At 48.2% G+C, this 526,363-nt stretch overlaps 6 protein-coding genes, 7 long non-coding RNA genes and 1 pseudogene across 34 annotated transcripts; 4 read left to right on the forward strand and 10 right to left on the reverse strand.

Moving 5' to 3' along the window:
- Positions 1-946: 946 nt before the first annotated feature.
- On the reverse strand, positions 947-13,976 carry C3H16orf46 (chromosome 3 C16orf46 homolog). 4 transcript variants are annotated; one of them, XM_072819401.1, is made up of 5 exons: positions 13,801-13,976; positions 10,470-10,552; positions 9,026-9,095; positions 7,306-7,553; positions 947-3,226 (listed from the first exon to the last, which is right to left on the reverse strand). In XM_072819401.1, exons 4-5 carry the CDS (start codon positions 7,513-7,515, stop codon positions 2,237-2,239), a joined length of 1,200 nt encoding a protein of 399 aa, XP_072675502.1. In that variant the 5' UTR covers positions 7,516-7,553; positions 9,026-9,095; positions 10,470-10,552; positions 13,801-13,976; the 3' UTR covers positions 947-2,236. The 4 variants fall into 4 exon arrangements, with proteins under 4 accessions (XP_072675502.1, XP_072675505.1, XP_072675503.1 ...); XM_072819404.1 differs by lacking the exon at positions 13,801-13,976 and adding an exon at positions 13,395-13,589; XM_072819402.1 differs by lacking the exon at positions 13,801-13,976 and adding an exon at positions 13,311-13,589.
- A 5,523-nt stretch (positions 13,977-19,499) lies between these two features.
- Positions 19,500-30,839, reverse strand: GCSH (glycine cleavage system protein H). Its single transcript, XM_072819405.1, has 5 exons — positions 30,578-30,839; positions 26,067-26,146; positions 24,976-25,039; positions 21,156-21,287; positions 19,500-19,635 (listed from the first exon to the last, which is right to left on the reverse strand). The coding sequence occupies exons 1-5, from the start codon at positions 30,723-30,725 to the stop codon at positions 19,538-19,540; spliced, it is 522 nt and encodes a 173-aa protein (XP_072675506.1). The 5' UTR covers positions 30,726-30,839; the 3' UTR covers positions 19,500-19,537.
- Positions 30,840-35,463: 4,624 nt separating this feature from the next.
- LOC140625746 (polycystin-1-like protein 2) lies at positions 35,464-123,468 on the reverse strand. Its single transcript, XM_072813284.1, has 42 exons — positions 122,976-123,468; positions 120,510-120,674; positions 118,167-118,346; positions 114,829-114,939; positions 112,194-112,341; positions 103,362-103,582; positions 101,166-101,570; positions 98,694-98,771; positions 93,205-93,462; positions 91,477-91,684; positions 89,994-90,114; positions 89,165-89,306; positions 87,818-87,994; positions 87,073-87,218; positions 86,206-86,400; positions 83,365-83,496; positions 81,844-82,026; positions 80,159-80,283; positions 79,002-79,128; positions 78,200-78,331; positions 77,074-77,296; positions 76,308-76,501; positions 71,681-71,911; positions 69,568-69,669; positions 66,793-66,971; positions 65,245-65,391; positions 62,394-62,593; positions 61,519-61,736; positions 60,584-60,800; positions 57,595-57,823; positions 56,354-56,558; positions 55,070-55,166; positions 52,154-52,291; positions 50,533-50,718; positions 49,275-49,602; positions 47,541-47,674; positions 45,865-45,992; positions 43,175-43,335; positions 39,420-39,630; positions 37,838-37,939; positions 37,162-37,293; positions 35,464-35,851 (listed from the first exon to the last, which is right to left on the reverse strand). The coding sequence occupies exons 1-42, from the start codon at positions 123,274-123,276 to the stop codon at positions 35,741-35,743; spliced, it is 7,428 nt and encodes a 2,475-aa protein (XP_072669385.1). The 5' UTR covers positions 123,277-123,468; the 3' UTR covers positions 35,464-35,740.
- Positions 123,469-139,061: 15,593 nt separating this feature from the next.
- Positions 139,062-177,960, forward strand: BCO1 (beta-carotene oxygenase 1). The gene is made up of 11 exons (XM_072819411.1): positions 139,062-139,312; positions 143,286-143,414; positions 152,162-152,291; positions 155,628-155,775; positions 157,374-157,521; positions 159,982-160,202; positions 162,654-162,911; positions 170,663-170,768; positions 174,091-174,185; positions 175,224-175,335; positions 177,190-177,960. The coding sequence occupies exons 1-11, from the start codon at positions 139,249-139,251 to the stop codon at positions 177,417-177,419; spliced, it is 1,641 nt and encodes a 546-aa protein (XP_072675512.1). The 5' UTR covers positions 139,062-139,248; the 3' UTR covers positions 177,420-177,960.
- LOC140629941 (uncharacterized) lies at positions 142,684-149,098 on the reverse strand. The gene is made up of 4 exons (XR_012027717.1): positions 148,666-149,098; positions 146,186-146,291; positions 144,929-145,032; positions 142,684-143,156 (listed from the first exon to the last, which is right to left on the reverse strand). It is a non-coding gene; the product is annotated as an uncharacterized lncRNA (long non-coding RNA).
- LOC140629940 (uncharacterized) lies at positions 157,563-197,007 on the reverse strand. Of its 5 annotated transcripts, XR_012027715.1 has the most exons (9): positions 196,770-197,006; positions 191,244-191,306; positions 183,966-184,074; positions 179,878-180,953; positions 179,549-179,650; positions 173,946-179,364; positions 172,050-172,146; positions 160,068-160,182; positions 157,563-159,977 (listed from the first exon to the last, which is right to left on the reverse strand). It is a non-coding gene; the product is annotated as an uncharacterized lncRNA (long non-coding RNA). The 5 variants fall into 5 exon arrangements; XR_012027712.1 differs by having other exon boundaries at positions 173,946-179,650; positions 196,770-197,007; XR_012027713.1 differs by lacking the exon at positions 160,068-160,182 and having other exon boundaries at positions 173,946-179,650.
- Positions 197,008-197,281: 274 nt separating this feature from the next.
- GAN (gigaxonin) lies at positions 197,282-258,025 on the forward strand. Of its 5 annotated transcripts, none has more exons than XM_072819406.1 (11): positions 197,282-197,508; positions 224,330-224,444; positions 226,823-227,173; positions 229,388-229,605; positions 229,822-229,943; positions 233,350-233,462; positions 234,490-234,639; positions 235,512-235,648; positions 235,885-236,013; positions 245,234-245,343; positions 245,431-258,025. In XM_072819406.1, exons 1-11 carry the CDS (start codon positions 197,342-197,344, stop codon positions 245,610-245,612), a joined length of 1,794 nt encoding a protein of 597 aa, XP_072675507.1. In that variant the 5' UTR covers positions 197,282-197,341; the 3' UTR covers positions 245,613-258,025. The 5 variants fall into 5 exon arrangements, with proteins under 5 accessions (XP_072675507.1, XP_072675511.1, XP_072675510.1 ...); XM_072819409.1 differs by lacking the exon at positions 197,282-197,508 and adding an exon at positions 197,978-198,103; XM_072819408.1 differs by lacking the exon at positions 197,282-197,508 and adding an exon at positions 198,089-198,221.
- On the reverse strand, positions 201,171-202,490 carry LOC140624241 (small ribosomal subunit protein eS21 pseudogene; annotated as a pseudogene).
- Positions 258,026-289,586: 31,561 nt separating the features above from the next.
- LOC140629945 (uncharacterized) lies at positions 289,587-296,589 on the reverse strand. Of its 2 annotated transcripts, none has more exons than XR_012027724.1 (5): positions 296,492-296,589; positions 294,817-294,991; positions 293,014-293,368; positions 290,690-290,987; positions 289,587-290,530 (listed from the first exon to the last, which is right to left on the reverse strand). It is a non-coding gene; the product is annotated as an uncharacterized lncRNA (long non-coding RNA). The 2 variants fall into 2 exon arrangements; XR_012027725.1 differs by having other exon boundaries at positions 290,690-290,991.
- Positions 296,239-526,357, forward strand: CMIP (c-Maf inducing protein). Of its 5 annotated transcripts, none has more exons than XM_072819413.1 (21): positions 296,239-296,561; positions 438,886-439,011; positions 450,608-450,658; positions 476,093-476,254; positions 480,827-480,868; positions 486,991-487,053; positions 489,429-489,509; positions 495,350-495,453; positions 496,956-497,060; positions 503,187-503,540; positions 510,778-510,843; positions 512,017-512,043; positions 512,258-512,306; positions 514,742-514,849; positions 517,032-517,148; positions 518,713-518,853; positions 519,543-519,590; positions 520,666-520,812; positions 521,690-521,795; positions 523,262-523,332; positions 525,623-526,357. In XM_072819413.1, exons 1-21 carry the CDS (start codon positions 296,262-296,264, stop codon positions 525,674-525,676), a joined length of 2,322 nt encoding a protein of 773 aa, XP_072675514.1. In that variant the 5' UTR covers positions 296,239-296,261; the 3' UTR covers positions 525,677-526,357. The 5 variants fall into 5 exon arrangements, with proteins under 5 accessions (XP_072675514.1, XP_072675515.1, XP_072675516.1 ...); XM_072819414.1 differs by lacking the exon at positions 296,239-296,561 and adding an exon at positions 318,427-318,495; XM_072819415.1 differs by lacking the exon at positions 296,239-296,561 and adding an exon at positions 400,244-400,291.
- LOC140629944 (uncharacterized) lies at positions 305,915-308,529 on the forward strand. Of its 4 annotated transcripts, none has more exons than XR_012027722.1 (5): positions 305,915-306,804; positions 306,994-307,079; positions 307,198-307,296; positions 307,814-307,931; positions 308,416-308,529. It is a non-coding gene; the product is annotated as an uncharacterized lncRNA (long non-coding RNA). The 4 variants fall into 4 exon arrangements; XR_012027721.1 differs by having other exon boundaries at positions 305,915-306,328; positions 306,677-306,804; positions 307,814-308,529; XR_012027723.1 differs by having other exon boundaries at positions 305,915-306,062; positions 306,677-306,804; positions 307,814-308,529.
- Positions 351,698-360,929, reverse strand: LOC140629942 (uncharacterized). 2 transcript variants are annotated; one of them, XR_012027718.1, is made up of 4 exons: positions 360,562-360,929; positions 358,699-358,854; positions 352,757-352,830; positions 351,698-351,883 (listed from the first exon to the last, which is right to left on the reverse strand). It is a non-coding gene; the product is annotated as an uncharacterized lncRNA (long non-coding RNA). The 2 variants fall into 2 exon arrangements; XR_012027719.1 differs by lacking the exons at positions 351,698-351,883; positions 352,757-352,830 and adding an exon at positions 357,588-357,755.
- On the reverse strand, positions 411,785-413,540 carry LOC140624527 (uncharacterized). Its single transcript, XR_012024006.1, has 2 exons — positions 413,423-413,540; positions 411,785-412,365 (listed from the first exon to the last, which is right to left on the reverse strand). It is a non-coding gene; the product is annotated as an uncharacterized lncRNA (long non-coding RNA).
- On the reverse strand, positions 439,534-442,008 carry LOC140629946 (uncharacterized). Of its 2 annotated transcripts, none has more exons than XR_012027727.1 (3): positions 441,693-442,008; positions 440,303-440,400; positions 439,534-439,682 (listed from the first exon to the last, which is right to left on the reverse strand). It is a non-coding gene; the product is annotated as an uncharacterized lncRNA (long non-coding RNA). The 2 variants fall into 2 exon arrangements; XR_012027726.1 differs by lacking the exon at positions 441,693-442,008 and adding an exon at positions 441,054-441,196.
- Positions 526,358-526,363: the final 6 nt, after the last annotated feature.

A 526,363-nucleotide genomic window follows, 5' to 3' on the forward strand; every position in this document is an offset into this window, starting at 1 on the left:
GGCTCAGGGCATGATCCCGGGAGTCCCAGGATCGAGTCCCACACCAGGCTTCCTGCATGGAGCCTGCTTCTCTCTCTGTCTGTGTCTCTGCCCCTCTCTCTCTCTTTCTGTGTCTCTCATAAATAAATAAAATCTTAAGAAAAGAGAGAGAGATGCCAAATGCACAATACTTGTATCTATTCATAGAGGAATCTCCTAGTCAGTGTGTTGTTGGCCAAACTATTTGCTCAAAGAGAAGGATACAACAAAGCTTTAAATCTGGGCCCTTTCTTTGTTCAGACCAGCCCTCCTCTTAATTCTAAATCATTACCCTCAAAATCTGTAGAATTTATGACCCTTATCACAACAAAAGGGTTTTTCTTACAAAAATATTCTATGGGATCCCTGGGTGGCGCAGCGGTTTGGCGCCTGCCTTTGGCCCAGGGCGTGATCCTGGAGACCCGGGATCGAATCCCACGTCGGGCTCCCAGTGCATGGAGCCTGCTTCTCCCTCTGCCTGTGTCTCTGCCTCTCTCTCTCTCTGTGACTATCATGAATAAATAAATAAAATCTTTAAAAAAAAAAATATTCTAACTTAGATCAATGTTTTCCGACTGACTCCAGATCTCAAAATGTAAGCACCCCGAGGCTAAGTAGGTGGGCTCTGTCCCTTGCTCACGCTGGTAGACATGCTTCCCTCCCAGCGACACTCCCGCCTATGTTCCATACTGAGCTTAGACATCATCTTGCTGTTTCTGAGATGAAGCTTGAAGAACCACTGACGCAGGAGGGCAGGCTGCCAGAGCTGGGTCCTCACACAACACCAGGTCTCACACTTCACGGTCCTGACGCAGCGGGAGAGCAACAGCTTCTTGGGGGCAGAACCTAGATGGTTTCTTCATTCAGAGAATAAGAGGTGGGCAGAACCTAAAAATTGCTTTAGACTATAAAAAAGAAGTGTCCGACCTCAATAGGCAAAGTACACCTTTTAATGACCATTGTACTATATTCATTTCTGCATTTCTAGTGTTTTGTAAAAACAAATCACAAAACAATTAAAAAAAAAACCTAAACTAAGAGACATTACAAAGACCAATTGTGGAAAGCAGATGTTTACAAACACAGTCCTACGTCTGTCTACCCATAATTTAGGGGACAGGAAGTCCAGAGATCAAGTACAACCTATCTTAAGCAAATGCAAACTATGTAATTACAGAGCGGCTAAATGGTTATTCATACTACAAAATGGTTTTTCAGAGCATTTCTCTACATAGCATTGTCACTTAGCACTTAAAATATAACTCATTTACAAATGTTTAATTTATATACAACGTTAGGAAATATGCATTGGGGTAAAATGAGGGAAGAAGGGAGAAAGTATTCCCTATTCTGTAAGTGTCTGTCTGGGATTGAGAGTTCCCAAAAATTAGACACAAGGTCAGACTGGAGGAAGCATGAGGGGTGACAGTCATAATCACAGTGACATTTTTTTTTTCCAAATAGTTATTCTTAACCTGCTTCCCAAGATGGACTTTACGGAGCTGCGGCTAAAACTTTTCCAGACATGGAGACTAGCATGAGGCTATGACCTAAGTATAGGAAACCCTGGGATGTGCAGCATGTAGTGGATGCGGTATATCCGTGGATATAAGGATATGACACCTCAGACACAAGGATGTTTATTTGGACACAGGCTGGGGTTATCTATTAAAGCAATGTTTCAGATCTTTGTTGCAAGAGAAAATGAAGCAGGATAGATAACTATATATGATAGATAACTGCCTGGTTCACAAGATCAGGAAACAATTTGGTCTAAACAAGCCCTTCCACTTGGCTTACGGCACGGGGGTGGGGTGGAAAGAACCCCAGCCGGTTGGCTCCAGGCTGACATGGGCATCACTGAGGGAGGTCCTTCAGAGTCCCCACCATCCGCTTGGCTTCCAGGGGGAGTAGAGAGATAAGGCAGGCACAGGCTGAGACTGGCATTACCAGTTTGCATTTTGTAAATGGCTAAGCAACAGAAGCAGGTGACACATAAACATGGGGGTTTTGAGAATGAATTGAAACCCATACAGTGAGGTTCCATTTCCTCTGGTTCTACAGCAAAAAAAGAAAAAGGACTAGGGGAGGGCCAGTGGCCGGGAAGAGCACCGCAGAAGGGAAGAGAAGAGAGCAGGATGGGATGGAGGGGGAGAGACCGGGAGAGGATGAAAGAATTCAAACAGTACTTATTCCCAGGGAGTTCTATTGCGGCAGCTCAGAGCAGTCTGTGAGTGGAGACCGGAATAACAACTCTGCTCACTGTGAGGGATGGCAAGAGCGTTCTCGGGAACACTTTGGTCTCCAACATTTGGAGCCTGTTTTCCTGCTTGGCCTCCGTGAGAATGCGCTTTTGAGTGTTGATGGGAGGTCTTGGCTCCCTGGCTCTGAATTTGGCTTTGTAGTTTTGCATTCCCTGTTTCTGCAAAAGCTGCACGGTGGTGAGATAATGCACGTTGCTGGGATTGGGAGGGCACAGCAGGTTTCTCTCAGGCAGGAGGGACCACTGCAGACAGCACGGCTCCACATTGGCCAGCAGGGGTGTTGGGGCCACCCGGGGAGGGAAAGGCAGTGTGTCATTGACCTTGGGGTGCTTGGCCAGCTCAACGGGTCTCTTTTCACCTTTCCCGTCAACTGTTTTCAATCCATATGTACAAGCCACACACTCATCCTTTTCCACACCCAGCACCTTCTCTTCCGGCTGCAAGAAAAAGTTCTTACTCTTCTTACCCAGAACATCCAAGCCGTTTGGGGGTGAAGCCTTCAGGGGAGGCAGAACTAAAAGAGCCCTGGAAGTCAAGGAGTCTGAGATGGAGGGACCTCTGCTGGCACTTCTGGGGTCCTTGCCCCTAATAGTCTCAGTGGTGGCCCAGTCTTCCTTGCACCAAACAAATTCCTTTATTTGCAGACTTTTTTTCTCTCCCTGACTGTAGGTGGGAAAGCAGATCTTGCTAATCTCCCTGGAGGCAGCAGTGGGACCCTGAGGGGTCCCTTGAGTCTGGGAGGGGCTTCCTTGATCCTTCTCTGGACCTACCTCAGCAGGAACCCCTGACCCCAATTTCCCGGCCTGAGGCCTGGCCTCAGTGCTCCCTTGGGAGAGGCTGCCACAGAGTAAGCAGCCGCTGGCAACTTCTCCCACCCTCGCCTTTTTAGGCTTCTTCCTGGGCCAGATGCAGGCAGTTGGAAAAGTCCTTCCCCAGCCTTGAACCTGCAAATAAAGTAGCATGTTACTCCCGGCTGAGCTGCTTACAGTCCAGCTGCTCCAGGGGTGACCACATCCCCATTGGGGGCCACCCTCTGGGAACTGGTATTTTCCTTAAAACTGACTCACCTTTTTTTTTTTTTTTTTTTGGCTGTTGTTAATTTTAATACTATTTTAGCCTCATAGTAAGTAATAGCATTTGTAATAGTGCTTTTTAATCTGAAATACTAGCAATTGGATTTCATATTAAAATACTAAGCAAAAATATCTGTAAATGGCCATCTTGATGTGCTGGCTCTATATGTTTTCAGATGCACATTAAAGTCAGAACTCTTAATATAAAATCAGAACTGTTTGTACTTGCCTCCCTACCAGGTTCTCTTAGACCACCAGGCTCTGTTATCAGACCCTGGGACACTGCTGTGTTGGACGGGCTGGAGGGAGAGAGGATGAGCAGAGGCAGGTCCTGGAGTCAGTGTATCCCAGAACCCCTGCGCCACTCTCCACCTGTACACGCCTAGAGTCTCCTGGCTGAGCTTGCAACAGATTCACCATTAAATAGAGTTGCCAGATAAAAATACAGGACCACATTTGAGATATACTCAACACTGGACATACTAGGTACTATTTACCAAAATTCAAATTTAACCAGGCATCCTGTGTCTTCATTTGCTAAATCTGGTCCTTATATGTTTAAAAAAAAAAAAAAAAAAGCAAATATAGTTCCCATGTTATTACTATCTTCCAGACACTGAGCTAAGGATCTATTGGCATTCATTCATTTAACCCTCACCACAGCACTTTAATTCAGGTATTCTGACGCCCAGATGACAGAGGTGGAAACTGTCGTTCAAAACATTATTACAGGGGCACCTCGGTGGCTCAGTGGTTGAGTGTCTGCCTTCAGTTCAGAGAATGATCCCAGGAGTCCTGGGATTGAGTCCTGCATCGGGGTTCCCACAGGGAGCCTGCTTCTCCCTCTGCCTATCTCTGTCTCTCATAAATAAATAAAATCTTCAAACAAACAAAAACATCATTACAGCCCACGGCAGGTTCTGGCACATTCAGGTCTGTGTGTTTTCACACAGGGGACAAAGAGAGGCTGTGAGGAACGCAGTGTCTCCCGGGCCACCACCGGAGGCCAGCCGCTGGTTGTCTTGCACAAAAACATCCCTTTACTATCATTCGCTCCTGATCTCTGCACCCTCTCACTGCACATGCTCAGCTCCCCAGATTCCTCCAGTTAAAAAATCGTGTTTGGCATCCCTTTTTCAGAAAGTCTAGTAAGTGCCTGACGCTGAATTAGGCATTCCTGCCCTCCTCATACATCCTTTAGGGCCGGAACTTGGAGCTAGAGGAAGGAGCCCTCCCTGAGGTTATCGGCCTGTAAGTACTGAATCTGAATCTGGTCTTTCTTATTCCAAATTCCTTGGAATTCAAGGTATTCAAGTAGACACCTTGAATCTATTCCAACAAAAAACTCCTATTTTCTTTTGTATAGTTAGGTCCCAATTCTTAGATGGCAATGATATGTGGGAGCTGTAAGGTCGCTGCCCTGTGCTACACTCGAGATAGCCAAAAGACACCTCTCCCAGCATCCTCCACCAGCTTCTGTCTTGGAACCCTGTCCCTTCATGTGCTGCGGAGTTGGTGCTGGGTCTTCAAGAGGACCACATTCCTTGCTTCAGACCTCACTGCTCTTGACCCTGAGTTCCCAGGTGAATTTCCAGCTTTTGCAAAGAAGGGTCCCAGCACGTTAGCTAACAGATCCTCAGGCTAACTGGCCTCTCTATGGAAGGTGGCTTCAGCTGGAATGAGACAAGTCCTATACCCCTGCACATCCCGTCCTCCTCCAGCCAGACAAGGAGATTCATCTTCTGGCGATGCTTATTGAGCACACCAACTTTGACTCAGCTGGATATTTGAGAGAAACCTAAATTCTGGAACTTTAATCTTTTTACAGATGTCCCATTTAATCTATTAAACAGGTGCACCTGTTGATTCAGAAAATGTTCTCTGCTTGTTTGACCTTAAGAGTCAACTGCACTGCTGCTTAAAAATCCAGATTCTTGAGCCCCCCCCCCCCAACCTATGCCAATACTCACAGGATGGACTTGGGCAGATGGTTTTAATAACACCCCAGGTGAGCCTTGGGTTGAGGCTGCTACAGAAGATCTATATCTCCAAGGTGTTCAGGTGGCCTGACAGGGGATCCAAGTCCAGAGATCAATGATACCTGGATTTTTTGATTCTCACAGGTAGGCTGTCACAGGTAAGCTACATGTTGGTTGGGTTGGTCTGAGTCAAACATGTATGGCCCTGAGGAAACCCATCCTGTGAGGTCCCTTGGCTCTGCAAACATAGGAAATTCTCACTAATTGCTGCCAGGAAAGTGTTCTCTGTCCTCATATACATACTGGCCCATAGGTCCCTGACACCAGCACAGGAAGTATCAAAGGGCCACAAGCCAGTGCAGGAAGCTAGCTTTGGTGGAAGAGAGGCCCCTGACACCCATCCTGAGACAAGGCCACCTGAGACACGGGGTGGGGGACTGGTTGGCAGAGAAAGTGAAGAGCAACAGGCAGCAGGCAGGAGGAGATGGCACGGTGTGATCATCCTCCACTGTGAACAGCAAACATGCTTTAAGCATGGGGCACATGTGGCATTTCTTCCAATTAAAAGAAAATTCTTTTCCAACAGCCCTTGGATATATACACTTGAAAGTCATTACTTTCAGTAGTAAACTGAACCTTCTAAACTTGGAAAGTTTTATATAGTCAAATAGAACTGTTTATAATCCTAACTTAGCTGGCACGAGCTTGCGTGCACACAAGGTAGTGGGGTGGGGGTGGTACAACAGAGAGTACAAGACAAGGGTCCTCAAGACACAACTCTTTCAACTGTCAAGTAGACTTGGGGGAGTTGCTCTGCCAAGTGTTGGCCTCAGTTTCCATATTTATAAAATAAACCAATTAGATCAGGGTTCCTCAACATCAGCACTACTGACATTTAGGGCATGTTATGGATTGCATGACTGCATCCCCCCAAATTCCATGTTGAAGCCTGAATCCCCGAAGTAGTATTTGGAGGTGGGATCTTTGGGGGTAATTAGGGTTGATGAAGTCAAGAGAGTGGGGTCCTCAAAATGCAATTAGTGCCCTTATAAGAGGAAGAGGGTACAAGGGATCTACTTGTACCAATGAGGGCCATGTGAGCACAAAACAGGAAGAGGTTCCGCCACCAGAACCCAACCATGCCGGCACCTTGATCTCAAATGTCCACTCTCTGGACTGTGAGCAATAAATGTCTTTTATATGCCCCCAGTCTATGGTATTCTGTTATAGCAGCCCCAAACTAAGACAGGGCTGGCTCATTCCTTGTGGTGGGGGCCGTCCTGGGCACTGTGGGATTTGGAGCAGCACTCCTGGACTCTATCCAATAGATGCCACTAGCTTCCCCTTCCCCTCACCCTCAATAGATGCCAGTAGCATCCCCTTCCCCGAGCCCCCAGTTGTGTGACATTGACAAGCATCACCTGAGAATCAGTGAATTCGATCAAATCTCCTTATAGTTCTAAATTTAGGATTCCATTATTAATTCTAGGAAGAGTTTAAGAATAAACCCATGGTGTTCTGAGTGGAACCACTAGGACAGCAATCTCAGGTTTCTTGGGGAGCTTAGCACAGCAGTTAAGGAGCTTGGGTTCTAGAGTCCAGAAGAGCTGGATTTAAGCCCTGCCTTGGCCTTTGGCTGGGTGATCTTTGGCACACTGTTTCACCTTTTGGATGCTTCATTTTCCTTGCTTGAAAAGTGAGGCTGTTCATAATACCTGCCTCGTAGGGCTATTGAGAGGTTAAATGAATGGATATATGTGAAGCATTTGAGCTTGCCAACACCAAATGGCCACAAATACCCAATAAAAGGTACTGTTATCATTATTTATATCTCATTTCTATTCCTAAGGTTCCTAGATTTCAATGCCTTTTTTTTTTTTTTTTTTTTTTTGTAATAACTCTTTTTGGCAAAAGGAAAAGCTTGAACCAAAACACAGATGCGTGACTGAGGTCAGTCGAGGAAATACTCACGGCTTCTTCCCATCCAGTTCTGATGACAAACTCGTTGGCTTTTTCATCTTGTTCAAGCGTAATGTCACTGATATTGAGAAGACAACAAACATGATTCTTTTCACTTCTTTCATCTGAGCAAGTATACGTTAATTCCGTTTCTTCTGGGCTTTGAATTTCATTATTTTCACTGATTTCTAATTCAGTCTCCTTCTTCTGACAGAGATCCATTACTGTGATTGTGGCCAAGGGTTTTTAACATCTTCTTCCTATAGCATGAAATGCGGGCTGGACTTAGTTATAATAATATTCATTTCTTTAAAAAACAAATCAATAACCCAGGTAAAATAACATCAAGACACATTCCAGAATAGACTGGAAGAATATTACAAAATCAGCCATTGCCAGCCATTGATATTATAAAAAATACAGCTAATTGGAAAGACTAATGGATCTAATTAAGGACTGAAGTTGGGACTGAAGAAGAGAGGATAAGAAGATGTTAGCGGATGCTCTATCCCTCGTGATGGGGTAAAGTGCAGCAGGGAATGCAGGTTTGAGCCCCCCTGCCCTCCACTCCAAAGAAAGGCCAGATGCTACTGTGCTAACGCCACGGGAACTGTGGTCAGCATGGGTGACCTGGCCACTTTCTGTTCTTTCTCTTCCTGGCAACTCCAGATACCAGCCAAGGCTGGAGAGCATGTGGTCTAGGCTAGGTCACTCTGCTAATCCTACCCACCTTGGACGACTGGATCCTTATGAAAGGGGAAATCTGGACACAGACACGCAGAAAGGGAGGCCATGTGAAAAGACACAGGGAGAAGAATGCAAGCCACAGAGAGAGGCCTAGAGCAGATCCTTCCCTCATGTCCCTCAGAAGAAACCAACTTTGCCCACACCTTGATTTTGGACTTCCAGTTTCCAGAAGTGTGAGGCAGTACATTTCTGTGGTTTCAGCTGTCCAGTGTCTATGGTACTACATCATGGCAGCCTTAGCATACTAGTCCCGTATGTGGTGGTAATGGTAGCAGTCGCAGTGATGATGGGGGTGATATTGTCTATCATTAATGATATTTTCCCAGGCTGAAAAATGGGGCTTGGCCTTTATAATCAGTCAAAGAGTTAGGAAAGTTGTCATCCTTTTTTTTTTTTTTTTTAAAGTAGGCTCCACACCCAGCATGGAGCTCCAGCGTGGGTCTTGAATTCAGGACCCTGAGATCAAGACCTGTGCTAAAATCAAGACTCAGATGCTTAACCAACTAAACCACCTATGGAAAGTTCTCATCCTGATTAGGAGCACAGACTTGGTTGCTAAACAGCCGAGGTTCCAATCCCATTACTAGTTGTACGACCTTGGGCAAGTTACATGTCCAAGTCTGTTTGCTTATCTATAAGATGGGCATGATTTTAGTACCTTCCTACACACAGAGGCTCCCCCTGAGCACCATGCAAGCTGCAGAGATGAATCCCAGGGCCTAGGCAGTGACCTCCAATGGTCCAGCTGTATGCTAAGGAACAGCCAGTGCCTTCTTCAGGATTCCTGGCTTATAATGACACCCCCTGGGGACCACATACTTTGTGTTCTCTTACCCTAACATGATCCCTACTAGAAACCCACTTTTTAAATTTTCTGTTGAGGTAAAGATCTGTAACTTCTTATAACCACATCTGTTTAATTACCATTTTGGCTTTTTCACATACGCTTAAAGTGGCATTTTGATGTTAATAAAGTTCCATTTACCTATGGAAGGTCACATATCTTTGTACATCCTAATCTTTTCCAATATGACATCAGAGGAAATAAATGAAATCTGAAAGGAAAAAAATGGTATTAGAAGTGACTAAAAACCACGAGTGCTATTCTGTTTATTAACAGAAACATGATTAAGGACCAGATTGTGCAAACCAGCCTGATCCCTTCATCTTATGAAATTTCACTTCAGTCACTGCTCAGGCCAAAGAAGCTCCCAACTCAGTCATGCACTTTCCTGAATTACAAATACATTTGTCCCACAAGAGCCCAAAGACTTAACAAGTGTACAGTTCAAAAGGAAAAAGGTAGAGAATCAAAAGGAAAGTCGTTTATTTAAATAATAAAATAAATGTGCACTTGAGGTCAGTATAGCAAAGAAACAGATACAGTTTAGGAGAGATTAAGTATAGTTAGAATGTTCAAATCATTAAGAAAAAAGTTCTGCACTTGAAGTATCTCTGCTGGCAAAGCGCTCATTACTTAGCCTGTTCCAATAGCAAACTTTCTGATTTACTGGTTCTCCAACTTGGCTGTACACCCTACCCACAGAGATTCTGATTCTTATTGGTCTGGACAAAGTCTGGCCATCATTACTTTTAAAACCACCTTAACGTGATTGCACAATCCTGCAGAGCTATCAGGAAGATCTTTCTTATACTGACCCCAACACAGGTATTCCTGCCCCCTCAATATTCTCCACCCTTGTTGTCCTCCTTTGCCCTCCAGAGCTAAGCTCTGTGATGGGAAGCCCTCCCAACCATGCATGGATTTCATTTCAGGAGATCTAGGACACCTTGGAAAATGCTCAAGCATTTTTTCAGGAAAAGGGCTTGCATCAGAGGTACAAAGCTGTCTGTCACTGCAAAAGGTTGAAGAATCATTGATTCAAAGATTGCCTGTTGCCTCAGCTCTCCAATGGCCCTATGAAAAGGTTCCACGTACTCTTCTCTCTGTCAGGTTAACCATCTCCAGCAACTTCAATGACTTCTCACATGTCATGAGAATATATGAAATCTGAGAGGAAGATAATATTAACTCTATATTGAGACAGACAGTGGAGGCCAAAGAGGCAGGTATCCAATACCCATCCACTATCCTTCCAATAGGAAGCCCCTATTTTGGAGTCAATAGAAGTTAGACCCAGTGAGGGTACCAGAGTAAGTTCCAATCTCATTATATTCCAAAGTGTCGAAAGAAACCCAGGTAATGATAACATTAAATAATAGAAGTAAGAGCTGCATGACAGCTTTTACTGTGCACCAGGCATTTTTATGGGCACTTTACATGTTATAAATATTGTGTTTTATAAGTATTTTATTCATTTAATGGAGGATCATGGGAACATATTGACTCCTTATGACCAAAAACTAAGAATCATCTCTGAAGTCAGTAAACACAGTATTCTTAGTCAAATAGCCAGATTACTGCATACCAGATTGTGAGGTGCTTCTCTGGAATACTGTTCAAGCTGGATAAGATGTTCCACTACAAAAATAGAATGTTGGTGGTCTTTTCCTAATTAGAAAAAAAAGAATTCAGTTATTGGAAAACTGTCTTAATTTTAAATTTTTCTCCAATAATCATGCCTTCAAATTCTATTGCCCATTCTTGTCTTCCAACTCATGTAAGAGATGACAAATACAAGTATACAAAAAGCTATTAAGATCAACTAAAAGAGTGGATATGTGATTTCTTACAAATTGTATGCATTCTTACTTTTATGTTGAAATGCAAAAATCTGCATGGATGTGATAGTCATATTTTCTGAAGGTAAATTATGCCTAGTTTACAGATTTGAAGTAAATCAATGGGTCATACTATTCCACTTCTTGATTTCCATGGAGTTTTACAATCATATGATCGAGAGCTCATTACTTTACAAGCATCCTTTTTCACTCCACCGATAGCTCTGAAGATTAGAATGTTCTCAAAAACATCTGCAATCCTGAAACTTATGCTCCTCAATTCCTGGTGTTCCCCCCAAAAACAACATATGATAATCCTGAAAATAATTGAAGACAGTTATGATTACTTCAGAAGAGAATCTCAAATTCCCTCATCTTAAGAATGCACAACTTCCCGGTCAAATATAGTAACTGGAAATGGGGGTAATATTTCAAATGTGGTCATCTAGAAATGTCTTTTAAGTCTGACTCCCTTTGATCTGAAATCTACAGCTATTAATTGAACAAAGGTTGTTACATTTTTTTAAAGCTATATCCCAATCTTGATGAACACTGAGATGGAGGTCAACTATAAATTCTATATTTTTTCCCACATGAATGGTTAATAATCCCTGTCTTCTTCATTCCATATCCATGCTGTTAATTTTCTTTAAAATTGTTTTTTCTTCTTTTGCACTAGATATAGACCTCTGAATGGATCAGATCCTTCTAAAATTAGTTAGTTTTGGACTCTCTTAGTTTTGGACTATCATTCCAACCTGCTTAGATACTTGCCAATCTGACTCTGACACCCCACAGTTTGGCCATTCATTCCCACTTTAAGATTTGCATTTGATGGGCATACCTCCTGTAACATCATCTGTCGCTGATAAAATGTTGGTGAGGAGAGGGTAAAGGACAATGCCATGTGGATATGCCTTGTACTGGGGCATTTACTAATTACCAACTGGCTGCAAACTCACCTCATTATACAATTATCTGGCCTATGCATATAAATCTCATCTACAGGATTCTTTTTTTTTTTTTTTTCATCTACAGGATTCTTGATCTGTCGATTTAAGTAAAATTTTTTTTAAAAAGGACTCTTACCAAGAGTTAAATGAATTTATATTTACATTGATGTCTATTAATTCTTAAAATATTTACTGTCCAAAATAGGGATGAAGAATAGGTTGCCAATTGTCAGTTCAAATCAGTCCCAACACACCTAGGGTATTGTGTTGAGAAGGATGTTAAGGGTCACCTGGGTAGCTCAGTGGTTGAGTGTCTGTCTTTGGCTCAGGTCATGATCCTGGGGTCCTGGGATCAAGTCCTGCATCAGGCTCCTCTCAGCCTGCTTCTCCTTCTGCCTATGTCTCCACCTCTCTCTATGTGTTTGTCATGAATAAATAAATACAATCTTTAAAAAGAGAGAGAGAGAGAGAAGGATGTTAAGAGAGACAGGGAAGGATGTTAAGACTTGCCCACTGCAGGAAAAAGTTGTGGTTTGATTAATGATGTCTGCAGAGAATAAAGAGTGCTAGCACACATGCCACCTATTTGCCATTGCTTATATAAAAAGTCAGATTCCAATGGCATACTCTAGATTCCTACACCTGGTTGACACATTCCCAGGTTTAGGTTAATGGAGGTGGGAGGAATGCTGATGGACCAGGAGAGGTCAAAAGCCCAGGACATTTAAATCAAAAGCAAGCTATGATCCCTCAAAACTCCTTGCCACCTCCCTGACCCTACACCATGCCCTACACCCACCCCCATCTTCCTGGAAGTTTCAGGGTTTTTTTTTTTTAAGATTTTATTTATTTATTCATGAAAGACACACAGAGGCAGGCAGAGACATAGGCAGAGGGAGAAGCAAGCTCCATGCAGGAAGCCTGATATGGGACTCGATCCTGGGACCATGGGATCACACCCTGAGCCAAAGGCAGATGCTCAACCGCTGAGCCACCCAGGCGTCTTGGAGTTTCAGGTTTAAAGGAATTTTGAATCCATGTCAGAATTCCTGCCAGGGAAGGACGCTTGGGTGGCTCAGCCGTTGAGCATCTATCTACCTTTGGCTCAGGGCATGAGCCCAGGCTCTGGGGATTGAGTCCTGCATCGGGCTCCCTGCAGGGAGCCTGCTTCTCCTTCTGCTATGTCTCTGGCTCTCTCTGGCTCTCATGAATAAATAAATAAAATCTTTAAAAAAAATCAGCCAGGGAAAGATGGGTTTCCGGCAATCTCAACTGGAATTCTGAATGGATGTTTCTGAGGATCTTTAACGTGTGTTGAATGAAGAAAAATCCAGGAATAGAAACACTGTTAATGATGGTGGAAGTTTCTTCATGCAGAGCCACGCTTCAGGCATATGAAGTAGTTAAGTCCTGAAGATTGTCTTGGGCATGCTGATCCCTGTTAATATAGTTTCTAAAGGAAAATGATATGAAGACTTCGATCTAATTTACAGTTTTGGACACAACTCCGCAGGGAGTTGAATCTTTGCCTCAAAGTCAAGCACATGCGCCGCTCAACTTGCACAGTTTGTTCCCATTTTCAGGAATATAAATTGTATCTCTCCAAGTTCATTATCCGTGCCTTTTGCCGATTACCTGCCCACACAGCACAGCAGCTTTGGCGACCCAAAGAAGGAACCCTAGGGGCGTGGCTTATGCAACCATCCCTCCAGGTCAGACCTGTTTTTACTGCAGGCCTGTCTCCAGCCCTTCGGGAATAAAGCAGTAAAGCAACGCGTGTCTTCTCAGCTGTCACACAGCTGCCAAGTCTGCAGGAAAGCCCAAGTCCTCAAGCACGCACTCCACCTGTTGCTCCTAAAGCCCAGGTGTTCCACACGGCGCTCTTCCCTCTCCTAGACCAGCCCCTCCCCTTCCCTGAGGCTCCTTCCCTTCTTCCAAGATCCCTCCTCGTCCTCTTCATCCAGCAGTCCCTGCCGGGCCCCAGAGATGCCCACCGTCCTCTCAAGCGCTGTGCTCGCCCGCAAGCCCCGCCCCCTCCGCCTTGGCCCCGCCCCGCAGGCCCCGCCCCGCCAGCTCCTCCCACTGCCCCACCCATTCCCCCCCGCCCCCCCGCGCCTCTAACTACCTCTCCGCTTTGCCTCCCTTCCTCAGAGGCAGCTCCGAACCGGGCAGGGCCTCTCGCTCTGCCGCCTGCGGAGTCTGGGGCTTTGCCCTGGGGGCGGGGGAGCGGCCGCGGCCGCTCACACCCTCCTGTGGGGCCCACGGGATGGAAGGCCCCCGGCAGCCGAGTCCCGCGGGCGGGCGAGGGCGACGGTTGCCTTGGGTTACGGACGCGCTGGGGGCGGGGCCTGCGGGGCGGGGGCGGGGCCCGCGGGGCGGGGGCGGAAGTGACCCAGACCCCGCCTCTCGTAACAAAGCTAGGGCGCGCGGGGCGGGAGGCTGTGGGCACGTGCTCCCGGCAGGCCCTGCGCAGCTGCGCGCCCGCCGCCTGCGGGGGAGGGCGGGGGAGGGCGGGGGAGGGCGGGGGAGCGCCTGCGCCCGCCTGCGCCCGCCGTTGCGGGAAGGGGTGAGGCCGAGCGCGGGCCGGATGCCCCGCGGACTCTGGCGCTAGAAGGCGACGGCCCCTGGGCGGCTTCTCCTCAGGTCCCGCCGTTGCCGTCGGGCGAGAGGGCGCAGCCGAGCGCGTGGTCGGAAGCCCAGCGCCTGCGGGAGGCCGGCGGCACGGCGTCGCGCTCCCTGCCCTTGGGACCCCGAAGGCAAGTAGCGTCGCGCCCTTGCTGGTGGGAGGCCGTGCAGGGCTGCCCACTCCTCCCCTGCTTTGGGCCTCGCACTTTTGAGCACCTGGAGGTGCAGCCAGGTGGCCTGCGGCAGAGCCTGGACCCGGCTCACAACGGATTCGAAAGCCCGTCTGCTTTCTAGGGTCCCCCCCCCCCATTGTGAGTATTTCTGCTGTATAAAAGCATTAGAGGTCTTTTATAGCACTGTGATTAAGAGGCACTTGGGAAGATAGCCATTAATGCTTTTTATACAGAACCCACGGTACTAATTAGAAAGCCTGGAAAAACTATTGTATAACATTTCTCTGGGATATTAGAGCAAAGTACTTTTCTGGACACTTTTTTAGGTGTCATTTTCTTTACCTAAAATATGCACATTTGTATGTTATATCCCACAACCTGGAAGAAATGGTATGCCTGCATACTTCTAAAAAGTTGTACAAAAAAATAAAAAACAGTTGTACAAAACTGCGTTACTTCACTGCACATTTTTGTTACAAAACGTTCATAAATGTAAATGGTAGTAAAGTATTGACATCCGCAGTATCATAAATGTTGGCGTTGAGGAATGTTTCGCCCCAGGGCGCCGGGGTGGCACAGTCGGCTGAGGGCCCTGCTCATTTCCTGATCTCATAGGCTGTGAGACTGAGCTCTGCGCTGTGGGTCTGCTTGGACCTTCTCTCCCTCTCCAATAAATAAAACCTTAAAAAAATGTTGAACCCTTATTTGAAAAGTACTGGAAGAAATCTAAATTTAATGAGTTTGATACTCATCAACATCTATTTAAAAATATAATTAAAAGATGGAAATTCTTCTGCTTTTTCTCCTTAAATTCATAATTGTATTCTTATTCTACTTCCTACACAGAACTTCATTCTAACATATCTATGGTCAAAGACTTATTGAGTAGCCTTGTCACTTTGGGGTGCAACAACAACAAAAAATTGAAAGCAAAACTTAAAGACTATAAGGCTAAAACAATCCAGTGTTTCCAGATTGAGAATTGTCTATTCAATCAATACTCAGTTGACAAACATCAGGAATGTATTACATGTGTTGATAAATACTAGACAATGTTACTGGAAGCGTATCAATGAAATGGGTGACGCTGTTCCTCCCCTTCCCAATTCTTGTATCTGTGGATAAATATCAAAATAAGACAGATTCAGACCCCATTTTATTCATTTTCTAAATATATAGAATCTGAAATACCTTGTCATACGAAGATGCGTATGAAAGAGTTTTGGTTTTTTTTTTTTTTTTTTAAAGATTTTATTCATTTAATCATGAGAGACACAGAGACTCAGAGACATAGACAGGAGAAGCAGGCTCCCTGGAGGAGTCAGGTTCAATCCCAGACCCAGGATCATGCCCTGAGTCAAAGGCTCAGGCTCAACCGCTGAGCCACCCAGGCGCCCTGAAAGAGGTTTTGTTATAGCAGTCTCTCAACTTCTTAAAAATTCCTTTCCAAACAGAAATCACAGTTAACAAAAAATATTTTAATGATAAGTTAATAGTTGGGTTAGGTCCTCCTTCACTTATTTTGAAAACAGAAAATTTGAAATCACCTAACAAGGCTTTGTTACCTAGTCATGAAGGCTACTTTGTTTCTAGGAAGTATACCAAAAAACTTAAGAATTTTACTAAATGACTTTTTTTTTTTAAAGATTTTATTTATTTAGTCATAGACACAGAGAGAGAGAGGCAGAGGGAGAAGCAGGCTCCACAGGGAGCCTGATGTGGGACTCGATCCTGGGCCTCCAGGATCACACCCCAGGCTGCAGGCAGCGCCAAACCGCTGCGCCACCGGGGCTGCCCCCTTACTAAATGACTCTTAATAAGCTTGACTGTAAGCACATTCTCATTAAGTACATGTGAAAGTTGGAAGATGGTTAACTGATTTCCTTCACAAGAACTGTGCCTGCACACCTTGCTTTTAAATGGGCTCTTTGCTGTAGTTTAGCAGGTAAAAACCTGATAGCATGACTAAGTAGAAATATTAAGGGTCAACTGTTTAGTCATGTTTACAAAAAGCCAATATAGGCTGAATCAGGATATCAGGAGTTCTAGTAGAGTAAGATCCTAGAGTTAGCCAAGAAATGTTTCAAAAACAGAAAAATAGAGGTAGGAGATATATGAAAACTATATTTTCTATTTAATTTTGTTGTGAATCTAAATCTGGTCTACAAAGAATACTGATGGGGGTAGGTGGTGAGTTGTAAAGCCATTTTGCACGGAATAAAGAATTTAATCTCCTTGTAAAGTGAAGGCCCTCTCTGAGGCAGGCATATGTGTGTTTGGGTCTGAATGTTAAGCAGTAATAAGAACAGTTACAATTAGCATAATTCTTTTAAAGATTTTAGAGCACAGAAACAAGAGGAGCGGCAGAGATGAGAGGAAGAGAATCTCAAGCAGACTCCCTGCTGAGGTCTGAGGTCAGAGCCAATGCAGGCTGACCTCAGGTTCTTGAGATCCTGACCCCAGCCAAAATCCAGAATCAGACACTCAGTGAACTGAGCCATCCCCTGGATAGGCGCCCATAGTTCTTCTTAAAACTTAAGGCTGTCAGCGTCCTTAAACTCGGGAAAGTGATAAAATTTTTAAGATCATCAAAAAAATTTAATACCTTTAGAGTAACCTTTTCCATTTCTTGAGTTTAAATTATCAGCAAGCATTATTTTAAACCTTTATGAAACTGCTCTATTAGAACCAAAACCATTCAAAAGGAATATGAAGTCAGAGAAATTAAATTCTCTGTTGATTTACTTTTTGGAGGGCCACTGAATGCCTGACATTTTTGGCAGCATTATAATAGAAATGAGGGTTGAAATGGTTCTGTATTCTAAATAGCAAAAGAACACGTTGCCATACTGTTTGGCTCTGAAAAAGTTCAGAGGGAGTCTAACAGTGCAAGTGTGTCTTTGAGAAAGGATGGAAGAATAAAAAACTGCCCATCTTTTTTAGATTATAATCACTGATGAACTTTCATTCTAGAATTGCCATTTTTGCTTGCTTCCCCTCTTAAGAACCTTCCTCCTCCCTCCCTTCCACCCCTATTCCAATTTAAGTATTTTTGTAGTAACATTAGCTAAGGAATTAGAGAATGCACCAGGAAATGTGAAAATTCTAACCATGACTGCCCAGCTTTAAGTGTCTTATCTTCCCCACTACCTTTCTTTTCTGTGAAATGGTAGTATTTATGGATCTGTCCTACCTAGCTCTGGATATTGCTTTATTTATTTTAAGAATATTTTATTTTTTGGGCAGCTCCAGTGGCGCAGTGGTTTAGCACCGCCTGCAGCCCAGGGCGTGATCCTGGAGACCCGGGATGGAGTCCCACATTAGGCTACCTGCATGGTGCCTGCTTCTCCCTCCGCCTGTGTCTCTATGAATAAATAAATAAAATCTTAAAAAAAAAAGAATTAAAAAAAAGAATATTTTATTTTTTGAGAGACAGCACAAGCATGGGGAGTGGCAGCAGGGAGAAGCAGGCTCCCTGCTGAGCAGGGAGCCGAATGCAGGGCTTAATGGCTTGATCCCAGGGTCCTGGGATCATGACCTGAGCCAAATCGGACACTTAACCAACTGAGCAACTAAGGTGCCCCTGGATATTGCTTTAATCATCATGAAGTAATGTATGAGAGTACTTCAAAAGAGTAAATCTATGTAATTGTTACTCATTCTTTTCTATCTCCAAAGGAGAGTCAAATTAACTTTTAATAATTAAAAATTGACTAATAATTAAACAAGGAGATAGTTACCGAAAATATTTTGAACACTTTGATAAGGTTGCAAAAATACAGCTCAGCAGTGACATGGCCATTAAAGGATGGTTTGTTTCTACTGAGCAGAAAGATTTGCTATTTACTTACATATTTCCTCTAGGTTTTCACATTTGCAGTTTATTCACCATCAGAAGGTGGTGGTATTTGAATATATCCCTTTTCTGGCACTAACTGGGAAAAATGATACAAGTATGTCTGCTCTTGCTATGTATATGTATTTATATATATTTATAGTTGTGTGTGAGTATATTCTCATATCCCCTTCAAAATATCAGCTTATTACACTTGGCTTAGAGAATATGGTATCTAGCTACTTAAAAATACCACTGGGCACTGTAAATTTGCTTAAGCGGATATTTACTAAGTCAGTGTGTGAGCTCTTAAAAAGTTTCACTATGCCCATTTCTGTTCCCATTACTTAAACATGAATGTGGTTTACTTTCTTAAGGATGCCATATGTTATGCTTATCAAACTTTTACTTTTCCTTGTTTTCCTCTTATGTCTTTTAACTTGGCAGCATTAAAAACAAACAAACAAAACACAAAACAAAAACCACCAAAGTCAGTGCTTTCTTTTTGATTAAAGATGACCAAAAATGGTACTTGATGCTATCAGGCAATTAGGTCTTTAAGAAAAACCAGATTTGTGATTAAAAGGAAACATTTTCTTGAAACCTTTCATTGTTATGGCTTAACTTTCCTTTTAAAAAATAACTTTCCATAAGTTAAAATTAGCATTTTCACAAATACTAGCAGAGTCACTCAATGAAATATTAACAGCAAAACAAAACAAAAAAAAACATGATTAACAAAGTTGAAGATTTTATTATTAACGATTTCTCTTCCTGCAAGGCTGTTGCTTCATTGTATAAAAAATAGCACCAGCAAGTGCAGTATGCTGCAAAATTAAGGTAGTATTGTTCCTTACCTGACACTATAAGACTAACAAACCTTTCTCTACTGCCAGTTATTTCCAATGGAAAGATTATTTATTTTGACCCCAAATCCTTGAATTACGTAATTTTTTATAACTAGTTTTTAACCACAGATAATTTCAGGATTCTGAGTATCGTAACTGGAGCCTAGCATAATCCAAAGGTGTTGCAAAAAAGATGCATATTGTGTTTATCTGCAATCATTGTGAAATTAAGGGTGTTTTCTTCCATTAGCATTATTGCAAGTAGTTTCTTTTTCCACAGATATTGCTAATAGTTGCTCTTTAAATCCTGTATGCACCACTAATTTAAGACAACTATGCTAGATTAAGTTGTTTCATACTAGTTTATTTAGGGTTTCATTTTCACTCCTCAATAGATTTTATGTATTTCTCATATGCTTCTTCACTCATTAATTCATCCAGTTCTGAAGGATTACTGAGTGCTATCTTGATCAGCCAACCTGCAACCAAAAAAAAGTATCATATTCCAAATTACCTTTTTAAAGAGTAAAAGTCAGATTCATTCAAAATGTAAAATTTTTGAGTGCCTCAAAACTGATCTAGTATTCTTTATATAAATCACTCATTATTTATTCAAGGAGCTTTATATTTTAGCCTTAAGAATTCAGTTAATATTGTTGCATATCACAATTGAAAAGAAAACCAGAATAGATTCTACTATAATGGATTAAGAATGCTTAACCTCATGCCTATGAGAATGGCTAAAATAAAAACAGAAAAAAAGTGTTGATGAGAATGTGCAGAAAAAGGAACGCTTGTGCACTACTGTTGAGAATGTAAACTGGTGCAGCCATTGGCAGACAGTGTGGAGCTTCCTCAAAGTTAAAGATAAAAAAAAAAACAAAAACAAAAAAAAAAAAAAAAAAAAGTTAAAGATAGAACTAACCTATGATCCATCAATTGCACTACTGAGTAGTTATCCAAAGAATACAAAAACTAATTTGAAAGGATATATGCACCCCTAGGTTTACTGCAGCATTATTTACAATAGCCAAACTATGGAAGCAGCCCAAGTGTCCATCAGTAGATGAAGATGTAGTGTGTGTGTAAAACAGATTATTACTCAGGCATAAAGAAAAATATGAAGTCTTGCCATTTGCAACAACATGGATGGAGTTAGAGAGTATATAATGTCAAGCAAAATAAGTCAGTCTGAAATACCACACTGAAAATACCATATGATTTCAGTCATATGTGGAATTTTTTAAAGTAGGCTCCACACCCAGCATGGACCCAACACTGGAACTCATGGCTCCAATCAGCACCTGAGCTGAGGTCAAGAGTCGGATGCTTACCCGACTGAGCTACCCAGGCACCCCTCATACGTGGAATTTACAAAACAAAATGAACAAAGAAAAAAAAGAGAGAGAAACTAAGAATCAAAATTTTTAAGTACAGAGAACAAACTGATGGTTATTAGGGGAAGGTGGGTGGAGGGATGGGTTAAATATGGCATGGGGATTAAAGAGTATACATTTATTATGATAAGCACTACTAGTGTTAGAAGGGTTAGGTGAGGCAACAGAGAACTACAAGCTAATCCTAATTTTGCAATTCATGGACAAAATGGAGAAAACTGCTGCTACTGCATTTCACCGAGTTATTAAGATGAAACTGTGACAAAACTGATTGAATAGGTATTATTCTGTTACCACCTACATCACACAATATGATTGGACACTTTATGTCTGAAGAGGTGAATACTTTGCAAGTGTTCATGAAGAGTCTACTACAGCTTAGTACTAAGAACTCTGAAGAATAAGGCGACGTTTTTATTGAGATCTTAAACCTAACCTTATATATTCAGTTAATCTGTGTTTCCCTTTTTTTAAAGCACAGCATCACTATTTAGTATCAAAAGTGCAAAAAAGATGAAGTTATAATCTGCTGAAGCTTGCTTTAAATTCTAAATGTTAACTGCAGCAATAATCCTTTGAAAAAAATTCTAGCAACAACTTACCATCTTCATAACAAGATTTATTGACAAGTCCTGGATTTTCTGCAAGAGCTTCATTAATTTCAGTTACTTCTCCTGATAGAGGAGAGTAGAGTTCACTAGCAGCTTTCACACTTTCCAAAGCACCAAACTCATCTAAATTGAGAAAATTTAAACATTAAATATCAAAAGTCAATGACCTGAAAATATAAAATACAGAAGTAGTCACCTTTGATTCAGGATGATATCACATTCTAAATATCTTTAATTTAAAAGTAAAACCACTGCTTACATCACCTATGAGAAGGGTATAAATATCTCAATAAAGTGGACCTGTTTTAGGAATGAACAACAAATGGTGACATATCTGAATACCAAATATGCTTTCATTCAGTATAAAACTCAATTTTCTTTTAATTTACTGTGGCTCCAGAAAGCAAGTATCAGGAGATTCCAGTAATGGTGAAGTACCTCATGAGACCAGCCTTCTTGTAGATAGCAATTATAAACTCTAAACAAAATGAAAAACAACCATATGAAGGCTGTGAAGAGTGACCAAAGGTGGATTTAATCCTTAAAAGGGGGCCCAGGGCTGCCTGGGGGGGCTCAGGAGTTTAGCGCTGCCTTCAGCCCGGGGCGTAATCCTTGAGACCTGGGATCGAGTCCAACATCGGGCTCCCTGCATGGCGCCTACTTCTCCCTCTGCCTGTGACTCTGCCTCTCTGTGTGTGTCTCTCGTGAATAAATAAATAAATAAATAAATAAATAAATAAATAAATAAATAATCTTTAAAAAGGTGGGGGGGGGGGCAAACTGGGTGAGATCTTCCTTCATATAATTTGTACTAACAACCCCATTTAAAATGCACAGTGTTAACTAGAACACAGAGTAAAACCAGTCTTATTTGAGGGGTCAGAGGACGGAATGTAGGCCTGCCAAGGTGGCTAGAACCTGAGGGCTGAAATCCTAGAAAAAAAGGGGGCTATGGTTAAGAGAAAAAGTAGTCAACAGATCCCAAAATGACCCATAGACCTACATTTTGGGATAAGCAGAGAACCTATTATCTTCAGATTTTTAAAAAGCTCATCATGTATAAACACATGGGGGAATACCTGCAAAGAAATGAAAAATTGGGGGGGGGGGGCACCTGGGTGGTTCAGTGGTTGATCAACTGCCTTTTTGCTCGGGTTGTGATCCTGAGGTCTTGGGGATCAAGTCCAGCATCAGGCTCCCCACAAAGAGCCTGCTTTTCCCTTTATGTATGTCTCTGCCTCTCTGTGTCTCTCGTGAATAAATAAATAAAATTTTGAAAAAAATGGAAATTTAAAAAGTGGACATTCTAGAACTGGAAAGTATAACATCTAAAATAAAATTCACTGGATAGCAATAACAGCAAAAGGGTCAGTTAATGTGAACAAAGAGCACCTTTTTTTTAAAAAGACTGAAAAATTAACAGAGCCTTAGTCACCTGTGGGACAACATCGAGTGATCTGAACTGAATGATACTGAGAATACAATATACCCAAATTTGTGGGATATAGCTAAAATAGTGCTTTGAAGGAAATCATTATCTTTAGGTCTCATTTACAAAGAACATGTTAAAAAAAAAAATCAATGACCTCTGAGTTCTAAAGACACTAGAAAATGAACAAAAGCAGTCAATTCATGGAAAGGAGATAACACTTGAAAGAAGGGACAATAGTGGTGATTTTTTTTTAAATGGCATTTAGCCTGAAGACAAGACACCAATCTATGCCATTTGGGGCAGCCAAAGTTCTAAGAGGAAATCTCAGTCTTAATTGGTGTAAGGGACCAGAAGACGAATTGAGGCCACCATAACTAATAGAAAGTGAGGTGGGAAATCCTAAGGAGAGAGACTAAAAGGGAGAGCCCCAAATCCTATGTATAAACTCTGTCTAGGCCCCTGAATGATGCCTGAACCATGCATGCACGGCTGGCATCCCAGTGAAGGCTAAAAGAATTAAACTTAGATTTTAGCTGCTACTCACTACAAGGGAGATGCAATTTACAGTTTGGGTAAAGAAAGTACTTATTAAAGCCCCAATTTGCTACCTAAAGAAGTCAGAAAAATTAGAGCAAATTAAGTCTAAGTTGAAGGAAGAAAACAAAGATATAAACATGAAATAAAGGGACTGTTAAGAATCAATGAATAAGAGATTTCTTAGAAAATATACAATGTTCTATACATAAATAAAAACATTAATAACTTAGACATGTTAAAAATTAAAAGTTTATCCAAAAAACAGTTAAGAAAATGAAAAGGCAAAATCATAAACTATGACAAAACTTCACAAGATATAGATCTGAAAAAAATATATATAGATCTGAAAAGATTTGTATCTAGAATATATAGAATGCCTAAAAATCAATGGTAAAAAGACAACTCAAATAAATTTGGTAAAGGTTTGACTAGAGACTAAACACAAAAAAAGATGTGAGTGGCAAAAAGCACATGGAAGGCTGCTCAACAACAATTTGTTATCTCACCGTGGGATCTGCAGTGCCTAGAACTCTCTCATACTGCTGGTGAGAATGTAAAATGGTATAACCACTTTGGGAAGCTGTTTGGCAGTTTCTTATAAAGTTAAACATATAACTACTATACTACATGCCAGAAATTCCACTCCTATATGTATGTACCCAAGAGAAATGAAGACATCTACAGAAAGATTTCTACTAAAAAAAGTTTATAGATTTCTAACTGCTAAAAACTAGAAATAACACAAATCCATCAACAAAAGATTAAAAGGTTATGTAATAGTACACTCTTCAGCATCACTCAACATAAATCTCATAATCATGATATTGGACAAAAGAAGCCAGATATAATATAAAAACTGTGTGGTTCCTTTTAAATGAGGTTAAATAATAGGCAAATTAATCTATGGTGACAGAAATCAGAACAGGTTGTCTTGAGAAGGGTTTTTCAATCGGCAAGGTTTACAAAGTGTTTGTTTGTTAAAACTCATTGGATTGTACACTTCAGGCATTTTCATTGTATGTAAATTTTACATCAATTTTCTAAAAGCCTTAGCAGAAAGTTTAGAGCATTCATTAGTTTAGATGTATTTATGTTAATGTAAGTTTTTTAAACACAGCAGGTTTATGCTGCTCACTTGCTATTAAGAGATATTCAGAAAATGTTCAGTGAAGAGATCTCCTGCTTGAGAGCAGCAGAGTGGATACAAAACATCATGAGAAAAGAAAATAACTGTTCTCTAACAGAAGAAAAATGGACAGATAAAGATTATCAATCACAACAAGGGTCTTATAGTGACATTGGAAAAGGTTCCTGTGAAAACCTTCAAAAAGGATATGACCTAATATATAATATATCCAGCTAGGATACTGAGAACCAGGAAGAAGAAAAAAGTTCAAAGCAAGATAAATGATGGGGAAAGTTTAAGCAGAAAAAAACATGACCAATGTTGTCAAAGATATTTAGAAAAACAGATTGTTTACTGCCTCCAAGGAAAAACAGATTTTACCTTCTCATCCTACTGTTGGATACGGCCATTTGAGAAAGTGATGCTTGAAGATTTTGCTGTCATTTTGTAACCTCTGGCACACTGAGGCAGAAAAAGTATGAAAAGAATTCATGTCCTTGATGACTCTTCACTATACCACTAAGACAATCCTGTTTCCATCTATCTCTAGACTTCTTGAAGGAGATAAAATAAACTCCAACTGTTCAATCTTTTAGGTGAGTTTTCTATTACTTGAGTAAAAAGCACTCTAATTGATCCTAAGTGTAAACAGATTGTTATGCAAAGTAAAGATACTTAAGGCATGAATAATATGCCAAGATGAGAAAAATACTCACCTTGTTTGTTCAGTTTTGTCCCAACTTCAGGCAGACTACAGTAAACAACATCTCCCAAAGCTTCCTAAAACAAACAAAACACAGACCTCTAAGAAATCAAATTAAACCTCCTAGTAAATAGGAACAAGCCAAACACTAACCTTCTATAATTCAGATAGTTCCTATTTTACACTCGAGGGACCACATTCATTTGTTTTTCTTACAACTCTTCAAAAATGCAAAACTATTCTTAGCTCAGGACCTGTAAGAAAACAGGCTGCCAGCTAGCCTGGCCCACAAGCAGCAGTCATTCCTGTCATAAGCCATCCCATCAATATTCTAGCTCCTCTGAGAATAAACACACCTTGTGCTCTTCCACCTTTGCAGCTGTGCTTAGGCCATTTCCCCTGCTGTATTTGCTGAAATCCTACCCACTGATCTGTAAATCATCGTCCTCAGGCCTGGTCCTCCCTGAAGACCTTGACTCCAAGTTAAGAAGTCAGCTCTCCATCAGGGGAGTTACAACCCTTGTACTACTCAGATCATCATCCATCATGTACTATTTTGTGTATAATTTCCCATGTAGGTGATTCTCCTATAAATAAACCGAGGAGGTGAAGACAGCGCCTGTACAGTATTGTACACAGTACCATGTACTGGGCCACACATAGGCCAGTGAAGATACAATATGGGATCACTGGGAATAGCGAAATTAAGAGAAAAAGACTGGCTAAATAAAAGGTTTGCCTTTGTCTAGTCTGTGCCAATCTGGGTTTTCCTTCTTCATGCCCCCTGATTGTGCATGTTTTGTTATCCACAAAACACTGTCAACATCCCAGGCCTTCTGTTTCTCTTATTTTTCCCTTAACTGCCCCAACACCATTAAACATATTTCTTTCTTGAATAAGGTATGTTTACTTATAATTGTTAACCTTTTAATAATCTCTTAAAACACTATATACTGCCCTAAATTATATTTTGCTTGTTTACTTGATTGATGTTCTTTAAACATCAAAACAAAGAATAAGGGGCAGAATAATAATTTTTAAAAGGCAGACAATCCAATTTAGGCAAGAGCAGACTGTTTTAAGTATTTCAAAACAATCCAATACCTGTGCAAAATTGCTGATTCCTACTGTTCCAATACCATTTTCTGTTGTTATCCATTCATGTTTGTCTGTGAATTTACGCACTAAAATAGAAGACCAATATTTCAGAAAAGCAGTGGTATCACTTCTTAAAAAGCACTTTTCATATCAATACTGTCAAAAGGCAAGACTTCTCTAGTATTTGTGTTTGACTCACTGACACCGACTTTTAGTAACATACTGCTGAGGAAAAACCAGATCACATGAAAAGACAAAATATCTTCTCAACAGTATCATTTAGGCAAAGATGACCTGATGTGAATGGATACCTTGTGTATCTTTTGGAGATATGGTTATTCCAACATTAGTGTAAATTACACATATAAACTATGTATACTTATTCATTACTGGTCTGTCTTACAGAAGGTAGTCTGTCCCTCTGTAGACAGACTTGGATTGAGGAAGCACAAATGCTCATAATGCTCATAAATGATTTAACATGAAAAAAAAAATGTGCCTGTTTAGGTGAAATTGACAGAAGAGGGCTTCACTGCAACTTGGTTATAAAGCGGAATCTTACATAACTGAAACTGACCTGGAACAATTATAATTTGACTAAGTTCTTTAAATTCCATTTTTTTTAAAGATTTTATTTTATCTATTCATGAGAGGCACACAGAGAGAGAGGGAGAGAGAGAGAGGCAGAGACACAGGCAGAGGGAGAAGCAGGCTCCATGCAGGGAGCTCGATGTGGGACTCGATCCCGGGTCTCCAGGATCAGGCCCGGACCCGGGCCGAAGGCAGCGCTAAACCACTGGGCCACCCGGGCTGCCCCTAAAATTCCATTTTAATTGAATTCAAACCTGCCAGTGAAGAAAGTGGTCACTATCATTTAAAGAAACTTTAAGATCAGAACTCAACAGTCACCTCAGAGCTAAGGCATTATTAACTGATGGAAAGTCAAGCTCTGCTCAACATTCAATGGCTAGGAAAAAAGACTGACCAAAGTTCGAGAGATGTGAAAAAAGCTATTTAGAATTTAATGTCAGAGTACTTGCTTTAAAGAATAAATTTTTGGGGCAGCCCCAGTGGCTCAGCGTTTTAACGCTGCCTTCAGCACAGGGTGTGATCCTGGAGACCCGGGATCGAGTCCCAGGAGTCCCATGTCAGGCTCCCTGGGTGGAGCCTGCTTCTCCCTCTGCCTGTGTCTGCCTCTGCCTCTCTGCCCCTCTCTCTCTCTTCCCCCATGTTTCTCACAAATTAATTAAAAAAAAATCTTTTTAGAAATTAAAAATAATAAAAGAATATTTTTTTAAAAAGCATATGCTATTTTCTTAAATATACGTATCACGGTATGAGGCCAAGTATTTTTCCAAAACCAATGCATCAGAAATTAATAGGACAATGGTCCATCAATTCAAATGCTGTTTTAGAGTAAGTCTTTCTGGTTCACTCTTATCCTTTATCCAAAAGATAGTTATACTTAAAACAGCATTAAATTGCTTTGATCACATAGCTATTAGAAGCAGAATGTAACTTACTACTTTCTTTTCCCCCTAATCATTAAAAAAATCTTAATTTCATAGTCTTCCCTGGAAGAATTTCTAAAATGTCACAAAGGAACTTGCTTTGCTTCGTTCCACTTCAAATACTAAATACTTCAGGTCAATCTGATCTTTCTGCAAAGTTTCTACTTGGTGTTCTGACTGGAATTCTCACCACCCCCCACCCCTCTGCCTTTTCTTGACTACTTCAAGTTGAGAAGCTCTTTTCTGCCAAAAATCCTTCTGTAGCCCTCCAGCTGGCTCCCACGGCATTCTGCACCACTCTCCCTGGACCGTGGCCCTACAACACACAGCACTTAAGGAGCTACACATATAGTCCTTTTGTCCATTCTCCCCAGGAAGGAGACGAAGCACAAAGCAAGCAAGAGCATTGCTTATTTCATTTTTATTTGTATTCTCAGTTCTAACTCAGAGCTTACCACTCAGAAGTTTAATGAGTGAAGTAATTCTTTGTTTTAAATAAGTCAAGGAGATTCTGACCAAAATATCTATATAGGTATGTGGCTACACACACTTAATTCTCCCTATCATGGTTACAACTCCAGAATTGGCTGATTACAATACCAATTATGAAAAGTTTAAATCTATACCTTTTTTTAAAGTTTTTTTAAAAGATTGTATTTATTCACAAGAGACAGAGAGAGAGAGAGAGAGAGGGGCAGAGAGACACAGGCAGAGGGAGAAGCAGGCTCCATGCAGGGAGCCCAATATGGGACTTGATCCCAGGTCTCGAGGATCACGCCCTGGGCTGAAGGTGGTTGAGCCACCCAGGGATGGCTAAATCTAAACCTTTTAAAAGCAACCCTAAATCTATACCTTTTAAAAGTAACAACTAGAGCGGCCTGGGTGGCTCAGCAGTTTAGCGCCGCCTTCAGCCCCAGGTGTGATCCTGGAGACCTGGGATTGAGTCCCACATCCGGCTCCCTGCATAGAGCCTGCTTCTCCCTCTGCCTGTGTCTCTGCCTCTCTCTCTCTCTCTCTGTGGTCTCTCATGAGTAAATAAATAAAATCTTTAAAAAAGAAAAGAAAAGAAATTAAAAAAATAAAGTAACAACTGGACAACTATAAATATGACTTCTCTGAGACTGCTGTATCAATTTGAGCCTTGCCATCTTGCCTAATTGTAAAGATAATCTTAGGAATAAGGTTGCTCACACTCAGTTTAGCAACTGAGCAACCACAAGTTTAGAATGAAAGACAGCAAGATTAGTAAGGTAAATGCCTGCAAGTCCACTTAATTTAAAAAGTCTGCAAGACTCTACAAGGCCAAGCTATTTAGGCTAAAGACAATGATTAGTTTAATTCTCCTTTAACCCTCCTCAGCCCAAGAGGATAAAAGTGGACAGGTCAGGTAAATAATTACTTTCTTACTGAGCCTTTAAAAACATCATATTTGGCTTCATAATGAGGTGTTTTCAGTAATTCATGAGAAGTCTGCATTTTCCTCCTTTCAGAGTCATCAGGGGGCATCTGGCTGGCTCAGTAGTTGGAGCATATGACTCTTGATCTCAGGGTTGTAGTTCAGCCTCAGTATTGAGTGTGGAGCCTACTTTAAAAAGTATGTGTTTTAAAATCACTAGTCACCGGCGCCTGGGTGGCTCAGTGGTTGAGCATCTGCCTCCGGCTCAGGGCGTGATCCCTGCTCTCTGCCTTTATCTCTGCCTCTGTCTCTCATCAATAAATAGATCTTAAAAAATAAAATAAAAGAAAATAAAGTCACTAGTCGGATAACAAATATTGGCCAATTTTTACCTACTTGATTCTATAATATTTAGTAACATTTACCAAATTCATTTCATCCGCCCAACAACTCTGTATGGTAGAGGTATTATCATTTCCATTTTTCTGATGAGGGAAAACAGACTAAGAAGTTAAGTGACTCTGCCCAAGATCACATAATTAGTAAGAGGTAGGGCTGAAATTGGAACTTGGGCCTCTGTTCTTAAAAACCCTGGTTGAACACCAGATCATGGGTATTGATATTTTGGACAATATTTAACTAGGTAACTGGAAAGTGCAAAAACCCAGCAGTAGTGTCACACTTACCAAAAAAAAAAAAAGATGCCTTGAAATTCACTTCTTCTCTGCGATATGCTTTCCCTTTGTATTCAAATTGGTAATTATTGATATGTGTCACCAACAGAACTAAAGGAATGTGTTAGCAACGACAGAGAAGCATCTTTATGTTTCGGACTGGAGTAAATGTTATCAAACCTTCCATTTCCAAACAGGTTTGTAAAAGAGTGAAATTAATGAGACAACAGCCATCACAGACCTATATGCATCCCTAAGAAGCCTCAATTCCTGGAAGCGCAGTTGGCGTCTCATGCCCTCGGGCACGCAGTAAGAAAACTTTTTCTGCTGCAGCAATTGCGCTGAAGCGTCAAGTAGCACAGATGGCCAGGGCGGGCGTGGGCAGGGCCCCGGTTATTCCAACCCCAAGTCCGTGTGAGCCCTCATTTCTGTCCCAACACATCCAGGACTCAATACAGACTTTCGCAGAATGTCTGAGAGTCCAAAAGACTTCATCTCACTGTTTTTAGGAAATAGCTGAGCCCTCAACGTCACGCTCACTTTTTTGCTAGTAAAAATCTAGCTCCAGTGCTTTAATTTCATTAAGTGCCCTTGCTTTGATTTTACCTCGGAGTTCTCAGTGACGTCCACGTAGCGAACCGAAGCCCACCATGCCCCCACTCTCAGGGCCTAACGATGCACACCCGCGAGCTCACCACCTGAGGTCGCGGCGGCTTAGCGACGCGGCCCGGTCCTCCACGGCGAGCGAAGGAGCCCGCCCCGGGCGGCCGCGCGTGTGCCCCGGGCTCCCCGGCCCGCAGGAGCAGGGCTGCGGCGTGGGCCACGCCACCCGGAGGCTGCAGGGCGCGCCCCGGCGGGAGGACGCAGCGTGAGCCGGCCGGTCGGCCCGTCGCCCCCCGCAGCCCCGCCCGCCCCCACGTGCCCGCCCGCGCTTACCCGAGAGCAGAGCGGGGCCCGTGCGCAGCGTCCGGACGGCGCCCGCCCTCGGCCCCCAGGGCCGCGGCAGGCCGGGCGCGGCGGACACCGAGGCGACCCGCAGCCCGCACGCCGCAGCCCGCACGCCCCGCACCGCCAGGAGCGCCATGTTCGCAGAGGTGCGGAGGGCGCTGTGCGAGCGGCTCGGGCGCCCCGGCCGGCGGGGGCGGGGCCGCGGCGGCCGCGGACCGGAGAAAGCCGGAGCCAGCCGGCTGGGCCGGGGCGGGGGGCGGGGGGCGGGGGGCGGGGCCCGGCCGGGGGGGCGGGAACTCCGGGCCGGGCGCGGCCTCGGATAGGGCGGCGCGCGCGCGGGGGGCGGGGACATGCAGAAGAGCAGGAGCCGCGGCCGGAAGGGGCGGAGGGCGGGGGGCGGGGCCTGGGCCGGGGGCGGGGCCTCGTACCCGGGAGCCGCTGGGCCCGGGAGTGAACGTGCGAGGTCGGCCTCCCGCTCCGGCAGCGCGGGAGGGGTTCCCGGCAGCGACGGCTTCGCGGGATGCGCATTCCTGTAGCAGGGGGGCCCTGAGGCCTCAAGGAAGGTATAGGGTGTCCCCAGGCCTGTCAGAGGATCAAGGTCACCCAGAGCACGGCTCAGAGCCAGGTCTAAACGGAGTCATTCCAAAGAAGACAGTCGGGCATTGGCCAAAGGAGTTCAGACACGGGGTGTCTCTTTGACATTTCAAAATGCTGGAGACAGTCCGGGAACCCACGTTATTACTTTACAGATGCCAAGAGGCCTGGGTCCCCCAAACGGACAGACCGAATCATGAAGCTCATAATGGTGCAGGGACTTGCCTGATGGGGTGAGGTGGGAGCCAGCCGATGCAGGAGCAATCAGACGGCAAGGCTGAAACGCAGCGTGGTCAGTTCCTTGCTTACCTAGCCAGCCCTGTGACCGGGGCCTCTCCAGAAAGGCCGAAGGCATGTCCCCATCCAAGGAGACAGAAAATAAGTTCTGGGAAAGGCCTCAACTTCAACACAAATTAACTGGAGTGGGCGGGAATCAGCAAAGAAACCCCAGAGTGAAAAACATCTTAAGCTCCAGATCTTCATTATTCGGGGGTGGCCACCTAAAAGTGTGTGTGTGTGTGTGTGTGTGTACGCAGGGCTGTTTGGGAGACTCGTGTTGTTGCGCCGAGCTTCCACGTCCCTCACAAAACGGGCACTGTCGTCAGCACGTCTGTGCAGTGGCTTGCAAGGGCTGTCGTGCTGCATTTTCCGTTCCCCTGCTATGTGCCTAGGTCAGTGCAAACATTACCTTTTTAGTCCTCTCCAAACCCCGTTCTGATACCTATTACTTTCATTTCATAGGTGAAGAGCTGGAGGCTTAGAAAGGTTAAAAGACTTGCCCAGAAAGGAGTGGGGAAAGCATTCATGGCTTAGTTAAGCAGCTACTAGGTGGCAAGTAGCAGGACTTCACCTCTAGTTGGATTCACGGTGCACTGCTCTTAAGCCCTGCTGTACTTGCCTCCTTTGGGAGGCCGACTGGCTCAGAGTGGTCTTCTCCAAACTCCAGATCCTGGCTAGCTTCTATAATGTCAACATTCCGTTTTTGTTGTTTTTTATAAACCAACATAGTATACTACATGCCCTAAAATATTTATTCCCAGCTCTACTAAAGCATTTGGTGGGAAAAAACAAGGTCACATATCAGTCTGTGGACCATATCGCATGCTCTTCACCAAAACAATAGGAAATGTGTCATTTTTAAAAATTAATAAGCATTAGAATAATCAAAAATTCTCTTTTTTCGTAACTGATAATCTTTGTAACATCCATGGCTTGAGATTTGAAAGGTCATCTCAGCATGTTTGGTACATACAGATGCCGGAAACTTGCACATGGTTTTCTCTTTCAAGTGTCTTAAGAGGGACCCACTCATCTCTTTTTTTTTTTCTCTCTCTCATAGCAATACAATTGGATGAGCTGACAGTCTGATATTTACAGTCAGTAAAAGAGGGAAGAGTAGCTGGGAAAGATGAGAGAGATGAAGAACTTACAACTTCTCCAGAACCTTTTGTTCTAAGATTTTCAGAATCTTAGAACTTTTCCTATTTAAAACAGACTGTAGGGACCCCTGGGTGGCTCAGCGGTTGAGCATCTGCCTTTGGCTCAGAGTGTGATCCCGACGTCCTGGGATCGAGTCCCACCTTGGGCTCCCTGCATGGAGTCTGCTTCTCCCTCTGCCTGTGTCTCTGCTTCTCTGTGTGTGTGTGTGTGTCTCATGAATAAATAAATAAAATCTTAAAAAAAAAAAAAAAAAGCAAAACAGACTGTATGAGGGTGCCTGAGTGGCTCAATCAGTTAAGCATTTGCCTTCAGCTCAGGTCATGATCTCAGGGTCCTGGGGTAGGCCTGCATTGGGCTTCCTACTCAGCAGGGAGTCTGCTTCTCCCCCGCCCACACACCCCCACTTGTGTGCACACACTCACATGTTTTCTCTCATAAATAAAATCTTAAAAAATAAACTATACATGTCTGGTCTCTGTACCAGTCTATCAGGACATGTGCGTACACCTTGCTATGGGGTATTTGATGAATATCTCTGCCCATATAGCTCATGTTCATACCTGGCACAATAAAGAATGGATGATGGACTTTTACTTGGATAGAAGACAATGAAATCCCCAAGGTTTTGCATATGTTCTATGCTGTATGGGTCTTTATAATAAAGGATCCTTTTTATAATAAAGGATCCGTTTGTTTGTTTTTTTTTTAATTATCAGGGTAGGATCCTGATTTAACCGTCACAAAAACATTTAAGCTCTCATCCAGATAGAAGGCAATAGTTCAGTTCCAGAGTTGATTAAGTCAGTCATCAAACATCCATGTTCCTCTCACCTTTCTATTCTGCTATGTTCAGATTATTCCCTGTGGTCTCAAAATAGCTGCCAAAGTTCCAGGTGTCTTGCTTAAACCAGAAAATGTCTAGCAGCATAAGGCCCCATGTCTGTGGTGTCTCTTTATTACCAAGTAGACCTTTCCAGAAAGTATCCTGGAGACTTCATTTTTCATTTGCTGGAACTGGGTCCTGTGACTACCCTGAATCCCTCACTGTCAAGGGAAATGGATCACTATTACTAAGACAAATCAGGATTTGCCTTAGGTAGCAACAGGGTCACCTTCCCATGAGTCATGTGGGAAAGGAATAGATGTCTCCCTGAACAAAGTTGGGTTCTTTTTTTTTTTTTTTCCTACCATGTTTATTTATTTATTTTTTTATTGGTGTTCAATTTACTAAAATACAGAATAACACCCAGTGCCCGTCACCCATTCACTCCCACCCCCCGCCCTCCTCCCCTTCTACCACCCCTAGTTCGTTTCCCAGAGTTAGCAGTCTTTACGTTCTGTCTCCCTTTCTGATATTTCCCACACATTTCTTCTCCCTTCCCTTATTTTCCCTTTCACTATTATTTATATTCCCCAAATGAATGAGAACATATAATGTTTGTCCTTCTCCGACTGACTTACTTCACTCAGCACAAAGTTGGGTTCTGATTGCAATGAGGAAAGCATGGGATGGATTCAGGGCAGGCAAACTGGAGAATCTGTTACCACAGGTGAGTGAGGAAGAGGTACCAGATGGGTGAGCTGAAGAGGCTATGTGCTGTGCGTCCCCTGCATGGGGGAGGAGAAATGTGCCCTTATCCACACAGACACCTGAAAGCCTTTTCTTATTTAGGTCTGTGGTTCTCAGAATTTAGAGCATGGTTATTGAGTCTGATTATCAAGTCTGACTGCCCATTGGAATCACCTGGGGAGACTTTAAAACTACTATTGCCTGGGTCCTAGCCCAAAGGTTCTGATGCATTGGAATGAAGTCCGGGGAGTCTAGCATGCAGCCAAGGTTGAGAACCATTGATGTAGATCAACAATTCCCAAAGTATTGTCTAAAGAACACTAACTCTGACTAAGGTTGCTGCAGTACTGGATGCCTCAGAAGGGTTCAGGAGTCATTATACTCTTTATCTCTTGTGCTCATCTCATCCCAGGAGACTCACAGTGCCCATTTAGCATATTAAAAACTGACAATTCCCATGCTAAAGAACTTGTGTGACCTTTTATAATCTAGCGTTTCTCACATTTATTTGATTCAGAAACATTTCTGGGGGAATGATGCCTGTTATGATGAATTTTGTTCCCTAAAGAGATATGTTGAAGTCCTAACCCCCAGTACTCAAAATGTGATCTAATTTGGGAATAGGGTTGTTGCAGACGTAATTTGTTAAGATGAGGTCATAATAGAGTAGGATGGGTCTTCAATCCAGTATGACGAGAAAACTTATAAGACGAGGAAAAGAGGGGCGCCTGGGTGGCTCAGTTGATTAAGTGCCTTCAGCTTGGGAGCCTTGGGATCAAACCCTGCATCAGGCTCCCTGTCCAGTGAGGTGTCTACTTCTCTCTCTACCCCTCACCCCCCTCATGCTCTCTCTCAAATAAATAAAATATATTTTTTTTAAAAAAAAAAGAAGAAAAAAACCAGGACAGATACAAAGAGAAGGCCATGTGATGACAGAGATTAGAATGATGCGTCTATAAGCCAAGGAACACCAAAGGACACTAGAAGCTGGAAGAGAAGACTGTTCTCCAGAGTCTTCAGATAGAGGATGTCCCCCCTCGACACCCTGATTTGGGGCTCTATCTTCCAGAACAGAGAATGTAAATTTCTGTTGTTTTAAGCCAACTAGTTTGTGGTACTTTGTTCTGGCAACTGTAGCCAACTTCTATAACAGCCATTAACATCTCTTGGATAGATTTTGAGAAACCCTGAACTGGAATCATTCAGAAGCAACCCCTGACCAACCAAGAAGATTAAATAGTCTATAGAGATGATTTTTACCCAAACTCCAGACAATATTTGTTTTATTTCTAGAAGGAAATACATTTAAACAAACAGTCTATCACAGTAGTGGTAATTGCGTGTATCTGTATATATATTTATTTTTTTCACTTGTCAGACTTGGTGACTTTTCTATGCACACGGGAGAACATAGAGACTATAGAATCACCAGTAAGCATAGGTCCAAGGCTCTGGCCATCTTCCTTCTTAAGATGCTCATGTGTGCATGAAGAGTTTGAACTTTGAGCGCAGCTGATGCAGGTGGAGGGGGTCCCCGCCTCTGATGGCTACTTGGGCTGCTCACTGCTGCTTCCAGGCTCCTCTCTTTTACGTTTAATAGCCAAGAAACCGAGTATTTTCATCAGTAACAAATCAACAATCTCTCCTTCTTCCGACAGCTGAAGAGGGGGGAAAAAAAGCCCATGTGACATACCTAGAACCATCCTCTTTGGGGGCTTTTCTTTCTAAGGTGAAACCATGGCTTTATTGTCCAATTAGGTCTCTGCCAAAGTCACTTCACTCTTTAGAGTCTTTTTTTTTTTCTTTCTTTCTTTTTTTTTTTTTTTTGTAGAGATTCTCCCTTTTCTGGGAATTCCAAGAGTGTGTGCTCCCACTTATTCCCCAGGAAGTTCCTTTTTTCCCTCTGATGAGAATAATAAAATTCCTTCTACCACCCCCAGCAGAGGCTCTTAACGAATTTATGTACAAAGAACCTTGTGCATTGCTGCTGGAAATGTGAAAGAGTGCAGCTGCTTTGCAAAGTAGTTTGCCACAGCTTCTCAAAATTTAAACTAGTTACCATATAACTTGTTGCAATAAATCTCTAATCCCAAGAAACACCTGGGTGGGTCAGTGGTTGAGTGTTTGCCTTCGGCTCAGGTCATGATCCCAGGGTCCTGGGATTGAGTCCTGCATCAGGCTCCCTGCAGGGAGTCTGCTTCTCCCTCTGCTTATATCTCTTGCCTTTCTCTTTGTGTCTCTCATGAATAAATAAAATCTTTAAAGGAAAAATTTCTAAGCCCAAGATGGAGCTGGTCCTGCCTGGTATGCCATGTCAGCAAACTGAAGTTTACAGAACTTTTGTGTCTCTATAAATGCTCCCCTGCCCAAAATGCAGTATGCCAGGCTAGCCAGGACCTAAACACCAAGCCACCTCTGGGGTCTATACTTCTTTTCTATCTTACTCCAAACAAGGTTGACTCTGTGGCTCCAGCCAATCAGATCTTTTAAAAAATTTTTTCTCTTCCTTGTTCTTTATTCTTTATCCTATAAAAGCTTCTTGCCTTCCACCCTGTTTTACTTCTCTGAATGGAGACTGTCTACTTCATGAAGTGTTAAAGTTTGTATCACTTAAGTTATCTGCTTTAATAATTTTTAACAGGTTCTCTGCTTCAGCTGTATATTGCAATCACATGGGAAGATATCAAAAATACCAGAGCTTGACTCATTCACCCAGAGATTCTAATGTACACGCAGGGCTGAGAATCACTGGACTGCCACCTTGGAAATCAGGAGACCCAATTCTGGTCTGTCCTTCATTTGCTTGTAGTCTCAAGAAGTAATTTCCTCCTTCTGGACCTGTTTCCCCTCCTATGAAATGAGGGCTTTGGGCTACAGTGTCCCTCAAATCCCCTTTATGTCTAATGCTACTCAGTATCTTCCTAGTTCAAGGTCAGGGACTGTTGAAAAATAGGCCAGAGGGACTCACCTGATCATTTTTTTGCTCCTCATTGAAGGCCACCAGAATGACAGAGATAAATAGATTCAGCACCACAAATGTCATGAAAATGATGCAGGACCCAATCAGGAAGGAGCCAAGCACTGGGCTGTAGTCCAGGACCTGTCAGGAAGAAAGCCAGAGTCATCCCCAGGAGTCCGGTGTCTTAGCAGTCACTTCCCCATAGGCACTCTCAGAGGGGAAACTGGTTCCCAGACTAGGCAGAGACTGGAACCAGGAAGGCCCCCTGCCGCGTGGCAGCTGAAAGTATGGGCAGTCCATCTGGAGCTACCAGGAGAGGGAAAAGCCAACACCCCCTACTCCCTACTGCTACCATTTTCAAATATGGCTACCATTTCTGGCTAGGGCCGGGAACATTCCCTTCTAGATACCTCCCAGCACAGCCCTCCCCTGAGTAGCCAGTACCTGATGTTCTCTAGTAAGCAGGGTCCCCAGGGCAAGCTATAGCCCTAGTATGCACGTGTCTGCCTAGAGGAAGGGGAACGATTTTATTTGTTCAAAGCTGCCCTGTGCTTGCCAGGCCATGGACCCAAGGGGCAACATCTACCCAGGAGGAGGCACTTGAGGAGGGTTCTTTTTTTAACTTTCACAAAGGCTTGGTATACATGGTAGTGTCCATGTCCCTCACCCCACCATACCCCATTACCTCTTCGTAGTTAAAGATTCCGAGCTGAAGGCTGATCATTGTTTCTGCTGCATCAAAGAGGGTTTTGTAGGAACGGAGTTTCCAACCAAATATTAAGTTTGACTGTTATGGAAAGAGTCCTTATGAACACAGAAGGAAACCAAGTGACCTCCCCACCCCAGCCCGATGCCTGTTTGACAGTCGAGTCAGTGTCCTGGGTCAGCCATATCCTTGGCCTGGCAAAGCCGTCTGTCCTTACAGGGGCTTGCTAGTGGGTGTGTGTACATACCCAGCTCTGTAAGGGGTGTGTATGCACGTCTGCGGCTCAGGCATCACGCACTAGGCCACTGTTGTGTTCACTCAGATGGTTGCTCTAAGCCTCAAGGATGAAACTGGGCTCTTTGAGGCCCTAACATCTTTGCTCTGGGGCCGTTGGGTTGGATGACAAGAGGCTTCTGTCTGGGCAGGGCTTTCCCCACTGCCACTGTATTTCCTCCTTAGCACAGCATCCTTCCCCCCAAAGATTTCTGCTATTCTGTCAGGGAGGCCCAGCACTCCCTTGGCTCTGAGTTAGTGACTTCTGGTCCCAGGGGACACTGCAGTATCCCTGCAGCTCCTGCACTGCAGATCAAGGACTGAATAAATCCACATGAATTAAGGGGTCAGGTGGAGTACTTTTGATAAAACCAGACTCCAGCTTTTTAGTATATACCCTCCACCACTGCATCAATGCGCCTCACCCCATTTCTAAGGGTGAGAGAGGAAGATGGAGTAGGGTCAGAGATTAGGGAGTCAGGGTTGAGATGATAGGGACAGGAAAAGGATGAGGAATGGGAGGAGAGGGTTAGACAGGGAGTGGGGACCAGAATAAGAGGGATCATCAGGTTGTGTGGAGGTCAGGGATGGTGGAAAGTGAGATTGGAGGGGTTGGGGTAGAAAGTGGGTCAGGATTGAAGGGAGGGTCACAGAGGAGTGGGAGCCATGGTATTATGGGGAATGTGGACTTGGAGAGGATGGAGGGTATAATTAGATAGAGATCAAGATGTAGTAGAAGGCGTTTGTTCCCACATTAATTGATAATAAAAGAGTTGACAGTGCAATGTTTTTTTCATTCACAAAGGAGTTGTGATTGCCAAAATGCTTCTAGTGTCCAGGGACTGAATGGAATGATTTTTGGCCCTACTAAGTTCATGCCTCAAGTGTAAGGCATCAGGCAGTGACATGGCCTGTGGATGTATCTGTCCTCACAATTCATCTCCACATCCCCCCACAAAGGGAATATTCTGTGCATGTCTGAACAATTGGGATGTCAGGAGAACTAGCATATCCAGGTAGGATCTAGATACAGAAAAGAATCCTTTATTGGAGGTAGTTGGCCCTTTTAGTCTTAGAGATTATTCCTCCTCACTCTTACCTAACTGAGCCTTTGCCATGTGGGGTGGCCAGTTTATGAGCTCCAGCTAAAAAGTCTTGGACTCAGAAAATCCATCATCTCCCTCAGGTACCAAAATCTTCTTAACCCTAACCCTCAATTCCCCACCACTGAAAAGCCTTTGCTTCCAAGGAGACCAGCCCTGAAGGTTTTACCAAAGGGACGACTCACCGCAATGGAGTAAGCCAGAAGCATGATGAGGATGACGATGATAAACCCCGAAATGTCCCCCCAAGCACGGCGCAGGGCTGATGTGATCATGTTCATTTTGGGGTTCAACCTGAGCAGATGCCAAAGCTTCACTGTGGACAGCAGTACCAGGAAGGCAATGATGTAGCCAAGGGCAGCATCAGCCGCTGCTGTCTCACTGAAACTGATCCCCCTGTGGGACCAAAAGGGGAGACCGGATCTCAGAGACTATGAGTAGCTCACCCAGAGCTCATCTGGGCTCAATTGAGTCCAGGATGCAGGATTGGATTTATCATGATCTCAGAGGCCCATCACGTCCCACAGTAGGTCTAGGAGGTAGAACTGGTCCAATTCCCCCAACTAGGTGATGATGAACTGGTGATGATGGTGATGGTGGGGATGATGGTTATGATATGAATGATGATGATAATGAGGGAGGTGATAGTGGTGATAATGATAGGGGTGATGCTGGTGGTGAGGATGATGGTGAAGGTAATAAGGAAGATGGTGGGATGATGCCTCTGACAGGTATGATGATGTTGATGGTAGTCATGGGACCATTACCTAGCATTTTTGGTTTATGGCTGAAGAGCTTTGGAAGAATGGGAAAGGAGGAATCCTTCCAGCATCAAGAAGATAGAAGTGAGGGCATTCTGTGAGCCTCTCTTCCTGGTTTGGGGTCCCTAGATGCCATGTCCTCCCTCACACTTGTCTGAGTGTATATCTTCCTTTGAAAGAACGATGGAAGTACCATTTAATTTCTGTGCCAAGTAAGGGCCTAATGAACCTCAACTGCCCTGTCTCATTTGACCTCTCAGACCACTGGATGAGGTTAAGTACTGCTGTCTCTACAGATATGGACTAAGATTGGCACAAGGTCACAGAGCTAGTGACATAACTAGTGGTAGAAGAATGAGAGTTGGAATCCAGGCATGTCTGATCCCAAAGTCTGGGTCCTTCCTGCCCTTCCATCCTACCCTTCATTCCCTTTTTACCTTTGTACTTTTAATTCAGTCTTAATATTGGTGTGTTGTTAAAATGTCATAGAATCAAGGATGCCTGAGAGGCTCAGTCGGTTAAGCATCTCACTCTTGTTCTCAGCTCAGGTCTTGATCTCAGGGTTGTGAGGTTAAGCCCTGTGTTGGGCTCCACACTGAACATGAAGCCTACTTAAAAATAAATAAATAAAATGGAATAGACCTATATATATCTAGTGACATGGATAGAGAACAGGCTATTGTTACAGGATTTCCTTTTCTTTGGTGCCCATGGTTCTTGGTCATGCTGGTTCGAAGAGTGAAGAGGTAGATCAGATAAAAAGTGGTGGGCAGCAAATCAAAGTTTATTGAGCAATAGTAATGTGATAGTACAAAGTTCCTGAAGAGGGAGGGAACCTGAGAGGCTTGACATCAGAATTTTTTTTTTTTTTTTTTTTTTTACACCAGAATTTCTAAACCTCCGGGTTTTTATGGGCTTGTTGGCTGGGTTCTTGTAATCTGATTAACCCTCCCTGAGCCTGTCATCCAATCAGGCTTTTGTTATCCATCATTGTGAAAGGGTGGAGGGCTCCTTCCAGGGTGGTGTAAAATCCTTTTAAGGGTGGTTTTCTCTTAGGGCAGGGCCCCTTGTCTCTGCCTGCCTTTCTTCCAACTATCCATCATTACGGAACAGAATTCTATGATCTCTAGTTTTTATGTGTGTGTGTGTTTAAAGATTTTATTTATTTATTGGAGAGAGAGTGAGTGAGACAGGGCACAAGCCAGGGGAGGGGCAGATGCAGAGGGAGGAGCAGACTCCTCACTGTGCAGGGAGCCCAATGCAGGACTCTATCCCAGAACCCTGTGATCCTGACCTGAGCCGAAGGCAGATGCTTAACCGACTGAGCCACCCAGGTGCCCTGATCTTAAATTTGTAAAAGCATTGAGTGCCTGAATGAAAGTTATCCTTCTACCTAATCTCCTGCCTTCCAGCATCATCCTTCCCTTTGAGCAGACTGGGGCAGCTGGTATGGATTGCTGCTTCCTCCTTTGGCTCCTGTGGCACCTTTCTCCTGCCTCATTTAAAACATCTAACACTCTTATACCATTTAGAGCTTAGGGTTTGTGAGCTAAATGAGCCAGCAATAGGGTGGGAGGTTAGGAATGCAGAGTTCAAATTAAAGGCCTTGTATTTCCATTTCCAAATTGTGTGACCTCGGACAGACATCTTTTCTGAGCCTCAATTTCCTTCTCTGTAAGAAATGGGTGTTGATCTTTTAAAAGTTTTGGGAAGATTAAAGCAGATGAGATAATACTGTTAAAGTGGTGTTTTTATAACTGTATAGCATCCAACAATAAATAAATGTTATCCATATCAATAAAATCAGTGAATGAGTTAAGAAACACAATGGTTTAATGGAAGGGTTGGGATCCTAGAGACACACAAGCTAGGTATTTGGGGTTTAAAAAAAATTTTTTTTTAAGATTTTATTTTTAAGTAATCTCTGCAACCAACATGGGGCTCAAACTCATGATCTTAGGAGTCATATGTTCTACTGACTGAGCCAGCCAGCTACCCCTTAAAGATTTAATTTTTAAGTAATCTCGAGCCAAGAGGCTCGAACTTACAACCCCAGAGTCAAAAGTTGCACATTCTGCTGACTGAGTCCCTCACGTAAGCTAGGTTTAAATTACTTCTCTGCCACCTTTTAGCTGTGTGACCCTGGGGACGTTACCTCTGTGAGCTTCAATATCTTTATTTGTAAAATGGAGTAGTGATAATGTAAGCAGAAAGAGTTTAGGGAACCCCAGAAACAGAAAGACAGACCTAGCTTTCCTGACAAAGGAAGTCATCTTAAGCCCCCATCCACCTTGAGAATGAATGTAAGAATAAAACAGCCATTATCAGGCTGGGATGGGAGATAGTCTGATCCTATCAGAGGCAGTCAGTAATAAAACAAAGCCAAGATTGACCCGATGTGCATTCTTGAGTTCTCTGCAGGATCTAAACCCCCTTGAGTACTCAGATACCAAACCAACTAAAGCCAGAGAATTGATAATGATGATCTTTGCCTTCCTAGTGACTTTGACCAGGACTCAGTTACCCCAAGGTGACTTCTGCCTCAATTCCATGCCGTATTTCCCATTGTGTGCACAAGGCCTTGATGAATATGTATTGATCCTTACCTTAAAACTTCCCTAATTTTGTTGTTTGGGGAGACAATGCTTTGGGAAAGATCTTCAGTGTTCTCCTTTACCTGTTGCAAGTAAAATCCTTCTTTTTCCTGCTCTTTTTGCTTGGTCATATCTTTTGGCTCAACACCCACCAAGAGGCAAACCCACATTTGCGTCTACCACGATGTTGAGTTCTTGCAAGCATCTGAGAAGCTAGTGCATCATGACCAGCAGAGTAGACACTTTGTAAATGGTAGCAGATGTGTCCACACTGGTGGGCTACATCTTTTGGGAGGGAACCTTAACAGCATGTCACATGGTTTTATGTTTGGGTCAGATTTGCAAAAGTAAGAAATTGTTCTATTTTGTCTTCAAAAAGCCCTTTCCAACTGTATATGTGACAGGCCCCAAACCTGAATCTAAGTGGTAGTTATAGTTCCTTTTTTAAAGAGTGACCTGGATCATCTAAGGATCAGTAAGATTTCAAAAGCTGCCCTCCTTCCCCCCTCTCCCAGACCCTGGGGCCATGGAGCTGGAGGAAGCAGGTCTAGTGTGGGAGTTGAGGGCTGAGGCAGAGCCACTTACTCCTCCCCGTGGCTCCTGTAGTGCTGGATGTCCCGTTCTGCCAGGATGGCCCTCTTCGCAAACATTGCCAGGGCACTCCAACTGGCTAGGATGATGGTCAGCTCCAGAAGATTCCACTTGCTATGGAAATAGCACCACTTCTGTTTTCTCATGAGCTTGCCCTGGGAAAGGAGCTGGAGGTTCTGCCAAATGCTGTACCCAGAACTGTGCCTCCCCATCCCTTCCACCATGACTCTCCGAACCACCCCAGATGACCCTCCAGCAGGGGCCTACTGTCTCCTGGAGAGGCTTCTCAAAGCCCTAGCCCCACGTGCATGGAGTGCCTGGAGCCTCTCCCCTCTCCCCAGCCTTGTGCACAGACTGGTTATGAAAGCAGCCATCTGCTTTCATAACCAACTTGGGCTGCAGAATTTTGGAGGTACATAAGAGTAAATACAGCATCTGATAAGAAAAACATTTAATAATTTCTGATGCAAAAAATTGGGGAATGGGAAAGACCCTCCCACCCTTTCATAGAGAATTACTTTAGAAAACTTGTAATTGTATATTCTTTCTCTGCCCTTTTGAGATGTATGTAAATCCTTTTTCTTGTGTGTGTGTGTGTGTGTTTTTGTGTTTTTTTTTGTGTGTGTGTTTTTTTGTGTGTGTGTTTTTTTGTGTGTGTGTGTAAATCCTTTTTGAAAGTTAAACTAGCCTCAGGTATGTTTTTCTAAAGAACCTGGAAGCTTTCTCTTTGAAGTGCTATCATGAAGGGAGATAGTTGGGTGACGGGCACTGAGGGGGGCACTTGACGGGATGAGCACTGAGTGTTATACTATATGTTGGCAAATTGAACTCCAATAAAAAATGTATATATATATATATATATATATATATATATAAAAAAAGAAGGGAGATAGTTCCATTCACTCTCAGTTTCCCTGGGAGGGTAGGAGCCAAATGGTAGGCACCTACCTCCAGGTTGCAAAATTACCTCCTATTGTGAACATGTACATTTATTTTTCCTTTTAATAAAGGCAGTTGGCAAACACAAGTGGCAGCCCCAATTACCAGGTGAATTTAGGGTAGACTAGTGGGACAGATGCTGCCGTAAATCCTCTTGAGGATTAATTAGTGTTTATCTTAAGAATGAATATGTAATGAGTCCTATTTGCCTGGCAATATGCAAGGGTGAGATTCCTTTCTGTCTTTGGAATCTGCTAGCAGATTTCCTGGGATGTGCATCACATTGTAGTGATGCTGACTCAATAAGAAACATTGTTTTCTTCGGAGGCAGTGGGGTTGTTTTTGGGGGGAGGGAGTTATTGTTTAATGGGTCCAGTTTCAGTTTTGTAAGAGGAAAAAAATTCTGAAGATGGCTGGTGATGATGGTTGCATGACAATGTGAATGTACATAACGCCACTGAGCTGTACATTTTAAAATGTTTAAAGTGGTGAATTTTATGTTGTGTATATTTAGCTACCGCAATTAAAAAGAAATAATTTTGTTAAACTCATTTTTTTTTTCTTTGTGGGTAGATAGGTTTTCTAGATTGGCAGATTTTATATTTAACCTTGTTTCCACATCAGGTGTCACAAGTCAAAGGAATTATGCTATGCAAGTTCTAGGCTTCCCTCCATTTTTTCCCTCCCACTAAAGAGAAGCTTCTGTGGTCATTTCCTTCCACCTCCCTACTCTTGGATGCTTAGAGACTAAGTTTGCCTCCATTATAAAGGGATGAAGAAAGGGGGGATGATTTTAAGAAGTGGCATTTTTAGAAAAATTTATGGGCTTTGGAAAGAAGTGTTGTGGGGGCATGTACAATCCAGAGGGTAGGATGGCGTTGGGTGGTGGATGGTCCTCCTTTGATGTTCGTAGGTGGTTATTTGATGACTGTTCCCTGTTGGGTTTGCATTGGTGACACTCGGAGACCCCACGGGATCCAGATTTTATGAGTCTGATGGTGCCACAGAGGGGTTGAGTGTCAAGTTCAGGGGTCAGACTCTCTGGGTTCAATTTTGGCCTTGAATAAATTCTTCATGTCTCTGGACTTCAGCTTCCTACTCTGTGAAATGAAGCCAATAGCACCTTTCTCCTGGTATTAAAAGAGAAAAGCCATGCAAGGTTTTTTGCGTAATGCCTATCACGTGGTGAAAACACTCAAGATATCATCCTCACTTTCGAGTGGCTGTGGCTGTTAAGCAGGGGTTGGGATGCCCTCTTAAGATGTCTGATTTGCATTTTTGTTGTGGGGAGGGGTGAGAGCATATACCAAGCTTTAGATGAGTTCCCAGCTTCCTCAAACCACCAACATTGTCAACATCTGCACCTTCATTTTGCAACATGGTGTCATTTAAAGGTGGCAAAGGGGATTTTTTCCTAATTCCCAGGGACCACAGGTGAACCACCGGCTGTGGGCACAGCCACCTCTCTCCTTTCTCACCTTTGACATTTTTTGGAATCTCTCATTTCCTCTCCCTTCCTCACCCTGGAAAGACTACCCTCTGAGTCTCAGTTCCTGAGAAATACCAAAAGCTGGTCCCTGAGCTGGTCCCTCAGGACTATAGACGGACCAAAAGGGTGCCATGGCAAGAGGGTAGCAGAATATTTCCCTCTCCCTTCTTTAGGCCTCACTTTGGGGAAGCTGTGTGAGAGGGGACAGGCACACATTGCCGCCTCCATCCCCATGGAGTCATAGTCCACCCCTCACCTGCACAATCATGTAGTAGAGAAGGAACAGGAGGTAGATGGCCTCTGCTGCTACCACGAAGGGGTGCCAGCCGTCAGTGAAGGGGTACAGGCGCAGGCTCTGCAGGTTCGCATGTGGGAAGAAGGTTCCTGGGAAGCAAAACATGTTCTGCTCACTCCTGGTTACCTGCCCACTCAGAGCCACCACTTCTGACTGGAAGTCATCAGTGGCATGATGTAAGCTCAGACCCTTCTGAGGGCTGGCCAGAGCAGAAGAGCAGATAAAGACCCTTCTGACCCACAGACTCAAGGGACTGGACACATAGTGGATTCCAAAGACCATGGACATATGAGAGGAGATGCAGGGAGCTGCACTGGAAGAGCCACTCCCTATACTCTGCATCTGGTGTCAGCCATTCGTGCACTTGGTTGCCTCCAGCCAAAGCACACTCCCCACTTAACATTAATTTACTCAAGGCTGGTCCAGCGAAAGAGGGTTCACTGAAGATCAATTCATCAATTGACCACTATGCCTAAAACTCAGCCTTTTTTTGGATCATCTTTCATCCATTTCTGTGTCTTTTCTTTTGGGGGGTGGTATTGTAAAGATGTTTTAGGATTATTAAAAAAAAAAAAAACAGTTTGATAAGGCTACTGCCTCTGAAGACAAAGTCAACCCAAGAATGGCAGAATGGAGAGACAGAAACAACCTGGGTCCTTGCTGACATCAATGGACTGCTTGAACCAACCAGACCTGAAACCCACCCTCACTTCTCATTTGTAGGAACACATAATGTAATCAGAGGTGTTTGGGGACAGGCTGTTTAATTGGTCCTTAAGAGCCACAAAGGTGGCAAAAAGAAGTAGAGGAACACAGGAATACAAAATAACTGCCTCCCCACCAAAGGATTTGAAAGAAGCTCTTGACAGTGGCCAGTAATCATGGAAGTTGAAGGCCTTTTACTTTTCACTTTACAGTGTTCTGAAATTTAAAGAACTATATGCATGTATTAGTTTTATTAAAAATGTAATTGGATACTAAAAGTTGCTTAATATTTAAAGGAGAGGTGGTTGAATTTGGGGAAAATTAATTATTAGCTGAGGAAGCTTTAGGTAGTATTTTCCATAGATTTTGATAGGGATAAAAGAGGCCAGAGGCAGGAAGTGGGAAGAAAAGTGGAACAGAACACAAAATACTGGAGTACATTACATGTAGTGAAAGGAAATATTTTTGAAGCTTTTGCCTCAGTTATATATATTTGTGTGTTAGAATATGATGTGAAATGTACTTTGTACTGTAGGTTTGAGGTACAAGTTGTAAAATGCTGTTTTAAGTGAAATTATCTATTACCAGTTCGCCCCCTCCCCAGCCTTTCTCTGCCAGCCTCCCAACCCACATTCCCCAGAGTGGGTAGCTCAAGATGATAAGCTGCCTTCAGACTGCAACTGGGTTCTCTCTGGGTATCTTGAGAGACAGTCTAGAGAGAAGTGGAGGCAACTAGGAATAAGAGTGGAACAGCCCTGGAGCCTGGCCTTAAGGTGCCTATGGAGAACCAAGATCCACCCCCCAAACAACCATTGGCCCCAGAACTCTGGCCCGGGGCTGCAAGGCCCAGCCTGGTCAGGAGCTCTGGCCCAGAGGGAGGGGTGTCTGTCTTCCAGAACACTGTAGATGAGGTCACAGGCAAGGCTGCCCACCCAGGGCGCTAGTCTCCAGGGTCAGAGTGATGATGCAGAACAGGTTCACATTGGCATTGTAGACAGTAAACTCCACAAAAACAGCTCTGGTCAGGCTGTCCAGCCAGGTGTTGTCAAAGAGGTACTGGAGAATTCTGTAGGAAGAGGGATATTTAACGACATCTCCATCTATAGCGGCTCCCTCCCCGCTCTGCCCAGGAGGAGGCCAGGGTTTCCCATAGAAATGTATCCCTCTGGCTCTGCTTCATGCCCTGGACCATAAGGCCTTGGGGCTGCCCTTGCAAGTGATCATAGTTTCCCACCAATGGTGCATTGTCATGGCACCCACGGTCTCCTGGACGTTAGAGCAGAGGTCCTCAAAGTGTGTCCCCGTGCTGCCAGCATCCACATCTGGAAACTTCGTAGAAATGCAGATTCTCAGTCCCCACCCCAAGTCTCCTGAAACAAACTCCTCTTAGGATGGGGCCTGGGGATTTGTATTTTGATGAGCCTTCCCAGGGATTGTGATGCCTTTTAAAGTTTGAGGATCACCATGTGAGAGGAACCACATAGAAAATCAGGGGCTTAGGCAGACAGCAGTAGCAGCAGTCGAGACCCCTCTTGGGTTGGCAGTTCACATGAGACCAGTTTCTGGAGGTCTGCCCACTGGTGTGGAAAGAGTATATGCTGGAAGAACTGGGGTTCAAATCCTGACTGCCTCATGGGGAAGCTAATAGCCTCTCTAGGACTCAGTTTCCTCAACTGCAATGGTGTTAACTCTAGTGCCTCGGGAATGTTGTGAAGAGAAAATGCAATAGTGTGTGTGTGTGTGTGTGTGTGTGTGTAAAAGTGACAGCTGTTATTACTGGCAGCAATAGTGATGGGCCTGTTTTAAAATATGCCCCTTCCCATTGGGTCTATGTTCCTGCTTGGAGTATAGAAGAGATAATACCCGTTGTTGCAAGTGGCAGGAAAACACCTCTTATGCTGAAATTGACTATTCCTGTCCTGTCCTTAATCCCAGGGGACCCCTGCCAGTTGTTCTCCCTAGGAGTTTGTTACCCGTGTTCCTTGGTGTTATGATAATAGAGTGGAGAAGACTGAGGTGCATATGGGCTCACTAACTTGCCTGGGGCCACACAGCTAACTAACAGGAGCAATGCCAGGGTTTCAGGCCTAGGGCTCTCTAACCCTAGAGTGTGCTGGGAGAGGCAGTCTGCATGGGCTCTGGATATCCATGCACAATCATGTTGGGTATTCCAGGAATGCAAGGTCCTGGCTGGGCTTTACCCAAGGCATTTGCTGAAGCTGTGTTTGTAGTGAGCAATCTCGGGAGATAAGGTGACATCCTTCAGACAAAGAGCAGGCTTGCTTCTGCCACTATAGAAACAGTGAATACTCCAAACTCTTCTTCCTTGGTACTGTAAGTCACTACAAATAAAAGCATGATTCTTGGCTAAGGTTAAGAGCCTTAACTACTTCCCACTTGCCTGATGGTGGAGGCTTTGTGTGGTGGACTTCCCCATCCCTACACTGGCTCTAGCAGAAGCCACCAGACTCGGCCCACCAGGCTGAGAGTGCTGGAGAGAGACCCTGAGACCCCAGTTTCCAGGGCCTGGAAATACAATCTGAATACTTCCAAATCCCCTGGTCACTCCCTACAATGACATAAATGAGCTTGGCTGCATCCGCTAAACCGACCTGGACTCTAACAAATGGCTTTCCTTGGCCGCACATGAGTCAAGTGAGTCTTACCTTGATGTACTTTTGCGATCAGTCCCTAAGGGGACCACGTAACCTCCTCCCCGGTACACAGTGAGTTTGCCCCAGATGGGATACCCTCGGCGTTGTCTCTGGTTCTGGTATTGCCAAGCCTGGGAAAAGCCCCTGCTGTTATTGAGGATAGAGGCATTCCAGCCTTCCCCATAGTCTGATAGGTCTTCAATATCCAGGGAATATGGTGCATGACATCTGTCAAGAGAAGCCTGCAGGTGTGGGACAAGAGGGCAAGAGTTTTCCCGGACTCTCACTTGACGAATCTGGGCACTGCCAACCAGCTTAGAGTTCCCATCAGTGATAAAGCCTGGAGATGGAAAACAAGTGGGTCAGTTTAGACATCAAAGTCATCTTAGAGCATCCTGGCCTGGATGCTAATGTGAACTTCAGTAGAAGTTCTACTTTATTGTAGAAACAGTCAAGAGTAGTTCATGGCCAACCACAGGCTGCATTCCTCACCACCTTCCCACCTTAGGTGTGGTGTGGTCTACTTCCTACATAATCTTGAGGAATGGTACCCCCACCACCTAGTCATCAACTTGGAGACTCTTTGTGTCCTTTCCCTCAATGCCTACATACTAATGGTCAACAAGGCTCATCAACTCTCTTCAGTGTTGTCTGCACCCGTACCCATCTCTCTATCACCTCTGCCCCTCATCCCTGCATCAGCCCCATCGTTTCTCCCCAGCATCCTAACAACTCTGTCTTCCAACTTCCCCATGATTCCAGAATGATCCTTCTTAAATGCAAATTTGATTATGTTACTCCCTCATGGAGAAACTGTTCAATACCTTCTCATTTCCTTAAGCATAAAATATGAACTTCTGAGACCCTTCATGATTGGCTCCTATTTCTCTCTCCTGCTTTGCTTTTCACTGGTCCTCAACTCATACCTTATACTGCAGCCACACTCAATGCTTTATAATTCCAGGAACGTGCTGTGATGTTTCAGACTTGCCTTTTCTCACATTGTCTTTCTGTCTGGTATACTATTTCTGCCTAGCCGATTCATGCTTGGTTATCTCTGATTTACGAAGCCCTCCACTCTGCATCAGGGAAGAGTTAGGACCCGTCTCTCATGCACACACACACCCTTTTGAGGGTTTCTCCTTCAAAGCATATGGCCTTGTGGTTATCAGTTCTCTGTAAGGCTGATGGTGACAGTGGCTCACTCTTGTTCCTAGAAAGGAGTCTACACAAGGGGGCTGACACACGTCCTGGGGTGAGGGGAGAGGACCTGGGTAATGACTGTACAGGTTGCTCACGAGGGTGGTGTTGGCCCACATGAAGAACTCCTTGAAGCTTAACACAGCTGAAAAGCCTTGAGTGAAGCTGTGCTCCAGGTGTCTGTTGAAGTGGTAGGTGCTGGGGTCCCTCTGCCCATAGGCAACCAGCAGCAGCATCCACAGGAAGCCCAGGTATGCTGAGAAGGGAGGCATAGCCCCTGGTCAGGTAGGGTCCCCAACTTCCACCAAGCCAAAGGCAAGAAATGAAGTGGTACGTGGCTCAGAATAGTCGAGGTCTTGCAGACCAGCTACTCAACCCCCTAGTGACAATGGAACCAATCCTTAGTGGGAATGAATGAAGTCCACAGATCATGAGCTTCCTGCCTGGGTTCAAATCCTCACTCTGCCACTTCCAAGCCATGTGCCTTTCACAAGTGACTTAACCCCTCTGCTTTACTCTCCTCCTCTGTGAAATGGGGGTAATAATTCTATTTCACAAAGTTGTGATGGTGAGTCAACAAATTAATATTTATAAAGCACTTAAGAATAGTGCCTGCCCAGAATGCATGCTACATAAATGCTTCTGGAAAAGAATCTTTTAAAAATGAGGCTCCGTCATGGTGCAATGCTGAGGATGGAGCAATGAAAATGACAGTTGTGTTCTCTGCCCTCATGGAGCTCACCTATGGACAGGTGAGTATGATGTAAGGGCCCTTCACATACAAAGATTTAGTTTAGGATGCAGCCATCAGGATGTGGGGGATGCAGACCCTTACCCAGAATCTCTGGATCCAGGGCCTGGGAATATGCATCCCAAAAACCCCCTCCCTGGGATGAATTGGGGCTCTGCCCACACCCCTGGGCTCTCTTCATTCTGTAATATGCTGCTACTCCTATGCAGGCTCCCCTGCTCTCTGCATTTGTCTGGCCCTATGTGCTCAGACATTGGGAAGGCAAGGTGGGAGTGCTACAGGGTCAATGTCCTCCCCGGGAGCAGCCCTCACCAGTGACCTGTGAGTGACAACCTGGGGGTGTGTACTACATGCCCCCACAGAGGTCCCCACAGGACTGAGCTCCAGTTCCCACATGGAACCCACTCATCAGCTCAGTTTCTATTGCTTCCCTTCTTTCTCCTGTACTTTCCTCTACTCTACTGTGTTTCCCAGGATCACCTCCCAAACCAACTACTTATACCCCAATCTGCTTATGGGAGGAACCCAGACTAAGATACACTGTGGTGTTTGGAAGCCCCTGGTCAGTAGCCTTGGAGAGCCTTTCTGAAGCCTTCAGGCTGAGAATTAAAAAACAAGGAATTAGCCAGAAGAAAAGACAGGGAGGAGAGAAGGTACTTTCCAGGCAGATTAGATTAGCCTGGGGAAGGGCCTGGGGTCCAGAGAGTGCAAGGAGTCCTAGGAGCTGCAGAACATGGTGTGACCACAGCTCAGGGCACAGAGGGCTGGGAGAGGTGACCCAGGGTGGGCAGAGCCACGGTAGGGAGTTCAGATTTTATCCTAAGGGCCACGTGGGGCCACCAAGGGATTTTAAGTGTAGGGGAGAAGCTGGGGCTTCTTCAGTTCTGTGCTGACAACCAGCGAGTGGGGAGACTGCTTGTGGGTGACGTTGGTTGCTTACCCAAGATTTCTCTGATGAAGGCAAATGCCTTCTGTTCCTTGAGATGGGTGGTTTTCATCTTCTCGATGTCAGTGGTCAAAGGTGGCTGGTAAATGTCCTTTCTGCTGCATCTTCGTGCTCGGAACAAGGCAGTAGGGTCTGTGAAAGCAAGGGCACGAGGACAGTAGAACCAGCCTCTACTTTTGCATCCAGAAGTGTCCCCTCGCACAAGGAACATCAGGATCTATCATCCCTCCTCCTCAGGAGCCATTTTCCGGGGCTGCCCTCCATGCCTCTGCCCCACCATCCCAGTGCTCAGAATGCTGTTCCTCCTCCAGCTGGAGGATTCTCTTAGTACTGAAAGCACAAGGCCCTCCCCACCCTGTGCTCCTGGACCCTAGGACAGGTCTCAGTCTTCCTGAAACCATAACAGATGGAAGAAGGAGGGTAATTTATATTTCAAAGTCCTGTCATGTCTAATTCTAAATATCTTCTTTTTCAAGTCACTTCATCGAGCTATGGTTTTCATAAATTTTCCCATTAGAAGGCTACCTCCTTCGGTGATTTCAAGTACATGTACAGAGTTGGGCAACCATCACCACAACCCAGTTTTAGAACATCTTCATCAACCCAGAAGGTTCCCTCACGTCCCTGTGAAGTCAGTTCCTACTTCCAGTCTGTTCCACCCTCAGCCTCATTAATCTGCTTTCTGTCTCTATAGATTTTTTTCTGGATCTTAGATTTAGATGGAATCCTACAGTGCCTCGTTTCTTGTGTCTGGTTTCTTTCACTTAGCATAATGGTTTGGAGTCCATCCATGTTGTTGTGTAATTAGTATTTAGTTCCTTTTTTTGGTATGGATACACTCCTGTTTGCTTATGCACTCACACCTAAATTATTTCTAGCTCTGGCTGTTATGAATAATGCTACTATGAACATTCATGTACAGATGTTGGTATAGACATATATGTTCATGTCTCTTGGGTAGATTCCTAGGAGCGGCCATTTAGCTATTTCAAATGAACCTGCTGTGAACATGACTTATTCTCTGCATGGGAATAAGTCTTCATATCTCTGGGATAAATGCCCAAGAATGCACTTGCTGGGGCATATGGTGAATCCATTCTTAGTTTTGAAAGGAACGGCCAAACTTTTCCAGAGTGACTGTACCATTTTATATTCCCAGCAGTGTGTGAGTGCCCCATATTCTCTGCATCCTTGTCAGCATTTGGTATTATCACCACTTTTTACTTTAGCCGTTCCGATAGGGGTGTACTGTCCCAACTGTCTTTTGAATCCATGCCTTTCTTTCCATCCCCCACGGCCAGCCCATGTCACCTCTTGTCTGGATCATTCCAGTAGTCTTTTCCCCACTTTTACTTTTGACCCACTACTTCTGGTCTCCTAAGAGCAGCCTCTGTAATCTTTCTCAGAGCACAAGATAGACCATGCTTCTGTCCTATGTAGCAGCCCTCCAAAACCCCAGCACTTCCCGGGTGCCTCAAGGCTGTGCTCCCCACCTACCTCTCTGCCCTCATTTTGAACCATTCTCCTCCTAATTCCTTATGCTTGGGCTACACTGTCAGTAATCACTGTAAAATGACAAGCTCTGTCCTTTCTCAGGGGCCTTTGCAAGGGTCCAGGGTGCAGTCCCTCCCTTTGCCAGGCTCCAGGAGCCAATGTAGTTACCACCTCAGCAGAGGAGCCTGCATTCTCCTGGTCTCTCTCCAAGTTCTCCTTACATTTCACACTTGTGTTGTTAACTTGTTTAATGGGTCTCCCTAAGTGGGCTGTACCTTCCAAAGGCAACCTGCTCCATTATCCAATGCTGCATTGCCTAGGGTGAGAGCAGAGATTGGCTTCAGATGGTCAAGAGGGAACCTTCTGAGGGCTGATGGAGCTGTTCCGAATCTGAATTAAGACAGTGGTTGCACAGTTGTAGAAATCTACTAAAATCAATGAATTGTACACTTGCAGCGAGTGGATTTTATGTAAATCATGTTCCTAAGCCATCAAACTGCCTGGCACACGGCAAGTACTCCCTGGGTGGCTGCCAGAGGAATGACTGAATGAATATTTAATTGTTCTGGAAGCTGGCATCTCTTTGGACAAAAATTACTCTTTTGTCTTGGGAAGAATATTTTAATGGACCTTTTGGATCTGCAAAGCCAAAACAAAAAACAAACCCAAACCCTATCTTAGAGTGGAAGAATACAGGCCCATCGAGGAGGTAACCACACTATATAATAAGGTCAGTGCAATAATGTCGGTGTGCCTTTTGTATATTTGCTCCCGTTTCATTTTCCCTGAATGTCAGAATATGTGCATAGAGTACTAGAGTGTTGATTCTGTTCTGTTTGCTAGTTTTTATGATTGTCTTATTGTAGGCATTCTCAGGAGTTTAGGTTGGGAAGTATGAAACCAGGTTGGGGTGCAGGGGGCTGCTCAGTGGCCTCCTCTGACAGGGGTCAGCATGGCGCTGTTCTAATAAAACTTCATTTATGAGAACAAGCAGTGAGCTAGATTTGGCCTCCTGGCTGTGGTTTGCAGACCCTTGTCCCTGAACTCTCTGCAGCTCACCTCAAGCATGTTCTGTTTTGGTTTTTGTTCTAAGACCAGGGCCTTGAGCCTTGGAGGAGAAAGCTCCTTGCTTGTGATTACACAGAGAATGACAGCCATGCAGAGCTCGGCCCCCAAGGGGCCTCTTCTGGCCAAGGGGTCATGCTTGGGTGCATGACCAGAGAGAAAGGCTGGGGTAGAGAAGGAACAAGGTTGCTCTAGAGACAGGAAGGAGTCGTTTGGTTTTGGATGGTTTGGGGGTGCTTCTCCAATCAGGGGTGAAGGATTGATGGGGCAAGAAGCTCAGCAGCTGGGCTCTATAGGACTGTCTTAGCTTCATTGGGTTCCAGGACCCTGCCTCTGCCTGTGCGCCATTACCTGGGCTAGACAGACGTCCTGGGAGGGAGGCCACGGGCTCCTCCTCGTCCTCCACTCTCTTCAAGACCAGTGCGAAGAAGGCAGCAAAGCCCAGCACCTGGAAAACACCTGCTATGAAACCCAGGCCTGGGATGGAAACTATCAACTGTGTCCTGGGCACAGAAGCCATGCTCTGGGGAAGTCAGATGGGAACCAGCCCATCCTGTGCTGAGAAGGGATGTGGCTGTGAAAGGAGAGGGCCAGGGCACCTGGCCACCAAGCAGAGCCAGTGAATCCTGAGCTCCCCCTGCTTCTCATACCAGCTTTCCCACCTGCGCCCCCCCTGCTGGTGGACCCTCTTATGTCTTATACTACTTCTAGTGCTGAGTTCCATCTCCCTTCTCCCTCCGTCCCTTCCCTTTCTTCTGTATTAAGTAATTCATTCCATCCATGCCTTCATCTCTGCACCTAAATGCATGAGCTTAGAAGGATTCTGTGCTTTGGTTGGGACCAAAATGGCTCGTGACTCTATTCTTACTATTCTCAGACTAGATTAGAGATGTCAGGAGTTGTTTAAATCTTCTGATAAAGGCTATTGGGGGCAGAACTGGGGAACTAATGGATGCGATGGGGGTGAGATTTGGAGAGTCTCATAGGCGTCCAGATTCACTGTAAATATCCTCTCCTTTCTGCAGCCCCCACCCCCTACCCCAGTGCAATGATATATTCCTACCACCTGATTCCTTCCAGGGGGAGCTGTGGCTCAGTATTTCTCCAACTCTGACAGTAACTTTACATTTCAGAGATAGGAGTGCATCTTCCAAATGATGCACGTATTTAATGACTTGGTGTTTTGTTTTGTTTTGTTTTTTCTAAAGATAAAGTTCCTACAAATTGCTGGCCTACCTCACAATTAAAAGGACTTCTAGAATTGAGGAAATATGGTATTATTCATATTTATACATGTGACCTAGCACAAGATGTTTGTGACTTTACCTTCCTAATCTCAGGTTATCATTTTTAGTACGGAGATGAGGACCCTCTTGAGGGTGACTGTGACTCTGACTTACCACATCTTGGTGAGCTGCCTGGCCTGGCCTAGTCTCTGTACACACCCCCCTCCCCAGCCCCAATCCCAGTGCTTGGATTATTATGGTGATTAACTTCATTATCATTTTCCCCCCAGCAAGGCACAGACAAGGTACTGTGTAGGTTTGTAATGAACAGATAAAGAATGGCTGAGCCTAAGGACAGAGCAGCTGGGAGAAAGGAGAGTGTGGGCACAGGCGTCAAGGGCAGCCTCACCTTCAGAGGCTGGGTGATGAACACGCTCTCCACGAAGGAGATGGCCACGGAGATGAGCCATTTGAGGGAGCCGGCCCGCCCGTAGTGCAGGCCGTAGAGCATGGTAAAGAAGGCTGCCACGCCACTTGTGGCCGCCACCAGGAGCCAGCCCACTAGGACGCACCACCAGGGCAGGCCACGAGGAGGCTTGCTGGCCATCCGGAAGCTGTAAAGCAGGGTGGGTGTGATCAGAGTGGCACCCTCTGGGCTCAAGTTCAAATCCCACTTCACCCCCACCAGCTCTCTGGCTGGGGCCAAGCTCTTTGACCTCTTAGACTCTCAGTTTTCTCCTCTGTATCTCATATCCTACTCAAAGGGCTGTTCTGTATTCTATCTGGCAGGTAGACTTTTGTTCTGTTGAGGTCACATTTATTCAGTGCTTCAGAGCCAGTCCCCACATGAAGTGCTTTGCACAGATTTGCTCTGTTATTCATGGGTTTAGAAGACCTATTGAATATAGAAAGTGCTAGATTATTCATGGGAAGCCTAGAAGGCTGGTACTCTATAATTTTTTCTAAAGTTTTTATTATGAAAATTTCTCATCATACAAAAATCAGTGAGCACTACATACCTCCAACAACTAGCTCAACAGCCATTCAACAGCCATCACTTCCCTGTTATGCTTATCCCATCTATCTTCAGTGTCTCTCTCCCTCCCTCTCTCCATTTTGGTTTTTGGGTTTATTTATTTTATTTTTTGCTGGGATATTTAAAAATAAATTCTAGACATAATGTGAAATCATCCCTAATTCAGAATATTTCTCAAAAATGATGTTCTTACTGAATTACAGTGCCATTGTCACACCAATCAAAATTAACAGTAATTCCTCAGTGTCATCTAATAGCCTGTGTACTCAGATTTCACTGATTATGTTTAAAAATGTGTTTTGAGTTAGGAGGTAGGAATTATTCCCATTTTACAGATGAGGACACTGCAGCTCAGAGAGGTTGAGGGACTTGTCCAAGGGTGCACAATTAGGAAACAGCCCACATGAATATGGTTCTAAACTGTAAACTACAACTGCCTTTGGCAAATAGCCCTATTCAAATCCTTCCTCCCTGAATTTGTACAGGAATCCTGAATCACTTCTGCCTGGGGAGATTTGGGTGAACATCCTTCCGAGGTGGCCTCGGATACGCTCTCTCTGCAGGCTCCCCCACTGGGGGCAGGTGCCCACTCAGCACCCAGGGGAGTGGATTACCCAGTGTATGCTGGGGGTGGGGTGCCCAGCTGTCCTCGCAGGCGGCCCTTCAGCATCTGCAGTTGGCTGAGGGCCCGGGTGTGGTTCTGGCCCTGCGGGAAGCCATGGGGTCCCACCAGCTGAAGTTCTTGCTCCATGTATTCCAGCTGAAGGTAGAGACACTGTTTGTAGGCATTGTCCTTCAGGGAGTCACTTGGGACTACCTCCGGCATCAGGCATTGCATTCGTTCTGGAGGGCAAGGGAGAGAGAGCATCAGCTGGTGCCGAATGACGGAGCAGACTGCCTGCCATAAAAACAGTGGTGTTAGTAACAGCTTCCTTATGTTGAGCACTTACTATGTGCCATGCCATGAGAGATCTAGGCTGAGAAAGATGGGGAAAGGTGCCAGGCTGCCATGGCCAGTTAGGATTCGTATGTTCAACTCTCACAATTTCCTAATATATCGACAAAAGAAAACAGAATAAATACCTATCACCTGCTGCCACAACCTTTTGCCAATCTTGTTTTGTCTCTGCAAACTACCCCCCCCACACACACACAACTTTTTTCTCTTTTTGGAATACCTTAAAGCAAATCCTAGACATGGTGTTATCTCATCAGCAAATAATATATACAAGATTTGCCTGGTGACAAAGATTGTTTTAGTCTTAATCTTTTGTTTTCAACTTATTTTTATTATGAAAAATGTTAAACTTAAAAGTAGAATAATGGAATAATGAGATAAACCTGCACACACCCACCACTCAAATTATCAACTCGTAAAAAAAAAAAAAAAATTATCAACTCGTGGCCAGTCTTGCTTCCCTGGCACCCAGCCCACTCTCTCCACGTGGGTGATTTTGTTTTTTGTTTTTTTCAAATATTTTATTTATTTATTCATGAGAGACAGAGAGAGGCAGAGACATACACAGAGGGAGAAGCAGGTTCCAAGCAGGGAGCCCGACATGGAACTTGATCCTGGGACTCCAGGATCATGCCCTGGGCTGAAGGCAGGCACCAAACCACTGAGCCACCCAGGGATCCCAACACATGGGTGATTTTGAAGCAAATTCCAAGGCCCAGGTCATGTCACTAAATATTGCAGTAGGCTTCTACAGAAGATAGGGACTCTTTAAAAATAAAACCATGATGTCATTTTCAACTTTTCAGTAACAATAATCCCTTAATCAGATGAAATACACACATGGTCACCTCTTTCCCCAATTATCTCATGAATATTTCCCTACAATTGTTTTTTTTTTTTTTAATTTTAGCTTCCTAAAAAGTTTTAAAACAAAGGTTTTTTTTGTTTTAAATTACTCATTGCAAGAAAAAAAACAAACCTGAACATTTCCACTATTCCCCATGCTTTGACCTGGAGAGACCATGGGGGAGCTTGGCCTCTCCCAGCAGAACCAGGCCTAGGACTCTGGAGCCCAGGGGCACCTTCTTCCAGAGCAATAAGGGCCCAGGTTGATCAGACCAGTGTTTATATTTGCAAGAGGTATGTGAAGCTAGATAGGGGAAGTGGCAGGAGAGATCACCTCTCCCACAGCTCCTCAAGGTCACCAGTGAGAAGTGAATGAGTGGGAAGGTAACCAGCATTGTGAAGGGTACAGCTAGGCTTGGGCTAGATGACGGTGAAGGTCTGGGGCCTCCCTCTGACTCAGGCCTCCTCCCTCAGCCTCCTTGCAGAAGCCACAGCTGCAGGTTCTGACATCAGCAGCCTTTATGTTGCAAGCCCTCTGGCAATGTTTCTGGAAGATACCATCACTCCCGATCAATTGTAACACCACCTACTGAATGCCTGCTTTGTATCAGGCTGAGTCTAAACTTTTCATGTGTCTTATGACCTCATTCAGTTCTCGGAATGAGCCAAGAGGCAAGGTGGATCAATACTCCCATTTTACAGGCGAATAAGCTAAGTCATAGGTTGAGCAACTTGTCCAAGGTTGCACAGCTGTTTTTGCAGCTGGGGGAGTCCCAGGGCCTGACTGACTCAAGAGTCCATAGTCTAAGGCCTCTGCTATGAACACCAAAGCCCCCAAATTCAAGGCCAGATGTCCAGTGCAGGTATGAGCAGAGTTCCCGCAGAACTGCCTTCATAGCCCAAGCCCGGCTCTCTGGGACAAATCCTGCAGGGTAGCTGGAGCATGGGGTCAAGGTTGGGCTGACCACAGAGTCAGCATGGGCCCAGCCAGTAAGGACATATGATCTTGTCTTGAGGTCATTGACTCTCAACATTCAGTGTGCTTTTAAGTCACCTGAGTGACTGGTTCAAACTGCAGATTCTGGCCTTAGCTACAAAAATGAAATCCACTATATCAGAGGGGTGGATGAAGAGTTTATGAATTCAAATTCCCCATTGTGTAGACCCTATGTCTGTATTCTAAACAAGGTTTAGTGGTTAGCCTGGTGCGCTAAAAATGGCAGCATTCTTAACCCTCACCAGCCAGTATGATAGCCACTGGCCCCCTTAATTTATTGAAATTAAGATAAGAAATGTAGTTTTCCCATCACACCAGCCACATTTCAAGTGCTCAGTAGCTACATGGGGCCAGGATGGTTGCAGATTTTAAACAGCTCGTCACACAAGTCATGATTTGGCAGCAGGCTGTGTAAAAGCAATGCAAGAGACACCTAGGGGCTAAACAGTATGTGTCTGGAGATCTGTTGTGGCCTGAAGTATGGGGTTGCCCCCCTGAGGAAGGAGTGCTTAAAACACTCCTTTACAAACTAAAGTCTGATTAGAAATTAGCTAAGAGAGGAGAAGAGAAAGAATATTCTTAATGAAAGGACAGGTACATGAGTAAAGGTCTTTAATGGCAAGGCAGCTTGGTATCGTAAAGAGAGCGGTTTGCCTGTGTGCACAGTGGGAGGTGATAGCAAGTGGTTGCAGTGGAGATCAGTGAGGGAGACCAAGTAGGACTTCACTCCCTAGTGATACAGACCTGCCTCCACCTGGCCCAGACATGCCCCCTTTCTCAGCTCAGACACATCAGGACTTACCTTTCACTTGTAGAGACCCAAGAGGCAGTATTAAAGGGTCCTCTCTCTGTTTGGCTTCCTCCCAGAACTCCTGCCCTTCCATGTTCTGTAGACAGATGACATCTTCCATCAAGACCAGCAGTTGATTGATGTCCGTTAAGGTTGCTGAGTCCCAGCCAGAGGCAGGTGGTGGCACTTTCAGAGCTTTAAACAGGTTGCTGACAAGTCTCCACATATCCTGCAAGTCAGCCCAGGTTGGGTAAGGGAAAGGTGAGCTAAAGGTGAGGGGGCAGCATAGTGGTTAAGAGCATTCACCCCGGCGCCTGGCAGTTTGGGTTTGAATCCCAGCTTTGCCCACTGAGATATCATGTTGGATCATCCCAAGCTTCCATTTTGTCACCTATAAAATCCCTTTTCTAGGATTCAAACTGGCTCATTCCAGGCTCTTTTTCTCAAAGTATGTCATGTATTAGGTGCTCGGTAAATGTTTATTAAGTGAATGAATGCAAAGGGAGTCCCTTCTGTGGGGATCCAGGGATCCAGCTGGGATCTATGATAAAAGTGTAAAAGTTTAATATTTTGTATGCACTAGGAACACAAAACGTGTGTGCGCGTATATATATGTAGGTGTTTGTGTGTATGTATGTGTGCATGTGTATATGTGTATGGTGTGTGTGCATATGCATGTGTGTACATGTACAGGTATACAAAGGTATATATGTGTGTATGTCTTTGTATATATATGTGCATGTATACACATGCACCTGCACAATGTGTATGTGTGTGTACACATGTATATATGTGCACAACTGAACGTGTGTGCCTGTTGATGAACCTTGGTGACTGATGCTGTCAGACATCATGGGGTGGATTGCCGGGCCTCAAGCCCCAGGACTCCCTCCCACCATTTCTGCCCAGGCCCAAGCACCCTCACACCGCCAAGGTTGAAGACATGCCTTGGTCACCACTTCAAGTGTCAGAAGACCATCCTCCATGGGCTGCAGTGAGGAGGCCAGATTGAGGGGGCCTCTGTCCCATTTCCCAGTTTTCTGCTCCTTAGTGACCCGAGGATGGGTGTTTCGAAAGATCTGAACAATTAGGAGGTTGATAGGGAACATGAGGAGAGAGCTCTCCAGTCCAATCATTACTTCCTGCCAGGTGAATTCAATTTTACCTAGAACAGAGGAAGGAAAGGGTCCATGGGAAAGTCTCCTCCACTGCTTCCAGAAAGTGGCTGCACAGTAAAGATTAATCTTGCCCAGAGAGAGGTCTTGCCCTTGAGTGGCTCCTGGGAGGTGACCTCTAAGCTCTTGAGATGTTCTGTCTGGTAGGTTCACCTTTGTTTACCTGAGATCTTGGGCCACACTGTATAGTCTATGTTAAGAGTGATTTATGATGTAGGCCTTGGCCACACAGTATCACCTCAGTCTCTGGAGAGGTTGGATGCTAAGGTCAGCCATGTGGGGGTCAGATATGTCTATGTGAGCAAGCCCCAGTAAAAATTCTGGACACTAGGGCTCAGGTGAGCGTCCCTGGTTGGCAATACTCCATGTATGTTGTCACACATCATTGTCAGAAAGAGTGAGCATTGTCATAGCTCCCCTGGGAGAAGACAACTGGAAGTCCTACCTGGTCCCTACCTGGACCCTGCCCCATGTGCCTCTTTCCTTTCCTGGTTTTAATCTCTATCTTATGTCTATAATGAGCTTAATGGTGTTTCTGACTTCTGTGAATAGTTCTAGGGAATTACTGAACCTGAAGGTGGTCTTGGGACCTTGGGAGTTATGTGGCACCCACTGGCCACTAGCTCTGTCATGACATTGTGAGTTACCCAAGTCCATCTTTTGCTCAGCTGGGTCCTTGGGAACACCCCAGAACATGATGCTGGTCAGCATGGTGCAGAGAAGCAGAGAGAAGCAGCAGGACACCCTCTGGACACGGGTGAAGTTGCTCCTAGCTGAGCAGCTGAAGATGGAGTACCAGATGTGTCCATCCTGGAAGCCCGTGGAGGTCTTCACGAAAAACAGGTGGCTGTGAAAAGGCGGGGTAGGGGGCAGGGATGGGAGAAGACTGGTCTCTTCAGAGCAATATTAGCATAAGAGGGAGGGGTTTGTTTCTAAGATTTATCCTCTATGTTCTCTAATGTGGAAGACATGTAGCATCTTAGGATCACTTAGAGCTAATGATGTGGGCTCCGAACGGAGTGTGTTGGAATCCTAGGCAGCCCTCCTACTCACAGTGTGTCCTCAGACAAGTTCCTTTCCTCTTTGCATGTCAGTTTACTCATCTGCAAAATGGGGATTATAACAGAACCTGCCTCATGGGATTGTTGAAAGGATTAAGCAATGATTTTTGTAAAGCATTTGACAAAGTAGCTGGCATATGTGGGAGTGTTCATCAGTGTTAGCAATGATTATTTTTGTTATAATTTCAAAATAATAATGTAACTATAATGTTGTTAGGTTTATTATAGTCGGTGAATTAGAGGATACTGGTTAAAAATCCTAGGCTCTAACTTCAGGCTCAGTTTGAGAGGATCAAAATTGCAAGACAGAGTTTCTGAAAATGGCACCATATTGTCCTTAGGCATCTGTGTTGGTCTAGAATTTAGACTAGAATTCAGTTAGTCTAGAATTTAGTCTAACCACAGGACTTGCACAGGAGCCCAGATTCTCCTGAGAGTGTGTGGAACTGACATCTCCAGCTGGCGCCTGTTCTGGTGGCTAATGCCAGCACCCTTCAGGCTTGCAAAGTACTTTGACCCATCTCTCTGCTGTGCAGAGTAAAGGTACGTAGGAGAAAGGTCAGGTACCAACACCAGTGACTTTCCACATGATTGTTCTACTCATCGTACTACTGACAGTTCAACAAATATTTGGTGAGTCTGATGCAGTGTGCCACATGTTCTGCTGGGCACCAGGATTCATGGGGGAATGACACAGCCCTGCCTTCAGACGGCTCTTTGTCTGGTTTCTAGGCATCACACATTTGATGCATTGAGAGGATAATATCTGTTCTTATAATGGAGCACTTACTCTGAGCCACTCACTGTGCTAAGTATGCTACCCACATCATTTCACAGGACCTGCACAGGTCCCCTTGGGGCAAGCACACTGAACAAGTCATTCTTTGGATGTAGAAACTGAGGCCTGGAGAGATGAGCTGACTTTTACAAGGGCATGCAGCCAGTCAGAAGGAGGCCTGTGGAACTGTGCACTGTGTGCCCACATCGATGTTCTGCTTCTCCTGGGGCTCAAGTCTCTGTGACTCCAACTTCTTCCCTTTGCAGGCTCAACTGTTCACAGTGGCAGCAAGGAGGAAAAGTCACCTTTTAGTAAACTCACTGGAAACAGACTTTGCTCTTGAACCCAACTCAGAAGCCATTTAAAGTAGAGGTCACAGGGATCCCTGGGTGGCACAGCGGTTTAGCGCCTGCCTTTGGCCCGGGGCGCGATCCTGGAGACCCGGGATCGAATCCCACGTCGGGCTCCCGGTGCATGGAGCCTGCTTCTCCCTCTGCCTATGTCTCTGCCTCTCTCTTTCTCTCTCTCTCTGTGTGACTATCATAAAATAAATAAAAATTAAAAAAAAAAAAGTAGAGGTCACAAAGTCAAATGCCTAGAGGGACCTCTAAAGTCAAGTTAAATCAAGTGTGTTGGGAGTAAGGTATTAGGGAGTAGGTGAGGACTGTGGCAACACAGAGAACACATGGCTCTTAGAAGAAGGCTGGTACTCCGCTCCAGCAGATTGGAGTCAAGCAGGAACACTGGCCCGGCATCTTCATACTTGTCAGAATTTTGTGGAGTCTCTTGACTTTTTTAATATTGGTTGGGAACAGGCTAAATGTCCATTGATAGAAGAATGGTTGAATTAGTTGTGGGACATTTAGTCTGTGGAGAATTGCACAGCCAGTGAGGAAAACTTTGACCTAAACTTACTGTCCTGGAAGGATGTTTATGGTCTATCATCAAAGAAAAAAGGTGACAGGGGCACCTGGGTGGCTCAGTCATTTGAGTGTCTGCCTTAGGCTCAGGTCATGAGCTCAGGGTCCTGAGATAGAGTCCCACATTAGGTTTCCTGCTAAGCTTCTCCCTGCTTCTCCCTCTGCCTCTCTCCTCCACTTGTGCTCTCTCTTGCTCTCAAATAAATAAATGAAATATTAAAAAAAGAAAAAAGGTGACATTTAGAGTAATGCCATTTTAAAAGATAGAAAATAAATAGTCTGTGGTGTTATGTGTGTGTACACATGAGTGTGTGTGTATATATTTGTACTTGCTTTTATGTGTTTAACCAGATGTGGAAGGAAGGAAAGCCAAAGGACACACATGCTGAAATACCCATCTAGGGTAAAATTGCATGAAGAAGGAGCCCCAGATGACCTGACATGGAATCACCATTCAAATCCATCTGTTCACTAATATAAAATATATTTTTCTAAAACATGTGTAAGGAAATATGGATAACTGTTCAACAATTTCACCACCTCAAAGATCTATGTCCAAGGGTCCATGTCCCTCCAGGGCCCCTCAATCCCAACAAGAAAAAATAATTGGTCATTAATGTCACCCAGTTCCAATAGCCAAAATGTGCTTTTATCTTGCTTTGATTGGATTGCAGTGCAACTTCCCTAGAGATGAAACAACAAGGTAAACAGCATTTCCTTAAAAAGAAAAAAAAAGTACCTGAATTGCTTCCTGTCCTGCTCTGTGGCCACAGGAAATACTTTGTCAAGGACACAGTCTCCGACATCAATGGACAGCCACGAGTTGCAGAGGAAATGCCACTTCCGGTCCCTAGCCAGGTCATGCACCAGCACCCGGCTCACATACCTGGAGAAGAGACCCATACTTCTGAGGACAAGGTTAGGGGTTGAGGCTTCTTTGGATACCATGAAGGTAACAGCTTTGCAAACCTGCATTTAAGAACAAAACCTCCTAAAAAGAGAGATTTCGTATTTTTCTGCACTGTTTTTATTTGGTGCCTTGACCAAAATGCCCTAATCAGTGGGTGAATTGGCCTCATGTGGGAGCTCAGCTAGTGTGGAGAGCCAGCTCTTGGAGGCTGCCATGTTTTCGCAGATATGCTGCAAGAAGGTACATTCTGAAACTATTAACTCTGGTGCAGGGCAGTAAGCCCACGGCCAGTAACCAGATGCAAGTGAGGAAAGCCAAGTTGTGTAAATTGTATGCATTCAGGGAGGTGCAAACTTAGGCACACAACCTGATCTTCCTGCAGGCTTCCACCCAGAGAGTAAACCATCTATTTTGGACTCAGGATTTCATGGGTATCATCCAACCTGATTTAGGTCTTGGAGACCCAGGGAAGAAATGAAATCATCTCTCCTCTGCTGGTATGTCAGCAGTGTAAGTGCTCTGTTTTGTTTTGTTTTTCTAGGATTTTATTTGTTTATTCATGAGAGATACAGAGAGAGAAGCAGAGACATAGGTAGAGAGAGAAGGCTCCTCGCAGGAAGCCCGATGTGGGACTCAATCCCAGATCCTGAGATCACGCCCTGAGCCAAAGGCAGATGCTCAACTGCTGACCACCCAGGCGTCCCATGCTCTGTTTTTTGTTTTTTGTTTTTAAGTTGCAAGCCACTGATGGGTGATCAGATTGGAAATGACTCCTTTAGGTCACTAGTTTTGGCCTCACACAGAATCCTCAGGTGGATGCTTAGCTCGGAGTTTGCCAGGTGTGTCACCTTGGACAAGTCACTTGTCTTCTCTGAGTTTAGATTTTTCCCACCTATAAAACAAGAATGAGAGTACTTGCCCTTGAGGAGCCAATGAGAAAAGGCACAGAAACAGGAAGGCTTAACTTAGTGCTCAGCTGTGACAGGTGTTCTTAGCTCTTCTACTAAAGAATCAGCCCAATGTCTCATTTAGTGTCCTCTTAGTAGGCAAGATTTGTCTTTACAATGGGCATCTATCCCCATTTTACAGATGGGAAACTGGGGGCTAAATGAAGGTTGATACTGCACATATGCCAAGGGTGGGGCTAGCACTGGACCCCAGGGTTGCCACTGCCAGTCCTTCTCCTAGGTATTGATCCAGTCTGTGTGGCTTGTGGATGGGTAGGTCTCTCTGACCATCAGTGTCTCTATCTATGAAGTGGAATCCATTCTATGTATTTGCAGAGACATGTGAGGATCAGCCAGGCAGCAAATGCACAGTGCCCAGCTCTGGTGTGGTATTTAGTGGGTTCTCATGGTGTGCCCACCCCTGACTTACCAGGATGGCCGGTCCCCTGAGTTGTCATGCCATAGCCGCAGGCTCTTCAGTTCCCCCAGGGGGAACAGGGTGGAGAGTAAGAAGACATCCACTCCTCCTCGCTCAAAAACTGGGATGTCAGGGTCTGACAGGTGGTGGGGTTCACTCTCTCCATCCAGGCCATATAGGGTGACAGTCACCTGAAATCCAGAGACTAGGAGTGGCCAACTCCACGTGGTAACCAAGCCCTAGTGGATATGTTTCATTGGAATTTCCCAAAAACCTATGAGTACCAACATAGCATGCCCCCTTCATTCTCTCCTCCTCCCATCTTGGACCTGCCTGAGTTATTTTTCAGTGTATGAAGATTTGGGATGACACTATCTACATTTATATCTTCAGCACGAGTTATAAAACATTTCTTGGTAACCTTTTTAAACTTTTCATATATTTATTTGTAAGGGCTATAGGGTAGGAAATGTCCCCCTCCCCCGCTGGCAACAATTATATTCCCACAGTCTCCCAAAGCACCTGGCACTGAGATATAAATCATGAGTGCCCATTATCTTGAAAGTACATATTCCTAGGCCCTCCTCCAGACCTACCAACTAAAAATGCTGGGGACAGGGCCCAGGAATCTGCTTTTCTGTAGCCATCCAGGTGATGCTGATTTCCTAGCCAAACAGCTGCAGCTCAACCACCTGTGCTCAGCCCACATCCCTCAGCCTCACTGCTATAGCAATCCCTGCACCTACATCCAACTGCCAGCAGCTGCATCACTTTCCGGGGCGGGGGGTGGGGGGGGGTGGGTTTGGGCTGTGAGAGCAGAGACTGGAAGAGCCAGAGAATGAAGGGTACTGTGAGCTGTCCTCCACCAATGACTGGTGGGATTGGTGCATAAATAAGCCAGCTCCCTCAGCCATCAGCTGGGATGACTTTGAGGCCCACGTTGGTTACTGTTTTCCAAAGTCCCATCATGGGACTAGCTCCAGCTGCCTAGTTTGGCAGCCTTTATTGTCTACTTCTGTTCCCTGTAGGCTTCTTGTCCTCTACTGGGGTGTCCTAGGATCCGCCCCTCAAATCAGCTTCTTACACTTACACTGCTTCTTACACTGGAATCCTAGTTTCAAGTCTGCTTCCATAGCAGGGTTTCTTCACTATGGACATTCTGGACTCAATAATTTTTTACTCTGGGGGCTTTCCTGTGCATTGCAGGGTGTTTAGCAGCATCCCTGGCCTGTGCCAGATACCCAAACTAAGACAATATCAAATTGAAATGTGACTACAACTCTCCAGAAAGAGAACTAGCCTGTGGATAACAAGTTTTCACTCCTTTCCTGGTGGACTTTTGAGTATCAAATGGAAATGAGATGAATGTTTCATTAGATGGATGAAGTTAACTCCTATGTTTATTCCACAAGTAGTTACTGAGCACTTACTCCATGTTAGACAGCTCGTTGAGGACCAAAGACACAGCAATAAATCAAAATAAAATAATTTTTAAAATAAAAATAAGATAAATACATAAATAAAAATAAAATTTAAGGGCAACCTGCGTGGCTCAGAGCTTTGGCACCACCTTCAGCCCAGGTCGTGATCCTGGAGTCCTGGGATCGAGTCCCATGTCGGGCTCCCTGCATGGAGCCTGCTTCTCCCTCTGCCTGTGTCTCTGCCTTTCTCTCTCTCTCTCTCTCTCTCTCTGTGTGTGTCTCTCATGAATGAATAAGTAAATTTAAATAAATAAATAAATAAATAAATAAATAAATAAATAAATAAAATAAAATTTAAAAAGTAAAATGTAACTATGAGAGGCTCCTAACTCTGGGAAACAAAGTGTTGCATAAGGGGAGGGATGGGGTGGATGGGGTGAGGAGATGGGGTAACTGGGTGATGGGAACTAAGGAGGGCCCTGGATGGGATAAGCACTGGGTATTATGCTATATGTTGGCAAATTGAATTTAAAGTTTAAAAAAAGTAAAAAGTAAACACTCTGCTCTAATGAAGCTTAATGTCATTTTTGAAAAAACAAACAAACAATAGAGCTTTCTCCAGGATAATATACACAGTGCCAGTGATTCTCAAACTATGTTCCATGGAGCCCTCAGTTTTAGTAAAGACTACCACAGAGAACAGTATATTCTGATGAGGGATGTGGCACAGGCTAGACTTAGCTAAGGATGCTGAGACATTACAGAGACAACCTGCTGAATGCTCCACAGCTAAATGCTCAAGAAATTCAGAGAATTTATGAGTGAGATAGTTTTTTCACTACCTCTAGCCAGCCTGCTAAAGGACAGATGGCTCAGCCTGACCTCTTAGCTAGATGCCAGCTCATCAGTTTATCCAAAAAAATGTAACTCAAGACTCATTGTTTTCAAATGGTAGGCATTTTTTTCTTTCCTTCCATTTCCTCTTTTCTCTTAAAAATTCTGTTTTCTCTTTATTCACCAATAACAGTTTACTGATTCTTCATATGTGAGCAGATTTGTGAGCAGGTTACCAATTAACCATCTGAGTTATTCTTTGGTAAGGATAAGGGAGATAACCAAAGGCACAGTGCTAGACCTCAACTCTCCCTTAACCTATTTTCCTCTATATTTTTAAATATTAGGGCTTGGGGGGGGATATTTTGTTTGGCAAAAAGATTCTTTCCTTTAAAAAAAAAACAAAACACCTTACAACACTAAATCCACCATGCTAAAATGACTTGACAATGAGCCAGCAAGCGCTTTGTGGGGTGGGACACACTAATCAACGCAGAGCAGGGGAGGGGGGCTGTCTTGAATGATCAGGTACCTTCGAGGAAGTAGCTGCCCCTCTCCGGTGTCCAGTGTAGACTGTCAACAGGTAGTGGTACTGGGCAAAGGGATCATTGTCCTCCAGCACTGTGACCCTCACCTGGACAGAAGGATGACATTAGGAGGGCCCTGTCCAGTGGGTTCATCCACTACACAACAGCCAAGAGTGAGCTGGTCATTCATGACAAAGAGAGAGAGCAAAATTATGTATGTCATTTATTCATCCCACCAGGTGAGAATAAGTAAAATAAAAACCTTTTTTTAAAAAGTACAAAATGCATTTAATATTCAATACAGTTCAAAAGTAGACTGGAAATGAACTTGGTATGAAGCTGAGAATGTTCAATGTTTGATCTGGTGAATGATACAAACTCTGTTTATATAGAATTTCTAACATTGGCTACCAGATTGCAACTCCAAGGGAATTTAAAGGGAATGAACGTTAAGGTGGTTTAGCAGCAAAACAAAACAAAGCCAGACTCTCTAGGCTACAGTGGGCAGATGAGCTGCCCGGATTAGCCAATGGAGGGGTTGTCGTCCCCCCCCCCCGCCCCTGTTGCCAGGGATGCAACATCCACCTCTCTTGAGGTCATGTGCCCACCTGGGGAGGCTGACACACAATGGCAGACTGATGTGGTGTCTGGGCATGATCGAGACCTGGGCATCTTGACCCAACTTGGTCATCTCTGGAGCTCCTAGCTCAGTTTCTCTCTCTGCTCATCCTGCCTCCTTCTCTCCCTTCCCAGCGGTTGATCCTTAGCATCCCTTATGAAACACTGCTCAACTCCATTTCAGAGTGTGCTTCTTGAGAACCAACCTACAGGTGAGGCATTTAAAGTATTAATGTTTAATCCCTTGGGTGAATTGAAGACAGCAATATAAATGCTGCAACCGCTACTAAGTTTTATGCCACCTTAACATCCTAGGAGGTGTTGCCGTGTAGGGAGAGGATGGAAATGGAGGATATTTCAGAGCTTTGTGATACATCCTTGTAATCGCTGATGTACTCACTCAAGACACAGAATTTTATCGAAGGCTCACTCACTAAATGTCAGACATGGCGCATATATTGGAAAAATAATCAGAACTTTGTTGTTGGCAATTTGTTGAGGTTTGGTCTCATTTCTATTTTCAGATCTGTCTTATGGTCAGGCAGATCCAGGTTTGAATTCTGGCTTCAGGGAGGTGGCTTTGGACCAGTTAGTTGCCCTCTCTGGTCTTTGGTCTCTTCCTCTGTAAGATGATAGAGGTACTGTGCAGTAAAGGGGGGCCTCAGAAGGCCTGGGCTGTCCAAACCCTACACATTTCAAAGAAAGGCCTGGCTCTTGGCCAGCACCTAAAAGATAACCCCTATGTCCTCAGAATATCCAGCATGATAAGAGTGTCTTTGAATACCTTGGTCCATCCAGGTAGTCTGCTAACAATGTGGTTTATGGTAAGGGCTTCAGGCCATGCAGTAAGAGCCTGACCTCTGGGTGTAGGTGGTGATGGGAAAGTGCTTTGCTGGAGCCTGAGTAAACTGAGTCATACGGCCACTCTGTATGTATGTGACTGACCCCCAGTTAAACCCTGGACACCAGGCCTCAGGTGGGCTTCCCCTATTGTCAATACTTCGTATGTACTGTCAAATGCCATTGCTAGGAAAATGAAGTCTGTCCATACAACTCCACTGGGGAGTATAAAGTTCTTGCTGGATCTCTCCTGGACCCTTCCCTTTGCTGATTTTAATCTGCTTCCTTCACTGTAATAAACCATAATCATGAGGATAACAGCTTTTCTGAATTCTGTGAGTCCTCCTAATAAATCATTGAACTTAAGAATGGTCTTGAGGACTCTCAAAACAGTATCTTCCCTTAGGGCTGTGGGGAGTATTAAATGGGATAATCCCTGGCATATAGTAAATCCTCAATAAATGGTCAGTAACACAATCCTCCTGACAATTTGATGACAAAAGCCATTTCACATATAATGAGGCTGAGGAGCTGGGTTTCCTGGGATGACCTGGATTTGCCACTAGTCCTTTGGCTTCCCAGCTGGGCTCCATCCCCTGGAGATACTGCAAGGGAACACCCTACTCCTTCCTCCCATTCTTAAGGGCCATGCAGCCTCACCTTGGCCTGATCCTGAGCATCCTTCCTCTTCGCCCAGATCACCACAAGTATGTAGGCCACACAGAGGCAGCCCACGGTGGTCACAACCACGGGGTTGTCCTCAAAGGTGGCAAAGAGTTCAGCGGTCTGGCGGACATCGATGGTGTTGGGCATGACCAGGAACGTGCTTCCAAAGAAGGTGAGGTGATTGCAGAGGCAGTGTGTCTGGGAGAGGGTGGTCCGTGGCCCCACCTGCAACCCCAAAGAGGCCGTGCTAGAATGGCAGTACATCTGCCTGGGCTTGCTTGAGCCCAAGGGAGATGGACACCGCCATGACAGTCTCCCCATAAAGCTGGCTGGGGAGACCAGCTTTAGGGTTCTCTTGAGCTTTAGCTTTTTTATTTAACTAAAAATTTTCAAATGCTGAGAATATTATCTATAACAACTATCTTTGTACCCATCATTCTCAGTGGGCAACTGTATATCTTGTCAGTCTTATTTATCCTTTTCAAGAGCTATTTTGGGTGAAGTCGAAGTCTCCTCTGCTCCCCACCCTCCATAACCAGTCATTATCACAACTTCGGTGTGTATCATTCCAGTATATTCTCCGCCTGATGCTTACTCATTGGACAGATACATGTTGAGTGCTAATTCTAGGCCAGACAACAGGTTAGGTGCTGGGAGGACATCTGGGATAATTAGATCATCTCAGTTTCCCAGGGACTTTCCTTCTTCTGAAAATGAAAGTCCTGGTACACCTGGGTGGCTCAGCGGTTAAGCTCCTGCCTTTGGCCCAGGGTGTGATCCTGGAGTCCCAGGATCAGGTCCCACATCAGGCTCCCTGTATGGAGCCTGCCTTTCTCTCTGCCTCTCTCTCTGCCTATGTCTCTGCCTCTCTCTCTGTATCTCATAAATAAATTTAAAAAAAAAAATCTTAAAAAAAAAAAAATGAAAGTCTTGTGCCCTGGAGGCCCCTAGTCCTGGCCACACTAGGATGATTGGTCATCTCACAGAAAAACAAAAAAATGGAGATGGGGGGATCACATAAAGAGATGAGAAGGAAAAATGTTTAAATCCTAAGCTGTTGTCTCAGCACCAGGAAAGCATTCCCTAAATTTTACCCCTTAGATTTATGTACCAGGGACCCCTATCTTGGGCCTGTGCTTTGAGGAATGTCACTCTAGCTGCCCTCAGGCTGTGCACATCTGCACAAGATAGGGAGACAGGGGGCCCTGGGGACATGCCCATCACAGCATATGCCACCCAGCTGTGTCTAGGGTGAGGCCCTAGGTGACCCCAAGAATGAGGCCCTCCTTAAATTTTGCACTATAGATGCCTCACTTACCTTACCCTAGTCCTGGCTCTGGGACTTCCACTTCTAGACTATGGTTTAGGGACTTGGATCTGGAACTCCTTGCTTCTAGGGCCTGTATAGACCTGTTCCTCAGGATCACTCTTCCCTGGTGGACTGACCATGGGTGTGCCCACCTCTAGGCACAAGGGTGGCAAGATGTGGCTATGGGGGGCAAGGTGTGTAGATGGAGCTTGGGTACACAGTCCCCTGTATTATAGGATAATGAGGTTGGGGTTGCAGGAACAGGAATGGGCCAGGACAGGGAACCCCTTCTGTGCTCTTAATTCACAACTGGCACTTAGGGCCTTCTCTAGATCTGTCGACTTGCAACCCCGCCACCCCACCAGGGCCATTTGGTAGGCTAAGTTTTCATTCAGCCCCACGACTCAGCACCATCTTTTTATCCCAGGATCTACCAGGAGGTGTTAAGGTGGGAGAGAGCAGAAAACACTGGCATGCAGAAAGTTCTTCTCTGCTCAGCACATAAGAAGGAAGAAGCTGCTGCAGCCCAAACTGTCCCAACAGGTAAATCTTATCTCTTTTCCTTAACAAGCCACCCAGCAAAGGCTGACCCCTCCACATGGGCATGACCCCAAATGTTTATTGACAGATTTTACTTCCGTGTTTGCTCCATTGTTTTTCTGTTTCCCAATCGTGGTCAGAATTTGGTTTGCAGCTGTGGGGCTTATGGGAACACCTGGCACTCCTGGAGAGGGTGGAGCTGGTTTCAGAGAAGAAACCCAAGCAGGTGCTGGTAATGAGACCACCTCAGTGCTAGGAGCCCAGGGACCAGACTTTTTATGTCTACATCTCTGCCTCCCTTGGCTTTCACAACCCTCTCGGCATGAGAGGCTCTTGAATACCGGGAATTAATCTGCTCATACCCTCGTGACAGCAATTGTACCTTTAGTAACCTTTGAGAAAATATATAAGCAAGAATCTAGGTTCTCAGACCGTTTGCAATAATTCTTCCTTTATCTGCTAAGAAAATCTACAGACCATAGATTGGGAGCTTTCTTCAGCCATGTAGAGAATTTGGTGCTGGTTTTCCACCCGAACTTGATCGTGTTTGCTTATTTATGGTTCTTCAGTGATTTCTATATACCTATATCTGTATTTACATCTATATAATGAGCATCAAGTACACAATATTGGATTCATATAACTTTTGGTCTCTGACATACCACCTTTGTATGTCCCACATTCCTGGATGCATGTATTAGTAGGTGTGTATTTTCAACAACATAATAAGGACCTGAAAACCCCTACCTACTCAAAAGTTAGAAACGTTCCAATAACTTACATCTAGCTAAGTGGTCTTCCCCCCATCTTCCCTCAAACTTCCCCCACCCAGTGACCACCCAAATCCCATGTTCATTGTTTCCTTGATTTCATGTGTAGTTTTGTCTTCTCTGTGTTCACTGTTCAACATAGCAGTCACTTTGTGGAGCACTCACTGTGTGTCCGGTACCTCGCTAACTACTTTCTCCCCTAATCTTGCCAAGGTCCCACCCCAGCAGTAAGTGGTATCCATCATTTAGCCCCATTTTCAGATGAGAATGCTGAGAGAGGTACAGTGGCTTGTCCAAGGTCACCTTGCTAGTATTGATGAAGTAGGATTGGACCCAGGTCTGTCTGATGGCAGAGCTGTGCCCCTAGCTGCTGCAGCATCCCCCTTTCTGAGGACAGCCTTGCAAGGCATCCCAGGCCAGCATCATGGCATCAGACAGCTGCTGGGAGTGAAGGCTCTGGAAGGTCGCAACACACCCAGCATTTTATTCATGAGGCACAAAGGCCTCTATTGCAAGCATGGGGCATGGGGAACACACTGTCTCTTGGACATGTCAATGCACTGGTTTCTTCTTGGCATTTTGGGAACTCCCTCTGTGTGGTGGCCGGAAGCCAGGGTAGGAATTGACAAGGGGGCTGAAGTTGTGGCAGAAATAAACCCAGAAGGAACTTGGCTCTGAGCCCCCTTCTGTGGCTCTGCTGGGGCCTGGCCTCTTACACTACTTGTGACCATTGTCATTTGATCATGTGTGCTATTTGCTTTTTGGCTGTGCCCTCTGCTAGATGAAAGCTCATTGATTTCTCTAACCATTATATCCCCACTGCCTTGCACATGGTAATTATTTGTTAAATAAGTGGAAGAAGGTATTTGTAGTCTAGTAGATGGAGGCAGAAGTGTGATAAATTTCAGCTAGATGTGGAGGTTTGCTGTTCTTGGGGAGGGTGTTAAGAGCTGTGGAAGTCCAGCAGAGAGAGGCTCCTGATGTCTGGAAGTTCCCAAGGAGATGGCATTAGAATGGGAAAATTGAAGGGTGAATAGGAGTTTTCTGGGCAGGGTAGGTTGTTTCTGGGGAGAGACCAGAGTATGAAGGGCATGGAAGAAGGAAGAGGAACACCGATGCCCCAGAGATGGCCTCTGGTGGCCTCAAAGCCAATGTCTGGATGTGTCATGCACAGAACTGAGCTGACCTGAGATAGGGATCTGATTGCAATTAATAGAGCCACATGCCATCCAGGTGTTTGGCAAAACTGGATTGGGAGCTGGACACACAGCACTGCATATCCCTGAAGACTCCTGCTCTGGAGACAGACTTGAGTTTGAGTCCCAACTCTGTTACCTACTAGGCAAGGGATTTGAGCTAAATGTGTTTACTTTCCTGAGCCTTTGTTTTACCACCTGTGGAATGGGAGTACCTACTGTCTTAGAGGTTACTGTGGAGATCTGATGAAGTAATGCAGCTGAAGCATGGAACACAGCACCTGGCAGAGAATAAAGGGCTCAGCTCTGAGTTTGGTCCCCTGGAGAGGACACCCTGGCCTGGCCTCCTAGCAGCCCAGAGTCAACAGGGCTTCCCAATTATTTGTCCATTCCTTCAAGAGCCATTTGTTTTCAGTGGTGAGCGAAGCCCACTGTTCCTGACTTATGGGGCTCTCAGTGCACCATGGGAACAGACCTCATCTCAGGGACCTCCTGAGTAGATATGAAATGGCATAATGCTGTGTTTAGTGCTATGGAGGAGCAGATGTATGTACCAGGAAAGCCTACAGGGGGAATCTGATGTAGCCAGGGTGACAGTTTTCTCAAGGAAGTGACACTTGCAGCAGGATCTGAAGGAGGAGTTGACTAGACCAGGAAGAGGGGCATTCCAGGCACAGGGAACAGCGTAGGCAGAGATGCTGTGGTGGGGTGCAAAATGGCCAGCAGAGACACTGGAAGGAAGCCCTAAGTGAGTTGGACACACCCAACCATGTTGCTCTGCCTTCTTCTTTGTATCCTCTCCTTACCTGGCACCCAGAGTTGTCCCAAGTCCCCTGGACCTCATCCCAGAACACACAATGGGACAGGAAGGTGGTGATGCCAACTGTGAGGTCCCTGCCAGGGATCAGTTCCAGGTCAGACTCGGGGACCACAGTCAGATAATAGACCCCTTCTCCAAAATGCAGGTCCTCTGGGTTCAGGATCCACGTGGACAGCCCATCTGCAAGAAATAGGGATCCAGGTCAGCTGGAAGCCTCATGGAGCCTGGGGCTAACATCATGGAAGAGAGAGACCAAGGAGACTTGGCAGGGAAGCTCACTTTGGTGATCTCCCTAATGTCGTAGGAAAGCCCTCTCCTCCTGAGACCTGGAGCAGAGGAGAGGACACACTCCCAGGTCCGTGTGCAGAGCACAGCTGCCAAGTCACATAGATGAGGGCCAAATTCTGACTCTGTCCCTTCTTGGCTGTGTGACTTTGTATCAGTTACTTAACCTCTCTGTTCTTATCTGGCAAGAGGAAATGCCCATAATGCCCATCCTGAGGGTTGTAATGAAGATTACGACAAGGTTAGTTCTATAAGTGTTTGTCAGTTTCTTCAGGGCATGTAGTAAGTGCTCACTTAATGTTGCCAAATGATAATAATAGTAGTAGTAATAATAACACAAAAAATCAGCATTGAATGTGACATTATTTTTTTCTTTTTCTCTATGGCTTCTGATTCTCAAGTTTTAAGTTGGTCACCCTCTCCCCACCCGCAAGAAGCTCAAGAAGCTAGTCCAGTTGATGGACTACCTGTAGCAGCCATTGGCGGAATGTGAGCTTTTGCATCATAGCTGGTCTTATTGGGGTGGTAGCCATAGCCCAGGCTGAGTATGAGTGGGATGGCAGGTCTCCAGTGCAGCTGGATCCCCAAAGCTGCTCTGTCTGAAGTCAGGTTCACCCATAAAGCTTCAGGACTGGTCAGGTTTAACACAGTTGGCTCACTGTGCCCTTCCAAAAGCCGAGGCAGCAGGATCTGTTATCAAAAACAGTCAAAACAAGGGTATGTGGGGTGGGAATGCCAGGGAGCGTCAGGGCTGCTGGACAGAGCAAGGCAAAGTGAGCACCCCAGGAATTGAGATCCACACTGTGCTGTGTTCATTCTATCAGTTTCCTGGGGCTGCTTAACTAATGACCACAAACTTGGTGGCTTACAACACCCCAGATTTGCCGTCTTACAGTTCTGGAGGCCAGAAATCCAAAATCAACTTCATAGGGCTAAAGTTGGTAGGCTGATGCCTTCTGGAGATTCTAGGGAAGAATACCTTCCTTGCCTTTTCCAGCTTCTGGAGGCATCCATGTCCCTTGGCTCATGGCCTCTCCTCATATCACTCCAACTCCTTGCTTATGTCATCAGATAAGCCTTTTAAAGAAAATCTGACAGCTTAGAGCCTGGATGGTAAGGGTGGTTTATGTAATGAAGATGATTAAAATTCCAATCAACAGATATAAAGAAATGTTTTGATTGTATAGCCAAAGATTGGCAATGATATACATTTGTAGTTTTTAGCTAAAATACGATGTGTAACATAAAGACCATTCTAGGGCAGCCCGGGTGGCTCAGCAGTTTGGCGCCACTTTCAGCCTAGGGTGCGATCCTGGAGACCCAAGATCGAGTCCCACGTTGGGCTCCCTGCATGGAGCCTGCTTCTCCCTCTGCCTGTGTCTCTGCCTCTCTCTCTCTCTCTCTTTCTCTGTCTCTCTCTGTCTCTGTCATAAATAAATAAATAAATAAATAAATAAATAAATAAATAAATAAATAAATCTAAAAAAAAAAAAGACCATTCTACTCTCCTCTTTAATCAACTTTTGGTCTCAACCAAGTTGAAGAAGAAAACAGAAGTGATAATGGACTTCTGACAGCACCCCCAACTTCTACCTCGATATTCTCCGACAGATTCCTCATGGGTATGAGATGTCCACTAGGGCTGGTCAAACAGAAGCCACCAATAGTTCCACTGACATCAAAGTGACTTCGGGCTGGGAAGGGGCTCTTGGGGAAACTCATCACCTGAAACCAAGAACAAGAAGTGCTGGCTAAGGCTCCTGAAGGCTGGAAGGTGACTGCAACCCTATGTGAATGATAAGGCTTCCTAAGATGGGACAGACAAGTGGCCTTGTCCTATGGGGTGAGTGGGGAACCCGGCTGTTAGCTGTGTCTGGCCTTCCTGGGGTGTGTCTGTCCTCCAGGGCAGAGGACCCACTCAGGCCCATAAAGCTATACAACTACTGGACCATGAAACCCTCCAAGTCTTTCTTCTTGGCAAGGCCAACAAGCCCCCAAGAGAGATATACTTGTTTGCCTTCACTGGGGCTCAAAGAACTGAGAGTCGGATGTGCCCTCACTTGGGAGTGAAAAGAACTCTGGGTTCACCATTTCCTAGTTATGGAATGAAGTCCAAAAAGCTTTATTTCCAGTAACTAATTGAACCAATTAGCTGGAGAAATCCCACAACACAGTGGAAGAAGGATGGATTTGGGTGTTGGAAGGCCCGAGTCTGCATCCCAGCTCTGCCACTTTGCTTGTGGCATTGGGTGAATCACTGAACCTCATCTGCAAAATGGGTATAGTAATACTGTGTAACTGAGAGGGTTGTTATCAACCTAAATGAGCAAACACACATAAAAGTGACAAATAAGCTATAAAGGGCTGCTCCCAAGGAAGTTATTACTGTCGTTACCCTGATGTCCACAGGCTCCCAGCTGTCCTCCATGGAGCCAAGGGAGGAGGCCGCAGGCAGGGTAAAGGTTGCAGAGCTGGCAGCCTTAGTATGCACGGAGGAGCCTCGCCAACTCCGGGGCTGTATTCTGGCCACAGGTGAGAACATAGGTGTCAGGAGAGAGAGAAGAAAGCCAGTGTCAGAGGAACATCTCTTGCACTGCAGGGAACCCCAGCGTTGCCATCAGAGTACATGGCTCTATTTCAGTCCCCTTAGATGGTTCTGCATGCTCATGTCAGTAGGAGCAGCACAAGAGCAGCTGACGGCCCCAGCGCTGGGTTGGAGGCTCTATGAGGACAGGGCATTAGCCAGCTCTGTTTGCTGCCGCGCTCCCAATGCCTAGAAGAGCACCTGACATATGATGGTGGTCAACACATACTTTGTTGAATGAATAAATGAGCTGATGTGGACACTTTTCCAGGCTTATCCCCTCTACCTACTTGATCTCAGATGTCATGGGCTTCTAGCCCCATCTTCTCTGGCCTTTGATGTCCCATCTGATTAGATTGGGGACCTGGTTTCAGACCCTAGTTCTGATCAGAATGCTGTTTCGGAAAACTGCCCCTGGCACCCAAGAGGGTAACCCTGGCATGAGGAATCAAAGAAGGGGGCTCACTACAAGAGTTGCAGCAGTGCCTGCAGGGTGGTGCAGCACCTGCTTGTCGGGTGGAGGCATGCAGGGTGGAGGGCATTCTCAGGTACTGTTAGAGTGCAGCAAGAGGCAGGCCCTCCACAAAGAATTCCCAAGGCCAGTGTATCTTGAATCCCCATAGCTCTGTGGAGCAATGGGGTTGGCCAGGCACACATAGAACGTGGTGTAAAGTGGGCAGGCCCCCTTCATTCAGCCTCCCTGCCTGCTCGGCTCCAACATGATCCATCTCTCAGGACTCCTGGGTGGCTCCAAGATGGGACTTGGCACTCAACAGCTCCTTTCCTATGCTGTGCAAATACCCAGACCTCATCTCAGTGAAAAGCCCTCCCACATCCAGCTCTCTTCAGGTCCCCCACTTCCAAGGCTGGTCTTCTGGGCTCTACCTGGCACAGGGTCTTAGGATGTGGGTGTGGACCGAGCCAGGTCAGGGGACAAGCTCTCTTTGGACCTCAGTGCAGCTGGTTACCTGTTTGTATACACAGAGATGGAAGGGGTGGCCAGAGTGGCTGGGAGGCCCCCAGGCAGTGTCCCCAGAAGGAGGGCAGCCTGCACATGCTCCACAACTCTGAGCAGCTGGGGCACGGAGGCCATCTGGAAAAGAAAACAGGGGTAACTGCTGGGGACCCATCTCTGTATGCTGCCTTTGGTTACTGTCACCAGGCTAGCGTGGGACCCTCAGCAGGGACTGGGAGAAGGCAGAGGAGTTGAGGAAGGGACAGCACTACTGTTTATTGAGTTCCCGGCTCTGTGGGGAGTGAAAAGTAAGCACTCGTGAAGATTCCAACCCCTTTTGGAATGTGAACCCCTTTTCATCCAACAAGTCTGGAAGGCAAGTGCTCTCACTATATCCATTTGGCAGATGGGAAAACTAAGGCACATAAAGGATAAGTGACTTGCAGAGGTCACATGTTGATAAAGACTAGTGCCAGGACTCACAGTGAGGTGGCCAGGCATCTGGCTCCTGAGTCTGTGTGTTGAGCTGTCACACTGCGTGCCTCTCTGGGCTGCGCTGTTTGACCCTGACATCCACCCATAATCCAGGTCTTATTTGTGGGCAAATAGAAAGCCACAGGCAGAGCCATTTCACTGGGTCACCTGGGCTTGGACTGCTCCTCACCACACCCAACCCCCAGATGAGGATGCAGTGTCGCTGAAGCCAAAATGTGAGGATCTGAGACGGGCTAGATGTTTGCATGAATTGTGTGTGTGTGTGTGTGTGTGTGTGTGTGTGTGTGTGTGTGTGTGACTGAGTGGATGTGAATGTGAATATGTGTGTGTTTGAGGGTGACCTGTGAATATAAGGAATTAAGTATGTGTATCTGAGTATCTGAGCATAAGTGTGTGATTGTGAGTCTGAATGTGAATGTGGGTTTGAGGATATGTGTGAGTATGTGCTGGAACATAAGTGAGTGTGTATGTGGTTTTGTGTGTGACTGTAACCATATGTCTGTGTGTGTGTGTGTGTGTGCAATCATGTGGCCATGTATGAAGATAGAAGTGTAAACGTGCATCTCTGTGAGTATGTGTAGGACTGTGTGCTTACATGTATGTGTGAGAGTGTGAGTGCTTATAAGTGTGTGTTAGTGTAGGAGTGTGTGTGAGTGAATATGTTAGTGTTTGTTGGTGTGTGTGAGTGCATGGGTGTGTTTGAGTGTGACTGTGTGTGTGTATGTGTGTGTGTTCCCCACATGCTATAGGACTATGGAGCAGCAAGAAATGGGTTTTCCACTCCATCATGATACCATCCTAGGAGGCCCTTCCCCTTGTGCCCCCATCAAGGACGCTGGGGCTGCCTCTCTTCTAAAAATGTACTGTGTGGGGTAGACATGTGATCTCTTCCATTGGTGGCTTATCTGAGATGAGACAGAATGCCCTGATTTGCAGGTGACAGGTGAGACTGAGGGAAGTTATGTACCCTTCCCAAGTCTCAGGGTTTGAAAGTGACAGAGGCAGGATTGGAAGGCAGGCTGCCTTGATCCAGAGCCTGTGCTCTGCCTCCCAGAACCTCTGGTCTCTGTAACTTTTCTTCTAGCTCCCTAGAAATGGTTTTAACCTCTTTGCCTCTTTTTCTTCATCTGCAAGATCTAGAAAGGCTGGTGTACGCTGGGTGTGTGGTAGCTGGGAGGTCTGCAGCTGGGCTGAGACACCTACCTGACTGCCCTTGGCCTCTGCATGCTTTTCTGGTCCCTCCCTCAGGGAAGCTTCCAGCACGCTGCCCACAGCCTGAAACAGGTCCTTGGTGGCCGCCTGGCGCCTCTGGTCTTCAGGATGGGCCTTGGAACACAGTGCCAACAGGGCTTCACTGGCATGCTGCAGAGCCCAAGTGGCCTCCCACTGGATTCCCCAAAGGAGAAGGAAAAGCAACATGAGCCCTTGCTGATAGACTATCCCCTACACCATTCAAAGGACAAGAAGGGAGCAAGGTGAGAAACAAGGTAGGAGAAATCTAGGCCCATTGCACAGGCTGCCTGTGTCACTGACTTGAGGTAGGTTCTCCTTCCCTGCAATGTGCTAAATTCCTTCAGGAGAGTAGCCTCGTCCATCTCTGAGTCTTCCCAGAGTGCCTTCCACAATGCCTAGCACATAGTAGTAAATGTTCACTGAGTGGGGGATGGGCTTGGGTGGAAGGATGGAAGGATGGTTGGGTGGCAGATGAGTAGATAGATGGATGGATAGATGGACAAGACACTTGTTCAGTTTTGTAATTATGTATGTATTTGTGAGATTATTTGTGTAAAGTGTTGCTCTCCCCGTACTCTGAAAGTGCTGTGAGCAGAGACTATGTCGTGTGACTTGCTGAATTCTTGATGCACAGTTTTTGCACGGTACCTGATATATATTAGGCATTCAGGAAGCATTTGTTGAATGAATGAATAAATTAATGCATGGATGAGTGAATGGAAAGGTAGAGTGATGGATGTACATAGATGGGCACTGAATAGATGTATGTACATGGAGTGGATGGATGAGCAAATGGGTGTATAAATGGCAAATGTGATGTTAACAGCATCATGGCCCCAGAAATAAAGGTCAGCCTTGCTGGCTTCAGGCTGGAGAATGTGAGGGGCACAACCTCCTGAGAATAGGTGGAGCAGAGCCAGGATGGCTTTCCCCTCTTACTGACTAAGGGCTTCTTTTTTTAACCTTTTGTTACTATAACATGGGGAATATGGTGATTTAATTTGGGTTCTCCAAGAGGCAGAGCCTGAGGCAAGGGTTTAAGATGTAGGCAGGCAGAGTAGCTGGTGAGGTGGGGGGTGGGGGTCAAAGAAGAAAGAGACAGGAACTGGCAACTGGACATAGGTCTGATATGTACTAGTGAACTTGAGTATGTATGAAGTGGGGAACATGGGTAGGTTAGCAGCAGCATCTGGGGACACATTTAGTGTCACCCAGTGATTAGAGTCAGGTACCCCCTTGAGGTGCCACTGGCAGGTGGGGGAGTAAGGTATGTGAGCACACAGGCTATGACACCCAGAATGAGACACAGGAGCTGCAGGAGGACATCTTCTCTCTCGGCATCACTCATGCAGGATCATTGGAAAGAAGATAGTGGAAACCTTGGTGGCCCTGAGATTGAGGGACCTTTGACATGGGGGGAGTTGTCAATTACCTAGGGCAGAGGTGTGTGTCCCATGGCTTGGCCTGGGACAGCAGATGGGCCTCACTTACCTGGGCCTTGGGTGTGAGCTCCTCACTGTGGTGGGTCACCTCTCTCAGCACCTGGGCCAACCTTTGTACCTTCTGCATGTCCCCCAGGATGGTAGTGACTGCAGATAGTGACCCCAGCACATGCTCTCTGACCTTGATGCAGAGGGAGGGAGATGGGGAGAGAAAATGTAATTTCAGTGGTTTGATGAAATGATTTCAGAAAGATTTGGGGTCAGAGCAAGTGACCAGGCTCATCTGGAGTTTTTCCAAACCTCATAGACCTCTCATAGGATATGTACTGGGCAGTGTAATGGCCTCCCAAAAATATCCACATCCTAATCCTTGAAACCTGTCAATATGTCACCTCACATGGCAAAAAGGACTTTGCCAAAACTTTTTTGGAGTTTTATTTTATTTTATTTTATTTTATTTTATTTTATGTGCTCAGTGTGGGGCTTGACTCACACCCCTGAGATCAAGAGTTGCATGCTCCTCTGACTGAGCCAGCTAGGTGCCCCTGTTTTGGAATTTTAATTAAGTTAATGTTCTGAGATAGGAGTGGATCTGGATGAACCAAGTGGGACCTATGTAACCACAGGGGTCTCTGTAAGAGGGAGGTAGGATGGTCAGAGCCAGAGAAGATGTGTGGATGGAGGCAGAGGTGAAGAAGAGGCTGGGGAAGGAAAGGAAAGGAAATGAGGAGGGGAAATTTGAGGAGGGGAGGGAGGAGAAGTGGAGGGAAGAGGAAGGAAAGGAGGAAGAATCTAAAGGTGCTGAGCTGCTGGCTTTGGAGATGGAGAGGAGTGTGGAGGCTTCTGGGGACCCTAGGGACCGTGCTCTCTGAGCTATGGAGCCCTAACAAGGGGCTCACTGGGGGCTGGTGTTGGCAGCTGCAGAGGAAACCTAAGAATATAATTTCAGTACTGCCCAGAACTTTCCACATTGATGAAACAGTCCTATCTCTGCACCGTCCACTCACCAAATGTGACTATTGAGCCCTTGAAATGTGGCCAGTGCAATCAGAAAACTGAATTTTTAAAACTTTATTTCATATTAATGCATTTAAGATAGGTGTAAGTACCTAGATACGGCGAATGGCAACCACCTGGCACAGCACAGATCCAAGTGAACAGTCCCCATCTTGCAGCCTCTTCCTGACAGCTCACTCAGCCTACCTGTCTGACAGCCTGTCTTGGCAGCTGCAGAGTCTGGGCATGTCTGCTGTTAGCTCAGGGTGCATCTAGGCTCTGGCTAGGATGGAGGAGAGAATAGGCCAGTGTATGAGGGGACTCTTGTCAGAATGTTCTGGAAGGAGAAATTGTGTTTGATTTTACAAATCTTCCCTCCCTCCTTCCTCACTGTCCTGAAGGCAGCTTCCATGGAGATGCCACAATTCCTGACTCTCTGGCCAGTGGATTCACTCAGCAGGAAATGAGAGGGCAGGAGGAGAGAGAGCGAGAAGCTATTCTGGTGCTTCCCTCCCTCCACTGGTGGGTCAACTGCCTCATTCTTCAGAAGCTATTGCTTCCACCATGGAGCCCCTTCCATGCAGCTGCCCCCTCCAGATTCTGGTCACTTCAGGCTAAGCCCCAACTTGAATCAACAGAACTCTTCTTAAATTCTTCTCAGTTATCCTGTTAGAGTTTTACGCCTGCCTCCTGCCAGGACCCCAGTGTTTCACGAGGAGATCTTGGATCAGGCTGCCATAGTCTGTGTGCTCAGGGACCACAGGATTCCAAATGGAAGTCTGCCATAGCTAATGTTCAGAGTGAAAGCAACCAAGACTGAGAACAAGGGGTGGGTGGGTGTATGGAGGGGCTAACATGAAACAGGGCAGGGCTGAGAGTCTTGGAGGGCAGGAGGTGGATGGGGGAAGAGCTCGTCTGGGTTGGAACCTCATCTTCACCTCCACCTTAGAAATGTGGGCCTGGGCAAGCTGTTAAAATTCTCTAACCCTGTTTCCTCCTTTGTGACATAGACAGGGATCTCACCATTTATCTCGTAGGGTTTTAGTGAGAATTACATATCCATGAAGATCTTGGGGTTGGCAGCACATAGTAGGTATTCAATAAATGTTAGCTATTTATCTATAAGTAGTTACTATGACAACCACCACTTCTTTGTATTAAGTACTTACCACATGTCCTATACCATGCTAAGTACTTTCATGCAAACCCTCCAGGGACCAGAGAAGTCCATCTTTTCTTCTCCATGCGCAGCAGGTGTATGTGATGCTGTGTGTGTGTGTGCATGTGTGTGTACCTGCACCCACACAGGTTCATATAGCAGGTACCAGGAGTGGAAGTAGTCCTACGCTCTGTCATAGTTGTTTGTCATGTCAGGTTGTAACACATGAAACGGCCATTCTGTGGATTACAACTGGTTGGATGTTGGTAATTTCAAATGGCTTGACCTAACCTTATGAGGAAAACACTATTTATTATCCCATTTTCCAGATGGCGAAACAGGCTTAGAGAAGTTCATTCACCAGCCTGTGATGGTATAGATGGCAAATGACAGAGGTGCAATGACATCCAGGGTCTAACCCCAAACCATGAACTATATGAGAGTGGCCAGGCCACTTTTCTCCTCTGTTGTCATCTTTGACAGGAAGGACTGGAGCGATACTCTTAAATTCCCTCCTGCCCTGGAAGCCTTTGACGCTGTGAGGCAGAGCAGGGAAAACAGGTTTCCGTCATTTTAGGTCACTCACCAAGAAAGGACCAGAGGGGGAGGTGATGTCAACAGCTAGGCAGATACTGAGGCTTCTCCACAGCTCCGTGAATTCCACTCCCCACCCTGAATGGCTGTACAGACCCTGGGGCCCCAGTAACAACCTAAAAAGGGGCCCGTCTTGAGCACCTTCTGTCTGACATCCATGTTCAGCAGCTGCCTGCAGCCCTGTCCCTGGCTCTCCAGGTCCAGGATGGATGACACAGCCGTGGCCAGCTGGAAGAGCCGTTCAGGGTCCCGCTCGCCTTGCAGAGTGACGGTGACATTCTCCAGCACTGCGGCCTGGAATGCCACGTTCTCAACACAGATGTCTCCAAGTCCCACCTAACAGGGAAACCAGAAGCACGCTCAGTGCAGGGCAGACCTTGGCTCTCCAGTTCTTGTTCCAGAACCCGGAGCCCGAAGTCACGGTATCATGTGGCAAATCAGAGCAAGGCTGGAAGGCCTCACACTTAGTGTGGGGTCTCTCCTGAGGCTTGAGGGCAGCTGGGCCCACTTGTAGCAGGCGGCCAAGCCCCACTGAAAGCAAGCCTTACATGAGTCACTGCTTCTCCCTCACAGCCCTCCTCATCAGGCCCCCAGTCCCTTTCTGCTCCACCTGACCTCCCATCCTTGAAATTTACCCAGATTTTGTCCAACCCCTCTGCCTTGTAACCCTGATAGTTGATTTTGGTCCTCCTTCCTCTGGACTCTGATGACACTGGTCAGACTCATCCCTGGATCTTTGTGCTCCAAACCTCCAGGGCCCTACCCTTCTGCTGGCCACTGAGATATAGGATCTGCAAAGGTAGAGACCATGTTTGTTTTGTTCACAGCTGTGTCCCCAGGACCTGGCACATTGCAGATGCTCTGAAAATACTAGTTGAAGGAATGAATGAATCAGTGACTCAATGTGGTCATGCCCTTGGCTTCCTTCAACATAGCCACCTTCTTGGTGAGGTTCAGTTGGGTCAACAAGTTTTCTCAATAAAGAAACAAAAGGCAGCCACCACCCACCTTCACCACTGCATGGGCCTGCTGTTTGTCCCCTGCGAGATTGGAAACAGAAATGACCACCGCCAGCATGAAGTCATTGTTTACTTTCCCAAGTGGCAGATAAACTGATGAGAGAGCAGGTTCAGGGCCACAGTGTAGACAGGAACCTAGTAAATGGAAACTGAACAGTTAGGGGGGCATCTCCAGACCCCAGGGAGACTGGAAACCCATTGAAGTAGAGCCTGATGACAAGGGCACAAAAGACCCAGCTCATGAAGGCATGGCAAGCACTCGGGGACTCCATGCTTTCAGAGAGAAGACAGCCGTCTATACTGATCCACCAGCCTTTCTAGGTAATTGCAGGCTGCTATGACTTGGGAATAATTTTACTAGTATCCATAAAAAATTTTAAAAACTTTTCCTCCTTGCAGGCTTAAAAAAAATTCAAGGTCATAAACCAAATTTAAAAAGGAAGAAGAGATCTTTAAAATTAGCTCAAAACATATCCAAGCTCACTCACAAGTCAGTTCCTGTACCAAGACCTTCCCAGGCTGGTGGATCTAAACAGCCTCCCCCAGCCCCACCCTCAGCCTCTCCCAGAAGTGGATGGCTGGGACACTGTGCCTGGGGCTAGGGGAGTCTTCATTCTGCAAAGCTCTCTCACACATGGAGCACGCTTTTTGTAGCTCCCACAGGGAGACAGGCCCCTGTTTTGGGAGAGATGGCGCCTAGCAGTGGAAGGGAATGCATAGCCCTGGGCCAATACCTGACTCCAGACAGAAGCAGTACTCCAGGGGACCCAGGGCCGAGGATGTGTTACAGAAGATGGTGAAGCCCGTCAGAATGGTACCCTCTTCTGGAGTGATGGTGCATCTGGGCACCTCCGGGGGAGGCAGAGAGCTGATCACGTAGGTGTCCTCCCCATAGGCATGCCTGGTCACTGCTGAGGAGTGAAGACAGAGAGTGTTTGGGGGACCCTGTGAGTCACACAAACCACCATGCTTCAGGATCGCCCTGGGAGCTTGTTAAGCATGCAGATTCCCAGGCCGATCTCCTGACCCCGACCTCCCTGGAGGTTCTGGGGTGGGGCTCAGTAATCTGAATATCTAACAATTCCCTCTGATGCAGGGTATCCTGGGGTCTCACTTTTTTAAGAGCCAGTCCTTCTGTAGAACAGGGCTAATATTAGTCGCTTCCTTGCAGCTTTGGTGAGGAAGAAGTATATTGGGAAACAGAATGACTTGCTCAAGATGACTGAGCTTGGAAGGGCCATGGCCAGAATCTAGAAACAAGGTGACCCTGCCCAAAGCCTTGCTCTTTCCAGGCCTCCACCTGCACCAGCATCCCACACCACCTGGTGTTTCAAAAACAGTATATACCTGGAAGAGCCGGGCATAAAGAGAATTTAATCAGTTAAAAATGGATTCCTTAGCATAGACCTAATTCAGAAGGTTTAGGGCAAGGGCAAGCCTTGGGGTATTTATCTGATTTTATTTTTAAAGATTTTATTTGTTTATTTGAGAGAGAAAGAATGAATGGGAGAGAGAGGGAGAGAATCTGAAGTGGACTCTGCACTGAGCACAGAGTCCAATGGGGGGCTCGATCCCACAACCATGAGATCATGACCTGAGCTGAAACCAAGAGTCAGATGCTTAACTGAGCCACCAAGGCACCCCTGGAGTGTTCATTTTAAACTGGAATCCCAGGTTGTCCCCATGTGGGTGGTCTCTGGGCCACTTTGAGAAAAACTGGATCAAGTGAACCCATCTGGAAGAGAATAATCACTCATCATTTGTCATTTTGATAATCTACCTTTCCCACCACACAGGGCTTGTTTAAAGTGAGAATCTTCCTGGCAGGACATGCACCACCCCAGAATAATATGTCACATCCACCCTGCATAATGCCATTCAGAGTCAGGAAACTGAGGGATGGAGAGTTTAAATGCCTTGCCTCCCAGGTAAAAAGTGATGGTGATGGGATTAACACCAGAGCCTGTGTATGGCCCCTGACCCTGCACTGAAGTCCCACATTTCAGGGCTTCATGTTTGTCTTGGTTCACTTTCTGGGCAAATGGGATCTGTGACAGGAGACTGAGGGGAGGCCTCCACACCTGTGGCTTTGATCCGGATGGCCTGGCCCCAGGTCTGCAAAAAGGAGCTGTTCAGCCGCAGTGTAGAGGTGTTGCTCTCAATGAGGATTAAAGCACTTGGCCAAAATCCCTGGAATCTGCAGGCAGCTGGGAGAGGCTCAGCCTGAAAGAGAACACCATCCAGAGCTCCTAAGGCTTCCACCTTGATGCTGGACCCCAGCAGGGCCGTGGCTTCAGACCCCTAGGAGGCCTTCCAGATTTGTCTCTGCTACAAAGGCACCGAGTGCTTACCTGGGACACACCAAATACCCAGTCTCCAGCCTTGTTTAGGTGTTTGTCTGAGGTCAGCTTCCCTTGTTGGAAAGCCTGTGACTTTTGTGCACAGGTCCTTTACTGAGAGAGGCCTCTCAGGAAAATCAGAGGGGAGAAGGAAGTACAGTAGGGCAGAGAATGAAACTAGGGAGAGAAGTGGCTTCAGGAGGTGTCCAGCCAGCCTCAACTGGATCCAGCAGGGAGTGTGAGCCCCACCACAGAAGCTGTCTCATTCAGAGGCAGGGTGGCTGGGCCATTAGACCCAACCTCCATTGATTACTGGCCGGCAGTCACTGCCCAGCAGCTGAGGATAGGTGCATCAGCCTGGGAAGAGGAGCTGGGCTGGGGACTAGCAGCATCTGCTGTGAGGTTTCTCCATTGCTTCTGCTCCCTTGCATCTGTTCTCCCTTATGACCAGTGCCCTCCTTTTCCTCTGGGGAACACCACCATCCCACCTCCCCAACTCTGCGGGCTCTGACCCACCCCCAGCTCAGTACTGGCCATGTGACACAGGCCATGTGATCGCCAGTGTCCTCACCTTCTCCAGAGAAGTGTCCTCTAAATACCAGTTGAACATGGCCACTGGGGAGTCATCCCCCAAGGTGACTCTGAGAACAATGTCTTCACTGGTATTTGCTGGCCTGCAGTTCTTCTCACAGCTGAGAGGGAGACAAAATGGAGTGCAGAAGCTCACTCAAGCCTCGTGGCTTGCTCTTTTGTCTGGTTCTTCTCAGGTCCTTTGCAAAGGTGGCAGAGGGCCTTTTTTTCAAGTGAAAAATAGAATAAAAGCAACCCAATGCCCCAACCAAAACCAGAACATAGTGTTGGTCATGGAGATGGAGTGATCTGTGCCTGCCCCAACTCCCACTCATTCCCTATGAAAGACAATGGTATGGAAAGTGCATGAAGCCCAGGGTCCTCAGATCCTGCCTCATATGAAAGGTCACCTTGCATGAGTCACTTAAATTCTCTGAGTCTCAGTTTCCTCACCTGCAAAGTGAAGGGATAAACGCAGATGATATTTCCGTGATTCCTTCTAGCTCTAACAATAATAAAGGAATGCTATGGTTTTATCACATGTAGCCACAGGTTATAAATTATTTGCTTCATTATTCACTTATCCAGTGCTTACCACCACCCTGTGAGTGATATATCAGAATCCCCTATCATAGACAAGCAAATCAGGCTCAGGGTGCCAATGTGATTTGTCCCAGGTGACATGACTCTTGAGTGGGGGAAGGGAACATGAACCAGACTGTCTACATTCAGATCCTGGGCCTTCTCTATAGCATCCCTGCCCACATCTGTAAATAGACCCTTCGTCCACCTCTCATCAACTCCCAGTTTGAGGGAGACATCTCCTTGTTGGGACCTAGTTGATAGACCAAGCTACCTTGAGCTTTCACCTTGACTACTGCAAGAGCTCCAGCAATCTCTGGGAACCCTCTCTTGCCTGCCTCCAACCTGCTCTCCACTCTGCTATCACAGCATTTTGAAGTAAGACGTGGTCACGTCCCCAGCCTGCTTGCAACTAACTCTTGGATGGCTTTCTAGAACTCTTCAAAATCATGTCTGTGGCACAACCCACAAGTTTCCACCAGAGCCAGGCCCTGCCTTTTCCCCTAGTTTCTTCTTGCCCCTCTCTCTCTCCCTCCATACTTGAGCCACACCAATCTCTTTCACTTCCAGCTTATTCTATGCTCCCTCCCTCTGCCGCTCAGTTCCCTCTGCAGCCCCCTTTCCCTGCCAAGTTAATTCCTCTTCCCTGTTCACATCTCATCTGGGGAATGGCCTTCCTTGACCCTGAGTCAGGGAAGTTGTCATAGAGGTGAACCATCTCCCTCCATTTGTTGGGGTGGATCATTGCTGACCACCAGGGAGTGCTCCCTGTGAGAACTGTGACCCAGTCTACTGGGCCACCACTGTTAAGACCTAACCCCTACACCAGTGCCAGCCGGCTCTTCAGTAAATGGAGGCTGAAAGGGTGGCAGCACTGCAGAAGTTTGCTCTCTTGCCCCCACCTGACTCGAGGCCTGAGTTCCAGGGGGGCAGACACATAGAGGCACTGCTCCTCCTGGTTCTCCAGCTGTCTGCGTCTCCAGGTGGCCAGGCGCAGGGTGATGGCAGAATTGGGTGGTGGCAGGCAGGATGGAAGAAGCACCAGCTCCCTCTGGTCTGTGCGGAGCAGCTGCCTCTCAACACAGTAGCTCCACTGGGCCCAGCAACGTCCTGAGAGAGAAGAGCAAATGGGGTTATCCATCCAAGGACCTCTGTGATTTGGAGTTTTTGGAAGAAAAGTCATAGATTAGAAAAGCAGCTCCAAAGAGGGAGTTTGATTTTTAAAAACACTCTCACTTGCAGGGTGCAGGAATGCTACTGGGAAGGATGCTTCTGGGGAGATGAGTGGCACTTCACTCTGAGTCTGAGCACACCTGCAGCATATGTCAGCTGCTTTTGCCCCAGCAATTTGTATTGATGAATGAATGGGCAGGCATATATAGCAGGAGAGAGGCCAGGAGATTAAACAGCTGTGCCTGGGAGAGCATCCAGGGCAGTTTTTTGTCCCTTGTGTAACTCTTACTCCACGTGGAAGCAGTTGTCCTCAGCTGTGTGTCTCTGTGGGTATCTTGGGGACCTGGGGGCTATATCTCCATCTGGGAGGCTGCATGTTATCTCCTGCTTTATGATACCAGCTCAGTAAATCCCTGTATCCTTTGCCCTTCATCTCTGTTGATTGATGTTTATCCATCAATCACTTTGCTTCCTCTTCCACCCAGTAGAGTATGGAACATGATCTAGGGTCAGGCCATCAGCTCAACCACCGTAACTCTATATTTGTATCCTCTATGAATTCTGATAATGAGAATTAATTCTGATAATGAGAATTAATATTCAAAAGGATGTCCTGAGCACTTACCAATGGATTATCGAAAGGCTTCAAATTTTACTTGATTTTTGACCCTTTTTCAAAATTCTTTTATTTTCTCAAAACTTATGAAAGTTCACTACAGAGGCAAATAAAGATAGAACTACAAGGATGCTCATTACAATGTTGTTTATAAAGGCAAATAATGCAAAACAACCTAAGTGTCTAAAAATAGGGCACGAGTAAATAAATGATCGGATACCAACTAGTCTATTATGCAGTTATTGTGAAATCAAGATGGAAAGGATGGCATTAAAATATACAGGATATATTGTTCAAAGAAAGAAAACTAAAATAATATGTACAGTAGGCATGGCATTCATTTCCAAAAGAACTTGTGCCTAGCTAGGATATAACCCTATAGAAAGGAGGACAACCATTTCTACATAATGGGTACTGGTGCTACCCTTTTGGTTTGTCTGAAAATACCTCCTCACTTCTAGACTCTCTTCCCAGTGACATACCAAGGGGAAGGAAATGAAAGGAGGGATCCACCCAGAGAGGAGGAGTTGTTTTATTTCATCACTGATGTTGTTTGTGGTGAAAATAAAGCAGATTGACTTTTAGGATTAATTACTGTTCTTTGATTCTCTGTAAGTCATGCACCTCCTTGTTGCCTGCCTTCAGGTTTACCTCTGCCTCGGTTTGCCACTGCTTCCCCCCACCTCCCATTTCCATGGAATTCTTAATCCCTGCACATGCAAGGTACACAAAATGTCAGGCATAAGTAATGCCTGTCTGAAGGTTAAAAAACAGCAAAGCTGACCCCTATCCATTACTTTGTGTTGAGTTAGGACAGTTCTAGAACTCTACAGCCACCTACCACATGACCACTGGAAGCGTAAATCCTTGCCACTGTCTGGCCAGCCCAGAGTCACAGTCGTGAAAGGATCCACATACTGACCAGGTTCCACATACACCTGCACATCCCCTTTCTCTCTCTGCAGAAAAAGCAGCTGGCTGGTGAGACGCCCCTCCACAGTTGGTACCCCGCCACCCACCCCACAGCAATCTGTGCCAAGGGTAGTCACAGCATAGGCCACGGAATGGGAACAGACCCTGTATGATGCACCTGGCTCACCTCTGGAGATGAATCACAGGGTAACTAACATTATTATTATTTTTTAAATAAATTTATTTTTTATTGGTGTTCACTTTGCCAACATATAGAATAACACCCAGTGCTCATCCCATCAAGTGGCCTCCTCAGTGCCCGGGACCCATTCACCCCCACCCCCCACCCACCTCCCCTTCCACCACCCCTTGTTCGTTTCCCAGAGTTAGGAGTCTCTCATGTTCTGTCTCCATTTCTGATATTTCCCACTCATTTTTTCTCCTTTCCCCTTTATTCCCTTTCACTATTTTTTATATTCCCCAAATGAATGAGACCATATAATGTTTGTCCTTCTCTGATTGACTTATTTCACTCAGCATAATACCCTCCAGTTCCATCCATGTCGAAGCAAATGGTGGGTATTTGTCGTTTCTAATGGCTGAGGAATATTCCATTGTATACATGGACCACATCTTCTTTATCCATCATCTTTCGATGGACACCGAGGCTCCTTCCACAGTTTGGCTATTGTGGACATTGCTGCTAGAAACATCGGGGTGCAGGTGTCCTGGCGTTTCACTGCATCTGTATCCTTGGGGTAAATCCCCAACAGTGCAATTGCTGGGTCGCAGGGCAGGTCTATTTTTAACTCTTTGAGGAACCTCCACACAGTTTTCCAGAGTGGCTGCACCAGTTCACATTCCCACCAACAGTGTAAGAGGGTTCCCTTTTCTCCACATCCTCCAACATTTGTTGTTTCCTGCCTTGTTAATTTTCCCCATTCTCACTGGTGTGAGGTGGTATCTCATTGTGGTTTTGATTTGTATTTCCCTGATGGCAAGTGATGCGGAGCATTTTCTCATGTGCTTGTTGGCCATGTCTATGTCTTCCTCTGTGAGATTTCTGTTCATGTCCTTTGCCCATTTCATGATTGGATTGTTTGTTTCTTTGCTGTTGAGTTTAATAAGTTCTTTATAGATATCTGATACATCATTTGCAAATTCTTCTCCCATTCTGTAGGTCGTCTTTTAGTTTTGTTGACTGTTTCTTTTGCTGTGCAAAAGCTTCTTATCTTGATGAAGTCCTAATAGTTCATTTTTGCTTTTGTTTCTCTTGCCTTCGTGGATGTATCTTGCAAGAAGTTACTGTGGCCAAGTTCAAAAAGGGTGTTGCCTGTGTTCTCCTCTAGGATTTTGATGGAATCTTGTCTCACATTTAGATCTTTCATCCATTTTGAGTTTATCTTTGTGTATGGTGCAAGAGAGTGGTCTAGTTTCATAGGGTAACTAACTTTAATCGGAATTCAGACTCAGTGCTAAGGGTCCGCCATGCATCCAACTATTAACAGAGCCTGCTCTGGGCCAAGCTCCATGCTTGATGCCTAGAGATACAGGAATAGAGACCTAGGTCTTGCCCTTAAGTTTGGGAGGGAAGACAGACAAGGCAACAGACCATTAAAACCCAGACTGCTAACTGCTACGGGGGGGGGGGGGGGGGGGGAGTGGCAGAGGATTATGAGAATGTGTAAGAGGGAGGCAGTGAGTTGAGAACATGTGTTCCTCTGAAGGTTTGATAGCATTCGATTCCTGGGTTGCTGTGGATTAAATGAGAGAAGCCAGTGACATACTTCCTATTGTGTCTGGTGCAGAGGAAGGCACAGAGTTGTGACTCTGCAAAGCAGATAGTTGGCAAGCTTTGCCAGAGGACAGGACCACAGAGCTGTTGTGAAGGAGGAGTAAGCTTGCGGGTTTTAGGAGAGATTGGCAGGTATAAAGTGTACTCCTGGTAGGACCTATTAAATGGCCAGGCCTAGAGGGCTTAGTTTGGTGTAACAGGAGGCTGCATAGAACAACTCAATCCCTAGTGGTCTCCCATGTCCTGAGAATAAAACCCAAACCTACCTAAGACCTCATGAGATCTGGCCTAGGTCCATCCCACTGTAATCTCCTACATGCTCCCTCTCCCCTATAAATCTCAGGCCAATTTCTAGTCCCAGGGCCTTCATATCTGTGCACCCAGAAAGCTCTTGTTCTGCTTTCTGGCATAACTGACTGTCTTATCTTCAGGTCTACACTGGAACATCACCTTCCGAGAGGCCTCATCTGATCACATTTGCTAGGCCACCCTGTATTGGCTGCTGTCACTGTACCCTGTTGCTTCTAGTTAGACACTTATCACAACTCTTAATGAGATGCTAATTTGGTGACTTCACCGACTAGGACCCAAGAAGTCAAGGACATGACTGTTTATGCACCTTTGTAGCCCTCGTCCCAAACATCAAGCTTGGGACATTGTAGATGCACAGTCTTCATTATTGAACAAGTGCGTGCACACTCTATGTCAACAGCAGAGTTGAAGACTCAGTCTTGTTGTGAAAACTGTGGAACCTGGGCCTGTTTTCTAAGTTAAGCATTAATAGCTATAAATTTCCCTCTGAACATTGCTTTAGTTGCATCCCACAAATTTGGATAGGTTGCACTGTCATCACTCAGAAATATTCTTAAATCTTCCTTGTGAATTTTTTCTTTGATCTGTTAATTTTTTTCAAGTGTCCTGTTTAATTTCCAAGATGTCTAAAAGGTATGTACATATTCCAGATATCTTATTACTGATTTGTAATATAACACTGTTCTGGTTGGAGAACATGCTGGTTTGATTTCATTCCTTCTGGATCTCCTTTCAAATGGAAGAAACCTCTGTGCTTCCTAGTACTCTGGCTATTAGCACCAGAAAACCCAAACTCAAAACTAAAGCAAAGTATTTAGACATCTTTTTTCTCGTGAGGTTAAGTATTTAAAAAACAAATACTCACATTCTTTTCCTTGGCCTTTGTTCTAAATGATCCTTGGAGACTAGAAGGAGCTATAAACACAGTGGGAACAGGTATCAGACTTTGGTAGTGTTTATAAGGTTGCTAAAGGGCAGGGTCAAAGGGTATGCAAGATGCCCCAGGGGACCCACCTGTCTTGGAAGTGAGTTAGGGAAATTTAGCAAACATTCAGGTCATAGAAATGGGTAAAAAATCAAACCATCATGTCCACAACTGGACTAAAGACACCTCTTTGGTTAAGAAAGAGGTAGGCAGTTGCCAATGCAGATAAAATACACATGTAGAGACAGACATGTGACTGTATGCTATTAATGGTTAACTATCAATTGAGGCGGGGAGTGGGGAACTCTAATTTGTTGTGTTTGCTACTTTCTGTGGCATTGGTATTCCTACTAAGGCAAATTTCAAGCTACCAAGCTGACCTCAGTGAACGTAGAGCAAGAGATGGACAGAACCAACTCTGACAAGTGGCTCGGAGCCAGCCTCAGCACATCATGGTGTATTTCTGGGTCCTTCTATTGGCCTCTTCCTAGCTATGTGAACCCGGGAGGGTTAGTTATTCTTTCTGAGTCTTAGGTTCCTCACCCATTACAGAAAAGCAATCCCTATTTCTCAAGGCTCCAGGAGACCTGAATGTTGTGCTTATATACCATTGCTTTGTAATCTGTACACATATGTAAAGAGTATTAGTGTATCAAGTTAAAAAATGGAAAATGTGCATGCAATTGATATGCTCTGAAAAATACCATAATGTGAATATCATTAGTGTCTAATTAAAGTGTAGTAATTGAAATAGAAATATGTTTTATCTGCACTGGCAGATCTACATGAGTCTCTAGGCCTCAGTAACCTGGTTATTTTAAGATCTGGGTTCCCTGATTTTTTAAAAATTTCTTTCCAATGCATTCTCATTCGGAGAACTCTGACTTCGAAGGTCTGAAAACTATATACAAAGTAAAGCTAAGATGCCAGACACAGAGGCCTTTATTAATCTTAAGAAGGAAGATGGTCCAGTAACCCTGAATGAAGAAATCAAGAGAAATAATTGCTGCCTCTGATCTTGCCATGAATTAGATGAGTGGCTTTTGGAAAGTCAGTTAATCTCTCTGGTCCTGAAATTCCCTGTGTGGAAAAGGAGCCCTGTGGACAGTAGCAAGGACATTTGATGTTTTTTTCCCCCATCCAGGCATCTCTGCCCCCTTCTTTTGGTAATAGCACTTTTGATAACAGGTGACATTTTCACTGGGGAACCATCCCTCCCCCATTCCCAATCCTTGGTTTGAGTGAAGCCAAGCCTGCGTCGTGTTCCAGGTCGGCATGCGATTCTGATCTGCCCAAACTGAATACCACTTTCCCCTGGCCTCAGCACGTTCCTGGAGGGAACGTCAACTGAGCTTGGACTGGTAAGAGGCAACCTCAGGACTTCTGGAAATATCCACAAAGAGGCATTCCTTATCTGGGGTTAAAGACTGAAGCCTGGGGTCCTCCAGCTGCTTGGGAAGAGGGAATCAGAATGAAGCTAACATAGAACCAAGAGATGGGAAGAGACAGATTTCTGATGACATTGAGTGACTGGATCCAGCTGTGCCTAAAGCCTGAAGTTTTCCTTTTCTGAGTTGATAAAATTTCTCTTTGACTTGAGCCAGTTTGAACTGCTTTTCTATCCCATGCTACTCAGAGTCCTAGCAAACAAAATTGCAGTGAACTTTAGGCTCTGTGACTGCTACTGTTGGCTGCCTTCCCAGCAGCTAATACCCCACCCTTATTCTTGTTCCCAGAATCCACCTTGTCCCACAGAGCTGGAGGTGCTGAATACCTGCTTCTCAGCATCCCTTATAGCTGAGGTGCATGACCCCGCTGAGGTATCTGAGGGGAAGGTTGCTGGGGTCTAATGGGGAAAACATCCCACCCCACCACCCCATAATAAGAGCTATAGAGAGGGGAATGGGCTTGTGCAGCTGCTAGATAGTGCTGGGCTGACATGTGATGTCTGGAGCTGCAGCATCAATGTTGATGAGACACAAGCCTAAGGACAAAACAGCAGCTCTAAGGATGGCAGGATGGACAACAGAGTGAGCCTGGGTCCTTGCTGGTGTCACTGAGCCACTGAACTACTGGAACTACTGGAACTACTTACCCCCTAATTTCGTAGTATGTGGGGTAATGGAGACTTGAACCTAAAGCCATCTTGGTTAGGCTTCCTGCTGCTTGGAGGCTAAAGTAGCATAAATAATGCAGACTTGGATGTTTTAGAATTCTGTAACAATGGTTGAATGTTTTACTGTATGTATCACTTCCCCTTAACATCTATAGAGCAAGGTAAGTATTCAGAGCTCTGTTTTGAAGAGTCCCTCACTGGATGCCAAGCAAGTGCAATGCCCCAGACTCCTGGTCATGAGTTTTATACTCCCATGCAGAAATTCCTTGCCTGTGACAGTGATGCTTCCGACTTCCAAACTCAAGTTTGAAAAGGCATTCCTCACCATCACAGTGACCAGAAAGGTGCCTGCAATGCAAAGGATGGAAAATTATGGGGATTGCAATAAATTGTTTAATTTATGCTGGACAGCTCTCTCAGCATATGCTTCTCAGGCCCACTGATGGCAGCATTTGAATCTTCTATCCTTCAAGCATTTGATGAACTCCTGTTGTATACCAGGCATGGTGCAAGGCTTTGGGGACACAGAGATAAATGAAATGTGGTCTTTGTCTTCAGGGTCCTTATAGTCTACTAGACATGCAGGAGACCAAGTGCCAAACCACAGGAGGAATTGCCATAGGGGCATTGTGGACACAGGGCAGAGGTCACTTCATGGATCATGGTTCACAGCAGGGCTAAAGCTAGAGTTCAAAGTACAAGTAGTGCTCATTAGTCAGGTTAGAGAAGAGATTCCAGCAGAAGGAAAGACATGACAGGATTTTTTTAAAGATTGAAGGGTAGGGACGCTGGGGTGGCTCAGCGGTTGAGCATTTGCCTTTGGCTTAGGGCATGATCCTGGAGTCCCAGGATCGAGTCCCACATCGGGCTCCCTGCATGGAGCCTGCTTCTCCCTCTGCCTGTGTCTCTGCCTCTCTCTCTCTCTCTCTCTCTCTCCCTCTCTGTGAGTGTGTGTGTGTCTCTCATGAATAAATAAAATCTAATAAATAAATAAGATTGAAGGGTAGATAAGGGAGAGAAGGATTTGTAAGATTTATTTGGGGTATGTGTGTATCCCACCTCTTTTCCCTCAGGGTGGAAGGTGATGGGTGCTACTTTCTCTTCTCAAATCTAGACGGAAACATTAGAAGGGACCCTTGGGAAGGTGGATATGTGTTCTTTGAGGTTGAGGACTCCCATGGAAGGGTTCCTTACTCATGTCCTTTAAGGATGCTTTCTGACAGGGGTAGGTGGAATGAGAAGGAGAGAGGGAGGGAGGAAAGGTCTACATTCCTGCAATTGTTTGGAAATAACTACAGTCGCTGGTAGCAGACCAAAGAAAAGGTAAGAATTTTCTATAGACCAGATGTTTGTCTCAGGAAGAGGGTATGCTGGAAAGGGTAGTGAGAATGAGAACAGAGGGTGACCCTGTTGATGATCCAAAAGAGGCAGCAGCTGGGCACATGTGGCCAGCTGAGGGAGAGTCATCACCCTTCATCCTGGGAGCTGAGGAACATTGCAGGGACCTCAAAAGCCCATAGAAGCTCTCACAAGAGGCAGCTGCAAACATCTGCTAGGCCTTGAGAGCAAGGCCGGCCAGGACTGGGCCAATACCACCAAGTGAGGGCCTTCCTGTCCTACCTGGTTCCCTCTCTTTCCTCCTCACCCCCTTCATCCCTGGAGTCCTCCAAATCTGTTTTTCTTGTGGAGAGAAGACTACTTCTCATCTAAGAGTGAGCCAAAAGCTCACAGGGCCTGAAGAGATGTTATCTATTATCCCCTGCCAAGCAACTTTTATAGAAGACAAAAAATAATAATAATTTGTGTTTGAATTATAGCCTATATATTGTGTGTATTTTCCATTGTCATTTCATTTTATTTCATTCTGGATTCTCCCTGTTTCAAGCTAGACCTCTGATACCTGGCAAAGTTCCAATGTTTTTCTTCTCAAATCTGTCATTTAACCTGCTATTTCTTTTGCCAGATCTGCTCCAGAGGAGGGCTTGGTAGCCCCACACCTGCACAATGTTGGCCCATTTCCTGCATACCTGCGGCGGACAGGGTGCCAGGTGGGCTGGAGACTCTGCGACCCTCATCACATTCCTGCCTCCTGACTTCACCACACTGCCCTGAAGGACTCTCTGTTCTCTCCAGATTAAATGCAGATGTCTGCTATGGTCTCCTCCCCTAGTGGTGCCAGCCAGTCTGTCACCCTGTTTCTGTTCCAGCCAGCATCGTGACACTTCCTCTCTTGTCCCTCCCCCTCCTACCCTTGTTTTTACCTCTATCTCTCCCAAGGGCATGGACTAGTTTCCTGAACCACACTCTCCTCTAAAAATGATGGAATAGTTGGAATACTCCATCTCCCTTTTAATGGTTCTCAGGGGGAAGATTTTGCTGTCCAAGGGACAGTTGGCAATGTCTGGAGGTATTTCTGGTTGTGATGACTAAGGGGGCAGGGGCTCCTGGCATCTAGTGGATAGAAGTCAGGGATGCCACTAAACATCCTACTTTGTGCAGAACAGCCCCCACAACAAAGAACGATCCAGTCCCAAATGTCAGAAATGCCAGAATTGAAAACTCCTGTGACTCTAAGCTCTATAAGGGCAGATAATATGTATCTTCCTTATTTTGTAACCCAGGCTGAATGCTGTGAACCAGGTTTGCGACAAGAACACATCAAAACTGGCTGGCAGGATCAAGGACACCCAAGTCAAGGGAATAGGAAGGAAGTTTAGAAGGGGGCCCACCAACCCCAAGTACCTTCAAAAGGAACTGCTACGTGGTAAATCCCAAGTGGTCCCTCGAGGCTTGCTTCTTCATGGAAGAAGGTTGCATTGAGTCCTGCCACTTCAAAGGTCAGCCCCTCCGGGATGCCATGAGCCACCGAGACATTGACCAGTAGGTCTTGTCCAAGCTCCAAGTGGTCAGAACCCAAGGAGGCCTGTAGCCCTGACAGAGGCTCCATGAAGTAGACTGTGATGTTTCTGGAAGGTGCAGCGGTGGTGGTGTTGCTGGTGGCTCGGATCTCCAGGTGGTGTATCCCTGGGCCCATCCGTTGTTGGGCTGCTCTGTCCAGGGTCAGATTGTAGGGTAGCAAGCCCCTCGGCGTGGTGAACTCAGCCAGGGTTGTGTTACCCAACAGCACAGTGTAAGTTACCCCTGTTCCTATGTGTGGCAAGAAATATTTGAGAATGTTGGCAACAACCATGCCATAGATTGTACCGAGATAGTCAAGACTCAAGCTCTGAGGTCAGATTTTTGGATGTAGATAGGGACATGGTATTGCCATAAAGACATATGGAAGGATAAGATCCAACCCCAAGTATTAACAGTGATTATCTCTGAGTATTGTGTATGTGAATGATTTTTCTTTTTGGCTCCTCTCTGCTCATCTGCACATTCTAATTTATACTATGCATGTGTTAACCATAAACTTAAAGGTTTGTAATAGAGATATGAGAACATTTTGTTGACAGGTTTGTCCTTGGAGAGAGGAAGGCTAAAAAGGGAGCATCTCCTGAGGCATGGCTGATTTTTATGCGTAAGAATTAGCCTCCAGTCTTGTTCTAAGTAGGAGGAATAGGTGAAGTTTCCTTCCACCTCCATGGCAGACTGCCTGCAACCCTGCTCAACAGGAGCACTCAGCCTGTCCACAGTAAGATGGGGCTCCCTTATAGGTCGGGACTGACAGTCCTAACTGGATGCTAAATATTGTGGTTGACTCCTAAATCTGATTTAAACTACCAAATTAGGATTCTCTCCAATAGAAACCAAGCAATGTATTTCTTGTTTGAGTGATGATGATGATGTAGCTGATGCTGCCAAGAGTGATGTTAGCCCTCTGACTCTCATGTTTACTGCTCCCTCTCCCCACACTTGGTGAAGAGCAGGCACTCAATTATATTTGTGGAATGAAAAAATAAATGAAGGGTTATCTTAGGCTTCCCAGGGGTACATAGCAGCCATCTTCAGCCAACAAGCACACCAGAACAGAGAGGAGCCCATGTTTAAGGAGTGCCATGTTTAAGGACCCGCGATGGCTCTATCAAGTCACTGCTGACTGAGGTTCCAGGAGCTGTGAGGTCAGACTGAGTCATGTCCTCACCTCTGCAGCTCTCTGCCACGTGGTTTACCTCAACAGGCTTCTGTCCAGATCTCAAATTAGACCTTTGCCTGCAGGAAAGATGCTGCATTGGTGAGGATAGGGTTGGTAGGGTCTCCATTGAGAAAAGGGATGATATTCAGAATATTCAACAACTGAAACTGCATGGGTCCCAACCAAATAGGTTGGATGTTCTGATAAATCAGAATGGACACTGTGACCAATCAGAATAGATGCTCTGACTGATCGGAAGGGACACCTTGCCTAATCAAAATGGATGCGATGACCAATCAGAATGGCCTCTGTGACCAATCAGAAAAGAAACTGACCAATCAGAGCAGACACCAGCCATAACAGCAGCTGTGGCTATAGCAGAATGTGTCACCAAATAGCAGTCCTGATCAGGGGAGCATCATTGTGCCAAGCTGGTCAATGCTGGCCACACTGAGATGGGCTCAGGCCCAGCTGGTAGCTCTCCCGGTCTTCTCCAAGTTCCCCCAACAAGGAGTGACTTGGAAATTCAGTTCTTCTGATGGGACTGTGGGCATGCAAAAAGAGCATTCGGAAGAATGAGAGCTTCACTAGCTTACTCGTCTTATGACTTTGAACAAATTTCTGAACCTTTCCTCCATTTCTTCATCTGTAAACTGGAGATAACAGTAGTACATACTGGGTGGGCTAGTAATAAAGCATTTAGACCAGTTCTGGGCACACACTAGGTGCTAATAAATGGATAGCTAAAAAGCCGACTGAATACATGAATGCTGTTAGTATTTACTAAAGCCTGGGAATTGGATGGATAGATTTGGAGAAAATCAAGGTGGCCCTGACCTTGACCATTTCTGTAGACTCACCTCCATCAAGTACCACTTGAACCCACAATGGGTCCCCAAAGACAGTGCGGCAGAGAGGGCTGGCTCCTGACATGGACAGGCTGGAGCACCCTGTCACACTGAGCCTCTCCATCTTGTCTCGGATTGTCACATGCTTCTGGGCCATCACATGCCACTCAGTGGTTGTGCACTCAGCAAACACAGTGAATTCCCCAGGGGCTGTGAACTTGTGGATCACACTGCTGGATGAACTGCCGGCAAAACTCAGTGTTACCAGTGTTGAGGACACAAACACATGCATTCACATATGTGTGCACACATGCGCTCACCCACCTCACATTCTCCTGCTCTGCAAAGACAAATAGACAATAGATGAAGAAAGAGATACTACACAACCAAGCTCTTGGTTTTCATGAAGGTCTTGGTGTTCATGAATGTCTGGAACAGGTGGGAATGAAAGAAATAGCACTGCCCACCAGGAAGTTGAATATTTGGTTACAAGTCCTTTTTCTGCTATTTATTCCTTCAGTAGCTCACCTAAATCCCCTCTCTGGGTCTTCTTGCATACTATGCCTCAGCCTACCACATTTTCCCCATGTGTAAAGTGGGATCCTATTCCAAATGTATCAGAATTATGGGTATGTTTTGCTTCTCACTTTCCCAAGGGGATTAATTAAAAATCTCTAACATGGCCTATAAAGACCCACATGATCTGCCTTCCTGCCTTCACCCCTATCTCCTGCCATGCCCCTCTAATTGTATGTCCACTAAAACCTTTTCAGTTCCTGGGATGTGCCACTTCCTGTCTGCTGGTCTTTGCTGGGAAGGCTCTTACCCACCTCTGCTCATACTCAAGCTGCCCCTTTTGTTCTCAGCTTAAACATCACTTCCTCAGGGAAGCCTTCCTTAGGTCCCCTAAAAAAGGAAATGCCATAGCTTCACTGCTTCTCCTGGGGGACACTCATCCCTTGTGTGGTTGCTCAGTCACTCTCATTCTCCCCCCACTAGGTTGTCAGCGCAGACAGTATCTGTCTAATTTTTTATTATAAACCTGACATCTAGCTCAGCACCTGGCACATAGTAGATGCTGAGAAAAATTTGACAAGTGAATGTATTTTTGAAAAAGCTTAGAAAACAGTGACCTGACTTTTGGTGCTGACCATGGAGTAAGCCCACCATAGTCTATTGCTTCCATTGATTACAACTAAAAACCTGGGTAGAATTAAAAAAGAAACTTTCTGAGGATTCTGAAAAGTAAACAACAGCATACAGGTGGGGGAGAAAAATAAAAACTTTAAGAATTACCTACAAAGATGAGGTTTTCTTGTTTCATGTATTTTCTTTCTTTCTTTTTTTTTTTTTTAACCTCCTTTATCTCTTGGCTTTGTCCCTAGGGTAGCCTGAGTCATGAAACGGCACAATGAATGAGGTAAACAAAAACCTCAAGAGAAATCCTCTCTGGTTAGCCAGAGAACCAAGAAAAGGAGACCTAGTGAGCCCAAGAGCACAGGGAAAAATACTTGTTTTTGTTTTGGGTTGTTTCTCTTTTTTCTCTCGTGGCCCTAATCCAGACTGTCCTCTCTCTTGGAGCTGCACTGACTGCATAAGGTGATGCAGACACCACATCCCCAAGAGAAAACCCATCTTCCTATCCAGAGGAGCAATGAAAAGAGACCTGTGGGAGCTAGAGATTGTAGGGGAAACTCTAAAAAAGAGAGTTTTGGAGATGAGGATCCCCAACTTCTATGAACAACCCAGCACGAACCATGAGCTCACCCATAAATTATGCACGTGCAAAACAGACTCAAAGACACACAGCCAAGGCTTTGTTTGAATCAAACTACAATATAAACACCACTCTGAGTGGCACATGAGTGGAGCAGACCCAAACGGTTTTGGAAACTGAATCGACATGGGAACCATTGCTCACAGAAGGCAAGTCATAAAGTGTGGTCTGAATTTAACTGGGTAGTTTGCCTGCTGAAACAAAATAAAAATCCATTTTACAGAGGATTTTAACAAGATCCAGAGTCTCAGAACCTAATATCAAAATGTCCAGAATACAATCCAAAAATTGCTTGATATATAAAGAATGAGGAAAATGTGATCCAATCTCAAGGGAAAACATAATAAATGTCAGCCTTTAGACTACTCAGAGGTTGGAATTATCAGATAGACTTGAAATCCTCCATTATAGCCATGCTCCATGACATAAAAGTAGACCCTATTTAAATGAATCGAAAGCTAGACATCCTGAGTAGAGAAACAAACTATTTTTTTAAAATGGAAGTTTTAGAAGTAAAAAACAATACCTGAGATGAATTCATTGGATGCCTGCAACAGCAGAATAGTCACAACAGAGGGAAGTCAGTGAACTTGAACATAGAGCAAGAGAAAACCTCCAAGTTGAAAAACAGATATTAAATAACTGGAAACATTAACAAAATATTAAATTTTTAAAAATGAGCAGAGCATCAGCAATCTGTGTGACAATATCAAAAGATAAAATATTTGTATCATTGGAGTACCAGTGAGAAGAGAGATTGGTGTAGAAAAACATACTGAAGAAATAATGGGTGAAAACTTCTCTAGTTTGGCAAAACATATATTTAAAGATTCACGAAGCTCCATGCAACCCCCCCCCCCAAAAAAAAGGAAAAAAGTTAAAACCATGCCTACACATATAGTAATCAAACTCCTGAAAATCAAAGATTAATGAGCCTGGAAAAAATGGCACATTACACGTAGATGTGAGTGACTGTAGATTTGTCCCTCAGAAACCATGGCAGGCAGAAACTAGTGGCAACATCTTTAAGAAAAGACCTGTTGACACCTAATCCTATATCTAGCAGAAATGTCCTCCAGGAAGTGAAGCAAAATAAAGACGTCAAGACATTCTCAGGAATAAAGAAATCCTCTAAGAGAATTTGTTGCTAGAAAATCTGCCATAAAAGAAATGGTTAAGGCAGTTTTTCCAGCTGAAGGGAAATGATACCAGAGGTGAACTTGGAATTTCAGGGATAAAGGGAGAGCCCAAGTAATGGTTAAATATTTTGGTAAATACATAGATTTCTTTTCTCCTCTGAAGTTCTTTAAATGTGTATGACTTTTGGAAGGGGTTTTCAATGTATGTTAATGTCCTACCTAGGACAATTATTATATAAAGGAGGATGGGCAAAGGGACCTATATGTCAGTAAGACTTCAACATTTTACTGAAGTCAAATATTAACTCCATGTAGATAGTGAGAGGTTGGATATGTGTATTGTAATCCCTGAAGCAACTACTAAAAAAGTGGTAAAGAGAGCTATAACCCAAAAAGTTAATAGATATGTTGAAATAGAATACTAAAAATATTTAAATTCTCCAATAAGACAAGAAAGGAGAGGAACAGAGGGAAAATAAACAGAAGGGCAAAGAGAAAACAAATACAAAATAGTAGACCTAAATCTAACTATATCAGTAATTACATTACTTGTAAATGGTTGAAACACTCTAATTATTATGCCAGATGGGATTTAAAAAAAAAAAAAAGTCTCAACCAAAGACTTTCTACAAGAAGTCCACTTTAAATATGATATAGATATGTTAAAAGTACAAGTATAGAAGCCACGCCAGCAGACACTAATCAAAAGGATGCTGGATTAGGCTTTATTAATATCAGATTATATAGTTTTCAGAAGAAAACACTAACTCTTTAGAGAAAGTGAAGGATGGTTTTGAATAGCAAAATCTGGGCTGTTTTTCAGGGATCTGTCTGGAAGAAGCAACTCATTCCATTCCCTGAACTCTGCTGCCAACTGAAATTGCCCAGAACTAAAAGGCAGAGAAGCAGATTTTTCCTGATTTGTCTCCCAATGAGCTCACCCAAGGGAGGAGACAACAAAGTGGCTTTTAGAAATTGCTGCCAACGAAGGGAAGATATTCTCAGAGTACAAAGCAACGGAGGCAACAGCTAAACATTTTGTTATGATGCTGTGAGCCAGCAATTCCACTCCTGGGTGCAAACCCAACAGAAATATGTACATATGCACACCAAAAGACATGCATTCATATGTTCACAGCTGCACGATTTGTAATTACCCAAATGGAAAAGCATTCGAAAGGACTACCAACACTAGAATAGATAAGTAAACTGAGGAATGTCCATACAATGGAATCATACACAGGAATGAGAAACAAGAAATCACAGTTATACACAACAATATGGATAAATCTGAAAAAAGTACTATTGAGAGGATGTCAGATACAAAAGAGAGTACACTTTATGATTCCATTTCTAGAAGTTTCTAACAGGTCACACTGATCAATAGTGGTAGGAATCAGTACCCTTGGGAGCCTGTGGAAGATTCCTGGGCGACTGGTCATGTTTTGTTTCTTGGTCTGAGTGCTGGTTACATAGGTGTGTTCACCATATAGAAGTTAACTAAGCTCTGGTTTTGTGTGTGTGTAGTTTTTTGCATGTATCTTATGCTTCAATAGAAAATTTAAAAATTAGTTTAAGACACTGTGACTCACTGATCTGTACATGCTGCTCGGTAGTTGATATTAATGGGATGCAGCTGTTCTTTAAAAAATAAAATGGAGAAGAAGCTCCCCTCCCCCCCTTTTTTTATCTTTGCTTATAATGTCCAATTGTTAGGAATACCAAGGTCTGGGTCATTTTGTTAATGTCACTCACAAGTTGCTAGCCATCTTGGTAGATGAAGCCCCCAACCAGATCAGGCAGTGTGGTGGAATGGAAAGGCTAAGGAAGCTTCCTCCATCACCTGCATGACCTAATGTCTCAGCGCCCTTGTCCATGCAGTGAGGCGACAGCCATTCCTGGCTGGGTCATCATAGGGTTTACATGAGACTATGGCTGAGTAAGTACCTGGCATGTAATAGATTCAAATATTTGGTTGGTTTTTTTTTTGTTTGTTTGTTTGTTTGGTTGGTTTTTTGTATAATAGGATGACATTTATCCTACTTAGCCTCTTAAAAATACCATCTACTTCTATGTAATATGAAAGTAATGGCAACAGTTACCCATTTCTAAGAATCAACTCTGTGCCAGTTCTTTTCTTCTTTGTAGTCCCATTTAGCCCTTAAAATTACCCAGTGACTATTAGCAACACTTGGAATAATATTAACAATCACATATCATGTACTGGAATGGCCTGAAGATTCTTATATATCCCCTGTCATGGATGCATGTCCCCCAGAGTCTGCCCTTCAAGACTGAGGGCTGCATCCCCCAGCACTCTGGCATGTGAGTGGCGGAGGGCTCACAGCTGAATCTATCTCCCCTTTAGCCAAAGGGAGCTGCCTGCCCTAAGATGTCATCCTGCATCCAATGGCAGCCCAATGCCAGAGTACAAAGGTTCTGCTCTCTTTTCTCAATAGAGACAGGTCCCCCAGCTCTAGAGTTCTCTGTAGGGATTGGAGGGGCCTGGATTGCTAGTGCATCCCAGTCCACCTTCTGCCCCTGCTCCATCCTGGTATCCCGCAGGAAACCTGCTGCACCCCAAAACAATTTTCTGGTACCCAAACTACATATTCTCTTAAAAACAATTTCTCTAAACTGGCTGGCATCAAGGCTCTTCATCAGTAGACCCCTTCTGAGTTTTCTAGCATCATTTTTCATACTCTCCACACACCCCTGAACTCCCGTTGTAGTAAGCTGCTCTGTGTTATGGGAGGAAGTTACACCCTTTGACATCCTTGACTTCATTTTCTCTACTTCCACTGCTCCTGCCTGATTCCCCTGAAAGACTTCAGTCTTTTGTGACCATCACCTTCCACATAATTCCTTTGATCCTCCCAACATCCTATGTATATCTAGGCCACTCTAATTTTTGTGTTGTCTTGAGAATTATCAATTTCCAGTGAAATCCCCTCCTGCAGACTCAGCTATGTGCAGAGGCAGCTCTGAACAGACCCAAGAACGACAATTCCCAGATCTGTCGGTAGGTGGTGCTGCGTTACCCAACGCTGGACAAGGACAAAGTTCACCTTAGCGAATTGTCCCGTAAGGCACATAATTAATTTCAGAAACCTAGAAAGTTTTTCCCATAACAAACAGTAAAGCAAAACAGCCTGACGTTCAAATGAACACAAGACATGGGGAGGGCAAGGCAAGAAGGAGCTTCTAAAGGAGAAATCCTTTGACTTTTATTATACTGTTTCTATTTGAGATTGGATTCCCCCCATCAGCTCATGTGATTTGTCTACAACAGAGCAGAAGTGTCTGATTTAGGTCTTAGCTTAACAAGGAGTTAAGCAAAAGAAGGGTTCTGTACAAACACATAAAAGCACGGGGACGTTCACACAAGGTATGTTACTTCTCTGTACTTAAAATTCATGCCATTTTTAATCTCATATTCTACCTGAGGTTGCTAGTGCTGGTAAGTATCAGAAATTTCTCTCCGAAAGCTAACAAAAATGATAGAAGAAGGTGGGCAGGTAGTTTTAAGGTCCAACAAGTTTTTAAAAATTAGTTGAAATTGGACGATTTGAGAGGAGTGATGGCAGAGGGTATCACCATCTATTTCTTTTGGAGAGAAAAAAAACAAAAACAAAAACAAATCCCAGTGGCTTTGGCTTCAAGTTAATGCCCAGAGGGATTGCAAGTGTAAAACACTGATTATTGTTTCTCTTTGATTATAAAAAAAAAAAAATTAATCACAAAGAATCCAGAGAGCAAGATGACAAACACCCTTCACCTCACCATCCAGAGTTGACAAATACTGACATTTTGTCCCACATGCTCCCATTTTTAGCTACTGTTTGTTTATTACTGGAATGTCCTTGTGTAACTGAAGGTCTTAGCAGGGTTACTGACAGTCAATTTTGATTAATGCCAAATGCAAGTTGTCTAAAATTTGGGGGCTGGAAGATTGTGTAGCTGAGCATTTATTGTTTATTCAATGAAATGATAGCAAGCAAGAAGAAACCTGCAGAGCAAGGCCGTGGCTATTTGTGTCACTTAAACATTTTCTTCCCCAAATCATCTTCACATGTAATTTCTCATTTTACTCCATGAAACTATCAAGGCCATCCATATAAATGTGACAGGGAAGGAAATGGAAACCCAAGACCAGGGATCGTCTTGCACGTGTTAGCAGCAGCTAGGACTAGAAGAACCTTAGCTTCCGGACATGCCATTTTATTTGGCAGCATGGCAGGATGTGTGAGACTTCAGAGTACCATTGGGTTTGAAACTAGCGTACACTGGGGCAGATCTGGGCCATACACAAGGCTGGCCCTCTCTTGGCCTCACCCCACTCAGGGCTTCTAGCAATGCCGAGATTGCACGGGGCTAGATTTGGACCCCCTGGCTCCCACAAGGTAGAGCTACACGTATTTTGGAGTTAGGAGAGGGGCTTATGGGCCTCTATGATTTCCCTGGGAATTCATGTTGAACTGAGGACCCCTGTAAGAAGCCCCCAAACCCAATGAGGATCTGGAAATTCTGAAACATTTGGGGGCACCCTGCAGAGCAGAATGGAGCTTACCCCAGACCCAGGTAGGACTTTGAAATGTTATGAATTGGGTTCGGCTACTATCAGGTTGGGGAAGCTCTGGCCCCTAGAGGATGCAGAGTACAGGCTGCATCCTGTGTAATCCACCAGGGGCTTCAGAGCCTCAGCTTTGATGCCAGACAATCCTGGCTTGCACCACCATGCTGCCAGTCACGAGCTGCATAGCTTGGGCAGTGCTGCTATATACCTCTGAGCTTCATTTGTTTTGTCTGTAAAAACAAGATGATAATTACCTAGCTCAACACCATCTAATAGAACTACAATGTGAGACATACAGAAATACAGTGTATGTTCTGATAGCCATATTGAAAAAGTAAGAGTAAGTCAAATTAATTTTAATACCTTATTTTCTTTAACCCAATATATCCAAAATACTTTCATTTCAACATATAATCAATATAAAAACGTTAGTGATATACTTTACATTTTTTATGGGAAGTTGGAGGGGAAAACTTAATCTTCAAAATCCTGTGTGTATTTTATATTTACATCATATGTTAAGACCTGCCACACTCACTTCAAGTGTTCAGTAGCTCATGTGGTGGGTGGCTGTTCTATTGGAAAGCATAGCTCCAGCCGATAGGGTTGTAGTGAGGGTTGAATGAGATTTTATGTGAAAGTTCCTTGGCTGGACTGTTTTTAATATCGCTACTATTATTTTTTATTATTCTTGCCAACAGAAAACATTCCTACACTCAGGTGAGCATTTTCTTCACCTCATCTGCTAAATCTGCTAAAACTGACTCCTTGGACAGTGGCCCAGGAGAGATTCTACACAGAGCCAAGACGTAAGGACCCAGCTCTTCATGACTGTTCATGTAGCCTCTATAATAAGAAAACCTGTGAGTGCCACTTACTCCCATTCTTATACGTTTGCCCAAAGGTACAGTGGCTCTGCCATTCCTTTCATCAACAGGTGGAGTCCATTCTTCACCTGTTGAACCTGGTCTTGGCCAGTGAACCTGTTTTGGCCAATGAGACATTAGAAAATGTGACACAAATAGAGATTTGAAAAATGCTTGCACATTAGGTCTTGTTCTTGCTTGCTGCTAGAAACCCTCAGACACCATGCCAGTGAGGCTAGGCCAGCCTGTTGGGTGATAAGCATCACATGTCCCTGGCCAATATTCAGCTAACCACCAGACATGCAGGTGAGGACTTCTGAGGCCATCCAGCCCCAGTTGAGCTGGCCCACATAAGCAAAGCCACCTAGCTTATCAAAAGAACCATGAGAAATAATATTATTGTAAGCTACTAAGTTTTGGGATGTTTTGTTATGCAGTAGAAACTGACTGATACATCCTGAAACAAGACTCAGAGATTCCTCTTACCTGGGGGGGTAGTAGGGATCGAAAGTGTGGCCATCTCCCGTACTAATTATACATGACAGATTTCCAATGTAGGGAGAAAGGAGCCATGTCAGGGAGATGGTGACATTGTCAAAGATGAAACTCTCATTGGACACCATCAGCTGCAGGCCTGCAGACCAAAAAAGGGAAATACTGTGTGCCATCAGAAAGCAAAATTGCATGTTTTTGTTTAAAACTTAGTCTCCTCTATCCACCTGTCCATCCTTAGGTGGGGCTTTTAAAGATTTTTTTTAAGTTCTTTTGAATTTTATTTTTCATTCATAGGTAATAGGTGACCAAGGTACAGAATTTGACATTTTTATAAAGGATGTAGAGTGAAAAGAAAGCTTCCCTCCCTTCCTTCCTTCAGCCCCCTCCCCACCAGAGGCAATCATTGTTACCAGTATCCAGAGTCACCTTCTAGGGATATCTTCATATTCACAAGCACATACATATTTTCCTATTTATACAAGTGGTACATGATATATACAGTTACTTTGACACTTTCCTTTTTTTTCACTTATTGTATCTTGGAGATTGTTGTATATGAATTTAGTTAGAGTTGCCTTGTTCTTTGTAATAGCTGCACAACGTACCCTATTTAACCAGGATTCTATTGATTATCTAAATATATTTTTATTATGTTTAAAAATACAAAATGCAAAGCTCCTTTAGGAAAATCTGCTTGGCTAAGGTGGCTAATGATTCATTGTAAGCCATTTAGCAGACATTAAATTTTACAAAACCTGACCTTTCAAAGTTGGCATGGAGGATGAGGAGGGGAATAGAATTTGTTGGGGCTTCACACAGCCCTGGGCTAATTTGTGCAGCACGATCTTTCCGTTTCCAAGCACAGACAAGGAAGGCAATTAAAAGGACTTTCCTGAGTTGTTGCCATCCTGATTCACAGCTACCTGAGGAAACCTGGACCATGGCTAGTGCCCTTTTGGGCACTGTGGCAGCAGGCACGGGGTTGGGGGATGCTGGATAAGTCTCTCCATTTACAAATCAGAAACATTGAGTTCAGAACACACCAATTCACAAGGGAGCAGGATTTTTGAAATCAAAGTTGGGGCAAAAATTTAGTTCAGGGTCTCCAGACCCAATATACCCCCTGGCCTAAGCAATGCGTCTGTCCAGTGTCAGCCACACTGTGACTGGCAGATCTCCAGAGGGCACCCTTTGTTCATTAGCAAAACCACCAGATGGAAAGTGCTGCCAAATCACATGGTCTCCTCTTCCCAGAAAACAAATGAAGACATCTCAGTCACTCTCATTTCACCCAAGCGTGTGTAGTAAACTAATGCTGCTGGTGAAAGCTGTCCTCTCCTCTTCTCTGTGCGGTCCTCCCTTCTCCATCCATAGACCCTGCTCTCCCAGATGGCCCCTGGAGGCCCCAACAGTCCCTGACTCACTCTTTCCCTTCAGAGCTCCCTGCCCATCACTCATGCCCTCAATAGAAGGTGCTGTTGTGACTAATTGGACAATGGCATAGGGGAAGTGGCACTCACAGATACTCTTAGTGGGAATATAAATCAATGCAGCCATTTTTTGGAGTGTAGTATCTATTAACATATAAAAAGCGTACACCCTGTGACCCAGCATTCCCTCTACTAGGGATCAGTCCTCTAAAAATAATCAGGCACATGTCAAGATATATGCACAAGAATGAGTGCCGCAGAGTGGTATTTAACAACAAAAAATCAGAAGCAACCAGAGGACTGGTCCAATACATTTGACATAATCTTATGATGGGATCCTATTCAGCCATTAAAAGAATAAGGTAGTGACTTGGATAGATGTCCAGGATATGTTATTAAGTTAAGGAAATTGAGCTATAAACTAATGCATTTAACATTATATTTTACGCATATACATTCATACACAGTCATGTGTAAAAACAGTTTAAAAAGCAGAGAAGAACTTATTCTGAACATTGAACAGTGGTTTCCATAAGGAGAGTAGGACTGTAGAACTGAAGGGAGGGGCTCTATCTTCTTGATTTGGACAAACTTTTATAAAGTGTAGTAATACGGGTTATTTTTATAGCTTTCAAAATTTGTTATTTTAAGAAGTCCCCGGTGTTCTAAGATGTAACTTCTTGGCAGGGTGATGTTTAGTGGGTGTAGGGTATGTAAGTGCGACATCTTTTGATTTTTTTGAGTCAAGCAATGTTGGTCTTGTCTGGATATTTATTGGGTCACTCCATGAAATTTAATCTGAAGCATCCTGGGAGTTAAAAATATATATATTTCTTAATATGTATTAATATATTTAATATTTATATTAAATCATATATTTAATATTATATAATATATTTTATATTTACAATATTAAACATATTAATATATTATAGTATTAATTAATTTTAATCTCTATATTAATATATTAAATATTAAATATATTTTTAAACTTCTGGCTTGATAGCTCGTTTCTGCAATAGGAGCCTCAAACTCTTTACCCCACAAGGCTAAGCCAGGTGGGGAGGTCAGGCTGCAGGGAATCAATAGTGAGGAAAGATTGGCCCCCAAGGGTAGTTGCTCCCTCTGTTCCAAGTGGGGCTGGACTTGGTGTGGAAATAAGGGAACTTGCACGTACTGGCAAGATGGGGACTCACCTTCCTGGCACTGGTACTGCACCCATAGGTAGCTGCCCTGGGTAGGGCACAGGTCTCCAAAGTAGGTCCCATCTGCTGCCACCTGGCATACCTGCAGCCCCTGGCACTGGCCTGGGAAGTGCCCGAATCCCAGCAGGAGCAGGAACAGTGTGAAGGACAAAAAAGGGACAGGTTCAGACAGAGATGAATGACCTCTCATTCATTTATTCACCCACCATCCCCCCACCCCCAGTGGATATCTGCTGGTATCTACTGAAGACCAGACACTGTGCTAGGTACTGGGGGGAAGAAAAGTAGGGTTTTTGCCCTCAAGCAGCTCAGGGTCCAGCACAGGGGTTCTCAAATCTTAGAATATACCAGAATCTCCTGGAGGGCTCTGGAAGACACAGATTTCTAGACCCTCGCCCCCCCCCCCCCGTGCTTCTGATTCAGTTGATATGGGGGACAGTGTAAGAATTTACTTTTCTAACAAGCTCCCAGGTGATGCTGATACTGCTGGCCTAGGCACCCCACTTTGGGAACCACTGGTCCAGTAGCATCCAGTCAGATGGCCTAAGTGGGAACTTAGATTTTGAGAACTGGCAAAAAGGGAAAAAAAAAATCAGGAATCTTATCTAGGTGCCCACAGGAGAGAGACATGTGGAGAGCCCAGGCCAGAAACTTCAGGTCATCCCAGCACCTCTCCCTCGTGCCCATGCAGATGAGTGGCTGCCTACAAAGAAGCCTAGGTGGAGGACAGGTAGGTGCTGCACACCTGGTTATAGGCCTGAGCTCCCATTTCTTTGCTGGATGTCATCTGGAACCCACCCTTAACTCCTACAGCCATTCTCTGGTCCTTGTACATGGCTCAAAGCCAGCAATGGGGTGTCAGATCTGTCTCACACTTGAACTCTGATCTCTCCATCAGCCTCATCTCTGGCTTCTAGCCAGAGAAATTTCTTTGCTTTTAAGGGGTCATGTGGTTAAATTGTGCCCATTTGGATAATCCAGACTAGGAACCCATAATTAGGTCTGCAAAGTCCCTTTGCTGTGTCAAGTAACATATTCACAGGCATGGTATCTCATCATACTAAGTTCCAGGGATTAGGGTGGCAAATCTTGGGGGCCATACTTCTGCCCATCCCTAACCATAAGAGGGCAGAGTGCTTTTCATCCTCTCTCTGACTGCAGCTCCCTCTGGATAAGCGCCCTCTCATGGTCCTCACTTACACAGGGCAGCCTGGACCATGATCCTAGCACCTCCTGGATGGTCCTGACTTCTGATTTTTATAAGATCATCCCCTCTAAGTCATCCCTCCAGCCCTTAGGTGTGGTAGTGGCTTTCCATTGCTGCTAATCTCAGAGTTATATCTTTATCCCCTGTTTGACTTCTCAGCACTTCCATGCTTGATAATCAATTCCCTGCATTGAATTTCCTCTGCTGAAAGACCTAGCATAATTTCTGTTTTCCTAAAGGGATCTAGCCTGATACACTCCTCAATCAGAGTTCTGTACCCCTACTATCTGCATTCACAGCCCTAGACTACACTTTCCAAGAGAGAGGAAGTATTTTGTTTTGTTTTTGTTCACTGCTCTATTTCCACTCCAGTTCACAGAACAGTACCCAGCACATGGCAGGTACAAAGTAAGTCTTGCATAAGTAAACACATAACACCTCTGCTCCTTTCTGTTGTGGCATTGAGCATAGTGCTAGGTGATTGCTTGTGTTCATATCTCTCTCCCCATTTGACTGCGAGCTCTTTGAAAAACAGACTATTTGATTGATTCCTTTATCCACAGAGCCCAGGATAGAGCCTGGCACGATGTTGGGCTCAAAGAATGTTTACTGGCCAACTGACAGTGAATGAGTGAGTGTGGCACTTAGATACAAACAGATTTCCCTGGGATCCTGCCCAGCTCTTTTCCTCTGACCCCTCCCAGAAGGATGCAGGGTTCTTCTCCAATGTGCTTTCTGGGGGGTGGCTGCAAGGTTTGGAAACTTGCATCTGGGCCTTTGCAGAAATAGCCCACTAGGTCCCCTCAATGCCTCCATGAGGGAGGCACATCCATCAGCCCACCTAACCCAGACCTTCCCCCCTCAGAGGGGCCATAGCCTCAGGAATGTCAGTGCAACAAGAAGAGTGCATGGGAACCAAGGAGCTGATTGCAGCATTTCCTTCCTTCACATCTGCTCTAAGGAGACCAGGGACAATGTGGGCCAGACGTGGAATGGAGAAGAACAAATCACTGTCCCAGGGAGACGTGGTACACTTTCCCAAACTGGGGTCGAGGCTGCTTGGCAGGTCCTGGGAGTACAGGGCACTCCTCCCTGAATCTCCATGGGCCCTTTGGGCAGAGGCAGAGCCACTCAGTGAATTGCCGAGAGGCTCTACATGGTGTGGTACTGACACTCCCTTGTCCAAGGGGGGCACAGAGAAGCTAAGTCATTAGCAGAGGGTCACAGAGGAGATTCAACCTGAGGCCCCAGAGCTTCTAGCTTGGACACAGACTGCTGTGTCCTCACTTGGCCAAGAAGCAACAAACCACCTGCCTTCCTGGGACCTTCTGGGCCTGATTCTACTAACCCAGCAAAGAGGAAGGAGGGCCCCTGTGTCCTGGACAATAGAGGTTTCTGAGAACTTTGCACCCCCCAGGAGGGTGCCAGGAGCCCCCATAACCCCTGAAACTGAACCCTTGTCATGAGGCAAATGCAGCTCAGAGGCAAATTTAATCTGATTTAGAAAAGCAAGGCCATGGAGAAGCTCTCCCACATGAACAATCGATGCTACTAGGAATGTGTATTTCAGCATTATTCATAATAGCAAGGATTGAGACATGACACATTCCACTCTCAACAGAGAAGGAGACACATTATGATATAGTTATAAACTGGACTAAACGAATAGACTAATACATGTATCAAAATGGATAATAGGAGATTTAAAGCTATACTCACTGCTATAATGAGGGGATGTTAAGCAAATATGACGTAATGTTAGGATTTAAGAACAATGGGTAGTGAGTCTATGGGAGGTCAATAAAATATTTTTATTGTCTACGTGCTTGGAGAATTTAGAAATTTTTAAAAATTTAAAAAAGAAAGCAATGTTTCTTGCACCCAAGTGGAGTGGGGAGCAGAATGCCTCCCTGGCCCACTGAGGTGGGTTTGCTAGCAGCTAAGGAGGCGAGCCATGTCCTCTTTGCTTCCCTACATGGTTCTGTGGGCAGAGACTGGCCTGTTTTCCTAATGTGGGAGGCCCAGATATGAAGATTGTTCAAGTCTTCCAGACCCCTTTTCTGGGTACCGGACACCAGGAACTGCCTTGCCCCCACAGCCAGAGCTGTCCTTGGGTTCCTACCTGCCACTTCATCCTTGACACTGGTCCAGCTGCATTCTTCCTCCAAGGGGCGTGCAGCACTCTGAGTGCAATAATGAGGGGTCTGGCGTCCGTAGATGGCGTCCTGGATCTGGATGACTTCCCCTGAGCCACAGTGCATGGTGGCATTGAGGCCGTCACAGGCCAGACTCTGGCCAACCCCTGTGACAAAGGGAAGGGGACACCTTAGGAGGGACCAGCTGTGGTCATGGCTGGACAAGTGCCTGGTTGATGGGAAGTGGAAGGTGTCAGGGGTCGGGACTGAGATGAAGGGCCACAGCAGGAGCCAGCTCCACAGTGATGGGAAATAGAACGTGGTGGGCATGAGCATGGCTCTGGAGCCAGACTGCCTGGGCTCAGATGCCGCCAGCCACGCCCTGGCTCTGTGACCCGCTGCTAATTACCTAGCTTCTCTGTGCCCCCCTTGGCACGAGAGAGGGTCAGTACCATACCGTGTAGGGTCTTTAGGAGGATTAAATGAGTTTTTACGTGCAGAGTAAGGGCGATACCAGTAGCCACTATATTCTCCTATTTTGAGTACCTTCCTTGAGCCTTATCTGAAAACAATGCCTGGCGTATGATAGATGCTAAACAAGCATTTGTAGAATGGATGAGTGACTTAGTGAGTCTTTGTATCAGTCCTAGAAGCTGGGTTACTAACCTCCCCACTAGGAACATCAGGCTCATGGGGGTCACTATGCTGAGACTTCAGGCCAGCTCCTGGTATGGGGTCCACGTTCAGTAACCATTTGTTGGAAAAGAACAATCTGGCTCAGATGAATATAGCCAGAAAGTAGGAAACTGGGTCCAAACTCAGGCCTGTCTGCCTGGTGGGAGTGCCACAGTGTAGGGAATGAGACCAAAATCTGTGTTCATTTCCTATGGCTGCTATACAAATTGCTAGCACTTTAATGTCTGAAGCCAGTACAAATCTATCATCCTCCAGTTATGAAGGTCAGAAGTCCAGAATGGGTCTTAAATAGGCTAGCATCAAGGTGTGGGTAGGCCTGGTTCCTTCTGGAGCCTCTGGGGGGGAGGGGGGAGAATGCTCCCTAGCCGTTTTCAGCTTCCAGAGACGCTGACATTTGTTGGATTGTGACTCCTTGATCTCCAAAGCCAGCAGCACTGCATCTGACCATCTCCCTCTGACCATGGACAAACCCGGGTTCAGGTCTTGTCATTGTCACTTCCCAGCTACGTGGCCTTGGGCAAGGAGCTTACCCTTTCTGAGCCTCACTATTCTTAGCTCTATAATGGGCCTACAATAGAATAGCAGAGGTGCTTCTACTGTGATGAATACACACAGAGTGTACAGCTCTGTGCCTAGAGGACCGGCTTGATACATATTAGCTGCTCATGGTGTGACCTCATACCAGTGGCTCCAAGGTCCTGGAAGCTGACAGATTCTGAGACAGGCTTCAGGTTGGGGCATAGAAGGGGGTGGCACTTTGGGAGGACTGTGACAAGAAGGTCCCTGAAGCTGCAAGTTTTCATAATTAGCCAGGCTGGGGGCCTACATGGCATCTATTTAAACCCAGATGGGGGAAATGGGGTAGGAGGCCCTGTAGGTGCCCAAACCCAGAACGATCCCTAAGAGCTAGGATTCTTCACTGAGGGGTTTGGAGACAGGGAGGGGGCTGAGCCCAGGAAGCCTGGAAACTTCTGTCAAGCCTGGCTTGAAAGTCAGAGGGTCATGGGGCAGCTTGGGTGCAAGACCAGGGCACTATGCCAGGACCCTGCATGTCAGGCAGTACCCAGCATGGGGCCACGGGCTGCTCGTGCTGAAGCTTTTACACAGAGGCCCCAGGGAAGGGTCTCCAGGGTGTAAAGGGGGTCAACCATGGACAGCAGCTAGGAAGGACACAAGAGCAGAGTGTGGGGGAATTTAGGAATCAGGGATGATGGGTGGTGAGACTCAGACCCAGTCTGGTCAGGGCAGCAGGAATCAAGGGTGAGTGAGAACAGCCTCCTGGGTCATGTCTCCTTCATTGGAAGATTGGAAAAAGAGAGTAAATAGAGCTGGGCATTTGCCACTAGATGCAGATATCTGAGAGGAAAAGAGGGTAGGAATGAGACTAGTAGTCAGGTTAGTAGGTAAGTGGATGGGGAGAGGCAGGTTGTGAGCTAGGGAGACAAAATGAGACAGGCACAGAATGCCACACAGATAGAGATGGGTGGACATTTAGGGAGACACAGAATTAGAGACACAGAGAGACACACACAGAGAGACCCCACAGAGACAGAGACACAGAGAAAGACAGAGATGCAGAGACAGACACACACAGAGGGACAAGGAGGGAGGCCCCACAACGGAGGCCAGCTCACCAAACTCGCAGATGAAGGCAAACAGCTGTGTGCAGTTGTCTGAAGCCGCCCACCCAAAGGAAGCGTCTCTCCTGATGTAACCACAGGTGTTGAGAACAGGAGAGGCCTGTTTTCCATGCCAGTGGCTATAGCTCACATTGGAGGTGTCCAGCCAGATCCCTGGCCCTGGGATGGAAACACAACCACCAGGACTTGGAAACATACTTCTGACCCCTTTTTATGAACAGGGCTTGCCTCAACTCAGCTCCCTGGTATGCAGGAGGTGCTCAGTCAAGGCCAAGAGGCTGAGGACCTTTCTTTCCCATGCCAACGATGAAGGGACATTGCTGGCTGTTATTGTCCAACACCCGGAAGGAAGAACTCAGCCTAAAAATCAGGGTGCCAAGTCAGGGAGCCCAAACAAAGTGGCTTGATTGAGCACATGATGTTTCCAGCTCTGTGTTACCATAATCTAAAGAAAAGCACAGAAGTGTGTCTTGGGATGTTCAAAGAGAGGCAGGACCCCTTGTCAGATATATATGGGCTATGCTGAGTTACAATGGAAGCAGTTTTCCTTACTTCAGGACTCTTCAGTCCCTGGTGCACTCTTGAAGAAGTGGTGTGTGTGCGTGTGTGTGTGTTACAAAGGCATTTCAAGGACAGAAACAGAAAACACTAAATATAAAATATTTACTGAAGACTTAAAAGTGTATATATTCATTTTTAAAAATAAAACAACTCCATACAAGTGGTTAAGAAATTTTTGGAGTGAAATGTAAAATGTGTAAAAGTAAAATGAAAACATCTCCCCTTTCCCAACCAACGGGATACTCGCATTATTGTTATGTTTCTTGTGAACTGATCCAGACTGAATTGTACCCATTCATCATCTGTGAGTGCCTGAAATCTATTTACACAAATGCCATCATATTGCACATGGCACTCTGTCCCTTGTTTCGTAAATAACATTAAGTACTGGAGGTGATTACACGTCAGCCTACACATATCTGCCTCATGTTCTGTAACAGCCATGTGATATCCCTTGGTGATTTTTAAATAGACACAACTCCTTTAGCTGCATATGAATGGACATTCAATATACAGAAATCCGCAATTGCTATATCTACAAATCAAGAAACCATTCACTAGATATTACCTGAAGATACACTTTTAGAATTCAAATCCTAAGGCTATGCATTTCCTAAAAGGAGCTTGCCCAACTGCTCCCTAATTAAGCCTTTCCATCGACTCTGGTATGTAAGTGCTTAGCCCAAGACTGAGTTGCTTATTTCTAAACCCAGTAGCTTTGACAGGGCAATGTGAGGTGGAGGGACATTGGCCCAAGAGAGTCTTCACTGCCTTTCACCAGTAGCGTCCTCTTGAGCAAACCATTTCGTCCCCCTAGACTTCATGTTCCTCATCCATAAAATAAGAGTAGCAATGTGTACCTCATGGGGCAGGTGCAAGGATTACATATGAATCTTCATTTTTCCATTCTCTGCTATGTACAGGCACCAGAAAAAATGGCCAGAATCTGTTTCCTGCCCTCGAGGATCTCATTGTCTAGGAAGGAAGACAGACACCTAAAAACTTAAAGTCATGCCGAAAATACCCTCCCAGAGGGTATTGTATTGTAAGACCTACAAGTGCAGAGAGAAGGACTTTCCTGACTGTCCTGGGGTTGGAGAAAGAAGCCCTCACAGAGTAAAAAGTAAGGAAAAGTTTCTAGGAAGACCATTAAAATGAGACCATTTAATGTGGAGGGAGTGGTGCTATGCTTTTAACTTGCTTTAATCCCGTAAGAAATGGGGAAAGGCATGTGGAAGTGCTTGCTTGCTTGCTTGCTTGCTTGCTTCTTTCTTTTTTTAAAGATTTATTTATTTGAGAGAGAGAGGGTGGAGGGAGGAGCACAGGGAGAGAGAAAGAGAAAGTTATGCAGACTGTACTCAGCGCAGAGCCTCATGCGGGGCTTGATCTCATAACCCTGAGATCAGAACCTGAGCCAAAACCAAAAGTTGGATACTTAACTGACTACACCACCCAAGCACCCCTAGAAGTGCCTTGAAAATAGCTTAGTAAGTATTTCCTGAGAAATACTTACTAAGAAAAGAAAAACATTTACAGATGTTTTCTCATCTGTAAAATAGAAGCAGCAATATTACTTCACTGGTTGTCATAGGGATGCAAGCTGATAATGGACTAGAAGTATGTAGGGATAGTGCCTTAGAAGAAGTCATAGCTAGTATTATTAGTATTGGGCACATTCAAACAAATGAATGTTTTCAGAGCATCAACTATGTGCTGGATTCTGTGCTAGGCATTGTACACGAGTGATTTCATTTGATCCACACAGCAACCAAAGAGGAGGATATCCTTACCATGAAAATTAGGATATCTTAATTTTGTTCCATGAGGCTCAGGGTAAGAAACATTGGTGAGAAACACAGCCACAAGCTTCCCATGAAATACAGTTTTCACAGCACCTACCTCCTATGGTTCCATTCTGAGCCGAGTTCCCTACGAGTCCAATCCACCATTCCCTGTCCTGGGAGATGTGCTTCTGCAGGAACTGCTGTGTGTCTTCATCATGAATAAAGACCAAATGGCCCCCTTGCTCCTCGCACCAGCTCTGGGCACCATAGAAGGTTTGAGTGAAAGGCACAAATTCATAGCAAGAGTCTCTGAAGGCCACTTGGCTTTTGGAGCAAAAGCTTCCCCCCTCTGGCTTAGAGATTGTGGCCCTAAACCTCAGAGCAAGCCCCAAGAGTACCAAACTTGCTGCGCTCATCCTTGAACCACTCCTGGAGCATCTGGACGGAGCCAGCACTCAGGTCCTTCTTATACTGGTGCCTCACAATCATCTGCCATTCATCTTTCCTTCTCTCTTTGCATCAAATAATAGCAACTACCTCTTTTTAAGAAACAAAAGGCTCAGGATGAATGTTGTCTGCCTTTTTGCTTTGCCCAGCTCTTTTTTCAATGTCTGTTCCAAATCCAACTAATTTGCAAAACGGCCTTCGAGAGAAACATATAGCTGCTATCGCACCTGTCTGCTTCTCATTCGATCAACTGTTGGTTCTTGATAAAAGTTCCTTGCTATTGGTTTCATGTTGTTATCCTGGAGGACCACATGTTTCACAAGAAGTCATCAGCATGTGGAAAATATGTGATAAAAGAAAAATGGCAGGAAAGTGAGAGTGATGGGGTAGTAAAGAACCCAAGTTACACTCATCTCCAATCCTATTGTCTAGAGTGGTGGCTGTGCCCAAATGATAATCACATTCTCCCCAGCATGGCTTAAATCCTAATGGATATGTCTCCCTCTCTCTGATTCATCACATTATTACTCATGCCTGTTGGAGAAAACAGATTTTCTATAAAATTGTTTTGATATAATTATGAAAACAAGCTTTTAAAACTTCAAACCTGCTCATCCTCACCCACTGCCTAAACCCTCCATTTGGGTGTCCATGGTCTATGGATCAAGTTCAAGCTTCTCAGCTTTGTATACAACGCTCTGTATGAACTGGCCACTGACAGTATTTCCAAACACATACTCCAAATGTGAAGAAATAGACTCACTCATTGCTGATGGGAGTGTAAATTGGTACAACCTCCATTGTGGGCAGTTTGATAATATCTATCAAAAATTTAAAAGCATGAGCTCTGTAATATAATAGTTCAACTTCTAGAAATTTTACCTACAAATAAATTCATACATGTGCAAAATGTCATATGTATAGGTTATTTATTACAGAATTTTTAAGAAGAAAGGATCTAATCTAAATGTCCATTGATTGGAAAGTGATCCAATCTAAATGTCCATTGATTGGAAAGTGATCAATAAAACATGGTACATTCTCCATATGCACAAAAAATGAGCAAATTCTTTATATAAATATTTGGAGGGATATCTAAGATTTTTGCTAATATTGAAAGCAACGTATGAGAGACATTGTTGATGGTCCAATCCCATTTACACAAAAACATCTATGAATATTTATTTGTATGTGTGGAATAGATCTCATAAAGGACTTAAAGAGACTGGCAATAGAGATTGCCTGGGTCAGGAGTGGAGGGAGTTAGGTGAGTGGGAGAGAGGAGAGGGCAAGACTTTTACTTCACTTTTGAAACTTTTCCATCTTGTACCTTGTGAATATCTTACCTGTTCAAAAGGGTAAATTCTTTTTTAAAAAACATCCCATGGGTCCATCATCCCCCTACCAGCTCAAAGTTACAGCTCTTTGTAACTACCATAGTTCACTGCTAGCAACGTTTTTTTCATGCCTCTCTATGCCTGTGCTATTCCCTCTGCCAGGAACGGTTTTCTCTCTGGTCCTGCCCTGTCGACCTTCCCGATTCAGCTCAAACATCAGTTCCTTTGTGGATTTTGTAGACCTTGCCTCATATAATATGCCACTCCCTTCTGACTTTCCTTTTTCTTTCTTTCAATAAAAACTTAAGATAGAGTTCACATACCATACAATCACCCATTTAAAATATGCAGATGAGTGGGTTTTAGTATATTCACAAAGTTGTGCAGCCTTCACCATGATTGATTTTAGAACTTTTGCATGACCCCAAAAGGAAACCCTTTACCCGTTGGCATTCACTGCCAAACCTCTATCCCGCAGCTTCTGACAGCCATTGATCTCCTTTCTGGCTCTGTGGGTTTGCATCCTCTGCACATTTCATATACACAGAATCTCCAAATGTGTGTTTTTTGTGACCAGCTCCTTTCATGTCAGCATAGTGTGTTCAAGCTTCCTCCATCTTATAGTGTGGACCATTACTTCACTACTTTACTCCTTTTGTTTGTTTGTTTTCTTTTGACACCCAATAAAAGTTTATAGAATAAAATTGAATGAAGAGGGACACCTGGGTGGCTCAGCAGTTGAGCGTCTGCCTTCGGCTCAGGGCGTGATCCTGGAGTCTGGGATCGAGTTCCACATTGGGCTCCCTGCAGGGAGCCTGCTTCTCCCTCTGTCTGTGTCTCTGCCTCTCTCTGTGTGTCTCTCGTGAATAAATAAATAAAATCTTAAAAAAACAAAACAACAACAACAAAAACTGAATGAAGAGTTTTCCAGAACTCATATATTCCCCCACCTTAGCTTCTTGTTTGCAGAGCAATGTTTGTTGTTCATGAGAACTTTCCAAATTAACTGAGTTTGACACAATTACAAAGTTGCTTCGGTGGTGGGAAAAATTGTAATTACTAACACCAGAGTTCCTCTTGGGCACTTTTCCTAGATAGGCCACTTGGGTTGGGCCAGGCGAGACAGCAAGGGTATGGTTTGTACTATTACAACAAAGCACAGCACTGGATGACTGGCCTGCATAAGAAGTCAGTGATTCAAGGTTGGAGAAAAGACTACATAACATGGGGTAGGACTCTAGAACATTCAAAAAAGATATTAGGCAAGGTGCCTGAGTGGCTCAATTTGTTGGGCACCTGCCTTTGGCTCAGGTCATACTCAGGTCGTGATCCCAGGGTGCCTGCTCAGCAAGGAGCCAGCTTCTCCCTCTCCCTGTGTCCCCTGCTTGTACTCTCTCATGCGTTCTCTCTCTCAAATAAATAAACAAAATCTTTAAAGAAAAAGGTATTAGGGAAATAGTTTCTTACAGCAGGGTGGCCAAAGACTTTCAGAACACAGTGGTCTAATACGTGGCTTTAAATTACTCACTTGTGGGACACCTGGGTAGCTCAGCGGTTGAGCATCTGCTTTCGGCTCAGGGCGTCATCCCAGGGTCTGGGATGGAGGCCTACATTGGGCTCCTTGCAGGGAGCCTACTTCTTCCTCTATGTCTCTGCCTCTCTCTCTCTCTCCTCATAAATATGTAAATAAATAAAAATCTTTAAAAAATAAAATACTCACTTGCTCTGACATAATTCAACTTTTCCCCCCTCCCCATTCCCTCCTCCGGTCCCTGGCAACTATTACTCTCTGTCTCTATGGATTTACAGATTTGGGACATTTCATGTGAATGGAATTGTACAATATGTGATCTTTTGTGTCTACCTTTCTTCACTCAGCATTATTTTTTTCCAGGGTCATCCATGTTGGAGGGTGTATTAGTACTTCATACCTTTCTATAGCTAAATAATGTCCTGTATATGGATATATTACATTTTGCTTATCCATTCATCCATTGATGGACATTTTGGTTATTTTATTCTTGCAAGAAACGGATAGTCTCTTAAACTCTGCTTGTACCATGACTGGCACACAGTAGGACTCAATGAACATTTCCCAGCCTGGCGCCATCTCTCAGGTCCTTGGGTGTTGGGAGAGGTTGAGAGGATGTGATTGCTAAACCACCCATGAGTGGGACCCAGGCAATTAGCAGCTCCTCATGCCCTCCCCGTCCTTAGAATGTGCATTCTGGTTGCCTTCCTCACTCCCAGAAGCTGTCTCAAGGACACAGCCTTGAGATAGTGATATGGTGCGGAAATCATTTGGACAGTATACATGACTCAACCCAGTTAAAGCCTCTATATAAACTTTTAAGATTTGGCTGGCAAGTATGGAGATCTACCTAGCCTTGTATGTTAAGTTCCCTTGCTTGTTAAACCTGCCGCCTACTAGTCTGGAGTGATCTGCTTCTTCCTTAGGTCTCTTCCTGCCCTAGTTGTACAGAGGCCAGTTTTCCAACCAACACCAGGGCTGACCCTTGACCCCCATCCCTTTCCCAGAAGCCCTTCCAAGCCCTCTGGAGTAGCCCTGCCAGTAGCCCAGAGCAGGACTCGATGTCATTGCTGAGTCATAGGCTGGAATACAGAGAACACTGGTCTCTTATCTCCGGGGGCCAAGCGCCTAATGACTTCTATTAGAAAACTATGTGGAAGGCCGCATACAGTGATAATGTATCTCCTGAGTAAAAGCTTAATTTACGTCCTCCATGGAACATGCTTGGAGACATTTGATAACAAATGCAAATCTGCAGGCTAAATTCCACTTCTGCTTTCTTTACATTCTGATAAATTGCAGACTCCTGGGCACAGAATTCATCTTGGTGAAGTCAGCATGCAATGTGCCTTAGCATCTGTGTACATGAAGAAAGGAAGTAGGGCATGCTGACCTGTGTGAGCCTGTCCCCAGCAATCTGACCCAGCTGCTTGAGCCTCTAAACCCTGCTTTTCAGGACCATCAAATGAAAACAGAAAGAGAGCAAATTTGGAGTAAATGGGGTCTCAAGTCAATGAACATCTTCATAAAAATGTTCATGCCCTGTGGCGCAGATATCCCAATTCTGGGAATGGACCCATTTTAGTTTGAGTTCCCCCAGAAGTTAATGAGACAAGAATTCAAGAGCAAGCAGTTTATTTGGGAGGGCATGCAGGAAATGGTAGCAGGGGAGAAGGGAGTACATTGCTTTATATGAATTGATGTTTTTATTGGCCATAAATGAATTGAATCTTTGCCCTCCATTCAACTGAAAAGACAACATAACAAGAGAATCCTTATGGTCCCCTTACCCTAAGACAGTTTCATTTCTTTGTGGTTCCTTCAAGTGCTTCTTGCCTTGGAGATGGGTGTTTGCTCAGGCACAACTGTGGTGTGCACATAATTAGTTCATAGGATGCTTCCCACTTAGCTTTCAATGGTAGGACTTTTCCATGTTGCTAAAGGGCTTTGGAATTGGCATGGTGGGGGCTGTGCTCCCTTTCCCTGAATGGACATTTACTACACCATTCCCACAGTGATAGATACTTTGTGCGGTTTTCGTCACTTGTTACATATTCAATTTTGCAATTGTAGTCAACACTGCTGTGAACATCTTTTTGCACTTGCCATTTAGCCTAAGCTATCTCCTGAGGGTTGTTAGCAGGCATTACCAAGGACCCATCTTAACCCCTCACACTTACCACGTGAGGCTTCTAAATGCAAGCCTCTACAGCTTTCTGCCTCCCTGTGCACACAAGGGAGGGGATGGAGGTGCTTGAAAGTTTGTGCCTCTTGTGAAAAACTTTCACCCTTGATTGGCCAGGGTTGGTGGATCAATTCCCCAGATCCCTCAAGATAACTCTAAAGCCCGCTGACAGCCCAACCCACAGCCCAACAGCCAGACTGAGCTTTGATTGCCCATGATGGTAACAGCCTTGATAATGCACCATTAACATCTTCCCTCCCTGTTTCACTTCCCCATACTCTTCCTGGCATTTCCTGGCTTCCCCTCTCAAATAAGCCACTTGCACTTGAATCCTTGCCTGGCCCACAGGATGCAAACATCTTCATGATTCTTGCTATGAACTCAGTGTTTATTTAAACCAGATCAATTATCTTTTAGTTTTTCATATTGCTGATCCCACTTGAGGACTCAAGTCCATTTGCCAGGTCAAATCCCAGGAAACAGGCTCACGTAGCTGAGCTGTGTCTTGCACACTTTCCTGATGGTTTCAATTTTATACTTAGGGATCCATCTCTGAGCAGCTAATAATGACCTCAGGGCATTGGGATGGTGGACTGTATTCTTGGTGGTTTTTTTTTTTAAAGATTTTTTATTTATTCATTCATGAGAGACACAGAGAGGGAGAGAGAGGCAGAGACACAGGCAGAGGGAGAAGCAGGCTCCATGCACGGAGCCCGACGTGGGACTCGATCCCGGGACTCCAGGATCACGCTCTGGACTGAAGGCGGCGCTAAACCTCTGAGCCACCCAGGGATCCCCTATTCTTGGTTTTTTAGACGTGTATGTAGGTCAGTCCTCTGTGTTTGCTAAGCCGTTTGCTTCTATCAGGTGGGTAGACCTGGATCTTGAAGGGCTAGCCAGGAAGAATGGGGTGGAGATAGAGGTAGAGGTGGGGGGAGAGCTAGTAGAAAGAGTGCCTCAGGGAGAGGCCCTATAATACCAATTCCTTATTTCTTGTCAGTACCTCAGAATCAGTATAAACTACAATCCCCTGCATTATCACCCACACAGTATTCTGCCTCCAGTTTCATTCATGCAGTTTCTTTACAAGAGTGCTTCTTTTTGGGGCACTCGGGTGGCTCGGTTGAGCATCTGACTCTTGGTTTCAGCCCAGGTTGTGATGGGATCAAGCCCCACATCAGGCTCTGTCTCAGTAGGAAGTCTGCTTGAGGTTCTCTTTCACTCCCCCTCTGCCCCTGCCTCTGCATGCTCATGCTCTCTCTAAAATTAAAAAAAAAAAATCTTAAAAAAAAAAAAAAAAAATCTTAAAGGGATGCCTGGGTGGCTCAGTGGTTGAGCATCTGCATGCCTCAGGACGTGATTCTGGAGTTCTGGGATCGAGTCCCACGTGGGCTCCCTGCAGGGAGCCTGCTTCTCCTCTGCCTATGTCTCTGCCTCTTTCTCTGTGCCTCTCATGAATAAATAAATAAAATCTTTAAATAAAAAAAAAATCTTAAAAAACAAACGAATGCCTCTTCTTATACATTTGCTCATACATCTGCATCCTTTTCTCAAGTATGGCTCAGCTATAAACCTCGTCTCTGAAGCCTTCTCAGAGCCTACAGGAGTTAACTGCCCTGTCTTCCATGTCCTCATAGCAGTTTAACCTACTTCCATGTTAGCACTGTTTAAAAGTCTCTAGCCATAAAAAAAAAGAGAGAGAGAGAGCAAGAGCAAGAGAGGAACTATGAGCTTGGCTGTAAAAAATAAGTCCATGTATATATAGCCTTTAAAATTTCTACTTTTAAACTGTTTTTGCTTAATGACTATTGTGGGCTCAATTGTGTCTTCCAGAAAGACACGCTGGAGTCCTAAGCCTTGGTGCCTGTGAATGTGCCTTCTTTGGAAATGGGGACTTTGGCGATGTAATCAAGATGAGGTCATGGTGGGTGAAGGTGGATCCAAACACAGTGACAGGGTCCTTATAAGAAAGGGGAGAATCTGAGCACAGAGGGGAAAAGGCTACATGACAACAGAGGCAGAGACTGGAGCCAGGGAACATTAAGAACGGCTGGCAACCACACCAGAAGTTAGAAGAAGCAAGGAGGGATTTTCCCCTAGAGACTTCAGAAGCTCATGGCTTCACTGACACTTTGATTTTGGACTTCTGACCTCCAGAACTGTGACACAATAAATTTCTGTTTAAGCGTTTGTGGCGGTACTTTGTCATGGCAGCCCTAGAAAACCAGTATGATGATGATATAGCACGGAGAGGCCATGTGTCTGTCATTCATTCATTCAGTAAATATTTGTTGAGCCCCCACTACATGCTAGCCACTGTGTTAAACCCTGGATTTTAAACTGGAGAATGACATGATCAGGCTTGCATTTCAGGCAGGTCACCTGGCAGCAGCAGGGAAGGTAGATTGAAGTAGGTGGGATTGGAGGCAGGGAGGCCAGGAGAAGGCTGTTCCCAAGAGGTGAGCAGTAGTGAGGATGGTAGTTAGGGGGCTGGAGGAAAAAAGGAACAATCTGAAGATTAGTTAGGAGGCAGAAATGTCAGGTCTACAGTTGTAAGTTGAATTTTTGTGACACTTCACTGACTGAGCCCTGAGTACAACACCATGGAAGTTAGAGTGTTTCAGCTCAGGCATTAGAAGGTACTTCCTTTTCTACCAATAATGTCCTCTGTGTTTCAGTCTTGTTTCTTCTACCTCCCAGGTATAGCATATTATATAATATTATTTATTAAATAATTATTAAATAATTATTATTTGCTTTCCTTTCTTCCCTATTAGGCTGTGAGTTCATTGAGTTCAGGGCTTATTGATTTTTCCATTTTTCTATCTCTCATACCCAATATGATCTACAGGTAGTAGGACTCTGTGGGATTGATGAACCCTCCTATGTGTTAATGGGGTTAGTCGTGGTCTTTTGTTTTGGTGGTGAAGTTGGCCCTCCAGGAGTCCTAGGGCAGCCCCCCTGCCACTCCCTACGTCCTGCTTCCTGTCCAGGCCTGTGGAGAGCAGTGGTGTTCTGGAACTCACCACTGATACTCTCCCTTGGGAAGGCAGCTGCCACCTCTGCTAGGACTTTGCCTATACCTTGAACCCTGCTATCTAAGATTTCCACATTGTCTGCTCAGTTTGTCATGCTGGCTAATTAAAGGCACCATTTAGAAGCTAACTTAATTGGAAAACTGCAAAGTAATTTAGATATGATAACAGTATCTCCATAAAGGGAAATATTAACTCATTTTTGGCAGTGACTTTGAAAGAGGAGATACAGAATTACAAAATAAGGCTGTTGTGTTGTGATTTTTTTTATAGCAGAAAAACTTTTCGAATTCAGTTTTACTTCTTCACTATATGACTGCTTAATGGATGCAGCACATCCCATGGAAAAAGTGGCCTCTGGAAAGGCAGCCTCCTCTTCCTTGCTGCTTCCCCAGATTATAAGGTAAGAGGATCCCACGCTCATATCTTCCACCCCTCTGCCACATGTGTGATCTATGGCCCAAGGACACAACCTCACCAAACTTCAGCTGCTTCCTCAATAAAAAAGGGGGTAATAATAGTACCTGCCAGATCTGTGCCAGAATTAGAAGATACGGTGTGTGCAAAATACAGAGGAGGGGACTTTGTCTGTGAATGCCTCAACTTCTCCCCACCAAAAGGAGGAGATGAAGGCTTCCTGCTTGCCCAGGGAGCAAGGGAAGCCTCCAAAGGGCAGACTATGTGTGATTCCATACCAAGTCCTGCACCCTCTGGAAGTGAACTCTCTTCTACAGTCTCTGCATCGCTGCTGGAGGCAGTATGGCCAGCTTGTGCAAACGTGCGTGACTTGGGAGAATCCTGGGAAATACTTGACCTGACTTGAGGAAGAGCCCTGCCAGACAGCACCTCCATGGAACTCCCACCCTTCATGGGCTCTCTGCTTCTTGCTGCTTCCCTCTCGGCAACCCCAGCCTCCAGGCCCCAAGTCTGCAAACATTCACCTCTTTCTTCTCTCTATCTCCTGCGTGCCATCTTCCTCTGGCCCCTGCTCACCTCTCCCGCTTCTCTCCTGTCCCAGCCTCATGCCTCCAATAATCATCCAGAGCCATGTGGGGTGGCCATGTGGTGTGATGCCTCTGGATCTGCAACCTTCCCAGGTTCTCTGCTTGGCCAGCTCCCAGCTTCTGGTTTACCATTGCCATTTTCAGGAAGCATGGACATTCCCTGTCTTCACCATGCCCCTTGGCCCTGGAGGACTTCCCCCACTTCCTCTCTGGTGCCACAGCAGGCTGTGTCACCTCTGGTGTGCATCTGCTCCCACTGGATGGGTGGTATGCCATATTTGAGGGACAGATGAATGAATGAGTGAATGAATGAACACATGAGCTATTTCACATTTTTACCATTGCCAACCATGGAATTCTCTGATACTTGTACCCTCTAAACTGACCAGCAGTGTAGCCATAGCTGCCTCTCTCCACCTCAGTCACATATAAATGCCATCTTAGCAGCTCTCCTGCTAGCTCAGCATTGTCAGTAGAACTTCCCCTCATGATAGGGATGTTCTATCTGCACATGCCAGTATGGCAGCTCCTAGCCGCATGTGCCTATGGAGCCTTTGAAATGTGGTTCATATGAACAAGGAATATAATTTCATTGTAATTAATTTGTACTTATATTTATATAGCCAGCTGCATGCTTCTTGTGGCTACTGTAGTGGGGAGCACAGCTAATCTCCCACTTTAATGCCTTCGTTGGACATGATCTCTTGACTTAGGACACCATTGTCTACAGGATGAAGCCCAAATTCTTGCATCCTTGCACAATCTAGTCCCTAAACCACTTTCTGCCCTCATCTCAGTGCTAGCAGAGATGATTAGTGATTCCAAGTATGGCCTCTGGAGTCAAGCTGCTTGGGTTCGAAGTCCAGCCTCAGGGTGCTGGCAAATTACTTAACTCCTCTGAGGGTCACTTCCATTATCTGTAAAATGGGGTAGAATACCTATACTTAGGGTTTTTGTGAGGAGGACATGCATTCCTATGTGCCAAAGGCTTAGAAGAATGCCTGGCACATAGGAAGCTCTCAGAAAATGGCACCTATAAATATCATTATTTCTCTCTGTGTCCCTGGCACAGCCAGCCTGTCCTCCTCACTGTCCCCTCACTAAATTGTCCAGCTCCATGTCATCATTCACACTAGTCCTCCTCTTTGCCTACCCAAACACTTCCCACTCTCAAGTGCACCCCTTCCTCCAGGAAGCTCTCTTTCCCAACCTTCCCTAGCCTGAGCAAACTTTCCTTCCTCAGAACTCCCATAATACTTCTTATCTGTGCCTCTTCTAAAGCAGCTGTGATAGGCAACTAGTTATTACTTACTGTGTAAAATCCTAGACTAGGTCATGAATGTCTATTTTACTTATAGGGACAGGCCAGATATGTATGCATTGTAACTGGAAAAAAATTAGCATTTCTGATTATCATGTTAGCTGATTTTTCTGATTTTTCTCTTTCCCAAGAAAAGAAAGGAGAGGAACATACTCTAAGCTCTCACTTATTCTCAGCACCACAGTGGATATGATGACAGTTTTTATAGTTTAATTTAAACTTGGCAGCCATCTGGTGGGCTAGGTATTATAATTCCTATTTTCAAGATCAGTCAACTGAGGGTCTGAGATTGAAGCAAGAAGCAAGCAATACAGACACTCAGCTAGTAAGTGGAAGAGCTATGGCTCCAATGAAAATGGGTCCCTTGAGGTTGCTGGGGCCAAAGATGGCCCAATAAGGGACCACACCAGCCAGATACCATGTTCACACCTTTACTCAGCCACCCTCAGCTGGCTCTGGGATTTGCACTAACCAATAGAAGGCAGTGAAGTGAAACTATGCCAGTCCTGGGCTCATCCTTACAGGAGACTGGCAACTTCCTCTCTCTTGAAATACTTTTGGGATTTTTCCCACTCATTCCCTGTATGAGTGAAACCATATCACGTTTGTCCTTCTCCAATTGACTTACTTCACTCAGCATAATCCCCTCCAGTTCCATCCACATCAAAGCAAATGGTGGGGAAAATTAGAGAGGGTGCCAAAACATGAGAGACTCCTAACTCTGGGAAATGAACAAGGGGTAGTGGAAGGGGAGTTGGGTTGGGGGGATGGGGTGACTGGGTGATGGGTACTGACGGGATGAGCACTGAGTGTTATACTATATGCTGGCAAGTTGAACTCCAATAAAAAAATATATAAAAATAAATAAGTAAGTAAATAATAAAATCTTTTAAAAAAGAAAAAAGAAATACTTTTGGGAGGCTTTTGCTGCCATGGAAGGAGTCCAGCGATCCTGCTGGAGAGATCCCAAGGAGAGGGTCAAGGACAGGCCCTGAGGCCACATGGAGAGGGAGAGAAGCCAGCCCCAGCCCTCATAGCATGCCAATTGACTGCCAGCTGACTTGCAACCACATAAGGAACCCCAAGTGGTGAAAACAGAAACATTCCCAGCAGAGCCAATGAGCCCACACAATGGAGCCCAGAGAGGTAAGAACAATGACGGTTGCTTTAAGCCACTAAGTTTTGGAGTGGTTTAAGATGAGCTACATGTTCACATTGTCCTGCTCTCTTTTGCACTGGCCAGTTTTCGGTCCACTTGAAGGCAGCAATGCATTATAAAAATTGTCTGTGGGACATCCATTTTTGCTCTCCTACCTCCATCTATTCTTCAACCAGAGACTTCAGCAAGTGGTAAGCATTACTATGTAATGCGGAGGAATACGCACTGACTAGCTGTTGACCTGAATCATGTTCCTTCACATCTCTGAGGCTGTAAAAATAAGGTTGTCAATGACTCCCTGGCAGGGATGTGTAGGAATTAAATAACATACTGCTAATCAGACACCTAGCATGGTACTTGGCACATGTCAAGCATCCAGTGAATGATGTTTATGAGAGGCTGGAGAACAGGCCAGGAGACAGCTCCTACTGGTGACAAGTCTCTTGTCCCACTCTTCCCTTATTAGCAAAGACCTAGAAAGCAGAGGTCAGGCTTTCATGGGGCCAGAGCAATGCCAGAGCTTCCTGAGAAAGAGCAGCTGCTGCTTGTTATCTGTGTTTACAAAGAAGGAGGATGGACATTCAACATGAAGGCTGTCCTGTGAACCACTGCAGGCCCCTCAACCCCTTTGGGAAATGTATGTCCTTTGGGATATGAAGACTCTGCCTCCCAACAAAAAGAACATCATAGGAGTGAAGAAGGCAGAGATTGAGTCTCATTAACTGTCTCTATAACCCCAGAGCCTGGCAACTAGCCAGTGTATGTTCAAAGAAGGCACAGAATTATTTTCCTGCTTCATTCACTGTTTTATTTCCAGCACATAGTAGGTGTTTAGTAAAAATGTGTTGAATGAATAAATGAATGTGGGGATGAATGAATGTTGCACAGCCTGTAGCCAACACTACAGGTTACCTGTCCCAAGCCATTGCCTCTGCTCCTTGCTAATGGATTCCTTGTGTGAGTCTGGTGGCAACATGCTGCCCAGGAAGCCTCCTGATGGGTTTAAGAAAATCAGGGCACTCTGGCTCCTCCTTGTCAGGAATTGGTCTAAGAGTGGTCATGCAATACCGTTTAGCCAATGAGATTTTTTTTTTAAGATTTTATTTATTCATGAGAGACACACAAAGAGAGAAGCAGAGACATTAGGCAGAAGGAGAAACAGGCTCTATTTAGGGAGCCCAACGTGGGACTTGATCCAAGGACTCCCGGGATCATGCCCTGAGCCGAAGGCAGACACTCAACTGCTGAGCCACCCAGGCGTCCCTAGCCAATGAGATTAAGAGAAAAATCTGCTTGGGCAGATTCTGGGAAAGGTTTTCCTTGGCATAAAGAGAGGGAGCTATAAGAAGGAAATGCCTCCTTTATCCCTACCTTGTGTCTCGGCTTTAGCACAGTATTCTGTAAGACATGATTCCTGGGTTGAAGGCAATCACTCATAAGCAAAACTGAGCCCAAGGATGAGAAGCCAGCCCTCTGAGGATGGCATGGTGGTGCCTGATGAGATGGGCCAGATGAGCTTCCTGGCCACCTAGGACCCCCAGATGACTTGATGTCTGAGACAAATGCGCATCCTCAGGGTTTCTGCAGATATTCTGTTACTATCAGCCAGAGCATCTTCCATTAACTTGCTAAACCTTCATGATATCATTATAGGCTGAACTGTGCCTCCCTTCCACCCCAAGATTCACATGTTGGAGCCCCAGTACCTCGGAATGTGACTGCATTTGGAGATAGAGCCTTTAAAAAGATGGTTAAATTAAAATGAGTCCATTTAGGGCAGGTCCTATTCCATCCTGAATGGTAGGTAGCCTTATAAAAAGTGGAAGTTTGGACACACAACCAGGAACAACCATGTAAGGACATAGTGAGAAAAGATGGCCATCTACACACCAAGGGGAGAGGCCTCAGAAGAAACCAGCCCTGCAGACATTTTGATCTTGCACTTCTAGCCGCCTGAAGTGAAAGAAAACAAACCTGTGCTATTTAAGCCGTCCAGTGGTACTTTGTTATGGTAGCCCAGAAAGCTAATACAGATACCCATTGTTATGATCAATTTATTATCCCCATTATCAAAAAATCCTGACCTCACCATGTATTTGTCCCCAGGGTATGGTTGGGGCCTTGGTTTCTCAGTATTATATAACAAGGCAATGATATCAACCCAAGACTGGCCCTCTCAGGTCCTCCACCCATCGACACATCCACCCGTTACTTCATTCAACAAAAATCTAACAAACATCCATCATGTATCAGCACTGAGCGGAATTGTCACAGAGTGTATACTCTGGAGTCGGGCTGCCCAGCTTGGCTTCCTAATTATCTCCTAGCCACTGTGTGACCTGAGGCAAGCAAGCTAGTAATCTTTCCTGACTTTCTGCATCTCTAGAATGATACTAAGAATACTCATCTCATAGGATTATATAAAGTCAGAGCAAGCCGACACACGTAGAGTGCTTTGCAAAGCGCTTGACTCAGAGAAGGCGCTTGATGGATGGGGGTCATTGCTTTGCTGGATGTACAGAACGGACAAGAAAGGAGACACGGTCATGTTTTCCCTTCTGTGATTTCAGTATTGCCCTCCCCACAAACCATGTGTCCTAGGTATTGCCATCCTGTTTCTCAGAGTAAAGTGAGGTTCAGAGGGGTTGTGACAACAGTCACAGCTTTTAAATCACAGCCTTGAGATCCCAACAGGTCTTCTGACCTCTAAGCCTTGAGCTCTTTCTTTTTTCTCCTGCACTAGAGCCTGCTGCTGGTGGTGGTGCAATTTTTTTTTCCTGATCCCATAGTTTACGCCAGACATTCTCATTTAATCCCCACAAGGACACAGCTTTCACAACCTAGGAATAATAACCCTGACATGGATACACATGTTTAGACCAGACAGAAGAATAAGCGGGCAAGTTATGGGATGGAATGGAAAATGTGGGTCAAAGGGAATTCATTGCCTTCTGAGCGAATGGGGAAGAAAGGGTAATAACTGGTAGCTGTTGGGGCCAGGTGCTTTTGCTAGACGCTTGACTTATAATACTTTGAGACTTTGATAGCATTACACCCCCATTTCATGGTTAAGGAAATGGAGGCTCAGAGAGGATGAGGTAGACACATAGAAAAGGGAAGAATCTAAAGGATCTTCCCCTGGACCAGCGATCCTCAATAGCTGCTGAGAATCAGAATCATCCAAGACATTTTTAAGCATACCCAGGGCTGGGCTCCACCTTCAGAGATCCCGCATCAGTGGGTGTGGAGTGACTCTCAGCCCTGGACCCCGGAGAGCCTGCAGCCAGGTGATCGGAGCGCAGCCGGGGGTGGGCGCCCAGCCGGACCAGGCGGACCAGGCAGCTGTCCGGACTGGGCCCTGAGATCCAGGAACGCAGTCCCGGCCCAGACCTGACAGGAACTGTACTCAGCAGCCACGTAAAGACCAGCGCCACACCCTGTCTTCCTCCACCCAGAGACGAAACAGCTGCTTTCTTTTAGCAAGAGAAGTAGAGAGGAGTCCTTTAACTAGTCATCCAACGTTATAGGCTTGAATGTGGATTTTAGGCAATGGCATCACATGAGAGACACAGATACAGGGGAACTCTGAAATCACAGATGGACGTCCTTTCTCCCTCCCATTAGACCAGGAAGTCGAATTGACATTTGTGTGTTTTTTTGGGGTTTTTTGTTTACAATTCCTCATTGTTCTCGAGTAGAGTTTTTGGTTCCCTGTATTTATTTAAATGGGTAAACATTTTATGTTTACTTCTCCAAAAAAGAAATATAATAAATTAAGTTGCTCTTTGCATCTGATTTTTTTTTTTTTTTTAAGGAGAGGGAGGCTCAGGGACCTTTATTCAAAACCAAACCAAAACCCTCTCTCTGCTCAAGAAGTTCCATGTGCAGAAGGAATTCTACTGATTGACACACTTTCGGCTCCCCTAATCCCAGGTCCGGATAGTTTCTCTTCTCTGATAAATCATCTCCACCTCCTGGGCTGGATCATTTCAGGCTGCATATCTGTGCAGAATGCACCCACTGAATTATCCTGCCAATATAAACCCAGCAAAAGACTAGCTTTTCTAGCTTAAGCCAGAAGTGGAACTGGAAAGGGAGTTGGGGGGGGCAGGGGGGACACAATAAGAGGGTTAAAGATTAGCCAGGACTCATGGCTGGGGAATTGACCTTTGACCACAGATAAGTAACACCAGCTTCCCCTCGTGTGTGCAAAGAGATACCAGGTTCTCAGAGCATCAGGAGGAGATGCAAGAGAAGGAAGCTGCAGGAGAGCAGGAAGGAAAAAAAGGAGGAGCCGAAGAGCAATTGCCTTGAACACAGCAGAGTGTCTGTTCACTGTCAGCATCACTCCTGCTCAGCGCCCCATGCCATGGATATAATATTTGGCAGAAATAAGAAGGAGCAGCTGGAACCTGTGCGGGCCAAAGTGACAGGTGAGCATTCCATATAGATGGCTGCCTCTTCTTATATGTTTAAACATACCTTTTTTCTGGTCATAAAAGTAACATTTATTGTAAATTATTTTTGGAAAATCTGGCAAATGATATATAGTGGGGAATGACCCACAAATCAAGACATATTCTCTGTGAAAATCTAGGTGTGCTTTTTATACACAGAAACTGTTTCCAGGGAGAGAGAGTCCTTTTCACTACTTCTGGGTGAAGAGCCCGGGAACACTACAACTGGCACACATACAGTGGAATTATTCTGCAAAGTGTGGCCCGTTCCAAGCTTTGGGTACATTTGTGCAAATATGTGCATCCTAAGTTAAGGAGAGGGAGGTACGCTTCTCATGCCATACCTGTGCTGTGAGAAGCGTACCTGTGCTGCCCTTCCTACATGCACATGCTGGAGGGCATGCAGAGCACGCCCTGGTTTCCTCACAGGTGTTCACTGTGATCTGGGCCTTCAAGTACCTGCAGAACCGTAAGTCAAATGGACCCAGAGTAGGACGCTCTAGGAGAAAATTCTTTTAACAGGCTTTGTGTCTTGTTTTCTTCATCTTTTTTTTTCTCTGTCTCTCTCCTCTTGTGTGCTGCCTCTGAGGATGGGTGAGTGGGCTGGCTCAGTCACACAGGCGGTTTCATCTTCAGAAACTTGGACCTGGGTTTTTTCCTGAGTGAGCATTTCTCTATGAGCAAAGTCAGATTGGAGCTTTTCAACCAAGGAATTGTCTCAGAAGGCTTTTGAAAGAATAGCTTTTATGTTTGTTTTTCTCTGATTACAAAGGTAACATGATCTGTATGTATATGTGTTTTTATGTACATGTGCATATACAAAAACTTGAAAATGCTAATGGGAACACAGAGGGAAATGAAATCAGCTGTATTTCCACCTCAAACACTCCTAATATTGGAGTAGTTTTAAGTTTTTAAAAGATATAGTATAGGCTACAAATATTTTTTCAAAAATAAATGTATATTTTTTAATTTTTTATTTAAAAGAAGCCTCTGATACCTATCCTTTTATGCTCTGGGATGTCATGAACATGTTGCCCATAAGCCCTACATTTAATAATAGCATGGAAATCCTTGGAAACTTTAGAAACCTGGAATTCTAGCACCTGCAGACTTGAGTGGACCCTCTAGATCCAGATCAGCTGCTCTCCCCACCTCCATCTCACAGCTGCAGGCTCACCATCACCTGGGTGCTTAGAATCACGAATTCCTGGGTCCACTCCAGACCCACGGAATCAAATACGCTGCGGGTGTAGCCTAGCAATCTGTGTTTCTACAAGCCCTCTGGCTGCTTCCAAGTATGAGAACCACTGCTGTAAATCACACCTCCCTCCTTGAGGGAAGCTGGAGAGGGGCTGTGACTTGCCTGCAGCCAGTGAAAGACAGGATCCCAACCCTCAGTTGAGGCCTCCAGACCTGGGTCAAGTCTAATCAGTTGGTTTGTGTCCATTAACCAACTGCTAACTAAAGATTGTGCCTATGTGGCCACGTCTACCCACAGAGGCCATGTCCAGGCTTCATGTTGGGTTGTGCATTGTTGGCTCTGAGACCTCCTTGGCCAGTTACTGAAGCATTTCCTGCCTCAATTCTCTCTTATATCAAACTGTCCACATGTGACTTGCCGCATAGGATTGCTGCAATGACTATATGATTTAATGCACCTGCAGCCAGTGCTCAATATGTGTTCTCCTATCTAGGGTTTTGACTGTGTGCTCAGATTCATCTCTCTCTGCTCTGCCTCACCTGCTCCTTCTCCTGCATCTGGGTCTCTGAATAGTCCCATATTCACTTAGTTGCCCAAGGCAGGAGACTTCGTGACACTTCGGGGTGCCCCTCCCTTCTTCCCCATATTCATTCAAACTCCCAGTCCTATCCATTCCACATCCTTCAACTCTCTGTTCTGTTGTTTCTCTCCATCCTCTCTCTGGTCTTCCCACCTCCTCTTGGCTCCTCCTTTCTCCACACTCGGCACCACAGTCAGAGACAACTATTGTCACTCCAAATCTAAGCCTACTCCATTAATACGAGCTGTCCAGAAGAGGCGGATCCTAAAAGACAAAGTAGATTAGCAGTTGTCAGGAGGACAGGGCTTTGTTTTGGGGTAATGGAATGTTCTGGAACTAGATGGTGATGGTTGCATAACATTGTGAATATATTAAAAACCTCCAAATGGTACACTTTAAAATGGTGGATTTTTCTATGTGAATTTTATCTAAAAAAAAATTGCACATGCACAAAAATCTGATCCTCTCATTCCCTGTTTTAACTGACCAAGCTGTCCCATTCTTCTGAGCATCTAATCAAAGCCCTTGGTGTTGTCTCATTGACCTTTTTCACTTGGTCCCTGCCTAGCTCTCCAACCTCAATACTTATGGCTTCCTCATTTGAAAATTACAGACCAGGCTTGCTAAACAACTGACACATCTCCTGGTCTTTGAACTGGACTTTGAGCTGGACTTTGAGCTGGACTTTGAGCTGGTCTTTGAGCTGGTCTTTGATCTCTTGGTTCAAGTTCCTCCAGAGATAAGAATTCAGATATAGGGATGTCTGGGTGGCTCAGCGGTTGAATGTCTGCCTTCAACTCAGGGTGTGATCCCAGTCTGGGGATTGAGTCCCGCATCGGGCTCCCTGAGAGGAGCCTCCTTTTCCCTCTGTCTGTGCCTTTGCCTCTGTCTGTCATGAATAAGTGAATAAAATCTTTTTTAAAAAAAAAAAAGGATTCAGATGTAAGTAGTTTATTTGGGACATGATCCCAAGAAACCTGGGAGGGAAACCAATAAAAGGGGCATTGTCAAGCCACTGACCACTGTGAGCCATCAGAGCAGAACCCTCTGGGAATAGTGTAAAACATGCCTCATATTGCCTCAGCTGAGGGCAAGGAAGTGGTGACATGTGATGCCCAACTCCCCATCCATCTTTGGCTGACAGCCACTTCCAGAGACATTACCTCCAAGGTGTTCCAGCTTGCCCAGCGTATGGGCAGAGTAGCTCCCACAATGAAAACAAAGCCCTCAAGCAGAGAGCTGAAGATAGTTGCAGAAAGCAACTTTCAAGGAGAGGTCATTGTTAAGAAGACAAAGTGAGGCATCAACAGCATCTGCTCCAGACCCTACCCCTAGAGCAGTGCCATTCAACAGAGGTGTAATGCATGCCCACATGCATGTGGTTTTAAACTTTCTAATAGCCACACTCTAAAAAGTAAACAAACCTATTACTTATATAATTTTAAAAAGCTGAAAAATATACAGTGATCCCTCTATGTACAAAAAAAAGACAAACCAGTGAAATTAATTGTAAGAGTATATTTTATTTAAAGCAATATATCCAAAATATTTTAAGTTCAACAAGTAATATTTTTTAAATTGCTAATAAGATATTTTACATTTTTTTTCATACTTAGCCTTTGAAATCCAGTGTGAATTTTACATTTACAGCACATCTCCACTTGGACTGGCCAGGTTTCAAGTGCTCAGTGGCCACATGAGGCTGTGACTACTGTATCGGATAGCACAGTTCTAGAATGTTCTTTCCTCATGCCTTTTTGAGGCCAACACCTACTCCCCCTCAAGACTCAGTAGCTCTTCCAGGACACAGTCCCCACCCTCCAGCTCTCACCCCACCCGGGGATGAGATTCTGTTCCATGCAGCCCCCTTTGCTGAGCCTGTCACATTGCCTTTACCGTGTTGTGGTTTGAGTGTCTGTTCATCCATCTGCTCTATGGATGGTGAGCAACTTGAAGAGAGGGATGACGTTGGCTCATCTTGGTATCCTCAGTGCTGGCACAACTCAGGCATATCCCACCCTTTCTGGAAATAACTGCTAAAGGAATGAATGAGTACAGTGAGTCGTGTTGGGACGGTGGCCTCAATTCCTTTCCATGGCTGTGTCTCAGAGATTTTTTGGTTGGGACATGAAAACTTGGAAACAAAACTTCCTTTCTCTTAACAGGCAGGATTCCAACATGGCTGCAGGGCACCCTGCTCCGTAACGGGCCTGGAATGCACACAGTGGGAGAGACCAGATACAACCATTGGTTCGATGGCCTGGCCTTGCTCCATAGCTTCACAATCAGAGATGGTAAGAGCACTGTCTTGGTTTGCCATTGCTGCTGTAAAGACAGCCACAAATTTAGTAGCTTAAAACAGCACTAATTTATTCTTATAGTTGTAGAAGTGAGAAGTCAAAACTGGGCTAAAATCATGGTGTTGGAAGCTCTAGAGTGACAGTCCATTTCCTTGCCTTTTCCAGCTTCTAGAGGCTGCCTGAATTCCTTGGTTTGTGGCCCCAGCTGCATCTGCAAAGGGCAGCCGAGCCTCTTGCACACCTGCTCTCTCTCTCTCACTCTCCCTATCTCCCTCGCTTCCATAATCACATTTCCTTCTTTGACCCTCCTGTCTGCCTCTTAGAAGGACCTTTATGATGGATTGAGCCCAACCATATAATCCAGGAACATCTGTCTCAAAATCTTTAATCGTATCTATATTGCCCTGTAAGGTAACAAAGTCACAAGTTTCAGGGATTAGAACATGGACATCTTGGGGAGACCATTATTCAGCCAACCATAGGCACAAACCCCCCTAGAAAGGCAGCCAAGGCTCTCTTTCAAAGAGTCCAACCTGCAAATGATACACATTCTCAGTAAGATGAGCAAGAGCAGGAGGAGATTACTGGCTTTGGACTCAGACGTGCCTCAAATTAAAATAGGAAGAGCACAGAGCTGAAAGGAACAGTATGTTGCTCAGTAGGCAAGGGAGAGCCAATCACTCAAGCAACAAGTTCAGTGCCTTTCCTAGGGGGAGATTGAATGGCTGAATAAGGCAAAATTCTGGGTTCAGGTGACTGGCTCATGAGGTGGATTGTAAACTCTTTGCTGTTGGCTGTTGAGCTGGTGTATGTCACAACAGCATGCTCTGAGTTCTTAGAGAAGTCCAGGATGGGTCACACAAGGCTTTCAGAGGCTCAGGGTCACATGCTGGGGAAGTTCGTGTCCCAGTGCTTCAGCTTGGTGACATTTTTCTTTAACCTCTGTGTTCCTCACCGGGACACCTGCACCCCGATGTTTATAGCAGCAATGTCCACAATAGCCAATGTGGAAGGAGCCTCAGTGTCCATCGAAAGATGAATGGATAAAGAAGATGTGGTCTATGTATACAATGGAATATTCCTCAGCCATTAGAAACGACAAATACCCACCATTTGCTTCAACGTGGATGGAACTGGAGGGTATTGTGCTGAGTGAAATGAGTCAATCGGAGAAGGACAAACATTATATGGTCTCATTCATTTGGGGAATATAAATAATAGTGAAAGGGAATAGAAGGGAAGGGAGAAGAAGTGGGTAGGACATATCAGAAAGGGAGACAGAACATGAAGACTCCTAACTCTGGGAAACGAACTGGGGGTGGTGGAAGGGGAGGAGGGCGGGGGGTGGGGGTGAATGGGTGATGGGCACTGAGGGGGGCACTTGACGGGATGAACACTGGGTGTTATTCTGTATGTTGGCAAATTGAACACCAATAAAAAATAAATTTATTATTAAAAAAACAAAAACAAAAACCTCTGTGTTCCAGCATGAAAAACTGGTACTTCACCTGCCTTGGCCTCTGTTTCCTCCTCAGTAAGAAGAGCTTGATGATCCTCTCTGGAGAGCTGTCTGATAGTTAGAAGGACCAGGTATCTAGCAAGGGCCTGACACCTGGTAGGCACAGAATAGATTAAAAACCACCATCATTGTTGCTGCATTTAAATCCCATCTTTATCTGAGCTAACATGTACCCAAGCTGTGTGACCTTGGCCAAGTTACTGACCCTTTCTGTGTCTGTCTCCCTATCTGTAAAATAGAGATATCAGAGTTGCTGCAGAATTTAAAGGCATTAATATGAGTAAGGAGCTTTGTATAATGCCTGGCACATAATACATGCTTAATAAGCATTCCCCCCCCTTTTTTTCTTAATTACCTTCTCTTCTAAGCCAGTCAGCAATTATTTTTTTGAATACAGACTCTATACCGGTGGCTTGCTCTAAGACTTCATGAATAGAGACCCCATGTGTGAAAACCATGAGCTCTGAGTTTGCAAAAACCCAACAGATTTTACTGAGACTCAGCTACAGAGTGGGTGGGTCCATGTTTCCTGACAGCCCTAAGCCTTAATAATCCCCTCCTTTTCTAGACACAAGTTACCAATGATTCATGGGGAAATAATGCTGTTTTGGATGACATGTACAAAAAGTAAAAGTACACTGGCTTCCTTTCCATGAGTCCCTGCTTCACTGGGCTGGTCCCAGTTTCCTTTGTGGTCCATTTCAGGTGCTCACATTAGTGCTGCATGGGAGGTGTGCTTGTCCCATCTTTGCAGATGTGGAAATGGGAACTTTAGAAAGGTTTAGTGACTTACCCAAGCAAGGTCACTGAGGTAGGGCTGAAATCTGACTTGTGTTGTCTAGGGTTCAAGTTTGCAACCATCCCTGCTCTCTTCTCCCGATCCCTACACATCCCCCTCAGAAACGGCAGATAGCTTAAGTGGCCCTTCTCAGCTTACTTAATGGTGGCTTTCACATGCTTCCATAGAGACTCCAGAGACAGGAGAACCAGCAGGGCATAACCAAGCCATGGCTGTCTTGCAGAAGCATGGCTGCCATCCACCAAAAGCCTTGAGTGGGCTAAACAGGCACGTGACTAAAGTTATCCCACAGCGTTTAGACTTTCTGAAAGTCTCTAGAAGATTCTCAAACTAAAAATTCATTGTCAAAGGTAAGTAGCCATTTTGTCTTTTTTTATGGGATGATCAGTCAGATGTGACCACAAATGGAGACAAGAGAGGCGTGGGAACAAAGCCTATTATACTCACAGGTCCTAGGAGGCACAGCATCTCACACAGGCCCACAGTGGATAGCAGCAGGGTGCTCCAGAGGTGGAAGACAGGAGCAGAGGGAGCACATAGCCCGTAGCCTGTCCTAGGGTTTCCAAGGGAAAGACAAGATGGGGCAGATTAAATACTTAGGATCAGCTAGTGTGAATAGTGTTGGCAGGCTTTGGGCTCCAGGGGTGGTCTCTGGTTGCCTGGCACCTAGCCCTGGGGTGATGAAGGCAGAGGAATATTGCCTCCTGGAGTGCATGAGCCAGGTAGAGGGGATCTGGCTGTGGATTGGTTAGTTTTCATCTCAGAGACATGCTGGGCCCTTTGCTACTTCTAAGAATTGGCTAATCCAGGGAAGGACCATCTCCCCCAGCTGGAAAGGTTTTTTAAGATATCAAAACATAATATACAGAAAATTTAAAAACCATATGCAACAGCATGAAAGACTCAATTCTATGTGTGATCTGGGAACTGGCTGGAAAATAGGAAGTACAGAGAGTCCACTCAATTACTTGCCCTTCCCCATCCTGTTCTTGAACCTGGCCTATGTCGAAGGCATATGCCCCACTCCGCTTTCAATGGTCAGCTTGCCTTTCTCCAGCCTGGTGTGGGAGGCCCCAGACACAGGGTTTCTGTTCAAATTGTTGTGTGTTCATTACCCAGCACTGGGCCTGGCCCGGAGCGGCACTAGAAAACTATTTATGGAGCCCAAACAAGGTGAAGGTTGTTTTGGGAGAAGGAAGCAATATGATCCCAGTTGATCTCTTCAAATTCACTACAGGAAGTGCTTGCTGGCCACTGGCCCAAGTGCTGCATGCCCACCCACAACTCAGTCCTCACGACAGCTCCTGAGGAAGGTACTTCTCGATTTTACAGATGAGTCTGAAGCCCAGAGAGGCCAAGTAACTTGCCCAAAGACACACAGCTAAGAAGTGGTGGAGGTCAGGTATAAACCCAAAGCTCTCTAAATCCAGAATCCCATGTAAGCATTATGCAGTTCTGCTCTACTTCCCCCTCCTGCTGGCGACCTTCTCTCCTTGTCTCTCCAGCCCAATCCTCTCCAGGCTATCAGATTGCCAACATTGGTGTAGGATAGCCTGGCCTCATCTCTCCTCTCCTCTAGAACTCTCAATGGTTCCCCTTTCTACTCCTCAAGTAGAAACATAAACCAAAAATGTTAAGTACTACTATACCTGATCCAAGAAGACATGCATAGAGTAAGCAGTGTTCTCTGATTTACAGATAACACAAAGCCAATATTTCTCTAAGGTGGTTTGTGTACCTCTTATATCGGAATCCCCTAGGATTAAAGCTGCAAATCCTGTGACCCCACCAAGAGCTGAGTGAATCATAATCTGAGCATCGGTGTTTCTAACACATTTCCTAGATGGCCCTGAGCACTGAGGTTTCAGAAAACCTTCACAGTAGGCCTCCAGCCTAGCTGTCCTGTCCCACCCAAGACCAAGTTCATCAGCATGCCGTGGAGGTGGGGGTCAGGCTTCTGCCACTGTTTCAAAGCAGCAGGTGATTTAGTGTACAGCCAGCATGGAGAACCGGCAGTGCCAAACCAGTAAGAAAAGACTGAAATAAGGAAGCAAAAAGATAGAAAAATTGTTTGTGGCCTTCAGCAGAAGCCAGTGAAATTTAATGCTTTAAAAACATAACAAAAGGACGCCTGGGTGGCTCAGTGGTTGAGTGTCTGCCTTGGGCTCAGGTTCATGATCCTAGGGTCCTGGGATTGAGTCCCACAACGGGCTCCCCACAGGGAGCCTGCTTCTCCCTCTGCCTGTGTCTCTGCCTCTCTCTCTGTGTCTCCCATGAATAAATAAATAAATAAAATCTTTAAAAAATAATAAAATAAAATATAAAACCTAACAAAGATTTAATTAAAGGAGGCTGAGTGGAGGAGAAACTGGACAGAGGATATACAGGAATGTTCTTTTTTTAAGTCAAAAATTATTTCAATTTTTTTTAAAGCATGAAGCCCAATGCATGGCTTGAACTCACGACCCTGAGATCAAGATCTGAACTGAGATCAAGAGTTGGACACATAACCGACTGAGCCACCTGGGTGCCCCTAAAATTATTTCAAAATTAAAAATTTGTTATAAAGCACGCATAGAGATGAATGAACCCAAGTCTCCCTCAGCAGTACACTCAGTAATTTTTTATTAAGAGGCAAGGTCATTGTCTCACGAGAATTTGAATATGTGAATTCCAAGAGCCAGCATCACCAAGGTTTAGAGACAAAAGCCCTCCAGAACTTTGTCTGTTCTGAAGCTTTTTCAATTATTATAGCTTTAAAGTAGCTTTTTGGAAGTTTGCTTAAAAGGGAGATAGATATAGATCTACCTCTAAATTCTCCCACTCCCCCCAGAATATCAAACTCGACCCAGTTCTAGAAGATTCCAGGCAGGAGCACATCTGTTTACTTGTGTCCCTTAGAAGGAATGTAGCTAATTGGGGCTCACCAGGGAGGGGGCTTCTGGGGAATGTTTGTTGTCCTCTAATCTCAGCTTCAGAGTTAGTGTCAGCCTTGAGCTGTTCCAGAGGCATGTTTTCCTATGGCCCTGAGCCCTCTGTGTGTGCTCTGGGCTGGCTGTTTATAGGAAATGGGCGGCCTGCTGACAGCCTGCCTGGGATGGGTGTTTACATTTCAAGTGAACATAATTCAGCATTTTAGGCAAAGCAGCTTAGCCAGTGCTTGGAGGTGGCGAACCTCAGAGTAAGTGACCAGTGAAGGACAGGCTGGCTCAGGGGGAGACCAGGAGGGCCCTGAAGTAGGTTCTGTGTAGCAGGTGACCAAAGACCAGTCTGTATGCCCTCACCAACCCCCAGCTGAGTCTTCCTGCCTCCAGGATTTTGGTGGACAATTCAAAATTCCCACAACCATTACTTAGCAAGTGCATGCTGTGTGCCAATGGGCCAAACTCCTTTTATCATCCCATCTCATTTAAAACTGCCAGTCCTATCTGGGGAGGGCTGTGTGATCCCTAATTTCTAGCTGAGAAAAATGAGGTTCAATGACATAAAGAGACTCACCCAGGATCACATGGCTTGGATTAGGACTAACCCCAGAACCAAAGCCTTGCCCACTCTACCTATTGCATCTTGAGAGCATATGTAGCTTTTATTGAGCACCTACTATATGCTGAGTGCTTTATAGTCCTTAAACCTCACAGCAACTCCATAAGGAATGTGTCATGATCCTCCCATCGGAGCGGAGAGGACCAAGTCTTGCCTTGGACATAAGGTCAACTGCATGGTTTGTAGATACCAGAACAGGATTCATAGCTACATGGAGACTTGAATCCCCTCAGGAGTAGAGATATGCCTGCCCTGCTCACCCCTACTTCCTGGCCCACTGAGGTGATTAATACACACTGGTTGAATGCACAAACCCAGTTCCAGGTTAACCCAAAGCCATTCCTACCTATTTCTTCCTGTTGCCCCAGAACAGAGCCCCGCCTCCTGAAATATCTCAGTGATACTTATTTTCAGAGCAGCCACCTCTGAAAAGATGTTTGAGAAGAGGATAGATGGTTATCTGCACCTGGACACACACAGTTTGCCTCCCAAAGGCTGGAGAAAGAACTAGAAGGTCTTTCATGGTCTTTTCCAATTTTATGAAGACTAGCATCACCATTATTGCTATTATTTCCATCTAGGTGCACAGGTTGGAAACAGACACTCACGTCCTTTGGAGACGGACATGAAAACACAATCCTGAGGGCAAAACTAGTTGAGGCTATTCCAAGTCAAGATAGTGGCTCTCTGGGTCAGCAGGGGGTGGGTGGGGAGGGTGGGCTGGTGACTGGACAAGCTGTGTGGGGCTTCCAGGGGTTCTCATGTTCTGTTCATTAGGATGTAGTTCTTCATATGGGTCTGTTCAGTTTGCAAAGCTTCATCAAGCCATGCAGTCACAGCAGCACATCTCCTTAGATGTGTTTTTATTAACAATGATCAAACAGACTGGTCAAATGGATGGTGGTGGCTGTGTCAGCTTTGAATGCAGGTTACCCCTTCCTAGCTGTGTGGCTTAGAGTGAGGTGCTTAACCTCTCTGTGCCTCCATTTTACCAACTGAAAATGGGTCTGCAGAGCCACGAGTGCCTAGGCCCTTTGTACTTCGTTTGGTAAGAAATGTAAAACCTTCAAGCATTGTTTAATTTTGTTTTATTTTGCTGTTAATTAGCAAATGACATTAGGTTGATTTTTGTCTCCTAAAGAATGCATTTCTAGTTGGTGTATTCTATACACTTCCAATGTTTTAGAATTCACCAGAAAATACACATAAAGTGTCCACACAGTACTTAGCACATGCATGCTCAATAGTGCTCTTAGCACTATTTCCTTTCTTAGATATAAAGTCACCAGACAAGAATTTCTTGGGAAGGTATTCTCTCCTAAGCCCATCATTGTGGCAGTGGATACAAGAAGGATATTTTTCTGATCAAGTCTTATTTTATGGGAATGAAATGTCAGTATGGCCTGGCCCTCCTTTTTTGCATATTATAGTTGTACCCACATTGGAAGCATGTATTAGACTACAGCAAGGTATGTGCTCTTTGTGGAGGGGAAGGGGTGGGAATCAACATGTCACTTGCTAATTAACAGCTAAATTAAATTAAATTTTTTTTTAAGTACGGATTTCAAATTGTATGCCAAATCAAGTTTAAAGGCCTCATGTATTCCAGTTGGGCCCTGTCCTTAACCTCACCTCATTCATGCTGCTCCCAAGCCCCTACCTCATGCTGAAGCCCATCTTGACTCAGCCCTTGCAGGAGGTGGGGTTGCTTTTCCATCTCCAGGCCTTTGCTTTCAGAGTTTCTAGGAAGTGTGAGTGGAAATGCTCTACTCTCTCCCCTACTGGCACCTCCTTGATCTATTGTGGGCAATAATTTTACTCGTCTTCAAAGGGCCATTTCAAGTGCCACCCGCCTGAGGAAGTCTTTCCTGACCCATCCACTCCCAGCTGGGCTTCCTCAGCTCTCTCTTCTTCTCCCCCACCCCTGCCGCCATTCTCTTCCAGAAGGAACCTGTGAATATACTACAAAAGTGTCTTTAAGTTAAGGGCCTTGAAGGTGGGGAGATTATCCAGGTGGGCTCAGTGTAATCACAAGGGTCATTACAAGGGAAAGAGGAAAGTCGGATTCAGAAAAGATGTGACCACAAGCCAAGCAATGCAGGCAACTTCTAGAAGCTAGAAAAGTCAGAGATGGACACCTTGCTTTTTAGCCCTGTAAGACCCATTCAGGCTATATCTTCCAAAATGGTAAGATAACAGATTTGTATAATTTTAAGCCACTAAGTTTGTGGTGATTTGTTACAGCAACTATAGGAACCTAATATGGATCTAGAACCATCCAGCACATTTTCAGGTTGGTCTTGATGAACTGGTCCACAGTCCCTGCTTTTATGCAATGACTTAGATTTTCTCCAGAGTCTACATAAATTAGACACCCACACATGTACTGGCCCTCTCCCATATACAGAATCAGGTGCCAGGTCACCCTCTGGTTGGAGTAGGTATCAAATGTTACTCTAGGGGCTGAAATGGTCAATGGACGGTTTCCAAGGCTGAACCAGCTCCTGGGGAAAACTAGGCAAAGTATGAGGCCTTCTGGACCAGTCCTCCAAACCTGACCTTCTCTGGAGGGATGCTAGCATATTGGAAGAGATGGTCAATGGGCCTCAGCACCTCTTGGCAAGGCAACTGAACGTGTCTGAGCCTCAGTCCCTGCTGTGTAAAATGGAGCTTCTAGGGATGCTTACCTTACCTTGTTGTCTCAAGTGAGGAAATGTGTGTGAAAGCTCATCGCAAATACTCCTTGTATCCAGCACTATTAAAGGAGATTGTCCTAGTGGACTCGACTCCCCTTCCCATAATACCCCTAGAACTGCTGAGATTGACCTTAAAGCTCTGTAAAGGTGTCAGCACAGGATGATTCTGTGTCTTCTCTTTCAGGTGAAGTTTATTACAGGAGCAAATACCTGAGAAGTGATACCTACAAAGACAACATCGAGGCCAACAGGATTGTGGTGTCAGAGTTTGGAACGATGGCCTACCCAGACCCCTGCAAAAACATATTTTCTAAGTAACTGTCCATTTTGAATCTAGTCATGCTTTTCAATATCCACCAGCATGTGCTCCTCTGACAATCCTCTTTAGGGCACATGAAAACCTTCACCTGGCTGGGCTTTCCCTCTATATGCCACATAGTTCTGGATCACTGATAGCAAGAGTGGCAAAGAGCATCTGACAGATTATTAGGTATTTTTCCATGTGGCTGGTAGGAGAGCCATATGGTAATTATCTCTCAAAATTATAAACACACGTTCTCTTCAGGCTAGAGATAGGCTTGCTCATGGCTGGAATGGCAAACTTATAACCTTATCCATAGCTGCATCATTTGTTATAATGAGGAACTGAAAATAACCCTAATGTTCATCAACACAAGGGTAGTTCATAAGAGTGAAACTGTACAAGAAAATATCAGGCAGGAACAACAACAACAACAAAAGTGATGAGGATCCTGTCTATGCACTGAATGGAGAGATTTCCCAGATAGCTTATTGAGTGGTGGGCGCAGGGCAGAACAAGGTGTAGAAAGAGCATATGATATGTTTTGTGTTAGAAGAGCATGAGGAAATCTGGATTTATTTTTGGTTGTATGTGTGCAGAGAAAGTGGGAGGGTCTGTAAAGTGGGAAATTGGCAAATGAGAGAAAGAGGGAGAGATTTTTAGTTGGATACGTTTCAAATCATCTGGGCTAGGATGACTATGAATATATTACACACTTGATGATTAAACTCTTGGCTGGGGAATCAGACCCACCGTCAGGATCTCGTGCTTGATACTCTTCGGATATAGAAGAGTTATGAAATGTGCTAGCAGTAGACTGCCCAGAGATGGAAGAGTGCTCCTGCTTTTCAGTAACTGACGTCATCTTTCTAGTTCCAGGATCCAGTGCTGGGGCTGGCACACAGCAAGCACTGAATTCACATTTGCAGGTTGGGGAGGAGCCAAGCAGGAAGCGGGGAGGGGGAGAGAAGGAACACAAAACCAAGGCTCTCCTAGGGCAGTTTTCTTGCTTCACTATTCGCCAGCAGGGGGGGCACTAACCAACACATGGATCCAGGATCTTCTGATCAAAACAATGATGAGTTTTTTTCCCCCATAATTTGTTTGCTTTCCTTTAAAGAAAAAAAAAATTAATTTCCTGGACAAATTCAAAATGTCCATTGTGGACTCTTATTCCTTCCAAAAGTAAGGATTATCTGTTTTGCTAGTCTTAGGAGGCCATTATGGATGGATATGTATGACTTCTGTAGAGCTTTTTTTTTTTTTTTTTTTTTCTGTAGAGCTTCTTAAAATACTTTGGAACAGTTTGGCTATTGTGGACATTGCTGCTATAAACATCGGGGTGCAGGTGTCCTGGCGTTTCACTGCATCTGTATCTTTGGGGTAAATCCCCAGCAGTGTAATTGCTGGGTCATAGGGCAGTTCTAGTTTTAATTCTTTGAGGAACTTCCACCCAGTTTTCCAGAGTGGCTGCACCAGTTCACATTCCCACCAGCAGTGCAAGCGGGTTCCCCTTTCTCCACATTCTCTCCAACATTTGTTGTTTCCTGTCTTGTTAATTTTCACCATTCTCACTGGTATGAGGTGGTATCTCATTGTGGGTTTGATTTGTATTTCCCTGATGCCCAGTGATGTGGAGCATTTTCTCATGTGCTTGTTGGCCATGTCTATGCCTTCTTTAGTGAAATTTCTGTTCATGTCTTTTGCCCGTTTCATGATTGGACTGTTTGTTTCTTTGCTGTTGAATTTAATAAGTTCTTTATAGATCTTGGATACTAGCCCTTTATCTGATGTTATTTGCAAATATCTTCTCCCATTCTGCAGGTTGTCTTTTAGTTTTGTTGACTGTTTCTTTTGCTGTGCAGAAGCTTTTTATCTTAATTAATTCCCAATAGTTCATTTTTGCTTTTGTTTCTCTTGCCTTCATAGATGTATCTTGCAAGAAGTTGCTGTGGCCAAGTTTATTTTTTTTTTTTAATTTATTTATTTATTTATTTATGATAGTCACACAGAGAGAGAGAGAGGCAGAGACACAGGCAGAGGGAGAAGCAGGCTCCATGCACCGGGAGCCCGACGTGGGATTCGATCCCGGGTCTCCAGGACCGCGCCCTGGGCCAAAGGCAGGCGCCAAACCGCTGCGCCACCCAGGGATCCCCTGTGGCCAAGTTTAAAAAGGGTGTTGCCTGTGTTCTCCTCTAGGATAGTGATGGATTCTTGTCTCACATTTAGATCTTTCATCCATTTTGAGTTTATCTTTGTGTATGGTGTAAGAGAGTGGTCTAGTTGCATTCTTCTGCACATGGCTGTCCAATTTTCCCAACACCATTTATTGAAGAGACTGTCCTTTTTTCCAGTGGAGAATCCTTCCTACTTTGTTGAATATTAGTTGACCATAGAGTTGAGGGCCCATTTCTGGGTTCTCTATTCTGTTCCATTGATCTGTGTGTCTGCTTTTGTCCCAGTACTACACTGTCTTGATGACCACAGCTTTGTAGTACAACTTGAAATCAGGCATTGTGATGCCCCTGGCTCTGGTTTTCTTTTTCAATATTCCCCTGGCTATTGATTCCACACTGTGGAAGGAGCCTCAGTGTCCATCGAAAGATGAATGGATAAAGAAGATGTGGTCTGTATATACAATGGAATACTACTCAGCCATTAGAAAAGAGGAATATCCACCATTTGCTTCAACATGGATAGAACTGGAGGGTATTATGCTGAGTGAAGTAGGTCAATTGGAGAAGGACAAACATATGGTTTCATTCATTCGGGGAATATAAAAAATAGTGAAAGGAAAAATAGTGAAAGGGGAAAGGAGAGAAAATGAGTTGGAAATATCAGAAAGGGTATAGAACATGAGAGACACCTAACTCTGGGAAATGAACAAGGGGTAGTGGAAAGGGAGGTGGGCGGGGGGATGGGGTGACTGGTTGATGGGCACTGAGGGGGGCACTTGACGGGATGAGCACTGGGTGTTATACTATATGTTGGCAAATCAAACTCCAATAAAAAAAAATACAAAAAAAAATACTTTGGAACAACCCACTAGCTCTTAGTGTCTCTCGTGTGGGAGACCTTTGGATTTTTGAGAGCCCAGGAGGGTTCAGTTGGTGGCCATCTTGTCCCAGATGACTCACTTCTTAGCTAATTCAACATGGTGGTATCTTTGGACAACTTGATACTGGAGTCCTCCAGATTCCTCAAGTGATCTTTTGGGACCCCAAACTTTTCTCCCTTAATTGAAGTAGAGTATTTTAAGTGGTAGGAAAACTTAAAGCCATCTTAAGTAGAGCTTTCCAATTGGGTAGACACAGCCATTGATTTGCTATTGATCTGCTTTCCCCCACAGAGCTTTCTCCTACTTGTCCCATACCATCCCTGATTTCACAGACAATTGCCTGATTAACATCATGAAGTGTGGGGAAGACTTCTATGCGACCACAGAGACCAATTACATCAGGAAAATCAACCCACATACTCTGGAAACCCTGGAGAAGGTACTAGTGAATCTACTACAACCAGCATTAATTCCTGGCTTGTGAAAGGGACCCCGGGTGGAGCCATGTGGCCTGCAGGAACTCATGAGGGGCTGCCCCTCCTCTAATGCTATTGGATCCTGAGCCTCCCCAGTACAGCATTTAGCACTATATTCTAAGCTCCCTTAGGGCAGAGGCTGTGTCATTTCATTTCTGTGTCTGTGTTTGTTCTTAGGACTACTAAAACAAAGTACCAAAGTACCAAAAACAAAGAATCAAAGTTCTGTTAGGACAACAGAAACTTATTATCTCACGGTTCTAGGGGCTGGAAATCTGAATTTGGGGTGTTCATGGAGCCATGCTCTCTGAAGGCTCTAAGGGAAGATACAGGCTTGCCTCTTCCAGCTTCTGATGGCTGCCAGGAATCCTCAATGTTCCTTGGCTTATAGATGCATCACTCCAATACACATCATTGGAGTAGGGCCCTCCTCCATCCAGAATGACTTTATTTTAACTTGATTACATCTACAAAGGCCCTGTTTCCAAATATACGTACCAAGGATTGGGGCTTCACCATATCTTTTTGGAAGACACAATTCAACCCTTAACAGTGTCCACTGTCTTGGCACAGAGTGGGAGCTTAATGGGAGTTTGAACGATTGTACCAAATTGTCTGGAGTTGAGTAGCCCTACCTTGTATTGACCTGAAGAGGGAGGTCTTAGGCAGAGAGCAAAGAGACAAAAATAAATGTCCAAGCAGATATCTTTCCTGGGCTGAAGCAAGTCAACATTTTCATGAAAATCAATAGACCCACTCATTTTTCTCCAGCTGGCTATTCAAAGCCTCAATGTCTTCTCCATACATTTTAATGATCTGTTAAAGGGAATGCTTTTCTTAGCTGTGAAATTATGTCCAGCACCTTTTAAGCTGAGCGGCATCGGTCCAACTGATGTATGCTTTCCACAAAGCCTCAGAGAGGAAATACTAAGAGAGAATGAAGCCTTCCCTGACTTTTGGCTGGAGGTCGTGCTATTCTGAGGGAGGAAAGGAGGACAGTTGGTTCCCCGGCCATGCATTATTCTGTGGCTGTGCCCTGTTGGGAGTTGTTGGGGGTGGTCATTATTGAGCTTGTTAGTCGTTTGGCTTTGACCAAGTGTTTTTGTAACTCTGTTCCCAGAATAATGCTATGAGAGAGGCCCAGAGATTTATGCCTCTGTGGTATGCAAAAGGAGAGAATTTAAATGACATAACCAGAGCAGCAGTTAAGATTAGAGCTAAAGGCTGCCTCTCTGCCCAGGTCATTGCTCTGTGGTGAGGCATCTGCTGCCATGCTGAGGACACCCAGCGGGACCAGGGGCAGCAGGGCCGAAACACAACAGCCACAGAAAACATATACAGCTCACCAACTCCCCTGCAAGCTCTATGCTGTAGGAGGCTGACTGTCGTGAGGTTCTATCAGGTCACATGAGTAAACCTCCTCTTTAAAGGTGAAATCTGTCTTATTTTCAGATCAGAAGATCTGCAAAAGTAGCCATCATCTCTCTGAACCTAGAGCAGTTGCATTTCATCAAGTTTCACCTGCTCCCATTTTTAAAACCAGGTGGCTGTCATTTTGCAGGTTGATTATCGCAAGTTCGTGGCTGTAAATCTGGCAACAGCACATCCTCATTATGATGAAGCTGGAAATGTTCTTAATATGGGCACGTCCATCATGGACAAGGGGAAGACAAAATATGTGATCTTTAAAATCCCTGCCACAGTCCCAGGTAGGTCATTCTGGGGATATAATGAAGCACAGACACCAAGGGTGGCTCCCTCCAAAGAGTTCTGATTTTTATTGATGACGTAAGACACAATCTGAGACTTTCCCTCATGGGTGATTCAGAATGACCATGAACATACTTTTTTCCTTTAGGAGGAAAGAGATGTTGCTGGGCTTCCTTTTGAAGAATGAATTCTTTTACTATCCTAACCTGATTTTCTTTAGGCTCTAGTTCATTCATTCATTAATTTATCCATTATTCATCCACCATCTACCTGTCCATCCGTCTGTTTATCCACCCATCATCCATCTAACTATCCATCATCCATCCACCTATCCATTCATCATCCGTCCAACCATCAGTTTGTCCACCCATCCATCCACTTGCCTATCAAATATCTTTCCTTCCATCCATCCTTCCTTCCATTCATCGTTCCATCTGTTTTTTTTTGTTTGTTTGTTTGTTTTGTTTTGTTTTGTTTTTTGTGCTGCCCACTTTCATCCCAGCCCCTGAACCCAGGTTCCTAGTGTCGATATGGGAGCTCAGCCCTGCTTCAGACCTTCAGCCTTTCAGACACCACTCCCCCCGCCCCCCCCCACTCTGTTCTAAGGACCTTCTGTACCTTCTCCTTTTAAGGCCAGGAAACTGGAGAAAATCCCAGGCCAGTTGTGATTGCATATTCCTGAGAAGAGGAGGCTCCTGACCCTTATTTGTCCAGGACCCTCCTGGGAAGCACGCCCAGGAGACCAGGCCTCTGAGGGTGGTTGCACAGGGCTTAGGAGACAGGGAAGAACTATGAGGGTGCTTGGCTTGACCTGCCAGCTTAGGGAAATTGGCTTCCTTCTGTGAACCCTGCTGGCCCCTTCCCTCATGTCCTGGAGAACCTCCTGAGCTAATTACTAGACTCTGTTGGCTGAGGTGAGCCCGTAAGGTCAGAAGGCACAATGAGTATTCTTGTTAAATGGAATCCCATGACTTAAGCTAATGGAGGAATAGAGGGTCTAGCCAGGATCCTAGAATGTCAGCCCTGGGGATGGTCTAGGCATTTGAGTTTGTCACCTCATATTACAAAAGGATGATGATGAGGCCCAAGGGGATCAAGTGACATGCTCACGGTCATGCTGGTCACAGGAGCCACCAACATCATGCCACCGGCTCCCCACTGAGCACCTGCTCTCTGCTAGTGGCTTCCCTGGGATTCACGCCTGTGTCTTGCCTCCTAGGCCAGGGTGCTTTTCATTTCAGTTTGCTTTGTGCTCCATTTGTTTTGTGAATAAAAGAACCACCCCCAAGCCCCACAGCATCCCTCCCACCAGCCAGCTGTTTACAGTGTGCACAGGTGGCCACAAGAAAGGTGGGGACGCTTGCAGATAACTCATTATAAACCAGCCCCAGGCCTGGGTGGGGAGGCCTTTTGGCCCGTAGTGACTCATCCTTACAGAGGAATAAGAACACGAACATGTACCGAGCACCTTTGCTGTCTGGTGCTTGGGTGAGCTACTTGGACTACTTCATGATTTCATTCTGTTCTCTCTCCACTCTGTGTCATTATCCCTAATAACAGAGGAGGTAGCCAGGCTAAGGGGGCCATGTCTTCTTGGCTTAACCTTTTGCCTTTGGCCATAATGATAGACCATTCCATTATGCCTCAGTTTCCCATCTGTAAAATGGGGATCATACAGTCTACTTCGATTGTCACAAGATGTACAATAGCCCCTTATCACATTGGGTACTTAGTCTCACTCCCAGGTGTTTCACAATGGTCAGAGTGAAGAGAAATTCATGGAAACCCTATGAGATACATCTTAAATGGTGGTCCTCAGCAAAATATTAAAGTCGAAGCCTGTGAAGCCAGCCCATCCTGCGGGTGCTTGATAGAAATGAAAGACCTCAGGCCCTAGCCCCACATACTGAATCAAACTTCACACTTTGATCATGATCCCCAATGATTTGTGTCCATAAAGAGGTGTTGTTCCAGAACAGGGGCTAACAAGCTTTATCTGTAGGGGCCCAAGAATAAATATCTGAGGCTTTGCAGACACGCGGTCTCTGTTGCAACTACTCAGCAATGCCACTGCAGCCTGAGAGCAAGTGTGGCCATGGACTCTGCATAAAGGAAGGAGTGTGGCTATGTTTCCAAAGAAACCCTGATGCAAAAGCAGGGGGAGGCTGGCTTCAGCCCCTAGGCTGTGGTACAGACCCCTAGCCCAGAGGCCTGGCTCTGTGGCTCAGTGTTTTCAGATCGTAGCACCAGGTCTCACAGAGCAGGAGGGCTTAGGTGGGAAGCACTCAGAGCCCCTATGTGAGCCAGGCAGCAAGCCCTTCATTGGTTTAGTTGTCAGCTCTCATCCAAAGGTTCTTCTTAGTGGCCAGGTCAGTTTGAAAGGCTCAGCTGCAGGTGATGGTGGCGTTGTCTGCGGACAGCCAGGTCCTGTGCTGCTCCTGAGGCTTGCCTTTCTCTAGAGGACAAGAAGGAGAAGAACCCCTTGAAGCACACGGAGGTGTTCTGCTCCATCACCTCCCGCTCCCTCCTCTCCCCGAGCTATTACCACAGCTTCGGAGTCACGGAGAACTACGTCATTTTCCTCGAGCAGCCTTTCAAGCTGGATATCCTCAAAATGTCAACTGCGTACATCCGGGGAGTGAACTGGGCTTCCTGCATGGCTTTCCACAAGGAAGACAAGGTAAGGCCTGGCTGGGCTGGGACCCCCAGCCCCACTGGGCCAGGAGACCCCTCAGCACAAGGACAGCCAGAGTGAGGTATCCTGGGAAGCAGACTGAGATGGAGGTTGGCATGCAGGAGGTTTCTTAGGGAGGGAGAAATGAGCTACCATCCAGTCTCCCCAGAGGCATCATCCAAACTTCCAGAGGGCTCTGAAGCTGGATGGTCCTGCAGAGTTGTCCCAGGTTAGGGCAAGGGGGCCGGAGCCCCAAGTCAATGAGTCAGGGGAGCAGACTGTCCCTGTCAGAAGAGCGAGTGACCTTGGGCAAGCCAGCTCTCATCAGCCAGGCAGTCTACACCAGCCCAGCAGCCAAGGGCTACTCATCAGTGCTGACCTATATCTGGGCTTCTTGCAGCTTCCACCATGGGCCTTGTCCATGGACAAGGCCCTTCCAGCATCCAGGCAGCCACCGGTAATGTCAGGGAAGAGGTTCTATATATGTTAGACATCATAATGACAGAGCATTCACCAGATAGTACAGCCAAACATCTTCAGGCACACCTGAGTGCTCAAAGTGTGGAGGTGTGCATATGTGTGTGTGCCTGCCTGTGTACATGCATGCTTGTATATTCAGGGGTGTGTGTATGTGCACATATGTATGTGTATGGATATATCTATGCATGGATATGTGTGTGTGTTTACTTCCTGTTGAAATGAGTAAATTTTTACGTGTGATAAATATCAAGTAATTCTTAATGTCCTCTATTCAAACAATACACAAGTAGAGAAAGTAACATGTCAAGTCTCCTCTCCTCTCCCTTGCTGCTGCCAATCCACTCTCCAGAGGTAACCACCACTATGCAACTTTAAGACCTGTCCTTCTCAGGGAGGAGAGTGAGGTCCCTCCTCTGCTCAGAACATTCTAGTGATTTCTCATCTTCCTCAGGATAAATTCCAAAGGCTTCACTGACCAGCCTGCAAATCCTCACAGGCCCATATCCCAACCACTGGCTCCCTGCTCACTCAGCCTCCTCTTGGGCCTCCTGTATCTCAAACCAGCCTAACATGTTCCTGCCTTGGGGCCTTTGCATTTTCTATCCCTTCCACCTGGAATGTTCTTTCCCAGAAGTCTTCCTCCCTCAATTAATCCAGGTCTCAGCTAAAATATCCAGATCCTTGAGGCCTTCTGTGATGAACCAATCTCTAACAGACCCTGCCGTAGGCTTCTCCATCCCCTACCTGGCTTCATTTTTCTCAGTAATGTTCATTGTCCAAGGCACATTATTTGATCACTGCTGGCCTCTCCCCCACTGAACTATAAGTTCCATGAAAGCAGGGGCTTGGTTCTATTCTGTATTTCCCGGAAAAGTGTTCCTGAAATGAATACACTGGAATGAACGCACTGGGGCAAGGGGGCCATCAGGGAAGCCAGCTGTAGCTGGTTTTGCTCTTTGGCCCCTGGAGATCCCTTGGCCCTCAGAGAATCCCACAGTGAGAAGACCTGGCTGCCAGGAGGAGGGCATAAAGCCCTGGGAAGGACTTTGGGATGCATTTAGAAGAGAGATTTCTGAAAAGTTCCTGCACCTGACTCAGGGATTGGGATCACAGAGAAGCAACCTGCCCATCGCCCACCCCCCACACTGTCAAAGCCTTCCTCCTCTGCATTCCCACTTAGCATTCAAAACTAGATTCTGGGGAAGGAGAGAAAGAGGCACATGAGCTGGGAGGTGACGGCCACAGGACAGCCTGGAGAGTCCCTCCCTGCCTTTCAGAAGGAGGGTGGTTAGGCCAGAAATGCCAAAAGAAAGAACCCCCACACATACCTTGAATTAGGCAACTGGGGTTGCAGATATGGCTAATTACCACTCAGAGTGATACTGCCTTGTGACACCCAGAGGTGTGTGCAGATACCCATGTGGGCTCCTTAGCTAGAACAGGTCTTTGCACACTAGAGCCTCCAGTATAAGGGAGGTTGCCGTGACAACTGCATCCTGGCAAAACAGGCAGTGGGTGGAGGTCAGGAGAGGGTCTCAGAAGGGCTGGTGTGGTTTTAGGGTTTTAGGGGTTCCAGCTGTGGCTAGAGACCAAGGAGGGCTAGAACACTGGTCAGTTCTCTCCGACTTGGCCATTGCCAGGGAGCTAGTTTGTCATGGCCCACCATGAGTCACAGTCAAGTGAAAGGGGTAGAGGGACAGTGTACCCTCCAGAGTCTCCCCCACTCTCTGTCCTCCTGGTGATGCAGAGGCCCCAGCAGCAGAGCTTCCCTCTGCTCCATCTGATGGAGATGATCAGGGACATGCACCAGCTGGCAGCTCTCATTTTCTTAGCCTCGCTCAGCTGGAGCTCTGGGGGAGAGGGATGCTCCAGGGTCACTAGCTGGTGGAGGGCAGGGCTAGGTCTTGACTTGTGCCCAATGCTATAGTGCCAGGCTGCTGAAGGAAAGCTGACCCCTTGGTGGGCATCTTCTTTCAGACTTATATTCACATCATCGACCAAAGGACCAGGAAACCTGTGCCCACCAAGTTTTACACGGACCCCATGGTGGTCTTTCATCACGTCAATGCCTACGAGGAGGATGGCTGCCTTCTCTTTGACGTCATTGCCTACGAGGACAGCAGCCTTTACCAGCTCTTCTACTTGGCCAACCTGAACCAGGACTTTGAGGAGAACTCAAGGCTAACCTCCATCCCCACCCTCAGGAGGTTTGCTGTGCCTCTCAATGTGGACAAGGTAATGGCTTGGAAGGGGACCCATTTCATTCCTGGGGAGCCATGAGCCTTCGTAGGAGGGACTTTGGCACTCATTTAATTGACCTTGAAATCCAAAGTGAGCTGTTCTTAAAGACAAAACATTTTTTCATTGTTTTTCCAAAAGTGCTGCATATTCATCATAGAAACCTAAGAAAATAGAGATTAGGTAAAAAGGAAAAAAACCCATGAACCTATTATGGATATATTTATATTATCTCCAACATCTCTCTCCGTAGGTAGACAGACATATTGATACACATATTGATGTATCTGTATATATGTATAGATAATATATATGTATTATATACTATTAATATATACAATTAATACATATCTCAATAAAGCTGTTAAAAATTCTGTGTAAAAAAATTCTGTGTAATATAACTTCTCTAAAACTTAGAAATATATATGTATATTTTATATATTGCTTAATTTCAGAGAAGGAAATCACAGAATCCCTCGCAGCTTCATTGAGACATAATTTCATATACCATACGTTTAAAGTGCACCATTTCAGTTGCTTTTAGTGACTTAGCAGAGTTGTGCCGCCAACTGGATTTTAAAACCTTTTTTTGCCCCGGCAAGAAACCTTGTGCCCTTCCACCAACCCCCTCCGCCCTCCACCCCCCCGAGCCCCAGCACTCATCCACTTCCCATCTCGAGGACCTGCCTGTTCCAGACACATCACACACGTGGAGATACGCGCAGGGCGGTTTCCCACGGTGGCCACCCTCCCTCTGCCTCGTGTTCCCAAGGTCTGTTTCTGCCACAGCGTGTGGCAGCCCTTACTTCCTTTTCATGGCAGAATATGCAAATGCTTTTTTTCACTTATGTGTATATCTAAACATCTCTCCATGACCTCCAATATTGTTCTCCAACATCATTTTAGATATTTGTCTGATGGTCTCCACCAGGATTCGTAACTACTCGCTTACCTAATGCCCTCCTGTTGATTAGTTCCCTTCCTGCATTAAAAATGACCAGTAGGCCAGATATTATCCTCAATTAGGGTGATGCTACCAAGGCTCCAGGCTTGGTTTTGGAGGCTACAGAGATTTCTGGCTCCAGAACTCACTGACTTCATGACTTAATTAATTTAAATGAAAGCAAATTCAATTCAACTCAATTTTGATGGCTCCTATTTACTAAATGCACTCTATGTGCCAGGTACTTTGCTAAGCATTTTATTTTCCTTGCCTCACTTAACGATCAGAACAACCTATGGGAGAGGTCCTCATGTTAGCCTCATTTTACAAAGAAACTGAGACTCAGAGAGGTTAAGGAATATGCCCAAGGTCACACAGCCTCCAGGGGCAGAGCCATGATTAGCCCCTGCAACAGCCTACCTTCCAACAGCACTTGTAGCTGGTGTGAAGGTACAACTCTACCATCCTCCCCAGCAGGCCTAACTCCTGGAAGGAGCCCACAGAGATCATCCTGACCCTTCTCGGGGTTCTGCAGGTCTCGGGAATGGAGGACTCTGCTCCAGAAGCCTTCCCCCAGTCTCACTGCTGGGCTCCTCGATGCAGAAGCTCAGGCACGCTCCCACTCAGTAAGCAGGGCTCTGCATGTGCACCCAGGTTTGTCTGGCTCTGGAGTCAAGGTTCTTTCCTATCTTCCTGGCATTTCCCCACCTGCAGTCATAGGTGTAGCTCTGTCATGATTTTCACCATATCTCCTATCACCTCAATTTAATATTCACAAAGTCATGTTTTGTTCAAACCATCTCACTCTTGAAAGGAAACCTGTCACCAGCCAGTGGAAAGCTAGCATTGCTTGTTGCAAATAGAAGACAAGCACAGGCATAAGGCATGGGCATAAAGCACTGGAGATAAAGCAAAGGTCTGAAGCTCCAGCCAGATATTCTTGCTTTTCAAGACTTAATCTCATTGTTAAAAAGAAAGTTCTAAAACTATGAGGTGTTAAAGACATAGTGGCACCTCACTGAGACTCTCCTCGACCCAACCAGGAAGACTGGAAGAGAAAAGGGAATGAACTTTCTCCCCTCGTAGTTCAGGGCTGCTGAATGAATAGCCACATTCCATGAAGTCATCACAAGGGCCCCTGCCCTCTGCGGCCCGTGCTCTGGGCGGCACCACAATGCCATGCAGTGCCATGCTTGGTCTCCTGGTTCCAGGAAGTAGTGGGAGGTGGGGGGCGAGGGGGCGGCGGTGTCACAGAGCACACAGGTGGCAAATCCCAAGGCCTGGCCCTGCCTCACGCAGACCTCAGCCTGGGGATGAAACAGAGAGGAAATGCTTCCTCCCACTGCCCACACACCGAGGGATTTTATAACCTTTTATCGTGCTTGAAAAATGATTTGCTTCCTTGGAACCAAGCTAAGATGTTTTGCACGTATATTTTGAAAAGCTGCCATGTGAGCCACCTACTGCTTTGAAACTAGCAAAGAAGTGTGAGCCCTGGGAAGAGTAGCTCTGGCCACGCTTTTTAATTGCTATTTATTATCCCTTAAAAAGTCTTCTTGCTTCACTTTCAAGTTGCCCTGGCTGCATATGAAATCAAAAAGTTGAGCGGATGGACATGGTGGACATGTCCAGATCTGGCACCTCTAATTCCATCCTATCCAAGGCTTTTTAGGACAGACTGTGGGTTTCTCTGGCACCCATCAGTCTGGGGCCTTCACATGTCACTGTCCCTCTGCCTGCAACCCTGCCCTCTTCCCATCAGGCCTCCACTGCAGTCTTGCCTGCAGGTTGGACTCACCTGGGGGCTTTGAGACCACACCTGGGCTAGGTCCTGGGGCGTGGGGGTGGGGAGGAGGGTGGGGAGGGTAGAGCAGGGTCTCAGCCCCCAGGGGCTTCTAATTTGCAGCCAGTCTAGCAAATTCCTGCTCACCCTTCAGATGTCAGGATCATCACTGTCTTTAGTGAAGTTTGTATGCTGTGCTCTGCCCCTGCAGCTCCTTGCTGAACATTTATCCCAGGTAAAGGGCCTTGTTAGTCACCTGCCCTGGGAAAGCTTTGAGAGGGCCAGAGCCATTGGTCTTGTCAGCCATTTATCCCCTGTGCCTGTCACAGGGCAAGCTTGTAACTACTTTAAATCAATGAACGAGTGACAGGTGAGTGAGAAATGTGTGAAGGGGGGTCTCTAAAAGGACACGGGTGTTTCTTTAGCATTTGGAACATTTCCCACATGGAAGGAATGTGCAATAGTGAAGTATATTTAAAAGTCTGGGACCTCCCAGCTGCCCCAGATTCTCTTGTGTTCCGGCCAGCTAGGGTCAAAGGAAGGTGGGGCCCCTTGGCACCCTCGGCCTGTTTATGTTGGGTGGCTCGGGGTTGTCTAAGGCGGAGCTGGGCTGGGAGGGGCGTGGACAAGTACAGACAGTTCAGGCGGCCGCCCTGCCCTCGTCCTGCAGGGCTCGGAGCGCTGCCTCCAGGTGGGTTCGTAAGCACCGGCCTTCCCTTCCGACAGCGACAGCTACGTATGCACAAGGTGCCATCAGGGAAGGCGGCTTTATGGACTTACAAGGAGCGGTGTCAACCGGCTGAGTAGATTTGGTTTTTGTCTTGACCCCAAGTGCAAAAACAAAGGTCCAGTAATAAAAGAAGCTGCCATTTACTGAGTGCTCAGTATGTACCAGGGCCTGTGTTAGGTGTCTTTTTTCCTCTTAGACCCCAGCAAGAGGGGCCACTGCTCTGGACCTGGCATTTGGGGGAGAGGGGATGGCCTGATCAGGCTTTCTCTGGCAGTGTCCCTTCCTCAGAGGAGTTCACAGGGCTCGAGGGGCTGTGCCCACCCAGAGAGGGGCTTTCCCCTGCCCCAACCATGAACCAGCTACCTGGGGTCCCTGGATACCCTGCCCAAATAGCCCCAAGACTGCTCCCAGCACCTGCCTCTCTCATCCTGAGAGCAGGCTGTGCCACTGGAGTACTGGCCTCAGACCCATGAGGTGGCCAGGATTGGCAACTGCCTCAGTCATACTGGCTGGGGTATCTGTGCAGTGAGAGAAAAGAGGGCAGAGACAAAGAAGGCCAGGCCCAGAGGCTGATCCTCATTCTGCCAATTCCAGCTCAGAACTCCAAGGAGTCCTAGAATTCCAAATTCACACATCCTTCCAGACCAGCCTTGTGCAAAAGAATCCACTGCAATGATGAAACATTATCTAATGCAGTAGCCACTAGCCACGTGTGCCATTGAAATGTGGCCAATGCAGCTGAGGAACTGGATGTTTAATTGTACTTAATTTTTAAGTTAAGTGTAAATAGCCACATGTGGTCGGTGGTTGCCATACTGGACAGCACGGTTCCACATTAGGAAGGTCTATGTATTTGCTCAATGTATTTAGACATAGGGTTGGTGGGTCTCCACTCTTGTCTTGGGTCCTGCAAATTTTAGGAACTGTTAATGCTTTCCATGCTTCTCACCTGATTAGTAGGACACTCCTCTGAGTTGCTTATTATCCTCATGACTACAGATGAGAAAGTAACTTGCCCAACATCGCAGGAACATCTGTGGGATTTGAGCTGGGATTTAAATGCAGGTCTGTCTGGGTCCAAGTTACTAACTACGATGTATCTGACCCTCAACACGGTGTTTTTATAACTATTATTTCATTGTAACTATAGCCTTTAGACACAGGTCAAAGCATCCCCACTTATGGTCACTACCCGTCAAAAAGTTATGAGTCGCCCTCATATTTTATAAATGAGGAAACAGGCTCAAGGAAGGCTTGGGGATGAGGGTGGGGAGAGGCTGCTCAAGTTCACATAGAAACCCCTCGAGTCAGGTTTCACATGCAGGGCTTCTGAACCCCAAAGCCAATGTTTCAGGGAAATATCGAGATGGCTGCTTCTCCCAGGATTTCAAGGTAAACCTGTAGGATTTTGTTGACTTTGGGCTGGAAAGCTCTTTCAATGCTGAGCATGCTGGCCACCAAAAGTAGCCGAGTCATGTTCATTACTGCTGTGTGGAAAAATTCAGTTTATCCCTCAACCAGTCTGACCAGTTTTAGGCTGGAATTAAAAGACGTCTCTGCAGACATACTCCCTGAGACACAAGCCCAGGGCATGCACAACAGGCCTGTTGCTGTCAGGTGACTTAGCAAGCACTGAGCCGAGCCTCCCCAGTGTGTGGTGTGGTGCAGGTGGAGGCCTTCAGACCTTCTGTTTACAAGACCCCACGGATGTGCTGGGTGTCAGGTGACTTTTGCATGCCTTTCATCTCATTTAATTCCTACAACTACCCTGTACAGTACATGTTTTGCACCTTGACAGTGGAAGGAAAACTAATTGAATCATGTATTCACTCATTCATTCAGCAGTTACTTCCTGGGAGCTATGTGCCATGCATTGAACAAAATCTGGTTCCAGTCTTCAAGAGGAAGACAACATGAAGGAAGCAGCTCCATGCAGGAGATAATTACGGCTCAGGACAAATGCCTCGGAGACACTGTAGATGCAGTTAGGGAAGGGGTTATTTGGGCAAAGACCTACAGGATGGGAACAGGCCAGTCCCAGGGCCTTTGTACCTGCTTTGCCCTCTGCCTGCAATGCTCTTGCTTCTAAGCAAAAGAATTCTGATGCAAAGGGCCTAGACTCTCCTTTCCTCTGTGTGGCCTTGGGCAAGTCACTTTCCTTCTCTGGGCTTTGTTTTACTCTTCTGTCACTTGAGGAGTTGAACTAAACAAATCTCAAAGGGGGATCCCTGGGTGGCGCAGCGGTTTGGCGCCTGCCTTTGGCCCAGGGCGCGATCCTGGAGACCCGGGATCGAATCCCATATCAGGCTTCCGATGCATGGAGCCTGCTTCTCCCTCTGCCTGTGTCTCTGCCTCTCTCTCTCTCTCTCTCTGTGACTATCATAAGTAAATAAATAAAAATTAAAAAAAAAAAAAAAAAACAAATCTCAAAGGGCCCCTGCAGTTCAACTGCTAGGATGCAGCAAATTCACCCTCTTTCCCAGCAAAAAGCTGCTGTCATTCAAATAGGTTTCCTTTATTTTTTTTAAGATTTTATTTATTTATTCATGAGAGACACAGAGAGAGAGAGAGAGAGAGAGAGGCAGAGACACAAGCAGAAGGAGGAGAAGCAGGCTCCATGCAGGGAGCCTGATGTGGGACACGATCCCGGGTCTCCAGGATCATGCCTAGGGATGAAGGCGGCGCTAAACTGCTGAGCCACCCAGGCTGCCTGATGCTGTCATTCAAATAGGTTTCCTTTAATTTTTTTTTTTTAAGATTTTATTTATTTATTTGACAGAGAGTGTGCACAGACACACAAGCAAGGGAGAGTGGAAGGTGAATGGAGAAGGAGAAGCAGGACCCTGGAATCATGACCTGAGCCAAAGGCAGACGCTTCACTGACTGAGCCACCCAGGTGCCCCTGAATAGGTATCTTTTAATGATAAAATCCTTTTTTTGAAAATTTGGAAAGTAGAGAAGAGTTTAAATGAGAAGAAGTCAACCATAACAATAATTCTCACCCTATAAACTCCATGAAAACAGGGACTCGGTCTTATTTCTCCTCCTTCATTGCCTAACCTGCACTCCCCTCAGTGGTAGCAACATAATAATAAAAAAATAATAAAAAAATAATAAAAATGATGTAGGGGCACCTGGGTGGTGCAGTCGATTAAGTATATGACTCTTGGTTTTGGCTCAGGTCATGATCTCAGGGTCGTGAGATTGAGCCCTTTGTTGGGCTCCTCGCTGAGCACGGGGTCTGCTTGAGATTTTCCATCTCCCTCTGCCCCTCCCACTCGCATGCACACCACTCGCATGCACATCTGGTCTCTCTCAAATCTTTAAAAACAACATTTTCAACTGCAGCTAACATTTATTTAGTACTGACTGTTAATCAGGCCCTCTTGTAAACCATTTGTATGGATTATTTATTCTGCACAATACTTTGGAGATGCATATACTCTTTGCTTGAGGCATCTACTATACCTTACACACATGAGGCCACAGAACTTCAGCGTTACTAAATCACTTGCTCGAAGCCCCATAGCTGGAAACAGGGAGCAATAGAAGCCCAATAAATGTTATAAATGTTTAATCAATTGTTTTAAGTCCCTCTCCTGGATTGCAATGACGATGGTAAGGCCCTGAACAAAGCCTGTAAGTTGAAACCAAGGTATGCCCTCCCTAGACCTTTCACTCCAAGCAGTTATTTATTGCTTGTCTTCATTTCAGCAATGGTACATTTTCATAGGAGAAAATCCCGAAAATACAGATGAACATAGAAAAAAAAGTCCCCATAATCCCACCGCCTGCTGTCTTGTTAATAACTGGTGTATTTCCCCCAGGCTCTTTTAGGTGTAAGTTTTTTTTTTTTTTTTTTTCAGCCTGATTGAGCTCAGACAGCGTATGCAATTTACTGCTTTTCTCAGGATTCTATCATGAGCATTTCCCATGTCATTATGAACTCTTTATAAACATCCCTTTAATGACTGATGCAGCCTTATACAGGTGAATCAGCCAGTATTTAAAAAGTGAGAACCTACCAGTACATTAATTTCACCTGTGAAAGATAAGCTAGGAGAAAAGAGCCAGGAGTTTAGAGACCCCCACCCCCATCCTACCACCATAGCTATGTTGTCTCTGAGAATAAGCGTAAAAAATACCGACCATATGCTTGCTGCTTCCTGTGGCTCACGTGAGGCCAGAACAAGATGACATCCACCAAAGCACTTTTTATAACATATTCAGTAAAGCAAGTGTCTGCTCTGGATAACCAGTTTTCGATTTTTTTTTTTAACTGATTCTTTCAGAATGCAGAGGTGGGCTCAAATCTAATCAAACTGGCATCTACAACAGCAAGAGCCCTGAAGGAAAAGGATGACCAAGTCTACTGCCAGCCGGAGTTGCTTTATGAAGGTAAAATGCATCCTCTTTCTATGCATAGGGGAAAGGAGAGAAAATGAGAAAAATCGGAGAGGGTGACAAAACATGAGAGACTCCTAACTCTGGGAAATGAACAAGGGGTAGTGGAAGGGGAGGTGGGCAGGGGGTTGGGGTGACTGGGTGACAGGCACTGAGGGGGGCACTTGACGGGATGAGCACTGGGTGATATGCTATATGTTGGCAAATTGAACTCCAATAAAAGAATATACAAAAATAAAAAATAAAAATATAGTAGATGCTTAGGGAAGAGGCAGGCTTTTGTGAATTCCCGAGGCCTCTCTGTACCTCCTTCTGATGCAGAGGAGCTGCATACAGAAAAGGGACAAACAGGAAGGCTCTTGGGGTGCCCCAGTGGAAAGCATTTGGGGACAGTTCTCTTTCATAGATCTTCGAACACCTCCCAGAAAGGCACTCAGCCAGAGGGTGGCCAGGGGTGGGGGTGGTCATTGGATCGGGTGACTTTCATGGCTGGCCTCTATAAACACTCTGATTTATTGAATGCTCACTTACTGAACAGGGACAGTGTGTTTGCATTTCTACTTCTACACTTTCAGAATATCCTACAGAATAGAGGCCATCAGCCCCATTTTACGGAGGAGGAGATGGCTTGAAAAGGTGTGCCCCCCACAGAATGTAAACCCCTTCAATAAAAGTTGCACCCATGAGAGCAGGGCTTCTCAACCTGGGCACCCCTGATATTTGGGGTTTGGGTCATGCTTTGTACCGGGGGTCATCCTGGGCACTGTAGGATATTGACCAGCATCCCTGGCCTTGATCCACCAGATGCCTGTAGCACCCACACCCTGAATTGGAACAGCTAAAAACCTGTCCAGACATTGTCAGTGTCTGGTGGGGGCACCATCACCCTGATGGAGAACCACTGCCCTAGAATATAAGCCTGTGAGGCAGGGACCATGTTTCTGTGCTCGGTGTTATCACCAGTATGTGACAGAAGTATGGCTTAGAGGGGTCTCTGTTCAACACAGGTGTGGAATGAATGGGCTGTCCAGGACACTCAGCCAGAGGGTGGCCAGGCGTGGCTCTGCTTTGCTCCCCATGTTGGCTGCCCCATGCCAGGTTCAGGCATCTGGAAGGACACCATCCTAGAGACTTTGTTGGACAACCCCAGATTTGCCCATAAGAACCACTGCTGTACAACAGAATCTGTGGCACCGCAGGCACTGGGAGTCTTTACAAGTGAATACATAGATCTTGGCCTCAGTTCTTAAGGGATCAACTTGCATCCCCACTCACCTGGCACATTGTGTGGGTAGATGGAAGCTTAAAACATTATGGTCTTTTTTGTATCTGAGGAGAGACTTCTTGCTTATTGTGGCAGTCCTGGGCAGTGCTGAAAAACATGGCAATAGGTATATCCCTCGGAATCCCTCCACCCCCGGCAACTCTTTGGAAATATGCATCATCTTTCTGTAGTGTATGGGTTGCTTGGCATGTGTCAGGCCCTCTTCTAGAGCTTTCCAGACCTCACCCCGACAGTCTCACCCTGTTATCTTTGGACATTAGATGAGTTTGCTCCAAGGGCCTGGCCCATAGTGAGAGTCCAGCACAAGGTAAAAGTTGTGGGAGAACTTCTCTGGGAGGCAGGTGTCAGCATGTGTCATTTTTGTTTTAGAGCTGAGGACAGCAAAGCTGAAGATAATACCATAACTTTCCCAAAGACAGGGAGCAGAGCCAGGATCTGAATGCATGTCTCTTAGACTCAAAAACCCTTAACCTCTGCATTTATAGTTTTACAAAATGTGTACGTACCATACCATCTTGAATATTCTGAAATGGCTTCTTCCACTTAATGAATATAGCCTGGGAATTTCCCCATTTCCTGAAGATTCTTCAAGAGCATGGTTTCAGTAGCCTCACAAAATTCGCAGGGATGAATTGTACTATTTTACTTAACCAAGTACCTGAGGCTGGTCATTTACAAGGTGGAGGTAAAGGGGAAGAGGGTGGTCTCCAGACCAGGTTTGAGGACCAGGAGCACCATGCGAAGTCTCAGACCTACTCTGGAGCCAATTGTGGGCACCTTTTTCTGATTTCAGTATATGGGTGGTCCTTCCTGCTCATGGTCACTGTGACCTGTCTCTTGGAACTTTCGTGATTATTTGTCTGTGGGACTGGACATCTTCTACCTCAATAGGCCATTTCCAGGATGCCTGGGTGGCTCAGCGGTTTAGCATCTGCCTTCAGCTCAGGGCGTGATCCTGGAGTCCCAGGATCGAGTCCAATATCGGGCTCCCTGCATGGGGCCTGCTTCTCCCTCTGCCTGTGGCTCTGCCTCTCTCTCTCTCTCTCTCTCTCTCTCTCTCTCTCTCTCTGTGTCTCTCATGAATAAATAAATAAAATCTTAAAAAAAAAAATAGGCCATTCCCCTGCACTTCCCTTGATCCTAATCACCACTCATGCCTTGCATCCGTTTTAGGAGGCCTCTGTGTGGCAGATTTTCCATGACTGCTTCCTCTTTTCTTGGACATTTTCATAGCAGTTGGCTCTAACTGCCTGAAATATTCCATAAGAGCGGGGGAAGGGGAGTGATTTTCATTTTAGCACTCAGACTTAGAAATTTAATTTGACAAGACAGGCATATATGTATACATGCACATGGACAAAATTTTAAGGTATTTTTTGATTACAAAAGTAATAGGCATAACAAAAATTTATCATAATTTGTACAGTGTACAATATAAATCATAAACTACAAGGAAGTTATTATCCTAGCAATTTTCTCTACATTTGTAACATAGTAGAGATAATTCTGTAACTAGCCTTTTATACTTTGTCTTATGGACACTTTCCCGTGTTATTAAATTTCTTTGTAAACATTAGTTTTACTTAGGTTATTATATGAATTCCCCAGATTTATTTATTCCCCATGGACACCCCTTTCCACAGCTTTAGAAGTTTTTTTCCACGCCCTCATACACGTGCATGCACACATGAGTACTTTTTTTAAAAAGAGCTTTAAAAAAATTGCAGTAGCCTCTGATTTTAATCATGCAATTCTTTTTGATTTCTATCTTGGATAATTAAAGATGCTTATACACAAAAAACTAGGTCTATCTTTCTTTGCTCCTGAACCTTCTAATAGAGCCAGGGTAATTATCAGAGTTTCCCTCCCCCTGCCCTGTTACCAACCTTGATCTAATCCAGGGCCTGAAGCCAGTTCAGGGATCCTGGATTGGGAGCAGTTTTTGTGGACAGGATGCCCAACATAGCATGAAGGGTGGATGCTCCCAGTCCTCAGTGACGGGGGCTTCATCAGCGGTGTCATTCTCTCCAGGTTTAGAGCTGCCTCGGATCAATTATGCTCACAATGGGAAGCGATACCGCTATATCTTTGCTGCTGAAGTTCAGTGGAGTCCCATCCCAACCAAGGTACCAATCCCTATGTGACTTGGGCTGGTGCTCCCTACAATGACTGTGTCTGCCTGCAAAGCTGAACCCTAGGTTCTCAGACTGGGTGACCTTGATCAGAAAAGGGAGGTCCCTTTGGAGCATATCAGAGAGTGAAGTCCAGTTGGGACAGTATACAATGGAAGCAATGATGAGTCATCCAAGAGAGGCAGCCATACCTGATGGACGGAAGCTCAGCAAAGAAGTCACAGCTGTAGTTTATCCATTGATTTCTTTATTCAATACATTTTATTGAGCACCGACCATGTGCTACAACATGGCAGCAGTGAGGCTAGGAAGTGAACAGAGTGATCCCAGTCCCTGCCCTGAAGGAACTCACCCTTTCAAGCAGAGGGCTGAAACTTGAAGCATTTATTTTGTTACTTGTTACTATTTGTTGGACACTTACTGTATCCCAGGGACTATGCTGAGTATACAGACATCACTTGTCTTTAATGTTTTCATTTTTAATAATAAATGGAATATCTTTTCTCAAAAATGCAAGCAGTGCAGAAATGTACAAAGCAAAAAATTAAGGTTCACACACACACATAAATACAGGCACACACACACACACCCAAGCCACTCCCCACTAATCTCACATCCTAAGGGGAAACAGGTCTATTAAGGATTAAGAGAAATCCAGGGACTTGCACTTTAAAAACAACAAAAGGATAGTATTACACTTTAAATGTTTGCATCAAATATATTAGTTTATTTAACACATATAAAAATTGCAACGTAGCTCCAATTACTAGATAAATTCAGGATTTTTATTTTTAAAACTTCAGTATGTAGTGTCAGTTATGTGGGGGGGATGGGCAGGAGGACCTTTGCTTAAAGATGGAGGAGGAAGAAGCTAGCTGCTTTCATTTCTGCTGCTGATCCTAAGTAGATGTCACTTGGAGTCTACACTGGAGGGGCTTAATCCTGTTTGTGGGCATTGATGTCATCTGTTCCCAGGGAATGAGCCTGCTTTCCAACAGGTCACTCATGTGTCTCTCCTCTTTGGATGTATAGATACTGAAATATGATGTTCTCACAAAGTCATCCTTAAAATGGGGACAGGAACACTGCTGGCCAGCAGAACCCCTGTTTGTACCCACACCGGGTGCCAAGGACGAGGATGATGGTAAGACTCCAGGAAAGGGAGCCTGCCTGCTGCGCTCTACTTGCAATCACCCCTCAAACAGAGACATCATTTGGAGGGCAGTGACCTCCCTCCACGACCCCCACAGCACATAGCTGGTGGAACCAGGCTTTGAAACCCAGGTCTGTCCGAGTCCAAAGCTGTGAGGTTAAGGAGTCCCTCGAAGCACCCTCACTTCTGACACCAACTACAAGTTGAGCAGCCCCAAGACCACCCTGGGTTTCGACAGAGGGATGCACAGAACACACTAAAAACTACTGTTACTCATGGTTACGGTTTATCGAGTGAAAGGATACAGATTGAAAGAAAAGATACTCATGGGACAGAATCCAGGAGAATTGTGTGCATGGAGTATCTGGTTGTCCCTGGAGGTCATGGCCCACCCCAACTCCTTCAACAATATCCATGCGGTATCACCAACCAAGGAAGTTCCTCCAAGCCAGGAAGGCAGAGCTTTTTAGGGGCTTGGTCATGTAGACATGGTTGGTTGGCCATGTGGCTGACCTTCAGCCTTCAGCCACTCTGGAGGTCAAGCTGACATCTAAATCACTTTGTGAGGACAGATTATCAGGCTGGCCCCAGGTAAATAAAGACACTCTTATGAGGGAGGACAGTACAGGGGCTTAGAGGTCACTTCCCAGGAGCAAAGCTCAGACCTCCCTTTGGGAGACATTAAATTATTCACTACACAAAAGCCCAGTTCCTTTCCACTTTAAAATTCATTGCAATGAAAAAAAAAATTCATTGCAATGGCTGGGAGAGAATTCTTAACTATCTCTAAGCATGTGTCTTCTACATGGAGCACCTGTAAATGCATATACTCCTGGGGATGCTAAGGAGGGCAACTAGAACCATGGGTGGGGCTGCCCCACTGAGCTTGCTAGCTGCTTCCCTCGGTGAGGAGTGGTTTTCTGCCTGGGTCCTGTCTACCTACTGGCCACGTGTGGCATGGTATGGCACACCAAGCAGGGGACCCCACATTACTGTCACCTCAGAGGTAGGGGATGGGGGGGAAGCACCTCCTGCTGAAGCTGGCCTCCCACTGGGCTGGACCAGGGCTTCCCCTACATTCTCTTGTGGGCAGGGAGTAGCAATGTCTTCACCAAAGGAGAGGCTGAGGGAATGATGTCACTTACAAGGCCACACACACCGTGCCTACAGAGTTAGGATTTTAATCTAAGCCAATCACCCTGAGACCCAGGAGGACTTGGGAGGAAGTTTATGGGCATTTATTTCATTTAATCCTATATCCCTGGAGAGTGAGTCCTTAGAATACATATACACGCACGTGCACACACACACACACATCCATTTTATAGAGGGGAGGGCTGAGGCTACTAGCGTGCTGCATGTGCATAAAGTGAGTTGGGCTCATCCAAATGCCATTGAGTGCAGCCAGTCTGAGTTTAGTTAAGTGCCATATATTAGCCTAAATACAGCATCTAAACCGATTCTCTATAATCAGACTTTCTAAATAATAGCCAAATAACCATTCTCCAACATATGCAATACTTTCCAAAAAGCTTTCATTGTTTGCCATGCAAGAGATTCTCTCAGTAACCCTGTGGGGGTAGGGAGGATAATCCCTACTCTGCAGATGAATAGACTAAGGTTGGGAGAGGCAGAGGGACTGGCCCTGGCAGGGCTGGAACCAAGTCTTCTGATTCCTAGTTCCCTGGCCTCTCCCTTCTCGCACAGAATCTCAAATTTGTTTTCCTTTTATTTTGATTCCATACTTAAAGAGGACAGGGAGACATAGCTGAGAGACTTAGCCCTCCAGCTAGAGGAAGTTCAAGTGTGCACTTTTACAAAGTGTCTCTCTTTGTTTCCCCAAAGGGATTATCTTATCAGCCATCGTCTCTACTGATCCCCAAAAGCTGCCTTTTCTACTTATTCTGGATGCCAAAAGTTTTACAGAATTAGCCCGTGCATCTATTGATGTAGAGATGCACCTGGATCTCCATGGGCTATTCATCCCGGACACAGACTGCAACACCGGGAAGCAGGCCCCTTCCCAGGAAGAGCAGGACAGGGCTCCGGACTGCCACGCGGCCCCACAGATCTGACTGGGCTGGGGCTTGGGCCCCTCCCTGGGAAGAAGGACTCCAGGCTTGCTTCTTCTCTGGGTGAAGGGGACATCCTTCATTTCGTTTTGCACTTATTCTTTCTGTGGTTGATTTGAGACGAAGGTATGGAAATAGTGCTTGTCAGTATCTTTTCTTTCAACTTATTTTGGCCATAAAAACCTTGTTTAAAAGTGGATCAAATATTTATTGATTAGCTCAAGCACTTCTAAGAAAGCCTTTTTCCTTTATTATAATGACAATGACCAGAAATTGTATTAAGTCATATAATCATCCTTCTTAGAATAAGCAACCACTGACTTGTCAAAGAAGAGACAAGTAAGTATTTTTCGCTGCTCCGTCCTGCCACCCCTTCTTTCCCTCTTTCCAGGAGACTAGACAGTGCATCTGAGAGTCCTAGCTTTCTCCACTGAGCCCTGTTAGTAAATTATGTGGCCAGGAAGGCAGAGTGCTTTGTGGTCATTCCATGCAAGGCATGGCATGATATAAAATAATAAAAACTTTAAAATCTGTTCCAACCTTATTTAATTTTTACGTGGCTTCTTTCCTCTGAAGTTCTTCTAAGGCAATAAAATAGAGCTGGACAGTTTGTAGCCAGCTAGATGCCCCACTGTACAACCACTGGGACAGCAATGGTGTGGGCATTCCCCTTTGCAGGAGGGGGTTAAGGGGCTGGACACTCACTCCTAGTCATGGCTAGGGGGCTAGAATCTAGGATCAAGGCCCAGGGCTGGCATGAGGAGTTCTTGCCTAATGGTGAGAACTAGGGCAGTGAGCCATGCTAGTACCTGTATGGGGAAAGTAGGTTCCGCAAGCTGAATGTGCTGCCAGGATGGACCAAGTGTTTGCACAGAGGTGAAAGCAGGTTGGTGGTGGGGATGGCGGAAGTGGGGAATAAGCCACGAAGGGTCTCACATGAGCACTGGGAGCTCCATGGATAGTTGAGTCCCACCTTTAGTCTAATGGGTGCCTGGTTTAGAGACCCAAAGGCAGACTGGATAATTCCAACATGCCCATGTCACAGGGTCAGGGGAGCTGGGAGTCCACCCTTATTCTGCATCTGCCTCCTACCCTAAGTCTGGATTTCCTTCGGTCACCAGTAGGGATCCAATGACATGTCTTGAGAACATGGAATACCCCAGAAGGGGTAGACCTCTGAGTGTGGTCTTGGCTTTTACCCTGTGGCCACCACGAAGCCACACTTAGCTCCCACTCAAATGTAGGCTCCATCAGGTCTGGGAGCTGGGTTTTGTTTCGGGGGTGTTTTTTTTTTTTTTTGGACATTTTTATTGGAATAATTATAGATCCATGTACAGTTCTAAGAAATAATACAAAAGAGATCCTGCATGGACTTTACCCGGTTTTCCCAATAGTAGCATTATAGTACAGTATTGCAACCAAGAAGATACTGATATTGATTCAACCCACAGATCTTTTTCACATCTCCCCAGTTTTACTTGCACTCATTGGTGTGTGTGTTTAGCTCTATGTGATTTTATCATGTGTAAGTTCTTGTAACCACCCTCATGGTCAAGATACTGAATAGCATGTCAACACAAGTATTCCGTATGGTGCTTTTTTACCACTATACCAACTTTCTCCCACCATGAACCACCCCTCACCCCATCCCTAAGTCCTGGCAACCACCATTTCTAAAATGTTGCCATTTCAAAATTTTTCTATAAATGGAATCACCAGTATTAGCTTTCGGGGGTTGACTTTTCATCGCAGAACTGCTTGGAGATTCATCCATGTTGTTCTGTGTTGAGTGTTTTTGTTCACTACTGTATCTTCAGTACCTAGAACACCACCTGGTGCATAACAGGCTCTCAATATTCGCTGAGTGAATGCACGAGTGAATTCCTTCAATAAACAGATTGTTGGTTGATAATGTACCACCAAGAAATGGGTATTTCCTAGTGATCTCCTGGGAAGATAAGGAAGACCGTTCACATGGAATCTAGTGACAGCACCCAAGAGTCCCCAAGCAGATTCCTCTCCCTGCCATCCACGATCCCTCCCCGCTCTCTTTCCCTGTTGGTTCCTCAAATCCTCTCTCCCATCCCAGCATTTCCGTTTCACTGTAGGCTTATAGATCCCACGCCTCTGACCTCCTGGCAATGGCAGAATGAAGAGCATCTTGCTCCCTCTGGGTGTCCCAGCACCTCCAGCCTTCATGAGATCAATTGGAAGGAAATGTCAGCTATGGTGGCCTAAGGAAAACATGATTAAGGTCTGCATGCAGATAGTAGGAGTGGAAAAGAGGCGACAAATGTGACACCTACTCATTACTCTACTTCAGGTATTTGAGAAGAGGGTGGAATCGAACACTTCCCCACCCCCATTCTACTCAACTGCAATTGCCAAACAGTATCCAGACCTACTCACAAAAAAGGGTGCAGTTCTGCAAGGAAGAAAAATATGTCTGTGGTTTGTTTACCGTGTTTAAGATGACAGGTGAGATACCAGACTGATGAGGAAGGCTGGCACGCCAAATCTTTCTTTCTCAGTCTCAAAAACACCAAAGGTCGATGACAATACCTGATTTATCTTGATCCTTAACTCCGTCGTGTCTCATTACACACAGGCCAGGGTAATCAGCCCCAAATGCCATGGGAGCTAAGACGCATGCGCCTGTCTTGAAGGCACAAGACCTCCGTCTTACCCTCTCTGAGTCTTCCTTGTTATGCTTCATGTGGGTGTGACATGTGACCAGGAAGTGCGACGGGAACAATCAATCACACAGACCTGTTTATTGCTTTCATAAATCCACAGCATTTCACAAGTGCTCTGAGATGTGTCAGGTACTTGGTAAGCCCTCAAACGTCTGCTCACCCACTTTTTCCTTCAGAGGTTTTTCTAATTTGATTCCAATTCAGGAATAAGCTGGATGTATACTTGGGACAGATCAACTTAGGAAACATCTCAGTGCTTTCGAGCTACATCTGCATTACTGGTTCACACTTGCTTCCTCCCAACCAAAGTCACGGAGCTGACTCCATTGAGAACGTTGCTGGTCCAGGTTAAGTCCAAACACCTTTGATCACTTCTTAAGTTGTTTAAAGACTGTTTGGGCGGTTTTAAAATGGCCAACAGAAGTCTTACCCATGGCAAATCAGGACATGCAGACAGAAGAGTCATTATCATCTTCCTCATCACCCAACAGGGATAAGACCTGTGGCTTCTACCTCAACTTCCTTCTAGGAGTTTGGATCAGCCACCAGGTGCAGACACAGACACATACACACACCTGGCTGCACCAGCTGCTGGGCCACGTCAGGAAAGAGTCCCTTGAGGTCAAGCACCAGTGTCTTGGAGGCTTGTCCAGCCTTCTTGGACAAGGTGAGCAGAGAGAGATGTGGAAGCACTGTGTTTGGGCAGGGTGGGGATGAGCCAGTCTTCTTTCCTCTTGGTGATCAGGAAAGGCTTCCCTGGAGGAGTGCATCTTCAAGCGCTGCCTCAGTGTGTGGATGGAGCCCCTGACAAAGTGCTGGTCCTTGCAGGCTGATAGTGTAGCTTAGGAAAAGGATTTGGGGACAGGTGTGGGTTGACTGAACAAAGCAGTGACTTCCCCAAGAAAGAGCAGTTGAAAGAGTGAGAGAATTAGGTGATTTTTTTGTCTGATTATAAAAATCATATATATTCATCAAATACCTGGTTACATTAAAAAAGAAATGGGAAAGACACCCATAATCCTACTATCAAGAGAAAACCCCTGAAATCATTCTGGTGGGTTTTTTTTTTTTTTCAGTATTTAAGATATTTTTGTGCACAGCTTATAGAGTAGCAATTGGTAAGCTACCTACCAGTAACCTACCCCATTTTATAACTTGCTTCTCTCACTGAACGTATGATATAGGTATTTTCTCAAAGTACTGAATTCTTCTAATGGGAGCACATCATTTCCTCTTTGGGACATGGCATGATGTATACTATCCTACCACTGGATATTTAGGTTGCTTCCAATTTTTTATTATTATAAATAATGCCAGATTAGTAACTTTGCATACACATTTCTAGAGCTTACCCTTCGCCTCTGCTCTATTCAACTGCTTATTATTGCAATTTTCTTTGACTAGATCCCCAACGTGATATTTCTGAGCCAAAGAGTAGAAAAACAACGTTTGAGGTGTTCTTTGAAAGACCTAAGGTTTTGGGTTGATTCAGAGGAAACTGAGAAGCCTTTATAGAATCCAAGAGGCTCGCAGGGTCAAAGCGGCTATAGGTCATAGAAAAAGGGGGTACTTGGTAATATAATTTTCATCCAAATCCTCCCTTTCTCCTCTTCTCTATTCCATCTCCTCCATATCTTTCCACTCTGTGCAGATGCTCCCACTTTTCCAGGTCTATATTCATTTCACTCATTCATTCATCCATTCAGTGATTACCAAAACTGTGTTGGCATTTAATGCTGAGCACAACCTCAGCTGTCCTCAGGGAACATATGGCACAGTGAAGGACACATCACCAGGGAAACAGAGGAACACAATTCGGGGAAATGGTGGTAAGAAAAAGGAACACCTCAGGGGGTGCCCAATGCTGCCCTGAAAACCCGGGATGGCTCATACGGGAAGGATGGCAGTAGGGAACCAGGGGAAATGGGTGATCTGGATAAAGAAACAGTCCTGTGCTGAGGCTTGGAATCAGGAGAGAAGTTGGCAAATTTAAAAAACTTGAACCATGGGGTATAAACTGCTCAGAGAAGACAGGTTTGGGCCAGATCCCCAATTTATCTGTAAGAAATGGAACTAGCACTATCTAAACAGAAATCTCCAGTGGCCTCTTCGAGGACAATCAAGGACTGATAGTCATTCTTCTGTTTATTTTTTTAAATATTTTATTGATTTGTTTAGAAAGAGAGAGAGAAAGAGGGAGCAGGCATGGGGGTGGGGGCAGAGGCAAAGAGAGAGAATCTCTGGCAGACTCCTCAGCACAGAGCCTGACACAGGGCTCAGTCTCACAAACTGAAATCATGACCCTAAGCCAAAATGAAGAGTTGGATGCTTAACCATCTGAGCCACCCAGGTGCCCTGATAGTCATTCTTCATAATAATATTTTTTTTAGATCAAACTCACATACCATGAAATTTGTTCATATACATTTAAATAAAAATTTTAAAATTCACTCATAAAATACACAATTAAGTGGTTTTTGTATATTCAGTGCTGTGTAACAAACACCATGGTCTAATTTTAGAACATTGTCATCACCCCAGAAAGAAACCCTGTCTGCATTAGCAGTCTCTCCGCCTTCTGTGTCCCCACCCCAATTCAAGACAACTCAAATCTGCTTTCTGTCTCTGTGGATTTGCCTGCTGTGGACATTTCATATAAATTGAATCACACAAGGTATGGAGTTTTTGTGACTGCTTTCACTTAGCATGTTTTCAAGGTTTGTTTATGCTGTTGCATAAATCAACACTTCATTCTTTTTGTGGCCAAATAATATTCCATTGTATGAATAGCCCACATTTTGTCTATCCATTCATCAGGTGATAGACATCTGGGCTGTTTCCTCTCTTTGGCTATTGTGAATAATGCTGCTATGAACATTATGTGGACATATGTTTTCATTCCTCTTACATATATTCCTAGGAGTGAAATTGCTGTGTCATATGATAACTGTGTTATTAACACAGTTAATTAAAATTTTGAGGAACTGCCTAGCAGCTTTTCAAAGTGGCTGCACCATTTTACATTCCACCAGACATATATGAGAGTTTCATCTGTCCACATCCTTCCTAACATGTTATTGTCTGCTGTTTTTATTTCAGCTGTCCTCGATACAATGAAGTGGTATCTTGTGGTTTTGATTTGCATTTTCCTAATAACTAATGATGTTGAATATCCTTCCATATGCTTCCATACTGGCCATGTGTATGTCTTCTTTGGAGAAATACCTACTCAAGTCTTTTGCCATTTTTTTTTTTTTTTTGCCATTTTTTTTTAAATAGGCTCCATGCCCAGTGTGGAGCCTGACAGGGGCTTGAACTCACAACCCTGAGATCCAAGACCTGAGCTGAGATCAAGAGTTGAACCCTTAACCAACTGAGCCACCCATGCACCATTCTCTTGACATTTTTAAACTGGGGTATTTGTCTTTTCATTGTTCATTTGTAAGAGTTCTTTATATATTATGGATGTAAATCCCTTATCAAATATATGATTTGTAATATTTTTTCCCATTTTGTGGGTAGTCTTTATTTTCTTGATGGTGCCTTGAAGTACCAAAGTTTTAAAATTTTGATGAAGTCCAATTTATGTAATTTTTAAAATTTCTTCTTTGGCAAATGGACTCCAGAGTCCAAATTCTTAACCACTACTTTTATTGCCTGAATTTTACTCACTTTTCCACGTTCAGGATTTAGTACAGTGCCTGGGACAAAGTGGATAGATTATTTAACTTCTTTATGCTTCTTTCCTCATCCATGGAATGAGGATAGTAACAGAATGTAGCTCACAGGGCTACAGTGAGGATTAAATAAATCAGTGTTCTTAAAGTCCTTAGGAGATGTGCCTGCCACTTACCATCATCTGAGTTAGCTGAGGTTATGTGGGCAATTCAAGCAGTGACTGCTACTCATAAACTCTTGAATGAAGGATGATCTTCCTCTCTCTGAGCAAGGCCTTCCTCCTGCTGTGGTGAAAGAACAAAGGGTCAGCCTCCCAGGCACCAGAGTGTTCCAGTTCACCCTGCTGGCCAGTGGCATCAGAAATGACATAAGCAGATTGTTGGCATGGCCCAAATAGCCACTGCACAACAAATTGTCTAATTGGGCATGGGCAGAACACAATTACGATGGTTAGAGAGCAGGGTCTCTGAGTTACTTGGTTTCAGTTCAAACAGCCATCTCCTGGGGTTGATGTGACAACTACTTGGGGATACTACATACGATACTACATACCAAGGGCACAGGCCAGTGCCCAGCACAGGTTGAGTGGTCAAGAACGGGGAGTGTACACAGCAGGGATTTTCATCGGTTTGGTTCATCACTATATCCTTGTCTGAAATAACATTGGATTGTTTTCTATATAGCTGCTGGAAGAAATCACCACAACTATGATGATGTAAGCAACACAGATTTATTCTTACAGTTCTGGAGGTCAGAAGTCCAAAATTAGTCTTACAGGAATAAAATCAAGGTGCAGAAGGGCAGCTTCCTTCTGGAGACTGCAAAGGAGAGTCTGTTTCCTTGCTTCTTCCAGCTTTCTCATCCCCTGGCTTGGGATCTCATACCACCTCCTCCTTCGTCCCCCTGCTTCAGTGTCCCATCACGTTCCTCCATCTGCAGTCAAAATCTCCTCCTACCTCCCTTTTCTTAGGACACTTACAGTTACATTTAGAGCACACCAGATAACACAGGATACCCTTCCTATCTAAAATCCTTAACTTTATTACATCTGCAAATTCCTTTGCCATCTAGGTGATACTCACAGATTCCAAGGATTAGGACCTGGATATCTTTGGAGACTATTATCCAGCTTACCCCAAGCACCTAGCTCCTAATGTATTCAGTAAATACCTGCTGCATGAATGCACAAATGCTAGACATTGAACAGTGCCACCGGCATCACCTGGCTCAGCCCCTCCAGGAATGACCACAGTAGCACACATGGCCTCCTCGACTTCAGAACCTGCTCAATTCTCCCCTTCAGTGTGGATTTCCTGACCCCAACTTAACACTGCAACTTTTTAACTCCGTCATCACACACACTCCTAATCCCCTTATCCCTTTTAACTTCATTTTCCCCGAAGCACTTTTGGCCTTCTAGCACACTGTAAAATTTACGTGTTTATCATAGTTCATGGTATTTGTCCATCTTCCTCAATGGAATAGAAACTCAAGGATTACTTTCGGGGCAAGGACTTTTCTGTTTTCATCTCCTATGTCTCCTAGGGGCCTAGAGCAGTCCTGGGCACATAGCCAGTGCTCAGTACATGAGTGTTGAATGAATATATGACCTGCATGGCCTCACCAAGTTTCTGTCAGCTGTGAATCTAGTTCTTTATCTTCTGTGGTTGATCGTGGCTTTCATAACAACGAAGGCATTGCCTGTAGTGAGGCCAATCGATTCTAGGCAACCTATGTATTATCCTATTCATGGTCTCCACCCCGTTCCATTAGCACACCGGTAATTTTGATCTCTAAAATACATATAACCTCAATTCTTATCTCTACCAAGACTTGCAAAAGTCTGGGAGGGCAATGGATGGTTTGGCTTTAGATATTTACTGAAGGGCAAACTTTTGAGAATTCAGATGATACAGAGATGGGAAGGTAAGTGGTCCCTGGCTGAAGTTGCTGGGATTTGTTGAGTTATACTGTTTCTAACTAGTCTTCCTGGAGATAATGAGTTTGTGTTTCTGTAGTTGGTCAAGCTTAAGAGGCTGGCTATAGAGAGGTCCTGAGCACCTGAGGGGGCATGGTGGAGGGGCTTCAGGGTGCCCATGAGCTTCCTGCAACTGCATGTGAACTCTTGTGTAAATGTATGTTCTTAAGGAGAGAAGAGTCTATTGCTTGAATCAGCTTCTCCATAGGAAAAGAGGAGAACTTTGGGCCCCAGCCATGAGGATTCTGTGATTCTGTGACTCATGACAAATAGCCCAAATTAACAGGCTACACACAGCTCTGGGAGGAAAGGCATGCCCCCTTCTAACCACCCCTACCCCCTAATAAGTCCCCAAGCTATTGTGTTAAAGATGCTGAACCAAGCACTGGTTCAAATCTCAAGTTAGCCAGGCTCAATTTTTGCAAGGCTCTGGGCATTTCTTAAGGCCCCACTTCTTCTTACAAGTAGAATTGGGATTGCTCTACTTTCTTTGATTTTTATGAGTATGAAAATTCTTTGAGGGTACAAAATGCTGTAGAATCACAAAGTATTGATGATAAAGAAAATATGTACTTTTTTTTTTTTTGCTACGAGGCAAAAAACTGACTTGTTTCCTATGCCTGCCTGCCTGCCATCCATCCATCCCATAAATCTCTGCTTCCTCACAACATGCATAAAAGCTACCATGTATGTGACAGAAGCTTTTTAAAAATCTCTAATAAACCGAGGTTCAGAAAGCTCAGGTTCTCAAAATCTAGAAAGTGATAGAGCAGAGCCCAATTAAAAGCCTAATTCTGACTGCTGCAATGGCAGTGCTCACCATCATCACCCATCGAAATACTCCTGAAGGCAGAGGAGAGGGGAGCTAGCTCCCAGAAGGAAGGCAGGAGGACAAATCTACCAAATATAGCACCTTGAAATGTGGCTCAGTGGTTGAGCATCTGCCTTCAGCTTAGGTCCTGATCCCGGGATCCGGGATTGAGTCCCGCATTGGGCTCCTTGAGGGGAGCCTGCTTCTCCCTCCGCCTAGTCTCTCATGAATAAATAAATAAAATCTTTAAAAAAAAAATCTGTGTTTTACCTTAAAATGCATGCATATGTTATATAGTGCATTCCATGTTATGCCCATGCTTGTTTAAATATCAAAGAATTTCTCAGCAATCTTTAAGTACAAATAATGCTCTGGGAAGGGGGTTTACCCCCATGTAGCTCTGCTACAATCTGCATCCCAAACTGCATTTTCCATGTCAGATGTTTGCTGATTATTTTCAAGACTTATCTCCTGCATTGGACTAGAAGTTCCTGGAGGGCAAGAGCTGAATCTGATTCCTCCTTTCTCCCTCCTGAGGCCTAGTCCAGCATGCAGCATGAAAAAGCACAGAGATACTGAATTTGGCAAATATTTATTGCAAGCCTGCCTAACCAAGTTCAGGTACCATGGAGATTCAGTCGGATATGATGTGATCACTGCTCTCAAGACATTTACAATTGAGCTGGAAAGGCCGGGCTTCCAGAATCTGCCAGGAAAAGATCTTCCCAAGACTCTTGGCACAACATTTTAAAACCTTGGGACTGTACTGTAGCAATAGAAGAAATGGTAGGTAATTAAACACCAAACAAAAAGTGTCATTAAATAGGACAAATTTTGTGAAAAGTGACAACCTGTTTCTCTGGAAAGACAGCATTGTGTCAATTAGAGAGCACACCTTGCTGTCGCAAAGTACAAATTATTGGTGACGAAACGAGTGTTTCCCAAGAGGGAAAAGTTGAAAGCAGTCACCTACTCTAGATGCTATTTTGCCAGAAGAGTCTCAGTCTCTGATTGCTTGGCCTTTGAGGGCCACATTCACAACTTCACAAATAAATCCATGTCCCTTTCTGACAAGCACGGGTAGGTTCTAGGTTTATTAGATTGAATTCTGTTCATCAGATATTTACTGAGTTCTGTTAGTGCTCGCCATGCAATGAGAAGCAAGGGTACATGATGGAGAGCTCACAAACTTGGCAAGAAAACAGAGTCAAAATCCTGGCTCCTCCATGAATCAGCTGAGGGAATGTGGAACAGAGTTTTTAGCTCTCTGAGCCTTGGTTTTTTTAAACCACAGCATGGAGAACCTAATACTTATCTTGCAGGTTGTTGTTAAGGTTAGTTTGGGTGATGGGCAAAAAGCTCTCCACACAGGGGACTGCACTGACGACTCCACGGATGGGCACAAGAAGTGGGAATTGTGGAAAAATTAAGGAAGTGATGTCTAATTTCAAGAAACCTCGCATCTAGTGAAAAGACCAGTATGTTAGCAGACAAATGCCATTAGTGTGATGGGTGTGACTATTTTTCAAGTGAACATCTGCTGAGCACTTACTATGGGCCAGGTACTGTGTTTAACATTGTAGCTGGATAAGTGTATTTATTGTGCAGGAACCACAGTTATTCCCCATGGGGAATGTAAGGCTCAGAGGCACTTTAAGGAACATGCCCAAGGGCACAGAGCTGGAAAGTGATAAGAAGCAGGGTTTAAACCCAGCAATCTGACTCCAGAGGGAGATTTCAAGGCGAGAGAGAGAGAGAGAGAGAGAGAGAGAGAGAGAGAGAGAGAGAGAAACCAGGGGAAGCTTCACAGAGGTGATACTTCAGGCACCAGTCATAGGAAAAGGAGCCCAGGAAGGAGGAAAAGGCAGATGCAAACAGCTGGTGGGAAGTACAGCTTGTTCTATTTGGGAATTCAGGTGGGTGTGCGCAAGAGTTTGGGATGAGGATGGTGGGGATCTAGAAGATGAAGAGGGGGCGGATGGGAAGGATATCTCAATATCAGGCATAGGGACTTGGACTTTTACCTGAAGGAAAGGCAGAACCAATGAAGGATGAGAAAGACGGGGTCACGGCATGTGGGGAATGCACCTGTCTGCTAGGTTCAGAGAGGAAATGACTCTGGGTGGTCTATTAGAATAATCAGGTCATATCACATTTTTTTTAAAGATTTTATTTATTCATGAGAGACACAAAAAGAGGCAGAGACATAGGCAGAGGGAAAAGCAGGCTCCATGCAGGGAACCCGATGCGAGACTTGATCCCGGGACTCCACGATCACGCCATGGGCCGAAGGCAGACAGTCAACCACTGAGCCACCCGGGTGTCCCCATATCACATTTTCTAACTAAATTACTACTTTCTAGATATTATGTGTGTGCAAGTCTCCCCTCTCCCCTACTGGCCAGTAAGCTCCTTAAATGTTGACTCTAACTGCTTTTCTTCTCCCATAAGGGTCAGGCAAATCTAGGTACTTGAAGAATCAGATGAATGAGTGATTACAAGCATGAACAAATAAATGAATCTCTGAAGAACTGAGTTGTGAGCTGGATTTAAGAAAATGCATGTAAGCTGAGGTGATGGATCATGGACCTAAATGTGAAAGGGAAACAGAAGCTTCTAGAAGAAACCATAGGAAAATAGCATTGTGGTCACAAAGATTTTCAAACAGAACATGAAAAGCGCTAGCCATAAAAGGAAAAAGTGATAAACTCAACTTCATTAAAATTAAGAATGTCTGTTCATCAAAGATACTATTTAGAGAGTGAAAGCCAAGCCACAGAGAGGGTGAAAAAATGTGTGTTCCCACATATACGGTAAAGAACTCCTAAATATCACTTTGAAGAACTAATTTTAAAAATGAGGCACAACTCAAACAAGCACTTAAATATATGTATTTAATATATATACACATGGACTTAATAAATATATACACATGCATACATATATACATATATTAAAATACATACATATGTACATATACCACCACACACCCACCAGAATGGGTATAATTAAAAGACCAACACCACCAATTACAGAGGGATGCAAAGCAACTGGAACTCTCATGCATGATGGGTGGGAGTATAATTTGGTACAACCACTCTGGAAAACTGTCTGGCAGTATTTGCTATAGCTGAACCTATGCCTGCCCTATGACCCAGCAATTCAACTCTTTGGCACATTGACACAAGAAAAAAGTGCCAATAGGCCACCCAAAGAGTTGTTCATAACAGTGCTTCTGTTATAGCCCCAAACTGAAAAAATCCAAACATCCATCAACAGGAAAATGGATAAACATATAGTGACTGGTATAGTCACATTTACAAAAAAAAAATATATATATATATATATAACAAAATAGAAGAATTTCAAAAGACACTGTGAGTGAAACACGCTGGACACAAAGGTCCAAGAACAGGAAAAACCAATCAGTGACAGAAGTCAGACAGTGGGTTCCTCTGGGAGGTGTTGCCTGGACATGGGTCTATGGGAGCCTCTGGGTTGCTGGAAATGTCCTTTATCTTGATCTGGCTGGTGATTCCACAGGCCTGCTCATATGGACCAATTCACTGGGCTGTATGCTTAAGATTAGTGCACTCTACCGTATGTTATACCTCAATAAAAATGGTTTGATAATAAATATACGACAGTGCTAGTTTCAAAACTTGCTGGAGAAGAGGTTGGACATATTTCAGAAAACGTAAAAATGAATTTAAATGTTAAAACAATAAAAGGACTAGAATGGGGTGTTTTAAGAGCTGGAGCAGGAGGGATCCCTGGGTGGCGCAGCAGTTTGGCGCCTGCCTTTGGCCCAGGGCGCGATCCTGGAGACCCCGGATCGAATCCCACATCGGGCTCCCGGTGCATGGAGCCTGCTTCTCCCTCTGCCTGTGTCTCTGCCTCTCTCTCTCTCTCTATCATAAATAAATAAAAATTAAAAAAAAAAAAAAAAAAAAGAGCTGGAGCAGGAAAAGGGAGTGTTAGAGGATATGAGAAGACCAGCTGTGCCCACCTAGAGCCCAGCACCAGGGAGAAAGCCCAGGGAGGTTGTCAACCCAGATCCGCAGAGGACCTGGTGGGTAGGGCCCTGACTGCACAGGGGAAGAGACTAGATTTTGGTGTGAAGTCAACTAGAAGCTAATTCCTGGGGTGCCTAGGGGGCTCAGTTGAGCATCTGACTCGTGATTTCCGCTCAGGTCATGATCTCAGGGTCATGGGATCTAGCCCCATACTGGGCTCCACGCGGAAAGTGCTTACGTGGGATTCTTTCTCTCCTGCCTTCTGCCCACCCACGCTCTACGTAAATAAATCAAATCTTTAAAAAAGAGAGAAAAGAAGCTAATCATTCCTGAGATGGGCAAGGATGCAACTGAAAACCAGGATTAGGATGGAGGCGGCAGCGACAACCAACCTAACACTTAGCATTTACTGAGCACTGACCACAAGCCAGGCCCTGTTGTCACCACTTCACTGGGGTCCTTTCCTTTAATCCTCCTGACCGCTCTGTGAAGTTACTCTGGCTCTGCCAAGTTACAGACTGCAGTAACTTCCCCAGGGTCTCCAAGGGTCGCAGAAAGAGGGCAGGCAGGTACGAAATCCAATGAATTAAAGGAATTCAGATGACATGAGACATTTGAACAGGTCTGAGGAGCAGATGGATTACTTACACAATGCAAATTCTGCAGGATACACGAGTTCATTGTACACTCAGCAGTGTATTGACCAAAATCCTAGGAAAAGAGCAGAAACTGAGTATTTTTTTTTATGTTTTCAGGTATTTAAACATATAATACCTAAACTACATTTAAAGGGTACGATGTGCAAAAGGGTGTGGCTTGAAGGGGGAAGGTAAGGTTCTTGCACGGAACTTGGTTTGAAAGTAGTTATTAGGACACCCTATGCCCAGAGCTGTTATACTGTGACCTCCTAAGATCTGGGAAGTTTCATTTTGCATCCTTTGGGTCACTCTTGATAATTCATCTTCCTCTACGTTGGCAATGTCAGGTCAGACAGCAAGGGATGAAAAGGTTCAGGGAGGTTGCCCTGCCTTCCCCCCACCTTCCTTCTTTACATTTCTTTCTTTTGATAAGTGTATATTTATTACACACATAATATATTCCATGCATCATTTTAGAGGCTGAGGATACAGTGATGAATAAAATAGGAAGCTCCTACCAGGCCTCATGAAACCCGTATGATAGTCAGAGGAAACATACAATAAACAAACATATATAACTAAAGGTAGTCTAAAGGTAGTGATCAAATGCACTGAGGAAGAATGAAATTAGCTAAATGGAGGGCTTTCGGAGGAGTTGATGTTTAAGCTCTGATCTAAGTAGAATGAAAGACAAGCTATGAGAACACGAGGAAGGAGACTTCCAGGCCCAGAAATCAGCCAGCGCAAAGGCTGGTTGAGGCTTGGTTGAAAAGCAAAAAGAACCATCCTGGTCAGTGCACACTGAGGGAGAGGAGAGTGGGAGGAAATGAGGTCGCAGAGGAAATAAAGTTCACATAGGGCTTCATAAGCCACAGGGAAGTCATTTTGCACTGAGAAGCAACTTGATCTGATTAGCTTATAGGGAGAAAGAACTCATAAGGGGGCAAGAGAAAAAGCAAGGAGACCAACTGGGAGGCCATTGCTAAAGTCTAGGTAGGGGGCATTGATTAGTGGCTCTATCAGGGTGGTACTCCCAGAGGCTGTAAGATGAGGCTGGATTCAGGAGACTGTCTGCAGGAAGAACTGCAAGGTTTGCTGGTAAGAAGGGTGTGAGAGAAAGAGGTCAAGGATGTCCCTAATGTCCTCCAGTCCTTCAGTCCATCAATGAACGATGCTTCCACTGATTTGGGGAATGATTAGGTTTAAGGGGTAAACCACGAGTTGAATTTCTGACATGTTAGTTGCAGATAGCTGTTAGATACTCACTTGGAGTTGTTAGCAAGCTCTTGCTTGGTGTTCAGTGAGGGAATTGTAGAAAACATCTGACAGACATCTTACGGACAGAAAAAAATCTCAGTTCTCCCTAGTTACTAACACTTACTCGGCAAATACTTCTTGAGTACCTACGGTGTGTAGGTGCTGGGGAGTACAGCGTGCATTTGGTCAGAAACAGTCACTATCTTCATTACAACTTAATTAGTTCACTGGTTTCTGAGACACTTCTCTGAATATTATGTAAATATATGAAATCAACTCTCAAAAGTTATAAATACTCAGATGCTCTCTGACTCAGCAATTTGGAAGAGCTTAGATTTTCCGAAAGGAGCTATATATAGATTTGGACAAATGACAGATTTACCCATAAAATATGCGAAGACCGCCTTAAAATGAATCAGAAGAGACTGTCTCAACCAAATTAATGTTTACAAAGAGTCAACCTAGTGTAATGGAAAAGCTTACAGGGCTGGAAGGCAGAAGCTCCGGGCCTGTGTGTTCTGTTTCAACGAGATCACATGTATGACCTTGACTGAGTCCTTGACTCATCTTGCATCAGTTTTCTCTTCAATAAATTGAATCTGAGAGTCAATGTTTTCTAAAAAGCCTCCAAACTATTAAGTTCTTTCTTTGCATTATTTCTCTTGCAGGACTCTCATTCCTCTTTCCAACATTTATTAAAAAACAAAACCCCAAACTCCAAGGTGATTCTTCTCTTCTATGAGGGCTCATTTTTCAAAGCAAAACAAAGCTGTTTTTTTTCCTTTTTTGCAACTGGAAAATTTTTTTGACTGTAAAAATGATCCATGATCACAAAAGCACAGAGAGTAGGAAGTCTCTACAATGATACCACTGAGGTAATTATGTCTGTTTTCACCATCATTGTATCTGCAACGTGTCATATGGCAGATGCTGAATATTTGTTGAATGAATGACCATTTCTAATACCTTGTGAACATCCTTTTTAGTCTTCAGACCAGAAAAGGAGAAGGAGAAGAAAAAGAAGGAGGAGGAGAAGAAAATCCTTTCTCTGGGGGGTTGTTTAGCCACTAGAGTCACCAGAGACTGAAACAGTTGGGAGCCTACTAGATCTCAAATTACTGGTTTCACAACAGCTGAGATCTGAAATCTATGTCATGTAGGGAAACAATAACACCAAATACATCATTCTGATGGCTGTAAACAGTATCAAGGGTGGCTCAGTTTGAGCAACAACAAGAAAGGCTACAAAACAGTCCAAGGTCTGACCAGGAGTGGCTCCTGTAGCTGATGGGAGGGCAGGCTCTGCCCCACAGATCCTTCCTCCCACGCTCGGGCCCTCATCTTTCCTTCCCTACAGCACCAGGATGAGTTTTCTTGGGGCACCTGAGCTGACCTCAGCACTTTATTGCAAACCTAGCATCTTTTTGATTGTTAACTCCCCTCTCAGGAAACCAAGATGATTTTCGGATTACCTCTGGAAATGAATTAAAGCCAGAACCTGGCTGCACACCCATGATGCATCTTTTTCTCCCAAATGGAAGGAGTGGCTAATGTTAAAAACTGAGACATTTGACATGTGGACATGAATTTTACAGATCTCTTGAAAAATCACTGGATTTGGCGGCACCACTACCCATTATCCCATGAAGCAATCAGCTAGAGCCAAGGGGCAGCCTCCTGCTCTAGAGTGTTCCTCAGCTCCGTCATCCCCCAAACCCACTGTTACATCCTGCTTACTGTGCTCATTTACCCAACTTGCTACCTCTAATTATGCAAAAGCACTCAAGTGGCATCTATTAAGTACCAGGCACTGTGCAAGTTCCTTGGAACACTGAGTGAACACAACACAGCTCTTACCTTGGAGAAGCTCTTGCAAACTAGCTTAGGAACCGGCTAATTACAGTGCAGTAAGGGCAGCATGGAGAGCAGAAACATGACATAGCCCAGGGACTCTCCCATGAGAGGCTGCCCAGATTCCTTGAAGGTCATGTTTGAGCTTGGTTTTGAAGGATGAGTTACTCAGGCGAGTGGGCAACTGGGAAATATTGCAAATAGTGGGGCTGTTTGAAAGCATATATAAGGTCTGCTGATCAGCCGCCTGGTGCACAGGTGACCCTCAGAGCCAGCAACTACCTTTTTGCTGATCAGTGCAGGTCTGTCTACAGCTCTCTGCCTGGGTGTCCCCTGATAATCAGAAAATCATCTTGGTTTCCTGAAAGAGAGTTGACAAAAGGATGCTAGGTTTGCAATAAAGTGTTGAGGTCAGCTCAGGTGCCCCAAGAAAACTCATCCTGGAGCTGTAGGGAAGGAAAGAAGAGGGCCCAAGCGTGGGAGGAAGGATCTGTGGGGCAGAGCCTGCCCCTTCCTTCCTTCTGTCAAAATGCCAGAGACGGTTCACCTCTACCAGGAAGAGCCTACCTGACTAATCCCCAGTCACCTCTGGTTATTTCAACTGAGGCAACACTCCCATTCTGGGGAAACTGGTCACCTGAGGGTGATTCTGTTATTTGAACTTTGTTTTGTTTTGGAACCTCCTGAGAGCTGAAGAGTCGACCAGCATTCCATGCAATTAATAAGTATTTACCAAATATCTATATTGTATATAAAGTACTATTTCTCTGTCATGTACGTCATTTTTGACCCCAACAAGCGAGTTGGGAATGAAGACAAAAACTAAAAACAGACGATAAAATTCAGAAAACATTTATTAAGTGCCTGGTATTCACAATTTTGTTGGTCCTTCTTCATCCATCCAACGTTCAGTGAGCACTTCTAAGGCCCGGCACTGTGCTTTGCATCTGGAAATTGAGCCACTAAAATATACAAGCTAGCCGCGGACATGGATACATAAACCCATTTATAATGAGTTACCGGTCAGAGCAATGTTCAAAGCACAGCAACATCTTGAAGAGAGATGTGTTGACTGCCCCCAGGGTACTAGGCAGGTAGCACGGAGAAGATTAAGTTTGAGCCGCTTATCTTGTTTTTGTTTCTTTTTTGCTTTTTTTTTTTTTTTTTTTTTTGCTTTTTTGCTTTTATTGTGACATTTTACAACATACACAAAAATACAGAGACTAGTACAATGAAACTCCATGAACCCACAACCCGCTTTGGCAATTAGTAACTCATCAGCACTTCCGATTCATCCATACCCTCCCCTGCTTCCCTCCATCCCTTCATTTTGTTTTGAAGCCAATCCTAGACATCTTTATCGTTTCACCCATAAATGCTGAGCGGAGTTTGAAGAAGGAACTGGGAAAGTCTAGAGCTTCCACTACTAACTTCCTTTCCCCCATCTATTCCTCTGCAGAGGACTCTGCCTTAGGCATATACTCTTCCTCCTGCAGTGACTCCAAAGCCTTCGCTATTGGACTTCTCTGGTTGGCTGAAGGAAAAGACTGAACTGATCCAGTGAAAACCCCCTCCTACCTTCTCTGAAAGGCTGACCATTCCTGGGGTCCTGGGTTCTAACTGCTAAATCTTCAGAAGAATTGCCAATTCTTTAAGAGCTTATTAGTTGTACAAACCAACTGATGTTTGTGCAATCAGGTTGTACAAACAACCTAGTGTTTGTCCAGGATGCTGGTCACGTCCCACATTTCCGTGTGCCCTCAACCTCCAGGGAAACCTCAGGCCAGCGCTGCTTCCTGTCACAACTCTGGTCTTAGTCGCATCTGAACAGCTGGCACCCTCCACACCGCTGCCATTTCCTATCCGTCTGGAAGGTACCAACATCCCAGCACTTACCCAGTCCTGGGCTCCCTCACAGTTGTTTTGTTTTGTTTTGTTTTGAAGGCACGTGGGTGGCTCAGTGGTTAGCGTCAGCCTCCGGCCCAGGGCGTGACCCCGGGGTCCCGGGGTCCTGGGACCGCGTCCCGCATCCGGCTCCCCGCAGGGAGCCTTCTTCTCCCTCCGCTTGTGCCTCTGCCTCCCTTTCTCTGTCTCTCATTAATAAAATCTTTTAAAACCTAAATAAGTAAAGCCACCCACTGTTATCCACGTCCACAGCATCCCTCAATTTAGGACGCCGGCGCCCTCAAGTCTTGCACTATTTAGGCATCCTTCTCCTTTAGCACCATCCTCCTCCTGCTCTCGCCTCCACTGGGTGATCTTCACAAAACACCCTGCTGAAAGCCCTTTCAGAGTCCCCAACCCCTGCGGGGACAAGGCCAACCCCCGTCACCGCGGATCAGGAGGCTCCGCAACACACGGGCCTGTGGGTTACCTCTCGGGCCCCGCCCGCCGCCTCTCCTCCGCAGCCTGCGGCCAAGTGCTCTACCTGAGGGCCCGCTTTCTCGGGTCTCTGCGCTTCTCTCATCAGGGCCGCGCCGCCGCTCACACGAAGTCAGCCGCTTCACTTTGCAGATGGAGAAACTGGGGATGGGCACCTTACCACGGCCACGCAGCGGAAGAGCCGAGGCTCGGACGCAGACGCCCGGCGCCAGAGGCCGCGGGCCCAGCCGCACAGCCCCGGGCGCCCGCACGCCCCGCGCCTCAGCAGCGAGCGCTCCGGGCCGCCGCCCGCCCCTCGGCGGCGCCCCCCGCGCGTCCCCAGGAAGAGCGAGGCTTCTGATTGGCCGCCTCCGGCGACCCCCGGCGAGAGGGCGGGACCGACGGCGCGGGGGCGTCGCGGAGAAATGACGCAACGCCGCGACTCCTTAAAGGCGCCGGCCCCTTGCGCCGCGGATGGCGCAGGCGCGTTCCGGGGGCTCCCGCTTGGTCTCCGAGCGCTGAGCCGGGCCGGACGGGCGCGCGCGCGCGGGCTGGGCAGGCGGGGAGCGCGCCGGCCGCGGGCAGCTCGAGGGGTCCGGCGGGGCGGCGGGGCCAGTCCGCCGACGACCCGGCGCCGCGATGGCCGAGGGCAGCGCCGTGTCCGACCCTCAGCACGCCGCGCGTCTGCTGCGAGCCCTCAGCTCGTTCCGCGAGGAGTCCCGCTTCTGCGACGCGCACCTGGTCCTCGACGGGGAGGAGATCCCGGTGCAGAAGAACATCCTGGCGGCCGCCAGCCCGTACATCAGGTGAGGAGGGGCCGCGCCGCCCGGAGCCCCCGGCCCCTCCCCTCCCCTCCCCGCCCCGCCCCGCCGCCCGCTGCCCGCTGCCCGCTGGGCGCCGCGTCCCTCCGGGGCCCCGGGGCCGCCCTGAGCTGCGGTCACCCTCGGGCCGGGCCTGTGCCCGCCGGAGCGCCCCCGGAGCCCGGGCCGCAGCCCTCCCGCGCTCCCTCCCGCGCTCCCTGCCGCGCCGCCCGCCGCCCGCCCGGGCCTCCGAGCTGCCCGGGCCCCCCGGACGCCGTCCTCGGCCGGCCCGGAACCCGCACCCGCGGGCGGGCAGGGCGGAGCCTCGCCCGGGCCTGGCCCTCGAGCGCGGCTGAAGTTTGCCGGCCGCTCGCCTCCGCCTCGCGTCGTGGGCCGGGCGGGCGCGGCGGACCGGGTCGGGCCGGGCGCGCCCCTCCCGCTGGGGAGCCAGACAGGCGCTTCCTCGCCGGCCCGGGGCGCCGGGAAACCCCGCGGGGTCCTCTCCCCGGAGCGGCGGTCCGACCCCCGAGGCCCGCGTTCTCGCCGGACGAGCCTTCTCTTCACTTGCGGTGGGAGCTGCGCTGAGAAGCAGGGCTGGGCGGTAGGCACACGTCGGAGTAAGCGCAGCTAATTTTAGAGCACTTACTGTCGTTCTCAGGATGCGGTTACAGGCGAGGATCCTGAGATTCTAGAGACTCAGAGGGCATTTTAAAACTCAGGTAAAACAAAGCTTGACCTGATATGCTCGCCCAACTTAACCGGGTTAATTGAGGTTGGTAAGATCGTGCCTAACCAAGCCTATCAGATCTTGCGGGGAAGCTATTATTTTCTTACAGCAACTTTCTTGCAAACTGGGTTGCTCTTTTAATAAAAGAAAGAAAAAAAAAAAAGCCTAAAGCTGGAGAAACTGTCCACTAAGCTGGTTAAATATAGACTAATAGTAGAGACTGTCAGTAGAATCGACAGATGAGAGAAAGCAAAATGATGTGCACCGTGTTTTTAGTGCTGTGTCCCGGCCCAACACAGCGCCCAAACTCCCATTTGCAGTTTTGCATTATCTCTGCCAAGTCACAAGCAGTGCAGGCGCCCTTGGAACTTCTCCTGACTGCCTCCTGCAAATCCGCTTGCACTCTTTGTGGAGTTAAAGGGGGAGCGGAGAGAGTCTTAGTATGGAATTTGGATTGCCAGTAGGATAGCCCGCTCCTAGCTGCCAGTTCAGAGGTTTGAGCAATCGATGTCAAATCGGAATCAGCAGGTCGGAGTCTTCCCTGTATCCATAGTATTCTCTGTTTGGGGAAACACTTTGGACACGTTATTGTTGTAGTCCTGTAGGAGGCATCCAGCAGGCTCAAAAGAAAATTACAAATCACCACGCCCATGCTTTCTATCTCCTTTCCACGCTTCAATTTTCTCCATACCTCTTATCACTGTAATGTGCTCTGTATTTTACTCATTGACTTTGTCCATCTTCCCCAACCACAGTGTAAGCTCTGTGAGGCCAGGAATTTTTCTTTTGTCCATTACTGTATCCCTGGCAGCCAGAAAGAACGGAGCCTCGTGGTTCAGCGGATGTGTTGAATGCGTGATTGCCTGCCCTTCTTCTCCAGCAGGTTGGACATTAGACGATTGGCTCTGTTATATTTCATTTCAGATGCTCAGTTATCCCTAATTGAGAAGAGCCCTAGACCTATTTTCTCCTTCCAGCTTTTTTGCTTTTATGGCTGTGAGCTGTTGGCAGATGACTTACTCTTGACTTCAGCTCACTTGTCTGATAAACGAGAGAGACAATGTGGCTTCATCTCATTTAATCTTTGACCTTCGCAGGAATATGTAATAGTGCTTTGAACTCCTCCAGGTGAGCACATGGGTCTCCAAAGTTAGTGGTGGTATTCCCTGCTGTATATGCTGTATTAGGAAAGGTGTAGTATCCACTTGTGACAGGTGGCAAATCATGAGAATATTTAGTAATGTCAAATGTTACTTACTTATAATAGCAGTAACTAAGGCGTGAAATGTTACCAAAGTGGCTAAGCTGGAAGGGACTTTAGATCTTCTCTGGTCTGATCCTGTTACTTTTCAAATAGGGAAATGGGGCTCAGTGGGCCTTAGTGATCTGTATTATGATGAAGTTAGTAGTGCTTAGTGGATGAACTCAGATCAGACTCCAAGTTACTGACGCCTCATCTTCTACTGTAGCCATACCAAGTTACGACCTTAACTCATACTTAACTATTTTTTCTGTAAACTCTACTGTCAGTCGATTCACAATGTTGTAATTTAAATGCTTATCAAGTGCTTTTATATACTGTCTCATTTTCATTTTCACTTTCAACCATCTTGTTTTGTAGGTAGGGTGGATATTTTGACCTTTTATAGATAAACATGAATCAGCCAATATAGGTTTTTTTGCCAGTGACCGATTAATTATTTTAGGTTTATTTGTAGACATGGTAAAATGTTCTTGATGTCTTGGTTATCTTTTAAAATGATCAATCTCAAGACTACTTCAAAGTAATTTGACTGATCTGTATTACTACCTAGAAATAAACTGTTTAATAATATTTGACACCTATGATTTTGGGCTTTTATCTTTATCTGTTTTGTTTGAAAGGAACTCTAAAGAATTATGTTGAAACAAAATGAATTCGCATGTTCTAGCACTTGATATTTCTTTCCCTTTTGAAGCTTAAGCATTTAGGTCTGTGGTGTCATTAATCTATCTGGAGTGGGTGTTCCAAAGTTTGGTAGTCTCTGAAATTTTATAAACATTTGAATTTTGTTTATTTAATGGCATTAGGTAATCTAGTTTAAGTAACTATCCTAAGAAGCATAAAGTTGTATGATTTAGAAACTGTTATATATTGCTTCTCAATGCTCAACAAAGGGAACCAATACAGCTTTGTCAGAGTAGGAATTAAAGCAGTTAGCTTGGTATACTTTCTACTTAATATAGAAAAGCTTTTTAACCTAACTTATTGGTTTGATCTTTTCCTGTGCTTTATCTTTGGTTTAGGATTTATTTTTCCGCCTGATAGTCTTAGCTATCATACACTAGAAAGACTTTCAGTATAAAAGGGAAGAAACAGAAAATTTGTGTAGAGTACGTGTCATGCAGCGTCAGGATACAGATGATGCTGAAAGGCAGGACCTTCCCTTGTCCATCATTAAGCTCAGTAAGTGGGATGCTGCTTTCACAGTACTCCCTCTACCCAGCTTTTCCTCATTCTGATCTCTGAATGATGTTTTCCTTTGGTTTGTTGGGTAAACTAAATCTAAATGTAGCCGATGACCTCTAAGGGTGGCAAAATTGAATTCGTTGATATAATGACCCACAGAATCTTTCCTTTCTCAGCAACCCTGAGACCTTCTGGGAAAGATTCCCTGAGGCTTATAGGAAATTTCCCTTTCTCTTGAATATTGCAAAGTTTGCTTTGCTTCATGTCTGAGGCTCTTCTGATTCTGGCACAATCCCATTGATCTGATACAGAGTTCAGACTCTTTTGTGAGCTGTGGTTCTTTGGGAATAAGATATGTGAAAAGGATTTGCAGAGAACTGCTGCATGAATCTGCGGGGCCATGTGCAGGTTCCTGTCTTTTATTCACTCTCTTTTGGGGAGAGAGGTGCTATTTATTTATGACATATATTCCACATCCATGATCCTCTCCAGTCAGAAGTTTTTTGAAACGATGCCATCAGCCTTGGCCAGTTGGAGAATGGAGTCGTCTGATTCACCCAACCTGTTAATGCCCTCCCAGATAGCATTGGTTTTAAACTGGCTGTTGAGCTTGCCTGTCACCTTGTCAGCCTCAACTACATTTACTTGCATGGATGTGTGGTCCTTATAGCTGACAAAGTAGTTGCTGGCGGAACATTGCCACAGCATGGACAGGTACACAAACTTGCCTGCATCCTTCTGCACATCGAGGATGTGCCTACTGTCACCTCCACGAACATGGACCCAAAAAAGCCTCTATTCATTTTGAGAATTTCATTTTTTTTTCCCTAGAGGATCTATTGGAACATTAATGTATTTAGCATTTCCTGGAGCTAAAGTCCAGGAGAGTAAAGGGAAGAAAGAGTCTCAAGATTTTTAGATCCCTTGAATCAGAGAACAGTAAGAATGGCAGTTTGTCCCCCTTCCTTATTTTTTTCAGACAAAGCTGGTCTTGCAAGGGTGGAGTAGAGACATTGGGCCCAGAATCCAGCCTACATTGTTTTGGACTGCATTTCTGGGATTTGGTTTCCTCATCTGCAAAGTGAGGTTAGCCAGGCCCCGTGAATGGCAGATCCCCTTTAAGTCTGAATTGTGCAGCTCCATGGTATTTTTGTTTTGCTCTGTGTGTATATGTTGTGGAGAGGGGGTCTGTTTCTGTTCTTACAGCTTTATTGTATCATTTAAAGTTGTGTTGTGCATTGACATTAAAGCATTTCCTTTGCCCTGTCATACAGGATTTGGTTGGGTATTCTATATAAACCCAGCCTCGTAGAGCTGTTCTGTAACAAGCATTTACTTTATGCTATTAATCTGGATGTATTCCAAGGCCTAATTATCGATGAGTCTGTTTTGCCATTTAAATCTAAACTTTGACTCATAGATGATGCTGATGAACTACTTATGGAGACTAATATGATCTCTGTCGGAAGTCCAAGTTTCAGAACAGCATAGAAATTGTCATCATCCTTTCTTTGGGCACCTGAAACCTGTCCTGTGCTTGATAGGCCCTAAGGTCCATTAGTTGTCTACTGTGTGCAGAGCATGCTGCTAGTACCCAAGTCCCTTTTCTGAGACTTACACTTTGAGTTTGAGGTCCCTTGCATGCAGCTGCTCCTAACTGTCATGGGATTGTGAATGGTGACTGTAGCCTGTTTAGTTGCTTAGTTAGTGCCCAAGGGTTCAGCTAGAAGAAGCTTCTGTTCTGAGACTCTTAACTGAATCTTGAGTGTTCTTCAATTCAAATGGTGACACCTGCCTCTTGCTCTTCTTCATGGTGATGGGAAATAAGTTGGGCCTGAATATCTTGTAATGGATCTGGGCCTTGTTTGTGTCTAGCCGCTGTAAGGCATCCCAAACAACTACTTCACAAAATAACATCTGTCCTGAAGGGCTTGCAGTCACATCACACAAAATGATTTTTTTCTTCTTCTCCTCTTTGTGTTTCTCCCACTTCTCCTTCCCTTTTTTTTTTTTTTTTAAGATTTTATTTATTTATTCATGAGAGACACACAGAGAAAGAGAGGTAGAGACACAGGCAGAGGGAGAAGCAGGCTCCACTCAGGGAGCCCGACTTGGGACTCGATCCTAGGTCTCCAGGATTCAGGCCCTGGGCTGAAGGCGGTGCTAAACTGCTGAGCCACCCGGGGCTGCCCTCTCCTTCCCTTTTTAGTGTTTGCATTTGTGTTTGATTCAACCCTGTGAGTTTTTCAGAACTGATACTAAAGTATGTTCTGTTTCAGAAGACCAAAGCAGTATTTTCTTTGGCTTCTAAGGAAACTAAACACTTGCGAGTTGGAGCTCCACATTTAACATAGATTACTCATTTCAGCCTAAAGGTATTTGTTTATTTATCTGAAACAGTGGTTCCTCCTGCTAGTAGCAATGAATGCTCTAAGTCTGGAGAGGTTTTTGGAAGGTTTCAAATGATGAAACAAATCAGTACTCATTACACTAATGAGTCTGACATAAAGTGAAATGTTGAGTGTTTAGACTTAACTGTAGAACTTGCCTGAGGATTATTGAGTAACAGTATATGTGATAGAAGTAAAAGGTAGCTCTAATGAACACAGATAAGTTCTCATTCTTTAACTTATGCCTTTTGACTTCTACCTCTTCTTACAGTTTGTATTTTTCGCTGTAAGTCCTCTTCAATGTTTTTAAAGTAATTTCTCTTAGGTAATTTAGAGAGTCAAGCAAAGTGCTTTTCCACAAACTCTGGTTCTTAGGATGTAGATTTGGATAATACAGTCTAAGCGTCTGGATTACAAAGCCACTCTATTGTTTACACTGTTCATCAGTTTGTCTCATGATATCAAAGTGAGGTTTAAAATCTATTTATAATCCATAAAGAAAACATAATTAGGACAAATAAGGAGTCATTTGGCTTATAAGTACCGTGAGGTTAGTCCTTCAGGGAGCCGCATGATCCTTGGGCAGAAGACAAGTCTATCATTTTGTCCACTGAAGCTGTAATATAAATGAATAATTTGTAAGTTAGAATTCTAGGTTAAGGGTGGAGACGTGGAGGTATGGGGTGTGACAAGTGGCACTGTGGTTGCAACCTTGAATTCAAGTACTTCCTGTGGGCTCTCCATCCCCTGAGACATGCTGGGTCCAAAGAAGGAAGGAAATGAGAGGCTGAGACAGAGTGGCATCTGTAGTTCTTTGGAGGGCAAAGGTCATGTGTGTCTAAATGCCCGATAGTGCTCAGCCAAAGCTCTTGACCCCTGTGCTCAGAGGAGCAGAGAGTGAAGTCTTCTTTCTTGGTAGTTACTGCCAAAAAGTGACTTAGCTCTAAAATGATGGTCTAATGTTTGCTGATTCCATTCCTCTGTGAGAATAAATTATAATATTTTCCCCTCTATTCAGAGAGATTTAAAAAATAGAATACTTATGGAAGATAAGGTCTTGGTAAAATTTTGTTAAATGAGACAGCCTTTAAACATTAAGGCTTTGAGAGACAGCATGTATCGGAAATGGAAGGTCTGGTTTTAAAAAATAGACTGATGAGTTATGGGATATAGACAAATAAAATGAGTTATGGGATATAGACAAATAAAATGTCCTTCATATCCATTGTCAAGTTAACGTGCTGATGGGTATAGAACCTTAAATGTCTATTTTTGCTCACAGATATTTTGTGATTCTTTTCAACTACTGAGCGTTTCTGTAGTTTTCTTTTTAGGAATATTTTGAAAGATCCTTTGATACTTGTGATTTTTGTATTTAGCATGGTAAGATGAATAGAAATACCGTGGAACATGGTTTCATAGTCACATGAGCATCTTCAGTAACTGGTTGCCTGTACTTCTGAATAATTATGAATTGTTTATTATTATTGAGCTCAAATTATTTTTAGACTTTTGCCACTTAAATCTTATCTGTCCTTGAATTGGAGGAAACGTCTCATTGGAGTATGGGGTTGGTATGAGCCTCTTCTGAAGTGGCCGTGGTCGGAAGTTTGGGAAAGTGGCCCTGTGAAGAGCCAAGAGAATCCTCGGTTCCCCTTCTCTCCTTGCCCACTTCTCTTTCAGGGTGGAATTGGAGGCCAGTATGCTCTGTTGTCTTCCTATATAGTCTTTTGGTTAGTAAAAGGAAGCATTTCCTACCAATGCTCAGTTTTCTTCCGACACCAAAGCTAGTGTGCAAAGTTTAGACCTACCCTAGCAGATAGGGGACATTGTGGGTGTGATTGGTTAATTGGTTTCTTTGTTTGCTTGTTGGCTTTCCTGCCTGGCCCCTGTACTGCCTTGTGTAAACAGAGATACCAACTTTATCCCCTGCCTGAAAATGCTAGTCCCTATGGTTGGCAGGGTGGGAATAAAATTTCAGTTTTCTCACCTCCTGCAGTTGGGGGATGGAGGGGAAAGAACAAAGATTGACTTCCTTTCCCTACCATCTCCTTTGCTATTGATAGGAAAGTGAATTATGAAAATATGCACCACTGTCACAGCTGTTGGTACACTATTTCTTTTTTAAAATTTTATTTATTCATGAGAGACTCAGAGAGAGAGGCAGAGACACAGGCAAAGGGAGAAGCAGGCTCCATGCAGGGAACCCGACGCGGGACTCAATCCCGGGTCTCCAGGGTAACACTCTGGGCCAAAAGGCTGCGCCAAACTGCTGAGCCACCCTGGCTGCCCTGTTGGTACATTCTTAGAAATGTCATCCCTGCCTTAACCCATACACTTGTGGGATTGCACTTAACCAATAATAAACTACAGTTCAAGAATTAACATTGTCTTTTTTTCCAAAGAAGACATCCAAATGGTCAACAGACACATCAAAAGGTGCTCGACATCACTCATCATCAGGGAAATGCAAATCAAAGTCACAGTGAGATGTTACTGTATACCTGTTAGAAGGGCTAAAATAAAAAAGATAAGAAATAGCAAGTGTTGGCAAGGATGTAGAGAAGGAACCCTCATACATTGTTGCTGGGAATACAAACTGGTATAGTCACTGCAGAAAACAGTATGGAGGTTCCTCAGAAAATTAAAACTAGAAATAACATATTCAATAATTCCACTATTGTTTATCCAAGAAAATGAAAACACTAATTTGAAATATATATATATATATATTCCTACATTTATTGCAGAATTATTTACAATAGCCAAGACATATAAGCAACCTGAGTGTCCAACAATAGATGAATGGGTAAGGAAGATGTGCTATATGTATATGGTGGAATATTACACAACCATGAAAAAGGATGAGATCCTGCCATTTGAGACAATATGGATGAGCTTAGAGGGTTTTATGCTTAGTGAAATAAGTCAGAGTGAGAAAGAAAATATCATATAATTTCACACATAAGTAAAATCTAAAAAAAAAAAAAAAAGCCATAAATGACTAACAACAAAAAGCAAAAACTCAGACCTAGAAATACAGAGAACGAGCTTATAGTTGCTGGGAGCTGGTGGGGGGTGGGGTGATGGTAAGGGGGAGATACAGGCTTCCAATTATGAAATGAGTAAGTCATGGGAATAGAAGGCACAGCATAGGGAATACAGTCAGTAATATTATAATAGTTGTATGGCAACAGATGGTAGCCTTAAAGTATTGAAATGTCCTATGTATTAACTCATCACAGCTTGAGTTGGCAGTAAAGGGACCTTATAGTCATTAGTGTTAACGGTCTCAGGGCTTGACTGTAGGTTTAGACATTTGTTCTTCAGATACTCCTGAAGATACTCTGACAGCTAGCTGCTGGGAAGACCATGGAAACAGGTGACAGACAAGGACACATTTCACTAGTTGACAGAGTATTGCACTTTCCAAGGCTTTGTTTTCTTTGTGTGCTGGCTGCTACCTGAGTGCATCTCCCACAAACAGTGTCAAAACTGAGACTAAGTACGTGGAGGCTAAATTACTTCATATTTTTTCTACCTCTGTGGGGCTAGTAAAGGAAATAAACATTGACCCAAAGACTTTTCAACTGAGTTTTGATGTTCGCTTAATTTTTTAGTACTGTGTATCCTGATGTTGTGTGGTACCATCCATTTCAAGAATGGGAAAGGGATACGTTGACTTTATTTTTAGAGTAGATCATTCTGAGAGTCAGCTGTAAAAGTATATTGAAATGACTCATCTGATCATTCACTACTACATTAGTGACCCCAGTTAATCACATTTACAGAAACACCTGTCTTTAAGTAGAGAACATGGATTCTTGCTCAAAGTTCCCTAATATGCCCATTCATTCACTAAACTTTTCTTGAGTGTTTTTGTGCTGCACAGCCATGCACTGGGCACACGGGGCTCCAGCACCCGTGAGTCCATCTGAGGAGGCAGGCAGTGAAGAAGCTCACCCCAGGGAGATGTAAGGGATGGACGTGGGTGCTGCTGCAGTCTGGAGGGCTGACTGTGGTGGTAGAGGAGAAGGAGGATTTGACATGAGCAGGGGTGGAGGATGGGGTTGGGCAGGGGTAGCTCAGGGGGCACAGGAAACTGAAGGGCTGTGGTCCAGGGACGAGAACAGACTGGCACATCAGATGGGGGCAGGGGCAGAAGGATGCCAACACAAGATGGTGAGTGCTGGGTAGAATGGCATGAAACAAGGTTAGCAGGGTGGACAGGACCCCATTGTTCTGGGTTGGCACTCACTCTGTGCTCCAGTAAGATTAAACTTTCACTGTAGCATTCCCCTGAGTTTGGGAGCCGACTGGGGAGGTAGTGGGGGGTGGGCAAGGAACCCAGTAGAATCTTCCAACATAGTTTAGTTCAAACAAGAGTTGAGGTTTTATTTTAAGGGTTATGTATGGATAGACACTGAGGTTTTAAGAAGGAGAAGATGTGGTCCTATTTAGGAGGATGCTGCAGTTGTTGGGATGGGAAATAAGGAGGCCCTGAACTAGGGTTTGTCAGTGAGTCAGAGTGAACTATCTGGATTACAGATAGTGGCAATAGGACTTGTCAGTGAGAAGAAGGGAAGGACCAAAGAGAGTCTAAGTTTACATCCTCCTGATCACCAGGAAACCGTGCTTATCACTTACTGTATCAAATTAGGGACCGCTTTAGAGAATCTGTTCTCAAAGTTTACACCTTAGTTACGCAAAGACAGAGCATAGGATAGAAACTAATTGAATTGTATAAATGCCCGTGGCTATAGGAGTTGTGCAGGGGAAGGAGTACTTAGGTGATCACCTAAGGCTTCATGCAGGAAACAGAACTTGGGCAAAGCCTTGAAGAGGAAAGACTAGGGAGTGAGGGAGTGGTGGTGCCCACAGAGGGGCAAGGGTCATTCAGGCAAGAGAAGGGTAGGCTCAGGATCAGAAGATGTGCATCACGTAGTCAGTAGACTCACTGGACTGGAGGCTCAAATAGGCATGGTTGCAGGTGTGGATGACAGGCAGGTAAGAGCTATATTCAAGAGTGCCAGCTAATTAGCTGTGATTTTTATTCACTCATTAAACACTAGTACTATGAATGGAGCTTCACTTCAGGAAGATGACTTAGTAGTTGTACATACACAGGACTGGGAGGGCACTGGAGTTGCTGGCTGCTGTGGACAGCTTGCCGTGGCAGTATCCTGGGCACCAGAGGGTGGCCAGCATCTAGGATTCGGGAAGAAAGCAGCCTGCCATTCACTGAATGTGGGGACCAAGGATGAGGAAGGAAAAGAGGGAGGTAGCGGGTTTTCAGCCTGGCTGCCTAAGGAAAGTGGGGAACGTAACATTTTGTTTTGTGTTGAATTCTCTTCTGGTTCTTGAAAATTCTACGAGTGCTTCGCAGATCTGTGAATATGTATGTTTATTTTTACACGTGTTTCTTAGCTCTGCCTTTCTCAACCTCCTCTTTCCTGGCAGATACATTTGTGCTCATCCATCAGGACCTGGTTCCCATAGCTATTTCCCCAGTTCCACCTAGTAATCCTTCCCTTTCAGCTCCTCTAGCATATTATGCGTGCCCTCAGCACTGCCTGCCTGTCTGTCATTTAGTGGGGAGAAATAGGTGGACTGGGTGCTTCAGAGCCCTTGTCTTTATCTCTAGAGCCAGAGGCACTAAGCCCACTACTGGAAGCCCCATCCACAAGAGGAGTGGGTTGGCTGCTGTCTATAGGGACTGACGAAGACTTGGAAGATCAGAGTTCAGGATGCTGGACACGCTGCTTCCAGACAAGGTTACACTTCTTGCTATAACATTTTGCTGAGTAGCTGAACATCTGCTGGGGTCGGGGCAAAGGGACAAGAATAAACCATCCTACAGCAGAGGTTCCTGCAAGAGTCTTGGATTTGCTCTGTTTGAGATGCACAGTCAACCCAACAGGCCATTTCTGGTGCCAGGAAACCTGGGGAAGGGACCAAATTCTTTATTCAGAAGGAGCAGCTCCAGTGAGAGCGCTTTTGTTACAACATGACTAAAGAATTAATTGAGGAGCATTCATTCCCTTGACAACATTTTGGAAGGCACTTTCAGCTTCAAGTTGTTTGGAGAAGTTTATACCGGTAGGTTGTAAATTACGGAGGCGCCAGAAGCAAGAAGGCGGCTTGAAGCTGCTGGAGAGGCGCTCAGCACATCCTTTCTGAAAGGGAGCTCATGAGGCTATGTTGAGGCTGTTTTTGTTTCTGTTTTTCTCTACCCCCACTATCTCCTTTCCCAAAAAGAAAAAAAAAACAAAACCCCATTTCTTAACCTTCATTTCATGCTTTGGTTTGAACTGCTTTGAAAGGATGAATATGAACACAATAATATATTCATATAAATTCTTACTTTTCCGTTGAGCTTATTCAGGAGTTCACTTGCTCTGCCTTTGAAAAGGCGTAAGTCCTCCTTCTGACTCTCTACATTGGCAACGAGGGAATAGAAGGTGAATAGAAATACGGAAGTTCTGTAGTTCTTCGTGCCATTTGTATGCTGCAGTGAAAAAGAACCAGAGGAGCTAGTTTTCAGTTAAAGAACCCTTGTCCGAAGTGCCCCCAAATCAGAGGGCCATAGCACTTGAGAGGACCATGTTCATGGGGTCTTCAAAGGGCACAGAAGGAGCCTCTTTTAAATAGCATCTGAAAATGCATTCTGAGTAGAAAATCTGGAACTGTCTTGACAGGTTGTGGCATGAATGTCTGTCTTTTATGTGCGTTTCCAGAAGGTCAGGGTGTGACCAGAGTGAGGGCTCAGGCTTGTTTCATTCTAGAGGAATTTTTTGCTTCACAAGTTTGCTGCATCATGATTCTGCCTTTGAACTCATCTTAAAACTTTAACATGCATTTTCAAACCTTGTCTTCTAAGAGGTAAATTTTATTGACTGCTTTATTTGCAAAATTACAAGAACCAGATTTAAATATTAAGATTTTTTTTTTTACACAAAAATAATCACAGAAGATCACACAAGAGTTATTTATGTCACCCTAAATTCTAGTTCTGGACAGCATACTTGTCATCCAGAAGGACCTCTCACTTACGGTTCATCTTTCCCTCTCCTTTCTTACAGTTCAATATCATGCCCTAATCATCCTTTTTAATAGCCAGTTGTTATTACATCATGTTGCTGTGTGATGCAACTTGCTTCATCATTCCCCTTTGACATTTTAATATCCAGTTCTTTTTTCTTTTTTAAAGATTTTATTTATTTATTCATGAGGCACACAGAGAGGAGAGAGAGAGAGAGAGAGGCAGGGACACAGGCAGAGGGAGAAGCAGGCTCCATGCATGGAGCCTGATGTGGGTCTTGATCCCAGACCCTGGGATCACACCCTGAGCCAAAGGCAGATGCTCAACTGCTGAGCCACCCAGGTGTCCCTAGACCGGATTTTTAAATGTTGTATGCTTTCTACTATAAAAACATTTAGAACAGGGTTTGGCAAAGTTTTTCTGTACAGAGTCGAATATTTTAGGCTTTTCAGGCCACAGGGGACCTCTGACACATAGTCTTCTTGGTTTTTGTTTTAACAACCTTTTAAAAATATAAAAACCATTTTTAGCTCAGAGACCCTACAGAAACAGGCAGTAGGTTGTAGTTTGTTGACCATTGACCCTAGAGTATTAATTTTTTTTTAAGTTCAGACATAGAAACTATAACCCTGAAGATCATCTTTATTTTTTTAAAGATTTATTTATTTATTATTCATAGAGACACACACACACACACACACACACACACACTGAGAGAGAGAGAGAGAGAGGCAGAGACACAGGCAGAGGAAGAAGCAGGCTCCATGCAGGGAGCCTGACGCAGGACTTGATCCTGGGACTCCCAAGATCACACCCTGGGCCAAAGGCAGGCACCAAACCGCTGAGCCACCCAGGGATTCCCTGAAGATCATCTTTAAAGCCACTTAAATCATGTAATGATGACTTGTAGGCCAGCCTTGAGTAGAACAGAGATCCACAGTCAAGACTGATTCTCCCTGGCCCACCCTCCCATCTTCTACTCTTTCTTCTAGGATGTTCTGTTGCATATCTTCTTCCTTCTGTATTTTCAATTTTTCCCTTCTCTTCTGGCTCCTTCCTTGGCACAGAGACATGCTTGAGTCTCTTCCAGTGCCTGGTACATGGGAGATATACAAATGTCCAGATGCATCTCTGCATCCTCTGCTAACAAGCACATGATTCTTTTTTAAATTGTTATTATTTGTTTGTTTAAGTAGGTTCCATGCCCAGCATGGAGCCCAACCTGGGACTTGAACTCATGACCCCAGGATCAAGACCTGAGATCAATCAAGAGTCAGACACTTGGGCAGCCTGGGTGGCTCAGCGGTTTAGCACGCCTTTGGTCCAGGGCGTGATCCTGGAGACCCGGGATCAAGTCCCATGTCGGGCTCCCTGCATGGAGCCTGCTTCTCCCTCTGCTTGTGTCTCTGCCTCTCTCTCTCTCTCTCTCTCTCTCTCTCTCTGTGTGTGTGTGTGTCATGAATGAATAAATAAAATCTTTAAAAAAAAAGAGACACTTAACCAACTGAGCCACTCAGGCGCCCCAAAAGCACATAATTCTTCAAATAAGGGTCTTTATCTTGTCCATGGTCTCACCTCTTTTTTTCCTTCTCTTGTCTCCTGTCTTATCACTCCATTAAAACTGTTCTTAAAAATTGCTAAATAGAATGACCAAATCTAGTGAAAACTTGGAAGTGTTTATCTGACTCGGCCTGTCTGCTGTATTTATCACTCTTGGTCATTTTCTTGACACTTGGTCTCTGCAGGCTCCTGTGACCCCTCTTGTCCCATTTCCCCTACAGCCAGCTTTTCTGGCTCTCCTCCCTTTCTCTCACTATACGTGATGTGGCACAAGGTCTGTCCCTCCCCCTCCACTCTCTCATAATATCATCTACTCCGGAGATACCGCCACCTTGGCCTCTCCTGAACACCAGGCCAGCTCCCTTCCCCAAGGTGGGCAGTCCTCCCTTCACCTCGCTGGTCAGTATATTGCCAGATTCCCTGGGAGAAACTGGAAGTCCTTAGGGATGCACCCCACACACACATCTAAATGACACATCTCAGATCTCCACAACCTGTCTCTGCTTCACCATTACTGCTGCTCACATTCCAGCCGCTGTAGTTCAGAAGGTGACAGAACTGGTCTGTCTGTCTCCATGCTCGATCCCCATCAGTCTTCCACACTTGCTGCTGCTGCCACAGTGATGCTTCTAGAAGGTAATTAGATAATGCATAAAGCTAATGTCTTCCGAGATGAGGTTGATGCAGGTACTGGAGCAGGAAAAATACACCATGAGCCTAGAGCATTTGTGCCAGAAAGTAAGGAGGTGCCCAAAAGACAAGAGAGCCAACGTGAAAGAACTCTCAGTGCCCAAGGCTGTGGCAATTTGAGCAAGGAAATGAATATCAATAACATTGGGTTATATACCACAGAACAGAACACATATCCACATGTATAGGCATGAGTAAGTGAATTGAGTGGGTGAATAAATAAATGAGGAAAAGGGATAGCTTTTTTTCTCAGTTTTATAAAAAATTTTTTGGGAGAGAATGTGCATGCACAAGCTGGGGCAGAGAGGGACAGAGAGAGAGAGAGAAAATCTTAAGCAAACTCCACACCCAGCATAGAGCCTGACGGGCTTGATCTCACGACCCTGAGATCATAACCTGAACTGAAACCAAGAGTTGGACGCCTAATTGACCGAACCACCCAGACACTCTGAGATAGCTCTTCCTTACTGAAGAATTTCCATTAATAAATGTAGATGGAATAAAATAATAAAAAATCATTATTTGAGCATCATAATAATAATTATTACAGGCAAGATCTACCAGTGGATACTAAAATTAGTGGGCAAGAGTTTGGGGAGAGAAAGGATATTTGGATATTCTCAAATTATCTCCTCCAATAGATTTAACAAAGGGATAAATAGTAACTTCTTAATGGAGAAACCCAGAAGACACCATCATAGCCAAGTGGCCAAGGTTAACATCCTTTTCATCAACATCACAACATGCTACACAGGACATGATACCACTTTTGTAGGGTTCCTGCTAAAAATGTGTAACCTCAGTCTAATCATAAGAAATTAAACTCAACTTGAGGGACATTGTACAAAATAATTGATCACAACTCACCAAAGAGTCAAGGCCTTAAAAGGTGAAGATTTGAAGGACTGTCATGAGTTGGAGACAATCATCAACTGAAGTTTGGAATCCCAGATTGGACCACAGAACAGAGAGAAGACATTAAGGGGAAAACTGGTGAAATCTGAATAAAGTCCATAATTTATTTAATAGTATTATACCAATAAATATTTAGTTCTTAGTATTGATAGGTATACTAAGATGATTTAAGATATCAACATTAGTGAAAGCCAGATGAGGGGGATATAGGAACTCTATGATTACAAACTTTTCTGTAAATCTAAAATTATTTCAAAATAAGTTTTAAGTAAGTCCTCACGTATAGCTCCATCTCCCTCAAGGGGAAGTCCAGATCTGTGTGTTTGCATAGATCCTCCAGGAGCTGGCTCGCCCCTGTCCTCCTTCCCTATGTGCTACTCTCTCCAGCCATGCTCAGCTGATTGCCCCCGCCATTCCTTGAGTGCCACAGTACTTACTTTACTGCCTTTGCTGTCCTCGCTTCTCAGTGTGAAATACTCAGCCAAGGTCCTATTCAGGTCCACTTCTGTGAAGCCTTCTCTGACCTGTCTCCCTGGAGAACTATTTTGCCTCCATGGTACTTAGCACAGCACCTCCTCCACAGTCTTTACAGTGATTCACTTGTCCTGCCCACTTGGAATCTTTTTGTGTCTCCTGTGACCGTTCCTCTGTCTGCCTTTATCTTTCTTGGTATTGATACGTTTGGTGGGTGCTGATCACTTAATTTGGTAGACTGTTCCTCAACTTGGGTTTGTTTGATTTCTTAAATTTAGACTGAGGTTATGCATTTGTGGTGAGAAGACCACAGAAGTGACGTGGCACCCCTCTCCATGTACCGTGTCAGGGCGCCATGATGTTGATTTGTCCCAGCTTTAGATAACATTAGTTGATCACATGGTTAAAGATGGTGTCCACTGGTTTAATCCACTGTTTTTCTCTTTGTAATTAAGAATTATGGAGCTAATTAGAAATGACAAATACCCATCATTTGCTTCAATGTGGATGCAACTGGAGGGTATTATGCTGAGTGAAATAAGTCAATTGGAGAAAGACCAACATTATACGGTCTCATTCATTTGAGGAATATAAGAAATAGTGAAAGGGAATAAAGGGGAAAGGAGAGAAAATGAGTGAAAATATCAGTGAAGATGACAGAATATGAGAGACTCCTAACTCTGGGAAACAAACAAGGGGTAGTGGAAGGGGAGGTGGGCAGAGGGATGGGGTGACTGGGTGAAGGGCACTGAGGGGGGCACTTGACTGGATGAGCACTGGGTGATAGGCTATATGTTGGCAAATTGAACTCCAATTAAAAAAAAAATTATGGGGCTATACTTTGAGATCATGAAAGTATTCCATGCCTCATCAACTTTTACCAGTTCTAGCATCCACTTGTGCTTTGTAACTCAGTCACTCCTTCTGTTAGTTATTAGACTCCTGAGTCTCAGGCTTATGCAGCTGGGTAGAGAATAGCACCGCGTCCTAAGATGGGGACAGCCTGGGGGAGAAAATAGGCTTTCAGCAGGCTGGGAAAGAGATTTCTTGTGGGACATAATTCTAGAGGCTTCAGACTTGTAGAAATAACTTGTGGCATTTCATTTTACTGATCCAAAGCCCATGGTTACAAGTGTTGGTTCATCAGTCCCTCGAGATCAGGGCCCACCAACTAGTTGAGATCTGATTTCTGAATCCGTACCTGGTACTTGATGCTCTGCCTAGAACAGTGGAGGGACTTATAGCAAGGTCACTGGCCTAGGGCTATAGTTTTTATGGGTTTGGTCACACTTCATCTCTTTCCCTTCAGAGATCATGTGCCTCTGCATGTGTAAGTGATGTCACTTAAAGGTGTGCATGTCCACAGTCCCTGTGATGTGCTGTGTGTTACCCCCCCCGCCCCATCCCCCAAACGCACACACTGTGGGTTTTCTCAAGCTGTCCTCCTGCTGAAGGTAGTTCATACTTTGCATGTTCTCTTTCTGAAAACATTATCTCCCTTTAGATAAATTTTTCCTTTGTTCAGATCACATGCCTCAAAGGCATACACTTTCTGTTCTCATATTTCTTCCAGATATTGATATAATTGGACATGGTAACTCAGAGCAGGTCTAAATAGGAACACTGTATTTCATCTTCAGAGTGGATGATGTGCTATCAGAAGGAAAATGGAAAATGTTTTTATAACTCCTTGTGTGCTGCCTGGTCGGTGGGGGAGCAGGGAGGTTGTCAGGAATGGCCAGGGCCTCTTCAGACTTGTTCCTACATCCTCTATGGTGAGCTGGTTCTGCTTCAGCTTCATTACTGTGGGGCATCTTGGTGGCATGATACCTGAACAGTAAACTCTTGCTTTTCCAGAAATTTTTCCTAATCTTTGCATTTTTCCATTCAGTGCACTAGTGATGGTGAACAGAGAGCAATGAAGCAGAGATGGGGTACTGGCCAGTTAGGCAGGTTTATTCACAGACCACAAACCTTCCCTACAGCCAACCTTAAAGTCCAGTTTACTTTTTTTTTTTTTTTTTTAGATTTTATTTATTTGAGAGGGAGTTCATGAGAGAGAGAGAGAGTGCGCACACACGTGCACAAGCTGGGGCAGGGGGAGAAGAAGTAGACTCCCGGCTGACCAGGGAGCCTGATGCAGGGCTTTATCCCAGGACTCCAAGATTATGACCTGAGCCAAAGGCAGATTTTTAACCAACTGAGCCACCCAGGCACCCTGAGTCTAGTTTACATTTGCCCTCAGCACAAAGGCAGGTAATGGCACCATGGACATTCAAATAGCTTTGCAGCAGGGGAACATTCAGTACTTGAATTGCTGAATACAGCACACGTGGATTGGGTGCTGGGGGAAGCATCACCTCCCTCAGTGTGGGCGAACCGGGGAGATGCAGTGTGGAAAAGCTCACAACTGTTCAACTGGTCAGTAATACCATCTGCACAGTTGTGCTTGTTTTGTTTCAGTAACTGGCATTGCAGTGGTGAAATTCTTCATTCCCCCAGCCTGGCTGTATGCTGCTACTAACTTAAGTCCATGCGTATTTGTCAAGTGCCTGTTTGGTACCAGGCTCTTCATGAGGTATGGAGATAGAATGGTAAACAAGACAAAGCCCCATTGTCATGGATATGGACATTAAATAGATGTAGTTTATGAGATGGTGATAAATTCTATGAAGAAAAATAAAGCAGGGAAGGAAGTAAAGATGTCATCTTATTTTTTTTAAAGATTTTTTTATTTATTCATAAGAGACACAGAGAGAGAGAGGCAGAGACATAGGCAGAGGGAAAAGCGGGCTCCCTGCAGGAAGCGTGATGCAGGACTCTATCCCAGGACCCTGCGATCATGACCTGAGCCAAAGGCAGATGCTCAACCACTGAGCCACCCAAGTGCCCCTAGAGGTGTCATTTTAGGTAGTGTGGTACTTGGGCTGCTCTTTAGAGCAGAGACTAGGAGTAAAGTATTAAACCATGTGATGAGGGGGGGTGGAGGGTGATGGTAATATTCCAGGGGTGAGGGAATGTGTCATTATAAGCTGGAATGCTTTTTAAAAGTACACAGTCTTGGAACCTGACTGATTTGGTCTGGGAGGGTACCCAGGGATCTGCTTTCCTCTTAAGAGTTTGCCCCAAGATTCTGGGAAGCCAGGTTCAGGAGGTACTCTTAAAACCTATTCAAATTATGAATCATTGCAGGATGTGTGTGAGGCGGAAAGTTTTGATGGTAAGGAAGTGAAAACTAATTCGTCTAGGTAAGAAGAGCTGGAGGCTGGAAGTGAAGAAAAAGGAATGGAGGGAGAGTGAAGGAAATAATGAAGGAGAAGTAGTATGGAAGCTCCATTAGCATGCCACCCCAGTAGTGAGGCTCCCCTCCTAGAATCGTAATAGGAGGAATGCAGCCCTGTCCCAGCTCTGCATTATCTTTCCTTTACCCACCTCCCACTTGGTAATGCTGGCCCTAGGTGTGCCGTGTTAAGCTGGTGGCAGTTCCTGGCTGGGTCCACAGCAATCATACCCCTGCTTTCCTGTGGTTTCCTCTCCTCATTGCTCCCTGACTTTGGTCTTGTAGGAAGAGCATCTTGGTGGCTGGCTCGTGAGCCTTTGTTGGCCCCAGTGGGGGGGTTGAGGGGGGACTCACCTAGCAGTCTGTGGCACCTGGTGCATATCTCCCCAGGGGAGTCTGGGGGCTCCATGGGCCTTCCTCTGGGATCCCTGCTCCTGTCTCAGATACCCATGTAAATGCTTCTCTTTCACATAGGTGGCATTCCTGTGTGGCAGGAACCATGGGAAAGCTGGGTTCCTGTCCCCCTCCCCCCATAAAAAATAGGCCATAAAAGGCCTTGTCATGGGATGGTGCCTTCTGTTGACAGAAATATTACTTGCAAATTTATATTTCACTAAGCTGATTGGGGAGGATTCACAGCAAGATTGACCATTCAGTTCAGGTACAGAGATGTTGCATATACCCCGAGGCCCCACAGATGCGTCACCTCCCACGTAATCAGCGCCCCCACCAGAGTGGGACATTTGTTACAGATAATGGACCTACACTGACAGATCACTGTCACCCAGAGCCTGTAGCTTACATTAGGGTTCACTATGGGTCATACACATTCTGTAAATTTAGGCAAATGTATTATGTAGGTAAGTTTAGGCAAAAGTATGATGACAGGTCTCCATCACTGCAGTGTCATACAGAGTAGTTTCACTGCCCCAACTATCCATTTTTGATGTAGTTTTTAGGAGCTCATGAAGATGAAAGAGGAGGGGAGGAGCATCTGTAAAACAGATTCCCATCCCCACCCCCACTTCCCTACCCCACCCCTGCTCCGGGAACATGAAATAGGAGTTTGGCTTAAGTGGGCAAATGTAGTGATGAACCTAAGCCCCTCTGCACACATCTCAAAGAGCCTGCTGTCAGTAGCTACATAGTTTGAGGCGACATGAATCATTTAAAACCATATGAGTAATGCCCATGAATCACCCCAGAATTTCTCTAAATCTTGACTTAAACATTACATTCTCTTGCATTCTATTTGAGTACATTTCCTTGCTTTTATTGGAGAGGAGCTTTTGCATCAGAGAGGAAAAAAAGTCACTTAAATGTATTCTCTGTCAGTGTTACATCAGATCCCATTCAATGATGTCTAAGATGGTTCTTGGAAGAGTAGAATCAGTCCTGGCTACCTGAGCAATTTGACACATTGAATTTTCTCAGCAATTGGAAGCCAGTGAGAAAAGAACTATTTATAACCCAGCAGTTTACTTGGGCTCTGTTATACTCATTTAAAAGTTGTAGGCCTCTTTCAGGGATGTAAAATTTTGAGTAATACCAGCTTCTTTATTAGCTACTGGCCAACAACATGTTGTTGTTGTTTTACAAAATCTCTTTCAGTGTTGCCAAGAATAAGAAAAATTGATTTTGTTTCACATCTGTTCAACTTTAATAGGACAGAAAATAAATGCTTGCCCAGAGGATAGGTGATTGGAAGAAAAATAAACTTGCACTGCATATTCCACAGAAGTTGTGTTATAAATCCTAGATCACTGATTAAGTTGGCGGGACTTCACCCTCTAGGACTCCACAGGACGCCTCTAGAGTCAAGTCTCTGTGCTAACTCATTGGTCTGTTTCAGCAGTTTTGTCCAAAAATGTTTAGGGGTGAGAGAGTTCTCAAATCACCTTATCTAACCTCTTCTTTTTACAAATGAGAAAATGGGCACAGAGGGGAAATGTCTTGCCCTAGAAACAAAACTGGGGAAGAATGCAACTGGCATGGATATTTATATCTGAACACCTGAGGCTCAATTTTATAATACTCTCAATTATTTCTAGTTTTTTCAGCGTATGATAAAATTCTCAAAATGGTATTTTAAGACTACTGCATTTTCCAAGAGAGAGTTTATAAGTTGACGTCACATGATAATAAAAACAAGGATACTGTGACTTCCAGTAAATTTACATATGACCCTATAGCTTCCTAGGGGAAAGATGAACACAGAAAGGAACGGTTGATTTACCTCCTGTTTTTTTTACGGGTTAACTTTCAAAACAGAGCTGTCAGTTATTAACACTTTGGGTTAGCTTGCTTGCTTGCTTGCTTGCTTTTTCTTTCTTTTTAATTTAACTCATTTAGTCCAGCTCACTGAATTCTCTAGCAAAGGAAGGAAAAATGATGTGCAAGATGAGAAAATTCCAGATATAAAGGGGAAAGCTATGGAGAAAATGTGTTGGGCTCGAGAGTGAGGACAGTTCATTGGTGGATCTTGGGCAAATTAAGTTATTTCCTGAAGGAAAGAAATGAAAGACAGAATGCTACAAAAGCTAAAAGGACCAAGAGACTTAGCTGGGGAATCAGAAAAAAAAGTGAAGACAAAAGGAGGGAGAATAAGACACAGTGGAGGTTACTGAGTTGGGAAAGGATGGCAGGTCTCCAAGAAATGGTAGAATAAGAGAAATGGGAGGTAACAGAATGATGGTAGGCTCTAAAGCAAGACTGTTTCAAAATAAATTTGAGTGACGTGACTCTTACCAACTAGGATTGGAAGGGACTCAATCAGCTTTCACTGTATTCTTGACAGATGGGTGGTCTGGTCATCCAGCCTACTGGGACATCACCTGCGCACTGCTGATGGTTGGATAGCAATCTGCCACAATATAAGTGTATGTGTGGCAGTTAAGAGTTTAGACACTTGTAGCAATTTGACAAAGTAATTTTATGCTTATTGAATGAGATGATAAAACAATCAGGGCCTGCATTTCATGTGTCTTTTTTATTTCATTTTTCTAATAATCCATTTTTTAATTGAGGTATAATTGACATAACATTGTATTAGCTTCAGGTATACAACATAATGATTCTGTATTTGTTTACATTACAAAACAATCACCACAGTTAGTCTAGTTAACCTGTCATCTGACATAGTTATAAAACTTCTTCTCTTGTGATGAGAATTTGTAAGATGTACTCTCTTCGCAGCTTTTAAATACACAGTACAATATTATTAACTGTAGTCACCATCTGGTACATTATATCCCCATTATATTTTTACTACGTTTTAAAAAATACTCATGTGGGATGGATTAAAGTACCAAACATATCATGGGTGATTTGGGAAGCATCAATTAACCCCTTGCTACTCCGAGGGGTCTGGAGACCAGCAGCCTCTGTGCTGCCTGAGACTTTGTTACACATGCAGAAACACAGGCCACACTGAGACTGAGTCAAGAGCCCTAGATGATCCCTATGAACATTGGAGTTTGAGAAAGCCCATGCTTTCGTCCTTTCAGCATTGGACATGTGAGACTATAAAAGTTCCTCCTGCTGCTTCTGGTTCTGTTTCACTGTACCTGAGGTCATGCAGGAAAGAAACCATGTGACAGTGCTTGAGATATTTAAAGACCACTATCAATTCAAATGCTTATTTTACAAATAAGTGTTGAACGTCTATTCTCTGTGAGCCACTGGGCTACACTGTAGGGTTATCATGATAAAGAGGACTCTGGCCTCAAGGAACTTAACAGTTAAATAAGGGAGTTAGGAAATGGGATATATACTTAAATGCCACAATAAAAACAGAATTTGACAAACCCATAATATAAAGTGTTTGGGAAATCTGTAGCAGAGAAATTATTTTTACCTACATGGAGGTAAGGGTGGAGGTGCAGCCTGTGACAGGGTGGAGCGATAAAGAATAACTTTGTGTGGAACTGGCATGTAAGCCATTCTTTACAAGATGGGTAGGAATGGAGTGTGCACAGATGGTACCAGGAAAGATCAGAACCAGGATAAGAAGAGGGAAAAGTTTGGGGGCAGGTGTAGGGATCTGAATTTAAACTGTACTTTTAGGTTTTATAATTTAGGCTTCAGATGTTTAGAGACTTGATGGTACAGTGATTGATTTTTCATGGGCTTTGAAAAAGGTCTGGTTTTAGAGAAGTCTGAAATGGTCCATACTTATATACAGGCATCTTTTTTCTGTCCTCTTAGCCATCTCTCACTGAGAGAGAAAACTTTACTCTTAATTATAAAAACATATGACAGTATAGTCAACTTCCAAAAAAATGGCAGTGAGCCAGTCACATGGTTGAAAACTGAAAAGGGACGGACAGACAGACAGCAAGGAAAGGTCTACTTGTAGCTCTGCCCCTAGTCTAGAAGGCTCCTCCTCCTTCCACCATCCACAACACGCACAGGCAGGCACAGCCAGCTCTTGTGTGAACATGGATTACTTTAAAACAAGAACAGCTCCAGTTCTAGGTTGAGGCTCTTCCACCTGAATATGTTCTGGAGTTACAGCCTTAAAATAGTTAGCCACTTTCTCAGTCTGGGTCTTGTCTGGAGAAAAAAGTCCACGCAGTAACTTCAGCAAAGAAAGCTTAATATAAAGAATTATAAACTACAACAAGAGATTTGGAGTAATGAGAGATCAGCTAGTAAGAAGAAAGGAAAACTTAAAAATACAGGAATAACCCATAGAAGAAGCAGCCACCACCGTGGGCTGAGCTCCAGATGTTTTAGACAGGGCACAGCCACACTCCCTGCATGGCAGGGAAATGGCACAGCTGGAACTTGCCAGAAGTCTGTCCCCTCGGGTGCCTGGGAAAACTGTTCATAAGAAGTGTCAAAACTGCCTGAGGGAATTCCAGGGGAAACTGCAACGGGCTGCTGGTGGCGGAGCACTGTAGGAGCTTCATGCTGGAAAGATTGGCTGCCTTATAGGAGCCTTCCAAGTTGCTAGACCAGAACCAAGAAGCACTGTCTTTCCAGCACTCCCTACTGAAAAGCTTAACATCATACCAGTTGACAAAAGAAAATTATTTAAGAGGCTCAGATCATTTTCACAGAGCATGTAAAAAGGAAGAATCAGTGATTGAGAAATATAAATAGTTATGACATCCTAAGTGAAAAATACCATGTGTGCTGCCAGAAAGACCACAGTGCATTTCAGACTTGGTCTTAGTCTTAGCACTTACATGATTTTTCTCTCTTGGTCGGGAATTGATAAAAAATTTTTTTCTTCACTTATTAAAAGTGTCAAGCATATAGATAAACCCTGGAGTGCAGCAAGCAGAAATGAAGTATCTTTCGAGTAAAACTATTTAGTTCGATAGGAACTGTAGAGGCAGGAATAGCAGACATGAAATAAGGAAAGAAACAAGGTTGTCTAAGTATCTTCTTCCTACCTCCAGATACATTATCCCATCAATTTCATCTTTGGAGTCTCCCAAGGCCCTTACTGGCAGCAGGATGGACTGGCTTTCTTCTGCTTGTAGATAGCTGCTGTCCTAGGCCCATTCTGCACCCTTCCCTGCATTGACTTCACTTCTTTCCTATGTTGGAACGTGTCTTTTCATTCCTGAAATCTTCCTCTTTCTTGATGTACACCTTTGTTTTGGGGGGGCACATTTTGTAGCAGCACATTGAGAAAGGTTGCATGGGAGATTGTTTGTTTTGAGACCATGTATGGCTGAAAATATCTGTTGGATCCTAACATTTGATTGGTAGTTTGGCTGGTTATAAAAATGTAGGTTGGAGGGACACCTGGGTGGCTCAGTGGTTGAGTGTCTGCCTTTGGTTCAGGGCATGATCCTGGAGACCCAGGATCGAGTCCTGCATCGGGCTCCCTGCATGGAGCCTGTTTCTCTTCCCTCTGCCTGTGTCTCTGCCTCTACTGTGTGTCTCTCGTGAATAAATAAATAAAATGTTTTTTTAAAAATCTAGGTTGGAAAGAATTTTCCTTCAGAAGTTTGAAGTCCTGTGTTCTTGGGGCAGCCCTATATCCATAACTTTAGATCTTTCCCTTTAGGGCTGATTACATCCTCCAAAGAGTCTTCCAGTTTCTTGCCTGGAGAATATAGGTCTGGCTTTCAACATGTAAGAAGAGCAGAATTGAGGGGGAAAAATTGATGGTCTCAGCATCCAGTGTGTAAACACTATATTTGCTCTGTTTTTGGTACCATACACCCATCCTTGAATGTGCCTGATTATCCTCCTGTGGCCTACCCTCTGTTTGTAACTCTTCAGGATGTCAATCCGTTATCTTGCACTAGAGCTAGGTGGGGAGGGCCTTACAGGGAGTCACGTATATATGTGGAGGCAGGACCTGGGAATTCAGCTCCTTACTACCACTGGTCAACCTGTGTCTTTTTGGCTCATCTCTCACCCTCCTTCCACAGCTGCCTGATTTGACCAATTCTCAACCTTGAGGGCGTCGGGGGTGGGGGGGTTCTTAAGTGCAATTTAGATTGTGTATTAGCTTTAGTCAGTGCTAATTTACAAACATCTTTCAGATCTTGGGTAAGACCAATTCTTAAACAAGACACAAAAAACATTCACCATGAAAAATCATTCTTCAAATTACTCATGCCTTAAACAAATGTGCCAAGTCTGCCAAAGATTTAATACCAAGAATATGATAAAGAACTCATACACCTCCATATGAAGATAACTCAATTTTAAAAAATGAAAAAGAGATTTGAACTTAGCATGTGTTTCACAGAAGAGGAAACACATGTGACTGTAGACATGAAGAGATGTTTGACACTTGTATGACAGGGCAGTGCACACAACCACAAGGAGAGTGGTTTCGTGGGTACAGTAATATCAAGAAGCAAAGGAAAATCAAATAGGATTTAGGATGATAATTACTTCAGATGGGGAAAAGCAGAGAGATGAATAGTGAGAGGGTATGTTTGGGTAGAAGCAGGTTCTTTGTCAACTTCCTAGCTTTTGTTTTGGGTGGGAGGTTCGTGGGGTCCTTGTTACATTACTGAAAATAGATAATGAAATAATTTAAAAAAAAAAAAGCCTAACAGAGCTAGACTCCCAAGGTGAAGTAGAGATCCTTGCTTAGGTGGCTCTTAGTTCTATGGTTGTCTGTTTTGTTTTTTAAGAAGTAGTATTCTGAATCCTAGAACAAATGTTTTGTAGTCAGAAGTTATAAAATATATAAACTAACTACATTTCCTAGGCCGGGTTTATATGCTGATAAATATCTACCTTATGCTGAGTTTTAGTGCATAAATATTTATAGCTATTTCTGTTCTTTCATAGAAATTTTACATTTTTTTCCCTTTCTTAGGACAAAATTAAACTATAATCCTCCAAAAGATGATGGATCAACATATAAGATTGAACTTGAAGGGATATCGGTAATGGTTATGAGAGAGATCCTGGATTACATCTTCAGTGGGCAGGTATGATGAGACACACAGGGAGGAAGACGAAGTAGAGGCCTCTCAAGCTCAGGGTGAGGGTCTCCTTCATCCATTCTATGATCCAGCAACACCGTCCTCTTCATCTGTCATTGTCTGCGTGATGTATATCTCCTGCTGGGAATGGCACCCAACTGTTCTTCCAGGGCTCTGCTCTTAAAAGAAAAGCTGACTGAGTAAAATCTTAACCCAGTCCCAGTTTTTGTATTTATCATTCCAAGCTCCACCTTCCATCATGAGATAGAAAGGAACTGGGATCACCTTTCATAGCTGTCTCTAAACCTTAATTCCCATCTTGCTCTGTACCCCATAGCTTGGAAAGGGGAGCTTCCTTGGGCAGAGGGAATTGTTTTATAGAAAAAAAAAAAAAAGAGTTTGAGATTCTCGCATATGACAGGCACCTGCATTGTATTTGTGATGCCTGGGTACTGTTGCTTCAGTAGGACCAATATCCCGGTTGCATCCCATTCTTGCTGATGTCCCTTTACTCTCTGTGCCCACCTATTTTGCTGGGGATTTAATGAAACCCAGGGAAGAAGGTTATAAATAATGAGACTTTCTTTTTCTTTGCCATCCTCAAGCCCCCAACCCCTGATTTTATGATTTAAAGTATAACATGAGGGCTCTTAAGAATAATCTTAGGTTGAACCAGAACTAGCTTTTTAACAGGAAGAGGTTAGTGTATCTTACGTGTGGTGATGTGAGAATGCATTTTATCTTTACTCTTTTTGAGAGCTTCTTTCCTGTTCTCTCCCTTATTCCTTCCTCATCTTACTTTACCTTTCTCATTTGTGAGAGCCTCATCCTACGTGTTTCCTAAGTATCCTAAATGTACTGCTTGCCTTCTCTGGATACATTCATTCAGTCAACTTTGGTGATTGTCATTCTTTTTGAAGCTTTTGGGTTAATTTCATGACACTATTCCTTCCTTTTCTCTGAACACTAGGTGGTGGGTGGTGCATGTAAGGTTATATGTATGATTGTTAAAAATGAATGCATTTAGATTAATTTTGGGACAGTCCTTAAAATACTGAAGATACTCAGAAGCATCAGGAAACTAGACTGAGGACCAATCCTCTTATCTAACTTTTAAAATCAGTTCAGCAGCAGCTATAACAACTCGTAAGCCAGTAATTGCATATACCTGTTCAGGCTTGGATTTGAATCTTGAAACCTTATTTACAGGTTGACTTCTGTGTTTTGTTCCCAATTTAAATTAATTATGGTTTAAGAAAAAAATAAACAAAAAAATTAATTATGGTTTAAAACCGTAGTTGCAACATAAATTATAACAAACTCCTTATCTGGCAGTTTAGTTTTATCAGGATGGAATGTAGTGATTTTCTCACATGCCTGTACCTGACTGGTGTACAGCTATCACTGTTTTGTGGCTGAATTTAATATGTCAAGTAAACAAGAAATTTTTTCTTACTTGTGACTTACTCGACACACTTCTTTCCACAGTTTTGTTGCTCAGTTTATAAGGTGATTGGCAGTCATACATTTTTTTCTATATCTGCGGTACACAATATATAAAATGTGGCAAAATGTTTCTTGCTGTACTGTACCCTGGAACCTCTCCTTCACATTTTCAAGTGTAGGACAACTGCCCATTCTTTGGGAAAGAAGAGTCTGACCATTGTGATTGTGGTAATATTCTAGAGGCTTGTTTCTTTAAATTGCCTTAGTGTTGCCTGCAAAAACTGAAGTGGGTGGATGAAGAAGCATTAGAAGATTAAGGAAAAGTGAAGTTCATAACGATAAACAAGAAATCTTACCTTAGGAGTTCCTTCCAGAAAGTAGATTTGAGACCAGAGTGTACGTGTTGCACTGAATGCAGTTTGGCATTTGGAATGAGGTCCTTGGGCAGCATGGCCCTCCCTTCTCCAAGGGGCTGATGTGGTGTGTCTGGCAGGCCATCTGGCAAAAAATGGAACGTGGTATATATCTAGAGGCAAGATTTGCCACAGTTCCAGTGCTAGTATTTAAAGAACTCCCTTTAGTTTACCACAGAAAGGAGAACTGTCCACCTCCTAATAAGCATTTCAGGCACTAAGGCCTAGAAGTAAACAATATGGACAGTGTACCCAGGAAGGGTTCATGATAGTTAATGTTGGTAAAGCAAGGAAAGTGCTGGGAAAACTCAACCGGCCATATTCTGTTCACATGGTTTGAAGATTCACCGGTGCCCTCAAACTCCTTTTGAAAAAGATGACCTAGGTTGGACTGTGTGAAATTGCCAATATTTGATCATCTTTGACCTACAAAAGTGGAACTTTCATGTAGTTCCACCTAATAGGTTAGCAGTTTGGGCTTTAATACATATATTGAAATGTAAAGTATTTGTGATACTCCTGCAGATCCGGCTGAATGAAGATACAATCCAAGATGTTGTACAGGCAGCAGACTTGCTCCTGCTGACGGATCTTAAAACTCTGTGCTGTGAGTTTTTGGAAGGCTGCATTGCCGCTGAGAACTGCATTGGCATCCGCGACTTTGCACTCCACTACTGCCTGCACCATGTCCATTACCTTGCCACAGAATACCTGGAGACTCATTTCCGAGATGTCAGCAGCACAGAAGAATTCTTAGAACTCAGTCCTCAGAAGCTTAAAGAAGTGATTTCTCTCGAGAAGTTAAATGTTGGCAACGAAAGATATGTGTTTGAAGCAGTAATTCGATGGATAGCACATGATACAGAACTAAGAAAGGTACCTGTGGTTTATAACATGGTCTGACTTTGCCTTTTTACTTACTTATTCCATTCATTCCTTCATTTATTTAGTCCAAAGTATAGATGTTCTGTCTCTCCCCTTCAACTTGAAAGGCTTACAAAGTTGTGATCTAAAAGATGTCTGGGGGCACCTGGCTGGCTCAGTCGACTGGCCTCCAACTCTTGATTTTGGCCCAGGTCATGATCTCAGGGTCATGAGATCAAGCCCTGCATCAGGCCCCACCCTCCCGACTTGGGATTCTCTCTCTCTCCTCTCTCTGCCCCTCCCCCTACGTGATGTCTCTTTCTCTCTCTCTCTCTGTCAAATAATAAAATCTCTTAAGAAAATAAAAGATGTCTGTGGTACATCTTTGCATAGTATCATTGAAGTGGTTGTTTTCTTCAGACCAGACTATAAAAGCTCATGTAACTCATAGCAATAAAAATATTAATACTTGTAAGGAACATAATATTGTTTGTGCATTGCCTTTATTTTTTTTTTTTTTTTTTTAATTTTATTTTATTTATTTATGATAGTCACAGAGAGAGAGAGAGAGAGGCAGAGACACAGGCAGAGGGAGAAGCAGGCTCCATGCACCGGGAGCCTGACGTGGGATTCGATCCCGCGTCTCCAGGATCGCGCCCTGGGCCAAAGGCAGGCGCCAAACCGCTGCGCCACCCAGGGATCCCTGTGCATTGCCTTTAGTGGGAAAATTAATTTCAAGCTTGAGGTGTGGATTATAGAAATTCATTGTCCCCACTGTCTTGTTCAGCATCCATCCCTGTATCATTACTGGTGACCCATGCAGGAACTCTGATATAGGCAGCAGAGTGAGAGGGGGCACACACCGCTCTGGCAGAGGAGTGAGGGGAGTGGACCTCAGAAACCTCTGTGGTATGGGCTCTCCCGGGAGTGATTGATACCACTCAGCACAAAGCAGGAGATCACTCTGTAATGTGGCAATGCAATTTCCAGATGGGAAGGTTGTGGGAGCAACAACTGGGAAGGAAGGGTCTCAGAATTATCAGGCTTTAGAGCCAAACTATTACTACAGTGTGGGAGGGGGCAAAATCACAGACCTTTAAGTCTGGTATTTATAGACACCAGCTTCAACTACTATATTCAAAATAAGAAGGTTTTAGAGTAGTTTTAAAATGTATAATTGCATTGTTAATCATTCTCAGCAGCTGTTGATGTAGGTTTTAGTGAATATCTTGTAACTGTTAAAATTCTATCAGCCTATTTAGGAACTATGAGCTACTGTAATAGAGATGGAAACTGTTAGATCTGTAATGATATAGAAATACACACTCCCATATGATAGTAGTCTTGGCATAGTTAGCACAGCTAGCATTGGTTTTCCACATTCATTGGGTAGATAAGGAAAGAGGATAAGAGAGTTCTGGATTCACTGCTGTTCATAGAGACCACGGTCACTAGCTGTCTCTTCCTTTCTTCTAGGGATGAGGTTGCCAGGGAAACAAGAGGTAGTTCTTCACCCTTTGATTAATCTGAACTTCATGCCTTAAGACCTCTTGGCTTTTGCCACTCAGGATATGGAATAGTATACCTTAAAATAACCATTCCAAAACCAAGAAAAGCTAGTCCCTAAGGACTTTGACCTCATGTATGTAGTATGTTGTATTCCATTATTTCAAATTTAATGACTGATCATGAAAGGTACATAATTCATATTATATGTGTTAGATATTTTTTAACAATAATATTTGAAGAAATACATAGTACTCAGGATTCTTCTGAACTTTGGCTTTTCTGTATTTTTCTTGTAATGTTAATGTTGATCCATTTTGATTATCTGTTCTACATAGCTATTACTACATATAATGTCCCCATGAATGTGATTTAACGCCCAGCACATCCAGCTATGTGAAATAAGGCCACTGCAGCCGAGTTCCAAGGTTTCCTATTGCTAAGGTGACCCTTTAGGGTGTAAAGAAAGCTGCTTGAAGCTTTTCCATGATACATCAAATATAAATCTGATTATTTTTTAAGTTAAATTTGTATTTATCGAGGCTATGGGGATGTAGAAAGGGCCAGTAAGGCATATTCAAGCAGTACTGGCATTTGTGACTTGCCTGCTGATAATCTGTTAACAATTTTAGCTTTCCATGAGTCAGAAAATGTATGTTCTAAGAACTGTGTGCTATGTCCTACATTTTTTTCTCCCATCCTTCCAACCCTCTTGTGCAGGTCCACATGAAGGACGTGATGTCAGCACTGTGGGTTTCAGGGTTAGATTCCAGCTACTTACGGGAACAGATGCTCAATGAACCATTAGTACGAGAAATTGTCAGAGAGTGCAACAACATACCACTGAGCCAGCCACAGCAAGGGGAGGCCATGCTGGCAAACTTCAAGCCCCGGGGCTACTCTGAGTGCATTGTGACTGTTGGTGGAGAAGAAAGAGTGTAAGTATGGATGTGAATCGTTTCAAAAGTCATAAAAGGGAAGAGCTATTTCCGTGTAAACAGGAATTCGTGGTATTTTTTGGTATCTAAGCATAATAGCAATAGATTTTTTTAAAAATGTTTTAAACATTTTTAGAGCAGTAAAACTAGTCATAGTTATTATGAGCAAAACTATATAAAACACATTAACTGCTAATCAATTATTTATTTCCTTAGTTCACGGAAACCAACAGCAGCGATGCGATGTATGTGCCCTCTTTATGACCCTAATAGGCAGCTTTGGATTGAACTGGCCCCTTTAAGCATGCCAAGAATTAACCACGGAGTTCTCTCAGCAGGTACCATTCTGTGGTCAATTTTACTTAAACACAAGATCGAGTAATATGTAATTTTAGGGTTGTACAGAATGACTCGAAACCTTTTTAGAGATTTGATTTTAATTTTAAGAAATAATATTATCTCTATGATGACATCTTCTGTGTGGCTCTAGCTTTCAGGACTTTGTGAGGAGAAGAATGTCTTCTGCCGGTCTTTATTGTTCCTGAATCTTTAATATGTAGCTATTTTTAAGACTTTAGTACAGGAGCATTTTACTTGATGACTTAACTGATAGAACAGTATTCAGTGACTCTTACGACCTGTTAGCTGTTGGCCACACCTAGAACACAGAATTCCTTTGAGCCTTGATAATCCCGTTTTTGAAATTCGTGCAATTTAAAGTAACTGTATGAAAAATAGAAGCGTTATGTAAAAGCAGACATTTCATGTGAGACTTTAGAAAATACTACTTACATTAGCAATTTCTTCAGGTTATTTTACTACAGAAAGTTGTTTCTCTTGACCTTCGCAAGTAGGAAACAGCTCCACATCAGCCAAAGCTCTCACTCAAGAAGGTGATAGAAAAGGTTGTACTTGCTGCCTTCTGACTGCTGCCTTTCTCTTCACCTTGCTGTCTTGTTTTGGGTTCACCCACAAGTGCTATTTCACTAAACTCTAATTATTCTCAGTAGTCTTCCAACTATTATCAATAGTCTTCCTGGAATCCTTTATATTTTATAGTCTCTGCTTTCCCACTAATGTTATTTTAAAGATTTTGAAAGCTATACCATACCATTCCATATTATAGAAATGGCTGAAGCTATACTGTAGTACAGAAATGGAATCATTTTATTGGTTCCAAGATTGTTAAAGTTATTGTCAGTAATAAACGGGATGCAGTTGTGTAGCCAACAGAATGTGAGTCTGATTTCCTTGTTCTCTCTTCTCAGAATTAGCTTTCTTACATTTTATATTTCCATAATATGTGCATTTATTCATAATTTCCACACGCACACTCCTACCACAATGGTTCCTGTGTCACAGGTTTTCCAAGATTTCCTACAGGAGTTGGTACTTTAAAAACATTGAACAGTGAGGATGGGGTTGTGTCCAATTGTAGTGAGTTGAAACTGTGACATGACCTAGTGGTTCCTACTTATCCTGCCTGTACTGTGTTTCTTGCTTTCCTGCCTTTTTTTCCAATTGATGGACTTTTTTTTTTTTTTTTTTTTTTTTGGTTATTCACTTTGTTCTCTCTCTTACAGGTTAGAAGTTATATCCTTTGTATTCCTTTGAAAGTCATAGTAGATACCATAGCCTGTATTCTTAAGTTACAAAAGCCTAAGTGCATTTCTACTCTTTTTCATGTTTCACAGGCTTGCAGCATTAAAATGTATGACTATTTATGAATAAGTATCTGCATATGAACATGTTTTATTCATCTGTGTTTTGAATATGTATATATCTATAGAGTGTTTAGATTTACCCACACATTCACCAGTTTCTTTGTTTTTCCTTCTTATTCCTCAGACTTTCTATTATTTTCCTTCTCTCTGAGGTCTATGTTTTTGAATTTCCTTTATTCTGGGTCTATTGGTAGCAAACACTTTGATTTCTTTAACAATGTCATTGTTTTGCCTTCATTCTTAAAGGATACCTGTGCTAGATACAGAATTGTAGGGCATCTTGACTCTGGCTTGGCCTTTCCTCAAATCTGGAAAATTCTTACTCATTTTTACATCTTCAGATATTGCCTCTGCTCTGTTGTCCTCTCTCCTCCTGCCTTCATTTTGTTTTGTTTTCCATGTTTTTGCCTCTCCATGTTTTGCCTTCTTGATGGTTTCTTTTTTTGGATGGATTTACCCTCCATTTAATGAATTCTCTTTGTGACAGATCTGCCATTAAACCCATCTATTGAATTTTTTTAATTTTATGTTTTTTTCTTTTTTTATTCCTAGAGATTCTCTTTAAATCTTTTTCAGATCTCCTGTGGCACTTCTGTAGTTCCTTTTTCCAAGATTTCTCTAAAAATTTGTCTTTCAGGGGGCACCTGGGTGGCTCAGTTCAGTTAAGTATCTGTCTTCAGCTCAGGTCATGATCCCACAGTCCAGGGATTGAGCACCACATTGGGCTCCCTGCTCAGTTATGAATCTGCTTCTCCTTCTGCCTTTGTCCCTCCTCCCCACTCATGCTCTCTCTCCGTATCTCTGTCTCTCTCTCTCTCTCTCTATCTCTCACTCAAATAAATAAAATCTTTAAAAAATTTTTTTCTTTCAGTAAACATAGTAAGCATTGTTATTTTATCATCTCTTTGGTTAGTCCAGTGTTTGAAATTTGAAGTCGATGCAAGACTGCTTCCTATTGTCTGCTGTTGCCAGTTCTTCATAGAGTCTAGTTTCTGTGTCCTAATATCTTTGGCTGGGTATTGATCATTTTATTAAAAATTATTTGTATGAATAATTTGATACTTTAAAATCTTAGAATATTAAAATCTAAAGATTAGATAAAAACACTTTCTTCCACACAGGTTTTATATTTGTTTCTTCCAGTTGCCTATAAACACTGAAAATTTGGAATTGAATTACTGTAAATTAAATTCAAACCTTGAGGGTCTCCTCGACAAGGAAGGAGACTTAAATCTAGGTGTTCTGGTTCCTGTTGAACTTTGGAGAGGCTCTACTACCAGAAGTCACACTTCCTGTGGGCCTGGGGTTTTGATTTTTGTCCCTCTCATGCCCTCAAAAGGTGGGAAGGTTGGAAATTATAAGAAAGGTTGGAAATCTCCCAGATTGGCAAATGTACTTAGAGCAAAATGGTTTTCATGGGTGGTAACCTCTCCGGCTCACTCTTTTCCTTTCAGCTTTATCATATTGCCCTGTTGGCTTCTTCTCTTTTAAGATTATTTTATTTCAAAATGTTTTGTCCTACAGTTTAGCTGTTTTGCACAAGAGTTGGTACAAATAACCTACCTAATCCACCATGACCTAAAATAAGAAGTGCAACAGTGACTCTTAGATCCTGTTTTGAATTTGAAGCACATACAGGTGCCCTGGATCTGAGCACTCCTGGGTCTTGAATGAACAGATGTGGGCTGTGGATCAGAAGTTGTTTGAGAATCACAGGGAGAATAGAAATAGATGGAGCTGCTTGGTGTCTGTGTGGGTAGTGCCAATCTTGGTTGTACACTGTAGGGTAGTAGGAATCCACTCAGATGTGGAGTGATATAAAATGGCCAGAGTGACTCACAAACGTGAATTAGCCTCTCTCACCAAGGATCAAATGAATTGTGATGAAGACCTCAAATCCACTCTTATCATTAGAGTAGTTGCCTCCACATAACTCCCTACAGCTGTGGCATTTATATTCAGCAGGAGATGGAAATTGAAGAAAGTTTCATCTTTCCTGTGTCTTGTTCTATTTTTGCAGAGGGATTCTTGTTCGTATTTGGGGGCCAAGATGAAAATAAGCAGACCCTGAGCTCAGGAGAAAAATATGACCCGGATGCAAATACATGGACGGCATTGCCACCAATGAATGAGGTAAGACGTTCTTTTTCATTAGTTTGGTAGTGTATCTTTCCTTTTGCACTTTTGTTTTGTGTCTGTGTTCATGTAAGGAAAGAAGTGTAGGCCCTGCCACAGGCCCCTGCCCACCATGCTTGTACCCACTGCCTTAGCTCTCCTCTCTGTGCCTGCCTTTGCTCCATCAGACCTCCTATGGTTCCTCAAACCTACACACACACTTGCTTTGGGACCTTTGCCAGACACCATCGTAGCTCCCTCCCTCCTTCTGTTGGTGTGTGTGCATGGGGCACTTCCCAGGTAGGCTTTCCCTCCCGCCCCTCAGTGCTCTCCCATCTCTGCCCACTTTCTTTCTCTTAACGTCACATGGCACCTTTCACATACTGGGTATTTTTTAATTGTTCACATAAACTCCTTGATGGCGGGGGATTTTGTCTGTCCGCTGAGGACTCTGTTCTCAGCACGAAAATAGCTCTGGGCACCAAGGGGAAGGACTCTAAGCAAATATTCATTAACAAATGACCCCTCAGGCTTCCGTCATTCTAGATAGCTGTAGCAGGAGCCTGGCCCGCCTCCCCATGCCTCTCCCAGCCTCAGGCAGTGCCTGAGCTGTGGTTCCTCCTTTCACACACTAGCTGGGAAACACTCAACTACAGCCCACTGCTAAACGCAGATAGTTTTATTGAACCAGAAGTAATAGTTGTTCCTATTGTTCTGAGCTGTTGTGAGTAGAAAATTATAATTCCACCAGTGAATTTATCGTGTAGGTGATTCCCTTGTTCCAAAACACACCTGAGTTGGGTTCTGTCTCTTATGGCAGAAGGGTGAGCCGCTAGGGCAATCACAGATACCAGAGAGAGATGGTTTTGAGCATGGCACCTCTTTGTTGGAACTCTGGAATACCTGTCGTTGTTATTAAATGCATGGATATCTAAAATAAATAGATAGATAGATAGATAGATAGATAGATAGATAGATAGATAGATATCTGCTTTTAGTCTGGGAGTTGGCCTTTTGTATACAGAGATCTTTGATGTCTTTTCAGCCACGACATAATTTTGGAATTGTGGAGATAGATGGCATGCTGTACATTTTAGGAGGAGAGGATGGTGAAAAAGAGCTAATTTCCATGGAGTGTTATGACATTTATTCCAAAACCTGGACAAAGCAACCTGATTTGACCATGGTTAGAAAGGTGAGAACCATATCTTGTAATTACAAATTGGGCTTTGAAATTAGCGTTTCTTCCTTTCCCACATTAGCCTTTTAGTACGATCGATAGTGTTAAAAGAACTCATGACTTCTGTCCCTGTCAGTGGCTTGCCTTCATTATCATCAGCTGTACACCATGATAGGAGATGGAGTGTGTGTGAGAGCTTATCCTGATGGTAAGTTCTCTGCCACACGCCTGTGCTTGACAAATGCTTTGTGAACACCCTCACTTGGGAAGCAGCCAGGTCTTCCAAACCTATTTTCTTAATCATCATGCAGGCCTGAGGAGAAAACAGTCTACAGGTAAACATGGCCATTGCACCAGGAGTAGAGTGAAGACATGGCTCCCGTTAGCTGTTTAGAGAGTGATCTGTCTTACTCTCATTCTCTGGTGTGGGAGGGAGGGGCTCTTCTTCACAAGGAAACTTCGTCCAGTCCTGTGGGGATTTACACTTCGGCTACTGTGTTCCTGCTCTCCCTCTCAACTCAGTTGATGCAGGAATTGAGTGACATGTTGCTCAACAGAATCTAAATATTGGAATCTGCAAATAATGGTGAAAGAATGGAGAGACTAGAGAAGTCCTTAAAAATTAGGGACATAAAAAAAAAAATAGGGACATTTACATATGTCACTGAATGCATTTGTGTCAGATGGAGTTAACGAACAGTACATGTATTACCTCCTCTTCTTGTTTTTAAAATCCTGTGTTTGTAATATTGGAAAGCACCATAGATTTACTATTAGAAATCGAATCCTTTCCCAGACACTCTACGGTGCTCTCCAGACTAGAGTTAGTATTTGTCTAATATGAATAATTAAGTGTTGCCTCCCTGCTTCTTACTTTCTTCTTCCAGATCGGCTGCTATGCAGCTATGAAAAAGAAAATCTATGCCATGGGTGGAGGATCATATGGAAAGCTCTTCGAATCTGTGGAATGTTATGACCCAAGGACCCAGCAGTGGACTGCTATCTGTCCGCTAAAGGAGAGAAGGTACAAGAATGTGGATGTGGACTTTGTAGGTGCCCTCTTTCATTCAAATAAACTTTTCACTTGACTTGGTATTTGGTTTCTATAAAAGTAAATGAATAGTCCATCTCCTAAAAAGGCAGACCCACATATTCATGAAACCCTGAATGTTGCAGCGTTAAAACCAGCGTAAGAGGAGTTTGGGAATCAGGCTGTGAGTTATAAATCCAGCAGCTAATATGCTCCGTGTGGCCTTTCAGATTTGGAGCTGTGGCCTGTGGAGTGGCCATGGAACTGTATGTGTTTGGGGGAGTCAGAAGTCGTGAGGACATCCAGGGGAGTGAGATGGTCACGTGCAAGTCGGAATTCTATCATGACGAGTTTAAAAGGTAAGTATGAGCAGTTTCACATAACTTGTGCGACTTTTCCTTTCTGCTTTCAAAGTCGTGTCTTAGATTAGTTTTGTTTTCAAGTTACTTGACTGAATTATCCTATTTAGGACATTATACCTAATGCCTACTAGAGGTTTAATCAGAGACTTGAGAAGTATTTGTAGCTTAAAACCATAAGAAAGTGTTTCTGACATGTATATCAAACCTTGAGCCTTGGTTGTTTGAAATCGTTGTTGGCTCCATCTGGCTTTTAGGAAGGAGAAAGCTAACTCCTTAACCTGGTATATAAGGCCTTCTGTGATAGGGCCTTTCTCTATTCTTTCTGCTACTGTTCAACACAGATGCTTCACTTGAGTTATACTGAGCATCGTTTTTCCCCAAAACATGTTATGATGATCTTAGCTCTATGTCTTTGTATTACTCCTTTTGTCTAAAGTTTCCCTTCCAATATTTATCCAGTTAATACAGCCTCTTCCAAAACTATGCTTAATCACCATTGCTAGAGAAAGCCTTCTAACATCTCCTAGTCCAGTTTAGGCTCCTCCATCTGTGATCCCCTAACATTCAGTTCATGTCTCTTGCATTGCAATCGTTAACCATAAGATTCTTGAGGGCAAGGTTCAGCTCAGCTGTCCACAGATCCTTATCTCCAGCATCGTCCCTGGCCTGTGTTAAACGCTTGACAGAAAGTTGATTCAGTGGGTGAAGTGTGGGGTCACAGAGCACAGAGTCTTAAAACATCTGACTGGTTGCCGTACTCGTCCTGTAGAGTAGCCACCCTCCCACCAACCTCCTTCCCTTCTCTCCTCCCACAGGATTTATTGTGGTAACCACTAAACTGGACTATTTAAACCCTACAGGGAAATGGTCATGTAAAAATTCATCTTGTTACAGTATTTCAACCCTGTCACCAGTAGGGGGTGCTAGAAGGCAATGTTTAATTTCATGTTTTCCATTAGGGCAAACCATGAACAGTTACTTTAGAAATATATGTAAATGTTATCTAACTTTTAATGTATTTTAAATTGAGGATATTTGTATAGCCTCTCTAGCCCCTCCCCCATGAATTACAGGGGTAGACCCTCTTAGGAGAACTTATTAGACAAAGTATGAGAGCAATTTAGAGAATGTCTGCTATGGTGGGGGCAGGACAGAATTTTGGACTTTTCTACATCTCTCTTGATACCTTACTGTGGGTGCTAACTGTCCAAGGTATAAAGTGGCATGTTAACTCCTCCCCAAGCGAATCTCAAGACTGCTCAGCGTCGTTTATAAGCAGTGGTTATTTCAGCTGGGTGGTAATCCCAGATCCAGGGATCAAGCCCCACTGGCAGGCTCCCTGCTCAGTGGGGAGTCTTGCTTCTCCCTCCCTCTGCCTGCCACTCCCCCTGCTTTTGCTTAGCACGCTCTCTCTCGCTCTCTCTCAAATAAATAAATAAAATCTTTTTAAAAAATTAAAAATATAAGCAGTGGTTAGTGTGTTTGGTTTCCCATAAAATACTGACTTGTGCTTTCTTCACAATGACTGAGCTACTGTTTGGGCAGTGTGAACTAGAGGCTGCCCCTTGTTTGCTGGAGTAATCAAGGCCACTTAGGTATTCCTCACCCTACCCTGTCCCCATTTGTATATAGGACTTAAAATCTGGCTGCAGAGTTTCTCAGTCTGCCCCTGACGTGCAATAAATTGCTAGAACTTTTATATTTCTGTCAGGTTGTTCCAAATTAATAGTTGATAAGCTTTAAATATAAGCTTATTACTTGCTTTCAGTTCATAAGTATTAGACATAAGAGTATGGCTCCTTCCTTGCTACTTAAAAGCACTTCCAAATAAATTCATGGATCATTAGTTTCTTTTTTTGGATCCAGTATTAGTTATTAAAGTAAGCTGTAGGCCCAGTGTGGGGACTGGAACCCACAACCCTGAGATCAAGAGTCATGTGTTTTACCAACTGAGCTAGCCAGGTGCCCACCAATGTTAGTTTTTAGGTAATAGAATGAAGAAAGCTATATTTCTTTTGTCAATATAACATATAGGATTCTTGTTTATATGATGCAGACATAAACACCAAGTGCCACATACTAACTTATTTGTAACTCATTCAGTCTTCAAAACAACTATCTGAGTCCCTATGTGCTCTTTTTATTCCTACTTTAAACCAAAACACAGGTTAAGTAATGTGCCAAGAGACACAAAGGTAGCAAGGAGTTTGAACTCTGGCCCCAGGGTCCATCTCTTCAGCCACCACACTACATTGCATTAAAAATACAGGCTTTCCTGTAAATATCTATAGGAAGAAAATAACATACAGCAGTAGTTTATTTCTTAAAAGAGCAGATGTTTCCAAGTATGTTATATTTGCGTACTGTTGAAACTGTTGCCAGATGAGCAATCTGTATTAGATTGGAGACCATTTATTGTTTTTAAGTAATCTCTTGTCTTTCCTGTCTTTGTTCCCTATTTTTAGGTTAAAACTTTCCTGGAAAAATGCCATATCTTATTTTCTGTGTTTCTGACTAAAAACAAAATGGTTTGAAGGAAAGCAAAGAAATTGCCATAAATTACATCATGTCATAGTAACAACTTAATATACCCAGAATGACAGGCAGTCTCTGTTCCCGGTGTCTCTGCTCTTTCACTGATACCACCATCCTCCTAGTTATTCATACTCAAAAAAAGCTCATTGTTGATTCTCTCCCATGCTACATGTCTTATCAGCTGCCAAGTCTTGTCTTCTTTTTTAGACTCTGGAATATTTTCCACGTCACCCACCTTCATTTCTCTGCTCCTGCCCTACTGTGTTCACTTTCTCATGTGTGCAATGGCATTAGCCTTATAACCTGTCTTCCTGTGCATTTGGCCTGTTTGTGTTTTTGAAAGATTAATCTGACTTTGGTCATTTCATTCTCCTCTTGGAAACTCTGGGTATTCCCCCATTGCTTACCAAACAAAGATAATAGTATGTAGCCTCCTGCTGGAGCCCTCTGTTGTCTGAGGTTAAGAGAAATGTTCAGTCTTTTCCAGTCTCTTCCTTCCTGTTGTCCTGCACTCCAGCTCACCTCTTAACCCATCTTGTGTTTGACTGCCTCCATGCACCTGCTCAGCCTGGATTCCCACCTTTTGCTTCTATAGGACAGTCATGGTGACTGTTGAAGTCAAGGCCTGTCAGTTTCATCTTTTGATCCCTGAAGGTATAATTGAGCAGACACACTTGACAACCAGTAGAATCTTGTGGTGGTTCTCTGACCCAAGGCTTGGGGGCCATTACAGTAGGAAGGATAGCATGGAAATCACTATAACTTTCCTTTCCTACCGTGACAGAAAACCAGAAACAGTTCCACATCCTTGAGGAAGTTAGAGTAATTAGTGCCACCATCAAAAACTTGAAAATGCAAGAGTAGGCAGCTATTAACCCAGCTAATGCTTTGTCTTGGCACCAATTTGCAAGGATCACCAGAAGCAGTTTGCCCTGCAGGGCCAGCAGTACCCCTGCACTGTCTGGCCTCAGGCCTATGTTGGTTCTACTGTCTACTGTATGTTAGTCCAGGAACATTTTGATCACCTTCGTGTTCCTTTAAAGCATCATATTGATCTCCCCATTGACATTATGGTGTTTGGATCGATGGTTAGGAAGTAGCAGGTACTACAGATGCCTTTGTAAGAGATGAGGAGCTGAACCACTCTCCTGACAAATCTGTTTCAGCCACAGTCCAGTCAAGAGACAGAAACCACATCAGTACCCTGAACAGGGAAAATTTAATTCATGTAATTATAAACTAGTAAGAGGTGGTTAACTGCTAACTGATGAAAGAGAGCTCTGATGAACGCAAAAATTGCTACTGTGAAAAACGCAGCTACTGCTGTCTTGAGAGCTGAGGGAAATCTCCTAAGAAGGAGCAAATTGTGAAGAGACATCCCCCCACCCTGCAAGGGTGTGGTGTGGCCAGTGCATGCAGGACGCTGCGTGTTGGGTGGCAGAGAACTTCACTGAGGACCCGCACCTCTGAGTCTCCTGCACACTTGCAGGCAGCAGCTGATGGGAGGAAGGACAAAGGCATACCAACCCCAGGAAAGAAACCCTTCATGCTGCCTGGCCTTGCAGTCCCTCCGGTGCCCTCTATTCGCAAAGCCTACCACTGCATTTATCTTTTCAAGGCTGTTTTTCCACTTTGTTCTGCCTTCCATTGGCATCTGCTCTTGTCCATATGATTTCCTTCCTTTTACTTTCTTTGGGTTTATTCTGTTCTTCCTTTACCAGCTTCTTCAGGTAGAATTTTAGATTTTTTCATTTCTTTACTGAAATCTCCCATCTTTTCATCATAAACATGTTTTCCTTTCTCTTTTGAATGTAGTTCTGGTAGCCACATTCGAGTTGCCACCTGATAGATAATCCCAGCATTTGGTCATCTTGGAGTTGGCATCTGTTTATGGTTTATTCTCTTGAGAATGGGTTCTCATTTTTCTGGCTTTTCTTTTGTTGAGTAATTATGGGTTACATCCCAAACATCGTGAATGGCACATTGCTGAGGCCCTGACATCTCTTCTGGCACTTCAGAGCATTACACGGAGAGTTTCAACAGGCCTCCCTCGCACCTGCCTAGGCTCCTGGCTGGCTGTCACACTGCTGCACATGGCGGTTCCAACCTCTCTTCAGTTCTATAAGCCAGCCTCAGTTACAAGCACTCATGACTCTGGGATTGAAGACTTGAGACAAGTGCATATGTATAAAATTAGGCATCCTTCTCTGGCTCTCCTCTTTCTGAGACTTGTATTCACTCAGGAGATTCTGGTTGCCTCAAGACATTCTGCCCTGATTCCAGTGACCACAAAGACGGCAGGATTTTTCTCCAGGGGTTGCAGCCACCTGGAGCTGCCAGTGTCACCCTGCCTTTGGTCAAAGCTACCGAAGATGCAGAAACTCCCTTCGTGTGTGTTGCTTCTTCAACTTTCACTTTTTATCTCAAACCTGCCTGCTTTTTCTCAGTCTTCAGAGCCCTCAGGCAGTTGTCTTTTGTATCTTGTCCAGAGTTTGTAGCTGCTCCTTGCAGGACAGTCAGCCTGCGGAGAGTTGCTTTCTCCCTGGCCAGAAGCAGAAACCTCTGTCCTTCCTTCTCCTCTCCAGTTGATTGCTATCCCTACCCCAATCTCTCCTTGCCTGTCTTTCCCTCCTGCTCTGCTCTTGCCAAAGCTCGCTGCTACAAACCAGGCTATATTCTAAAAATCTCCTGCACAATGGACATTGCTAATTCTAAGTTACCAGAGGACACGTTTTGTAGCCTCAGGTCCTAATAAGGCCATGTTTGGAAACATTGGAACTAAGGGGATACTATTGCTTTCATCCATTACAAGCATGACTGCTACTTACTGATGCCCACTTGGTGCTAGATAGTATGTGAAGTATTTTGCACTGGCCATGTCATGTCATCCCCACAGGTCACTGGATGTTAGTGGTGGTGTTTGGTATCCCCACTTTATAGATGACAGCTAAATTGTCTAAGGTCAGCGAGGTGATAGATGGCAGAGAAAGAAGGTAAAGCCATATACCTTTTATACCTGCTTTAAAAGCAGCGGCTAAATACATGATGCAGTTAAGTTTTTATGTTAGTTTCATTTCATTTGAACCCTTAGCATTATGGGAAATAGATCAGCTAGGATTATTTTTCTGAAACTCAGGAACTCTGAGTCATTGATCTGCTTTGGACCAAATTTGGTAGATCATCTACATAGACTGGTTTCTTGAGCTCTGTTTAATTATTCCTGGGAGGAATAATGTGAGATTCTCAACTCTACAAAATTATGCCAAAATATTGTTGTATTCTGATATGCTTTTCAGTAAACAGTCTAGTCACTGATGCTCATTTAGAAGTACCAGTTAGGGATCCCTGGGTGGTGCAGTGGTTTAGTGCCTGCCTTTGGCCCAGGGTGCGATCCTGGAGACCCGGGATCAAATCCCACATCGGGCTCCCGGCATGGAGCCTGCTTCTCCCTCTGCCTGTGTCTCTGCCTCTCTCTCTCTCTGTGTGTGTGACTATCATAAATAAATAAAAATTAAAAAAAAAAAAAATAGAAGTACCAGTTACTCTTGTGAGGACACACATGGCCCCATCATGAGTTTGCCCAGAAGAGTGGTGTGCCTCTCCCCTGAGTTTGGGCCTGGGTGTAGGGTTCAGCCACAGACAAGGTCTGGGGGACAGTCATTGGATTCGTTTGATTCAGAACCTGAGAAGAATTTAAATGTCAAGGTTTAGATAGCGATGCTTAGCCCTGAAGACATAAAATGTGAATTAGCCAGTTATTGTAGTTTGATATTTTCAAACATTTTCTTTCAAAGGCCTGTTCACGTCCCTATTTTTACTTTTCAGTGAGAGCTCTTGAATTTTTCCCTTCCCCTGTTTCCTAGAGACATTTTGAAACCAGGAGCCAAGCTGTAGTCCCAGTTCCAGCAAACTGCTGGATACCAGTCAACATTCAGGTATAAGATGAATCAAGTGTTGAATGAAGGTTTTTCAAATATAGCAGCTTTACGTTAGCTTGCTTCTGAGTTGTTATGTGATCTTGGACAGATAATTTTGCTTCCCTGTTTCTTAGAATTCAAAATATGGAAGCTGCTGCTTTATAACAATCTGGGAAGAGTTCTTTGAAATAAAAGCACTGTTCTTAGTGGAACAGTTTCACATTTATATTTGACATCCAGATGCACTAGGTCTGAGCTGCTGGCTTCTTGGACACTTCATAGCACAGAGAGAACAGGAATAACATCTGTATGTCATATGCTCCAATAATGCATGTCAGCCTGGACATTGGTAGTTCTTAGGGTTTAGATATGTTCCCAGGGTCTGACTTAGAGCTGCTTTACCCCAGCTATGTCATTAGCTATTGAAAGGAAATTATTTGTTCCAATTACCTTAAGTGAATGTTATTATATAGTGGAATCCACGGTTGTTGTGGTGGTGGTTTTTTAAACAAAAATCACTTCTATTTTGGAATAATTTTACACTTAAAGAAAAATTGCAAAAATAGAATCCCCAGTAAGCCATTCACCCAGCTTCTCTTCGTGTTAACATCTTACATAACCATAGTACAGATATCACAATTAAGATATTTATGTTGGCACGGTATTATTAAGTAAATGCTAATCTTTATTCGAATTTCACCAGCTTATCCACTAATCTCTCTTTTCCCTTTGCTCTGGGATGCCATGTGGGAACTGACAACACACTGAGTTGTGTTTCTTTAGTCTTTTTTAACCTGTGATGGTTCTTTGGTCTTTCCCTGCCTTTCATGACCAGGATATTCTTGAAGATAGTTGGTCCGTGTTTTTATAGGATATCTCTTAATTTGGATTTGTCTGATAATTTCTCGTGATTAGGCTGAGGATAGGCATCTTTGCCAGGAGCACCACAGAGGTGATACACTCCATCAAGGAGGACATGCTGTCTCCATGTCTTATTACTGGTGACAGTAACCTTGATTACCTGGTTAAGGTAGTGTCTGTTGGGTTTCTCCACTGTAAAGTTGCTATATTTCCCTTTTAATTTACAAATACATTGGAAGAGATAAATGAGAATGTGCAAATACACCATTTCTTCTCAAACTTTCACCACTAATTAAGCACCTATCAGTGGAGTAGTTACACCAGCAGTAGTTACAACTGTGGTGGTTTCCTAATGTTGATCTATTTCCCTCATTCTGTCTACATTTGTTAACTGGAACTCAGTAAAGACCGTTCTCTCCTCCCTATTTTTTTTTTTAACATATTCAGTTACTTATTTGTATCTGTATGAACTCACAGATATTTTTTTTTATAAGTTATAAATCCAATACTATCATTATTCATTTTGTTGCTCAGCTGTTCCAGCTTTGGCCACTGGGAACCTCCCTATTAGCTCCATGTCCTTTGGACACACCCTACCCTTCTTAAGCCCTTCCTGTCTGGCAGCACAAGATGCTCCAGACTCATCTTGTATTTTCTGTCTCATCTGGGGAATCAGCTACCTCTTTGTGGAGCCCTGGATCCTTTTTGTGGTTATTAAATTGATTTTCAACAGAAATGCCAAGGCAATTTAGTGGGAGAAAGAAACGTCTTTTCAGCAAATGATGCTGGAGCAACTAGATATCTGTATGGAAGAAAAGTGAACTTCTACCTCATACCATACCCAAAATTCAACTTGAAATGTATGATAAGACCTGAATGTGAAAGCTGAAACTGTGAAATCTCCAGAAAAAAGCATAGGAGGAAGACCTTTGCAACCTTGGAATAGGCAGGGATTTCCAAGAAGGGCACAGAAAGCATGAACTATTTAAATAAATAAACAAATAGGAATTTGTCAGAATTAAAAACCATTCTTCAGAAGGCTCAATTAAGAAAACAAAAAGATAATCTACAAGCTGGGGAAAATATTCATGATATATGTATCTAACAAAGGACTTGCATCCCACAACACAAAAGAATCTTAAAATTCAGTAGGAAGACAGAAAACCCAATTTTAAAAATGAGCAACTCTTGGAGCAGACATTTCACAAAAGAAGATAGATAAAACGGCCAGTGAGCGCACATGGAGATAGCCAGCACCCTTCTTGGGGAAGCCCACACCACTAACACGGCTACAGTTAGAAAAACCAGCAGTATTGAGAGCAGGCTTGGTAATGCCAAGCAGTTGGAATTCCCAGACATTGCAAATTAGAATGCAGAATGGCACAATGCTTTGGAAAAACAGTGCGGCATTTTCTTATCGAGTAGAATGTACCTCAAGCCACAAAACCAGTCAATTCCATGACATCATCCACACAAAGAAGATTTGCACTCCAGTGTCCAAAACCGCTTTATTCACAACAGCCACACACTGACAATCACCCAAATGAACATGAGCAGGTCAACACATAAACCAGTTCTGGTCTATCCATATAATGGAATAACACTTAAAAAGAAACGAATTATTGCTGCACACAACAGTGTAGATGAATTGTGCTGAGCAAAAGAAGCTGATTGAAAAGTGCATGCTCTTTACGTTTTAATATATGTGACATTTTAGAACAGGCAAAACTAGTATCCATAGTGACGGGAGAGAACTCAGCAGTTACCTGGCAATGGGAATGCAGGTCGAGCTGAACTGGTGCAGTTCCTAGTGCTGTTTGTTGGCTCCCCAAGTTTGATGGTCTCCCTGGATATTGTGGTCATCCTCTTGACTTCCTTGGATTTGCCCATCTGTTCATTTTCAGGTGGATCTATCTTAACGACCAGAACTTATGCATCCCTGCCAGTTCCTCTTTCGTTTATGGAGCTGTACCCATAGGAGCCAGTATTTATGTTATTGGAGATCTTGATACAGGTAAGGACGTTGTGGTGATTTTGCTGGATCTATTTCCTGGTGACTCCAAGGCGCCTTGCATCACCTTTGCCGCTTCTTATGGTCTAGGTACCAATTACGACTATGTGCGTGAGTTTAAAAGAAGCACAGGAACCTGGCACCACACCAAACCACTCCTTCCATCTGACCTTCGCCGCACAGGGTGTGCAGCCTTACGCATTGCAAATTGCAAGCTTTTCCGCCTACAGCTTCAGCAAGGCTTATTCCGTATTCGTGTTCATTCACCTTGAGGAGAAAACAGAGCAGAAGCAGAGCTCCTGACCAAGCGCACCATAACACGGCTTTCTGCGAGGGGAACAGAGGTGGCAGCCGAAACTTGCTCTGTGTGCCGGGCTTTGTATGGTAACTCTGGTGGTTTTACTATAATGCTTAGAAGCCTGAGCTTCCACTCTCGTTTGGGAGAACCTGTAACTGTTGAAAAAGCTAACTTGGAGGAATCCGTTCCTCCAGTTAGATGTGTCTGCAGACAAACAGGCTAGTAAATGTCAAAAGGAGAAGGGAAATGGGAATCGGTATCATGTAAAATAGTGAAGTTAAAATACTAGGGTGCATTTTTCCTGAAGGGAACTCCTATCTGAGTGACTGCTGTGTTCTAGTACTTGGCTTTGGTAAACAAACAAAAATCCATATATGCAAATCAACATATCCAAACATACCAAGATTGCTTTTCTACTGCACCTGGAAGGAAATATCACGCCTAACCCTGCCCGACAAATTAAGGTTTGTGCCTAAAATGTTAGATTGGACTGTATGCCGGTTAGTCTCCATTTACTACTACTAGTACTGTGTCCTAAGAATCTTTTTTAAACTATATTATCATGAATTGAAACTAAGATAAAATTTCTCTTTTATGACATTCTATCTTAGTCATCTAAAGGTTCAATAAATTAATGAGTCAGGTTGCAGCCCTCTTGTGAACTGAAGGGAAGTTGCTAACTTCTGTGTTGATTCAGGTGGGTCTTGCCATAGTTTCTGGGGTAGTTCTCTTGGAGTTGTGAAGGATCTCATGCAGTGCCATTCTTCCTTGCAAATAATTAGAACCATTTTATAAACACAAGGTTATTAAGCAGAATAGGAGATTTTCTAGAAGAAAGACCTAAGTCAGACAAATAATAAAGATCTACTATGACTACAAAAACTGTCCAGACAAAATATATAGGGATCAAAACCTTCAATCTGTCCGAAAGCACACAAAGTCTTGTTTACTCCTGTTTGAGATTGAAAACTTGTCTTAGAATGCATACCTGTGTTAAGAATCTAGTCTTTATAACAGAATTTTCTCAATGACATTCACTAGCAAGAGTTTTAGACAAATTACATTATAAGTAAAGTTTGGCTGGTAGAATAAACTACCTCAACTTAATTTCATTCTGTTCATAGTAGAGCAAATTCATCTCTTCCTCCGCCTCTGCTCTTCTACAGCTCTCCTGTGTCACCCCACACTACCCCACTTCCCACTGAGGGAAAAAGTCTGTCATTAGTAGCACTTACCTTGTAAGATACTTTGTTTTCCATTCAAATTATGCCACCTTAGTGTGCATTCGGGGACTTCAAAGTGCTTGATGATGTCATAATTTGAATTTTATGCAATATCAGATTTCTAATCAATTTAATACCAAACTCTTCATTTCTGATTGTTTTCTACAGCTTTTTCCCCCCCTCTTGGTAAATGGCTAGAAGAAGCAGTATTTTGTCTTAATGATTAATAAATGTATAAATGTATCATTTGGTTATAAATTTGAGAATAGGAGTTTCTTCTGGAAACTTCCTAGATGGAATGCTTGTATATTGTTAAAAACATGCATATGAAACATCGCTTATATTTCCCCACCCATGAACAGAAGAAAAGGATAACCCCCATCTGCAGTTTTTTTTCTTACACCTGTTAGGAGTCAGTACAATGCTATAAACGTTGCTGGAAGAAGCCTTGCCTGTGGGGGTTCTAAAAATTGTTATGTGTGGCAGAAAGTACTGGTAAAAGAAGGCATGCAGTGTTTATCTTCTAGATCAGAGGCAGTAGGCCAGATTTGCCACACATTCATGTATCACAGTCGAATTCGATGTATAAAGCAAAGTTGACCTTTTTTCTTTGTATTGTGTACCAGTCAGCTGTAGTCTGCACACTGTCCCAGCAATGCCTGGGGTATCTTTTCATCAAAGCAAGCCATATGGCCACTGCAAAGAAAGGAAACTTCTTTTTTTCAATTAGATACTCATTTTCTAGGGGAAGCAAATTGCTGGAAAAGTTAACTATCTTGGGTAACCTATCTTGTGTGGAACAGAACCTTGGCCTTCAGAAGTTGCAGCTGAGGTACATGAAAGCAGTGACTGATGTCCTATGAAAGCCATGACAGTCAGCAACTCTCTCTGTTTAATCTCTGAAGTTTAAAACTTTCCAGTCTACGCCAGGCCTCTCCAAGGAGACAATTCATTGTTGAGGAGTGAATGGGTCGCTACTGCAATATTTACAGTGCCTGCATGACTTGGTCAATTCATTTTATAAAAACAGTTCATTTTTAGTTTTTTATTCTGTTCATTGACACGGTAGCTGCAGAAATTTAAGTAATGTTTTTTACAATAAATTTGCCACATAATATGGGATGCTATAACCAACAGAAGCTGCTAAGTGCCAAACTGTTATTTTCATATATATGTGAAATATATATGAAAAAATATATATATATATTATGTTGAAGTGTAGGAATATATTTAATTTTATTATGTTCCAAAATTAATCATGACTTTTTTTGTAAATGATATTTACTTCAGTATTGTGAAATAAATTTTAACTCATTTCATGCAGGTTCGCTTTAACATTCCACTTATGCCTTGAAACATCTTTTCTTGATAAATTTTTAATACTTCTTTATCATAGGCACTTTTACCGGGTGTAGGTTGGAATTGGCAGTTGAGAACAGATCTTAAAATTTTAAATAAAATAATTTTGGGGGAAGTGCAATGTATTTTCATTAACCTGCCAACAGAAGGAAAGTTGTCTCAGGTTAGAGTCAATGAATATGTAAAGGATCTCTCCTAGGCTACAGTCTACAGTAGGCTTGTTTGTTTGTTTGTTTAATGCATCCAAATATAGATTTTTCGAAGAGGTAAGTGTTTAATTTAAAATGAAGTGGTTTTTTTTTGTGAGCGTGTGATAGTGTGTATATCCTGTGAGAGGGAGAGAATGTGTGTGTTATGTGTCTTGGTAAGTTTGTTTATATATGTTTACTTTTTAAATTGTAGTTCCAAACTACATATATTACTGTCTCCTGGTGCTTCAGATAAATTCTTGAGCCCGTGGCCCTTCAGTTTATACTACTGTGTTAAGCTCACGTCAGGTGTAAATATCCATAGCGTTGTGGTTTGTAGTAAGTTTTACTTGATGTCTGCATTTCTTTACTGGGATTAAAAACAGTGTTTACCAACTAGTACAGTTGGTAGACTGTAAAGATTTGGCCTAAGAAATTTTTAAGTTCATTGTTTATTTCATTAATTCTTTATTTCATTGCTATGAGGAATTGATAGCTAACAGTAGGCTTTGCTCAAACTGCAACAATCCAGACAGAATATATGAGTGATGATATTCTTTGTACTGAAGTGTCTTGTTATATTGCACTACCACTTCAATAATGCTTTGAAGGTGCCATTTTTATAATTTATGGGGGGGGGGGGTATCCTCAGGCAATATACAGGAAACACATCCTTATATTGACCTGGTAAAGATAGGGCTGTCTTTGCTATGGTACCTTCTTATTCATGGTAGTAAGCTAGGTTTTTAGAGAAATTCTTTAGCTGCCTTGGTCCATTGGGGTTCCATTTGGTGCATTCTGACTTCAGTGTACCAAACCAAAAAGTTTTCAAAGGAGTACTAAAAACACTGCAGTGTTACCTTCCTGTTGGTCTTCTTAATTCCAGAGGAGTCTCCTGTGGTCAGATGAAGACATTTGATTATCTGGGGAAAGAATGAGGTGGCCCTTTGCATGAATTTAAAAGGCACTGGAACCCCCTTAAAAAGCACCTGGTGGAAGGGTAGGGTGAGACTGCTCTCTTTCTGCAGCTGCCCCTCATGTGTGTGAACCTTGGGGGGAACCAGGGAGAGTGGAGACTCCAATTATTGTGAAAAAGCTGCCCTGGATTTAATCAGCAAATGCTTCTAGAGCACCCACTAAGAATTCTATTTGGATTTCTGGGGAGCTGTCATGCTGCCATCCCTCTAGATCATAAACTCCTTGTGGGCAGCAACCCTGTCTTGGCCATCTGCTAATCCCAGTGCTTGGCACACAGCAGGTAGTCAGTAAATGGTTGGCCAGTGCATAGTACCCTTGTAATCAAAGCAGTGTTCTTCACAGGATTGAGAAGTTCTCTCATGAGCGACTTATTTTGCTGGATTTTAGATGAAAAACTTTGTACACAGACTGGCTTCATATTATAGAGTGAGGAACTAATACAGAATTAAAAAAATGCAAAAAGTGCCTGACATATGGACTCAGAATTTGGTGGTCTCCAAATGTTCTGTAGGATTGGGGGGGGGGGGCGGGGATCCTGTACTTAGCACATCTAATGCCATTTATCGCATTTAATGTTGGGTTTTATTGTTTTTTATATATGGCTCCAAGCCTTTCCCATAATAAACTGCTTTGATCCTCACGTTCCTGCAATGGGTGCAGTGCCCTCCACTGCCCCCCTCATTGGACAGAGAGCAGTCTCTGAGGCCCAGTAGATACGGCTTCATTTCCCACCTCTCACATGAGTAGAAACCAGAAGTAGAATCCGGGTCTTTCTATTATCATTTCACCGTTCAGCCTTTGAGACTACCACTTAATTTTCTAGGCATACAAGTATTTTTAGTCATAAAATAATCATTTGTGGCATAACATAAGCCTCCAGATATGTCCTTTTATAAGTTACACAGATGTCAGCTGAAAGATCTTTGGTTTTCTTTCCGTTAGCTATAGGAAATTTAAGAATTTATTAAGGTCGTGAGAACAGAAGTACTAAGTGTATTTTATGGAGAAGCAATTCTTACTTTTAAAAATCTGGAGCTTTATTTTATACTGCTTTTCTTACCACATCTGATCAGTAAGGGAGAAGAGATTGTGTCTTAGAATGGTGGAGAAAGTATTTTGGTAACCTTCTAACAACCCCTGAAGTACTCTGTTTAGTCAGTTCAGGAATTACAAAAATGTATGGTATAAAGGTGAGGGATGACCCACTTGCCCATAACCAGAGAATATGAAATCAGGTTGAGGTTTTGCTGCCTCTTGGAGGTAAATCAATAGTATTTAAAGGTAGACTTTTCCTTTTTTGCACACCAACTGGTAAAACTTTTTAAACTTTTCTATTTTTTGGAAGTGATTCTATTTTTAATCTTAAATCTATCTCAGCTTTGTCTCATGACAGTCATTGTGTTTATGTGATATCTGAGGAGCTCAGTTATGACTCTGTCTAAGGGCATACCTTTGAGGAAGGCTTGCTCACGTTTGGTTCTAATACTGAAGTTCTCTAAGTGATTGGGTCTTTAAGCTTCTCCTCTTCCTCACCACATCATATACCTGATAGATAAAATGACATTGCCTAATTACCTAGAGGGAAATACCTGTCGCCTTCTCTTTTCTTTTTTTGAGATAAAAACTAATACTTTAAAATTGCTGCTCAGCCGAAATTTGGGCTAATTATAATTTTTAATATTGGCGTCCTTGTGATCCAACCTAGCTGCCATAAATTCCTCAGTCACTGTGATCTGCGTTAGAGAAGTGATCAGCCGGAGGGAGGAAGGCAGTGCACACAGCCTGGGTATACACTGCATTAAGGTAACGAGGAGAAGGATCAGGCCTTCCATGTGACTTGTATAAATACGTGGCCACTTAAGATAATTCAGATCCCAAGTAGATGCAGGTTCAACTTTCTTTCTGGTCAGCAGATTATATTTATTAGACCTTTATTTTTGGTGTTTCCACAAAAATCATAGGTTTTAAAATGCCTTATTTTTATTGTTCCTACTCATCAATTACAAATAAGACATATGTTAGAACCTTGGATTTAATTTTTTCCAGTTAAACCTGTGAACTTGGTATAAATATGACTATATGTAGCTCACTTTATCATGTTTCCTGTTTAATTGGATGAGAATTACATGCACTTATTCCCTTGTTCTTTGTGTTTATAGGAAAAACTCTGTTCTCAGCTACCTCATTATGTAGTGTTGTGCTTGATCCCCTGCCAATTTAGGAGAATTCAACACATTCTGTCCTTTAACAAAAGCCTGGAAGCAAGCAGCGGGTGGCCTTGAGGAATACAATTCTCTAAGGCATGTTTTCCATTTTACTACCTTTTTATTTTTTTTAAATAGGCACTTTTAATCAGGAGGAACAATCATTCTCCTAGAGCTGCTGCAAAATGATTACTTGAAACTCAACTTGAACTTTAAAGAGTCTTTAAGAGACTATGTTTTCATAACATAGGAAAGTAGTATATTTAAACTGCACTGCTGTGTAAGACAGAGGACTCACTCCCTATCCTGCTATGGTCAGATAGGAGGTGTCTGTGGAATCTGACCCAGAATATGGAGCTCAGATGCTTGGGGCTACCGTGCTTCATGGTCTGCAAGGTGCTACTGTGAGCAGTTTAAGGAGCTATGAAGTGTATTTTCATGAATTTGTTTCCCAGGAATCTTTAATTTTGATGAAAACAGAGGCTCATTAGTAGATTCGTCGTCTCTTCGTTCTGATCTGACATGCTGGGGTTGTGAAAGGAAGTACAGAGTTGATTGAGGTTGACCAAACAGCACAGAATTGCATTATACTTAAACTCATGAGTAATTGGATTTGTATTGGACATCAGTCAAATGTGCCTTGTCCATGTGGCATACGTGGGCTCTGTCCGCACCCGCATCTGTCAGCTTCCCCAGTTAGTAAGTTGGGCGGGGGGGCCGCAAGGCCCCCCGATGCCCTGCAGTCACACCTTCCCCTCCTGGGGTGGTTTCTCACGGGAATTACCCAGCATCGCTAGTGCCCAGAAGAGTTATGCCCGTTCCTAAAAACCTAGCCAACCTGGAATAACTTACGGACCAGATAAAACCTAACAATGGAGCGGTCACTATGCTCTAACACAATCTCGCTGTTCAGCTTGTGCTTTCTAGAGCAGAGAGCAGAGTTTCTCCCCACATGACAGTACGTCAGCACCATGTGGGTCTGGCAGCAGGTGTGAGACCTTTCCCTGAGTGGTTTCCAAGAGAACTGAGACTTTCTGCCTTAGAGCCTCAACCTTTTCAGTTATTTTGAGGAAAACATGTATAAACACTTGATGTACTTTTTCCCAAGCAAACCTAGTGGCTTCAGGCACACACAGGCCATGGTGCCAGGTGTAGGTGAGATGAAGACTAGCACCGCAGGCTGTTGGGGACCCTTCGGGACCCTTTAACCCTGAAGCCCAGTTCCTTACCTACAGATGTAGGTTAATGGGGGTGTTTACCTCTTTGGGCTGCTCTGAAGATCAGATACGTATTGAAGGTGAGAACCTAGCACCACCATGCTTGAGCTGTAACCGTGGCTGCTATGGCCACTCACCACAGCCTCGGGTCACTGGTTGGGGGGCAGCACTGCCCTCGTGGTATGTCCTGGCCTTAGCACCTCCCCATTCCAATGTCTGCTGCCACAGGATCTATAAGTAAATGGATATTTGTGTTGATAAAATGATTTACTTTCTGGACCCATGCCATTGCTCTCCTGCTGCTCTAATATTTGAATTCAGGATGATTCTGTAGAACTGAAACATCCCATAATATGTACTTAGAATATTTAGAGTTATTTTAAATAACCCTCAAATCAGAATTTGCCTAATGAAGTCCTCTAATAATACTTAAAACTCTTTATCAAAGTTGAATCTTTCTTTTTACCCTAAGATGTCACAAGTAGTGGGCTCTACTGGTCAAATAAACGATATATTTTACATCTCTATTTGAGATCAGTATACCTATTCTCTCTTAACTTGGATGCTATGTGAAACTTAAGCAAACAAAATTTGTGTTACAAATACATTTTTGTGTATGTGTGTGTGTAGAGCTTTTTTGTACCTTCAAATAAAGTAGGATTACTTAAAGTGATACAGAAAGTGAGCCCCTTAACCCTTTCCTACGGTCACTTCCTCTCCGGTTCACACCCTGGGACTGGCAGATGTAACAACATGGAAGGCATTCTATAAAATCATTCTTGATCTCTCTGTGAATAAGAAAAGGCAGTTGAAACAGAGCCGACAAGGCTGAGAAATGTATGGAACAGCCGTGCCTGACAGTGCTGCCCAGAATGGCTGGAGGTTTGTAACGCTTTTCTTAGTAACATATAAAAAAGAAGGCTGAGAAAAGTGCTGAGAAGGATGAAGTGTTGGGTGTTAGGGTCTGCAGCACTGTGACAGTCTAATAAATGGCTAAATAGAGAGTCTTATATCTAGGTTCAGAAAAGATAGTTCCTAAATGAAAAAGAAAGAAAATGGGTGGGGCAGGAATTATTGATGATTTGAACATAAGCCAGCTATTTAAAAATAAGAATAGAGGCAGGCGCCTGGCTGGCTCAGTCAGTAGAGCATGTGACTTGATCTCAGGGTCGTGAGTTCAAGCCCCATGTTGTGGGTAGAGCATACTTTAAAAAATAAAAATTAATTAAAAACAACAAAAAAAGAAGAGCGTTTTTGTGGGGGACTGGTAGCCAGAAAAGGAAACCTCTTCTGCTACTCTGTCCACGGGCTGCCCTTGGATGGGCCCCAGGACCCAGTTCCGGGTGCCACCATTGGAGAGCAAGCCCGAGGTAGGTGGTGGGGGCTCTGGAGGCCTGAGGCTCTGGCCTGTGGGGATGTCTTTAGAACATAGCAGATGTGCATGGCTCAGGCCGACAGTGAATGTGGAGACAGAATGGCCTCATGGTAAAATGGGTGCCCTCCCTGGTTCTGAGCATTTATCTCTGGACATGCCCCTAGGAGAGTTCTTGCAGCATGATCATGTCAGTGAGAGGGTTCTTGCTTTGTTGCAGGATACTGGTCACGATCTCCAAAGCTCCTTGCAGAAGAACAGTTGAGTAAAACATGGGGGTGGGAGGGCTTGTACTTGCACATTGATTTTTAAGGAGAAGAGTCTTTGTCCCTTTCAACCTGTTCTCTCTCTCTTCCCTTCCTGCCCACCACCTATCCACAGCCTCCTTACTGTGGCCTCTGGCCAATAGCCATGGCCTTCTTCAGCTGAACTTTCAGAAATAGGCACAGTTCTAGAGATTTGCCTAAAACCATATTGTCAACTAGTACAGCGATTATTGCTTTTTATCTCCTTTTTGCTTGAAATCTGTCAGTACCTCTGCAGATTTAAGAAAGCTAATAAGTAAAAACTGCATTCTTTTGAGCAGGGCCTAGAGGTGGCCAAGGCCTGGGATGCTCTCAAGGGGGCTCACGTGCTGGGCCAGTTGGGCTGGCTTACCACCTCAGGCCCCTTCCAGCTCGATGGATTCTTGTCTTCCTTTGAGAAGAGTTTCTAAGGGATCGGATTCCGCTGGTGGCTTTACTTTCCCTCTTCTATGAAAGCCTAAGGCAGTCTTAGTCCTGGAGGGATGGGAGGCTGCGCCTCACTCTGCGTGTCTCTTCTGGCCCCACTGGCTTTGGCAAAGATCTGCCCCAAAATAGAGGAAACAGGCATCAGCTGGGGCATGCACTTGAGTCCTTGGGAGGGAGTCATCTGTGCTCTCCCATCTCTTGTGCTTTTCTCTACATTTCTTGAGTTGTCTTCACTTACTAATAAGTTCCATTTGAACCGGTGTTGGCTTTCCTCCCCACATCCCACCGTGGCTGCCCAAAGACCAGGAAACAGGCTCCTCCTCAGTTGGCATGTCTCTCTGTACCAGTTCAGGGACTTCAGTCATTGTGGAAGAAGTTATTTTGGTCTTGTTTTCAAGGGTCATCTTATTGACACACTCTGCTTGGCCTTCCCACCCTGCCCTCTGCTCCTCATCCCATACCTGTCCCAGCCGAGGGTTTTAACTACTTATAAAGTATGTATCCCAAAAAGAATGGGGGGGAGGAGGGGGCAAGAAAAAATCCTCCTCTTGTTCCCCAGACCATTAGCCTAAAAATATTTATTGAAAAGGCATTCTTCTGGGAGCTCCTGACCCAAGCTTTGTGACTAGCACTTTCCACAGCCAGCTGGCCCTGGCTGGCTGCAAGAGAGCCAGACCTGTCCCCTAGGCCCCGGGGAGCTTCCCAGAGTCCTTGCCACCCTGCTCCTCCCGGGTTAGAGCTCAGGGCCAGAGCCTCCCTCTGAGGTATGGCCAGCTGCAGAGCTGAGGCTCCCCAAGCCGTTGGAGACTAGAACAGCCTCCCTGGGGCACAGCTCGGCCGCCTTCCACACCTGCCTGGAGGTCCTCGGGGCTCCTCTCCGAGCCAGGAGAAGGGGCTCCAGATGCCACACGTACTACCTCAGCACCCAGCCACAAGGCACTGTGCGGGCCCCACATTGCCTGGCGAGGCGTGTTCAGGGGGCCCAGGTGGCTCGCCTGCACCCCAGCCACCTGCACACCCACCGCAGGACCGGGACCGTGGGCTTCGGCCCGCACCGTCCTTGTGAGCGTTTGTTCAAGCGCAACAAGACCATGGTCTCCTTCTCTTAGTTAGCTCTGACTTAAAAACACATGCCACTCAAATGGTGAGTAGAATCGGAAATTAGAATTGCTCGTTTACAATCAGAGAGAGACCATTTCTTCATATTTTTTTCAAAAGAGATTTTGCTTCAAAAGAAATTCCGGAAAATAAATGTATTACTATTAACCTAGCATGTGCTTATTGAATTTGACTCTTAGGCTTTGTAAAAAAAAATAAAAACAAAACAAAAAATTAAAAAAAAAACTATGTAGGATCTGATACATGGGGCAAAAGGGTATCATCAGCTTAAAAACAAACCAATTTCTGTGGGTTCACAGCATCTTTTTCCCTCCGTGGGACCTCAGAATTCAAGGTCTCCATGAAAACAGCCAAATTCCGTGGGGCAGGTAATTTTATGGTGGGAGATATACCAAGTGGCCTTTTAGTCGAGAAAAGCACAGGCTATTTAGCAACACTTGCCTAATTAAATAATCCGTGGCTTTTTCTGCTGATGGGATTCTTTTCATTTTGACTCATTTATAACACAGCTTTTGTTTGGTTCCTCACTCCTGTACCCCTCCGTGTCACCAGGGACACAGTGATACTTGTTTTGTTTCGAATCCTACCATTCCTGAATTGTGACAACCGCACAAAAGGAGTCATGGCTTCGGCAGAAATGTCGAGCACTCACAGCAGCCTACTGTGCTTTTAGCGTGACAGGCAGCCTCGGGCCGACGTCGTCTTATTGCTGTATGTTCCTGGGAACAGGGATGCTTGAATCTGTGAATGAGATCCATCCATAACTCATTATAAACGTGTAGATTCATTTGGTTTTAATCACTGATGCAGATCTCCTGCTAGAAAAAAGCTATCAAGGGAATTCCTTAAAACAGGACTGTAAATTCAGTTTGACTCTCCAAGATTCAGGGCTGATCTTCACAGTGGGCTCCGAACCCACAGAATTGCTGGTGACGGTCCTGTTGGCTGGTCGCCTGCGTAGTAGCTGGCCTAACTGGTCAAGAACTGGTTTTTAGCACACTCTTGATTTGCCATTTTGATGCTTTTAAAGGAAAATTTCATAAATACCAAGTTCAGAAGACACCATATCAGAACTCATCTGGTATGAACGCTTAATTAACATATTTATGTTTTCTGACATGGCACATACAGAGAATTGTTTTAGTTCAAACCCTGCAACTTTTATAACCTGCAAAGATTCCAAGTTGAGCAGTCTGCTCAGATGTGTGTTCAGCTGAGGTTGTATTGTGTGTGATAGGTATCCTGATCTTTCAGGAAGCACATATTGCTAAAAATTAAAAATCAAAAAAAAAAATATTTGCAATGAAATACACAGAAGCTAAATGAAAGACATTATATGGACAGTTGGAAATATTTGAAGTTCTGGGAAGCTGCAGCTTGTAGAATTGTACTCCTCAAACTCAGTAGGACAAATAGAGAAACTGTGCTAACTTGATTTTGCTGAAATGTCATGTCTCAAACATCCTATGGTCCAAATGTACTCGTTTGTTCTGTGGAGTAACTTTCTATTCCTTTGCTGGTATGAAATTTAGCAAAGTGGAAGTAATTTTGAATTAGTAACTTTTCTTACAGAGTTGCTTTATGGTTTACAAGTGATACTGATGCAAAAAGAGTTTGTTCATTTTGTCAAATCCAGTAGGACGCACTTTGTTCGCCTGCTTCAGTGTGTTGTGGGGTAACTGGGTCGATCCCTCTCAACAAGCACAGGACTTGTGCTTTGGGAACATACGGCAGTTGTGCTGTTCTCTTGTACCGAGGATCAGTGAAAGTGTTTTATCTTTTTTATGTAGTTTGTATTGACTGGATTTTATAACTGTAAGAAAACAGAAACAGAGTGTTGTATTTTGATCTGAAATTTGTCTATGGTAAAGTAATTTTGTTTTATGTATTGGAAGTTCACTTAAAACTTGAAATATTTTCTAGAAGGGTACTGAACAAAATGAATTGTCTTTAAGCTGTTTAATTAACCTAATAAAACAATTTGATGGGGAAGGCATTCTGATCGGTTCGAATTTTTACAGCAGCTCCTAGTAAATTTGCATTATCGATAAAACTTGACTTGATTTCCAAACAGAATATTGTCCTTTTCGCACCACAACTGAAATGGTTTGGGTCTCAGCTGCCTGGATCCTGACTCTTGATCCAAGGTCTACTCCTTGACGGCCACTCGCTGTCATTGCCTTGGTGGCTTCCAGCCCTACCAGAATAAATCTCTACTCTGTCCTTCCCCCAGAAACGGTTTCAAATTTCCTTTCCTTGGAAGAGAGAAAGAAATTACACTTCCGAGTAATAGAGGATCTTGATACTGATAATGTAGTTAAGTGTTGAATAATTCCTTCTACGGCAAATAGAAGTCTCTCTAATTTCCTCTTGCTGCCGTGCCCAAAGACAGCAAGCCTACAATGGCCAGTGCTACTGAAAACATGCCAAAGGGAGATGTCCACCAAAGGTCAGGGGCTTAGAGAATCCACCAGTAATATCAAAGTTATGTAAGTCTGATAGAATCCTTCCTGAAATCACAGCAAGAGAAGAAGAAATGGAACAGCTATAATGGAATGTGTGTATATAGGTATATGTACATGTGTATCTGTGTGTGTGTATAAACCCAATCCTAGAGGAATATACCCCAGATTGCCTGTTATAAATGGGGGAGGTGCACTTTGCTGGTTTTGACGCAGGTGGAGATGTGGGGATGTGTCACCCCGTCACCCTCACGCTGTTGGCTGCTACAAAGGAGTACATATCTTGTTCACCAGCTCTGTGTCGGGGCTGCTAAGCATTTCACATGTTAACTCACTTCATCCTTCCAACAACCCATATTATTAGCAGATTGACTGAGGCCCAGAGAACTTGTCACTGCCAAACCCACAGGCCCAGGACTGGGGTAGAGGCAGAGCTGGGATCCAAGGCCAGGCCATCCAGCATCCTGTCTCTCTGGGAAGGGGACAGACCTTTTTGAAAGCACTCCTTTGTTTTCTTAATGGCCAAGGGTAGAAAAATCAAAACATTTTGTGGCTGAAGGAGTCAGTCAAGGGAGACCCCCAGATGAGAGCCCATTAGGAGGGTCCATGCTGCTGCTACCATTTTTATTTGTATTTATTTTTTAAAAGATTTTATTTATTTATTCATGAGAGACACAGAGAGAGAGTCAGAGACACAGGCAGAGAGAGAAGCAGGCTCCATGCAGGGAGCCTGATGTGGGACTCGATCCTGGGTCTCAAGGATCAGGCTCTGGACTGAAGGCAGCACCATACTGCTGAGCCACCCGGGCTGCCCACTGCTACCATTTTTAGCTGGAATAAAGGCTGACAAGAGCCAAGGTCTAAGACCTTTAAGAATCTTTAAAGGTCTTTAAAAATCTAACACCAAGTTTGAGTAGGTTTGTGTGTGTTTTGTTTTATTTTAAAAGAAACCTGTACTGGTTCATTCCTGTATTTCGACACACAAAAAAAGAAGAAAAAAACTGTAGCTTTCTGGAAAACTCAAGGGAGTTCATTCCCGTGACCTGCCTGTGGTTCAGAGCAGCTTCTGAAATTTGGGTGTGAGAGGGGTGTGCTCTGAGTTATCTGCACTGGATTTTTTCTAAGGGCGGGATCAGCTGCTTCCACAGACCCCAGTCCTTTGTACCCGAGGCTCCTGCTCTGCATGCCGTGCATTCCCTGCTGATAAAGTCGCCCGGGGGTGGGGTGGGGTTGGGCTGAGAGCAGTGCAGGGGCCAGGGCCCCAGAGGGCAGAGTTCTAGGATGACCTTGGGAATCCATTTCCTGGGCTGGATCATCGAGGTGGGGCCGGGTGGCATCTCCGCTCTGCTTTCAAAGTGGAGGATCAACACTCGACACACATGCCGGGACGGCTGTCAGAACAATGGAAGGTATCCAGTGTTGCTGAGGGTGTAGGGAAATGGGAAGCCCCAGGTGCTGCTGGTGGGAATGTGAAACGGTGCGGCTGCTGTGGACAACCGATTGGCAGCTCTTCGACATGTTAAGCATTGAGTTGGTGACCCAGCAGTTGTCCTAGGTGAATACACCTAAGAGAAACGAAAACCGGGACTCCAACAAACATCTGTACGCAGGTGTTCACAGCAGCATTGTCCACATTAGCCACAAGGTGGAGACATCCCAGATGACCATCCATGGATGGATGGATGGATGGATGGACGGACGGATGGATACACAAGCTGTGCTCCATCCATACAGTGGAATAGGTCCAGCCAGGAAAAGAACCAGAGCACTGACATGGTCCATCCACCGCAGGCGAACCTCAAAAGCACGATGCCGAGTGAAAGAAGCCAGACACTAAAGGCCACATAGGATTCCACTGATACAAAATGTCCAGAAAAGGCACGTCCCTAGAGATAAAGTAGATCTGAGGTTGCCAGGGCCTGGAGGCAGGGGGCGGTGGAGGCTGAGTGCTAACCGGCATGGGCTGATGAAAATGTTCTGGAACTAGGTAGAAATGCTTGCACACCATTGTGACTCTACAAAATACCACCGGCTTATGTGTACTTTTCAGTGGTTCGTGTTATGTTAAGTTCACCTCAATAAAAACAAGGAGGGCTGGGATAGAGAGCACAATTAAGAAAACAGATCAACACGGAGGCCGCCTCTCTGGGCAGACCGAGGAGTTAGGGAGTCCAGTGTCCTACACAAAGCACCGTGGGCTGCAGACGCCCCTGAGCCAACCGGATTCGGGATACGGATACGGATACGGAGGGAGGTGTGGGGAGGCCGCTCAAAGGTGGCACCCCTGCAGGTCTGCCAGTGTTTGGGGTGATCCGCAGATGCCTTCTGCACCATCGGGGAACGGAAAGGGCCTTCTGAACTACGTTTCTAAATTAGATTCAAGAGGAGCCAGTCTACCTGTTAAACACCAGACTGCTGGGTTTAAATCCAGTCTCCACCACCCACTCGTTCTTTGGGCCGAGTGCTCCCCCCCCCCCACGTGCATCAGGTCTCCTGGGGACAATGACAAGACATGTGGCCACAAGGTCATGGGGCGAACTAAATGAGCTAGTACTAGGCCGCGGGCCGCACTCGGGAAGACCCCGTGCTGGTTATTGCCCTTCTGCCTCTGAGCTCGGTCAGCACTGCTACCTGGTGCTGCTAACAGGTTTGGGAAGGAGCCGTGTTTTGCACCCTGTCGCCACTGCTGGGCCGGGCCTGCCTCTTCCCCGGTGGCAACGAGCGCCCCGTCCGTCCCAGAGCGCGGCGGGCAGGGCGGCCCACTCACGGCCGCCTGGGAAGCTGAGCCACCGCCAGGTTGTTTGTAGAAGAGGCAATGCCCGCTCCCCCGGGCTGAGGCGGGGTGCTCACAGAATTCCCAGCCTGGGGATCTTACCGTAAGGGTAGATATATTTTTATCCAGCAGGATATACTTATCAGCCAGGGCCAGGAAAGGGGAAACTGACTAACAATTCCAGCCCGGCCACATTCTCCAGATTCTAGAGCCGCTGCAAGGGTTTTGTCTCCCTGATGCAGCCGAGAGACAGCGAGGGAGGAGGAAGAGGAGACATCACCTGCCTGGGGAGTCCGCTGTCTTCCCCCACGCTCTACACAGCCCAGAGGCGTGGTGACCGGCATCCACTGAACACCCGCCACCCCATGCTGGGTCCTTAGCAGCTGATTATCTTCCCAACGTTCTTTTTTTTTTTTTTTTTTTTTTTTTTTAATTTTTTTTTTATTATTTATTTATGATAGGCACACAGTGAGAGAGAGAGGCAGAGACACAGGCAGAGGGAGAAGCAGGCTCCATGCACCGGGAGCCCGACGTGGGATTCGATCCTGGGTCTCCAGGATCGCGCCCTGGGCCAAAGGCAGGCGCTAAACCGCTGCGCCACCCAGGGATCCCTCTTCCCAACGTTCTTAAAGATCATGACCCTCACGTAACAGACGAGAAGGTCACAAGCTATTTGAGTCCCTTGGTCCAAGTCATGTGGCTGGTCTCAGGCAGAGCTGGGATTTGAACCCAGGTTTCTGATACCTGGGCCTGTGTTCTTTCTACAACTGTCCTTTTGCCTTTGTGCCGTCTCCTTTTGTCGTTAGACACAGTACAGTGGAACTGGCGCTAACAGAGTGTCCCCTCCAGTGGTCCCCAGTGGCACCTGGCCCCAAGACATGGCCAGAAGAGCCAGCTGTGCCGGGGGAGCTCCCTTTGGGTGCACTCGCTATGTGGCAAAGCCTTGAGACACTTAGCCCCTGTGGCAGGTGGGAAGGTATCCATGCACCCCCAGCCCATGTCCCAAGTCTGTTCATGTCCTTATCCCCAAACCAGTGGACCTGTGAGCTGACGTGGTGAAAGGACTTTGCAGATGTGATTAAGTTAAAGGTTTTGAGATGGGGAGATTATTCTGGATCGTCCAGGTGGGCCCCATGTCATCACAAGGGTTCTTATAAGAGGGAGGCCAGAAGAGCAAACCGAAGACGTTACAACGGAAGCAGGTTGGAGTGACTCAGGGCCGTAGGCCACGCAGTATGAGCAGCCTCCAGAAGCTGGAAGAGGCCAAGGGACAAGTTCTTCCCGGCAGCCTCCTGAAGAAAGACAGCCCCGCAACCCTTTGACTGCAGCCCAGTGAGACCCTTGTTGGACCTCCTCCGGCCCCCAGAACTTCAACAAAGCCACTCAGTTTGCAGTCCTATGTTACAGCAGCCGTGGGAAACTCACACTGCCCCACCTTCTAGAAGTTAGAATTTGATTCGTACGGAGGGGCCCAGGAGGAGGACCCCGGGGACCCCATGTGCAGCCAGAGCTACAAACCATTCATCTTCAGACATCTTGGAAATGATACACCTGCTTCCATTATTGGCCCGATGTGGCCAGGACTTTCATGGGACAGAGCTCACTGGTCCTACTTCCCCCTAGATCTGAGCCACTCGGATTTCCTACTCTCCAGAGGCTACAATAGAAGCCCCTGGGCCCTCCTGAGTTGCTGGGGGCCCCTCCTTGCCTAGGCTTCCTTCGGACAGCATTGAGGACCAGGAATCTCAACAGACAACCCCTCCTGTCTGCATCATTGATCTCTGCCAGTCCCGCCCAACTCCACTGGAAAACCCACCCCCAAATCTTAGCCCCCACCATTTGCAATCTACTTTCTCAGTCTTTGGAAATCCCACCATGTTCCTCCCCAGCTTAAGAATCCTTTGCTGCTGTCCCACACCTTGAGAAGGAAACCTAACCCTCTCCCTGTAGGCTCTGAACCACTGCAAGGTGTCCTTCACCCAGTGCTCCAGCCTCATTTTACACCACTTGACACCTCCCCTTGGCACAGGATCCCTCTGTGACCACAGGGCATTGGCACATGCTGTGCCTCTTCACCCACCACCAATCCTGGCTCCTCACCCTTCAGGGTGTGGCATTGATGACACCTCTTTATAGAGAGCTTCTCGTCTCCTCTCCCCCCAGCTCTGGATCAGAAAGACTGAGGATGCCAAAAAAAGCCTAAGAGGTGCCAAAGTGAAGCAGAGAATCAACTGCTGATTCTCTACCAATACAAATAACATCCAAACATGGGGTCTTCTCAGTTCATCTTCCAGGTAGGGGTGATGTTTCGCTTGCCTCCTCATCCCTACTGTCAGAGCAGCAAAGCTGAAGAAGTCCTAAGTGGGGAGGTGCTCAGCCCCAGGGTTAGAAGTCAGTAGGGAGAGGCAAGAACAACTGCAGACCAGAGAGGAACCCCCCAACTAGTGGAGGCAGCCACCTCTAGCTGTTGCCCTATTGCCGTGCAGAAATGGGGGCCCAGTGTTGCCAGACCTTCTGACTTTTCCAAAGAAGCTGGAAAGCCTGCAATTCTAAGCGAAAGACTCTGATCTCTGCATTTAAAGTCAACTCAACTTTTCAAAGAATTATAACACTGTTCAGACCAAGCAAATATGCCTGTGGGCCTGATTTCTAACTTCTACCCTATTTCATCACCTGGTTTATATCTTTCCTAGTCAAGGATAAGTGAAAAAACATGGCCATGATATTTTGTGGCTGCTGCCACCAAAACCTGGGAGTTCATTTTGTCATCTCTTGAATTTGGGGCAGTCCCATGACTTGCTGGCCAATAGAACATGGCAGAAATGACATTGTTCTAGTCCCAGGGCCTGGCCCAGAATGGCCATGCAGCTTTGCCTTTGCTCTCTTGAAACCCTCCAGCCACCATGTAAGCCCTCAGGCTAGACTCTCAGATAGCGAGACCAGGTGGAGAGGGAGGAGGCATGGTGAAATCCTCTGAAGCCCCCCAACCCTGTTAATGGCACCTGATGCCAGCTGAAGTGACAAGGGACCTCTGGCAAGACCAGCGAAAGAACCTTCCCACTGAGCCCAGCCCAAGCTGTAGGACCGTAAGAAATGAATGGTAGTTCTGAGGAGTCCTGTGTTTGGGGATGTTTGTTATGCAGCAACAGATAACTGACACATAGTCCTTATCACAGGCTTTCACTCTCTTTGCTTACTTTCCGTCTCTTTTCCCTGTGCATCCCACTCCTCACTCACTCCCTGGATGTGGCTCCATTAACCCACGGATCTTGTCTGTCCTGGTCTCTCTTGGGGTCCTAGAGCCTTATATGATACCCCCATGCTGAACCCAGTGTCCAGTAACGATCTGTTGAAGGAATGAATAAGTGTTTAGTTCAACAAACATTTATAATGCCAGCCTCCTGTTGCAAGACACCATGCTAGACATGAGAGGTGACCCAGTCCCTCCAGAGGGAACTCCTAGCTTCCTAGACTCATGGCTTATCTTGCATCGCCTTCTTTTCTTTTCTATTTCTATTTATTTTTTAAAAGTAAGCTCTGTGCCCAACTTGGGGCTTGAATTCACAACCCTGAGATCAAGAGTCTCAAGCTCTACTGACTGAGCCACCCAGGTGTCCTCCTAAATTATCTATTTAAAATGATACAATGGGGGGCATCTGGCTGGCTGAGTCTAAGTGTCCAACTCCTGATTTTGGCTCAGGTCGTGATCTAAGGGATCTAAGAGATCAAGCCCCATATCGGGCTTCATGCTGGACATGGAACTGCTTGAGATTCTCTCTCTCTCTCTCTCTCTCTCTCTAACTAATAATAATAATTAGAAAGGTCCCTTAGACCTCGGGCTGATGTTTCATCCACATCCCATTCCAACATGCAAAGTGGAAGAGGTAAGGCTTCACACTCTGGCAGATTTGGGCATGGATCCTGAAGCATTCACTCCTCCATCACGTTGTCTTTAAATGGAAACAGAGGCTAATATCTTCCTGAAAGACTGCCAGGAGGCTTGCCCGACACGCACACGGTGCCTGTGTACGCATCTTGCCCCTCTAGCCTGGCCCGTGGAGGGGCACAGAAGTGTTGGTCCATTTGTGTCTGTGCTTGCATCTTATTATTTTTAAAAAAATTTTTTAACAAACCCTTATGTCAAAGGCTGACTTTTTTTTTTTAAGATTGTATTTATTTATCCATGAGAGAGAGAGAGAGAGAGCCAGGGACATAACGCAGAGGGAGAAGCAGGCTCCATGCAGGGAGCCTGACATGGGACTCGATCCCAGGGCTCCAGGATCACGTCCTGGGCCGAAGGCGGCGCTAAACTGCTGAGCCACCCGGGCTGCCCCTTATTTTTTTTTTTTTTAAGATTTTATTTATGTATTCATGAGAGACACAGAGAGAGGCAGAGACACAGGCAGAGGGAGAAGCAGGCTTCTCGCAGGGAGCCCAATGCGGGACTCGATCCGGGGACCCCAGGACGTGAGCCCTGGGCCGAAGGCAGACGCCCAATCGCTGAGCCACCCAGGCGTCCCTGTGCTTGCATCTTAGACAGCAGGGGATGGGTCTGGCCCTGGTGCCAACTGCATTTTCTCTCTCTCTGCCAGCCTCCAGCCCCTCCCCTCAGGGCCCTGGGCCCTGAGCCTCTGCCAGCTGCCCCTCCTTGGTGGGGGGCCACCTCCTGACCACCCCGTCACAACAGCCGGCGTGACCGACCACTGACTTGTAGCCACCACTTAACGCATACTCTTTTCCATCTTTTATCCTCACGAGAACCTGTGAGGGATTTTCAGATGAGAAAACAAAGACCCAGAGAGTTGAAGTCATCTGTAAAATGGAAGAAGGAGCCAGAATGTGTCATCCTTCATGGGAGAGAGACTCAAGGGCCATGGAAGGGGTGGGCCCAGAGCAGGGCCACAGGCTGGAGCTCAGAGTCCTCCGCCTGCCCCCACATCCTCACTGGCCCTGCACTGCTCCTCCTGGCACATCCCCGGGAAGTGGGGGGCCAGCAGCATGTGACTTAGGAGGAAACAGGGTGCGTCCCTTCTCGGGAATTCTCAGGAACTTGGCTCAGCCCCGGGCGGATCTCCCACAGCCCTTGGCAGAGGCAGGGCTGGGATGACTTCATGTTTGCATTAGACGCTTTCAGGACGGGACAAGGCTTGTCTTCGTATTTCAGGCCGATGACCTCGGTCTGAGTGGGTGACCTCCCTCCTACCTGCTGGGAGGTGAGATCCAGACTCGCCAGGATCTTGATGCTGAATAAAGAGTGACCTCGACCCAAAGGGCTTCTGAGCCGCCCTCCAGCATTTCCTGACACCTGCTGGGTGCCACCCCCTGGCCCTGGTGCCCGAGACACCGCCCCTGCCGTGGAAACTCTGGCCTGGTGCATCTTGCTTTTGCTTGAGCATTGGAATCGCCTGGGGAGCCCTGACACCTGCACTCGGGCTCCACCTGAGGCCAATTAAATCGGAACCTCTGGCTTGGGACCCACACGTTGGCATTTTTCTAAAGCTCCGGGGTTGATTTGCAACCTGGGCTGAGAGCTGCTACACCAATGAATAAAAGCATTGGTGTTGAGCATTCATCTTGTACCAGGCTCCAGGAATTTTGTATTTGTAAATATTAATCCATTTACTCTTCGCATGGCCCCTCAGAGGCAGGTACTATTACCATTATCCCTATTTTACAGATGGGGAAACAGAGGCACTGCGTGGTGATGTCATTTACCCAGTGCTAGTGAGTGGCAGGCCCAGTATTAAATCCCAGATAAGCTGATCACTGAGCCTGTGCCCTTAAACACCACACACTGCTGCCAGATGAGATAGGACAGGCCTCTGAAAACATGGACAAGAAGAAGATCTGGAAGTCAAAGTGAGCCACAGACCAATATGGCCCCTTAATAGGAAAAGCATGGGTGTTTTTGGAGCCCGGGGGGCGGGGGGGAGGGTCTGAGTTTGAATCCTTCACCTGTCACCCCCCAGCTGCATGGCCCTGGCCAAGGAGGTTAGCACATCTATGCCTCAGTCTCCCCACAGGTGAGTGAGTGCCCACCTCCTCCAGAGCAGGTGAGATGGCAAATGGAAAACACCCAACACGGAGCCTGGCGAATGTGGTGGAGGGTGTTCAGTAGGGAAGAATTCTGCATGTTCCTCCCTGACCTCCCCATGTCCACCTTGGTGCCTCCTCAGACAGAAAACCCTCAAGAGGCTCCTTGGCACCTCCTGGATCTTTGTGAAGCGCTGCCAGCCTGGGACTCACCCCACAGAGCTTTGAAAGATGTTAGAAGAGGCTCCTCTTCCCCAGCCAAGAAAGGATCTTCCCTTACTCAACGTTCCCGATCAGGGAGGTGGATGGGCCCATCGTTCTCGGGAGTGATGGGTTCCCAACCACCTGGGGATCCCTGACCTTCCACTTGGCAGTGCTGAGGTGCAGGAACTCGGGGTGCATGGGTACCAGGCCCTGTGTCTTTTGCACCAACCCTGCCTCTGTTGCTTCTCAAAGAAGGAGCTACGGGACAGAGCTGCTCCAGGGGATGGCAGCCGGAAGTAGCTTTCGCAAGCACGTGAGCCCACCGCCTCTGGGGTCAGCGTCCTAGGCAGGCCTGTGCTCTGGCCACAGCTGAGAGGGCCCGCCAGGCATAGGAGAGAGCACTGACCCCAGGGTCCGGCCCGGGGTTGAGGCACCTGCGGAGCCGTGGGGCTACGGGCACGGCATGGTCTTTGGGAACCTCAGCTTTCTCATCTGGGAAATGGGCTTGATAATAGAAATGAGGATTGAGGGGGCGCCTGGGTGGCTCAGTGGTTGAGCATCTGCTTTTGGCTGGTGATCCCGGGGTCCTGGGATTGAGTTCTGCATCGGGCTTCCCGCGGAGAGTCTGCTTCTCCTTCTGCCTAACTCTCTACCCCTCTCTGTATGTCTCTCACAAATAAACAAAATCTGTAAAAAAAAAAAAAAAGAAAGAAAGAAAGAAAGGAAAGGAAAGGAAAGAAAGAAAAAGAAATGAGGAATGAGCTAGGTAACGAAGCATGGGACACATCACAGCCACTCAATCTGTGATAACTATTCACCCTAGTAGTTCTGTCTATTCAAATAATTATCAAATAAATGTCCAATAACTAAGAGGAGGAGTTCTAGTCATTAAGATAACTTTTGTACAAAGATTATTGTGGGCTTCCGTGAATGCAATAGCCAATAAATAGTAGCTGATATCTGATAATATCCAATATCCAATAAATAATATCCAATATCTAACAATAGCGAATAAAATAGCCATAATAAGTAAGAGTAGTGGTTATATCCCCTCACATAATTCCCAATAAATACATTGGGATAATAGTTAAATCCATTAAAATCATTTTAATACTAGTTTTTGTGGGCTACTGTGAATCCAAAATCCAGTAAGTAAGATCCAGTGAAATAGGTAGTAGTAGCAGCAGCAGCAGTTCTGTTCATCAGAATAACCTGGAACTGTCCCCCCCGCCCCCCCCCCCCCCCACGCGAGGAGCAATGGGACCCTCCTCCCGCCAACCCCTAAAGATCCTGGCCGAGGCGGCGGGCGCCGGCAAACACAGCGAGCGGCCGGCAGAGGGCGCCCACCCCACGGGCCGAGGGCTCCTGCCCCCAGGGAGCGGGAGGTCCAGCGTCGGGAGCAGCGGGGGAGGCAGGGGCGGGCGCAGGGTCCCTCCCCGCCTCGCCGGGGCTCGGCTGGGGCCGGCCTCTGGGTAGGCCCGGGGGGTTCTTCCTGTGACGCTGGAGGCGCCGCGGAGCGGGAGTCCTGCTCGGACACGCGGACACGCGGGCTAGCCCAGGCCTCGGGAGGTTGGGGTGGGCCTGGCCCGCCCCTGCTTGGGGCAGCGCGTCCAAGCCAGGGGGTCCGGGGCTGCGGCCGGCAGAGCAACTGCTCCGTGCTCCCGAGCGGGTCAGCAGGGCCGGGCAGTCCCCGAGACGCGCTCTCCTCCTCAGCACGCATCAGCCGTCCGACCTGTCAAGGTGCCTCTGAAGGAGCTCTGCAACCTCCGAGAGGCGGGGCATTGGCCGTGGCCGTCACCCCCACACCTTGGCCGAGGCGCTCACTCCTGCGCGTTGGTCATGGCGGTCAGTCCTGTGCAAGTCCCCGTTTCCTTGTCTGTACTCATGGTGACACCAATCCTGATGGACCTGCCCAAGGGGTTTGCTGGAGGATTGTGTGGGCGGTGCCTGCACAGGACCACTCTCCTCCATGCCCGCTGTTAATCCAGCCCGCTGTCCCCTGCCCACCCCCAACAAGACAGGCCAGCTCTGTCCCCCACCCCCACCCTCCAGAGAACGCTGGCCACCTTCGTCTGCCCCCTGCATGGCCCCTACTGTCATTTCTTGCCCCTAGATAGTCTGGGCCACCATTCTCTCCCCTTGCCCGAGCCCCCAGCCTCCTGAATAACCTCCCTGCCTCCGGTCTCAGCCTCCCCCGTCCACTATCCAGCCTGTAGCCAGAATGACTTTTCTTTTCTTTTTTTTTAAAATTTTTTTTTCTTTAATTATTTATGATAGTCACACAGAGAGAGAGAGAGAGAGAGAGGGGCAGAGACACAGGCAGAGGGAGAAGCAGGCTCCATGCACCGGGAGCCCGACGTGGGATTCGATCCCGGGTCTCCAGGATCACGCCCTGGGCCAGAGGCAGGCGCTAAACCGCTGCACCACCCAGGGATCCCTAGAATGACTTTTCTAAAATGCAAATTTGATCATATAGGTTCCTGCTCAACATCCACCAACGGCTTCCCATTAACGTAGGATTAAGTTGTGGCTCCTCGACATGATTCACAAGCCCTTTGGTCATCTGGCCAACGGCCGACTCTCCAGCCTCATCCCCCTAGGTGACAGGGCACAACCATGGGGGGTCCAGGCAGGTTGGAAATAGACACTCCTCCTGATAGTTTTTAAGTATGTGCACTTTTCCACAGAGGAAAGTACATTTTTTGTTAATATAAAGGACATCTCTCTCTCTCTTTCTCTTTTGGCGAATACAAGAACATGCACTTGATCCGAGTAACCTAGAAGTGTCTTCCATTTGGCATTTCCTGCCCTCATTCAGTGGGTCAGTCACATTCCCCACAGACTGTATGTGAGGTGGATTCCAATTCAAAATCTTATCCACCCAGTCGCCTGGGTGGCTCAGTGCTTGAGCATCTGCCTTCAGCTCAGGTCGTGATCCCGCCGTGGTCCTGGGATCGAGTCCTGCATCAGGCTTCCCGCAGGGAGCCTGTTTCTCCCTCTGCCTATGTCTCTGCTTCCCTGTCTCTGTGTCTCTCATGAATGAATAAATAAAATCTCATCCACCATAAAGAACCTCTACCTTTCTCACCTGAAGAGGGGCAGCCACATGCGCACGGCTGGTCTCAGAGCTGCATCCTCACACGGGATGCACATATCAGAACAGAGATGGGTCAACATCAGGCAAAGGTGCTTTTTCAGTTTCCACCTGAGGGCGTCGTTTAGATCCCCCTGCCACTGCTTCATTCCGCGGTGTGCAATGTTTCTTGGCGGGCGCCCTGAGGGCTGGCGCCTGTCTTTTCAGCCCTGGCTCACTGTCACAAAACCATTTCCCCAGCTCCTGACTCAGGGGCTCGAAAACATTCAGACCTGCCGCTTCGTTTATAAACTAGTATTTTGTAATGTGACTTTCTATCCTGAAGCTGAATTCACAGGTAGAGAATTCACCTGTGCATGTGACTGCCAACAACATCAACATAATGCCCTAGTGATAATAGGAAGGAGAAGGATTAATAGGAAGGTCATTTGTCATAAAATCATATGTGGGGATGCTGGACCCTCTCAAAGATAGAGAGAAGGAATGAGAAGCTTGCCCCGTTCGAGGATCCCCAGGAAGGCAATGGCCACAAGCACAGACGGTCACAGGTGTCCCTCTGGATGGGGCCATTGGCGATGCGATTTTTAGAAGTGGTGACCAGCTGTTAGTTACTGTCCAAAAGAAACAAAGAACAACTTTCCCTCTATTGACATGGTGGTTGCACTCCTGGAAAATTCAGGGACTATTAAACTGGGCAGGGAAGGGACATTTGCATTTATATGTAAAATGAAGTCAGATTCTAGACGCAGATAACGTCAGGCAGGGTTTCGCCTACGTGAACGCTGGGGTGCTGGCGGCGGGGGGGTATGTGGGATGTGGGTCCAGGTTGGTCAGAGAGGCCCGGCCGGCCCCCCACAGGACGTCTAGCCTTCCTACCCACTGCCGCCACCGAAGGCCAGGGGCTCCCCACACCTGTTATCAGGACAACAGCAGGTGAGGCAGGCCACCCCCTGCACCCCAGCAGGCTTCGCTCGTGCCGGCCCTCCCTCGCCTCCGCACAGAGGGGCCCCTCTTTCTGCAGCTCTTATTTGTCATTCCTCCAGGGAGCCCCCCGACCCGGACCCTGCCAGGCTGGGTGAACGCCCCCCCGGCCCCCCCAGCCCCACGCACCTCACTTTGTCCGTCCGCCCCCAGGAAGCCGGGAGCCACGGCCCTTCCCCTTGCTCAGTCAGTCCTTGTCAAGCTCACGATCCTGGGAGCGGCTCCTGCCTCTGTGCTGTGCTCGCTGGATCCTCCCAACAGCCCAGGAAGGGCTCTTTATTCTGTTTCAGAGCAGGAGACTGAGGCTCAGAGAGGTCAGGTGACAGGCCCAAGGTGACACGGAGACCTGGGATGCGAATGTGGAATCTCAAAGCCCCTAGAGAGGCATCTTGGCCTCATTCCGCCTTGCTGCCCTGCTCAGCACAGACACGACGACGGGGGTTGTGACGCTGCCCTTCTGGGGAGTACGGACGGCACCTGCCCACCCCACCTGCCCATCCTCCTGCCGGCCTTCCTGTCCCTTCCCCACCACCTCCAGCTCAGCCCCCTCCACGGCCCACCTGCAGTGCTGCTGCCCCCACCCCGCTCCCAACCCTGCGCTCCTGCCCCTGCTCCGCAGGCCTGAGTTCCCGGGCCCCCCTGACAGCAGCGCCTGGAGGGTGGGACCTATGCCTTGCACACCCCGGAGCCCTTCCCCTGGGTGCCACCACAGGGCCAGGCCTGGAGCCCGTGGGTGCTGGCCACGTGTGGATGCTCACAGCTGGCTGGGCTCCCTGTTAGCCAAGAAGCTACAGACTCACGGCAGGGAGCAGAGGAGCAGCAAGGTGCATCCTTCATGGTCTTGAAGTTGCTGAGGAGGCTGCTGTCACCCAGCCGGACTGGGGCGCAGGCGAGGCTCAGTGTCCAGTGCCAGCACCGAGCCAACCCTGTGTCCCCCTCACCCAGAACAGGGCTGGCTCCACAGGCTTCGAAGAGCTTCCAGCCCCAAGTGGATGAGGGGTTGCCCTGTGTCTGTTGTAGTGTGTGTGGAGCAGGAGCGCCGTGGGTCACACAGCAAACGGCCTGGGCATCTTCCTTGCTGGGTCACTCCATGGCTGCAGTGACCAGTGGCTGGCGGTTTAGCCTCCCCGTGCCTCAGCTTCCTCATCTGTAAACTGAGTTTGGGAGCAGATGATCTTCAAGGTCTCTTTGCTCTTTGTGTTTTAGGATTCATCCAACAACCACAACAAAATGTTTTGAGCACTTACTGTGTACCTGGAGAGTGAGATGCATTCCAGAACCAAACTAAAGGGCCCATCCTACCTAAAATCAAACCCTCCCCACTCCTTATCCTCCATCCCCACTTTATTTCTCTTCTTAGCTTTTAACAGCGCCTAAAATACCTTAGATGTCGTGAATTTGTCCTCTTTGCCAAGCATCTCTGTCTGCAGCATCAAGAGCAGGGCTTGGGGCAGCCCTGGTGGCGCAGCAGTTTAGTGCCACCTGCAGCCCGGGGCGTGATCCTGGACCCGGGATCGAGTCCCACATCGGGCTCCCTGCATGGAGCCTGCTTCTCCCTCTGCCTGTGTCTCTGCCTCTCTCTGTGTCTCTATGAATAAATAAAATAAAAAAATATTTAAAAAAAAAAAGAGCAGGTCTTGGCACATAGTAGGCACCCAATAAGTACACGCTGAATGAGTGGATGAACATATGAACAGTTTCCTGGGTCGAATGAGCTGTATGAATCTAAAGTACAAGCTCACAAGGACAGCAACAGTGAAAACCATCTTTTAAAAAAAAATTATTTAAATTCAATTTAATTAACATTCACTGCATTATTAGTTTCAGGGGTAGAATTTAGCGATTCATCAGTTGCATACAACACCCAGTGCTCATTCCATCAAGTACCCTCCTAATGCCCACCCCCCTGTTACCCCTTCCCCTCACCCACCTCCTGAAAACCATCTTTTAGGAGCGGGTGGTGATCCACATGATATTCCTGTTACCTCTTTGGCGCCTCCTCAAACCTATAAGAGCTTGCAGCAGGCCAGGTTAGCTCTGCCTTCCAGAGGAGGAAAGCAGCCCCTAGACCATAAGTGAGCAGCCTCAGCACTGCTGGGGCTCCAGGATGCTGGCACCTTCCTCAGCTGCCACAGCCCACCCTCCCAGCCACAGTAAGCAGTTCCCCAGATGTTCTGTATCTTTTTTTTTTTTTTTTTCATGTTTGATGCCTTTGCACGTGAAGTTCCCCTTGCCTGGGAAGATCCTTCTCCAGGCAATCTTTTCGCCCTCCCCTGTCAGGCACAGCAGTGCTCTTCCTTCCACATCCTGTGGAACGAGCACCTTACCTCCGACCTCCCTGCAGCATCCTGGACATCCGCCCATTCCAGCCCAGCATCTGTGTGAAGGACCAAGTAGGCACTTGCTGTCCACCCACCAGGCTGGGAGCTCCTGGAGGGCAGGTGGTGCTGCCTTCCAGATGGGTGGGAGGCTGAAAGCAAATCAGTGTCATGGCAAGCATGGCCGATGCAGGTCCCCAGCAGGCAGGCAGGCTGGCCAGCCACCAGCGCTTGGTGAACGACCTGCTGGGGAAAGGCGTGCATGTCATTGCCCAAATCCCATCTGCTGCTGGAAGGAAGGTTCCTGGGAATCCCCATGTACCGACTTTTTGTGCTGAATACAAAACTTTTTTTTTTTTGTCACTCCACATGAAAGCACCTTAAAATGAGGTGTCTAGCTCTCTGTAGAGTATCTCCTGACCCATCATTCCATTTTAATCTTTAAGAAAATTAGGGTGTAACATATACCATAAAATCTTAAGTATACAGCTCCATGGCTTTTTACATGTTTACTCTGAGAAACTAGCACTTAGATCAAAATGCAGAACTTGACCCCAAGTCCCCATCTCCCTCCCAGTCAGTACCTCCAAGGTAACCCCCTTCTGACCCACCCAGCAGGTCATTCACCAAGCAGGCCAGGCTGTTTTCCAGGGTTACCATGACAAATCACCATAAGCTGGTGGGCTTAATACAACAGAAACCTATCCTCTTACAGTTCTGGAGGCGAGAGTCTGAAATCAAGGTGTGGGCTTCCTTGGAAGGCCCTAAGGGAGGATCCTTCCTCCTGTCTTCCAGCTTCCAGAGGTGCAGGTGTTCTTGGCTTGTGACCACATCCCTCCCATCTCTGCTTCCATCCTCACATGGCCTCCCTTCTTCTCTGAGTGTCTCCTCTGTGTGTCATCTATAAGGACACTCGTTATTGGATTTAGGGCCAACCCAGGTAATCCAGTATGACTTCATCTGGAAATTCTCAACTTAATTACATCTGCAGAGATTTTTTCATAGGTTCTGGGGATGAGGACGAGAACATATCCTTTCGGATTCACCATTTATCTCCCTACAGGTACCAAATGCACAGAATGGAAGTTACTGCCTTCTCATCTTTGTCGTCGTCGTCGTCTTCTTCTTCTTCTTCTTTAAAGACTTTATGTGTTTTTAAAAAAAAGACTTTATGTGTTTATTTGACACAGAGAGGGAGCACAAGCAAGGGGAACAGCAGAGGGAGAGGGAGAAGCAGGCTCCCTGCTGAACAGGCAGCTGGACCGGGAGCTCAATTCCAGGACCCTGGGATCATGACCTGAGCTGAAGGCAGATGCTTAACTGATTGAGCCACCCAGGCTCCCTGCCATCTTTGTCTTCCACGGAGTTCTAGCATGTCCGTTCAGCACCAGTCTCTCTCTGCCTGCATGGGAATATAGGCATATATGTATGTGTGTCGTTTTCCCCCAAACAGCATTCTCTACACCCTCCTGTACTTGGCCTTTCTTACTTAATGCATCTTAATAATCATCCCATAGCCATACAGCTGCCCTATTTTTTTTAACAGCCATGTAGTCCTCCTTGTGTGGATATACCCATTTTATTGAAGCATTCACCTCCTGATGAGTATTCAGGCTTCTTGCAATCATCTGCTATTTCCACCAGAGCCACAAAGACCATCTTGGCAAGTGGTGTCTTTGACAATGTGCATGACCCTATCTGTGCAGAAAATTCCTAGCTTCCTTCCCTTGATTTGCAAAAGATGATATAAGGGGACTAAAAATAATCTTTAAGGGGCGCCTGGGTGGCTCAGGTGGTTGAGCGTCTGCCTTCGGCTCAGGTCGTGATCCCAGGGTCCTCGGATCAAGCCCCACATGGGCTCCCTGCTCAGAGGGGAGTCTGCTTCTCCCTCTCCCTCTGCCCATCCCCCCACCACCTTGTTCATGCTTGCTCTGTCACTCTCTCAAATAAATAAATAAAATCTTTAAAAAATAATAATCTTTAAATTGTAAAAGAATCTTCCCTGAGGTGTCTGGGTGGCCCGGTCAGTTAAGCATCTGACTCTTGGTTTCAGATCAGGTCGTGATCTCAGAGTCCGGAGATTGAGCCCCACTTTGCCCGACTCCATGCTCATCGGGGAATCTGCTTGAGATTCTCTCCCTCTGCTTCTGCCCCCACTTGTGCACATGCGCTCTCGCTTTCTCTCTCAAGCAAATAAATAAATCTTAAAAAGAAAACAGAATCTTGCTTTATCCCCACCAAACCCACCTATTCCCATTCCAGCCTGGTCCTTGATGGGAAGCATTTTGTAAAGTTGCAGGTACAAGACATTTAGGATTGTTATTCTGTTCCATAAGATACTACTTCACATCATAAGAGTTTCCTGTGTCGCTGTGTAGTCATCAGTTACATTTTTGTGGCTATGTGACCATGTCCCTGGCCAGATGGGTCATGATGTACGAAGCCATTGCCCTGTGTGGACTCTTCAGGTTTATTTTCCCTTCCAGATAATTCTGCAGAGAACATTTTCTTTCCAATAGCTTTTTAATTCTTAAAAAAAAAGGATAATTTCCTTAGAATCATTTTCCAAGCATAATATTATTCAGTCAAAGGGTATGAACAATTTTGCAGTGTTAACTACAGGCTGCCAAATAGCTTTCCCAAGGAAACAGTCTGCCCGGTCCTGACTCAGGTGGTAGCCAGGCCTGCCCGCCTCACCAGCCCTGACCCAGCATTGAGGACTAACTACTCTTATCTCAAGGAACACATGTGTGGGCTTCCTCAAAGTTGCTTTGATCTGGATGCTTCTGACTTCTCCATCTTCGCCATCCCTCTGCTGTGGACTCCTACAGGCTTCCAACCCCGGCACAGCGACTTGGTCTCAGTCTGCTCACTTCCCCCCTCTTCTCCTGTTTCCTCATCTGGAAGATGTAAGGTGACCACCATCCCCGTTTCCCTGAGATGCGGGATTTCCAGGGCTAAAGTGAAGCCTATCCCGGGCAGGACAAGTCGGTAAGTCTAGTAAAATCAGAGGATCCCTGTTCCCAAACCCCCACCAGCCCGCCAGAGACGTGCTGTGAGTAGAAGACCAGCTGACTGGATGCAAGGCTGGGGCCCCTCCTGCCACACGGCTGCTGGAGGATGCTATGCCTCCTCCCAGGACACCAGGCATCCTCCTCCTCCAGCACCCTGGTGCCCAGGGAGGTGCTCACTGAGTTGGCACACAGCAGACTCCTGGCTGATTCAGATCCTGCTCTCAGAACCCTCAGGGGCCCCCTGACAGGAGCCGGTGGCGGTGAGGGGTGGGAGGTGGGATTCTGGCCACTGGCGAGATTCAGCATTTTCCATAAATTTGTTTACTCTTTGCATCTCCTCCTGGGCCTTCCTAGGCTTACAGGCTCTGGGATTTGCATGCCTTTGTTGCTGGAAACTGAGTTTGTTTTTGTCTTGCTGGCAGCTTCTTTCTCTGCATATTTTAGTTCTTTTCTTTCCTATTACCATGATGTGAAAGGTGTATCTGAAGTTTTGTGTTTCTTTATGAAAAAAAAATAGGGAAAGAAAATTGCTATGTCGTGCTGCTCTTTCTGGAGTCTGTGTGTGTGTGTGTGTGCATGCTCAGAAATATGGGCAAAATACTGCTTTGTGAAACTCACCCTGTAAACGAAGAAACCCTCAGGATGTCTGCTGGGAGAAGGGGTGACGAGTGCCAGAGAAGGATCGTGAATTAAGGAGCATGAACCCAGACTCTTGTGTACAGTTTTGCATGGAGCCCACTCCTGCCCCTCACCTGTGGGCAGTGTTTGTTGAATGCACGAATTTTACCTTATTTTCTTCAATCCTTTTTAAGAAGGGGATATGTCACCACTATCCTGTGTGTCTCTTCTCATGCGTGTTTTGATGCCACTGCTATTCATTTATGCTCGGAGAAACTAGACACAGCGTTTTTGTGTGTCCACATCTATGTAAATGGTATCATGCCATCTGCATCCCTCTGCGGCTTGCTTCTGTCGACTGCTGACACTCTCAGGTAATATCCCACCAAATGGATAGGCCACAGTCTATGAGCCACTCTTTGGTTGATGGCTGTATTGGTTTTCTGGGGCCACCATGATACAGCATCACTGATGCATGGCTCAAACAACAGAAATTTATCTTCCCACAGTTCTGGAGGCTAAAGTTCAAAATAAAGGTGTTGTCAACATGGGTTCCGCCGAAGGCCAGGAGGGGAGAATACATTCCAGGCCTAGTGTCTAGTTTGCTCCCAGCCTCTGACAGCCACAGGCTGGCATCCCTGGGCTTGCAAAGGCCATTCTCCCCCTGAGTCTTCTCATCGCTTCCTCTCTGTGCATTTCTGTCTCTGTGGCCAAATGTTACCCTTTGTATATGGACGCCAGTCATGTTGGAGTAGGCCCACTCACATGACCTCATTTTAGCTTAATCACCTTTTTAAAGAACTACCTCCAAATAGAATCATATTCAGAGGCATTAGGACTTTAATGTATGGATTTGGGTAGGAGGGCGGCACGGTTCACCCCATGACATATGTGAGGCCTTTGGTCTCCATGCAGGTTGCACCAACGCACATTTGCCAACAGGACGCAGGCTTTCCTGCTTCTCCACCATCCTCATGGCTTCCTGACTTTTTCACTGTCTGACAACCTGACGGAGGAGCAGTGGCACACCACCGCCATTTAATTTGTCCTCCCACCTCCAATTTTTTAATGAAATTGAACATCTTTTCCTAGGTTATTGATTGTGCTTTGGTGAATTCCCTATTCATACGTTTGTCCATTTTACAGTTGGACTTAAGAGTTATCTTTCTGTTGATTTGTAGGAATTCTTTGTAAATCCTAGGTCCTAGCCTGCACAGCAAGGCTTTTCTGTGGGTCTTCAGCTTGCATTTACACTTATTTATCCTTTGATGTACAGAAGCTTTTAATTTTCATGTAGTCAAATGCTTCATGCACTAAGGTTTATCTTGTTTAGGAAATCCTTCCCTACACCAAGGTCATAGAAATAATGGCTTATATTTTCTACTAAATCATTCAAAGTTCTGTTTCTCAAGACCGGGGCCTCATCTGTGTGCATGATGTATGAATTTGTGTGTGATGTATGAAAAGAACATCATTTTGTTTTCCCAGATGGATTGCCAGTGGCTACACTCACTGCATTTCACACCCTGGTATCCCCAGTGGGCTGAGACCCCAACATCAACACCCACTGCATACCTGGGGGGTTCCCTCTGACAGAGCAGAGCACCCAACACAGTGACACCTGTGCATGAGCCCAACTCCAGCCTGAACGGTAGCTGTGTCCTTCCAGAAGGACTGCAGAGATGGGCACTGTATTCATCTCCTGTGTCTGTCATAACAAATTACCACAGGCACGAGCCTTGAAATAACAGACATGTATTCTCTCATAGTTCAGGTGGCCAGAAGTCTAAAGTCGAGGTGTTGGTTGTTTCTGGGGCTCCAAGGGGGAACCTGTCCCATGCCTCTCTCCTAGCTTTGCTGGCTATCAGCAGTTCTTGGCATTCCTTGGCCAGAAGACGCATCCTTCTAATCTCTGCCTCTGTCTACCTTCTGCTCTGTTTCTGTTTCCCCTCCTCTTCTAAGGATTGTCATTAGATTTAGGGCCTACTCTAATCCATCATGATGTCATCTTAAGATTCAGAAGTTAATTATATTTACCAAAACCCTTTACCCAAATAAGGTCACAGTTACAGATTCTAGGTAGACACATCTTCTGGACACATTCTACCCACTACAGGGATTATCTGAAATGGGATGGGAAAGGAGCAGGCCAAAACTGGTTTCCCTCACCATGTATACTTCCTTCCGGCTCCCTGGTTCGTGACTGGCACCTTGTCCGCCATTTTCTTTCATTTCCTCCTCCCAACCCCAAATCTGGTGACATGTTACTGGAAACATCCCTGGAAATAAATCTTAAGGAACTGGTTCAACAGCATTAAAAAAAATCCTCTCTTTGTAGTTGCTTTGTTAATAATATTGAAAAGTTGGAAATAGCCCCCAGGAGAGGAGGTAATTACTTAACTATTTCAATATATTTGATCATGCAAACCTGCTGATAGACTTAGCAGTAGGTGCAGGAGAGGGCAGAGAACAAGACTGCAGCCATTGCTGGCTCCAGAGTGAGGAGGAAACTTTCCCAACATGAAGTTCCAAAGAATCACCTAATGTAAATTAGGAAGGGGTTTCAAAGGGAAATCCCAGTTGCTTTCGGGTGCCCTAAGGTAGTCTGAGTCCCTGAAGCTGAGTCATGAGGGCTAGGTTAACTTGGGTGGACCAGGCAGAGACAGGAAAGAGGGTACAGGAGGAACTCACCTCACTGGGACCTACAACTGGCCACCCAAATGACAAAAACATGGCAACACAGAAAGGCTCATAATTAGGTGAAGAATACAGCATAAAAAATGGATTCCAAAGGGTCCTAGAAAAAAAGAATTGCCGTATGATCCAGCAATCCTACCCCGGACATCTACCCATACGGAAAAAACCGGGCTTCAAAGAGATGTGTGCACACCTATGTTCAAAGGCAGAAACAACCCAAATGTCCATTGATGGATAAATCCAATGGGGGTATATCCATATGAGGGACTATTATTCATTAGCCTCAAAAAAAAGAAAGGAAATTCTGACATATGTTACAACTCAATCAATGTTGAAGACATTTGGCTAAGTGAGACAAGCTAGTCACTAAAGGACAAATATTGTATGAGGCCACTTATATGAGGCACTCGAGCCGTCAGATGGTGGTTTCAGGGGCTGGGGGGTGGAGGGGTCGTGTTTAATGGGAACAGAGTTTCGGTTTGGGAAGATGAGAAAGTTCTGGAGATGGATGGCAGTGATGGTGCTACAACAATGTGAACATTTCACGTTACAGAACTGTACACTTAAAAATGGGTAAGAAGGCAAATTTTAGATCATGTGTATTTTACCACAATTTTTTTTTTTTTTTTTTAAAGAGTGTCTAGCCCTCTGGCGGAGAGCCGCGTGCCTCTCTGAGTTCCTTTGTCCATTTAGTGAGTCTTGGTCTCTCCTGTCAGGTGAGGTGGTGAGGAAAGCAGACAAGATTGCTGCCTTCCTGGGGTTCCAGGTGAGGACTCCTTTCTCGAGTCACACTATCAGATACATGCATGAATTTCTTATCAGTGATTAGCTCTGTGACCTTGGATGATCCACTTCTCCTTCCTGAGTTCGTTTCCTTCTCTGTGAAAATGGGGACAATAATTTGCGCGATAATGAAGGTGGAGGACCAGCGAGTGTCCTCTAAATGGCCCAGGTGAGAGTGCTCAGCTTAGGAGGTGCACTACGTGGCTTAGCTCCTTTTCCGTAGCTCTGCATCAGAAATATCTGCTCAAGGACACACTGACATAATTTGTGTTACACAAGGGTAGAGTCACGCAGTATATTTATATTTTAAAGTATGCAAAATCCTTTTAAGTGTATCGAAGTTTTAGATGGATATTATCAGGGTGTGGAGAATGAGAGATGGGATGTCAGGTAGGAAATATTCTTTAATCCATATTAAGGGATTTACTAGCTGGGTGATCTCAGGCGAATAACTTGGCATTCTAAACCTCAGTTCCGTTTCCTTAACTGCAAAATAATAGTACCCACCTATTAAAAATTCTTTATTATAGGCATTTTCAACCCCTCACAAAAGAAGGAATCATCCAATGGACCTCCACTAATCAACTGCAGTATAATTGCCAATGGTGTTTCATCTGTACTTTCTCCTGCTGGCTATTTTAAAGTGAACCGCAGACTCTTTAGAAAAGAATCACTATGGGGCACGTGGGTGGCTCAGTGGTTGAGAGTCTGCCTTCAGCTCAGGTTTTGATCCTGGGGTCCTGGGATCGAGTCCCTCATCAGGCTCCCCACAGGGAGTCTGCTTCTCCCTCTGGATATGTCTCTCTCTCTCTCTCTCTCTCTGTCTCTCATGAATAAATAAATGAAATCGTATTTTTCTTTCTTTCTTTCTTTTTTATTTTTTTATTTTTATGATAGTCACACAGAGAGAGAGAGGCAGAGACACAGGCAGAGGGAGAAGCAGGCTCCATGCACTGGGAGCCCGACATGGGATTCGATCCCAGGTCTGCAGGATCGCGCCCTGGGCCAAAGGCAGGCGCTAAACCGCTGTGCCACCCAGGGATCCCAATAAATAAAATCTTAAAAGAGAGAGAGAGAGAGAGAGAGAGAATTGCAATACCGTGATCACACCTAAATTTTTTTAAAAACAATTTTTTTTAAAGATTTTATTTCTTTGAGAGATAGAATGAGCAGTAGGGAGGGACAGAAGGAGAGAGAGAGAGAGAAAGAGAGAGAGAGAGAGAAGCAGACTCTGTACTGAGCAGGAAGCCTAATGTGGGGCTCCATCCCAGGACCGTGGGATCATGACCTGAGCTAAAGGCAGATGCTTAACTGACTGAGCCACCCAGGCAGCCCTTTTAAAACAATTTCTTAAGATCATCTAATATCTAACCAGTGTTAAATCATCCTCAACTGTCCCATAAATGCCTTTTAACTTGATTTGCTCGAATCAGGATCTGCAAGATCCACATATTACATTTGGCTGATATATACTTTTTCCCAGCATTTTATTAGGACAATATTCAAACATTCAGCAAAGGAGGAAGAATTGTACTGTGGGCTCCAGCATAATCCCCTAGACTCAACCACTAACCTGTTACTGTGCTTTGTCACATGTCTTCCCATCCCATCTCCCTACAGTTGATAACACTTTTATTTATTTATTTTTTAAGATTTTATTTATTTATTCATGAGACACACACACACACACAGAGAGAGAGAGAGAGAGAGAGAGAGAGAGAGGCAGAGGGAGAAGCAGGCTCCATGCAGGGAGCCTGACGTGGGACTTGATCCCGGGTCTCCAGGATCATGCCCTAGACTGAAGGCGGCACTAAACCGCTGAGCCACCTGGGCTGCCCTGATAACACTTTTAAATCTTTTTAAATCTAAATACTATTTCCTCTCATGTTTTTTCCTTGCCATTTATTTGCTGAAGAAACTGTGTCATTTGTCCTGTGGGATTTCTCATTTGAGGATTAAATGAGCTAACATGTGTATTGTGTTTAGAAAATAGTAGGTACTGAATTAATATTCATTATGGTTTGCTTTGTTTATTTGTTTATTTTAAAGATTTCATTTAGTTATTTGATGGGGGAGGGGCAGAGGGAGAGGAACAGCAGATTCCACACTGAGCTCACGACCCTGAGATCATGACCTGAGCTGAGCTACCCAGTTGCGCCAATTTACCTTTAAAACAAAACAAAACAAAACAAAAAAAACTCATATGTATCTAATTATTTTTCCAAGGGAAAATATGTCATTTTTGTAAAAAAAAGAGTAAAAAGTTTTCCAAAGTCTCTGGACTGTTAGGACTTTTCACAGCTGTGCTAGTTTGTGGCCACACAAAAGGGTGTGTCACCTTGTTGGCTGGGCCTGCCTGACCATTAGGCCCCCCTGGATGGACCCCATGGCAGTGGGAGGTGGTGGAACCAGGGGGCCGTGGTGGTGGGAACCAGAGCCAGGGGGCTCAGTGGAAGTGGGGGGGCAGGAACCAGGATTGGCTCCTTCCCTGTGGCAGAGGGAGCAATACCAGGATGGGGGCTCAGAGGACAGGCGGGGGGGGGGTGGGGGGTGGGAAAAGCTGTAGAAATCCCAGGAGAGGGTGGAGGCAAAGGCATACAACCTTAGGAATAGAGAGGGACTGTACAGCCTGCTTTCGAAGGGCTGGGACAGATGGAACAAGAGGAAGGTGAGCCTCCCCAGGAATTTGACACCATAAACCAGAGAGCAAGCAGCCAGATGAGAAATACTCCATGTCCTCCATCAGCTGCTGGAGAAGAAAAGCAGATTGGTGGGAGGAAGCTCTGGGGTGAGGGATCAGGAGTCTGAGCCTGGTTTTGTGGTCTTGGAGCTCCTTACTTCCTAGGAACCCTATCTTCCCCTACCTGCAAAACAGGAGGGGTGGACAGAAGGTCTCTAGGGGTTTCTTTCAGCTCTGGCAAGGCAAATGTTCCATCTTACTGATGCTCCCTGGCGATGAAGGAAGCGATCGTGCCCGCTAGGATTTGGATGCATCCATGACCCTTTGAGCATTTTCCCTTCCAAGGAGGCAGACACCAAGTACGGGCTCAAAACTATGAATCATCAAATCGAAGTACAGAATGAACACAGACTGCAGCATGCACCATCCTGGAGTCCAGTCCCCACCCTGCCGCTTCCTGGCCTGTGATCTCAGGTAGGGTTCTACGGCGGGTTGGTGATGTCTGTCATGACTGAGGAAATGGGCAAGGCCAGCTTTCCCTCCCTGATCCCAGATCCAGGCCTTCTGAAATGCAACTAATCCTCAGGGTAGACTGGGCTCCTTAACCTCTGGGTAGAATCTGCTTGAGATTTTTAGCCAAACAAAATAGAGAGTGAATAAATATGGAACCAATCCACTTGCCTGAATGCCTGGCCTGGAACCCAGCCACCTGTCAACCACCACCATTGTGAAGCCATGTGGTCAGGGGTCACGCCGGCTGGCTTTGATTCACAGGTTGTTGTCCACTCAGAAAGAGGTTCATGTGCCCATCATGTGCTGTGCAGGTTTAATGCTGCTAAAACTGCCAACTGGAGCCCGAGCTGGCGCAGAGGTGCAGACAATGGACTGTCCGTCTGAATAAAGCCTCCCCAAGTGCCTCACCAGTGTTGAGTCATGCCCCGCCCAGGGCACCCGGAGTGGCTTCTCTTGAATCACCACTGCTCCCTCTGAATGCTTGTGAGCGTGAGGACAGGAGGGCAGACTTGTGTTGGCCTGTTCCAGAGAAAACAGGAAGAGTGACGCCCTCCAGGGCTGAAAGAAGCCTGGGGAGTGAGGTGTGCAGTGGGGTAAGCAAACTGGGGACGGAATGGAGTGGCCCTTCTGTGGGCGGGAGGGGTGTGCCCTGGGCTCTGTTAGGGGTGGAATCGTATCCCTGAAAAAGATGTCAAAGTCCTAACCACCCCTCCCCCCCCACCAATCTCAGACTGTGACCTCATTTGGAAATAAGGTTGTCGCAGATGTACTAAGTTCAGATGAGGTCATGGTGGAGTAGGGTGGACCCCTAATCCAATATGACAGTGTCCTCATAAAAAAAGGAATTTTGGATGGAGGCTCACACGGCGAATGCCTTGACCATGAAGGCTGAGATAGGGGGTGATGCATCTACTGGCCAAGGAACACCAGAGACTGCCAGCAAGCCACCAGAAGCTGGACAAGAACAGATCCTTTCCCTAGCCCTCTGAAGGCACCGATCCTCCTGACGCCTTGATTTGGGGCTTCACGCCTCCAGAACTTGAGGGAAAGAATTCCTGTTGTCCAAGCCGCCCAGTTTGTGGTACTTTGTTACTGCAGCCCCACAAAACTCATCCAGGTGCTGACAGACCAGAATCCTGGCTTGGCACTTCCTCTCTGGGAGACGCCAAGCAAGCTGCTTTCCTTTTTTGAGCCCGGGACCTGGAACCTGAGGCCTGAGGGCCTGGCTGGATTAAGTAGAGCCAGGTCATCGGATTCTTTACCTGGACACTTGTGGGGGGTGCAAAAGTGGGAGGCGGTGACCATTTAGCCCCGGGACTGGGGGGAGGTGGCCATTTGAGGCCTGGTGCCAGGCTCACAGGCAAGGGCGTGTTCTGTGATGCACCACAGAGATGAGAAAGAGGGGCGAGAAAGGGCTCTGTGCAGACCCTGCCACGACTCCTGTTCCTCCAATGCCTGGCTGTTCATCGTTGGCTGGGTTTTCATGTGTACATTCTTTCCACAAACCCCTTTTTCTTGAGGTCTCGCAGGGACAATATTTGAACTGATCTCTTTGCCTGCTTTTATTTTTTAAAAGATTTTATTTATTCATGAGGGACACACACACACACACACACACACACACACACAGGCAGAGGGAGAAGCAGACTCCGTGCAGGGAGGCTGACGTGGGACTAGATCCCGGGTCTCCAGGATCAGGCCCTGGGCTGAAGGCAGTGCGCAAACGCTGAGCCACCCGGGCTGCCCTCTTTGCTTGTTTTTAGAAGTGCTTTGAAGGCCATGAAGTGGGGTACATGTTTCCTCAACAACAGCAAGCCTCGCTGTGCACAGGTACAGGGTAAAGGGATAAAGAAGCTGCAGGTCTGGTCCTGGGTGGTCCCAGGCCAGCAGAGGGTCACAGGGCTGTGCAGAGAGGCAACAGCAAGGCCACCTTGCCCGCTCCGCCAGCTCCAATTCAGAATGGAATCGGGAGACAGCCAGCGAAATTGCTGTTTTCCATTGTCGACCGGTTAATGCTTTGGTGAAATATTTGGTATTACGTTCTTCTCCATCCTCATTTTTCTTTCTTCTCTCACTTTGAGAGACTTGGGCTAAGAGAGGAATTATGAAAAAGCATGACTGTGAGGGGATTCCTGGGTGGCTCAGCAGTTTGGTGCCTGCCTTCAGCCCAGGGCATGATCCTGGAGTCCCACGTTCGGGTCCCACATCGGGCTCCTTGCTGGGATCCTGCTTCTCCCTCTGCCTGTGTCTCTGCCTCTCTCTCTCTCTCTCTGTGTCTCTCATGAATAAATAAATAAAATCTTTAAAAAATAAAATAAATCTAAGACAAAAAAATAAGCACGACTGTGGCTAAAATAGATAACACACACGGTGGGTAAGAGAGCGGGTCTGTTACCAGATTGGCCGAGTGCAGACATGATCTTGGGCAAGTTGCTTAACCTCCCTGTACCTCAGTGTCCTTATCTGTATAATGGACAAAATAAACCTCACTGCACTTTTGTGAGAATTAATTTAAAGAGTCATCCTATGCAGAGTGCTTATACCAGTGGCTGGCACACGGTAAGCCCTATGTGGTTATTTGCTATGATTATTAATAAAATAAAGAGATGCATACAGTTGGTGAACACAGTGAAAGAAGTGGTTGCTACTTGTAGTAAGACATTTCTTTGTGTCTGGCTCACAACAACCCATGTGACCATCCTTCTCACCTTTAGGGAGTGGTTGCCAACAAACATATTGGTACAAATTGGCTCAGACATTGGTCAGGGTGGGCATCTGGTTCAAGCTGAGCTGACCAAGTCCTCCCCTTGGAACTGGGCCAAAGAGATCCTAGTTCAATCCCAGCTGGTCTCGTCAATGGCCACCTTCTGTGATGCTGAGATGACATAGCAGAGAAGGCCAGGGTAGAGGGAAGGCTGGCGCAGAGAAGACCAGACCTACAAAGCAGAAAGAAGGCCCTGGGCCCTGGTTTCTGGTCTTTTCTGAGACCTGGCTACCTTTATGTCACTGGGGTTCAGTGGGACACCCTTGATTTATACTCTTTTGACTGAGCAAACCAACTTCTTCCTAAGCCCCTCCTGGAGCACTTACGCACATTGTCTCGTTAGTTAGCTCAGTGGTGAATATCACGATGGGATCTCTGTTTCACGGAGGAAGGGTGAGGGGCAGAGAGTTAGGAGATTTGGTTAGCATCACTCAGCTAAGAAAGGTGGACAGCTGGGATCTAAATCTCAAGTTTGTAAAAAAAAAAATTAAAAAATAAAAATAAATCCCAAGTTTGTGCATTCCTACCTGGAGCCCCTGCATGGCATCCTCCTGCTCTCCTGCCGTGGGGTCTGAGACAAAACCCTGGCTCTGCCTCAGCTTCCTTTAAAAAAAAAAAAAAAAAAGATTTATTTATTCGTTTATTCATGATAGACATAGAGAGAGAAGAAGAGACACAGGTAGAGGGAGAAGCAGGCTCCATGCCAGGAGCCCGATGCGGGACTCGATCCCAGGACTCCAGGATTGCGCCCTGGGCCAAAGGCAGGAGCTAAACCGCTGAGCCACCCAGGAATCCCCTGCCTCAGCTTCCTAATCTGCAGGTGGGGTGATACCATCACCCTTACCCATGTGAGCATTGTCTGGAGGGGTAAGTGTGAAGGGAAATGTGGGCAAGTTTTGGGAGGGCGGCAGGTACTCTGCGCATGTAACACATTCCCCCCCGGATACTTCCTTTCTTTGCTTCTTAGCAACTGACTCAGAGCGGATGGAGGGGAAAGAAGTGAGGTCACATTTAAATTGGTCAATTTGAGCAGCTCACCGCAAAGGCTGGTGTGGGAGAGAGATGCAATTAATCTGAAAAACACAGTGGTTTTTATTTTTAAAAATATGATCCATGGCCTTCAATCCTCTGTGTAGCTGTGCCAGGCATCCATTTCCGCGTATCAACAGCGGCCTGGCATTTGGGCTCTTCCTAAAGTCCCTGTGAATTTTTAAAAAAAACAAATGGCGCCTAAAAAAAAAAAAAATTAAAGCAAATCAACACATGCGTGTTGTAGAAATATTGGGGGTCGGGAGAGCATAAAGTAGAAACCCCTACCCGTGTTACACCCATGTGACGGATGTAGTAAGTCAACTATGAAAGAGACTGTGATACCCACACCAACGTGGATGCGTGTCGGAAGTGTCATGCTGAGTCAAAGAGGTCAGGCCAAAAGGAGTATGTAACTTTTGATTCTATTTAGTTTTTATTTTATTTTTTTAATGATTTATTTGAGAGAAGGAGAGAGTGCGCTCGAGGGGAAGGGTAAAGGGAAAGAATCTCAAGCAAACCTTACCCCCACCCCGCCAACCATGAGCAAGAGACACCGCCCCCCAACACCACCTATGATAAGCAAGGAGCCTGACTCGGGGCTCAATCCCAGAATCCTGAGATCACTACCTGAGCCAAAACCAAGAATTGGATGCTTAACTGAGCCACCCAGGCGCCCCTCTTTTGACTCTCTTTATATGAAGCTCAAGGAGGGGTAAAACTATCTCTAGTGACAGAAGGCAGAGCAGGGGCTGCCTGGGACCAGAAGTGGGTGGCTGGGGTCCGCCGTAGAGGAGCCACAAAGAGACTTTTCTGGGGTTGTGGGAATGTCCTGTGCTGCTATCTTGATGGAGATGGTGGTTACATGGGTGTAGACATTCTTTGACACTTATCAACCTGTTCCCTTGAAGTGGGTGTGTTTTATTTCATGTAAATTATACTTCAATAACATGGATTTAAGCAGTGGAAAAAATGACCTGTGATCCGTCACTCCAGAGATAACTGCTATTAAGGTTCTGTTGTGCGTGGGTAACTCAATCAATCAATCGGCTGATTGTGTGTTAGAAATAGTAGTTCCAGGCAGCCGGGGTGGCTCAGCGGTTTAGCGCCGCCTTCGGCGCAGGGCGTGGTCCTGGAGACCTGGGATCGAGTCCCACGTCGGGCTCCCTGCGTGGAGCCTGCTTCTCTCTCTGCCTGAGTCTCTACCCCCTCTCTGTGTCTCTCATGAAGAAATAAATGAAATTAAAAAAAAAAAAAAGAAATATTAGTTCCAGGTAAACACTCGATCCTCTGTAATACTTTTTATTAACCTCAGACATAATTATTTAGTGAAAGCGAGGAGAGGAGGGGGGAGAGGATGGTACTTCATGTTCCTTTGGTGCTCAGCTTTGCCCTCTGAAAGCAGAGAAGTTTGGGGGGGTATGTGCAGTAATCATTCAGCTACCCAGTATCACACACTGCTGAAGAGGAAACCTGCTCCCAGCCCCCCACCATGAGCCTAGAAAATAAGCTGACTTCACATCAGCTCAGAAGAGGAGAGGGAGGAGGATGTTCATCAACTTGAGGATGAAAACACGACTCCTCTCCTCAGAGCAGAAGAATAAGCACATTTTATTATTTGATCAGTACATTAAATGCCACCAGGATGGAGTGTGTGTTCCATTATGTTGGTGTCTCATGCCTGTTAAAAATGAGGTTTGGGAATGCTCTCCTGGCTGATGTAATTTTGAGACGGAGTTTTCAGACGAAGCTTCCGGAGAGTTCCCCCAAAAGAAATAGCGCCATGGGTAGGTGTGAAATTGGGACCACTTAAGAACAATTTTCTTGCCTGCTTTTGGTGCTTGGCATTTTATTACAGGCATGGGCTCATGCCATTAAAGAGGCTCCAAAAACACGACTTCAAACAGGTTGCAACTTCTTCTATCCTGTGGGTCCCCGTGTTCCTTGACAGCCTGAGGAAGCCAGCTGTGTCTGCTCCAGCCCCTGGGGAAGTGGCATCTGAGGAGGAACATGGATTGCCTGGGCGTGGACAATATGAGCTCCCGTAGACGGCAGCCCACAGGAGGCCTGGGAAGCAGCAGGTACCGGCTGCAGGGCGGGAAAACATCTTCTTTCAAGCCACAGGTTCTCAACTGGGGGGTCATTTAGCCTTCTAGGTGACACGAGGCACTGTCTGGAGACATTCTGGTTGTCACAGCCTGTGGCTGCTACTAGTGTGTGTGGGTAGAGGCCAGGGATGCTGCTAAGTACCTCAGGGTGCACAGAACAGCTGCCTGCCAGGAAGGACTGTCCGGCCCCAAACATGACTAGTGCCAAGGCTGGAAACCCTGCAGAGATGCTCTCGTGAGAGTGTGCCAGTCACTGGGCAAGTGGGGAAGGTCTGGACGAGTGGAATAGATGGAAAGCCAGCGCTCGGGGCCGGGTCAGCGCGGTTCTAAACTGACAGTAGCCATGCCAGGTGGCTACCGCGGATCCAGGGCACCTGCTCTGTGCCAGGCTGTGAGCCCAATGCTGATGATCTCATTTAATGTCTACGACCTGGAAAAAGGCTCAGTTAGGACCCCACTTTATAATAAATCAATAAAATATACACAGCTGGGAAAGGGAATGACAGAGAGCTTTTTTTTTCTCCTGGAATACTTTTCTTTTGGGGGGCAGGTGGTTGGAAGGGAGGGGTGTCAGGTTCCCCCCATTCACCTATGAGCCCTGGGAGGGCAGTATCTTGTGTGAGTGGATCTGCAGTACAGAAGTCCTCCTTATCCGTGCTTCGTTACTTGAGATCACCCTCGAGATTACCCTGTCCAGAAGCAGATGATCCTCCTTCTGACATCTTTTCAGAGGATCAACAGTAGGGGCACCTGGGTGGCTCAGCTGGTGGAGCTTCTGCCTTCAGCTCAGGTCATGATTTCAGGGTCCTGGGATCTAGTCCCACGTCAGGCTCTCTGCTGAGTGGAGAGCCTGCTTCTCCCTCTCCTTCTCCATCTGTGCTCTCCCTCTTTCTCAAATAAAATTAAAAAAAAAAAAAGTTCAGAAGTAGCCCAACGCTACAGCACATGTCTATGTGATTCACCTCACTTCATCTCATCTCATGTAGGCATTTTATTATCTCTTATTATCACAAAAAGGGTGAGTATGGTACAACAAGCTATTTTGAGAGACCACATTCACATAACTTTTATTACACTATATTGTTATGTTATTATTAGTCATTGTTGTTAATCTCTTACTGTGCCTAATTTTTAAACTTTTATCATTGATATCTGTGTATAGGAAAAAACAGTCCATATAGGGTTTGGTACTATCTGTGTTTTCAGGCATCCACTGGGGATCTTGGAACGTATCCAAGGAGAACTAACTTTATCTAGCAAAGTCCTTGGCACTCTGGAGGCACAACTAGATAGGTGTTTAATGGAATTGAAAGAATGGAGCAGGGCAGTGTGGCCTAGTAGTTTGAATATTGGTATTGATTTTGAACCAGTCAACCAGTAATCACTATGTAGCTCCTCTGGGCTGGACCCTAGAGACACGGGCATTTTGGAGTTGACCCTATACTGGCTCATGAGAGCCGGTTGTTGGTTTCTCAGAAATTTTTCAAGTTGGTTGTCAAACAGCTACTAAACAGGCTTATGTTATATAATGTTACAATTAAATTTTTTATGTATATTTAAATATTTAATTTATTTATTCATGAGAGACACAGAGAGGCAGAGAGAGACACAGGCAGAGGGAGAAGCAGGCTCCCTGCAGGGAGCCTGATGTGGGACCTGATCCCAGGACACCGGGATCACACACTGAGCCAAAGGGAGACGCTCAACCACTGAGCCATCCAGGTGCCCCTAAATTATATTTTTAAAAGGTACTAAACCTCATCATTTCCTAATCATTCTATTATATTTTATTAGTATCTCTGTTCTGAAGGTTATGCCTATTGCAGGGCTCTCCAATTTTTTCTGTTGTAAGGGCCAGATGGTATTTTATGCTTTGCCAGCCACGAGCTGAATCTGGCCCCTCAGCCATGGTTTGCTGGTGTGACCCCTGGGATATTGTGTCTGTATGTGGACATACACTATGATGGGATGGATGCATCTCTTCCCAGCTCCTTGTTCAGTGATGCACTTTGGTAGCTTGAAGACTGCCATGTTGGGAATATTTACACCAGGGAAGTCAAATGCTCTAAATCAGATTCTCGTCTTTCAGTAAGTTGACTGTTAAACGTTTACTAGTAAACCACTGGGCACAGTAATGGGCAAAACTGGAATGAACCCTGCCCTCTTAGAGGGTACAGGGTGTTGGGTTTGTGCACCATTCATGCTGGCGAGGAGAAGAAAGGGGCTATGCAAAGGCTGGTGGGGATCTCCACTGGAGACCACCCCAAGGAGGAGACCACCCAGCTACAGGCATGTCTCCCAGGAGGGGCAGGAGTGATAGAGGAGGGGGCTGAGGTGGACCTCTCCTAGGACTGGCCATCAGCCCCATGTTCTCCTCCCCCACCAGGGACTTTGCTACTTCATCACATTCCTTTGTGGGCAGCCAGCTTTGTCGTTCCCCTCTTAGCTCAAGGGGAGACTTCAGGCACCTGGGAGGGGAGATGTGAGCGCATGAGGGCAGTTTATTGCCGTTCACTGCAACCTCAGCTCCTAGAACTGTGCTTGCCACAGAGTGGGCTCTCCACCCATGTGGCCCAGGAAGGGCCTCGCTTGTTCTTTGGAGAGTTTGGGTCTGGTGGCTTTAAGGACCACTAGGGCACATGATCCATCCATGGAAATTTGTTGGGCCTATGTCTCCTACAGAGGTTGGGGAGCTGGGGGGAGCGGTGTTGAGGGGGGCTTCTGATGGAATCTGGCAGTTAGACTCATTGGTTTTTAGGTCAGGAACCTGGGACAGTGGGAGGCAAGGTGCTCTGCAAAGCACCCACCGAGTCCCAACGCTGCCCAGTGTACGGACCCGGTCCTATTGCGTGCACATTCCTAAGCACTGGGGAATAGGTGAGTGTGACTATCAATTGATCAATCACTGCATACTTGTTAAGCCTGATCACGTGCAGGCGCTAAGCTAGCTCTGCCGTGAGCCAGGAACTGTCGGCTTCTGCCTTCATGGAGCTCTTCTTGCAGCATCTTGGGGGCTCCGTGTCACTCACTTCAAACAAAAACCAAGAAGTAGTATTTAAAGATGACATCAATTCAACACTTTTCCCCTGAGCACCTGCACAGGGAAACATTACAAAGAAGGAGTGGAGGGAAAGCATGGAATTTTAGGTCAAACGGAATTATGGGTTCACACCTTGGCTGGATTCCCACCAGGTGTCTGATCATCTCTGAGCCTTAACTTCCTCACCTTTAAGAGGGGGATGATAATGATTTGTGTCTTCTGGGCTCCCTGGGGGAGAAAGAACAAACATGAAAGCTCTGGCATGGTACCTGGCACTTGGCATGCTGCTCATTGTTATCGTGATATGCCTATGTAACGTTTACAAATCAACCACCGAACCCAAGCAGCAGCTGAGGATGTCTGGAATGGTCCTAGAAGAAATCAGGGATTTTTGCTCCCTGGTAAATCTCATCCTGCTGGAGTTTGCCCCCTGGATGGGGAGAGGAGGGTCTGCGGATGTCCCTAAAGTGGACAGCAGCTGCTCTGAGCCATCCTACCCCGTGACTCCACGTTGGCCCCCATCATCTCCCTCCTGGGTACTCTGACAGCCTCCTCACTGACTTCCCTGTCTCCAGGTTGCTCCTCTGCAAACCTTGACCATGTCATGCTGTGGCCAGTGACCTGATGAAGGTGATATCCACAACCCACTCCCTTGTATGGTCCATGTGGCGGCTTTCCACTGCTCTTGGTCTGGTCCCATTTCAGGGCACTCAGCCCCAGGTCACCTTTTAGCCTTCTGCCCTGCAAGCCTGGGGCACTTTGCAAGCCTTGTCAAATGCATGTAGTTTCCTGGACAGGCTGAGTGTTATCCGACTTCTTACCTTTGTATGTGCCATCCCCTCTTCCAGAAGCACCTTTTCCCTTCTTTACCTGATTCCTGAAGACCTCCTGGAGTCAGTACATGTACCCCGGGGCCACAGTATAGCTGGATCAGGTGTCCCCTCTCTTTTCCTGTAGCCTAAGCACAGCGTGGTCATTGCCTTTACATTGTCCTAGACTCAGCCTGATGAGCTAAATGCACCTGGCAAGTTACTCAGCCTCTCTGTACCCTCACCTGCCAGAGGGGATGGTGATGGCACCTAGATTGTGGTTGCTCTGAGCAGGAGCAATTGTATGCATGCAGAGCACTTAACATACAGGAAGAGCTCAATAAAGGGTTGAACAACTGGCCTAACCCCACCCCTTAATGGCCTGGAGGTTTTGGTCACAATCATGCCCTGAAACCACATCTATATCCTGAGGTGGGGGTGTGGGCTTGACCCTTTCTTGCTTATTTTCTCAAGGCTGTAAACTTTAGAGTTCGAAGATCAGAATTTGCCAGCAAATGGTGGAGGGTTGACCAATTCCCCATTTTCTCACCTAACTGCCTCCGCAGGGGGCCAGGAGGAGAGAACAGCTCTACCCCTCTCCAGACACAGGCCCTATGTGCCTCCCCACCCCCACTGCAGCCCCGGCCAGGCCCAGGGATCGGATCCTTGCCAGGAGCCCCTCCATCTTGTCTGTTCTTGGGAGAGGGGTGGGGGGTGGGGGTCTAATTCCCCCGACAGGGATGCTGTGGGCCAACTGCCAGCATTCACCGTGCAATTCAATACACACTCACACGCTCACATATTCACTACGGAGGCACCTTCACTTAACAAAAAAGGCAAACATCTGGGGGTTTCAATGGTATTAACTGCAGACGTGTGTGGCTGTGAGAAAGCCTGGCGGGGAAGCTGAGCATTTGCTGGGTGGCTTTAGGTGCCTCTCCCGAAGACAGAAAGGACATGTCCTTGTTGCAGAGTTGGAGGTCCTCGGTGACACCAGGGTGCTTCCAGTAGGGTTCTCTCCCAGCCTCGTGCGGGGCCTGGTCTGAGGGGAGAGGCAAAGAGCTGGCGCTGCTGGCGCAGGCAGAGGACTCCGTTGTGTAGGTCCCTAGAGTGGGGTCAGACTCGCGGGGGCGGGTGCAGTCTGTCCCTCCCCGGGCCGCCTGGGGACCACAAGGCCCAGGGCCCCGCGGACCTCTGTAAAGAGGCGGGGGGGGGGGGGGGGGCGCTGGCGGGGTCTCGCCGGCTGAGACAGCAGCGGGAGCTCATTGTCCGGATGACTGAGAGGACAGTCTCAGTTGGAGGAACCATCCGTGGCCTTGGCCCCCTGTAGCCAGCCAGGTGGACAGCCTGGGCGTGGAGGGGTGTCGGGGGCCGCGCAGTCCCGCCGCCCGCCCCGGGCTTGCACCTGGCCGCACCTCGGGCCGCCGCGTCCGTGCGTCCCGGGGCGCTGGCCGTCCGGGTCCTGGCCGCCCGGGGCGGGCCGCTCCGCTCCGCACCCGCCGAGCCCCGGCCCCGGCCCCGGCCCCCGCCCCGGCCCCCGCCCGGGCACCCGCCTGGGCACCCGCGGGGGCGCGGCTGGCCGTGACGTCACGCGCCCCGCCCCCGCGGCCCCCGCCCACCCCCGCGCTCGGGGCGGGGCAGGCCGGGGCCGCGGGGGCTCGTCCGCCGCCGCCCCCTCCCCGGGGGCCGCCCCTCCCGTCGGGCCGCCCTCGGGCCCTCGCGGCCGGGCCCGGCGGCCGACCCCGCCTGCGAGAGGCCGGAGCCGCGGCGGCCGCCGCCGTTGCCGCCATTGACGTCAGAGGGGCGGGCACATGACCCCGCGGGGACCAATCGCGCGGGCGCCGAGCGGCTTCTGCAATCTCTCAACTGAGCCGGCCCCCGCGGCCCCCGCCGCACACTCGCCCGCGGACGGCCGCCCAGACACACGTACTGTACACACGAGCGCGCGGCGGGGCCGAGACACGCCCGCCGCCGCCCCGGCCCCCGCCGCCCCGGCCCCGGCCCCCGCCCCGGCCCCCGCCCCGGCCCCCGCCGCCGCCGCCGCCGCCGCCGCCGCGACCATGCACCCGACGAGCTAGGAGGAAGCGGAGCCGCGAGGAAGCGCCCGCCGCCCGCCGCTCCCCGCCGCTCCCCGCCGCCCCCCGCCGCCCCCCGCCGCCGCCGCCCTCCGCTGCCCGCCGCCCGCCGCCCCCAGCCCCACGCCCCCCACCTTCCTGGGCGGTGGGGGGGTGCGGGCCGCCGCGCGGGGGCCCCGCCGCCCCGGCAGCCCCGGCCAGCCCCCTCTGCCCGCCCCCGGCCCGGCCCGGCCGGCCATGGATCTGACCAGCAGCGCGGGCGGCGGCGGCGACCCCCGGCAGATCGAGGAGACCAAGCCGCTGCTGGGGGGCGACGTGCCGGCCCCCGAGGGCGCCAAGCCGGGCGCCGTGCCGTGCCGCCGGGCCCTCCTGCTGTGCAACGGGATGAGGTACAAGCTGCTGCAGGAGGGCGACATCCAGGTCTGTGTCATCCGGCACCCGCGGACCTTCCTCAGCAAGATCCTCACCTCGAAATTCCTGAGGCGCTGGGAGCCGCACCACCTAACGCTGGCCGACAACAGCCTGGCGTCCGCCACGGTGAGTCGCCCCGCGCGCCGGCCCCCCGCGCCCCCCGCGCCCCCGGAGCCCCCGCGCCCCCCGCCCGCGCCCCCCGCCCGCGCCCCCCGCGCCCCCCGCGCTCGGGGACCCGGACCTCGAACTCTGCACAGCACCCGGCCCGCCGCAGCCCGGGCCCGGGGGGCTCGCCCAAGGCCCGCGGGGCCCGTCTCGACCTGCGCCGGGGGCGGGGGGGGGGCACGAAACAAGCCCGCAAATAAAGAAGGAAAACCTAACAACCTCGAAACCCCCAAACCCAGAGGATTTCCAGAAGCCCGTCCCTTTCTGGGCTCCACTGCCTTTTTCCTGCCCAGGCTGGGAGGCAAGACCGGCTGCTTCCCTTTCTGTGAAAAATCTCTTGGGCACGTTGAGAGGCTGGGAGGTGGGGAGGGGAGGGCAGGGGAGGGCAGGGGTCCCGGACCCCCCTCCCCGCCGAGGGGCGGCCAAGTTCTGGAGTGGAAGCTGGCCTGTGGGGCCCGGCTCTCGCATTGTCTGGAGTGTGTGTATACGTGCGCTCTGCTGCCGGGTTTATTTTGTTATTGTTATTGTTTCGAATATATGGCTGGGACTGGGTCCGCTGGATGAGAAGGAGAGAAGTCATCCTGTGCTTCTGAAATCCAGTCTGCAAGGTGGAAGACAGCGGTGGTGGGGTCGCAGGGGATGGGGGGTGGCGGGCAGGAGCCTGAGCAGGATGCTTTGTGTTTTGCAACAAGGACAGTTTAAAGCACCAGCTCTGCTCGGGCCTGAGCCTTGCCGAGGGGATCCCGTCCCCCGGATGGCTGGCAGGTCTTCCCCAGAATGCACACTCCCCCTGGAGTGGCCGTGATCCTGTTTACTAAGCACAGTTGTTGGAGGGGTGGTGGTGGTGGTGGTGGTGGTGGTGGTGGCGGTGGCGGTGGTGGTGGTGGCAGCAGAATCCAATGCCTGCCCACACCTGTGCCAAGAAAACCCAGCCAGGAAACAGGGTGTCGCTTACATGGCATGTCACAAACGTGTAGCGTGTGTAGACATTTCCCCGGGATCCATGTTCCCTTGGCAGTATGTCACAGGCCGTGACATACACTCCAAGGAATGGGGAGGGGGAAAAGTTAGCAGAAGAAGCCCTACTCATTGAAACCACTCCCCCCTACCGAAAGCATTGAAGCACACGAGGACTCTTATTCTGAATTTTGGGTCCGACGTGCTCAGAACACCTATTTTTTTTTTTTTTTTCTTTCCTGTGGGCAGGTTGGTGCAGTATCTGCAAAGACTTCTTCCTCAGGGAGGATCGCTGGTTGCCGCGAAGCGGTCTGTCCCGGGTTCAGGCTCATACATGTTCTTAAACCCGTCCGGAGCCACAGGCCTTGGCGTTTGGCTTTTCGTTTGATGGAGGGAGAACCTTAGAGAATTCACCAGCACGCAGTGTTTCAGGGAGGAAGCAGTGCCCTCAGTAGTTCCCTGCCTGGGATCAGGAGCCCCCAGTTCTGGCTTCAGAATTTTCCCCTGCTTTGGGGAGAGGGGTGCGTTGTTGTTTTTCTGGCCACCACCACCCTTCTCCCCCCAACATGAAGGGGAGCTGGGAGAGGGAGGAAGTTGTTGAGAGGCACAGGGACCCTCCATGGGAGAAGCCCCGAGTGTGCGCTGCTGCTGTTGCTGCTGCTGGCTGTGGTCTGGGGGAAGCCAGCCTTGGAGCCCCCCCCCCCCCGCCCCCAACTTACTCTGATTGCTCAAGAGGTATATAGGAGAGAGAGAGGAAGAGAACAGAGACTGAGGCTGGCCACTGGTTTCTTAAGCAGCGAGAGGCCCCGGCACCACCTTCACCCACTGAGGTGGGTGGCACCTTCATGGCTTGGGCCTCTCTGGAGAGGAGCTGTGATTTTCAGGACGGGGGACTGAGGGCCATCCGTGGAGCAGATTTGTCTCAGCAGAACCCTGTTCTGGTGTTGGAAATGTGGAAGGAGGAGCTATGAGCAAGTGTCCAGTGGGCTGGCAAATCTGCCTTCCTCTGCCTGTGGCCACCAACCCCTCTGAGCAGGGGGTGTCCTTGGATTTTGCGATAGTGGGCTCCCCCGGGGGCACAGGTGCTCTCTGTGCCAGCCCCTGTGAGTGTGGAGGGGGTTGCTGAGGGCAGTCCCGGCTGTGGCGGTGGCCTCCAGGGCAGAGGTGGGGTTGGAACTGCACCAGGGCCCTTGTCCCATCATGAGACACCTGGTTGGTGTCCAGGCTCTGGGGAAGCAAAGCAGCCCCTGAAGGGCTTCCCTGAGGCCTGGGCATTATGTAATCTGTCTGCATTTTATACTGTGGCCCAAGCACACTGTTGAGAAATATTAGCCCAAATGAAACAAAGGTGAATTTGAGTGTAGTTCACTACAACAGAAGCCCTGGGCAGCCCAGTGGCTTTGCAGAGTCCCCTGGCCCAGCCTCAAGCTGCCGATAGATCCGGTATGTTCCTTATCAGGCCTTATCGTTCCATGAAATGTACATCATCCATGTATTAACCCGTCTGCACAGCCCAGCTCAGAACCATCTGGTAATTATCTAGTTAATTGTGTGGGCTTCGGGAACAAGGCTCAGAGTGATTGATCTGGATTCAAACCGATAAACAAACCAAATACACTCCTGCCCAAACCATCTTTGGAGTCTGTCTACACTGATCCAATTAACTGGATCGTTGTCAGAGATAAAGGCTTCCAGGACCACAGCTGCATCAGGCTAGGGTGCAAGCACATGGGGAGCTCCCAGCCCGCCCCGGTAGGCTGCTCCAGCTGGGTACACCCTCCCAGGTGGACCTCAGTTGATTCCCCGCTGGGGGGATGGGCTCCGTCTGGGGCCTTTGGGGGCTGGCCTCGTAGCCCCCTGGCCTGGCCGTAAACTTTGGCCTCTGTGGGGTCAGGTTGGAGCTTGCCCCTGTGCCAGTCTCCCGGGCCAGTTACTGATTAAATCCTTGCAGAGCCAGCAGAGTGCCTGACGCGGCCTGTGACAGCGCTGGGCCTGATGCACTCTGCTCGAGACTTTGGATCCCCAGTGCTCATAAACAAAGAAGGAAACACAAAGGCTACAGTGACCTGGCTGACACGTGAGGGGTGATGGGGAGGCGTCGGCCTCCTCCCCGGGGTACACACGACCACACCTGCAGGCCTGCCCAGACCACGGCCTAGACGTGGTGCCTCATTCCCCTTTTGCATCCAGACTTCTCATTCCCCCAGCCTCCTTGGGCTTTTCGTGGCTGCTGACTGTAGTGTGGGTTGTAGCCAAGGGCCAGGAGTTCTGCAGAAGCAGCCGAGTCCCCAAGACCAGAATCCATTTTGCTGTTCTCATGTGTGGGTTGAATTTGATCACCTGCTAGACATGTTTGTCCGCTGGAAGAGGGCTTTTGTCTGCGTGCTTTGTTTCTCTGCACCGAAGAAGCACAAATAAGCTGCCTACCTTTTCTTTCACCTTATTTTATTACATGCAGCACATGGCAGCTCAGAATGGTGGGTCCAGCCCGAAAAGTCGTTTATTCCTTGACCAAACAGGTCGGGGACTGGAGCTCAGGTGACAGTGGCCTTCTTTCTTTTCAAGCCTTAATTCCTCAGTGACTTGTTTTTAAATTTTCTCCATGCTGCAGCCCCGATTGCAATGTTTCTGGGCTTTTTATCATGGTGAGGAAAAGCGAAGTCGCCTCAGTCCTTGTCGGTCTCTAGAGTCGGATGTTCTCTCGGGGACAGCAACCTTCTGAACCTGGAGGATTTTGTTAACTAAGCACCTGCTGGGTGTTCAGTGCTGAATGGAGAGCCCATCCCCACAGTGTGGTTCCCGCCTGAGAATTAAAGTCTGTGTCCTCCAGGGTAGTCACAGGTCCCACGGGGACATGTCTGCGTGTGCATGCGCACGCGTGTTCGGTTTTTTTCCACTTTGTCACTTGCCCCACTCCTTTCTGTCCATCCTTCCCGCCTTTGGCTTATTTGATGTTTTCTGTGGCAGTGAGTAAACAGAAATAATTTTTTTTTTTTCTTGCAGTACCATTTGTCATAAGATTTTGGAGTCTATCAAGTTTGTTTCCCGGGTAACATGTCTGATTGGAGCAGTGGAGGGGTGGGGCCGGAGACAGAGAGGAGGAAAAAAAATCTAAATTCTCCGTAAACAGCAAACATGTTCTGCCTTTCTCAGGTTATAATAAATAAATGCATTTTAAGGAGGGAGTAAGTTTTGATGCTGCCATTTGCCTAGTACATGTGGAGGTGCTCTCTCTGGCCATGAGCAAAATCGTGCCAGTCCAGGTGGACGGTTTCATGGCGTGTGGCTGGGCTTTGCTGCCAAACTGGCGATGGAGACAGGCGTGTGCTACTGGCTTGGGCTCCTTGGCCTACAAGTGGTTTCTGGCTTGGCACTTCCTGCTCCTGCACCCGCCGACTCTCCTGGCAGTGGGAGAGGGCATTAGGGTAGCCTGGCGGTGTGTTGTCCTGAGACCCCAAGCTGTCTCACGGTTCCTTATGGCCAGCCTTGGGGAACCAGGGTGGCTTCTTCTCCAGGCCGGCCAGGCTTAGACCACGTGGATGGCACCCTCGTGGTGTTTTGGTGGAATAGACATTTGAGGTGGTTGAATTATGCCTTCGATTAAAGGATTAAATGAGATAAAGTGAGGCAATGTGATATGGTTTAGGGCGTCCCCACCAAGGGGCAGAACCAGCCTGGGCTTTGCTGTCACATGGAGCTGGGTCTTAATTCTGAGGTTGTGATTTCCTGGCTGTGTGACTTTTATTTAGCACGTTGCTTTCCCTTGGTGGGCCTTGCTTTCTTTCCATCTGGGGGATGGTGGAATCCTACCTCATTTGTAGAGTTTCTGTAAGTTTTGGAGATTATTCAGAGTCCTACCTAGTAGGACAGCCAGCATAGGGTAGGAATGTGAGCAGGGGCCAATATTCCAATTTGCGTTTTCTTAATTGCCCCAAGAGAGCTTCTTGAAATTCTGCACAAGTAGAAAGGACTGTTGCTATTTAAAAGTGGGCAGTCTCCAGAGAAAAGTCTCCTTCGATGAGCAGTGCGCTTGGGAAAGTTAGGGGTACTTAGCAGATCTGGTGTATTTGAAGGCATTGAGATTGTTGAAAGCAATTTAAGGAAGGCTCCTCAGGAACGCAGTCTAGTTTCTTTAAAAAAACAAAACAAAACACCCCACAAAGCTCTCTTTTTTTAATTGCAACAATAATGTGCGCATCAAATGCAGATGGTACAAGGCATATCAGGAAAAAACGAGTTTTCAGGCCCCCCTAGTCCCCTGGTTCGCCTCTTTGTAGGCTCACCCTGTTCCTCATTTCTTATGTATCCTTGCTGATCATTCTGGGCGTTTACATACCGTTGTAGGCTGTGATTGGTCACTGGACAGCATTTTTTGGAGATGATTACAGATCTGTGCATGCACAGCTGCCTGATTCTTTGTCACGGTTGTGTAGTGCTCTGTTGTTGAAGTGCGACATGATGCTGGTAGACCATCTTCTGTTGTTGGACATTGAGGATAGACCCAATTTTTTGCCGTTTGAAACAAGACACTTGCCATTTTTATTCAGTGGAGTTGTTCCCGTTTTGATTTTTTGGATGTGTTTTGCTTCTTTGGTGGGTGTTCAAATATTTAGTCCCAGAAATCTTTGCAAGGAGGAGCTGACTTTCCCTCAGAGGGGGAAAGGGAGTGTTGCCTGGGGTCATTGCTGCCTACAGCCCTACTTCCATCTGGCTTCAAGTCACCAGCCACGAGCCACGGTGTAGAGACCTGGCCCCCGCCCCTCACCACAGGTGAGGGGGGTGCTCTGAGCAGTCACGCTGACCTATGGCTCGAGGACAAGAGTCTGTGTGGCCCAGGCTGGCTGTTTCCTGCTCCACCTGAGAGCATCGTGTCTATCCCTAGACTTCCTGCTTCCCCAGGATGGGAGCCAGGCTGCCCGCCCCGTGGTAGAGAAAGGGAGGAAGTGAGAATGTCTCTTCCCCACTCCTGGCCCTGGTGACAAAGCACCCAGTGAGTTCAACGGGGCGCCGAGGGAGGCGGTGCACCATTTGAAAGGAAGCTTTGCTGACATCAGCAGAGCCATAACCGAAGGGTGATGAGGCCTGTGTGTGTGTGTGTATGTGTGTGTGTGTATGTGTGTGTGTGGTGTCCCTGTGTACTGAGGCAAAGGAGATCTCTGAGGAAACATTTCTGGTGCAGACATTGGTGCCTGTGTTCAGTGGCCAGTTATACCTGCCACGTGCAGGTGTGTCAGTGTTGGGCTGTGCAGGGTGGTAGCTGCAGGGGAGCAGCCAGACCCAGTGGAGTGGTCAGACAGATGAGCTGGAGTCCCCACCCTGCAGCTTCCTAGCTGGGAGGTGACCCGCCTAACAGTCTGTATTTACCTGAAAAATTCAGATTGTGGGGATTTCCTTTTAGCCTTGATGTCTGTGAGGTTAAGTGAGGTAAGTCATGATAGTTCATTCACACATTTATTCAACAAAGTGCTCTAGGCACTTTGAAGAAAACAAGACCCTGCCCTCTAGAACTGCCTGTTGGTGGGATGAATGAAGATAATAAACCACTAAACAAGGAGATACAAAATTTGGCTGGTGGTAACAGAGGTCCTAGGGGAAACAAAGCAGGCAGGTAGATTGGGTGTTCAGAGCCTGGGGACTGGCATCCTTGCTGCTTTGCACATGGCAGTCAGGGAAGTGGGTGAGAGCATCCCAGGCAGAGAGAGTGGCAAGTGCAAAGGCCCTGAGGCTGGATCATACTTAGAAATCACCTAGTAAAGTGGCTGGCATTTAGTAAATGCTGTGCAATTGTTATTACCCCTGTTTTCTAGGAGCTGTTATCATCTATTCAAAATATTTATGAACACCCAGAATCTAGTGTTAGGTGTTAGGCATACAGGGAGCTCCCCACCCCATGGAACTTTCATTTTAGTGCTTCTGGGGTGTGTGTGTGTGTGTGTGTGTGTGTGTTAGTTAGCCCAGCTCCCTCTCAAAAGCGAATAGCTTTGGAGCAGTGCTGTCAGAGACTCTTAAATTATAAAACAAAACTTAAAAGCCAGCTGCCTTTGTCCATTTTGAGTTACAAAGGTCCGAGGACCTAGAGCATGTGAATTATTGAATTTGCCTCTGGCATTTTGGTGGGGATCGGGGGAAGTGGTGAAGGGAAGTATGTTGCCCAGAGACCCTTACAAATGACTCAGCAGCAAGACCGGGATTCACACCCAGGACTCCTGCCTCCCAGCACCTTCCAGTGCCTTCTAGAACCTTCCTGTGCCTTCAGTCTTCCTTTTTCTTTGCTTTCCTGCTGTTTTCAAGCTGCTATCAGAAATGATATCAAGAAAGCATATAAGCAGATTAGGCTGAGTAAACTCCCTTTGGAGGGAAGCAGAAGAGCTGGATTCTCCAGTCCCTGGGCTGGTTGGGTCTAGCTCAGGTGGGGTCATCAGGAGAGGGAAGATAACACTGGAACTTATGGTTGTTTTCCAGGTGTCTTGAGCCAGTCCCAAGCTCTTAAAGGCCCGGAAAAGCTGCAGACAGGAGGTACAATCTGGAGAAACTCAGGCCCAGCCTGCCTGGCCCCTCTTTGGCTCACTGTCTGGGCCAGGTGGATGTGATCAGTGGCACATGCTAGCGTGAGGCTCCAAGGGCCAGTGGAGCCATCCGTGTGAATGGGGCTGGGCATCAGTCGGGGTAGGTTCACTCTCTGCTGTAACAACCAGCCCCCAAATCTGGGTGGCTTCACGCAGCATGGCTTATTTCTTGTTCTCATCAGTCTGGTGGGGGATTCTGGCCTACTCGGCACCTGGCTACTTCTTGTGGTGTCACTGGCTGCCCTCGGGGGCCTCACGGAATGGGTGATGGGGAGAGGGTGAGAGTCCCAGGCTGAGCTGTTGGTAGGTTTGGCCACTCTGCAGCTCACACCTCTGTCATATGACAGCCGTTGAGCTCAGGGAAGCTGGGTTCTGGAGAAAGGAGGCCGTGGAATGATGAGGACTCCCCCCAGAATTGCTGGGATGCCACAAAGGTCTGGAGGTCTTGCTTCTCTGGAAAGGAAATGCAAATGCCATGAGCTCTTCTTGTTCCTGGTTTGAGCTTAGTGGTGGGTCAGGAAGTTTGCAGTCTTCTCTCTGGTAGAGAATAAAATAGGCTAAGCAAATGTATTGCAAAGAATGGAGTAGTGCAGTCATGGTTACAGTAACATTTATTGACTGCCTACTGTGTGCAAAGAGTTGAGCGAAGAAGCAAAGGCAGGTGTGTGCCCCCAGCGTGGGTGTGCATGTCCGTGAATCTATGCACATCCAGCGGATATATATATAAAATTATTTCAGACTCTTGCAGAAACATCTTAGTTAAGAATCAGTGGGCTTATCAGTTTAGTGTTTGCTGGTGTTTGGCAGACATTCCTTTGTGAATTTGTCAAGTGAGTTCAGGGAACTGGTGTTGGGAAGTGAATGCCAAGTATTTGTAGAGTAAGCACCAGGCACTAAGTTTGTGAGTCGAGTACCAGACACTGTGTGTGCAGAGGGAGTCTCCCGGGTACTGCGTTTGCCAGTGAGTGCTCCCTGGTACTGTGCTTACAAAGTGAGTGCTCCCAGGGATGGCACTTACAGAGTCAGATCTCGTCTTCGGTCCCCAGGGCTCACTTACACTGGGGTACACTACAAACTTTGATGCACTAGAAGTCAGAGAGGTCTGTGTCTTGTCTTGCTATTTGGAGGGAGGAGGAAGTGCCGTCAAAAGGGCAGGTGTTTTCAGGAAGGACTTTGCAGGAGAGACACTTCTAGACAGACCCAGGATTGAGATGGGCAGAGATGGGGGTGGGGGCCAAGGCTGGGAACCGACAAGGGGAGAGGTAAGCAAGGAGGGCGAGGCCAGACCCCCTGGGGCACATTCTGGGTGGCCTGTGTCATTCTCCCTGAGCAGCGTGCACCACTGGAGAGTAGGAGACTGAAGTGGAGACGGGATCACTTTCCAGAGTGGGAGCCACAGGTCAGGGCGAGGTTGGTGCTGGATTCACCAGGGCATGGTCAGGCCAAGAGCGCCCTGGTCACATTGCAGAGAGACAGGAGACTGGCTGCCAGCTGGGAGTCTGGGATCGCCCCCAGTGGAAGCTTTGTGAGTGCAGGGATCTGAGTCACCCGGGCCAGGTGTCTGTCACAATAGTGACCATGGTGGCAAGAACTTTTGAGTGTTCCTTTTGCCAGGTGCTGTGCCAGGTGGTGACATCGGTGATCCCTGTGCAGCCCAATGACATACCGTTTCTCTGTCCAGTTTACAGATGGGGACATTGAGGCCTGGCTTCTCAGCAAATATTCTTTGGCTAGATGAGCAGATGAGCGAGTGAAGGAGCGAGGGAATGACTTTGCTCATAGTTGGTTGGTTCTTCTTTATTGGAAGGGGAGAGGGAAGAGCTGTGCTTAGACTTCCATCCTCCAACCCTGTGACCCTGTGTGTCTCTGGCTCTCTGCGTGACAGGCATATCACACTTACACTGCTCTCCCCTCCAGGACTGCCGAGGCAGACGAGATGGTGTGTGCAGTGGACCTATGTGGCACATGGTGTGCACAGCCAGCCTCAGGGGTGGACACAGGCCCAAGGGTTCCTGGCCTGCTGCCTTACCCGTGAGGCTGCCAGGCTCAGCTGGCCAGCCGGGAGCTCCTGATGGGCTTCCATCAGAGGCCTTTGATACTTTCTAAGCCCTGGACCTGAAACCTCCCCTGTCAGCTTTAGCTCCCAAGGCTACCCTTCTGGAACCTTCCCTCCAGCCCCAGCCTGGTCCTGGGGTTCTTAGGAAGGTAGCACTGTCAGGCTGAGGCCTGGGGCAGGAGTGGTGGTTTGCTTTGGATCTGCAGTGGGGTCTAGGGCTGGCGGGCTATGAGGTGGTGGGGCAGGGCTGCCCCTTTGGAAAGGGGAACAGTGACTTGGCTGACATCCATCTCTTGCTCTGGTTGATTCATGTGTCATGGCCCTGTGACCGAGGCTTGCTTTGGGAGTGGGGAAGCTGAAAGCACTTAAACTGTCCTTGTGTTCTGGTGGCTGCTAGGCTTGGGGACCCAAGCAGGGTCAGTCTGTGGTATCCGATGGATGCAGAGTCCCACATGCAGAGTCCCTTGGATGTATTTGTGCATTTATGCTCACATCAGCCTCCGGGGTTCCTGTTTATACATGGAAACTGAAGCTCTGAGAGTCTCAGGCTATACATCTGGAACCCAGACAACCTACATTCAGAGCTGAAGACCTTCCCCACGTGCTGCCATGCCTCCTGGGCAGGGTGAGCTTGTTTAATCTTCATGATGCCCCTGTGAGGTGTTGCTCCTGTTTCCCCTGTTTTACAGATGAGCATACTGAGGCCCAGGGAGATGATATCACTAGTTACACAGCTAGTAATAGTTGGAGCCGGGATTTGAACCCAGGCTGTCTGGCTCCAGAGTGTAAGTAACTGTGGGTATCCTGGGAGCAGGGCTGAAGAGCGACGGTGAGAAAGACCCAGAGCGGCCAGGCTGGGGTTCCACGCTGAGAGGAGGGCCTTGCAGTGGTGGAGTAGAGGTGTGTGTTTGGGGACAGCACAGTGTTTCTTCGCCCTGGAGGGGTGCAGCCATCTCCTGCAGGCCTGTCTGTGGGAGAGCCCAGGTGGACATTCTCACATGCCCCATCCCAATCTCAGGATGGTGGACTGAGCCCTGGGGAGTCTTACTTTCCTAGCCTGAGATGGCCTGGCCTTGAGGAGGTGTCCATCAGAGCTGGCTGTGATGACCTGACTACGGTGAGCGTGAAGTCCACTGGGAGTGCACGTCCTGCCCTGCCCTGCCTGCTATCCGGCTCCACTACCTGTACCTCGGAGCTCTGGCACAGCACCTCTTCTCTCTGCTTCGGTGGAGGCCAGCAGCCCCTGGAGTCTTCCCTGACCCCCCAGTGAGGGCTCCCTTTCCCAGCCTGATGCCCCTTGCCTCTTTGCCTATCAGCCTTCTCTACTGGCTGTTCATGTTTGCACTTGTAAAATGAAAACAATCACTCAGGGATGATGATCTTATAGAACAAAGAAGCAAAATTTCTCCCCATGATCCCAGCCTCCCAGAAGTCATGCATATGAACATTTGAGGGGGGGTTGGCCTCTGTGCTTTTCCTAGATGAGTATGTAAGGCACCCATGAGATCCTTTGCACAGCAAGCAGGGATTAGGTCTTGTTCGTAAAGACTAAGTCATTAGGACCATTATCTCCAAGTGTTTCAACTTTGTGCCTATTTTTTTTTTTTTTTTTTTTTTTTTTTTTTTTATGATAGGCACACAGTGAGAGAGAGAGAGGCAGAGACACAGGCAGAGGGAGAAGCAGGCTCCATGCACCGGGAGCCCGACGTGGGATTCGATCCCGGGTCTCCAGGATCGCGCCCTGGGCCAAAGGCAGGCGCCAAACCGCTGCGCCACCCAGGGATCCCAACTTTGTGCCTATTGATATCAGGGCCCAGATCATTCTTTGTGGAGCGGCCATCCTGGGCATTTCAGGATGTAGAGCATCTCAGGCCTCAAACCACTAGATGCTCCTCATAGTTGTAATGGCCAAACATTGCCCCGTGTCCCCTGGGGGCACCAGTCCTGGTTGAAACCCCAGTTAGCTCATTTAATATCCTACCCACCCTGAGGGGCTCTGTTTGACAGAGTAAGCCCTGGCTGTGCGCTGGCCCGTGGCAGAGCTGGGAGCTGGTCACCTGGATCCACCAGAACCCAGCACAGAGGGAGTAAGGAGAACTTTGTGGGGGCTGCAGGAGCCCAGATGCCTGTGTCTGGCCTGGCATGGGGCCAAGTAGCAGGGCTCTCCAGCAGGGACCCTGGAAGGAAATCCCGCTGGCCAGACCATTAGCAGGCTTCCCACCCCTTTGATCCCTAGATCGGCCCCCCTGCTGTGCCTGCCTTGATGACTCAGGACTTCAGAGATCTGGGTTGTTGAAAGGAGAATTGCATCATGCCAATAAAATAAAGAAAGAAAAATTAGCATTAGAAAGTTTTGGTGTGAGGAAAATGAAGCAGCCTGTCAGAAGTAAAGCGTTTTTTTTGGGGGGGGGGGTGGCGGGAATGTGGCGAGGAGAGAGAGAGGGCTGGTGGGGAGGCTACCTGGCTACAGCGCTCTTCTAAGAAGGCCTCCTTCTGCTTGACTGAAGCCCCACCCAGGGCCATGCATTGGGTCTGTCTGCCTTTTGGAGCTAGTTGAACCACACCACCAGAAAAGATATAAAAAAGATGCTCTTACACCAGGAGGTGTATGTGTGGGTCCTGCCAGCAGGTGCACTGCAGGAGTGAGGGGCTTAGGTTAGGGCTTAGGTTAGGTGTTGCTCTCTTCTAATGCCCTGGTGGTAAGCAGGGCCCCCTCTGGGCCAGGAGAGCCAAGCCCTGGCTGGATCTCAGCCCTCATCCAGCCCCGGCATGCCCTCGTCCACGTTCAGGGCAGCCTTGCTTGAAGGAATCTATGTTGAGGATTGGGGAGCAGCACACACCCTACCCCCCCTATGGAACCCGTGGTGGAGATGGAGACGCTAAAGACCCTGTCTCCCCAGGTCGGTCCCCAACAGGGCCCTCACTGTCATCAAGTAACGTAGTTGCAAGTGCTGGCCACTGTTGTTGGATTCAGACGCTTGATATTAGGGCCTGTGGCCAAGGGCATGGTCCAGTTCTGTTTCCACATCTATAAGAGGGGGATAATAGTAGCCACCTCCCAAGCTGACCTAAGGGTAAAGAAGATCATAGATGGGGAGCTTAGAAGAGTTTAGAAGAGTGCCGGCATAGTAAGTGCTCAGTGGATGCCTGTTCCATCGGCCCCCTCCGTTTTATCATGGCTGCTGCTTCCCCTGCATGTGTTCCTGCTCCCTGCTCAACTGTCAGCTTCCTGAAGGCAGCATCCTTTTAATCCAGTGACACCTGATGTCATGCAGGCCTTTGGCTGAATGCAATTGCTCTGTAGTGCATCAAAAGCCCCCAGCATCATAGATTGGGAAGGGACTAAAAGCATCTAAAGTTTTCTTAGAAACTCTGGCGCTGACTGGTGACCTTGGAGCTGTCCAGGAAAACCTCAGGGTTTGCCCCTGACCCTGTCCTGTGACCTCAGGCACCAGAGCGTGTAATGGACCTCGGCCCTGTCCTCAACACCAGCCACCATGTATGTCCCTGACTTGAGTAAGATAGAAACCCGCAGCTGGGAGGATTGAGGTATTATTGGTGGTTTTCACCTTAGCTTTCAGCAGCAGTGCTTGGGAAATAAGATTTTGATCTTGGAAAATATGATTTAAAAACAGAATTGAAAGTCACTTTTGTTTTCTCAACGATATTGCCCCTGACACTTGCACAGGGCCGACACAGTGGTGTCCGGCCCGAGTGTGCCCGTGGTAGACCACTCATGGCCCTTCCAGGAGGCACACCTCTGTGTGTGTCCCATCCCCACTCCTCCCACCCCCTCCCCCCACCCTAGCAGGCTTTTTGTCTCCTCCACCTCCTTAGATCTGCGATGAAAGAGTCACGAAACCCCCCTCCCTTTTTTTTTTTTTTTTGTGGTAGCTCGTTGTGTCATTGTGACTCTATTTACACGGTCGGTGGTGCTAGGGGAGGGGCTTCTTCCTCAGAGCCCTGCTGTGCCCACATTTGAATGTGGAGTATTAAATGTGTACACACTGGCTTCATGGAGCTTGAGTCTGGTTGTTTTATCCCAATGTTCCCATCCCAGAGGAGGAGGAGATTGCTGTCCTTCCTGTTGGATGAGGGCTGGGAGCTCTGAGTCCCCATGGGCCTCCCTGGCGAGCCTTCTCAGACATGGGTCCTGGTCCCCTGGCGATCCCAAGATATTGCTCCATTCTTGGCTTTTCTCTACACCCAGGACCTGGCCATGTGGCCTGCCTTAGTGGCCTCCATGCCGTCTGGCTTCCAGGGGGGTTTGACCAGTGGGGACCCTGGAAGAGATGATAGTTGTCGGCCCCTTAATTTAAGATTGCTGTGGGCAGTCAGGGTCCCTCAGTCATAGCTCCTGTCCTGTCACCGCCACCCCCCCCCGGCCTAGTAATGGAAACACCTGTGGTAGAAATGGGGTGACCACCTGTACTGGCCTGCCTGGGACTGTCCCAGGGAACCTCTCTCTGTCTGCACTCAAGCGCTGTGTCCTGGGAAACCCCGCAGTCCAAGCAGAATGGGACAGTTGGTCACCCTGGGGAGAGAAGCCATCTCTCGTGCTTTCCCTGTGTTCTGCCCACACCTTGGTATGTCGTCCTTTTGTTACAGTTTTTCCAAATTACACCATTTTGTGTCTGCCATCTGTTTCTTCCTGGGGCCCCGGCTGATACACCAGGAGCTTCAGGAGGATGGAGTAGTTTTCAGTGCTCTTCCCTTTTAGCGCTCACAGTAACCAAATGGGCCATACTCTAAACATGGGAAAATGAAATCAATCTCTTGGACGTGGACTCTTTTCTGAAAATACGCTGCCTTCACAGAATGGTGATGATCATCCCAGGGGCACAGGCACTGCGGGCTTGTTGCCGTGTTAAGAAGTTTGATGCGCCATTGTGTTTAATCATTGTGACAACTCTGTGAGGGCTCTCCAGGGTCAGGAAACTGAGGCTGAGTGAGGTGAAGGAGTTAGCTCGAGGCTGAGGCTGGGTGAGAGGTTAGGCCAGGGTACAAAGCCCAGTGGAGCAATCTTCGAGGTTGGTATGTTTACTGATTGATGAGGTGTTTTACGACCCAGGCCAAACCAGACAAAAGCCACTCTTGGGCCGCTGTTGGCTTGGATGGGGTGTCTTATTGGGTGTGCAGGCAGCAGATCTGATGTTTTCCACTTCCTCCCATGTGGCAGGGCTGTGTGCACAAAGCATGCAGAACGGGCTGGTCGGCCGTTTTGGCTTTGCTGAATTCAGCCATGGGCAGTGCTGGAAAATGTTAGTCTGTTCTTTCCTTTTCCATCCCCCGCTCCCTTTAAATTTTTATAATTAGAATCAGAGGCAGAGAGAACCTGCAGGCCATCTAGTTCTGGGATAGCAAATACATGACACACGTGCTGCCGCTCCTAATTCCCTCACCCCTGGTAGACATTGCTAATCAATCCTGGCATGATCAATCCTTGCTAGTGAGCCTGGAGATGGCCACTACTAATCAATCGTTGGCCTGCAACCTGTCTCCCACTGTACCCATTCGGAACCCGAGACCCAAGGACATTAAATGACCCTCTGGGGAGCCCCAGGACTGTAGTGATGACCCTCTGTTGAGAGATGACTTTGGGTTAAAAGTCTGACATCAAAACAAGGTGTGGTGTAGGGGGAATGATCTGGGTTTTGCACAACAGTGCATGGATCTCAGTCTAAATCCCAGTTCTGCCTCTTTCTGGTTGTAACTGCGGGTAAGTCACGTGACTTCTTTGAGCCTGGTCTGTGAAACTGGAAATCGTAATCACTGCATCCCACGGTTGTGAGAAATAAGTGGCCTGGAGTATTTCTTCAGCATCTGGCAGATACTAATTGAGGACCTAGTGTGTGCTGGATGCCCCTGTAGGCGTGTCCTGTGGCAGTGCACTGCGTGGACAACGCTCCACCCTAGGGAGCTCCGCTGCCTCATAAAGATGAGGCCTGACTCAAGTAATGCTGGTTTTCTTCCTCTTTCCTTTCTGCAGGCCTATGAAATCGTACTGTTATTATTAATTTTTAACGACTCCTCTGTCACATCCACTTAAATTTTGGCCTGTTTGTGCTCTGCATGACTTGCTTTGGGAAGTGATTTATTCTTTCTTTCATTCCTGGTTTCGTTTCCATCCTCACAGTGGAGTGAAGAGTCAGTAGGTCTGTTTGTCAGTTACAGGCAATGGAAATGACAGGTCTACCCAACTGAATGAGTGTGCCAGGACACTGGGTCTTGGACTTTTCTGAACAAGTCACCCCTTTTGAAAATTTGATGAAAGCTACAGACCCTTCTGCTGATGAAATGATAAGATAACAGGCTCGTGGGACTTAGCATCCGTAATGTAGGCATTCTTGGGGAATCCTGCCTGGACTCCCAGGTCATAAACCAGTCCCAGGGGTCTGCGACACTTCACGAGCAGGAAATGGAACTTTGTACAGAAATAAACGTGTAAATGATAAAAAAAAAAGTTTCATTAAATATGAGAGATCAAGATTTTCATTCAGAGTTCTGTTGCTTTGGCTGCAGAAGTGGGTTTGTCCACACAGCATTTTCTGTGCTTGTAGAGCTGTGTTTAGTCTTCTTGGTTATGGTGAAGTATTTTTTTCTTTTATCCTAGTCTGGAGTTTCAAGGTTGGTACTTCTTGCCCCTAAAATGTTTGTTTTCAGATTTAGAACAGTTCTTCTCTCCTCGATAAGGCCGAGCGCATCACCGAAGCCGCGCTGTAGTCGGTGCAGGGTGACTCCGCCGGCATCGCAGATGTGGTGCAGCGCTCAGCCCCGCTCAGTACGCAGAGTGACCTTGGGCCGCCTCACCTCTCTGACCTGTAGAGCTAGGGGACAGAGTGGCCACTAACCCCTAGCAGTCAAGGATTAAAGACTAATCATAAAAAAATAGGCCCGGAGAGTGTCCAAGTAAGCCACGGTGGACTTTGTGTTTGATCACCTTGAACTTGACTCAGAAGCGTGGATCCTTTGTGCTGTGAAGGGCTGCTGTTTTTATTGAGTGAGTTATGCTGGCTACTGGCAAAGTGAGCTGAAGTGAGCTGAGTCCCTTTGTAAGGTACAGGATGCACGCGGTTCTAGGACAGCAAGGAGGCTGACCAGCATAGTTAAGAGAAACCAAGTGTCTTCCTTGGTGGGTAACATAGAAGAAGACCCCCAATAAATGAGTTCCCTCGCTGTTTTACTCTTTTTTTTTTTTTTGAAGATTTTAATTTATTTATTCATCACACACACACACAGAGGCAGAGACACAGGCAGAGGGAGAAGTAGGCCTCCCGCAAGGAGCCCGATATGGGACTCAAACTTGGATCCTGGGATCACACCCTGAGCAGAAGGCAGATGCTCAACCCCTGAGCCACCCAGGTGTCCCCGACTCTTTCAACAAGAGCCGGGCACCCATCTTTAGCCACATTCTGGAGTGAAACATGATTTAAGTGATTAGAGACAGAGAGAGGGTTCTGTGGGGCCATTTCAGATGTAGACCTGGAATTCTGCAGGGATGATTGCTTTGCCACTGGATTTTGCATTTGCATGTTCTGAAGCCAAGAAAAGGAGTTGAACTTTCCCTTTTGTTTGCTTCATTACTCCCACCACGTTTGGCAGTTTGGCGGGATGCGGTTGTGTTTTTTTATGATGCTCAAATTCTTTTTTAAAAGTGTGCTGTGTGCATGGAAGCCTCTCCCTTCCCTGAGGATTTTGCAGGGCGATCCAAGCCAGCTCTCTGTCCAGCTGGGTCCCGGTTGCCATGTGCTAGGCTGGGCGTAATAATGGAATCTACCATTTCTTGAGCACCTACTGTGTGCCAAGCGCTGGTGCGTCTGTTTCATCTTCACAGCCATCTCCTGCAGTGGGTCATGTCCATGGCCTCCAGGGTCACACAGCTGTGGGTCTCAGAGCATGATTCACACCCAGGTCAGGCTGACCTGAGCCCTTGTGCTTTTCCCTAAGCCCCAGCTTTTGTGACCTCAAGGGACTTCCTGGGTGATCTTTATGTCCCCAGTCTTGTAAGATTCCACTTAAGGAAAACTGAGTAGGCATTGGTTGGCCAGCAAGGAAAGGCCCAGAGAGAACTCTGCTTCTCCAGCCTCCAGCCTCAACAGCCTCCCTGCTGAGCTCAGATGCAGCCAAGGTTGGCCCCATCCTCTCGGTTACTGGCCAAGGTGGTCTTCTCCAGGCTGCGAGCTCAGAGGCAAGGTTGGTGCCCCTGTGTGACAAGAGCCTTGGCCATATGTACAGGAAGGGAGAGTGCAGAGAAAGTAACCTCATCAGTCTCTCTACTTCACAGATAAGGAAACTGAGGCTCCAAGGGGCGGGTGGCTTGAGCATGGCCACTCAGATATAACAGGAGAGGTGTTCCGAGCAGGTGTTCACTGCCCGTTTACTTTACCTGGGGGAGGTGCATCTTGGGAGTTGGCATCACGACCTGGAGGTGTTCACCTGCCAGCATCTTCCTAGAATCCTCCCTGTGTCAGGAAGTGAAAGAGCAGGTCACTGAGTCCATGTCTGGTCCGGTGGGGACTCATCATCATCTAGACCAGTGCTCTCATTTTTATGGTTGGGTGGACCAAGGCCAGGGGGCAGACACTACTGGGTCACATCCCTCCCTGAGTGCAGCTTCTGGTTCTCTCACTTTGTCTTCCCTCAGTCTTAGGTATTTGAGGCTCTGAATGTTTTTTTGTTTTTGTTTTTGTTTTTTTTTGGTTTAATTGGAGTGAAAGGTATACAGCATTTAAAATTTTAACCATTTGTAGGTGTACAATTCAGTGGCATTGAATGCATTTGCAGTGTTACATTACCCTCACTGCTCACTGCATCTAAACTTGTTCGTCTCCCACATAAACCCTGTATTAAATACTAACCTCTCCTCCTCCCCCAACAGCCTCTCTTCTATCTTCTCTCTATATGAATTTGCCTGTTCCAGGTAGCTCGCATAAGTGTAATCCTGTAACACTTGGCCTTCTGGGGTTGGCTAATGTCACTCAGCATGATAATTTCAGGGTCTACCCATGTTGTAGCATGTATCAAATTCCATTCCTTTTTATAGCTGAGTAGTATTCCGTTGTGTGGGTATGGCCACGTCTGTGGATGGACACTTGGCCCTGTGAGTAACGTTGCCACGCATGTGGCGGCAAACAGCTGTCAGGTTGACTGGTTTCAGTTCTTTTGGATGTATAGCCAGGAGGGGACATCGTTCTCCTAAAGATGTTCATCTCCATCTCCCTCATTGCATAGAGAACTTGGGTTCATTGTAGAAAAATCAGACAGCACAAATAATGTGGAAAATAAAATTTACCTGGAATGCTGCCAGTTACTGTTTTTGCAGGTGGTCACTTGTGCATGCTGTTTCTGTCCATGCAGGATTATGCTGTGTGCCCACAGTCTTCAGTGGTGTGGGATGGATCTTCATTTCGAAATACAAAAACCTTTGTGAAGATCCTGGGACTGAGGGAGGCGCCCCTCGGTCTTTGCCGCCCTGCTGAGGGTTCGCCATCTCCATGAAGTATCCCTAACGGGTGCAGTTTGAGTCTGGGAGGGCCTCCCAGTAAGCGCCTGGCGGCATGTTGGCCCTCAGCAAACATTTGTCAAACAAGGGAATAAAGAAATGAGTGAAAGAATGAATGAGTGCGATGAACAGCTGAGATGTGTGGCTTGGGGTGAATGAGTGGTGGGGGGTCCTCTCAGGCTGTGTCCTTCCCCTGTAGCATGCAGCGGGGCCCATTGGGCAAAGCAATGTGAACACAGTAAGTTGTCCCTCTGCCGAGTCCTTGCTCACATCTGCGGGAAAGGCGGAGAGTGTCCCTGCAGCAGAGGCTGTCCCTGCAAAGCTGCGTGGGAATTTACTCACAGTGACCGGGTTACCACACAAATGTTTGCTTAGGGTCTCCTGTGTGGTGGACACTCAGCTAGCGGCTGGGCAATGGGGTGACCAAAGCAGGGTCGCCCTGAAGGACCTTACATTCCAGAGAGGGGTCACTCTTGCATGTGCTAATTTCAGATGGAACTACTAAGTGTTACAGACATCTTTTTTCTTTCTTTCCCCCTTCCCTTCATTTCTATCTCTTTTTAAAAAAATTAATTCAGTTGGCTGTTTCTTGGTTGATTGGCAGCCAGGGATGTATGTGTGGTTACTGGGTTCGAATCCCAGCTCTGCCACTTGTTAGCGATGACCTTGGCAGTGACCTTAAATGTGGTGAACCTCAGTTTTCCTGTCCATATAAAGAAAGCTAGTGGTGTCTGCCCCTAGGCTTTTGAGGAGGCTTGATGGTGACACACTTTGGAAGCACTTAGCACAGTGCCTGGCAGCTCCGAGTTCTCAAGGCTTGCTGTGCTGGTCACGGGGAAGAGGAGGCGAGTGTTGGGTCGTGAGGCTGCTGGCTGCGTGGTCTTCAGACGACCAGACCAACTCCATCCAGTTGCTTGGTCAGCTGGAGAGGTGGACACTGCACAGCATCACTTCCCTGGATGCCATGGCTGAACGAACAAATGTCCAGTGCCCCCTCCCTGCGGGAGGTCGTCTCCTCCCTGGGAACAGAAACAAAAGGGCCCTGCTCTGAAAGAGGCCCTTGTTCCCTCACCAAGTTCGGGAAAGGCAAAGGCGACTTTCAGCAGACGGTTCCAGGAGTGCTGTGGCCAGGCCAGACTCTGGGTTTCCTCTGTGCCTCACTGGGGGCTGGAGCCTTCTGGTTGGATGATCGTGATGACCAGAGCATACAGGAAAATGAACAAAGAGAAACCCTCAAACTACCCTTTGAAGTGCTCTTGTCCTTACAGGGCAGGGGCAGGGATCTTTTTGGGCACAGAGAGGTTGATTTTAGTTGGACAAATTTCCAGTTTGTTAGGCACAGGGCTCAACGATGCCTCCTGCCCCATGTGGGCCCAGCCTGAGCGAGTGTGAGTCGGGTACTTGGGCTTGTGTTTGCCACTCGCTGTGGTGGCCGGGGCAGTCCTTCTGTCTTGGAGGGTCGGGCCTCAGGTCCATGGCATCTTGGCCATTGATGGGGGTGGGGACAGAGCCAGGGTGCTTGCAGGGCTGGGGCTTGTCACAGGGCAGCCCCTACAGTGCTGCCCCCCCCCACCTCTCCACAGGGGCGCCCCTCCACCTTCTTCCCTCCCCCTGCCATGAGAAGGCAGGAGGATTTAGTTGCTGTCCTCTCAAAAATGCCATTTTTACCCAGGTTCAGGTGTGGAAAGAACAGAAATGTAGTGTTTTATCTTTCTCAGCTCTTCCTTCTGGTTCCTGTGGGCTTGGGTTCCAGTGAACAAGACCATAAAATGCACAACGGGGGGCACTCTGTAGCCCTTTGGAGGCTGAGGTGAACAGGAGACAACCTTGAGGTGACTGGTGGATTTGGGAGGAAGGGGAAGCCACAGTTCCTCTGCCCCCAGGGGCCAGCTTGGCTCTGCCTCCAAAATCAGTTAGAATGGGCTCATTCCCTCCCCCTCCACCCCACTCACACACTCAGGCACGTGTGTGTCCTACAAGTGAGGAGTACAAAGTGTGAAGGGCCTGGCTTCCCGCCCCAGCCCTCTTGGTTCCTTACATAGTGGAGCCTTCTGCCAGAAAGTAGGGCAGGAACGAGAAGATGCATCCCGTGCCTGCATCTCCTATATGCACTCAGCGTTTAGGCATCTGTGCTTGAAACGTGCACTTACAGAACACCTACTGGGTGCCAGTGTGGTGCCAAGGGCTGGGAATACAGAGATGCAGAGACTCCGACATATGTAAGGGTGACAGGGGAGCTGGTGGAAGCGCTGGGGTTCCCCGGGAGACAGCTGCTGAGCAGAAAAGGGGTCACCTCGGGCTGGTGGGGAAGGCAGGGAATAGCATTGCAGGCCAAGAACGGCATTGGCTGAGCCCGGAGGTGTGGCAGGGTGGTACATCTGTGGGAGGGAAATGCTCTTGGGCCCGGAGTGTGTTGAGTGGGGTGGGCCCAGGTGAGCTGTCCTGCATGCTGGGCTCAGGACTTCGGACTTGCACATGGAAACCAGTTCCCTGGAATGCCCCCGAACACCTCGTTCCTTCCTGCTCAGCCTTGAAAAAGCCTTGTTCTTTGCCCTGACTTGATCATCGTTGGGTCTGAGAACCTAGGAAAGGCTGAACTGGTGACGAGGGTGGGGCTCAGTTCGTTGCCAGTGAGGAAATGGCCTCTCTCCCTCAACCTTTGGTGTTGGTTGAGAGGCCCAAAGGGGCGGGCCCTTGACGTCATTTCAGGCAGGAAGCATCTAAATCCAAGATAATGGAGAGAACCTTCTGGTATTGGAGATGCTGGGATCAGTCTGCCATGGCAAAAGGAACCCTAGGCCAGTGATCAGAGTGGTAAGCCGGAGTTTCACCCTAGGTTCCACCCTCACCAGCTGTGTGACCTTGGGCAAGTGGCTTTACCTCTCTCAGCTTTCGTTTCTCATCAGTAAAATGGGGTGGATAGTGGTACCAATCCCCTGGGCTTCTGAGAGGATCCAGTGGGAAAAATGCACGTCCAGCATTAGCGCTGTACCCAGCACGGAGAAAGTGCAGGAGAAAGAGAGAGCTCTTGTTACTGCTACTGTTACTAGCAGTATTGCCAAGACCGCAGAGGAGGAGGGGCCCGAGTGAGCCCAGGGGAAGGAGTGGCCAGAAAGGGCTTCCCAGGGCAGGTGACCTGGAACTTTGGAGTCACACATTCCTAAATTCAGGCTCTGCCAGTCTCTGGCTCTGTGTGATGCTGGGCAAGTTGTTGCAGTTAAATTGAGTACGTAATTTCATTCTGTCTCAGTTGTCCCTCCTGGCAAATGGGATAGTAACACTCAACTCTCAGGCTGTGGTGGGGGTGTAAGAGCTGTCAGGTCAGGGGTCCTGCCGAGATCAAGTTTCCTGCAAGTCTTGGGAGGTGGTGTGGGGAGGTCTTCTCCTTTCCCGTGGAGCCCCCTCAGACAGGTGTGGGCAGGAGCCTGGAGGGCCTGTGACCTTGTCAGGAAGTTGGCCGAAGTCTGCAGGTAAAGAGTGCTTCCCTGAGCCCTGTTGGGAGCCCTGACTGGCCTGACAATTTACCCAGAGCCCTGTGTTATCTTTTGCAGAAGTCGTGAGCAGGAGGAAGGACAAACCACTTCCTCTACAGCCTTCAGATTTATCAGGCATAACTTTTGACAGTTTCAGTTTGAAGAGAGAAAAAAAAAGATGTCAAGAAGCATTAGATAAACAAAGTGGCCTCACGCCTCTGCCCTCTGCTTCTTCCCCAGCTGGGACCAGGCCTGTCCGGGGGGCCCCCGGTGCTTGGCAGAGGTAGTGGGTGTGCAGGTTCCAGAGGCGGCTCACCGTGGGAACTTCCTTTGTTGGCATACACCGCTGGCCACGAAGTTGGGGCTCCAAGCCTCTGCCTGCTGTTTCCTGGCATGTGCATTGTGGCAGGGGGTGTCTGCACCTAGGCCAGGTCGCAGAGCCAGATGTTTCAGAGCTGTTGACCTCAGAGCTGCTTTTTTTCCTTCTCTGGAGAAATGTGTCTGGACAAAGCACTAAAGATAAGGCCTGACCTGAAGCTGCTGATGGTACCTGGGGAGTCAGGGCTGGGTGCTTGCTCCTCCACCAGCCTGCCTGTTAAGATGCCACACGAAAGTGGACTCTTGGGCTAGATTTGGGGGAACCACAGGGAACTGGGATTTTGTAAGTCAGAAATGATTAAATATTGGTTTTAAGTACTTGGAACTACTAGTTTGTAAGTAAACACAATTCCTGACTTCATGATGTCATCTCTTTGCTGTAGCCCTGAGACTCCCAAGATCAGTGCAAAAGGAAACCTTTTCCTGAGGAGGAAAGGGAGCATAAGGACTAGTGTAGGTTTACAGGTGTATGCATACAGTTGTACACTCGTGTAGAGATGCACGCATATACAAACACATGTATGTAGGCACACGTGATGTGCACACAGTGTACACATATGGTGTATAGTGACACATGCGCACAAGTACATGTTACATACTACATGTGTATATACATATACATATACACGTATATACACATCTTCTTACCCACCACATCCAAGTCGCCAGCTTTATTTCATAGGAAGGGGAAAACGATGGCATTTCACTCAATGGAATTTTACTCCTTGCACTGAAATTTACTAAGTGTGTGTGTGATTTTGGGCAAGTCATATAATTTGTCTCAGTTTCTTCATCTCTAAGATGAAATCAGTAGTAATATTTTTTCATTATTTATTTTTAAAAGATTTTATTTATTCACTTGAGAGAGAGAGAGTGTGTGTGTGAGCACGACTGAGGGGAGGGGCAGAGGGAGAAGAAGAAACAGGCTCCTCACTGAGCAGGGAGCCCCATGAGAGGCCTGGGCCCAGGCCCCCAGGATCATGACCAACCCAGGCACCCCAGCAGTAGCATTTGTGACCTGGGATTGTGGTCAGAATGCAATGAGAGAATGCATGAAACAAGCTAGGACAAGATTCAGGACCCTGAAGGTGTCTAATTAAGATGAGCTCTTCCTATTTTTGGTGTCCTTTATGGTGTCTTATCTTCAGTGTTCCCACGGCACTTGGTTGGCCCAGGGGTTGGGGATTTGACCCATCTGGCCCGTGATTCTCCTGGTTATGAGTAGATGGTGAACTCCATGACCCATTCCACACTGCTGAACATCAACTCTGTGCTGTGCACTGTTCTAGGGCATTCCAACACGGCCTCTGCTCTCTGGAAACTTAGAGTTCATGGGGGCAGGGAGGTGACAGCCAACAAGTCAGCAGTCATAAGGCCTTCAGAGGTGGCAAGTGCCAGCATGCAGGTCAGACAGGCAAAGTGGTGGAGACAGGTGGGCTGGGGGCACATTTTAGGTAGTGCAGCCAGGGAGGGGCCTGAGCAGGTGGCACTGATGGAGGGACCAGTCCTTTGGGGATCTGGGGAGGAACATTTGGACAGAGCAAGTGCATAGGCCCTGAGGTAGAAGTTTGGAGGGGTGGTCAGGGGCCAATCATGACTGCCATGGCGGCCTCAGTAAGGAGCTTGGATTTTTTATTCTGAGTACCTGGGAAACAGGGGCATGATAAGATCTCGTGACCTTTTGCAAAGGCTAGTGAGAGAGGGGTCAAGGACAGACTGTGTGTCCTGTTCTTCTCTTGTCCCTTTGAGCCACATAGTGGCTACCCACCATGGGTGTCAGGTCTGCTTATGTCCTGTCTGCTGTGCATGCCCTCAGTGACCTGATCTGTACAATGGACCCAAGGATAGGGTTCCTCATCCCCGCACTGCCCTGCCTAGTGGCCCTGCCTCCCCGTGTCCTTCTCCGAGGTCAGTTCCTTTCAGCTCCCAGAGCACCAGCACCAGCAGCTGACGTTTCCCAGCTTGTTTGTTGTGGGGGAGGGGTATTTAATTGCATTCCTCCTGAGTGAATGACACAGAAAGGGCAGGGGTATGTCAGCGACGCTGCTCTGTAATTTTCGTGTCTGGGACGGGTTTCAGAGCTGAGCTGTTTTCCTCTGACCGGCAGCGGCTGGTGCCCAAGTCAACAGCGGGGCACTCTCGAGATTGCCTTTGTTGGTTTTCTTTCTTCTTTCTTCTTCTTCTCCTCTCCGTCTTCTTTTTCAAATAAGTCTTTTTTTTCCCCCTTCCTATGAAATAAAGCTGGCGACTTGGATGTGGTGGGTAAGAAGTAGTAGTTCCTGTCCCTTTGGTGTGGGAGTCAGTGGGGGTTGATTTAAACATTTATTTCCCATTAAGAGATTCATGGGCTTGGAAGCTGGCATTAGAAGTGGAGTGATCTCAAGTCCCGACTGGTGATTTGCGATGCCTGCAGGACTTGGGTCTGCCTCAGAGGGAGGCAGGGACACGCTGAGTAGAGGTTGCAGGCGGGTGACCCACGGGCCAAGTCCAGTCTGCCCATATATTTTCCTTGGCCCACACAGTGTTTTGGGGGAAAAAAAAATCCTTTAGTAAGTTGTCTGCATTTAAAAATCGGGAGAGTTGCCCTTAAAAAAAAAAATTTGGATTTCCATTTTCTAATAATAACAAAAGCAAACACGTTGTCACTTACTACGTGCCCGGTGCTGTTCTAAATGGTTCTCTCTGCTCCTCTGATTCTCAGAATGGTCCTGTGATGCCGGGGCCTTTATTATTGTCCCTGCTCCGCGGCCAGGGACACCGAGGCAGAGTGTGGACCAGCGCACTCCTTGGCTGTGCCCGCGTTCCTGTCTGGTGGCTGTGGGCTGGAGCCGCTGGCGGCCGCCTCTTAGAGGCTGGACACTTGCTCTGCACTTCACCTGCTTATTCGGGCCCAGGGCCTGCCTGGGGCCGGGGGCATCGGGCTTCAGGCCCTCTTGAGCCTGGAGAGGTCGAGATGGGTGGTAGGAGTAAAGCTGCTGGTCTTTGATCGAGCCACCTGTCGCTGATTTACCCTCCCTACGCCCCCCATGTGCAGTTCCTGTTCACCCAGGCGCACCTGGGCTGGGCAGATCCCATCCCACTTGTGCTCTGCGGGCGGATTTGTGCCGGCTCCCTGATTTCGGTCCAGACCTCCAGGGGGAGGATCCCAGGGGTGAACTGAGTTAGGCCACAGGAGAAGACTAACCCCAGCCTCCTGTTTTGAGGCAGAGACACAAGGCCCCCCTACCCCCCGTGTGGGAGGAGCTGCCAAGGGTGCCCAGCCCCAGGCACCCTCCTTGTGGGGCTTCCCTTGCCCCGGCCCCGCCCCTCCTGCCAGCGCCCGCCCTGCACTGGGGAGCAGGCCCAGGACGGTGTCCGAGCTGAGGCCCCGCCAGCCTGGCCCAGCCCTGCACCACGCTGTGGAGGGAGCACCGAGGGGAGCGCAGCTTCTGCTTGTCTTTGTCAGAATTGCTGGTGGGTGGAACGTGGTTCTGGGGTGGCCAGGCTGGAGGGTGACTCACTTGGAAGCTTTGAGACGTCATTTCACCTAAGGAGGCTTCAGCTACGTGGAGGTGAAGTGGCCCTTTCCACAGAGGGCTGTGGCTTCGTGGATGGGGCTGCTGCGGTCAGCGTGGCCGCCCTTCTTTGTAGCAGAGAGGAGCGTGGGCCGAGAGAAGCCACCATGTTGGGAGGCTTAACCCTTCCCTCTCTCCTTCCTCTCTCTCTCTTTCTCTCCCTCTGTCCCACCCCCATTTCTAGGTGCGTCTAAAAAAGCCCTCTTTATTGCGGTGTGCTTGACATACAGTAAACTGCATATTCTGTCTTCCTTTTAGAATGCTGAATGACGTCAGCCATCCAAAGCAGTATATAAAATACTGCGTAACTGTAACCACCCAGTGTAAGAAAGAAACCATTCCAGCTGCAATTTCTGATGCTTCCACGTGTGCTTCTCTCTGATTTCAACCTCTGTGTTTCTCTTGACCCTGAAGTCTTCACAGATGTCTCCCCTTGCTGGAGTGTGAGAGTTTCTCCTGCTCCTGCCTTCCTTCCTTTTCCTCTTCTCATCCTCCCTGCCACCCGTGGCTTCCTCTTGCCCTCACTTCCCAGGGGCAGTGCTCTCATCCCGTGGGTCTCCTGAAAGCCATAAGGAGAGAACACCAGGTTGGAGTCCTGAGTTTTAGCACCAATGTGCTGGATGCCTTTGGATTTCATCTGTGGTAGGGCTGTGATCATTCGTGCAGAATTGAGCTGATCCCCTGAGGCATAGAGTAGGTGCCTGATAAATGGTAGCTACTAAATAAATGGTAAATCATCCACTGGTAAAGCTAATCCATCCACTGAGTGTGCAGAAACCATCAACCTTGGAATTGTTGGCCTTGAATTCTCAAGGGGCAGATATTAGGGCATGGTATGGGCTCTTGAAGTCAAGGACCTCGCCACTGGGGTCATGTCCATTCCTACCGAAGATGGCACAGTGCCTTGTGTGGAGATAGCCAGGCTCGCATCATCTGCAGTCAGACTTGATTTATCCTGCATTTGGGTTCAGGGTTGATGTAATATTAAAAAGAAAAGAAAAAATAACAGCAACAAAAAACAACCCAGCAGCTTAAACAAAAGTTTCTTTCTTTCCTATAAAAGAAGTCTGGGGCATAGGCTGTCATATGAGGACTAGTGTGGTTGGTCTGTATTCTTCAAAAGGACCCAAGCTGCTGCTTCTATCTTGTTGCTCCACTCTTCTTAGCACTTTGCCTTATGGTCCATGTAGCAGCTCAGATTCCTACCATTGCATCGATATGCCAGTTGGTGGGAAGTGGGCTGTTGGCCACCATGTCTGCATTCCAGTTAGCAGGAAGTGGGAGTGGCAGAGAAGAGTAGGGAGAGGAGGACTTCTACCCTTTTAAGGAGACTTCTGCTTTCATCTTATTGGCCAGACCAAGTCACATGGCAACTCCTAGCTGCAAGGGAGTCTGGGGAATGTAGTCAGGGAGACACATGGTGAACAGAGCACAGATAGAACCTTGTGTTTCTAGAACAGGCCATCGTTTGGAAACCTGTTCACATGTGGAATGGTGGAAGGAGCTATAAGTCTCTTCATAGGAGCTGGGATAAGGAGTGAGCCTTCTTCAGCAAGGTTGTAAGGTACAACAAAGGACCATCTTACTTGGGGATCCCGGGTGGCTCAGTGGTTTGGCACCTGCCTTCGGCCCAGGGTATGATCCTGGAGTCCTGGGATCGAGTCTGGCATCGGGCTCCCTGCATGGAACATGCTTCTCCCTCTGCCATGTCTCTGCCTCTCTCTCCTTCTCTGTGTCTCTCATGAATAAATAAATAAAATCTTTAAAAAAAAAAAAAAAGAACCATCTTACTTTTCATGGTACCAGAAATTGGAACCACAGTCCTGGGACAGTGTTGAGGGCAGAAATACTGGCTCCCTGTACGTGGAGGAATAGGAGAGGTAGTAAGCTCTCTGAAAGGGGAAGTGTGTGAGCAGAGGTTTGAATGGACGTGTGTCTGTCAGGGAGGCCACTGAGTGTATTCTAGACCTGGAAGGAACGCTCATGGAACGTTGTCAAGGACTGGCTCTCTGAGGAATCCCATCCAGGGGTGGCAGACACACAGACTATGAGTTGTCACCGCCCCCCCATCCTGCTGATGGTGGACATCACTTGTCCATCCTGGTGCCCTGCTGCACCCAGAGCCTCCCTGTTGACAGAAGTCAGCTCATGAGATAAACCCATTTATCTTTCCTGAATGAATCCAGCTCTCTCATTTCTGCTGGTGAGGACGTTCAGGGCCAGACAGGGAAGTGATGTACCCAGAGGTGCACTGCCAGAGTGGCCAGGGGACCCAGGGCTCCCAGAGTCCAGTCCCTTTCAGCCACACCAGTACCCCTCCTGTGGGTCCTTCACCTCCTGCAGACGACGCCCGGAGCCTCCTGGAACCAGCGTGGCTGCGTCCTGCTGACCGGAGCTCAGCACAGACAAACCCTTCTGGGAGCAGGCTCACAGAGCAGCACCTGCCACCCATCCCCAGTCTGGGCCTCGCTGGACACCGGGAGTCAGGGGACTTGGGCAGGAAGTGAAAGTGTACGCCAGGCCTTTTAGTTCTGCTATTGACCCGGCAGGGTTTTTCCTGGGGGGAGGGGCAGGGGCCCCGCTGTGTTTTCTTTGCTTAATCTGGCCTTGCCCCATAGAGAAAACAGACGCACAGTCTCCATCCTGTTTGTAAAGAGGGCGTTCAGTTACTCGAAGTTGCTCGCCTGGAAAAACTGGGAAGCTGTCGTCTCCCGATAGAAGCGAGTGAGCTCAGATGGGGCTGGGCTGCTCTGCTGATGAGGACAGTGGTGCGTTTGGACTGTCAGCACTTGACTTTTTAAATTGTGGGGAAATGCACATAGCGTAAATTTGCCACTTTAACCATTTTTAAGTGTGCTGTTCTGAGTACATTTCAGTGGTACAAGCATCACCATCATCCATCCCTAGAACTTTCTCATCTTCCCACATTGAAACTGTGCCCCTTTAACCACTGACTCCACATTCTTTCCCCGCACACCCCACCCCGGGCAGCCACCATTCTGATTTTACCGGCTCTCTGAATTCCACGGCTCCAGACTTCTCCTAAAAGTAGGAATCATACAGTATTTGTTCTTTTGTATCTGTATTTTTTTTAAATTGAGGTGAGATTCCTTTAACATAAAATCAATCATTTTAAAGCGAACAATTCAGTGGGATTTAGTACATTCACAGTGTTGTGCAAGTCCTGCCTCTGTCTAGTGCCAGAATATTTCCTCACCCCGGAAGGAAACCTCGTACCCATTGACAGTTGCTCCCCATCCCCCATACCTCTGGCCCTTGGGCACAGGGTGTTTTTTTTTTTTTTTTTTAAGATTTTATTTATTTATGAGAGACACAGAGAGGCAGAGACACAGGCAGTCCCCATGCAGGGAGCCCGACGTGGGACTCGATCCTGGGTCTCCAGGATCAGGCCCTGGGCCGAAGGCAGGTGCTAAACCACTGAGCCACCGGGGCTGCCTGGGCACATGATTTGAAACCCGTGAGTTTATATATCTTAGGCACTCTGCAAATACATGTTGAATGAATGAGAGAAAATCATTGCCAGTTGCTGAAATCATGATGAAAACTTGGATTTCCTGAGCACCTGCTGTGTGCCAGGTGTGTGTAAGCATTTGTGCTTCTGCTCTGCTTGTACCAAGTGATCTTCATAACCCTTGATGCCGGGCCCCAGCCTGGAGATGCAGATTGCATTGGTCTAGGGGTAGCCTGGGCATTAGCCTTTTTTATATAGCTCCTGAAGTGATTCCAGTGTGAGAATGGCTGATATGCATTATTTTTCTTGTGCTATAGTGCTCCTTCTAGGCAGGTAATAGTATCTACATTTCATAGCTAAAGTAACAGGTCAGAGAGGTTAAGCAACTTGTCCAAGTTCATACAGCTTCCAAATCTTTGAGTCCAGAGCCCTGACCTGATCCTTTCTCCTACTTTTCTAGATAGTTCTTTTGTATGTGATTGCATAAAGGGGGCTTATAGCTACTCAAATGTATGCTGTGGGACAAACTAACTACAGACTACCTAACTAGCATTTATGGAGTGCTGACTGTATGCCAGGCACTATATACTTCATTCGCCTTTTCTTATTTGACCTCTGCAGGAACCCCATGCAGGGGACTGTGGTAGTGACATATGTTTCCCCATGAGCTGGCCCTGAAGAGGACATGATGATTGGGGAGACAGGTGGGGCTCTATCAGCCATCATCCAGGGGTCTCCCCTCAGTCATTGTGGTGTCGAGGTGAGGGGAAAGGGAAGGTCAGCCAATGTGGTGTGGGTCTGAGGACCAGACCTGATGCCAGACATGGGAGAAGCTGTGTATCCTTGAGGGTTTTGGCTTGGCTTCTGTCTTCCTTCAGGAACATCGTGTCCCATGGCTTGTCCCTTGCTCCTCATGTCTGTGTTTGAGATATTTTGTGCCATAGGGCTCATTCATTCAACAACTGTTACTAAGACCTGATGGCCTAGCTCTGTGGACGTGTGGTGGGCAAGACGAGCATGGTCTCCGTTCTCCACAGGCCTGAGGTCTTGCACAGAAGTCAGATCGTAGTGGCAGACCCTTACTTGAGTATGCCAGGCTCTGTGGGTCCGTGGGTGCTCTCATGCCAGCCTCATGGCAGTTGTGGCAAGCCCTTTGGGAGAGATCAGGAGAAGGTGACACAGAAAAGTTAGGAAACGTTTTCAAGGTTGCACAGCTCCTGAGAGGTGGAGGCTAAAGCTGCACGGGGCTGTCCAGCTTCAGAGTACAAGCTCTCAGGCCCTGACATAATTATGAAAGAGGAAGTCCCAGGAGCATCTGCGTGGGGTCAGACCATGCTGGGGCCAGGGCAGGCCCCCTCTTGAGTGGAGGGTGCAGGCAGCACGTTAGTTTCCTATAACTGCTATAGCAAAGCACCACAAACGTGGTGGCTTAAAACAAAACATATTTATCATCTTACACTTCTGGGGGTCAGAAGCCCAAAAATATGGTGCTGAAATCAAGGTGTTGCATTCCTTCTGGAAGCTCTGGGGCAGAATTCCAGTTTGCAGAGACTGCCCACATTCCTTGGCTTTGTGGTAGCTTCATCCTCCCTCTGCATCTGCTGTTACATCTCCTTCCCTGACTCTGCCCCTCCTGCCTCCCTCTTCTGAGAACCCTTGTGATGGTATCAGGCCCACCCACCCAGATATTCCAGGACAGTCTCCCCATCTTAAGAGCCTTGACCTAACCACATCTGCAGAGTTGCATTTACCAGCTAAGGGAACATATTAATGGGTTCTGGGGATTAGGACTAGCATATCTCTGGGGGCCATTGTTGTATATCCCACTGCACGGGAGAGTGGGGCTGGCTGGGGTCCTAGAGGTGAGAGCATGGCAGTTGGGGGTGTTGCTCCCTGTCTGCCTGCAGTGAGGACCAGCAGGATGCGTGGTGAGCCAGATAGGGCAATGGAGCGCATGCTGGAGGCCAAATGAGCCATGGTCCAGACAGGGAGTCAGGCACCCGCTAAGTGATTTCTGAAGAAAGTACCTCTTCTCCTGTGAGATGTGAGGGCACAGGAAGTTCTATGAGTCCCAGGAGGGTGGAGCCTGGTGGGGAGGCCCCTGCCCCAACCCCACACAGGAGTTTTGGTCAGAACTGGAAGTATTAACATCCTTCAGGATCCAGTGAACTCTGAGACAGGAGGGAGTTTGGCTCTGTGGAGTCAGGCAGGCCCCACATAACTGCATGTGGACACCTGGGCTTTGAAGTCACTGGAGCTGAGTGGATCCAGTCTCCACCACACTCTAAGCTGAGCCTGTTCTCGAGGCTAATCATGGAATGTGCCTGGCACAGAGCAGGCCCATTCACTTGCTCATTTAGCAGGTGTTGCTGGAGCATCCTCTGTGTGCCAGGCAGGGTTTGGGCACAGAGCAGAGCAGATGAGGTCTTGGCCCTCCTTAGGCCCCATGCGGGAAGAACATGGATAAGGAAATAGAAAATCTTGTCAACTGCTGATAAATTCTGTGGAGAAAAACAGGATAAGGAGGACAGGAGTGCCGGTATGAGTGGGGAGGAGTGCAGTGTCTGTGTGTGGTGGTACTTTAAATAAGGTGGCCAAGGGAAGATCTGGATGAGAAGGTAACATTTGACCACAGACTTGAAGGAGGTAAGGAAGCAAGCTGTGTAGTTATATCAGCATGTGCAAAGGCCCTGGGGCACGAGTTTGGTGTTTCCTAGGAATGCAAGGAGATGGTCAGAGCACAGCAAGTCAACTTGAGGAGGTTCTAGGAGTTGAGGTCAGTGAGTCAGTGAGGAGCCAAATGGTATAGAACCTTGTAGGAACTTAGGTTTTGACTCTGAAGAAGAGAGCTGTGCTAGAGCAAACATTCAAGAATATGGCAGTTCCTAAGCTTGAAATGCGTCCCTCTCTCCCTCCTGCTCTCCCCCTCCCCTTCCTTTCCTGCACTGCCCACTCTGTTTTGTGGGAATGGCTGGCCCATTGGGGTGTGCCACATTGAGCCCAGGCCCCAGTCTTACCTGCAGTCTGATCTGGGGACTTGACTTAACTGTCCCCTCCTCCAGGCAGCCTCGGTGCTGGTCAGATACAGCTTTTGCTATTTATACAGCACAGTGGTTTACAAACCCTGCTTCTAGAATTTCACAACCTCTCCTGCAGAGCATTATCTCTCCAGGCAAATAATGGTGATCTTTATCCAAATCAAAGGACAAAAATTAAGGCTGTAGATAGAATTGTCTGCATTTCAAGTTTTCCACCCACTACATTTTCCCTTAAATGTTGAGTCCCATTGGGATCTTGTGTAAGAGAGCATTTGTTACGGATTTAGTTAATATTTGTTGAACACCTACCTTGTGTGGGGTTTTCTGTTAGACGTCAAATTTGGTGGTGAATGAAACAGGTGCCTTCTCTACCTTTACAGAAAGCAAGAACAGAAGTCAAAAGTAATTTCAGACTTGTTTGGACGTCATCCTTTTCCATAGGTTACTTCAGGTCAGGCTGGAGGACTGCCTGGTGGAAGGTGGAAGCTATCCTTCACTGTGTGTCCTGCTGGTCCCACTTCCTTCTGGCAAGGTCAGTTTTTGTGAAAAGGCCCTGGCAGTGGTGGGGTTCCACTTGCCAGTCTGAGGGAAATTTCTGGGAGGTGCAGGAAGCAAAAACGGCTGTGCAGCACTCAGCAGGCCCTGGCAGTGTTGCCACGGTCGCCCCCTCCCCGAGGGGGGTGCTAGTGTATGTTGACACTAATGGAGAAAGATTACCCGGGTATAAAAATCCCTGCAGTGAAAACCTCACCACTTGCCCCTGGTCCCTGCTTGAGGCAGGAGTGCAACCTCCCAGTGTGCACACAGACCCAGCTCGTTGAGGACTGACCGTTGGCTATAGACTTTCACAGACACTCAAGAGATGGGCATATTGGCAGATCCCGTACCCAGAGGCCCTGGACAGGGCTGGAGGTGCCAGGTCGTCCTCCTTCTGCTATCAGCTTATGGGGCCGTCTGAGGTTAACTTTTGGCTTCCTTACTCCTCTATCCCATCCTGGGAACATGCTCCGCCCAGCAGCACCCTCTTCCCTCCCTCTGTGTCTTCAGGCAGCCCCTGAAGACCTCTCTTCTGTCCAAGGCTTGCTTGGTGGCTTTCGAGTAGCAGTCCCCATCCTGTGCTGCATATCACAGTAATGTGGGAGCCTAAACCCTGATATTCTGACGCCTGGGGTTTGGGGTTCATGTGATGGGGTGGTGGGGGGCCTGGCCTCTTTATCATAACACTGTCTATTGTAATAGCTGCAGAGTGTTCTAGCGCACACGTGTACCATGGTCTTATGACAGATGTTTGAGTTGTTTCTAAATTTTCCTACCATAGTACGTTCTCCATCCATCTTTTTGTGAGATCCTGTCAGTCAGGAGATACTATAAATGCTTTTGAAATGGGTGGGGAAAGATCCCTGCATGCCTTGTTTAGCTCACCTGTCTGATTTCTGCCTTTCGCTGTCTTTGAGCTGTTTTACAACTTCCATTGTAGAAAGCCGATAATAACGTAAATTATTTTTGTCCATAAAAATGCCCATTAATTGTGCCTGCAAACCCAGTTAAGATTGCTGCTGGACACCACAGTTTGTAACACTGGGTGATTTTGACACACAGCAAGGTGGAAGTCTTGGCTTAGAAAGCTCTAGGAGAGGGACGCGTGGGTGGCTCAGTGGTTGAGTGTCTGCCTTTGGCTCAGGGCGTGATCCCAGAGTTCTGGGATCGAGTTCCGCATTGGGCTCTCTGCATGGAGCCTGCTTCTCCTCTTCCCTCTTCCTATGTCTCAGCCTCTTTCTGTGTGTCTCTCATGAATAAATAAATAAAATCTTTACAAAAAAAATTCTAGGAGATTTCTAACCTGTCTCTGGTGGTCCCCTCTGCACTCAGGGGAATGGATGGCTTAGTTAGCACTGTGTGGACAGCCAGTCAAAATAGTAAAAAGAAAACTAGCATTTGCTGAGCATTTACAATATATTGCCAGACACTTTATGAGAGTTTTTATTATTGTTTAGTTATGCAAGTGGCATTTCATACGGATGAGAAGCAACTTGATGAAATAGGCAGTCTTATTAGCCTCCCCCACCCTGGACAGATGGGGAAGTTGAGGCAAGAGAAGTTGCTGGAGATAATATGGTTAATGAGAGACAGAGCGGGGGCTTGACTTGCATAGCCTGCTCGTGCCACCCCATAGAGCAGTTGGAACCTGGTCTCTTGCCCGGACTCTGCTTCTTCCTTCACTGCGTCACTTAGCTGCTCTGAGCCTGTGTCATGGGGCTGGTGACCCCGAGCCCCCAGGCCTGCTGCCAGATGGCGAGGTATTAGGTGTAAACCTGGCGCCATGCCTGGCAGGCTGAGAGGGGGCTCAGCGAGGCCACACTCAAGGCCATTACCCTGTGTTCTTTGCATGTTTGTTAGCACATGTGTCACCTCCTTGGTCAGAGTGAGTGCTTGTGTTGGACTTCACAAGTGTGCGTCTACAGGAGGAAAAAGAGGCAGATCTAGCACGGAAGGGCTTTCTTGGGGACTCTTCAAGTTTTCAACCCCTGGGGCTGTGAGGTCTGTAGCTGATGGACTTGAAAATTGAGGGCGAAGTGTGCACACACTCTGTGCCAGGGCCTCCCCTCTCTTCTACTGGCTAGTCCTCAGAGCAACCTCGGGTAGATGCCATCATCCTCATTTGATAGCTCAGGAAGACGAGGTTCATTCATTCATTCGTGGGCTCCTTCACTCATTTGCCTCCCACGGGCCAGATCTGCACTAGACCCCAGGACACAGTGGCAACTTGAGGAACTGCACTTTGAGTCCTTACTGTGGCTCCCTCTTCTCCAGGGAAGCTGAAATGATTTGCCCAGTGGTCTGGAGAACTCAGGAGAGGTGCCCTAGGCCACACAGCCAGAAGTGCCAGGGCCAGGCTTGTGTGCCCTCCCCAGCCATTTTGCATTTGAGCATATGAGCTGACTCTCCAGGGAGACCCAGATGTCCCCTAGCCCCATTCACAGTTTCCGGGTGTCCTTAGCCCAAGGGGCCCCTCACCCAGTCCCCAGAGAGACCTAAGCTCCCCAGGAACTAATTTCTTAAGAGAACTTTATGGCTCTTAACTCCCTAAGCGGATCCAGATGTGCCTTGTGGCTGCGCAGCTGCACATGTCCTGGCCACAGCCAGCTTGGTTTGGAAGCCCGGCCCCGGCAGCCGCCAAGTCTGGAAATGAAGTAAATGAGCGAGTTGTTCTTGGCGATTTTCCCCTCATCTCAACCCAACTCAGATCAGAGTCGGGCTCTGACCTCAGGCATCACACATTCCAGCATTTCCCTGGCCTCCTGGGGTTCCAGGGCCCACGACAGGAGATGAGCACGTTGGGGGGCATAGAGTGGGACAGGGCAAGCATTCTGGAGGGAGCGTGGGATGTGGAGGTTTGGGGGCAGCTGAGACAACTGCATTCCTCCAGCCGCCAGTCCTTGCAGAAACAGCCGGGATGCTTGCTGGGCTGGGGCTCCCTCCAGCATGAGGGGGTCCAGGAGAGAGGCAAAACTGGCCGAGCAGTTGGGATGGGGGCTGATTTGGGCACCCCTCTGGCCCCCCAGTGTCTCTGCCCTGTGGGAGGGCACCATCCCAGCTTTCCGAGTGCTGGGGGCCCTTCCAAGAGCTGCACCTGGATTCCTGAGGTCTTGGGGAACCCGGTTCAAAGCTGGGTGGTCAGGAGCAAGCGTGGTGCCGACTCCTCCACCCCCCAGGTCCAGACCAGACCACACAGACCTCAAGGGTGAATCACTTTGAAGTGATGGGGTTCCGGGGCCTGTGGCAGGCTGAGGGAGCCAACTTGGCGGGAATGGGCAGGCCAGGCAGGCTTGTCCTACTTGGCTTCCGGGCAGCTCCTCCTCTCCAAAGGCGAAGGAAGCCAGAAACCTGGAGGGCAAGGGGTAGACTTGGGCGTCAGAGAGAAGCCGAGTTCAAATGTCACTTCCTAGCTGTGTGACGTTGGGCAAGTCACTTAACCTCTCTGAGCCTCCACTTGCTTTCTCTGCAACCGGGGGCATCTTTGCACCACCTTCAGAGGGTCTGTGTGAGGATCATAGGAGATAATCCCTACGCAATGATTAGCTTGGCATCTGGCTTCAAACTGGTACCAAACAGTAGCTTTGGGAGGACTTAGCCCCATCACCATGTCAGAGCCACCCCCAGTGACATGCAGCTTGGACAAAAAAAGATGTGCTAGTTCTGCTGGCAGTTATTAGGGAATCTGCTGATGCCCCTTGTCTCACTGAATCCGTGCCCCCAGCTCCTCCTCTGTACCAGCTCTGGAGAGGCCATTGGTATGCCCTGTTCATTATTATTACTGTTGGGGGCTGGATGGCTTGTGTATCCTAAAACTGAGAGTATTAATTAACTAATGAATTAACTAATTACTGGCTACATGATCAAAGCACACTAAAGCTGAGAGACATTAATCAGTAGTTAAGAGTTCAGATCCCAGAGCCAGTCTGTGTGAATTTTAAATTCCCTTTGTCCACTCACGAGCTGTGTACCCTTGGGCCACTTTCTGAGTCTCTGTGCCTTAGCTTCTTAACCTGTAAAGTGGGGATAACACTGTCTGCCTCAGGGATAGTGGGAGGATTAAGTGAGGTGCTATGTGTTCTGTGCTTAGAATGGGGCTTGGTGCGCAGGGGAGTGCTGTGTTGGCTGTTATTCCCGTGATCATTCCTTTATTCTTCGAGAAGTCTTGATTATGTGTCTGGTTCTCTCCAGGAGGAAGTGGGAAACACCAGGCTCCCAGGGCTGCTGTGAGGGTGACCTGCCAGTCTTTTCCTGTTGGTGGCCACCCCTGGGGTCACCCGCTTCCCTCACTTTTCCTCTGCCCCATCACAGCTCTGGGGCTACTGGGACCCTAGAGCCTCCAGACCCCCTTCTGGGAACTCTTGTCCACCCCTTGACTCCCTCTGCTGTCTTGCAGCCCCTTGTGATCTTGATGGGATGAGGAATAATGGCCAGTGTGGGCAGAGTGGTGATGGGAAAGTCAGCTGCGTGCTGCTGTCATGTGACTCCTGGTGCTGGGCGGTCACTGCGAGCAGGAGCCGGCCTCCCAGGCATCCTTGCGTGCGCCATTCACAGCTCAGTCTTTCATTCAGTGTTCCCATTCTCTTTGCTGTCATTCATTCATTTTTCACTTTATCCAATGTGTGGTATGTCCTGGCCTCATAGGCGTGAGAGATGCAGCCCTGAGCAAGGACTGTACTGATGCTGCTGGGGTGGGGGGCTCTCAGAGGCTGACTTGAGGGGTCAGGGCAAGCTTCCTAGAGGAGGTGATATCTAAGTGGATGCTTGGAGGAGGAGCTGGGTGAAAGGGAGAATTGGGGCTTGTTCCCTGTATAGGGGACCTTACCTGCAGAAGCTCAGAATCACCGAGGCAAGGAGTGGATTTCCAAACCTGGGGCGGGGGCGGTAGTGCTTCCTTCTTGCATCCTTGGATGCAGGGGCCTAGATGAGAAATCAGCAGTACAGGTCTTGTTTTGGGGGCCCCCGTTCCAAAAGTGCTGCTGTACCTGGAGGTCCAGGAGCCCTTCGGACCAGGCAGGGACCCAGCACACATGATCCTCAAACTGACCCACGAGGCCACCATTCCCCTAGGCCCCAGCCCCTCAGGAGCCATGGTGTAGGCATCTGGGCTTTGGAGCCCCCGTCCTCTCCGTGAAGTGGCACTACCATGCCTAGCTTATGGTCAGGGAGAGAGCTGAGCCATGTGCATGAAGTGCCCAGTGCAGGAGAGGGTTCTGCAGGTAGCAGCTCTTTTCTGTAGGCATCCAAGGTCCCAGTCCTGGCTGGGGTGGGGGTTGAGTGGAGGGTGGCATGTGCCCCTGGGAGGAGGGAGGAAGAGAGAGACCCTGGGGGGGGGGGCGGGGAGGAAAGACCCTGGGAACTTTCCCAGCCTTTCTGTGCTAGGAATTTGGCTTGCTTCCTCCAGGGGTTCCAGAATCCAGTAGATGTACTGAAATCTGTAGTTCCCACTTCAGCAAGGCAATCCGTCATGCTTCTGGCCTACAGGATTCTAGTGTCTTCTCAGCGCCAGCCTTTTGGTCCCAGGGGAGCAGGCAGGACAGCAAAGAGGGTGTGGAGCTTATGGATACTGTGGTGGCCTGGCCAAAGGCCTGCAGTGGCCTGGGGAGTCTGACGCCCTGTGGGAGCTGAGAAAGGTCATGTTGGCCTTTGGTTAAGTGTGGCCAAAGGCTCCTGTTCCTCTGGCAAAATCATCAGCCCATTTATTAATTGATTAGTTCAACATTGAGCTCCTACTACATGCTAAGAAAATGGCACTGCAGTGAACAAAGTCTCTTTCTCATGGTGAGGGGGGGCCCTGCTCCTGACCTGATAAATATGTCGTATGTCGCAGGTGTGGGTAAGGACCACGAAGAAGACTAGAGCAGGGTAAGAGGGCAGGAATATCCACCATGTGAACAGAGTAGGCTTTGCCAGAGTAACGCTTGAGCTGAGATGTGAAGGAAGTGACCAGGGGAGCCACCTGGGTATCTGCTGTAGAACATCCCAGAGAGGGAGCAAGTGCAAAGGCCCTGAGGGGGAACACGGCAGGCTTGGAGGAGCACTTGATATGGCCAGGCACTGAACTGTGTGCATGACACACACTGTCCACTTTTACCCAGTAACTCCGAGAGGTTATAGCCCTGTTACAATCCCCATTTTACTGGTAGGTCATGTTGAAGCTCAGGGTGAGTCAGTACACAGCCAGTAAGTGGAGGAGTCGGGATTCAAACTTGGGGCAGACTACACAGCCTTGGCTCATGTGTTTGTGCAGTCACCTTCATCCTCATTTGGCCGCAGGAGTTGGATGAGGGACCAGGAGTAGAGGTTTTCGTTTGTGGGTCTTCCTGTCCTGTTACTGTGTGAAGTGTGGTGATGAGCAGGTCAGGGCTTTCTCCTTTGTAGGTGCTCGGCTATCAGCCTGGTGGCCAGTATGTAATAGGGCCCTGATGTGTGTCCTGTGTTGTGGGGGCAGATGGCCATGGCCAAATGTCCAGGGGTTTGGAGCTCTGGCGTCCAGTGTTGGCCTCACATGAGCCCAGGAGGACGGGCCTAGAGGGTTTGATGTGGGGCCTGGAACTTCCTTCCCAGAGGGCCTGGTGTGAGTCTCGTCTCTGTCACCACATGGCTGTGGTGCTGAGGAAGCCCTCCCCGCCCCCCTTCCTAGATTTCATCTTGGTGAAAATGGGGTCATTAAACTCCCTGCCCTACCTTCCTTCCGTAGCTTTTGGTAGATCATGTAAGATTACATGTGAGGTAGCCTTTTGTCAGCTCTAAGCCCTGTATGCAAGAATCCCAATTTTTCCTTTACTTAGTTGCAAAAACACTATCAAAGCAACATTAAAGGCAGTTTAAGAAGAAGAGAGAAGGAGGGAAAAATCTTTACTCACAGTTCTACTCCATAACATAACCACAGATATCCCACCCTACCCACACACACCCCAGCTGAACGGATTTGAGCGCACCTTTGGATAAGTTCTGTGCTTTCCGAAACCCATGCCACTTGCTACCCCGAACTCGAGAACCACAGAGACTTGGACTGTTTGATGTCCTTTGCTCTCTGAGCTGAATGGATCTGGCTACTCAGACTGACTTGTACTGGTTTTCTAATTAGTCCTTTTGGTTTTTGTCTGTAGATGCAGGTATTTTTATGGTTCTACAGGGTTCTGTTTCTGTTTCCCCTCTGCTGTGATCAGCATGGATTCTCTTTTGCGTGGTCTTCGCAAGCGCTATTTTTAGTGGCTGCATGATAAGCCACCACACCGTGTTTTATGGATGTGTCGCCTGTTGGTCAGATACTGAAGCCATTCCCTGCCTTTCCTCTGTAGTAGAGAAGCCATAGCAGAATCTGTGTGCTCGTGGCTTCTTTCCCCCTTTCCTTACGGTGATGGATGATTATTTGGAGAAATTCCCAGCAAGGAGATTGGTTGGTCAAAGGGGTATGAATGTTTTGTTGGCTTTTGATGGCTTTCCAGAATAGGTGAATCCATCTGGAATGCCATGGGCAGCATGAGAATGCCCTCATTTTCACACAGCCCAATCAGCTTTGGGTTTCACGGATTTTCTTTTTCTTAAATTGACTTTGTGGCTTGAAAATGGTGTGGCGTTAAGTGTCATAGTCAACAGTTGACTTTGAGACACATGCCTGAGACATGTCCTCAGCCTGTGCTGTCCTTTTTCCTTCTGCCCCTTGTCTCAGCTATTAGCACCGCTCTTAACAGCAAAGATCCTGGAGTCCCCTCCAGCTAGGGCCGGGGGGCAAGGAGCAGCAGCAGAGAGGGGCTCCTGACCAGGGTGAGCAACAGGGACAGGGAGGTGGCCCCAGTTCTGCCTCTGGCGGTGGCAGTGTCCCCACAGAGTGAGAGCACGGTCCTGGCACACAGGGGGACACCACCGTAGAGTGCAGAAGCCACCTGTCCAGTCCTCCCTGGGGCCGGGCTAGGTGTCCACGTGATGGGGCTGTGGGTGCCGGGACATAGCCAGCGGTGGGGTGGTAGGGTGGATTGGGAGACGCGACAGGTACTAGCTTCTCCTGCACCTGCAAGCATCTTCAGATGCAGGCATCAGTACCATTGCCTGCTCCCTGGCTGGACAGAGGATTGCATGCAATTGGCTCAGCGAGGCCCTGGGAGCAGGCCTGTCATGCAGGGCACACGTCCGTGTGGCCCGAGGGGCGGCCCTCTGTAGTGAGGCCCATGGTGGCAGCAGTCCCACGGCCAGCATTGGAGGGAGCCCCAATCCAGGGCCTTTCCCACTATATCCCCCAGCAGTGTGCTGATTCCATTTGATCATTCCCACTTCACATTTGGGGAAACCGAGGCTCAGAGAGTTGGTGACGACAAAGACGGGAACAATGGCAGCAGCAAACCGTTCATGAGGCCCTGATGTGCACAAGGCACATGTGCCAGCCGCGAGCCTCCAGACTGTGGGCCTGACCGATGAGGAGATGAGCTTGAGGAGGAGCAGTGGGCAGCTCAGGGCCATGGGGCTTGCAGGGCCGCAGTGCCAGTTTGAACGCAGACCCCCTGTGGCAGAGGCCAGGCCAGGCCCGGCCTCCGTTTCAGTTTTCAGGCCCAGTTGATGAACTGGAGCTTTTCAGAAGTTTTAGGAAAGATGATTTATTTATTAGCTGATTTTTAAAAAAATCTCTTAATGAAATTTTTTTGTATAAGTATGTAGAACTGTGATTCTATATGTGATCTATGTGGTTGAAGCCAGAGTCCTTGGTTCAGAATGTTCCAGAAGCTTGCCTCTAGGTTCCATCCTCATGCACAGACTGGTCACCTGGCGAAGCGGGGGCAAAGTTAGGTTGGCATCAGGCTGTTGGAGCTGCCTCTTCCTGGGTCTCTAGCCTATGGAGGCCCCACTTCGTCTGTGCCTTGGCCTCAGGGAAGTGCTGTGCACCTCCACTGCTGCCCAACGGCATGTATGCCCCTGCTTGCTCACCGCAGCACCGTTCCCCTCTCTGTCCCTCGCTAGGGCTGAGGGCACCCAGACTGGGTCTCAGTCCAAGGAGGGTGTTTCCCGATCTGTGCTGAGAACGGAGTAGATGCCGGGGTGCGGGCTCCCCAGAAGTGGCCTCTATTGACACAGACTGTGTGGGGGCGTGGGGAGGAGCCACGTGGCTGCACCTCCTACTCAGTGCTGGCAACTGCTCTGGGCCTTCTTAGGAACTTTCCAAGGGAAGGCCAGACAGCCCTCCTTTCACCTTGGGGAGGAAGTGGAGCAGGACATGTTTCCCACAGGAAGCTGACATCAAAAGGAGGTTTGGAGAGAAGTGCTGGCAGGTTCCTTTCCCGGGACTAGTGTTCAGGCGGCTCCCCATGCCGAGTGCCACACGCGGTTCTCTGCACGGTTCCGGGGGTCACGGTGTGGGCAGAGGGGCTGCCCTGCTTGCCTTGCTGTGATGCCACGTCTACGTGGTCAGATGTGATGTGGCTGGGATGCAGACTCCTTTGGCTGACCCCAGTCCTGGGCTCCTTTGACTGCCTAGCACTGCCTGAGGGCCTCTGGGTACCTGGAGCTCTTGTACACAGAAGTGATTTTTATCATGAGTGTCCTTAAAAAGAGGAATTAACAGTAACTACCATTGACTGAGAGCCTCTAGGTGCCATGCCCTTCCCTGCACTATATTGTTTAGCCTGCTAAAGAAGTCCATGACATGGGCGCTGTTGTTCCCGCTTTGCAAATGAGGAAACCGAGGCACAGAGTAATTATATAATTAGCTGTAGACTATAGAGTTGATGGCAGACAGGACTTCTACCCAGTTCTGGTGACTAAAGCCTGATACCTGGTCACTCCAGGTTTTGGGCAGGTTAGGTGACTTCTCTGAACTCCAGTTTAAAACTTCTCTATGTGGACCTCATTATGCTCCCTATGGGAAAGGTTTGAATTAATGAGAATTACTAACTGTAGAGTGCCTGGCCCATAACACAGGGTCTCATGAGGAACAGATGCTGAGGCTCAAAGTGCACCTTCCTGGCCTGGGGGAAGCAGAGGAAGAACCCTGTGGGTGAGACCCCAGGCAGGTTGGGCACAGTGGCCAGTGGGAGTCAGGCAGGTCTGCAGGGATGAGGCTCCCCTGAGGGGGTCAAGTGGACATGTAGAGGAGCTGCCTTCGATAGTGAGCATTGTAGGGACCTTCAGGAGAGCAGATCCATCCAGCCTGTCTGCTGTTGCATTTCCCACAAGGAGGGAAGTTATGGATTTCCGCCCTGGCGTCCAGGGAAGGATGGGACTGACTGCTTGGGTGCGGTCCACTTGGGAGGACAGTGGGGAAGCGTCCCGCACTCACCATGCTGGTGTGGCTCTGCCCAGCTCAGGGCCTGGATCCGGAGCTGGTTGAAGTCACAGACATGCTTATCAGAGGGCAGACAGATGTATCCCCGAATCTGGGATATTCTGGGTCCCTCCTCCTTTGTGTTTTATGGAAGAAATCACTGACACATCAAAGCTGTTGACTGCTGTTGTTTTGAGGCCATGGAGCTAGCTTGGTAGAGGAGAAGCAGCCCTAGCATGGCATCTGTGAGAACTGTCCCCTCCTCCTGGAAGTCCTCCCTGATGCTCAGTGGCAGGCACCCATTCTTCAAGTGGCAGGCACCCATCCTTCAAGGATGTCGGCTAGCTCCACTCAGCTATTTCACTGTTGGCTCTTGTTCTCCTTCTACCTTATTCCTTGACCTAGACAGGAAGTTTTTGACTTCTCCATCTCATGCCTTAAACATGCATGGTTGTGACATAATCCCCACCCTCCCTGGACAGAGTGACCACACCAGGAGGAATGGAAGGAGTAGAACAGCTGGTGACCAAGGGGGGAAGCCTTAAAGATGTTGAAGAGCTTGGGTTGTCAGCTCAGCTGTACCTCAGTTTTCTTATCTGTATGATGGGGATAATAATGGGCCCTACCTCCAAGGGTAGATGTGAGCCCTAAGTGATTTCCCACATGTGACACGTGTCAAGAGTCAGGCCCATAGTGAGCACTCTAGTTATTGCTGCCGATTATTGCACTTAGTCAGTTAAAAAATGAACGTGAAGGCAGTCTTTTTCTGTGCCTGCTGTTGTACTGAGGATATAGTGGTGAACCAAAGCAACACCCTGCCCTCATAGGCATTACTGGTCAGGAAGAGAGGGACGGGAAACAGATTAAAGTACATGAAACATGCCTACGGTAATGGTGGGTGCCATGGAGGGGGTTAAGCAGCACATCGGGGCAGGGCGTACAGCAGGGAGTGGTTTTCATTGTCAAATTGGGTGAACTTTTGTGCACATGCTTTCATGATTTTGGTATCACAACGATCCTCAAACAACATCATGAAGAGAAGGTTTGTAAAGGCGTGGCATCCAGGTTGAGGAGGGGGTCAGCCCCCACAGATACCCCTGAAAGCCCATCTGGGCGTCCCAGGGAACACAGTTGGGAAACTCATGCTCCATCTGATGGGCTTCTTCCCAATTAAACAATCCGAGTCTAAGAAGAACATTCTGTTAAACAGAACGGGGTGGAGAGTGGGACAAAGGGCAGGTTTAGGTGGGAGCAACCAGCACCAGCTGGAAAGCAGCCCTGGGGGTGCCCACATGCATCCTGGCAGTGGGGCTTTTGGCTCACCCTGTACTGGCGGGGAGTTCAGGTATTGGAAGAGGGCCTGAGGTGGATTTGCAGACACAGTGGGGTTTCTGGGCTGTGGGAGGGTCTCATTGTAGAGAGAGGGGAGGATACAGCTTAGGGCCAGTGAACACAGCCCATGACATCGCGCTGAGTCCCTTCCAGCCCTGCCTGGCAGCTTCCCGTAGCCATGGGACCCAGCAATTGGGGGCTCCCTTCTGCCCAGGTAGTTCTGGGCCCCCGATAGCTGCCATTTCTAAGAACAACCATCCTGTGAGAAGACCTGCTGTGTGTCTTACGACCTTCTACCTTGGGCAGGGTCCTCTCCCTCCATAACACCCACTATATGATGGCTCCTTACCCCAGAGGAAGAGCTTGGCACTTGGCTAGCTTGAGCCACTTGTCCAAGGCTGCTCAGAGCTGCCCAGTTGGAGTTTGGGTTTGCTAAGCATGTCAAGGTGGGGGTTGAGGATCCTTTTCTGAAGAGCCCCTGGACTCTCCTGGAAGCTTCTGGAAGGGTTTTGGCGGGGGTGGGGGGGAAGGGGACTTTCACTGTCATCAGCTTGAGCACTACCGGGCCTTACGACACAGGCTGCTTTGAGAAGTCACAGTGATAAGTCATCCTGCTGGTGACGTCCAGCATTGGCAGTGCGGCTCTCCAAGAGTGTCCAGGCCTTGGCAGTGGAGATCTAGCTAATCTAAAATCCCACAGGACTAGAGCAGAGCTTGGAATGCCAGTTTTCAGAATTGACACTGAAGGCCCCTCTATGGAGCTGCCAGGCCTGCATTCTGACTCTGTGCTGACAGAGGCCGGCCTGGAAACCTCCACACACACCCGGCCTCCCCCTCTGCGCAGGCGCCTCAGGGCCCGTGAAGAAGGCTCTTTCTGGCTTTGTAGTGTGGGGGCCTGGGTCCTTGGCACGCCACTATTACCACTGCTCACACCTCTCTGAGTTGGCCTTTTCCCAAATGTGGCGTGGGCCCAGTGCGTCCGCCAGCGCTTCTGCTTCATTCCTTCTCTGGGCACGAAGTTTCAGTTTCCTTTTCATTGTTGTTTGTTTGTCTGTTTGTTCATTCATTGTGCGTGCTTGCGTTCTTCATTCGTCATTGGTGTTCATTCATTCATTCTCAGACCAGGGTGGTCACTGAGAGGACAATTAGAGTCAAATGAAGCTGGCCCAGAAGCCCGCAATCCCAGCTGTGGGTCTGTGGGCAAATTAGTTCGTCTGTTTCTTTGTCTGAAAAAATGGAGCTGGTCCTCTTCCTTGACCTGTTGAGAGGGTGAACTGGAATAATGGGCGTGCAGCCCCTGACACAAATGTGTCCAGTGGATGACCCTTGTGATGTCATGTGTCTGTGTCCCTCCTACCCCCTCCCTTCCTCCCTTCCTGCTTTCCTCCCTTCTTTTCTTTCTTCCCTCCCTCCTTCCTTCCTTCCTCCCTTCCTTCCTGAAGCACAGGATTGAGTCAGATGTGGCTCGTGTCCCCAGCCTTGCTGGTCTGGGTTTTCTCCTCGATTTTTCTCCACTCACACTCTGCTGGAGGCTCCCAGCAGCTCTGAGGGGTCCCCCTGGGTCTCTGGCCATGATCACCCATGCTGCTCAGAGCTGCCTTTCCCAGTGGTGTCATTAGACCTGTGCTCACCATGATTCGCTCCTAGTGGTTCTAACCCACATGCATGCATGCTCTCAGAACATGCCTGCACACCCCTGCACACACACATACACGTGTTCACATGCCACACTGGTCCATGAGCAGTATGTGTCTTGAGCACTTGCATATACTTCCTCCTCCAGGCATCGTGGTTACACACAGCACACATGTTCTGGAACAGCCGAATACACCTTATCTTGCACACACATGTACACTCAGCCCACGTTTCCCAGGCCCTGCATGTGTGCACATTCCCATGTATTCTGTGCTGTGCACACCTGGATGTACACAGGCGTCTCTGCCCAGCTTTGTAACCACTCTCGCACACTCACATACTTATTTTTTTTTTAGTACACATCTGTAGCATTTATAGGGCCGCCTCTAAGTGCTTTATAAACACAATCCATTTAATCCCCCTGATAGCATCATGAGTTAGTGACCATATTAGCCCCATCTTCTAGGTGAGGAAGCTGAGAGGTGGACAAGTCAGGTCAGTTATTCAGGGTCACCGCTAGTATAGGGCTGGGCCCAGATTCAGTCCCATCCTGGCTCCAGTCCCGGCTTGGAGCCCTGGCATGACGCCGTTGCCCCGTGAGCATGTGTGAGCGTGACACACACCCCTCACAGCATATATATGTGACCACTGCGCACGCGTTCTTAAGGTCATGGGTGCACATACCTCACACATGTGTGGAAGGACACACAGCACACACGTCTGAGAACATGCTCCTCAGTCTCACACAGCCTGCGCTTTGCCCTGTTTCGGGTTCCTTCCAGAGTCCTGCTCACCAGGCTGGAGAGGGAAGTGATTCTGCAGGTCTAGGCTTGCTCACTTGAGGCCACCCATGCTCACCCTCCCCCTGCTTGTGGCCTCTCCAGCGCCCCTCTTCCTTCTGTCAGGGCCTTCCCTTGGCCTCCTTCCTATCCATCTTCTCAGCTGGCACAGGACCCCAGCACCCAGCCCCGCAAGCCCCCAGGAATCTGTGAACGTTGGCACTGGACTGGGCTGAGGACACGGCCATGTCCCAGGGAGCAGAAGTGACTGCTCCGGAGGCTTCCCATGAGTCCGTGGCAGGAAGCTCGCGTTTCCTTCCGGTCCTTGGTTTCCTGACCGAGCTCCTTGCTCCTCCCCACCCCCAGCCCCACCCCGGCAGGGCCCTCTGACTCTGCACCACGCCTTCGGCGCCCAGTCCTGTCCTGTCCTGTCCGGGACCCGCAGTTGTCTCTGCTTTCACAGGCAGGTCTGGGCTTGTTGGCCTGGGTGAGACTCTCTTCTATTTTGGCCTCGTCAGAAGCGTCCATGGACTTCTGGGCCACGACCCCCGTGTCCTTGGCCCCTCACCTGCTGGGCTCCCCAGCACGTCCTTGTCTGGACTCATTTCCGCACCTTGCTCGGCTGGAGGAGCCTCTGCTTTCCTTCTCCCAAACATACCGAGCCTCCAGTGAGGAAGCGCGTCCCCCCTTTGCCTTCTGCCACCTGAGCCGTTCCTCATCTCTGCCCCTCCTTCTGGTGTGTGCTACCAGCTTCAGCCCCTTAACCCTGAGAGCTGTTGGTCGGTGCTGCCTGAGGACCACTGGGTGTGGAGCCACCGGCTGGAGTGAGCCTCAGTAACTTTTCTTTCCGTTAGTTTTGACTTTTCAGCAAGATGCCCTTCCTTCCTTCCTTCCTTCCTTCCTTCCTTCCTTCCTTCCTTCCTTCCTTCCTTCCTTCCTTCCTTCCTTCCTTCCTCCCTCCCTCCCTCCCTCCCTCCCTCCCTCCCTCCCTCCCTCCCCTTCCTCCTCCCTTCCCTGCAGTTTTTCCTTTTTTCTTTCCATGTGCCAAGCACTGTGCTGTGTTGAGCCCTGAGCACCCGTTTCTTTGAAAGCCCCACAGATTGAGCTAACAAAGGAAGAAAGCTCCAAGGAGATGAGAAACCACCTGATTACGCAGGTGCCCTCTGCCAATCGGTTAAAAAGTTTTTATGAGCAAATCTGGTGGTTATCCTTTGGAAAATAAGCAAAGTCAAACCACTTCCTGCCGCTTCCAGGAGCTGCCGAGTGCCTGAGCTTTCTAAGATCTACCGAGAATCTGAAACTTTAGGCAAGCTTCCTCCGTTTTCCTGGAGGACTCGGCAGTTTGTGTTGGTGAAATCCCACTGGGCCCTGTAGGGTTGAGATTGCATTTCAGTCTTGTCTTACAGAGGAATGTCTGAGATCGAGTAATTTGGTGAGAGAGAGAAAAAGTGGAACTTTGGCGTGTGCCTCCTGGGCAGCAGTGCTCGCCCCATCCAGGCTGGTGCCTATTGGTCTTGCAAATGCCACACTGCCTCAAGGGACCGAGACCCCCTCTCCTGAGTCAGCCAGCTCTCTGGGCCCAGGATGAGCTCCAGCAGTACCCTGTGCCAAACGTGGATGCAAGGCTCCTTGCACTTCCTACTTGACCCGTGTCATAAATTTCGAAATGGGGAGAGAGTATGTTGTTGCTTGCCATTCATAGTAGCCAACTGTTGAGAGGGTGGGGGACAGGACTACAAGGTGGTCAAGAAATGGGCCCTGGGTCTTAGACTTGAATTCAATTTTGCCACCAACCAGCAAGTTACATAAGCTCTCTATGCCTTAGTTTCCTTGTGCGTAAAACAATGATTTTAGTACTCCCCTGGGGATGGCTGGAGGACTTCTTATTCAATAAACACACATAATGCACCCACCACATGCTAAGCCTTGTACTTAGGCTCTGCAAACATGAACTATATAATCTTCACAATGGCCCTTGGAGACAGCTAACCCCTAGCCCTGTTGTATGGATGAGGAAACTGATGCCCAGCTGGTCGGTAGCAGGACTGGGCTCTAGACCAGGGAGCCTGGCCCCAGAGTCCAGGCTTGTCCCCACTGAGCTACATCGCTTCTCTAGGTAGGGTTAGTTGAGCTCCTCTGGAGCAGCAGCAGGGTAACCACTTATCCTGTTTGCTCGGGACAGTTGCAGTTCATACCTATTTATAGTACTGGTATCATTATCAGCCGTGCCCGTTTCACTTCATTCTCCTGGTTTGGAGGAGAGACCACATGGTTGGCTTATGTATGGAGCACTTAGGACAGTTCCGGCAACTCTGTGGGTGCTCAATTCATGGGAGTGATGGAGGGAAAGGTGACGGCCATAGAGGATCCAGCTTGTGTAGCCTGGGGATGCCTTAGTTTCTGCAGAATGGAGAGGTCTGCCTGTATCAACCCATTCACCGACTGTCCCCTGGGCATCTCTCCCATGCCAGGCATTTGGGCATCGCTCTGGGGTGGTGTGAGGAGGGAGAGATGAGACACAGCCTGCAGTGCTGGGAAATGAAGTCACACCCAAGACCTGCCCTTCTAAGAAATGCAAAGTATTACCGTTATGATCCTATTCCCATTGCTTTGTTTGGCAAATTGTGACAGTATGTCACTAGCTGAGCGTATTCTGATTACCTATTGTTTGAAATAAAAAAAAAAAAAAAAAAAAAAAAAACCAAGTCAGGAAAAGGTTTCTGGTTAAGGGCTGGTATTTAGAAGTTTCCATTCTTGAGTAGGCCTCAGGGCAGGGCCAGCGCCCAGGCTGTGTGGTGCCAGGTAATCGGTTTATCTTTGGTGTGCATCCATCATGCCCTGTCTCTCTGTCCTTAGCTATGTTTGCAGGATGTCATGGGACGTGGCTTTCCCAGACAGACTGCTCAGCAAAGACATGCTCCAGCCTCCTGGTAGATATTTTATTAAAGACCTGCCCTCATTCAGCACACGCTAAACATGGTGACTAAAGAACATAGGTCTAGAGTAAGTGACCAGCGCATTCCTGTTGGCCCAGAACTGTCCCCATTCTAAAATCAAAAGTCCTAAGTCCCAGGAAAACTGGACGGTTGGTCACCCTACTCTGGAGTGAAGCCAGCCCTGAGTCACAAGACCCAGCTCTGCTGCATGACTGCAGGGACGTTACCCAACCACGCTGTGCCTCAGTTTCCTCTCCTGCACGATAGGCTTCCCTGTTCCTATCTCACAGGGGCATTGTGAGGGGCAGTAGTTTCTGAGAAGTGTTGAGCACAGAGGCACCTTACAACTGGCAATAAACACTGGTTTCATAATGGTTATAAATTACTGTAAGATTTTCATCATGGAGCTAAGGCAGTAGATGTTATGCTCTGATCTCAGTGGACCACGAGGCAGTCTGCCAAGGCCCTCTTTAGATGCCAGTCTGGTCACCTTACCTGATAGTGGGTGTCTGGAAGCACATTCCGAGTCTCAAACCAGTGCCTGGATCTCTGAGGCCGCTTGAAGCCTGTGGCCCCACTCCAGATCCTTGAGCTAGTCGTGGGGCCTGGGAGTGACAGATGTTGTCACCTGGGAGTAGGACAGAACAGGGCTGAATTGCTGACATTTATTGAGCGCCTTCTTCACACCTGGCATTGTGTTCTATGCGTTTTCTATATAAATCTTCACCTGAAAATTCTCAGTCTACAGAGTCAAGGCTTGGAGCAGGTAAATTTTATCTCCAATGTTAGAAAATGCAGAGCTGGGACTGGAGCTGCATTTGTCTCTCTCCATGGACTATGGCGCTACAGGTGTGGCCTGGGGATTGGGGCCTATCTGTGAAGAGACAAGTCCAGTGAAAGAGAGTGAGGTCTAGAAACTTCTAATTTGACATTACAGTGATATTTTTATTGTATTTTCAGAAGTATTGGATTAGAAATTACAAATTTAAAAAAAAATCTGGTCTATTGCCATAGAAGGGTTGAGAAGCGTTGCCCTGGGCCCTGCTCTTTGAACCTTTGCAGTGACCACATGGGTGAGGCTCTGCCATGGGGACAAGGAGCCTGCCCACCCATAGCTTTACACAGTCCAGGTTTATTTCTCCTTCGTCTCTGGAATACCCCAGGACCCAGACTCACAGAGGTCCCATCTCAGCACTTGCTTCTGCTGTCACAAAGGTGAGGACCAGGGATGCATGTGTGCAGGTGGCACACCTCACTTTATGTCTCACTGGCCGGAGTGCCATACAGGCACACCTGTGAGCTAGGGGGTGGTGGGGAGCAGGGGTGGGGAGGAACCTATCATGTACCAGATAAAGGAGGAGGCTGTGCCTGCTTAGGGATAGTGGCGCTGCCACACTCATGCCTGTTCTTGCTCCCAGATGTGTTGGGTCCTCTGGGTCCGGACGACTCCCACAGCTTTAGGGCTGCTGATTCTGTCCTGCCATTCATGTTCCAGTTTTCAGAGGTGGCAGAGCCCGTGGGCCCCAGAACATCAGGTTGGAGCCTCGGCACTGGGTTTCTGGTCCCTAGTGAAGGATGGCTCTAGAGTGTTGTTGGTTTGGGAACCGCAAGTCTTGTCTACTTCCATCAGGCTGTGTGAGGGGAGAAATTATGAGCCGTGTCAGAAAACTACTCTGAAACTTTGACCAGGATCATTTCCCTCCTGGGACCTTGGGTTTCTCCTTGGTGTGAAATAGTGGCTAGTTTAAATCAGGAATGATACAAACTATGGTTTTATTGGGTGCTTACTATGTAATGGGCATCATGCTCAGCAGATTACACACAGCTCCATTCATCCTCCTGCAACCAGAACAGGTGGGACTGTCCTTAGCCTCTTGTTATGGATGAAGAAACGAAAGCTCAGAGAGGTTAAGAACGTTCTCCAGGTCGCACAGCGGGATGCTGGTTGAGCTGAGGTTGGATCCAGGCTGGTGTGGTTTTGAATTTGTACTCCTGAACTGCTCTTATGGTACTTTCTGAGTTGGGGTCTGAGGAGACCATAGTGAGGAAGGGTCCCCAGAGAAAGGTTCAGTCCTTCTAAAAGCCCAGTGAAATCTTGACATTTATTATTGAGATGTGGGTCCTGGGTCAATTCAACCATTATATCACACAGGGAAACCCATCCTTCCTTTTATTAATATTTACTGTTTTTTAAAAACTGTTCTTATGCTATGGAAATAACATTGGAAATGAAAATGAAAACAAAACTTAGTAATGGCTTTGGAACACCAGGTCGAGGTGGGGAAATGTTTTCCAAATACAAAGATTATGAAGCAGGAAGAAAATAAAGTGCGTTGTGTGTGCGCATGCGTGTATTTTATTTTTTAAAGATTTATTTACTTGAGAGAACACGCGTGCATGTGCACGCACACGCATGTAGAGCCAAATGTGGGGCTCTGTCTGAAGCCCTGAGATCATAACCTGAGCCTAAATCAAGAGTTGGACACTCAACCAACTGAGCCATCTAGATGCCTCTAAAGCGTGTCTTTGATGTTGAAATGACTTGCATCCTTTTCCCCACCCTAAGATGAGGCCACTTGGCTGGCCCTAGCTCTCTGGGGTCTTGGATTCCTGCCCTCTGCAGACACTGAAGGCAGGCCACAGACTCCTCATCTCAGCCCATGGGGATGTCAGGAGCTCCAGAAAGCACAGGCTCACCCAGCGTGTCTTCTCCATGTATCTGTTTGGCTTGTCGATTCAGAGGGAAAAGATTGAGTCATTTAACTAATAAGTAATTTAAAATATGGCTCCAGCCTCTTGGAATGAGCATTTTATGTGAGGGGTGGAAAGGTTAAGTACCTTAACTGGGGGGTAATTGATAACATGGCGCCCCTTTCTGGAAGTGTCCATTTTAGAAGATTTGGTGAAGGGGGGGAAAGGTTAAACAATCTAACTAGGGAGTCATTTAAAATACTATTTTGTTATTAGAGCAAATGCAGATGTGGAGTGGGATAGAAAAATTCTCAAGGCTTATTAAGATTAAACACATGACTTGAGTGAAGTTTCCAGATGGGGTAGATGTGGGTCGCTGAGCGTTTGCCTTCTCTATTTTGGGGTTGTTGCAGGAAGAAGAATCCTGGGCTCTCGGGAGGGTTTGCTGTGACCACGCCAGTACTGCTGTGCCTCCGTGCGCCCGGGCTTCCCTGGGATAGCAGGCCAGCCTTGTGTCTGTCTGTGAAGGACGGCATTGTCTCATCTCCGGAGATAGTCTAGGTCCACACCAGCAGATGCATGCGTATGTGTATTTCTTTCTTTGTGTAGACAAGTCACAGAATCCTGCACACAGGTTCCTGTATTCTTTTTCCCCCGAACAGTGATAGGAGATTGTTACAGATCGCTTTCTCGCTGTGGCTGCAGAGTACGCCACCGTATGGAACTGCACACCATCCCCTTCTGATGGGTGTGTCTCCAGCCTTTTGCCCTTCCAAGTAATGTTGCAGTCATCTGCCACATGCATGCATCTTTGAGACAAGCAAGGGTATCTCTGGGATAAATTCCTGGAGGCGGAATCACTTGTTCAAAGGTTATGTGCCTCTGGAGTATCAACAGCTATTTCCAAACTGCATTGCCCTGGGAGGGTGCCCCCTGAGAAGGGTCCTGGAGGCCTGGGCTGGCACGCAGAGTGAGCAGGGACCAGGATGGGGATTGCCATTGTATACCTGGGCCTTCTATGCCGTGTGCTTCGGCAACTATGCAGCCCGGGCTGGGAAATGCTAAGGAGGACAAGTGTCACTGGCCCAGGACCGGCCTCCTTTGGCCTTGCCAGCCACTTGCTTGCAAAATGAAGCACATGATGCATTCATTGGGAAGAAGTGGAATTTGGATGTTTGGAGCGCTGAGCCCCCTTCTTGCTTGGCTGGAAGGGTCCCTGTTTCCAGGAATTCAGCTCTTTACTAAAAATGTAGATTCCCTTTCACTTGGCTTCAAGAGCAGCAGCTTTCATGATGGGAAGGGAATCATTGATTTATTGTTTTTTAAATAAAGACTGCTCTTCAGGGAGAAAAACCAGCAAGTCCCCATGAAGAGCAGGTTCATACAGGTCTCTGAAGGTGATGCAAGCTCCCTGCGTGGCAGGCCCTCTTCCTGGATCCTGGGTCATTGTCCTCACTACTCTTATTAGGTCCATCCTACAGATGAGCAAGCACAACTAGAGAGGAGCAGTGGGCAGGACCACCCATCTTGTATGCCTTCATCCCTGTTGCCCAGGCGCCCTGCAGCATGCCATGGAGGGAGTGGGGCTTGGAGGTAGTCACTGTGTTTGAAATAGGGGCTCCTCTGCTTCTTGGCTGTATCACCTCTGGCACCTCGCTGAACTTGAGGTTTTGCAGCACTAAGAATGGGAATGACCTTCATGATAGGCTGGGTGCTCTTGGAGTCATGGCTGGCTGCCTTTTGCTCCTGCCCTTCTGTCCATCTCCCTCTGGTCATCCTGAGCAGGTCGGGCGAGTGTAGCCCCAACACAGAACTCTTCCCTTAAATATTGGAGCAGCTCCTGAATACTGCCTGGGCCCCCCAAGGGCATGGTTGGACCAACCATCTGTTTGGCCCTGTGCCACAACTACGTCTCCATGGCTGGGTCTTACCTGGGACCCAGGACCTCCAGACTCCTGTCTTCCTGTCTCCCTGGTCAGAGGATGGGCAGGAGCAATGTCCTCTGGTGGCTGGAGCATGACCGTGTGATGGATGGCATGGAGTGGACGGGCCTCCCCCTGCCTCTCTGGGTGGAACTCCAGGTGTCCTTCTCTCCATCTAGAAGTCCTGCCCTGGAGGCCTGTGCCTGCGTTTAAATTGATTCTGGTTGGCAAATAGAACCTCATTTTCTGATCAATTTACATTTACACTTTCGGACGAGGATGCTTTTCTTTTATCTCTGATGGGACATTTGGCAAAAGCCCGACTGGCTTTGGCTTTGGCTTCGGCTTCTTGCCCTGTGCACACCCTGTCAAAGCGTCCTCCCACCACACTGCCTTCTCCTTCCTCTTGTAATTTGTGTTTCTCATGGCCCATTTGGGGACAGGGAGACATCTGCTCCTCAGAGCTGCCCCAGAACTACCCCAGACCGAGTATTGGGGCCTTCACTTCCTGGGTGAGCACCAGAACGTAGCTTGGAGATGTACCCGTGACAGACACCCTATCTCCGGTGTCCTCACCCCCTGATAACAATGACGAAACCAGTAGGGATAGTAATAAGACCACCTGATGTTATCAAGGGCCCTGGGCTAAGCACTTAGTGTGGGTTATTTTATTTAATCCTTAAGACAACCCTGTGAGGAAGCACTGTCAGGATGAGCAGAGGAGTAAACTGAGGGCTGGCAGCTATAGGGACTGACACAGACTTGTCACCAGCCAGCAACAGCTCGGGGATTCAGGTCTCAGAGGTGCAGTTCCAGAGCTCCCTCTGCTCAGCTACCCTCCACCACCCTTCTCTGCTACTGTCTCAGTCCAGCCTGAGACTGACGGTTCTCTCTTTAGTTAAAAAAAAAAAATCAGACCTTCATTCTGGGAAATTTGAGAAAACACATTTGACCACAGAGAAGAGTTCGTGAACCCCTGTGTGCCTGTCACCAGCTTCCACAGTTACCAACTCAACAGCCATTCTTGTCACTGAACTACCCTCCCCTGCACCCTTCTCCCCTGACCACTGAATTACCTGGAAGTAAGTCCCTGACATCCTGTCATTTCATTGGAGATTACTTTCGTAGGTTTCTCTAAGAAATGAGGTATCTTAAAAAAAAGAGAAAGAAATATAAATGCAGTGCCATTCTCAATGCTTAATAAACTACCATATCCGTGATATGAGATGCCCGGTCAGTGTTCACATTTCCCCAGCTGTCTCATAAATGATTTTTGTTGAATTGTTCAAATAAGAATCCAAATACCGTCTGTACATTATGTTTGCTTAATATGGCTTCTGTGTTCCCGTTCTGTTGATTGCTTCCCTGTGGTGTCGTTGATCATGTTCCTCTGTGCCCTGTCCTTCATGTACATTTGCTGTACATCCTGTGGCTGTCTAGCTCATTCTGGACCTGTGCTGTCCAGTACGATGGCCACCAAGTACTTGAAAGGACCAATCTGAGTTGAAATGTGCTGTGTGATGTGCGCACCAGATTTTGAAGACTTAGAATGGAAAGAAGAATTTAAGGGATCCCTGGGTGGCGCAGCGGTTTGGCGCCTGCCTTTGGCCCAGGGCGCGATCCTGGAGACCGGGGATCGAATCCCACGTCAGGCTCCCGGTGCATGGAGCCTGCTTCTCCCTCTGCCTGTGTCTCTGCCTCTCTCTCTCTCTCTCTCTGTGACTATCCTAAATAAATAAATAAAATATTAAAAAAAAATAAAATAAAATATCTCACTGGTGATGTGCTATGTGGATCACCTGTTGAAGTGATGATATGTTGGACACAGAGGGTTAAGAAGCGAAATGTACTCTTTGTAGGGGCTCTGTGGGCTTCCCGCACCTCCTGGGGCTGGGTCTCCGGTGGGTATGATTCATGAGGCGGTTCAGGCGCTGGCTGCCTAGCCCATCTGTTCGCATAGTGGTCATCAGCCGTTACACACCAAGGGCGCGGAGCACACGTAGTTTGAGTCTACCTTTTCTCACTTTATTCATTAGATGGAATTACTCTGAAAGAGGCTTCGCTTCTTCATCTGCCACTTGGTTGTTCTGATGCTCAGTGCATACAGGAAAGGCAGGGGGAGAAAAGCTTGCTTCTTCCCCTTTATACCAAGTTTTATGGTAATGAGCTGTTTTTTTAGGATCCTCCAAAGGTTTGTTTTGTAGTTTTTTTACTCTCCTATGAATTCATGGATTGACATTTATATTTGTTGAGTTGTAACCAAAATTCAGTGCAGTTACCTATTCTGTTTGATGTTCAGATTGTCACACCTTTGGTTGGAGGGAGCCATTTACTTTGGTTTCTGTTCCTTGCCTAAATCCTTTACGAATCTCTTGAGTCCTTCATCTAGTTAGCCAGTCAGAGAGTCCCCCTCGACAGAAGCTTTCAGTGGGGCAGGCCTGTGGCCATGGCTGCTCATCAGGCCCAGGCTATGGGGGCTGCCTGCCAGCAGGCTATTCCTAGGTGCCACCTTTCTCTTTGGCCTCATTGCCAAGGTCCCAGCCAGAGGCCAGCAGTGCTGGCTCAGGCCCCACGCATAGTAGGTGTTCCGGAAACGGCTGTCCAGGGAATGAAGGGACTGCAAGCTGATCCGTCGCACCACCTGGCTGGATTGGATTCCTTTCCACCCTGGGATTCTCCAGGGAGGCTGGCTGGCAGATAGAGCTGGCCTTTGATTCTCTGAGCGTCAGGACACCTTTCTGGGGCTGAGCATGTACAGAGCTGGGATTAAGCCTGCAGGGTCACACTGAGGTGGTGGGATGAGCACTGGATCTGGACCCTTCTCAGAATGGGGCTGCCCCCGTTCCCAGGCCAAGCTGTTTTGCAGGGGGCACAGGCATGAGTCAGCCCCCAACTCAGTTGCCAGACTCCTTGCTGGTGCGAATTTTTAAAACTCCAGCTCTCAAAATCTCCGGGTTTGGTTTTCAGTCCACTAACTCGCAGCCTTTGCACTGTTGTCTCTGCTCCAACAATATTGGCTTTGCTCTCCTTAGCCCTGGCCAGGCATCCTTGCCTCTGCAGCCCAGCCCAATCAGGGGCTGAAGGAAGGCTTTGTGATTTGGCCCCAAAATGGACCATGGGGCTTCTGTTCTGGTTGCTACTGCTAGTTTAAAAAACAACACAACACAACACAACACACACACACACACAAAATGCTGCCAGCTTTGTTGAAGCCCAGAGAATCCTCATCCCCAAAATAATGTGTTTGTTTGTAGAGGATGATTTCATGAACTTACTACACAACATCCGGTGACACTTCCCATCTGTTTGAGGGGTGGGTCTGTGTCTGGGTTTGTTGGGAGGAGGGCAGGTGTTCCAGCCCATGTGGTTAGGGGGTGGGGTGGGCAGGGAGGAGGTGAGGGACCAGGAAAGCTTCCCCTTTGGCAAGGCTTTGACCACCCCTGGAGGATTAGGGTAAGAGAAGTTTCCCAAAATGGCACAAGGAGGGAGGAAGAGGCAGCTGAAGTCAACCTTAAGAACACATTTGGCCCTGGGGGTGGGGTGGGGGTGGCAGGAGTGTGATTCTAGAACAAGTGCACCATGTGTGGCTACTTGTTAGTCTGTGACCTCGGATAAGTGGCTTGACCTCACTGAACCTGCCATTTCTACATCCACAAAGTGGGGATATTGTGAGGATAAAATGGGAAAACCCGTGTGAAGCTGTAGCATATAGTTCCTGCACGTAGTGGGCACGCTGTAATAGGTAGTGCTAGCGTAACCAGGTACTTGCGGTTAACTTGTGTGGGCTCTGGCTCCACCACTTAAAAACTAACTGCGTGTCCATGGATTAATTTCCAAACCTCTCTGCGCTTTGGTCTCCTCGTTGATAAAATGGGCTGTGAAGTATAAGTGACCAAATATGTATGAAATCCGTAGATGCTCGGCATGTGTGTGTGCTGTGTCAATGCTGGGCATTATCATTCTGGTTAATGTTAATACAAATATCTATCAGGTAAGATGACCAGAAACCCAGAATGGGGGGCCCTTTACTCCAGTGCCAGAAGGTGCCAGGAACAGCTCACCAGAGCAACATCATCAGAGGATCAGGGGCTATCTTCGTAAATCTCCCACAGTCCCGGAAGGAGGCCACGTCTTTCCCATTTCCCAGAGCTGGAAGCTGAGGCTGGAGACTATCCATGGCCACACAGCCAGTCACCAACAGAGCCGGGTATCCCCAAAGCCTTTAGCCTTTTCCCTGTGCCTTCTCCCAGCTGGACCGAAGCACGACACTAGCAGAGAGAAATGTACTGGCAACCAGCCTTTATTCTGTGCCAGGACATGCCAGAGAACCTGACCAGGATTTCAGGATCAACTGGGCAGGTGAGACTGAATCCTCTCCCTCTGTGCTCGGAGGCTTCAAAGTGACTCACAGCCCAGCGGAGCATCTCGGCCTCCTGGTTCCTGTCCTTGAACCTCCGGGTCCCTCCTGCTTTAAAATGTGGAAATAGATCACTGCTGGGTGGTGCGGACGTGTGTGGGGATGTGAGGGGCGGGGTGTGTCCGGTCTGGCTTTGAGGGCCGGGCAGGCGGGCACCACTTGGCTGCTGCTTCAGAGAACACACTATCGATTTTCTATTGAGTGCCTGAGAGTGCAGGGCCAGGATCGGGGATAATGAGAGGCGTGTTTCGTCAGCCTGAGAACAGCTTCGATAGCTATCAGGAAATCAGTTGTCGGCCTGGCAGGGCTCTGAAACCATCCCTGCCTGGCTTTATTTATTCTTTTAGCAAACGTGTCTCCTGCACCAGGCGCTATTCCAGGTCCTGGATGTTCAGCTCTGCGTGTCTGAACCAGTTCCCCCCCTGGGTGGTTGGTTCCTCACCCTTCTTCTACTCTGGCGGGGATGGGGGAAGCTGGGGAGCTGGGCAGACTGCCTGTCCCAGGTGCCCATGTCTCTGGGTTCAGCCACTGGAGGTAGCAGGTGGGAGGCTAGGGGATTTCCCCCTGCCTCTGTCCCCGGAATTCTGACAGCAGCTGCGACTCCATTGTGGCTCCACCTGCCACCGGACAGGCCCTGTGGTTCTGTCGCCAGCCCCTGGGCTTCAGGAGCTCTGCTTTCTCCTTCTGTGCCTCCCACCAAGAGGTGATGGCAGCGTCTTGCTGGTGCTGACCTCTGGGTCCCCTCATTGTCCCCCATTTGGTGTCTCAGCTATGCCATGCCTCTGCATCCATTTTCCTGCCTGAGAGCCCTTGGTTCAAACACTCCAGGGACTTCTGTCTTGGTGAAGACCTTGACTGATCCAGCAGGTGAAGATCCCATAGTCCTTGCTTCTGAGTGATTTCTAGTCCCATCACCCAGCTGCGGGTCTGGGCCATAGTTCATTTTCCCTTTGTGGTCTTCTGTGCAGGGAACTCTCTGCCACTTATCATACTCTTAGCCTGCTGCGGCCCTCAGGCAGTCTGGGCTGTCCCCTTAGCCACTTCTCTTTTCTGGCACCCCTGGGCCCTCGCTGAAGTACACATCGAATCATGGCTTCTACCTCCAGTCTGCTGCTTGCTCCCCACCAATCTCCTGTAGGATCTCAGTCATGCTACACAGCTTTCTCTCCCTACAGCACACGCGCTCTCTTCCTGCCTGCTGTTTGCAGGCATGTACTCTTCCTAGGCTTGGAATCTCCACCTAGTGCTCTTCCTGGGCACTGTGACATCTGTCCCTCTGTCTTGGCCAGCTCTAACATAGGACCCAGCTCTGTGTTCCCTCTAGAAGAGGCCGACCCTGCCTCCCCAGCCTAGGTGTCTCATTGATGGCTGGGTACTCTGGACTCCTGGCTCCCTGGAGCCGGCACCAGGTCTGGCTGTTCATTGCCGAATCCAGGGGCCTATTGGGAAATAGCAAAGCACCTAGGTGTTTGTCTGTCTTAAGGAAATTCTCTTTCACTCACCTAGAGACATGCCCAAGGACGTGTAAGGGAACAGAGTGAAAAGCTAGAGATGGTGGTCAAGTTCATCAGTGAAGGACTAGGTTAATAATTTTAGTACATTTATTCTGTGGATTATGATGCAGCTGTGAAAAAGAAAAGTCAATGTCCAATGTGTAGCTGTGGAAAGATGTGTAAGACACATTGTTACACAAACACATAAAACACAAAGTATATTTTTTACATGTACATAAATGCCTAGAAAAATGATTCCAAGGAAACACCCCAAATTGATAAAAGGGATTATCTCTGGGGAAGGTGAGTGAGATTAAATCCAGGTAACGGGGACTTTGCTGCTTTTTGCTCTTTATGTTTCTGTATTGTTCGAATTTTTATGACAACATTCCATCCACATGTTAGCTGCATAATTGTAAAATAAGTGATGGGCTCTCAAGAGAAAGAACACCCCTTCCCCCATTCTCACGTTTGAGCCACTGTGTCCAAGGAATCTCCCCTCAAGACACCAGGGAGGCTGGAAAACACTTTCCAAAAGAGCAGCAGCGACTCCCTTGGGAACATATCAGAAACGATCCCACCCTTTGGGAATGCCATTTTTGGAGTTAGATATTTCCTGGAGACTTGGAAGATTCAGCCATGGCACAAAGTTGGCAGTGGCTTGAAACATCTATTTCAATGTTGACCTCCCGCCACAACAATGGGAACCTTTTATAGTCTCGGATTTTCTAGGAAATTGGACACCAGCAGATTTGTGGAATTTCTTCACAGGCAAAGTCAATGAAAGGAGTCTTTTTGAGCACCACTCTACTCTCCCAACTCCACCTTGATTACTTGGATGTGCAGGTGTGCACGTGTGTGCTCACAAGTATGCACACACATGTGCAAGTATATATATGGTGGGGTGGAAGAGAAAGCTGGTAAGGCAGCTAGGGGACTAGTTGCTCTTTTGAAGGCTCCAGTCAGTGGGATACTGTTTCCTAAGTTCCCTTCGAGACCCCCGTGGCTAAAGCCTATGGATGATCTCAGCCCTCCATTTCCTATTTGGCTCTCTATTTGGTTGAAAGATAGCTGAGCGCAGAAAATTTGTCACAATTCTAAAACTGACCTGCCATCTGCCAAGGGGTCAGCTCACCCGGCCTGCTGGCTCTCCTCTGGGCTTGTTGACACCACCGAGTTGGGAAATGAAGAGAAGTGTCAGGGTCATGAATGAAAACAGTGGCCTTATCGTGGAGAATGGAATACAGGAAATGCCCGGACCTGTCTGGGAAAGGAGGAGGGGACAGATGTGAGAGAGACTTTCCACTAGAGTCCCCAAAGTGATGAGGCTGGGCCACACCCCTTCAGTTTGGTGAGAGGTTCAGAGACTGGCTGTGGACAAGGGAAGGAATGTCTGCAGTGCACTGCGTGTGAACCAGGCATGGTGCTGGGCTCCTGGCTCACATGACCCTGTTTATTTCCCAGGTAGCCCTGTGTAGTATGTGCCAGCCAGCTGAGCTCAAACCCACTGTCTACCTGCTTCCTGTGCTCTGTGCCTATTGGTATTGATTAAAAAATGTAAAACAAAACCCCTGGATTACCGGTCTTAACCGCTACAGCAAATGAGAGCAGAGCTTGGGCCCCCAGAGAAAGTCCTAGCCTCCTGGCCCCCTCAACTCACACAGTGCAGGAAGTGGTTTCTCTGGTCTGTTTTCCCACTCCACCACACCCTTGCTGGGCTTCCCGGCCCCCCCGGGCAGGCGAGGAAACAACATTGCATGGTACAGATGGTACTTCGACCAGGCTCCTGTCTGTGCCTCCTGCTTCCTGGCTCTGTGACCTTGGGCAATCCCTTAGCCTTTCTGAGCCTCAGTTTCCTTATTAATAAAGTGTAGTTGCTCTGGAGCTGAGACATTAGAATAAACCATATGTGGTCGCCCAGAAGTTGACCACTTTGAATCTACAAAATGGCAGTTTCATGTGGCTCTGCATATCTGTACGCCATGGAACTGCCTGTGTGAGGGACTGCGGCCTGTTGGACTCTTGTTTCCTCCTCACAAACCCTCAAGGTTAAGGGCTCTGTCTTCCTGGACAGTAGTGGATGGGAAGTGTCTGCCTCGGGATGAAGAGGGAGCATTGAAATTGTGACCCCGCCCCCCGAGAGGCTCTTTCTGTGCTGAAGGGGGCCATTAGTCAAAGCCGTCATTATGCCAGATTTGGACAGTGGAGGGGAGTGGGCCCTGCAGGGGTGCAGCCATGGGCGCTGCCACAGGTGCTCTTATATGGCCAAGCAGTGTCATTTTAAATGTGTCATGTGCTGACAGGCACATCCTAGGCTGTTTGGGGAGTAAATGTGTGTGTGCTTCGTGGAGTCCAAGCATAGCTGACTCCTTTGGGGTGGGAGGCCGTGCTAGGTCTCCAGGGTCTACTGTTTGTGTCTCAGCTGGCTGTGTTGTTAGGATGCAGTGTAGCAGGTGACTGAGAGCCTGGGCCCTGGAGTCCAGCTGGTCAGCTGTGAGCCCCAAGTCTGCCTCTTGCCCGCTGTGTGCCCTCAGACAAATTGCTTCACCTCTCTGCATCTCACTCTCTCATCTATACAGGTTTCCACCTCACTGACTCTGTAAGACACAAAAAAGATGCTCCATGTAAGGGATCTGATATAATGCCTGGCATAGAGTAAGCAGTCTCTATGGAGTAGCTGTGAATGTTTACCTAAAATAATGCTTATTAAAAATCAGTATTAGCTCTTATTAACATGTAGGGCCTGATTCATGGAACACTGCATTGGGAATAATAAAGGTGACCAGAATTTCTCCGGGCCCATGAGTTAGAGATTCAGACAGCTCTGCCCAGTGTACTGTGTGATGCCAGGTAGCTCACTTAATCTCTCTGAGCTTCCTTCCTCTGTGAGATGTGAGTAGGAAGTAGGGAATTAGATTTATGAATATGGTTGTGAGGATGGAATCAGATGCCTTTTCTGGAAGGGCCTTACCCAGTGCCTGGTGTGCCACAGGGGCTGCTGTAGTGAGCTTGTGGTTCTTACTCTAGGAGCCTGTGCTGACACAGTCCGTTGTCTCCCCTTGAGCCGTGGCCATGTATTGAAAGAGGTACCTGTAGAGGGCTTTTACCTGATGTGTTTGGCCCTGGAGGTTTTTGCATCCCAAGAATAGGAATGCACTTTCAAAAGGATTTAATCTGGGGGCAAATGAATTTTTGAGGAGCAGGAGATGGGCTTTTAAACCAAAATACTGCTTGCTTCAGAAGGGTTCTCTCTGTCACTTCCTAGTCCTTGTAGCTGTGGACCACAGGACCCCATCAGCCCCCTGGCCTTGCAGGAAGCCTTCCTGAGTGGCCGCTGCATCATTGCTTATGGAGCGGATGGTACTGCGCGGTTGCCATGGTAGCAGCAGGATGTGGTTCCTATGGTGATGGTCGGCAGCGGCAGGAAGACAGCAGAGGTTTCAGTTAAGTGGTGGCTCCGTGTTCGCCGCCCCCTGAACAGAGCAACATGAGCTGCCCCCACTGCCGCTCTGCTCCGTAAACTGGTGACTATTGAGGTTGCTGCCTCCCCGAAATGCTACCGCTGCTTCTTGGAAGGACAGGGCTGTGCAGGGGCGTTTCTGCTTCTGCTTCCAGAAGATAAGGGGCCCAAGTGTCTCCAGGGGCACATCAGCTGGGGAGGGGACTGTGCATGGATCCTGCATCCAGCAGGCAGGGTGTGTGGGGAGCTTCCCCAGAAAGCCCATCTCTCTGGCTCCCGGAAGGGGAGGCCACCTTTGTTTGCAGGCAGCTGTGGGATGGTGGACTCCCAAGAGAAACCCAAATGGTTTTTAAAACTCTCGTCATACCTTACATTCAGATTCCCCAAATGGTCACACTTTGCCGGGTGTGTGTGTGTGTGTGTGTGTGTGTGTGTGTGTCACTTTGGTTTTCAAGCAGGTGATATTGCTCTTCAGTTGAGGGTTGATGAGATCAGAGAGAGGGAAAAAAAAAGCCTTCTGAATGTTTCTTTTTCCTTTCTGTCATCCCAAATCTGACAGAATTTCCCTCTAGGAAGGTGAATATGTGATACAGTGAAATGTAGCATGCAGAATGATGTTTCTTTTTTATCTAGAAATGAGGGAGGGAAAGTGTGTAAGCAGGATTCAAGGGGTACTGTTACAATTTAAGAGTAAATCTGAAATTTAGGAGCCGCGCGGGCGGACATGGGGGCTGCTGGCTGGTGTCAGTGTTGGGCAACGCCCAACATTTACACTTGATAAGGCTTCCCAAGGGAAAAGAAATGTCAAGTGTCTCTGCCTCTTGCTGAAATCCTGTCAACCTAGTGTGGCAACACAATTCACTCATGTTGGTCAGGCGCTCCGATTGGTGATCGGTGATGTCATTGGGTTTCCGGGCGTGTGATTGGTGGATTGGATCCTACCATCAGAGCCAAGCGCCAGGTGGCTATACCTGGATTGAAACAAGAGGGATGGCTAGTTCTCCGGACATTTGTGCTCATGCATCCCCTGCAGGACACCCAGGCCCCCTCAAGTGCCTGTCTAAGGAAGTGGGAAGACCTCTTTCCCCCCCGAAACAGCCAGAGGTGGAGGAGTGCCTTCTAGCAGAGGCATGTGGCACCAGGATTCTGGATTCCGTCGGGGAGGGATCCCATTTAATTAGCACTGGAGCACACACTCCATGCTCTGAGACACTTTTTCTTTTTGAATTTGAGAATTTTTAAAAAAGATTCACAATTTAGGATGGACGGATAGATAGCAGAATTCGACCATATACAGGTGTCAAAGTCACTTTCAGGTCAGGCAACACAAATAGAAAGCAAGAAACACTAGTACTTAAAAAAAAAAAAAAAAAAAAAAGACATTTCTCCTGCCCAGAACTGACCACTGTTAATATTTTATTCTCCTTGCTTTGTCTTTTTTTTTTTTTAATTTTTATTTATTTATGATAGTCACACACAGAGAGAGAGAGAGAGGCAGAGACATAGGCAGAGGGAGAAGCAGGCTCCATGCACCGGGAGCCCGAAGTGGGATTCAATCCCGGGTCTCCAGGATCGCACCCTGGGCCAAAGGCAGGCGCCAAACCACTGCACCACCCAGGGATCCCCTTGCTTTGTCTTTTTAAGCAAAGGAATAAAATATTACCGGAGAAGTTATGATTACCTTGACATTCACCTGTAGTTCACTACCTGCCTCTAGGTACCCCTCTTCATAAATTTGGTGTGGGTATTTCCATTAGACTTAAACACTTCCACATACTGTAAACAGTGCGTAGCTTTGTTTTGGGTATGTTTTTAAAATGTGCTCACAACTTGGCTTCTCCACTGGGCATTGTTGGTTTCTGTGTCTGAGATCTGCATCTGTTGATTCATACAGATCCAGCCCTTTCTTTTCACTGCTTCAGAGTACCTCTGTGTCTGCCCTCTTGTTCTACTTGGGGAACAGCCACAGATGGGGGACAGGTTCACCCTGTCCTGTAAGTGGGCCTGCAGAGCCCACAATCACTCAGCTGCTTGGTGGGCTTGATAGCCACCCTACCCTGCCCCCATTTTGGTGGGACTCCAGAGGCAGGAGCACCTCAGGCCTGCCTGGTCCCCGGCCAAGCAGCTGACTAATTCAGTCTGTCGAATCCAGGTTTCCGAGTCACCCAGCCCAGCCATGTTTACCTGATTAAGTCACTGCCAACCCCTCGCCTCCACAAAGGGCATCATGGCCTATAATGCAGTCTTAAAAGGAAACGTGTTGACAGCGCTGTTGTTGGAGGAGTGCTGCGCCCATTTCCCCAACTACCTTCAGCACCTGGCTCAGCTGAGCACCGGGAGTCCCCATCCAGTGGCACTGAGCTCAGACAGCCTCCTTGCTCAGGGAGTGGGGACGTAAGGCTGACCTCATCCCTCAGCTCTCTCCCAACGTGGGGGCCTCTTGAACCAAAAGTGAACCCCTGGCATGCTGGCAGAAACTCGCAGCTACCAGTTCCTGAGTCATTGGGACCTCAGGTGTGTGTGTGTGTGTACTTGTGACAGCATGCAGGCATCCGTCCACCACGGGTTGGGTCCTTTTTCCATCCCTTTGACTGTGGCTTCCTCTGACCCCACCTCTGTCCATGGCTTCATGGAGAACACTGCCCTGTGACCTGCTGAGGCCGTGCCACCATCCCTTGCTTGTAAGAGAAGTCTGTTTGGGGGCCAGACAGAGCTTGGTTCTTCCTGTTGTCAGCAGGCATCTCAAGCCTCCAGCTCATCGGCTCTGGGGGTAGTGTGGTGAAGGAGACGGTCATATCTGGGGAAAAGCAAACGCATGCAGACCTGGACATCAGAATTCATCTGGTGGCCCAGCCTGCCAGCCCTGTCCAGGTGGGTGACTTTGTGTAGGGTTAACTGAGTCAGCTGTAAAGTGATGTCACGCTGCCACTTACCTCACAGCGTTATCAGAAAGTCCCGGTGGGATGACGTGCTCGTCCCTGTGCTGGGCAGGTGAGCATGGCCCTCTTTTATAGAGGTGGGAACTGAGGTGAGGCCAGAGAGGTGAAGTGACATGCCCGTGGTGGCATGGCAGTTCACGTGGCAGCCCAGCTCAGAGCCACCAGGAGGTTGTCCCCGGCCACAAGGGAGGCCATTCTTCTTAACGGTGACGGTCTTCCATGTTCCACAGAGACCTTTTTTGCTTTATTTTTTATTTGGTCGGATACACATAACATAAAATTGGCCATTCTGGCATACGGTTCTGTGGCATTAGGGACACACACATTGCTCTACACCCATCACCACCACCCATCTCCAGCACTTCTCCGTCTTCCCGCACTGAAACACTGTCCCCAGTAAATGCTGCCTTCACATTCCCTGTCCCCAAGCCCTGGCAGCCACCCCTTCTCCTTCTGTCTCTAGGAATTCTACTCCTCTCAGTACTTCATATAAGTGGAATCATAGACTGTTTGTATTTTTGTGGCTGGCTTATCTCACAGAGCACACTGTCCTCAAGATTCATTCCTACTGTAATGTGTGTCAGAATTTCTCTCCTTTCTAGATCCATGTCTGTGTGTGTACACACCACATTTAGCTCCTCTGTCCATCTGTTGGAGGGCGTTTGGGTTGTTTGCACCTCCTAGCTGATGCGACTAGTGCTGCTGTGCATGAGGGTGTGCAGGATCTCTTTGAATCTCTGCTCTCACTTTGTCCAGGTCTCCACCTAGGTGCAGGGAGCATGTTAGCATCAGGAGTAAAATAAAGGGAATGAAAAGAAAGCTCCTGACTTCCAAGAGTCCTCATCCTCAGGTCTATGGATAGAGTTGAGGGAATCTGTGAGCTTGGATGTGAAAAAAGACACTTTTATGGTCACTACCATGTACCTGGAATGTCACATTTCCTTTGGTGAGGACCGTACGCACAGATCTCTCTTCATACCCTGTTCCCACTCTTATGGTCATCTCGAATATCTTCACATTCGTCACCACTCCAAGGTGGTGGTAGTTGTCAGACTTACAGCTAGATCTTGTTACTTGATGCAGATGCAGAAGTCATCTTCCACTCTATCATACATTTTAAGAAATATTTTGATTATTATACTTCAGTGTGATGGGTTTCCTTTGCAATACTACGAATTTATTTTATGCATTTAAAAAGTTTACTCTCTGGGCACCTGGCTGGCTCATTTGGTGGAGTGTGTGACTCTTGATCTCAGGGTCGTGAGTTGGTGAGTTGGTATAGATATAACTTTCAAAAAAAAAAAAAAACTTACTGTAAGAAAAGATCCAGATTCTTCACCACCCAAGGGCTCCAAGACACACAAAAGGTCGAGAAGACCATACCATCTTTCCCCTACCTGCGAGGACATGCAGGCTTCTGCATCTCCTTGGGTGCACCTGGGTGACCCAAAGGTGCAGAACCAACCACCAGAGCAGGTTTGCATCATTGCTCCCCGGTATTTCCATGGAGGAGAGTCAGAGTTTCTTTGAAGGGGTGTCTGGGGTCTTCCATGCTTTTTAAGCCAGCCCCCAAATAAGAAGAGAAGTTCTACTTTGTAATCACCTTCTCTGTTTCTGGGATGGCCTTGGATGTGTCTTGAGTCTGTCTGGGCTTCAAGGAGTGAGCACATGGGGCTGTGAACTTTGCCATTCGGGAGCTGATTTTTTTTTTACTGGTGGAAGCAGTACCTAGGGTGGTGGTGCAGTTCAAACCCATGCACTCACACAGCTCTGAACCCAAAGAGGAGTGTGCTTCCTTGGGTTTGCCCGCTTCAGAACAATCCCAGATCACTCAATCCCAGATCATTCTTTAGCTGGTTGGCCCAAAGTGGGGCCATGATGGCAGGTGCTGGGGAACCAGATGATGGGGCTGGTAGGTTTGTGGCTGACCCTGGCTTGGCAGGGGGAAGCCAGGCTGAGTTGTTCGCACAACTTTGGCTTCATAGCCTGCATGTCAGTTTATCATTTATCATCATCAATAAGAATAACGATAAGGCCTGTTGGTTGGCTTCAGGAACGGATAGGTATCAGAAAAAGCAAGAATGATAAAATGTTCATTGCAGAATATGGGTGACAAACGTGTGGATTCCCCCTTAAGAGCTTTTCAGCCATCTTCTTCTTTCTTTTTTGGCCCTATCACTTATTTACAGAGGTGCCTGCCCAAAATGAAGAGATCAGTAAGTCATCGCATCTCATGTCCTGTCAACCCAGACCATCAACTGAAATGTTGCCTGTGCCCCAGAAGCCCCCTTTGGGCTTCTCTCGAGTTAACTTTCCTGACCGCTGGGTGGCTATAGTTAGCTTTTCTGAGGTTTCAGCTTTATGGAAATCAAATCTCACCGTGCATATTCCTTCATGCCTGCCCTTTTCAGTGCAATATTGTATTTGTGAGATTCATCTATATTTTGCGTATAGCTGACAGTTATTCTTTTTGCTAGAAAATAGTCTGTCTTAAAAATATGTACCTCCACTGATGGTGGGCATTCAGATTGCATACATTCTTTGGTTTCTATGAATACTGCTCGGAGCACTCTTGCATAGTCCTCTTGACAATGTGTGCATGAAATTCTGTTGGCTTATAGTTTGGAGTGAGCTGGTAATCACAGAGTTTGTGTAGATTCAGCTTTTGTAGATGATGCCAGATGGTTTTCTAAAGTGGTTGTACCAGTTTCTGCTCCTGGAAGCAGTACATGGAATTTCCGGTTACTTCACATCAATACCACTGTTATTGTCAGTTTTTAAAAATTTAGCCATCTTTGTGGGAGTATAGCAGCATTCAGCTTTTCTTTATGCTTGAAAAAAATTATAGAATAATAAAATGATAGAATTTTAGGAAAAAGTGTGTTTCACAGTCTTATAACAACTTTATAGAAAAATAGTATTTGTGAGGAAAATGTTGAAATTATCACTTACCTGGCATTGGGAGTAAAGACACGTCTCTTCATACAGGCTGGCTGTATGTCCTGTGACCCTGTGGCTCCCACCTCTGCCACAGGCCCCATGCTGATGAGTCCTGGATAAAATTTAAAAAGCTGAGTATAGACAGAGACCCCACATGAGGTTGGGGTACCCTGTAACTGAGCTCCTGCATTGAGATGCATGGCACAGAGGTGGGCTCAGGCGTGGAGGAGGTCCTGCCTCATACCTCCTACTTTTGAGTCAGCATGGGAAATTGAAATAGCTCATTGACTTTTTGCTAATCCTCCTGGTAATGGCTCCCTGCTCCCTAGGGCTTTTCTCTCTGATCTAGCACAAATGATGCTTCTGTCTGGAGTTTCTGGCATATGTTGGCCATGGCCTGAGTTCCCCTGGCATGGATGGTGACCCTTGCTCAGGCCTGTTTCCACCTTCTCTCCCTCCCTCTTTGCTTTTACTCAACAGGTGTTTAGTGCCCATGCACTACCCATTCTCCATCCTTTCCTTCTGTCTGCTCATCCATCCATCCACCCATGCATCCACCAGCCCTTAGTGACTACTCATTGTAAGTCAGGCCTTGAGGCTAGCACGATAAATGGACTGTGCTCTTGGACTCTGAGCTGCTCCCTATACCTTCTCTTTGAGAAGACAGATAAGTAAACATATCCTTGTCAGACAGTGTGATGTGTATCATGGGATGAGCAAGGGGGAAAAGGAGAGGTATCCCCACTAAGTTAGAAGGATCGGGAAAGGTTTCATGGAGGTCATGATGCTGACGCTGTGTCTTAAGGATGTTGTGGGATGGGCCCCGTGAGGTCGGATAATGGGGAAAAGTGGGCACCTGGGTCCCCTGATGGTGGGAGACACAAAGGGGAGTGGTCCCCGGCACACTCAGTGTGAACCTCTGTCACCAAGTGTGGGTGAGCTGAGTGTGCGAGGTCAGGCGGGAGATCCAGCTCTGGGGAGGTCACCAGGTGGGGCCTGCACAACCTTGCAAGGGTTGTGGGCTGGGAAGCCATGGGGCCCTGGAACTTTTACACAGCATGGCTTTCAGACTGAGGGCTCACCCCCAGAACCTGCAAGTCCATGGCCTGACATGGTGAGGGATTACACTGATGTGACTGAGTTCCAGATCTTGGGGTGGGGAGGTTCTCATGGGTTACTCAGGTAGGGTCCCTATAGTCACAGGGAGCCACAGAAGAGGAGAAGTAAGGACCAGAGCAGAGAGGGGAGCAGTGTGCTTCAGAGTTGGGAGGAAGGGCCACAACACAAGGCATGAGGACACCTCTGGACACTGGACGAGGCTAGGTGACAGGTCTTCCTGTGGAGCCCCCAGAAGGGATGCAGCCCTGCCCACACCTTGACTGCAGCCCAGTCAGTGAGACCCATCTTGGACTTGCAACCTCCAAAACTGTAAAACAATAAATGTGTGTTGTTTTAAGCACTAAGTTTACAGTATCCCTTGTTACAGTGGCTGTAGGTGCTTGATGCGCATCTGGGAACCTGTGTACTAGGGCTGGGAGTAAGGATGGGCATTGTGTGAGGCTTTTGGGCCAGGGATGGTTGTACTGTCACCATTACGGGAGAACCCCCGTCAAGAGTTCATCTTCCCTTCAGGCAGCTGTAAAATGGTTTTCTTCATAGATAAGTGATTGTTACCATTAAGGCCAGGGGACAATTAATCTCATTTAGGTTCAAGGAGACTCTCTGGTCCTGATCCGTTCTGACCCAGGTCCCCGTGTGTGACGACGTTCGAGCCTTCTTCCTAGGAGATCCTGATCATCCCCAGACACAACAGGATATGAATAGAGCCCCGCTTTTGGTGGTGGTTGGGGGGGAATCCCTGTAAAAGTGAGGGGATCCCTCAGAGCCCTTGATGGATTTCCCGTTACTCATTTCTCCCATTCTGTTGGGCGGGAAGGTGGGGTGTTTAGTGAGTATCACTGTAACCTGTACTTTCTAAAGTCAAACAGATTTCTCTTGGTGGGAGTATTCCTCTTTGTGGGATCCGTGCAGCCTGTCTGACTCAGCGACTCACCCAGCGCTCTCTGCAGCTGACACTCCTGACAATCCACTTGACTCTCCTGCCTCCAGCTCACCAAGCCTGCTAGTTATTCACCTCCCCTCCCTCCCCAGAGGCAGAGCGGGAGCCTCTCCTGCCCCACTCCCACTCTCTCCCCGAGCTGGGGGCCTGTGTGACTGCTCCCTCCGACACTGGTGTGTCACCAGCAATGGAAATAACACCCAGCGGTACAGCCGGGAGCCTCCTCCAGATACTACCCAGGGCGGCATCACTGAGTAGCACTGTGTGCAGGCGCTCTGCTCTCTTTTACATATATTATCTTATTTGATCATTACATCCTCTGCATTAAATTTTTTTTTTTCTTCTGACATCCCAGGGTTGATCACTGGAAGAGCTAAACCTAGCACCCAGCACATTCACCCCCTCACTGCCGTTTCTCTTCTTCTGCCATTAGCTTTTTTCTTTTATTTTTCTTTTAAGATTTTATTTCTCTGAGAGAGAGAACAAGCAGGGAGAGAGGGAGAGGGAGAAGCAGATTCCCCAGTGAGGAGGGAGCCCAACACAGGGCTTGATCCCAGAGATGATGACCTGAGCTGAAGGCAGACGCTGAACTGACTGAGCCACCCTGGCACCCTGCCATTGTTCTAATACTGTCTCGGATGGTCGCTATCATGGGTTGCATTGTGCCCCCCCAAAAGATATGTTCAAGTCCTAACTTCCAGGACCCGGAAATGTGACCTCAGTTGGCCTGGGATGCCTGCACATGTCATCAGTGTAATCCGGTCCGACCTTTGCTTGGAGAACTGGGTTCATTGGGTTCAAGATCATTCTCTTTGCTTCCAAATTAACTGATTTCAAGAGGTCAAACTGTGTGTTTTGTTTTTTCCTAGACTGGCTGATTCAAACCATTGCCACAGCCAGGAAAGGGGGGTGGGTGGGATTATTGACTAAGAAACATTCATTTCTGTTGCAAATTACTAGTTGTGGCTGGTTGTTGATTATCTCACCTCTGTTGCTATTTGTATTTAGAAATGGCTCATAAATTTTGCTTACGTGGGTCTGGTTTGTCCTCTAAAATGAAGCGATTGCATAGCCAATAACTCCAGAACCATACTGTGGCTCAATCGCTTCCATTTAATGGAGCTCCCCAATTGTCAGATTCGGAGCCGGGTGCTTTGCTTACATTACATGATCTGTCGTTGGCATAGTAATCTGGTGAGCTCCATTTTACAGACAAGGAAAGTGAGGCGGGGGACACCAGAGGTCACAGAGCTCATATGTGTGGGAGCTGGCTTTCCCACTGTGTTCTTCAGATTCAAGATACTTTTCTGTCCTGCTTGTCTTCCTGCTAACTGCCAACACGTTCATAATCAGATGACGGAGAGAAACAAATACATGTGATTGGTAGAAGAACGTGTGTGTGCATGCATGCATGTACATGCCTGTGCAGAAGGCCTGTGCATTTGTATCATTGTCTTTCAGAAAGTTGACCATCACTGATGTTGAAACATTGCCTAAATGACCTTTCCTGCCAGGCCAATAAATTGAGCTCCCCAGGTAAATCACCTGGCTTATTCCTGGGCTCTTTAAGAACCTTTTAAATCCTGAAGATAGCTCTGCACCTCCCCAGGGGTCAGGGCTGGTTGTCCTCAGATGGGTCCTGCAGGCCAGGCCGCAGGAGACTCCCTCAGCTTGTCCTGTGGCCAAGCCAAGAGAAGCTTCCATGGGGCCAGAGGAAAGTGGGAGGTGAAGCTGGGGGACCTGGTGCTGCACAGTGGGCTGGCAGGATGCCCTTCCTTTTCTCCACCACCCCCAAAGGAGGGCAGAGGCGTGGCACCGGTGTGAGTTTGTACCCTTCTCCCAGAACGTGATTGATGCCCGGCTGATCTCTCAATGATTAACCATGCGACCTTGGGCACACTGTGTCACCTCCTGGGCCACCTGCAAAGGCAGTGTAGCCTCCTGGGAGTTCAACTCATGGCTTGCACAGGACCTGCCCAGTGGTGCACCTGGAGGCCTTTGCCCCAGCTGGTCCTTCCTCCTGGGATGTCTCTGCCCAGCTGTCCACACTGCCTTCTCTGCACTTCTGTTTCATCTTTACTCAGAAGTCATCTAATAAGGTTTCTTTGGCTGTCCCACCGAAAATGTTGGCCCTCCCCCTGGTATTTTATTTTAGTTCTCATTCTCTGCCTTATTTTTTTCTTCTTAGCGCGTACCCAGAGTCTAACAGACTATGCATGTCTTATTTATTTTGTTTATGGTCTCCTCCTGTTAGGAAGGCAGGGATCTTTGTTTGTTTTCTGGCCCTCCCGCTACCGTCTCCCCAGCATTTGGAACAGGGCCTGCTCCATGTACAGACTCACTACTTGCTGAGTGAGCTTAATGGATGAATAAGTGAATTGGTTTAGCTCTGGAGGGCCCCGCTTTGCTCATCAGAGGATGAAGTCTGCCTCCTGACGAGGGTAGCACTCACTCACTGGTAGATACACTGAGTGAGAGCTTCTGTTATTGTTGGTATTATTATTATGTGCTTCATCTTTAAAATCAAGGCACTGCCTCTGAAAGGTCCCCAGAGCATGAGCAGGGGCTGAGTCAGTGCAGGGTACAGAGAAGCTCCAGTCTGAAGGAGATGGCAGGTAGACCCTCTTCCGCAGGGTCATCCATGAGCATCCTCAGGGCGGCCAGGGTGGTGGTGGTAGGGGGAGTGCAGGGAGCAGCCGGGGAAGGAAGATCCTGGAGACTAGTGTTTTCTTTTTTCCCTGCTGTCTGATTCCAGGCAGGACAGGAGAGGGGTGCCCTGGGAGCCTGGCTCACAGCTCTGCTGCCACCCCCAAACCCCAATGTGAGTCTGCGTGTCTCCACCAGGCTGGGGCCAGGGCCTGGTCTCCGTCGGGGTTCCTGCACCCGGGCACGTCCCGGGCAGCCTGTGGTCAGGCTGCGTCTCATGGCCAGGACTTTCAGGAATGCACCCTCTTGACCACACAAGCAAGGCCACACATGCCCAATTGTAGTGAACTCTGAACTCTTTAAAGGAGTGTGAGTCTCACACAGCACCCTCAGTGAGGACTTGTCGCCTTAAATCTCATTTACCCACCCGGTTTTATGGGTTCCTTAACCATTTGCATTTCTTTTGTACGTGTTCAGATTCTTTGTGTTTCATTTTTAATTGGGGCATGTGTCTTTTTTTTTTTTTTTTAAGTAGTTGGGAAGTGTTTCATTTTTGAGATAAAAAATTGTGAATCCTTCCTCAAATCACAGGTCATGATCCAGCGTTGTCTTTTCTCCAGCCTCTCACTCAGTTTTGCATCGGGTTTTTTATTTGACATATAAAAGTTTTACATTTTTCCATGATCATATCTGAGTGTCTTAATTAGTGGCTTCGTAATGAAATGTCTTAGTGGTGTAAAAAGTTCTTCCAAATTTCAAGACAGGGTAAACATTCCCCACTTTCTTGGTAGTGCTTTTTTTTTTTAAAACGTGGAACTATAAAATTAGTCTAGAATTAATTTTTGGTATAAAGTGTGAGGCAAGGCATAATGCTGTTCTTTCCCTCTTTCTCAGGTAAGAAGATTGTCTAGTAGTATTCACTGAATAATGTTCCCTTTTCCCAATACTGTAAAAATCACAATTCTCCTGTACTAAAACTTCCAAATACGTGCTAAAGTCTCTCCTGTGCTTTCTGTCAGTTAATGCTGATTTATTATCCTTGCCCCATCACAGTACTGTTTCAGTTATTTATTCGAGGTTCATGGTATTTGAAAGGTGAACCCCTTCATTTTACAGATGAAGGAACAGACACAGAGAAGTCAGTTATTTTGCCCAGTCACACAGCCTGATGGAGGGCTCTAGAGCTCCTATGCATATAATTTCCAGCATAGTTGACCCTCTCATAGGTGACATCTTGGTGTTCCTTTCTGTGCTCCTTACATTTGTGTCATGTTTGCTTACAGTGTATTACTGGGATGCTTTTTTTCTTTTTAAGCAGCGGTGGTAAGTTCTATTTTTGTCTAGGTGGAACTAGTTATAAGTATCTGCCACATAAAGTTATTAGCAAGAATGAGATTAGAGGGGGGTGCCTGGGTAGCTCAGTCGGTTAAGTGTCCAACTCTTGGTTTTGGCTCAGGCCATGATCTCAGGTCATGGCATTGAACCCCACGTTGGGCTCCATGCTCAGCAGGGAGTCTGCTTGGGATTCTCTCTCTCCCTCTCCCTCTGCCTTCCCCCAGCTCTCTCTCTCTAAAGTAAATAAATAAATCTTTAAAAAAAGAGAATGAGATTAGATATGAGAATTTGGTAGTACTATACCTGGCACATAAAAGTATTTAATCTGTTAATAACAATTATTATTATTGGCCAACGTTATTGAATCTCTGTAGGGTGTGTCCTCACTTTGTACCTTTCACCTTTGGGCAGAATGCACAGTAAATACACTGTAGTCACATGTCCTTGAAATTTCCGGATATTCCCAATGGCAAATATTTGACTCTCTTACTCACCACTCCCTCCACTGAATAAATTATTGGGCTAGCCCCACACTCTAAAAGTGCTGACAAACTGTTACAGTAACTAGAAGTTATATACTCCTGAATATTCCTATAGCCACAAGGTCTTTAGGTCAATTCATGTGTCTTGGGCTTCTGGAGAAGATTGTACACTCTGACTTCAGGGTGAGAGTGTCTTGGATCTCTGTCCAGGGAGTTGTGTCCCTGTGGGCCCAGAGAACCTCAGAGATGTGGGACACCAAGTTTACAGTGTCCTGTGCGTGCACTGAAGTGTGCACTTCTGGGTCAGTGTGATCCTTGTCTGTGGTATAAGCTCTGAGATAGAGACAGCATCCCCACCCCGAAGTCTGCAGAGCAGACCAGGCAACAGAAAGACAAATTTCCCTGTAAAAACTTGGAAATGAGATAAGTGTTAATTACTTGAGAATTACAGCAGAAGAGATCTGGTTGCTGGGAAAGCTAATGATTGGTTCACTGAATCCATTTGGAGGGTGACGACCAAGGGAGCTTGGAAGAGAGCCCCCTATCCTTGTGTAGAAATCGGGTGTCACCATCTTGTCACACTCACATGGGCATGGGGGCGGGGGCGGTGATGAGCGGTGAGCCCAAGTTGTGCCCACATAAACCGTCAGGTTGTAAGCAGCCTTGGTCATGCTCTGAAGGAACCTATACTTAGTTGTTCCTTGAATTGGAAATAGGTGGTCTTGCTTTAGAATGAAGTCAAGAGTGAGCTTTCGGGGGGTTGCCAGGGTAGGGGGGTGGCGGCAGAGAATGAACTCGCAGCTAAAGGGAAAAGTGTTGTGTTATCTGAGAGCAGGGTCCATCCTAAGTGTGATTGCTGAGCTTCTCAGCACCTTAGGACCTAGATGGGGAGAAAAAGGATGAATGGCGGCCCTTCTCCCCAGGATCATACTTTTGGACTAGGGGATTAGGATGTACCCAAGAGGCAGAAAGCAAGGTGAGGGGCAAGTGTAATTAGGGATGGCAGGTGTGTTTCATTGGGTTGAGAAGGATTCTGAGGCTGCATTTGAGCTCAGCAGGAAAGGGCTGAAGTCTCCTTCCATGATGAGAGGACCAGACACCAAATAAAACCAGGAAGCCAGAAAGACACTTTGCAGAGGAGGAGGGAGGACACAAAGCACAGACACGAGTTTATTTTCGTTTAGTTTCATGATGAAGAAATGTGAATGTAAAATATTCAAAGTGTAGAAAAATAGAAAACCCTCAGGAATTCTGCTCTCCAGAACAATCATTGCTGTTATTCATGGCTGCTTCTCCTAGTACTTGTCTAGATCCTTGCGTGTTTTTCACAAATACATTACTTTTTGTGTCCTCTTTTCTCTCTTCACAACTATTGCTTCCTGGTCAGCTTTCCATGCCTTATGGCAAGATTTTAAAAATGTAAGCCCTGGGTACAACTTGGTGCCTTTCTCACCAGTCATTAACTCTGGGGCATTATAAATAGACCTTCAGGAATAGAATATTCACTTAAAGTACCTTTTTTTCCCCCCAGTTGTGGTAAAATACATATAACACAATTTACCATCTGAACCATTTGTAAATGCTTAGTCTGGTAGTGCTAAGTATATTCAAATTGTAGTGCAACCAATCTCTGTAACTGTGTGATGGGTCCTTTTTTTTTTTTTTTTTTAAGATTTTATTTATTTATGAGAGACACAGAGAGGCAAAGACACAGGCAGAGGGAGTCTTCCTACAGGGAGCCCAATGGGGACTTGATCCCAGGACTCCGGGATCACAACCTGAGCTAAAAGCCAGTGCTCAACCACTGAGCCATCCAGGTGCCCATATGTGGTGGGTCTTGAATGAAGTCCTGCAGCCACCTCTGGGATGAGCACCTAGTTCCTGACCTTTAGATGAGGTGGGTAGAGTTTAGGGCAGGTGGTGAGCAGAGAGACCTTTGCAGTAGGGTGACTACCTCCCCAGTACCTCCCATTTTACAGATGATGAAGCTAAGATACATGTTGTTGTGTGTGGGGTAGATATTATTGAAACATAAATCTGGAAGGGTGCACAGATACTGTACGGCTGCGCAGTGACTTATACAAACAAGTAACTTGCTAGAGACCATAGGGCCAGTCGGGGGCAGACCTGGGACACAGATTCGGGTCTACTGCATCTGTTCCACCATACTGCCATTCAGGGGACATGGGGCCTGGGCAGATCCCAATAATAAAGTTAGATACAAATGGCCAGGTCAGGGGTTTTGTGAATGTTCAGTGGAGGAATTAGACGTAGGTGTTCATGGAGCTGCTTGTCTTGAGCAGCGAAGGGACCATAAGACACCTGTGCCATGAGAGCTGCAAGTTGACATATAGGACAAAGGTCAGCCAAATGAGCGACTGACAATTCTCAGAGGGAGAAGCAAAACCCAGCGTGCAGAGTCTTGTGCAGGTGGGGTGTAGGATGAGTGTGGGAGTCAGGGAGTCGGGGAGAGAGCTATGCTCTGGACAGAACAACCACAGTAATAATTGACATTTGCCAGAGGCCTGCCTGTGCCAAGCTCATTACACATCTTATTGTACCCCTCCCACGAGGTAGGTAGTACCATTGTACCCATTTTTAGAGGGGAGGACCAAGGCTTGGGCAGGTGAAATGCCTTGCCCTCAATAAGGTATCTGGTGAGAAGGAGAGGGATGGGGGCCAGTGTTACCAGAACGTCACCCACGACCACCACGCTCTGTGGTCTCCCCACAGACACCTAGAAGTCAGCAAGCCCAAGAAATGGAGAGCCAGCAGTGGGGTCTCCTGCTTGCAGGAAAAAGATCCCAGATCTGACTTCAAGGGCTTTTGTTGGAACAGTGGAAACACCGTCAAACCAGTTTCATTGTCATGAGTAAGTGTGCTGTGGGTTAGCTGGAGTTTTGTCAGTGGATTTGCTTGAAGCTGGCGTGTATCCCCATATTCTTACTTCATAAGCGGAGTAAGTTGATATCTGCAATTTAAGAAGAGTCTGGTTTTGGTAGGAAGTTGATTCAGTTACTGTTTTATAAGATTTTCTTGGTCTGGTCTTGATTCTGTGGATTTCTCTCGGTTTTGGTAATCTCTGGGTGGTGATCTGTCCTCTGCCATATAAGCCAAGTCACACTGGCATTCAGCGGCACCCAGAAGAATGTATGAGAGTAGCCTCATTCCAAGAAGATACAGAAGGGTCAAGGAGGAAGTGGCACATGACATCTGTGTTATATGATCTCGGGCAGTGATAGGATTATCTGACCCTTTTTTTTTTTTTTTTTTTTTGCCACTGGCAAGTTGATTCCTTGTAAGGTCATTTAATTTCATCCATATCCAGTGAAAATTGTGTTCCTTTTGAATTAAAATAAAAGTAATGGCGTTCATCTGTTTTGGGAAACCTTCATCTGTTAAAGCTGATATGATCAGTCTGTTTACAAGTTCACCATGGGTCAGAACAACAGTATTTATATTCATATACACAGGACACTCGATTAGATAACACAGAGGAAGAGCACAGACTGATGGGGCGTGATTACCCAGCACCAGGCAGCCCGGACTCTGCAGTCCCCTTGCATGTCTTAGTAGCTGGGGATATCCCTCTTGTGACGCAGGATCCTGCAGCAAAAACAGTCGGGTGTAGCCGCCTGGGAGAAAGAAGCGCTTGCAGCAGGGATTTTCCAAGCAGGCATCTCAGTGGCACAGAAAAACATCTTGGGAATGTTTCCATGAGCCCAGCAGTCCAGGGCTTATGCAGCATGTTGAAAGGGTTCTCAACAGGACGTCCTTGGGGGTTGATAGTGATGGGCGGGGGCAGCTGCCAAATGTCTGGCTGCCCCAGGCGCCTAACACAGATGTTTGCGGGGCCCACAGGGATGGAAGAAAATGAGGGCCCCTTTGGAAGCACAGGCTGCAAAATCAGTGTTTTCAGGTGCAAAGGACACTTCTGCCAGAGAATCCTGTATTGACTCCCAGTGCTTTTAGGAAACATTCGGATTTTGATCTGGGGCTGCATATGATTTCCATCTGGACCTATGTTTCCCACCCTCCTCAGGCACCATGGAGCTCACTTACCCGGCTCTAGCCACACAGGGTCCATTTCCTTTGTTCAGCCAGGCCATACTGACCACCTCCGGGGTGCACTGGCTTACTGTCCTCTTTGTAAAGACTTCCTTTCCACCCCCACTCTCTCCCTCCTAACCCACCTCTTGTCCTCAGCCTCAGGGCCAACGCCACAGGGGGCCACCTGCCACCAGAGACCTTTTATGGTTTTACCTGACCTCTGACCTGGGATGGGATAGGTAATTCTCTTTATGGGCTTTATCAGCACAACAGGCTTCACAGGAAACCATGACTCATCCATTAGTCGTCCTATGCCATGTTCACAGCTCTGTCCCCTACTCCAAACACCGTGCCAGCAGTTGACCAGGATCCACTAGTGGGGGTCCACTAGGAAATGAAGGAGAAACAAACATTTGTAGTGAAGGGGGTGGCAGTAGTCATCTAGTTGCGAAATAATCCCAGCCACCTGGGGAGGGCCCTCCTACTGCTCCTTCTTGGTGAATCTGCCAGACACACAGCACAGTGGGTTAAATGGAGAAACCAGTCAAGGCCCGAGAGTGGTTGGTTGCTGTGGCAGCTTAGTGCCTACGTTGACCTTGGTGTCTGCTCAGAACATGCTGGTTTGATGAATCTACCAACTGTTTCTGGTCCTGCCCAATGAAGCTTTCCAGCCCACAAATGCTTTGACCACGCCATTCACTGCTCACCCTAGCTGAGAGGCCATTCCTGTGAAGCCAGTAACTGGTTCTTATATTCAGTGTTATTTTGACTTCTTTTTTTAAGCTGCAGACTTATCAGGCTCTAGGCTTGTTTGTTTTATATGCTGAACTCTTCTGTTAAATCTTATTGATTAAAACAAGATAAAACTCCATTATCTACTTAATATGGACATATGTTCTTCTTGTGAAAAATGATGCCTTAGAGAAAAATAATAGGAAGTTCCCCTTCCCGTCCCACATCCCATTCTTGCAGCACTTACAAATTTTTTTTTAAAGATTTTATTTATTTATTCATGAGAGACACACAGAGAGAGAGGCAGAGACATAGGCAGAGGGAGAAGCAGGCTCCCTGTGGGGAGCCCAATGTGGGCCTCGATCCCAGGCCCCAGGATCATGACCTGAGCCAAAGGCAGACAGATGCTCTACCACTGAGCCACCGAGGCGCATCCCAGCACTTACACATTTCTGTATGTTACATCCAAGCAGATAGTTTAATAGAAACTATGTAGTATAATGTTATTTAAGAGTTTATTTAGATATAAGAGGAAGACTTTTGTAAGTATCTTTTTGTAGTTTGCCTTTTCACTTAATAAGACTTTGTGGAGATGTGCCTGTGTTAGTTCGGTAGAACCATGCAAATCGTGCTCACTGGACTTGCTCCTCTAACTGTAAATGTCAGGAGGTTGAATGGGTGGGCTAGGGTAGCAGGCACCCTGTTGTCCCCTCCCTTGGTGTGTTGCTGATGGGAGAACGGGCTTTCTGTGGCTTCAAGTTGTGTTACCGGGGGCCAGTTGTACTTTTTTCCAGACCTGAACACGCTGGTTGTGGGTGTTGCCATAATTGCACAATTTACTTGAAGATTATGTAAACCTATGCAATATGAGTGTAAGGAGAGAGTGGTCGTTTTTACGGAAGCCAAATGGAAGGCTTAAGAAAGTAAGCCTTCCAGTAAACGTTACTGGAATCCAGGAGCTGTTGTGGGCGAAGCAGTGGGGAGGCTGTTCATACTCTGACAGCCCCAGGAAGGAAGGGGACAGGAATTGGCTGGTATGCAGTCAAATGCTCTACCCCTGAGCTATACCCCCTTGGCTGGTATGGATCGCAAAGTGTTGGGCTTTATGTGAGACAGACAGTGGGCATGTAAGAGGCAGGGCCATGTTCAAGGAAGAGGCGTTGTGTCCCTACCATGAAAGATGGAGAACAAATAACACATTTTATGTATTGCCAGGAAAGATAAGATATCCATATCATTTTGTAGTAATGACTGACTTCTTCTGGATTCATCACCCAGCTGCTGGTCCTGGTTCACTTACTACCCCAGATTCCCTAGAATGGTTGTCCCTCCCGCTCTGCCCCTGTCAACGGATGTGAAGGTCATTTGTCACCTTTCACTCTTCAATGTGGTACAGGAGCAAACAGCTCTTCTGAGGTGCCGTGCACAAATCAGTTGTGGGTAGATGCTGAGACACCGAATTGCTGGGTGCAGGCCGACCTCATTTGAGGGGAAGCTGGCACTGGTTGATTCCAAAGCTGAAGACGTCAGGCTGGGAGCTCTGTGAAGGCAGGAGCAGGTGTTTACCTGCGGAGGGTTGCACACGGGCTGGATCTTAAACGTACAGGTATGCAGCCAGTGCTCAGGTCTGTTTGTTCAGCAAGCATTTCTTGAGCCCCACGGGCGTGCAGGGGGCTGTGGTCAGCACCGGGGCAGCGGGGGAGGGAGGGGGAAGGGAGATCCCCGGCCCAGGGTGCCTGGTCTTGGGAAGCAGGTGGAATCATTCTGTGTGTGGGAGAACAGACTGCATAAGTGTAGTACTCTGGACCTCAGTCTGAGGGGAATGCTCTCCACCTGTCTCCGAGTACTCGGGCTGCCCCAACAAAATACCACACAGGGGGCTTGATCATTTATTTCTCACAGTTCTGAGGCTGGAAGTCTGAGCTTAGGGTGCCAGTGTGGTCGGCTCCTGGTAAGAGCCTCTTCCTGGCTGGCAGATGGTTGCCTTTGCCCTGTCCTCATGTGGCTGAGAGAGCGAGCTCTGGGTTCCCTCTTCTTGTGAGGACGCCAGTCCCAACACAAGGGTCCTACCCTCATGTCCTCACCTCAACCTAATTACCGCTGAAGGTGCCCCTTCCCAGTCTCATCTCATTGGGGCTTAGGGCTTCAGGACGTGAATTTTGGGAGGTTTATTGCAAATACACACATTCAACCCATTACACCAGCCCCAGCACAGAAATGGTGAGAGGAGGGACGTTTTACAATGGGGCAAAATATACATGGTTGACCTGTAGCTTTGCTCTTTAGGGGGATGTAAATTTTCTGTTCTACGCTTAGTGAGAGGTAAGTTCAGGGGCCCCTTCCAAAGAGTGTTTGTCTGACCCCCTGCTCACTTGGAATCTGTGAGATGTGGAGGGTGAAAGTCTGGCATTGTGGGTCCCTGTGTCCCTGTTGGTTCTGCCTGTTGCTTGCTCTGTGGCCTTATAGAAATTGCTTCACCTCTCTGGGCCTCAGTATCTGACAGGTGGGCTAGGGCAGGCTTGGGGAATCTGAAGACAGAATGGTTCTGAGATGACATAGAGTGGCACCTGTGGCCAGGCCTTGTGGCCACCTCTGCCTCAAGCAACCAATCCCCTCCCGTCGCCTTCCCCATCATAGCCAAGGGTGCACGACAGCCCAAGAGCTGCCTGCATTGGTACCAGGAGAACATTTGGTAGCAATCATATGCATCCCCATGGATTGCTGCTGACCGCTATCTATGATGGCACTAGGCAGCAACCCCACATTAAAGTTCAGGGCTATTTGGACTCCACTGCTGTTCCCCTGGGCCCTGCTGCATCTGCATGTGTCCCTGCTTCGTCCTAGTGGAGCAGTAGGTCTGAATGTGCTGAGAAGGCCAGCCATGGGCTGAGTCTGGGCCTTGGAGGCAGAAGGCCTGAGTTGAAGTTCTGGCTTTTGCTTGATTTCAGGCATGTCACTTCTTCCCTCCATGCCTCTGTTTCCCCATGTGGTTAAAACAGGATAAAACAGGCTATGGGCTTTGAACAGTGCCTGACTTCTGTATCAGGCCTCCCAAAGAGGGAGTTTAATTCTGTGGGACAAAGAGAAAGCCTTATTTGGCCCAGACAGGGTCTCTTTCCAAGGAAGTTTGAGTTCATTGTTTAAAAATCTACTCCCTCCAATCCAGCTGTGGCCCCTGAAGCCCATTCTATTTCAAAACTACCCCTTTCTCTCTAAAGAAAAGGGTTTACTGAGCTAATTGCTGGTATGAACCATATTGCAGGGAAGAGGATTTATCCTGCTTAGAAGAAGGCAACTATTTTAAGGAACCTTAGCACATTTTTATTTGCATCCATCCACCTGCTGTAAGAAATCTCCATTGTGAATGAGCCTCCTTGGGGTGATGAGACTGTCAGCTCTGGGGCGGGAGGAGCAAGGAGCGAGCCCGGTGCAGACCTCTCAGGGTGAAATTGCCCCCCATTATTCCACCCATCCCTGGGGTTCCCCAATCACTTCCACCTCCTGTGGCACAGCTCTGAGTTTGTGGACACAGACCCACACTTCCCTTTTAAATGTGGGAGGAAGTTTCCTTTTAAAACAGGGCCCAGGCTGGAACGTGGTGCAAGTGAAAGAGTGGCTTGTGGCAGCACTTCTGGGGCTGCGTGGTACCCCTAGACTGTGAGGGTATTCTCTTAAGAATCACCCCTTGAGCTCTCCTGCCCTCCAGGTGTGAGTCTGTGTGCACATGCATGTGGGCATGTGCGTCTGTATGCAGGTGTCCAGGAAACCTCCCGTTTATAAACACTTCCTCCTCTGCACAGCCTGAAAGTGGCTCCCAGGCTCCGATGTGGCTTTTAGAACACACCCTTTTTGCTGCGTCTTGGGGTCTGGAGGCTCCCACTTCTGCTCTGGGCCCAGTGTGGGGAGCCAGACCTGGGATAATGTGCGCGTATGTGGATGTGTTTATATATGTGTGTGGCGTGTTGTGTGTCTACATACATGCGTGAGGGGAGGTGTGTGCTCCCCATCTTCAGAGTTGAGTAACTCGAGGAGTAGCACTTAAAACTCCCTGTCACCCACAGGACCAAGTTCAGCTCCTTATTTTCCTGGCGGAGAAGACTGGATTTGGCCCAAACTCAACCTTTTCATTTTCATCCCCTGCCAGTTCCTTACCAGGCACCTTGTGCCCCAGCCACAGACTGCTTTCTACTATTGCCCAAAGGGCCCGTGATCTTGGGTACTTTTAGGCGTTTGAGGATGCCAGGGATCCCCATTCTGTCCTCTTTCCTGGCCCCACTCATATGGTGTGAAACCTCCCAGGCCTGCCCAATCCTCCCTCCTCTGGACAACTTGGCCTCCCACGTCCTTTCAGGACACGCTCTCCACGTGCACCATTGCATTTAACACATCCATTATCCCAGCAAATGTCTTGTTACCTGAGAATAGGTAGAGTTGAGCCATCACCACACCTAGCACAGTGCCTGGCAGGGTGTCCGTGCTCGGTGCTGGTCAGAGTGAAAGAACAGATGCTTATGTTGTGTGGCTAAGAGATCCTTGCAAACAACATCAGTAATAATAGTCTGTGTTTATTGAGTGTTGCTTTGGTGCTGGGTCCCGGGCTAAGCACTTTCTCTCTCTGGATACACTTAATTCATGCCATCCTGTGAGGCAGGCGCTGGCATTATTCCCCATTTTCAAATGGAAACAGGAAGCTCAGGAAGGAGGAGCAGCTTGCAGCAGGTCGCAGGGTTCTGTGCGGTGTGTCCAGAATGCTCACCCTGAGGTAGGGCCAGGTATCGCACGGCTGATCTGCTTCTGTCCTGGAAACCAGCCTCTCCTTGGCATTGCTTCCACGTGACAGCAGCTCTCGAGCCCCAGGTGCCCAGCTTTCTGGGCCCCAGGAACCACCCTGCCTGCCTGCCCTCCCACGTGCCCTAGGATCTTTGCTCAGGATTTCCACGTGCGCTTACAAGTCTGGGTCTCAGCTGAATGAGAGCACAGGGTCCCTATGTGCCCATAAGAGAATTGCTAAATTTGCTTCAGGCAGTGCCCCCCCCCCGCCAACCGGAGGCATACCTAGTGATTGCAGGGAGAATCCATCGTGACCTACATCGGAAGGAAGTGGGGCAGGCAGTTGGGGGGGGGGCGGGGAGGCACAGATGATGCTTGCTGTGAATGAGAGAGTTGCCGAGCATCACCGTCACCAGTTGGGGATGAAAGGCAGTGATTGATAATAGAATCTCACATTCATCCTCATTCCTAGGAGTTCTAATTTTTCTGAAACCTCCTGAGGGGACCCTGCTGCCTGAGCAGGGAGTCGGGAAATAGCAGACCCAGGGGAATGAGGAGCCCTAGTCTTTTCCTCTGAGGCTAGAGTAAGCTGACTTGCCCTGCTTCTTCCCTGGCATTAGGGGGGAGAGGGACAGACACTCGAGAAAGGAGGAGCCTCCCTTGCTGGCAGCACCAGGTGAGACAGAGCCCAGGATGCAGAAGGCAGGTGGTCACTTTAGTGAGGATGAACTGGGCTGGAAATCCATTCCGAAGCCAGCTCAGTGCACATTTTCCCTTTCATCAGTTCTGTAGGCTTGGTGGCGAGGGGAAAGAGGCTCCGAGCTGCAGGCCATTCGTTCATGCATATGTTCATTTATTTAATTAATGTTTATTGAGGGTCTGTATCCCAGGAAGCATGTCAAACATTGGAGATACAGTGACGGGCAAAGTCTACCTGTATCCTGCCCTCACAAAGGTCTCAGCCTACTGGAGAAGATTGATGCCAGATGATTGTAATATGGGGTAATACAGTAGGATAATGAACATCACGCATTCGTTCAGCCAGTAGGTGTTGAGCACCTACTATGCACCGGGCAATGTTCCAGGCCAGTGCTGCTCAGTATGGTAGTCACTAGCCACAGAGGGCTATTCAAATTTAATTAAAAGCGAACAAAATTTAAAATTCAATTCGTCAGGTTTCAAATACACCATGGCCACACGTGGGTAGCAGCTCCCATACTGGCCAGCATAGATACAGACTGCTTCCAGCATCAAAGAGTGTTGTATTGCACAGTGCAGGCTCGAGACTCTGCTGCAAAGGTGAGGCGCTCAGAAAGGCTCTCTGCCCTCAGAGTTCCAGATCTTACCGCACTGGACACAGAGCAACATGTGTTCCATTACCAGACAGAGTGACAGGTGCAGAGATGGGGACACACAGAAGCAGGGCGTTTGAGCCAAGCCTGGCCTGGAGGGAGGGATGTTTCAGTGAAGTCTAAGTCATGTGAAGAGGGTACAGGGCAAAGGAGGAGGGGCAGGGTGTCCCAGGGAGGGGGAAGCCTGTGTGCAGGCCTGGCCATCAGGAGGAGGTTGGAGACACAGAAGGATCTTAGTGTATCTGATTGTAGATACCCTCTGTATTGACTTGGCCTCAGGGCCAGCTGAAGGTGGAAGAGACTAGGCCACACAGGCTCACCTCAGGAGACTGACCCCCTTCCTGGGCATGTGAGCAGAGGGTCCCACAACAAGGTCAGCCAGACCCTTGGAGTAGGGTCTGGTTCTCAGGGCCAGGGTGGACATCTTGCTTAGAGGGACACATTGGGCCTCTGAGACAGACTGCCCTGCCAGGCAGAAGCTGAGGGTAGCAGGTGGAGAAAGGGAGAGGAAGGGGAAGGAAGTGTCTGCTTTGAGCTGTCTGCAGGCTCCAGAAACCAGGGTGTCTGTCCACTTGGTGCCCAAGAAAACAACATCAGAAGTAGCCCCTCCTCCCCTGCTGGGATGCAGAAAAAAGGCGAGGCAGAGGCTGTGACCCTGGGGCAGCTAGGATAGATGGGATGTCTCTACGGGGAGGCAGTACCCCAGGCCTGGGATTGGTCCTGCCTGGTGCCAGGTGCTGCAGGCGGAGGGAACCCAAGTGCAGTCGGGTAGCCAAGGGGCTCTGCTCTCTCCTGTCACCAAAGCAAGTCACAGCCACTGGTCCAGTTTCCTTCTCTGCAGTCTGGTGACAATAATGTCATGCTGTAGGGCTACTGGGACAATTTCAAGGTACTAATAGCCGCTGGTTTTTATGGAGGGCTTTAAGCCGGGATCTCTCACCAGAGGCCCTGCTGACACACGAAGTGGTTCTTCCCCTCTTGGGGGCTATCCTGTTCATGGTAGGGTGTGAGCAGCACCCTTGGCCTCCACCTACTAGATGCTAGTAGCATCCACCCCCAGCATGATGCCTGGCAGTGTTTCTGGACAAATGCCTATGGTTGCAAACCCCTGTTTGCCATGCATTGTTCTCTTCATTCCCATAGCAGCCCATTTGCTCTATAGACGGAGCCAGCTGCCCTCAGAGCTAAACTGTTGACACCGGGATTTGAACCCAAGTCTGTCTGCTTGGGCTTGGGCACTCGGCCATTGACTTCATTTTACTGTTGGTCTGGGTAGAGGGAGCACAGCTCAAGGCCAGGCGCACAGTAGGTGGTCAGTGAAGAGGACTTTTCTGATAATCTCAGTGATCCACAGCACTGGCTTATTCAGTCAATAAACCAGACCCTCCATGCTGGCAACACAGGGTCGAGAGGGCAGGGTCCAATCCCCAGCTGCTCCCTGACTAGCTTGACCTACAATAGCACCAGGGGGCCAGCTTGAGGGTAGAGGGAGTCATTTGTGCTTCACAGGCAATGATTAACCTGGCCAGGCTGGGAAATCATTGGACGGCCAGAACTTTACCCTGGAAGATGCCAGCCTTGCTGACGTGGGGCCACTGATTTCATACCTGCTCTTCTTCCCTCCGACTTGTGCTGCCCCACAAGGTCAGGAGTGCGTAGAGGACCGCTGCGAGATTTTACCTGAGTGGATTTCTCCCTCTCTTCCTTGCAAGGCTGGGTTTTGTGTAATGGGCACACATGCATCTGTGCATGTGTGTGTGGTGGGGGTATTGGGGCAGCAGCCCTGAGAGGAAGGCCCGAGGCCTCCTTGTTTGTTTACTGTCTTTGGAAACCACCATCAGTGATGAAATCATCCCCAAAGGGCAGAGGTGGCAGGGACTGGCCTTTGCTAAACCTGGCAGTCTGGGCCAGCAAGCCTGGAGCAGGGCCTGTGCCCTAGTGGGGCACCGGGTGCTGAGGGGCTCCCTCATGGGTCACTGCGTGTCCTCTTCCCCTCCGTGTTGAGAAACTGTGTGTGTATACTTGGATTTAACACGTGCCAGTGTGAGCTCTGTGCACCCATGTGTGTATTTCCATGTGTGTGCTTGACTGTATGTGTTACACGTGTGTGGTATGACCCACCCGTGCCGTGGTTGTAGGGTGGAGGGAATCAACTCCAGGTGCCTGGCCCATGCCCCTGTTGACCCATCCCCTTCTCCCCTTATTCTCACACACGGTGGATACACAGCTGGGCTGGACACACAGCTCTGCCAGTTACTTGTGTGAGCCACGGCTAGTGATGCTCGCTCTCAGAGTTTCAGCGTTCTTCTCTGTGAAAGGGGAGAGTGAAAGCAACTTTGAGAAGGTGCAGTGAGGATCACAGGTGACACGTGTGCATGTGGCTGGGGGCCCAGCTGGGAGAGGTCAGGCAGCAGATGGCATGTCCCCCCAGGTTGGGAAGGCATGGCCTTGCCCACCAGAGGCTCAGGAGAACAGCAGGGACTTTGGCAGCATTGGGCAGAACTGCATAGATGAGTCTTGTCCCATCAGCTATGCTCTTGGTGTGGCCCAGTCCTGTGGCCACTGGTGCCAGGGGAGGCCTGAATTCAGTGGGGAGGTTGGTGCTTCCATAGCTTGCCTGGTCAGAGTGAGAAATTACTGGAAGGCTGAGGTCAGAGATCCTGGCTTTGCCCACTGATAACCACCACACTGTCATTCTTTTTTTTTTTTTTTTTTTAAGATTTTATTTATTCATGTGACACACAGAGAGAGGCAGAGACATAGGCAGAGGGAGAAGCAGGCTTCTCGCAGGTAGCCCGATGTGGGATTTGATCCCTGGACCCTGGGATCATGCCCTGAGCTGAAAGCAGACGCTCAACCACTGAGCCACCCAGGCGTACCCACACTACCATTCTTCACGTGAAGCTGCTGCCCTTACCCCTGGCAACAGCCTGCAGCGTTGTCCATATGTGCCCAGGAGAGGACAAAGACCATCCTAACCCCATTTTGTACACGCTGCCTGCCCCACCTGCTGTCCAGCTCCATCAAATAGATCCAGAGGGTTCTCCATAACTACGGACAACCAAAAGCGAAGAAAATGGGAATATTTTCCTTGCCTTACCACCGCTTTCTGATTAGTCATTCTTAACTAATTAGCAAGTGACAAATGGGACAGTAAACCTCTGAAAATATCCATTGACATCCTAGAATCCCAGCCAGAGTCATGGTAGAGGGCCTGGCAAAGAGGCAGAGAAAGAAGACATTTGAGGGTCCTAAGGACAGAAGCACAAAGGACCACGTTGCATTGGGTGTGCTGGGAAGGTGGCTGTGGGTGTACACTGCAAAGACACACTTGGGACATGTGTAGGACATGCAGAAACTGCCCCCCTACCCCCCACTGTCTGGAAGAAGTGGTTTCACTTCATGGTCACCAGGGACGAAGGTGGACTTCCCCTTGTCCAAGATGGAAGCTGTGGAGGGGACCCTGGGGATAGCGTAGGGGTCTCTGGGCAAGGTGGCATCTGCTTCCAGAGGCAGCCGAGACCCCTCAAGTGGCCGGTTCCACCAGGTATGTGAGTGGCAGCTGCTGCTTCCAAGGACCAGTCCCCACCTGCCTTACCGAGATGGCATGTGTTATCCCCAGCCTTCCAGTCCCATGGGTGTAGGATGGCTTCTCCCAACTCTGTAGACATGTCCATGGAGGGTCCTCAGGGACCTGCTCCACACAGGCAGTGCACAGGGGCCCAGGTGGAGGTGCTCCCGGCCGCTGATGCAGTCACCCCCACACGCAGCCTCTGGATTCTCTGGGGCGCTCACCACCAGCAGTGCTGTCCTTTAACCTCGGAAGTGACATGAGTCATGTTTGTTTGTTTGTTTCACCATGTTTGTTCCACCCAAACCCGTCATGTCACCATGGCTTGGCTTCAGGGAGGCAGGATCTTCATCTTTCACATGCTGGGAAGTAGGAGGAAACCAGGTCCCAGTGGCTATTAGTAATGTCTGCCATATCACAGATGTAGGTTCAGTAGGGCTGATCGTCACTGGCCAGAGGTCCCATGGGTGCTCTGCAGCTTCCTGTGGCTGCTATGACCAATTCCCACAAACCTTGTGGCTTAAAAGCCACACGGATGTATCATCTTATGGCTCCAGAGATCAGAAGTCCAAAATGGGTCCCCTGGGCTAAAACCAGGGCATCAACAGAGCTGTGATCCTTCTGGAAGATCCAGGGTGGCCAGTCCTTCCCAGCTTCCACTGGCTGCCTGAGTCCCTTGGCTCATGGGGACACCGCCCAGCCTGTGCTCCTGCCATCACATCTCTGCCCCTGCCCCTACTGTCTCCTTCTCACAAGGACATTGTGAAGATGTGGGGCCCGTGGCATAACCCAGGCTCATCCCCCATCTCAGGGGCCTTCATGTAATCCCACCTGCAAGTGGCCCATGTGCCCTAGCAGGCCCATATTCACACGTTCTGGGGATTTGGATTGTGGGCATCTTTGGGGGCCATTGTTCTGTTGACCACAGTGGGCCAGGCCTAGTAGGAGGAAACAAGTCCCCACCCCCATCCCCACCCTACGCCCCCATTTGCCAGATGTTGGGCTGGGGCTGGGGATGACCAAGTCCCTGCCCTCACGGAGTTTCCAGTCCATTCCAGAGGGGGACCTGGCATCAAGGGGAGTTTCCACGGCAGGCAGATTTTATCAGGCACCGCAGCCACCTCCTTTGAGGGGGTGTGTGGGCAGGAAGTGACTTGTCAGCAATGGTCTGAAGAAAGAGTAAGGGAAGTGAAGTGGGAGTAGGGATATAGAGATGGGTTCCTTGGTCACCTACTCTAAGCGCCCAGGGCCTGAGCTTCCATTTCTGGAAGTCACTCCTCATTTTTGTTCACCCTGTCTTGTTCTCAGACCCCTCTGCCCCCTGCTTTTCTGGAAGATGGGAGGGTTCAGCTCCCTTCCTGCCCTGGTCTGTGGCCCTGGAGCAGGCCAAGCCTCCAGGAGGCCAACTGGACTTGGCTGCAGGGATGTGGGACATAGGGCCCAGGACCATATTTGCAAAGGCAACAAAGTTGAAAGGCAGGCGGGCAGGCTGGGTTCAGCTGTTTGCACTGGGGGAAGCGCTGGCCTCAGAGATGCCTTCCTTCTACCCCGACCAGAAAGGGAGATTGTTTAAGACTCCTCTGATGAGGAACATCTATTCCAAACAAACTCTGCTGCCAGTGCTGTGCCATCCTGGAACAGGGAAGGTAACTGTGACATGCTGTGCCACCCCATCACGGTGGTGAGTGAGGTTGCTCAGGCCAAGGGGAGGGCAGGACCTCAAGAACAGCCTTGAGATAAAGGCCAGGCACGCTCCACCAGCTTCCAGCACACCTCCCCTCTCAGCCCTGGAGATGCCATTGTGTCTTCTCTTTCCTGTGTCCTTGCCCCTTGCCAAAAGCAGTAGATGGCATGGCCAGGATTCCTCTTTGGGGTGGAAAGAAAATCAAAGAATGAGGTATGAGCTTCTAATTAACAAAGATAGATTGCTGCCAGGGGGGGCACCCTCAGCTCCTTGGGCTGCAGTCTACCTGAATCACCGTCCTTTCTCATGCCCCCATTCCTCGGTGTTCCAGTACCCTCTGGGAGCAGGACCCAATAGACAAGTTTTTCCAATGGGCTATGAGCAGAAAGGATAAGTTTCCATGTCAGAATCAGATCCTTAACAGGGATTTAGAGCAACTGTAGTGAGTAAGTAAGTTAATGTTTGTCTTCCTCACTAAGCTCAGTGAGGGCAGAGACCCTAGGACGTAATGGTGCGGAGTAAGTGTACATTGAATGGAACCTGCCTTTGCTGTAAGAGTTGAATTTTGCCTGAGTTAACAAATTCTAGGTGTGTAGTTTGACATCAGAGAAAATACCCTTTTTTTCCAAAAGGTATTTCTACCTGTTATTCTGTATCTGAGCTCATTTAATGGAAGGGAAATCTCCTGCACCAGGTGCATGTCCAGTACCCTAGGGACAATCACTGTGCTGTTTCACTACTTTCCACAACTGTGTGCGGGGCAGACAGTATTGATCAACTGCAGCTCTTTCCTGTTGAGCTTCAATGCAGCTGCAGAAGCCTCCCCAGCACACTTCCAGGATGCCACTTCCAGGCATTGAGAGGTCTGCAAATCCCAAGTTGGCAAATATCCCTATGTAATCTAATTTATCTCAGACCTTCCATTCAAATTCCTACTTCCTGACTCAGGATAGATGCCATACTTCTTTCATTTTCTTCATTTACCAGCATCAGCAAGTGTCCCTCCTATAGCCACTTTACTGGTTGAGTAACTCTGGTCAGGCCACTTTATTCTTCTGTGGACCTTCGGTGCTTGTCTGTAGAATGAAAGTAATCGTAAGCCCTGGCAAGACTCCATGAGGACCCAACCAGGGCATAGAGCACTTAGTGCAGTGCCTGCTAGCACCTAGTGGGCACTCAAGAAACGATCGCAGTCTAAAAATACATTTGTCTTTCCCCTAAATCCACAGCAGATTGAGCCCCTGGCAGCAGGTGGCACTGGGCTGGAAGCACCCAGGGAGGCCTAGCCCCATCCATAGCCTCTGGCAAGCCCTCCTTAGCTCACTCCTGCATCAGGAGGGACACCTTCTCTTGCCCTGGTGCCTCACCCCTCCATTCATAGCCCCAGGGGACCACCCCACACCAAAGGGCCTCACCTCAGGTCGGCAGCATCGGGTGAAAAGCCAGGAGGAGAAGAAAGCCTGTCATTTCCTTTCTTGCAGAAATCCACAAGAAATATTTCCAATGTTGTCATAGTTATAATAAGCAGCAGGCATCATCCAGGGAGGGGAAATGTGTTGGAGCTATGCAGGAAAAAGTTCCCCCAGTTCCTTTTTCTCCAGAGTGGTCGCTGTGGCTCTGGAGAAATCAGGGCTCCCCTGGGCTTCCAAGGGGAACATTTGTCTCCTTCCTGATTTAGCTCTAGGGTACAGAACTACACCCCAGCGGGTGTACACACTGACATGGGGACCCTGCAGACTTGTTCACATCACTGCCAGGCCTCCCCCAGGCAGATCTGAGCACAACCCTGCTGGCCCCAGGTTGCCAGACAGGAGGTGGGTGGAGAGGGCACCCAGCTGGGAACAGGACCCTGGGGTGGGGGTGGGGGGTGGGGGCCCTTCTGTGCTTTGTGCAGCTTGTCAGGTGTGTTACCTGGGCAGGTGTGTTTCATCTTTCCTGCCCCCTGCTGGGAGCATGCAGCTTCTTCCTCTGTTTGTCCCTGGGTTCAGATTCCTCCCAGCTGCCTCCATAGCTCCATATGCCTGCTGTGGCTCTAGGCACGCCCTTAGCCACAATTTAGTGCAAGGAGCCCAGCAACCCTGGCAGGGAATGCCATACCTGCCACCCTACATTGCTGAGACTGACTCTCAGGGCGCTGAAGCCCCTGACTCAAGGTCACACAGCTTCCAAGTGACAGAGCTGGAATGTGCACCTGGCCCTTGATTCTGGTGCATGTGCAGCGGAGCTGTGTTGCCTCCCTGGGACACATGTTGGACCTCGGCTGGAACTTTCCATGGATGAATAAATAAAACTGGTGGTAGGGAAGAAACTCAAAACTTAAGAGGCAAGAAATGAAATCCAGGAGGTAGTTTTGATGTGGGTCAGTGTGGAAAGAAGGACTGTCTTCCTGGCCCTTCCCTCCAGCCCCATGGCCTTAGAGGAGCCGTCTCCACCTCGCAGACCCTCCACTCTTGTCCTGCAGGGTCCAGAACCCCCCTTCCCTTAATCCATCCGTGATCATGCATTCTAGAGGGAGTGAAACCCATCGATACCAGTATTGCTCCTGGGACTGTCCCCTGTCCTGATGCCGGAACAAGTGATTTTTCTCCCTGGATCTCAGCTTCCTCGTCTCTAAAATGGATCAGTAGTAATGCCTACCAGCCTTGTCATGCAGTAAGTGCTCACTAAATAGGAACTTCTTCGTGGCTGTCAATTATTTCTCATACAGCTTGAATACAGTCGCTGCCAGATAGAATCACCATCTTCTCTGCCTTTATCTTTGTTTCCCTGAGACTCACACACCCAGGATGAGCTGGAAATCATGCTGATGGGCTCCCTTAGCTCCCGATGCCTCCAGCTGGGGGAGGCATCTTGTTGGGGTCAGAACACAGGTTCTGGAGTCACACTGGCCATGCTGTCACCCTCTGACCTTGGGCAAGTCCCATCTCTTGTCCAAGCTTCTGTTTCCACTGCTATAGAATGGGGAATCACTATAACACCGATCTCACGGTTTGTTTCAAAGTCTGAACAAAACCTCATCACCTGCTTACTTAGCCCTGTGCCTGGTGCACTGGGGGTGCCCAGTGAGGACGGCTTTTAGCAGGATGCTACAGATATCTCAATAGATGTTGTTGCTGTTACATTAGGGTGTGTGTAAGTTGGGGAGGAAGGGCTGCCTGTCAGAGCTCTCATGCTTTCCCTGCTCTTGCTCCAAGAGCCTCCCACCCGCTGCCCCTCCCCCCCACTCTGGTTTTGCTCAAGCCGCCAGACGGTGTAAGTAGTGCCCAGGGCCATCTAGAGGGTCAGGAAATTGTGGATCTGGCCTAGTGCTGCCAGTCACTGGGCCACGGCCCTTTCAGGGAGGCAGGAGCTGCCCAGGGGCTAGGAGTGTCCTGCTGTGGCATCTCTGCCATGGCCCTGCCTTCTGATAAAACCTAGACCAGGGCCTCAGCAGTGAAGCTGGCCCCTTACCTGGCTACAGGCCACCTCAGTGTGCCAGTAGGGGCCTATCCTACTTGCTGGACCCCACTGGGGCCCAGCCTCCTCGGGGAGCAGGGCAGATGCGGCTGAGTGTAGAAGGTAGGGGTGGGGTGGGGAGACAGGCATTAATGGTTATTGCAGGAGGGTGTCTGCTCTAGAATGTGTCCATGGCCCTGAGGGGGCTTTACCTTCTTGCTATGATGCATAATGCTGCTCTGAACATAGGTATGCAGATACCTACTAGAGTCCCCACTGTCGATTCTCTGGGCCATGTACCTAGGAGTGGAGCTGCTGGGGGAACTACCAAACTGTGTTTGATTTGGGGGGAACTACCAAACTGTCTTCCACAGTGGCTGCCTCCTGCATTCCACCAGCAATGCACGAGGTCCCAGTTCCTCCACACTTGCTCAGCACTTGTTAATTTTCTGGTGTTCTGACAGTAGCTATCCTGATGGGTGTGAAGTGTCATCTCCTTGTGGTTGTGATTTGCATTACTGGAGACTGAAGGGTGATTAGTGGTTGCCCTGGGGCAGGGGCTGTTGAGTGGGGCCTTAGTGTGTGACAGGACAGAGTTTCAGTTTGGGAGGGTGAGAAGGTTTCAGAGACGGATGGTGATGGTGCTGGCATCAGTGTGGGAACATTTCATGCTATTGCACTATATGCTTAAAAATGGTTAAGATCATGAATTTTATATTACATACATTTTATCACAGTTTTAGTTTCTGTTTTTCAAAAGGAGGTGCCACACTGGAGAAACCCAAGTTGACCGGCATTCTGTAAAACTCGGGAGCAGTGCTCCTCAAAACTGTCAGGATCTTCAGGGACAAAAGAAAGGGAGACACTGTTCCAGACCAGAGGGAGCTAGGGCAATATGAGGACACATGTAATGTGGGGTCCTGGCTGGGATTCTGGGCTAGAAAGAGGGCTCTGGGGGGAAGCAGTGAAGTCCAAATGAAGCGTCAAGGTCAGTGCCAGCGCTGCTCTCTGATTATGACCAGTGTCCACGGTCATAAAGATGTTAATATGAGGGCAATGGGTGAGAGTATAGCGGAAGTCACCACAAGTCCCTTTACCATTTCTCCAACTTTTTCATTAACCTAAAACAGTTTGAAAATAAGTTTAAAAGGGGAGGGATGAGTGTCTGGTCTGGGTGGGAGTGATCAAGGAAAGCCTGCCTCTCTCCCCACAATGTTCCTTCTGAGTTAGGACCTGATGGTGGGGTGAAGCCATCCTTACATGGGGGGGGGGGCAGGGGACAGGTGAACGGGGCAGAGGTGCCCAGCCTGCCTGCTGAGGGAAGTGCTCCCCACCCCTATGCCCCCTAATTTACTTTCTATAGCTGCGAACTTGACTATTTCAGGTATCTCACCTGTGTGGAATCATACAGTGTTTGTATTTTTAAGACTGGCTTCTTTCGCTTAGCCTTGCATGTATATGCCCTGTTTTCTTTACCCATTCATCTCTCTGGACGCTTGGGCTGCTTCTACCTTTTGGTTATTGTGAATAATGCTTATATGAACATAGATGTGCAAATAGCTCTTTGAGATCTTGCAGTTCCTTTGGGTATATACCCAGAAGTAGGATGGCTGGATCATATGGTGGTTCTATTTTTAACTTTTTGAGGGATCTCCATACTGTTTTCCATAGCGGCTGCACTATTTTACATTCCCACCAGCTGCGGGGAGAGTCCAGGGATGCTTCTCAACACCGTGCAATGCCCAGGGCAGCCTCCACCATGAAGAGTGATCTGGCCCCACGTGTCAGCAGTGTCACAGTGCAGAAACCCTGGGTGTGAGTGAGCAAGGGGCAGAGAGAGACACAGAATGGGGTTGCAGAGGTGGGGGTGGGTCTATGCGGGCATGTTGCCATGAAAATTGTGATGAGCATGTCCCAGAAGAGGAAAAATGATAACCATAGCAGCAGTTTGTATTTGCTGAGCACTTCTCAGTATGGCGGGCACCACAGGAAGTGCCTGTGTTCTGCACTATCTCATCTAAACCCACACAACAGTAAGAGCAGCTGAGAGTACGTTGGAAGTGGGCCGCACACAGTAGGACCTCAGGAACCCGAGGTCACCCTCCTTGCCCACTGTAGACTGTGACTCTGTTCCCCTTCAGCATTTTCCCCCACGTCCTTTGTCCTTAGGAAAGCAAGACAGAAACACTGGTGGTCAGGCCAGCAGATAAGACAGCCATATAAACACCCAGCCCCTCCCAGCAGAACCTGTGCAGCCGGTGGTTGTGAGTGATGGGGTGGGGTTACCTGGCAACCAGGCCCATGAGTCCTGCCTGCTGCCCTGCTGCCTCCAGGACTTCCTTCTCTGTGGGGTTTCCAGCTTCTTGGTACCCAAGTCAGGGCATGCTGGGCAGGGGGGAGGGTGTTATTGTTTTATATTCAAAGAGAACACCACACCTGGCCCTGAACATGACTGATTGGGTTTGGAGAAGGAATAATGATGACAATTTATTAGTGCAATAGCAACAGTGGTCGTTTATTGAGCACCTGCTGTGTACTGGGGTATCTTGCTCATGGTTCTTTTGTTTGTCTTCATTGAGGGCCTGCTATATGCTAGGCACAGGAGATACAGCAGCGAGCGTGATGGGCAAATTCTATGTTTTCATGAATCCTACATTCTGGTAAGGAAACAGAATAAATATGTGAACAAATACATAATATTTTAGGTAGTCACAAGTATTCTGAAGAAACAGGGTAGGGTAAGATGACATACAGAGGACTCAGGATGTCATTTCCTGGGGCCAGGGGAAATATTGGAACAGAGCCTTTAGTTAAGGGAATCAGCCATGAAGATATTTAGGGGAAGTGTGTGTGTGTGTGTGTGTGTGTGTGTGTGTGCGCGCGCGCGCACGGTGAGTGGGTACAGCATGTGCAAAGGTGCTGTGGCAGGAGCAGGATTGGCAGATTCAAGCAGCTGCAAGGAAACCAGTAGGGTTGGAACAGAGTGAGTAAGGAGGATAGCAAGAGCTAAGGCCAGAGAGGGCAGAGGTGGGCAGCAGGTCACAGAGTGTCTTTCAGGCAATCGCCAGGGCTTTGGGTTTTCTTCTGAGTGAGAAGGGAGTCTTTAGAGGGTTTTGAGCAGAGGAGGGACACAATTCAACTTTGGCTTTAAAAAGCATCACTTTGCTGCTGGATGGAGAATAGTCTAAAACTCTAATCCAACAGCCATTTGCCATGTGTGTAGCCATTTAAATTTAAATTTAAATTAATCGAGGAACACCTGGGTGGCTCAGTGGTTGAGTGGCTCAGTGGCTGAATGTCTGCCTTTGGCTTGGGGCATGATCCCAGAGTCCCGAGATCAAGTCCCATGTCGGGCTCGCTGCATGGAGCCTGCTTCTCCTCCCTCTGCCTGTGTCTCTGCCTCTCTGTCTGTCTGTCTGTCTCTCTCTCTCTCTGTGTCTCTTGTGAATAAATAAATAAAATCTTTTAAAATTTTAAATTAGTTAAAAGGAAATAAAGTTGAAAATTCAGTTCCTCAGCATGGTTGCCATTTCCAAGTCCTCACCAGCCAGTGCAGATAGTGAACACTTAAAGGATCATGGAAAGTTCTGTAGGGCAGTGCTGTTGGAGGGAGGTGAGCATTGTATACCAGGCACCTGCTGGAGTTGCTGAGCCAGTTCAGGCAGGAGAGGAGGCTGATACTTCGCCACTTGGTGGCGCTGGGCAAGGCCATGACAGGTAGGGGGGACTCGGCACTAACGTGGAGGTACAGAGGACAGGGTTGGGTGTACAGGTGCATTGTGGGAAAGCCGAGGGCAGCTGGATGATTGTTGGCTGGAGAGGCCATTATGGGCTGAGGATAATGGTAACTCATGTGACTATGCAGGTGATATGCACCAGGCACCGACTGAAGGCCATACGTGGGCCTCCTGCAATCCCTATGCCGGCCCCATTTTCCAGGAGAGCCAGTGGGGCTCACAGAGGGGCGTGACCTGCAGGACTCACCCTCACCCTGCTCAAGGTTCAAGCACCAGGATTCAAACCCTGGTCTTCTTGACCTCGATGCTATTCACAGGGAATGTTTCACTAGCACTTCTCTTATCCCAGAAGCCATCCATGAGGTCCCAGACCCTCCCGCCCCCAAGCATACTCATTAGGGACTGATCTATGGTGTTGGCCATGCTTGGCAGGCCTCTTGGGCCTCAGCAATGCTCACTGGGCTCTGGCCGGAAAGAGTGGGTCATGTAGCAAAGCAAGGCTGCTAGGATGCCTGCCCCATCCTTCCCAGCGATCCCCTGCCCTCCCCTGTCACAGGCAGACTACTCTAGCTGGGCTTCTGAGCACCCTGAATGGCTCACTCATCTGTCCAGGGCTGACTCTCCTGGCACCGAAGAGCTCCAAGGTCATAACTTTTACAAGTCTGTGAGGGAAATAGGCATTTCCCCATTTCCCAATTATGGAAACAGGCTCAGAGAGGTACAGTCACTTGCTGGAAGTTACACAGCCACAATGCAGTAGACGTGGAATTTGAACTTAGGGCTCTCTGAATCCAAATAGCCATTGCCCTTCACCACTGGGATCCATTGCCTCAAGCTGAAGCACTGGCTAGTGGGGCCTCCTGTGGAGGGTTGTGCAGTTTTAATTTCAGACCTGGTCCCAGCCATGCGTTGAGTGGGCTGGAATCATATGTGCCCTAGCAGGGCACTGACCCACCCAGAGAAAAGGGCATCTTGCTCTTTGCACAAAGACTCCCCCCAGCTCACCAGACCATGATATGTATTGTCTAAGGGCAGGGGTGGGAGGGCTGTGCTTACTTTGTAATTCCCACAGCCTGGCTGGCACCCGGGATGGCTGGCATCTGGCATGGTGGACACAAAGAAATAGCGAGAACATAGCAAAACCTGGAAGACTGGCTGGGGAGGCATCTTGGCTCACTGGTTATGAGCTTGTCTCTTAGAACTCACGGTCCTGAGTTCAGATCCCAACACTGCCTCTTTTGCCTTTGTGACTCATGCAGCCTATAAATTTCTATTAAGTGCAGTTTCCTTTTTGTTAAAATGGGAATATCGGTAATAATAACGTCCTCTACCTGGTAGAGCAGCCCTTTTCAGTCCACAGGCTGGCAGCATCAGCCCCACCCACAAGCCAGTTAGAGATGCAGGCTCTCAGACCCTACCCACACCTCTTTGCGTTCCTGTCTGGATTTTCACAAAATACTCCAGGCCATCTTCTATACTTTAAACACAGGAGGTGCTGGTGCGGATGGCATGAGGTGCTTCAGGCCCCACTGAGCACAAGCAGTACGTTGCTCCTGCTAGGCATGTCCCGTGTCCTCATTAGCAATGTCATCTGGAGCCACCGCCGGTCACGTACTCTGAACTCTTGTCATTACAGCACTTCCTGGTGCAGAGATGAGGTGCCCTGGAAAACAGATCGATACCTAGAAAACCTTCTGCCTTTGGCCTTGCTCCTGCTGTGAGTCGGTGATGTCTGGCCATGTACTGCTCCTTGAAGAGCCAGACTCTACTGCAGAGCACGGACTAGAGACCAGTGCTGCCGCCTGGCTCTGAGAGCAGAGCCCAGAAGGGCTGTAGGACTGAGCCCAGGCCCCACAGGCCAGCCACTGAGCTGGGCCTTCTCTCCTCTCTTTGTAATTTTAGAACAGATCGATACATGGTCTGAAGGAGCCCCCGTCAGGGTGGGCTAAATAAATCTCCCAGGAGAGGAAAGAATGCAGCACTTACACAGGCCAGGGTGCCGGGCAGCCCAAGAGGGATTGCCAGTAAAGATGTGTTTGCACTGGGCCTTCGTCCGTGTTGCCCTCTGCACCCCTGTGTAAGTTGCCTTCCTTGGGAGAACTTTCCTAAGATGCGTTTATGAAGATCCCTCGAGACTCCATTTGAAAGTGCACGCGTGTATCTGTGTGTGTGCAAGTTATGTATTTAATGCTCTCGCAGAAGTAAAACCACAATGCTGTTAGGAATCTCATTTCTACGTACTGTGGTTCTGAGCCCCTTGTTGGCATCCTCTGAGGGCTGATGGGGGCCACGATGATGAAAACAAGAAGAAGGAGCAAGTTCTCTGAAACCAGCCCCTCTTGAACCCAAGTGTACATAGCTGCATGGACATCTGTTCCAGGAGGGTGGTTCCTGGGTGGTGGCGGCAGTTGGCTGGGCTGCTCTGTATTTTGAACAAGCAAACCCAGGTAATTCTGATGTCTGAACTACAGATCACACTTTTAGGATTGGGTATTGGGGAAAGAATCAGCAAGTTGAGCACATAATAGGTGCTCAATAAATATTTGATGAATGGAGGCATGTCACATAGGCATGAATAAAACATGAAAGAGCTAATGGATAAATATACGCAGAACGAGTTTACAAATGACAGTGTGCTGAAGGAGAGTGTCTGAGAAACGACTAGTGCGTGTGTGCTGGGGTGCCTGGCTGCAGGTTGGGAATTCCAGGACAGCAGGGGTAGAGCAGGGGCCTTCAGAGTGGGTTCAGTGAAGAGTGGTGCTCCGGGGTGCCTGGTGAGGGCCTGAATGTTCCAGGAGGGAGCTCAAGACGTTCTTGAGCTCAGTTCTGGGAGTCAGGTGGAAAGGGAACAGTTAATCATGGCATCTGTAGAAAGTCCTTACTGGGACCAACATCAGGGCAGTACCGTGAACTTCAGCCCAGAGTCTGGGCCCCATCTGAGCATAGAGAGATGGCTTTGACTTCATGGCCCACCTTCCAAAGGGAAGTTGGTTCTTCTGGGCACCGTTGGGCTTACTCAGAGGAGAGGAACATTTCTTCCTAGTCTTTACTGTGTAAACTCCTATGCATCCTCCAAGACCTACCGAAGTGTACTGCCTCCAGATAACCTTCCCAGTTCTACATGCAGATCATAACAGCCTAACTGGGGGGAGCTGTGGGAAGGCGATGGGGGCAGGGCCTGGAAGCCTGGCTCCACACTGGAAAGGAAGGAGACTCTGCTCTTTCTCACTCTCGTCTCCAGGTTCCCAAGAAAGCACCCCATATGGCCAGGCTTAGGGTACATGCCGACCGCTGGACCAGTCACCGTGGTTACCAGACAGGGTTCTAGTATGTGTGCGCAGCTTCCTATGGTAACCATGGTGACCCCACCGCCAGTGGGGGGCAGGGACATTCATGGGGGGAGTGACGGTGACAGTAGCTGCACAGCTTGTGCCCCTCGCCCAGGAAGAGTTCACTTGCCTCGTGGCCTCTGATTCATGCTCAGTGGGAAGGTAGTGTTCGGCACACAGGTACCTGCGGTTCTGTTGATCCCCCTTGGAGACCTTGTGCTCCGTCAGGATGTGCCGGCCTCGCCCGTTTTTCCCCACAGCCCTGTGTTGGGGCCGGCGCGCAGTGAATGGACACAGATGTCACACGGGTGGATGTGCCACCTCGTTCCCTCCTCTGGGTATCAGGACTGGGACCCGAGTGTGTCCAGCTCCAGGCACTCTACAGCCAGCAGGAGGCTTCGGGAGAGAAACTAGAGCAGCAGAGAAATAGTTGGTCCTTTGAGGCTGAAATCGGGCAGCAGGAGACGTGGGGGACCGTTGACTGTCATTTGTTTAGACAAGCGAGGCTTCTGCCACTCTGTCTCAGACACTCTGGGGGAGACAAAGGCGCTTCTGATGGGAGGCTGCCCTCTCCCCAAGAAGGAGGGCGCGCCGGGGCGGCTGGATGCGTTTGCTTCCAGATGAAATTATGTGCTTGGGGTTTGAGTGGACTTAGGCCTCATTCATGCATGTCTGTTTGCTCAGCCTGCCAGGCCCCCATACCTGGTCTCCTAGCCTCCTGGGGACAGATTGGGGCCTCACTGTTCTTCCAGGGAGTTAAGGAGCATTATCCTCCCCTGTCCTCTCTCTCCCCAGTAGCTATCACTCCAGGCGCCCACCCGTGTGAGGCTGGGAGGAGGCGTGGAACTGGAGCCACGCAGAGCTAGCTTTGGGTCCCAGCTCTGCTGCCGTTTAACTGTATCACCCTGGGCATGTTACTTAACCTTTCTGTTTCCTCCTCTATACAGCGAGGCTCATGCTGCTTGCCTACCAGGTCTTGGCAAGGCTCAAATGCATTCATTCCTGTTTCTCCTAGGATTTAGCAATCCTGCTCTTAATGATAGTCCCAAGAGAATTGAGTGCTTTATCCACCAAAAGACACGAACAAGAATGTTCAAAGCAGCCTTAGTAATTAGTCTGAAGTTGAAAATGACCCAAATACCCATCAGTAGTGGAGTGGATAAACAAAACCATAGCATAATCACACAATGGAATACTATACAGCAGTGAACAATGATAAATACAGACAAGGTGTTGAGCAAAATAAGCCAGACACAGAGGAGTACATATTACACGATTCCATTTATATGAAGTTCAGGGGCAGATAAAACTGGCCTATAGTAATGGAAGTCACAAGAATGGTGATTTCTGGGGGACACTGACCAGGAAGAGGCACAAGGGAGCCTTCTGGGTGCAGGGTGATGGTCCCGTGTACGTGTTCATACCCAAATGTTCATCAGGCTTGTGTACCATCATTGCACAGGAACGTATGGAGGTAACACCTTGAACCCTCCTATCACTCCCAGAGAGAAGGATCCTGCAGCCATAACCGTCCTGTAGATGCTCACTGGGGAAACACCAGGCTACATTCTCAGATCTTTGCTGCCTGGTGTGAGAGCCCACCGAGGAAGTGCTGCAGCAGCCATGGTGCTCTTGCTGTGCCTACAGGGCCTTGAGGGTCCTCGTTAACCTCAAAGGGTGTCATGCCTGGGGTGGAGGCACTGATGCTGCAGGCCAGGACCCCCTCATCCTTGCATGTGGCATCTGTGTAAGGCATATTTGGGCCTCAAGAAAACTGACCCTGGGAGCATTTACTTATTGCCCCGAAGTTCCAGCCCCACGGTTGGAGGCAAGGCAGACTGACTTGCCCTGAAAACCCCTTCACAACACCTCTGTGAGCCTCAGGTTCCACTTCCGTAAGGATGAGGCTGTGGGGGTATGTGTGAAGGTCGCCCAGGAGAAGCCTGTGTCACACTGGATCACGGTTTAAGTTCGTTGGTTTTATTGACTCATTGCTTCCCTGTCAGCTGCCTGAAGGCAGGGAGTTCCGTCTGTTTTGTTCCCTGCTGTATCCCCAGCCCTTGGCACATCATGAGCACTGACTTGTTAGTGACTGGTAAAGGGTCCTCCTCATATTTCCATGTCCAAGGCTTTCTTTGGGGTGGAATTGAGGCCAGAAAACTTGAATGTACTCAACTCAGGAATGCTGAGTTGTTTGGTGTCAGGTTCAAAATTTTTTTTTTTTTTTTTTTTAAGGCTGGAAGTCACTAGGAGAGGACATTTTACAGATGTGTCAACTGAGGCCCAGAGACATGCCAGGGACTTGCCTTCCAGGGCAAGTGAAGGAGAGCGAGGGAACCTCTATGCTTGCCCCCTGGTGTTTGCTGTGGACCGTGACACGATCACTTTGCCTCTGACTTCCAGCTTGTTGTCCCCGCCCTACTCTTCCCTGGGGCTCTGGCCACAATGCCTGTCCTCTGCCCACTGGAGGTGTGGACATCAGAAGGGAGCTGTGTCCCCATCTGCAGGTGAGGGGCTGCTCGGTGACACCCTGCAACCTGTGGGCCGTGTGTCTCCCGTCTCAACTGGGCTAGGGCCCAGAACAAGGGCCCCATGTCTCGGGGGTGAGTCACTCTCTGTCCATGCCAGGCAGGAGCTCCAGGGGAAAGGGCAATGACCCCACAGGCTGCAGGCCTGGTGGGAGGAGGCCCAGACACAGCCCTCAGCTCGCCAGCGGAGAAGGGAGGATAGTGGAAACTTTGACATTAGTGGGGATCAACCTCACAGGCCGACACGAGCCCTGAACCTTGGCTCTTTCTGTTCAAGAAACCACAAAGGAAAGGGGAACTGGATCTGGCTACATAAAAAAGTGACCCTTGGGCATGGAAAAACAGACAAATCAGCCTTACCATAAACCGATTTGAAAGGCAAATGATGAGCTGAGAAAATGCAGTTGCAGCATATTTGACAAATAAAGAGTTAAATAACCTTAATACGCAAAAGGTTTGCATGAATCAATGAGAAACTGACTGCCTCCGGGTGGGGGGTGGGGGTGTGTGCAAAGCACAAAAGGAGAAGTACTGTGGCCAATAACTATGAGAAAATAACAGCCTCTCCATGATCAAAGAGATGTGCACTAAAAAGAAAATATGATGCAATTTCTCGCCTGGAAAACTGGCAAAGATTGAAATATGATAATGCATTTCCCAAGGAACAGAGGTGCCTGCAGCGCTTTTGTGAGGCCTCTTCCTCCTGGGTCTGTAATCCCTCTCTGAATTGGTTGCTCTTTGGGTGACCTTCTCTGCTCTCTCCTGCCGTCACCTTGTGTCCACTGAGAATGTTAGCAGCTGCCACTCATGAGCACCTACTGTGTGCCAGGCTTCCTGCACGTTTCCTCTCAATCTGGACAACCTATGTGGGATGGCTTATTGCTCCATTTTGCAGGTGAGAAATCGGAGGCTCAGAATGGTGAAGGGGCTCAAGTGACATCTCATGTTGAGTGGTGGAGGCAGAATTTGAATCTAGAGATAACGAGCCCCTGAGGCCATGCTCTCCTTTCATGCTCTCCTTCCTGCTTCTCTTCAGACCACCATTTGAGCCCTGGCTGTCGCAGAGGAGAGGACGTTGACTGGGGCCCAGGCGATCCTGGCATCTCTGGTCTTCAGTTTGACTTTCTTTCCAGAAGTCATAGCCTGCAGGAGCTAATTAGACAGGATCAGTCCTGCCAGGGAGGCCAGTGGGTTACAGAGGCACATCCCTATCTGGGCCAGGTGCCGTCTAATGCTTTTGCTTATTGGAGCAAATTATCCCATAAGGACCTGAACCCTCAGCGTGGGAGTGTGGGTTTCTCCTGAAGCCTGAGAGTCCCAAAGCACAGAGCATCACAGACATGTGCATATGCGTGCACACCCATCATGCACACACTCAGGGAGAGCAGTGTGGCCAGGTAGTAGAGAACGTGAATGAGGATTCAGGTGACCTGGATCTGAGTCAGTGGTATGCTGTGCATCTGCTTTCTGGGGAGTGGTGCATTTTTAGGGGGGTGGGGAGAGGCCTTGATCCATAGTGATACCAATTTCTACAGTGTAAATACTCCTACCATGGCCAGAGCAAGACCACTGCATGCAGAATGGGGAAGAGATGTGCACAGCTGGCTCCCGGCAACCAGGAAGGGCCATATCTGTCACATGCCACTGCTGCTCCACTGCGCCCCCACTGTGGGAATGATAACCTGCTTTACAGGCTTGGGGTGAGGACGTGACTGACTGAATATGTGCAGCATGCCGGGTGTGGCACCTGGGCGTAGCAGGTGCTCTGTCAGTGTTTGTTATTATGTGCATGTAACTGCTCACTCACTGCCTCAGTCCATCAGCATCCGTTCACTGAGGACCTACTGTGACCCAGGCCCATGCTGGAATCCTCCTTTGTCTTCCTAGGAGAATCAACAGCAGGGAAACTGAGCCCCTTCTGCAGGTGGACTTGGCCCGACCCTCATTTGCTGTGATTTGAGCTGAGGGCAGCCATGTTAGAAACCTCTACTTGTGTGGCCACCCGACTTTGTAGCTGGTGAGGGTCAGGAGGGCCCACAGTTGGCACCCAGGTGTGTGACCAGCTGCACATGTGCTGACAGCTGATCCCTGCACCCCATGTCGTCTATGCCAAGGTCATGACCTGGCCCTTCAGGAGCGACTGTCGTTGGGGCAGGCACAATGAACCTGGCTCCACCACTTCCTGGTGATGCCTTGTTCCAAGCCTGAGTGTCCTCATCTGTAGAATGTTTTTGGTTGAGGAGGGAGAGGGGGTTGGTTTTGAAGAGGCTGAGGCCAAAAGGCCCTTTCCCATGGTGTGTTTCCAGTGAGTGAGGCACACTGCTTCATCAGGCTGGGTCGGCCAGAGTTGGCGGGGGACTGGCCCCTGGGGAAGGACAGGTGGAGAGGAGGGAAGAGGCTTTCTATGGTGAGAACCCATGTCTGAGGAAGACATCTGCTCGCCATTTCTGGAGGAAATGGTTCCCAGCCCCCTTCTGTGCCCCCTACGGGTCTTCAGGTCATCGTACCCCCACGGCCACCCCCACGGCCACAGCAATCAGGAGCACATTTTCTAACCCCTTCGGGTGCCAGGTGCTCTGAAGGTGAGCCTTCCGGTCCCTGTGACCACCCTGCAGCATGTTCCTGTGATTCCATCTGGTGGGTGCGAAGCAGAAGTCGGATGCTGAGGTCACTCGCCTGCTCACAGGGACATGGTCGGACTCAGATTGGCAGCCTGATTTACCTCCCTCCAGATGCTGAGCTCTTTACATACCGCCACCCCACCCCACACCCCCGCAGTTAACAGCTTGGAGCCATTTGCTTTGGTAAAGAGGTAGGATTAGTATTGGCTGTACCTTAAGAAGCTTCTAGTGACTTCCTTCCAAGGAGCACAGTATGGACAAGGGAAAGAAAGGAATAATGTTACTGTGGAGAAACCTGACTGACATCCCTCAGCCAGTAGGTCACAGTCATCAGCAGCGGTGACAAGTCATGTGAGGGCGTGTGCCCCAGCTATGATGTGAGGAAAAAGGGTGCTGGACCTCTGGGGCCTTCTTGCTAAAAACTACAGGCCCCATCTAATCCTGAGAAAACCATCAGTCCAATCTCTGTTGAGGGCCATTCTGCAAAACACCTAACCCACTTTTGGGTTGAGCAACTGCTCAAAAAGGTCCAGGCCATCAAGAACAAGAAAAGTCTAAGAAACTGTCACAGCTCAGAGGAGCGAGCCTAAGGTGATATGACGACTAAGTGTTGTGGGGTATCCTGGATGGGATCCTAGAACCAAAAAGGAATGTGCAGTAAAAGCCAGAATAGAGTGTGAACTTAGGTTATAGTAATGCATCGATATTATTTCCGTAGTAGTGAACAGAAGCACCACACTGGTGTAAAAAGGGGGTGTGGAGCATGGTGCATGGGGTACACTCTCCATGCTCTCTTTCCATTTTTCTGTAAACTTGAAATTGCTCTAAAAATATTTATTGAAGAAAAAAAAAAAAGGTGTTGCAGGGAGGTGTGGGCTCATGTGGCTCCCTTCCTGGTGACCCAGAGTGCAGAGTTTAGTGGGCACACAGTGTGGGCTGGCGTGTGCCCCCCTCATTGCCCTGGTTGGCCATACCCTGTCCCCCCCCCCCCCCCCCCCCCCCGGAGCTTCTCCTTGATGCCCAGCAACAATCTCAGCCTCTTCTTGAACCAGCAGACTTGTGCTCACATGACCTGCCAGGTGCTCCCCTGCCCCAGCCCCCTCAGCCTTCATCTCTCAGGAGGAAGGGTGTTGGGAAGAGCTCCACCATTATTAGCCTTTTGGTGGACTCCCTCACCAGGACGCCCTTGGCCCGACCCTGGGCACCAGCCCAGGACACTTTGATGTAGTGTCCCGGCTGGTCCTCGGGCTGTTCCCCTCCTTCTTTGCCCAGGGCTTTTTTGCATGTTCTTCTCAAGGCTTCAGAGACCTTGAGCTCACCATCTGAAGCGGCTATCTCTTTCTTGAATCTCCAGAATGGTGAACTCTGGCAGCCGCCTCAGACTCATCTTCCCATCTGCCCATCACATCAGCCTCCTGCTGGGCTGCTGAGTCCACCCTGAACCTGCCCAGAGCAGCACGCAGCCCCTGTTAGCACTCTCGCTCAGTGGGCAGGAGCACTGTGGGAGGAGCCCTTCCACTGCGAGGCCAGACTCTGGGGGCGCAGTCTTGGGAAGAGCCCCCCTACCCCCTTGCGAATTTCATGGGATGGGGTGGGGGCAGGGTTTTTAGTTAAGTGAGTTATTTTGAGTTCTTCCATTTATTCTAAGTTGTCACTTGCTTTTCTTCTGGGCCTTTCATAGTGGCAACAGTGAGGGGGCAGGAACCAGTGTTTAGAGCACTTACTGTGCGCAGGCACTTGCATTTCATCGTTCTCCCCACGACAGCCCCGGGAAGGAGTCTTCCTGCCCCTATTTACAGACAAGCAACTGAGGTACCATGGAGCACCTGTTACTGGTGCCTGCTGACAGTGGTTGAGCTGGGATCTCAAACTCGATTCAGTCTGATTTCAAATCCAGGCTATTTCTTTGTGGCCCTGGCTTGCCTGGTGACTTGAAGCCATAGTCAGAGGGGCCCAAGGTTCCCAGTGGATGGTTGTGAAATCAACCTAATGCTTCTCATGGAAAGTGACATAGTCAAGGTCGGTGACCAGCTGGGACTTCCCTGTTCTAGCACCAGAAGGCCCTCTTTCTGGGAAACCCCTTGTCCCAGGCCAATCAGCATTTTGACCACCCTGCCCCCTCCACCCCAATGCAGGTTTTGTGACATTTCATGTGCTCAGTAGCCACTATAATTGGATGGCGGAGGTACAAAACCTTTCTATCACTACAGAAAGGTCAGCTGGACGGCGCTGATCTAGAGGGTGGGCACCGCCAGGGCTGCCCAGCTCAGGGACGCCCATCTGAGAGCCTGAGGAGCCCACCTGTCTCAGTTCCCCATGCTTAGCATCCTGCTGGAGGCTGCGAATCTGCCTTCATCTCAGAGTCTCCTTGTAACCCCGCAGCCCCTTTGTCCAGACTGCCAGCTTCTCCCTTGACCACTCACCCCCCTACTGCTTGCCCTGCCCCATGCTGCCCGCCACCTGGCCTGGACACCCTTCCCAGCCCTGGGAGACCTCCCACTGGCCAGCAGGTTCAGCACCTGGCACTGCTGTTGATTCAGCTGGACTGGAGCAGGCCCCATCCTGGGCTCGTGGTGTCTATAATCCAGCAGGAGAAGGTGATGGTTTGGTGAATCGTGGGAAGCCACTGAAGGCTTTTGTCCTGGACATACTGGGAAACTTTCAGGCACTAAAAAATTGACAGGGGACTGAAGGGGTGGTGAGCAGATAGGGGGAGGTCAGGTTAAGAAAGAGGCTTTGATTTTGAACTGAAATAGCCCCTCAATTTGCCTCATCTACTTACCCATCTGCGAGTAGGTTTGATGTGCCAGACACTGTTCGGTGTGAGGGATGCGTAGGTGACCTCTAGGGCTCTGTCACCATCCCTACTCTTAGGGGTTCACAGACATACGAGTAAATACGTTTCAGCACAGTTGGAACTTACTCTAGTACGACTGAATATTAGAATGGACCCAGTGTAAGGTCATGTGGGCAAGGACTGTATCGTCCCCTGGGGTCCCCAGGACTCAGTGCACAGTAGGTGCTCATTAAGTGGTTGCTGGAGAAACATTTTATAAGGTGTTGTCGCCATCTGCCGAGATCTTTCTCATCCCCATCTCATCCCACCCTCTGGGAGGGGGGATATTTGTTGCTCCCATTTTATAGAGTTGAAGGAGGCATGCCCTGTAATTCTGGAATGTACTCAAGGAGAGTTCTTTTTAAGATAACTAAGATGTACTGAGCACATGCTAAACACTTTACCTGGATTATCTTTTTAATCTGCACAACAAATGTACAGGGGACAGAGGAGGAAACTGAGGCACAGAAATAGCCAGGCATGAGCCCATGTCGCATTGCACAGCAGTGGGACAGGGTCCCTGAGCTTCCTCTCCAGCTTTTCCAGGCTCAGAACGTTCCTGTGATGCTGATTTGGACTGAACTGACCCTGGCACCGACTCCCTAGCCCTCACCTTCCACACTGCCTGCAGAGACGATTACAAAGCTGTCACCAATCTAGCTTTTCCAGGAGGCTTGAGGCAGCAGTGACTCGAGGCTGCAGGGAACTTTTCTCCAAGTTAAGCCAATGGGTCTCCTGGGTGATGATCGGGGCCCCAGGAAGGAAGGTCCCACACGGCGGCTGACTTCATCCATGAGTGCAGAATAAACACCACGATGAGTGGCCCTGGAGGCTGCAGCCAGGGCCCGAGGACACGCCCTCCCTGCTTCCCTCCCCTACTCGCCCGGTGCCCCCAGGGATGCCTGATTTACTGCCATCGTGACAGCAGTGCAGCCCCAGCCAGAGTGTTTTGAGCTTTGTGTGGGCGCTTTGGAGTTCTCAGTTCAAGTCCTGCCTCTGGCACATCCTAGCTATGGGAGCTGCGCATGTGAGGGGAGGGGTCTGTGCCAGTCTCAGAGAAGGACATGTTTCCAGCAAAGGGTCTGACTCAAGGTCTGACCATTCTGATCCCTTAATGAACACCTGAATAAATTTTACTGACAGCTCATTTCTAAAACATAAGAACAAATATAAATGCTTATTTTGTACTTAGTGCTATTCTAAGCACTCAGTGTATGTTACCTCGCCTAGTCCCTGTAACAACCCTCTGGGATCGGTGCTACCGTCTTCCACCAGATCTGCGACCCTGATGCTTGTAAGGTTCCCCATTCTTTTATGTACCTTGGAGAGAGAAAAGAATGCAGCCAGAGCCTTGCTACCCAACCAGCTTTAAGGGAGGTTCAACTGTGTATCTTTGAACTGATGAAATGTGGTTATGTCCATTCTAGATGAGGAAATCAAGGCAGAGAGGTGCATAACTTGCTCAGCATGCAGCTAGTGAGAGGCAGAGCCAGGATTCAAACACTAGTGGCCTCTTACCAGAGCCTGATGTCATAACCACTGCGCTGTGCTGTACAATTATGTGAAATAGTGTAGACAGGGACTCAGAGCACAGGATCTAGAGTTGGGTACAGTTGTGGGTCCCACTCCCATGACTTACAAACTATTTGGCTTTGAGAGGTCCCCGTGTCCCTCAGCCTTGGTGTTCTCAGCTATAAATTGAAGTGTGATAGCATGGGTTAAATTTGGTGAAGCTCAAGAAGCACTTGGCCACAGTGGAGGCTGTTCTCTACTGAGGCTGTGATCACCACCACAGTTAACACCACTGCTACCATCACCATCACCACCATCACTACCAACTGCCATCACCACCATCCCCGTCACCTCCACCACTACAGTCACCACCATCCCCGTCACCTCCACCACTACCGTCACTGCCATGCCTGTCACCTTCACCACTACCATCACTGCCATGCCCATCACCTCCCCTCCCCCACTACCATCACTGCCATGCCCATCACCTCCACCACTACCATCACCACCATGCCCTTCACCTCCTCCACTGCCATCACCCCCATGCCCATCACCTCCACCACTGCCATCACCGCCATCCCTGTCACCTCCACCACTACCATCACTGCCATCCCCGTCACCTCCACCACTACCGTCACCACCATCCCCATCACCTCCACCACTACTGTCACCACCATGCCCGTCACCTCCACCACTACTGTCACCACCATCCCCGTCGCCTCCACCACTACCATCACCGCCATCCCTGTCACCTCCACCACTACTGTCACCGCCATCCCCGTGACCTCCACCACTACAGTCCCCACCATCCCCATCACCTCCACCACTGCCGTCACCGCCATCCCTATCATCTCCACCACTAGTCACCACTACCCCGTCACCTCCACCACTACCATCACCGCCATCCCTGTCACCTCCACCACTACCGTCACCGCCATCCCTGTGACCTCCACCACTACAGTCCCCACCATCCCCATCACCTCCACCACTACTGTCCCCACCATGCCCGTCACCTCCACCACTACTGTCACCACCATCCCCGTTGCCTCCACCACTACCGTCACTGCCATGCCCATCACCTGCACCACTGTAGTCACTACCATTCGTTCATTCAAGGTGAAGGACGCTGCATATAAAGTCTCTTCCTTGCTCTCCCTGGGGACTTTGGCACACTAGATGCAGCATCTCACCTAGTCAGTGACCATCCCAGCCCTGAGTCATATGAGTACTGGGTCTTTCCTAGCATTAACCTTCACATTGTCCATACAATGTACAGGTCATGCCTGTCTTCAGAAAGGAAAGGCAGGGGAATATTTTAATTGCTCTCAACCGCTATCCTGGGAATAACAGGCCATAACATTGATTTGGAAAATGAGAGCATTTTGGAGTTGTGTACATATAACGGGGGAGTAGGAGACACCACTTGATGAATTCTCTCTGGAGCACCAAGATGGAACAATTGTGTGAGTCCTTTGATCCAATCTGCCAGCAAGCCCAGGGGCTCCACTCAGGGTGAGGGTCCAGGAGAGATCAAGAGTGGGAAATCCCAATGACACTGAGATGTGTCAGCTTTTGTTTCCTCATCTGTGATGTGGGCACTGTAATGCTGCACTTCCCCTTTCATATACCAATTTTGGGAAATAAATGTGTGATTTTTCTTAATTCTGAAAACTTTTGCACGTGTGGTGAGCTTAGATAATTATTACAAGGGCTTTTTCTGAAGGGACATTGTTAGAGACACAGTGGATTCTTAGCATGGAATGCCAGGTCAGGTCCTCACCTGTGAAAGGAGAGGAGAGCAGCAGGGAGTGGGGCTGGGTGGGTGTGACACTCCTGGGGAGAACTGCACCCCATAATCCAGGCTTCCAACACCACCCAGAGGGATTTGGACATTTTCCAAGAGCTAAGGTAGTGCCTCAGAATTTCTTAAGAAGGGCTGTGGTCTTTTCATGCTGTTAAGAAGGACTTCTTCCCAAATAAATGAACTACCACCCTCATCTCCAACCCCTGCCTTCCTGGTGGTGCCGGGAATGTCTTAAACTAGTATCTCCTAAAATGAGCTTTGTTATATAATGTTAATAGGGGTGCTAGCAGAAAGTAAAAAATAACAACTACCACCACCACGACAAAACAAATGCAACCAAAGATTGTGTGACGTAGAAACAGCATAGGCAGGTTTTGTGGCTGCAGGACTTCTCAGTGCCTTTAATATGTTACTGTGAATTGTAGATCTCAGTGAGGGGAGTAGCAGTTCTCTAAATGTATTTGTCCATGGGCTCTCTCCCTTCCTTCCTTCCTTTTTCATCCAAAAAATGATCTCCTTTTGGAACCCACGTTAGAGCTGTCCTTGTGGATTTCCCCATCCCTTCCCCCAGTTCCTTCAGCCCAGAAAGTATGAAGTCTTCATGGATAGGCTACTGTGTAGGATATTTTTCCTGAGCAGTCGGATAAGGACACCTTGGGCTTTTCCACATGGGAGATGTTGCAGAAGGCTGTGTGCAGGCATGCTTGGTAGCCCTCTCTGGGGGCTGAGACCTGGAAGCAGCAACACCTGCTCCCTGCCTGTGCTGGCTGCAGGCATGTGCCATTGCAGATAAGCCAGATCTCCCTCCACACTGGTCCTTGGGGAAGGATGATGACAGAGGTGAGCCCTTCAAGCCACCTGCTGCCCTGGAGCCATCCACCGCCTGTGAGGTCCCACGTCACTCAGCATCAGCTGACCTCTCCTGCAGCGTCCTTCTCCCTTCTCCATGCTGGCTGGTGGAATGGGGGGAAAAGAGCATTTGGCCAGGAGTTGGGAGACAGATATTCCAGACTTTCACTTGAGCCACCCACAAGTCTAGTATCCTCTCGTCATCCAGGACAGCCCTCCAGACTCTGGAAGGCAGTTTCTGCCTTGAAAGCAATTCTTTTCCTTAGGGAAAATGGTTCACCTTGAGCCTCCTTACTGAAGGGATCAACAGAAACCTGCTGGGCCTGTTTTAGGGTTGGGTCCTATTTTGGGACGATGGGAGGAGACATGGGCTTATTCCTAAACCAGAGCAGAATGGGAGAGTCCCAGGCCCTACTGAGCACCCCTGCCCCCTGAGGGGGCTTTATGTTTAATCTGTTGGGACTCCAGACAAATATTTCTCTTGAAGAAAGTATTCTGCTTTTAAAAGAAAAGATTTCCGAAGTACAAAGCTGAGATAGATGTGTCATTGGTTGTCTTTCCAAGGAACAAATGTTTCAGGTAGAGCTCAACTTGTCAAGATCTTCGGGTTCGTAAGAGTTCCTTCTCTTAGGGCCCTTGCAGGCCGAGAGGGTTAGAGTCTGGGGGCACCTCCACCTGCTTTATCAGCTGCCACATGCCTCCCACCTCTTCCCACTTTTGCAGATGCCATCACCATCATGAACTGAGGGTTTTTACTCATGTGCCAGGTACTGTGTTGGGCACTGGCATTCATTTTCTCATTACCTTACCTTAGCAATGCCATGAGGGCACAGCTATGACCAGACCAGTTCCCAGAACACACAGGAGCCCAGCACTCAGTGAGGAGGGATGTCCAGGGCTCCTGGCACCAGAACCTCTGACATGGTGCGCTTTGTGCTGGGCACTGAGCTAAGGCTTTAAAAATTCAGATAAAATTCCCTTAACGTGAAATTAATCATCCTAAAGTGAATGATGTTGTGCAACCACCTCTTCGGATTGCAGAACATTTTTACCACTCCAGAAGGAAACTCTGTGCCCATTAGAAGTCACTGCTCATGTCCCCCTGCGTCCCTCCTCCAGCTCCTGGCAACCACCAGTCTGTGTTTTGTCCCCTGGTTTTACCTGTTCTGGAAACTCCAAATACTTTAGCTCATAAACACACGGTCTTTGTGATTGGCTTCTTCCACTCAGTGCAACGTTTTCAGGGTTTATCCATGTTGTCGCGAGTCCTTCATTTCTTTTTATGGCTGGTTAATATTCTACTGCTTGGATGGAGCACATTTGGTGTGGCCATTCCTCTGGCACTGGCGCATGTGGGCTGTCTCTTTGAGTTATTGTGGATGATACTGCTGTCAGTGTCGTGCTTGAGTCCCTGCTCTCAGCTCTTTGGGCTGTATACCTAGGAGGGGAAATGCTGAGCTTTGTATTTTTAGGAACAGTGTTATCTTTAACCCTCACAAAACACCCCGAAGTAGGTGCAGATGGGGAAACTGAGGCACTGTGTTGGAACCACCTACCTCACATCAAACAGCATCCAAGCAGCAGAACCCAGGGAGTCTGACCCCCAAAGCCCAGACAGAGCCTTTAGCTCCTGTTCCCTGCCTCTGCCATATAGGGCCTGGAAGCTGAGAGACTGCTCCCCACTTGTAGGAATGCTCCAGGGCTCAGCGCGGTGGCCCTGGGAGTTCCTCCTTGGAATGTTTCTTTGCTGACATGCCGGTTCAGCCCCCATTTCTCTGAGCTGGACGAGGCCTAGGCACTGTTTTTTTTGTTGTTGTTGTTTTTTTCATAGATTTTGTTTATTCATGAGAGACAGAGAGGCAGAGCCATAGGCAGAGGGAGAAGCAGACTCCCTGCGGGGAGACTGATCGAGACTTGATCCCGGGACTCCGGGATCACGACCTGAGCTGAAGGCAAATGCTCAATCGCCAAGCCGCCCAGGCACCCCGGAGGCACTGTTTCTAAAAATCACTTAGACTGAGCTTGAGAAGGACAGGTAAGTTTGGAGGGGTGGGTACCAGGAAGGGCTCCCGCAGAGGCCTGCCTGAGAAGGTGGTTCGTGGCCCTGATTACTCCCTGGTGCTCAGTGGGAGTGTTTTCTTTGAGGTAGTGGTGGACCTTGCTACCGCTCCACAGAGGAACGCCTCACTTACTCGGAGACCACACTGATCCCAAACACAGCCCAGAACCCCAGGAAGAAGCACCCCGCGAGGTGGGAGCTGCCTCACGCTGAGCTCACCCCCTTCACTCCATCACACCCTTGGGCGCAGGCCACGAGCATATGGCTGGGGTTGCTGAGACTGTGGAAGTAGGTGTAGCTCATGAGTTAGGAGGACGCAGGGAGACTTTGAGGGACCAACACTCTGTCCTCGAAGAGCAGAATACCTGACAGCCTGAGGTCTGGGGAGAAGGAGGGGAAGATAGATGATGGAAAGAGAAGACGCAAAATGCACAGCGGCTGGGGCCGGTCACGGCAGGGGGCCAGCAGCTCACCACTGCTTCGGGAGCTCCTGACGGTGGCAGTGTGCGGTAACAGATGCTCCCAGTGGCGATTATGTCATCAAGAAAAGGGCAAAGGGTATTCTCCATGGTCTGTCAAAGCTCAGAAAGAGGAGACATTTCTATCTAAAATTATTAAAATTTTTCTAAAGGGCCTTGGCACTCAGAGGGTAAGCTCTGGCTGGCGTTGCCTCTGACCTTGGCCGCCTGACGGGGCAGTGAAAGGGGGGATTGTTCCCAGGCCAGTGAACGAGATCCTGCCAACATCTGGGCTGCCTGGCCCCTTTGTCTCCCCACCGATGGCGGGCAGCACTGGGAAGGTCCCAGGCCCCCTGTCTATGTGAACGTACCCTCCTGCTGTCACGAGTCCTGCCCCCGAGGTCGGGGCCGTGGGCCCCTCGTACAGCTGCGGTCCCCCACAGCAGCAAAGACAGCTCTGTTCTTTGACCCTGACTACAATCGGCCACCCGTCTCTTCTCACTATTTGTTGAGCAACTGTCCTAGGCTAAATCTGAATTCTTTCTCAATCGGTGCCCAGTTTTGCTTTGTTAAAATACATCGTGGGGAAAATTTGTCCCTGGGCAGGGAGGCCCACCACCACACAATGGAAGTTGCCAGCAGAGCTTCCTACAGTCAGGTCAAGGATGTGGAGGGAGCAGCGAGTCTCTCCTTTCCCTGTTCTTTAGAACTGGGGCTGCTTGGCGATACTTTTCTTTGGATCCACAGTTCCTCATCCCCCTCCCACCCCCGTCCTTGTGCAAGTACCTCCAGGTACACCCTTCCCACATGGGGTCTGAGAAAGACCATCTGGTAATTCTTTTGTATTGACTTAAAAACAGCAGTTATTATCTCACACCATTTTGAAGGCCAGGAAGCAGCTTCACTTCCTACTGGAAGCTCAAGTCCCAGGGCCAAAGGGCTTGGACTTCTCTCTCAAAGGCAGACCAGGGCCATCCAGAATCATTGGGCAGAGGAGCTAGGTGAGTGAGTTGTGTTTTAGGAAGAAAGCTTTAGGAAGAAGTGTTTGGAAGACAGTATGTCTGGAATCAGGAGATCCAGACAGGAAGCCTTTGCAGTATTCCAGAAGAAAAACAAGAGGAGACAGAACCGGAACAGAGGATACAGGAAAGTGTGGGTGAATTGAAGGGGCAAGTAGCAGCTGGATTTGACCCTGGTGACTCACTAAATTCAGGCGTTGAGGCTACTGTGTATGACAGAGCAGTTGGGTTTTGCACGTGGCCAACTAGTAGACATGGTTGCCACCAGCCAGACCTGGGAGGACAGTGGGAGAGCCCACGGGGTAAGTGTGGCTTGGCTGGTGGTCTGGAGGAGCCTGGTGGTCATCAGGGTGGTGGTGACCAACAAGCAGTCACTAAAACATGAGCCCTCCACATAGGCAAGGAGCCTTGTTTTGCTTGATGACGTGTCCCCAACACCCAGAACATGCTGGAAGCACTTCTGTGGCACACAGGAAGCGCTCCATAAATATTTGATAAATGAATAAACCTTGAGTCTGAAGCTCAGGAAGCAGACTCTTAATCCTGTTTCTGGATTATTTATTTCAAGCTGAGTAAAAGGCTGTGTGTGTGTGTGTGTGTGTGTGTGTGTGTGTGTGTATATAAAATCATCTTTCTCTGTGTAAGAATGACCCTGTTTTTACCTAAAGTGGTCATCAAGTTTTCATGGAAATTGCTGAGGCTATTGACCTGGGGTTGGGAGTGTGTGGACACCGATTGATTGGTAACACCGATGGCTTGGCTCCTCCTCTGAGGGAGGCTGACACTCTTGGACATGAACTCTGTTTCATCCTATGTGGACCAGCCCAGGGTCATCCATCATCTGAATTATTAACACATGATTAGAAGCCAGGAGATGATTTCTGCTCCTTAAAAGGCCTCTGAAGGAGGGAGCCGCCTGAGACCCCAGCTCTCCCCCTCGTTGTCCTGGAAGGGGACGCCACTGCTGCCTGGAGTGCAGTCTGTGGGGCCTGCACACTCATACATGGGAGCCTTCCTGGGTGGCCCAGGCCCTCACTTGAGGAAGAATGGAGGCTGTCAGCCCCTGCACCCACCATCATCCTCATGTCTGTAAAATTCTTAGAATTCACTGCATTTAGACTTTTTAATTGGGGTGAAATCCACATAACATGAAATTAGCCAGCGTGAAGTATACACCTCAGTGGCCTTTAGTGCTTCACGAGCCCCACTTCTGTGTCACGCCCCACACTCACATCACCTCCCGAGGCCACAGATGCTCCCTGTCCCCTCCCCCAGCCCCTGACCACCTCTCACCTGCTTTGGGTCTCTATGGACTTGCCTCTTCTGGATGTTTTGTGTAGGTGCAGTCCTACACTGTGAGGCCTTTTGTGTTGGGCTTCTGTCATTTAGTGTTGTGTTTTCGAGGTTTGGGTATGTTGTAGCCTGTGTCAGTATAAATTCGTCCTATTTTGTAGGAAGATTCATGTCAGACTTTAGAGTTTGCAGACGCTCTGCTCCATGAGGTAGCAGCCCTCAGCTCTCTTCCCCAGACCTCAGCAGTTCCTGTTAAGGTGGCCCTGGCTGGGGAACAACCCCGCCTGTCCCTCTCCTGTGTCCACATCTCCAGCCTGCCCCTTGACCTGACCAAGGCCACGGGACAAAGCACATACCTTTAGCGTGGCGTTCCCAGCCTGTCCCAACCCAGTCTAGCTCTCTAGATTTCATCACCCAGCTGTTTCCCTTGTGTGTACCAAGCTGTAGCCAGGCTCACTTCCCACCATTCCCTATATACGGTCTTCCTCTTGCCCCCCAGATCCCCCTCCATCTCCTTGGCCCAGCAAATTCCGACTCGCTTCTCAAGAGTCAACTTGGAGCAAAATCAGTGATTGTCTTTCTCCCCATGGGAGAGTCAGCACTTTGTCTCCTTGTGCTCACCGTGCCCCCCCGTTCCCCACGATCTCTGGGAGACAGAGCACAGAACCCTGTCTGTGAGTGTTTGTTGAGTAAGTGAGTGATCCAGTGAGTAAACAAACAACATTCTCACACTAAGACTCCGTTGCTTCTCTCGCTAGCTTCTGTGATTTGTCACATTGTCATTGGCATGTGCTCCTGTCTCTGCAGAAGTGGTTTGGGGTCTGCTTGGATCTCTGCAAATGGCATCACTCCACACCTACCCTCCCAACTTCAGGACCTAACTCATCGAGGCTTGATAAGAGATGGGTTTTGGAACCTCTTGACTCTTGAGTAAATGGCGTGTAGAAATGGACCTCTGTTGGATAACATACATTTAGCAGTGCTTTTCACAGACAGCAGAAAACACATTGTGGCCTGTGTCCCTGAGAGGAGATAGCTAAGAGGAGTGTAGTGTGGCTCTTCCTTCATTCAGTGAGAGCAGCACTGATAACAGAAAGACATGGTTGTTTAAGGCTCACCTAGTTGAGAGACACGTAGCAACCCCGATCCTTGCTGGCAGTCCCGTGAGTCACTTCTTACACTTTAGATTACTCGATGTCTCGTGTATTCGGGGAATCAAAGCCTGTGAGCCCCCAGCATTCCTCAGTTATCCAGTGGGAATCCAGGCATCACAGCCTGGTGTTAAGGCTCTCCATAATCTGGATCTAACCAGTCTTTCTGACTCATCCCCCTCAACCTCTGTCTCTCCACCTGATAAAACTGCTATTCTCAATTCACCCTTCAAAACCCATCTCAAACATCGTGTAACTTTCCAAAGTTTTCTTGAATGACCCTATAGCTGAGTTAGTTCACCTCTCCCTGGGCTCCCATGGTTCCACATCTGCAGATACCATACACACAAAATTCTGATAATCGATAGGCATGTCTGATTTCCCCGATCAACTGAGAGGTCCTTAAGGGCAGGGATTCTGGACTGTGTTTTTTCTTGGAGCAAATTCTTGACAAGCGAATGAGAAGGTATCTGTGTGGGTCTGTAACACTGGGTAGAGAGGGAAGGGTAGTAGAGAACTCAAGAGAGGAAAGATCTTTGGATTCAAATCTGCGGATTTCCAGAATCCTAGGCATTCACATATATCTGTTGGGACCCATGAGCTATTACCCTAATTTTGAAAACTGTAAACAACAGGAAGCATGAGATAGAATCTGTGGGGTTGGTTATTGGATTTTGTTTTTCAGTACAACATACGCGATTTGATTTGACAATACCAGTTATGTGGCGTTGGTCTGGAATGCTGGTGGACAGAAACACGGGGTCTTTTGTTTATGAAAAAAAGGGGCCATTGTGACTCATAACCATGAGCAGGGGTCCTGCAGAATGCACCTGGACGATTGGAGTGGCTCTGTACAACTAGCACTCATTCCTATCTGTCTGTCCTATGCTGTATCAGATGTTAAATATTTTCACTCTACCTCTTCTCATTGTGTCATAAGTAGATTGTTTTCTGTTCTAGGCAGGATTTTATAAGGTGGAATGCCTGTGGGTAGGACTGATGCAGTGGTTAATCTGTGTCACATATGCACACATGGGGACTTGGACTAGGAGGCTTGCTTCACCTCCATGCCCAGAACCACCACTTAGAAAGTCCTTGGCTTCCCAGCTTCCATGTAGACCATCATACCCATCATAATTAAACCAGTGGCAAAGCCAAGGCACCCAGGGGTGAGGGGGCTGTAGAGCCTAGTGGGGATCAAGGCATTCTGAGTCCACATTCCAGAACTTTGCCTTCCCACCTGGCTTCCTGACATGACTGAGCCTGTCTTTCCCCTCTCTGCCTTGGGGGAATAGTTTGGGGCTTTTTGTTTTTTTTTTAGATTTTTTTTTTTAAGAGCAGTTTTAGGTTCATAGCAAAATTTAGGGGAAGGCACACAGTACTCCCATATATGCCCCTGCCCCCCACACTTGCATAGCAGTCCCCATATATCAGCATCTTCACCAGAATGTACCTTTGGTACAGTTGGTGAACCTACAGTGACTTACCGTCGTCACCCAAAGCCCATAATTTTACCTAGGGTCCATGAGTTTGGACAGATGCACAGTGACATGTATCCACCGCTACAGTATCATGAAAGTAGTTTCACTGCCCTAAAAATCATCCATGCTCTGCCTGTCATCTGCCCCCCCCCCCCCCCCCCCCGAACCTGTGGCAACCACTGATCTTTCACGGTCTCCATAGTTTCGCCTTTTCCAGAATGTCATAGAGTTGGAATCATACAGCATATATAGCCTTTTCAGATGGGCTTTTGTCACTTAGTAATATGCATTTCAGGTTCCTCCATGTCTTTTCAGGGCTTCATAGCTCATTTCTTTTTAGCACAGAATAATATTCCACTGTGTATATGTACCAGTTTATTTATCCATTCACCTACTGAAGGACATCTTGATTGCCGGGTTTGGGGCAATTATGAACAGAGCTGCTGTAAATATCCACGTGCAGGTTTTTGTGTGGACCTGAGTTTTCAAGAGCAGATTTTTGGTGATGCTAGTGATCCCACCTCAGGCCAGCTTCCTTGGAGAAAGATCAATGGGTTTGTGCATAAGCAGCCAGCGTGTAAGAGTTCTTCCCTTGTCACACAAGCAGCCAGTGTGTAAGAGTTCCCTTGTTACACATCCTAGAACCCTTGGATGGAAGCCTGCAGCCCCCTCAGGCAAGATCTGAGCCGAGAACAATCAGGGATTTCCCACTTCTTTTTTGAAAGACACCAGCAATGGCTGCCAGCATTTGCTTCCCCGATAACTATTGTGTTTATTTGTCTTAAGATTATACTCTGCCTGCCTCCAAGAAGGCTGGGGCTTCTCAAGCCACCACGTGAAATGAGGCAATTAGGAGTGCACAGAACAAGCCCCTCCAGATCCCCAGGGATGGGCCCCAAGCATCCCAGGCCTCGTTTGGCTGCTCGGAGCTTTCTGTTCAGGCAGGATGAGGGAAACACAGCTTACGTTGTTTTTGTTTTCTGACCAGGAAAACCACACAAATCCTTCTCGTGGGATGGATCCTTTCCCTTCCCTGCCTTTCTTCTCTGCTCCCCCGCTCACAGATGGAGCCTCTCTAGGAGATTCTAGGTAGGCCTGTCAACCACAGTTGTCTATAAAGGGAGAAAATGCCTTGTGTGTCAATTCCAGTCGTTGACGCAAGGGGCTCGTTAGCTTGGTCCTGCTACGTCACCTTCTGGTGGTCTCATTTCTGGCCGGGGGTGGTTTACCTTGGGAAATACCAACAGTGGTTCCTCATCCTTCTCTAGTATTATCTCTGTGTGATGGTTAAATTACACTCTAGTTTCCTATGAAATTATTTGGCCATGCCAAAACCCAACATCCGCTTTGGCACTACCTGCTTTATTTATTCCACTTGAGCTTATCATTTGACATTCCAGCTCTTCTGCTCATTCATACTGTGTTCTTTCTGTCCCCTCCCCCCTCCACAAGGGAAGCCCCGGGAGAGCAAAGACTCTTCTCTTCCCAGCACACAGTAGGCCCTCAGTGCTGCACATGCTGACAATGTGTCACTGTTCTGTCTAGACACCGTGCTGAGTGAGTCACACACATGGGCTCATCCAGCCCTTGTAGTGACCCAATCGGCGAGGCTCCGCTATCATCCCCATATATCACAGATGAGGAAGCAGGTTCCAGAAGACTAACTTGTTCTCTGGCCCTGGGGCCCAGAATCTCTAGAGGCAGAGCCGGTGTGTGAAGTCAGGGTTTCTGACTCCCCCGCCTGGGTTCTTTACCATTACAATTGGAAAAATAGATACAATTCCTTATATTCTGAACACACTATTGCTTTTCAATAAGTTTATATTCATAACAACAGCACGTACCTCCGTTTGAGACACAGTGTGCCTGTTTATGCAGACATACCGTTTTCTCAGTCTATGGGCTATGCTTGCAGACAGGGATGGGTCCCACTCCCCACGACATCCCCATGGCATCCCCACAGCCTGGCACGTGCCTGGCACACATGGGCTCTCTCTGTGGAACGATGTAGGCGTACATGATAAGAAAAAACAAAACAAAACAGCAATTCTCAAGGCTCCACCATGGTCTTTGTCCATAGATCAGGAACTATTGACCCAGAGAAATGTAATCTTTTCAAAGGAAATTTTTTGTTGAATTGTATAAAACACCTTACAGAAAGGCACACAGATATCAAGTGTACACATTGGTGAATTTGCACAAAGGAGCATGTCCTTGTAACCTGTGCACAGATTAAGCAGAGTGTGACCCCTCCGCCCCGACACCCTCCTTGGTCCCCCGTCCAGCCACCACTCCCCCAAAGGTGACCACCACCCTGACCTTTATCAGTATCTGTCCGTCAAATAAAAGGGCTTGTGCAGCATGTACTCTTGTGGGATGGAACTCATCCTGTTGCTGAATAGGCATAGTTTGCTACTACCATCGGCAGATGGTTCTCCATTGGGTGAATGCGTGTGACTTCTTTATGCATGTTATTACCAGGAGCATCTGTGAAATGCTGCTGACAGTCTTGGCGACGTGCGATCAGTGTACACTTTCCTGTTGAGGAGCTAGCTCCTGGGCACAGAGGGTAGGGATAGAAGTAGCTGTAGCAGACCCTGCCACGTCCTGTGCCAAAGCGCTGTGCCAGTTCAGACTCCGCCAGCAGCGTGTGAGTGTCAGCCTCTTCCCCATCCTGGCCATTACTGGATACTATGTTTTTCCCCTAGTTTTTAAAATTATGGTGAAATACACAGGAAATTGATTACTTTAGGGGCGTCTGGGTGGCTCAGTTAAGTGTCTGACTTTGTTTTATATATATATTTTTTATTTATTTATTCATGAGAGGCACAGAGAGAAAGAGAGGCAGAGACACAGGCAGAGGGAGAAGCAGGCTCCATGCAGGGAGATGTGGGACCCGATCCCAGGACTCCAGGATCATGCCCTGGGCCGAAGGCAGGCGTGAAATCGCTGAGCCACCCAGGAATCCCAAGTGTCTGACTTTGACTCAAGTCTTGATATCTGAGTGCCAAGATTAAGCCCCACATCAGGCTTTCTGCTCAGCAGGGAGTCTACTTTTCTCTCTCTTTCCCTCTGCCCCTCCCCACTGCTCTCTCTCTCTCTCTCTCCCTCCCTCCCTCCCTCCCTCAAATAAAATCTTTTTAAAAAAGGAACTGATCACTCTACCCGTTTTTAAAAACATACAGTTTCGTGTCACTAAGCATATCACACTGTGTGCAGCTGTTACCCCCACCCATCCCCAGAGCTGTTTTCCTCTTGCAAAACTGAACCTCTGTCCCCAAGGAACACTAACCGCCCATCCCCCTCTTCCAGACTGGCGACCACCACTCTCCTTTCTGTCTCTAGGTATCTAGCCACTCTAGGTCCCTCCTGCAAGTGTAATCATATAATATTTGTGTTTTTGTGTCTGGCTTATTTCACTTATTTCAGTGCTCTCAAGGTTCATGCAGGGTTATTTTCCTTCCTCTTTATGGCTGAATAATATTCCACCGTACGTATGTACCTCAGTTTGCTTGTTCACTCACTCGTTGATGGGCACCTGGGGTTGCTTCCACCCTCCGGCAATTGTGAATCATCCTCCATGAACATGGGTGTGCAGATATCCATTCAGGTCCCTACTTTCATTTCTCTTGGGCATATTCCAGTAAGTGAAATTGCTGGATCATATACTAATTCTGTGTTTGATTTTTCTAAGGCACCTCCACACTGTTTTCCATGACAGCTGCAACATTATGCGCTCACACCAGCAGCGTGGAGGTTCCACTTATTCCATATCCTCTGCCAACACTTGTGTTAGTCTGGGGTTTGGTTTTTGTTTTGGTAACGGCCATCCTATTGTGTGTGAGGTGTTGCAAGTATCTTTTTTTCCAAAGCCATTCTGTGAAGTGTGTAGTGATCACATGGTGGTTTTAATTTGCGCTCAGGATGAAGTTATGATGAATTTGTCTGGATGTCTGCCTTGAAGATGGGTTGTTATACTCTGGGGTGTGGTAGGTGATGCTAGTCACCATCAGTGTGATTTCTAATTATTGTGATGGAGCTGGTACACAGTAGGTGTACCCTACATGCCTGTTGAGCTGAGTGAAGTTACTGGTGAGAGTGACAGCTGGGTACTGGCATTCCAGAGGTGAGAGCATAAAGACCCCCTTGGGCTGTGGATGGGATGACCCGCTGCTATATGTCTTCCTTTGCAAGATGTTACCTGTTCCTTTCCCAAGTTCTTATACCAGCATCTGATCGCAACCCAAATTCAGCATCCTGTGGAATAGAAGAAATAGAAAAGTGTCCACGACAGAAACAAGTGCTTGTAGCGACCGCTGTGCCCCCACCTAGGAGCCTTGAAATGACATCATACCTTCCTAAGTGGCATATGAAAGACCAGCCTTGAAGCTCTGACCTAATCTGGCCACGTCCATTTGGGTGTGATTTGTGCAGGGCAGCACCTTCTGGAAATAGTGAATCTGCATGGACTCAGCACTTTGGGACTGGCACTGGTCTCTGGCAGGCCTGTGCCCAGATGGCACTTGCTACCTGTGCAAGGCATCATCCGTAACCACTTTGGTCTTCTAGTGTGTCGAGGCCAGCAGTCAGCCATATATTTTTAATCAGTGCCATTTTTGTTTGTACTAGAGCTTTTTCCCCCTAGGACAGGAAAGCCCAGTGACGCCATATGCTTTATATCCCCAAGGGCCCCTTTCTTCCTCTTTCTCCTTCTCCCCATCTTCCTCCCTCTCCTGCAGCCGAGGGGCTGCTCTGTGCCATTCACAGATACCAGTGTTATCGTTACCATCATTATGGGGCTTCACAGTAATTACGAAAGTTGGGCGAGGGTGAGGCAGGATTTAAGTCTTGGCTCCATGGCTTCTTTGTGACTCTTCTGCTCCGTGCCTCATTGACATCATCTGTAAAATGGGAAGAAGATGCTGCACACCTTAGGGTGTTCCTGTGAAGATTAACGGGTGCTCAGGAAGTCCTGCATGTGTTCAAGCTCCATGAAACTAGCTTCCTCCCACGCTCAAGTTTTCATGGAAGGTAGACTGTTTCCGTCTGTGATGGCACAGGCCTGGCCAACAGCAAGTTGGCATCTGACCAGGGTCTTCTGTGATCTCAGAGAAGAGGTGTCGAATCCTGTTGGAGAAGCATGAGTTGCTGAAGGGTAAGGTGGGTGGCCCTGAGGAAATGACCGCATCCTTGGAGCATGGAGCATGGTGAATGTTTCCGAAACTTGTGTCCGCTTACCACTGGTGATGCTTAGCCACTTGGGGTCTAGCTCGGGGGCCTGCAGAAGGATACCAGCAAGGAGGAACAGAGGGAGAGGGAGAAGCAGACTCCCCGCTGAGCAGGGAGCCCAACTTGGGGCTCGATCCCAGAACCCCGGGATCATGACCTAAGTCAAAGGCAGATGCTTCATTGACTGAGCCACCCAGGTGCCCTCAATAATGTTTTATTAGAATACAGCCACAGTCATTTGTGTATTGTACGTCGCTGCTTTCACATCACAACAGCACTGTTGAATTACAGCAGAGACCGAATGACTCACAAAGCCTACAGAATGTTGTATGAGCCTTTACAGAAAATACTTGCCAACTTTTGGGTTAGATCAAAGGGCTAGGGCAGCCCGGGTGGCTCAGCGGTTTAGTGCCGCCTTTGGCCCTGGTTGTGATCCTGGAGACCCCGGATCAAGTCCCGCGTCGGGCTCCCTGTGTAGAGCCTGTTTCTCCCTCTGCCTGTGTCTCTGCCTCTCTCTCTCTCACTCTGTATGTCTCATGAATAAATAAATAGAATCTTAAAAAAAAAAACACAAAGGGCTAGAGTTCCAGTCCTGGCTTCGTTAATCACTGGGAGAATGGCTTGAGAACAAGTCATTTCTCTTCTCTGGGCCTCACTGGTCTCAGCTGTAAAATGGGATCCTGACGGCACCAATCTCATGGGTCATTCTAAGGAGTCAGTGGGAAAATATCTGCCAGTGGCTGACACACATAGGAGGCACATAGATGGTCCTTGATCAAGACACCCTGGGCATAGAATAATGTGACACATTGAAAAAGCAGGATCCCTGTTCTCAGGAGCTCATGGCACACAAACAGCTGACCTTAATACATAGGAAGGTCCCAAGGATGAGGCGTGCCCACCTGTGAGGACACAGAGACAGATGCCTCTGTTTCCAGGCTGTCCCAGGCCAGTTTTGCCCCAGCTGAATTACAACCATCAACTAGAATATGTTCTTTTTTTTTTTTTTTAAATGTTTTTTTTTTTTTTTTTTTTTTTTTTTTATGATAGTCACAGAGAGAGAGAGAGACAGGCAGAGACACAGGCAGAGGGAGAAGCAGGCTCCATGCACCGGGAGCCCGACGTGGGATTCGATCCTGGGTCTCCAGGATCGCGCCCTGGGCCAAAGGCAGGCGCCAAACCACTGCACCACCCAGGGATCCCCTAGAATATGTTCTTAAAGACCAAAAAATTCACTGTCTGATCCCTGCTGGTCTCCTTACATCTGGAACACCACACGGGTACAGAGAGGCCTGCATGACATCAGTGTGTGATCTGAGTTAAATTACTACTGATATTAACAAAGAAAAATACAGTTGCTGTCCTTAGCCTTCCACTCAGTGCTCTAGAGCTGTGATCTTGAGCAAATGTACCCTTTCCTTTTGTAAAAGCATCTGTGCCGAGCACGGGGAGGACACTGGGACACACAAGGGAGCAGAGCTGGCCCTTTCTGCCACTGTAGCCACAAAGTTTCTGTTTTGCTACCACTTCCTCTGTGGCTCTGAGTCAAGTTTTGAGAAGGGTGCTGTCTCTCCTGTGGGGCTAAGAAGTCCCCTCTGTGGTAGATGTGCTCTGCCTTTTAAGAAAATTGAGCTCTGTCTCTGGCCTGATTCCATCCTCCAAACTCAGGAATCTCTGTCCTTTCCAAGGCATAACTACCTGTGCTAGACACTCTACAAAGGAGCTTGTTGCCACATGAAACTTCCCTGTGATTCCCCACAAATGGGTGTCTCTTGGGCTTAAATATAAGCATTTTACCCTGTGGCCACCCAAGAATCCCACTCCTGGGGTATTTACCCAGATACTTTTATCTCTGTTCTGCCCCCTCCCCTCCAAAATATGTACAAAAATGTTCACAGCAGCTTTATACACAGTAGCCTAAACTGGGAACAGCCAAGGATCCATAGATATCCGTAGTACATAGAAAGGAACACTGTTCTGGAATTAAAAAGAATAAGCCACAAACCTATGCATTTACAGACACGCTGAACAAAAGGAGCCAGACACAAAAGCCTGTTGCCTATTGTGTGATTCTATGTGTAAGAAGTTCAAGAACTGACTTATAGTGATAGAAAACAGACAGAGGCACCTCCAGGTCATGCAGATGGGGGAGGCATGAGGGAGCCTGCTGGACGGCTGGAGGCATCCCATTATCTTGACCTGGGTGGTGGTTGTGCAGGGCTGAGCCTGCCCCCAAAATATACCCTGCTAAACACATTAAACCTGTGCCCTTCCACCCTCACTGTTTATGTTTGCCTTAATTTAAAAAAAAAAAAAAAAAAAGGAGAAAGAGAAAGCCCAAGAATTGGAGAAAGTTGGGTGGTGGAAGGCTGTGCACAGGTCTGGTCCCATCTCAGGCCCCCTCAGGAATCTTTGAACCTTCCTGTTCATCCCACAACTTCCTGTTTCCAGACTTGGGGGGTCCTCCATGTGCGGCTTCCTGGACTTTCTGAGCCCTCTGCTGGGAGTGCCTGGCACTCCCCTCCCCACCTAACGCAGCTCAAAGGTCACTCTGAGAAGCCTTCCCCAACGTTTCTGCTCTGTTCCTTGTCCTTTGTACTTTACGTTTCTCTATTACAGCGCTTATCACATTGTGTTGTTGTTACCTGTGTGCACCTCTGCCCCTACTTCCCATTAGGAGGCCCACTTGGGCACACCCTGGTCATCTGGGGCTCCCAGGGCAGTGGCCAGCAGAGTGACCAGGCATCATGGTATAGAGGATACAGATCTGACCCCTAAGTCAACAATGTGGCCCTTCTGCTGACCACTGGTGACCTGGGGCCACCATTTAACTGCTCTAAGCCTCCCCTTCTTCCTCCATGAGACAGGGGTCCCAGCAGTGCCCATTTCCCAGGGGCCTTGTGCAGAATAGGCAGGATGGTGCCTATGGACTGCCTGAGGGTCTGGCATCTGAGATTGGCTCGACTGCTGCTGCTCCCTGACAATATTTGCTGACTTGGTGGGTGGAAATGTGCTGACTTGTGTCACAGCCCCCAAGAGCCTCGATCAACTTCTCGGACGGCAGAGGTACCCAGGGGCACAGATGCAGAGCACCACGCCCTGGGGACTCAGATTTCCATCCCACGGTGGTGACTGAGGTTGGAGAGTCCGAACATGGAAATATCAGTTCTTCCTCTGTCATTAAGCCTCATGAGCCATTTGCCCATAAAAGGGGGCAGCTGCCATGACTGGACTCATGATTAATGAGCCAGAACATGCCTCCTGACCGTCTCCACCGAGTGCAGTCGGTGGAGAACAGCCTTGGCCTGCCCCGACTGGCCCTGCCCTCCCAGCCAGCCTCCAGGCACTGCTCTGCCAAGGGTAGGCAGCAGGGAACGGGGCTGGCGGCTCTGGCACGGAGGGCTTGGTGGAGATGGAGCCAAGAGGCTGTGGGCGAGTGAGTCTGGGGGAGGCAGTGTCTAATACACGAGGTCCTGCTTGTCATTGGTCTTCCAGAGCCAGCTGATCACCTCTGTGCTCAGGGCCAACTCCAGGCTGGAGCACCCCTCTCCATCCCATCTTTCTGGAGTCATCTGTGGGTAAGGGAGGAATTTGGAGAACATTTGCACAAAGCCCATTCTTCCTTCTTGTTGAAGCTTGAAAATAATCACCTTGGTATATATAATGAGCTCCTGCTTGGCACCTGGCACTGTGTTGGGAGTTGAATTCCTTGAGCTCAAGCAGACGAGCCCTCACCATATCATGCCCCTGCCTTCAGCCCTGTCCTGGCTGCCTCTAGAGCCACCCTGGTATCCCCCTTGGAGTTATACTAGCAAGTTCTCCCAGGTGCTGAGCACAGGAGGGCACTTCATTATTCTCTGCAGCACCTGTAAGATAGGTATGCTGTTACCTTTTTTATTACAGTGTAATTATACCATAAAACTCCCCATATGGGTCATGTGGAAACTCTGGTTAACTTCTCCACATGCCTGCACCATTTCATGTTCCTGCCAGCATGGATGAGGGTTCCAGTTTCCCCATATTTTCTCCAACGCTTGTGATTCCCTTTTTAAAAATAGCCATCCCAATTGATGTGAATACTATTCTCATTTTTTCAAGGGAGAGAAAGGAGGCTCAGAGAGGCCAAGTCACTTGCCTGAGGCCACACAGCCAGCAAGTGAGAGAGCCTGGATTTGACTCTAAAACTTGTGATCTTTTTTTTAAAGGACTTTATTTATTTGAGAGACAGTGAGTGTGTGTGAGAGAGAGAGAAAGCACAAGAGCAGGGCAGAGGCAGAGGAAGAAGCAGACTCTCCTGCTGAGTAGGGAGCCCGACGGAGGGCTCGATCTCAGGACTCCAAAATCATGACCTGAAATGAAGATGGATGCTTTATGGACTGAGCCACCCAGGCACCCCTAAAACTTGTGGCTTTTCAAAAAACCTTTTATTGAAGCATAACATACATGCGTAGAAGTATACATACTGTGTCCTGCTTGATGCATTTTGACATTGTGCTACTACCAACCTGAATTAAGGCCTGGAACAGTGCTGAACTTCCAGAAGCTGCCTCTTACCGCTTTCTGGTACTGTTTCCATTCAGGGGTAACCAGTAGTGTACCAGCTCATCCTGGTTCTTCCGGAACTTTCCTGGTTTTAGTGCTGAACATCCAGTGTCTCCAGAAACCCCCTCAGGCCCAGGTAAAGAGACATCTGGTCACCCCAGTAACCAGTACTCTGACCTCTCACAGCATGGAGTAAGTTTTGCCCACTTCTGGACTTGATATAAATGGAAGCAGCTACTCTGTTACTTCTGTGGCTAGTTTCTTTTCCTCAGTGTTGGGTTCATGCAGTTTGCATGCTGTGTGTAGCTGTAGATCATTCTTTGTCGTGTTGTGTTCCATTGGGTGAATATACTGCACATTCTTCATCTTTTCTTCCATTGCTGGACGTTTGGGTAGCTTCCAGTTTGTTCTAGTCTGGGGCTGCGGAGTGCTTAGGCAACATGTGTGTACAGGTCTTCGTGAGAACATATGTCAATATTTCTTCATAGGAATGGGACAGCTGGCTGCACGGGGTGCATGTGTCCAGCTTTAGCACATGTGAACGCACAGTTTTCCAAATTGGTTTAGCAGTTTCAGAGCATTCCAACTGCTCTGTATGCTGAGGCTTGTCACCGTCTTTTCCCACTTGAGCCATTCTGCCTGAGGATGGTGTGGTAGTGTCCCCCTGTGGCAGACCCCCTCTGAGGTTTAACTCACTAGCTGTTGTAGACATAAGCCAGGATGTGTACCCTGAAGGTTTCGATTCTCCTCCCAGCTCTGTCCTGAATAGCTGTGTGCAGTTGGCCAAGGCTCAGAGCCTCTACTTAGTCTATCACGGGGGGGTGATGGTAATACCTGCCTCCCAGTAGCTGGAGGGGGGAGGGCCATGCAGAGGTGGGAGGTGGGCCAGGGCAGTTAGCAAGGTTGTTCCTGGCCCCTGGGCCTGCTGCCAGCTCCTCTGGGCCTCAGTGGGAGCCAGGGCTGGTCCCTCCACGCAGGCTCCTTTCTAGACTCACTTGGTCAGTTGCTCAGCTGTCAGAGGTGCCGAGGGGCAGGCACAGGTGAAAAGTGCCATGCCCTGAGAACACAAATTTCTGTCCATCAAAGTCCCTCATTTTCCTGGGTCACCTGCCTCCTCCCTGGATCCAAGACTCCATGATTGTAGGGCTGTGTCCCTCACCTTCACTGCTGTGTCCCCAGATATTGGCACTGGGTTGCCCACATGAGGGGTTCCACTTGTTGAGTGGCTATGTGAATTCAGTCCTGAGGTGACCATTGCCCTAGCCACATTCCATGAGCTCAGGAGGCCACAGGAGGCCACTGCACTGGATGGTGCACATACAGAGTATTTCCATCATCACAGAAAGGTCTTTTGGACAGGGCTGACCTAGAATTCCTTACGCCATGCAGAACTTCATTATTAAGTTCCCTACAACCAAGAAAAGAAAGTTAAACCAAACACCATAAAACACAAGAGTGTATTTTTCTCATGAGAGATTTTCTTGCTCAAAACCAAGTTGCTTTTACTTGACACATAATTCTAACACTCTTGGTGTTCTGATTCCACAGGCTACAACAGAAGAGCAGTAACTTTGTGAGGTAGGGTACAGGGGAAGGTACGTTGGCAGCAGGAAGAAGTAGCCATCTGGTGCCAAGGGAATGGTTGGAGAAGCCATCCAAACAGACACAGCATCTCCAAGTCAGAGGCCAGTAAGCGGAGCAGCAGGCAGCTCTGTGGGCTACAGCTCACCAGTGGATGGCGGTACTAACAGTGGCCCTGGGGCAACCAGAAAAGCTGAAATTATGTTGGGTATCTTTGGTTTATGGAAACAAGGGGAGGGGAGTGTGAAAGGCATTTGAGGAGATTTGCTCCGGGACTGGGGCCCAGACTGACCCACGTAGCAGCAAATTGTTACCGCCGCTTTGCTTTTGCGGTACAGCTTTCCCTTTGTGGGATTAAAGAGAACATCAAAATATTTTGACAGGCCTTGCCCAAATGAGCCTGTGTGGGTTTCTGCCCTTGAGGCCGAGTGGAGCCGTAGGTGGCCTGGGGACCTGTGGGGCTGGGTGGCAACAGGCAGGCAGATCCTGACACCCTGGCTGTGCCGAGCTCTGGTTCTGGCACCCTCTCAGACTCTGGCTCCTGTGTGCATAGCACATGTGTGCACTGTGCATGCCCATCAGTACGCACGCTGGGATGTGGATCTGGCTGGAGGGCTTGGCAGAGCATGGGGTGGAGGTCGCAGTCCTGGCAGGTGTGAAATGGAATCCTGGCTCTGTCTCTTAAAAGCAGGAGTCTGTGGCAAGTGTCATCACGTCCCTTTGCCTCAGTTTTGTCTGTAGCGTGTGGATCAACAGGGATGAATACAGCCCCCTGCAGTGTTATGTACAGTGGAATGAGATCATGCCTGTAAAGTCCTCTGCGTGATGCTGGCCACATGGTACCTCCTCCATACATGCCAACCAGGGGGCACTGGTGTCTTTCTCTGTGGGAGGGGCTTCATGAGGCTTGGGTTTGCAGAGCGCATGTCCTTTCTTGTCACTAAAAAAATATGTTACTGATTATTCACCATACCCAAAAGGTTTGGAAACCACCCAGATGTCCTTTAGCTGATGAGTAAGTAAACCTGGCCTGGCGTATCTATTCAGTGGAACACTACTCAGCCATAAAGAGGGACAAAGTACTGATACGTGGTTCGCTACAGATGAGCCTCTGAAATGTTACATGCACAGAGCTAGAGAGAAGGGCCACGTGCTGTATAATTGCATCAATACGGAATGTCCACACAGGCAAATCAGTGGGGACACATAGCAGACTGGTGGTCAGCAGCACTATGGGGGAGAGCTCATAGGGAGTGACCACTTCACGGTCTGGAGTCTCCTTGTGGAGGGCTGAAAATGTCTTAGAACCAAACTGAGACAAAAGTGGCACAACATGGGGAATGAAATGCCACTGAGTTGTACATCTGACAACAGTTAAAACTGAGACAAAATTTTATCTCACATGAATTTTCTAACAAGCAGCAGGGGGAGGTGAGCTGAAACCCACTCCTCCCATCTGAGCACTTCGGTGGCACCACCATGGAGGGAATGGTGCTGTGGTTATTGTTACTGTTGTCGTCGTTGTTGACCATCCATGGGGACTGGAAAGAATTTCCCTCCCCTCTGACCAGATATCTCTCTTTTGAGGCCAGGGTGTGTGTTGAGGGGGCAGGTGGCAAGAGCAAGCCCTCCCTCATTCGAGCTGGGCAGTGCCACATGGCATCAGGCTGTGTGGAGTGGCTCCCTCTACATGATGACTCAGGCAGCATCCACACGGGCACAGAGGGGACCTGTCTGTGGTGTGGCTCACCCAGCAGAGTACAGGAGGCATGGGCCACTGCCCCCACCCTGTGACAAACAGCCTGTTTTTGTCCACCCAGGTCCCCAGTGGGGGCAGGGTTCCTCAACTTCCACATTCCCAGTCCTGGAGAGGTAGCTCATGGAGGGTGTTTCCAGACCTGCTTCTCCTCTTGGGGCCTGGGAGCCTCTTCCCTACTCCCCTTCCCAGGACTGGTGCTGGGCACCTTCCCAGCACGTACCTTGAGTCAGCCTGGAGCCTCATCTGGGAGGTCGCAGACATCATGATTCATGTTGGCTTTGAGAGAAATCCCCATGGAAACCAGCAGGCAGGTTGGGTGGGAAGGAGCCGGCTCCCTGGAAAGCAGGGGGAGGTGAAGACGGGGGGCCTCGTGGAGGGTGCTGCTTCAGGGGCCTTTGGTCACCCTACTCCCTGCCCATTCTGACGTGGGAAGTCTGACGAGGTGCCCAGTTTGGAATGTCAGCTCTGAGGGCCTTGGGGGCCCAATGGGGGGTCTGATGAAGCCCCTCTAGGCTCTGCTGTATTGAGCCCAGATCCAGGCATGGAGGAGACACCAGAGATGAAGCTCATCTCAAAAACAGAAGCAGAAGCAGAGTGTTCTCTCTCTGAGGGGCAGACACCGGGAACTCCCTGAGGCTGGCCTCTCATTGATCCTCAGAGCAAAAGGACAGAGACCCCCCTGCCCCGACTTGTTCCTCAGCCCCTGGAAGCATCCCTGGGAACCCAGACCCTGGCTTACAGACTTCTGGGTGCGCTGTAGTCACCTTGTGGGCAGTTGGCGGCCAGGCAGCCCCTCTGAACTCACATGGGCCAGAGCATGGCTTCTAGCAGGACCCAGCCAGGCTTGGCGCCCAGGATGAAAGCCACCACCCCCCCAGCCTTAGCCAGGGCTCCCCAGGTCTCTTAATATCTCTTTAATGAGAGCAATTTGGCAATGATGTAAAATATGCTCTTACCCTTTGTCCCAGTAATTCCATTTCTGGGAATCTGGCCTAAGGAAATAATCCTAAATATAGGGTAGAAAAACATGTTTCACAAGGATGTTCATTGTGGAGTTGTTTATAGTAGCATAAAATGGAACAACCACACTGTCTATGGTGGAGGCAGAGCAGTGATAAAATAGTGGCCAAATGTCTTATAGCCACTAAGTGATAGTTCTGGAAATTACTGTCTAGGATATAGGATGCGCATGTGATGTAACATTATGAAAAAAAAAGAAAGAGAAAGAAAGAAAGAAAGAAAGAAAGAAAGAAAGAAAGAAAGAAAGAAAGGAAGGAAGGAAGAAAGAGAAAAGGCAAGTTACAAAATCAATATGTACCGTATGACTTGGGCTGTGTAAAGAAAGATCATGCATAAAGAAATCCTAAGGAAAGTAGTACATGCCAAAGTGCTAATGAGTGGTCTTGACATTTTATCTGAAAGGTTGCCTCCCATTCATCATCTTCCAGATTATCTATAATATTCATGCATTGCCTTTCTTAGGTTGGAGTTATAATTTACATTCAGGGAAATTCATCCATTTGGCATTCAGATTTGAGTTTTGACAAAGGTATACAGCCAGGCACCACCATCATTGAGATACAGAGTACTTCTATCACCCCAGAAAGTTCCCTCATGCCCCTTGGTAAGTGGCCCCACCTGTGCCCCAGCTGCTGCTGACCACTGGTCTGATTTCAAGCCCTGTAGCCTTGCTCATTCCAGAATGTCACAGAAACAGGAATCGGGCAGTGTGCCTTGTCCTGCTCTTACACGTAGAAATAACTTAGTCTGCTTATTGTCCTCTTACATGTACCTCGCAGAGCTGGATTTCCTAGCTTCCCTCAGGTGGAGAATTTCATTTTTCCTTTCTATCTGACTCAGCCTTTACCCCATGTAGGAATCTCCTCCGCTGTAGCTCTGATCATCGTGTTCAGATTACTGGGGAATTATCAGTTATCTGTGAAATTGTCCCAGCCGTGTGAAAGTACCTAGGACGAAGGAGGTCCGTGGCCAGTTCTGGCTCACACCTAACTCTGAAGAGCAGCATTAAGGGGCTTTCAGGCCCGATCCGTCCCCTTTTCCTTGCAAGCTTCCCGGGCTCCCGCCTAGGCTCCGTCTGGGGAGGTGACACTGGTGACAACATGGCAGCAGTTAATTCCTCTTATAATGAACATTTTATCATAGGATACTGTGAGACATGCAGAAAAGTGACAAAGGCAGTACAGAATTTCCATATACCCCAAACCCACTACCCTGGTGGTGACCATCTCACAGAAACAGGTTACATTTGTCACAGCGAATAAACCAGTACTGATATGCGTTATTAAAGTCCATACTTTATTCAGTTTCCTACGTTTCTACCAAATGTGCTTTTTTGGTCCCAGGACCCCATCAGGGATCCCACAGTGCATGGAGTGGTCAGTCTCTGTAGACACAGGCTTCTCACAGTGGGGCAGTTGCTCGAGCTTTCTGGGTTTTGATGAGTACTGACCAGGTGTTTTAAGGAATGTTCCTCAATTGGGGTTTATCTGACGTTTTTCTTGTGGTTACACTGGAATTATGGGTCTGGAGGAGGAGAACCCCAAAGATAAAGTTGATTATTTCTCACAGTAGTTCCTTTTATTGGGCTTTTCAGAATGTTCCAGATGCTGTGCTAAAGCCCTCGACAGATTGGATTTCCTTTAATGCTTCTAATAATCCTGTATATTAAATTCTCATTCTTACCGTTGAATGAAATGGGCTCAGAGAGGTACAGTAACTTGCGTAACATCACACAGTAAGAGGCTCAAACCCAGGTCCTGTTGATTCTACAAATTTTACTTTTAGCCAGTATTGCTTCCAACAGTGGGAAAGCAGTACATCTGCTATTAAAAACCAGTATGTATTTATTTATACCCAACCTTTCCCCAAAAAGCCTGTGTTGCAACTTCTAATCAAGGCCACATTGAGGCAGCCGAAGCAGGGTCGTGAGAAAGGCAGATACAGGCGGTTAGCAAGCCCTGCCTCCTGGAAATCGCGCATGTCAGCAGCGGTCATCTCCCCGAGTGTGCTGCCACGGGCCTGGCACCGTCACAGGGCAGTACAAAGCCTCGTCGTGCTCCAGGTCCCTGAGGAGACTGACAGGTGTGCTTTCAGAGAAAGGAGGTTGGCCATTTGCTTGGTTTGAATAATCAAGTCCTAATGATGTTCAGAATGGGCCTTTTTCTATCTTTATATTGCGTGGTATGGTCTGGCAGTCTTCCAGATGTGCTAGCGGCCACATCTTAGCCCAGGTCTTCTAGGGGTACCAAGGGGTCAGCGGGCTGGAGTTTGGAGGCCAACTGGACCTCAAAGAGGGAGAGAGGTGGGTGTGAGCCATATAAGAAGGCCTCCAGCACATCTGGTACCCAGGTGCCATTGCTTCCTAAAGGATATATATTTTTTTAATTTATTAAATAATTTTTAACTTTTAAATTTAAATTTTAAAGTAATCAAAACCTTTCATCTTCCCAAGGATGTTCTATATAGTGATTATAAGTAGTACATGGATGAACACTTTTTTTTTTAAAACACTTTTTTATTTAGGAAAATAATCATTTATTAAGAAAATAACTATTAGCTTCTAGATGCCAAGGTCTGTTTGGGCACTTGGAACAGAACAGGTGGAAATTCCTGCTCCCGAGTGCTGAAACACTAGCAGGGGAGACAGACAGTCAGCAGCAAACAATAAATATTTGAATGTGGGTTCAGAAAATAAACATATAACCAATCCTCCAAACCCCTGGTTTCACTGATATTCTCAGGACAAGATGTGCCGTTAGAGCTGAGTCACTGATGGCAGGATGTTGAGAACATAGTAGTGCATGGGCTGCTGGCATAGGGTAAAGGGTGAAGGGGAGCCCACACATTTGCCTCCGGGATGCACCAGGGTAACCGTCTGGGTCAGACACTGCAGCTGCAGGGATGGGTGTTGAAGGGTGGCCTGGTGCTGGAGAGAAAGGCAGGATGAATTTGGCTGCCCCTCACCACCACGCCTGGGTCCCAGCCTTGTTCCATGCCTGGACTCATGCAAGAACTTCCAGGCTGTCCCTGCTTCTGTCCCCTCTTCCTGACTGGTCCCCCTGCAGCACTTCACCAGGAACCCCAGCTGGACCCACAGGTCCCTCTTCCCAAGCCATGTCTTACTGAGCCTTCCTCCTTTTGGCCTCCTCCCTGAACGTGCCCCGCCTGTTCCCACCCCTGGGCCTTTGCACAGACCAGGGGCTCCAGGTTGTATTTTCCCTCCACCTCTCCAGGGCACTGCAGCTCTTAGCCCTGTGCATACTTTTTTTGGAATCTTGGTGCAGCACTTGCTATTTATTTGCCTATTTTGTTTTTTGCCTCTTTGTGCTACTGGGCTGCTGTCTTAGCCACTGCTGTATTCCCAGCACCCAACGTGTGGGCTGTAACATAATAGGTGCCCAATAAATACGTCAGATGAATGAATGAGTACATGAACAAATCGATTGATCAATCTCTCTTATTTCCTGAGCCTGGTGGGCAATCATATCGGGGAAATTTGAGTCAGTTTATGCCCTCAATCCTCTCCACCTCCAGCACCACCACTGTTTCTCAACTTTGGCAGACAGAAATGGACATTTAAGAGCTCACAGGGGTCCTAAATCCTGATGGTACAATGAACTCATCAGGCTGTGGATTTTAGATCACATCCCCTCTTACTGATTGGTTAGAACACTGATTCCTGAGTCACCAGCTCGGTTCAGCCCTGGCCAGCCCCCTTCCCAGCTGGCTGTCCATGAGCACGTCACAGGACACCTCAGCTTCCTCATCTATGCAATGAGATGGCCCTGGCACCCGTATGTGGGACTCTTGTGAGGATGGAAGGAGAGAGCACTTGCCATGTATCTGGGGAGTGCTTGGCTTGGGAGAGGTTAGCTGTTACATTCTACCTTCTTGGCTGGGTTACACTTGCCTCTGATTCTGCTGAAGTACAGCTTCCTGGGGTCAGAGTGACAAGGACACCGCTGGTAGCTGGTGGCCAGCACCTCCCCCTGGCTCCTGGTGCCTTGTCTCTATAACAGGGAAGAGGGACTATGAATTTCTCTGTCCCCATCTGCACCCCAACATTGGCCAATGATAGCTGTCACTGTTATTTCTTTCCACACAAATGGTTGAGCCCTTGCCACGTGCCAGGCACTGGGGAGAGAGGACAGGGACCAGGACAGACAGGGGCCTGACACCTCCAAGCTGGAGTGTGGCCAGGAGACAGATATCCGCAGATGGCACACCATATAAGTCCACAATAATTAAATGGGGTGTGGGGAGCACTGGGGGTATGGGGAAGGATGTGACAAGGTGGTCTATAGCGCCTGAAGGGTAGCTGAGATGTCCCTGCAGAGCTGAGGCCTGGTCAGTAGAAGTGGAGAGGCCAGGGATTGGGCCACAACCTTTCTGGGCCAGCCTGAGTTTGTGGTGCCATGGGCAGCTAGGCCCGTTGGGGAGCACAGATGAAGAAAAGAAAGCAGGCAGGGCTGGAGGAAGGAGAAGGACCGGACCTGTGGGCCTGGCAAGGGTGGACGGGAGTGTGGGTTTCGTGCTTGGGCCACCGGGAGCTGTGAGAGAATACTGAGCAGGGAGGAGGGGGATTGAGTGTGCCGACTTGGAGCATGGCCCTGGGCGCAGAGTGGGGAGGTGCACATCTGTGCAGGGAGACAAGACAGAGAGGCCGGTGGGGCCTGTGACTGCTTTCTGGGCTGGAGAAGGTGGTGGCTCGGCCGCAGTGAGGACTGGAGAGATGCAGGCTCTGCCCTATGCTGAGCCCCATGGACACCCCGAGGAACAATGTACAGGCTTTGCCCTCCAGGTGCCCCCAGTCCACACCCCCAAACACGTGGGCAAGCTTCCACCACAGCCCGTTCCCGCCAGCTGGGACGCTGCCAGCCAGGAAAGATGGAATTCCTTTGGTTCCCAGAGTTGCCCAGTGTCTGTACAGTGTGCTGGTGGCCGGAGCGGGGATGTGTTCTGGAACCTTCTGAGATGTGGATATCGTGCCTAATCTTTTCTTTTTCTTCTTCTTTTTTTCTTTCTGCTGCAGCCAACTGGGTACATGGAAAACTCAGTCTCCTACAGCGCTATTGAAGACGTTCAGCTGCTGTCCTGGGAGAACGCCCCGAAGTACTGTTTACAGCTCACAATTCCTGGGGGGACGGTCTTACTGCAGGTAGGAGAAGCAAACATGAGCAAGCAGTTTCTTCTGCCCTGCCCCCCGTGCTCTCACCCTCCGCTTTTCCCTCAGAGGAAGACGGCCATCTACCAGGAGGAAAGGTTGTTTAGCTTAGGGGGTGCTTTTTTCTCAGACGTAAGAAAGGTATAAACTGGGGCCCTCTGGGAAAAAGGAAGAGGGAATGTGCACAGACTGAGCTCCCACTGCATGCCTGCTACAGCCCAGGAGCTTTAGATCTCAGGCTTTGTTGTCTCTGAACAAACCTGAGACATAGGTCTTCTGATTTCCATTTTGCAGATGAGGAAACTGAGGCACAAAGGCATGTTGTTAGGCCTTAAAAGGCTATGGAAAAGTGAGTAAGCGAGGAGGAGGTTCTTCTTGTTGGTCTTTGGAGACTCTGATGGAAATATGAGCTGTCTCCTTGGAACAGGGTGCATTTCGTGTGTATTGGTCAGGGCTGTTGGTTGGAAATGACGCAAACATTCAAACTCTGAGGCAAAAAGAGAACTTGATGCTGTAAATATATTAGGGTAACTAGGCAGTAAAGACCTTCAGGAATGGCTTGATCCAGGAGTCAAATGATGCTAATATTCAGTGCCTCCTCTCTTCCCATCACCTGGCTCTGCTTCTGTGTGTTGGCTTCATTGTCAGGGAGGGTCTCTCTATGCCTGGGAAAGATGGACTTCTGTCCTTTAGACATTGTGAGAGCCCACTTTCCTTCTAATGTCTTTCTATAAAATCTCATAGACGATTCTAATTGGCTCTGCTGTAGTCCCACACATCCCAGGGAATGCCTTACCCTAGGTTACATACCCACTCTTGACCATAGCCCTACCAAGACCTTAGGGTAGGTCCACCAAGAAAAGAACTGTGGCAGAAAAAAATTGCTGGAGTATATACACACGACATGTTCTGTTTCATTTCAGGCAGAGCCATCCCCATTTCCAGCAGGGAGCCCAACTCAGAAACTAATTAGAGAGAATGCACACTCTCATCATTGGGAGAACAGGCCTTTCTTTTAGGAACAATTTCTTTCTAACTCTGCCCCTCCAGGGAGATCTGCCCTGAGCCCAAAGAGATGCTCCCTAAAACGTGCTTCCAAAGTGGCCACTAGATTGCATAACAGCATTTGAGCCAAGAGGCACACAGTTCAGCCTCTGAGGAATGCTGGGTGCCACAAGCTGACTGTAACAGCTAATTCTTCCTAAAAATCCTGTTCTTTACTGTCACCTCTTGGAGAACGCCAAAACCACGCTGGACCGTCTTTTTTTCTTTTATGTGTTCTCACCTCTTCCCTCTTTGCCTCCAGCCTCTATCTGTCCTTCCGGCCCCTGTGGGCTGGGGCCTGAGCAGCCGTGGAAGATTCAGGAGGGCAATGATAGGGTTCTGTGGAGAAATTAAGAGGAGGAGTATAGAGAAATATCTGTCTGTCCCCTGTGCTGCGGGAGGAAGGTAAATAAGCCCTTCCTTGGCCCCATCCTTGAGAGGTCCAGGGCCCTCTGGGGAGCAAAGCTGTAAACACATGGCTACAGAGACAACAGCTAAAATAGAGGCATGTCCCAGAGGACTGGGAGCCCAGAGCAGGGAGTGACTCATTTGGCCTAGGGTTCCAGAGAGGGCTCCCCCGGGATGGTGACGTTACAGCTGGGTATAGAGGGGTGAGTAGGAGTTGAGATTGAGGGGGGGCGCATATACTCAGGGTGGAGGGAATGTGAGTACAAAGCATGAACGTGGGAGAAGGAGAGGCAGGTTCAGCGCCCTGTGAATGTGTCCAGAGCCGTGGGGTCACAGCCAGATCGTACAGGTCTTATTAGCTGAGTGAAGAAGCCAAGGCTATATCCTCAGGGCAGTAGGGAGCCACTGAAAGCTCCTAAGGGGTAAAGGGGACAATGGAAGGCAGAGAGGGCTGAATGTGGGAGTGCCAGAGGGAGGCAGAAGGGAGGGAAACCTCCAGCTGGAGGAGCCCCCATCTCCTTGGGTGTGTAGTAGTTGCTACTTTGCCAGCAAGAGGGCCTCTGGGGCACGAGGGGGCAGCGTACCCCCAAGGAAGGCCAAACATCAGTGAGGCTTGGAGGGAAGTGAGGCTTGGAGGGATGTAGGTTGCTGGGCAGTGGAATGTCCCTTTAACCCAGGCTGTGGCTGCGGGCCGGCTGTGATGACTCGCCTGGCTGGGGCCACATCCGGCAGTGGCCTCACGTCAGAGCTCCCCCTGCTGAGCCGACAGGCAGGCCTGCTTCAGCATCCCCCTTGCTTGCTTGTTTGGTCTCTGCCCCCCCCACCCCCCCCCCCCCACCCCACTGGCTCCGTGGACAGAGGCCGGAGCAGGAGAACGGGAGGAGGAGGAGAGCAGGACTCAGAGCTAGGACTAGGACGGGGAAGCAGACACAGCCCTCCACCCCATTCCTTCGGGAGCCCAGGTGGGTGTAGTCCCTCTCCCCCCAACGCCTCGATCTCTCCCTTTGCCCCTTCCATCCGCTTCTACCTTGCTTCCTTCTTATCATCACCCTCCTCCCCCTTCCCATGATTCACGGATAGCTGTGGCCGTCTTGTTATATAAATGGGTTCCGAGTCATCTAGGAGATGGGCTTTGGGCTGGGGGCCCGTGTGGTGGTGAGATGGCTGGGGGGTGCCCGAAGCCCAGGGTGGGGCCCTGCAGTGCCAGGCATGGCGCCCCTCACGTGCTCTTGTGACAGGCAGCAGGATCCTATGCTTTGGGTTTGTCCTGGTTCATATGGCAGGACCGGAGCTGTGGCATCACCACAGTCCTCCCTGCTGTGGGTAGAGGAAGAACTGAGAAGCAGCCAGGTGTGCCTGGGGGACAAGGCTAACTGGACGAGCTTCGTCTGGGTGCTCTTGGTCAGCAGAGGATGAAAATGCCTTGAGCCATGCTGTCCGACAGCGGCCACTGGCCACACAACTATCTGCATCTGCGTGTATTACATCAAATTAAGAATGCAGAGCCCTGGGCCACTGGCCACAGTTGCAGTGCTCAGAAGCCACATGGACCTAGTGGCTCCTTATTGGACAGTCCAGACAAAGGACACTTCCATCATCACAGAAGGTTCTGCTGGACGGGCCTGGACCCTAGCAGTTTGCATTTTGACCCCGTGCTCCACCCACCCCTTTCCTGCTGGAGGAATTAGTCTTAGAGTGCTGGGGGGTCCGCAGTGTTCTAGCATCACTGAAGAGGTTCGTGTCCTCCTAAGAGCACGGCTCCTCCTTACCTAGGAGTGACGTTGGGGCTGCAGGGGTCCCCACCCTCACCTGCCAGTTTCTTCCAGGCTCTGTATCCATGTGAATCTATTTCCTCTCCCTCCCTCTCTCTCCCCCTATTCCTCCCCCCATTCCTCTCCCTCTCTTCATCTCTCCCTCTCTCTCCCTTTATTCTTCTCTCCATCTATTCTTCTCTGCCTCTCTCTCTCCCTTTCTCCCTTTCTCCCTCTCCCCCTTCTCCCTGTCTCTCTTCATCTCTCCCTCTCTCTCTCCCTCCCTCTCTCCCTCCTTCTCTCCCTCTCTGTCTCCATCTCTTTCTCCCCTTCTCCCTCTCTCTCCCTCTATTCCTGTCTATTCCTCTCTCTCTCCTTCCCTCCCTTCCCCCCTCTCTCTGTCCTTCTCTCCTTCCTCCCTCTCTGTCTCCCTCTCTTCATCTCTCTCGCCCTCTATTCCTCTCTCTGTCTACCCCCCCATCCCCCTCTTTCTTCCTCTCTCTCTATCTCTGGCTGTGTCTCGCTCTGCTTCTGTTGCAGTTTCTCTCTCTGATGTCTTCCTCCAGGCCTCTCTCCACCCCAGCCCTTCTCTCTGTGCCTCTCGACCTCACTCCCTCTGTATCTCCCCCTCCCTCTGTCCCTCCCTCTCCACCCTTGTCTGTCTCCCAGAGACCTCCTTACAAAGCTGCTTTGTTAGAATTGGAATCGCGCCTCCCTCAGACCCCGGGAGCTGACCTATCTGAGTTCAGGGCAGGTTCAGAGCTACTCTCGGGCCAGCGCGCCTTCTCCCAGCCCAGGGACACCGAGCGCTCTGCCAGCAGGTCGAGTCCCCAGACAAAGGCGCCAGCCTCCCAGCCTGGTCCAATTGGTGTGTTTCTGGATGCTTTGTGTTTTTCAGCGTGAGCTCCCTAATGCCATGTTATTAGAATCCCCGGGTGCGGAAAGGGCCTATTTATCTTCTTTCCACCTTAACTCCCTTTGTGCTCCCGTTCCATTGTGAGAACGTAACGACATAAGAACATAAACGGTGCGATGAAAGCATCCGGGGCCCTCCTTGCCGGCCGTGGGGTGGGGTGGCCGGCCTCCGAGAGCCCTGTGGCGCTGATCATCTAGCATTTCTGCCTCACGGCCGGGCGTCCGCCCATCCGTGAGAAGTAGACAGAGCGCCCTGCTCCTAAAACAAGGTTTCAGACGGAGCCAGAACAAGGAGACTGTCCTCCTCCGATGGTCTCCGAGGCTGGCTCTTCTCCCAAGGGGACCTCCCGAGGCCAGGCGGCAGGGGCAGGGACAGGGTGGGTTCCCTTCTTACTGGAAGCTGGCGAGAAAGAGCTTTCCGGTCTGAAAAGCACGTGCTGTTTTTTCCCTAAGAAGTCGGGCCAGGAAGGAGAACTTGGGAACAGTCACCCACAGTGCACCCTTGGCTGTTTTTCTCACCTCTCGAGACAATACAACAATGAGAGAGAACTTGGCAACTTTCTAAGAGGAAATTAGGCAGAATTTGCCTGGAACGAGGCCCTTCCAGTGTTCGAAAGATTTATCGCTGGGAGAAGTTGGCGCTGGCCGGAGCAGGGCTGCCTGCTTCCAGGGGCTCTTTCCCATGCTTGAGTCGAGTGACCCTCGGGACTCTGAGCTCTGCCCCGTGTCCCGCGGGGCCGAGTCGTCCTGGCTTGGCCGCCCGCACAGCAGCATGGAATCCCTGTGCAGAAACTCGCCCAGTCCCCTGGGCCAGGCCCAGCCCAGGCCACTCTCCCTTTCATTGGAAGGCACTTAGAGATGCCTGCGCCGGGATCCTGGAAGTCCCCCAGCAAGCAGGCTCCGTCCTCCTTCCTCCTTCGAAACTAGACAAACCAAAGGAAGGAACGGTTCACGGCCCACCCTCTCTGGCTCCCTCAGTGAGAGATGCACCTCCCCTCTTCCAGAAGAAAGTTCTGGCCCACCCTCTTGTTTGCGGGGTGGGGCCTCCTGGAGATTGGAACGGGAGCCAAGCCTTCCTCCTCCCCTTTCACCAGCATCATGCCTTCAGACTTCCCAGCCCAGTTCCTGGAAGCCTGGTAGAGCCCAGGCACGTGGCTCTCATGTTCAGGGTGGACAGCCTGTGTGGTCACACAGACCTGAGTCCCAGCCCAGCTCCACCTCTCTCTCTCTCTCTCTCTTCTCTCTCTTCTCTCTCTCTCTCTCTCTCTCTCTCTCTCTCTCTCTCTGTAGCCTCAGGCAAGCAGGGATAACCTCCCCGGACGGCTGGTTTCTCTGTGAGCTCAAGTCATGAGACCTGCCTCCTTGGACAATGTGAGGATCATCAGTGTTACTACACATAAAATACTTTGCACTGTGCCTCATCACATGTATTTAAGCAAATACATGTTGGGGAAGAGAGGGTTCCAGGCTGCACAGTTCCTTTCAAGTTTTACTGCGTGTGAAATTTTCTTCAGTGAGCAGAAGGGGTGATGCTTCATCCATCCATTTAGCTGTCCACCCACCCAATCCATTTGTACATCTGTCTGTCCACCCATCTATCCCTCCAGACTCCAGACAAAGGCGCTCTGCTTCTGTTGAACGTCCATCCATCCATGTATCCATCTGGTCATTGATTCGACAAGTCAGCCAGTCTTTCACTTAACAACATCTCTCTCTATGGCTTTTGTGGACACCATGGTGAATAAGTCACACATGGTCCCTGACCTCACAGAGCTCATAGCCTTGACAGAAAGAACAGCAATTGAGATGAGCAATTGCAGGGCAGTGTAGTTCTGTTAGGCGAGGCAGCATCACCTGGTGTGGTCAGGGATGGCGAGGGGAAAGCATTTCAGGTGAGACCTGAAGGGTGAGTAGTTCAGCAGGCAGTGAGTGAGAGGGTGAAGGCACAGTGTCCCTGGTAGGATGATGTTCTGTGTGAAAGCCAGATGAAAAGCAAGGCCGGCCAGGTCATGCTAGATCGTGCTACAGTGACAAGTAGCCCCAACTTCCAAGTGGCTCAAAACAACAAGGGATTATTTCTCATTCAGGCTACACATCCATCGTGGGTCGGCTGGGAGCACTGCTGACGGAGCCAGCGCCATCGGGAATGTTTCTGGTTACCATGACAAGGGCAAAGGGCCCTGCTAAATACAGCACCAGCTCCCAAGAGCTTCCACTGGAAGTGACACAGGTCACATCAGCTCATGCTTCATTGGCCAGGGCAGGCCCCATGGCCACGAGTCCCTACCGCATGCTGGGAAGAGAGCTGGCACCTTTGGGGAGTGGACACCGATGACACCGCAGCAAGTCCAGGACTTGGCTTGCTCATCAGAAGAGTGGCAGGAAGGGATAGGTTGGGCTGGCTCAGGTTGAGTCCTTAACCTGTTATCCGTGGTGTATTCCAAAACTACCTACACACCGTGTGCGTTTACCTGCATGTGTGTGTGGTATACAGATGTGCACTTGGCTGTGATTCTACAGCTTTTTTTCCATCTCTCAAAGGGCTTCAGGTTTCTATAAATCCCCCCCAAAACTGAGAACTCCTGGACTGGGTCAGATCCTTGAAATCCCTTTGAACCTTCGATTCAAAGAGCCTCATTACAATGGATGGACACTGTCTTCCTGCAAAGTGTAGCCAGCCTGGGGGGCAGAGGGGCGACTGTGGCCACCCCTCCTCCCCCTCTTGCTGGGTAACGATGAGCCCAGCAGGTGGGCTGGGAGACATTTGCTGCCTCTGCAAAGTTCGTGGGAACTTCGTGACACCAGCCTCACCCGGGAGGTGGCAGTTAACCCGCCCAGACTCTGCCTCCTTTCCCGATCCTGTGGGTGGGACTGATAAACCACAGAGGTGGGGATGGGGCTCAGAGAGTGGCGGGAAGGAGTGCCAGGAAGTTGAGGAGGCAGGGTGGCCCCGACCAAGGCTCTGGGGGAGGCAAGGGGTTTCGAGATCAGAGAAGAAGGGGGCCAGTGGCTTGTGTCAGACGAGGCCGTGAGGGTGATGGTGAGGTTGAGGCAAGGCTGGGTCAGCTCCCAGGTGGGTGGCACGGCCTTCCCGCCTGCTCTGAGCCTCCGTTCCTCACCTCAGAGTGATGTGTACAAAGTATTGTGCTCAATGCCTGGTGGGTCACATCAGCCGGCATTACTTCCTGTGGGATCTTGCTTCATACCCGTGCCTCAGAGAGGCAGGCTTCCCAAGCCTGAACTACAGACAGGGAGGTCCAGAGTCACACAGCTGTTTTCAGCTGGGATCTACAGACTGCTGTGCTGAACCCAAACCAGCCTTCTTCCCAGAATACGACACTGACTTCCTCCCGTTGAAACACTCATAGGAGGATGGATATGGCCGGGCAGCTGGGTTGTAATAGCAAGGGGGTTCACATTCTCCCACATGAGCAAGCACTGGGAATGTGTAGGGTGTTCCTCCTGGAAGGATAGGCTGTAAGCGGAGGTGACCAGGGCAGGTGAGATGGAGTTGTGTCCCTGAAGACACCTTCCTCCCCATCCAGACCATGAGGCCACTGTGAAAGGCAGTACATAGTGAACCCAACTGAGACCTGAAGATGAGGTCCCAGTTGGGACCTGCCAGGGCAGGAGAAGACGTCTCCGCATCTATTCCCGCTCCACAGCAAGCTGGCCACTTTGAGGTCTGGGCAGAGCCAGGCTGCCTGTGAGGGATGTCAGGAGGGCTTGAGGTATAACCAGGAGAAGCTGCAGCTCTGGGAGCTGGCTGGCTCCTTTGGGAGGAAAAATTGCAGAGAAAGTTCTGTGGAACATCCATTTTTGAGAAGGAAGAAGCGTCCAATGGTGCCATGCAGATCAATCAGGATTCCCAGATGGAAGCAGCCAAAATGGACTCAGGCAGTCTCCAGTAAAAGAGGAATATGCTTGAAGGATTGATGGGAGCCTGGAGAACAGGCTTGGGAAACGGACTGGAGCTGAGGCAGGTGGTGGGACCATATCCTAGCCTTCAAGGCACCTGCCCAGGAAGACACTGCTCTGCCTCATAATGAATTCTTTCCTCCTTCATCCTGACATTAACTTTGCTCAAGACCCCCGAGTCCTGGGCAGGAGCTCCAGACTGATATAGCCTAGATCACCTGCTCACACTCAACCAAGAGAGGGGCCGGGCCCCCTTAAAGATCCCTGACGGGCTTGCATGGTGGGGAGGGCCCCAGAATGGGACACACTGCACCAGGTCATGAGGGAGTCAGGTCTGTGTTGGATTTGGTTGCCAAGGCAAAGGAAGGGAGTCACCGTCTACCACTCACTACCACTGGTCTGCTTTCCGGTCTCTCTTGCTTTGTGTGTTCATTCTTGCTTGTGCAACTAGCCCTAATGGTACCAGGCACTGCTAATCAGCACTGAGGATTTGGGAATAAAAGTCTGCCCTCAAGGAGCTCACAGCCCCCTCATTCATTTGTTCATTCATTCATTCAGCAAGTGTCACTTGGTCACGCAGGTGGTAGTCACACACAGGCACGTGTTTCCGGAGCATCACGCTGGAGCCAGTGAGCACAAACAGGGAAACGTGCCTTCTTCCCCTGTCCTTCCTCCTGCTCCTGTCTCTTCCTTCTTGTCCTCACTTGGTCTTTCAGTCCAGCCAGTGACACCTTATGGGCACTGCCTGGGCCCAGTGCACACCCACAGAACCAGTAGAACAGCCCACATCGGCCCTAGACCAATGTGGCCAGACTTCCCATACTCATTTCCTACTGCTGCTGTGACAAACTGCCAACAAGGTAGCAGTTAAAACAACACATATGTATTATTTGTTTGCAGTTTTAGAGTCACGGGTCCCACTGGGCTAGAATCAAGGTGTCAGCAGGGCTAGTTCCTTCTGGAAGCTCATGGGACAATGGATTTTACAACTTCAGAGACTGCCTGTGCCCCTTGGCTTATGGCCATGTCACTCCAGCCTCTGCTCCGTCTCTGACTCTCTGACCTCCTGCGTCCCTCTTGTGAGGACCCTTTGATGACTTTGACTCATCCACATAATGCAGAATAACCTCCTCATCTCAGGGTCCTTAATTCACTGAAATCTACGAAGCCCCTTTGCATATTCACAAGGCTTAGCATGTGGACAGTCTGAGGGTCCTGTATTTGGCCCAGCATGCCTGCCCCATTCTCTGGCCCACGTGGTGTGCTAAAAAGCACACACTGGGTTTGTGCTGGGGCCAGCTCATCCCAGCTTGTACCAGCTCCTGAGAGCCAGTCCTACACCCGTCTTCCCAATCGTGGTCCAGGGACGTCCCTGCTGGTGGCACAGAATCCTCCAAGGTGGGACTATTCACAGCACAGAAGGTGGCATGTGCTGTGATCAGGGCCTTTTTTTATTCTGGAAAGCCTGTTGTTCCACATTTATCAACACACCACTGGCTGTGGCCGCATGGATACTGATCACTGCTGTTTGTAGAGCATCTGCACGTGCCAGGCCCTGAGCTAAGTAAGCATTTTACAGGAATTATCTCATTGTTTGGGATCTTTGCATTGGTCTCCCTAAGCATGGGATGTATTTTATCATCCTAATGAACAAGAACTGTCATAAGACCACAGAGCTAGGTCAGCGCTGATAGGAGGTGACTCAGCCACAGACTCTCGGGGTGCTGCCGGTCCCGTGGCAGACTCTGCTTTGGCCTCCACTTCCTCGGTCAGGTGGCACAGGCTCTGCATCTTTAGAGAACTGGAACCCAGGGCTGTTGGACACTCAGTCACTGCGGAGGTCCCTAAATCACACAGAAGGTATCCCCAGGCCTGTTCCCCACTCGGGGCAGAGATAGATGCAAACTTGCTTTGCATCCATGGGCTGGTATCAGCCTCTTTGAGATTTGGAATGAGTCCCTGAACTTGCCCACAGGAGCCTGATAACCCTCTGCACTGGCCACTGAGCGGATTCATTTCATATTCAAGCCTAGAGATTTCCCCAAACTCTGCCCTGGGAGAGTGGTTGAGCTTCACCAACACTTTGGGTGGGGTACTTGGATCCCCTGGGTCCCCTGGGCAGAGGGTAACCCCTGAAATTGTAACCACTTGTACATGCTTGTTTGTGTGTGTCTGTATAGGTTGGGTCCATGGAAGCTGGACTCTCATGCTTGGAAAGAGGCTCCGACCTTTATCAGTCCCTGGACCGACAAGGTCAGGGTAAACTTGGGGCAGAGGGCCGTGGGGCTGTGGGGTCAGGCAAGAACAGACACTGTGGGACACTTGGGTGGCTCAGTGGTTGAGCATCTATCTGCCTTTGACTCAGGGCATAATTCCCAGACTCTGGGATCGAGTCCCACATCAGGCTTCCTGCATGAAGCCTGTTTCTGCCTCTGCCTATGTCTCTCTCTCTCTCTCTCTTTTTCTCTCATGAATAAATAAAGTCTTAAAAATAAAAAAAAAAAAGCAGACAGGCGTGACAATGCTGACAGTACCAGCTTCCCAGGGTAGACTTGCGAGGACTGAACAAACCAGCATGGACCCTCGTGCTGTGTCTGGCACACAATAAATGTGCCATAAATACTGCAGTTGCCACCAAGAGCAGTGAGTGAGAGCAGCGGCAGCGTCACGCAGGAGAGTTGGCTGGACCTTCCCTGGGCCCTGATGTGTTCGAGATGAATTGATGACAGTGGTGATGGCAGTGATGACTGCATTTCTGGTGGCCACCTACTGTGTGCTGGGCCTGGTTCTTTCTGCTCCACGGGAATCATTCCCAGTCCTCACAACACTCTTGCAAGGTCAGGGTTAATCGCCCCATTTTACAGATGAGAAAACCCAAGCCAAGTTGCCAAGGTCTGTGAACTAGGGTGGTGTGGATCTGGGAAGGTTTTGCTCCCTGTGTGGTGGTGATTTTTAATTCAGGTCTGCCTGAGTTCAAGACTGGATGCTTTCTTCCCTGCCTTTCTGCAGCTGGCAAGAGGTTAAACCCACAAGCTCTGAAGCCAGCCTGCCTGCTGTGAACACACTAGTTGATGTGAGATCTTGGAGCCTCGGTTTTCCCTTTGTGAAACGGACATAGGGCTGTTGTGAGGGCTGATGACAGAGTATGTGAATAACAAGTGCCAGGTACCTGGAGCAGTGCCTGGTGGGAAAGAGGCACCTGAACCGGTCCCACCCCATTGTCCCACCACCATGCCTGCTTCCTTTCCTCCCAGCCCCTCCCATGATCCTAAATAAGCCAAGATCTGTGTACAGTGAGCACTCTTCCAGCCACCAGTGTCCAGAGTCACTCCTACCTAGCAAAACACGCACACAGTGGAATGATGTCTCATTTCAGGAAAAGTCCCCCTGGTTGTCACTTCTGTTTTGTACCCAAAAGGTTCCACTGGGCAGATCCCTGTGTCAGGGCTGCAGAGCAGACCCCGCTGGGCAGAGCAGGCTGGGACCCCGGTACTGTGCTCTAAAATGCTGCAAACTGGTGACTAGACCTTGCTGTCCTGTTCTTGTCGTTGCAGGCTGCCAACAGCTACCTTCGAGACCAGTGGTTTCATTCTCTGCAGTGGAAGGTAAGTCCTGACTCAGTTTCTGATTGAAGGCGGACGCCTCTGTTTTGGGCAGCCTCCTGGCTCAAAACTAATCTGTTACCTGGAGGTGTAAAGGTGGACATCCCTTGCCTTCCAGACGGCTTAGCCGAGGAGCCTTGCCCCATCGTGGAATGGGTTGTGTAAATCCCCTTCTGTCTCTGATGCTCGGGGCCTTTCTCCTTGCTATGGCATTCCTGCCCCATTGGCCGCTGACTTTGCTCATGAGCTTTGCAGCCTTTGCCACTTCCCAAAGGATCATAGAAGCATTTGCTCTCAGAAGAGGGGCTTTATTAGGGGGCCGGGTGAGGCAGGGCTTGAGGTCTCAAGATGCTGGGTTGAAAGTAACTTCTGAAGGTTGCTTCAAACAACCAACATTCTTCCATAATTTCCACTTCCTCTCAATTACCTGGTTCTTTGGCCTAATTTTCCAGTTCAGCCTCCTCATAGGATCGTCCACAGCCTTTTAGCATGTCAGGAAATGAGTTCTCTGCTGGTCACTGTCAAGACCCAGGGGCCAGATCTACTGAGAAAGATCCTCCCAGCCCCCAGGGAATCCACGTTCTGCCCCAGGGTGTGGACTGTGTGGTCAGCCTCTCTTTAGGCCCCGCCTCCCTGGCCCTCCCGCCCTCTGATCTTTTAGTTTAGAACAAGCTGTGACAGTCCTGTGGCCTCACAGGGCCAGCAGGGCATGGCTGGAATGACCAGTGCATGTCCTGAGCTGTCATTGTTACAGTTAGCTGGAGAGCTGTGGAGCGTGAGCAGCTGGCTGTACGCAGGGTATAAGGCCTCATGCCATGTTGGGCTGAGCCGGGGAACACTCGGAATTCCTCCCGTGCCTCCAAGGGACTCTGGTCACAGCCAGCCCCAGGACGGAAATACAACCCCAGAAAGTGACATTCCTAGCCCCAAAGAGGGCACCCCTCCCTTCTCCCCTGACAGCTGCAGGTCCTCTCACTTTGTGCCCGTGTGGCAGTCTCGGAAGCTCACCAGAAGTCTCCACGTTGGAGCTGCAGAGGGAAAGGACTAGAATTTATTGAGCACCTACTGTATGCCAGGAACCTGAAGCTGGGCCCATCACGGCCACTTCATCCTCGCCCCAGCCTGGTAAAGCTGGTTATTGTCACTGCTCCCATTTTCTGCACAGGAAAGGTGAGGCAAGGCTGTAGCCCAGCTCCCATAGCTTGTCAGGGCTGGAAGCAGGGTTCAAACCTAGGTCTCCCTCATGCCCACAGGTTTCTGAATGCAGGCAGAAGGCAGCAGGTGGCAGCCAAGAAGGCCCGGTGGCACATTTCTGCCCACAGAGTCAGCAGGAGCCACTGAGAGCTCAGTTTCCCCAGTGCGATTATTCCTCGTCCCTGAAGCCTGGCTCTCCGCGGCCCTCTGTGGCCCTACGCGTCCCCAGACAGGCAGGGCTTACGTCAGGACCTTCTGAGGGCCGTCTGGGAGTCAAATGCCAGAGCAGTCCAGGGGCAGGGAAGATATGGTTGGGGGCTCCGATGGAAGGGGCCATCTCATCGCCATAGACCCCAGCCGCTTGGCTCCTCCCCTTTCTGTTCTCCGAAGGTGTTTTCCCAGTGAGTGGCAAGTAGGTAATCTCCTTGCTTCCTCTGCTCAGGAAGGGGCAGGAAGTACTTGGAGACATCCTGCCTCCTTGACAGGCGGGGGAAAGGCCTCATTGCAAAGAGGGCCAAGACCAATGTCAAGGGAGAGGTTGGCTGTCTTGGGTGGTATTCCACAAAGCTCGGTCGTGCCCGGTCTGCTTGTTCTTCATCTGTTGTCTGCAGCCTATGGGAACCCCTAAAAGGCAAGGCTTGGGGAATTCGGGAATGGTGTGCAGCTAGCAGGGATGACCAAGAAGGTGGACAGAGGAGGCTGAATTTTAGAAGACGGACGGGCTAGAAAGATGATTTGAAAGTGACAGTCTTGGGACGCCTGGGTAGCTCAGTGGTTGAGCATCTGCCTTTGGCTCAGGACATGATCCTGGAGACCCAGGATCGAGTCCCGCATCAGGCTCCTTGCATGGAGCCTGCTTCTTCCTCTGCCTGTGTCTCTGCGTCTCTCTCTGCCTCTCTCTGTGTTTCTCATGAATAAACAAATAAAATCTTAAAAAAAAAAAACATAGTGATAAACATACAAATTTAATCATCAAGTATTGTGGATTGAACGAGTACAGAATTGGGGATCCCTGCTTCTCGCAGTTTTCAGGAAGACCTGGATATCTACACTTAATTTTGGTGCCATTTGGTTTCTTTATGGTTGTTAAATTTAAAAAACAACCCCCCCCCCCCCCCCCCGCTGCCAAAACAAAACAAAACAAAACAAAACAAAGAAAAGCATCCAGGAAACCCGAGTCAGAGCTTCATGGAACTGGCAAATGCCTGGCAGTGTATGGCCCTTTTGCCAAAGGGTAGGTGGTGGCCTTTGTTCCCACAATATAAGTTTTCACTTGTGTCTTGTCAGGTATAAAACTGGCAGATTTCCCCCTTTAACAACTGACATCACCCCACCCCACCCCACCCCACCCCACCCCACCCCACCCCACCCCACAATAATTTAGGTAGGCTGCCACCAGGTGGCAGCGGTATCTTAGTGTCAGCAACTTGGTTTCGGTTTTGATGAGACTGGAGGAGGCATGTTTTCCTTCCTTTTTAAAATGGCGAGGACATCTAAGGTGTTTTGGAGGCATGTCCAGCTCGCAAAATGAACTGAGAGACCTGGAATCAAATTCTGGTTCTCTGGCTTACTCTTAGGGTCTGCATAGATTCTGGCAAGTGTTCATTAATTCAGATGCAGTTACACCATACCAGGCAGGGCTGTGCACTTTCCTGTCCCTTGTCATTAAACAAATGAGGGAACCAAGGCTCAGAAAGGTCTAATGACTTACCCTAGCCACACAGCAGATTTTAGTACAGATCTATGGGGCTGCCCTGCCTCCTACTTGATCCAGCTGTACCTGATTCTGAGCTCTGAACTCTTCAGCCCGCTTAGGATCAGACCTTCTGCCTCTCCTGATACAGCCTCTCTTTTCACTATATTTATAACCAACCTTCTTGGCTTTCTTCTCTTCCTCTTTTCAGTGTCTTTGTCAAAATTCTTGCAACCTCAGCTTGATTTTTAAAATATTATAAATATTGTTTTTGTCACTGTTCCCCTACACTGTGTGTGTGCAAACTATAGCTGCCATGCACATGGAGAACCCATTCTTTTATTTGTAAAGAATGTTGCCTATTAAATACTACATCCCCATTGGTTTAGTTTTTACTGAGTTGTACTGGTATCTCTGGGGCATTCTCAACAGAGAATTGCTCCTGGGGGAGCCAGATTGGTTCTTTGGGGCCTAAAAAATATTAAGGTAGTACACTAGTGTACGTGGCCCTCCAAAGTTCAACCCCATTCATCAAAATCTTATTTTTTTAGTATTTAATTTCAAAGGGAGGAAGGGAAATAGGAGGGCACTGCCTTCAAAGGCTCCAGGGGGAGGGGGACCAAAGATAACTAGAAAAAGACTGGGAAATGCTCAGTCCGCCCCAGGTGATGTTGTGGGACAAGACAGTGTAAATAGGACATCTGTGTGATATCCTTGCCGCCTCCGCTCTGTCCCAGCAGTCCCGTTGTTCAGTGGCCTCAGAGCTAGGCCTCTGCCTTCTCATGCTGTCACCGTCCACTTGGGGAGTTTCCTTGGCCCAGACTCTGTTCGGAGCATTGTCTTATCTCTATGGAAAGTCCATTATTGATGCTTGCATGTGAGGAAATCCAAGTCACCGGCCCGAGTTCCCAAGACCACTCCCCAGAAGGGGAGTGGGGTTTGACCCACAGCCCATCTCCCAGATTCCCTTTCCTGCTCCCCACCCCTGCCCCCCAGCAGCTCCACTCTTTCTCTCGGCCTCCTGCCTTTGGCCAGCACTGTTCAGGGAGATCTTTCTCGCAGGAGGACTGGACAGCGAGCATCTCCAGTCCCTGGAAGGAGGGTGGGATGGGGTTTACTCTGGGCAGTGGGACAGCAGTGCTAATGCTCCCAGGATCCTCTGGAGCAGAGCATGCTGTCCTGAGGGCTCCCTGGAGAGGCCAGTCCTGTTTGGTTTGGGTGGTTTGGCCCCTGAGGCCAATCCCTAGGGGTGTGGAAGCATAAACAGTTGTACTGAGTTAATGAAGCCTCATTTCAGAGTCAGAAATGCACCTTGCAGGCCAGGTCGTATGGAGACAGGCATGTCTGTGTGTGCAGGACTGGGAAGGGACAGACCTGCTTACCTGCACAAGGCCATGAGGGGACAGCCCTGTCCCTGTGTGCAAGGCACGTGAGGGCACAATGTGCATTTATGGAGCTGCGAGGAGACTGGCCTGTTTCTGTGTCCCAGGTTTTTTTTTTTTGTTTGTTTGTTTGTTTTAAGATTTTATTTGTTTATTCACGAGAGTCACAGAGAGTGAGGCAGAGACACAGGCAGAGGGAGAAGCAGGCTCCCTGCAGGGAGCCCGATGTGGACTCAATCCGATCCGGGTCTCCAGGCTGAGCCATCCGGGCTGCCCTGTGTCCCAGGTTTTGAGGCAAGACGCCTAGCTGTCCACAGCTGTGAGGGTCAGGCCTGTCGGGTGGACAAGCACCCAGCTGGGAGGAGACATGCTCCCCCATGAGGGAGCCCCAAGAAGCAAGATACATGTTTTTACATAGCTGGTGCTTCTGGTGCCTCCAGCTCTGAAAAACAGCCTTTTCACTTCCTGAGAGGGGTTCCATTGTAGGCCGTGGCACAGAAGTCTTGAAAACCAAGATGGTTTTATCCCCAAGGGGAAGTTGCATTACTAAGAACAGTCCCTGAGGTCTGTCCCAAATGCTGGGGGCGGAGAAGCAGACTCTGTGTGAGAGGAGAAGCTGACCTGTTTTCCTGTCCCAAAGCTGCGGGACAGAGGAATGCCCTGGGCTCTGGCAAAATCCCAGCTCAGGTGTGTGTCCTCTGGCATTCTGCTCTGGCCAGGCTGCCTCCTGTCCCCAGGCAGGTTTCACCACTGCCTTGTGGTCACCCCTTCTCCGGCTCTGTCCCTCTTCTATACAGCAGGAGAGTGGAAAGGAATGTGGGATGCATGTGCCTGTGTGAGTGAATGAGTGTGTGTATGTATGTGTGTGTGTGTGTGAGAGAGAGAGATAGAGAGAGACAGAGAGAATGTTGCATATGAGGGGTCACCATGTCAGGAGTGCATTGGGTATAGAGCGTGTTCATTTGGGCCTTAGTTTTCTCCTCTGTCAAACGGGGGTGATCCAGAACCTTGCTCACTGGGTCGTTGTGAGGTGGGAGTCTCTGCTGCATGTGAGGCAGTTAGAAGGGGGTTGGCAGGCATGGCTGTATGAGAGCATCACAGGCACTCCCATCTGTGTGGTTCAGTGCCCCCCCCCCCCAACCCCTGCACTGCCCCTGCAAGGCATGTTTTAGTATGGGGGATGAGTAGAAAGTATCCTCAGGAGGGCCCTACCTGTAGTGGGTGGCTGGTTGACCATTCCTTAAAGGCTTTTGAGCACTGCTGTGCCTGGCAACTCATACACATTCACTCCCTTAGTCCTTTCATGGTCCTGCCAGGTCTTCACTACTCCATCTCCTAGATGAGGGGCCAAGGACATTGCCAAGAACAGCCAGATCCTAATGATGTCACAGTGGAGCTTCCACGTTGGGCCCTGGCTGAATCTGACATGAGGGTGGCCCATCCTATGCTTGGAGCCCCCACCGAGGCACAGCCACCACCATCAGGGTCCTCAGTGTGCAAGTGAAGACTGCGGCTAGAAACCTAGTCCCTTCCCTTATTGGGGACTTGTGAGGGCTGGACCCCCACCCTACTTCCACACGGTGAGGGGGGATGGTCCAGCTGCTGCCCAGATTCCCAGGCAGCCAGGTCAGAGGGACAAAGGGCCCTAGAGCCGATGCCCCTTCCCTAGAGGGAAGCTCAGGGGGAAGAGTGGACCCCACAGTAGGTACCATCCCCTGCCCCAGCTCTGACTTTCCTCCTAGAGCTACTTCCCTCTTCCTTCTTGGGTCTTTCTTCCTAGGGAAGAGCCACTTCCGGTCCTGCATCTGTGGCCCAGACACCTTCCAGAGCTACAAACCCTCCCAGCCTGTGTATTCCGAGTGTTCATCCAGCTCCCCCTACCCATCCCACCCCGCAGCAAAGGCAACAGGTGGCCATCGTCACCCCTTTGAACCCTCATGAACCCGAGGAGAAGCCTGTCTCCCTGTTTCCCATTTCACAGATGTGGAGAGCAAGGCTGATAGGTTAAACCCCTTGCTCAGGGTCAGTCAGCTGGAGTGTAGACAGAACTCTGAGTCCAGAACCTGGGGTGGGTCTGGACCACCGGGACCGCGGTGCACGCGCTGGACAGTGAGCTGACACTGCCTGGCCATCTCCCGTCTCCTTTCTGTTCTGGTGTCTGGAGTGTGCAGGGCCTCAGTGTTTCTGTTTTGCGCAACATTTCATGAGAGCTTTACATTTTTCTCTTGGTCTCGCAGACGTCAGCACAAGGATTATGGGAATTAGCCTCTGACTTGGCAGTCCCATTTCTCATGGGTAAGGGCTGATTGCCCTACCCCGTCCTGTGTGCCCTAGGACCACCATCTGGCACCTGTCCTGGGCCCAGAAGGTCAAGCTCAGGACCAGCCCACCTCCACATCTGCCCCAAACATGCTGTATCCCCAGTGTCCTCAGACACCAGCATTGAGGCTCTGCGTGCCCAGACCCAGCCTTGCTCCTGGATTCCCATTGCCCTGGGCCACTGCTCTCCTGTGTGGCTCCTGGCTGGGCTGGCCGATTCAGGCCAGGATGTCCCTTTGTCTAGAGGGAGGGCAGTGACCCCTGCTCACCCGCCTCTGCCCCCACCACCCTACTCTCTCTCCTTCCGCTTGCTCCCTCCATCCTGTTTATAACCGCCTTGAAAACACCTTTATAACTGCATGAAGGGCAAAGTCCATGCGCTCCTGCCAGCTCCCACCCCACCTCAGATTCCTCTCTGGTTGCAAAAGTCCTTGCGAACCTCGGCTACCTTAGTGCGGATGCTTTGGTAGCTGTGGCTGGGTGCACAGCACAGACCGGCCTGCTAGCTTCAGCACGGCATTGCCACCGAAACCTTTCGACGTGTTCAGGCCAACATGCATGAGCTTCCTAATGGCTACATAACATCTGTGTGGAGGTTGTGGCCTGAGTTACCACACGACTCGCTGTGGTTCAGGCTGTTCCGGTTTCCTCAATTACGGATAATGCGCTCATGCCTTTCCCCTGAAACTAAGCTTCCACTTCTTTGGAGCTACTTTTGTAAGGCACATTTCCAGAACTGTGGTTATAGTTCTGGAAGAGAAGGGGTATTTTTTGTGGCTCTTACCACATTTGCCAATATGCTTGCAAAGGAATAATTTCTGCAGTGCCTAAAGGTGAGAGCTTGGGGCTGAACTGCCTGGGTTCAAATCCCAGTGCCACCACTCACTGGTGGTATGACCCTGGACTACTTAGTTTGCTCTCTCAGCCTGCTTTTCCTCCTACAAAAAGTGGGGCTCACAATAAGACCAAGCTCATTAGGTTCTTGTAAGGATTCAATGGGTCGGTAGCAATAAAGAACTTAGAAGAGCACCTACCATGTGAGTAAGCATTAGATTAATGTTGATTATTCTTACTCTGTCTCCTTTATGTAGAAGGGTCCTGGCAGATGGCTCCAGAAGAAGGTGGCATTTGTAAGGCACTGCCATCAGCCCTTAGGGGGCCCATGACAGGCTTCACTGGTCAGTCACTGTGCTGCTTTCCCCTAAGGCAGAACTCTGCTCAGCAGAGCTCCTGCTAGCTGGCCTGAGCTGATGGAGGGAGCAGAAGCTTCCATCCCCCCTGCTCTGTGACCTTCTGGACCATTAGTACATCGAGCGTTGCTAGGATCTACACCTAGTCATGTTGGCTCTGGCCTGTGCTGCTTTGGAGCTTGTTCATGGGAGTAGTTGAGCTTCCAGACTGATGCCCTGGGTCTGGTTCTCCTCTGCTTGGGAAAGGCACGAGTGTGACTTGCCTCCCTCCAAGAAAGGAGGTAAAACAGGTGGGAAAGGATGGGCAGCAGTTGGCCTCAGACCTCTTCTGGGCCTACGCATACATTTGCTTCATGCCTTTCCAGGTCAGAAAGGCCTGAATTCCATCCAGATTCATTTGTGGCCCTGGGTCAGAGACGGCTTTGTGACTTCTTAACAGGGAGTCCTAGGGACTTGGTAGAGATGGTAAAAGGGGCAGCCTTCCCAAGAAGCAGGGCTGGGGTAGGAACCTCAGCTGAGGGACAGCGTGGTGGAGCAGAGGCCCTCACAGGCCGCTTCTCTGGCACCCGTGTTACATGGAGCTGAATGGAGGCCTCCAGGGCTCAAGTGGCCGGCTCCCAGGAGGACACAGTCTCCAGACACAGCCGCCACCACTCGTGCCCTTCACCAGGCCATCGGGGCCCTATAAGTAATAACAAGGGTGGCCTCGGGGATTGAAACTAACAAGTGGCAGAGGGCTGGGTAGCTCTGGGGAGAAGATCTCATGCCCTGTGGGCTTTCTTTACAGGAGACAGAACGATAGTTAGGTACCTCCTAATATCAGGAGCTGTGCTGGGGGCTTGTGTGTGTGTGTGTACACTCCTGAAATCTTCCCCAGGTTTGATTAGGCCCATCTCAGAGGAGGAGCTAAAAGTGGAATAGGTTTGTCCACAGTTACACAGCTAGAACCAGGGTCTGAATCAGGGCAGTTGGTTTCCAAGCCTAGCGTCCTCCTCCTCCCAGCAGGAGATGGCACCACCATGAACCTGGAGAGGGTGGGGGCATGAGCTCAGCAGCCCCGTCTCTGAACCCAATGAGGCAGAGGGGTGCCTGGCAAGCGTGAGGCCCTTGCAGAGTGTCTCCACTATCCCTGACCAGAGTTCTCTGGCATAGACATGGGACAGTTTGGTCTTGCTAAATAAATGTTCCATTGAAAGAATACATACAGAAAGGTACACAGATCAAAAGAGTATGCTGGATAAATTCTCCCAAGTTCTTAGAGAATTGACTTGAGTAACCAGTCACCCAGATTGAGAAACAGCAGCTGCCTCCCAGGCATCTCCTGGGCCCTCAAACCCCTCTGCTTCCCCGACCACCACCACAGAAGACCACTGTCCTATCTTCTGTTGACACAGATTGGTTTTGCATCCCCCTTTAGTTGCCCCAAAGTTTTCCAAAGTGGTCATACCAGCTTACCCACCTGCCAGCAATGTCTGAGAGCCCTCAGGCACAAGACACTTAAAGATTATATTTATTAAGGCTTTTTTTTTTAAGATTTTATTTATTTATTTATGAGAGACACACACGCACACACACAGAGAGAGAGAGAGAGAGAGAGAGAGAGAGGCAGAGACACAGGCAGAGGGAGAAGCAGGCTCCCTGCATGGAGCCTGACGTAGGACTCGATCCCGGGTCTCCAGGATCTGGCCCTGGGCTGAAGGCGGCACTAAACCGCTGAGCCACCCCAGCTGTCCTATTAAGGCTTTTTTGATACTAAAAAGAACAGGGATCCCTGGGTGGCTCAGCGGTTTCGTGCCTGCCTTCAGCTCAGGGTGTGATCCTAGAGTCGCAGGATCAAGTCCCGTGTCGAGCTTCCTACGTTACACGGAGCCTGCTTGTGTCTCTGCCTCTTTCTCACTCTGTGTCTCATGAATACATAAGAAAACTTATATAATAATAATAAAGAAGATACTAAAAAGAACAAAAATATCTAAAAAAAAAATTCCCACTGCCTATAAACCTTAAGTTAATACATTTTAAGTTAAAATAAAAGAAGCTAAGAATTACATGTAACAAAATGCACACATTTTGACTGTTGGGTGTAGTGAGTTTGGGCTGTTGTATTCACACGAATAGCCACCATCCAAATTCCTGTCACCCCAGAAGATTCCCTCATGCCCCTTGTTCCCCCAGATGACCTCTGGCAACATTTAAGGAGAATGAAAGCCGTGGGTACACATGGCAGTTCTCGAAGGCACAGGAAGGTGTAAGAGGAGCTGTCTCCTCCCCATGCCCGATATCCCAAGGCAGTCCTGTGAGCCTCTCATAGGGGCTTTCAGAAGGTTCTGTGCATATTCCTCTTTAAACACCACATAGCCCATGTTACCCACACTATTCCCTTCCTTGCTTCTTTACCCTTTCATTGCATATCATGGTGATCTCTCTGTAGCAGCACATACAGATCCCCTTCATCCCTTTTTTGGTTTTATAGTATTCTGTTCAAGCAAGGGCCAAACTTAGGGACTTTAGATCTTTGAGTAAAACACTGTTGTATAGATGAGGAACCAGAGTTTGCGACAGTGGATGGGGTGGGGGAGCATGTGTTGAGCACCTACTGTCTACAGGCCAGAAGCAGTGAGAGGTGCTTCTTGCTATGTGACCCTCAGCCCTCAAGACACCCCCAGCTGTCCCCAGTTGGTAGGTCCAGAACCTGAGCTGAGGGGTGGGGGTGGGTATAAGGACCTGCCCCAGGCCACAGAGCAGGAAATGGAAGAGCTGGGTTTGCACCACCTCTCCGGGACCCCAAGCCTTTCCCTGTCTCCTCCTGCCCCAAGAAGGGCTTCCCTAGCCCCCACCAGAAGGCTGGCCTTGGGCTCTGGCCATCCAGATCCAGGACCCCCCCACGCCTTGTGCAGGAAGGTCTTCCCTGGGCCTCTGGAATGGCACATGACAGCCAGATCTCCAAATGGCCGAGAAAGAAGTGCATTCGTGGGTTGTTTTTTTTTTCCCCCAGACAAGGAAGGGGGGACCAGAGCTTTGGTGTGTCATCCCACGCACACTTTGATGGGGGTTGATGAGTCACTGAACCATACAAGGAAGTTTTTTCACGTAAATGGTTTGCGGGTGAACTTGTTTTCTGCCCTTTAAGGCAGATTTTTTTTCTCTTTCTTTTTCTTTAAAGAAGAGCTTTTAAAACAGAAATGTGAGGCAACATCTTGACTAGCAAGACCTTTTGTTCTCCAGCATCTGCAGTGGGTCCCTTGAGCAGCTGGGTGGTGGGCAGTGAGCCCCTGAGAGGCGGGGCCGTGGCGGGTGGTCGGGCCCCCAAGGGGAGGGTGGCCTGCTATTCTGCTCGCCTCTGAGGCTCCTACCCAACTGTTGGCTCTGTTGGCTCGGAGACGAGGCCAAACAGACACGGAAAAGAGCAGCACCTGTCCCCACAGAGGAATCAAGGCCTCTCCTCACCTGATGATCATAAAATACCCAGCGGGGCAGCCAGCTCAACTCTCTGGGTGGAAAGGTTCTGGAGAAAGGCTAATTGACCAGGACACCTGGGCAGAAGCACTGCAGACCTGGTGCCATCACCCACGTCCTGCTCCCCGGGGGATCCTGGTGCCCTCTTAGAACCCGTAGATGGTTGCACAGAAACCCCTGACATGGACACTGGTGCCTTTCTGAGGCACCTGACGCCACCCTGACAGCCTGCTGACTGTGGTCGCTGAAGACCAAGGTGGCTTGTTGCCGGGTGGGAGCCAGAGAAATGGCAGGCGCCAGGCAGATGCTCGGGTAAGACCCCCTGGCAGAGCAGTTGGAACCTGACCTCCACCTGGAACAGATGTCTAGGAATGTGTGGACCCTGAAAAGCACACCCAGGAAGTCCGGGGCCAAGTCAGTGTTAGCCAGGCAGCCCATTGGTGTCTGTTGGCTCTGAAGTCATTGTCACCGTCTACATCTGCCCCCAGGCCTCCCAGCCACAGTGGACATAAGGGTGCCCGACCAGTGGTTCTCAAAGTGGGGGTTCCCAGGCCAGCAGCATCTGCTTCACCTGGAAATTTCATAGACGTGTAAATCTTCTGTCTCGTAATTGTGAATGTTCTCAGGTGATCCTGATGCCCACCAAAGTTGGAGAGCTGCTACAGTAGCCTGAAGAAAGGGCAGACAGCAATAGGCATTTATTGAGTGCCTACTGTGTTCCCTCCACTTCACCTGTGTTGTCCTGTTTGGGCCGTACAGTGTCACTGAGGCATGGGGATTAAATCCCCCTTTCACAGGCCAGAAAACTGACTCTCAGACTACCTTCCCTGTGCATCCAAGCCAGAATTCAGACCCGGGTCTGAGCCTCCTTCTGTGTCCTCCAGGCCCTGTTGCTGGGTCCCTTGCGGCCCGACATCAAGCATAAGTGGCAGAACAGATCCATGGCTTTTGGATCACTCTGCCAGCACCTCCCCCAATTGTGCAGATGACTTAGAATCACCAGGATGGACACCCTCCCAAGTCCCACTCCGGGCTCCATCTCTGACTTCCCCTGGGCGAGTCTTGGCGTGTCTGTCCTCCACGAGGCAGGGACAGCTGCTGTGTCAGTCCTGCCTCTCCACGAGACCCCCTAGCTACTCAGGAAGGCAGAAGCACACAGCACCCTAGATTCAAGCCCACTGCTGTCACCTGTCCAGCCATGCACACTGCAGAGCAGCTGTACATTAATTAGGGAGCTGAACCTTTTTACAGGTTGCTCATAAACTTGGGCCCTTTGCAGAAGGAGCCACCAACCTGGAGAAGGCAGCCGGACAAGGCAAGGAGACTTCCCGAACAAAGGGATGAACAGATCAGATGCCCCTTGAAGTAAGGTGAGCACTAAAGTGCTGAGACAAATCAACAGCGGAGGCCCCCACTGAGATGCTACCCTTTGAGACTGAGTGAGGGAACTCCTTATTTGGGATGGAGGCTTCCCTTTATCAGGCCAGGCGGAAACAGGGCCCCAGGGTGCTGTCCCTGCTGCGCCCCCCCCCCCCCCCCCCATTTCAGGGAGTGAACTCCCACATGGCAGAGGAAGATGGGGCCTCTGGGATGGTATGTACATTTTAAAACTTACTCGGTGGGTTGCTATTATAACCATGGGTGTTTCCTGTTAAGGACTGGCAGGAGGCCCCCCTGCAGTTTTTACCTAAGGTTCAGTGTCACCCTGCTCCAGGCACAGGAAGGCCACTGGAAAAGTCATTGCAGGGTGGTAATAGGATCTTCTCAAGGGGCAAGTTTCAAAGGTGGGGTCTCTGCCTTGCCTGGGATATGAAGGGCCTGTGTCATGTTTATTGCTAGGACAGGCAGGATGAGCCTCTGGCTGTCTGAGAGCCTGGGGAGGATGGATGGGCCACGGTCCTGGAGATGCTGGTGGGCTGCGCTGACCGGGGAGCTGGAGCCACGGCCCAGCAGACCACCAGGAGGATCTGCGCAGAGGGCCAAGCCCAGGCGGGAGGACTGCTGTTTGCTTTGTTCTCATTTTCTAAAAGTAAATGCTACCTTTGCCCACTGATGCACGAGGTGGCTTTATAAAAACACACAGCACAGGGAAATCTATACTGATTGATTTGGAGTGCCTTCAGGGATTAGGAGAGGAAGAGCAAGATGCGGGGACCTGTGCATAATGTGATGCCCTTTTTGTAAAATGAAATGGGAGACAAAACAGCAAAAACCGAGAACCAAAATAAGTCTGTGTATTTGCCCTTGATTATGTGTGGCCGTGGAGAGAGCTCTCAACAGATCTGTCCAGCCTACCACCTGTTTTTATGAAGGAGGATTTAGGGGACACAGCCCCACCCACTCTCATGCTACCATAGCAGTGTGTGGCCAGAAAAGCCTGGGTATTCTTTTTTTTTTTTTTTTTTTTTTAAACTTTTATTTATTTATGATAGTCACACAGGGAGAGAGAGAGAGAGGCAGAGACATAGGCAGAGGGAGAAGCAGGCTCCGTGCACCGGGAGCCTGACGTGGGATTCGATCCTGGGTCTCCAGGATCACGCCCTGGGCCAAAGGCAGGCGCCAAACCGCTGCGCCACCCAGGGATCCCAAGCCTGGGTATTCTTACCTGACCCTTTCTTTTCAGAAAATGTTTGCCAAACCCTCATATGTATGTGGCATTAGCACGGGTTTGGGGGTACAGGGATAGGGGAGGACGGGTGGGAGACAGGTGAGGTTAACAGGAGGCCAACATATATGATACGGACTAAATTTATGTAGACATTTATGCTGGTGTGTGTGCACATATGCACGCACAGAAGGAGAACTCTTGGAATGATGGCCACCAGCATGCAAACATGTAGGCAGCCACACGATGGAATTTTGGTGTTCTTTACTCTCTACCGTAATACAGTCTGTATAATTCTGTCTTCCAGCAAACATATGTTATTTCAAAAACCAGGTAATCTCCTGGAACACTGAAAAGTTAAAAATAATATTAGCTCACATACCTTCTGGCTCTTTCCAAGAACGTGGGATTCTGACTGCTTTGAAAATTCTGTGGAAAGACAGGACCTCCTTCATGATCCCAATTTCCGAAATCTTTGTGGATTTTTAAAAAATATTCCTTTTTTATTAAATACACAAGACATGGATATGGCTTCCTGTGACAATTTGAAACCTTACAGATAAAGCTGAAGCTCCTCCCCCGCCCCAGACCTTGGTTTTCCCTCAAGCCACTTCCCTCTTCAGGAAGATGCCTGTCATCAGCTTGACACCCCCCACACTCTGTGCAGTGCATGTATGTAAATATATGTGCACACGTGTGTGTGCACGTGTGCTTGTGTTCACTTCTACATCTACTGTACGGTGGCGGCGGAGCCCATGACAGACCTCCTTTGTTCTTGTAACTGCTGTCTCGTATGACCCTGTGCGTGGGGCCACGGTTGGTTTGACATGTCTCCACTAGAAAACCCTGAAACACTGATGATGTTTCAGGGGTTTCTAGTCACCCTTAGTTTTTCTCAGAGGTTAACTATGTTCAGTCAGCATCCTGCTGCACTCAATAACTACCATTTATTGAGCACCTACAAAGTGCTGTCATTCAGCCTGAAATATCACAGTCTTGTCAGCACCTACAAGAGGCAGGTCGTACTATCATCTTCATTTTACAGAAGGGGAAATTAAGGTTCCAAGAAGTGATAGAATTCGCCTGAATTCACCTGCATAGCTTGTACACAGCAGAACAGAAGTTCGAGGTCAGATATGCCCCACTCAGTTTACAGTGTCGCACACATCTGAGAGCTGAGAGAAGGCCTTGCCTGAGCCTCCAAGCCCCTGGGAGTTGACAGGCTAGTTGGGGAGGCAAGCGAGCAAAGCGAGGTGAGGGTGTAGTATTGGGTGTACTGAGTATGAAACTGGGGTTCCCCACCAGCCTCCCTAGAGTGCTGTGATCATCTGTGGAAAGCAGGCACAACACTTTCCCGGGTGTCTCAGACGGTATTCCATAGCGGGGGATGCTGGGGAAAGTGGCCTCCCCTGGCTTATGGCCGTGTGGAGACAGGGGTGCATTTCCAGAATGCTGAAAGCAGGTATGGAGTAGTAGCCGAGTATGCTCACAGTCTTCTTGACCCTGACTCAGGACAAGCAGGTCACCTAAGGGGGGTCAGGTGCCCCCATCGTACAGACAAGGAGACCACCCCTCTAGGCTCTCATGCAAGTAGAATCATCCAGTATTTGTCTTTTTGTAACCAGCTTATTTCATTCAGCAGAATGTCCTCGAAGTTCCTCTGTGTTGTAGCATGGGTCTGAATTTCCTTTTTCTTCGTACACCTTATTGTCTACACCACGTTTGTCCATCTACTCATCAGTGGACACTTGAGTTGCTCCCACCCTTTGGCTGTAGTGAATCATGCTGCTGTGCACATTGGCGTTTAAATATAATTTAAAATATACTTATGACCCCCCCCCAAATATAAGTAACTAGGCTTCACCTTGCCCCCAACACCCTTCTGATGAGATTGTCCCATGATTGGACTCTGTTACTGGAATGCTGTTTGAAACCTCCTAAGTGGCCCTAACACGTGGCCAGGACGGAGAACCTTGAAATGGTTATCTCAGGACGTACACCTAGCATGGTGCCCGCCGCAGGAGGCCCTGGGCTGTCAGCCGGTATGACGGGGTTGCTCTGGACTCGCATGTGACCCTCATAAAAGGAAAAGGAGCTCCATTTGCTCCAAGCCAGAGCCCACCCCATGACTCATCTCTCTCAAGGACTCGAAGTTGGCCCTGTGCTGACATCCTGAATGCCGGGAGCTCCCCTGCAGCTCCCCTGGGGGTCCAGGTACCTCCTTGCAGCATGGCTGAGATGGCAGGTGCCCAGGTTTACTGGCAGCCCAGGGCCTGGTGTGAACCCTCTGAGGGAGCAAGAAAGACACGGGGGTCCACTTCCCCCCCAGGAAGAGAAAACCCAACAAATTCCAAACTGAAGAAGAGCAGGGAGAGGCAGGTGAGGGCAGGGCGTGGCACCCTGGGTGTCTGTGCCCCCACCCACACCACCACACGCCCATCAGATGGGCCGCAGCTGCCATCTTCATAAAATAAAAGGGTAGGTCAGCTTGAGTGGCTGAAGCGGGTGGTGGAGCCAGCGGGAGGGCTCCGTCCTTGCTTTACTGCTCACCAGCTGTAGGAGTTTCGTGGGGCTGCTGTGACAAAGTGCCATGAACCCCGGGGGGCCTAAAGCAAGAGAAATTCATCTCAGAGTAGTGGGGCAAGATCCAAAATCAGGGTGTCCCCTCTTCCACGCAGATGTGCCTCCATCCACACACCCTATGGGAGGTCCTGGTCCTTCCTTCTTCGGAGTTCTTGGCTTGTGGATGCAGAGTTACAACCAGCTTCATGTGGCAGCCTCTCCCCGTGTATGTGAGGCCCTGCACGGCCTTGCTATAAGATTGCTGGTTGTCGGCTCTAGGGCCCGCCTCTGATCCAGCCTGAACTCATCTTCACTTGATGGCACCGGCAAAGACCTACTTCCAGATAAGGTCACATCCACCGATATCAGAAGTCAGGACTTGGATGTAGCATTTGGGGTACATAACTCAACCCACACCACCAGCAGTATGACCTCGGGCAAGGTATTAACCCCTCAGTCCCCCTCCTGTGTATCATGGGGACAGACTCCTAGGCCCTACCGGACCCCATCTGGCTCTAGAGTTGGAATCTGCCTTAAAAAAAAAAAAAAGGATTTAGTTACTTATTTTACAGAGAAAGCACACATATGAGCGGGGTGAGGGACAGAGGGAAAGGGAGAGAAAACCTCAAGCCCACTCCCCACTGAGCGGGAAGCCCCATGTAAGGCTTGATCCCACGACCCTGAGATCACAACCTGAGCTGAAACCAAGTGTCGGCTGCTCAGCCAACTGAGCCAGCTAGGTGCCTCAGGATTTGCCCTTAAACAAGACTCCCCACATGGTTTCTGCACACATTTTGTTTGCAGAGCACTCGATGGGTTTTAAAAGACTAAGTTCGGGGCTCGGCACAGCAGAAGCTCTTCAGACATGTCAGCCATTATCTCTGATCTTTGTTTTCCTCCATTTCGTAAACCCCGAGAATACCTTCTATGTGCACTGAGAAGTTCCAGTCACCACACACAGCAGGGCAGAAGCGCACGAGGCATAATCCCTGCCCCCGAGGAACCCAGAGCTCAGTGAGAAAAACAGCCACATGCAGTCTTTTAAATGTGGTCAGACAGATCCATGTGATGATTGGATTTTGCCAGGTTCAGCGGGCCCTGAAGTGCCAGGTAGGATGTGGTGCCTGGTGGGGAGCCTGGCACCAGGGCCAGTTCCTCTCCTCACCAGCCTGATGCGTGGTTGCCCAGGCAACCAGCCGATGCCCGGGAGACAGCGCGCGGCCACCGTGCCCGAGTTCCCGCTGTTTCCTTGGAAGCAGTAATGACTGTGGAGAGACCGCCTCCGGCGGGCATGTAGGGGGCTGAGTGCCCAGGCTTTTCTCTTTCAAACAAATTGTCCGTCTCCCCAGGACCTGGCTTTCCAGGCAGGTGTCAGCTGGACACCCAGCTGCAGTCATCCTGGAGCTGCTGCGGGGCAGCCCCGCGTTTCGCAGCAGGTGCAGCCTCCATCAAGGCAGAGGAGGCTCTCAGGTGTGCCTGCCAGAGCGGCTCAGTGGTGGGCCATGAGGACCCACAGCTGCACTCGCTCCCAGTTCCAGCTCTGGCTCTTACTTGTCATGTGACTCGACTGCTCCTAGCCTCGGTTTTTCTCCTCTGGAAAATGGGCCTAATTACATCATGCACCTTGTTGAATGGTTGTGAAGATTCAAAAAATTAGTTTATATAAAGTGCTTCACACAGGGCCTAGCCTATGGAGAGCACTCAGAAGTGGGAACTGTTATACTCTCATGTCACTTGTCACTGATGTCATCATGCAGGGTGGTGTTCTTGGAACCCGGTAACCACTGAATAAGTGGTAACCAGTATTACTGTGTTTCGTAACTTTGTTAGCTTTACCTGCTAACACGAGCCATGCTTTACCTGCCAGCTAATGGGGGATGAGGGCTAGGCCTGTGTCTCGTTTTGTGTCCTTTGTCTTACTCCCAGTGCCTCCATGGAGCCACTGCCCAGAGTAGGCATCCCTGCACTCCTCTTGAAAATCCTGAGTCCCTGGAGGGTAATCAGTGATGAATCCATCTGTCAATTAATTGTATCAGCAGGTAACAGCTCGGTAATTGTATTGGCTAAATTAGCATCTCTTTGCACGTCCACAGGGGGGCTGAGAGGTTTTGAGCCATCTCAGAGCTTGGGCAGCCCGGATGGCTCAGCAGTTTAGTGCCCGCTGCCTTCACTCCAGGGTATGATCCTGGAGGGCCAGGAACGAGTCCCACGTCGGGCTCCCTGCATGAAGCCTGCTTCTGTCTCTGTCTCTCTCTGTGTGTCTCATGAATAAATAAATAAAATCTTAAAAAAAAAAAGACCTGAGAGCCAAGGGAGGCAATGTGGGGGGGTGATACGCATGGGTCAGTCACAGGCCAGGCTTGTATATGAAGATAAAGTGATGATCTTTGATGCCAAAGTTTTTTTTTAAGATTTTATTTATTTATTCATGAGAGACACACAGAGAGAGAGAGAGAGAGGCAGAGGCACAGGCAGGGATTACGACCTGAGCCAAAGGTAGACATTCAACCACTGAGCCACCCTGGCATCCCTTTAAGATGTAGTATCCAGTCACTCTGGAGGACTAAGAAGGCCAGCGGCCGTGTTGCCTGAGTACGAAGAGAGACAACGAATGTGTTACTCGTCCTCTGGGTGACAGGGGCCCCGAGGACCTTAGGACAGCACTGCCCAGTGGAACTTTGTGCAATGATGTGAGTGGTCCTTCTCTGCGCCGTCCACTATGGTAGCCACTGGCCACTTGTGGCTGTCGAGCACAATGTGGCCAATGGGACCGAGGCACTGACTTTTTCATTGCATTTCATTTTAATGAAGTTAAATGTAAGGAGCCACACGGGGCTAGGGACTGTGGGCCCGGGCAGCACAGCTTTGGGCCGTCCACTGGAAAGAAGTTCTAAAAGCCAGTCCAGTCCGGTTCCTCCCTGGCTCGTTTGTCTCGGCAGCTCCAAGGAGCTCCCGTGCGCCTTTCCTTTACTGACGGGAGGTGGGAGCATGCGTGCTTGTGCGAACCTGAGCCTCAGAGGCTGCGGCAACCAGCAGAGCAGCCCCGTCACCGGGAGGCGCGCTTCCAGCACATTCTGAGTCACGCCTCTCCTGGTGAGGGGCACACTCCCGGCGACAGCTCGTCTCCCGTGGAGGAGCCGACAGGCTCCACTTTCCCAGGCCGGAGAACCCCGGGCGTCTGTGGTTGCCTCTGCCGTGGGAGCGGTTGCCGGAGAGATGGCGGATGTTGCCCAGGTAACGTCCCCTCCCTGACGAGCAGAGGGTGAGGACTGCAATGGAGTGACTGACTGGCTCTGGCTCTGGCTCTGGCTCTGCCACACAGGAGGCAGGAGGCTCTCCCCGCTGGCTCTATTGTTTCGGGAGCTGGAGGGGCTTAGTCATGGATGCCAGGAGCCCTGCTGAGTTCCATGTCCTCTGGACCCCTCACTCCTAGGACTTGGTAGGTGACAAGAATGAGAGCTGCGGGTTAGCCAGGAATGGGGCTAGGAAGGGCCATGGAAGCCTTGGGCAGGATTTGGTCTGACCTGACATTGCAGATGAGGCAACTGGAGTACAAGTAATAGGCCCTGCGTTCCACGAGCACTGGGGCTGTCTGCTTTGCTCGCTGCGGGGATCCTTGTACCAACACAGTGCTTGGAGGAGAGGGCTCCTGGTCATTTCTGTTGGATGGTTGGATAGATGATGGATGGATGGATGGATGGATGGATGGATGGATGGATGGTACACAGGTGGATGGCTGGGTGGACAGGTGGATGGATGAAGTAGAGCTTAGATCTGGACTGAGGTCCACTGTTGCAAACTTGTACTCTTGACCACTAAGCAGTACTGTCTCTGTCCAGCGTCCTCCCCTACCTGCCTGAGTTGGGGTTTTTTTTCTTAAACACTTTAATTGAAGTATGATTTACACACCTTAAAATCCACCAGTTGTAAGTGTATGATTCAGTGATTTTAGTAAATTCAGAGTAGTACAGCCATCACCACAATCCTGTTTTAGAATATTGCCATCATCCCAGAAGATGCCCTCATGTCTCTTTACAGTCTTATCCCTGTTGCCACTACCCAGCTCCCCAGCCCCAGGCAATCAATGACTGTCCCACCTTCTGTCTTTATAAATTTGCCTTTTCTAGACGTTTCATATAAAAGGAGTCCTACAATATGTGGTTTCCTCCTGGCTCCTTTGACTTAGCATCATGTTTATAAGGTTTGTCCATATCGTAGCACGTATGAGTAGATCCATCCTTTTTACTGCAAATACCAGCCCACTGTCTGGATAGACCACATTTTGCTTACCTGTTCACCAGCTGACGGACATTTGGGTGGTTTCCAGTTTGAGGCTGTTAGGAATAATGCTATGGATGTTCATGTACATGTCTTTGTGTAGTCTGTTTTTATTTCTCTTGGGTCAGTTTCTAAGAACAGAACTGCTGGGTCGTACGATAAATTTATGTTTAATGCTTTGAGTAACTAACAAACTGTTCTCCAGTGGTGCTGACTACTGTGTGTTGCCATCAGCACCACGCACAGATCCCTGTTCCTCCACATCCTCACCGACACTCGGGATCATCTTTTCGGTTACAGCCAGCCTGATGAGTGTGAAGTGGTGTCTCTTTATGGTTGGAACCTATATCTCCCTGATGGCTCACCTTGTTGAGCAGCTTTCTGCATGCTTACTCCTAGATTGGCTTTGACTAGAAAAGCCAGGGGTTGGCAGACTTCTTCTCTAAAAGGACCAGATAGCAAATATTTGGGGCTTTGCAGGCCATGTTGGATTTCTGTCATGAGTTCTTTGGATATTTTTGCTTCACAGCCCCTAAGAACATTCTTGGCTTCCTTCCCCAGAAAGGAGCAGGGGGCCAGGTTTGGCCCCTGCCACACTTTGCCAACCCCTGCTTTAGGTCCCTCACAGAGAATTCCAGGGCCCCTGCTAAAAGAATCCCAGTGGCCCATGGGGTCCACGCTGAATATGGCCGAAGGTCACCCCTGCCTCCTGGTGAAAGGGCTCCAGGAGAGGCTCCCGCGAGCCTGGCCATCAGGGTTCCAGAGGCATCCCAGTCCCAGCCCCACAGTGATTCATCACCAGATGAGTTCATCATAGTACCTGGGATGAAACCTGCTCATTTGTCACCCCAGGTGGAGTGAGTGGGTCCCTGGGGGTCCTGGGCTGGTCTCCCTTTGTGCTGTAGCTGCTCTGTCCCAGACCTTAGAGCCTCTTGTGGGTGCCAGCAGCCTGTCCACCCCCCATGACTATGATTTCACAGCCCTGCTCTCCAATTGCTGCTCCTCCTGGCCCCTCCCGCAGCTCCTCCACCCCCTAGTTGCCTGGCCTCCAGCTCTCCAGGCCTGGTGGACTTGTCCTGGCCTTCACTGTATGCCACCAGGCATTCTTAACCCCCTTCATCACTGTGTCTCCTGACAGATGTACCCCTCCTCTCCACTGTCTGCACTAGCCCTGACAGATATGATAGAGGGAGACCTTTGGAATTAACCAGAGCTGATTCTGACTCCTGAATTGTCCCTTTCTCGCTGTGTGACCTTGGGCGGGTCGTGCCACCTCTCTGGCCGTGAGAGTGCTGTGTAAACGGGATGCTAGAGTCCTGTAGCAAACCTTGCAGATGTGCCCCTCAGCCACTCCACTCTGAAGGCTACTCCCCCACGACTACATGTGACTGCTTGGGGGCATGTTCTTTTCTGGCTCTGAGAGTACTTTGTACTGGGCACAGTGCAGCCAGAAGTACGGCAGTGTCCAGGGGGTTGGTGGGTAAATGCTGCAGCTTCTTCACTCCCTGGTGGGGGAGGGGTAGTGCACAGTCTCCTCAAGTCCCCACAGGATGCACAGCCACCCCCACGGTGATCATGATGCTTGGCGGCACCCCGCTCACGATGGCCTCCCCCTCCCCACCCTGCATTGCTTTACAAATAAAGAAACCATTTGCACTTGGGTTCTTGTCTTAGGGTCTATTCTGGGGGCTGCTTAGCCTTGGCAGGTCCCCAGCTTCCAGGGTTACAGTGAGGATGGAGTGAGGTGATGCCCAGAAGCGTTCAGTGTGGTGCCTAGTGCATAGTATGCGCTCATGACACATTGGCCCTTGTGACAAACCCTGGGACTTTCTGATTTGGATGCACCCACGGGACCTGGGGATGCCCATTAAGTAGGGGCTCGGGCATTCGCAAGAGAGCCATTGTCCTTCCCCCTCTAAGGAGGGGTGAGTTGGTGAGCTCTGAGGCTCATGCTGTGCAGGGGCCCCTTTTGCCTGACCTTGCTGCCTCAGAGTCTTGGTGATGTTTGTCTGAGTGTGGAGGACTGCGGACAGCACTTGCGGCCACCAGCAGCTCCCCCCCGCCCCCGCCACTCATCCACCACACCCCACAATGCGTTGGCCATATCTGGCGAAGTTTCAACGAGGGTCGGGTGGAACTATGTTCACCAAAGATTAATGATTGCTATTTCTAGGCTGTGGAACTTCGGAGGCCCTTTTTTCACTTATCCTTTTCTTTGTGCTTTTCAGCATGGTTTACATTTCTTACAATGAGCAGGCATTATTTTCACAAAAAAGAATGAAGTCATTATTCTTTCAAAGGTAAATAACTTGCAGCTGATCAGAAGATAGGGCCCTTACGGCTCAGACCGTATTCCACTCTGGAGTCTACTGTGGGAAGATGAGGATATGCATCATGTGGTTTTCTTTGAGGCTTAATATACGGCAAGTTTCTGTGACCATTTCGCAGCCATTTAAAAATAAAGCAATTCTCTGGGTGTGGAGCAAAACCACTGTGTCCAGGACTCAAAGAAGCATTCATCTTCAGGGATGGATCGGGTTCTTGCCTTGGGAAGTATCTCCAGGGTATTAGACTTTGGGCACTTTGTGTTTGCACCAGACCAGGCAGTTCGGAGGTGACAGTGCTCCTGGCTAATGGTGACAAGGACTGGGGCTGGTTCCTGGCCCCAGGAAGCCTCACAGAACTGGGTGTGTCTTGTCATTAAAATCATGGACTCAACAAATGCTCGTTGTCACCATCATCCCCACCAACTGCATATTTACTGTTCACTTAAACACCCTCTCCTGACAGTCGCCGTGCGTGTCTTCTAGTCCTTGTAGGATCTAAAATGATTGACAAGTCAATGTTTCTAGTGTTTCCTCTCCCTTGCCTGAAGAAAATGATGCTGCCTCCACTCTCACCACTTGTTTCCTCTGCCCTGCTGCTGCCCCTCAGAGAGGGCTTGTGCCAGTCTAGTTCTTGATGAGGGATGGTGACCAGCAGAGCACAGCCAGACCAGGAGGGAGAATAAAGAGGCTGTCGTGGGCAGGCAGGCAGGCTCGCCAGCAGGTTAAAGAATGGAAGCGGGGGACAAGCTACATTGAAAGATTGGTGCTGTGAGGTGCCTGGGGGGCTCAGTCAGTTAAGCATCTGCCTTCAGATCAGGTCATGATCCCAGGGTTCTGGGATGGAGCCCCACATTGGGCTCCCTGCTCAGCGGGAAGTCTGCTTCTCCCTCTCCCTCTGTCTCTCCACTTGTGCTCTCTCTCTCTCTCTCTCTCTCTCTCTCTCTCAAATAAATAAAAAAATTTTTTAAATTATCTGGGATGATGAGGGAAAACAGACTTTGGTGTGAGCTAACTATGTGGGTGATGCTGGTGATAATGGTGATGATGGGGCATGTGAGAGACTGGAAAATCATGAGTTTGGGAACAAACAGGAGAAAGAAAGTGGGATCCTATTTGCATTGCTGTGGGCTGTCCCTTCTATCCTTTACAAGCTTTTCCATAGAGGGAGGTTAAGAATCAGGATTCCCTTCTTGTGGCCAGTGTCTGTTCTGCTTGGACTCTGCCTTTGAATGTGACTCCTTACAGAGAGTGGACCACGTGGGTCCAGAGTTTATAAAGGTCATCCCATGAAAGAGGCTGCAAAGTATTTTCATGCCTAATTTGCAGAAGAGGAAACTGAGGCTCAGTGAGTGATATGCTTTATAGAAGGAACCTGGCCCGTCTGACTCCAGAATCTACCATGTGTTCCACCCAGAGGCCTCACTCAGCACAGTTAACTGCTCAGGTTGATAAGGAACAGCTTCCCTCAGAGACCTCCTTGAAGGCACTAGGTTCCAAGACCACTTTGTAATTCCAAACTCGGAAATGGATGGTCAGGGAGACCCTGGCAGCACCGGGGGCCAGTGGGGGACCCTGACCTCCTCCCTCCCCACTCCCTCATTCAGACTCTGGCTCAGAGATTATGACTTGTCACCCTGGCTGGCTGCTGGCGCGGTGACACTAAACTTAGGTTTTCCCCAGGGAGCAGAGCACTTAATGAAGGAGTTCATCCAGTGGAGACTCCCAAGCAAGCCAGGGCAGCAGTGGGGCAGGCAGCTGCAGAGCCGGGAGGGAGTTTGGCTGGGACCTCCGCCTTCTGAGGGCTGCTGTTTCCATGATGTCAGAGAGGCGGAACTCTGCCCCACATCGAGGGAGACAGCAGCCCTCGCCCCAGTGCTTTCCAGCTTTGGACGCAGCCCTGAGCAAAGGTGAGAATGCTCGTCTTACTCACCAGGCGGAAACTGAGGACTGCCTTCTCGTTTCCTGGGGGCCTCTGGGCTTGTCACCACCTGGCTGGAGTTGGATTCCTGACCCCCAGCCCATCTGTCCTTTTTCTTAGCTGGGCTCCACTCTCCAAGGGGACCTCTTAGGACCAGGAGGAGGGAAACCATGTCTCCAGCTCTGTAGACCCTTGAATGCTTCCACTCTGACTGCATGTGATGCTTAGGGAATGCTTTTGGCAGACGTGAGCCTTTTCATTCTTTTTTTTAAGTCACTGGAAACAGTGTGGAGATTTCTCTGCCAGTGTCCAGGAGCTCTGGTTGTTTGCAGGCATAGCCTGTGACTCCGGGCAAGACTTCTTTCTTTGGGAGTCCGTTTCTTAGGAGGGAGCGGTCCACACCAACGCTTCTCAGGGCCTTCTACGTCCTAATGTATCTGTTTCTTTGATCACCTTTTGTCTTCCACCATCAGCACATCAATAACATGTCTGTGTCTCTTTCTCTCTCCCGATCAGAAAAAGATTTACAAATATAAGAAAGTCCTGAGTAACCCAAGCCGTTGGGAAGTTGTGTTGAAGGAGATCCGAACTCTGGTGGACATGGCCCTGACATCCCCCCTGCAGGATGACTCCATCAACCAAGCCCCACTGGAAATCGTCTCGAAACTGCTCTCAGAGGTAAGACATTCCTCCTGTTTGATTTTGCACACCGCCCACCCCCTTCTTCCAGTTTTCTTCCTTTCCCTCTGCTGAGCCTGGTGCTATACCAGGCAGCAGAATTGGACCTGAGTTTACTCTGTCTCCACATTGCCAAAGGAGGCGAGCAGCCTGCGGGAGCTGAGAAGGAGGTTTGCTCCTGTGCCTGCAGCCGAGCCACCCCAGGGGTGTGGCAGAGTGAAGGGGCAGCTGTCACCACCCTGCCATGCCCCACCACAAAACGTGGGGGGATTGGTCTTGGGCCTGAGGCTGGGCTGGTGGTGATGATGGTGGCAGTGAATTTCAGAGTTTTCCAGTTCATGCCCGAGCCAGAGCACGTCTGGAAAACCCCCAGACCGCGCTTCCTCCCTGCCCTTTGGCGTTGGGGCCGGTTGCTCCACCCATGTCTGTCATCCCCCCTGCCCTGGCCTGCATCAGCTCCAGGGGCCCGGACAGCGACAGCTTTCTGCCCCCATCACCCCCACAGAAGCAGAAAATCCGGCAGCGGTTTTCGCAGCTGGCACTGCTCTGCTTCACCAGGTGGCCCCATGCTAGGGTGTATGCCACACCGGACACTGGCCTGGGCATGGGGATGAGGACAAGCCCCTGCCCGCCAAAAGCCTGTGTTCCAGCGGGGACAGACAGGGGTGTGGGGGCCCAGTCAGTGTCAGTCACTCTGTTGGCGGAGACGTGAGGCTGCTTGGAAACACTGTTTACTCTGTCCCAGGCCCTATTCTCAGCTCCTCACAGATACTAATGCTCGTCTCAGTTGTTTGCCTGCCTGGCCCCCTGGAGACACTGCATTGATGACTCCTGATTTAAACTCTGCGTGGCCACCAGAGTGATCCTTCTAGTCCTCCTCCCCTGGGAGGGGCCCCTGCTTTCCTGGCACCCCCGGTTTCCTGGGTAGTTTTGAAACACTCCCCTCTGAATCCATACAAGCTCCCTCTGCCTAGAACCACCCCTTCCTCTGCAGACCCAGGCTGGTTGCTGCTCATCAGCCCAGGAAACTGGCCCAGACCTTCCATGTCTGCTGAATAGAGGGTCCCTTGTGCTGGAGGCAGGTGGGGGGAGGAGGTAGAAGGTGAGCGGCAAAGGTGGTCGCAGGTAGAGGAACAGAGGATGTGCTCTCAGGTGTGAGGCAGCTTCATTTCACAGAAGAGTGAAGACTCGGGCTTTGAAATGAATCACACTCAAGGTCTGGAATTTGAGACCGGGGTGGGTGCTGTATACCCAACTTTGAATCCTGGCTTCCCACTCTGAGCAGGGGCTGGCTGCTTACCATCAGCAAGCACCTGCTGTGTGCCAGCAGGTGTCAGGTGCCATGTACACAGCATCTCGTGTGGTATATCCTCTCTGAGAGATGGGCCTGGCCGTCTCTATTATACAGGCAAGGAAACTGAGGCCCAGAGACACTGAGGGACCCACTGAGGAAGCAGCAAGGCTGGAAATGCCCCCTGAGGGCTCCCTTGCTCTCAGCAAGGCCATGTCACCCACTCCCTTCTGCCCCACCAGCCCCACCCCCACCATCACACCATCCTTAGATCAGGCTCGCTGTCAGGACGATGGGAGAGGTGGCAGGCAGGCCAACCTCCAACAGCAGTGATTTCCCATCTTACATGTTTCATCTGACCACACGCCCACAGGCCTTTGTGTCACTTCTCAGGCCAAGGTTTTAAAAATCATCTGATCCCCAAGCACTAGGGTGGAAAGATAAAGGCATTTGAAGGGGAAAAGAAAAGAGAAAGAAGCTTGCATCTGTTGTGTACCTACTGTGTGTCAGGCAGGGGGTCAGTATTAATCACCCTGCCATTTGGTAAGGGACAGAGCTGGGGCTACAGCCCAGGCTTAACGCCTCTCTGAGTGACATGTTTTTTGAATACATGCTCTGTGACCACTGCTTCGGCAGGCATTGAGAGCTGATACTTTACACTTCTCCAGGGACCCTATGAGGTAAGTACTAAAATGTATAGCCAAATAAACAAAGGCTTGGAGAGGCTGTCACTTGTCCAGGGTCACTTGGATGAGTGATGGGCCAAGATCCACGCCCAGGTCTGTCTTACTGGAAAGCTCACGCTCTTGTGCATAGATGGGGCATAAACCTGGATTGGTGAAGACTGTCTGGTGAGGGGGGCAACCCAGCTGTGTGAGACATGGTGGTTGAAGGCAGGTATTGTAGAAACAAAAGGACCTGGTTCTACCCTTCAGGTGCTAACTGGCCTTAGATAGTTTCCTAGGTCCCTCACTACCATGTTCATTTGTGAGTTGGGGCAAAGATTAGCACCTATTTCATAGAATTAAGGATCAGGTGCTCTAATATATACCAAGTGCCTGGCCCTGTGCCTGATATGCAGGGAGCACTTGATAAATGGTCACATTTTTATTGTCATGGGAGATGGTTATGATCTTGACCTTAATAAGCACTCCCAGCTGAAGAGTCTGGGGGATGGGTGGAAAAACAAATGCTCTTTCCTCCTTGCCCTTTTTTGTTTAGAGAATATGGGCTAGATTATTTGTTCTCTTTACTCACATTGTCCCCGGGATCTCCTTCTAGGAGGCTCGAGGTATCACCACACCAACAGAAGGTGGGCAGGATCCCGAGGAAGGGACTGGGGAGGGGAGGGGGCTCTTAGTTCTGAGAAAGGACTGTCCATCCACTGCCCAAACAAAGCCAGCTTCCCTGACTTCCTGGGCCCTTGTTGAGTTGAGTGTATGGAGAAGCCACTCAGTTTAGAGTTCCCAGGCCCCCTGTGATGCACTGGCTGTTCGTAGTTCTCTCCACCCAGGGTTGAAAATGGCCTTGGTGGAGAGAAGCGTCCCCGCAGAATGGCACAGGCTGCCACCAGCGATTAGAACAAAGAAATTGGCATCTGTGCTTGCTGAAGGCTCTTCCTGGGAAGGTGCACAGGTGCAGTAAGGAACAGGCTAGTGCCTTCAGAGCTGTCCACCACAGCCTGAGAAATGGAACAGCCCCTGGCTAGGGTCAAGCACCATAGCTCGGTAGTTAGAGATGCAGGCTTGGACATCAGGACAGAGAGCCGTCAAACCTCCAGGGCAAGCAACTGAGCCTCTTGAGGCTTGGGTAGCTCACCCGTCAATGGGAGAGTAGAACCATCAGGTAGCTCACCTGCCGACGGGAGAGTAGGAGAACCATGGCGAGAAGGAAATGGGTGAGATGAGGATTACGAAGTGTATTCAATCTGAGCATAGTGAGCCCGTCATCAGCCATAAGGAAAGACCAAAGCCAGGCTTCCACTGACCCTGGGCAGAAAAATTACTGATGTTTAACAATCTGCCATAAACAGGCCCCTTAAACTCTTCCAATATCCACAAAAAGAAAAAGCCATTGAAATAAAAAAAACATCTTTTCACCTTCCTGTGTTCCTGGATTCTAAGCACAGAGGGCCAGGCTCTCTCCATGGGAACCCGGGACTTCAGAAGGTGCAGACAGGCCCTGGTTCCAGGCTCTCTCCATGGGAACCCGGGACTTCAGAAGGTGCAGACAGGCCCTGGTTCTGTGGCCGTCTTCACCCCTTGAGCGGCCAGATAGGAGCATATTCATGGCCCACTGGCTTCTGTTTTGCTTCAGTGGGTTGTAAACTCGTTAGATATCCTGATGCTCTTAAACCTGATGCCAGGTGGTGAGCAGGGTGGGGCTCTTTCCAGAACCCAAGAACTACCGCTCTTGCCAGTTCACTGGTGCATTACAAGGGAGGAAACGTAGCTCCATTAGGAAATCTGAACAGACACCAGTAAGCGCCCAGGCCCGCCTAAGCGAACAGCACACCTCAAAACTAGCAGAGAAGACAGTAGAGATCGTTTCTGAGTTTTCCCATGACTTCTCATTTCTCACACATTCATTCCTTTCCTCAGTCACATAGTCACAAGATGGTGGTGACAGGTACCAACTGGGTGGGAAAATCCCAGATTGAGGAGAAAAAAAATTAAGTATAATCCATTCAACTTTCTCTTGTTGCTGTGAGTTAATTGTTACGATTCAGATTTAGCTAAAACTTGTTCAGCTCATTGATCACCATTCTTCCCTGGGAACCCAGTTGAGAACCACTGAAATAATATGTGTGCTGTGCCTAAGAGATAGTGTGGCACACAGTCAAGGTTCAGAAGACTGTTTCTTTCCCTGTTTACTGTGAACCTGCCTTCTGGCTTCCTAGTGGCATATGTATGACGAGAACGAGCGTGGGGTTAAGCCCCATCTATGTATCCTCTCAACAGAAGCCTACAGAGGATCCACATTTATGGAAGAAGAAACTGAGTGTCACCAAGGAGGAGTGACTGGTCCAAGGTCACATAACTCACAAGGGGGGACTGGGACTCGCAACTCACTCCCCCTCCCCCCCCAAAGCCATACTTTTCTCCCTTCCTGGCTGATTCTTTGAGGGCGTTCTGATTTGCTTAATTAAGAAAAAGCAACAATTGCACTGAGAGGCTGAAGGCGTTTTAACTGTTCGGACTTTGAGATGTAGATGTTCCATTTTATTAATACTATTTTGTTTCATTTTGTCTTCTTCCCGTACTCCCCACTCAATCCCTTAGAACACAAACTTGACTACCCAGGAGCATGAGAACATCATTGTGGTAAGTCTCTTGGGAACCCTCTCCCACTGTCCACCTCCCGCTCCCCATAGTCCTTCCCCGGGCCTGAGGGACTTCTCGAAGCACTTGTGTAATCCACCAGCATGGCAAACTCGCTCATTCCTGTCTTTTCTGTCGAGCCAGATGGGTCTGCCCTCCTGCCTTTGCACCTTTCAGAGCCCCAATGGATGGGGGAGGGGAGATGCAATTATCAATCTTTGAGATTTGTAGCAAATGTGTCTTCATTGCCTCCTCCTTCCTGACTGTGCTGGGGTGGGGGGAATTGATGGCAGAGAGCCTATAATTTGTTGAGAAGTACAACCATATTAGCTGAGAGGTAAGCATTCTCTTTCTTGCCCCAAGACATGTCTCCTAGTCAATCCACATATAGAACCTGGATTTTGTTCTCTCTGATATGAAAAGTGAGGTCGTATTTTCTAGGACTTGACTATGATGTAAACACCTTTGGAGTATAATATCTTCCTGGGTGACTTTAAGCTCTAAAATGTGACTCTCACTAGAGAGAAATGAAGTTGCACCCACTGGAGGCCCAGCACTGTGCCGTGTATTTGAATCCTTAGGTAACTAAGACAGCCCCTACTCCCAAGGAGTTTATCCTCTACTATAGGAAGACAAGTGAGATCACTGTACAAACAGAGGCACGTAGTGCAGAGGAGTAGAGTGATAAACTCACCTGAGAGAGAAACCATGGTGCTTCCTGGAGGCAATGGTGTCTGAACGGGTTTTGAAGGATCAGTAGGACTTTACCAAATGGCAAACAGAGTAAAGGCATTCCAGAGAGAGGAAGCAAAACATGTCTAGAGATGTAAAACAACGTGGTATATTCTGGAAGCTTCGGCATTGCTGGAGTGTAAGGTATAAGGAAGTGGGAAGTAGGGAGGCAGAACTTGAGACAGAAGTGAGAGGCAAAGCCTTATGTGCCCAGAAGGGACATTCACCTGCCCAAGAGGTCCTGTGGCTACGGCCTTTGAAACAAGGGTAACATGCCAGATTCTATGCCTCTCTGAGCTGAATTAAGGTTTCATGGGTCCTCCCACCTGGCCCTGCCAAGCCCAGCCTAGAGAATCACCCTCCTCACCCCAGCTGGGTCTTGTGGGTACCAAAGGAGGTGAAGCCCAGGCCATTTATTATGGAGAATGAGGGGAGTACTTCCATGGAGCCCCAGCTACAGTGCCTGACACATAATAGGTGCTCAGTGGGTATTTGCTGAAAATATAGGGGTTTGTTTTGTTTTGTTTTGTTTTTCCTCTATGGTCCACCCTGACCACCCATTGCCTTCTCTTGCTAGAAGACAGGGAATGTGAACCTGGGCACCCCCAGTCTCCACCCACCTTTCTCTGGTATACTGTTAATTAATAGGTTTATTTAACAAACATTTTTGGGCATGTGAGTACAGGTACGTGCCAAACTCTAGTCTCTGTTCCACAGACTTAGAGTTGCTGTTGAGAGATTTACTGCATGCTAGGAGAACCTGGCAGGTCGACAGATAATCAAATAATAACATGATCAGGGGTTGAGATTTGTTAGGGGAGCACAGAGGACAGACACCTAACATCCTCTGCCAGTGAGGGTGCTGGGAGGAGGACAGAGGGCTTCCAGGTGGGAGTGAGCAAACTGGATCCTAAAGGATGAGAAGGAGTGCTCCAGTGAAAAGCAGTCCAGGGAGAGAGCCCAGCCCAAGAAAGGCAGAGCAGTGAGACTCTGGCTGGGGGAGAAGCAGATGAGGACATGGGTGCTGGGGAAGAAGTTGGCATCTTCCTCTCCCTGCTGGCAGTACCTGTGGGTCCCACCGTGCGCTTCAGCCCTGGAAGAAGGGTGAGGACTTTGGACTGGGGATGAGCCTGGGAAAGGTATTTTGATCTGAGCGATCCAACTGCTTTTATCCAGCTAATTTGGCTGAGCTGACCCCTTCGTTAGGCTGGGCTAAGCTCCCCTGCTCAACAGACATGCCTGAAAACAGAGATTTGTCTGAGGTCTGCCCCCAACCCAGCATTTTACAGTCTCCCTTTCAGGGCTCCTTATTACCAGTGCCCTTATTGTCACTGGGAAGCCTCCCTTTGGCCTGGAGATTGCATTATCTGATTTGACCTCTTGGCAATTAGTCTTCTCCCAGTGAGGCTTGGTATTTTTTTATGTGCTTATTTTTCATAAGTACTTTCACAAGTAACTTGAGTTGGTCTTAGGCTGTCTGGGGTCAGGCATCCATCTGTGCAATAGGTAGTTGTCGGGTGGTGACGGCTGGTGCGTCCCTGGACGTGCATGAACCTGGAGCCCAGCTGCCATCTTGCATGGTGGGCTTGAAGCCAACTGTGGGCTCAAGTTTAGAGATGGTGCAGACCCTGGGCCCCCCACCCCACTCACTATGACCATGGGCGAGTCATGGGAGAACTTTAATTGGATTCTATTGAAAATATCTGTTGGGCAGCCCCGGTGGCGCAGCGGTTTAGCGCCGCCTGCAGCCAGGGATGTGATCCTGGAGACCCAGGATCGAGTCCCACATCGGGCTTCCTGCATGGAGCCTGCTGCTCCCTCTGCCTGTGTCTCTGCCTCTCTCTCGCTCTCTCTGAATGAATAAATAAATAAATCTTTAAAAAAAAAAAGGAAATATCTGTTAAGATATTCTTTAAAAATACTTTTGCAAGTATTTCATGAGTATAATTTCATTAGAAAGAAAGAGAGAAAAGGATTTCACCCTGAGTGTCCTCTCCAGAGACAGCCCCTAAGGGTTTTCAGGTGGTAACAAACCCACACAGATACAGGTGGGTTTTTATTTTTGTTTTTTGGCATTAATGATGTGATGCTAGATGTGTTGCTCTGCATTGGTTCTTTCATATAACATGGCTTGGAGATGCTTTCAAGTCTCTTTGTGCCTATCCGCCCCAGGGTTTTCAGATTCAGTACCTGTGGCATTTGGGGATGAATCATTCCTTCTAGGGAGCCTGTCCTGGGCATTGTAGAATGTTGAACGGCAGCCCTGGCCTCAACCTAGTAGATGCCAGTAGCACTTCCCTGTCCTGATGATCAAAAACATGTAGGACACCTGGATGCCTCAGTGGTTGAGCGTCTGCCTTTCTCAGGTCGTGATCCTGGGGTCCTGGGATCGAGTCCCACATTGGGATCCCCGCACAGAGCCTGCTTCTCCCTCTGCCTGTATCTCTGCCTCTCTCTCTCTCTGTATCTCTCATGAAGAAATAAATAAAACCTTTTTAAAAAATATGTCTCTAGACATGCTAGCATCCCCTGGAAGGCAAAGTCAACCCTGATTGAGAACCACTGGCTCACCTCATACTCTCTATTGGCTCTAGAATATTTTTATTTAACCAGATGGCTATTCAGATCATTTTCAACTAACTAGACATACTAAGCCTCAGCCTCCTCATGTATGAAATGGGTACAGCAACGGTGCCTTTCTTACAGGGCTCCTGGGACAGTTTAGTGAGCTCATGCGCCTAACATGCTCAGCAGGGGACCAAGCTTATAGAAACAGCATGAAAGTATAAGCTCTTAATTAATCATACCTTTTAGAATGATCGTAACTCTGTGATGAGAGCAGCCCTTATAACTTCCCTGACCCTCTGTCTCTTCATCTGTACAAATGGGAATAACTCCCGCTTGACCTCACAGAGTTGTCATGAGGATCAAATGAGATAATAGCATGGAAGCCCGGAGCCCATGCCTGACACCCACTCTGGGCACTTAAATCCTTCCCATTTCTTTATTCCTTGACTCATTTCGGAGAAAGAGAGGCCGGTATAATTGAAGGGGCTCAGGCCTGCACATGGTCCCTCCTCGCAGAGCTGGTCTGAGAGCTGCGTTTGAGGAGCAGAGGCAGGCACCCTGTCCTGCTGTCCCTGCTATGGCCAGCACAGTGGGAGGGCTAGGCATGCGGCTGCAGAGAATCCCCACCCGGTGTATGGAGCCAGAGCCGTGGGCCAGCCTTGTGCCACTTGTGTTCTGTTGTCTTTCATTGTCCCATTTCTCCTTAACTGTGGTCACCAGACGGGGCTATTTGTGTTCTGGTTGTGTGGAGGGCCAGGGTTGAGAAGCAGTGTGGCAAATAATTCAGGCTCCCGAGTCACAGCCATGGGTTCAAGTTCTGCTCCGCCATGTTCTGACTGCGTGACCTTGGACAGCAGACCTAATCCCTCCCTCCCGCTGAGAGAAGGGGCAGGACTCACAGCCACCTCCCAACACAGTGAAGATCACACATGATGCAGTTAGCACCGAGCCCAGCAGGGAGCGTGCCCAGGACAGCGCCTGCTACTGTGGAGGTTGCTGTTGCTCTGTCTCTGTCATGGGTGTCATTTCTGGCCCATGTAGCTGGAAGGGGACTGTGACAGGCCAGCGGGCTCAGCCTCACGGGGAGTGAGGCGCCCACCAACCCCGGCCCACACTGTCCAGAGAATGTTCTGTGCCGGTAGAGGTATTCTCTGCTCTCCCTGGCACAGTGGCCACTGGCTACACGGGACTCCTAGCACCTGAGATGCAGTTCGTGTGACTGAGGAACTACATTTTTTATTTTATTTCATTTAAAATGGTTTATTCCCTGTCAGTTAAAATGTGAGTAGTTGCAAGTGGCCAGTGGTCTCTGTGCTGGCTGGTGCTGCCCCAGACGGATGAGACCCTGGGCTATTGGTCAGCCTGGCTGCTGGTGCTCAGTGTCAATCACTTCCTCCCTCCCAGAGGTACATTCGCATGATGTCTGGTCATCTCTTCTTGGCATCCAGTGATGCTTCCTTTCCCCAATGGCCCCAGACCCAGTGGAAGGCCTTGCTGAGAGGTCCCTGCCCATATCCAAAGGCATCGCTGTGGGGAACAGATCACAGAGACCCTCTGAGATCGAGCAGGCAGGTCTGAGCCGTGAGAGTCAGCGAAGGGAGAGCGTGTCCTCACCAAGCCCTCCTGGGAGTCGGGCCAAATCACTACCCCTTGCCCTGTGTCCAGTATAGCCCAAGTCAGCCCCCGTGTGTTGGTGGTGCTCTGGACAGCAGGCTTATTCTGAGGCTGAGACTCCAAAGCTTCTAGAGTTTTCTCTCACCAAATCCCCCCAACAACTCTGTGAGTCACTTGATAGGCTAGAAGACTAATGCCCAGAGAGATTGAGTTGCTCACTCAAGGTCACACAGCCTGGCAGTCTTGGTGCTGGGTTCTGGGTCTCCTGTTTGCTAATCTTGTGCCCAGTGTGACAAACAGGAAAGTGAGCGGACTTCACATGGTGTTGACCATCCAGTACCTGACATGTATGGAGAGCTGGCCTTACTTGGGGTTTATACCAGGAGTTCTCAGTTGGATACAGTAGGCAATGTCTGGACACATTTCTTTACAGTCATTCACATATTTTATTTGAATCAGAAGTTTAGCAACATCATCACAACAGAGATTATGAAAGGGGAAGAAAAATCAAGAATCAAGCGTCATTTGGGCCCTGGGAACCTTGTACAGGAATGACAGTGGGAACCAGTAAGACTCGTACAGCTAGCCTGAGAAGGCTTGGTAAGGAACGAACTCAAGGGATGTTACGTATTCTAACCTCCCTTAATATAAAATGACCTGTGTGGAGGCTTTCTGGTTGTCACAACTGGCTGAGAGTTGCTGCCAGCGTCTGGCGGGTTGACCACAAGGTCACTGCTCAACCCCCTGTGAGGGATAGGGCCAGCCGACCCTAGGTGGCGACACAGCAAGGCTTGGACAGGCCTCCCTCCCGCTCCTGCAGTGACGCTCCCTGCCCCGCTTTCCAGGCAGAAACTCAGGCGTTAGCAAGAGAGGATATAACGTTCTTACAGTTACACTGCAGTCAGCTTCAGAACTAGAACTTGAACCCAGGACTCTGACCCCAGGGCCCAGGGTTATAACCGTTGCACTGTCCTGCCCCGTACCCATGGACTGTTCATCTGAGGGAGATGTGGATGGACAGCAGTGGGTCATGGAGCCCCTCTAGTTACCAACATCATTATAGGTGTGGTATACCTGGAGGGCAGCCCAGAGCTTTTATCAGCTTCTCAGTGGGAGCCATGAGCACAGCCCACCCCCCCACCCCCCCCACCTGGAGATGGTATGGATTCTTTCCTAGAGATTCCAGCTGACATTTGTTCGTTGTCTTTCAGGCAATTGCTCCTTTGCTGGAAAACAACCATCCACCACCAGATCTCTGTGAATTCTTTTGCAAGGTATGGCATTACTGAAATGGGCTATGTCCACAGGAGGCAGCCTGCCTCCCTGTGTGCATGCTGGGGTGGCCTGGCACAATTTGCTAAAAACCCAGGCTTCCCCAACCTGGGTCAGGGCCCTGGACAGAGCCGGAAGGCCAGCCAAGGCAGCACATTCTTAGAGCTACAGCTCTCTCTGTGCCAGGCAGGTGATAAGCAAAGCCCACAGTCCAAACCAGTGGGTCAGGGAGGAACATCGGCTTTTCCTTGGAATATCTTTGTAGCCGTCTTGGGAAAAATTTGTAGCAGATTTTCTGGGTTTCTGACGTCAGAGCCAGTTTATTATTAGCCACGGTTCCTCTGAGCACCGGCTGGCCCACAGTGGGGCACAGCTATGGGGCTTTTCCTGAACAGGGAAAGCAGGCAGGGATGCCAGGTCAGCAGGGAGGAGCCACAGAGCAGGCCATCCACTCCTTTGGACCCAGTGCCAGGCTCCCAGTAGGATTTACATGGAACATGCCCAGGGTACGTTGGGGACCAGTCATCCCTCACTCTGAAAGCACACTTCAGCAGTCCGGGGGCTGAGCCAACATGCAATCCTGTTTTGTTCTTTGCTGTGTGATTTTTTTTTTTTAATGTAATGATTTGATGTCCTTGGAGAGACGCAGAGCCTGGATGTGCTACCCCAGTGCTCTCTGCTCTTGCACTTGCTGACTCACTTCACTGGTGCTCCTTTCCTCCCCGGCTCCTTCCACAGCCACATGCTGTCCTTGCGGGGGGAGGGGTGCATGGTGTAGACTATGTCCACCAGCAAGACGAACACGTGGCACAGCAAAGCAGCTACCTGGGAGACCTGGTGGTTTCTGGAGGAGGGGTGAATGTGGTGCCCTTGGTGCCTCTGCACCCCGCTCAGAGAGCATGCTCTCTCTACGTCAGGGGACAGGAGCTGCAGAGATTACAGAGACAGGGATACATTATCCCCTTTGGCGAGTCTCCCCACCTTTTCCAGCAACCCACAGAGCCGAGGGGGCGCCCAGCCTGCTGGCCCAAAGTGCCCAGGTGCATTCTCAATGTGCGTGTATGGGCATGTGCCTGTGTGTGCCTTCTGGGCCAGGCAGGTGAGCTTTTGAGGTTGTCCCTGCACGTGTCTGCGTGCGTGCAAGAGCGTGTCTGCACAGGCCTGGGGCTTCTGTGCTGAATCGAGGCCCCCTCCTCCTTAGGGGCTTGCTAAAACCAAAGACAACTATAAACGGGCCTTCTTTGCCCCCAGTACTTGGGGGGTGTCATGCCCTGAGCAGGGTGGGGTCAGATAACTCAGCATGTGGGCTCCTGAGAGGCTGGCCAGCTGCTCCCTTCCCTATCACAGCAGGTCATCTCCTCTGTCCGTATTTTGTCCAATTTAATCCACATCTGCTCCTTGTTCCCCTCTCAGGCTGTATGGTCTCCCAGATTTCATGGTTTTCGAACTGTTGTTCTAAAACAATGGATCTTTGTTCAAAGTAAATCACACCTGGGGGTTACTGGTAGCACAGTTTAAAAAGTAGTGATGTAGAAGAAGCCATTGTTTTTGGCATTTCTTGCTAGAACTCTAGTTGGTCCTGAAACAGGAGGCTGCCCTGCCCTTTGGAGGGAGGGGTCCCAGCCTGGGACTGGGGAGCTGCTGTGAGCCTGCAGGCTCTTCATCCTCTTGGGGGTGGTCAGCATCCCAGCATCAGGTATCTCATCCACCAGACGGCCTGCCCAGACGGGAGAGCTCAAGGGGAACAAAGCCGCCCCCACTCAGTCCACCCTGGGCACGCCTGGGCAGCCTCGCCTGCCAGATTTTTCAAAACCAGGATTCTAAGATCTGAGAAAAGTGTATTGCTCTTGGATTTCCCAGGAAAGCCCTGATTTCTAATATTCCAAGTCCTGTGTTCTCATCCAGAGGTTAGAAATTCAGCATCTTTAGGGCAGGGCAGGCTATGTGTTGGCGTGGCCGGGCCTTGTCTGTTCCACCCAAAGGCCTTCAGTTTCAATCTGAAAAACAGAACACCACCCCGATAAAGTACAGAGTACAGTAAAGGTGCATTTGACGGCTCGCAGACTGCTGCCAGCTCATCAAAGCCAGTAGCGGAAAAGCCACAGAACTTCCAGGATTCTGGTGTCTAGGCACTAAACTCCTGGTAATCTCGCACCCAGTTTTCAAGACTCCTCTGTTCAACCGTGCACTCTGAATCTTGGTGCTGCAAAAGGGGTCACTGTAGTAAATACGGTGTTGGAATGGACAGCTACCTGTACCACCTGAAACAGTCTCAGACCTTAAGAGCCACAGACCAAGTCAGGACTTCCAGAGGCCCGATCAGCTCTGGGTGGACCCTGCCAGGCTCGCCACTAACTGTATCCTCCTGTCTCCCCAGCACTGCAGAGAGCGGCCCCGATCCATGGTGGTCATCGAAGTGTTCACCCCCGTGGTCCAGAGAATCCTCAAGCATAACATGGTGAGTTGCCCTGACACCCAGACTGTGAAGCCAGTCTTTCACTTACCCTGGCCTGACAGCCAGGCGCTGGGGTTGGGATTCAATTTAAGTTGGAGTGTTTGTGCAGCCTGTCCTCCTTGGCTATATTTTTTTCTCTTAGACAACAGAAAGAATCTTTTCACAGTAAAAATAACAAAAATAGCATGGCTGGGGAGAAAAGAAGTTTCCCATGTGTCGAGTCACAAGTAATGTCTACAGACACTCTGCCCTAACGTCTTCAGTAGGGGCTGTCCATAGCATGTCCTTCTAGAGGCAAAAGCTGGAAAGGGCGAGAAGAGTGACTGTAGCATGGAGAAACCTGACAGTCACAACCGTGGCTGGCCGGTCACAGTCATCAGCAGCGGTGACGAGTCATATGAGGGCAGGGACCCTGATACAGTGTAAGGAGAAGAGCACTAGACCTCTGGGGGCTGCTTCTCTCAAACCCACAGGTCCCATCTAATCCTGAGAAAAACATTTGACCAGTCCCCATTGAGGGACATTCTACAGAATACCTGGCCAGCACTGCTCAAAACTGTCCAGGCCATCGAGAACAAGAAAAGTCTAAGAAACTGTCACAGCCCTCAGGTACTTAAGGCGATATGATGACTGCATATAGCGGAGTGTCCTGAGTGGGATCCTGGAACCAAAACAAGACATCAGGGGAAACAGAGGCAATCTGAATACAGTATAGACTGGACCGTATAGACTCTCAGTCCAGGGACAGCAGCAAATATCATGCTTTCTCCATGCTACATGTGGGGATACTGAGGCTTGGCAGAGTCCACTCACTGGCCCCACAGGCCACAGCTAGGAGGGAGAATAACTAACATCTGCTCACAGATATTTATTGAGCACCTGCTTAGAGCCAGACACAGTGTGACACTCCAGCATATTACATTATTTGACCCTTATGAAAGCCCATATTTGACCCTTATGAAAGCCCTCCTTTCACGGATGAGGTGCCTAGGACCCAGAAAGGCTCCATAGGTCACTCAGGGAACCCATAAGCAGCCATGAGTGCTCCTGAGGAGTGCTGAGGAGCAACAGTCGAAAGCAGGACCAGTATTCCAACGTGCCCTACCAAGCCAGCTACCAGCCTGGACCCAAGTCACCTGGGTGCCGTGTGACTGTGGCACAAGTTGGGGTACTGAATCTGGTGTGGGGTGTTTATGGCTACTGCCCCCCTGCCCTGTCAAGATTCAGCATGTGAAAACAACAGTGTCTCCACACCAGTCCCCTAACCCCAATCCAGATGGAAGTGTGTGACACGTGTGCTCCTTTTCCCCATCCCACACTCATGGCAGACATCGGCAATCGATTGCAGCACTCTTCCTGTAGAGCCCAGAGATAGCTTCAGATCTGTCTCAACACAGCATTCCAGGCAGCCCCTAGTAATTGAATGGTGCTAGTACCATATGGATTCTATTTACCATCCTCTGCCCTGAGCAGTCACACACTGTAATTGAATTGCTGCTTATTTCTGAGATCCTCCTTGATTTGAGATAAACACATTTCTAGTTTTCTGAGCACAGGGGAGAGGAATACTCCATCCAGTTCTTTCTCCAGGACTAACAAAGAAACTCCCCGTGGTGGTGATGTGGAGTGTGAATTTGTGCCCTAATTTGGGCTTTTGTGGTTTCAGGGACACTCTCTGGCTTCAGGCTGCTGCGAGGAAAAGATTTCTGATTATTAACTTTAAAATCACTATGAGCATGGTGTGAGGTGAAGGCTGTACCCTTTCAGAGTCTAGAGGAGAAATCTCAGAGTTTTTTTTCCACTTTTTTCCGCAAAGGACTTTTCTATCAGGACTTGTTAATGGCAGAGCCTCACCCCCCAGGGTATATTTGTCTGGGCCCATGCCTCCTCTAGCACTTACACAGTTTTGCATATTCCATGGTCATCGGTAGGCTGGTTAATAAGGCTTCTCTTGGGAAGCGGGGGAGGGGGGTTGACTTCCAAGGGAAAAAAGTCAAAATTCAGGCAGCCTCCCACAGCTTAACCGTACAACATCTCCCTTATATTTGGTTAGTTTTATGGGCCTAGAGTGTTGACCACATAATAATTTTCTGGATAAAATTCAGAACAGCTTTAGGGCAAATCCAGAATTTATAGCATCTGTTGTGGCCTGGCAGAGATCAGGGACCTTCAGGCATGAATCCTCACTTCACTTTTGAAGAACTCCCCAAATGATCCTCTGCGTCTAGGGATGTGATAAAGTTTCACCGTCCCATTTTGCTCTTGGTGTCTACTAATTACATGCTATGAACTCTAGTAGAAGAGAACTGTAGATAGGATAGAGGGGGATTAGTCTCTTCTGCAGAAGAACAGATGTATGTGAAGCAGTGATGGTGGCTTCTGCTAGGCATGGGAAGCATGGCAGATCTTTGGTGAAGCTCATCTGATGCCCCCTACAGCTTATTACCGGCCACAGGCCAGATGCACTGTTTTGAGCTGGAGCTCTCAGCTGGCGTAAGGAGTCTAGTGACTGGCTAATGGGTGTGCCTACCCTGCCACAAGCCACATGACTGTCAGCATCACACGAGCAGTAACTTCTCTTCACCCCATGGGCACTGTTCCTCATTAAGGAGTCACTTAAACATTTGGAAGAATGGAGGAAATCATACACCACAAAGGCATTCTGGGATTTCAGAGCTTCCCTTTTCCTCAAGAGTGCTTCTTTTGCAAATATATCATGTGTCCCACTTCATAGATGAGTACATTGAATCTTAGAGAAGAGCTTTAGAGAGTGTGACTCAACAGGACTGAAATAAAAATTAGATACCAAAGGGAAGCAGTCCTCTAGAATGTTCTCCTGGAGATTCTAAACAGTTTGTTCAACTGTATTCTCAAGAATGACCGTGGTCCCTGTGCCCACATGCCACTCACTGGAATGTTGTTGTAGCAAGGGACGCAAGAAGATGTGGCTGTGGTTCCTTGTAGAGCACTGGATGATCTGACTCCCTACTTTCTTTCCATGAGGAGCATTTTTAGCTTTTCCAAAGAAGTAAAATGTTTCTCACCCACATGTCAAAAGGCCATCAGACCCATCTATAATATTCATTTCCAAGAAAGTGACCTTGACTATCTGGAAATCTAATAGCAAAGATAAAGATGGTTATCTTTAGCAGGGTTGAATTGAAACAGTTTTCATGGACTCCTAAACCCTTGAAAGTGGAAGAGGGCCTAGAAATCCATGGTTACATCCCTCACTCCATGACACAGATGATGAGGCCCCAAGAGGACCACATGGCTTTCCTGTCACCCTTTTCCAGGGCACTAGGGGATTTGACATGTCTTCCTCCTTTGGAAGCACCATCAATCAAGTTTTAGTCTTCTCTTATGCAAGAGGCTTCATCTAGCCTCGTGCTCTGTGTACATACGTGTGAGTATGTGTGTTTGTGTGGGTGTGTATGTGTGCGCACACATGTACATATATTCCTCCTGGGCTTTCCCATTGGCTTATGCTGCCCTCTGTCTGTAAGGGCAGGATTCCCTGTTAGGGAGAATGGAAGCAGATGAGCCCCCTCGTTGTCTTGGGGTCCCCCATTCAGCCTCTTGACTCCACGGGAAGAAGCACCCAGCCGCTCTGGAAACTTGCTCCTCTGAGCTGACAGGAGGGCATGAGAGAGATGTGTTCTACCCAGAGCTTCCATGAGGCCCTGCACACAGTCACTTAGATCCATGAAGAAAGTCTCCACTGTTTTATTTTAAATTGGAATGCTGATCCAGTTGCTTTTTATTGGGTTCCACTTTGTGGGGGCAGGAGGGCAGATGAGTTTGGAGATGTGACCCTCCCCTCTGATGTTGTGCTGGTCACCATCCTCACCACACTGACCTGTGCCTCCTGACTGTTCAAACCCCAGCCCCGGGTTTAGATGTCCACAAGCAGAACTGCCTTCCCTGAGGTCCTGGCACCTCCAGGCCCCTCCCCGTGAATATGGAGGTGGATACAGGCTCCTCTCCTGACAAGTCCCTGAGCCAACAGCCACCATGTGTCTCTTCACTCTCAGTTGAACTCTGTCACCTGCCCCAGTCATGCGCTGGGGAAGCTAAGAAAACAATGTCCACCAGTGCTGCTCATTGGAGTAGGCGGGTGTCTCTGTCCTTGTTCAGTGCCCCCAAATTAGGCATCAGCTGAGGTGAGATGTAGGGCCTCAGTTGAGCTGGTGGATGGAGACATCCTCAGCCCTGAGGCCTGGGGCCTTTCCCTAACGTTGAGCAGATTTACCCTCCCCTCCCTCCTCTTGCATCCTTTTTCCCACAGACCCATAGGCATACCTCCCTCCCCAGCCACTCACTGTCCAGAACACACACCTCCCTTCCAGGCCATGAGCATCACACACACGTACACAAACATGTCTCTCACACAGACACACCTCTTCCCACACTCCATGTCTCTCACACATACCCTCCCACACCCCACATCTCTCTCACACACACATGTCCTCCCACTCCCGATCTCTCTCACACACACCTCCTCTCACACCCCACATCTCTCACACACCTCCTCCCACACCCGTGTCTCTCACACAGACACACCTCTTCCCACACTCCATGTCTCTCACACATACCCTCCCACACCCCATGTCTCTCACATGCACGCATGTCCTCCCACACACCACTGTCTCTCATACACACCTCCTCCCACATGCCATGTCTCTCACACACACCTCCTCCCACACCCCATATCTCACACACACCCTTTCACACCCCACATCTCTCTCACACACACACCATCACCTGTCCAGCCAGCCTTTTTCAAGTTTGTCCATCTGTCTCTGATCCTCCTTTTTGATTCCATGTGAGGGTAGCTTTTTCTACAACCAAAAGGACAAGGTCATCAAATGTTCCTTAGGTATTTTCTGGAACCCAGTGGGGGCTGGGGTCAGCCTAGAGCAAGAGGAAGCCATCAGGGATGCCTAGGTGGCTCAGCGCCCAGGTTGAGCGCCTGCCCCTGGTTCAGGGCATGACCCTGCAGTCTCAAGATCGAGTCCCACATCAGGCTCCCTGCCTGGACCCTGCTTCTCCCTCTGCCTATATCTCTGCCTCTCTCTCCCTGTGTCTTTCATAAATAAATAAATAAAATCTTAAAAAAAAAAAAAAAGGGAGCCATCTGAAGAGCCCATAACTGGAAACCATCTTCACCTGGGACCATGTCTGGTTCTTGGACCTCCCTCTTGCCCTCTTGCTCAGGAGAAGGAACAGGCATCTTTTCATTGATGATGTTTGGGGACGCCCAGATGTACGTTTGTCCAGGGCTACCTTTATCTCCTCCATACCCCCAGGAAGTCCCACAGCCTTCCTCCCAGGTTGGGCATCTCCTGACTGACGTGCTGAGTGGCCTCAGATAAGAGCTCACAGAGAGCAGGGGGCCCAGAAACTCTGAGGGGGCTACAAAAGGAGAGTCTGCAGCTTCCCCAGGTACTGTGGGAGCCCCAGCTTACCATCTGCAGGCCCCCTCACCACGTTGCAGAAGAGAAGCCCCAGCGGGCCTGGTTTCTGAACATGGCTATGTGGCAGGTGGACCCCTGGGGGCATTGGTGCCATGCCAGTGAGTTTGCTACGAGTGCCAGAAAACTCTTCGGGATCAGGACATTTTCTGAGCTCCAGGGCAGCCATCAAAGGGTATGAGCAAGAGTGTGACGAGGCCAGTTTCTTGAAATAAAAAAAATGTGTGCTTTCTAGAAAGAAGAGCTGGCTGGCAACACCACTGTTGCCTTCCACACCAACAGTTGTGAGCAGAGCCAGGTCCCACTGCCCCTTCTGAGATCCTGACCTTTGCAGCAGGTCCCAGCTCCTCCCTTCTGCTCTCTCTGTAGGACTTTGGGAAGTGCCCACGGCTGAGGCTGTTTACTCAGGAGTACATCCTCGCCTTAAATGAGCTCAACGCGGGGATGGAAGTGGTGAAGAAGTTCATTCAGAGGTGGGTATCCCAGCTGGACCCCCTCCCCACCTTGCCTGCCAGCCAGCTCTCCTCTTGCTCCTTTAATGCCTGGAGAGAAGCTGCTTGTATTCAAAGGTTCCGAGCATCTCATCTTCCAGGGGGATCACCCGGGTCCTCCCAACCACATGTGCTCTGAGCCACTTCCTAGCTGTGTGACATTGAGCTGGTTGCTGTACCTCTCCGGTCCTGTTTGCTCCACTATCCCCGGGGTGGTTGTATAATGAAATAAGTCGATACCTGAGGAAGCCCCCAGCACAGTACCTGACACGTAGTAGGAACTCAGGAATTCGTACCAGTCCTAAATAATATTGTTTCCGTGGGTCCCAGCCCTCTCCTTTACAAGTAGCAAGTGTGTCAGGAGACAATCCCTCACTGGCCCTGGAGAGTCATCACTAAGAGCTTGAATAGCTCCCTTCCAAACTTGGGCAAGAGGAAGCCAGATATTCTGGTTCTTACTCACTTACGGTGTTTTTTAGCAGAGGGGTTGCTTTTTCTTGGATTTTTAAATTTTCTCTCTGTGCCTCCATCTCCTTATCTGGAAAATGAGAACCCCAGTACTCACTTCATCCCGTTAATGTGCACGTTCAGTGAACTGGTACCCATAAATACTAGGAACTGTGTGAGCGCGAGGCAGATGTCAGCGATCATTGTCATGACTCTTCTCATTTTTTAAGAAAATCAAAATAGCCTGTTTAAATTGGTTTTGAAGCTACGTGTTTCCTAAAAATACTCACCTAGAACTCAAAAAGTATTTCTAAATCCCAAAGAAGTATCCCTCCACTGGAGTGTAGGTGACTTCAGGTCCTTTTAAAGTACCCAGTTACGGTTTGTAAAATTTTTTCAGGCTAGGCTTCTCTTATCCCCAGTGGCCACAGTGATTTTCCAGGAGTGTTTGATATTATTCTCAACCTCCACATAGCCCGGGAATAGCAGTATTGGCCTCATTCTACAGATCAGAAAACTGAGGCACAGAGAGAGCCATAATAAAGAACACCTGGCTTTAAGGGCAGACTTAGCAAATGTGTCCCAGGCTCCATGCTGGGCCAGAGTGACCATAATAATCTTTTCTTTCAAATAAGGCCACTTTTGAGACTGAAATGTGGTACTACGAATTATTATTCCAAAACCCCTAGGTGTAAATATGACTGTCCCAGCACATGTGACTACCGTATGCTGAGTGTTTCCATGAACTGGGGTCCTAGTTATAACCCACTGAGGAGGGGCCATGTTCCCCTTTTATAGCTGAGCAAACTGAGAATGGACTTGAACCAGGCACGTGGATCGAAAACCTGCAGCCTGGAGCTTGGCTCTCCACTAACTGCCCGTGGCAGAGCCAGGACCCAGATCCTGGTACTGCTGGATCCCCAGCAAAGAGCTTGGTGCGCCCCCTACCCTGACAGGTGCTGCAGCCTGCCCCACCTCCCCACACAGGCACCACTGTTGTAGCTGGCCTGCTCACCCTGTCCTCTGCTCTCTTCCAGCATGCACGGCCCCACGGGGCACTGCCCCCACCCCCGGGTCCTGCCCAACCTGGTGGCCGTGTGCCTGGCTGCCATCTATTCCTGCTACGAAGAGTTCATCAACAGGTCAGTTGCTGCTGCCACCAGGAGAGCCTGCGTGGGGGCTGCCACCACCTCGGGATGGGGACAGTGAAGGGCCAAGTCACTGGCGAGGGAGGCTTGTACCAGGTCAGAGAGTGGCGTTCGCTGGGACTGCCTCAAGTGTGTTTGCCAATCCTGAGTGCCCCTTGATTCCCAGCCCAGAACCTAGGGATGTTACTGGAAAAGCAAACACTGTGAATCAACACTGGCAACTGTGAGGCTGTTGTGTTGACTTGGCTTCAGGAACAAGTGTTTTATTCTGAAGATTTCTCATCACCTGGCACACAGTGTGTGCCACATTGGGCCTTGTGTGAGAGCGAGAACGTGTGCACACAGGTGCAGGTGTGGGGGGGGTTGTGAGTGATGTCCATGCGTGTGAATGTGTGGGTGTCTGTGCACAAGGGCTGGCAGTAGGTTGCTCCCTTTCCACCTTGTCTTTGTCAGCACAGGATTTTATTTTGCCCGTGGTGTGCATGTATCTCTTGAGTGCCCATGTGTCAGGCAGGGTTTTAGGGGCTACTGGGGGAGATAACCTACAATACGCAGGATTGAGTCGGAGAAAGGCTGAGAAAACAATAAAATGGAACCAGATGGTAGAGAGCGACCAGAAAAGGGCATGGCAGGGCCATGGCCTTGGGTCTTCCGGGGCTTGGGTGCAAGCAGCTTATTAGAGAAGTAACCCTAGGAAGCTCTGGGAGGGGACCCAAGAAAGGAGGACAGCCAGTAAAGTCTGATGACCACTGCAGACACCTGTGCATTCCCCACTGGGACCTCCCCGGAGACTGTGTACAACACGTCTGAGTCATTCCCCTGAGGTAGTTACCTGCCAGCTTCCATTCTGTTCTGACTGAGGTTCACTCCTGGGATGCAGAGTGACGCAGATGCCACTAGTTTCTGTAGAACTTTATACAGTGACCTCTGGGGCCATTAGGATATGATGTGTGGGACCAGGTGGCATCTGCTGTAGCTCTTCTATCCAGTTGTTCAAGTGGTACATTGCACAACTCCCAGAGACTAAAATGTGTATAGCTGGAGCTGGGAGCATAGCAGGAGTATATTTCAGTCCTTAGAGAGAAGGCAGTAGAGCATTCTGAGACACGGAAAATCTACAAATGAGACCTCTGAAACAAACACTGTACTTTGAAGTCTTGGGGAAGGGGCCACAAAAACTTATTCAGGGCATATTTTCTTAGGACTTGAAAAGGATGGATTACTGTTTTTAACGTCCTTAGCCCTAGGTCCTGATACTTGAAGTGGGCCTGTCCAATCTTGACTCATTTCCCTGTTCACAAAGAGGTGATAGTACCCCTGGGGCCAGAACATGAAGATGTCATGCAGTTCATTCACAAGTGCCTGTTCTATGTCCTACAGCATGTTATATTAAAAGCAAAATAAATGAAAAAAAAAAGAAAAGGAAAGAAAAGAAAGAAAGAAGAATGTCAGAGGGTGGCACATGGCTGGTACAACCATCCCAGCATCCCTTGTATACAGTCATTGTCTTTGGCCTCCTACACTGAAGCTCTGCAGCCAGCCTGCATGCACTACTAACGCAGGCCACCTTGGGAAGCAGGAAAACCATTGGAGAGTCACACACTCTTAGACTCCTTTTCTTCCAGAGGCCTGTGACACATCTCGGCCTCCCAGGGCCCACTTGGTGGACACCTGGCCTGAGAATGGGAGGGGGCAGGAGCAGTAGCACGATACAGCACCTCCCAGAATGCTCCCACTAAGTCCTCAAAGCCCTGCCAGGTGCCCTGCAGCAGGCTTCCCTAACTCAGGAGCAGGAAACAGAACACAGGAAATCCCTCTCCCGACACCCATCCCAGGAGAGGGGCAGGGGTGGAAAGGACCAGAATTAGGAACTGCACACACTACTGCACGTATAGAGGACCGGGGCGGCAGCAACCGACTCTTGTCCATCTCATCCTCTCAGCCCTAATGTGGTGACAGCTCTTGTGCCAGGCGCGGAAGGCACAAAGGTGAACCAGCTAGATGGAGCCCTTGCCCACCCAGAACGGACAGCATAGCAGGAGATGGAGGAGGAGGGAGGGAGCAAGCAAGCAGTTTTATAGTATGTGTTGGTCAGGGCTGTGAGGGTGGAAGCCAGACGCATCATTAACGTGGTCTGTGTCTGAGAGTCTCAACCCTGGCAGCCTGTCAGCTGGGAAGGGTTGACAAAATCAGAACATATGCTAAGCACGCACATACCCTGTGACCCAGCTGCTCATAGCTTTTGCTGTATTCATCAGAAGACACGTGCAGGAATGTTCTAACAGCGTTATTTGTAACAGCCCCTAACGAAAATCTGCCTCAACTCCAATGTCCTGCAATAGTAGAATGGATGGGTAGTTGGTGTCCGTTCACACAAAGGGATGCTATAGCACAGCAAGAATGGATAAACCAGAACAATCAGCAAACCGTGAATAAATCTCCCAAATGCAGAATTGGGCAACAGAAGCCAGACCCAAAAGATACATACAGTGTGTTTCTTCTTCCTGGAATTTCAGAATAAGAAAAGGAATATGTGGTGGTAGAGGGCAGAGAATGGCCACCTTTGGGATGGGGAGGTAGGTAGAAGGGCATGAGAGAAGCCTCTGGGTTTCTAGAAATGTTTTCCACCTCGATCTAGGTGAGGGGTTCTCAACTGGGAGCAATTTTGACCTCCAAGGGGCACCTGACAGTATCCGGAAGCCTTTTGGGTTGCCACAACTTGGGCAGGAGGAGGGGTGCTGCTGGCATCCAGCGGGCGGAAGTCAGGACTGCTGCTAAACATGCTGCCGTGTGCATGGGAGCCCCCCGCAGAAACTGACCTGGCCTTCCATGTCCATAGTGCCAGGGTGGAGGAATCCTGACCTGGTGGCTACGTTTTACACAAGGGGATGTGTAAAAGTTCACGAAGCTCTGCACCTGAGATGGAAGTATGTGACCATGAGTTTAAATTCCAGCCAGGGTGTACTAGAACCCTACAGGCATTCGGAAGCATAGCACTTCCCAATTCCATGGTCAGTGATGGCACCTTGAGAGTTTGGGTCCAGTCATGGTAGTATTCTCACCGAGGACACTGGCAAATACTACAGTCAGGCTCTTTTTTCCTGGTGAGTTATTTACATCAGCGTAACACTGGTCATATTCTAAAAAAAGAAAAAAAGGAGTGCCTGGGCCCCATCCTCCATAAATCTAATTTAAACGAGATAGCCCCAGTTTTGTTTTGTTTTTGTTGTTGTTGCTGTTTTTTAATTTTAAGCTTCCCAGGCAAACTGAGTATGTGGCCAGAGTTGAGAACTCCTGCTCTGGGGGGAGGTGAGGAAGGGATCCTTCAGGGAGGTAAAACCTCTCTAAGTTGAGAGTTCCTGCCTGTCGGCAAGGCGAGAGGCAGAACAAGTGATCCGGGCAGAGAAAACAGCACGTGCCAAGGCCCAGCAGTGCAGATGGGGTTGGCATTAGTCACCTTTTCCATCTGTGGTCCTTATGTACCTGCCTCAGAATCCTCAGGCTCCTTCTTTAAAATGCAGATGGGACACAGGATTTCCTGGATAGGCCCAGGAATTCGATTTCTGTGCAAAGTCCACAAGTGATCTGCTCCTGGATAAAGGCCACTGTAGGGGAGGCAGGGAGGGGAACAGTGTCACAGAGAGAGCAGAGAGAGAAAGAGAAGCAAAGATGAAGTTGGAGAGGACAGCAGCCAGGCCAGGCCTCCAGCTTCCTGTGCTGAGCAGCTCCTGGGGGTGACATTAAAATTCAGATTCAAGATTCAGCAGGTCTGCTGGGGAAGCCTGAGACTCTGCTTGTCTAGCAGCCTCCCTGTAATACCACTGCTGCTGCGCCTGCTGCTTGGGGACCACGCTTTGAGTGGCAGCGCTGGCCCTGTGTTTCAGTTGTGGAGTGTTCGTTCTGAGAGCATTGGGGTCGCTGATAGGTTTTAAGTAGAGACAGGATTTGATGAGATGTCAGTTTCCAAACTCCCCCACTGGCTGCTGCTACTCGGAGGATGGACCAGAAGGTAAAGTGTGACCTTGTGTGGATTCCAACCAGGTGCCCAGGGGGAGGCCTCGGGAGCGCGAGGCAGGTCCTGCTGCATCCTGCATAGGCCTGTCCCAGCTCCTAGCTCAGAGCAACCCAGCGCCCTTGGAGCCCAGAGTAGTTTCCTTTTAGTTCCTCCAGGAAGTCACCGAAGGGCTGCAGTACTGTGAGACCTTTCCCAGGCTCAGGTTCATCCCACTCTGGTGGTCAGTCCCTGGAAGATAAAGTCCTGTGTCCTCTGAGCCTGTCCTCAGTGCTCTCGGTGGGTACACGATGTACTCACAAAAGAACAGACAACTTGACCCAGGTTAGCATAGCTCGCTGGAAAATCACCCGATCTGAGCCAAACAGCCTTGAAAATCCACTCCTAAATCCCGGCAGAGGCAAACAAAGGGAAATGGAGTGTTGAGTATTTGGGTAGCAAATTAGCTCTGAGCCTGCGGAGATGGTTACACTGCCCCCACACACACCCCGGACCACACGCAATTTTCCACCAGCCGTTGAATTCTCGGACTTTAGTTGATGGGTTTTGCTCTTCCCCAGCAGAGTTTATAGTGTATTTATCAAACATCCTTGGTGGGCTCAGCTGAGGCCTGGTGTGTAGCATGTGCTGGAGAAATTCAGGCCCTCCAGGTACATTGCATCCGAGATGTGTGCTCAGCCAGTCCTTGTGTACGAGGAATGCGTACATCTCTTTGTGAGCACAGGGCACTTGTGTGTGGCACATTTAGGGAGAGCCTAGACAAGCAGCTATTTATGATCATGCTGTCATGTTCAGAGTCTCTTGGAACTGTGGACTCAACCTTGACCACACATGAGAGCCCAGAAAGTTACTGGTATCTGGACCCCAGCCCAGAGATTCTGATTTCACTGGGCTTCAGGATGTTCAGTACCAGGGATACCGGTATCCAGCCAGGGGTGGAAAGCTCTAGTTCAGGGGTAGAAGTGTAAAGGTGGCAAATGGAAGAAATCAGGGAAGATTTCATGGAGGAGGAGGATCTGCACAGGATCATACAGTATCTTGGAAGCCACCATGGTGGTGAGGAATCAAGGCTTTATAGTCAGAGACCTAGTTTCAAATCCCAGCCACCTCAGCTTAGAATCCATGTGATCAAGGATAGGTCATATGACCTCTGAGAGTGTCTTTCCTCACCTGTAACGTGGAGATGGTAATACCGGCTGTTCAGAGAGGTCTGAGAATATCTGTGTGGTCTGTGATAGCATTTAGTGTTGTGCTGCCCAGGAGCACCAACAAAGAAAGCCCATTGCTGGAATTGCCTTCATTTTAATGAGCCTCCCACTGAATGGCCGGGGGGCGGGAGGGGTGCTTTAACAAGCCTCAAGGTTCTGACAAGTCCTGCTGTATAGAGGCCTAATTTCATTGTGCTTGGCCCAGCATTTCCCACACAGATGTGACATCAGTGATGCCACAGAGCCCTTTCCTCAGTGAACGCCTGTTAACAAACACCATTCCTCCAGGCGGTTGGAGATACCATCCCTGGAGGTTCTGCAAAGAGCCAGGGTGATTCTGTGGACAGGAGGGACCTGCAGGCTGCAGGAGGCTAGAATTCTGGGAGTTAGGGTCCCTTTGAAGTGAGCTTCCAGGTAGAGATGGATGCTGAGCTTTCTCACCTGGCCAGGGATGTAGAGGTGAGGTCTGGGCCCTGCCCAGGGGGAAAGAGGGGCAGCCAGGTTCCAGGATGCAACTAGAAGCAAAGGCACTCAGGAGATCTCCTTAGCTGGCCAGGGAAGGCCTTGTGGTGGAGGTGACCACCAGGGCCTTACAGGTATCATGTAGAAGTTGACATTCACTCGTCCATTCCTCAGCTGTGTGTGGAACGGACTTCAGCGTGAGCTTTAGTGAGACACTCAGATGTGGATGCTACCTCCACCTCTCCCTATCTTCACACTAGGAGCAGAGTGCTCTCCCAGACCGAGCCACAGTGTCCTCACTGATAGGACCTCCTCACCCCCGGCACCACCACGGGGCTTCAGGGAGGCGATCTGCTCGGTAGAGCCCGTTGTGTTCACTGGGCTGTAGCTCGTGGCGGGTGGCCCGTGCTCACACACCCTCTCCGTCTCTCCCTCCAGCCGCGACAATTCCCCCAGCCTGAAGGAGATCCGGAACGGCTGCCAGCAGCCCTGCGACCGGAAGCCCACCTTACCTCTGCGCCTTCTGCACCCTAGCCCAGACCTGGTGTCTCAGGAAGCCACACTGTCCGAGGCGCGACTCAAGTCGGTAGTCGTGGCCTCCAGCGAGATCCACGTGGAGGTGGAGCATACCAGCACTGCCAAGCCGGCGCTGACGGCCAGCGCGGGCAACGACAGCGAGCCCAACCTCATCGACTGCCTCATGGTCAGCCCTGCCTGCAGCACCATGAGCATCGAGCTGGGTCCCCAGGCCGACCGCACACTCGGCTGCTACGTGGAAATCCTCAAGCTGCTGTGAGTGTCCCCTCTGCATGCCTGTCACCGGTAGGGCAGGAGAGGGGGACTTGGCTGTGAGGCTGCATGCAGCTGTTTGCCAGTTCAAGGCAGGCAGGGCAGAGCCTGCTGAGTGTGTGGGCACAGGTATAAATGTGCACACTTCAGGTGTGCATAAATGCAACTGGTGCACAGGATGCATACTGGAGGGCATGAAGGCACACATTTAGGGTGTATAGGTCTATGAACATATGCTTGTGCACGAGAGTGTGCGTATGTGTGGGGGGTATACAGAGGGCTACAAGTGTCCATGTGTGCTGGAGCATCCGGGCACATGTACAGATGTGTGCATAAGCATAACGTATATAGGTGTGTCCATGAGTTTGAGAATGAGTGTATAAGTGTCTGCAACCGCTGCCAGAATGTCCATGAGCACAGGGGTACCCAAGTGTGTCTGCGAGTGTGTGAATGTCTTTACATTTTGCTTCAGTGGGCAGAGGGGCTCATTCTGAGTTTGTGAGTGTGTGTATGTTTAAGTGGCTTTGAGTTTGTGGGCGTATAACATGTATGTGGTTGCTTGAGTGTGTGTATGTGTGTGTGAGTTGGATGTGGGGTTTATGTGGATTTTTCTGGCAGGGTTCTAGATGTGTGTTTTGAGTGCTTGTATGTGTAAGTGCACAAGTATGAGGGGGTCTGGGTGCTTGTGCTGCTTCTGGGCATGAGCAGCTTGAGTGCACAGTGTGGGTCAAGCATTTGTGCACATAAGTTGGAGTATGTGTGTGTTTCTCTGTGTGCATGCCTGCAGATACGCCTGCGAGCCAGCATGGGACCATGTTTCTGTGTTGTGTGATCTATGCATGCTTTGGGTGCTTGGTGTGTCTTTCATGTCAAGTCCCAGGGCCCTGACTCCCAGCCGTGCCCAGTGGGCAGGGATAGAGGATGGCGTGCAGATCAGCCTGTGTGCAGGCCTGGCTGATGGGAAGAGCTCAGAGAAGGAGACGAGGCTCAGGTCTGTTCCGGTTGGTGCTGCTTCTGAGCTAGCTGCTCCGGGCCCATCCCTACCCATCCTCAGGTCTCGGTTTATGCCTCTAGAATAAAGGGCTCTTAATATTTGACCCTCAGGGGGCTTTCCAGTTCTGCCATTCACACTTGTACCACCCAGACCCGTCTCGAGCTCACACGCACCTGTTTCGTGGAGACCCAGGCAAAGGGGCCTCCTTGGTCTAGAGATCCCAGCAGATGCCTCCCCATGTCACTCCCACAAGTCCTAGGCTTCAAATGGAGCTCTGCCCTACTCTCAGGACTGAGTCTAGACCCTGGCATTTCCAGGTGCAGTCAGTGCTGGGTAGGGGCTTTTCAGAGGGATGATGGGCATGACTCTGTGGTCACATCTAACCCATGCATGGTGCCTGTCTAGTGACCCGGCACGAGGGCCCCTCGATCCAGGGGTATGCCTGGCTCCCGGGGCTGGTCGGTATTGCCGGACTTTCACCGAGTCCCTGTGTTGTTGCTTGGCTATGCAGCCTGTGCTCAGCCTCTCTGGTGAACGTGGTGTTGCCAAGAGTGCACTGGTGGGCTACAGAGTGGAGGCACCTGTCAGTTGCCTGGTGAGCTGCTGACCTGGACTGGGAGCTGGAAAACGAAGGCCTGTGGTATATACATACACATATACTTGCACAAACGGATACACAGGTGCATGCACACACACCGCTAGGCACACACACTCAGATGGCGTTTTTGAGAACACAGTCATTTTCTTTAAAGCAAGGGGCAGCCCCCACTTTCTCCCAGGAGCGGCGATCGGCCCTCCAGGGGACAGGGCAGCCATGGCCTGTGCCTTGCCCCAGCCCCCTTCCTTCCTCCAGCTGTTCTCCATAAACACCTGCAACTCCCAGGCCTTCTGCCGGCTTGCGCCCCAACTCACATTTCTCATTACACACTGAGGGTTTGTGCTTCATCATGCAGTTGACACATATTTTTTTTCCTTCTTCGTAAACACGCTCACGAATGCGATTCTGTTCTTCTGGTCTGCTCCCATTGCCTGCGTGGCCCAGCTGCCAGGGTGTGGTGGGGGGAGGGGTGGCAGGTCAGGTGCCCGGTCTAGGGCTGGCCAGCAGGAGCCAGGTGGATTCCTGACTGCTGCCCCGAGTAGCACCTCACCCCTGCCCGCAGGTCTCCACAACGTGTTAGAAGCCTTTTTCACTTGGTGGAGGGGAGGCTGAGAACACAATTGGGACCTGATAAATTCTCCTAGCCACCCCCTTCCCTAACCCTGCTGCTTGCTTGTGTCGCTGGCCAACATGAGGCCCTCAGACACATCGGACTCACAAACCTCAGCAGCTCCAGTGGATGGAGGAAAAAGCACAGATTCAGAGCCAGATGCTGCATCCGGGGCCATGGGTGCCAGGAGTGGCTTGTGGCCCGGGGTGAGTTACTGGTCCTCTCTGAGCCACAGCTGCCTCTTGGGCACGAGCATGAGATGGACATTCCCTGGGCGCCAGCGCAGTGTAGACGGCTCGCAGGCACAGATACTGGGCAAGTGGGAGTTACTACAGTTTCTGGTTATAACGGTGTTTCCTCTATTTTGAGATACTGTTGGGAGTGAGATGCATCCTTGATTTAACAGCAGCACTTTGAGAGGAAAAAAGCCCGAATATGGCATTCAGTGCACATTCAGATTGCACGACACGTGTGCTGTCTGAGAATTGAGGACTTGTGGCCATCTCACTTCACCGGCTGTGTAACTGGGGCAGCCTTCTTGGCTCCTGAGATTCGGTTTTCTTGTCTGTACAATGGGTGTCATGACAGAGGGCCTTTCCACTGCTGGCCCGGTGCTGGTTCTTGGTGAAAGTGTGTGGCTGTTACCAACAGGAATACTCCCTGCTGAGAGATGTGTGTAAAAAGGGAAAAACAGAGAATTTAATATGGAATTGGGGGAGGGGATCTTAACAGCGTTGTGGGGACCAAAGAAGCCACACTTAAAGCCTGGGCCTGGCCCATCTACCAGGGCAGGCCCTGCCGCTCCCCAGAGCGTGGGCAGCCCAGCCCAGCACATAGCCCCTGATTAGTTTCGTGCCCACAAGAAGACCTGTGCATCATTAGACTCTGACACCTTCGAAAAGTAACATAAGCCCCAAGAAGTTCCCTGGAGACCCTTAAAAAGGAAAACTCTTCCCAGCACAGGCCTGTGAGGCCCAGGCTGGGTGGTACGATGGAAAGAATGTGGACTCAGAAGCAAGACCAAGCAGGTTTGGGTCTCTAGGAGTTTGGAGTCCTCCTCTGAACCTGCAAGCTGTGTGCAGTTCACACATTTATTCCAGCATTCCTCTATCAGACGCTAGCCGTACATGTCCACTGGGCTAAGCTCTGTGCTAAGTGCCAGGAGACCCAACTGACCTCCTTCCTAGTTCCCCTGAACCTGAGTAGCGACGACATTGCCCTGCCTAGTGGGATGGAGTGTGGGAAGCTGCTGATACACGGGAGGCCACAGGCAAGGGCATGGGCTTCTGACCAGCTCAAATCTGACTACTTGATCTTTTGCAAACAAATGCATTTTGCAAGATGTCTTATTGGGCTGGAAGTGAGCCAAAAGATGCTTCATCCCTCAGGGGCCTCCAGGGAAAATGCAGACAGATTTTGGGTTGTCCTAAAAACTGGGCAGCATAACCAGAACGTAGAGGCAGGCACTGGGTGGTGGACACAGAAAGTGTCACGCATCACCCGGGACAGTGCTGCTCGGTAAAGACCTGCCCCAGCCAGATGCCACAGCTTCCCAGTGAACACCAGTGGTTTGCTGCAGGGACAGGAATTGTTTAGGAGTTCGGACACCCTGTCAGACGAGGACTGGCTGAAACAGCTTCCAAACACACAGACCTGGAGAGGAGGGTGGCTATGCTGGTGGAACTGAACCAAGTCCTGGGAGCATTGCCAGAACCAGATGCCCCCAGCGCAGGGAGCCACCACACTGTGTTGTCTGGCTTGAGGCCCAAGGGGGGCTGGCATTCAGGTTGGGTGCTGCTGTACATGCAGCTGTCAGGGCAAGGCCTGCCTGTTCCAGGCCAGTGTGCTGGGGACTCCTGGCTTCTCAAGGCTCACATGGTGCACCTGCCCTCTGGCTGGTGCATCAGCTTCTATCATGTGGATAGGGCAGCATTCTCCCCACATCGTGCAGAAAAGTCCTGGGAAGCAGGAGGAAAGCGTGTGCTGGGAGGAAGCGTCTTGTCCACGGGGCAGCTTAGAGGGCAGCAGCTGTCAAGTCGGCTTCCAGTTCTGCTGCGTGTCCATTGTATGTCTGCCAGGGCAAAGCAGCTGTCCCAAGCCCTGGGAACCACCCTGTCCCCATTTCCTGTGTCCACCCCCTCACCTGCCCTGCTTGTCCCTGGTGTTACCCACACCCACCACAGCAGGAGAAAGGAGGTTCTCAGCCATCTGGCTTCTAAACCATCCAAGAAGTGCCATGTGAGGCTAGAGATCAGGCCCCGTGCTCAGAGTCCAGCTTCCCCTCCTATTAGCTCTGTGACCTTCAGCAGCTGTCCTGACCTTGTTGGGAGGTCTGGGGAGTTCTGGAGCCAGCCTGGCCCCATTAATGTGAAGACTGAGTGTTTGGTGGTTGACACCTAAGGCTCATCGCAGGCTTTCGGGATGCTCAAGGTGCCTATAATGTAGACAGACAGACATACAGCACATAAACAGATACACAGCATATTGGGAGAACAGTCAGAAACAAATGTCCAGAAATCTCCTCGGGGCAGGAGGCAGAGGAGCACCACCAGATAGTGGTAAGAAGCTTAAGAAACACTGGATTCTAAATGCAAAGGAGCCCCAGGGCCATAGGCCCACGATTCAGGTCTGGGTCCTTTCCTCAGCCCAGGCCAATCCAGGCAGTGTCAGGGCCCTCCTGTGGGCAGTGCCAGATACAGTAGGGATCTGACTGTAGCTTCCCCCTCAACACAGGCCATTGGATGAGTGCTTCAAATACGTCCTCCTCCCAGAATCCAGCTTCCTACCCCAACCAAGACAGGATCCAGGTCAGACTGCATGCTAGAGCTTGCAGCTACTGAGGACACATGCTGTTCCACTTATCAACATCCTCTTCCACGTGCAGGTGAACCCAAGACCCTGGTTGCAGCTCCCTAGTGTGTGCTGGGTCCGCAGCTCAACAGGCCTCTTCTGGGCACCAGCCATCTGCCTGGCCTGGTGCCCAACCTGGCAGGTGCAGAGATAAGATGTGGCCCCTCCTGGGGCTGCTTCAAGCATGGTGTGTGTGCACCTGGGCACCCGGGCAGTCTGCAGCGGGGGTGGAGACAGGGCCGCTCCAGTGGCCTCACTCCTAGTATGTGGGTTAAAGTGCTGGGACCTCAGAGGTGCCTGGTTGGCTTAGGACAGTCAGCACTGGCTACCTCTGGATTTGCTTTCCAACAGAGGCATTTGAGGTCAAATCCAAGGTACCAGTTGGTGACTTGTACAAATATGAAGCATCTATGGGCCTTGTTTTTCTTCTGCAAAATGGGTTGTTGTAACTGGCACCTTGCAGGGTGTCTGTGAGTATTACCCGGGGCACGTGTGGCTGCTCTAGTGTCTAGTAAAGGCCCATCCATCCCATGCCCTGCATGTTCCTGCTCCTGACCTCCTGCTCCTCCTGGGGGGCAGTTGGTACAAATGTGTTGGGGGGCAGGGTGGGGGCCCTGCTGACTCCACAGCGGCCTCCAGGAGCTGTTGCTTCGCTTCCTGGGACCTCTCTCTGTAGCCACTTTGCTCGTTACTTAACTGCTCCCCGTCTGGAACACAGGCTGATCCCGTGGTCTCAGCAGGCCCCAACACGCAGTGAGTGCTCGGCACATCGCAGCTGTCACTGTTGTTCATGCTAACATCTCTGTTCTCGAGCAACCTGCCCTGGGCCAGGGTAGGGGCAGGACCCTTCCGTGCCTGGTTCCACCTGAGGCCTCAGCTGCCGTCTGTCAGAGGTGGCAACTGCCAAGCCTGGATTTGATCTCTCATCCACCACAGCTGTGTTAGCTCGCACAGTTAACCTCTCTGGGCCTCAGTTTCCCCATCTGTTGAATAAGGCCCATCTCATTTACTTCCCTGTGAAGACTAAACAAACAGAGGTAAAGGTCTTGGTGCGATGCCACGCATGTATAGTGTGCTGGCACAGTTGCAGCTGCTGGGTTTTTTTCCCGTTACTGTTACTGTCACCGTTGTTATTACTGTCATTAGCTGTGACTGTTAAAGAGTTGTTATCTGGGGATCCCTGAGTGGCGCAGCGGTTTAGCGCCTGCCTTTGGCCCAGGGCGCGATCCTGGAGACCCGGGATCGAATCCCACGTCAGGCTCCCGGTGTATGGAGCCTGCTTCTCCCTCTGCCTGTGTCTCTGCCTCTCTCTCTCTCTCTCTCTCTCTGTGACTATCATAAATAAAAATTTAAAAAAAAATTAGGATTATTAAAAAAAAAAGTTGTATCTGGACATAGCAGTAGAAGTACCTGATAAATCAGGAGGGTTGACCCAAACTGCAAATAAATAGCATGTGATTTTTATTTTTTATGAATCAGCCTATAAATTTGCTCCTCAGTTCTGGTTAAAAATGAGAATGCCTTTGGATTCCCAACATAAGCCTCCTTTGCTGGTCAGCTTGGGTGGCCGCACAGCCAGGTGGCTTCGGCAACAGAAATTTGTTTTCTGGCAGTTCTGGAGGCCGGAAGTCTGAAATCATGGAGTGGGCAGTGGGCAGGGGCGGTTTCCTCTGAGGCTTCTTTCCTGGGCCTTCTTCCCGTGACCTCACAGGGTCTGCTTCCCTGTGTGTGTGTGTGTGTGTGTGTGTGTGTGTGTGTGTCCTTGTCTCCTCTCCACGTTAGGATGCTAAGCACACTGGGTTAGGGCCCACCCTGATGGTCTTGTTTTACCTTCATCGCATGTGTGTCTCTAAACACAGGCACGCTGTAAGGTGCTAGGGTTAGGGTTTCGATCTGATAATTCCAAAGCTGGAAGGAGCAATGATCTGGCAACCTGGGTACAGGGGTGAGGTGGGATGAAACCCCAGGGAGCCGGAGGGCTGGCCCCTTCGGCTGCCGTAAGGAAATCTCTGGACAGGTCCTGTCAGGCCCGTAGATACCAGCTGCTTGTCTTCCCAGCTCCCTGGAAGCAGGAGGTGCCATGGGAGTCTCTGCCAGACGCTCTCCCTATCTCGGGCCATCCGTGACAGCACACGGTAAACCTCTCCTGATCCAGTCCAAGCCTGACTGTCACTCCTTCTCTCTCTAGGTCGGACTACGATGACTGGAGACCGTCCCTGGCCAGCTTGCTTCAACCCATTCCATTCCCCAAAGAGTAAGTCCCCTCCCCGTCTCTGCCCTCAGTGGTCCACAGATCACCCCGGGAACACCAGGGACAGTAGTGGGAGATGGAGAGGTTGGTCTTCAGCTGTGGGACCCCTGGGGACACCTCCACCCCCCTCAGAAAGACAGAGAGATTACCTCACTGCAGCATTACTGGATGCACTGAGTAGGAAGGCACACAAAGCCCTCCCCACTGGGCCTTCATGCCACGAAGTTAGCGACTTTGATATGCTTCAGAGGAGACCAGGACTACGTGCCTGTGCTCTCCGGTGGCCACGGTGAAAGACACAAGAGCGGGCACGTGGAGTCGTTTGCTGTGCCATCCCGTGATATGCTGAATGCTCTCTCGTCACGCCCATTATGATTATTCGCTGGTGTTCCACAGCGACTTGGGTCAGAGATGGGCCCCCCCATCTCTTGCCAGTCCTCCTCTCAATATTGAATTGATCTGAGGAAAATAGGGAGAAAACTGTCTGGTGGTTAATGGCCTGAGGAGAAGGCTTTGTCTGAATAACCAGGCCCTAAAATGCCGCCAGGCCTCTGTTTTGACAGATGTGGAGAAGCCAGGCCTCGGGAGGCGGCTCGGGGCTCTCTCAGGAGCCCATTAGCGAGCCTGTGTTTATGAGATGCGGCTCTCCAAGGGGGGACATTACACCCGGTAATTGCCCCATTTGCTGGCCCGGCTGGTCCCTGGGGCCCCCAGGACTCGAGACCGGAGAAATCTGACTCCTGAGAGCCACGCCGTCTCCAAAGAGCGGTGGCGTCATGGGCCGCAGCCGCTGTCCCCATGGCCCCGGGGACACACGTGACAGTTGGCCCATGATGCAATTCACCTGGAGAACGGTCCCCAGACGCCCCACTGCTTCAGGGCCGTAATTAGCACGGCCGCAGTCGTAGAGGAGCCTGGGTCATGGGCGCTGTTGCAGGTGCAGGCCCTGGGGGCTGGGGGGCTCCCTCTGTTCCCCTTCCTACTAGCTCTGCCCCCTCAAAGGAGGCCGTTGTTGTACAGTTCCAAGTAGGGACGAGATGTCCATGTTTCATTCTCAGCTTCCTTCTCACTCTTCGGATCAGACAAAGCCTCACCGTTCCCAGAGGAAGATCTCTGGATCATTGTGGCTTCAAAAGCACCCCACTAACTGCAGTCTTCCCTCTGTTTTTGTTACAGAGCTCTCGCCCACGAGAAGTTCACCAAGTGAGTATTTGGGCAACGCCCTCACTACCTCCTTGCGGTGTGAACGTCCTCCCTCCCGAGGCCGTCCCCCAGCGGCCGGCCCTCCGTCCAGCCTGTTCATGCTCACTCACATGCATCCTGGGAGGCAACCGTGGCCCCTCCTAGAAGTTCTGCAGCACGGTCCTCGCAAACCAGGGCCCAGGGAATGACTCTGCCCCCACCCCATATGTTTCAGGGAACTGAAGTACGTGATTCAGAGGTTCGCCGAAGACCCACGACAAGAGGTGAGGGCTCCCTCCCCCCTCGAAGGCACCTGGCAGGGCCTCCTCGTCTACCACGGGCATTCATAACAGTTGACGAAGGCTCTGTGCCTTGTGCACAAACACAGCCACCCCCTCATGATGTGGCGGGAGTAAGCCTGGCCTGAGATGTCTGTCCTTTACTGGAAGCCCAGGCTAACCAGAGGTGGTTTCTCACCAGCTGGCAGTTTCTTCTTGGAGCATGGGCCCTGCTTTAGGGGCAGGCTGGCACTGGGCTTCCCAGCCAGTTCCAACATAGCGCCAGATCCTCCTTACACCTGCCGTTCTGAGAATCAGCAAACCAGGGGAGACATCTGAGCTGGGATCTGAGCCGAGTTTCATTCCCGAACATGGTGGCTGAGAGCCTCCCTGAGGGGCTGCTCCATCCCTCCAGTATCTGGGCTTCAGGGAGAGCTCAGCTTCCCCCCACCCCCCACCCCCGGAGGCTGTGTGAGCCAGGACTCAGCGTGGCCTGGGTTCCTCCATCCGCTGTATCAGCGTAGCAATAGCTGGCCTGGATTAGGTGCTTCACCCTGCATCAGGCACGTGCATTTTCTCCTCGAATCCATCCCACCAGCACGAATATGTTCTCTCATCACCCTGTCCTACATCAGAAGCACCTTCCTTTTAGCGTTGGGAACCCTGAAGCTGAGGGACGTCCCCATGGTCCACACAGCTGGTACCTGGCCAAGGCAGGATTCAAGCCCAGGGAGTGTGGCTCCAGAGTGTGTTCAGTGGCCAGCTCTGCAGCAGACGCACTGGGCCCGACAGGGCTGCAAAAATGAGCAGGACGAGGAGGAGCTCACACCCCCCTTCTCCGTGGGCATGGAGCCGGGGGTGTGAGGGGCCCTGGCTCCCAGGTGGGGACAGACAGGACACGTGTACCCCCAGCAGAGCAGGCGGTCAAGGATCGACAGAGGAGGAAATGGTTTCTTCCCCTCAGTGGACCCAGAGTATACTCTTCTTCAGGCCCCACTGTAAACCAGTTCTAGAAGGATCAAGTTTTAAAACACCTTGATTCTCAACCCTGATTCCAAAAATGGTCCTCAGGTACAGTGGGAAGAGGCAAAAGTGGCAGATAGGGAGCTCTTAAGTGGTTGAATCACGGTGCTGGTCTACACCATCCTTCACTGCGTGTGAAGACAGATTCTCAGAATTCCCCTGGAAAGTGAGCCTCTATTTCAAACACAAACTTTGAAACTGACAAATAAAAGTGGTCCCAGCTGCTTCCCAGAGCAGAGAAGCGAGCCAAGTGCTGGGACGGAGCTTCCCAAGCCTGGTACCGACCACGGCCCCGGGGACTGGTGAGCAAGGGGCCGGTCCTGGGGCCTCGGGGGAGGAGGCCCTGCCCCCAGCAGGCCCCTCGCCAGGCTCCTGCTGCTTCTCCTTTGATTCTGTTTCTCTTCCTCGCTCTTGCCTCCCACCTCCTCCCTCCTGAAGAAGCCAGAGCTATAAATTGTTTGATATATTTGCTGAATAGAGTTTCATACTCTTGGTTCCTCATTTCTTTGAAGTAGACAAATTAGCGTTTGATATCCTTCCAACTCAGAGGGAAAAATCAAAGCCCCACCGCCTCTGTTTTCTGTTTACTTATGTGTGGGTTGTGATCAATTGAATATCTGTGAGTAAGTGGCTTTTGGCAGCAAATTGTCCTTCACTCCTGAAGGAAACGATCAGGCACATCTCAGCGCTCTTCTGAGGACAGGGAGGAGGGGAAGAAGTAAAGGTCTTTGTCTTCCTCCGGTTTTCTCTTTCTCTCTCTCTCTCTGCAGTTATAGGAGGGGCCAGGGTGGATGTGGAATTCCTTACGCACACGTTTGCACACGCACACACACATGCCCACCCACACACTGACACACAGAACTCTGGGAGGGTGGTTGAGACCCACCGAGAGAGCTGTGCTTGTGCACGAAACTGGCCCTGCCTGGACAGAGAGCCTCCGGGGAGAGGCACAGAGACAGAGAGGAGGCGGATGCCATGAGAGTGAGCAGACAAGTTCAGAGGGAGCTGAGGGCAGAGAGCAGGAGAGAGGAGTTAGAGGTGCGGAGAGAGAAGGGAGAAAGAAGAGCTCCCCACTGCCCCCCGAGAAAGGCACAAGAGAAAAGGGGACTGAGCCTGGGCAATTGCTTTGAACCTCTCCCCCCGCCCTGAGTTGGCTGCAGATTTGCTTTGATCCAGGGCACCTGACCAAGCCAGGCCTGGCCCTTTGTCCCGCAGAGCTGATGGTGAGTGGCTGGAGGTGCCCAGTTGATGGATGCCACAATTTTTTCCCAAAAGGCCTTCCGTGGTATTTAGTAGGAGGTGAGAGTCACTGGACTAGAAGTTAACCAGGTTTCTTAACTGCTGGACTTGTTGGAGCCTTTAATGTTTGCATGTAGAGCCCCCCAGGGGCTGACCACCGTGTTCCTCCTCTGCCGCAGGTGCACTCGTGCCTGCTGAGCGTGCGGGCCGGCAAAGACGGCTGGTTTCAGCTCTACAGCCCCGGAGGGGTGGCCTGCGACGATGATGGGGAGCTGTTTGCCAGCATGGTATGTAGGGCGGGACCCCTCAGGGGGGCGCTGTGGGCAGGCCCTGGGTTGGCCTCCCTGGAGGAGGGGGGCGAGAGCTGCCCCGATCCAGCCGTAGCCAGCCTGGGAATGTCCAGACTGCCCCAAAACTGAAGAAGAGGGTGGTGCTGAAGGTGACCATGAGGTGTCACTTCCTTATTTCTTGCCTGAGCGGGTGCCCAGCGAAGGGCTTGGAGTCCCTGCTCTCACTTGGTCCCACTCAGCTCCGTGAGGAGGTGATGGCGTTACCCACCTCACAGACAAGGCCGCTGAATCCCGAGGTGCTCACCGCCCAAGCTCACACAGCTCACTATAGTGGCAGCGTTCAGGCCACTGAGGGCTTGACCTGCACAGGGATTCTAGAAGGCCACTGCAGATCCACCAGTCTCCCTGACCTTTGCAGTGAGAAGCCAAGGGCAGGATGATCATCTCACCTTGGAGGTGAGAAATCTGAGGTTACCAAACCAGTAACTGCACCCTTGGGGACTTCCAGTACTTTCTTTGTGCCGCATATCCCACATGCACCGTTTCTTCGTCTTCAGCCTGACCCCTGAAGCACACCCGTGTTGAAGCAGCCTAGGGAGGTGTGGGGGCCTGCCCAAGGTCACAGAGGCCTTCAGCCTCCACATCCCTCCCTGGACCCAAACCACTCTGTCCAGAGCCAACCCTTCTGCCAGTGGCAGCATGTCCATCTCCTGAAGGGGGCAGACTCTCCTCCCAGTGGCTGGAGACCCCAGCTGTCCTGCTGGCTGACATCACCAACTGAGCTCTGGCACCATGCATGTTCCCCACCCCGAGAAAAGAGGTTCGGATGGCAGCCTTGCTATGCACTCGCCTGATGACGTGGGCCGGTAACTGGCCCACCGTGGGCTTCGCCTCCTCGTCTGTGAGCCAGGAAGTAGCGTGTTGGCTTCTTGGGCTCACCTTGCACTTGAATGCGACAGTGGGTGCAGGGTGCCCAGCCAGGGCCTAGCACACAGCCTGCTCAGAGGTGAGGGCTGCGGTTGGTCTCGTCTCTGCTGCAGGGCCACCAGCTCACGAAGCTCTCCTCAGTGACAACAAATCCAGCGCTGCCTCTGGAACCTTTCTTGAAAGGGACTTATTTTTAGAGCCTCTTCCTCACGCACTGGCCCTCCACTCCTCACCCGCTGCCTGACAAGCCCCTCTCAAGTGCCCTGTACGTCCTGGAGATGCTGGCCTCTGCCCGCCTGCACCCCCCCTCACCTCTCACGAGGGTTGCCCTGATGTCACAGCTTTACCATGGCAACAGCCAGCCAGTGATCCCCCACCCCTCGATGTGGGGACTCTGTGCGAGAGAAGTCGGGGAGCTGGCCGCTTCCCAGCCTGAGAAATTGCGTCTGTGTGCCAGAGTTGTTAATGATGGAGCGGAAAAAATATACATGGAAGAGGAAGCAGGCAGCCCCTGGGATGGCAGTGCATCGTTTCCATGGAGACGCAGGGCACAGGAGCGGTCCCCGTGATGAGGCTGCCGTCTCCAACCATGGAAGGGTGTTTGTTCTCACACCAAGTTGGGGGAAGGGCACATGGAGTGTTTGCCTCCCCCCCCCCCACCACCTCGCCCTGTTGGTTGGGGCCCCCTGCGCTTGGGCGCCATCTCCAGATACGCCAAAAAGAAACCCAGTTTTCTTAATGGCTGCCCTGCTTGTAAAGCCAGGTGGAGCAGAATTTGCCAATTTCTGGATTTCTGGGGGAGGTGATCACTCAGCACCTTTGGAGCTCCCAGAGAGTTTGAGAAGGGGGAGGCGAGGCTCCCTTTCATTCTCTGTCCCGCAGGGGGTGGCCCTGTACCCCCTAAACACGAAGTCCCCGCCCCCTGCCTGCCCTGGCAACCACCACTCCACTTCCTGCCTCTGAGTCTGCTGCTCCAGGCCCCTCCCGTGCGTGGAATCCTGCAGGAGGTGTCCTTCGTGATTGGCTTGCTTCACATAGCACCATGTCCTCGGAGTCCCGTGTCAGGGAGGCAGGGGGATCTTCTGAATCCCTCTGTGGGGAGGGGTCTGAGGACCCTTTCAGATCTAGTGTCCAGGTAGGATATGGAATGGGTCTTCTGGTTTGGGAATCTTTCTGGCATCCCAAAAGCAGGCATCTCCGGCCACAGCCCCGCGGGGGCCACCGCTCTTGATTCGGCCTTCTCTCTTCACAGGTGCACATCCTAATGGGCTCCTGTTACAAGACCAAAAAATTCCTGCTCTCCCTGGCGGAAAACAAGCTGGGACCCTGCATGCTCCTGGCCCTGAGGGGGAATCAGACCATGGTCGAGGTAAGGAGCTGACCCAAGGCCCTGGCGAGGCTGCTGTCTCGTCCTGTCCTTCATCCTTGTTGACTGAGAGCCTTGCAGGAGCCCAGAGCTGTGACAGCAGCTGGGAGCGCAGCAGCAGATGAGGTGGATGTAGCCTCGGCCCACCCTGAGCCTCGAGGGAGCATGCGGCCTTCCTCAAACAATTTATCCATTTCACTTGTGTTCTGTGTTGACCCAAGGGATCAAGGGACATGTCTGCCCCATTTGTCTGTTGCTGTGTAACAGACCACTCCAACGGGGGCTTAAAGCCATGATACTCATTCATTGGCTCACGGATCTTGGGGTGACTGGGCTCAGCAGACGAGTTCTTACTCTGGGTCTCTCATGGGGAGGCTGGAGCATCTGGGAATCCAGACCTCTCCACACAACAGCCTGAGGCAGCAGCATTTCCACTCACCAGGGAGTGGAAACACACACCTGGCCCAGTTCCTCTCTATGTCCTCCTGAGGCCCCCAGACCTACTGTCCAGAGGCAGACTGGCACGATCTGTATCGCTGTTCTAACGCACCTCCAAAGTCAGCCGGTGTTACTTTGCCAAATTCTATCCATGAGAAATGCCAGCCCAAAGTTAAGGGGATGGAGATGAGAACACCTCTTAGTGGGAAGAATTTGAGCCCTAGAGCTTCCTCCCTGCCAGGGGGTGCTACAGTGAGATTTGGAGGCCAGCGTGTTAACAAGAAGGCAGGAGTAGAGCATCCAGGCCAGGGCAGCACTTGCCAGCCCTGCAGCAGGAAGAGCTGTGGTGGAAGGACAGGGTGAAGCCAGGATGGTGGAGTCAAGGGGCAAGAGGCTGGGGATTTGGGTGCATGTGCCTGAAGAGCCTACTAGGTGCCCAGAGGCCCCGCTAAGGATCTTGGAGGTTTGTCCAAGTGGTTTTCAGGGGACTTGCAGGGACAGGGGTAAGCAGGGAGCCAAGAGGCAGGTGAGCCATGCTGTGAGGGCCTGGGCCCAGTGGGCTCTGCTTGGAAAGGGAGGAGTCCTTGGAGAGGGGATCTCGAGGCAGGACTGCCTGCATGTGAATCCCGGGCAGTAGGGCAGGGCAGCTGCCTGAGGCTCCAGGACACAGTGTGGCCGATGTTTGCTTAATTCAGCAAGCATGTCTTGAGCACCAGCCATGTGCCAGGCAAAGGGGAGAAAACCAGGGATGGAGAGGTGTCCTGTCTTCTGGGCTCTCTACCAACCCATCAGGCCCTAGCACGTGTCATTCCTTCGTGCATTTGCCAAGGGCCTGCTCTATGCTCAGCTGGGTGTACACGAACGTTCCCATTGTATGGATGGGAAGCTGCAGCTGGTGATCAGCCCAATGTCACACAGGCAGAAATGCAGAGAGGGGATAAACTGGGTGCTCGCTTTCAGGATGAGATTTTAGAATACACAGAGCATGCTGAGTTGATCCATAGACCCCTGTCCCCTGGAGTGTGGGGCCAATGGCCCAGAAGGAGGGTTTGGCCCCCTGTGCCTATAAGGAGCAGCCCTGCCTGGAGTCTCAGGCTGGCTGTAAGACGCCTGCCCTGCTCTCGAGCAGATCCTGTGCCTGATGCTGGAATACAACATCATCGACAACAATGACACCCAGCTGCAGATCATCTCAACCCTGGAGAGCACGGGCGTGGGCAAGCGCATGTACGAGCAGCTATGCGACCGGCAGCGGGAGCTGAAGGAATTGGTGAGTCCACAGCCAATTCTGCAGTTCAAGAGCTGGGCCAGCCAGAGGGAGCATAGCTGAGGCACAGCAGGGCAGAGTCCAGGACTGCCTGGGCCTGTGTTCCAGCTAGTCCTCCTCCAGACCCTGAGAAGTCGGGACTACCACCCGCCACTTTTCCAGATGATCACAGAGAGGTCAAGTCATTGGTCCAGAGTCACACAGCTCCTAGGGGGCCTGGCCAAGAGTACATTCACACCCCAGAGTCATCTACATCCCTTAGGCCCCTCTTCAAGGGCACCAGGGCTGGACCTCGAAGTGGCAGTGAACTCACCACCCTGGGCCCCTGGGGCCGCTCTCACACATGGCTGGTGGGGGAGGGTGTGTAAATACCTCAGCTCCCTCTCTGTGCAGGAGGCACATGTCTGAGACATGACCCAGAGACCCCCAGTAGTAGCTGTACGCTAACACTCTCTTCCTCAAGGGGCATTGCTGTCTCACTTCCCTGGTGGTGTTTCTTGGGATCCCCTCTCTGATAAACCACCTACACCCCAACCTGGTCTCAGGGCGTGCCCCGAGACCAAGACTGCCATGTTGCCTTCTAGCACCCACCCGGAGATGAAAATGGCACTGTGTGATGTTAACAAGGAGGGGTATGCATGGTGGAAGCTCAGGGGAAAGGATGGGTCTTGATCAGTCTGCTTCTGTTGCAGCAAAGGAAAGGCGGGCCCACCAGGCTAACACTGCCCTCCAAGTCCACAGTGAGTTGGTTTCATTTTCCTGCGGGGCGGGGTGGGAGGAAGAAGGTGATTGGGCCTCCCCGCTGGGGAACAGCAGAGTGTCTGGTGGAGGTGAACAAGGACAACATAGTCCTTGACAGGCCAGCTTTTCCAGGAGGGAACCAGGTTGCAGGAAACCAAACATGATAAAGATTATTGTTGATGTTGATCTTATTATGTTACCAGTTAGTAATAATAGCTAATATACATGGAGTATATATGTGCCAGATACTGGGCCAGGAGTTCATTTTATCATCACAACACTATGAAGCTATGCTTCTATCCACCCCCATGTACAAGTCTTCCCGGAATCTTAATTCCTTGTGTCCTGCTGCTCCACTGTCCTTGGCATGAGACTTTAACCTCATGGTCCAAAAACGCTGCTCAAGCTCTAGCCATCATGTCTCCATTCAAGCCAGCAAAAGGAGGAAGAGCAAAGGAGACCATGCCCCTTCCCTCTAAGGACGTTCTGAAAGTCCTAGTGGACACATTTCCCTATATACCATGGTCCGGATTCAGCACATGGCTGCACCTGGCTGGGAGATTAGCCTTCAGGGCAGCCACATGATGGTTAAAACTCAAGGATTCAGTCACTGAGGTGGAAGGGAGAGCAGATATTACCCTTGGTGACCTCACGGTTTAATGATCACACATGCAGTGACCACACAAGCCTTGGAGTCGGGGTGGCCTCAGTGTTTGCAGGTGGGAAATGGGCACAAGCTGCTGCCTGGGAGGGTGAGTCGGCCAGGTACACATGTACGTGGGAGGGACATGGCCTCAGAACACCCCAGTCAGTGACTCAGGGTGTGAGTCACAGTACTGGAGGCTTTCTCCCCCACCCACAGGGACGTGAAGGCAGCCCCTCCCTCCCCGGCGGCCCCCTCAGTCCAAGCCCCTGAGGCACACCATCACCCCACCCTTTGGGGATTCGTTGCCCGCAGCTACAGCTCTTGGCAGGGCAAGGGAAGGGGGGGTGGGGAGAGGATGTGAAGGGGTCTCAGGAGCTGCTGGCAACCCCAGGCCTTCCCCGAGACCCCACCTGCCCGTCTGTTTGCAGGACGCCGACTTGGCTCGTTTGCTGAGTTCTGGCTCTTTCGGGAACCTGGAGAACCTCAGTCTGGCCTTCACCAACGTAACCAGTGCCTGCGCTGAGCACCTCATCAAACTGCCTTCTCTCAAGCAGCTGAACCTGTGGTCCACTCAGGTGCACACCGCCTGCCTGCACCCTGCTCGGCCCTGCCCCCACATCTTGCACCCCACATCATGCCCCCATGCACCCGTGCTCTGTACCTGCTCTGCACCCTCCACGGCTGGCCTTCCTGCCCAGAGCCCATGGCCCCGTTCCCCTGGTTACCTCACCCCCTCCCCAGCTCAGCACCCACTCCCTAGGCCAGAGGAGGTTTAGGGTCTCATGAAGCCCAGAGGCCCATCTCACAATTGGAATTGCTGAGGCCCAGGGCAGGGATGTGCTGGGCAAAGTCTTAGAAGCGCTGAGAGGCAGGGCTGAGAGGTGGGCCGGTCTCACACAGCTGCCAGGGGGGCGCATGGGCAGCTGACAGGTCTTTTTATTGTAATAACCACCACAGCACACGCATGCATACTGCCCACGCTCAGGATCGTTTGCGCTGTTGAGCACCTGACGTGGATCAGTGCATGTGGCTCCATACCACACCTGTGATGTGTAGGCCCCACTGGCGCCCTCATTTTACAGAAGAGAAACCAGGGTGCTCCTGGCAGTCTGCCTTCCAATCCCGCCCCACCCCACTGTCCTGCCTGGGGAAAAGCTGCCTTGGCCTCCACTTGTAGCCAGAGCCACTGAGTTCAAAGCCCTGGACAGACAGCAGGACTCCTGGGAATGGCCCTTGCCTGGCCCCCATCCCACCAGCAGCAGCTGGACTCGAACCCAGGTCGGGAGAAGATTGGAGTCTTTGGAGAGAAGTGAGAGCAGCCCAGAGCCCCAGGGCGTGGTGGCTGTGTCCCCATGACCTTCCTCCACTGCTTCCCCAGCCTCAAGGTCATTTTCCTGGGTACTTTGGGGAGACCTCTCGATCCCCAGGGCTGAGAGGTTCTGTGCTCCACAGTTTGGAGACGCCGGCCTGCGGCTCCTGTCGGAACACCTCACCATGCTCCAGGTGCTGAACCTGTGCGAGACGCCCGTCACCGACGCCGGCCTGCTGGCCCTCAGCTGTGAGTACTGAGGGGGCCGCTGGGAGCAGGGGGTGAGGGCTGCGTCGTTCACACGTGCTCACATTCATTCACATGTTCACTGAGCACCTGCTGTGTGCCAGGCACCGTCCTCAGAACAGAACAGGAGGGAAATATCCCTGACCTCAGGGAGCTTGTATTCTAGAAGAAAAGGGAAAAATGAGTACCTGTACCCTCCAGATACTTGCCTGAGAAATCAAGTTCAAGGCGAGTGCTCTAGGACATTGCTGCCCGGCTCCCCTGACCAGCAGCAGCCATCACTTGGGGTTAGAGTCGTGAATTCTCAGGTCACGCCCCAGGCTTCCTATCTCAGAAACTGCATTTTAACAAGATGCCCATGGGATTCCCGCACACTGTTCACGTTTGAGAAGCGTTGCCCTAGCAGAAGTAGCCACAAGGGGCGCCTGCGTGGCCCAGTTGGTTGAACATCCAACTGGTTTTCTTCTCAGGTTATGATCTCATGGGTAATGGGATTGAGCCCCACATTGGGCTCTGTGCTCAGTGGGGAATATGCTTGGGATTCTCTCCCTCTGCACCCCGTCCACACTCACACATGCACATGTACTCTCTCTTGCTCTAAAATAAAAAAAAATCTCTCAATATACATACACACACACAGACCCCCAGGGAACCCAGAAATGCTGATTCCTGTACCCCAAACCTAATCTCTCAGACTAAACTCTTGGGTGCTGAGCCTGGGAATCTGCAGTTCCCATTTCTGACCCACTGATTTAGACCAGAGGCCCCATGCCTGGGAGGAATAGAAGGCTTCCTAGAGAGGCGACTGGATCTGGGTGTACAAGACACATACGTAGGGATTGGCCCACAGGGGTTTGCTAGGCTGTGGCCGTGGCTCTTGCAAGGTTGTTGGCAAATTCCAGATGGCTTGGGAAGGGTGGGAGCAGGAGACAGGAGTAGTGGAGGGCAGGAAGATGAGGTTTGGAGACATTTCTCTACAAATGTGCTCCTTGGACACTGTCATTGGAGTCACACAGTCCCTGGCGCAGAGCATCACATCTCTATTGAGCAGCTCCTGACTAAACGTAAGTTTGAGAACTGCCCTCAGGAAGTTGCGGCCTGGGTCAGCTCCACCAGGAGAGCATCCAGAGTTCCCCTGGGGGACGGGCCAGACCTAGTCCACGGGGGCCAGTGTACAGTGTGGCAGGCAAGCTGTGGGGACATTCGGGGTACAGGCAGTGGAGGGATGTGGCAGAGGGACCAGAAGGGAGGGAGGCTTAGAGGGCAGGGACAGAACAGAGGTCCAGACCAGCGCCTGCCTGAAGCAGACCCCCTGGCTGTGCCCCTGAAACTCTACTTTTCCACCCCATCTCCTAAACGGGGGCCTGGGCCCCAGCAGTCAGTGCCCCCAACTTGACTGTCCTGTACCTGCAGCTGCCCTTGTGGAGGTCTCACCGACTTCACGACTCTGTCTGTCTGTCCTTATGCAGCCATGAAGAGTCTCTGCAGCTTGAACATGAACAGCACCAAGCTCTCGGCTGACACCTATGAGGATCTGAAGGTAATCCATCCCTACCCCGCCCCCCCATCCATCCGTCCATCTATCCGTTCATCTCCAGCATCGAGACACTGGCACTTCACCCTCATGGAGCTTATTCTCCGACAGCAAAGGCTGTTAAACCTGCTTACTTAAGGCAGTAAATCGAATAATGGCAGGTTGAAAGGAGTGATAAAGAGGAAGCCAGCAGGGAATGGTCCCTTTGAAGTAGAGGCCCTATAAATGAGACCTAAAAGATAAGCCACAGATGCAAAGGGTGAGAGGAAAGGCAAGCGCCAAAGTCCTGGGGCAGAAAGGGTTGGCATGAGCAGACTTTGTGGCAGATGTGACTAGAAAGTAAGAGAGAATAGACTGGGGCCAGACTGAATGAGGCCTCGTAGGTCACAGAAGGGCTCTGGACCTCATCCAGTAGAAAGCTTTCAGAGGCTCTAAGCAATGTAGTGAGTTATACTTGTAAAAGCTTGTTCTGGCTGTTACCAGGAAAACTGATTTTTTACGGGGGCGGGAGGTGGTGCAAGCAAGAGTAGAAACAGGAAGAACATTTATGGGGCTGGTGCAGTCACACATGATAAGAGCCTGGACCGGCAGCCTGGGCTAGGTTGGCAAGATAAAATTGGGGAAAGGAAAGCAGATCTGAGTGGGGAAAGGCAGGGCATATTTTGTTTGTAAAACAGGCCTTGGGCATTAGTGGAGCTGGGCCTTCAGCAGCCTGCCCCCATCCCCCTGGGCTCCGTACCATCTGCCCCAGAAGGCGTGAGTGGGGCTGCAGATAGCCAGTGCCAAGGACGGAGGGGCTGGGCCAGGCGGCCAGATGGAATCATGAGTACATTGGCACCTTCACACGCTGGAAGCCACTGGGAGGGAATCCTCACCAGCAGGAACCCCCACACACACACCTCAGCTTCCACCTCCAGCTCAGCCAGACCCACAGCTACTTCCAAAGCACCTACTGTGTGCCAGGTCCCTGCGGAATGCAGTAACCCGGGCAGGACAGGGCTCAGGGACTAGCAGGGAGGGCACAGGGGACAGCCAGCCCTGCTTACTGGGGCAGAAGAGCCTTCACAAAAGGAGGGCCTAAGAAGTGAGTGTGCGAGGCAGAGCTGTCCGCAGGGTCCTGAGGAGCCCGTGAAGCAGGAGCAGGGGTGCAGCTGGCCTGAGTGCCCATCCCGGGGGGGTTCAGACCTCGCTCGGGCTTGTCACCGACGCAGACTTCAGGGCCTCCTGTCCAGGCCCCGTGGGCATTTTGACCCCACTGCCAAGGATTGCTATGCCCCTGAAAGTTGAAGAAGCACAGATCCAGACACGGCACCCAAGCAGCCAAAGGGTGTACGTAGTTGGCCACTTGTGGAGGAAAGCCACTTTCACTCATTTGAGAGACACGTGGTGCCAACTTGCGGATCCTGGCCAGTGAGGCCCAGCCTCTGTGCTGCAGGGATTGGACCAGCCTGGAGGTGGCCTCCCTGCCTCTAGGGAGGGGCCTGCACTCTGCACCAGGCGAGAGCGAGGCCAGCCAGAGCTTCCCATCTTTCAGGAGAACCTGCAAACCTAGATCCCTGGGCTGCAGTCTCCTGGTTCTGAGGGGTTGGCGTAAAGGCTTTTTGAGTGCCGCACGGGTGACTGCAGCCCCCCAGTCAGTAAGCTCTGCCGGGCCCGGGAGAGGAGCCCTGTGCACACACTGGCAGGTCATGGTGCACCCGGAAAGTGGAAGGGAGGGAGTGGAGGGAGAGCAAGTAGCCGGCTCTGTGCGGGGAAGGCTTGCAAAGAAGGCGGCTGTTTGTAAAAGAAGGAAGGGAGGAGCTGTGTCTCGTGTCTCGTGTCTCGTGTCTCGTAGCAGGGATGGAGAGCCGGAAGCGGCTCTGAGCTACAGCAGGTGGGATCGGACGAGGGGGACCCAGGGGGAAGAATCGAGCCACCCCGAGTACCTGCCCGCACGGTGATCCCACCCCACTGGCCGGCCCTGTGGCTGGCGGTGATGGCCTGTCGGCAGGAGGAAGAGAGAATAGTCCCCATCGGCAGAGCACGCCACGGGTCGGGCAGGCCGTGCAGTCCGCCAGGCGTTCTGTCCTTAGCACCGTCCTGGGTGCTGGGAGCCGGGGGACTGGATCACATGGCTCCACAGACGATGCCCAGGCTCCCGGAGGAGAGGGGGGCGTGGGGTCCCCCGCAGCTGTCGCCCGCGATCCCGGGCCCGTCCTCACCGAGTCACCCAGGGAGCCGCCCGTGGCGAGGCGGGGGAGGCGAGGGGGCCCGGCCACTGAGGCGGGCGAGCCAGGCTCCTCCTTGCTGCCCACAGGCCAAGCTGCCCAACCTGAAGGAGGTGGACGTCCGCTACACGGAAGCCTGGTGAACCTCCGCCCGCAGGAAGGAGTCCGCAGCTGCGACACACAGTTCTTGACTAATAGCCTAGAGCGCCGGTCCTGGGGTCCCACCCCCAGCACCCCGGCTGTGAGCTAGATGGGGGAGTCTTTCTGGGGGCGGAGGGCGGAGGGGGGAGGGGGTGGGGAGGGGGGCCGCAAGCACGCCCAGCCCCGCCTAATTCTTTTAGCTTCATAATTGGAAACCTTGACCTGGTCTAAAATGGACTTTGTAGCAACCAGAGGAGCATCAGCGGGTCGGGGGAGGGGGTGGGGGGGCGGGGGGCTCGGGGAGGGGGGACCCTTTGTGGATTTTCTTTGCCTTTGTGTTTAACGCTGTGTGGGAAAAGTCAACCCTGATGCCACCACTGTCACACGACCTCGATGGGCCTCGCGGGCCAAGGAAGGACGCGTCCTTCCTCAGAGGCTCCGCCGAGAGCCCCCCCACCCCCCCACTGGGAGGAGAAAACCCAGACATGTCATCGCACACCATCCTGTGTCCTCGCCATTGCTATGCAAAGTGATTCTCGTTGTACATAAGATTTAAATAATGCGCCTATTTAAGAAATGTTGACAAATTGCGGGTCTGGGACCTGCCTCTTATTTATGGAGTCTTTGCCCCTCCCCCCCTCCGCCCTCCCGCCCGCCCGCCCCTGGCCTGTAGTACTGTATAAACCAGT

Source organism: Canis lupus, chromosome 3 (assembly GCF_048164855.1).
Source record: "Canis lupus baileyi chromosome 3, mCanLup2.hap1, whole genome shotgun sequence".
In the NCBI taxonomy this organism is placed as follows: Eukaryota; Metazoa; Chordata; class Mammalia; order Carnivora; family Canidae; genus Canis; species Canis lupus.

Bases quoted from the DNA above. Each gene is read 5' to 3' on its own strand.
- C3H16orf46 (XM_072819401.1), bottom strand. From the start codon at position 7,515: ATGGATCTCTGTCAGAAGAAGGAGACTGAATTAGAAATCAGTGAAAAT. The intron at 3,227-7,305 runs GTGAGTATTTCC...CTTTATTTGCAG, and splicing joins GAACTGGATGGGAAGAAGCC to GTTCAAGGCTGGGGAAGGAC.
- BCO1 (XM_072819411.1), top strand. From the start codon at position 139,249: ATGGATATAATATTTGGCAGAAATAAGAAGGAGCAGCTGGAACCTGTG. The intron at 162,912-170,662 runs GTAATGGCTTGG...TGATTCTTTCAG, and splicing joins TGCCTCTCAATGTGGACAAG to AATGCAGAGGTGGGCTCAAA. The intron at 170,769-174,090 runs GTAAAATGCATC...CATTCTCTCCAG, and splicing joins GCCGGAGTTGCTTTATGAAG to GTTTAGAGCTGCCTCGGATC.
- GAN (XM_072819406.1), top strand. From the start codon at position 197,342: ATGGCCGAGGGCAGCGCCGTGTCCGACCCTCAGCACGCCGCGCGTCTG. The intron at 224,445-226,822 runs GTATGATGAGAC...ATACTCCTGCAG, and splicing joins ATTACATCTTCAGTGGGCAG to ATCCGGCTGAATGAAGATAC. The intron at 234,640-235,511 runs GTGAGAACCATA...TTCTTCTTCCAG, and splicing joins ATTTGACCATGGTTAGAAAG to ATCGGCTGCTATGCAGCTAT.
- CMIP (XM_072819413.1), top strand. From the start codon at position 296,262: ATGGATCTGACCAGCAGCGCGGGCGGCGGCGGCGACCCCCGGCAGATC. The intron at 450,659-476,092 runs GTAAGTCCTGAC...TCTCCCGATCAG, and splicing joins TTCATTCTCTGCAGTGGAAG to AAAAAGATTTACAAATATAA. The intron at 518,854-519,542 runs GTGAGTCCACAG...CTTCTGTTGCAG, and splicing joins AGCGGGAGCTGAAGGAATTG to CAAAGGAAAGGCGGGCCCAC.
- LOC140625746 (XM_072813284.1), bottom strand. From the start codon at position 123,276: ATGAGCGCAGCAAGTTTGGTACTCTTGGGGCTTGCTCTGAGGTTTAGG. The intron at 91,685-93,204 runs GTAGGTGGCTGT...CTTCTCTCTCAG, and splicing joins ACGCTTCCAGTGGTCATGTG to GACGTTGCTGGGCCCAGTGG. The intron at 43,336-45,864 runs GTGAGGGGTGGA...CTCCTTTCCCAG, and splicing joins TCTACTACATGATTGTGCAG to GGCAAGCTCATGAGAAAACA.
- GCSH (XM_072819405.1), bottom strand. From the start codon at position 30,725: ATGGCGCTCCTGGCGGTGCGGGGCGTGCGGGCTGCGGCGTGCGGGCTG. The intron at 25,040-26,066 runs GTATTGGATTGT...TGTTTGTTTTAG, and splicing joins GAATCAGCAATTTTGCACAG to GAAGCTTTGGGAGATGTTGT. The intron at 21,288-24,975 runs GTGAGTATTTTT...TTCTCAATTTAG, and splicing joins GACAAAACTGAACAAACAAG to ATGAGTTTGGTGCTTTGGAA.